The sequence below is a fragment of the Lissotriton vulgaris genome, chromosome 6, assembly GCF_964263255.1.
Source record: "Lissotriton vulgaris chromosome 6, aLisVul1.2, whole genome shotgun sequence".
Taxonomy (NCBI): Eukaryota; Metazoa; Chordata; class Amphibia; order Caudata; family Salamandridae; genus Lissotriton; species Lissotriton vulgaris.
Genome location: NC_141694.1, coordinates 1,781,598,418 through 1,782,084,329, shown reverse-complemented (window position 1 = coordinate 1,782,084,329; position 485,912 = coordinate 1,781,598,418). Strand labels below are relative to the sequence as shown.

The 485,912-nt window shown below is 45.2% G+C and overlaps 1 protein-coding gene and 1 pseudogene across 1 annotated transcript; both read left to right on the top strand.

Moving 5' to 3' along the window:
* The first annotated feature begins 224,612 nt into the window (after positions 1 to 224,612).
* Positions 224,613 to 484,962, top strand: LOC147709475 (serotriflin-like). Its single transcript, XM_086925499.1, has 7 exons — positions 224,613 to 224,671; positions 262,707 to 262,820; positions 295,739 to 295,829; positions 374,878 to 375,020; positions 421,956 to 422,041; positions 463,836 to 463,924; positions 484,808 to 484,962. Exons 1-7 carry the CDS (start codon positions 224,633 to 224,635, stop codon positions 484,915 to 484,917), a joined length of 672 nt encoding a protein of 223 aa, XP_086781625.1. The 5' UTR covers positions 224,613 to 224,632; the 3' UTR covers positions 484,918 to 484,962.
* Positions 298,655 to 299,869, top strand: LOC147709476 (28S ribosomal RNA; annotated as a pseudogene).
* Positions 484,963 to 485,912: the final 950 nt, after the last annotated feature.

Genomic DNA, 485,912 nt, shown 5'->3' with positions numbered 1-485,912 from the left:
AGTCCATTGACACTGTATGCCATGGTTTAGGCGGAATAGGGAGCGGTCGAAGCAATCCAACAGGTTTGACATGAATGGCTTTCCCTTGAATGCAAACAGCACAGTTCAGTATATAATGTCTTACAGCGTCTCTCAATTTTGGCCACCAGAAGTTGCGTTCCACCCCTGCAATTGTCTTATAGATACCCAAATGTCCACCCAATGGAGAATCATGGATCCAAGACAACACTTTTCGTTGCAAAGGTTCATTGGGGACAAAAATGGCTAATCCTTGATAAGCAAGATCATCCTTTTCCGTTCGGTGGTCAGGATCCTCCTGTATCCAACTTTGCACGTCCATATCTGCAAGCGCCACCCGAACATCATCCAGGAATTCCGGTGTAGATATCAAAGCGATCAAGGAAGAGGGATTGTCGGTTTCCCGAAGGATAAGTGGAGGTTCATCTTCCTTCTCGATACTCTGCTCTGCCGTTTCCCCGATCCGAGAAAGAGCGTCAGCTTTCCCATTTTGAGGCCCTGGTCTATATTTGATAACAAAATCAAAGTCCGAAAAGAACAGAGTCCACCTCAATTGCCGGGGAGTAAGAGCCGTGGCGGTTTTCAGGAACAACAGGTTTCTGTGATCGGTGTAAATTTCGACTGTGTGCATGGCTCCCAACAGGTAGTGCCGCCATTCCTCACACGCCCGTTTTATTGCGAGAAGTTCTTTGTCCGTAACGGAATAGTTGATCTCGCAAGGGGTAAGTTTCCTCGAGAAATAGGCCACAGGATGCAACTGACCTGTTTCGGGGTGACGTTGTGATAGTATTCCGCCAATGGCATACAGGGAGGCATCGGTTTCCAAGACGAAAGGTATCTGCGGATCAGGGTGGCGCAGGATAGGAGCCTGTGTAAACTGTTCTTTGAGATACTGAAACGACCTTTCCGCTGCAGGATTCCAACCAAACACAGTGTTCTTCCTCAGTAGACTAGATATGGGTTGAATTATCTTGGAGAAATCTTTTATGAACCGTCGGTAGTAGTTGGCAAAACCAAGGAAACTCTGCACTGCCTTGACGTTCTTGGGCGTACCCCATCCTACGATAGCCTCCACTTTACTGGAATCCATTTGGAAGCCTTGGGCTGAGATGATGTAACCAAGGAAGGATACTTCTTTCACGTGAAAAAGACATTTTTCGAGTTTGGCATACAAGGAATTTTGCCGTAGGCGATGTAGCACAGTTTTCACATGATCCACGTGTTCGTGAAGAGTAGATGAATAGATTAAAATGTCATCTATGTACACGATGCAGAACGTCTCCAGACACCCACGTAGTACCTCATCCATGAAATATTGGAAGGCGGCAGGGGCGTTACAGAGCCCGAATGGCATCACAAGGTACTCAAACAATCCGAATTTGGTTCTAAACGCGGTTTTCCACTCGTCCCCACTCTGAACTCTAACCAAATGGTACGCCCCTCTGAGATCGAGTTTTGTGAAGAATCGTGCTCCCTTCAGCTGGTCTAAGAGTACAGGTATAAGTGGCAGTGGATAACGATTTTTTACCGTCATTCTGTTAATGGCCCTGTAATCGATGCATGGCCTCAATTCCTCGCAATCCTTCTTGGGAATAAAAAACATCGGCGAGGAAGCAGGCGATGTAGAATGACGGATGAACCCCGTAGCCAGATTTTCATCAAGGTAATTCTGCAAATACACGGTTTCTTTTTCAGTAAGGGCGTAGACTCGGCTACAAGGAATATCAGCACCTGGAATGAGATCAATCCTACAATCGTATACACGATGTGGTGGCAGATCGGTGGCCTTTTGTTTGTCAAACAAAGAACTGAACTCCTGGTATTCATCAGGGAGAGCTGTGGCACAACAGTATGGTCCGATAGAACATCCAGAAGCCAGGCAGACTGAAGGCGTAGCTTGTTGTTCTTCAGTACTAGACAACTCCTGTCTACAATTCGCCTTACAAAACGCAGAAGATAAGGTAATAGTGCGTGCTGCCCAGCTGACTTGAGGATCGTGAAGCGTCAACCCCGGCATCCCCAATATGAGACGGAACTGGGGCGCGTCTATCAAGTCGAATTGTATCATCTCATGATGGTTTCGATTCGTCTGCATCCGCAGTGCTTGTGTATGATAAGAGACTGGACCAGATGACAACACTGTTCCATCCACTGCTTTGACCAACTCCGGTTTATCCTTCTTCTCACATACAATCCCAATTTTCATGGCGTATTCCTGGTCAATATAGTTACCAGTAGCTCCTGAGTCAAGCAGCGCATCAATTTCCATAGCATCGCTGGAAGTGACCCCTAAAGTTACCTTTAGATTCATGTGGGCCACTGCAGGATGCAAGGTATTCGCGAGTGTAGATGAGATCTTTGACGGTAAACAACCCAAGGCAGCGACCTCCTCCTGATTTGGGCATGCTAGTTTTCCGCCGGTCTTCCCGCTTGTATGACAGCCTGTAAAGGGGATGCCGTCGATCTTCCAGGGAACACGTTTCTTGCTCGGCAATCTTTAACAAAATGACCGCCCTTTCCGCAGTATAGACACTGTTTCAGTCTTCTTCTTTTGTCTTTTTCTTCCTTCGAAAGGGGGCCCCTTAGACCTCCTATTTGCATTGGTTCAACACCCTCGGGCATCTTCGGGTGGTCTTCTACGTTACTCCGGGGACGTGGGTAGAAGAAGCGACCGTCTCCTCTGCCTCTATCACCCCGTCTTTCCAGAAGGCGATGATCTAATTGAACGGTCAAGTCAATCAGTTCTTCACAGGTCGTGGGAAGTTGTACTACTTGAGCTAATACATCTTTAAGCTCCCCTCGAAGCCCCTGGTAGAAAATAGAGATCCTCTTTGCCGTAGGCCACTCTGTTTCGACCACGAGTCGATTGAAGGAAGTAATGTAGGAAAGCAAATCTTGGGACCCTTGTCGCAATGTCAATAACTCTCTATCCAGAGACAACATATGGAGTTTCCTGTCGAACAATCGCCGCAGTTCCAAGCAAAAATCATCAAAATCATGCAATACCGGATCATTTCTCTCCAGCAAAGGTATTGTCCAACTTGCTGCATTGCCTCCCATGTAGGACATCATGAACGCGGTCTTTGTTGTATCCTCTTGGAACACCCCCGGCTTGCACAGAAAGTGCAATCTACATTGATTCAGAAATGTTTCAAATTTACGGGGATCCCCGTAAAACCTTTCAGGAGGGGCCAGTGGAATTCCAGTATTCTGTATCACATGGACGGTAGGAACTGCATCCGAAGAAGAGGAGGGTGTCGACACAGTGAACCCACCCCCTTCAGCGCCCTGGGACACAGGAGATATGGTAGGGGAAGGGGGTTGTAAAGTGGCCGGTTTGATATAAGAAGCCCCCTTGTTACCTTTATTGGACAACTCGGACATCTCCTTTCTAAGGACCCCCAGTTCCTTATATAGGACCTGACTCTCTGTGCGTGAAGTGGTGACTTCCTGCTGAAGAGCCGCAAGGCTCTCCACCACGGAATTTAGTACACTTTCAACATTCATCGTCCGGGCTGGGTCTTGTTACTTGGGCTTGTCAATCTGTCGGGACTGGCAGCAGCGCAAGGAACATAAACGCCACTAACCTTACTACTTGTCCCAGCAGAGACGATGATAGATGCTAGAACCCTGACTCCCTGCTCGCACAACCCCCAACAGAGAAAAGATATACCTCTGTCTGACTTTGTGCAAAGAAGGGAAAAAAGGAGAGAAGAAGCAGATGTGGAAACGTAGAGATGGATGTACTTCTCTGCGTTTCTTCTCAGAAATGGACTGGGTCTAAAGGACAGCTCTGTAACACCGTCACGGGTATCTGAAAGGTGAACAAACACACTATTACCCTTCAGGTTCAAACTATACTTAATTCTACTATCAAGTGAAATTATGGTATCACTCACCACAATTCCTATTGAAAGGGCTTCTAATGGAAGGTTTCAAATAAACTCCTTTCCTCATCAAAGTGTCCTTTTTATACATAGGATAATTCCCAAAGTCTCGGACCGTCAGCTCCACAATAATATATTTACTTGACTAAGCAAAAATCATAAACAAACGATGCTTCTAATCTTCTGCTCTCCTGTAGTTGTTTGGCAGCACAACTTGGACTCCGTTTCCCAAAAGGCAGTTCAAAGTACATAAATCATCTGTCTTGGAACTCGAGTTCAACTTTCCCTCTATCGGGCTAAATACAGGTACATTCCTAGCGCAGCCGCGCAGGATCTCAAAAGGTTCTCTTTGTACTTTTAGCCTGTTACCGGCACGCGTTAAATAGACACGCGCGCGCGACAAACAAAGGCTAGATTACTCGCGTGTCACTGTAGCGCTGATGCGCACTAAAACGACTCCGCGGCTACACTTAATATGCACAACTCCTCTCAGAGTCCAGGACAACAATTCTCCAAATCAGAAGGAGGCGAGCCCGCGCTCCTTCTCGTTATCTCAAAAATACCGCTTGGTGAATCTCCGCTTCCCCACACAGTCTCCAAACACGATTCCTCTGCTAAGCGCTGAACTTCTTCTCGCTGGAATCCGGCGGGGATCACCATCCGCCCATCCCTCGACTCGAACTGCAGGAACAATTGACAAGCACCTTTCTCTGGGGAAGGAGGGGCTTAGTACTTACAAGACTCCCCCACGGTAGTCTGGGAGTCGTAGTTTTTTGCCACATGCCCGTTTTCACCACATAGCAGGAATTCAACCCTTTCATCTTCGCAATCGCCACACCGCCAGGGAAAGGGGAAGTGGACAGACAAAACAAGAGAGACTTCTTCCTCGTCCAGTCTGCTTTGGAAGCCCTCAGGTTGGACTCGCTGAAAAGGAAAAGACAATCTTTTAGCCCTCTCTACTTAACATTTTAGTGACTCTGCTCTGAATTATTTTCTATGACTCTCTGCCTTACCTAAGCAGACTAGGAAGATTGCCACTCTCTTATCAGTAATGTCTGAAGTTATACTATCGGTTCACTGGAAGAACACTCTATGGTCTGTGGAATTTTCTTGACTAAATTCGATGCCTTGAACACACTCTGACCTGTGATACTCAAGTCTTAAACTCTGAATTGCAAATGTCTTTAAACTCTTGAATTCTTCGAAAAACTCCTTGAGGAGTAGTCTCTTCACTATGAGTCTTACTATCTTGACATACTCTGAAACTTCCAAGTTTTGATCAAGGTTTCTCGCAATAGTCTCTGAAAGGCTCTAGACGCAACGCTCCTCAGCTTCCTTGCCAAAGTGAGTCCACAGCGTCTTTAGTTCATTGCCTCGAGACTTCTCTTGAATAACCCAAAGTCACAACGCTTACTTGAAAGTCTTTGAGGGAACTTCTCTTGACTGAAGTATTCCCAAACTCCAACTCCTCCACACGGCTACTTCTCTTGACTCCGACGACTTGAAATTTCCAGGTCGTTAGGATACTGAGGAAAAAAAGGCAAATTAGGAAATGTCGTTTTCTTATAATACAACTCGTAACTTGTTACTTTCCTTAAGGTTTCGATTCGGAAGCCTTGACTGACTAAACTCTGGTTGACAGAAACTTTCTCTGAAGAGAGCGTGAGGAAAACACACTTCTCCGGTAATTTCTTCAGTTGAAGTGCTCAGCATGAATTGCGCGCGTGCGCGAAGTACTGACACTCTAGGATCAACTGCAAAGTAAACTGCCACGCCGGAAACAAAATTACTTCCGCATTCCCAAGATGGCGGATCTCCGCAGCGCTGTCATTAGAACTCGCAATGAAGTTTTCCAGCAAGGGTTTCTTAGCTTGTACCTTCTTCTCGATCCACCCTTCTGGAGCGGATTTGGACGGATCCTGACAGTACCTCCCACCAAGGATGCTCTCCCCCGCCGGGGTTTTGAAGGAGCAGCTTATGGAAGTCTCTGAGCAATCTTGGAGCATGTATGTTGTCACTAGGCTCCCAAGATCTTTCCTCTAGAACAAAGTTCTTCCAGTCAACCAAATAGTATAGTGTGCCTTTTCTGAGCCTTGAGTCTAAAATTTTATGTACTTCAAACTCTTCCTCACCATCTACCTGGACTGGCTTAGGAGTCAGGCCTACTCTCAAATGCACTGGACTTTTCTTGATTAAAGAAACGTGAAAAGTAGGGTGAATTTTCAGAGAAGAGGGTAAGTGTAGCCTAACCGTTACAGGACCTAACATTTTCTCCACTGTGAAGGGCCCTAGAAAACGGGGTTGGAATTTACGATTAGTTTTTAATTTCAAATTTTTTGTGGACAACCACACCTTTTCTCCAGGACAAAAAACTGGATCTTCTCTCCTCTTTTTATCAGCATGTTTTTTATACAATTCCTTGGCTTTGGGCAGGTTTTCTTTAACTTGGGCAAGGGATCTCTGCAATCTAGAGACTATATCATTCACTGCTGGGACTGAACTCTCTTCTTTTTCCACAATCAGGGTAGGGTGCCTACCATAGTTTATATAGAAAGGCGAATAACCAGTGGAAGAGTGAACCGAGTTATTATAAGCAAACTCCGCTGCCCACCCCATCTCAGACCATTCCATCTTTTGATCCAATAGGTAGAGCCGCAGGTACTGCTCCTGTTCCTGATTCACTCTCTCCGTCTGGCCATCCGTTTCTGGATGGTAGCTTGTGGAGAACCGAGTGTCTATTCCTAGCCTGTGGGTAAAAGCCTTCCAAAAATGGGAAACAAACTGAGTTCCCCTGTCCGAAACCAGGATCTTGGGAATCCCATGTAACCGCACTACATGCTGAGAAAAAAGCTGTGCCAAGGTGGGTGCATCAGGAACCTTCTTTAAAGGGATGAAATGTACCATTTTAGAGAATACATCGACAAACACTAAAACTGTGGTGAAACCTAAACTAGAGGGCAACTCCACTATCAAATCCATTGACACCGTATGCCAGGGGTGAGGCGGCACCGGTAAAGGCCTTAACTTCCCTTGAGGTGATCTCCTATCAGCTTTTCCCCGCAAACACCTCTCACAGGAAGTTACATATTGCCGAATCTGCGGTCTCATGTCTGGCCACCAAAAGTTCCTTTCCACCAATTCTGTGGTCTTGAGAATTCCTTTATGCCCTGCCAATACGTGATCATGACAGGATTCCAATGCCTTTTCTTGGAGCTCAGGAGTTGGCAGAAACAAACGTTGATCTTGATATGGCAAACCATTCCTAACTTCTCGACCTTCTTTCTTCTGTGACCAATCTTTCATTTCCTGAATAGACATACTTTCCTGCACCTTGTCACGCAGATCACTCGCTGTAGTCACCATGACTATCTTCTCCTTCTGAATGATGCTCAGTTCCTCTCTTTCAGTTTTCTCTGAAGTGGTCGAATCTATCCTTTTTTTTTTGTGTAAATTTCTTTTTATTGTTGCATCATACGGATCATCAAGAAAAGCAGTGTGGCATTCCGGGGGGAGCGTCAACATTCCGCAACCCCCGTTTATACGCAACTTTTAAACACATTAGTATACGGTAGTTATCATGACAAAATCATTTCGTGTTTCATCTTTTCACCCCAAACCCCTCCCTCCCAACTTCCACAAAAAACATCCCCGGGCAACTGAGAGACCTCTATCCGAGGCCCCCCTTCCCGCCCTCCGCCTCCCCCCCCACCCCCCCAAGCAGCTCGTCCCCTATACCTCACTCCACCACCGAATCCCCGTGTCCTCCTCACCCCGCATGGCAGAAGCCGTAAACATACGTCGTCACATCATCCAGGCCCTCCAGGTTCAACAGGTGCAAAGCATTCGTACAGGAGACCACCTCCGTGGTCGATATCGCAACCCTCACTCCCCCCCCTCCACTGTTCACCCCCCTACTCGAGTCCGTGATAGTGCCGCCACTTGGCCCATATTTTGCGAAATTTCCTCGGGCACCCCCTCGCTTTATACGTAACCCTCTCAGCTGCCATGTACATGTCTAGGCCTCGCCTCCAGTCATCCAGATTGGGCCTTCCTGGCGCCCCCCACATCCTAGCGATATCTCTCTTGGCTACTACCAGCGCCAACAACAGAAAGATAAGTGAGTGCCGTGTGACATCCACCTCAGTTGACATGCCCAGGAGTGCCAGCCTAGGGTCCCTGGGAATGTCCACCTCCAGCACTGCTGACAATTCAGTGAAGACCTCATTCCAGTACCCCTGAATCCCGGAACAACCCCAAATAATGTGGTAAAAATCACCCAGTGGATGCTGGCACCGCAGGCAGGAGGCATTAGCGGCCCTCCCCATCCGGAAGAGTCGTGTCCTGTCGAAATAGGCCCTGTGCAGGACCTTGAACTGGATGAGGCGAAGCCGTGATTTGATGGCCACTTCCCGAGGGTGCATGAGGATGAGTTCCCAATCCAGGTTTTCAAATGTGCCCACATCACCCTCCCATCTCTCCCTCAGAGCCTGTAGGTCTCCCAGCATATTGTTTGTCAGTGTTTTATAGGTCATGGACACCGCCCCCCTGTGTATCTGCTCCTGGAGCAGGCGTCCCTCAAGTGGTGCATATTGGGGAATGTCAGTAAGGGAGATGTTTTGTGCCCCCCACGCATGTCGTAGTTGCAAGTATCGGAAGTATTGTGTGTTATGAAGGCCAAAGTCCTGTTGCAGCGCCTGGAAGGTTTTTAGCTCCCCTCTCGCCACGACATCCCCGATCGTAGAGATGCCAATGTCATCCCACTTTTTAAATCCCTGCAGTTTGTGGAGTTCAGCCAGCCAGCTACAGGACCACAGGGGGGTTTGCCGGGTGGGTCTATTCTGCCATCCCATTTTCACCGTAGCTCTACGCCACGCCGTTAGGGTGATTCTAGTCGCCGGGAGAAGCCTACGTCCTCCCTTTCCCCCGTAGAGGAAGTGGAGCACCGTCTTCGCTCCCCATTTGGATTTTTCCAGTGCATAAGTCGGGTGATCTGCGGGGGGCATGTATCCATTCGTTGATTGGGGCCAGGTGTTCAGCCCAGTAGTATGCCTCCAAGTTAGGTAGCGAGATACCCCCGCTGTACTGGTGCCGCTGCAAGGTCGTTAGTGCCACTCGTGGTTGTTTCCCCAGCCACAAGAAAGAGCGGAGGTCAGCGTGTATTTTCGGCATAGTTGCAACTGGCAGCGGGTAGTATTCGTTTTGGAGGGCGTATAAGAACTTCGGTAAGAGGATCATTTTATACAGGGCGGCCCTGCCCAGGATGGTGAGTGGGAGCTGTCTCCATCTATCCATTTCCGCCTTCGCGGCCACCAGTATCCTGTCAATGTTAGCAGTATAGGAACGACGGGTGTCTCGGGTGATAAAGACCCCCAGATACCGGAAGCCCTCTGTGGTGTGCAGGAGTTGTCCGGGCAGGCACTCCCCCCTAGGGGCCCCCTGCGGGTCATATATGACCGATTTGTGCCAGTTAATGGTATGACCAGCCACTGCCCCGAAGTCTCCCAACTCCTTAAATAGGGCAGGGATAGTCCTAGTCGGATCTGTGATGTACAATAAAACGTCGTCAGCGTAGAGGGAGATTTTCTCCTGGTCCGCGTCCGACTCCCCCCAATGAAACCCCTTCACGTCCCGGTTACGCCGAATGCGGATCGCCAGGATTTCAATCGTGAGGGTGAAAAGTAGTGGGGATAATGGGCACCCCTGTCGTGTCCCCCGCTCTATCGCAAACTCTCTGGAGAGCCTTCCATTGACCCGCACCTTCGCCCTGGGGTTCGAATATAGCAGCTTTACCCAGCCTAAAAACTTGGGCCCTATCCCAAAGCGTTCGAGTGTGCCCATCAGGAAGGGCCAATGCACCGCGTCGAACGCTTTCTCCGCGTCCAGGGAGAGGAACCAGTGGGGTTCATCTCTGTCACAGACTTCCTGGAGCCAATTGTGGGTACGCCGTAGGTTGAGTTTGGTGGCCCTATCCGGGAGAAACCCAGATTGGTCCGGGTGCACTAGGTCTGGGATGACCTGTCGTAGGCGTCGCGCCAAAATGGTGGCCAACAGTTTGGTCTTGATATTAAGGAGAGAGATTGGGCGATAGGAGGAGCACTCCTCCTTGGGTTTATCCTCCTTATAGATTGGGACTATGGTGGCTAGGGTCAAATCTGGCGGGAGCTGCCCGGCGTCAAACGCCTCGACGAACAATCCCTTCAGGTGGCGCGAGAGGAGGTCCCCCGTCTGTTTGAAAAACTCCGCCGGGATACCGTTGGGGCCCGGCGCCTTCCCGGGCTTCAAAAGCGCCAATGCCTCTGTAATTTCGTCGAGTGATAAGTCTGCCTCCAGGATCTCACGATCTTCGGGGGGCAACTGTGGGACTTCCATATCTCCCAGGAACGCCTGCACTACCTCCGCTCCCCCTAGGTCTCTAGCCCGATAAAAATTTTCGAAGTAGGCCGCGAAGGCCTCCGCTATGGAGTCATCTGTGGACGCCAGCGCGCCCCTAGGGAGCCCGATCCCGTCCACCCACCTGGCAGCTCTCTCCCGCCTACTCAGCCAGGCCATAAGTTTTCCCTGATTTGTCGCCCACGTCGTAAAGGCGGTGTAGGGTGGCCAGTGCCTGCGTGCGTGCCTCATTCGTGGTCAATTCTTTGTAAAGTTTTTGGGCGTCTAGCAGTTTCCTAAGGTCTATCTCCCTCTTCGATCTATGGTATTCGGTCTCTAGAGACAGTATGTTCGCCACCCCGGTTGCAATAGCCTCATCACGTTTCCTCCGAGCCTCACCCACCCTAGATTGGAAGCGATCCCTCAGGACTGTTTTCATGGCCTCCCACAATGTAACCCTGGACTGTACCGAGCCCTCATTCTCCGCCACATACACTCGAATATCCGCCCTGATACCTCCCAGAATTTCAGGTGTCTGTATGTCCCATGCCGACATGTGCCAGTGGGGCCGTCTGCCACCCCCACCACGCCCTATGTGTGCAAACAGTGGGGAGTGATCTGATATGCTCCTCGCCCTATACTCGGCCAGATCCTCCAATGATAGTTCCTGCCTCGAGGTGAAGATGTAATCTAATCTTGAAAAGACTTTGTGTGCCCCGGAGAAGAAAGAGTATTCGGTCTGTGTGGGGTGTAGCCATCTCCAGATATCAGCGAGGCCAAGTGTGGTCATCTGACGTGCAAGTGCCGTGTCTGTTGTTACTGTATGGGTGTTGCTGGACCTATCTCGTGCCGTACACATCACATCATTGAAATCCCCCCCTATGATTTGCACCGTATCAGCCGTGTCCAGTAGTATGTTAGTGATCTCCTGCATTGTGCGCGCCTGAAGTTTGGGTGGGGCGTAAACCGACAGTAATGTATATCTGCGCCTCCTCCAGGTCCCCTGCACCCCCGCAAACGTCCCCTGGGGATCTAACCATGTGCGCGTGGTAGTGAAAGGGGTCGTTTTCCTAATGAGTATGGCCGTGCCCCGTGAGTCCATGGTGTACCCCGCATGTGCTAGAACTACGTATTGGCCCCGTGCCAGAAAAGCGCACCTGTTCCCTCTCAAGTGTGTTTCCTGTAGGAAGATAATGTCCGGCGCTGCCCGTTTAATGTAGGCCGTGACCAGGCCCCTCTTGATTTTGAAGCCCAGGCCGTTCACGTTCCACGTGAGCGCCTTCACCCCGGGGCCGTCTCGGGACGGCTCAGTTAGTGTACCTGCCATTGTGTCGCACGATGTAGGAAGTGTGGCCCTCCCAGACTCCGCTGCTGTCCCCCCCCCCCTTTCAACAAACCAACACCCCAACATGAGGTAATAACAGTTCCAACGCATCCCCCCCACCCTCACCCCACCTCCCTCCCCTTCCAGCTGCGCCCCAACATGGGGCCATACTATCAATGGGAGCAGGTCAGTCGCCCTCCCGCACATCCCTCCCAAACTCAAACAACAACCAGAGCGAACTCTGAGGAAAGAAGAGTAAAGTACTTGAGGGGTTTCGTGCCAACTTGCGTGCTCCTAGTGCGCCGAGTTGCCATCTCCATCGAGTCCCAAGAGTAACATTTCTCACGAGTGGGAGTCCTGCGTGTCCGTTGATGGGCCGTGGCCCGACAGTTCCAGTTCCATGTGTCGGATCTCCTTGACCAGCGGATGTAAGGATTCTTGCAAAAGTTCCATGTCCTCAGCTCCGGATGAAAGGTCCTCTGACTCCTCCATGTCGTCCCCTTCCGATCTAGCGCCCCTCCGGGGTGCGCTGGCTCTCGCACCTGTTGCCGGGTTGGGGGACTCCAATCCACCGGTCCTTCTGTTCTCCGCTCCCCTGGTTCTATACGGAGTCGCCGCGGTCTGATTGTGGGTCCGCCGGGAGCGTATTCTCTGGGGCCTGGGTAGTTCCCACCGCGGCTTGCTGCGGGCGGTTTTGTCCATGGCCTCTCGGCTGGCCACCTCCCTACTGTTCAGGATGGGGCGCTCCTCCAGCCACTGCCATGCTTCCTCCGGAGTAGCGAAAAAGAATGCCTTGTCTTTGTAGATCACTTTCAGCTTGGCGGGGAATAGGAGCATGTACCTGATTTGGAGGGATCTCAACTTTGCCTTAACCGCATCATACGAGTGGCGCTGCTTCGACACTTCCTGGCTATGGTCAGGGAAGATCATGATCGTAGTGTTCTCCAGGCGGATCTCCCCCAGAACTCTGGCTTCTCGCAGGATCAGGTCTCTATCAGCAAAGTTAAAAAAACGGGCGATGACTGGCCGGGGCCGGGCCCCCTCCGGTGGTTTAGCCAAGAGCGCCCTATGCGCCCGTTCGATAATAAAGCAGGAAGAAAATGGCGCCGCCGGGAAGGTGGTCTTGAGCCAGTTCATCAAGAAGGCCGCCATGTCCTTGCCCTCGATTCCTTCCCTAAACCCCACAAAACGGAGGTTGTTGCGCCTGAACCTATTTTCCGCATCGTCCACTTTCCATTGAAGGTTGCGGTGGGAAGCTTGGAGTTCCGCCATGTCTCTCCTAAGTGCTGTGATCGCCTCGCCATCCTCCTTCAGCCTTTCCTCCGCAGTCGTCACCCTCTCGGACAGGTTTCGGAAGTCCTGGCGGAGCAGAGTCACCTCCGCGCCAACCTCGCTGATCTTGGTCTCCAGCGCCGAGCGCGACGCTTGTATATCCGTCCTGGACGCCTGGATGGCCTCCAGCAGTACCGTCATGTCGGGGCGGGAGCCCGGTGGTTCGGTCACCGTCCTCGGGGCTGCAAAGTTGTCCATGGGCACCTGTTTCAGTGCCCTGGAGGCCATGTCCTTCTTCCCCATGGTCCCCACGTGGACAGGGGGGGGAGAGATACTGCAAGAGCCGGACCCCGGGTCCCGAGGGGGGCAGACAGGGAGCAAGTGATGGGTGGCTCGCCCCGCGCTCAGCCTGTGCCCTCCGCTGGTGCGCCGCACCGGTGAGTGGAGGCCGGGGAGGTGTCCCGGTCAGGGCGGTCTGGGCGCGTCCGGATGTCTGGCCGCTCTCTCGACGTGCCTCTCCCGTCCAGCCCTCAGCTCTCCACCGTGTCCCGGCTGGGCGGGATTCCGCCGTAGCACTCACCGCCCACCGCCATCTTGGTCCAACGGCTCACTCGGCCAAATGTCCAACGCGGGTCCGGAATGTCTCCCCGGTTCAGCGCTCCAGGCGCGGACTAGCCAGGGGACGGCACAGCATGGTCTGTCTCTTGGTCTGGCCCCCGTCAGTTGAGCTGTGGGCAGCGATCTCGCCGTTCACCGCACCTCGCCGCCGCCATCTTGGCCGCCCTGTCCGCGGCGTAGTCTCTCCGCGCTCGAAAATCCGAAAAAGCTCACACAACCACCCGGGTCACCAGTACAATGTGAAACGGAGAGGTTTTCCTGCAGGGTGGTGTGGTTTTCAGGCCCGATGGCAAGGATTAAAGTCGGATTCTGGGGCAACTCGGCCGGAGCTCCGGCGAGGCACGTCTAGTCAGCCATGCCGTTGGCCACGCCCCCGGTCGAATCTATCCTTGACAGCGCATCTGCCTTGGCATTACTCTTCCCGGGGCGAAAGGTAATGACAAAGTCAAAGTCCGCAAAAAACAATGACCACCGCAATTGCCTCGCAGTTAAGGTTCGTGCTGACTTGAGGAACTGTAAATTTCTGTGGTCCGTAAAGACTGTCACTTTATGCCTCGCTCCCATTAAATAGTGACGCCATTCCACAAAGGCACTCTTCACCGCCAAAAGCTCCTTGTCAGCGATTGAATAATTACACTCAGGAGGATTAAGCTAGCGAGAGTAATACACCACTGGATGTAACTGGCCGGAATCGGGATGTCGCTGGGACAAGATTCCTCCTACGGCAACATCAGAAGCGTCAGCTTCTACATAGAAGGGATCCTCTGTTCGTGGATGTAGCAATATTGGAGCTCGAGTAAATGAATCTTTCAGAAATTGAAAAGCCTCCTCTGCTTCTTCCTTCCATTCGAACTTGATCCCCTTCTTAAGGAGCCGAGTAATGGGGGTCACTTTCTGCGAAAAATCGGAGATGAATCTTCTGTAGAAGTTCGAAAAACCCAGAAAACTCTGCACTTCCTTTACAGACTTGGGAGAGGGCCAATCCTGGACTGCTTTAATCTCCGTGACATCCATACTAACTCCTTCAGGAGATAGCACAAAACCCAAAAACTCAACTCTGGTGACGTGGAAGGCGCACTTTTCCAGCTTGACATAGAGATGATTCTCCAATAATTTATTCAAAATCGCCCTCACATGAGGAATGTGTTCTTCCAAACTGTTGGAGAAGATCAAAATATCATCAATGTAAACCACAGCCACTTGATCCAAAAACTCCCCCAACACGTCGTTTACAAAATGTTGGAAGGCTGCAGGAGCATTACAAAGGCCATATGGCATCACCTGGTATTCGAATAGCCCATAACGAGTCCGAAACGAAGTTTTCCACTCATCTCCCGAAGCTACTCTGATGAGATGATAAGCTCCCCTCAGGTCCAACTTGGTATAGACTTTAGCATTCTTGACCTGATCCAACAGCACTGAGATTAGTGGAAGCGGGTACCTATTCTTGACAGTTACTTGATTTAATGCTCTGTAGTCAATACAAGCCCGCAGATCTCCATCTCGCTTCGGGATAAAAAAAAGAGGCGAGGAGACAGGAGACTGTGAGGGACGAATAAATCCATTGGCCAAGTATTTGTCTAAGTACTCTTTCAAAATCCGATTCTCCGTCTCTGTGAGCGCATAAATTCAACTGCAGGGCAAGATTGCTCCGGGCTCGATGTCTATTTTGCAGTCATAAGGACGATGCGGAGGAAGTTTTTCTGCTTTCTTTTTATCAAACACCGTTGCTAAGTCCTGATACTCCGCTGGGATTGATTTTACTTCCACTGTACAGATTTGGGCCGGGTGAACAGAGGCTAAGATCTTGACCTGTGACTCATCTTCTGGAATCTTCTCAGTACCAAAACAATGTTCAACACAGTAAGGTGAGGTCATTTCTATGGTCCGGCGACTCCAATCGATCCTTGGATTGTGCTCCGTCAGCCAGGGAAGCCCCAATATCAACTGGAACTGGGGCGCATCGATCAAGTTAAAGGCGATATACTCTGAATGCCCTTTTAATCCAGTTAATTGGACTAACTCTGCTTCATGAGTGATGGGCCCCGAGGATAGGTTGGTGCCATCCACCGCTCGCACAGGTTCAGGAGTATCCTTCTTCACAAAATGGATGCCATGCCGTCGAGCATACTTTAAATCGCAAAAATTGCCGGTTGCCTCTAAGTCAATCATAACAGATACTTCTTTAATCTCTTGATCTCGAAATTTCACCACAAAAGTTGCGATTAAGTGTGGACTGCTTTAATCTTCGTGACATCCATACTAACTCCTTCAGGAGATAGCACAAAACCCAAAAACTCAACTCTGGTGACGTGGAAGGCGCACTTTTCCAGCTTGACATAGAGATGATTCTCCAATAATTTATTCAAAATCGCCCTCACATGAGGAATGTGTTCTTCCAAACTGTTCGAGAAGATCAAAATATCATCAATGTAAACCACAGCCACTCAATCCAAAAACTCCCCCAACACGTCGTTTACAAAATGTTGGAAGGCTGCAGGAGCATTACAAAGGCCATATGGCATCACCTGGTATTCGAATAGCCCATAACGAGTCCGAAACGCAGTTTTCCACTCATCTCCCGAGGCTACTCTGATGAGATTATAAGCTCCCCTCAGGTCCAACTTGGTATAGACTTTAGCATTCTTGACTTGATCCAACAGCACTGAGATTAGTGGAAGCGGGTACCTATTCTTGACAGTTACTTGATTTAATGCTCTGTAGTCAATACAGGCCCGCAGATCTCCATCTCGCTTCGGGATAAAAAAAAGAGGCAAGGAGACAGGAGACTGTGAGGGACGAATAAATCCATTGGCCAAGTATTTGTCTAAGTACTCTTTCAAAAACCGATTCTCCGTCTCTGTGAGCGCATAAATTCAACTGCAGGGCAAGATTGCTCCGGGCTCGATGTCTATTTTGCAGTCATAAGGACGATGCGGAGAAAATGTTACACAACAGGGAGTTCCTCCGTCTCTCCTTTTCTTCTTTTGACAAAGGACCTCGAACTGATCCAATTTGCATGGGTTCTTCAACGGACGAAGCTTCTGAACCCTTTTGAGAGTCACTTCTCATTCGGTCAAATTGAGGTGGTAGGGGACGAAAGTCTTTTCTTTTTTCATGTTTCCGTTCATTTAACCTATGATCCAACTGTAACACCAAGTCTATGAGAGCGGAAACTTCTGTGGGTCGTTGTGGAATTTGGGCAAGAGCATCTTTTAACTCGTCCCGAAGGCCTCTGTAAAAAATTGCCGCTCTTTTCTCCTCTGGCCAGTTGGTTTCCACTACTAACTTATTAAAGTTGGCCAAATATCCAACCAAATCTCGATTTCCTTGCTTAAGGTCCAACAGCTCATTATCGGTAGATTGTGCACAGGATCGTCGATCGAAAATTCGAGCAAACTCCACCTTGAAGTTTTCATAATTGGTTAGGATTGGATCCTTTTTGGTGACCAATGACATGGACCAAGCAGCCGATGCGTCAGATAAGACAATATGAACGCTACCTTAGCCTGATCGTCAGTGAAAATTACAGGACGACACAAAAAGTGTAAAGAACACTGCGTCAGAAAAATCTGGGCCTTCATCGGATCCCCCCATACCTCTCTGGGGGCGCTAAAGGGATGACTGGGGAAATAGAGTGAATTACTTGAGTTGAAATTCCTGACGAGGATGACTGCTGTGGTGTTGTGGTTCTAGGTAATGACCCTGTAGTCACTAACCCTTCTAACCTCTGACGAATTTGCATGGTCTCTAAACTAGATCTTTTAACTTCCTCCCTTAAGGCCTTGTTTTCCTCTAAAGCGCTATTTAACTGCACCTGCATACTACCTAGAACTTCATTTAAAGTTTTTAAATCGAAGCCGTCCGCCATTCTGTCCGGGAGGGGACCTGATTCCTCAATAGAGGCAGGCACTTCAATCTGTCAGAACCGTAAAGGATACACTGGTTCGGCCCCCTCAGGAACAGAAGCTTATTCCTCAGTCCCCCTCAAGCCAAGACCAGAGACCGCTAGACAATACAGTCTCTAGTCCTAGCCCGCCAGGGAAAGGGGAAGTGGACAGACAAAACAAGAGAGACTTCTTCCTCGTCCGGTCTGCTTTGGAAGCCCTCAGGTTGGACTCGCTGAAAAGGAAAAGACAATCTTTTAGCCCTCTCTACTTAACATTTTAGTGACTCTGCTCTGAATTATTTTCTATGACTCTCTGCCTTACCTAAGCAGACTAGGAAGATTGCCACTCTCTTATCAGTAATGTCTGAAGTGATACTATCGGTTCACTGGAAGAACACTCTATGGTCTGTGGAATTTTCTTGACTAAATTCGATGCCTTGAACACACTCTGACCTGTGATACTCAAGTCTTAAACTCTGAATTGCAAATGTCTTTAAACTCTTGAATTCTTCGAAAAACTCCTTGGGGAGTAGTCTCTTCACTATGAGTCTTACTATCTTGACATACTCTGAAACTTCCAAGTTTTGATCAAGGTTTCTCGCAATAGTCTCTGAAAGGCTCTAGACGCAACGCTCCTCAGCTTCCTTGCCAAAGTGAATCCACAGCGTCTTTAGTTCATTGCCTCGAGACTTCTCTTGAATAACCCAAAGTCACAACGCTTACTTGAAAGTCTTTGAGGGAACTTCTCTTGACTGAAGTATTCCCAAACTCCAACTCCTCCACACGGCTACTTCTCTTGACTCCGACGACTTGAAATTTCCAGGTTGTTAGGATACTGAGGAAAAAAAAGGCGAATTAGGAAATGTCGTTTTCTTATAATACAACTCGTAACTTGTTACTTTCCTTAAGGTTTCGATTCGGAAGCCTTGACTGACTAAACTCTGGTTGACAGAAACTTTCTCTGAAGAGAGCGTGAGGAAAACACACTTCTCCGGTAATTTCTTCAGTTGAAGTGCGCAGCACGAATTGCGCGCGTGCGCGAAGTACTGACACTCTAGGATCAACTGCAAAGTAAACCACCACGCCGGAAACGGAATTACTTCCGCATTCCCAAGATGGCGGATCTCCACAGCGCTGTCCTTAGAACTCGCAATGAAGTTTTCCAGCAAGGGTTTCTTAGCTTGTACCTTCTTCTCGATCCACCCTTCTGGAGCGGATTTGGACGGATCCTGACACCATTTCAGGGGTGCAACAGGGTGTCCTTTGGACACCCTGGCACTCTTGAAATTGCGGCACATTTGCGATTAGCTAATTGTTAATCGCAAATAAGGAATGACTCTGCATTCAATCCTATGGGCCTTTAATAGCAATTAGCTAATCGCAAATTAGGAATCAGTAGGAATCGCAAATAATATTGTGATTCCTACATGCATCCCGTTTTGCGAGTCTTTAATAGCGAATCCTACAAATTCGCTATTAAGGACTCGCAAAACATGACTTTGATGAATCTGGGAGTAAGATCCCTGCATCCCCGCACAGGGCACAGCTCGAATGCATGGATATCGGGCTGCGGAGCGGCTGTCGCGCCAGTGGAGGTGCAGCCGCCGAGGTACAGTCTGACCCCGAGAGATCCCATAGGAGTCGGACAAAACACGAGGCCCGGAATGACAGCCAGGCAGTCCACCAAGAGGAGGGCTGGTCTTGTGGCCTTTCATCCCCACCTCGAAGTTGAATATTTGAAGGAGCCCCGAGCTGCATGTAGACTGGGAGGTGCAGTGGAGGAAAAACGGTGGAGCACTACTGCTGCAACCTTCCCCATCCGGAGCCTCGGGGAGCGGCTACACGTTGAGCTGGCAAGATGATAACAAATCTGGAGTTGTGGCCCAGTAGCCTGGCCAGTGAGAGGAGCAGGGAGAGGCAGCCTTCGGGTCAACACCACCATGGTGGGGGGAGTGAAAAAACATTTAAACCACTGATGTCTGAGGCGAGGGCCATCCCCTTAGAGACGGGCAGTGAGGGGTCAGTTGAGAGAGGAGTGTGGATGACTGGGGCCCTCAAGTAGAAGATTGCCGTGGCCCAGTAGGCCCCGTAGGGCACAAAGCTTAAGGAGTCAACGCACCAGACCTCCCAGGGGAACATTTTAAGTGAAACTCTGTGCTGGGGGTTGTGATCTGGACCTGAGTGGGTTCAAATTAATTCGGCTGCTCGTCAGGGTGGCCTCCACGCTGGGCCAACATGCTTGGGTCTGGAACTGGCTGGAGGTAAGTGACAACAATGGTCCATACCAAAGGCGCACTCTTGGGCAAATCAAATCAACAAATACACAGTTGCAATGGGACAGCCAGGGGTGAGGGCAGGATTTAGCCCAAGGACTCTCCAGGAGCCGTAGGGAGGGACTCCACATCTGAGCCCTCACTGAAAGACATTATGAAAGCGATGAGAGGTTTGTGGGGCACTCTAAACCAAAGTTGGACACGGTCACCGAGGAGATTCACTAATTGTGGTCTGATCTCTGCAAAATGGCAGACAATGTCTCAGATGCAGAGTTGAATATAGGAGTCTTCCAAAGCAAGACTAAAGGCTAGAAGAACAGGTGGCATGACTCACAAACAAGAAAAATACATGATGGCCCGCATTGAGGACCAGGAGGCAAAGGCCAGACACAACAACATCCATGTGGTGGAGGGCATGTGGCAGACCTATTCCTGGAAGCCTTGATCCTTCATACCCTCCGACCCAAGCGCCTGTTCATCTACTTCTCTGTCGAGCTGGCACACAGAGCTTTGGGACTGTCGCTGTGCCCAAGGGGGTCCCCACACACTATTATTGCTAGAATGCTGAACTTCCATGATCACAACGCAATTTAGCAGGCGGTGCGGTCACATGGAGTTCCACAATACGAGAATGTAACAATCCGATTCTTCCCGGACTTCACCCTCCATGTGCAGCTCCAAAGAAGATCATTTGTTGCGGTCAAGAAAACCTTGAGAGACAAAAAACTAAAATATATGATGCTTTTTTCCGGCAAAGCTCAAGGTTCTGACGGAGGGGAGGTATCTTTTCTTCACAACACCAGCAGAAGCATGGGACTGGCTAGAGGGCTGGAGTGTGGCCAGCAGGGGAAAACATCAGAAGAAACCTACTCACTTCTGGATCAGTCTCCAAAAAGCAAGTGACCGTGCGTCTTTGGACAGCCATTCGGAACCAGAGATGGAAAGGGATGAAAGCTGATAAGCGATATACCGCATCATACCGGTACATAAAGCAGTGAGCATACCAGTGGGGCCCGACGGGGTATAAAAACGAGACAATGTTCTCCGTGAGCAGTTGTCCCGGGATGTTTCAGCTTTTATAATAAGATAGTAATTGACCTGGTAGGATAAAGGTGAGTTCATCATAATTTGGAAACACAAGGTCAGGAGTGAATCGCCCTCTAATGGCTTAATGAACAGTTTTGGGCGACAGGCACACTGCAGGTTAGGGTGGTGGGGGTATTAAATCTCACTAAGCAGGGATGCTGGAAGGGGGGGAATTAGGGTTTTCATTGTTTGCATTGTTTGGTTGAACAGTTATGCTCATAAACCTACCAGCAGATGTATAGAGCGAGCATTCAGTGCCTTAACCCCTGAGGGTGGGGAGAATGGGATGGAATTAACAATTACCAATGGGAACCTCTGAACAAGCAACTCTACATATATGGTTATGGAATGTGAATGGACTGGGGAACAAAATTAAACACACCTTGGTCTTGCAGCACATTAAACACCATCTCCTGGATATTGTACTGGTGCAAGAGACACATCTGAAGGGGAATTAGTGTAAGGCCTTAGACCGATTCGGAAACAAGCTAATAGCCCACTCAGGTTTTGCATCCAACTCCCAGGGGTGGGCATCCTAGTGAACAAACTAGTGCCACTAATGACAAAGAAAATATGGTCTGATACATTAAGGTGTCATGTGGCCTTATATGACATCTGGGAGAGCCGATGCATAAACCCCTTCTCCCTATGCGTTCCACCTAAAATGCACACCACCATCCTGCAACAGTTTAGTGTTCTCCTTCTAAAATTGCCCCCTGGAATTTTCCTGGTGGGGGAACATGAATGATTTGATGAACCCTGAAATGTACCATTTGAGTTCAACTAGATACATAGTTGGGGAGTGGAGCCTCCCTGACTTTGCCTCCACGCTAGGTCTGACAGACCTGTGGAGAATCCAGAACCCTATCTTAAAACAATACACATACTACTCAGCACCTCCTGGGTGCGCGTTGACGATCTTCTAACACAACATGATCAAGTGGGGAGCTTCTTGGGAGAGTAACACTTAGCGCAGGGCATATCGGACCATTCACCAGTGGGAGTGTCAGTAGAGGGACAGACACTTCACAGATATAGCTACCCTAGACTAAAGCCATGGTTTTTGAAAGACAAAGACATGAAAGATAAATTGAATTTGGGGGAAGAGTTATACTTTAAAGAAAATAAGGGTTCAGTTTCCTCCCCATGCACCCTCTGGGAGGCATTTAAGACAGTAATTCGGGTTCAGGCCCAGGCCCTGATAGGTGGGATATAGGTGTCAAAAATGGCATGGTAGACGATAGAGCAGGACATCCTGAGGCTGGAAAGAGAGATGTCAAGAGATTGTAATGCTGACGCCCGACACAGATTACCTGTGCGGCAACAGGGCCTGAGAAACAGCCTGTTTGTGGGCTCTCGCCACGCAGCTTCGACTATACGAATTTAGTGAAAAAGCATCCAAGATGTTGGCCTGGCTGAACAAGAGAGATAGGGACAGGTCTTGGGTGGCAGGAGTCAGAGACTGGGAGGGCGTCCTACAGACGACGAGTACACCTTTGCCCTATATTATGAGGACCTTTATACTCCAATGAGCACTAAGTCGTACACATATAGTGAGGCGCTTCACAGCAAATTCATAGTCCAGATGCTGTCGGTAGAGGCCTGTGACAACCTGGAGGCTGAACTGACAGAAGAAGAGATAGAATTGGCCTTAGGTTCATTGCAATCCGGGAAGGCCTCAGGGCCAAACGGACTGTCGATAGAGCTATACAAGAGGCTGTCTATTAAAATTGCAGGGCCAATGTTAGAGATGTTCTGATGCGGCAGCTGAGGCAGGATCCCTCCCAGAAGACCAAAGGACAGCCACGATAATGGTTATCCATAAAACGGGTAAGCCTCCAGAGGATTGCGGCTCCTACAGATTGATCTCCCTCCTAAACGTGGAGGCGAAGGTCCTAGCGAAGGCCCTAGTGGCGAGGCTAACAGCAATGCTCCCAGACATTATACACGTAAATCATGGATATGCCGGCAAAATTTTGGACAGAGGCCATCGATACCAGGGTTGGCAATCCAAATTGATGTTAATGGCCCCACTATGGCACAGTGAACAGTTCAGGGAGGTATTTGGACTGCACGGGTTGTATCAGTGAGAAAGGATAGGGATTGAACACTTGGGAGATGTCTGGAGAAATGGTTAGCTGCTCTCATTCGAGACCCTTAGCCAGGAGTTTGATCCCTCCCCCACGCATAGACTTCACTATTTTCAGTTTTTGGCACGCGCTTAGGAAGCATACCCTAGAATTTACCCATCTCCCTGATTTTTTTCCCCTTAAAGGACAGACTGTTGGCTGACCTCAACCCTGAAAAAGGAATATCAGTGATACCGGAAACTAATTAATAACTCCCCAGTCCCAATGGGGCAGGTTCAACGGACCTGGGTGGAAGATGTGGGGGACATAGATGACGAGGAGTGGGTGGATGCCCTGCAGAGCCCCCTGGAAATAGCATTTTGAGCCAGATTCAGTCTAATACAATTAAAAGTCCTACATCGGTCATATCACTCATGCACCCGGTTGCACAAACTGGGAAAGGTAGAGTCATCCCTATGTATAAGAGGTTGCATACAGGAGGGATCCTTCTACCATATCCTCTGGGACTGCCCGGCGATACAAAGATACTGGAAAGGGGAGATGGATAAAATGGCTGACAAGAGTACCAATGAGCACAAAGTGGCTAATACTGATGATTCAAGGGGATGAAGAAAGGCCACGACACAATAGGATATGGTTGGCACTGGTATCAGATGTGGCCAAGAGAAACATAGCAAAGAAATGGAGGGGCCCATACTCCCCGACAGTAGCGGAGTGGAAGGCAGATATGGACTGGTGCCAGAGGGCAGAGGAAGGGATTTATAAGGCTAGAGGATGTCTCAGAAAATGGTATTCTGATAAAGACACAAGGCTATCTTAGAACTGGTACGAACTGGGGGTCAATGACAAAGAACTCAGATTCCCTTACATATTAAGTAGGAACACTCCAGGGGATAATTATTGTATCAAAATGAGTGATGATGTTTGTACTTTACGTTCAGCATACACACTCTATAATGAGCATGGTTAATACAATAAAAGGATGTTAAAAAATAAATAATCTGCCGCTCAGTATAATGTTGTGCTTCAGTACAACAGAACATGTGCTGCACCAATGTAATGCACAAGACTTAAGAAATACTCCTAAGGAATTAAGTTATAGATTTTCTGGTTCTAAAATCTCTACTGGATACAATCATATACATAGTATATCCCTGGCACATAGAAACCTACATTTGAACACACCTTTGCGCCATATATGGAACAAAAATAATTGAAGAATGAATTAATGAAATTACAATTTCCTTTCCATCACACTCTATTTTGGTTCCATCTTTTTTTCTTTTCTACAACCTATTATGTAAATATAATTCACACAATTAATCAATCAATCCTTGTCTTTATTTGACCTTCCAAAGACAGGTCATAAAAGGTCCACAGAATAACAAACAACATTAAATTCCAAACTCATTTAAAAGTTACAATCACAGTGCAGGCAGAAACAATAGTTTGATCAGAAGTAAAGTGGCAGTTCAGATGAATTAGATGGTACACAGACAAAATATTGAGTTGGAAATATCGACCTACCATAATATCGAGTCTGAAATATCGAAGGAGCATAATATCGAAGGCAAGAATATCGTTGGACAGAATATCGACCCTAAGGTAAGTAATATCGAAATTCTTAATATCGATGTAAGTAATATCGAAGTAAGTAATATCGATAGCATATATATCGATGTCACTAATTTCGATGACACTAATATCGATATTTGTATTATTTTATAGTTTTTTATTATGTATGTGTTATATGTTTAACTTAAGTATTTGAAATAATTACTATTATATGTGTATTAATTTTATATAATAATAAATTAATTTATAAAAAAATTGTATATTTTAGTACCGGAGGGGGTTGTGGATTTATAGGGGAATAGGGTGGGAAGTAATTTAATTATGGTAAATTGATTATTAATTAGTAGGATTTATTAATAAATTATAATTAATTGGTAATTAATTGTCAATAATTGGAAAATAATTTTAATTAATTTATTAATTGATATATATGTTCTGTAGCGGGTTGTGGGTTTATAGGGGAATAGGGTGGGAAGTAATTTAATTATGGTAAGTAGATTAATAAATAGTAGGATTAATTAATTAATTATAATTAATAGCTAATTATTATTAATTAATTTGAAAAAAAATTTAATTAATTGAATAATTGATATATCTGTTCTGTAGCGGGATGTGTGTTTATAGAGGAATAGGGTGGGAAGTAATTTAATTATGGTTAATTAGTTAATAATTAGTAGGAATTATAAAATAAATGTAACTAATTGGTAGTTAATTAATTTTAATAATTTGCTAATTATTTTTCTTTAATTCATAAATGGATAAATGTGCTATGTTGTGGGTAGTTGTTTTATATGGACATATGGTGGGAAGTAATGTAAATTTAAATAATTAATAATGTATTAAAACTAATTGTATTGTTAATAATATAATTGTTAATTAATTATTAATTGGCAATTAAATATTATTAAATGGTATTAATTTTTAATTTTTGTAGGTTAAATATATTTAGCTAAGCATGTATTTTATATTTATGTATAGGTATTGTATATAGTTTATATTTATTTATTTGTTTACTTTTTTATAATTAGAAAAATCGTTTATTTATAAGTACGTTATTTTAACCCTTATACTATCCAACACTTTCCCTACTGTAGCACTCTCTGGAGTTGGAAAAGTATTTTTTACCCCTACGCTATCCAACGCTTTCCCTATTGTTGCACTCTCTGGAGTGGGAATAGTAATTTTTACCCCTACGCTATCCAACGCTTTCCCTACTGTTGTACTCTCTGGAGTGGGAATAGTAATTTTTACCCGTACGCTATCCAACACTTTCCCTACTGTTGCACTCTCTGGAGTGGGAATAGTAATTTTTACCCCTACGCTATCCAACGCTTTCCCTACTGTTGCACTCTCTGGAGTGGGAATAGTAATTTTTACCCGTACGCTATCCAACGCTTTCCCTACTGTTGCACTCTCTGAAGTGGGAATAGTAATTTTTACCCGTACGCTATCCAACGCTTTCCCTACTGTTGCACTCGCTGGAGTGGGAATAGTAATTTTTACCCCTACGCTATCCAACGCTTTCCCTACTGTTGCACTCTCTGGAGTGGGAATAGTAATTTTTACCCGAACGCTATCCAACGCTTTCCCTACTGTTGCACTCTCTGGAGTGGGAATAGTAATTATACTCCTACGCTATCCAACGCTTTCCCTACTGTTGCACTCTCTGGAGTGGGAATAGTAATTTTTACCCCTACGCTATAAAATGCTTTCCCTACTGTTGCACTCTCTGGAGTGGGAATAGTAATTTTTACCCGTACGCTATCCAACGCTTTCCCTACTGTTGTACTCTCTGGAGTGGGAATAGTAATTTTTACCCTTACGCTATCCAACGTTTTATATAATTAATTGTAAAAAAAATAAAAGTTTATTTTATTTTGTATATTAGTTACATTTTATTTATGTTATTTTTTTATGTTTATAAATGTATTAGTAATTTAGAATATATTTAATTATTTTATAAATTAGTAAAATAATTAATAATACTTATTGTTCAGTACATATATATTATATATTTACTGTATATATTTCATTAATGTATTATAAATATATATGTATTATTTATTTATTTAAAATATTATTAGATACTTTTAAATATGTAGATTTAATTTATTAGTGTTATATACTTTATTTTACATTTATATATTAAAAGAAAAAAAATCGATATTTTTGACATCGATATTTTTTACATCTACATTATTTTTTCGATATTTTTGTACTTACCATGTTGTAGATAGGATGTCGATATTCTTGCCTTCGATATTGTTGACTCGATATTTCTGTAGCTCGATATTTTTGAGGTCGAAATTCTGTCAGTGATCCGAATTAGATAGCAACAAATATAAACCAGTAGAATTAAAATATTAAAATCAGTCTTATAAAAGTTAGCAGCAACAATAAGCATTAGAGCAGCAATGCAAATACAGTACATACAGGAGCTGTTAATAAAATATTAATATCAAAACAACATGCTCCTTCTCTTAGCTAAAGTGCACTTCAGAAAGCTCGCAACAGCAAAGCAAACGTCATGGTCATTAACATGCTGTCGAAAATACAAAGCTGCTTCACATTTAGAAAACCTATGCCTGTGCACCCGTGGTGATAAATATTTTTTAGTAAATGGAAGATAAAGTTGGCTAAAAAAGGCAAAATGTAAAATAGTTTGCCTCGAATGTTCATTGCAAGGGCAAGGGGCAATAGTTTCGAAAGAATACTGGCCCAAGGGGAAGCATATCAACCGGCAAAAGACCCCAGCCTAATTCTCATCAGTAAATTCCTTTTGTGGACGTTATTTACATATAAAAGAAACCAGCAATAGTGGAAGGTTCTTGAATAAGGCAATAATCTCTGACAGTGGGTTTGGACACTTTAAACAGTTCCCTAGACGATTCTTTATGCTTTCGGAAGCTATCCAACACTCTCTGTCAGTTCCCTTTGCCAATTGATTCTGGGTGCTCAAACAGAGAGACACAACCAAGTTCCATAAGGTAAGTTTTAATGTATTGTAGCCAAGGATTAAAAAGACCTTGGGAACAACTTAAACAGTCTCTAATGATTGTCCGGTTTGGTTCAGCTTCTTCGTGTGCCCAAATGGAACAACAGGTGGATAAAGGTGCTGTATTTATAATATCTTGTACATAATCAAGACCTAGCTCCAAATGAAGAGAAAAATTTGGCGATGAGGGGGATCTCTTAAAACTCTTCGACAAACTCCATTCTCCTCGGTCTCTATAGCTTGCACATCCCTACATCCCTGGATACCCATTCATATGTTAAAATCGATATACATTTACAATTATAAATATCTAAAATTGGGGTAATGGGCTTTTTACCTATGGACAATGCAAGGGAGAAGGTGGTCCCAACAGCTTGCGTGTAGCGTAATATTCTATTTTTTATACAAGTATGCCATGTACAACCTTCCTCGAATTCCAGACCTAAATAAGGGAAGTAACTAACCTTCTCCAGCTTCTTGCCCTCCTCATTCAAACAGCGGGATTTAATATTTTCGGCGCTCCAAATCATTATAAAAGTTTTCTTATAGATTGGCTCCAACCCAGGTCCTTCATAAAACAGACATAACTATCAATGAGTATTTTTAGTCCATTCGCAGTCCTTGCCAGAAGTACTGCATCATCCGCTTAGAGAAGCGCTGGCACAGCCTAATTAATCATTTTTCAAGTTATCCATTGGGTTATAGAGATGTTAGTGGAGATCTCATCAGTTATGGACAGGGACCACAACCTAAACCAGCCTTAGTTTGCATTCCTTTCCCTATATATAGGCATGAACCCGTCTTATGAGGTTCTCTAACAAAGACAGCTTTAGCTGTCGGTAAGCAGATCTATTGTTTGAAAACTCATTGTTGCTCAACTCCTTACTCATGACTGGCTGGCTTTGTTGTCTAGTATTCCTTTCTCCTTATTCAATGGCTTTCCTTCATATCTTTATGTTCATCCTAGTTAGTAGTATCTCGGTCTCAAAGTATTCTGTCTGAATGAGTTATATCCTCCACTGCATAGCTGAGGGAACTCTTTTAATGGTCTGCTTTGACAGCACAGCTGTCGCCAGACAATCATGTAAGCATCACTAGAGAGGGCCTTTGACTCAGTCCACATAGTTGGAGCATGCCCTACAGGTGACAGAATTAGCATTAATGCAACATTAATTTCAGCATTGATCGTAACAGTTAAAATGTTCAGAGGGCATGCATATTTCATTCACCCCTTGGCTTTCCCGTGTAAAACACATCTCTTCATTGTCTTCAGAGTGACATACCTGGAATCATGGCCAAGCCACAAGTCTACCCAGCATTACTTTTAGAGGTTTTCTTCCTATAAGTACATCTTGCTTGTTAATTATGTACCATATTGTCCACACGCTAAAGTAGTGCCTTATTTTCAGGTTTTGAGATGCAAAGCTATGAAACTAATGGGTATCTTCAGCCTCCCCGAGTCTCTAACAAGGCAGGAGACGGAAGTGCTAGTGGAAGAAGCAACCCAGGAAATATTAGGATTAAGGATGAGAGGGGGAAAAACTGTTTCTGTACTCATACAGTCACAGGTGTCTCTCTTGCACAGTGCAGGACTTTGGGCTACTGGGATGCACTAACACTAAATCAGGTAAAACAGATTACTACAGTACCAAACGTTTTAGGTGGAACTGTACCAAGATCCCTTTTGGGCCCACTTTGGTTCTCTCTTAGTTTTGCGTATTATACGTTTTAGGTTGTCTTTGCTTTGCATAGCCACACATAACACATTTATTTTTAATTAAACAATTTTAATACATCTTATCAGTCCCTGGAGGTAGTGTGCAGCTGATGAATGCTGAAAATAGGAGGCGTATTTCCAGCATACTTGAACACATGGGAAACTGTCAGCACCTGCAAGAGTTTGTGAACACAGCAAAAGAAACCAGGGCATCAACCAACAATACAATGGTGTAAGGTAGGGTAAAAGGAACTGGGAATAAGGGTACAGAATAAATCCAAGAGAAATACCACCAGGTAAGTGCAGGGAGAGAGGGCAGGTGTAATCTATAGCCTCACTGGAACATTCATGCATCTATGCTAAATATTGCCAGCAAGGAAAACATGAAGAGAAGGCCTTATCTGCAACTAACCAAAATACCAAGGGTATCAACCAACCAGAAGTGACTTCTTACACGTGGAATTTAGCAGTCTAGCTTCTGATGGGTTTTGTAACTTTCTATTTCCCTTTTTTCCAAACTCTTCAGTCTCTCCCCTTAAAGATGTATTAATACCTATTTGCAATGTTACATAAGGTGGTCCATGTGGGTGCAGCTTTCATACCAGAGCCAAATAGATTAAGGATCTCAGGAGTGTCCAACAAGCCTGCGTGCTCATCAGTACCTTGCTCTCCCTATACATCAATAGTCTTCCCTCTTATCTCTTAGTTAACCCATTATATGATGCAACTCCTATATTCCTTAGGAACCTTTCTCATTACTTCATAGGTTTGTGGATTTCTTCACAAAAATAGGTTTACAACAAAATAAAGTAACAAGAAGGCATCATACTGGATTCTTATAAGTAATTGAAATGCAACTATGTGTTACAATAAGGATTGCTCGAAAAGCTTGCAGAAATGGATTGACATGAGATACAACTAAGTGCTTGTAGTCAGTGGCATAGCCAGATCATGAAGATTGAGTGACTAGGAGTTATTAAGAGATTTTCAGTTTGGCTCGGGAGCCTAATGTCTCTACTTTAAGGTATATCACGCAAAGGCCTTACTAACCTTCTGTCGCGCTGCACATTGGGCCATGTAAATGCCGCTAATTAGTCTTTCAGAATAAGTTCCAAAATTGGCTACTTGGATTTTCCTCTTCTGCTTATTTACTCCCTGTGGACCTGGATTTAGTGCATGACTTATTCATATTTAAGTCTGGAAGCAAAGCTCTGCTGGTTCCTACTGAACTGGACATGCTGAACTTTTAAAAGATTCCAGTTTGAGAGACCTGCTCTTGTGTTCTGATGTCCTCTCACATTTGTCTATGGACCTGATTTAGAATCCGGTGGGTGGGTAACTACTTGGCAAGCCTGATGGACGTATTCCAAGTGCCATGGAATATAATTCACTTGTAATACTGCGGATGCAATATGCGTCATGTTTGTGATGGAGTGACCCATCCCCTAATTAGGCCCTAAGTCTAATATATGCTATTATGGGCCAGATGTATCAAGGCTTTTGCGACTCGCAAAGGCCGAAATTAGCAGAATTTCGGCCTTTGCGACTCACAAACGGCCATTTTGCATTTTCTAGTATGTATGAAAAAATCGCAATTTAAGGAATCGCAATAATTTGCGATTCCTTATTTTGTCATAGCATTAAAGGAAATTTTGCGTTTCCTTAAATGATATGTAAGAAACATTTTGAAATTGCAATTTTGTGTTTAGAAATCGCAAATTACTACCAACTTGTAGTTGGTGGTAATTTGCGATTTCTTTTAAAAATGCCCTATTTGGCATTTGTGAGGGTGGCATGTGACACACATACATGCCCACAGGGTATGTATGTATGCCACATGCACACACATGTAGATTTCAGGGGTGCACCCTTGAAATAATTCTCAAATTGCGATTAGCAAATAGCGAATTCGCAATTTGAGAATTATTGCACTATCATTCCTATGGTCCCCCTGGCCCATAGGAATGCATTGGAAATTATTATTTAATTGCGAATTCGCAAATTGCGAATTCGCATATAAAGAATAATAAGGAATTGCTAAAAAATAGCGATTTTGTACATATATACCGTTTTGCGAATTCTAAATAGCGATTCACAAAAAATCGCTATTTAGGATTCGCAAAACGGATTCTTGATACATCTGGCCCAAAGCCTTTTGATTAGTGGTAATACTACAACCATCTTAAAAGATGAATATGGATGGGAGAAACATAGGTTACAACGCACATGTTACAACGTATGTCATTACAGCAAATTTTTTACATCGCAAAATCCATTACAACTAATGTCATTACATCGCATAATCCATTAATACGCATTTTCAAAAGTAACGCCCCAGCGGAGTTAGAATAGTAATTGAGTTGTAATGGATTATGCGTTGTAACGACATGCGCTGTAACGACATTCGTTGTAATGGATTTTGCGATGCAAAAAAATGTGTTGTAATGACATACGTTGTAACAAATGCTTTGTAAAATGTCATATTCTACTGATGGTGGTTGTTAGAAATTGGGTTCTTTGTTGACTGGGGTATAAGCCCTGGTCAAGCAGTAACCACAGGCCTAGTCTGGGCATGGCACTATTACACACCTGTGCTCACCCTTTGGTAGCTTGGAGCATTCATGCTTAAGTGGGTGGCAATGTGTAAAGTGTTTGTGCAACATGTCAAACAGTAAAACAGTGAAAACACCACACAACAAGATTCCAAGCCATGTTAGAAAATAGACTTTGATGTAATAAATAAAACAAGACCAAAACAGCAAAAAATAAATCAGTAGAACTAGAGATTTTGAACTTAAAAGATTTAAGTGAAAGGTAGTGTTAATAATCAAAAAGCTCTATTGGAGAAATGTTTGTGCTAGACTGGGGCAAAGTCAAAAGTTCAGGCTTGCTGCAATGGAGCACATGCTAGCTATAGGGACCCAGCTGGCCTGCTGAACCAAGTACTTAGAAAACTGGTTGTGGAGCGATGTGAGGATTGGCGTCGAAGATGTGTGGGGCAGCAGAGGCAAAGCATCCATTCCAACATACAATGAGGCTGTGGTGCAAGGACCAAAGCCGAGGATCCTGTTGATGGGGGCTTCTGATGCAAAGGGCAGTGTTGCAGGTGTGAGGCTCAGGTGAGACGATGCATCGGTTCCAATGAGCGCTGTAGCTGCGATTTGGAGGTTTGTCATCCAGGGAGGTCATTGACGTGGGATGCGAAAAGCTTGTGCCAGGAAAACCGTCACGCAGTATAGGTTCCGAAGACGATGAGTCATCACCAGATGCGCGATGCACTTCTTTTCTGACGGGTCAAATCCACGTGATGAGTCTGTTATGCACGAAGATGCACCACTCAGCTGAGGAGATGTGTCAGTTCTGCTCGGGATCTATTGCTCAGCAGAAGATTTGTTAGTTCCACTTGAGAAACACCTCAAACCCACTTCCAAGGGCCCACGACTGCGGTGGCACCACTTGTCAAGGCAGACTCAATGTTTGCAGAGTGCAGGTGCAGAAGGAAATAGGTTGGAAGTCTTTTTTGTCCCTGAGGATTCAGCTCAGGAGGCCAGCCAGCTAGATCTTGGAATCATTAGGTGAAAGTGATGCAGATCCAATCCTTCTCACTCAGGAAAGAGGGCACAGCAAAGCAAATGTTTGGCAAAACAGCAGTCCAGCAGAACAGCAGTCCTTTCAGCAGCACAGCAGTCCTTCTTCCTGGCAGAGTCTTCACAGGTCCAGAAGTGTACTTAAGTGGTGGGGTCAGAGGTCCAGTACTTATATCCAGTTGGGCCTTTGAAATAGAAGGGACTTCAAAGACAGGCCTTCTGGTGCACAGAGGTCCTGTCCTTCCTGCCCTGGCTCCAGTCTCATTACAGAGGGGTATGTAGCCCTTTCTGTAGGGACAAGACCCAGTTTATACCGGTGTAAGTGACGCTGGGTTAACATGCCACATGACCCATCAACCCCTGTCCCATCAGAACTACATAGCATTCTGGGGCACACCAATACAATAAATTCAAGCTGTCTATTGAAAGAGAATGTTATGCTGGACCCTGTAGGCCTAAGTGGAGCGAAACTTGTAAACACTACTGACCTATACAATGAAGGCCCACTTACAGTATAAGGCCAACCCCAGGTCAGTGCCAAGCCACGAAGAGTCCCATTAATGACCTATGTGCAGATACTGGGCTATGCAAAACAGTAGTCTCACACATGCTGCCCGCACATGTGCACTCATACATGTGCTCATGTGTTCATGTGAAAGCAGCTGGGAACTCATTGATTGCAATCCATCGTCCTCTTTATCTGATTCCAGTTCTGTTTTATCGGAGTTTCCAGTTCTATCGAAATCTATTTCTCTGGATCTCCTACTTAGGATCAAATCAGGCTCTCCATTGGACCCCTGTCCGGCGACCTTTCTAGCTAGCAACGCCAAGATTCTGAACCCGTTAATAAATCCTGTTCTTAATCTATCTTTGACAAGTGGTACTGTCCCGCCGGCCTGGAAGAAGGCAATGGTTGTTCCACTCTTAAAAAAACCTGGCCTTGATCCGGAGAAACATGTTAACTACAGACCCATATCTCTCCTGCCTAGTCTAGCTAAGATCGTCGAGAAGCACGTCCACTCTGTGCTCTCCTCCTTCCTGGAAGACCATGGCTTACTCCACCCCACCCAGTCAAGCTTCCGCTCCAATTTGAGCACTGAGACCGCTCTATTGGAAGTAAATGAAGCCATCAAGGAAGCTCTCGACTCAGGTGGAAGAGCTATGCTGGTGATGTTGGATCTGTCGGCGGCCTTTGACACCGTCCCTCATGAGGCCCTCTTGAGGAGACTCTACGAGATCGGTCTCAGAGGGACGGTGTTGAACTGGTTGAGATCTTATCTAGTGGGTCGTCGACAAGTGGTCTGGGCCCCCCCGTACTCTGCCGAGGTGCCGCCGATGGATGTTGGAGTCCCACAAGGGTCGGTGCTTAGCCCGACCCTCTTTAAGATCTTTATGACTCCACTGGCGGTACTGGCGGAGTCTTTGGGTGCCCAGATCATATCATACGCTGACGACACCCAGCTTCTCTTCACCTGTAAAAAAGGTACGGAGTTCGACGGGGAGAGCATCCGCGGCTGCCTTGGGGCTGTCTTCGACTGGTTTCAGCGAAGCAGCCTCAAGTGCAACCCCGACAAATCGAAGGTGCTCTTCTTTGGCTGTCAGGTTGACCCGCCTTGGCAGGAATGGTGGCCGGTGTGTATGTCACCCCCTTCTTCTTCTTCCACGGTGGCTAAAAACCTTGGGATTAAAATTGACAACACCCTTTCACTGAAATCCCGAATCACAGGTCCACCAGTACATGTTTTGGTCTGTTAAAAATGCTGCGCAAATTCCTTCCTCTGCTTCCTCTGGTCCACAGAAGGCTGACGGTACAGGCTTTAATTTGTTCCAGGCTCGACTACTCCAATGTCCTCTACCTTGGTTTGCCAGACTACCTCCTGCACAAACTTCAGGTAGTCCAGAATTCCGCGGCAAGGGCCATTTTTGGCCTACCCCGCCATGCTAGGGCATCGGAGTTGCTTCTCTCCCTTCACTGGCTTCCTGTCAGGAAGCGGATTACATTTAAGGCTCTTACATTGGCCCATAAGGCACTCCACTCAGTAGGTGCTACATTCAGAAACTGCTTTTTTTTTATAAGCCCACTCGATCTCTCAGATCTGAATCTCTTGGCCTGGCAACTGTTCCACCCATTAGGAAAGTCAGGATAGGTGGTCGCTCGTTAAAACATCTCGCCCCTAAACTGTGGAACTCCCTTCCCGTCGATCTGCGCCGCATTCCCAATCTGCTGGCCTTTAGAAAGGCCTTGAAAACCTGACTTATAATCAATAACTGGTATGTCCCCTGTTTCCTCATCTTTCTTTTCAGCCATGGGTCAGAATGCGCCGGGACACTCCTCGGAGTAGCCGTGCGCTATATAAGACACCCATTAACATTAACATAACCTCTTACCCTAGCTGTGCAGCATTGCCTTATCTGAAAAGGCGAACACTGTGCCCCATAATAGATACAACTTGAAATCTGCCTTTGATTTGCAAAGGAATATGTGCACTCATTTTGCCACAAGCAGTAACCTACATATTGTATTGTATTGCACCATTTACTTAACATTTCATGCCCCTTTTTGGGGTGCAAGAGCTTATATACAGGCAGAGAACATGCTGTGCAGTGGGGCATATTTGCTGTGATTCAATGTCGAACAGGTTTTGTTACTGTGTCCAAAATGGTGCTCTTTTCTATTCTTTGAAAAAAGCAACAATGTGATGGGTGAAATGCTTAAATTAATTTGAGCCACTGACCAGCATCCCAGACCATTGTTCGCTTGCCCACCACACCACCTCAGACAGGAACCAGCCAAACGCAAATCAGTCTTGATCCTCCTCCAGTGAGAGCAGTCCAGTCAGAATTGCTAGGCCAGGTCCCTTTTGAACAGCACCATAAGCACCCTAGAATGGGGTTCCTAGAATAGCATAATGATTAGGATGTCTGCAGAAAGAAACATGTCTGCAACCTGTAATATCTTCCAATATTTTATAACGGAACGCTTTTGGCTCCTAATGGACTCCATAGAGCTGTGACGTAGGTGTTAGAGCACAATACCATGAAAGCTATTTAGAATGTTGAGCTTGCAGTTCCATGCAGCAGAATAAAGACATGTAATACTACTCTCCGCGTGTGGTGTGGTCATTGGTGGGTACCCAGGCTGGGAAGACAATACAAATGGCGACAAGATAGGGCATAAGTATTCGAAAAAACGACTTTGCGTTCCCAGTCTGTTTGCCGTGGGCCAGACGAATGCTATTGCATGCCACATGGGTCACTGTCTAAGAACAGAATTGACACTTCATTCACCTGGATTCAAAGCACAACTCCAGCTACTGCAAAACAGAAGACAATGGAAGCGGTGCAAAGAAGCTACATTTTGATGGTCGAGGATATGCTGGTTAAGCCATAAATAAAGGTGCCTCTCTGCCACACTATATAAAGTTGTACATCACATGGAGTCTAAACGCTGAAAGAGGATTCAGCCTGATTTACGAAGCACAGCTGCTAATAATCATAACTTTCAAAATAACGCTACAAACGAAGTGCTGCATGGCAGAGATCAACAAGGTGTTTGAAAATGCAAATTGACATTTAGAAGAAATGAAATAAATGACTTCCTAAATACACTAAAGAGAGTAATCATACTACAGCAATCAGTGAAGTTGGCTTCAGGAGAAGTATTCAGGTTTGTGCTCACGGAGCCTTTCATATTCAAAGTGGTTCATTCACAAAGTTGTTGAGTGGGATTCAGAACAACTTCACATGTGTTCATAAAATAAGGAGCAGAGAATGACTCTCAGAATAGTGAAAGTTTTCAGATGGCTGTGAAGAAAGTCATGTTTCCAGCTATCCTTAACGATTAATCATAGGAAATCACGTTGCAAAGTCACCTAAAACAAGTCATAGGGATCCAACCACGGTGTTGTTAAGTTCCTCACTGTTCTACAATGCTGCTGCATTCTTGAAACCACCACCACCTTTCGATACCACCTGTAACGGCCGGATTCTCAGACCAAGCAGCCTACCAATCGTAGCTAACCCAGTCGTCACGCAACCACACCGTTCTCAGGCCATATAACACATAATATCTAGAATACCCACCTGAGAATGGGGAAAAGAGCTATTTACAAGCCTGTATAGTCAAAGATACCACTAACATCTAAGGAATTTCATATCACATCATATAGGGCCAGATGTAGGTAAGTATATTTTACCGATTCATAAATACCGAATTTTACCGATTCGGTATTTTTGAATCAGTAAAATAGAAGGTGGGAGATGTAGAAAGAATCGGTAATTGAAGCCCATAGGAATCAATGGGCATTACCAAATCGGTATTTACCGATTCGGTAAATACCGAATGTTGCAAGGGTGCAGAGGGTGTCACTTTCACACCCTCTAGCACGCCGATTTCAGGCATATGTGACATGTGGCACACGCCACATGTCACATATGTCACATGCCATAGGTGTGCATGCACACATGTGCATGCACACCTGGAATCGGTATTTTACCACCCAATTGGATTGGGTGGTAAAATACTGATTCGGTAAGGCCTGTGGGACTCAGAAGAGTCCCACCTACATTTTAAAATTACCGAATCGGTAAAAATACTGATTCAGTATTTTACCGATTCGGTAAATTTACTGATTCAGTAAATTTACCGAATCGGTAAATAGGCCACCTACATCTAGATTAGCCATTTACCGGTCGGTAACGGCCAGTTCGGCCGTTACCGGTCGGTAAATGTCTACCTACATCTAGCCCCTAGTTACCTCATTCTTTAACGTCACCCGACGATTCTTTAACGTCACCCGATGATTCTTTAACGTCCCCCGACAATTCTTTAACGTCACCCGACGATTCACGCCCAATCACGGACAATCTCATTTGCACCAATCACAATTGGTGATCTCATTACTCTTTAATGTCACACGACGATTCTTTAACGTCCTCCGACGATTCTTTAACGTCCCCCGACGATTCATTAACGTCCCCGACGATTCTTTTATGTCACCGGACGATGTCCCTAACACTTATTGCCAATATTATCTACACTTCCCGACGGTATACCTGTTGTCTTCCGGCGGGGTATCTACAGGGTCCGGCGGTGCACCTAATGTGTCCCGACGGTATTTACTATGTTGACAGACAGTGTACCTAATGTTATCTGGCGGTACTTCTCATAATTAAAATGTACACAAAAGAGCTGTCTAATTATCTCATTTGGGAGTTATCTCATGTCAAGACCATCCTGTCTTCCATTTCTCAGTTACCTGTAAGAAGGGAATTACCCATCCTTCTATACGACAGCACCTGGTTAAAAAGAAAGGTTAATCCTACCATAAAAACAACACTCAAATATGTAACTGGGGTCCCTTTATTAAACATTAGAATAGAATGACAAGACAAAGAAGAAATTATAACAATAATATATATATATATAAGCAATACAGTAGGAAATTATTAATGCAAGTGGAAACCTAAACATAACCTAGAAACCAAAAAGGAGTGAATGAATATATAATGCAAACTATTTAAGAACACCTCACCCTATTAAGAAGGGTCCAACTCTCTGTCACTCTCTGGTAGAATTAGGACTCTCTCCATCACCATGGCACCACCACCAACGGACCAACTTCTGATGTTCCTCATGGCCTCTGCACTCCACTGGCTCCAACTGCACTCTAACTCTTCCAGCTGACTTCCAACTGACTTCTTCATTGACTGACAGCTCCAGCTCCGAAAACCAACTGACTTCTTCCATTCCAAAAACCATCTGACAGCTTCACCGCTCAAATCCATCTGACAGCTTCACCACTCAAATCCATCTGGCTTCTTCAATTCCCAAAAAAAAATCTGAACCCTTCAATTCCAAAAACCATTTGACCACTCTGCTCTTCTGTTCTCTGATAATATGGAAGGCTCTCTGCTCATGGAAATTTCCAGCAACAGGCCGACTCCCACCGAGTTCCTGTACCAGCCCCCAGGCTCCCTGCGCCCTCACAGTGGCCAGCTGTAGTTGCGTCTAGAGCCAGGGAGACAAACACATTCCTTGGATAAGGGCCAGTCCTGACCGGTTTCTAGCTAGTGAATAACAGACTCAACTCTAAACACCACTTCTGACCTACAAGCGCCTCAGACAACTGAGGCAGGAAGACAAGATGGCTGCTCTCTAGTTTAGGCCTTTAGGCCCGAAAAGAGGCAAAAGAGACATAGAATCATGCCAAAGCCAATAGGCAAACCCTACAAATAGGCACAAATAAGGCTGAAACAAAGGATTCATAGCAATATACTGAGATGGCAGTGGACCATAGTCATCATCAATCCAAATAGGGCAAATTATCCTGTTTCTACATCACCAAAAAAGAATGTATGATGTTACAACGCATACATTTACAACACATGCCTTCACAATGCAGTAATTACATCGCAACATCCTTTACAACGCATTCATTTACATTGCATGCCACTACATAGCATTTTTAGAAACTAACTTTACAGTGCATTCCAGTACATCACATTATACCTTTACAACACGTACCATTACAACGCATATCTTACATTGCGTTTATGGTAAGTGTTGGATAGTGTAGGGGTAAAAATTACTATTCTAAGTCCCATGGGTGCAACAGTAGGGTAAGTGTTGTATACTGTAGGGGTAACAATTACTATTCTAAGTCCAGTGGGTGCAACAGTAGAGTAAGTGTTGGATAGTGTAGGGGCACTATGCATTGTAATGGTATGCATTGTAATGAAATTCAATGTAATGCCTGCGGTGTAGTGCCATGAGTGGTAATGACATGTGTTGTAGTGACATGCAATGTAATGGCTGCGTTGTAGTGAGATGCGTTGTAAAGGATGTTGCGTTGTAATGACTGCTTTGTAAATGTACTGCGATGTAATGACTGCGTTGTAAAGGTTGGTTCCCACACCCCACCGATTCTGGCCATGCTTTCTATTCTTTCCCACAAAATAAGCTGGTGAGACTAGAATATGTCTTTGTATCCCAGCCTATTCTTCATGAGTGCTCAATAGAGAAGACCCCTCGCATCGTGGCAGATCACAATCCTTTAGTGGTAGAAATAAGGGGGGTAACTGTGGCTAATAGAGAGTTTGCTAACTGGACCTTTGAGCAATCCCTTCTTTTAAACGATGAGTATTCCAAGCACATGAGACACTGGATTCCACAATTCATTAAGGATAATCTAGGCAGAAAAGGGATTGATGTGGTTTGGGATGCACTAAAAGCAGCAATTAGAGGAGAGACCCTGAGCTTTTCACTCACCTCAAATAGAGAAAAGCGTCAACTATTGGACAAATTGCAACTTCAGCTGGCTGAGGCTGAAGGAAAACTAATCACTACTCTTAGGGATGGCAAGGACTCAGCAGGTGCGCGAGCAAGAATAATATCAGCAAAATCGGTTGTCATGGAGGTAATCTCTAAAAGAGCAGCAGACAGATTAGCAATCTAGAAGAGGGAGGCATATGAATGCAGTGAGCAGGTCGGACACCACCTTGCGATGAGGGCAAGACAAAAAGTAACTAGGAATATTATTACTGCTGTCAAAAACTCTTCGCAAGAAGTAATCTCAGATCCAAAGGGCATTCTTAAAAAGTGTCTTGTCCATTATCAAGACCTATATCAGGAGACGACCACGGCTCATTTAGATGATATTGATACCCATTTTAACCAAATTCCAGCCGTGCAGCTATCGCAAGAGGACCGGGCTCAACTTGATGAGCCCCTCCAATGGATCAATACCCTACTCTGCATTAATAGTCTTCTTAATGGTAAAGCCACTGGGTTGGATAATATTCCAGGTGAATTTTATAAAAGCTTTTCCACAGAATTAAAAGAGGTCATGCTCCATCTATACGCTATGTGTTATTTTGTGGTGTGAGATTGTGTGGTGTGGAGTTCTGTAGTGGAAATATGTGGCATGTTGTGTTGTGGAATTATCTGAACAGTAATTAAATGGTATTAACTGTAGTGGAATTATGTAGAATGATATTGTGTGTTATGGGGTTAATTATGTGGAATGGTATTTTGGAGTGGCATGGTGTGGATTTGAATCATGTGATGTGCTGTCAAAACTTGTGGCATTTTGTTGAAGTCTGTGTTGTGTATTAGAGATGTAATGTGAAATTATGATGTGTAGTTTAAATATGTAGTTTGTGGTTGAATCATGTGGTGTGTAATGGAAATGTGTGAAGTTAAAATGTGCGGCGTTGAGTGAAATTATGCTTTTCGGAATTGTATTACGGTGTGAAGTGCATTTATGTGGTGTCTTGGTATGTGGCATAGAGTGCATTTATGTGGGGTATTTTTATGTTGTATTGTGTACGGTGTAAATATGTGGAGTGTGCTATTATGGACTCCCAACCATGCTTTCCTCTTTTCTAATGAATGTATCCCTCTAACAGCCACGCCTGCCCACAACTCCCAGTAAAATCCCACATCTTCCTTTTTATTAATCAACTTTAATTAATCTAACCCTATTCACAACAGTGGCGTAAATGCACGAGATCTCCAGAGCACAAACCTAACCTTAAGGCAGCTGATCCGACTAGGAAAAGTAAGCACATATTCCAATCATTCTCGAACCTTGGGATCTGGAGTAATGTGCTACTCGCTGCAGAGCTCTCCAGCGCCTCATTTGGACTAGTAAGCACTATGTACACAGCACGTTTAAATTATATGTACTGGCAGCACGTTTGAAGATATGTACTGGCAGCATGTTCAAAAGATATACATTGGAAGCTCGTTCAAAAGAAATGTAGTGGCAGTACATTTATAAGATATTTACTGGCAGCATGTTCAAAAGATATGCACTGGCAGCATGTTTAAAAGATATACATTGGCAGCACGTTTAAAAGATATTTACTGGCAGCATGTTCAAAAGGTATGCAGTGGCAGTACATTTAAAAGATATGCACTGGCAGCACATTTAAAATATATGCACTGGCAGCACATTTAAAAGATGTGTACTGGCAGCATGTTCAAACAGTATCCAGTGGCAGTACATTTAAAAGATATGCACTGGCAGCACATTTAATAGATATGCACTGGCAGCACGCTTAAAAGATATTTACTGGCAGCACATTTAATAGATATGCACTGGCAGCACGCTTAAAATATATTTACTGGCAGCACATTTAATAGATATGCACTGGCAGCACGCTTAAAAGATATTTACTGGCAGCACATTTAATAGATATGCACTGGCAGCACGTTTAAAAGATATTTACTGGCAGCATGTTCAAAAGATATGCACTGGCAGTACATTTAAAAGATATGCACTGACAGCACATTTAAAAGATGTGTACTGGCAGCATGTTCAAACAGTATCCAGTGGCAGTACATTTAAAAGATATGCACTGGCAGCACATTTAAAAGATATGCAGTGGCAGCACATTTAAAAGATATGCCCTGGCAGCACATTTAAAAGATATGCATTGGCAGCACGTTTAAAAGATATTTACTGGCAGCATGTTCAAAAGATATGCACCTGCAGCACATTTAATAGATATGCACTGGCAGCACGTTTAAAAGATATTTACTGGCAGCACGTTTAAAAGATATGCACTGGCAGCATGCTTAAAAGATATGCACTAGCAGCACGTTAAAAGATATGCAGTGGCAGTGCATTTAAAAGATATGCACTAGCAGCATGTTCGAAAGATACGCGCTGGCAGTGCATTTAAAAGATATGCACGTGATTCTCTTTGGCATTTCATCCAAAATGACATCCTTCATTTGCACACCAGCAAAAACACATCAAAGTCTCCTGTTAATGTTAAATCGTGCCTTTTACAGGAGCAGATGAACTTTCATTTAACACAAGCCTGTTTTAACACTTTAGAAATTCAAATTGGATGCGCTCAAGTGAGGCCCATGCAGTGGACTTAATGTCTGCTGGACCAAAAAAAAGTGCTCTAAGCAGCCGTAAGATTCCTGATCGGCGCCACTCGCACCTAGTGGCATGGCACCCTTAGTAGCATCCCGGGCTGGAGCCAGTATTGCTTCTGTACTTCCTGTAGGTGAGGCAGGTCGGTGGGCCGGAAGGATGCGAAAGGTGTTGCGGGTGGCCCCTGTGTGATGTCATCAAAGGGCTCAGGGTTGCCTTCCTATCCCCAGCAAGCATAAAAGCGGCAGGAGAGACAGATAAACCCTCTTTGTTCTTTCCAGTAGCTCCGGAGGCGGCAGACCACCAACAAGTTACCCACCCACCCATTCCTGAGAATAAGGACTTGATTGGCGGGGTCTCGGGCTAGAAAATTGATGTGGACTCCTTTTTTGGCATGGACTGGCTGACCCTGGAACAGGTCGAGCATTCAATTGGGGCTCCGGGCTCGCGGAAGGTGGCACTGACCTGCTCGTGGTCCTTGACTCTCCTGCCCTACCCGAAATGCCTGTGTGTATGTTAAGAAACTTGGGGAGGGGTATCCAGAGTTCAGGAACCCCGGTGGGGCCAAGGTGTAAGCAGTGCCCTGGTGGTAATGCCTCTCTCTGGGTTGGAGGACTAGGACTGAAAGTTACTACTGATTACAGTGCAAGTTGGGGCCTACACTGGAATGTAAATAATATCGTTTGAAAATGTATTCCTTGGAATGGAAATAACCTACCTCTTTTAGCTAACAAGTGTGTTGCTTGGTTTACCTTTGCTTTGAAAAAATGATCAAGTGTCTCAGATGATGAACAATAAAAGATGACTCTGCTTTAAGATATAATAAAAGACTACTCAGCGATGACCAACTAACTGCCTCATGTATTTTTCTATGATGCCTGATGGGTGGTGAGGAGAATAAGGATGTAGTTGTTGCTAAAGGAGGGTGGGGGGTGACACGCATGCTGTATGCACACTATAAGTATTGCTATTCTTCTGGAAGTACCATGATTCAAAATACTTAAAATTGAATCGGTCATCATTTGTAAGCTCAAATTAGTACAGTTTTGTATTTCTCTCTTGAGGGGACTCTGTACCCCCGCCTCCTCCTCACTTATGTTTAACTCCTCTAAATCTCAGAACAATAAAGCAAAAGAGGCGCTCTTCCATTCAGTGCTCCAAAGCAGGAAAAATAAGCGTGCTGCAGGGCCAACATAAGGTAAAGTGTCACCTCTGGGACTAAGACAACATATTATTTGCTGAGAGCCTGGTGCAGATAGGGAGACTGATCAACAAACTAGGAGAGAGTCACTAAATGCTTCCCTATCCGGTGCCCTCACCCACAGCAGTTTCAGCTCGATAGTGTTTTCGGAAGACACAGCAATGCCCTCTCATTTACACCCGTAATTAACTGAGAAGGGTTTCCTGGGGAGCGGCCTGCACAAACTAACACTGCACTGTATCTTGACAAGCTGCTTTTTTTTCTGTGGACGTTCAAGGCACAAACCCAGAACTATGGCTACCCTTGCGCCTTAAAAAATGTACACAGGGAATGTACCTGTGCCACATTGAATTCTCAATGCACTTTAAAACCAATCCTCTGGAAGCTGAGGGAAATAGGAATTCAGGCCCTGTTTGAAGAAACTGCTCTTTTTTTTGTTTCAAAAAAACTTTATTAGTAGGATCAAAACACATACAGGAAATTGCACATTATGAAAGGGAGGAGCATGGGCATGAGAGTGCACCAGCAAGCACACCATCGGAACAGTGGCACAATACGATATTATCCTGTTAGAGCCTACCAGAGTGCTCCAATAGGCTCGCTGTAGTCCATGGGGCCCAACCTGACCTTTGTTCTGCAATGCTTAGCAGAGTCCAATATAGTCGCATTGAACAGAAGGGATGCAACTGTGCATCCAGCCGAAAGGATGGATGAGGGGAAAGGGAAGGGGAAGAAAGCGGGTGGAACCTCTCTGACTGTGTCGAAAAGGCAAAAATGAAAAGGCGCAGATGGTGAGGGGGGAATGGATGCCGACCAAAGCGCTTTCTCCCTACTCTGCCACAGGACCTTGGGCTTGGTCGCTTCCTGTGTCTGAAAAAACTGTCGCAGGGGCTCCCAAATATCCAGGGGTCTTGCTCGTGTGGGCATCAGGTCCCAATACTCAGACAACTGTGTATGGCAAAACGCTGCATCCTACAGCCAGTCATCTCTCCGCAGCCTGCCCTGATGACCCCAGCAAATTGCCACGCATCTCTTTGCCAATAACAGCAACATAGCAGCAAGTTGTCTAATGCTCTTGGGTAAGGGTTTAACATAGCCCAACAGGGCAACCGTGGGGTACGATCCACCCTATACTCCAGCATTTCATCCAGAACATCGAACACACCCCCCCAGAAGTTTGCAACCTCTAGGCACTCCCAAGTAAGGTGCAGGAATGAGGTTCAGACATTCCACAGAGCACACAGCACGCCTCTGCACTGAGCCCCACTCTACTCTTCCATACCTGGGTTCTAAAGAGTCTATGGAGAAACTTAAAATGGACCAATCCAAGTCTTTAGTTGGGTGACAGATCTTTAGATTTCACGCTCAAATGGCATACCCAGGCACTTCTCCCAAGCTGCGTGAGCCAGGGGCACGAGCACAGGGTATTCCCGCTGCATACCAGTGTACAGACATGTTATGAGTTTGCTGGGTGAGGGGATGAACCATGACTTAAAGCAATCCTTTGCAGCTAAGGTATTAGGAACTGGCAGGGACTGGCTAACCCACCTCAATAGCGTACAATGTGCACTAAATAATCTCTCTAGAAGGTCTCTGGGTGGGCGGATCCCATACAAAATGCCCTTTGGCATCAAAATGTTTGCTTCAGACCTTGAGGGTCTAGACATGGCGGCGGCCGCTGCATCTTTTGACGTAGATGAACATTCTAAAGTTTTACAGAACCTACAAAAGACCAGAGACAGTCTTGCAAAGGAACATTTGCCCTCCACATCTGATGCTGCGTTGCAGATTCCGGTAGTTGGCTGTCTACCCCAAGTTGGAGAACTGGTCCGAGAGAAGATCGAGAACAAGAAGGAATTCAGTCCCTCCTATCGAGCTCCAGTTCCTGTGCTTGGCGTGCAGGGTACAAGAACAGTCATTTTACCTCCTCTTCCTGGGCAAAAGGGGAACAGGTACATCTCCATTGACAATACCAAACTTCTCATGGCGGCCGATTTTTCTTAGTATAATACCTGTGGTTTCGTGTCCAGCAATGAGGCAACACTCTGTTTGGGCCCCACATTCTGCCATCGGGTCTGATGTTGCCATTGAGATGAATACAGTTGCAAATCCCTATTGACTTCACCTGCTGGTGATCCTCTTAATGATACTGAATATACTTATTCCACTAACTTGTCTATGCCTGATTTGGAGACCTGTGTGGCTAATCAATCACGTTTTTCAGTTGACACTGGCTCGACAACATCATAGTCCCCTTCAAAAGTTTCGATTTTTGCTACCTGGTTTAAAAAACATTTTTTTAATCCCCCCTGGACTTACATTTGGCTGGTGCTGATTTCAATTTTCTTAATCATGTCCATCGGATTTGTGGTGTATTTTTTTTGTTTTGTAAATAGACACTACATTCAAGAAAAAACTTCAATTAGACTAATTGATGGAACTTTGGCTCCCCACTCCTCTTCACATATAACGAAATGGGACCAGACATTTGTGAATATAACTGCTTGGCCCGTTTTAGATGGGATTGTATGGGATGCTCTAAAGTTCCAGATTCATGGGCCGACAGAGGTTATTATTGTTCCCAATGTTCTCCGTGTTTCTATGGGGGGTGTGGTTAAACAAAATATCCGCTCTGATGATTGGAACGTCCAAGCCGTAGAGGCTTTATTTTCTGATTTGAAATATTATGATGCTTTTAAGGGTGAAGATTTATACCTAGAGTCTGTGAACTATGGAGATTTATTCTGTTACCAGCATTTGGGCAATCACTTTCTGCATAAAACAAATTCAGTTAGAAATGTGGTTAACTATACACAGTGCGAACATTGTCCCACACTTGTTGAAGGAAGCTCCAAGACTCTTTTGAAAAAGTTTTCTTATTTCACCGATTTTGATCAATCAAACCCTGATGCAATTTATTTTAAGATGCCTGAGACGTTCTCTTCCAAGGTTAGACTTACCCACACAAAATTACTGTATTGAAAGTCATTTATTGACCAATTGGCTGTTAGGGGCTATAAAATGTGGAAAGATACTGTTGATCCTAAATCTGTTTGGGGTTCTAAAAGTTGGCAAGTACAAGGCACTGAGGCTTTGCATTGTGTGTGCCTCATTCCGAACCATATATTGTTTTTGAATGCTTCCATTTCACAAACTACCTGCTTTTGATTAGCTGCTTTAAAAACATTAAATGCTCCTTTGTTTCCTGATTTGGGGGAATTTCCCCATTGGAATAATTACACCAGTACTTCCCTTAGCGATTTACAAGCCCTGTTGAGAAATATCTCTTTTAATGTTTCCAGCATTAATCCCTAAGGCTGGTTGCTAAGGCAAAAAATTGCAGATTCCTGTCAACACAGTTTCAGAGGTTAGAGTAGATCCCCGTTTTCAGAGTCAACATTCAGTCACCACTCATTCTGTCGGCAAATTGTGCCAGAGTTGGCTCAAAAACTCCACCTTAGCGTCTTTTAAATTGCATTTGTCCAAACTGAATGTCGCCATTGATTTGAATGATTTTGTAAAAGGGCCTGCAGCAGGCAGATCGAAAAGATGGATATATGCTGTTTACAACGAAGTTTGGAAACTGTCCCAGATTGAAGATGCCTCTAGGCTTAGAGCTATAGATCAGGCCAATTAAAAAAAAGTGCTTGCAGTTGTAGATCATAGCTTTAACACCCTTTCTTCCTGTGTTTAGACATTGGATAACATTGTTTTGTCTGTTGTTGATATTGTACAAGAAGACGTTGCAGTTCTGTACCATGGACAAAATCAATTGCATTCTATTATGCAGTTTGCTTGGACTCTTCAAACGCTGAAATCTGGGACAGTGCCTTGGGATTACATGAACACGACATCTTTATTTTTAACCTTTTAACCTGATAAACAACAATTTATGTCAATAAAAGATGGCACGTTTTCACTGCTGCATATTTAAAAACTGGAACCGTTACCATTTTCAGTGGCTGAGTCGAATTCGGCAGTTTGGCTCATCCATGGGTTAATAACACTACCTTTTCCTCTGTGTAAATTTGAGTCCCGCAGCTGCGACATTGGTTGTGGTCCTCCATAATGTTCCAGTTTTACGGGCAGGCCAGATAGATCAACTGATGGCAAAAACCAGGCACTGGCTCCCCACTCATCTGAAGGAAATTGGCGTGTGGGATCCCAACATCTGCAATCAGATGGTCATGGCTAGGCGCTGTGCCTGGATTAGACACTCCAAGAAAGAAGGAAATGGGGACTGTATAGTAGTACATTTTAATAATGTACTTGTGGTGGGATTCTTGTTGAAATGTCTAGGGAGTACAACTTCAGAGCTTAGCTCGAGTAATATTTGTCTCTTGCCATAGGGTTTTTTCTATAGACCCCATATCATTCAGAATGGATGGCGGACAGCTAGGGCATTAAACACCAGAAGAGATATACAGGGATTCAGCCATAGATTTCCATTTCCACCTTTAACTTTAGCCAATAGATTTGCTCCACTATCAGAATTAGAAAATTGTGATTGACTATACCCTATAACTCCTACCTCGCTGGAAAATCTAATTACTCACTCTTATCTGCCCCCTGTGTCCAACCCGCCTGTTAAGCCGGATCCATATGAGGATGCAGCGAGGACTATGAGTCAGGATAAAGAGGGCAGTCAGGTTAGTATTACTGGACGAAAGATAGGACCTAGTGCGGAAACCGATATTAACCGCCTGAGTCAATTACAGTTTGAATGCCTGAATATAATGACATGGAACATAGCTGGGTAAGGAACAAATTGCAGGACACTTACTGGTTAAATAGTATTGAAAAATGTGATGTGGTTTTAATACAGGAGACATGGCTTACTGAGGAGTTCTTTGTGAATGGGTTTAAGACTATAGCAACAAATGCTACCCCCTCTAAGCCGGGCAGGGCTAGTCGTGGTTTAGCAGTACTTATTTCATTGTCTTCTAGATTGACTTTAAAAAAACGTACATAAAGGCGCCAAATTTCCAGTTTTTATATTTTTCAGTAGAAGGATTGCAGGATATTATAGTTATACATTTTTATAATAATATTTTTAATTCTTCGGGACACGAGGTCTTTATAACTTTGGATAAAGAGTTGATGCATTTTATGAAGATTGTAGGTGAGGATTGCTTTGTGATTTGGGCAGGAGATTCTAATATAGAACCTTGTAATCTCATGGCTGGTAACCAATGCGGTTATGAGGAGGTATTAGGTAGCCCCTTTGCACATTTCCCACATAATAACTATGGTGAAAGTATAAATTTCTTCATGTCCAAGTATAATTTAGAAATTACAGAACAGTTTATAAAAGACAGTGGGCGTGAGGACAGAGGTAATGTTTATACCTTTGAAGGAGTAAGATAATCCTCATGTATTGACCACTTCATTTTCTCAACAAGTCTTAGGCCCATTGTAACTGAATTTTTAGTCTCCCCAAGCTTATTGAGTGACCATCATCCCGTGGTAATAACTTTCAGGATTTCGATTAAAATAAAGCCTCAATCGGATATCTATGAAGTGAATATAAAAACACAGGGAGAGAATGGGATGAGACAATGGGATTTCAATCAAATGGGCAGGTGTAGACCCAGAAGTCTTTACAAATAAAATCCTTTTGAAAATCAAGGATCAAATTAGTACCTGTCTAGATGAATCCACAAACAGTTTGGATATAGTAGAGGCCTTCCAAGGTATTTTGACTGTCATTTCAGAAAACTTGCAAAGGAATAGTAAGATAACCACATCAGATTTTCCTAGGTGGTTCGACCGACAATGTTCCAAACTAAATAGAGAACTAAAGTCTGCATTAAAAATTACCCCGCGCAATAGGGAGGAGATAACCACCCTACAGAAATTATATAAAGAAGCCCTTGCTTAGAGGGAATCAGAGATTAGGGATAAAGCGTGGGAGAACTTGATGAAAGCTGCAGACCTTAAAGATTCAGTTTTATTTTGGAAAACTCTTGATCAACCATTTTTTAAGGATACTCAATCTGTAAAGATTGACATGGTAGTGACCCCTATGGAATGGCTTGCCCATTTTGAGGCAATTTTTAATGAATCCAATAAGGGTATTTTTAATTCTGGGAACAATAAAGTGATAAACTTAAAAAACACAAAAGTAGGGTGCATTACTCAAGATGAAATTAGTACAGCCAGTGGCACGGCGGACGGCCCCGACGGGGTCCCTATCGACGTTTTAAAATATAATATGGACCTTTTGGTGCCCGTCTTGTATACATTTTTTAATGCAATAATTAACGGGGTGATTCCAGCCACATGGGCGGAAAGCTTAATAGTCCCCATCTTTAAAAAGGGGGACAGAAGTAGTGCTAGTTGCTATCGCCCAATTTCCTTGCTTGACTCGACATCGAAAGGAATGGGCCGAATATATTGCTAGCCAGGTTAGAGAATTGGGTAACTGAAAATAATATTTTATCTGTAGGTCAGTATGGCTTCAGACGCGGTGTCGGGACAGTTGAGCAGTGTTTGAATCTCAAACTAATAATAGGCAAATATACTTTTGCAAGGGAGGGCTCCCTTCACCTCTGCTTTGTAGATTTGTCAAGTGCATTCGACTTGGTGAATCATTCAAAGCTATGGGAGACATTGATAGGGATGGGTGCCCCGGAGGAAATTGTTGGTTTTTTATCTCAACTTTATGCTCAACTATCAGCAAGGATATGTTATTGAACACGTGGGGAATGCCCGAAGCACTTTAAAATTACCCGTGGAATAAGACAGGGGTGAACTCTCACCCCTCTTTTATTTTCACTTTATATAAATGGTGTTGACATCCTGTTACAGAATCTAGGGGTTGATGTCCCAATGATCAGAAAACGGGCCACACCCCTATTACTGTACGCCGATGATGCTGTTCTAATTTCTAGAACAGTAAACAGCTTATAGACCCTGATGGATAATTTTACCAGTTTTATGACGGAAAAACACCTAAAAATTTACCTAAGTAAGACTCTGGTTATGTCCTGTGGTAAAGAAAAAACTAAAACAAGATCTCATGTCATAAATGGGGCATTAATAGAGAGACCACTTACTTTTTCTTACTTAGGGGTTCTTTTTAATAGTAGGGGTACGTGGAACACACATGTAACTCTATGCAAGCAGAAATTCGTGAAAATTGTGGAGGCTATTTTCAGGTTCTCTAAAAAAATTGGTAACAAACCACTTCGGGAGATTCTAAAATTGTACGGTGCAAAGTGTATTACAGGGACTTGTTATGGTGGGGCCCTATGGGGCCAGACTGATGCTATGCCTTTATAAGTCCTTAAAAACAACTTTTTAAGACGCTTGTTAGCCGTTCCTGTTGCTACCCACTCCACCATCTTGCATGCTTTAAATTTGTGACATCGGGTTTGGACTAGGGAAGAAACTCATTTTACGAGGGATATTATTTTAGATTGCCTATCCCAAGACCGATGTAAGAAAATACCATGGTTAATTTACATCACTGGTCTTTTACAAGATTGCAATCTAAGTGTTAATGATATTCGACCAGATGAAGTAGGATATATTAGCAAGGTCGAATTAAAATGGAGATTTTTAAGCGTGAGGGAAGCCCTAAGAGATGAGGCTACAAGTTCTAAGAAAACTGTTATATCCTATCTTGAGGGTCCCATTGTTGCGGGCTTACAACCATACCTTGTATTTGCAACGAATGTACAACACAGATTCTACCTAACCAGACTGAGGTTGAGCACACTACACTATCTATTTGCCGTCCCTAAAAGGGGCAAGTGGTGCTCTAAACTCCCGAATTGTCCGTGTGACGGTATGTCCAAACAAAGTACCTCCACTTATTACTTTTTTGTACATTTTATATGGATATTAGGAAAATATATCTCCGTCTAATTTTTAAGGTTAATAGCCTGGTCTGTAAAATCGCTTTTAATTATTTAAGGAATTTGGAAAAAATGACAGTCTGTAATGGAGTGATTTGTTACATACAGTTGGCAAGGAAACAAAGGAAGGATTTAACTTACTTAGAAAAACTGAATTATGAATTTATGTAAGCATATCTGTATTATGAACCTGTATATTTTTTAGAATCATGTCAAAATGATGTTTTTAGCATTAGGTTTGTATAAAACTTAGATTTTGCTTAAAAATGAACAATTGAATTTTATAGTATGCTTTTATGGACATTTTGGATGATACGAATAAAGCTTGATTTGATTTGATTCGAGTCATGCATTGAACACTATGCGATCGGTAGATTTGAACCTTTAGGTTGTGCTTATCTTCATGAAGTATGGAATCTCCCGTTTACATAAGGTGTTTGAGGGATGAGGAAATATAAATTTTATGGTCAAGTTGTGTTCCCTAGCGCGTACCCCACCGTCTCCATGTACCAGCTTAAAGTGCATGTAACTTCCCTCCTGTGCCAGCTATGAAGACGCAAATACATTTGCGTCCAACGTTAACTTGTCCTCTTTCAGATCCACCCTGAATGGACTGAATAGTCCGTTCCTAAGTATGCTATGCCAACGTCTTTTTGTAGTGTACCTTACATGTTTTTCAACTCTGACAAGGTAGGCCCTGAAATTCTGCCATCGAGCCTCTTTTCTGGCTTCTGACTCTGAAAGCCTCAGCCCAGGCTGCATCTGTACCCGTGAACTCTGACTTACTCCCAGCGCGGCCCACCGCGCTCAGCTCAGCCTGCTGCCTGCCAAGACTGACTATAACCTTCGAGTTATCTGTTCCGCTCCTCGAAAATACATTCCTGCCTACTAGCTTCAGTAAACATCTCCCTCAACTACAGGGCCAAAGGGCCGACCTGTCTCCGTGCAAGTAATTCATAGCCTCTGTTACCATGCTCCCATGGAAGGCCCCTTGCCCCCACGCTTCTCATGCAGACACTCAGGCGCTTATACACGCACGCACAGCTAGTATAGAATAGCTTCTGCCCCAGAGACCTTTCTATCCAGATAATATGGTTCCCAAACATCAGATATCAGATATGATAGAAGTACAAGTTGATCTGACATGCCAGACTTCTGTCTCTTTCCGTCAGTGTAAATGTCAAGTCCCCTGCACCCTCCAGTTTCACGTCTATCACACGTCATGCAGCTGCGCGCGCATCCAAGCTTCCGATTTCTGCTGACATTGCAACATTTCTGTTAGCGCCACCCCTTGGTGACACCTATCTGTAACGTTTCTAGCACACACCTCCAGTTCACGCCTAGTCCACGCCTTCTGATTACGTACTAGTAACACGTGGATACTGTTATCTTGTCTTCTCTCAGCTGTTACGCCTACTGTACTGTTTCCTATGACATGAATTAAGTATATAAGCTATGTACTGTCAATAAAATGTGGCGCGCTCCTTCTATCCCTTCTTCCACCCCTGTGGTGGGAAGAACATGATATGTTGGTCATGACCATTCCTTTTTAAGGAATAAACCCCTAAGAAACTCTAACACCACGGACTCTGATTCTTTCTTTCCGATTGAGTTATTATTGATTAAGTACTTACCTGCATAGAAATTAAGACAGTAAATTATATATTTACATCATTTTGGCGCCCGAATAGGGACCCCTCCCCCACCTCACGCGCCGGTTGGTGCGTTGCAAGCTCTGTCCCCTGCCATCAGCTAGACGGAAACTACGCGTACCGGCAGGATTTCCTGCATCTCCCTCTGACCCACGGAGGTGACGAAGACTGCGATCAGTACCCAGACGAGGCGGTGAGGAGTGCGGAGGATCCCGACCAGAGCCTAGCCGAAAGAAGCAAGGTCCGAGGTGTCAAGAGGCCCACCAGTTTTCCGAAGTCTCCCGAAGTTCTCCGAAGTCGAGCCGAGTCGAGTCCAGTCCAGTCGAGTTTTCCGAGGCCTTCTGTTTCCGTGCTTCCCGGTGAGTACCATTGCTGGGACGTATCTAGACGGGTTTGGGTACACAAGTCCGGTCTGCACTGTTTTTAGACAGTGTATCTGTACTGTTTAGCAGTATATCTAGTATTCTGAATTTCTGCACTGTCTCATCAGTGTATCTGTACTGTTTAGCAGTACATCCAGTATAGAGGGTAGTCATATATGTTTTAAATGTCTTTTCATGTGATTAATGTCGTGGTATGAATGTGACCGTCTTTAAATGTGCCTTATTGTGTTCTTGTATAGCTAACTATATTCAGTATTAAGTAGTAAGGATTGAGCATTCAGTAATTAAGTAAACAAGATGCCGTTTTTCGACAAGTTAAAGCAGATAGGAACTAGGAAAGGGATACTAGAGGAAGCAATTCCTATCCCCCCTAGGGACACTCCAGGAAACTTCATGTACCACAAGCATGGCATAGATGCCATATTATTTCTAGAGTTATGGGCCGACTATACTAAGCACCTAGACGAAAGACACAGATGGCCTGTTAACGGAACATGGGATGCTGAGTGCATCATGAAGGTGGAGGAAGTACTATGGAAAAAGAAAGCCAGACAATCTCAGAAAGACGCCATAGAGTTTTGGCGTAAGGAATCCCATAAGCGTACTGAAAAAGCACTACGTAGAGAAGACAGACTTAAAGAATCAGACAAGGCCCAAGAAAACGAGTTAGTTACCGAAGGGATCCGAGTAAAAACAGAGCAAGTAGACCGCGCACGAAATAACCTCGTGAACGGTATGTATCTCGCGGCTGAGGGTTCGCCTGAGGCCATTTCTGAAATACCGAAAAATCTACCGCCACCATTAGTTCCAACTAAAGTAATGCATAAGACTACTAAAGACATATTCCTGAATTCCTATCTAGAGGATGTAGTACCCGCTTACACCAATCTGCCTGTCCGCGCCCTGCCTAACGACAGGGACGGGGGCGGTAACCCGCCCCAAGATCAAATTCCGCCAGTACCACAACAGAAAGTTCCTGTTCCGCCACCTCCACCACTTCCCGCACTTAAATTTGATCTACCGAAACCACTTCTACCTGATCCTACTAAAAGACAAGTTCAAGTTCAGATACCGACTCCGCCGAGAGATGATACCCAAGCCTCCGCCTCAGGGGGTGCGACCGGGGGTTTACACACCCCGCCATTGACACGCAGGTTACCGCTCAGGGACGTGCGGAGTCCTTTTACGTTCAAGTCACCCCGCCTTGACGCATTCAAAGAAAACATTTCAGTTTGCAGATATGATCCAGTACCCGGTAAAGACGATATAATGATATTGGCATCACTACGGTTAAGATCTGCTACTGATTTCTTGCTGTGCTATGCAGGAATGAAGGACCGTTTAGATAGGATATATGAGTTTGTTCAGACAGGGAAAGACCCTGACAGTATTCAGGAGGCCATGGAGCGGCAGAAAGTTGATGTTCAAGCACAAATACTACGTTTTTTCATAAATTGCCTAATAAGAGAACGAGACAGGCCTGGGACAGATCAGAGTGAATTAGATGCACTAAACAAGTGGGGTCAAAATATAGCTGACGGAAAACACGATAAGGGAACTTGCATAGCCCGTATGTATAAGAAAATTAAAAAGGCAGTAATAGATATACACCAAAAAGAGAAAGAAAAGGCTTCCTCCGAGGAGGAAGAAGAATTTGAAGAACCAGAAAAGACTACAGATACTATAGCGTATGTAGGTAAGGGAACTTACCTTAGGAAAGGTATCCGTCCAGAAAGCAAGAGAGTTTTTCTCTCTGCCTTAACAAATCCGAATTCTTCTGAACATCAGTTCCAGGAGACTGATAAAAGACTCCGAGAGAGGATGGGATACCATGTGCTCAATTCGATGGATGAACAAGAACTAGCTCGGTCAGCCATATTATGGGCTGAAAATCCAGATATGTATAATGATGATACATTAGCGCAGACATTTCTGAACCTCTCCCCAGACGAACAGAAATTAGCAGGTGTATACATGATTCAGCACCTCCTCACGAAATACAGAAATAAACATTCTGACCCAGGTCCTTTACCTGAAATATTAGAAGAACTACTCATGGATAGATGGAGAGGTTTCAGTACCAAGTTAATACAAATAATTCTAGAACAACGACATAGATATAACACTTTTATAAGCTCTGAATATGTTCCTGCTCCGCCCCCAGAAAGGAAAACGTATCACATGCAATGCCTGGGTGGCATTGAAAGTCAGAACCCCTTACGAGAAGTGCACCCAGTTATGGGTGAGGATAATATCTTGAAACGTGTATATGTACACACGCCACTGACCAAGTTAGAACTGTTAGAAATGAAGAAACTAGTCCCGAGCCATGATAAAGACCCTGCAGGCTTTCACAGAGAACTTAAAGGCATGTTACTGATGGGGGATTACACATATGATGATATCATGAAAATGTTAAAGGTACTGCTGCCCACGGGTATCTACGAGAAACTAAAGGAAAAGGAATGGGAGGTGGGAGAGAAAAAGATTGTTTGGGCAGAAATAGAAGACGAAGAGAACAAACGTGTCCCAGGGGTAGGCCTTGGGGACAAAACTAAAGCATTACCAGGTTTAATAGTACAGGTTCTGCCAAGATTATTGGCAACTAGAAAAGAAGACTGGGATGCAATCTCAGCCTGTAAACAGAAACCCGACGAAGATACTAGTGACTTTTATTCAAGATTCGAGAAATGTTTTATTATTAATAGTGGTCTTAAACCAAGTAGCGAGTCGTACCCGCATCTTTTTGTATCCAAGTTAGTTGAGAATTCCCTGTTAGCAGTCAAGAATCGTGTATACAAGGTTGAGAGTACATGGCAAGCAAATACGCCATCCCAGATGTTACAAATGTTACAATACCATCAGAATAGAATTAGAGAAGAACAGGATCAAGAACAGAAACGTATGAAAGACACGAAAATGAAAATGCTAGTAGCCCAGTCGGTCCATACCGACGGAAACAGAAAGGGTACGAACCAGACAAGTCACGTCGCAGGTCCTGTTAAAGGGACGTGCAATTATTGCAAGCAACCAGGTCACTACGTCCATGAATGTCCAGTTCTGAAACATAACATAGCAACAGGTAAAACTAAAGAGAGACCGCATCCACCTAGACAAGATCAGGGTCAGCAACAGACCTCACAGAATGTACAGCCCATACAGAACACCCAGCCTATGCATGCTTCATCCCATACAGCACAGACATTAGCGGTATCACAGCCACAGCCTCTTGCCGCAACTCAGCAAGTTTCTCAACAGATGTACCAGTATGCCCAATCTGCTTACCCTGAGTATCAACGATACACATGAAACAGCCTAGAGAGGGAATTTGGCTTGCCTCTTATTGAAATTCCTGTAGATCAAGAAGGTCCTTACGTACACAGTCAAGTATTGGGAAAAGACTGAAAGTTTTTAATTGACACAGGGGCAAGTCGTACCACAATCAGTCACAATGAAGTCCCAGGGGCACCCCTCTCAGGCTCACAGAATGTTTCCCTTGGTTTTTCAGGACAGCCCATTGTAAATGAAGTATCAGAACCAGTACCCTTGGCTGTGGGTCCATTGTCACGAGTTACAGACTTGTTACTTACGAAATCATGCCCAGAGAATCTGTTAGGAATTAAAACATTGAAGGCTCTAGGAGCTATAATATGCTGTTCCCCGGAGGGAGTTAGACTCTTTCTACGGGATTTCAAGGGTCATTATGTGGTGCGAGAATTCGATGTCAGATTGAGAAATGTATCAGATCACCTGTGGGCAAAAGGCCCAACTGATGTAGGTTGTATGCATATCACACCATACCGTGTTACACTCAAGACAGGAGTTGTACTACCACGAATCAGACAATACAAGTTACCACCGATGCTGTAGTGGCTTTACTGGAAATCATTGAAGAGCTCATAGTACAAGGAGTGGTCGTAGAGACTGACTCCAATATCTGCAATTCACCTATCATTCCAATTCTTAAACGTACCGACCCCAATGCACCGCCGGTATATCGGCTGGTGATTGATCTTCGAGAACTAAACAAATGTATTGTACCACAGTACCCTGTGGTCCCCGATATCTCTTCCCTATTGACTGCTATTGATTCAGAAGCAACGTTCTTTACTGTAATTGATCTCAAGAACGCTTTCTTCAGTGTACCTATTGATCCGGAGAGCCAATATCTCTTCGGATTCAGTTTAAATGGACGAAGTTTCAAATTTTGCCGCGCACCTCAAGGATTCACAGAAAGCCCCAGCATCTATAGTCAAGCACTGAAAAGACAACTAGATTGTATAAAAATGCCAGTTAACACTGCCTTACTGCAATACGTCGATGATCTATTGATCACCACACGAAGTGAGCCCGAATGTGAACAAGCATCACTGACAGTTTTACATTTCCTGGCTGACAAGGGGCACAAGGTGTCCCCTTCGAAGCTTCAATTCTGTGTTCAGCAAGTTGTGTACTTGGGTCACTTGCTGTCCAAAGTGGGGAGACAGCTCACTCCCGATCGCATTCAGTTAATTGTAAATATGACACGACCCCAGACACAAAAGGAAGTGCGGGCCTTTATTGGCCTCACCTCGTACTGCAGACAATGGATTCCTCAATATGCATTTCTAGCTAAACCACTCATCCAGTTAACGACGCAGGAAGCAGCGACTTCGACTGCCCTCCCTTGGACTCAGGAACATACACAAGCCTTTAAGGAATTAAAGAAAGCATTATGTCAAGCACCAGTTTTAGCAACACCATGTTACAGCAAACCGTTTACACTTTTTGTTACAGAACGTGATGGTACAGCATTGTCTGTCCTCACTCAAGACCAAGCAGGTTCACATAAGCCTTGCGCTTATTTTTCTAGTACATTGGATTCAGTAGCCCAGGCACTCCCTGCGTGCTTAAAGTCAGTAGCAGCAACAGCGTTAGCAATAAGACAGAGCGATTCAATTGTTTTAGGCCATCAGTTAACAGTACAAGTTCCACACTCTGTAGAGGTTCTGTTAAACAGAACCCAGACTCAGCACTTGACTATAGCACGACTGACAGGTTATGAATTAACGCTATTCCAGCCACACATAGAAATAAGACGCTGCAGCATTCTGAACCCCGCGACACTGTTACCTACAATTATGACAGATCCAGCTCCGCATGATTGCATAGAGATCATTAATGCAGTAACAAAGCCACGACGAGACTTAACAGATGTTCCATTGACAAATCCAGACCTGACACTTTATGTGGATGGTTCATGTATGAGAACAAGTACAGGAGAATTAGTGGCCGCGTATGCAGTGACCACTGAAACCGAAGTAAAAGAAACACACCGTATTGACACACTGTCCGCTCAAGCAGCAGAGCTTATTGCTCTGACCCGAGCCTGTATTCTAGCTAAGAACAGAAATGTCAACATATACACTGATTCCCGTTATGCGTTCGGAGTTGTACACGACTTCGGAATGTTATGGCAAGAACGAGGTTTCTTGACCTCTCATGGTGCCAAGATTCAACACGGTCCCCTCATTCAAGCACTGTTAGAAGCAATACATCTGCCTTCAGGCATATCCGTCATGAAGTGTAAAGCACATATTAAAGTTACAGATTCTGTTTCACAGGGTAACGACCTGGCAGACCAGACAGCAAAACATACAGCATTGACTCATACTCAGACAACTGACATAACGAAGACAACAGAACCGACAAATTGTATGACAGTCAGAGATCCCACACTAGATGTTATCGATATTCAGACACATGCTACCCCAGAAGAAATAAAGAAATGGATTGAACTAGGAGGGATCCAAACAGAACAAGGTTGGGTGACGAAGGGAAAATCTACATGGTTTCTCCCTGATTCTATGGTTCAAGTCATGATTAATACAGCACATAGTCCCGCACATCTAGGAGAAAAAGCGATGCTAGACAGTTTACAAAATCTTTGGAGCAATAAACACTTACGAGCAGCAGCAAAACAGAAAGTGCGTACTTGCATGATCTGTTGTCAGTTCAATCCAGGTAAAAGCGTCCCTGTAGAGCAAGGTGGATTTCATCCTCCCGATCACCCTTTTGAAGTCCTCCAGATGGATTATATCCAGATGGACCGTTGTCGAGGATTTAAATATGTTCTCGTAGTTGTTTGTGCTCTGTCCCGTTGGACCGAAGCATACCCAGTCCCAGATTACACTGCTCCGACCACTGCCAGGCAGTTGGTTCGTGAATTCTTCCCACGGTACGGCTTGCCTCGTGTCGTGTATTCAGATAACGGTCAGCCATTCTCATCCGAATTAATGAAAGAAGTTTCTTTATTGCTAGGATACCAGTGGAAATTCCATTGTGTCCGACATCCCGAAGCCGCAGACCTTGTAGAGAGGCATAATCAGACATTAAAGACACGACTTGCTAAAATATGTCAAGAGAAAGGGGTCGACTGGATAGTCGCCCTGCCAGTGGCACTGTTCTATATAAGGATGGTTGCCCATTCGAGATCAGGGCTATCCCCGTACGAAGTGATCTTTGGTAGACCACCGAATATGTGGGGGACGCCCATTCCGAAGAAAATTACCGATGTTGATTGCAATATGTTGACAGATTACCTTGCCTCCTTGATGTCTGCACTCCAATCATGTCGTTCACAGGTTGCCGCAGCTTTCCCTGACAACACTGATGTAAAGCCACATGATGTCCGTCCAGGGGATCTGATCCTCGTAAGGAACTTCGACCGGAAAAGTCCGTTGGAGCCCCGCTGGAAATCGCCGAAGACCGTTCTACTAACTACGAGGACAGCGGTGAAGGTTGAGGGCAGGAAGGGGTGGGTCCACATGAGCCATGTTAAACTATGTAATGGACTGAAATCCGACCCAGGCTCATCCACCCCTTCCAAAGACTGTATCGAGCCCAGTGACTTTAAGACTTCCGAACGAGAAAAAACTCCCCAAGAGGAATACAGACTCAAGCTCCGATCTAGCAAGTCAGACAGTTTAATTGTTTAAGTCCTCCCCTAGGTGAATCGGTTAAATAGTTTCTGACATGTATCCCCTAGATCGCGATAGAGAGAGAGAGAGAGAATTCAAGAAACGTACATACTGTAAATCACTGCGTAGTCACTGTATAGTGACATTGTTAATACTGTTTTTTCTAAGTCTTCTGATCATAGTTGCAAGTATACTTCTCCCTCTCTACTACCCTATTTTCAAGCGTGAACAATCTGTTTACAATGCCTCTGCTGAACACACTTTTAGCGAGTTACCTCCACACGAACTCTCCTACAGACTTGCGCTGCGCAACAACACTTTCATTAGTATGCTACATCATTCCCATCAAACTAACAATGCTACAGACTGCTGGATATGTGGCCGACTCCCTCCCTACCAGAATTACAAGGGAGCTCTGCCCCTCTTTCCGTACCCGTTCACTCACAATGGCTCCTGTGGTGCATGGTTTAAGATAATTAATTCCTTAGATCCTGACATTGCTGTTTTCGATGGGGGCTGGGTTTGGGGAAACTTGAACTTGGTCCTGCTCGACGTCTGTTACCCTGACAAGGAGGGACTCCCCACTAGAATAGGAACTGATCTAGAAAATGAAGTATATGGACTAGGTAATTACACAATTAGCCTTATGATTCTAACTGTTGAAGCCGAAGCTGCACCAGTTCTGCCCGTTGTGTCAGTATTACCCGTCACCGGTGAATTATGTATCAGGAAGAAAGGTTCAGTACACTTAGGTCATAGTAAATGTACTACTGTAGTCGAATTCAGTGATCATGGTAAATCGTCCTTTAAAGCTACTCGTCATTCTTATTTTGTTTGCGGTTACACCGCATACATACGCCTACCTTCAGATTGGGATGGTACCTGTTATATTGCATTCCTTCTGCCACCTGTTTTCCTAGCTCCTCCTGATTACCACAGAAATACAAATCTAGTAAAGAATAGATTCAGAAGAGATATCACACTTGTCGACTACACAGAAACGGCATGGGAACAGTACACCGATTTTAATAAAGGATTCTTTTTCTTTTTAGGACCTGTCCAAAATAGTAAATTAATACGCAGATTAACTAGAACACTTGAAGCAGTAGTGAATGAAACTGCCTCCGCCCTAGGTAACTTAACAGAAGAGCAGTCCGCCATGCGGGTTGTTGTCCTTCAGAATCGTCTTGTTATCGACGTCATCTTGGCAGATAGAGGTGGAGCCTGTAAGGTCATCGGGTCAAGTTGCTGTGTTTTCATTCCACAAAACGCACCATCTGTATATCAAGCTATTACACGTCTCCATAAAATTGCAAATCAGATACATCAGAATCCAGGCACCTGGACTTGGTCCGGTTGGTTCTGGACAACGTTAACCGCTTGGGGATGGAAGATCCTATCCTTCCTAGGCATTGGCCTAGTCCTAGTATTCAGTTGCTGCCTGTGCCTGCAGTGCGGGCCAGCGATTTGTGGACTGTGTGCCACTTCTTGTATTGAACATTCCAGTTGTCTCTCAAAACGCAAAAGAAAGAAAGAAGAGCAAATGATGTTACAAGAACAAACTGATCGATTCATGAGGATCGATATATCATGAAGGGTCCGTAGGGAACAAGGAGGGAATGAGGAAATATAAATTTTATGGTCAAGTTGTGTTCCCTAGCGCGTACCCCACCGTCTCCATGTACCAGCTTAAAGTGCATGTAACTTCCCTCCTGTGCCAGCTATGAAGACGCAAATACATTTGCGTCCAACGTTAACTTGTCCTCTTTCAGATCCACCCTGAATGGACTGAATAGTCCGTTCCTAAGTATGCTATGCCAACGTCTTTTTGTAGTGTACCTTACATGTTTTTCAACTCTGACAAGGTAGGCCCTGAAATTCTGCCATCGAGCCTCTATTCTGGCTTCTGACTCTGAAAGCCTCAGCCCAGGCTGCATCTGTACCCGTGAACTCTGACTTACTCCCAGCGCGGCCCACCGCGCTCAGCTCAGCCTGCTGCCTGCCAAGACTGACTATAACCTTCGAGTTATCTGTTCCGCTCCTCGAAAATACATTCCTGCCTACTAGCTTCAGTAAACATCTCCCTCAACTACAGGGCCAAAGGGCCGACCTGTCTCCGTGCAAGTAATTCATAGCCTCTGTTACCATGCTCCCATGGAAGGCCCCTTGCCCCCACGCTTCTCATGCAGACACTCAGGCGCTTATACACGCACGCACAGCTAGTATAGAATAGCTTCTGCCCCAGAGACCTTTCTATCCAGATAATATGGTTCCCAAACATCAGATATCAGATATGATAGAAGTACAAGTTGATCTGACATGCCAGACTTCTGTCTCTTTCCGTCAGTGTAAATGTCAAGTCCCCTGCACCCTCCAGTTTCACGTCTATCACACGTCATGCAGCTGCGCGCGCATCCAAGCTTCCGATTTCTGCTGACATTGCAACATTTCTGTTAGCGCCACCCCTTGGTGACACCTATCTGTGACGTTTCTAGCACACACCTCCAGTTCACGCCTAGTCCACGCCTTCTGATTACGTACTAGTAACACGTGGATACTGTTATCTTGTCTTCTCTCAGCTGTTACGCCTACTGTACTGTTTCCTATGACATGAATTAAGTATATAAGCTATGTACTGTCAATAAAATGTGGCGCGCTCCTTCTATCCCTTCTTCCACCCCTGTGGTGGGAAGAACATGATATGTTGGTCATGACCATTCCTTTTTAAGGAATAAACCCCTAAGAAACTCTAACACCACGGACTCTGATTCTTTCTTTCCGATTGACTTATTATTGATTAAGTACTTACCTGCATAGAAATTACGACGGTAAATTATATATTTACATCAGGGAAGGAAAAGAAGTTTATTTAAAAGGTGAAGACTGCACATCCACACCAGATCACTTGTTAGTCTGTAGAAATCTGCAATTGCACGGTTCTTGCAATCTTAAGGCACCAAACCTGGCGTGTGTTTTGAAAGGCAATCCCACCCTGGCAATTACACCAACTTTCACGTTGCTTGCAAACAGTAGTTATTTGTTATTAAATAATGAAGATTGCTGTGGTATGCTTGCAGGAAATACGTACATTGTTACTGTTTCCCAACGTGTTGTTTGCTGTAAAAATGTTCTGTTTCATCCTCCACATGGGAGGCTTAATGTATCCATCAAGCCTTCTATTACGACCTTAAAAGCAGAGTTCAACCAGATGAGTCGAATAAGAGCTCTTTTGTCCCGGAAGGAAGTCGCCCTTACATCGCCGCGTGAAACATTCGCCCTTCACGTTGCAAACACTCATGCCTTATTAAATGCAGATCTGCCCCTGCATTTCAATGCTTTGATTCATACAATCTTTATTGCCTCGTTAACCACGGGCCTGGCACACTTTTTTAAAGTAGTAAATTCTGGCTTTGTGACCTCATTCCAAGCTATATTTGGTGTGATCCCAGCATTTTTTCATTCGATTCTTTTAAGTGTCTTCGGCAGTTTCCCGTTAATTCTCACTTTTGGAGAGGGCATACTGCTATGGATTTGTTTAATCCAAAATGGATGCACGTTCTGTCACCCACGATGATCTGCCCCGGCTGCTCCAGCTTCGTAACCGGATGCTTGAATACTATTGATTGCTACCTCTGGCAACTCTGAGTGTGGCGTATGGTTTATCTTTCCGGTTTTCTTACTTTACTTGCGTGCAGCCTGTTTTCCATTGCCTGTACTGTGGATTTGAATGGGCCCTGGATTTGTATCTCTGCAACACCGTATCTCGAAGAACGCCGAGTTGTCCTCTGATTGTGCTAGAGGTTCCGGCTATAGAGGAACATGTATGTTCATATCCGTACCTAATTGGATGGCTGAAATGTTCATGGATGATGAAAACGACTTACTGTTGGAGGCAGTTGCAACATACAGAGCCTATACGCTGTTGGATTGAAGTGATATTTTTTTTTGTGCTTCATAGACACGTACTGGACTCGTAAAAAGAATTTCACTGATGTATAAACGTTTTTTAAATTTTTTAAGTTTTATTCACAACATGACCACCGTGGATGTTTTCACTGACTTAATTACTTTTTAATTCGGATTGTTACTCCCAATTATCAAGTTTGGCAAAATTTATGAACTTGGTTCTGGCTCATTTTTTTTTTTAAACCTTTTTATTGGAAGACAAGCAGAGGTCAGTAGTGACATATATACAAAGCATATGATGGTACAGGGACAATACAATGCAGCAGCGAACACGGTAAGTCCAGCTGTCAATTCAGAAATCATATCAAGAGAGATGTCCATGGAATGAACGATACAAGCAATCAATTGGAATGCGACACATCTGGACAGAGCATGCAAGTTCAGCAGTAGTACGGATATAAAGCATACATTCTTTCAGGACGGAAAGCAGCAGCAGTACAGTGATCTCACACCCATAGGTCAACAGCCACTAGGCCAAGGAAAGCTAGGCACCATTGTTCAGGAGCAGGCAGCACCCCTCCCACCCCCCCAATGCAAATATAGTGTAGCTCTCACAAGTAATCAAGCTGCAGTGTACAGGAATCCCTCCAGTCGCCGTGTCACAGGGTATCCGATAGATATAGGCTGTTGCCCAGCAAGCGTCACCCTGTTAACCGACCCCAACCCGTTCCTCACTGTCCGACTCAGATTCCTGTGTAACTCTAGTGAGTAGGTATACCTGCAACGGGCTCCAGAAATCCCTAGGCCTACATCCCGCAGGGTGTGTTACTGCTACAACGCATCTTTTACAACGTAATGCTGTTACAACGCAGCTATTACATCGCATTTACCATTACAATGCATGCCATTACAACGCATGGCATTACATAGCAGATGCTATTACAACGCATACCATTACATCGTAAGTATTGGTAAGTATTTAATTTTTTTTTTATTTTATTTAATATTTTATAATTGATTTAATTATTATTAATTATAAAAAAATATTTATTTCGTTTTTAAATATTATAAAATAAATATATTAATTTAAGTATTTTTTAAAATAAGTATGAGTATAGGAGTATATGTTTTGGGGTACTGATGTATATGTTTTGGGGTGTTTGGGTATTTTTAGGTTTTAGGGCTGTGTTTGGGTTTTGGGGTACAGGGGTGTTTTTAGGTTTTAGGGCAGTGTTTGGGTTTTGGGGTACAGGGGTGTTTTTAGGTTTTAGGGCAGTGTTTGGGTTTTGGGGTACAGGGGTGTTTTTAGGTTTTAGGGCAGGGTTTAGGTTTTGGGGTACAGGGGTGTTTTTAGGTTTTAGGGCAGGGTTTGGGTTTTGGGGTACAGGGGTGTTCTTAGGTTTTAGGGCAGGGTTTGGGTTTTGGGGTACAGGGGTGTTTTTAGGTTTTAGGGCAGGGTTTGGGTTTTGGGGTACAGGGGTGTTTTTAGGTTTTAGGGCAGGGTTTGGGTTTTGGGGTACAGGGGTGTTTTAAGGTTTTAGGGCAGGGTTTGGGTTTTGGGGTACAGGGGTGTTTTTAGGTTTTAGGGCAGGGTTTGGGTTTTGGGGTACAGGGGTGTTTTTAGGTTTTAGGGCAGGGTTTGGGTTTTGGGGTACAGGGGTGTTTTTAGGTTTTAGGGCAGGGTTTGGGTTTTGGGGTACAGGGGTGTTTTTAGGTTTTAGGGCAGGGTTTGGGTTTTGGGGTACAGGGGTGTTTTTAGGTTTTAGGGCAGGGTTTGTTTTTTGGGGTACAGGGGTATTACGACTTTATATAAATTAAATTAATTAAATTAATTTTATTTAATTTAATTACATTAATAACTATATTTACAATTATTAATTTAATTGTATTAATAAACGGTTATAATTAAATTATATTATTTAAAAATGTTTAATTAATTAAATTCTTTTAATTATATTAAATATAATTATATTATGTATTATTTTTAATTTAATTAAATTATAATTATATTTATTGTAATTAATTACATTATATTATTTACTATTTATAAATTTTTTATATTTCATTAATTATATTATTTTAAATATATTAAATTAATATCAATTTTAATATTAATTAAATTACTATAATTAAATTAATTACTGTTTTAAAAATGTTATATTATTTTTATTATTTTAAATTAATATAATTAACTTTATTACATTTTTAAAAAAAAAATATACTTACCTATACTTACGATGTAATGCCATGCGTTGTAAAAGTATCTGCTATGTAATGCCATGCGTTGTAATGGCATGCATTGTAATGGTATTTGCGATGTAAAAATCGCGTTGTAACGGAACGCGTTGTAATACATCGCGTTGTACTGACACCAATCCGCACGCAGGCATCATTTCTGCATACACATTGTGTTGGTCCTGACAATAAAGGACATCCCTCAGCCTGTCCCCGAACCGTGGTGCCCAGCCCTGCCCCCAACAACAAGCCACTCGATGTTTAGCCAACAATAAAGCCACGTCCACAAATCTACGATAGGGTGCCGGCACCTCCTTAGTATATCCCAGTAGTAGGACCATAGGGTCGAACAATACCCCATCCTCAGTCATGACCTGAAGGGCATCGTGAACCTGTACCCAGTACTCAGCAATGGCCCCACACTCCCACTCCCATGCCAAATGTAGGAAATCGGCTCCCGCCGCATGGCAACGTGAACATCTATCATCCTCCGCCAACCGGAATCTGAGTTTGTTAACTGGAGTGTAATAGTATCGTTGTACAAATTTATAGTGTATGATTTTCAAGCGACAGCTAGAGGAGATCTTTGCCGTCACACCACAACAGTACGCCCATTGGTCATCAGAGATAGACATTCCGAGCTCAACTTCCCATCGCTCGCGTGCCCGACTAGGCGAGGCGACCAGCTGTTTCCGGATGGCACCATACAACCTGGAGACCAAGTGACGCCATCAGAGAGCAACATCACGTGGAGCGGTAAGGCCACGCCTGGTTCCTTGGGGAATTCCGGCAGTAGCGTCCTCAAACCTTGCCGTAACCGGACATAATAAAACATCTCCAACGGGGAAAATTCCCCACCACCAAAAAATTGCTCACGAGTACGAAAGACACCCTCTCGGAAAAGGTCCCCCCACGTAAGTATCCCAAGACGCTTGCACAGGCGTTGGAATCCCGTCTCCTGCAACAAGGACAGGGCAGGGTGATAGACCAGAGGCAAAGCAGGCTAACCGCAGCACCTTCGTAACGCGCTTCCAGGCATCAACCGTGCAAGTCACCGTAGTCTGAGGAGTATCTATGTCCCCAACATTCCCCAATACCATGCCCTCCAATGGGAGAGGGTGAGCAACCCATTGCTCAGCAGCAATTTGAGGCATAAACGGCGTGGGGCACATCCAGTGGTATGCATAGTGTGCCTGGGCGCTAATATAATACTTCTCAAAATCAGGGACGTCAAAGCCCCCATCAGCATAAGGCAATGTCAAGGTGGACCCTGCTAATCGCGGTTGTTTGCCCCCTCAGAACAAGCGAAGGAGCTCCGAGCGAAGCCGTGTGAAGAAATACGCCCCAGGGTGATACGGAATATTCTGGAATAGATACAGAAAGCGAGGCAACACCACCATTTTTATCAGCGACGCTCTACCCGCCATGGACAGAGGCAAGGACATCCACCTCGTAATAGCATCTGCTAGTTTAGTGATGGCGACGCCATAATTAAGCCTAAGAGTCTCTTCCTTATGCAACGCTTCCACAATACCCAGATAACGTAGTTCTGAATCACACCACTCAAGAGGGTAGTCAAGCGGGAATCGATGAACCGCTGCTGTAAGCGGAAAAAATTGGGACTTTTGCCAATTGATATGCACTCCAGAGATACCGCCAAAGGCAATAAACTCACGTAGTATTGCGTTAATATTCAACTGCGGATTTTTTATATATAGGGTAACATCATCTGCATACAGAGAGATCCCGATTTGACGCTGAAAACCGTGAAATGCACTCCGTTGATGCAACTGACGTATCCTACATGCAAGAGGTTCTACGGCGATGGCAAACAGGAGTGGGGAAAGAGGGCACCCCTGCCTGGTCCCTCTCGAGATTGGAAAAGGGGAAGAAAGCACACCGTCCACAATCACCCTCGCCATCGGGTCAGTGTACAGCAATTTGACCCATGAGATAAATATCCGGGGAAATCCCATTCTACATAAAACATCTATCAAGTACCCCCATTCCACAGAGTCAAACGCTTTCGTAGCGTCCAAAAAAACGGCTGCCACCGGGAGCTCTGGGGCAATGGTTGGGATTAACGAAAAGAGCGTTCGAAGATTATGAGAGGTTGCCCGGCCAGGCACAAATCCGGACTGATCAGGTAAGACTATGACGGGCATAAGCTCCGAGAGCCGCGTCGCCAACACCTTCGCCAGAACCTTAACATCACAGTTGAGCAATGAAAGAGGCCTATAGGACCCCACGTCTAGAGGATCCTTTCCCGGTTTGAGCAAAGAGGTGATAGCAACTTCCCGCATAGACCCAGGCAGTCTCCCAACCTCGAGAGACTCCTCGAAAACCTCCCGAAGCACCGGAGCCATAATATCCACGTAACTTTTGTAGAATTTGGCAGGGAGACCATCCAGTCCTGTAGCCTTCCCGTTATTCAGAGACATAATAGCGCTTCTGATCTCATCAACCTCAAGGGGTCTACCCAGGAACGCCCTGTGATCGTCGGATAGCCAGCAGAGCGCCAACTCGTCCAGAAATCCCCCATATCTCACATCTCCCGATTGCTGTGAAGTGTATAAGTGTGTGTAGTGGCGTATAAACGTGTCTTGGATTTCCCTCGTGTCCCTGCAGCGCGTGCCATCTGGTAAAGCCAGTTCCAACACATCCGAACTATGCCTCTGATGTCTCGTGAGTGCAGCCAGTACCTTCCCAGGCCTCTCCCCCTCGCAGTACTTCCTCGCCGTCCAGTATTTCTCCCTGTGCTTCGCCTCCCTGGCCGCCTCCTCCTCGTACTCTGAGAGTTTACCCCTAAACTGATTCATGAGGTCAGGATCAGGGCCAGCCTGCATCCCGCGCTCTAGCTGTTTTAAATCAGCCTCTAAACTCGCGAGCCTACGAACAATAGTTCTAAGCACCCCGCAGCTCTTGGATATAGTGATCCCTCGAACCGTAACTTTAAATGCCTCCCATATCACCTCCACACTATCCACAGAACCCCTATTACTCGGGAAAAATGCCTCCACTTCCTCGCCTAGCTCCGCCTTAAAAACGGGATCCACAGGGCAGAAGGGAAAAGCCTCCAAGGTGGGCGCGGTCTATGTAGTCCGGGCACCGACACCACAACCCTGACGGGGCAGTGGTCTGAATATGTTCTGGGAAGGTGCGCCACATTGTGTAATCCCGCCACAAGGCCCCTGGAGAGAAAGACATAGTCCAGTCTCGCCCAGGTACGAGCATGAGCCGTAAAGTGTGTTCCCTCCCTAACCGTGGGGTGTGCATATCTCCAGCTATCAATCAAACCCGCTTCCTCCACAATGCCCAGCAAGACATCCCTGGCTTGTAGATTGTATTGAGAGCACCCCTCCGATCTATCCTCAAGAGCCCGCATTGCTAAGTTAAAGTCACCTCCCCACACAATGTGCGAGGCTTCCACAGCTAGAACATGGCCCCAGAGTTCAAGAAAAAAAGCAGGTGTATCAACATTGGGTGCATAACAATTCACAAAAAGCAAGGTGATCTGCCCAATCCTCCCCCACAATAGCACATATCTCCCGTCAGAGTCCACTCGTGAACCCAACTCCTGAAAGGAGAGTGATTTCTTAATCATTATAACAACCCCTCTCGAGTAAGAAGAGTACGATGAAAAGCTTCTCACCATGGCCCACCTCACCCCAAACGTAGGCGCAGGTGTCCGGCGCAGATGTGTCTCCTGCCGTAGCGCCACCTGTATGGCATGCCTATCCAGATAATGAAGCACATTACGACATTTCCTGGCATCATTGAGCCCACGCACATTCCAAGACAGTATCGATATCTTATCCAACACTTCGACTGACATCACACAGAAGGAATGTGCAAGGAGATACGCTGGAACTGCGCACAGGCACACGCCCCTGAGTCAAAGCATTGGACCGTTTCCACTGCACACACCGTCCACACGAGTATCGTACACCACATACATCCATGCCGTCCTCCAACCACAGAAACAAACCCCCCCCTCCCAAACACACACGAGAACATCCGTGCAACCGGCACGCATTACACATGAAGAGTTTCACGCAACCTAACCAGCGTGTCCCACTAGCATAACCAATGACCTGCCAAGGGGTGACCCACCTACGCTCAGCCCCCTCAACACAGGAAAGGGCCAGGCATGATACCACCCTGGAGATATCAGAAGAACAGCTGCAGGACATCGCCATGCTCCTGGTACAGCCATGCAGAACACCACCAGTAGTACAAGCATCCAGTGGAAAATAAGGCGTCAGCGCAGTTCCCCCTCCCCCCGCCCACCTGACCAACCCCAACTGTCAGGACATTCTACCACCCACCCCACCCTCCCATCATTCACACATCCATGTAACCAACAAATCAGTCGTACAAGAAAACTCAACAAAAGTGGGGCATTCCCGGTGGGGTGTCCACCAGAGGTACACATAACCACTCAATCACACCACGCCAATCCTCCAGCCGCAGGGCAAAGCCCCATCCCAGGCGTAGTGTGGGAGTGGGTGCCCGGAGCAGAGTAACATCATCAACCATCGCCCCCTTGGCGCCCCTCAACAGCGATCCCATGGCTCCGCTCACTGTCCCACACAACACGTTTAACAGTACCAGTCTGGGTAAGTGCAGGTTCCAAGGACAGTCAGACAAGTGCCAATGCAAGGCATGCACCACCACCTCCATGCCGCTAGAGACTGAGTCAGATGTCCTCCTCCTCCCCCGCCGAGCGGTGGCCATCCTGCCCCTCCTCGTCCCGCCAGTCACGAGCATTACGTTCCTGCCAGAGTCGCTTCACAAAGTCCTCCGCCTGTTGCGGATTAGTGAAGAAAGTCTGCTTCGCCTGGTAAGTCACCCTTAGCTTCGCAGGGTACAGTAAAGCATAGTCCACTTGCAGATCCCTAAGCTTTTTCTTGACCGCCAGGAATTTGCGACGTTGCTCCTGCACCATCGGAGTGAAGTCCGGATAGATAGTGAAATTCACCCCCTCGAAGGAAAGCGAGCGGGTAGTGCGAGCCGCACAGAGAGCCGCATCACGGTCACGATAATTCAGGAGGCGAGCAATAATAGGCCGCGGTGTAGCGCCTGCGGCCGGCTTCGGCCCAAGGGATCGGTGTGCCCGTTCCACAATAAACTGCGTGGAGAACGCTTCCGCCCCAATCGCACCAACTAGTAGCCTTTCCACATATGTCTCCATTTTCCCCACATTGGTCGTTTCCGGAACGCCTACCACACGTACATTATTGCGCCGACTTCTCGCTTCCAACTCCTCATTCTTGGCGGCTATTACCCTCAGGGTATTGTCCATTCTCGCCAGATGAGTGGTATGGGTGGCCGTAGTGTCGTCATGGTCCGAGATGCGTTGCTCCGCTGTGGTAAGGCGCTCCTCGTGGACATCAAGTTTCTGCACTACGGCGTCCATGCACAAAGACAATTTGTCCACTTTATCTACGATAGTGGCGAATCCCTGTCGCATTTCTTGCATCATCTGCTGGAAATCCGGGATGGTGGGTTGCGGGGCAGTGTCAGTGACAGGCGTGGGAGGGGATCGCGAGCTCCCTGCCTCCTGCGCCAGGCGAGCGCCCCTCCTAGAAGCTGCAGAATCAAAGGATAGCTTGGGTTGTTTATTGTCCGGCTTCCCCATGGTGCAGCAAACCCAGAGTGCAGTAACCCCCGGAAAAGCGTACAAGGGGAAGCGAGAGTACCACCCAGCGCAAGTGCTCGGCCGTCAACCAGTGTCACACACCAAACAGACCCTAAATCACAGCGAAGGCAAAGATCGGGGTGTAGTGCTCCGATTCCCACACAAGATCAGCTTGTTGCACTGTGTGCAGCCCTCGGCAACAGGTCCAGGATCACGGTCGCCCTCCGGATGATAGAGAGCAGCCCTTAAGCCAGCAGGCGAAACAAGCCTGTAAGGGCACAACACTCACTACTTACTACCTACTGCTGCATAGTTCCGGTGTCCCTGCTACTATGCTCTCACAATTCATGCCCTTGTCGTTGGAAGTCAAGGCCACTTTTATTTCTTTTTGATCTGTTGTAGTGTGTCACAAAAATAAACGCGCCAGGTGTCCATGTACATGTCAAAAAGTGCGCATTTATAAGCAGTGCTGTAAATGGGTAGGAATTATCTGCCACTGAGCACCTGCATGTCTCAGGAGCAAAACAGATACTCTAAATAGTGAGTGACTGAACTTCTATATTTCCATTTAAGGCAGTTTTTATAGGAGAAAACGGCCACAGCAGGAGGCAACAACCAGCAGAGCAATGTGATGGGTCCGGAGCGTCCGCAGTCAATTGTAAGCCTCGGCGGAGCCTTCAGTACAGCAGGTCCCCTCACAGCGCATTCGCTGCGATGAAAATGGTGCCAGGTGGGTTAGGACAGCGTCCCATCAGCATGGTCAGCAATCCCCCTGGCAATCGCCGTCTCCACCGCCACTCACCTCCGCACGCAGCCGCCAAGGTAAGGCAGTCAGGCAGGCACCAGATTCGGGGGCACGAGCAGGCGCGGACGCCCCGCCACTCCCGTTCACACAATGGCCGCGACCCCGGCCTCAGGGGAGATCTTGCGTCCACACCACAGCTCCGTCGCCGCAGTCCAGGGTGACGTCCGACACAGCTCCGCAGATATGGCTCCGCAGCATAAACACCACAGGTGCAGCCGCCGGCCGCGGCGGAGAGGACAGCCACGGAGGGTCCCCGAGGGGGAGGGGAATGGGCCCACACCCCACGTGGAAGGCAGGGGACTAGCGTGAGCCAGGACGCCGGACCGCGGAACTCCAGTTCTCCAGGGCGCCCAGCAGTGATTCTGTCGGGGCCTCTATCTTCGGCAAGGAAACGCCGATCGCCACAGGAGTCGGAACGAGTGTGGGCAGCTGCCAACTATCCCAGAATCCAGAGTCAGGGTAGAGTTAGGTGACGTTAGGAAGGATAAGTAAACGGATAAGGGCTCCGGGCTGCAGGAGCCTCACGGCAGTGCGGCCATTCTGCAGTGCGCCCTCTAGTGCCCCCCGGTTCTGGCTCATTTGTACTTGAACTCTGCATTCTATGAATCTTGCCCCCTTTATTATGCGTTCTGCGATCAAGGGAGGGTGTAGCATGGCCTAGGGCCTGCTTTGCATGCATGTTATGTTAGCATGGCTTATTAGAAGTTTAAACGCCATTTTATCTTTCGCTGCTGTTGCACACAACACTGCATATAGCTATTTTTGTAAGTTAGGCTTCGTGAAGGTCTACACATGAGAAAATGATTGTTTTCGACATCTCTAGACTTACATTGTGCTCCTAGTCTGCACAGTGAGGGCAAAAACCATCAAGGTTATCATAACAGGGTAGACGTTGTTCGACATGATCGAGTTACGCTGTTAAACACAACAATTTGGCAGCTGTGAGCCAACTAAGATTCTGGTGCCCTTATTATTGCACACTTGCCATGATTTCAGACACAAGATTTTCCATTTCCAGGGATGCAGAAAGTTTTCGCTGGTCCTGATGTGATTTACTCTTACTGAGCGGAAAGGTAATGGGGTCCCCCAAACTAGTCTAAGAGACCTTCTTTAGTTTATAAACATAGTTCCTATATAGGGAGGGTGTTAAAAGTAGGCGCTATAAGACCTGTTTTTACCATAATTGTGATATAATTTCTCCTTCTGTATTTTATGGAATGGTAACAATGCTGACCCTATTATTTCTAATCATATGTCTGCTTATGTTGGCTAAGATACTGCATGTAAGATCACGTTGTTAAAATAAATATTTTAACCTTACCCGTGTCTCTAATTTACTCCTGTTTTGGGCTGGTATGAGAGTATAACGAAAGAGTGTTCTCACTTCTCACCATTCCTGAGTTTTGTCCTAAGTCGCATGTTCTAAGTTGCCTAAGCATTGGGTACTTTGCTATAGGACGAAGAGCTAATGTGACACTGATGCTAGCTGGTTGGGGTTTTTAGGTACTGAGGTGAGTTTCTGGTACACCCCAATTCACTGATGCCCTAGGTCTCTGTGCTCAGTTCTGTGTATGAGCAGGATCCATGCAACATGTGTGCCCAGGAAGACCTTTCAAAGGATGATAGCTGTGCCCCGAGCGTACCCATAGTATCCTGCAATAAATTTGTCACCCATCCAGCCCGCTAGCAAGCATGAGTGTGTATTGAGCGTCAGATGCACCTCCTGCAGGAAGCATATATCTGCCCCATGGCGATTCAACAACACTGCCACAAGCCTCACCTTTCTGCAGTCATTCAAGCCCAGCACATTGCAGGTTATAGCTTGGAGCATGCGCTCCGAGTTAGAGTCGTCAGCCGTCAGCCCACCACCACAAGTCGCAAGCAATTTGGGAGCAAGAGGGAGAGGAGCCAAATAGCATGCAGCTGTAATAGTGAAGTCAGAGAGGGGGAAAAAAGGGGAAGGGCAGAAAACAAGGAAGAAAAAGATAAAAAACATTGCAGGCAGTGCAATCATCACCCCCAAACCCTCCCTCCAACCACTGCAGCCACCCAACTAGGCTGAGAAGTACCCACCCATTCAAAACTAGGCCGCAAGGGGATAACGTTAAATCGTAATGCAGGACTCATTCCAGGGGGAACACCAGGAAGCTCGGTGGATCCCTGCCCAGAGAGCTGGGTGGCTGGGTGGGAGCTCATAAAGAGCTCACAGTATCAGGCGGGCGGTCCACCCATGCAGCACCCATCCATCACGGGGTACCAAAAGCGCCGAGCAGCAATAGAGAATTAATCAAATGGAAGGAACAATTAAACCAAAGGGTACATGAGAACCAATTAAACAAGGCAAGACAGCTGCATAACATTCAGTTGTTCTCGTTGAGTCTACCTCCAGTCCGACGATCAATATCCACAACAGCAGCCGGATTCGGACGCTTTGGAGTGCGGGCGAACTTAGCAGGGAGCTTTGGGTCTGTATAGTAAGACGTCTTGCCGGAGTAAAACACCTGTAGTGTTGCCAGGTACAAGAGAGAGTATTTGATGTCCTGCTGCTGTTGTAACTGTTTGACGGATACAAATTCACGGCAGGCCGCCTGGACCACCATCATGAAGTCCGGGAAAAACTAAATAACATTGCCCTGATACCTGGAGTCCGGCTGATCATGGGCCCTGCAAAGAACCTTGTCACTGTCCCTGTAGTTCAGCAGCCTCGCGATGATGAGGCAGGCGCCTGGGTGAGTCCGCGGGCCCAGGGTCTTTGGGCACGCTCCACCAAGGACACAGATGACAGTGAGTCCCCAAATAGGGCCCGGAGCATGCCATGACATAATCTTCCACACGTGTCATGGCAGTAGACTCTGGGACTCCCAGAATGGGTAGCTTATTGCACCGGGACCGGACCTCGAGGTCCTCATTTTTGGCGCGAATCACCTCAAGGACCTTCTCCATAATGTGAAGCTTTTCGTGTATCGCCGTTCCCTCGTCCTGCAGTGCGGAGGTGCAATGCTCAACCTCTGCGATGTGCTCATCATGACTGGCAACTTTATCTTTGAGTGGGTCCACGCGGTCAGACATGGAGTCATTTTTAAGTAAATGGTCCTTTCCTGCACATAAACAGTCTGAAGAGGCGTTTTTCAGATCCTTTGTGTGCTGCTTTGGCACACAGGGCTTGCAAAACGTCTTTTTTTTAAAGATTGTTTATGTTTAGAGGTGATTTCCTTGTTCTATGTGTCCTTCAGAATGCAGCACGCTTTGAAAGAGGAGAAAACTAGGAGATATGACTACATATCTCCTTGTTACGCCTCCTTATGGCTCCCCTGGGGAGGTATAGCATTCAGACGCATTTTTTCAGGTTTAAACCTGGAAATGTGTCAGGTTCCATGGGTGTTGCATGGGAACACCCATAGCAACACCCATGAAAAACCCGTTCACACTAAGTGCTGCATGTAACGGGCCGTATTTACAAGGACAGGGAAAGTACATAGGTTGCTTTTTCAGGCCTTTTAAATATGGGGTTGCAAAGTGCACTGTCAGTGCATCATCAAAAAGTGATGCACCAGCGGCGCAAGGGGCTAGCAAAGAAGCCCCTACGTATTTTATACACTATTACTTTTTTTAACAAAATAATAGTCTGACAAGACAGCCAAAACTTTCTCTAAGGCTAGACCTCACACAAAGAGAGTATGCCTACTGCCTACTGCTAGAGAAGGTACTTCAGCCTTGGGAGAAGCTCTGGAACAATCATTATCACTCTGGCTTGAATCTCTGCTTCCTGAACTTAATTCCAAAATTGTACCTTATTCCTTGACCACATGTACATTTGTGTCTGCATCAATTGTGAAGCCTTTCTGCAGGAAGATGCTGTCCTTCAAAGATGTTAATGAATGCCTTAGTGATTGTGAGATAAGAGGAATCTATTGCCCACAGATTACCAAAACAATGGAAACGGGGTTCGAAGAAGCAGTTTTGGTACACTGCAAATTAATTAGAGTTTGGAAAATTGCCTGTACCTTTTTTAAATCAGCTTTTTTCAATTAAAGTGGTCATACTGACAGAAGGTTTGCACTGCATGCACTCTACCTCTGTAAACGTAAGGTGAAATTTGTTACAACGAAAAAGGGTTGTCTAACTTATCAATAAGGCTACTGTAAGCATATAAAGAAAATGCAGTGTTCTTCCATGTGGGAAAATCAAATTTAACACATTAGTCAAGAGCTTAAAGTATACAAGTGTGACATGTTAAATATAAATGATAGTATGTCCCTTCAGAAGACAATTTTCAAATGCTGTTTTCCTCTGAATGGGTACATTTGCATATGTTTTTGTAAAGGTCTGATGAGAAAAAAATATTTTTAGAAATTCAGCTAGGAAAACAGTAGAAGCACGCCTAAAATATCAGTTTTACTTTTTATCAAATATCTAGTCTAGTGGTGAAAGTATATTTTTCACATGTCTATTGACATTTTAATGGTACATGTACATTTCAATGGTAGGTTAGATATGATAGGAAGTAATGTTAGAAATGGAGGTATGGTATGTTTGGCAGGTAAGTAGGAATGGCAGGTTAATATGGTAGATAGGTAACGCATGGCAGGTAAGTCAGGTCTGGTAGGTTAGGTATGAAAGATTAGGTGTGGTATGTACATAAGGTAGCTTGAACAGGTAGGTAGGCTTGACAGATAGAGTAGGAAATGCATGGTAGATACGCTAGTTAGCAGGGGTGGGTGAATGTTTCGAAACTTCTAACATTCACCCATTTTCTTTCAAGTTGCAAGCAAAAAAAAGCCCAACCCTATTGCTTTTTGGAGCTCTGTGAGGGACTTGGCAATGAGTCTACCTTAAGTGTAGTTGTGTCAAGATGGATACTCTGCATGGATCCCTGACAGTGCTCTTGGAAGCAGCTTCCCCATCAAGGAAAGCCTGTGTGCAGCCGCTATCTGCAGGGTCTTCCATGGCACTCTACGAGGCATGAACTACACACAGGTTATCATTGTGAGGAACTAGATACACTCTCAGCGGTTACATAATGTAATTAATTTAACTTAATAAGATCAACATGAATGTAATTACATTGCCCCATTGAATGAGTGCTCAACAAATCCTTATTCTTAGTTATTGCACAGAACAAGGAATCCTTGTGCCGCTGTTGACCATGTTGCCTATATTTCCTTTTTTTTAATTTAGGCTAGGCAAATGCAACTGACAGAATTGTTGGAAGTATTATATCTAATCCAAGGTAGGATAGGATTTTTTTAGATATGGTAGGTAAATGTGGTAGATAGGTATGTTAGGTTTGGTAGGAAGGTGTGGTAGGTAGTTAGGTATGTTTGTTATGGTATGTTGGGTATGGTTCGATGTGGTAGGTATTTGTGTTGGCTAGGTATGGTTGGTATGTTAGCATGGTAGGTTAGATACGGTTGATAGGTATGATATGTACATGTCCCTCCTCTACCTTCATTGGGTATTTGTTAGGTATGTCATTCTTTCTGGTTGTTTGTTTGCCCCGTCTATGCTATATTGATGTTCTATGTTTTTTTTCTCTCTAGAGGTTTTTTTTCTTCTTTACGTTTATCTCCTTCTTTCTGTCCTCGCTTTTCTTTCTTTTTTCAATTTTTTTCCTTGTCTTATTTCTTGCTGAATATTTTTTTCTACAACTGCTATGGTTTTGCTGTATTCTCTTTCAATTAAGATCTGATTATTTTCTTCATTCTGTTTGTCTACAACGCTGTAGAAGATGTTTTTCCGGATGTTCAGGGTTATGAATTTTCCAATTAAAAGACAACATGTTCTCAGCCATTTGTCAAAACTTAACTCTCTCATTGCTTTTTTGCAGGAATTTCATCTCTCGGATATAGAAACCATGAAATTGAGGAGGGGATGGGTAGGTGAAGACTTCTCTTTGCCTGCTATGGAGTAAAAACACAGAGTTGTAATATTGTGTTACACGTCTTTAAAGGTTCAGTTGATTTTTCAGGAAAAAGATAAGGAGGGATGACGGCTTATACTTAAAGTGTATTTTGATAAGATTCCAATTGTTCTGTTCAACATATATGGACCTAATGCACCTGAATGTCAATTTTGGTCTCTAATTTCACAGAAGCTTTTGCAGTATCCTGATGACAATCTTGTTCTGGCTGGTGATTGTAACTTACTTGTTGATCCTTTGCTATATGGACACTCCTCATGGCACTACATCCCAAACTAATCCCTCAAAACTTTCACACAAGCTTTTCAAAGACGCAACCTTCATGATGTGGGTGATAATGCAATCCAACTTTAAGGGTGTACACATTTTTTTTCCCCAGTACATCGTACACAATCTTGAATTGATTATATTTTGTATTACATCACCTAACTAAATCCTTGCATTCAGCAGATATTAGATCCATTTTGATCCCAGATCATTCCCCAGTATCTGTGCACTTATTCATCATTTCCAAATTTACTCTTCTTACGAGATGGAGATTTAATAATTCCCTATTATTGGACTCCTCTTTCACCTCTTCTTTTGCTGCTTTTGCCCAAGGCTTTTTCCTCTTTTAACAGACAGAAGATTTTCCCTTTTATACTGTGTGGGATGCATTTAATTCCTCAGCTTGAGATTTTATAACTCATTTTATTTCAAAAAGGAGACGACTATCTCAATCGCAATCTAAACCAATTCTTAATGAAATTAAACTTTTAGAATATTCTTTCTATACTTCCCATTCTCAACAGGCTTTAAATCAACTAATGAAAGCTAAACTTAAAGTAATATGCAGGCCAAAATAAATCTGGAATGTTGCTAGCTAATTATCTTAAAAGTGAACAAAATAAAATATTAATTGAATCACTTATCGACGATAGAGGATCTCCTCATCGCCGAGACCAGGATATTCTTGCTGAATTCCAACAATTTCAACAATTTCACACAAATTTATACATGTCGGATTGTCTACCCTCAGATCATGCAATTTTAAGTTATTTATCCTCTGTTTCAAAGCTGGCTCATTCTCAAGTTGATTTCTCTTCCCTAGACGGATATCACTCAAACAGAACTTCAGCTTGCATTGTTTTCCCTTAAAAAAGACAAGACTCCAGTGCCGGATGGTTTTGAAGCTGAGTTTTATACACATTTTTCAAAATTGCTTCTTCTTAAGCTTTGTCTGTTAATTCATTATATTATTAATTTTCTCTAAAGCATTCGCATTATGGCTAGACGTGCTTCTTCCTGATCTCTTAGGAAAAGAACAATCCGGGTTTGTCAAGGGCAGATATCTTCCAGAAAATACTCATTTGTTTTTTTATAATATTTCTAGGACTGCAAGCTCACCCAATACTCTGGCTGCCATTGCCTTGGATGCCAAAAAGGCTATTGATAATTTTATTTGCTCCTATTCATTTCAAACTTTAACTTGGTTTGGTTTTGGACCGAAATGTATTCCCCTAGGACAGCCATTTGTGTATTTGGCCTGACTTTTTCTTTTCCTAATTTACACGGAGGGGTTCATCAGGGCTGTCCCCTTCCCCCCTTCCTTTTTACCTTAACATTAGAACCGTTGAACCATTTTCATCTCGGACCCACTTGAATAATAAAATTCATGGTTTCATCCATGATTTACAAAAATGGTAAATTGACTGCGTATGCTGATGATATTTTATTATTTATATCTAAACCTCATTCTTCACTTCCTACTTTCGGGTCAAAAGTTGCTTCTTATTCATTTGTCGCAGGTTATGAGCTGAATACCGACAAATGTGAAATGTTGCCCCTAAATAAATGTACTTTTAGTCGAGGCAATCTAAACAACTTAAATATCTTGGTCTTGAATTCTCTTCCTCCCTCACCTCTTTTGTTTTAATTAATACGGGCAATTGCACTCAGACAATCTCTACACTAACTAGTAAATGGCATCCTTTTTATTTGTCTTGGTAGGGTCGTGTTGACACCATTAAGATAATGCTGGTTCCTATTATTCTTTTTACTCTGTCTAACATTCCCCTGCATGTCCCTCTCAAGCATTACAAGAAACTTAGGGTCTCATTATGATGTCCGTCAGAAAGTCCGACCCACTCACTCGTCCTCGGAAACTTTCTGACCCACTCGACCGCAATCTCGGTGACCGCCGTATTACGATGCATAGCAGGAAAAACTCCAGCCAAGTCAGTTGGAAATCATTTGGCCTGACCGGGTCGTTTGGAAGCAAGTCTGAACCGACCGAGAAAGTCGGAAATGCTGTTGCATAGGCATTCTGGTTACAAACAAGAATCGGTTGACCCGCTGAACAGATCATGATGTATCAGATGCAGTTTTGGAACAGTTTCGGTTCGTGTTACACATGGCAAGTGTAAAATGCAAAAATCAGTCACAACAACAAGCATAGGCAGCACCAAATAAAAAATCAAAACTCAAATATTAGGCACGCCCACCAATCCACCAATATAAAGAGCAAAAAAAATGACCATTATCCTTTGCTTCCACAGTACTGCTGCCAACCAGTAGAGGAGTCTGTGTTCATTCCCTGCTCTCATCCTTGCACACACTCACACACTTCATCTCCTCCCACAACTTGCACAGTTTCTTTTTTTGTTAAATACCTTCTTTCAAACACAGCTTAAATTTCATATTCACCCTCACCATGCTCCAGAGGAAGCAGCCACGTTTCACAGAGTATGAGGTGGTAGTACTAGTAGATGGGATCATCAAAGTAGACCCATTTTTATTTGGGACCCTAGTCCAACAGACTTCCATCACCCAGAAAAATAGGATGTGGAACAGAATAGTCAGCAAGGTGAATCCTGAAGCATCTGTCCTGCGCTCACTGGATGATATCAAGAGAAGGTCGTATGAAGTAAGAAGGAGGGTCCAAAAACTGTGTCCAGAAGTACATGTATATGCACAACCAACTGGTGGTGGCCCTCCTGCATCACCTGTGCACTTCACTTCCTGGAAGGAGAAGGTACATGCCATCCTTCCGCTGGAGAGTGCGTATCGATTCATAGAAGGACCGGAAGTCCGGAACCTGGTAAGTATCTACTCCACATTCGACTAAAATTGGCAATTAAACCTCTACAGACATCACTGTAAAGGACCCAGTTAACTAAATGAGTTTTAAATTCAAACAAACCAATAGTCAATGAGCATGTAATGTGTATGTCAGATAGATTAACCATATACCTGCAATGAAAATTAAAAGGCTTAAAACTATTACCATCTTCAAAACTCACAGCAAGGCTTTGTGCTCCAAACACCGGACCCCAGTGTCAACCATCTTGCCAGCATATTTCCACTCACTCTCAGGAAAGCAGAGTCCCGACTGGTTGAGATGGGTGAGAAGGTGTGTGTGGGCCCAGCCTGATGGGAGTTGTAGTGACAGCAAACACTCCTCCACTGTCTGCTTTCCTGACAGTGAGTGGAAATGTACTAGCCAGATGGCTGACACTGCTGCATGGTGTTTGGAGCAGAAGGCCTTGATGAGAGTTATGGTCAAGTCAGACAACAGGAACCCTAATAGTACATTTTGAATCACTGTGATAAAAGCATAGTTCATGTTGGGCTATTTGGGCTGGGTGGGAAGGTGTATGTAGTGGACTATTGGCAGGGCCTGATGGGAGACCGAGTCAGTGCAAACAATCCTCCTCCCACCCAGCCCAAACAGCCCACCAGGAAGAGTGGTGTACAGGCAAAGAGGGGAAGTGTACTATCAAGATGTCTGACAGTGGTGCCTGGTGTCTGAGTTTCACCACAACTCCCATCATGCCCTTGTGCCGCAGACTCCAGGCATCAGTTTCTGCCATCTTGCCAGTAAATTTCCACTCACTTTCAGGGACCGCATAGTTCCAGGTCTGCTGTTTGGGCTGGGTGGAAAGGTGTTTTTAGGACAGGGCCTGATGGGAGATTTAGTCAGTGCAAACAAAGACTCCTCTTCCCACTCAGCCCAAACAGCCCATCTTGGCCTATGGCCACCTGACAGTGAATGAAAGTGTACTATCAAGATGTCTGACACTGGTGACTGGTGTGTGGAGCACAAAGCCTTGATAGTAGATGCCTTCAAGTTCAACACCATGCACCAGGTTTGAGGATGGCAATGTCACTTGTGTCCAAGAGCCACTGCTTTAGTGCCGGGGCATCCTCTCCAGTGCTTGCAGCTTATCTTACACTGTGGTCTGCGCACCGGAGCCTCCAAAACTGTCAGTGGATCCAATGTCCTGAGACTCATGAGTAATCCTACTACTCTGCAGTACACAATCTGCACTTTTGGAATGGATTATTTGTTAGTATATATCTTACACTGGATCGAGCTAGATGGAGAATAGCTGTGATTGACATTCTCAGGAAATGACCCAATACACATTGGATTTTAGTGTGCAGCGCCCCCCAGTCCACACATGGTGACTGTTGGCCCATGCATTTCTCTCATTCCTGAGGGATTCCGTCTCCAAATATTTCACTGACTACTGGGACACAACCACATCTAGGTTGTTTGAGTGGAATGTATTGAGTGGCTGGGGACTTTGGTGTTGTCTAGGCCAATATCCCCCGGGTTTTGCTGTATACAGAGGCATCACTAGGTCCTCAATAGACTGGGGGCTAGTTGCAGGCTGTGATGTTAGCCTTGCTGACAGTTGCTCAAACACATCACACCCATCTGATTGAGCAACTGCCTTGCTTTTACAACATGACAAGCTGGAATGCACGCGGAGTGAGATGAGTCAATGGAACTCATGTTCTGCCTCCTCTGTTGCGTAACAACAACCCAACAGATGTTGATGATTATGAATCACCTGCGCCAGATGACCAATAGTCAGGCAGGCATCCATGAATCCTTCACTGTGTATTGTTGCAGCCTGTAAATCCCTCCCTAGTCTACACGCAAGTTAGCTGTTTCCTGATTCATGACTGGATTTAATCTACCTTTACTTGATCTGGCAGCATATGCAGTGATCAACAACCCATTGGCTGGTACAAGAGATACTGAGATTGATTCTGTGCACTGCCACTTTGACCACTCATGCATTGGACAGCCTCCACCCAGTCACGATAATGGCTATGAGCTTGTACTTGAAAACATGTGACTGTGTCTTCCTTCAGCCGCCTTGAGTGATTGGAAACACCCACAATCCATGTGGCCATAATTATGATGTACATTGTTAAAACAGAACAGGGACCTAGCTGAACTTATGGCCCCCAAACTCCTTTGTCCCTCCTTACAAGGAATTGTTAATCCTTAGTATAGAAGTAGTACCTGACCTGCTGGTACACGAACGGCATCTAGTGCATGGTGTCCAAAAGGATTCTATCCCATATAGATTCACAATGCTTCACATTCTTATGCAAATGAGTGTGCTGTAGTTGGTCCATGGAAGGTGTCCCTACATAGCCTGCCTAGTGCTAGAATTGGTGAAAGCATAAAAGCATACAACACTGTTGCTTGTTTGAACATGAAAGCACAGGTGCACCACAATATATGGTTCAATAAAGACCAGTATCAAGTCCAAATTCTGATAAATCAGAAGAGTAGAGGCTCCTCGGTTAGATTTCTTTATTTCATCAGATAAAACTGCACAGCCGACGCGTTTCGTCCCAGTGTGGGACTTCTTCAGGGCACTAGAAAGAAACTTCAAAGTACCCCCACAGGTAACTGGAGTATGCAAACAATACTGCGCACAAGGAAGGGACACGTCTGTCCAGATAAGTCACGAGCACTTTGAGGGCCGTCCCAATGTAAGTCTCCGCTGGTTTAGAAAGAGGATTTAGAAACCGGCCCACAAGTCTGAAGTTCAGACAAGATTCGGTCTGAGTACTACACAAGGTTATGTTTCAGTCTAACAGTTATTCAATCTAAGTATGCAATCCTTCCACGCGTGGTCACTCAGACCAAGTCCATTACAGACATAATGCCCGAAGGAAGTGAAATACAGGAGCTGGAGGATTTTCTACTGTTGCTGCGTGTTGGAACTTTGGATCGCCGGGCGTGATTAAAACATTGCGATTAGGGCATTATGTCTGTTATTGGTAGTATTGGTGTCAGTGACTGCTGGGAGGCAAATGCACTCCCCTCAGACTCTGAAGTAGAACTTGACTCTGCTCTGTAGTATTTGTTCTGGCCTGGGGGGGCTCTAATTACCAGCCATTCATCTTCAAAGTCAATGGCTTGCTCAGCTATCAAAGTTTTGTACTTGGCAACATCCACTTCTGAAAAAGGAATTACTGCCTTATTGTTCAGAATTACTTTGTACCGTGGATACAAAATTGTGGTGGATCCAAAATTGTGGTATAATGTAATGTGGATGTGACACAATGTTATTTTGAATCCTTGTATTGTCAGATAAGCAAACGGCTAAGGAGTCCGCCAAATATTATGTGTCTTGTTTGTCATCAACACCTGCATACGTTTCAGACACCTCCTTCAGCTGTTGCTCTAGCATGTGCAACGATGGGATAGCTTGGCCCATAGTACAGTCCTCCCTGTTGACTTCACGTGTGAGGACCTCAAAAGGAAGTAGCATCTCTGTCAGACATTAACAAGGTCTCATTGGCCCATCTCTATGGTCATGCCTCTCACAGTAGGATCCCCTAAACTCCTCATGACATAAGCATTGAGTGGTAGGTCCTGCTGAAACAGATGATCAAGCATGTAATAAGTTGAGTTCCAACGTGTTGTCACCTCCTGGATGAGTGCTTTGACTGGCATTTTATGCTCATATTAAATGACCCTCAGCTGCTTCGGGCTTTAAAAGAATGGCTGAAATGTGTGCATATTGTTCTGCAGGTGCCAAGTAAGTTACTGACTTTGTATTCATTTTTCAGAAAGTCTTGAACATCAATGTTAATGCAGTGTGCCAAACACGGGACCCTGAAATACCCACCATCTTTCATGGCCATAGCTACTTTACTGACATTGTCCGTGGCAACAAAACCAATTTTAAGCCCTCTTGGGCACAGCCACTCAAAGACCTTGCTGTTAAACTCCTCCAAAATGTTTGCAGGAGTATGAGATTTCTCCATGGCAAACATGGCTACAGTTGTATGTTTGAGAGTGGCATGAAAAATCTGAGCAGCGTCAATACCAACAGATATCTGTTCTCTAACCCCCACATAAGAAATCCAGTGTGCAGTGATGCACATGTAATCAGTGGCTCGGCAACTGTTCCACATGTCTGTTGTCAGGTGGATACACTGAACAGCACTCTGCTTCAAGACTTTTCCAAGCAATTTTCAGCACGTTGTGATGTAGTGCTGGGACACCAACTCTGGCTTAATGGTAGCTGCTGGGAACCTGCCATTTTGGGCATATGGCTGTCACAAATTCCAGTTAGAAGGTCCAGTGCTAACATTTTAGCCAGCTTCGCATTGTACAAACGTGCAATTGCGTGGTTGCGTTCGTACTGCCCCTCCCCCCTAAACATGCTGATAATGGTAGCTGCATTTTCCTTGGGCTCAACAACACACGTTTATCTGTGAAGTACTCCTTGTTGTCCCAGGCTGACTCTTACTCTTGTGCCACTGAGATGTTGCTGAAGATGTGGGCGATGATAACACTGCACTGCTGGGGACAGGGCTACTTTGTGTACCACTACCAGAGAGAATGTCTCCCTGTCCTTCCTCTTCCACCTTGATTGGATCTTCTACTTGTTTATCCCCACCAACACCAATGGTTGCAGTTTTTATGCCAGCAAGGTGGTCCTCCAAGTCGATCAAGTGGTGTTTTTTTAGATGGGTTATTTGACCTCCGGTACCATAATTTGTACCAAGCTTACCCCGACTAACAGAGGTAATACAAATGGAGCATATAGCAATATTCTCCTCCTTTTCGCTAACCGTAAAGAAGTCCCAAACTGGGGAGCTTATCTTTTGCCTCCTGCCGGAGGTGCCACTTCCAATGCCGGATGAACTGGAGGGTGTGCGTTGAATTTGACTCTGTGCTGTACCACTACCTACTTCTACTGAGGTGATGGTTGTGTTGGATGTAGGTCACTGCCGGGCCTTTGCTAATGCAAATATGGAAGCTGTAGATCGTGTTGGTGTTACCTGTGTTTGAGGTATGCGTGCTACATCCCTCGCAGCGATTTTGGATAGGGTAATAATGTTGGTCCGAATCTCCTCTGGGCCGGGAGTGATGTTTGTGTTGACTGGCTCATCATCATCCTGCTGTTCTACATCGACCTCCATAAGTGTAAGGCTTTCGGGAATCTTCCTTTTCCCTAGCCTGGTCTTGGGACGTCTCTTCCTCTCAGACTCAGTTTGTGGCTTCCAAGTGGCATCTAGATTATCAGAAGGGGGGCTTGGCATTGTCTTCCAAATCTCCTTGCTGGAGATTTGGAAGACAACGGATCTTCTGAATGAGTGGCTTCCTCTTCTTCTTCCTCTGCATGTGGCTCAATTTCCTGAACTGCCCCAACTTAGGGAGGATTAACAACTACTATTACGGGTGGTGGTTGCGGGCGGTGGTTGCGGCTGTTGTTGACCACTTATCTGCTGTGCTTCCTCCTGCGTTGATTGGGTACTACTTTGAGATAGCGATGAATTTATCAATCTGTGCCATCCATGCCCTAAATGAAATTCAACAGACACCACAGAAACAGTTGTTTCATGCACCCATGAGTATCTCTGGGCCTACTGGCTGAAAAAAGGCCTAACACACACCCAAAAAGTGAACCCCCCAAAAAACACATATTACAATAAAATCTAATGCCATCCATGCCCTAAATGATGTTTAAATTCAACAGACAACACAAAAACACTTGTTTCATGCACCCATGATGATTGATGAGTACCTCTGGGCCTACTGGCAGACTAGGCCACAAGCTTGGAGGCCTTTGGCAAAAGCACAGTGGCTGGTCCCACAAAATGGTTGCCATCACATGGCCAGGCCACCCACAACAACAAGAAAAGGAAGACAAGACTGACAATGCAGGCCTATGGCAAAAGTACAATGCCTGGCTTCACAAAATGGCAGCAACCCACATGGACAGGCCACCCACAATAACAAGAAAGTGAAGACAAAGGACAGGACCAGGAAGTTGGAGACTCTGGGGAACTTCCTTCCTCTTTAAAAAAAATTGTAAAAGAAGAAAAATGACTCCTTGCTCAAAAAACTACGCCAAATGACAATCTGAGAAGTTTTTGGAGCAAAATGAACAAAATCATCATTTTCGAGAAGGTTTTATGCTGCTCGAGAGATATTCTGTGCCAGATTGCAAATTCTGTGTGTTCGGCATCGCGATCTTCACAATAAGTCATTATCGCGTGCTCGAACACGCATATTGAGCGTGCGAAGAACAAAAAAAGTGCAAGTCTGCATTGTCGCACAATGCGGAGTTGCCAAAACTACGCGAGCTGAACGCCCAGGATTACCTATTGGCTGAAAAGGCTATTTATTTATCACACACCAAAAAACTGAAATTCCACCCCAAAAACAGATTTTGCAATTCAATCTAATTCCATTCATGCCATAAATTATGTTAAAATTCAACAGACAACACAGTAACAGTTTTTATGCACCCATGATGACTACCTCTGGGCCTACTGGCAGACTAGGCCACAAGCTTGGAAGCCTATGGCAAAAGCAAGCGCACTGCCTTACTCCACAAAATGGCTTCCACCCACAATAACAAGAAAATGAAGGCCGGCAATGAATGCAGGCCTATGGCAAAAGCAGTGCACACAACCTGGATGGCTCCACAAAATGGCCGCTAGTCACCCACAAGAAGAAATGGAAGACAGACAATGCAAGCCTATGGCAAAAGCAGGCTACCTTACTCCACAAAATGGCGGCCACCCATATAGCCAGGCCACCCACAATAACAAGAAAGTGGAGACAGACAATGAATGCAGGTCTATGGCAAAAGCACACTGCCTAGATGGCTCCACAAAATGGCCGCTAGCCACCCACAACAAAAAGAAATGGAAGACAGACAATGCAAGCCTATCGTAAAAGCACACTGCCTGCCTTCACAAAATGGCCGCCACCCACATGGCCAGGCCACAACAACAACAGACATAAGCCAAGGGGAACAAAGAATTCAGGCCTATATGGAAAAAGCAACAACTACTAAACTACCACCACAAAATGGCCCCAAGCCACATGGTCACTCACAGTCACGCCAGGCCATGGAAAACAATGAACTCAATCAGGCCTATAAATTCTATGTATGACCAGACAAAGAAGGCCTGCTAAACAACATAGCTTTAATACAAAAATGCAAAAACGAAAATGAACAGGGCTACGAAAGGTTGGAAAGTTACACAGCAAGCACGCACACACATCCAACAAAGGTATTTAATTATTAACAAACTGTTGGACCTGGCCTCGTGGCGTGGCCCCCCTCCTCCCGCATGGCGGGTTCCGGACTACCTCGACCCCTGTTCCCCGGCCAAGAGCAGCACCATCCACCCTCCACGAGTGCGCCCCCCCCCGGGCAGCCCCCAGCTCTTCCCCGGTGGAACTCAACCTCCTCTTCTCGACCCCCTCGGCTGGCCTGGACCCCTTCCCCGGACCCCCGTCTCCGGCCCAGCCGCCATCTTGGACCCTCCACGGCCAGGCCTCGTGGCCTCGGCCCGACCCCCAGCCACAGACCCAGCAAAGCCCCGACATCGAGGCACCACGATTCACCCAGGGGGTAAAGAGACCACTTGACGAATCAATGGGGGAAGGAGTTTTGATGGTCCCCCCATCCGCCTGGTTTCGATCGCCCCCAGCCTCCCTGGGCGCTGGCTCCACCCCCCTGCTGGGTGTCTGGGCACGCACATCCCGGACCCTCCGACCTCCAAGTGCGAGGGTCCGGACATCAAAGGGCCCCAGACCTATAACTGGGGCAGCTCCAGAGCAGGTCGGCAGTTGTATCCTGGAGTCAAGAGACACCGAGACAAACCCATCTTCGTGAACCATCCTTGGAGTCCTGCTGGCGCTGCCGCGGCCCATCTTCGTGAACCATCCTTGGAGTCCTGCTGGCGCTGCCGCGGCCCATATTCGTGAACCATCCTTGGAGTCCTGCTGGCGCTGCCGCGGCCCATCTTCGTGAACCATCCTTGGAGTCTTGCTGGCGCTGCCGCGGCCCATCTTCGTGAACCATCCTTGGAGTCCTGCTGGCGCTGCCGCGGCCCATCTTCGTGAACCATCCTTGGAGTCCTGCTGGCGCTGCCGCGGCCCATCTTCGTGAACCATCCTTGGAGTCCTGCTGGCGCTGCCGCGGCCCACCTTCGTGTAGCTCTCCTTGGGGTCCTGCTGGCGCTGCCGCTTCCCCTACCGAAGAACCCTTCAGCTCGAGGATTAAGAGCTGTGCATAAGATATCCCTGTACCAGACCGGTACCAAGACTGTCCCGCTACCCCCTTCCCCAAAAGACTAAGTTTGAGAGGATCCCTGAATCCTGTTCTTCTGTATCGTTACGATAACCTGCCTAAAAGTACTGATAAAAGTGTTAAGAACCTATCTTTGTGTGGCGTCCATCTGTAGGGGGGTGGTTGCTCGACTGTACGATCCTAGGAGAGGGCCCTCGCCTGGAGGCCTCTCCCCCTTGCTCGGCCGACCCTAAGAGTTCCTTTCTAACACAAACACACCCAAAAAGTGAAATACACCCCCAAAAACCACATTTAGCAATTCAATCCAATGCCATCCATGCCCTACATGGTGTTTAAATTCAACAGACACCACAGAAACATGCACCCATGGGTACATCTGGGCTTACTGGCTGAAATTTCAAAGAAAAACAACTAGGCCCCTACTGAAAATACAGGCCACCCAAAACAACAAAAAACAATGAAAATCCCCAATAAATGTAGGTAGTGGGTACACTACAAAAAAGCCCCAATCAACCAAACAAGTACACCAATTCTCCAACTTACTTTTAAAATCTCAAATCCAAAAGTCCTCAAATCCAATCCAATGATATGATGCAGCAGACAGACATTTCGTGTAGTGCAAAGTAGCGGAAACTTCGCAAACTACGCAAGTGTAGCACAGTTATTACCAACCATGGGTAATCACGGTAAGTCGTTACAATGGGTACAAGAACGCATATTGAGGGAACGAAGAAGAAAAACAGCTACGCTACGTTGCAGATTGCGTGGTATTCAGTAACTTTGCATTCTACGCGAATCGCGAAGTTACCGAAACTACGCAAACTCTGTGAGCATAGCGTAGTTCACCACCCAGGGTTAGACATAGTGCAGCCCTCAAGCTTTGTCATCTGAAACATAGTATAGAATCAGTAATGGCAGAGTACATACCACTTCACATGCCTAATTCTGTGTTCCGCCCCTGCGCACCCAGGCTGCTGAACCCCATTGACTCCTGCAGCCTAGAGGTGTCTGTCCGCCCCTGCTCACTCAGGCTGCTGCACCCCTTCGACTCCCGCCGCCCAGAGGTATCTGCCCGGCTCTACACACCCAGGCTACTGTACCCCATCCACTCCTACTGCCCAGAGGTGTCTGCCCGCTGCTGTGCACATAGGCTGCTGCACCCCACCCACTCCCACTGCCCAGAGGTGTCTGCCCATTCCTGCGCACCCATACTTATTTATTTATTTATTTAGTTTGAAGTTTTAAATAGCGCTTAAAGACCCGGGGGTATCAGAGCGCTTTACAGCATATTATGACAAGGAAACAAAGACAATATAGTACAGTGGGTATCATCAAGGATATGGGGACCAAGAAGAGCGAGGTCATTGGCCAGATGACTAGAGATGGCTGTTGAGGAGAAGTTCTTTGAGTTGTCTCTTGAAGATCATGAAGGAGGGACTAGTCCTGATGTGGATAGGGAGATAGTTCCAGATTTTTGGGGCATTCCCAGAGAAGAGCAGGAGAGGGCTTTTTGTTTATGTCTTTTTGAGGGGATTAAGAGGAGAGAGTTGGAGCTTCTTAGGTTTCTTGATTGTCTGGCTTTTGTGAGTTTGGCAATGAGGTATTCCGGTTTGCCTGTGTGCAAGGCTTTATGTGTGAGGCAGGTATTTCCTGGTACCCGAGACCATTCTTGCTGCTGCATTTAGGGTGGCTCTCATGGGGGCTGTGTGTGTTCTTGCTGTCCCGGTTAGAGTGGCATTACCATAGTCAAGTCTGGACATAACTAGAGATTGGGTTGCAGTTTTTAGGTCATTGGTGGGTATGAAAGGTTTGAATTTGTTAGGGAGTTTTAGGTTGTAGAGGGCGCCTTTTGCTGTGGATATGATGTGGGAACTCATGTTGAGGCGTGGGTCTAGAGAGATCCCTATTGGCTTGACTGAGTTTGCTGGAGTGAGTTTGCCGTTTAGGGAGTCAAGGTTGTTTATCCATTCTTGGATCTGAGGGGGTGGCTCGTGATTGGAGAAGACAAGGATTTCGTTTTTTTCTTGGTTGAGTTTGAGGTGGTTGAGAGTTAGCCAATTTTCTACTTTTGAAAAAGTGGAGTTGAGGCGGAGGATGTCTTTGAGGGAGGAGATCTCGAGGTACAGCTAGTTGTCGCCAGCATAGGCGATGTTTGCTTGTTTTAGAATGTTGGTGAGTGGTTCCATGTAAATGTTAAGGAGTGTGGGGGAGAGGACTGAGCTTTGGGGGACACCTCTTGTTGAGGGGAGGTGTTGGACATTGAGTTTTTGATTTTTATGAGTTGGGAGCTGTAATGTAGAAATGAGGAGAGCCATTTAGGACATTGCCATCAGCTCCAACACATTTTTGTAGTGCGTCTCAGAGTAGGTTGTGATCGACCGTGTCAAAAGCAGCTGATAAGTCGAGGAGGACGAGTAGGCAGGATCTGTTGGAGTCGAGGGAGTTGTGAATGTCATCTGTAATGCTCAGTATAGCGGTTTCTGTGCTGCATCCCTTTCTGAATCCGGATTGAGTCGAGTAGGTTATTGGATTCCCGTTGTTGGTTCAGTTGGGAGAGAACAGATGTATCCAGGATTTTGGCTAGGAAAGGGAGGTTGTGATGAGCCTAACATTTTTTAGGCCATTAGGGTCAGCATCAGGTTTTTTTAGAAGGGTGTGACTTGGCCTAGTTTGAGGCAGTCGGGCATCAGGCCGTTGATTAGAGAGCTGTTCATAATCTTGGTTCACCGTGGTGTTAGGGTAAGGTTAAGGTTCTTAGCTAAGGAGGCGGGTAGAGGGTCTACGTAATGGTTGGAGGGTTTGGGGTTAGCAATCACATTAGAAATGTCCTCTTCAGAGAGAGGGCTGAAGTCTTTCCACTGCTTGGAAGGGGATGGGGGACTAGGGTGCGGGGTGACTTTGGGGGTCGTGAGCATGCTGTGAACTGGGGATGGGATAGGTTGCAGTAGGCGTGGGGATCTACCGTGTTGGGATTGAGAGTGGTGGTCTATGGAGAGCTCAATATTGGAGAGTTTGTTATCGAAGAATTTAGCTAGGTTATTACACTGTAGTTTGGAGGTAAGGCGTGGTAGCTTTGGTGGGTTTGGAGGTCTGTTTCTGGATGATGTTGAAAAGTTCTTTGGGGCGGTTTTTGGCTTTGTCTAATGCGTACCGGAAAAAGGAGGCTTTCTCCTTGATTATGTGTTTTTTGTAGTTACTGCGTACTTTCCTGAGTTGGGAGAGGTTGATAGTGATGGGTTTCCTCTCCAGAGTCTCTCAGCGGCTCTTACTTTTCTTCATTCAGAGTTGAGGTCATTATTGAACCAAGCTCGGGAGGGGATGTCTCTGACTCTTACGTTTTAGGGGGGCTAGTTGGTCAAGGGCAGTTGTCATTGTTCTGTTGTATAGAGTGGTGAGCTCAGCCATGTCGAGGTTGTCCAAACAGTTTGGGAGCAGTGATGTTATGGTTTCTTGAAGGGCAGGGAGGGGGATGTCTTTGAAATTTCTGAACCATTGGTGGGAGATTTGAGTTTTGCTTGGTGGAGCTACTGTTTTGGTTGATGCTGAATAGGATGATGTGGGGTAGTCTGACCAGTCGACTGGGAGAATATTATTCATGGTTATGGTTTCGCTTTTGGCTATGATAGCATCTAAGGTGGAGCCCTTGTTGTGGGTTTGACCCTTGCAGTGTTGGGTGAGCTCATTTGTGAGAAGGAGATCATTTAGGGACTGTATAACAGTGGCATTTTCATTGTTCGAAGGGAGGTTGAAGTCACCCATGATGATGTTGTCGGAGTTTGATAGGGAGCACTGAGTGTCCGAGATTTGATCATTGAAAGCCGGAGAATTTCCTGGGCGGTGGTAGATGAGATGGCATTTTGTTACTTTGTTGTTTAGGTGTGTTATGGTGGTGTTAAGGTATTCGAAGGTTGAGAAGGAGTGTGTATTGAGTTCAACTATGTTGATGTTGTTCTTGTGGATGATGGCAATGACTCCACCATGTTGGCCAATTCTGTCTTTTTTAATGATGGAGAAGCCAGGGGGGACTAGGAGGTCAAGGAGCGGGTAAGATGTTTCATTCAGCCAGGTTTCAGTGAGGAACACAATGTCAGTGTTGTTGCTCAGTATGGCATCAGTTTATAAGCATGCAGTTTAGCATGTCGCTGTTGGAATGGGCTTGGGAGGAGGGGGGAACTTGGGGGATAGTTGTGTGTTGGGGGGACGTTTAGTGGGCCTAGGTTGGTTGTTGTCTCTACCTATACCAGTGATTACTTGGATGTTGGAAGGTGGGGATTGGGTTTCTCTTGGGTCATAGGTTTTGGCGAGTGTCAATGCATCTCATTGAGACATATCCGGGATCGTTCTTTTTGGTCTGAGGGACTGGGAGTTGCGAGGGGAGGTGTGCCAGCTGGACGTCTGTAGATTCGGCTGTTGAGCTGGCTCACTGGTGTTTGAGAAGGAGGGGGGTGTTAAGTGTTTGGAGGGGGAGGAGGGTGTAGTGGTGTTGAGAAGGATTTTATTGATGGCCTGGGTGATAGTGTTGGATTGGCTCTGTAGTAGGGACCGGTTTTCAGTTATGGTTGAGAGGTGAATACAGGACAGAGGTAGGTGGGAGTTGAGTTGTTTTTGTATGTGTGTGAGGCGCTCATTTATTACTTCCATTGTCTCCGGGAGGAGTGGGTTTGGGAGGCACATCCAACTGGGGCTGTTGGTTGCGACAGGGGCTTTTAAGGTTGTTGCGGTAAACGGGAGGGGAGGGGTTAGGAGGCGAGTTAGGTTGAGGGAGTAGGTTGGGGCAGGGAGATCTGGGGTTAGGAGGGTTAGGTGGAGTGGAGAGGCATGGGTCTTCTGATAGGTAGTGGTGGGGGGATGGAGTGGGGTATTTCTCGAGAGAGCCGGTGTGGTTCTGCCCAAGGTTAGGCTGGTGCTCGAGTTAGTGTGAGCAGGGGGATTGGGGAGGGTGTTATGAGAGAGCTGAGGAGGTGGGGCAGGAGGCTGGTTCTTGGGGTGGGAGGTGTGGTTGGGGCAATGGGAGAGGGGGCTAGAGGGCAAACTGGCCTGGGGGTGTGAGTCAACAGAGGTGGGTAGTTGGGGTCTAGGGGTAGGGTTGGAATGCGGTCTTTCTGAGGTCAGGATGGAGTTTCGCAGCTTGGGGAAGGAGAGTTCAAATTGGTGTAGGTTGAAGTCGTTGACTTGGATCATGACATCGCCATTACTGTATAGCGTTCTGTATAGCGTTATGGTGGTGTTAATTGGGGATGGGGGAGAGTTGGACATATTTAGTCTTTTGCCGTGGGGGGTGTTGGGGGTTTTGGTAACTCGCAGGTGTTTAGCTAGGTTATTTTTCCACTTGGCCTGGTGGGTGGTGTAGAAAATAAGGTGGTGTAGAAAATAAGGTCAGTTTTAGTCTTGCCTTTGGAGGGGTCGTGGTAGAGGTCAGCTATGATTGTTTCAGGGTTTCGCTTGAGTAGATTGCGTTTGAAGATTTTGGTGGCGTTGGGTGTGAGGTTGGGGGGGTAGATGATGGTGAAGGAGTGGGGGCCGTGGGGTTTCAGGTTGGAGGGCGGTCGGAGGGTGGAGGTGGTCTGGTGGGGATTCCGGTTGGTTGGCATCTTTCATTAATGGGGGGGTAGGCTGTGCATTGTTGTGCACTGCATTGTCTGGAGAGTTGAGTGTCAGGGTGGGGTTGGAGCCGTGTAGAGATCGGTTAGGGAGGGAGTAGGCTCGGCGATTCCTACAAGATATAATGGAGAGAAGTGCCAGATGACTGGGGACAAGGAAGGGAGCACTTGGAAAGTAGCCTGCAGTGACTTCAGATGAGGATGAGGTTAGAGGTTAAATCGCAGGGTGGCCTAACTTACTGCTGGTGTGGGCAGGGTGAGGGGGCACCATCTGGCACCATGACACCGTTTTCATTGGACCTGGGGGTGTGGAAGAGTTGATTGGCGTTCTTGGAATAGATGATTCCTTGCCACTTAGAATTGCTGTGTGGCAGGACAGTTGATTACTTGTCTCTCTTCAAAGTTGCTCAACAGTATGGCCATAGAGAATTTGAAAAACATTTTCAGTAGGGATTAGGAGGGAATTTGGTTGAATGCCCATGCCAAAATGGCCATGCTGTGGGGTTTCAGCTATTCTTTTTTAAATTAATATTATGAGGCTCTTCGGAGATGTAGGCACAGCTCCCTCGGTATCAATCCTACTCAAGAAGGCATTTCAAGACTCACCCAGTTGTTGAGGGGGCGGGGCACTCAGGATGCGACTCAGACCCTTTTGATTTCTTTCTTCTTTTTTCTGTGGCATTTGGAGTCCAGGTGCATTGGGAAGTTTCCTGGTTCAAGTCAGTAAGTCACCGGTGGGCGCCATTTTAAAGACAGGTGCCCGATTTCAGGGGCTCCCGCCTCGCCTGGTGACTTGATCTCGTCGTGTCTCCTCCAATCTTCTCGAGGTCGGGCTTCTGGGGTATGCGGGCAGTGGGCGCAATCCGCTTTGGATAGTTTCAGATACTCTCTGGAATTTGCTGCATTGGGGAGCTTCCTGGTTCAGGCAGTTCGTCATAGCCGGGTGCCATTTTAAAGTCAGGCGCCCGGTTTCAGGAGCTTCCGCCTCGCCTGGTGAGTGTTCTCGTCATAGCTCTTCAAATTAGGTCGGACGGGCAGTGAGGCGCGATCTGCCTCGGATTGGAACAGACTCCTGTTATAATTAGCTGCACATGCGGGGAGATGCGCAGCGGACCTCTCCTTCTAGCCTGCTACGTTCAGAAGCCCCCCTCAAGCACCCTGGGTGGAATTCGGGGATGGTCGGCTTGAGGACCGAGGGGAGTGTAAGGGTTGAGTAACCGGGTCCGCCACCATAGCACTGCTTGGGGCTAGAGGCAATCACATTGCCTGGTGTCCGCCATTTCCTTTGCTGTCCGGGGCTGCTGGCTCATTATCGGAAGCTGTGTACCTTGTTTGTCGCGGTGAACAGCTTATCAGGTGAGGAGGGGTTCCAATAAGTCTTTTTTAGTTGTGTCGTAGTAGCCTTGCGTAGTGGAATCCCAGTGGTGCGCCGCTGGGGCTGTTTAAGCAGGGATGTCTACCAAAAGGTAATTCCTATACTGGGAGCTCCTGTTCGGAGGCTCCTACTCGGTGGCCATCCACGCCCACTGCTTAGGGGTTATATGCCCGCTTCTGCGCACCCAGTCTGCTGCACCCCATCCACTCCCACTGCTAGGAGGTGTTTGCCCGCTCTTTTACACCCAGCATGCTGCACACTATCCACTCCCACTGCCCAGAGGTGAATGCCCGCTGCTGCGGAAACAAACCTCTCTGCTCACCTTCTGCCACCGGTGTGTGTTAAGAGGGTCCACCACATGCTGAAGCAACCTCCTCAGCCGTTGCGTACATGCGGTCCAGTGAAGCTCACAATTCAGACTGGGTCTTGATTGCCAGGATGGTGTATCAAGGTCACGCATCATCGCAGGCTGCACATGTGCTCAGCTCTGGTGGCACTAACCCAGTGGAACTGAAGTCATCGTCACGTGGCGGGTGGTCCATGTCGGGGGGGGTCGTCAATCTGTGAATCACAGCCAGCTAGACAAAAAGCAAGATAAGATTGTGCATCATGTGTCCATCAAAGCAGAGAGAGAGGGAGAGAGAGAGTGAGAGAGAGGGAGAGAGAAAGAAAGAAAGAGTGAGAGGAAGACAGAGAGAAAGAGTGAGAGAGAGAGGAAGAGAGAGAGAAAGAGAGAAACAGTGTGAGAAAGAGGAAGAGAGAAACAGAGGAAGAGTGAGAGAGAGGAAGAGAGACAGAAAGAGTGAGCGAGAGAGAGGAAGAGAGAGAGAAAGAGAAAGAAAGAAACAGTGTGAGAGAGAAAGGAAGAGATAGAGAGGGAAAGTGAGTGGCCACACTGTGGACAAAACCCTTACAGCTCACCTTTCTGCCACCAGTGTGTCTCCAACCACATGCCGGGACAAAGTGGAGCCCTCAAGCTTACTCATCTGAAACGTAGTATGGATAAGTAATGGCAGAGTACATACAACTGCGCACGCCTAAATCACTGGCCCGCCTCTGTGCATCATGGCTGCTGCACCCCATCCACTTCCACTGCCCAGAGGTGTCTGTCCGCTGCTAGGCACCCAGGCTTCTGCACCCCATCCACTCCCACTGCCCGGAGGTGACTGCCCACCGCTGCACAAACAAGCCTCTCTGCTCACCTTTCACAACCTGCGTGTAGAAAGATTGCCTACCACGTGCCGCTGCAAGCCTGGGGCCAGTGGACAGGGATCCCCCCACATCATGCAGCCCCACTCCGCAGGCCACTAGGTCAAACATTTGGTGCTGGGTCTTGATTTAGCCATGGCAGTGGACATACCAGTGCACCCAGCTTTTCATCATAGGCTGCACACCCGCTCAGCCCTTGCGGTGCCACTAACTCTGTGACCAACGAGGTGACATCACGTAGCGCTAGGCCTGCGCTGTCTGATGGCTCAGGACTACACTGCGGTCCAGCAGGGCACACAAAACCTGAGATGTCCAGACCACCGGGACGGGGCATCATCGCAGGCTGCACACCCGCTGAGCAGTTACGGTACCCCTACCTCAGTGGACCGAAAGTCAACGTCCCGTGGCGGTGTGCCTGTGCCAGCCGCAGTGCATCCGGTGCCAGCAAGTCTGAAATGGCATAGAGCGTGTGCGCCTGGTCTTTTTTATTGGCAGGGTCACGTGTCCTTTGACGCCTGGGCTGGATGGGTGTGGGGTGTGTTTATACCAGCCGTGAGGGAGTGGCTGTGGCGTATTGACAATTAGGCTGTAACCAGAGATCACTGCAATAAAAATCTGGGCCATGTAGCATTGTTGTCCGGTAAGCGTAAGTGGAGTGGGCTGGCCTGGCGTATGCCAGTCCTGCATGAGGCTGTGAAGAATGACTTTGGAGCTCTGGGCATGACTCCGTCATGGGCTGTATGAGAAATCAACTGATGTGGGTGTCCCTGTTGTAGTGGTGCTGTCATCCGGGTTTACATTTATCCATAGTTCCACATATAAAAGATGGTGGACATGACACATCTGTGTGGATATAAATGTTTATAGCACATTGAGTGGAGTTTTGCAGCTGTAGCAATACAGGACCATGGAAAGTTAAAGTTTCAGTTTTTGGCACATGGAGGGCAGCCAATTAGAGCCAAGCTCATGGTCAGGGTTAGGCTGCGCCAACATATGTACTTATTCAATCACTCTGCCAATCCCCAAGCACTTATAAATTCACTATACACTCCTTTCAGATCCAGTCTCTACGTACGTACTTGTACAATGACCGAGACAAAGTTACAAAAACCAAAGTTTTCCCCACTGCCAGAGGTAAAATGGTTGCATGTGCTGTCCACAGCACAATGTAATGTGGTAGGGCCCAGGGGCACCGTCTTGCATACATAATGAACACATGGACACATTTAGATAGGTAGTGGAACTGGGTATGGGCACGTGCGCTCGACTCCTTTTTATTACCAGGGTCACATGTCCATTAACGTCTGTGCTGGATGCGTGTGGGGTGAGTGTAAGCCGGCCCTCCAGGAATGGTTGGTGCTGGCAACAAGTACAACAGTAATCATTGGATCAGACACAGAGATTCAATCAAAAAGGGTCAATGATTTATGCTGCACTAAGGTAGGGGCAGAAGATGTGAAATAATACACAAAATATTCTATTGTAAAGGGTCCATGACTTTTTGTACACTGAGGTAGGGGCAGCAGATGTGAAATTATATACAAAACATTGTATCATAAAGGGGCATCAGAAGCATTCAGCGTATGAACAGCCAGCAATGATGCGTGGTGCAGGCAAGCTGCACTTGGAGCAATGTCTGATGCCTACTTGATTGCGTCACCTGCAATCGCGACTGGATCTGAATTGTGAGCCCTGCTGTCCGCAGTGTAGATCAAAGACAGTAGTCTGTACTGACATAACTCTGTGGTGCTGTGCTGCTGGGTTCGCAGGGGGCCTGTGTCGAGGAGGCCGGCGGTCGCGGCAGGGACCTCGTGACAGGGTGAGGGCTGCCGCCCTTGCAGACGCTTTGGCCTTCCCACAAGTGAACCATGCCCGGAGCCCCAGCCTATTTATTTATACTCCTATGCTGGAGTGGCATACGTTGCACCAGCCCACTCCGTTTTTCGCTTCCAGGGGGGGATAACACAGCTACATGACCAAGATCTTTTCCACTGCCTGAGGTAACATGGTTGTGTCTATTGTCCACAACACTACAAGTACCAGCAGTATATGTCCACATGGAGAGGTTTGTGCTCTGCATAGGGAGGTCTGTCCAGCACATCACCACTACACTTGGTATTGTGTGCATTATTATTGATGGGTGACTTCACACATACTTGGTTGCCACATCTCCCAACATTCAGCTATTGTGTGGCTGTGGGACCATGCCATTTTGGAAGGTCCACTGTCCTGTTCTGCACCTCCTCAGTGGTAGTAGGGAGGGGGCTGGTCCGGGGGGGAGGTCCTGAGGGTGGTGGCAGTGGGTGTTGTGGCCTGCTTGGGTGTCGGAGCTGTATGATCAGTAACTCTAAGACATGTGATGGTCTCTAGATGTGATTCTGGGCTGGGCTCCCGTTTACACTGTATGTAGTTGTCCACATGAAAATGTGATGCACCTCCAGTCCTCAGACATTAATAAATCCTTTGATACACCCACTATAAAAAACAGACTACCATTTTCGAAACAATAGAGACACCAATACCAGTTACTACGTACGTACACACTGATTCCTAGGTCTGCACACACATCCACTCATTCACCCATACAGTCACTCATACATGCTGTGACTCATCAATACAACACTATCATAGACACTCATACACCTATACAAACACTCACACACCGCCACTTACCAGAGTTACTCACACATCTAGTCAGTCATGCAAAGAATCAATCACACTTCTATTTACTCACCTATACAGTTATACACACACAACCTCACTTATTCATACAGATACTAACATATATTTACTCACTTATACAATCACTGATACAAGTCCACACTTATCCATACAGCCACTCTCATAATCCCTTCAGGCACTTGTATATCCACTCATTCTTCAATACACCTTGGCATAGATATATACTAAAAATATTTAAACTTTACAGAAACACCCATTCACTTGATGATGTCATCAGTGAAATCATCAGTGATTTCATTTGAGATGTCATCAGTGATGTCATCAGTGATGTCCCTGACCATGTCATGAGTGATGTAATATTTTACCTCATCAGCATTGCATCGCGGGCGTGCGAGTTATAGTTAGCTCAACTAACTATAATGGGCGAATTTCTATGGTTTTATATGAGACAAATGTCAAACTAACTAAAACATCCCTGAAACCTATGGTTTTTTAGTGAATTTCAAAGGTTTTTTAAATAAATGCTAATTCCTAACTATAACGTCTGTAAAACCTATGGTTTGTTTTTTCTCTGAATTTCGAAGCTTTTTTAAATGGCAATTTCGTATTCTAATATTTATCAAATGTACATTTTTTCTATTTTTTTGTAATAGTTTGGAACTCAATTATCCTTTTTTGAAAACTTTAAAAATTATGTACTGTTTTATATCTTTAAAAAAAATAGGTATATCTTTTTTTGGGGAGAAAACTGGAGTCCTGTACCAGGAGAGTACCATGCTCCATCAGCACGCAAATCCTATCCGCCATATTGCTAAACTCGTAAATGATGTGCATTTCGTATCCGACGGGTTTGTGGCACCGCGTCCCGCATAACATCATATACGTATAAGGTTGCGCCAGCCGCTTCTCTGGTATGTGACGGGTACGCAGTACCAAGCCGCGCGTTAATTCATAAACGTATGGGCTTGTGCCCGCTGCGTGCTGCGTATGCGAGGAGTGCACACTGCCAGGCTCTGTGTTACGTCATAGGGGTATGGTGTCGCTCCGGGTACGCTATTCCCTTGTTTTTTTTTAATGTCTCAAAACTATATTTTAATAAGTTTAAAGTGTATTTGAGAGCAAGCGGTAATCTAAAATATTTGAAACATTTATATATTTTGAACTTTCTTTTACGGTTACATGGCAATCATGCTTGGTGCGTGATTGCCATGTAACCTTAAAAGAAAGCATTTGATTGGTTCATAACATTTCCCATTGTAACAGTTGGAGGATCCCACCCATTTTAGTCATTCTCACTACAGCGTTTGATGAGAAACACCCTTCTGATTAGAGAGCTTTTTTTGAAAAGTGTTTTGCTGTATACACATATCTTATACTACACACATCATGCAACAATCATCTTGATCAATATTCATGGTCTGTACAATAGCCTTCCACGTGTGATGGGCATGCATCTGAAACGTTACATCAAAAAACAAATGTGTATTACATGATGCCCCTGGTGTGTGTGTGTGTGTGCACATTATTGTGCTGCCTTTCGGCCTGGGTATTGGTGGCTCAAAGGGGCATCATCAGCCACAGGAAGAGTGCACATCCTAGATCACATGCGACAAACAGTAAAGAGTAATGTGTGGATTTGTGTTGCAGTATGCTCTGTTGTCAGGCTTTACCAGTATAGTAGTGTGTCATGTGTGAGACTTTCAGATTCACGTTTAACATGCATTGCTTGACTGTAATGAGCGTTATCACTGTGTATGACGTAGCCTCACTGCTGATCCTCCCTCCATCCGAGCACATTCACATGTTTGCGCTTCGCGATAGCAACACTTTCAATAATACCGCACACCATTGACATGCGTGTCTGCGCAAATCCACAAGCTTGACAACAACATGTGATGTTGGCCATTCAATGTTTTCAGACAGCATCTCATTAGTGATAGTTGCCGCCCTCCCGGTACGTGCTACATTAATATAAATTGCAGATTGTGCGACGTCTAGACTTCAACAGGGACACACACATAAGTACATTTCCTGGCCAGGCAGGAACTGAACAACGTCCAGGTCCCCAGAATAATTATTCACACCCCTACGCTGGCCTGGCGTACGCAAGCCCAGCCCTCTTTGCGTACCTATAAATAGCATAACAATGACGCCTTATGTCCCAGTTCTTCCACACTGCCTCAAATGATATGGCTGCATCCACCTCGCATATCACAATGCGCAATTAAAAAAGGGATCCATAAGGTTTACACCATCCTCGCAATCAAAATTCCATTTGAATTATGATCCCTGCTGGCCATCGTGTTTGGACACACAACAATGACAGCAGGTGAGCAGTGGGGCCTGGCTGCACAGGGGCTGCAATTGAGCGTGGTGCTGCAGGAGGGGTGGGGTGCATCAGCCTGGGTGCGTAGGTGAGTACAAGCGATATTGCCGTGCATAATGATGTGATCTCTGACCTCATTCAGTCACATCTCTGTCTCATTGACGTAAATAATTAATTTACTCTCTTAATTTCTATGCAGGTAAGTACTTAATCAATGATAACTCAATCAGAAGGAAAGAAAACAGAGTCCGTGGTGTTAGAGTTTCTAAGGGTTTTATTCCTCATAAAGGAATCAGGATATCATGTTCTGACCACCACAGGGGTGTCAGAAGGGATAGATGAGCGCGCTCTCGTTTATTGACAATACATAGCTTATATACTTGATTTACATCATAAGGTTCAATGTAAGAGGCGTAACAGCTGAGAGAAGACAAGATAACAGTATACACGTGGTACCAATACATCATCAAAAGGCGTAAACTAGGCGTGAACTAGAGGTGTGTGCTAGAAACGTCACTGATAGGTGACGCAAGTGGGTGGCACCAAGGGGTGGTGCTAACAGAATGTTGCAATGTCAGCAGAAATCGGAAGCTTGGATGCGCGCGCAGCTGCATGACGTGTGATTGACGGGGTGCAGGGGTCTTGACATTTACACTGACGGAAAGAGACAGAAGTCTGGCATGTTAGATCAACTTGTACTTCTATCATATCTGATATCTGATGTTTAGGAACTATACTATCTGGGCGGAAAGGTCTCTAGGGCAGAAGCTATTCTATGCTAACTGTGGATGCGTGTATAAGCACCTGAGTGTCTACATGTGAAGCGTGGGGGCACGGGGCCTTCCATGGAAGCATGGCAACGGAGGCTATGAATTACTTGCATTGAGACAGGTCGGCCCTTTTGGCTCTGCAGCTGGAGAGGATGTTTACAGGATCTAGTAGGCAGGAATGTATTCTCGGGGAGCGGAACAGATAACTCGAAGGTTATAGTCAGTCTTGGCAGAAAGCAGGCTTGAGCTGAGCGCGAGGGGCCGCGCTGAAAGTAGGACAGAGTTCACGAGTACAGAGGTAGCCTGGGCAGAGTCAGGAGCCACAAAAGAGGTTCAGATGGCAGGAATTCAGGGCCTACTCTTGCTAGAGCAGGAAAAAGTGAAAAGTGTACTACAAAAAGACGGTGGCATAGCATACTTAGGAACGGACTATATAATCCATTCATGGTGGATCTGAAAGAGGACAAGTTGACGTTGGACGCAAATGTATTTGCGTCTTCATAGCTGGCACAGGAGGGAAGTTACATGCACTTTAAGCTGGTACATGGAGTCGGTGGGGTACGCGTTAGGGAACACAACATGGCCAAAATTTAATTTTCCTCATTCCCTCCTTGTTCCCTACGGACCCTTCATGAAATATCGATCCTCATGAATCGATCAGTCTGTTCTTGTAACATCATTTGTTCTTCTTTCTTTCGGTTACGTTTTGAGTGAAAACTGGAATGTTCAATACAAGAAGTGGCACACAGTCCACAAATCGCTGGCCCACACTGTAGGCACAGGCAGCAACTGAATACTAGGACTAGGCCAATGCCTAGGAAGGATAGGATCTTCCATCCCCAAGCTGTTAACGTTGTCCAGAACCAACCGGACCAAGTCCAGGTGCCTGGATTCTGATGTATCTGATTTGCAATTTTATGAAGACGGGTGATAGCTTGATATACAGATGGTGCATTCTGAGGAATGAAAACACAGCAGCTTGACCCGATGACCTTACAGGCTCCACCTCTATCTGCCAAGATGACGTCAATTACAAGACGATTCTGAAGGACAACAACCCGCATAGCGGACTGCTCTTCTGTTAAGTTACCTAAGGCGGAGGTAGTTTCATTTACTACGGCTTCAAGTGTTCTAGTTAATCTGCGTATTAATTTACTATTCTGGACAGGGCCTAAAAAGAAAAAGAATCCTTTATTAAAATCAGTGTACTGTTCCCATGCCGTTTCTGTGTAGTCGACAAGGGGGGTATCTCTTCTGGGTCTATTCTTTACTAGATTGCTATTTCTATGGTAATCAGAAGGAGCTAGAAAAACAGGTGGCAGAAGGAATGCAATGTAACAGGTACCATCCCAATCTGGAGGTAGACGAATGTATGCGGTATGACCACAAACAAAGTAAGAATGACTGATAGCTTTGAAAGATGATTTTCCATCATCACTGAATTCGACCACAGTAGTGCATTTACTATGACCTAAGTGTACTGAACCTTTCTTCTTGATACATAATTCACCAGTGACTGGCAGTACTGACATAATAGGTAGAACTGGTGTGGCTTCGGATTCGACAGTAAGAATCATAAGGCTAATTGTATAATTACCTAATCCATATACTTCATTCTCTAGATCAGTTCCTATTCTAATGGGGAGTCCCTCCTTATCCGGGTAACAGACGTCTAGTAGGACCAAGTTCAGGTTTCCCCAAACCCAACCCCCATCGAAAACAGCAATGTCGGGATCTAAAGAATTAATTATCTTAAACCATGCTCCACAGGAGCCATTGTGAGTGAACGGATACGGAAAAAGAGGCAGGGCTCCCTTGTAATTCTGGTAGGGAGGGAGTCGGCCACATATCCAGCAATTTGTAGCATTGTTAGTTTGATGAGAATGATGTAACATACTAATGAATGTATTGTTGCGCAGCGCGAGTCTGTAGGAAAGCTCATGAGGAGGTAACTCACTAAAAGTGTGTTCAGCAGAGACATTGTAAGCAGATTGTTCACGCTTGAAAATAGGATAGTATATAGGTAACAAGATGCTAGCAATAATAATTAATATACTGAGAATAAACATAATTATTAGTGTCACTATGCAGTGACTACGAAGCGATTTGCAGTATGTTCTTTTCTTTTCCTCTCTCTCTCTAACTCGATCTAGGGGATACATGTCAGAAACTATTTAACCGATTCACCTAGGGGAGGACTTAAACAATTAAACTGTCTGACTTGCTAGATCGTAACTTCATACGGTATTGTTCTTGAGGAGTTTTTTCACGTTTGGATTCGGAAAAGTCTTTGTTATCAGAGTCTTTGGTGGGGGTGGGTGTGTCTTGTTCCGGTTTCAGTCCTGGGAATGTTTTGATATGGCTTAGGTGGACCCACCCCTTTCTTCCTTCCAATTTGACTGCGGTCTTTGTAGTAAGAAGAACGGTCTTTGGAGATTTCCAGCGGGGCTCCAACGGACTTTTCCTGTCGAAGTTTCGGACTAAAACAACATCTCCGGGGCGGACGTCATGCTCCTTCACATCGGTGTTGTCAGGGAAGGCTGCGGCAACCTGTGAACGACATGATTGGAGTGCAGACATCAAGGAGGCAAGGTAATCTGTCAACATATTAGAATCAACATCGGTTATCTTTTTAGGAATGGGCGTCCCCCACATATTCGGTGGTCTGCCAAAGACCACTTCGTACGGAGATAGCCCTGATCTCGAATGGGCAACCATTCTCATATAGAATAGTGCCACTGGCAGGGCGACTATCCAGTCGACCCCTTTGTCCTGACATATTTTGGCAAGGCGGATCTTTAATGTCTGATTATGCCTCTCAACAAGGCCTGCGGCTTCTGGATGTCGGACACAATGGAACTTCCACTGGTATCCTAGTAACAAGGAGACTTGCCTCATTAGTGCAGACGAGAATGGCTGACCGTTATCTGAGTACACGACACGAGGCAAGCCGTACCGTGGGAAAAATTCACGAACCAACTGTTTGGCAGTGGTCGGAGCAGTGTAATCTGGGACTGGGTATGCTTCGGTCCAGCGGGACAGAGCACAGACAACTACGAGAACATATTTAAATCCTCGACAACGGTCCATCTGGATATAATCCATCTGGAGGACTTCAAAAGGGTGATCGGGAGGATGAAATCCACCTTGCTCTACAGGGACGCTTTTACCTGGATTGAACTGACAACAGATCATGCAAGTACGCACTTTCTGTTTTGCGGCTGCTCGTAAGTGTTTATTGTTCCAGAGATTTTGCAAACTGTCTAGCATTGCTTTCTCTCCTAGGTGGGCAGGACTATGTGCTGTATTTATCATGACTTGAACCATAGAGTCAGGGAGAAACCATGTAGATTTTCCCTTCGTCATCCAACCTTGATCTGTCTGGATCCCTCCTAGTTCGGTCCATTTCTTTATTTCGTCTGCAGTAGCATGTGTCTGAATGTCAATAACATCTAGTGTGGGATCTCTGACTGTCATACAGTTTGTCGGATCCGTTATCTTTGTCGTGTCAGTTGTCCGAGTGTGAGTCAGTGCTGTATGTTTTGCTGTCTGATCTGCCAGGTCATTACCCTGGGAAACAGAATCTGTGGCTTTAGTATGTGCTTTACACTTCATGACTGAAATGGCTGAAGGCAGATGTATTGCTTCTAGCAGTGCTTGAATGAGAGGACCATGCTGTATCTTTGTACCATGAGAGGTCAGAAAACCTCGTTCTTGCCAGAGCATGCCGAAGTCGTGTACGACTCCGAACGCATAACGGGAATCTGTGTATATGTTAACATTTCTGTTCTTCGCTAGAATACAGGCTTGGGTCAGAGCGATGAGCTCTGCTGCTTGAGCAGACAGTGTATCAATACGATGTGTTTCTTTAACTTCAGTTTCAGTGGTCACTGCATATGCGGCCACTAACTCTCCTGTACTTGTTCTCATGCATGAACCATCCACATAAAGTGTCAGGTCTGGATTTGTCAATGGAACATCTGTTAAATCTCGTCTGGGCTTTGTTACTGCATTAATAATCTCTATACAATCATGTGGAGCTGGATCTGTCATGACTGTAGGTAACAATGTTGCTGGGTTCAAGATACTGCAGCGTCTGATTTCTATGTGTGGCTGGAATAATGTCAATTCGTAACCTGTCAGTCGTGCTATAGTCAAGTGTTGAGTCTGGGTTCTGTTCAACAGAACCTCTACAGAATGTGGAACCTGTACTGTTAACTGATGACCTAAAACAATTGAGTCGCTTTGTCTGATTGCTAACGCTGTTGCTGCTACTGACTTTAAACATGCAGGGAGTGCCTGTGCTACTGAATCCAATGTGCTTGAAAAATAAGCGCAAGGCTTATGTGAACCTGCTTGATCTTGAGTGAGGACAGACAATGCTGTACCGTCACGTTCTGTAACAAAGAGTGTAAACGGTTTGCTGTAACATGGTGTTGCTAAAACTGGTGCTTGGCATAAAGCTTTCTTTAATTCCTCAAAGGCTTGTGTGTGTTCCTGAGTCCAAGGGAGGACAGTCGAAGTCGCTGCCTCCTGTGTCGTTAGCTGGATGAGTGGTTTAGCTAGAAATGCATATTGAGGAATCCATTGTCTGCAGTACGAGGTGAGGCCTATGAAGGCCCGCACTTCCTTTTGCGTCTGGGGTCGTGGCATGTTTACAATTAACTGAATGCGATCGGGAGTGAGCTGTCTCCCCACTTTGGACAGCAAGTGACCCAAGTACACAACTTGCTGAACACAGAATTGTAGCTTCGAAGGAGACACCTTGTGTCCCTTGTCGGCTAGGAAATGCAAAACTATCAGAGATGCTTGTTCACATTCGGGTTCACTTCGTGCGGTGATCAGCAGATCATCGACGTACTGTAGTAAAGCTGTATTAACTGGCATTTGGATACAATCTAGTTGTCTTTTCAGTGCTTGACTATAGATGCTGGGGCTTTCTGTAAATCCTTGAGGTGCGCGGGAAAATTTGAAACTTCGTCCATTTAAACTGAATCCGAAGAGATATTGGCTCTCCGGGTCAATAGGTACACTGAAGAAGGCGTTCTTGAGATCAATTACAGTAAAGAACGTTGCTTCTGAATCAATAGCAGTTAACAGGGAGGAGATATCGGGGACCACAGGATACTGTGGTACAATGCATTTGTTCAGTTCTCGAAGATCAATCACCAGCCGGTATACTGGCGGTGCATTGCGGTCTGTACGTTTAAGAATTGGAATGATAGGTGAATTACAGATATTGGAGTCGGTCTCTACGACCACTCCTTGGGCAATAAGCTCTTCAATGATTTTCAGTAAAGCCACTGTAGCATCGGGTGGTAACTTGTATTGTCTGATTCTGGGTAAAACAACTCCTGTCTTGAGTGTAACACGGTATGGTGTGATATGCATACAACCTACATCAGCTGGGCCTTTTGCCCATAAGTGATCTGGTACATTTTTCAATCTGACATCAAAGTCACGTAGAACATAATGACCCTTGAAATCCCGTAGAAAGAGTCTGACTCCCTCCGGGGAACAGCAAATTATAGCTCCTAGAGCCTTCAGTGTTTTAATTCCTAACAGTTTTTCGGGACATGATTTCGTAAGTAACAAATCTGTAACACGAGATAATGGACCCACAGCTAGTGGTACTGGTTCTGATACTTCATTTACAATAGGCTGTCCTGAAAAACCAAGGGAAACATTCTGTGAGCCTGAGAGGGGTGCCCCTGGAACTTCATTATGACTTATAGTAGTGCGACTTGCCCCTGTGTCAATTAAAAACTTTCTGTCTTTTCCTAATACGTGACTATGTACATAAGGACCTTCTTGATCTACAGGAATTTCAATAAGAGGCAAATCACTTTCCCTCCCTAGGCTGTTTCATGTATAACGCTGATAATCTGGATATGCCGACTGGGCATACTGGTACATCTGTTGTGATACTTGTCGGGTTGCGGCAGTGGGCTGTGTCTGAGCATGCTGTGGCTGCGGTACTGCTACTGTCTGTACTGTATGGGACTGATCATGCATAGGCTGTGTATTCTGCATTGGCTGTTCGTTCTGTGAGGTCTGTTGATGACCCTGTTCATGTCTAGGCGGACGCGGTCTTTCTTTAGTTTTACCTGTCTCGATGTTATGTTTCAGGACTGGGCATTCATGTACATAGTGACCTGGCTGCTTGCAATAATTACATGTTCCTTTAACGGGAGCGGCAGAATGATTTGTCTGGGCCCCACCTTTTCTATGACCCTCGGCTGGAATCGTCTGAGCTACTAACATTTTCATTTTTGTGTCCTTCATACGTTTCTGTTCCTGATCTTGTTCTTCCCTAATTCTGTTCTGGTGATATTGTAACATTTGTAACATCTGTGATGGCGTATTTGCCTGCCAAGTACTTTCAACCTTGTACACTCTATTTTTAACTAGTGGTAGGGCGTTCTCTACTAATTTTGTTACAAACAGGTGTGGATATGACTCGCTACTAGTTTTTAGGCCACTATTGATAATGAAACATTTCTCGAATCTTGAATAAAAGTCACTAGTATCTTCATCTTGTTTCTGTTTGCAGGACGAGATTGCGTCCCAATCTTCCTTTCTAGTTGTCAATAATCTTGGCAGAACTTGTACTATTAAACCTGGTAATGCTCTAGTCAGATCCCCAAGGCCTAACCCTGGGACTCGTTTCTTTTCTTCGTCTTCTATTTCTGCCCATGCTATCTTTGACTCTCCCACTTCCCAATCCTTCTCCTTTAATTTCTCGTAAATGCCCGTGGGCAACAGTACTTTTAACATTTTCATAATATCATCATACGTGTAATCTCCCATCAGTAACATGTCTTTAAGCTCTCTGTGAAAACCTGCAGGGTCTTTATCATGGCACGGAACTAATTTCTTCATTTCTAATAGTTCTAACTTAGTCAGTGGTGTGTGAACATACACACGTTTCAGGGTATGATCCTCACCCATAACTGGATGTACTTCTCGTAAGGGATTCTGGCTTTCTATGCCACCACCGCATTGCATGTGGTACGTTTTTCTTTCTGGAGGCGGGGCGGGAACGTATTCAGAGCTTAAGAAGTTGTAATACTTACGTCGTTGCTCTAGAATTATCTGTATTAATTTGGTACTAAAACCTCTCCATCTATCCATGATTAGTGCTTCTAATGTTTCGTGTAAGGGACCTGGATCAGAATGATGGTTTCTGAACTTGATGAGGAGGTGCTGAATCATGTATACACCTGCTATTTTCTGCTCTTCCGGGGAAAGGTTCAAGAATGTCTGCACTAACGTGTCATCATTGTATATGTCTGGGTTTTCGGCCCACAACACGGCTGACCGGGCTAGTTCCTGTTCATCCATAGAATTGAGTACATGGTACCCTACTCAATCTCGAAGCCTTTTATCAGTTTCCTGGAACTGATGTTCTGAAGAATTCGGATTTGTTAAAGCAGAGAAAAGGACTCTCTTGCTCTCCGGACGGATGCCTTTCCTAAGGTAATTTCCCTTACCTACATACGCTATTATATCTGTAGACTTTCCTGATATTTCATCTTCGTCTTCCTCCTCGGAGGAAGTTTTATCATTTCCTTCCTGATGTGCAGTTAATACTGCCTTTCTGATTTTCTGGGACATACTGGCTATGCAAGTCCCCTTGTCATGTTTTGCGTCTGCTATACTTTGACCCCACTTGTTTAATGTGTCTAACTCACTTTGATCTGTCTCGGGCCTGTCTCGTTCTCTTATCACACAATTTATGAAAAATCGTAATATCTGTGCTTGGATGCCAACTTTCTGTTTATGCATGGCAGCTTTGACACTTTCGGGGTCCTTCCCTGTCCGTACGAACTTATATAGTCTGTCGAGAATTTCCTGCATTCCTCCATAGCATAGCAAGTTATCGGTGGCAGATCTCAATCGGAGTGATGCTAATACCATTAGATCGTCTTTTCCGGGTACTGGATCATATCTACAAACTGACATCCTATCTTTGAATGCGTCAAGCCGGGCTGAGTAGGGAGACTGGAAAGTATTCTGCGTGTCCCTTAAATGCAATCTGTGTGTCGGTGGCGGGGTCTGTAGACCCGCTGTCGCACCTCCTGAGGCGGATGCTTGGGCATTATCTCTCCGCGGAGTCTGTATCTGGACTTGAATTTGTCGTTTAGTAAGATCAGGTAGTACTGGTTTCGGTAGATCCGTCTTGAGTGGGGGAAGTGGCGGAGCTGGCGGAACAGGGGAGGTCTGTCGCGGTACCGGCGGAACTGGATCTGGGGGCGTAGTGCCACCCCCATCCCTGTCAGTAGGCAGGGCACGAACAGGCAGATTGGTGTAAGCTGGTGCTACATCCTCTAGATATGAATTCAGGAATATGTCTTTAGTAGTTTTATGCATTACTTTAGTTGGAACTAATGGTGTCGGTAAGTTTTTCGGTATTTCTGATTCAGTTTCAGATGTGCCATCTGCTACGAGATACATACCGTTTACAAGATTATTTCGGGCACGGTCTATTTGTTCTGTTTTTACTCGGATCCCTTCAGTAACTAATTCGTTTTCTCGTTCTTTATCTGATTCTTTAAGTCTGTCTTCTCTACGGAGTGCTTTGTCAGCACGCTTACGTGATTCCTTACGCCAAAACTCTATGGCGTCCTTCTGAGATTGTCTGGCTTTCTTTTTCCATAATGCTTCTTCTACCCTCATGATGCACTCGGCATCCCACGTTCCGGTAACAGGCCATCTGTGTCTTTCGTCTAGGTGCTTGGTGTAATCGGCCCATAAATCTAGATATAATATGGCATCTATGCCGTGTTTTTGATACATAAAATTGCCTGGAGTGTCCCTAGGGGGGATAGGAATTTCTTCCTCTAGTAACCCTTTCCTAGTTCCGATCTGTTTTAACTTGCTGAGGAACGGCATCCTGCTTACTTATTACTGAACGCTAGATCTTTATTCCTTGATACGAGTTGCTAGTTGATACAAGAAATACAATAATACACAATAAAACAGTCGCATTCATACCACAACATTAATCACATAAAAACATTAAAGACATACTACCTACCCCCTATACTGAATGTACCGCTCAACGGTACGGATACACTGGTATAACAGTGCAGAAATTCGAAATGCTTGATATACTGCTAAACAGTACAGATACACTGCCTAAAAACAGTGCAGACCGGACTTGCGTACCCAAACCCGTCTAGATACGACCCAGCAATGGTACTCACCGGGAAGCACGGAAACAGAAGGCCTCGGAAAACTCGACTGGACTCGACTCGGAACTTCGGAAAACTTCGGAATACTTCGGAAAACTTCGGAAAACTGGTGGGCCTCTTCACACCTCGGACCTTGCTTCTTTCGGCTGGGCTCTGGTCGGGATCCTCCGCACTCCTCACCGCCTCGTCTGGGCACTGATCGCAGTCTTCGTCACCTCCGTGGGTCAGAGGGGGATGCAGGAAATCCTGCCAGTACACGTGTGGTCCGTCTAACTGATGGCAGGGGACACGGATTGCAACGCACCTACCGGCGCGTGAGGTGGGGGAGGGGTCCCTGTTCGGGCGCCAAAATGACGTAAATAATTAATTTACTCTCTTAATTTCTATGCAGGTAAGTACTTAATCAATGATAACTCAATCAGAAGGAAAGAAAACAGAGTCCGTGGTGTTAGAGTTTCTAAGGGTTTTATTCCTCATAAAGGAATCAGGATATCATGTTCTGACCACCACAGGGGTGTCAGAAGGGATAGATGAGCGCGCTCTCGTTTATTGACAATACATAGCTTATATACTTGATTTACATCATAAGGTTCAATGTAAGAGGCGTAACAGCTGAGAGAAGACAAGATAACAGTATACACGTGGTACCAATACATCATCAAAAGGCGTAAACTAGGCGTGAACTAGAGGTGTGTGCTAGAAACGTCACTGATAGGTGACGCAAGTGGGTGGCACCAAGGGGTGGTGCTAACAGAATGTTGCAATGTCAGCAGAAATCGGAAGCTTGGATGCGCGCGCAGCTGCATGACGTGTGATTGACGGGGTGCAGGGGTCTTGACATTTACACTGACGGAAAGAGACAGAAGTCTGGCATGTTAGATCAACTTGTACTTCTATCATATCTGATATCTGATGTTTAGGAACTATACTATCTGGGCGGAAAGGTCTCTAGGGCAGAAGCTATTCTATGCTAACTGTGGATGCGTGTATAAGCGCCTGTGTGTCTACATGTGAAGCGTGGGGGCACGGGGCCTTCCATGGAAGCATGGCAACGGAGGCTATGAATTACTTGCATTGAGACAGGTCGGCCCTTTTGGCTCTGCAGCTGGAGAGGATGTTTACAGGATCTAGTAGGCAGGAATGTATTCTCGGGGAGCGGAACAGATAACTCGAAGGTTATAGTCAGTCTTGGCAGAAAGCAGGCTTGAGCTGAGCGCGAGGGGCCGCGCTGAAAGTAGGACAGAGTTCACGAGTACAGAGGTAGCCTGGGCAGAGTCAGGAGCCACAAAAGAGGTTCAGATGGCAGGAATTCAGGGCCTACTCTTGCTAGAGCAGGAAAAAGTGAAAAGTGTACTACAAAAAGACGGTGGCATAGCATACTTAGGAACGGACTATATAATCCATTCATGGTGGATCTGAAAGAGGACAAGTTGACGTTGGACGCAAATGTATTTGCGTCTTCATAGCTGGCACAGGAGGGAAGTTACATGCACTTTAAGCTGGTACATGGAGTCGGTGGGGTACGCGTTAGGGAACACAACATGGCCAAAATTTAATTTTCCTCATCATTTTAAGGACCTGCTCGACCGTACTCTAGGCTTGAGCCAGCGGGCAATGCTGCCCTACAGACACGTGGCGCTGGCTTTTGGGGCACTGTGGTGAGCTGATTACTAAGTGTACATGCGCACATTATGCTTCTCATATGTGCTCTGTTCCTTTGTATGTGAAAGTTGGCATAACATATTATTTAACCTTGTGTATTATTGTACACTCTAACTCCTCTTTGAACCTCGATTACCACTTACAGTTGGTAGATCGTACTTCAAGAAGGAATAATGCACTCAACTGGTGTTCTCTATTAAGCTTGAAATAAACCTTCATTTACCTCAAGACGTTTCCAGCATTACATTATTTCTCCCTTTTCAGACACTTAGGGCCCATTAGGATCGCGGACGGGACCACAGAGTAGGAGGGAACCTCTGCATGGCCTGTGGAGGTCCCTCCTGTGCAATTAGGATGTGACCGCCACCCTGGCGGTCACATCCTCTATTTTTACCATTGCGGCGGCTGCAGCTTCAAGCTGCACCCGCCGCAATGGTAAAAATGCACACATTGCATTTGTGTGCAGAAAGCGGCAGGCACTGTGCGGTGCCTGCCGATTTCTGCACACAAATGCTGGGGGGTACCGTAGGTACCCCCCATGTGCACCCCCTACCTCCTCTTCACCCAGGGGCCCCGCAACGGGCCCCTGCAGTGAAGTATCAAATGCTTTTCCACGGCGGAAAAGCCGCCGTGGAAAAGCATGTTTTCTAATCCATCCTAATATGGCAGGCGGTGTCTGAGAGACACCGCCTCCGTATGAGAGCTTTTCCGCTGCGGTTGTAAGCCAACCGCGGCGGAAAGGCAGCAGACTGAAACCAGGACCCACCATCCATCCTAATGTGGCGGTGGGTCTATGGTGGGTCCGCAGCGGTTTTTCCGCATCCTCCGGGCCGGTGGTGGCTTCCGCCAGCCCAGAGGATGCGGAAAAAACGCTATCCTAATAAACCCCTAAGTTAGTTGTACCAAAATGGACTGAGCAGTTGCTCACCCGGTGATGATGCCCTAGGCATTCTGACGCCTTCCATCGTGGTATCAAGACGCCGTCCCTGACCGGAGACCTGCTGTGCCACCCCGAGAGAGGCACCCCAGAGTCAGAGCTTGCACTGGCACGTGTTTGGACACACCGGTGGTGGCAGGTGAGCATTAAAGCCTCGGTGCACAGGACCTGCAATTGAGCACAGTGCGGGGGAAGGGGCTGGGGTGCAGCACCCTGGGTGCACAGGCGCATGCAAGCGATGTTGCCGTAGATAATAATGTAATCTCTGGCCTCATTCATATCTCTGTTTCATTTTAAGGACTTGCTGGACCACACTCTTTCTCGCGGATCCCAGCGTCCTAGACACATGAGTGATGGGCGGTGAACAGTGAGGGCTGGGTGCAGTAGGCCAATGCTCTATCTCCTCCTCCCTCTGTTCTTTTGACTCTTCCTCCCCTTCTCCCTTCCACCCACTCGCTCTCTGTTCGATTCTCACTTTCTTCCTTTCATTCTGACTACCTTTCTTTTTCTCTTGGGCATGGCACACATACTTTTGTTTCTGTTTTGTCTTGTAGGTTTTGTACGCTGCTTCCTGAGGAGTCCCACCGACTTTCTTCGAATAATAATGTGTTTCCATTTATTTGTGTTGTTTTAATAAAGGTTATTTTTGTTACCAATGAATAAGTGAGTGTATGGGTCTTCTTTTTCTGACAACACTTGTCTGTAGTGTACTGTGAAAATAGGCGGTTGACAGGAAGCTATGAGGGAAAACATTTGTAATTTTCTGGTGCACCTACCAAATATAAATCAACAGACTATTACATAAATGAAGCCTGAGTAATTCTACAACTGCAAGGGTTCTATGAGTGTATCACTTTAGAACACCATGAGTACTGCCCGTGTGATTACAGAACCAATAACGCACTGCCAAGGGCCACAGAGGCTTCAGGGACTGGTGAGGTCCACCCTGCATTTTTAATTAAAGCCCAGGAGGGTGGCAGTCCCCGGACTAGAGATGGCCTTGAAGCCCTTCGAACAATTAGTAAGTAATACCCGGGGAGGTGGCGATCCCCTAGCCTGCGAAACGTGTCTGTGCCCTCCCACACCTAAAATACATGTGAGATTAAGGTCCCCAGTGCTGCAGAGACCCCACAATATAATCATAGGATGGGCCCTGGAACATTACCCACCAGGGGGCTCATTTAAATGAACGGGTGAGACCCGGCCAAATTTTTTTTCCATATTTACCATCCGGATCCGCTTTATTGAAGCGATACAAGGTTTTCCTCCTCTCGCTTCAACGAGGCAAACAAGGATTTGCTATCACAGAGTGAAAGCCATGCTGTCGCCCTGTAATTGCAAACATAAATGTCCCGCGGATGCACACCCGGGACATTGTATGAGCTGCGCTTGGGAGGTGGCGCTCCATACGGTCATGATGCATTGGTTACTGCATAACTACAGAATTAGTATAAACAAATACTAACACTACTTGCACATGTGTAGTACAGTCAAGTCAAGTCAAGTCAATAAATTTGTATAGCGCGCTACATACCCAGAGGGTCTCAAGGCGCTTGAAGAAGGGTGGGGAATTAAATGTCAAATATCCACGTTTTAAGTTGCTTTCTGAATGCTAGGTGGTTCTGAGTAAGGCGAAGATGAGTGGGAAGTGAATTCCAGGTTTTAGCTGCCAGGTAGGAGAAGGATCTACCTCCCATGCTGGTTTTGTTGATGCGAGGTACAGTGGCAAGGGCTTGGTTGGAGGATCGTAGCTGGCGGGGGGGGTGTAGAAGGACAGTCGTGTGTTGAGGCATTCGGGTCCGATTTCGTAGAGTGCTTTGTGTGCGTGGGTTAGGAGCCGGAAAGTAATCCTCTTATTGACGGGGAGCCAGTGGAGGTTTTTCAGGTGGCCAGAGATGTGTTCTTTACGCGGTATGTCTAATATGAGCCTGGCTGAAGCGTTCTGGATGCGTTGGAGTTTTTTCTGGATTTTTGCGGTGGTACCGGCGTAGAGGGTGTTTCCGTAGTCCAGTCGGCTCGTGACCAGAGCGTGAGTGACTGTTTTTCTAGTTTCGGTGGGGATCCAGCGAAATGTTTTCTTGAGCATGCGAAGAATGTTGAAGCAAGATGAAGAAACGGCGTTGACTTGTCTGTTCATCGAGAGTGAGGAGTCCAGGATGACGCCCAGGTTGCGTGCGTGGTCCGTCGGGATAGGTGCTTTTCCAAGGGCCTCTGGCCACCAAGAGTCATCCCAGGCGGAGGGGGAGGTGCCTAGGATGAGGACTTCTGTTTTGTCTGAGTTCAGTTTTAGACGGCTGTGCTTCATCCATTCGGCTACTTCTTTCATTCCTTCATGCAGGTTGGTTTTGGCGATGTTTGGTTCTTTGGTGAGTGAGAGGATCAGTTGAGTGTCATCAGCATAGGAGATGATGTTGAGGTTGTGTTGGCGAGCGATGGTCGCGAGGGGGCTCATGTAAACGTTGAAGAGGGTGGGGCTGAGTGAGGACCCCTGGGGTACGCCGCAGATGACTTCCGTGGCCTCTGACTTGAATGGTGGGAGGCGGACTCTCTGGGTTCTTCCGGTGACGAACGAGGTGATCCATTCCAGTGCTTTTCCATGGATTCCGACGTTTCTGAGGCATTGTAAAAGGGTGCTATGGCAGACTGTGTCGAAGGCTGCGGAGAGGTCGAGGAGGATGAGGGCGACTGTGTCTCCATTGTCCAGTAGAGTTCGAATGTCGTCTGTTGCTGCGATGAGGGCGGTTTCAGTGCTGTGCTTGGCTCGGAAGCCGGATTGTGAGGAGTCGAGGGATTTGTTGGTTTCGAGGAATGCGGCGAGCTGGTTGTTGACAGCTTTCTCGATGACTTTGGCCGGGAATGGAAGGAGTGAGATAGGGCGTAGTTCTTGAGTTCGGTGGGGTCAGCTGTGGGTTTCTTCAGGAGGGCGCTGAGTTCGGCATGTTTCCAGCTTTCCGGGAAGGTTGCGGAGTTGAGGGAGCAGTTGATGACGTCTCGGAGGTGCGGTGCTATAATGGAGTCTGCTTTGTTAAAGATGTGGTGAGGGCATGGGTCTGTGGGGGATCCTGAGTGGATAGAGTTCATCAGACGGATGGTGTCCTCAGTGGAGATTGGCTTCCAGTCATTGAGGATGTTCAGGGGGGGTGGGGGTCCTGCAGGGGGTTGGGTGGGTTGGTCTTCGGGTCGGTTGTCGAAGCTGTTGTGGATGTCTGCAATTTTGTTGTGGAAGAATGAGGCTAGGGAGTCGCAGAGGGCTAGAGAGGGGGTGATGTCGTTGGAGTTGGCTGAGGGGTTTGTAAATTCCTTGACGATGTTGAATAATTCCTTGCTGTTTTGGGCGTTGTTATCTAGTCGGTCTTTGAAAGCGGCTTTCTTGGCAGTCCGGATCAGTTGGTGGTGTATGCGGGTGGCGTTTTTGAAGGCGTCCTTGGTGCTGGTGGTTGGGTCTTTTTTCCAGGCCTTCTCAAGGGAGCGGCAGAGTTTCTTGGATTTCTTAAGATCATCGTTGAACCAGGAGGCCTTCTTGCTGCCTAGTTTGATTTGTCGTTTTTTCAGTGGTGCTAAGATGTCGGCGCTGTTGGATTGGGTGAGGTTGGTGGCTGCTTGGTCTGGGTTTGAGGAGTGGGCTGGGGGGTTTTGAAGAAGCAATGAGGAGATCTGGTCGATGGTGATTTTGTTCCAGTTTCTTTGCAGAGTGGGTTGGGGGTGGTTGTTGGAAGTGGGCTTGTTGTAGGTGAAGTGAACGCAGCTGTGGTCAGTCCAAAGGAGAGCTGTGGTGTGGCTGAAGGAGACATGTTTGCTGGAGGTGAAGATAGGGTCGAGTGTGTGACCTGCGGTGTGGGTGGAGGTGGTGACAAGTTGTTTAAGTCCGAGGTTGGCGAGGTTGTCCAAAAGGGTGGTGGTGTTGCGGTCGTTGTTCTTTTCAAGGTGGAAGTTGAGGTTTCCCAAAAGGATGTAATCCTCGGAGGGGAGCGCGTGTGGAGTGATGAAGTCCGTGATGTCTTCACTAAACTGTGCGCGGGGTCCTGGTGGCCTGTAAAGGAGGGTGCCTCTGAGTGTGGTTTTGGGGTCGATGTGGATCTGGAAGTGAAGATGTTCAGAGTTGGCGAGATTGACGTCGGAGCTGGTTGAGATGCGGATGGATTTCTTATGGACGATGGCGATACCTTCTCCTGTGTGGCCGGTACGGTCCTTGCGTATGATCTTATAGTCTTCCGGGATGGCAATGGTGATGTCTGGGGCTGATGTGGCGTTCATCCATGTTTCTGTTAGGAAGGCGACGTCCGGAGAGATGGTGTCTAGTAGATTTCCAGAGGTCAATGGCGTGCCTGTGGACCGATCGGGTGTTGAGCAGGATGCATTGTAGGTGGTTGGGGTCCGATATCTGTTGTGTGATCGTAGATGTGGAGTTGTTCTTGGTGCCGTCGAACTTGCAGGAATTGCAGGAGAAGGGTCCATGGGTGTGTCCAGGAGCGGCTTGGACGCAGTTGAGGGAGCGGCCGGAGTTGAGGGCTAGGAGGGTGGTGGCAGCGTAAGTAATGCGGGAGGGGTGGACGTTACGAGGACCAGGGGCTCTGGCGCTGGGCGCGGTCCAGGCGCGGACGGGCGTAGACGGGCTTACCTTTGGCGCACCTTCGGCGCGGCCGTAGCGCGTGGACGCTGCGCGTTGGGACATCAAGCATTAATGGTTAGTGGAGGGGGCGGAGCGTGGGAGGGGGATCTAGGAGGCGGGAGCGAAGGGGGAGGGGCGGGCTGCAGGCACAACAAAATGGAGGGGGAGATAAACACCAACAGGACCGGGAAATGCGAGCTGGCGCTGGAGCACGGGCACAATAGCAGTCTCAGATAAGTGAAAGCAGTGCGCAGCTTTCCTAGATGCTATATGCTAATCAGGCTTAACAATGCGTATTAAACACAATTCACGTAGTAAACTCACTTAAAGTAGGGCAAAGCTGAGCGCTACGCGTCCAGAGCGGGTGCAGATCTAATTAGTGCACAGTCAGTAATAAGCACAAATCACGTAGTAATGTCACTTCAAGCAGGGCAAAGCTGAGCGCTACGCGTCCAGAGCGGGTGCAGATCTAATTAGTGCACAATCAGTAATAAGCACAAATCACGTAGTAATGTCACTTAAAGCAGGGCAGAGCTGAGCGCTACGCGTCCAGAGCGGGTGCAGATCTAATAAGTGCAAAAACAATAATGCCAGATGAGCAGCGCTACAATACCACAATCAGCGCTATGGTTTCAGGAGGGAGGGTGGAGCGGCCGCCTCACACGGAGTCAGGCAAGTCACGGAGGTTCCTCAGCTGGGACGGTCCTGGTATCTAGTGGGTGGGAGGGGGATCTGGGAGGTGGGAGCGAAGGGGGAGGGGCGGGCTGCAGGCACAACAAAATGGAGGGGGAGATAAACACCAACAGGACCGGGAAATGCGAGCTGGCGCTGGAGCACGGGCACAATAGCAGTCTCAGATAAGTGAAAGCAGTGCGCAGCTTTCCTAGATGCTATATGCTAATCAGGCTTAACAATGCGTATTAAACACAATTCACGTAGTAAACTCACTTAAAGTAGGGCAAAGCTGAGCGCTACGCGTCCAGAGCGGGTGCAGATCTTATTAGTGCACAGTCAGTAATAAGCACAAATCACGTAGTAATGTCACTTCAAGCAGGGCAAAGCTGAGCGCTACGCGTCCAGAGCGGGTGCAGATCTAATTAGTGCACAATCAGTAATAAGCACAAATCACGTAGTAATGTCACTTAAAGCAGGGCAGAGCTGAGTGCTACGCGTCCAGAGCGGGTGCAGATCTAATAAGTGCAAAAACAATAATGCCAGATGAGCAGCGCTACAATACCACAATCAGCGCTATGGTTTCAGGAGGGAGGGTGGAGCGGCCGCCTCACACGGAGTCAGGCAAGTCACAGAGACCAGATTGGAGTGAAGAGGCAGAGGAAGCCTAAAATTAAAAAATATAAAACCTACCAGAGGTCGGATGACATAGTTCCATGAGCCGACAACCCTGGGATGAGTAGAACAGCTTCACGAAGAAAACGGGTCTTCGGCAGAACACAAGGAAGCTCGAAATATTGGTGAGTGCTGCTTTCTTTTTACCTTCTCTCGCTCATCGCCAAATTTATATAGTGAAGAGGCATACAGCAGTGGATCCGATAAGTACATTTATTTCAGGAAAAGAAGACAGCTTAAACAGTCACCAACAGGAGCAAACAGCAAGGCAACCGTCTTCTCCAGCACCGTGTACCAACTCCCAAAGATTCCCCTCATGACAGGCCTACATTCTAACATTACATACTTACATTCTTGTAGCAATACATACCAACATTCTACTATCACTTACATTGGAATACTACACAGAGCACATGACTTTACAGCAATGAGCTCATGGTGTCATCCATGAGTCTAGAGACTGGTAGGGGTGAGTAGTTTGCTTCCCACTCCCTGCATTGTATAAACGCAGACTAACACTACTTCCACAGATATGCTACAGTGCCCAGAGCACATCACTTTACAGCAATGAGCTCACGGTTTAAGCTCACGGTTTAATCCCAGAGTCTTCAGACCAGTAGGGGTGAGTAGTTCGCTTTTCACTCCCTGTATAGTATAAATTCATATTAACACTACTTACACAGTTATACTACAGCGGCCAGTATGCTACAGCGCCCAGAGCCCATCACTTTACAGCAATCAGCTCAGTTTGATCCCCGAGTCTTCACACGGGTAGGTGTGAGTACTTCGCTTCCCACTTCCGGTGTAGCATAAACACACGGTAGGGGTCAGTAGTTCGCTTCCTACTCCCTTTATGGTATAAACGCCTACTAACACTACTTGCACAGGTATGCTACAAAGACCAGAGCACATCACTTTACAGCAATGAGCTCACGATTTACACTCTTGGTTTCATACCTGAGTGTAGCAGCATCTCATCTCAGCACCATTTCACTCTGAGCAACACCGCACTTTCAGACCGGTAGTAGTGAGTACTTCACTTGGCACTCCCCCACAGAGGTTACATTGCTCCTCTCCTCCTGTTTCCTACTCTTTTCACCCTTTTTTCCTCTTACTCATTTTAACCGAATAACAAAATGGCTGCCAACACTTCCTAGTTGCAACAGCTCACAGCCAATAAGAAGCAAGCTCGTGCTCGTAACACCAATCAGATGACTAAATTCCCAAATATTGATATCTGTAAATTTCAATATTTCTCCAAAACTACTAAACGACCCTCAGTATTCGAGGGGAATTAATTTCCCAACTTACAACTCACCAGGGGGTGCATTTGCACAGTGGTGAACACAGGGGACGGGGCCTGAGGTGACATGTGTGCAAACACAACCTGTGGCACGTTTTAAGTTGGGGAATTAATTCTACTTCAAACCTGAGGGTCTCTGAGGGCCAACTAGCCCACCAGGTACCTCCAGTATGCGCTAGGGAGCGGTGTTGCAGAGAGGTATACAGAGGCCACACCCCTTTTTACAACACTCTGCAATGCAGCTCTGTGGCTCTTATTGGAGGTACCGGATGGGCCACAGGTCATGTCTGCACACATGTCTCCTTAGGCCCGCCCCCTCTCTTCACTACTGTGCAAACGCGCCTGTGGCGTGTTCTAAGTTGGGGGATTAAGTCCCCTTGAATCCTGAACACCTTTCTGCAACGTAGCTCCATGGTGCATACTGGAGGTTCCTGGTGGGCTAGTTGACCCCAGTGACTGCTAAGAGGGGGTTCGGCCTACGGCGTGATGCCAGACTTTTTTTTAAGAAGGGGGGCTGTGTGGCCTCCCCTATTTTTCCTTTTTTATCGTCCCTGGGGACACCATCCTCCAGGGCCTGGCCCCCTTTTTTTATAAAATAAAATAATTGGAAGGGGGCCTCGTGGCCCCTCTCCCTAGGCCATAATCTGCCTTGGGGTCCCCATCCCCGGGACATGGCCAGTTTTTTAAATGTATTAAAATTTGGGGAGGGGCCTGCATGGCCCCCCTCCTCAGGCCAATCACGGCCCCGGAGACTCCATCCCCGATGCCGGGCCTTTCCATTTTTTTTTTTTACATATTTTTTATAACTTGGGAGGTGGGCCACTTATGGCCTCGGGGGGCCTCATCTCCTGGGGCCTTCCCTATCTGTTGGGGACTGTGGGGGGTCCCCAATCCCCCCACAGTCCCGCTGGGTACCTGCGTCCTGCGGGAGCCGTCATTGCTTTTCCACACGGGGAGCTGCTAAGATGCAGCTCCCAGTGTGGAAAAGCAATTGTCCTTGGTTTTTGGAAGACAGAGCAGGATTTACTGCTCTCTCTTCCAAAAACCGAAGCAGTTTGCTATGGCAGGGTGGGAGCCGCGAGGCTCCCGCCCTGCAATAGCAAACTGCAGTGTCCCGGGGGGTGGGCACCCCGGGACACTGCAGGAGCCAGTCCTGGGGGATGGTGGTCCCCAGGGCCATGACAGTGTTCCAGGAGGGTGGCCGAGCGGCCCCCCTCCCAACATTAGCAAAGCCCCGGGGAGGCGGTGGCCCCCGGGGCTGGGAGGCCCATAACAGACCCCCCAATTTGCATACTTAGTACCTCGGGGAGGTGGCGGTTCACCGGGGCATGTGGGGGGGCTCGAGCCATCCCACACAGGTTAGTTTTTCTTTTTTTTAAATAAAACACAAGCCCCGGGGTGGCGGTCCACGGGGCTGCGTGGGAGCCGTGAGCCCCGCAAATATTTTCCCTTTCACCTTTAGGAGGGCAAAATCTATGAGGACTGAATTAGTTAGAAATAGCCCAGAAATTACAACTACTTAGTTAGAACCCAAATTGTTTTTTTTCAAATGTTCCACATGTAGGGCATGTAAATTTGGGAGCAACACCACCCGTTACACAGTCCCTTTGAGTCCACAGAAAAGGGAAATAAGAGGTATTTTCACCTGCCTTACAGAATTTGCTGTATATATCCTCACCTGTACATGCACTTTAAACTACATGGGGAGCACTACTACCTGTCCATGTACGCATCCTACAGCACCTCCCTGCTATTGTCAACATGGCATTTCAATGCTTTTCACAACAACAACCTTAGCTGTCTGAAATATTATGTGGTGGCTCGGATTCCTACACTTCCTCGTGTAGGTAACAGAGAATTGATGCTTAGAAAACTTGAGACGCATAAGATAATGGAATTTGACAGCAAAGCCCAGAATGGTCTTAATACCTCTGAAGACATGCATTATTATCTATATAAGCAGTAAAAGTGCATTTCCCAGATATTAATGTATACGATTACACTATGTAATTATTAGGTTTGCAACCTTATTAATTCTAGGTTAGGTCTTGATCAGTAACTTGTTTCAGTCCCATGATCAATATTTTAAATACTAATACTATCCAATGGTCACACAGATTGTTTTTAAATAAAACCTTATTATAAAAAATCCCATAAACAATTTTATTAAATTAGAAGTTTTTTAGATGTATATTTATAGTTTAAAATGCCGGTATTGAACCTTTAACACTATTTGCACTTTATTATTCAAGCACATTTCACTTTAGTTTGCTTCATTTGCACAAAATAGGGGCTGTGGAGATCGGAGTAGGGACACTTTACCCGAGATGCATTTAAGTAGATTCATTTATGAATTATTAATAAATTAATTAATAACTCTGATCAACTGTGCTCATTCAGTGCATCAATAACAGTATATATTATTGCAGGTTGTCATGCAAAATGGGATATGTGGTCATGGTAGGAATATAGTTAGTTTTGTCTAACATATGCTGCATAAGCATTTATGCGGATATTAAGTATTAGTTAATAGATCGTTATTCTGTGACTCGAGTTACATAAGCTATTATTATTATGTTCTCCAAATTGGTTATGTCTTGCTACCATAACAATAGTGGGCAGGAATGAATGAGATGCATGTATGCAGATAGTACAATGTATGATTACAATGTGGGGTCGATTTTGCTTTCTATCCTTAGCAATTACTGTGTCTCTTATACTCTCCTTTACTCTTTAATATCGTTTTTAACATCACTTGTTTTGAAACATATGTTTTAATAAGCTTTACTAAAGTAGCGGGTGATGCAAGTATGAAATACTAATATAATGTATAGTGACAATATTAGCTCTATTTTGCACAGCAGTATTTTCAAGCACAGCATGTTTTCTATGTTTATAGGGTATCATGTGACACTGTGGGTGGTAACAAAAAACACAGGCAAAACGCATTTCAGGATGTGATCAAGTCTGCAAGGACAGTCGAAACGCGGAATGGCTACTCTACATGAAGAATAAACCTGTTTGCCAAACCTGAAGTGGAGTTTGTGCCTTTCTTCATCGCCTGCGTGGAAGTGGAGTCAGCAAAAACTTGATATATATATATATATATATATATATATATATATATATATATATATATATATATATATATATATATATATATATATATATATATATATTTGCTCAATTTTTTGCGGGGGCGCACCAAAAAGAAGTCCAAAGAGAATATTGCTCATGTATGTAGAAAAGTTCTTTATTTATTTTTATCCGTTCTTTTAAAATACAAATCACCAGGCAGTTTACAAAAAAGGATCAGCCAACGCGTTTCACTCCCATCCAGGGAGTTTCTTTAGGGCAAGTAAATACTTCACCGGAACCATATGGCAGGGTCCTTCAAATTCCTGTTTTAAGTTGATATCCCTTTATCCTGTCCATCGAGTGGTTCTTATGTTAGTCCGATACGAGGGGCAGTGTAGTCTCCCCCACTTGTGTCTGACGTTTCCGGTGTCGAAAGAATTTTTTTCAAAATATGCGAAGCTTGGGACCATCCATGCCGCTACGGAGAAACGACCACAGTAACACGTACAGGCTCACATCGACAGAACCTTTATATATGGTCAGGAAGAGAATGTGACTCGACTTCGCATATTTTGAAAAAAATTCTTTCAACACCGCAAAAAATTGAGCAAAGTATCTTTTTGATCTGGAAAGCACAGCAACGCCAAACAGCTTGATGTTGGGGGTGGCAGCACAAAGCTCTAAAGACCAATTTTGGAACTGGATTTTAGGTGCGGCGCCTTAGGGTCCGCTGCCACATTCTTTGTTATATATATATATATATATATATATATATATATATATATATATATATATATATATATACATATATATATATATATATATATATATATATATATATATATATATATATATGTATATATATATATATATCTCAATCTCGCTCCCATGTCCACCAGCCTGCTGCACTCAGGAGCGGGTGCTCTTTGGGCGGGGGTGTGCCCGCCAACCAAATAACTGCTCCTAGGTTCTATCCACGTTCAGTTCATGAACAAGAAACAACACTCACAGGGGGGGGTTATCGTACCAATAGATCTTTATTGGCAACCCAGCACAGACAAGACGCGTTTCGGCGCTTAGCCTTCGTCAATTGTGATTATAGAACGAGCCGCCATTTCATTTAAACATTTCATAGGTCATTCCAAGTACAAATCAGAGGCATAGAAAGAGGACTTGTTGTTACAATATCCATCGCCATTTTGCACTATGCAATACTTGTTTAACGCAAATAAGAACAATATACATACATTCTTGCATTGGTAATGTCACTTCCACATATTTTATACAAGTAGTATAAGTCTATACAATGCGATAATCATTATCTAAAGATCTATTGGTACGATAATCCCCCCCGTGAGTGCTGTTTCTTGTTCATGAACTGAACGTGGATAGAACCTGGGAGCAGTTATATATATATATATATATATATATATATATATATATATATATATATATATATATATATATATATATATATATATATATATATATATATATATATATATATATTTTCAACAATTTCAAAATTTCAAACCGCTCTCAGAAGTAGGTTTAAACAAAGTGTTGTTTATTGCTGTTACGCGTTTCGGAAGCCCTTGCTTCCTTGCTCACACAACAATGTTTCAGCATTCCACCATTTACATATGCACTTAGTGATTGCTATAGAAACAGGACTGCACAATTCATTTTGGCTGACATCTTAGAGTGTGTGTGCATAATGCAGTTTTCCACACCATGTCTTACTTTTTACTGTAAGAAGTCTTAATATAACGTAATTTAAATTTTTTTACATTTTATACTTGTGTTACTTTCATTCTTCCGCCACAGTGGCTATATATGTGCTAGTTTGTCTCATTCCCTCTTTTTTCGCCTAGTGGCTTGATAAGGGTCCAATGTCTCTGGGGAGTGCTTACTAAAAACATAAGTGACAAAAACGTGAACTTAAGTGAATAATTCATTACATTACTGTGTGATGTTATCTTCTACTCTATTCTGTTGTGACTTCATCCAGGTGACAGGTTCAATTTGCTCGTGAAGTGCACGTGATTCCTACTCTGAGCGCCTTGATTCTACCTGTTTGAGTAAAACAAACGTATAGTTACTATTGTTCTCCAAACATGATTAAAAAACATATGTACATATTCAAAATTTTCTTTTCATTACACTTCTTAAAATTATCCTGAATCCTTTCATTTCATTTTCTAAATTTTCTACTTTTCACCTGATACAGTTTGTACATTTCATCCACATATTTATGAGTCATATCAATCATATAAGTGTACTGCTAGCTCTTCATGGTCATTGTGTCCATTGGGCTGTCTCGTTTCTAACTCAAGGATCCATTTGGATTCCCTCTTCCTCAATTGTATCTCCCTATTGCCCCCTCTTAGGTTAACATTTACCTGTTCAATTGCAAAATACGTTAATAGGTTGCAATTCGCTTTGTGGTACTGGGCAAAGTATCTTGCTACTGGGTACTGGGAGTCCCTATTCGTAATTGCCCTGAGATGCTGCATTACTCTGTTCTTGGCCATCACTGTGGTACTGCCTACATACCTTTTCTTGCATGGACACTCAAGTACATATATTACATTTGTTGAGCTACATGTCAAAAATTGGCATATCTTTCTCCTGTTTGTACAGTGAGGTATCTCAAAGTCTTTTCTCATTGGACTGTATTTACAAGCTCTACAGTGCCCGCAAGGGAAGAAACCTTCAAGATTGTGTTGATTTCTCTCCTTGTAGTTTGTGATGTCCCCCTTAGTTATTATATCTCTAAGGCTCCGACTCTTTCTATATGTGATGGCTGGTCTCGTACTTAGTTTGTGGCCAATAATAGGATCACTTTTTAAAATGTTCCAGTTCTTTGTAATTATTTTCTTAACATTCTGAGACCCTTTGTTATAGGTTAGGATTACTCTTGTAGTGTCATCCTCCTTGCTCTCAAGTTCCTTTGGTATTAAGGTACTTTCCCTTGTTACATTCTCCATTTTCGATAAGGCCCTATCAAGGACCCATTGAGGATAACCCCTTTCCTTGAATCTCTGTATCATATTTTTACTTTCTTGTTTATATTCTTCTGTATTGGTGCAGTTTCTTCTTGCTCTCAGCAGCTCCCCGTATGGAATACTCCATTTAAGGGTGTTTGGGTGGCTGCTGAGAGCATGGAGGACACTGTTGCCTGCAGTTTCCTTCCTAAACAGTTTGGTAACCAGTCTATTTCCTTCCGCCCTGACCTCAACATCTAAATATTCAACCTTACATCTGTCTTTGTGGTGGGTCAGTCTTATATTGTAGCTGTTGATGTTTAGTTGTTCCACAAAACTTTCTGCTTCCGCCTCACTCCCACTCCATACTACAAACAGGTCGTCTATATATCTGAGCCATACTTGGACTTTCCCAAATGCCTGTGTGTATTGGGGGTCTGTGTGGATTTCTTCCTCCCACTTCCCCAAGAACAAATTCGCGAAGCTCGGCGCGAAGCTCGTACCCATACAAGAACCTGTAGTCTGTTTGTACAGCTCTCCATTGAACATAAACACATTGTTCTCAAGGCATATTTTTATCATTTCCCCTAGCATTTTCGTGTGTTCCAGGTACATTATATTGCGTTTTCTAAAATAATGCATACATGCATCAATGCCATGTCTGTGTTCAATTACAGTATACAGTGAATTGACATCCATTGTCATAAGTACATAGTTTGTTTTCCATTCTATGTCATTTACTTTCTTTAAAAAATCTTGAGTATCTTTTACGTAAGAAGGGAGTTTTTTCACGTATTCTTGCAAAAAGTGCTCGACATACTTTGAGACATTCTCATAGATACTTCCTATGGATGACACTATGGGTCTCCCTGGTGGTGCTAGTGGATTTTTGTGGATCTTTGGAAGAAAATAAATTATCAGCATTTTGGGATAATCTTTCTTTAAGAACACAAATTCCTCCCATGACAATAAACCATCTTCCTGCCATTTAGATAGTTTTGACCACATTGACAGAATGTTATTTTTATATACTCCACCATTGCTTTTACAGTAAAATGTTTTGTTCTCCAATTGCCTCATAGCCTCTTCAATGTATTTAACTCTGTCCTGTATGACCACATTTCCCCCTTTATCTGCTGGGCGTATAACTATGGATACATCATTCGCTAAGGACTCTATTGCTTTTCTCTGTTTAAAGTTTAAATTGTATCCACCTCCCCTTCCTCTAGATTTGTGTTTGTATTTTAACAATGATTTTGTTGTAACATCGTGGAATGTGTCTACATTGTCATGAGGGAGATTGGGATAAAATACTGATTTAGGTTTAAAACCTGTCATTGCTGCTCTATCTGTGGTTATGCCCCATGTTTCCATGTCCGCACTGCAGCTTGGTATTTCTACAAAATCTTCTTCCCTCAGTAGGCTATGCGCCACTTGGATAGCATTCGCATCACCTACTTCTAAAAGAGGCTGACTAGGAGCAATGGGTTCTTGTACATTTTGTGCACCGCTATCTGATCTTAATGTATGCCATTTTTTCAGTTTCAATTTCCGTATAAAGCGGAAAATGTCTATTCTTGTTTCACTGTAATTGAATATTTCCGTTGGGCAGAATGATAGTCCTAGACTTAGGGTATTTTTTTCAGTGTTAGTTAATTCTCTACTAGATAGGTTTACTATAGTTTTGTTTACCAATTCATTGTTCTCCATTATTGTTTGCGTTTCTTGTAGCCCCCAAATCTGGTTCTCACTGGCTCGCGTTCCACTCCTTTTCCTTTTCCTTTGTTTCCTTCTTTTTCTCCGCTGTTTAATTCGTCCATCCCTCTTCCTGCTCCTCTTGCTTTTCCCCGTGGCCTCCCTCTGGTGCCTCTTCCTCTCTGGGCTGGAGGAGGTGAGAATCTTCCCGACAGCTGCCCCCTCTTCAGCGCTCGGAATTCGTCTAAATACGTCGGTTTAGATGTGATTATTTCCATTTCTGCCAGTGTGCTAGTACTCTGTATAGAGCCATCTGTATCTGATCCTTCTGTGGTTTCCACATCCGGTTCTTTCCCTTGGGATTGAGGAGATCGACCCGTTGTAGTCGATTGTTTCGCATCATACATATGGTCATATTTTTTGCTGTATGTGAGGATGCTCCCAGAGTCATAGTCATTACAATCCCTATGAAGTTTTCTCTGTTTCCTTATCTTTATGTCATCCTCATGTTGACTCAGTCTTGTTTTCATATCTGCGCAGACATTGTTAGCAAGAGCACCTGGTAAAGGACAGCAAACTGGGGCCCAGAAGCAAGTGGAGACAACATTAATTGGGAAATTAAGAAAGTATGAAAAACTAAAAAAGAATGAAACGTCCAAATGGTGGGAGGCAGTATCCCTACAGGACTATGTGGACAAGAACATGGTCCCGAGAGGATTAAGAATTTATATCACGCCGTCACACGAATCCCCCAACCCTCGTATGCTGGAAGAGTGGTTTGAAAACTCTACAAACAGCTCCAAAAACATGCTTTGCATATTGGTGAAATATGCATTGGAGGATAGAGAGAGAATATTAAAAGAAATACAGGACATTGAAGAGGAGTTAAACAATGAAAGTGATCAAGCGAGTATAAAAAAGTACAAGGAAGATATGAAAACAAGACTGAGTCAACATGAGGATGACATAAAGATAAGGAAACAGAGAAAACTTCATAGGGATTGTAATGACTATGACTCTGGGCGCATTTTCACATACAGCAAAAAATATGACCATATGTACGATGCGAAACAATCGACTACAACGGGTCGATCTCCTCAATCCCAAGGGAAAGAACCGGATGTGGAAACCACAGAAGGATCAGATACAGATGGCTCTATACAGAGTACTAGCACACTGGCAGAAATGGAAATAATCACATCTAAACCGACGTATTTAGACGAATTCCGAGCGCTGAAGAGGGGGCAGCTGTCGGGAAGATTCTCACCTCCTCCAGCCCAGAGAGGAAGAGGCACCAGAGGGAGGCCACGGGGAAAAGCAAGAGGAGCAGGAAGAGGGATGGACGAATTAAACAGCGGAGAAAAAGAAGGAAACAAAGGAAAAGGAAAAGGAGTGGAACGCGAGCCAGTGAGAACCAGATTTGGGGGCTACAAGAAACGCAAACAATAATGGAGAACAATGAATTGGTAAACAAAACTATAGTAAACCTATCTAGTAGAGAATTAACTAACACTGAAAAAAATACCCTAAGTCTAGGACTATCATTCTGCCCAACGGAAATATTCAATTACAGTGAAACAAGAATAGACATTTTCCGCTTTATACGGAAATTGAAACTGAAAAAATGGCATACATTAAGATCAGATAGCGGTGCACAAAATGTACAAGAACCCATTGCTCCTAGTCAGCCTCTTTTAGAAGTAGGTGATGCGAATGCTATCCAAGTGGCGCATAGCCTACTGAGGGAAGAAGATTTTGTAGAAATACCAAGCTGCAGTGCGGACATGGAAACATGGGGCATAACCACAGATAGAGCAGCAATGACAGGTTTTAAACCTAAATCAGTATTTTATCCCAATCTCCCTCATGACAATGTAGACACATTCCACGATGTTACAACAAAATCATTGTTAAAATACAAACACCAATCTAGAGGAAGGGGAGGTGGATACAATTTAAACTTTAAACAGAGAAAAGCAATAGAGTCCTTAGCGAATGATGTATCCATAGTTATACGCCCAGCAGATAAAGGGGGAAATGTGGTCATACAGGACAGAGTTAAATACATTGAAGAGGCTATGAGGCAATTGGAGAACAAAACATTTTACTGTAAAAGCAATGGTGGAGTATATAAAAATAACATTCTGTCAATGTGGTCAAAACTATCTAAATGGCAGGAAGATGGTTTATTGTCATGGGAGGAATTTGTGTTCTTAAAGAAGGATTATCCCAAAATGCCGATAATTTATTTTCTTCCAAAGATCCACAAAAATCCACTAGCACCACCAGGGAGACCCATAGTGTCATCCATAGGAAGTATCTATGAGAATGTCTCAAAGTATGTCGAGCACTTTTTGCAAGAATACGTGAAAAAACTCCCTTCTTACGTAAAAGATACTCAAGATTTTTTAAAGAAAGTAAATGACATAGAATGGAAAACAAACTATGTACTTATGACAATGGATCTCAATTCACTGTATACTGTAATTGAACACAGACATGGCATTGATGCATGTATGCATTATTTGAGAAAATGCAATATAATGTACCTGGAACACACGAAAATGCTAGGGGAAATGATAAAAATATGCCTTGAGAACAATGTGTTTATGTTCAATGGAGAGCTGTACAAACAGACTACAGGTACTTGTATGGGTACGAGCTTCGCGCCGAGCTTCGCGAATTTGTTCTTGGGGAAGTGGGAGGAAGAAATCCACACAGACCCCCAATACACACAGGCATTTGGGAAAGTCCAAGTATGGCTCAGGTATATAGACGACCTGTTTGTAGTATGGAGTGGGAGTGAGGCGGAAGCAGAAAGTTTTGTGGAACAACTAAACATCAACAGCTACAATATAAGACTGACCCACCACAAAGACAGATGTAAGGTTGAATATTTAGAAGTTGAGGTCAGGGCGGAAGGAAATAGACTGGTTACCAAACTGTTCAGGAAGGAAACTGCAGGCAACAGTGTCCTCCATGCTCTCAGCAGCCACCCAAACACCCTTAAATGGAGTATTCCATACGGGGAGCTGCTGAGAGCAAGAAGAAACTGCACCAATACAGAAGAATATAAACAAAAAAGTAAAAATATGATACAGAGATTCAAGGAAAGGGGTTATCCTCAATGGGTCCTTGATAGGGCCTTATCGAAAATGGAGAATGTAACAAGGGAAAGTACCTTAATACCAAAGGAACTTGAGAGCAAGGAGGATGACACTACAAGAGTAATCCTAACCTATAACAAAGGGTCTCAGAATGTTAAGAAAATAATTACAAAGAACTGGAACATTTTAAAAAGTGATCCTATTATTGGCCACAAACTAAGTACGAGACCAGCCATCACATATAGAAAGAGTCGGAGCCTTAGAGATATAATAACTAAGGGGGACATCACAAACTACAAGGAGAGAAATCAACACAATCTTGAAGGTTTCTTCCCTTGCGGGCACTGTAGAGCTTGTAAATACAGTCCAATGAGAAAAGACTTTGAGATACCTCACTGTACAAACAGGAGAAAGATATGCCAATTTTTGACATGTAGCTCAACACATGTAATATATGTACTTGAGTGTCCATGCAAGAAAAGGTATGTAGGCAGTACCACAGTGATGGCCAAGAACAGAGTAATGCAGCATCTCAGGGCAATTACGAATAGGGACTCCCAGTACCCAGTAGCAAGACACTTTGCCCAGTACCACAAAGCGAATTGCAACCTATTAACGTATTTTGCAATTGAACAGGTAAATGTTAACCTAAGAGGGGGCAATAGGGAGATACAATTGAGGAAGAGGGAATCCAAATGGATCCTTGAGTTAGAAACGAGACAGCCCAATGGACACAATGACCATGAAGAGCTAGCAGTACACTTATATGATTGATATGACTCATAAATATGTGGATGAAATGTACAAACTGTATCAGGTGAAAAGTAGAAAATTTAGAAAATGAAATGAAAGGATTCAGGATAATTTTAAGAAGTGTAATGAAAAGAAAATTTTGAATATGTACATATGTTTTTTAATCATGTTTGGAGCACAATAGTAACTATACGTTTGTTTTACTCAAACAGGTAGAATCAAGGCGCTCAGAGTAGGAATCACGTGCACTTCACGAGCAAATTGAACCTGTCACCTGGATGAAGTCACAACAGAATAGAGTAGAAGATAACGTCACTCAGTAATGTAATGAATTATTCACTTAAGTTCACGTTTTTGTCACTTATGTTTTTAGTAAGCACTCCCCAGAGACATTGGACCCTTATCAAGCCACTAGGCGAAAAAAGAGGGAATGAGACAAACTAGCACATATATAGCCACTGTGGCGGAAGAATGAAAGTAACACAAGTATAAAATGTAAAAAAATTTAAATTACGTTATATTAAGACTTCTTACAGTAAAAAGTAAGACATGGTGTGGAAAACTGCATTATGCACACACACTCTAAGATGTCAGCCAAAATGAATTGTGCAGTCCTGTTTCTATAGCAATCACTAAGTGCATATGTAAATGGTGGAATGCTGAAACATTGTTGTGTGAGCAAGGAAGCAAGGGCTTCCGAAACGCGTAACAGCAATAAACAACACTTTGTTTAAACCTACTTCTGAGAGTGCGTTGAAATTTTGAAATTGTTGAAAGGAAATTACCTGGCGGGGCTCTGCCAGCTACAACGCGCCACCAGACTACGGGAGGTTTCCCCCGCAAACGAGCCGCTGAAAGTGCAAGCATATATATATATATATATATATATATATATATATATATATATATATATACATATATATATATATATATTTATTTATATGTATATATATATATATATATTTCCAAAGGCACAAAGTCAATAAAGTACGCTCTCAGGGCAAGAACAGGCAAACACCGAAGGTTTCTTTAGTGCTGTTTATTCCACAACGCGTTTCGCCGTGAGGACGGCTTGATCACGTGGAAAACAAAATGCAAAGCCATAGGTTATATCTATTGGTATCATAGACATAGAAATGAGACTGAACATAGTTGCGTGTTGGTATAATCATTAAGTGCATTACATGTACTGAATATACCCCCTATGTCCTCAAAACGATTGTAATCACATAATAATGAACATTCCCAAAATACTAAGAAACAAATGTGCAAACAGATAATAATATGCTGCATCAACACAAAAGTAAACATAATGGTAAACAAGAAGTCATAGCATGGATTAATTTGTGGACCTTACCACAAAATCCTAATATGCTTGTCACATAGCGTTTCTGAGAAAAGGGGGGGGGGGAGCGTACCATCTTTGTTAAGTGATGTATCACCAGATAAAGAGTCACGAAGATGTACAATGGTGGTGACATCGGAATTAGCTCCTGAGGACAGAGAGTATAAGAGTGAACCTAGATCGCCAATATCGCGTCATCAAAGTACATTTGGTATTCGCAAGTGCTCAAATAAAGTGAAAACTTTTTTTCTACCATACAGTCTTTGCAAAACCATGCAGTGCCCTTGTGCTCAAAAGAAGTGGAGAAGGGGAGGGGTCCCGTGAGGTGCAGTGCCAGTGGAGTGGGCCCCTTCTCGCGTGTTCCTAAAAGAACAAACAAATATATAAAATTAATATAAGTTTAAAATCAGATGAAATGCATTTTCTATATCTATGTAGTTATACATAGAACTGAACACAAGCATAAGGTATGGAGGATAGCTCAGTTAATTGTCAGCATGAAAGACAAACATGAACCAACTACAGCTATGTTAAATTAGGAATCTTTAAGGTGAATTGCCAATTCCTCATCCTGGTTGAGGCCTCCCGGATCCTTGCATTGGAAGTCTATGATAAGTCTCGACTCCCTCTGTCGCAGTTTGAGAATCCTGTTACCCCCTCTAGGATTTTTGGGTACCTGTTCCAAAATTGTGTAGCTGAGGTACTTGGTATTGGAAAAATGTTGTTCCTTAAAGTGCCTAGCCACAGGGTATTTGGGATCAAAATTTGTGATTGCTCTGGTATGTTCTAGAATCCGCTTTTTAGCCATACATGTGGTGCTGCCTATGTACCATTTCTCACACGGGCACATTATAGCATAAACGACAAAGGTAGAACTACATGTAAGGAAGGACTTGATTTTCTTATTTATGCCGTTGTAGGTGACTTCCTTGCATGATTTACTGTTAGCACAGGCCTTACAGTGGCCACATGGAAAGAAGCCATCTAGTCCTTGTACATTGCCCGGGGGGTATGTGGTGATATCACTATGAACTAGCAAGTCCCTGATGCTTTTCCCCCGTCTGTACGTTATGCTGGGTCTTTTGGGTAACTCTTTGCCAATCACATTGTCTGCTTTGAGTATATCCCAATTTTTTGTTATAACCTTCTTGATAGCTTGGGAGTCACTGCTATATGTGAGGATGAGTCTAGGGCCACCTCCATCTTCCATATCGATGTCGGGTTTATCACAGATGGTATCTGATCTTTTTATGGCATTGGCCCTTTCCCTCGCTCTTTTGACCACCCAATTGGGATAACCTCTGGCTTTGAACCTGTCACATATGATCTCACTCTCTGTTCTGTAGGCTTGGTCATTATTACAGTTGCGCTTGGCTCGCAGTAGCTCACCAAAAGGTATACTCCACTTTAAGCTCTCGGGGTGACTGCTAAGAGCATGCAAGATGCTGTTGCCAGCAGTGGCCTTGCGAAAAAGTTTGGTCTGTACGGACTCATTAACAATCTCAATTTTGACATCGAGGTACTCGATTTCAGTTTTGCTCTTGGTGCCACTAAGAACTATGCCACGCATGTTGCAGTTGAGTTTGTCAATAAAGTTATCTGCTTCATTCATTGTCCCTTTCCAGACAATGAAGAGATCGTCTATGTACCTCAACCACATGGATACCTTGGAAAAATCCTCTTGGAAGATGGGATCAGAGCGTATGTCTTTTTCCCACTTCCCAAGGAACAGATTGGCAAAGCTCGGTGAAAAACATGAGCCCATAGCTGAGCCACTGACCTGTTTGAATAGTTCTCCATTGAACAAAAAGATGTTATTTTTAAGGCAATACTTGATCATTTCTATAAGCATGGTAGTGTGTTCCCTGTATTTCATGGATCTTCCCCTGAGGAAGAACTCGCATGCTTCCACTCCCTGGTCATGATCAATTATGGTGTACAAGCTTTGGACATCTAGGGTTATCAAGATGACATCTTTTTCCCATTTAAGGTTTTCTATCTTTTTCAGAAAGTCTTTTGTGTCCTTAACATAACTTTCGAGTTCCATTACAAACTCCCTCAAAAATGCATCAATATATTTGGAGATTCGCTCCGATACACTCCCTCGTGATGACACTATGGGTCTCCCTGGGGGTTTAGTGGCATTCTTGTGTATCTTAGGCAGTAGATACAGTACTGGGAGAACTGGATAATCACATTTTAAATAATTATATTCGTCCCAAGACAAAATGCCTCTCTCCTTCCATTCAAACAGGAAATCCCACACACAATTTACACTATCATGATAACATTTCCAATCAATGGGTTCATAGAAATCGTTGTCATTCAATTGTCTTTTGGCCTCTGAAATGTACATATCCCTGTCTAGCAGGACAATGTTACCACCTTTGTCCGCAGGGCGTATGACTATTGTGTCATCGGCCATAAGGGTTTTTATGGCTTGTCTTTGTTTGTAACTCATGTTGGGTTGTTCCCTCAGTTTGTACTTGTGGTGTTTCTGTCTTAAGTCATTGAGGTTCTTGTTTACACATTCGTGAAAAGTATCTATGTTGTCGTGTGGTAAGGTGGGAAGAAAGTTAGACTTGTTTTTGAATGCAGTGTTGGCTGTAGTGTTGGTGCATATGCCTAATTCTGAAAGCAATTGTGTGGTGCTGCAAGCCTCTTCTTCTTGCATTTCATTGACACCTAGGTCCATGACCACATTGAGGGTCTCACTGTCTCCAATGTTAAAATTGTACATATCATTGCTTTCGGGATCTTTTACAAAATCTTTGTCCATGGGTCCCTGATCACCTTTCAGTTTATACCACTTGTTCAGTTTGAGTTTTCTCGTAAATTTAAATAAGTCTATTCTGTTATCGGTATAGCTGGAAGGATATGAGGGACAAAATGACAAACCTAGACATAGGGTTCTTTTTTCAATCATATTCAGTTTTCTTTTAGACAAGTTAACTATGGTCATGTTTACCATTTCGTCATCCATTAGTATTTCCTTTTGTTGGCACGTCCTCTGCTTGTTCCCACTGCGCCACGACCCTTGTCTTTTTTGCCATCGTTGTCTGATTCGTATTCTCCTGTTTGCTCGTTTCCCCTTCCGCGTCCTCTTCCGCGTGTTCCTCTCCCACGTCCTCGGGGTTTTGGTACCGGAGTCTCCCGCGTTGTTAGACGCCCCCTTCTCAGAGTCCGGTATTCGTCTAAAAAAGTCAGCTGCTTTTTTCCTTTTGCAGGGGTCACGGTAATCAGGGAAACATCAGATTCACTCCCACTCGTGATATTGGCTTCTGTTGTCATGTTCCTATTATCCCCGGCTTCCTCCATAAGACTGGTGCCGGTGGTATCATTTTTGTATAAATGATCGTACTTATGACTAAACGTGAGTATTCTTCCACTGTCATAGTCTGCATAATCACGGTTGAGTTTCCTTTCTTTCCTTGCTTTGATTTCCTCTTCATGTTTAGTTAATCTTTCTTGAATGGGTTTGAGTTTTGCGTTTAAACTTTCAGCTTCCATAGCTTTATTGAGGTCTTCCATGATTCCTTTTATTTCCTTAATGAGTTCCTCTCGGTCCAGCCACGCATACTTTATTAAGATTTCAAGCATTCTGCGAGAGCTGTTTGCAGAGTTTGTGGACCACTCCTCTAACATTAAGGGATTAGGTTTCTCGTACGTGGGTGTAGTAAATATACGTAGTCCTCTTGGAACCATGTTTTGATCTAGGTAGTGTTGCAACGATGTAGCCTCCCACCATTTGGTGACCTCAGTTTTCTTCAACTTCTCGTATTGTTTAAGTTTTTGTTCAATGGGTTCCAAGGTCATGGTCGGTTCATTGGTTTTAGTTGAATTATTAGCAATTGTTTTCCTTGCAAACATAGTTTTTGCAGCTTTCATGCGTTCTTCGTCCTCCTCCATGTTGGAAAACCTTATTGAACAGCCCAAGAATGATGTTGCTTTTAAGGTGTGTGCCTGTATGCCCCCCCAGTAATACCGGGTTCCTTCTGCCACAGATAATACGGTAATCAGGGAAACTGGTACTGTAAGAATGCACGCACGTAATGGATCTGCGTGAATGTTCTTTGTAGTTTCTAAGGTGTGTCGAAGTCCGTTACACCCCCGCTAATAATTCAACTAAAACCAATGAACCGACCATGACCTTGGAACCCATTGAACAAAAACTTAAACAATACGAGAAGTTGAAGAAAACTGAGGTCACCAAATGGTGGGAGGCTACATCGTTGCAACACTACCTAGATCAAAACATGGTTCCAAGAGGACTACGTATATTTACTACACCCAAACATAGTTTTTGCAGCTTTCATGCGTTCTTCGTCCTCCTCCATGTTGGAAAACCTTATTGAACAGCCCAAGAATGATGTTGCTTTTAAGGTGTGTGCCTGTATGCCCCCCCAGTAATACCGGGTTCCTTCTGCCACAGATAATACGGTAATCAGGGAAACTGGTACTGTAAGAATGCACGCACGTAATGGATCTGCGTGAATGTTCTTTGTAGTTTCTAAGGTGTGTCGAAGTCCGTTACACCCCCGCTAATAATTCAACTAAAACCAATGAACCGACCATGACCTTGGAACCCATTGAACAAAAACTTAAACAATACGAGAAGTTGAAGAAAACTGAGGTCACCAAATGGTGGGAGGCTACATCGTTGCAACACTACCTAGATCAAAACATGGTTCCAAGAGGACTACGTATATTTACTACACCCACGTACGAGAAACCTAATCCCTTAATGTTAGAGGAGTGGTCCACAAACTCTGCAAACAGCTCTCGCAGAATGCTTGAAATCTTAATAAAGTATGCGTGGCTGGACCGAGAGGAACTCATTAAGGAAATAAAAGGAATCATGGAAGACCTCAATAAAGCTATGGAAGCTGAAAGTTTAAACGCAAAACTCAAACCCATTCAAGAAAGATTAACTAAACATGAAGAGGAAATCAAAGCAAGGAAAGAAAGGAAACTCAACCGTGATTATGCAGACTATGACAGTGGAAGAATACTCACGTTTAGTCATAAGTACGATCATTTATACAAAAATGATACCACCGGCACCAGTCTTATGGAGGAAGCCGGGGATAATAGGAACATGACAACAGAAGCCAATATCACGAGTGGGAGTGAATCTGATGTTTCCCTGATTACCGTGACCCCTGCAAAAGGAAAAAAGCAGCTGACTTTTTTAGACGAATACCGGACTCTGAGAAGGGGGCGTCTAACAACGCGGGAGACTCCGGTACCAAAACCCCGAGGACGTGGGAGAGGAACACGCGGAAGAGGACGCGGAAGGGGAAACGAGCAAACAGGAGAATACGAATCAGACAACGATGGCAAAAAAGACAAGGGTCGTGGCGCAGTGGGAACAAGCAGAGGACGTGCCAACAAAAGGAAATACTAATGGATGACGAAATGGTAAACATGACCATAGTTAACTTGTCTAAAAGAAAACTGAATATGATTGAAAAAAGAACCCTATGTCTAGGTTTGTCATTTTGTCCCTCATATCCTTCCAGCTATACCGATAACAGAATAGACTTATTTAAATTTACGAGAAAACTCAAACTGAACAAGTGGTATAAACTGAAAGGTGATCAGGGACCCATGGACAAAGATTTTGTAAAAGATCCCGAAAGCAATGATATGTACAATTTTAACATTGGAGACAGTGAGACCCTCAATGTGGTCATGGACCTAGGTGTCAATGAAATGCAAGAAGAAGAGGCTTGCAGCACCACACAATTGCTTTCAGAATTAGGCATATGCACCAACACTACAGCCAACACTGCATTCAAAAACAAGTCTAACTTTCTTCCCACCTTACCACACGACAACATAGATACTTTTCACGAATGTGTAAACAAGAACCTCAATGACTTAAGACAGAAACACCACAAGTACAAACTGAGGGAACAACCCAACATGAGTTACAAACAAAGACAAGCCATAAAAACCCTTATGGCCGATGACACAATAGTCATACGCCCTGCGGACAAAGGTGGTAACATTGTCCTGCTAGACAGGGATATGTACATTTCAGAGGCCAAAAGACAATTGAATGACAACGATTTCTATGAACCCATTGATTGGAAATGTTATCATGATAGTGTAAATTGTGTGTGGGATTTCCTGTTTGAATGGAAGGAGAGAGGCATTTTGTCTTGGGACGAATATAATTATTTAAAATGTGATTATCCAGTTCTCCCAGTACTGTATCTACTGCCTAAGATACACAAGAATGCCACTAAACCCCCAGGGAGACCCATAGTGTCATCACGAGGGAGTGTATCGGAGCGAATCTCCAAATATATTGATGCATTTTTGAGGGAGTTTGTAATGGAACTCGAAAGTTATGTTAAGGACACAAAAGACTTTCTGAAAAAGATAGAAAACCTTAAATGGGAAAAAGATGTCATCTTGATAACCCTAGATGTCCAAAGCTTGTACACCACAATTGATCATGACCAGGGAGTGGAAGCATGCGAGTTCTTCCTCAGGGGAAGATCCATGAAATACAGGGAACACACTACCATGCTTATAGAAATGATCAAGTATTGCCTTAAAAATAACATCTTTTTGTTCAATGGAGAACTATTCAAACAGGTCAGTGGCTCAGCTATGGGCTCATGTTTTTCACCGAGCTTTGCCAATCTGTTCCTTGGGAAGTGGGAAAAAGACATACGCTCTGATCCCATCTTCCAAGAGGATTTTTCCAAGGTATCCATGTGGTTGAGGTACATAGACGATCTCTTCATTGTCTGGAAAGGGACAATGAATGAAGCAGATAACTTTATTGACAAACTCAACTGCAACATGCGTGGCATAGTTCTTAGTGGCACCAAGAGCAAAACTGAAATCGAGTACCTCGATGTCAAAATTGAGATTGTTAATGAGTCCGTACAGACCAAACTTTTTCGCAAGGCCACTGCTGGCAACAGCATCTTGCATGCTCTTAGCAGTCACCCCGAGAGCTTAAAGTGGAGTATACCTTTTGGTGAGCTACTGCGAGCCAAGCGCAACTGTAATAATGACCAAGCCTACAGAACAGAGAGTGAGATCATATGTGACAGGTTCAAAGCCAGAGGTTATCCCAATTGGGTGGTCAAAAGAGCGAGGGAAAGGGCCAATGCCATAAAAAGATCAGATACCATCTGTGATAAACCCGACATCGATATGGAAGATGGAGGTGGCCCTAGACTCATCCTCACATATAGCAGTGACTCCCAAGCTATCAAGAAGGTTATAACAAAAAATTGGGATATACTCAAAGCAGACAATGTGATTGGCAAAGAGTTACCCAAAAGACCCAGCATAACGTACAGACGGGGGAAAAGCATCAGGGACTTGCTAGTTCATAGTGATATCACCACATACCCCCCGGGCAATGTACAAGGACTAGATGGCTTCTTTCCATGTGGCCACTGTAAGGCCTGTGCTAACAGTAAATCATGCAAGGAAGTCACCTACAACGGCATAAATAAGAAAATCAAGTCCTTCCTTACATGTAGTTCTACCTTTGTCGTTTATGCTATAATGTGCCCGTGTGAGAAATGGTACATAGGCAGCACCACATGTATGGCTAAAAAGCGGATTCTAGAACATACCAGAGCAATCACAAATTTTGATCCCAAATACCCTGTGGCTAGGCACTTTAAGGAACAACATTTTTCCAATACCAAGTACCTCAGCTACACAATTTTGGAACAGGTACCCAAAAATCCTAGAGGGGGTAACAGGATTCTCAAACTGCGACAGAGGGAGTCGAGACTTATCATAGACTTCCAATGCAAGGATCCGGGAGGCCTCAACCAGGATGAGGAATTGGCAATTCACCTTAAAGATTCCTAATTTAACATAGCTGTAGTTGGTTCATGTTTGTCTTTCATGCTGACAATTAACTGAGCTATCCTCCATACCTTATGCTTGTGTTCAGTTCTATGTATAACTACATAGATATAGAAAATGCATTTCATCTGATTTTAAACTTATATTAATTTTATATATTTGTTTGTTCTTTTAGGAACACGCGAGAAGGGGCCCACTCCACTGGCACTGCACCTCACGGGACCCCTCCCCTTCTCCACTTCTTTTGAGCACAAGGGCACTGCATGGTTTTGCAAAGACTGTATGGTAGAAAAAAAGTTTTCACTTTATTTGAGCACTTGCGAATACCAAATGTACTTTGATGACGCGATATTGGCGATCTAGGTTCACTCTTATACTCTCTGTCCTCAGGAGCTAATTCCGATGTCACCACCATTGTACATCTTCGTGACTCTTTATCTGGTGATACATCACTTAACAAAGATGGTACGCTCCCCCCCCCCCTTTTCTCAGAAACGCTATGTGACAAGCATATTAGGATTTTGTGGTAAGGTCCACAAATTAATCCATGCTATGACTTCTTGTTTACCATTATGTTTACTTTTGTGTTGATGCAGCATATTATTATCTGTTTGCACATTTGTTTCTTAGTATTTTGGGAATGTTCATTATTATGTGATTACAATCGTTTTGAGGACATAGGGGGTATATTCAGTACATGTAATGCACTTAATGATTATACCAACACGCAACTATGTTCAGTCTCATTTCTATGTCTATGATACCAATAGATATAACCTATGGCTTTGCATTTTGTTTTCCACGTGATCAAGCCGTCCTCACGGCGAAACGCGTTGTGGAATAAACAGCACTAAAGAAACCTTCGGTGTTTGCCTGTTCTTGCCCTGAGAGCGTACTTTATTGACTTTGTGCCTTTGGAAATTGATTAAAGTCGGCTTTACTCCGCCGACACGTACGCCACCTTCCACGGGTCACCTGGGGTCCAGAAGGAGTTTTTCTGTGGAACTAATATATATATATATATATTATTTTTTTTACATATGGGGAACGGATTATTGAAAAGCACTGATACGCATAGATGTATTTTACATCATAAACTGTGCCTATATTTATGCTAACATAGTCTCTTATGCAATGCACATTACAATTGTTTAAATCCATGGGATCAGTATCAGAAGTGCATGGAGACGAAAGAAAATTCTAAATGTATGCTATTTTTTCTGCTCCCCCGATGAAATTGTCTTTTTTGAGATGATATTATAAATGATTGCATTTGTACTTTTTCATAAATTTGATCATTTTTTGTAACATAGTGACCCAGAATGAACATGTTGTAAGATGGCCGCCATAGTGACATTGACGCTAGCAGTCCACTTTCGCTGTTTACTGGGTGTCCGTGTAATCACATGAAATAAAATGGTCGATTTTCTTTGCACACGCCAACTCTGACGAAGCCATGAGGCAAAACACGTCTGTTGGAGGGGTAGGGGGTCTGTAAATAAACACTTTGGAATCGGAGACCTGTGTGCTTTCCTTCTTAACATCGGAAGGCAGGAGGGCGGCTTCGACATTGCTGTTGCCGGGGGTGTCTGTGCTGTAACTCCTTCGTGTGAGACATCTCCAGTGGGCAACCTGTTGTTTTCTGATGTTTAGCGGCCAGTCCAGCCGCGGAGATGTCCCGCCGCCGAAGTGGCAGATCTACGGTGTTCAGACCCACGAGCACCGCGTGGAATGAAGGGGGCCTCGCCACCGGGGCTTAATGGACAGCATGACAGTCGTCCCTATCTGCTTCTACCCACAGGGGATGAGACTATATTTTTTAACTTTCCCACTGAGGAGTATTGTGCAAAGGAGTCAGCGGTACCCATCCGGGTTTTGTATGGCAAGTGTGAGTCCCAGGCATTAATTCGATGGACTATTATATCCATGATGCATTTCTGTTTACGCTCACATGGGCGGAACTCAGTTATCAATTAAACATGAAGTTCCACCCAAGTCCGCTGTTCCTGTTATTTTATGCAGCCAGTGATCAAGAGCAATTAAGTGCTCGAAACGCGTTTGGCAGTGAATGAGGAGGCAGGAGGGCGGCTTCGACATTGCTGTTGCCGGGGGTGTCTGTGCTGTAACCCCTTTGTGTGAGACATCTCCAGTGGGGCAACCTGTTGTTTTCTAATGTTTAGCGGCTAGTCCAGCCGCGGAGATGTCCCGCCGCCGAAGTGGCGGATCTACGGTGTTCAGACTCACGAGCACCGCGTGGAATGAAGGGGGCCTCGCCACCGGGGATTAATGGACAGCATGACAGTCGTCCCTATCTGCTTCTACCCACAGGGGATGAGACTATATTTTTTAACTTTCCTACTGAGGAGTATTGTGCAAAGGAGTTCGCGGTACCCATCCGGGTTTTGTATGGCAACTGTTAGTCCCAGGCATTCATTCGATGGACTATCATATCCATGATGCATTTCTGTTTACGCCCACATGGGCGGGACTCACTTATCAATTAAACATGAAGTTCCACCCAAGTCCGCTGTTCCTGTTATTTTATGCAGCCAGTGATCAAGAGCAATTAAGTGCTCGAAACACGTTTGGCAGTGAATGAGGAGGCAGGAGGGCGGCTTCGACATTGCTGTTGCCGGGGGTGTCTATGCTGTAACCCCTTTGCGTGAGACATCTCCAGTGGGGCAACCTGTTGTTTTCTGATATATATATATATATATATATATATATATATAAAGTTTTTGTACCTAGCTTTCTTTTTTTAGAAAGTGTATGCCTTTACCATGCATGCCTTTCCCACAAAAATGTACGTATTTTACAGGAAAATATAAACCCTCATGTAAAATACTTATATTTTCTTATAAAACCTTTACCACGCATATGCCATTACCATTCATGCTTTTTCAATGAAATACACTGTTAAGGCTTGCATGGTCAAGGCAAATTTGTTGTAAAAACATGCGTGGTAATGCTAATATGTGGTAACGGCATTCACGTTGCAACAGCATGCATGGTTACATCATATATCTGATTTCAGGAGGGCTCTTCCAAGGTCTTCCAAAGACCTAGTCCTTTGAAGTTATATGGATGCTGTAAAGCAGAGGGAGCAAAACTCTAACTTTACTCTGATAACTATAACCCAAACACCAAGTGGAGAAAACAAATAAAAGGCTTATTTGTTTCTTTTAGAAGTGTTTCTTGTATTGTATTAAGGGTTATCAGTGTTTGTTTGACAGCATCTCAACTAGACTTTCTAAGAATAGAAACTTGTTATTCTAAAAAAAAATAACCTGCATTTTGCAGTACGTTAGTTAGAACTACAATAGTATTACTTAAGAGCTACAACATGCAATTCACAAACCTACAAATGTAAATCTCCACCTCGACTTCTCCTATATTTCCAATGGGGAGAACCTCACAGAAGTACATTTATTACTCAGAAGAAAATGTGGTAGAGAACAGGGAAGTGGCAAGAAATTAGTGTGGTGTGGGAGCGCCAAACTCATAATAAGGCCCTAAGCCATTGCTATTCACAAACTGCACTTCGAAATTTAGTACAGCCAAAAACGGACCCACAACAGTAGTAAAATATTCCAGCGCAGAGCGAGAAAAATTCCAGAACCGCACATGGACAACCACTAATGCTGCAGCACCCTCCCAATGAAAACAATGGTGGAATAATGTCAAACTGAATACAATTATCTAAATACATAAACATATAAATATATCATTTATTGTTAAAAGGTCTAAAAATAAAACATATCTCTAATGTATTTTATACATTTTTCTTGAATTTATAAATTAATGTAACATTAATCTTCATTATTATATAATTATATTTAATTTACTTATTTATATAAATCACTTTTAATAATTATTTAGGTGTTAATTTATTTTTTAATTTAAGCTTCAAAATATTGAAAAGTTTTATTTCATTTAATAAATGTTCATAAATTAAAGACTTACTTCCACATTTGGTTAATGGTGCTAAAGCATGTTTATATTGTGTTCCTCATCCAAAATAAATATATATAATGAAGTTACATTACTATTTTACATAAAATATATATTTTGTCTTAGTTAAATAAACTTTGTTTACTTTACCACAGGAAGACTTCACTGTTGAGGTGACTTACACTTCAATTAATTTACATGTTTAATTTCCTTTTAAACTTTTGAGTAACTTTACAACCTTTGTATATTCTCAAAATCGAAGTGTAAAATTGCTTAAAATGTGTAACTTACATGTCTCCAAACCCTGGAAGTAGGGGTGCAGTCTAACTTGCAAGAGAAAGTTACTGCTAAACAAGCATTTGTAATACAATAGGTCTCGCATTCAAGCAGGTTTGAGCTATTGGCATTGTAAATGACAATGCCTTTTATTTATGTTTTGGGTTTTAAAACATAAATAAAAGGCTTTGTCATATACAATACTAATAGCTTAAACTCTCGCAAATGTGAGACCTAAAGCATTGCAATAAAGGGTCTTTTCGACCTCTTGTTAGATTGTAAATATCTTCAAGGTAGTGATAAATAGTGCAGGGAAGAAGATGTGTAAGTGATGTAAATTACACAGACACAAAGTGTGAAGTGAGAGTAACATAAGATCCGAGCTATAAACACTAACAAAAAACTCCAACACCTTTTGCTCTGTGGTTACACTGCCATGGCTCAGGAGGAAGAGTGGGAGGCTGGTTCCTATCCTCTGTCGTTTGAGTGTGCAGTGGGCAATGTCATTGCTATCTTTGGCCTAATTAAAAACACTCCAGTTCTAGTAGGGCCCTGGCTTCACCTCCTGATACAGGGCGGGCTATGCTTTACGGCAGGCATGGAGGGAGGGAGGGATGATCTCCACTGCTGCTCTGGCATCGCATAGTGCCCCCCTCTATTACTAGTGAGCGAGAGGCACTGTGGTGCTAGTATTGGTATTGGTGGTGGTGGTATTGGTGGTGGTGGTGGTATTGGTGGTAGTTCTATTGGTGCTGCTGGTATTGGTGGTGGTGGTGGTGTAGGTGGTGGCATTGTTGGTATTGGTGGTGGTGGTATTGGTGAAGATGGGGGTATTGGTGGTGGCGGTATTGGTATTGTGGTGGTGGTATTAGTATTGGTGGTGGTGGTCTAGGTATTGGTGGTACTGGTAAGGTGGTGGTGGTGGTACTGGTATTGGTGGTGGTATTGGTGGTTCTGGAATTGGTCGCGGTGGTACTGATATTGGCGGTGGTGATAAAGGTTCTTTTACTGGTGGTCGTGCGATTGGTGGTGGTATTGGTAGTGGTATTGGTGGTGGTATTGATGGTGGTATTGGTGGTGGTGTTATTGGTTGTGGTTTAGGTGGTGATGGTATTGATGTTTGTGGTGGTATTAGTGAGGTGGTATTGGTGGTGATGGTTGTATTGGAGGTGGTAATTTTGGTCCCTGGTATTGGAGGTGGTATTGGAGGTATTAGTGGTGGTATTGGTGGTGATGGTGGTATTGGTGCTGGTGCTGGTATTGGTGGTGGTGGTATTAGTGGTGGTGGTGGTATTGGCAGTATTGGTGGTGCTGGTATTGGTGGTGGTATTGGATTGATGATGGTGGTATTGGTGGTGTTGGTATTGGTGGTGGTGGTATTGGTGATGGTGTTATTAGTTAAGCAATGGCGTCAAATCCGTTCCGCTCGTGGATTTTGCGGATTTTCGGCAAATTCGCAATCCGAGAACTCTCGCGAACTTGCCGAAAATTCGAAAATTTGCAAGCGGCGGATTTTTTTGCTTGGTGATACAATATTGCAGCGCGCGGTGTTCACTTACAGTCATTCAGCGTTTGCAGAGTTGTTTTTCTCCATATTTTGCGTGTGCTGCGCCATTTTGGATCTTGCTGCGGGATCCCGCGGGAGTTTGGCGACCGCGATTACGTCATCGCGGCTTGCCACCTTGCACAGCACGTATCGCAAGAGTTCGCAATTGCGAACACGTAGATGCGGCGGGGACAACAACCTCACACTCGCAAAATTGCAAAATTTGCAATTCTGCACAAGAAATCCACCAGCAAGCAGCATAAACCTTCTGAAAATGATGATTTTTATCAGAATAACTCCTCAGGTTGACATTTGTCTGCCCTTTTTTTTGCAATGAGTCCATTTTGGGGTGGGGGGGGGGTGGGAGGAAGGAAGTGCCCCACAGTCTCCAACTTCCTGTTCCTGTCCAGCAGGCTCCTCCCAGTGCTTTCTTCATGTGCTGGTCACTTTCATTTGGATCTTGACCTGGAAGGATTACTTTTTGTTATGCTGCTGGATATTTGAATTTGAGGCCTTTTTGACTTTCTTTGGATCACTTTTGGATTAGAAATTTCACAAGTAAGTTTGTTTGGGGCATTACAGTTGCTGCAACTACAATTTTGGAATTTTCGATTTTTGGGCTGTTGTTGGGGCCTTTTGCCCAGGGGTAGTGAGTGGTGCATGGACTGAGTCTTTCTGTGGGGTCTCTTTTTAATGTAAACATCATGGAGGGCATGGATGGCATGGGATTGTGCTGATTTTTGTGTGTTATTCGATTTTTTTGGGTGTTGATGGGGACTGGCCATGTGGGTGGGGGCCATTTTGAGTGCTGGTACAGGCAGGCCCTGGCCATGTGCTGGGATCCAAGGGGCCATTTTTAAGGCAGGCAGTGTTCTCAGGCCTGCACCCATTTTGCCTAGCTTTCATCCTTTATGCCCAGGGGTAGTGAGTGGTGCATGGACCTAGTCTTTCTGTGGGGTGTCTTGAATTTAAACATCATGGAGGGCATGGATGGCATGGGATTGTGCTAATTTTTGTGTGTTTTTAGAATTTTTTTGGTTGCTGATGGGGCCTTTTGCCCAGGGGTAGTGAGTGGTGCATGGACTGAGTCTTTCTGTGGGGTCTCTATTTAATGTAAACATCATGGAGGGCATGGATGGGATGGGATTGTGCTGATTTGTGTGTGTTTTTCGATTTTTTGGGGTGTTGATGGGGACTGGCCATGTGGGTGGGGGGCATTTTGAGTGCTGGTACAGGCAGGCCCTGGCCATGTGCTGGGGTGCAAGGGGCCATTTTGAAGGCAGGCAGTGTTCTCAGGCCTGCACCCATTTTGCCTAGCTTTCATCTTTTATGCCCAGGGGTAGTGAGTGGTGCATGGGCCTAGTCTTTCTGTGGGGTGTCTTGAATTTAAACATCATGGAGGGCATGGATGGCATGGGATTGTGTTGATTTTTGTGTGTTTTTCGATTTTTTTGGCTGCTGTTGGGGCCTTTTGCCCAGGGGTAGTGAGTGGTGCATGGACTGAGTCTTTCTGTGGGGTCTCTTTTTAATGTAAACATCATGGAGTGCATGGATGGCATTGGATTGTGCTAATTTTTGTGTGTTTTTCGATTTTTTGGGGTGTTAATGGGGACTGGCCATGTGGGTGCGGGCCATTTTGAGTGCTGGTACAGGCAGGCCCTGGCCATGTGCTGGGGTGCAAGGGGCCATTTTGAAGGCAGTCATTGTTCTCAGGCCTGCACCCATTTTGTCTAGCTTTCATCCTTTATGCCCAGGGGTAGTGAGTGGTGCATGGGCCTAGTCTTTCTGTGGAGTGTCTTGAATTTAAACATCATGGAGGGCATGGATGGCATGGGATTGTGCTGATTTTTGTGTGTTTTTCGATTTTTTTTGCCTGCTGTTGGGGCCTTTTGCCCGGGGTTAGTGAGTGGTGCATGGACTGAGTCTATCTGTGGGGTCTCTTTTTAATGTAAACATCATGGAGGGCATGGATGGCATTGGATTGTGCTAATTTTTGTGTGTTTTTCGATTTTTTGGGGTGTTAATGGGGACTGGCCATGTGGGTGGGGGCCATTTTGAGTGCTGGTACAGGCAGGCCCTGGCCATGTGCTGGGGTGCAAGGGGCCATTTTGAAGGCAGGCAGTGTTCCCAGGCCTGCACCCATTTTGCCTAGCTTTCATCCTTTATGCTCAGGGGTAGTGAGTGGTGCATGGGCCTAGTCTTTCTGTGGGGTGTCTTGAATTTAAACATCATGGAGGGCATGGATGGCATGGGATTGTGCTGATTTTTGTGTGTTTTTCGATTTTTTTGGCTGCTGTTGGGGCCTTTTGCCCAGGGGTAGTGAGTGGTGCATGGACTGAGTCTTTCTGTGGGGTCTCTTTTTAATGTAAACATCATGGAGGGCATGGATGGCATGGGATTGTGCTGATTTTTGTGTGTTATTCGATTTTTTTGGGTGTTGATGGAGACTGGTCATGTGGGTGGGGGCCATTTTGAGTGCTGGTACAGGCAGGCCCTGGCCATGTGCTGGGGTCCAAGGGGCCATTTTTAAGGCAGGCAGTGTTCTCAGGCCTGCACCCATTTTGCCTAGCTTTCATCCTTTATGCCCAGGGGTAGTGAGTGGTGAGTGGGCCTAGTCTTTCTGTGGGGTGTCTTGAATTTAAACATCATGGAGGGCATGTATGGCATGGGATTGTGCTGATTTTTGTGTATTTTTCGATTTGTTTGGCTGCTGTTGGGGCCTTTTGCCCAGGGGTAGTGCGTGGTGCATGGACAGAGTCTTTCTGTGGGGTCTATGTCTTTAATGTAAACATCATGGAGGGCATGGATGGCATGGGATTTACTGATTTTTGTGTGTGTTTCGATTTTTTGGGGTGTTGATGGGGACTGGCCATGTGGGTGGGGGCCATTTTGAGTGCTGGTACAGGCAGGACCTGGCCGTGTGCTGGGGTGCAAGGGGCCATTTTGAAGGCAGGCAGTGTTCTCAGGCCTGCACCCATTTTGCCTAGCTTTCATCCTTTATGCCCAGGGGTAGTGAGTGGTGCATGGGCCTAGTCTTTCTGTGGGGTGTCTTTAATTTAAACATCATGGAGGGCATGGATGGCATGGGATTGTGATGATTTTTGTGTGTTTTTCGATTTGTTTTGGCTGCTGTTGGGGCCTTTTGCCCAGGGGTAGTGAGTGGTGCGTGGACTGAGTCTTTCTGTGGGGTCTCTTTTTAATATAAACATCATGGAGGGTATGGATGGCATGGGATTGTGCTGATTTTTGTGTGTTTTTTGATTTTTTGGTGTGTTGATGGGGACTGGTTATGTGGGTGGGGGCCAATTTGAGTGCTGGTACAGGCAGGCCCTGGCCATGTGCTGGTGCAAGGGGCCATTTTGAAGGCAGGCAGTGTTCTCATGCCTGCACCCATTTTGCCTAGCTTTCATCCTTTATGTCAGAATGCTCCAGAAGGACTTCGCAGAAGCAGCATAGAAGACTAGTCCCAATCGCCCCTCCGCCAGTGACCCCGCTTCAAGAGCAGAACTCACTAACAGGGGGAAGAAGGGGAAAGGAGAAGTGGAAGAGAAGAGACTCCTTGCGCTGGGACTGCACTGGCACTCTCTGGTTACCCCCGGGCGTCGTCTGACTGGAATTCCTCATATGCCTAATGCACAGAAATGGGGGAACAGAAATAAACAACCACTACAGTCTACTTACTTTTACACTGTATTTAAATAAAGAAACTTATCCTACCAGTGGAGCGCAAGGTTTTAGCTACTCTTCTTGTGTGAGAAAACTCAGTGAATTCTGGCTGGAAAACAAGGATAACTCAATTACTCTCTCTGTACTGTATTTGACTCTTTCTTTCACTGTCTCTCCTATGATAACTTAAGTACCTGAGTTTCTCTTACTCCAGCTGCATATGTGGGTTCTGTTCTTGGCAGTTAATACAGTTCCACAAGGCGCAAGAATTTAGCTGCTGGCCAAGAGAAATCTTCAACGCGCAAAAAGGTAGCAAGGTAGGAACAAGAGGGAGGAAAGAAGAGGAAAAGCGCAAGGGAGGTTATAGGCCAACTGTCGCAGCAACGGTAAGGCAACTGTCTTACTAAATTGAGTTCCAGAACGCCTTCGTTGTTCTCGCTGTCAGCTTACTGCTTTCTCTGTGAAAGTCTTTACTCGACGTTGGAGGAATTATCTGCTTTACACTCTGCAGCGACGTCTGTTGATATTCCTCAGAACGTCGAAGAATACTGCCAAAAGTTGTTTTATCCACTGTTTTGGACCGAAGGTTCTCAGAGCAAGACTCTTTCCCACAATTATCCGGAAAACTGGGAAACTAGGAATTTCCTCAGAACTCCTGTTGTGAATATAGACGCAAAGTCAAAAGCAACAGATGCTTCTTCAGGTAAATCTTCGTTGAAGTGCGCCACACACAGGTCGCGCAATTCCGAAGGTAAACTAGAGCAAGACTACACTAAGGCAAACGTGCGTCCCGGCACAGCGGCCATCTTAGGAGGAGCGCAAATACGGAATTGACATTGTCCCTAACTGAATACTATATGGAACCAGTAATCACTTCAGGACTATTTACAAACAGGATTCCTTAATAGCCTTAACAAGGGAACCACACATTCACCCGTCTAAGCCTAGACTGTACTCCAGTTCTTTCTCTACGCTGGGGAATACACGTCGCTGCTAGGCGCTGAATCCTGACACTTTATGCCCAGGGGTAGTGAGTGGTGCATGGGCCTAGTCTTTCTGTGGGGTGTCTTGAATTTAAACATCATGGAGGGCATGAATGGCATGGGATTGTGCTGATTTTTGTGTGTGTTTTTTTAATTTTTTTGGCTGCTGTTGGGGCCTTTTGCCCAGGGGTAGTGAGTGGTGCATGGACTGAGGCTTTCTGTGGGGTCTCTTTTTAATATAAACATCATGGAGGGCATAGATGGCATGGGATTGTGCTGATTTTTGTGTGTTTTTTGATTTTTTGGGGTGTTGATGGGGACTGGCCATGTGGGTGGGGGCCATTTTGAGTGCTGGTACAGGCAGGCCCTGGCCATGTGCTGGGGTTCAAGGGGCCATTTTGAAGGCAGGCAGTGTTCTCAGGCCTGCACCCATTTTGCCTAGCTTTCATCCTTTATGCCCAGGGGTAGTGAGTGGTGCATGGGCCTAGTCTTTCTGTGGGGTGTCTTGAATTTAAACATCATGGAGGGCATGGATGGCATGGGATTGTGCGGAGTTTTGTGTTTTTCGATTTTTTTGGCTGCTGTTGGGGCCTTTTGCCCAGGGGTAGTGCGTGGTGCATGGACTGATTCTTTCTGTGGGTTCTCTTTAATGTAAACATCAAACATCATGGAGGGCATGGATGGCATGGGATTGTGCTGATTTTTGTGTGTTTTTTTATTTTTTGGGGTGTTGATGGGGACTGGCCATGTGGGTGGGGGCCATTTTGAGTGCTGGTACAGGCAGGCCCTGGCCATGTGCTGGGGTGCAAAGGGCCATTTTGAAGGCAGGCAGTGTTCTCAGGCCTGCACCCATTTTGCCTAGCTTTCTTCCATTAAGCCCAGGGGTAGTGAGTGGTGCATGGGCCTAGTCTTTCTGTGGGATGTCTTGAATTTAGACATCATGTATGGCATGGATGGCATGGGATTGTGCTGATTTTTGTGTGTTTTTTGATTTTTTTGGCTGCTGTTGGGGCCTTTTGCCCAGGGGTAGTGAGTAGTGCATGGACTGAGTCTTTCTGTGTCTCTGTCTTTAATGTAAACATCATGGAGGGCATGGATGGCATGGGATTGTGCTGATTTGTGTGTGTTTTTCTATTTTTTGGGGTGTGTAACTGATGTTCCTCTGTCTTCCAATGCTTTTAGGTGCACAAGAGAACCACCAGTGCCAGGAAGAAGTCCTGCAGCGGTGTGTGCAGCATAACATCACGCGACGTCACGTGTGGCCACAGTCAAGACAACTCTGCAACTCATGCAACTGCGGCCTGCTGTTCTGACATCTGAAGAAGATGGCCCCAAAAAAAGTTCCCCGTAGCTCCTCTAGCAAGAAAGTTGCCAGTAAGGAGCAGAAGCAGCTAGTGGCACCACTTACCAAGGAGACTGGTGTGCCGACCGCCACATTTTTTGGGAAAAAAAAGTACGCCTGCAGCAGCAGCGGGGTCTGCTGGGGACCAAGCTGGGAGCAGCATCCCCGCTCCATTGGGCTCAGTGTCACCACCACCACGCCAACTTAAGTCCAAGCCCTTGAGTGCTTTAGAAGCAGCCAGTCTAGTTGTTCAATCACCATCGACCAGTGATGTTGGCTCTTTGCAAGAAAGTAGCAGCAATGTCCCTCAATCAACACAGGTTGTTGTAACACATCTGACGAGTTTTCAACAACCACAGCCGCAACTACAACCACATGTTCAAGTACAAGCCCATGTACATGTGGAAGGAGAGGCAGCGCAAGGAGATGCGCAAGCAGAGGTGCATGGAGCGGCACAAGTGCCCACAATAGTTGTTCCTCCCGAAGTAGGGGCACATCAGGAAATCGACATTCAAGCCGAGGTATCATTTGAGGAAGCCACTCCTCCTGATCATTCATTGTCCTCCACATCCCTAGCAAGGAAAAGATCAAGGATGGTGTCTACATCTTCTTCAAGCCCCCTTCTTTCTGATGATATGGATATAAATTGGGAACCACCACAGCCGTCTGAGAGTGAGGCACACCATGATCTGACAAAGGTAGCTAAGCGTAAAAGGAAGGTCCCCGAAACTCTCGTACTTATGGAGTGTGATGATGACGCTGAAGAAGAAGTGGCGTATACCACTCCTGCTGATGAAGACTCTCACAATGACGACGCAGTCATCATAAAGGTCACTCCAAGCTCAGCGGGCATGCAGCAAACAGACATTTTTACCCTAGCCCGAAAAGCTGCTGAGTGTGATGTTGTCGACGAGGCAATGGGACCACCACCATTGCAGTTAACTAGTATACCACCACCTACCGCTTCCATATTTTCTCGCCAGAAGGGACCTCCATCCACCTCGACCTCCATTTCCTCAATTAGTGGTGCTGCAAGTGCACAACGTAGTAAAGTTCGGCAACACACATCCTCCACTTCATCGGGCATTAGCATGACCAGTATCGCCTCCTCCGCCCCCCACAGACATTTGAAGTCCGCAGTTTGGGACTTCTTTAGTGTTAGCACAACAAGGGAAAACATAGCCAGTTGTACCATTTGTAAGCTTGTAGTTAGTCGTGGCAAGCTTGGTACCAACTATGGTACCGGAGGCCAGAGAGGTCATCTTGAGAGACAGCACATTGTCCAATGGCATGCGCACCTAAAGGAGATCAAGGAAGCCCGAGTTGCAAGTCAACAAACTGTATCCGTTCATGTTTCATCTGATGATGACGAGGTGGAAGAAGTGTCAAACACTTCACTTATACCCAGTACCCCTGTCAGCAGCACACCCCCTGTGAGCAACACTAAGAGTGTGGGAGAGAGTGAGACACCAATGCCAAAAAGTCCATCATCACCGAGCGTAACTGGGTCGAAGAAGTCATCATCATCATCATCCCGTAAAATCATGGTCCAGCCCACCATTAGAAGCATGTCGTTTTCAGATGCGCCATTTGAACGCAACCACCCAATGACGCGTCTGTATAACACTAAGCTGGCTAAAATGCTAGCGCTGGACCTTCTCCCTTTTTCTTTTGTGGAAGGGGTTGGTTTTCTTGAATTAGTGGCAACGCTCTGCCCTAAATGGAAGGTTCCTAGCCGGTTCTATTTTGCCAGAGTTGCGGTTCCAGCACTACATGAAGATGTGCTGGAGGTGATTGGGGCAGCTTTGCAGAAGAGTGTTGTTCACACTATACATCTGACAACAGACATGTGGACCAGTTGTGCAGCCACTGATTACATGTGTGTCACTGCACACTGGGTCTCTTTTTCAGGAGTTACAGCAAAGCTAAGGGCAGGTGTTGACCCGGACAACGTTTTTAAAGCTGCTCGGAACACTAGCCATGTTTTACATGGAGAAAAGTCATACAGGAGAAAACATTTTGCAGGAGTTTAACACAAAGGTCTTTCAATGGCTGTCCCCAAGAAAACGCAAGATTGTATATGTTTCCACGGATAATGGCGCCAATGTAGTTAAGGCCATGGATATGGGTAACTATTTCAGAGTGCCGTGTTTGGCGCACTGTATAAACCTGGTTGTTAAAAAATTCTTGAGTGAAGAAAGTCCAGTGTGCTAGTTAGTGACCACCTGCCGAAGAATGTGCACATATTTCAGCCATTCTTTTAAGGCCCGGAAGCATCTGAGGCGCCTGCTACATCAACGTAAAGTGCCAGTGAAAGCACTCATCCAGGAGGCGGCAACACGTTGGCACTTAACCTTCTACATGCTTGAGCGTCTGTATGAGCAGTGTGCGGTAGTCGATCAGTATTTCTTTACACAGGGTGCAGCTACGAAGGACCTGAGGATACATGCGGAGCAATGGAAGCTAGTTCAAAGCCTGACAGACATGCTTCGTCCTTTTGAGGTCTTCACGCGTGCAGTCAGCAGGGAGGACTGTAATTTGGGAAAAGCTATCCCATTGTTGCGCATGCTAGCACACCAACTAAAGGCTGTGTCTTCTACGTTTCAAAAAGATGAAGAAAAGCAAGAAGCTTTTGATTTGGCGGAGAAATTATTAGAGCGCCTACTTTGTGATGAACGTCTTCAAAAGATCCACACAGAACAGCATTACATTTGTGCTACTATTCTGGATCCACGCTACAAAAAGGCACTGGCAGGCAGAGTATTCTTTCTTTTTGGTGACGCAGAAGTTTCAAAGTACAAACGTTGGCTAGCTGTGTCAGCCATGAGGTTTGAAAGAGAACGGCAGAAAATTGAAGGAAAAGGCAGTACATCAGCATCAGCAGGCCATCCGGAGTCAAAAGAATCCACTTCTGCACCTGTGGCAGAAGTGAGTGATTTTCCCTCTCAGCCATTAAAGACACCAGCAACCATATCAACTGCACCAGACACAACAGTAACATTGTGTAAAGAAGAGGATTGGCTAACTCAGCTTGGGTTTGCTTCTCAAAAGGTCCCAGCAAAAAGTAAACAAAGTGGAGGAACCGTGGAGAACCTTGAGTCGATGGTGCAGAACTATCTGAATGACTCAACAGAGGTCTATGTTCATGATGACCCATTGGCGTATTGGCATTGGAAAAAAGAATTGTGGCCAGAGATCTCCAACCTGGCTATAAATTATTTGTCTTGCCCACTCACAGGCGTGTCTTCTGAACGTGTTCTCAGTGCTGCTGGTGGCATTGTAACTTGCAAAAGTACCCACCTCTCACCCAAAAATGTGGAGTGGTTAACAATGATCAAGATGAATCAGCACCTCATACCACCAGATTACAAAATACGAGAATACACGGAGAAAGAAGACGAGGAGGACACCAACTTAGATGAGGGAAGTTCTTCTCTGTTAGGTGACCTACTCCCGTCTGAATTAGCAGAGTATGAGCACGAACTCTTCTTCCCTGACACAGAGCCCTGAAAATGAGCCAATAAATCAATAACTTTCTTTTTCGTCCTTATTCACTTTTATTCCTGTGTGTCTGTCTTTCTTTGTTTTGCAAAGTCTATATAAAAAAACTTTAATCACCTAATCACAAAAAACAAGCCCATCAGCAGAACTGTCTTCACTTATTTGCTTATTGATTTGAAGGTGCCGCAGTCTGCATTCCTCAGGTTCACGAGTTCACAAGAACATGCTCCTCTATCCTCCTCCTCCTGACTCTTATTTCCCTCAAAGCAGATGGCTGGATTACGCCCAATGAAGAAAGACTCTGCACTTGTGGGGGTGTTCTACTTCTTTGTGGGTGAGTTGACGGCTCTGGGGCCATTGCTGGGAAGGTCTAATACCGGATAAAAGTGTTTTGGAGAAAATCAGAGTTGACATTTTTTTTGCCTTTTTGCTCACTATTACGTTTTCGGGGGCCTGTTTGGGTGGGTTCCTGGTGTTTGGGGTGGGTTTTGGGGTCTGGGAGCACTGCTGGCACAGTCTACTGTTGATTGCATTTATTTTCCAGGACATCCATGGTAGAAAAGTGCAGTTATGACCTAGCTGCCCAGCGCGTTTGGACAGAAGGCCGAAAAATATTGTAAGTATGAGATTTTCCATTTTTGCTTTGTGCCTGTTTGGGAGTGTTGTGCTTTTTTGCGGGTGGGTTGGCGGGTCTTGGGGCATTGCTGGGAAGGTCTAATACTGGATAAAAGTGGTTTGGCGAAAATCAGAGTTGAAAAGGTTTTTGCCTTTTTGCTCACTATCATGTTTTGGGGGGCCTGTTTGGGGGGCTTCCTGGTTTTTGTGGGTGGGTTTCGGGGTCTTGGAGCAACGCTGGGTATGTATACTTTTGATTGCAAGTGGTTTGAAGCAAATCCATGGTGGCAAAGGGGAGTTAGGGCCTAGCTGCAAAGCGCGCGTGGAGTGATTTTGGAAATTTGCCTGAAAATTACTAAGTCCCCATTTTTGTAGTTTTGCTTTTTGGCTGTTTGGGGGTCTTCTACTAGTTTTCGCCTGGGTTGACGGCTCTGGGGCCATTGCTGGGAAGGTCTAATACCGGATAAAAGTGGTTTGGAGAAAATCGGAGCAGAAAAAAATGTTGCGCTTTTGATCACTTGGCTGTCTTTGGGGTGCTGTTTGGCGTGCTTTTAGGTTGTTGTTGGTGGGTTTTGGGGTCTGGGAGCACTGCTGGCACAGTCTAATGTTGATTGCATTTGTTTTTCATGACATCCATGGTGGAAAAGTGGAGTTATGACCTAGCTGCACAGCGCGTTTGGACAGAATTGAAAGAAGGCCGAAAATATTCAAAGTATGAGATTTTCCATTTTATTCTTGTTGCCTGTATGGGGGTGTTCTGCTTTTTTGTGGGTGGGTTGGCAGGTCTTGGGGCATTGCTGGGAAGGTCTAATACCGGATAAAAGTGGTTTGGAGAAAATCCATGCTGAAAAGCGTTTTGGCACATTAACTTAGGGCTCGTTAAGTTTAGCACTAGCAGCAGGATTGCATGTGTTTCGGGGCGTTCTAGATTTTTGCAACTGAGTTCTAGGGTCTTAGAGCACTCATGGGAATGTGTAATTTTGGTTGCAAGTGGTCTGAAGAAAATCCATGGTGGGAAAGGGGGAGTTCGGCCTAGTTAAAGAAAGCGTTTGCCACTATTCTTAACTTAGGGTTAGCAGTATTGTATTGCATGTGTTTGGGCGGGGGGCTGTTTGTGGGGGGGTTTGCGAGTCTTGGAGCGATGCTGGGTATGGATACTTTTGCTTGCTTTCATTTGGTTTGAATACAATCCACTGTGGGTAAAGGGGGATTTGGGCCTACTTTACTTTTAAAGTACGTTTTGTCACCATTTTTCTACTAGGCTTCGTTTTTTGCGATCTGATTGGGGGTCTTCTACATTTTTGCGACTGGGTTAAGTAAGGGTCTGGGAGCACTGCTGGGAAGGTCTAATTTTGTTCTAAAACACAGTTTACAGTACATCTAGCTTGAGGGGAAAGATCCGCTAAATTAATTCACCCATACTTATTCATCCTTCAAAAGGAGACTCAGACAGAGTACGCACTTTCAAAAATATTGTACTGTCTATTAGGAAACGTTTTTTGCACTACACAGCGTACATACCTTATATTTATTTGTCAGTGGTGTTCTAATATCACTTCCTGTTTTTCCATCAATAATTACAGGCCGGGTTTCAGTCTGTGCAATGGGAAAAAAAGGATGTAGTCAGGCTTCAGATTAGCGAGCCGCAATTCAGCATCCGCCAGCCAGGCAGTGGACAGGGTGTCTTCTGGTCACCAACATTGATGGACGGAGCGTCATCTGGAATGGAGGAGTCCCGCTAATAAGAGGAATGGTTTGATGCCTGCAACTTACCAAATTCAACAGGACAACTACAACAACATACAGATACATTATCCGTTCTTTTCTAATTATCTTTTCAGTAATGTTATTGCTGTGAACTTCTATGAGTGTGACTCTGCATTTCTTTGATCTCTGCTTCTAAATTCATCCCTACAGCCATTCTATAGATTTCTCTGAGTGCAGAGATAGGCAAGTGAAAACGCATAATTATTACTGCAGCCCTGTACTGTCGCATTCTTTCATTCACGGTTGTCGAAAGCACTACTTACTTTTCAGTAACCATGCATGCAGTAGTGCATGCACTTCCCCTATGTCACTTAAAAGATTTATGGTTAGCTTTGTACCCAAAGATTTCTTTATCTTCAAATATTGTTTATCCATGCTGTGCTTTTTTTTTCTTCTCTCAACAAAACTTACCCAAAAAGCCCCATTCCCATCCATTTTCCAAACCCTAACCCTCTTCCCCCGGGCTGTGTGGTTTTGATTGATGTGTGACTAAATGACAGCAATAATTCCACACATTTGCTGGGGAGGATAAGGTCATAGCAACAGGCTGGTGAAGGAATCCGAGAATATATTCTTACTCAGCTTGATACTGAGTCACTATTGGCAAATGAAAGCAGATTTTCATGTGCGCCATCAACTTGATTGGTCATCAAGAACATCCTCCTCCTAGACTTGGCAAATTATTATGCTTCTGTGCCCTTCACCTTCAGTACTATTTCTTGTAGTAGTAGCCAATGTCAAAGAAATTCAACGCAAGTACTAGTTATACTTTCAATACTTTACCATTTGTTAGGCTACATTGTGGCACTGTTCTAGTGTACTGTCACCTGCTATATTCTGTATTGTACCGTTCTAATGCTACGGTAAGGACAAACAAGGTTTCATTTTCTTTTTTTTTAGATGCTGCAACTGCCACTGTGTAACACCACAAGTACCACCGCAATGATGACATTTCATCCGCCCAGGATTGCCAACCTTCATCTCCATTTCCCGTGCAGCCAGCCCTGTGCCTAGCCCTGTTTCCAAACACAAATTACAGGTAAGATAAGCGTTTGGGGGGGAGGTAGAATAATGGAGTATTAGGAGAGATGAGAGACTGACGGTCCTAGGACTATTGAATTCACTTACTCTGTGAGAGGCACTTAGTTTTGAAAACATTTGGGCCATTAGTACTTACACAACTTGAATCAAGATGCCACTTAAGTTTCAGGACTGTTAAACCCCCACCCACCAGCCTCAAAAGCAGTAAAAAACACGTATGCTAAGATAAAGTTTAAAGTATATTTATATATCCCTAACATAAATAATCTCCCGCAAGACCCAACCCACCACCTCCTCCCGAACCCCAACGAATGTCCCTGAAAACAAAGACCAAAAAAGTAGAAAACCCAACTCCCAATTCCCACCTCTCAGAAGTCTTTAAAAAAAAGGCAAGGGACAGTCTCCTCCTACTGCTGGCTGCTGTTGACTTTTCGGGCCAGGTCGGCATACTCCTTGCGGAGGGTCTCGAGCAGGGTTTTGGTGTTAAGGAGCTCCTGCTCGAGGTAGGAAACCCTCAGGGAAAGGCGGTGCATCCTTTTTTTGCAACTGCTGTGGGGGGCAGCTGATTTCTTTGCTGCTCGGCGGTGGTGGGTGGCTGCGGTACCCCGGCTCCATACCGCTGGAGACCTGCGCTGACTGGGTGACCCAGGGAGCGCGGAGGAGGATGCAGCTGTCCCGTTAGATGTTGTGGTAGACTGCGTGTCGCCCTCCTCCTGGGCCACAAGCCGCCGATATTTGGCGACAGTCGTCTCCAGCCTCCGTTGCCGGGCCCTTTTAGCCAGCTCCTTCCATGTTGGTTTGGAAGAAGCATCTATATGAAGAAAGAAAGACATAGTCTGTAACTAATGCTCTTTAAGATTAACACAAAATGATTCAGCAGAAAGTTGTGTCACAGTAGAACTAGCAACTTGCAAGCGCAGTACATAACTATTGTGGCGAGTATCTATCTAACCTCCCACTTCTTCATCCTTGCTCTACCATTAGTGGGAGTTTAAGGAATCAATTCTACAAGCACTATGGACTCACTCCATTAGAGTCGACTATGACAGTACACCAGTCTTATTTTTCTTCTTCTCTCTTGTTTAGCAAAATTGGTACATTAACTTCTGCAAGCCGGCATAATGCCAGCGCAGTCAACTTGCACCCGAGAAAAACAGACGCCCGCCATGATGAGTGAGACAGACTTGCGTTACTGTACCAGTCCAGTACATGCAGGTGGTGATGCTCTTACTTTTCGATTATAGGTGGCACTGAGAATACTCTGTTACAAGGGCTACTGCTTAATTACTTTAACTTTCACCCTACAGTGCCAATGAATACTAGAAAAGGAAAATGAAGAAGATAAATAATCTGATTATCTATCACTGCACATGGTATGTATTTGCTTACATATGGGATGACTTTAGGTGCTTTGCTTTTTATTGAGTGAACAGTGATACATCCACACATGAATGACCGAGTTCTACTAAACCTATTAACAGAGGTAGTGAGTGGCCATCGTAATAGCCGGATATATGCTGTGCTTGGAATACAAACTACTGCTACTATTCATGGTAGTATTCGGACAAAATTACAACTTTTCCTTGCCTTTCCTACACTGGGACGGACGTGCGGGTGCGATGTTACATGCTCTTCAAAGTAACACTTAGTTCATCCAGTGACCGTCTACTCTCTCCAAATACACATATGCTATCTAAGAGTCAGATAGTACCATGGTCCAGGCATCCATCCATTCAAACAATATGTCAATCATTCTTCTTCATGTCTCTCATCTGGTCAAACCTTACGTTTTCTCACGGGGAGCACACTATGCAGTCTGCAATCTTAATAAGTAAGGAATATAAGAGCTTACCACTGCCCGCCACTACTGTGGCAATCCGCACAGCAGTTTGGTCCGGCACTTGCACCGCCTCCTCCCCAGAGCTTTCCTCCTCAACCTCCACGCAGGGCCCACACCAGATGTTCCACCTACAAAGTACATTTAAGAATGTTAGATGTCATAGACATACACCACTCACTAGTATTTTGTCTAGGAATGAAAAAATGTGAATACAGAAACCAATCTAATAATTTTTGACTGTCTATTCTAAAGTAAAAATGTCCCTTTTTCCAGGGAAGGGTGTTGTCTTGCTGCACTTTTTGGCATAACTGATGAATGCTTGCTTTTTAACACGCACCATTTTTCTCATAACAGACAGAAGCTTCACTTCTAAGAACAAATAATCATCACTAGGACAGAGGGACCAACGATTCAGCACCACAAGAAAAATTAAAGTTCAAATCAGGTGAGGGCTCGGCTCGCCCACAATAAATGTGTGAAATAAATCACTATAAGCACTTTTTCATTTTTGATCAACCGTTTATGTTTTATGACAAGCTTGATTTTAGAAAGAAAAGGTTTTTAGCTCAGTTCTAATTTTTCGCAACTACGCAATTTTTCGCTCTTTTTATTAACTATACTAGGAATGTGGGACCGACTAATCTTTCATCGTACCCGGTGTAGCATAAATCATATTTCCACTCGTAATCCTAAAACAAGCTCTAACTCCCACTCGAATGACCATTCCAATATGGCCGATGGTTAGTATAGCCACTGCGCTCTAGTCACAGCGCACGCAACGTCAAGAAATATATATACGCCCGTCAGAACACTACCACGTGTCCAAACAGGAACTATACTTGGAGGAGGCACACCCGCCGTACGCGCTACGAGAGCCAGCACACGGGTAAGTTTACCTCGAGCCCCGCGATGCACTTGGAGAAACTACTTTCGAATTCTCTGTATAACTAACAGAGTGTAACAATAATGTTACTCGTTTTTCTCCAGCCTCGTGAATTATAGAATTGGAAACTCGTACCTTTTACCGCCATTACACTAGTAAGAGGGATTTAACCGGGACACTTACCATTGAAACCACTACCGCCAAGAAAGAGAGGTAACACCCTAACACTTTACGACTATTAGTTTATATAGCGCATAATAATGACTTATCTTCCTTTCCTCTTTTTTATAATATAACTGTATCTTTCCCTGTACAGTACTTGTCTGATGAAACCTTGACATACGTAAACAACTGTCTGTGGCTACCTCCGAGTATACTACAATACGCCCAGATTAGTACTCATGTAAGTTGGAATAACAGAACCTTTGTGGAACTGAAGAATATGCCAAAGAGGGGTGATTAATTGAATCACTATATAAACGTATATTGATGTTGAAATTTGGTATGGAATCCGCGTAGATATACAATATATTGGGTGCTCGGGAATATAGAGTATCTAGGACATTATTCCTGTGACATCAGGATACAGTAAATAGCACTATCTTAATTATATCGTGTTTTACTCAAATTAGCACGTAGTTATACTCTCTATACTCTTCACACAGAAACAAGATATAGACTGTTGCTGGACGCACTCGAACCAGCTTCATAGGTCACGGGCCCGGCTGGGTCGGAACTATCACCAGCTGAGCGGTAAGCGAATGTACTATCAGGGGCGAACAGTCTCATGTGGTAACGTCTTGCCGGAACACAACTAAATATTAGTTAGTGATGAGTTCTTTCCGTTTTGTCTCCTTCTTTTTTCTAAAATATACAGACCTTTTGTGACGTCGATACGGCCTTCTAGGTATGCTCACATAATGACACTTGCTCATCACGATTTTGCACGGAATGACTAGCATGTATGATGAAAGAGCCGCACACTTTTAGAACACTCTTGTCAAGATATAGAGCATGTGTCATTGCCTGCCTCAGAGATACACTACGGTTATCTCATTCCTACACGTATTCCACACAACCACTTTCACACAACTTCACGCCTTTATAAGAATTGATAATATCCACCATAACTCCGACACGGATGTGTTGTGGTAGCACGTGTGAGATGATTTCAATGAAAAGAAACAATCACCAGTTGTCCACTGCAGGAGGAAGCTGTACTGCATGTTTATTGCGACCATACACTGTGGTCCTGTATATAATTCCATCTGTTCTATGAACATGCTAGACGCTACTTATTTATATGTTTCAGCCCTGATGAATCGCGAAGGCGACGAAACACGTGTCGGCTGGCTGTAATCTCCATTAAAGACTCCAAGATTCACTCATCTTTTGGATTTCTTGTACTTCTGTCATATTGGTGTTGATATTTACTTTAATTGTTACTGAACAATCTGTATACTCACATGAGAGTGCTCCGGCAAACTGTAAAGCTTGATTTTAATAAATATTTTTACTTTTAATAAAGCTTTAAAACTTAAATAGACTCTGGTTTTTGGTCAAGGGTGAATGAGCAAATGGTTTTGCAATTTGCAAGCATGAGTGTGGGCCTCTGACACTTCTGGACTCTGACTCTGTACTCTTGTCCTGCGTTGGATAATAATCATCATTGGGGATCAATCATCAATGAATTCGGGAGCTAAATGACTCTGCCACACTATTTAGTCAGTAAGGAGATTGGGGTTCTTCAAAGACTGATATCACTGAGGTATGTGGAAAGGCTACCTGTGCCTATTATAATTGATAAACAATGCACTATTTAGTGTCCATAGTTATGTTTGTGCAGATTTGCCCCTGCAACAGTAGTAGTATGGATTGTCCTCCTATCCAAACCAAAAGTAAAGTAGTATCTTATTCTTTCTTGGTGGTCATTCACCTTTTTATTGTTGGTAATTGTCAAAGCATAAATATTCAGAAGACTTGAAAAGACATTATGGACAATCCCAGAGGACTGCACTCGGTGCATAGAGCTATTGCTGACTAGAATGGGAGTCCAATGGAATTGCCAAATGTGCAATCTTAGTTAGCAGGGAGTCATAGTCGAGGCAGGAATTTAGATACAGTCTACAAGAAGATCAAAGACGATTTAGAAAAAATCGAATGAGGAACGCTAGGAAAAAATAGGTACTCTATATTAAAATTAAAACTTACCGGGGCCAGTGTGAGAAGTTGGCCTGGTATATAATGTTCACTAATTCTAGTGATCACTTTGTACCATGCCAAGCAACCCTTATGATGATTGGTTGTAATTCAACCTTGTAGACCAGTTATCCTAGTGGTAACGTGGACAAGGCAGTCTTAGGCTAAACTCTGAAAGGCATGTGAAGCCAGCTGTAATACCATACACAACCCCCTTGAATACCACATGAAAGGGACACCACACAGATATATATTGAAAATATATATTGATTTATTAACTATAAAATCCCCTGGACTCTTTATGAGCACAGAAGCACAAGCGTTAAATCACAAGACAGTTTAAAATACACAAAAGTTGCACAATATGGATGAGCCCTAGGGGCCACCTAAACCATATACTAAGAAAGTGGTATAAGAGATACCAATTAGAAAGGGAACAGGCCTAGGGCCTTGGGAAGTGACTAAGTCGGGAAAGGCCCGCGGGACTCGGGTGCAGTGTTCAAAGTGCACGCACTTTCTAATGTAAAGTCTATGGTGCGTAAAAAGTACAAAGTTAGTTAGATAGGAACCTTCCGAGTGACCTAGACCGCTGAAACTTAAGACACAGGCCCTTGAGATTAAGCATGGGCGAATTTTGCGGATCTCGCGTTCGCGAATTTTGCGGATTTGCGAACTCGCAATCCGCAAAATCCGCGAATTCCCGCGAATTTGCGGATTTTTTTTTTTGTGTGTTCGCCCGTGTTTCTGCCAGTTCGCGAGGGTTTTTACAATTTCGCAATTTGCGAACTTACCTGTCGGGTCGCAAGTTTTGCGAACTTGTTGTTTCTACGTGTCCAGCCTGTTTGGGACACTCTTCTTCATCACTGCCACTCTCTGTCACCACTGCCACTCTCTGACTACTCATGCCACCCTCTGGCCCACCCATGCCACCCTCTGTTTCATCACCACACCCTCTGGTTGTCCAGTGTACATTATTTTCGGCAAAGCAAAGCACACCTTCCCTGCCTCAAGTGACCTGAATTAATTTGGGGCTGATTAATGTGTCACAGAATATTTTTTTAGCTGGCACCTGCTTCCTTAGTGCGCCCTGATTAGTGATCTTTTGCACTTGCTAAGTGCTTTCATTGTGGCAAAATTAGTTACAACACCTGCCCTGCCCCAACTGACAATAATGAATTAGGGGCTGATTAATGGATTTTAACTTCCAGCCTGGCTCCTGCTTGTCTCCCTTAGCTGTAATTCAGGACCTTTGTGGCATATGTGTAACTATTCTGAGGTTCAGAGCAGGGTCACATAATAGTTGCAACTGGCAACTGAACTCTGGAGGGGCCCCCCAGGAAGCACTACAGGAAATGGCTACTAATGATGAGCCTGAACTTTTGAACCTGGCAAGTAGTTTCAGTTTTGCTAAGATCGTATTTCTGCAATTTAGCACTTATTCGCGGGGCGCGAAGTTGTACTGGGAAGCCGCGAACTCACGCGAACAGTGCGAGCAGTGCGAGCAAAATCCGCTGCTCGCGGATTTGCGGATTTTGCGGGAGATTCGCGAATCTCGCGGATTGCGAATTTCCCGAAAATCCGCAAAATCCGCGAGCGAAACGGATTTTCCGCCCATACCTACTTGAGATGTGTACCAGTGTAGGAACACCGGCGGAGCTGAGTTACCTCACCCACAGGAAGCGGGTGCACAGGGTCGAAGTAGTGTCAGGTTTCGTCACGCTGGTCGATGGTGCTTGGAGATGAAGATGCTGCAGGCGGCTCGAGGTGAAGAGTTCCGGTGGATCCAAGGGTGGATCTGAAGTTGTGAAGACCTGAAAGCAGAGGGGACAATGTTCAAAGTCACTAGCCAGTGACTACCGTAGAACCAGACTGGAACCAGGCGATGTCGGGTGCAAACAGGCGTTGTTGGTAGCTTCTCTCTGCAGCCACGTGGACACCGGGGGTTGAGGACGTCCAGGAGTCGGTCACGAGCTGTCCCACGCAGGCTTCTCGCTGTTGGCGGTGTCGGCGACCTGATCGGAGCAAACAGGCCTTGGCTAATGCAAGCCATGCAGGAATCAAAAGATGCTTAACACTCGGACCAGCAAGGTCAGAGCGAGTGCTCCTTTTCACAGGAGCTTGGGCAAGTCTGGAGCAACCAGACCCGCTGTGTAGTTTGTCGGTTTCGTCGCCAAGATGGCCGCTGACCACGTGGCTAGTGGCCGGGATGGCGCGTCGAGTGGCACAATGCAAAAGGGCCCCACGCAGATCGTGGAGATGCTGGGGGGCTGATCTTCGATGCAAGGGCTGCTCGGTGGTGGGGGTTCTCAGTCCCCAAAGCACAACGTTGAGGATGCCTCAGAAGCTGCGCAGTCAGCTTTTCGAGTGTCTTCCAAGATGTCCGGTCCCACGTCACTCGGTGCCTCCACGGGTCCCTTCTCTGCAGGGACTGTGGATCGGGCTCTGAGAAGTCTGGGAGTCTGGGTCTGTCAAGAGGACTAACCTGAACTCCTATGGTCTGTGGGGGCGATCAACGAGGGCCTTCAGAAGATAAGTTCCCAACTCCCAATTGCCCCTGCACCCAGAGAACTCTGAGCCCAGGAACGAAAGGGAAAGGGGAAGTGGATAACAAACAAGAGAGGCTGCCACACCCTGGTGTCGTCTAGGCTTGATGGAATTGAAGACACCTGCAAGAGTAACCACAAATTAATACGTCCCTTCAAGGAGTGGAATTACCATTCACAGCACAGTTCAAGCAACTTTACACTTTTGAGATATCACAGTTCCAAGTTGTACCTGATAGGAGTGTGGGTTGAGCTGCTCTCCTTGGACGCTCGGATGACAATGGTAACGGCGTCTTATTCTGCTGATGCTAGGACCTTGCTTGGTGTGTGCGTGAGTAAGGGTATAACCTATATGCGCATATATTATAACCCCTAAACACTTCTCTGACTGGATACAGTTCAAGGATGAAGTGGAAACACTTGATGGCTTTGAACATCCCAATTAGGTCTGACAGAATAATTCTTATGTCTTTGTAGGTTCGGTTGACGCTCAAGTGAAATGAACAACTAAGTCTCCAATGACTCTAGACACAGAGTTCACGAATAGGCTGCTGACTGGAAGCTGAAGGAACAGAACCGGAACCCTTGCTGACAGGAATTGACTAAGCAATCAGTTCCGACAAGTCTCTTATTCCAACTTAGCAATATCAGTTTGATGCACAAGACGAACTTGGTCGAGGGACCAACCAACGCTGAAGGATCTTCCGCTAGGAGCTGTCCGTAGCGGCTTACCTCACAACTACTGAAGCGGAGGGTCAAAACAAGGCAAAAGCTGTGAATCCGGAAAGACCAGAAACAGGATACGAGGAGCTGTCCAAAACGAATCCTCTTCGGAAGGACAAAGTTCTGAGGAACGACAACCAAAATGAGAATCTGAGGAGACTCTCCGGAATGCTGCCGCTCGCTTCGGTATGACGGTTGAAGTGCGCAGTACTCAGGGATGGAGCGCACGAAATGGCCGCCCGCATTGTGAAAGACTAGAACGCTAACCTTGCGCTAAAGCGGCACAGCGCTGCCTTGACCTGCCGGGTATACCGTTCTCGCCTCAATGAATTTCTGCACCCCCAGGAACGGTAATACCACGGAAATTCTTTGAGTCTTATTCCTGGCAGTGGGGAACAGCGGGTTGACACCAGGGCGGGCTTGACAGTACCCCCCACCAAAACCCCCCTTCCAGGTTTCAACGGGAACGTCTTGTGGAAAGCTGTCACTAATCTGGGAGCATGCACGTTATCACTGGGCTCCCAAGACCTCTCCTCAGGACCATAGCCTTTCCAATCTACTAAGTAGAACAACTTTCCCCTCTTAATCTTGGAATCAAGGATTCTTTTGACCTCAAACTCTTCAGAAGACTGGATTGAAATGGGTGCTGGAGGGGTTTCCCGCCTTAGTTGGGGCGGACTTTTCTTGACCAAGGAAACATGAAAAGTGGGATGGATTTTCATCGAGCTGGGAAGGGAGACTCTAACACTAACAGGGTTTATCATCTTGACCACCGGGAAAGGGCCTACAAACCTCGGTTGGAACTTCTTAGTCCCCCCAAGCCTCATGTGTTTGGTAGAGACCCAAACCAACTCTCCCGCTTTAAACTGAGGACTGTCCCTTCTTTTACGATCTGCTGACCTTTTATAATTAGCTTTAGCTTTGGAAAGATTAGCAAAGGCCTTCTGATAAGCTTGTTGTAAGTTCGATAGTACCTCTTGAGCCGCTGGGACCTCAACATCAGCTTTTCCTACCCTCATGTTAGGATGCCTACCGGAGTTCAAAAAGAACGGGGAGAAACCTGTGGCTGAATGGACAGAATTATTGTACGCAAATTCCGCAGTACTGAGTAAGGAGGGCCAGTCGCCTTCCCGATCCATAAGGTACAAACGGAGGTATTGCTCCAAATCTTGGTTCACCCGCTCAGTCTGTCCATCCGTTTCCGGATGGAAACTGGTGGACAGGCGAGAGTCCACCCCCATTCCTTTTAAAAAAGATCTCCAAAAACGGGACACAAATTGAGGTCCACGGTCCGAGATCACCACCTTGGGAATCCCATGTAACCTGACTACATGTTGGACAAACAACTCTGCTAGTTGAGGAGCTGTTGGTAGGGATTTTAACGGAATGAAATGACTCATCTTGGAAAACTGATCTACCACCACCCAAATAGTTGTGCTACCTTGACTGGAGGGGAGATCAACGATAAAATCCATGGAGATGGTATGCCAAGGAGAAGGGGCCCCAGGGATGGGTTGGAGCAGACCTTGTGGAAGTTGTCTCATGACTTTGCCTTTGACACATTGCTCACAAGTGGCTATGAACTGTCTTACCTGAGCTTCCATGCCGGGCCAAATGAATTCTCTCTTGATCAACTCCGACGTCTTCGCTACTCCCTTATGGCCGGCTAACAGATGGTCATGAAATTGCTTAATTATCCGGACTCGAAGATCTTCACTGGGAACGAACATCTTCCCTGACTGGTAAGGCTTCCCTTCTTTGACTTCACGATCAGGACCTCCTTTCACCCAACCTTCAAACTTCTGCTGTGAAAATTCCACCCGAATCTTGTTTTCCAGGTCGTCTTCAACTGCGGTGGCCACGATTTTCTCGGTGGGAATAACAAAACCTTTTTCCTGATGCTCAGCCTCACTTCCAAACTCCAACCGAGACAAGGCGTCTGCTTTCGCATTAGCAGCTCCAGGCTTATAGGTTAGGACAAAGTCATAGTCTGCAAAGAATAGAGACCATCTTAATTGTCGCGGAGTCAAAGTTCGAGCTGACTTCAAAAACTGGAGATTTCTGTGGTCTGTGAATACTGTAATGGGATGCTTGGCTCCCAAAAGGTAATGTCGCCAAACCTGGAAGGTATCCTTCACTGCTAATAACTCCTTATCAGCAATCGAATAGTTAATCTCAGCAGGAGTGAGTTTTCGCGAATGGTAAGCTACAGGATGGAGCTGACCCGTGTTCTTGTGTCGCTGGGATAAAATCCCTCCAATGGCCAGATTCGAGGCATCTGCCTCCACGAAGAATGGAACATTTAAATCAGGATGCTGAAGGATCGGTGCGGTGGTGAATGCCTCCTTCAAAGATTGAAAGGCCTCTTCAGTCGCTGAATTCCACACAAATTTTTCGTTCTTCCGTAACAGTTTAGTGATTGGGCTCACCTTGCTGGAAAAATCATGGATGAACCGTCTGTAGAAATTTGCAAATCCAAGGAAACTTTGTATCTCCTTGACGGATCGAGGAGCTGGCCAACCCTTGATGGCTTGCAATTTGGTGTCATCCATGAACACTCCTTCCGGAGACAGAATGAATCCCAGGAACTCTACCTTGGATGAGTGGAAGACACACTTCTCAAGTTTCACAAACAACTGATTTTCGAGTAATCTGTTCAGAATGGCTCGCACATGGGTGACATGTTCTTCTCGGCTGTTAGAAAAAATCAAAATGTCGTCAATGTACACGACTGCGAAGCGATCCAAATATTCCCGAAGGATATCATTCACAAAGTGTTGGAACGCAGCCGGTGCATTACAGAGCCCGAAGGGCATCACTTGATATTCAAATAGGCCCAGCCGGGTGCGGAATGCAGTCTTCCATTCTTCTCCTTCTGCCATGCGAACCAAATGGTAAGCTCCTCGGAGATCGAGTTTTGTGTAAATACATGCTTCCTTGACCTGGTCCAAGAGCTCCGAAATGAGGGGCAAAGGATAGCGATTTTTCTTTGTGACCAAATTGAGTGCTCTATAGTCAATGCAGGTCCGCAGAGATCCATCCTTCTTAGGAATGAAAAAGAGCGGAGACGACACCGGGGACTGGGATGGCCGTATGAATCCATTGGCCAAATGCCGCTCAATGTATTCCTTGAGGTGTTCGTTCTCCGGTTCTGAAAGGGCATAAATGCGACTGCACGGAAGTGCTGCTCCAGGCTCCAATTCTATGCGACAGTCGTAAACACGATGAGGAGGTAACTTCTGTGCCTCCTGTTCATTGAACACCTCCTTCAAGTCTAGATATTCTTCCGGAATCTCAGGTATCTCCAGAGAACAAATTGTTTGGACTTGACCCGCCAGACTAGAGGACAGGGACTGCTGAAGTTCCCCCGGAGAGGATGCCTTACAGTGTTCTAGACAATATTCCGATGACATCTCCAATGTACGCTTGGCCCAATCGATCTTGGGATTATGTTCGGTGAGCCAAGGCAGACCAAGGATGAGCTGAAACTGCGGGGCATCAATCAAATTAAATCGCACCAAACTCCGATGGCTCCCTGGACCGAATACGGTAATGGTCTCTGTATCTGCTACGATGGGTCCTGAAGACAGGTTAGTTCCGTCAACTGCTCGCACCAACTCTGGCTTTAATTTCTTCTCAAATCGAATTCCCAGAGATTTAGCAAATTGAATATCGCAAAAATTCCCAGTGGCTCCAGAATCGATCATAATTGAGACGTGCTGATGAACATTTTCTCCAAACTGAATCCTACTGGACAAGATAAGATGTGGTGCTGCACATTGTAAGGTATTTGCCAAAGACTGCGATTTTGGGGCCGACTCTTGTGTCGCTTCCACCAGGGCAACCCCGTCTACTGGTGGAGCCGATCTTTTACCGTCGTAGACTTCTTCAGTCTCTTCGGGCACTCACGAACAAAATGGCCCGGTAAACCACAATACATACACAGTTTTCCCGCTCGACGCTTCTCTCGTTCTTCCATACTGAGAGGGCCTCGTACTGAGCCGATTTGCATTGGTTCCTCGGCCTGGGTGCCTTCAAGGCTCTTACTGGCCTCAGTTCGAGCTCGGTCCAACCTTGGCGGGGCTGATCGGAAATCCTTGCGTCTCTCACTCCGCCTCTCAGACTGGCGCTGGTCGATGTGTAAAACTAAGTCGATCAACTCCGACAAATCTGTGGGTCTCTTAGGAATTTGAGCTAAACCATCCTTGAGCTCATCTTTAAGTCCTCTGTAAAAAATAGCTGCTCTCTTGGCCGCGGGCCAACTGGTTTCTACGATGAGTTGATTAAATTGTGCAATATAAGCAACTAACTCCTTATTGCCCTGTCTGAGATCCAGCAATTCGTTGTCGGTGGCCTGTGAAATGGTCCTCCTATCGAAAATGCGTAAGAATTCTGCTTTGAAATCTTCAAACTTGTAGAGTACCGGATCATTAGCAGAGACCAAGGGTAGAGACCACGCTGCTGCATCTCCACTCAGATAAGACAGAACAAAAGCCACCTTTGACTGGTCTTCCTTAAACAAAATGGGTTTGCACAAAAAATGCAACGAGCATTGTGTCAGAAAAATTTGGGCCTTATGTGGGTCCCCTTGAAACCTCTCTGGAGGAGCTAATGGAATAGTGGGTGACATGGCATGTACCACTTGGGTTGTTAACTCTGAGGAAGATGAGGGGGAAGCAAAACTCTGAAACTTCGATCTTTCAAAACTGGGGTTGGTACTAGTAGCTAACTCATCTAATCTTTGCCGTAGATAACTAGTCTCTTGATTGGATTTCTTAATCTCCTCCTGAGTGTCGCTCAACTGTTTTTGCATTCCCTCTAGCACTGAGGTCAAGGCCTTCATATCCAAACCCTCAGTCATCTCGCCCAGACAGAAGGCACAATGTGTCTATTGGCACTTCAATCTGTCAAGAGGACTAACCTGAACTCCTATGGTCTGTGGGGGCGATCAACGAGGGCCTTCAGAAGATAAGTTCCCAACTCCCAATTGCCCCTGCACCCAGAGAACTCTGAGCCCAGGAACGAAAGGGAAAGGGGAAGTGGATAACAAACAAGAGAGGCTGCCACACCCTGGTGTCGTCTAGGCTTGATGGAATTGAAGACACCTGCAAGAGTAACCACAAATTAATACGTCCCTTCAAGGAGTGGAATTACCATTCACAGCACAGTTCAAGCAACTTTACACTTTTGAGATATCACAGTTCCAAGTTGTACCTGATAGGAGTGTGGGTTGAGCTGCTCTCCTTGGACGCTCGGATGACAATGGTAACGGCGTCTTATTCTGCTGATGCTAGGACCTTGCTTGGTGTGTGCGTGAGTAAGGGTATAACCTATATGCGCATATATTATAACCCCTAAACACTTCTCCGACTGGATACAGTTCAAGGATGAAGTGGAAACACTTGATGGCTTTGAACATCCCAATTAGGTCTGACAGAATAATTCTTATGTCTTTGTAGGTTCGGTTGACGCTCAAGTGAAATGAACAACTAAGTCTCCAATGACTCTAGACACAGAGTTCACGAATAGGCTGCTGACTGGAAGCTGAAGGAACAGAACCGGAACCCTTGCTGACAGGAATTGACTAAGCAATCAGTTCCGACAAGTCTCTTATTCCAACTTAGCAATATCAGTTTGATGCACAAGACGAACTTGGTCGAGGGACCAACCAACGCTGAAGGATCTTCCGCTAGGAGCTGTCCGTAGCGGCTTACCTCACAACTACTGAAGCGGAGGGTCAAAACAAGGCAAAAGCTGTGAATCCGGAAAGACCAGAAACAGGATACGAGGAGCTGTCCAAAACGAATCCTCTTCGGAAGGACAAAGTTCTGAGGAACGACAACCAAAATGAGAATCTGAGGAGACTCTCCGGAATGCTGCCGCTCGCTTCGGTATGACGGTTGAAGTGCGCAGTACTCAGGGATGGAGCGCACGAAATGGCCGCCCGCATTGTGAAAGACTAGAACGCTAACCTTGCGCTAAAGCGGCACAGCGCTGCCTTGACCTGCCGGGTATACCGTTCTCGCCTCAATGAATTTCTGCACCCCCAGGAACGGTAATACCACGGAAATTCTTTGAGTCTTATTCCTGGCAGTGGGGAACAGCGGGTTGACACCAGGGCGGGCTTGACAGGGTCTTGTCAGGCTCTGGGCTCGGGCTCCGGCGGGAGGCGGCGGCAAAGCAGACGTCGAGTTGCTGGTTGGTGCCTGTGTTCACAGGGTGGCCACTCCTAGGCCACAAGGGAGATTCTCTTCAGTCTTCTGAGCAGCAGAATGTCGAAGTCCAGTCTTCTTCTTTGTTTAAAGTTGATTCAGGATGATCTGCTGTGCAATGGCACTGCTCCCACTCTTATTCCCAATCTGAGGGGTGGATCACCTACTAGGTCCCTCCTCTAGGAGGAACCAGGAAGGGGGCGGTTACACCCCCTTTCCTTTGTCCAGCTCCTCGCCAGGCCTGGGTCTGGAAAGTCCCAGGACCGGTTTGGACTGGCCTATGCACGGGGACACCTTGTGTGCCCCGGGCATGTCTGATTCTATTCAGCCCTGTCCTACCCAATACACAAAACCCTGTCTGGGGTGGTGCTCGCACCTCCCAAGGCAGGAAACCCTTTGTCCAGGCCACCATCTGCCGAGTTTCGGTCAGCAGCAAGAGGCCAGACTCGTGTCTGTGGTGGCAGCATCCATTTTGTGATGCTGAGGCTCTGGTTAACTTTAACCAGGGTTAAGGCTACACACATGTCGTGTCCCTCTAGAAGGGTGGAATGCTATCCCCGTCGACAGAACTGTCGAGGGGATAGTATTCCAATTTGTATGACACCTTACTCGACATGTTTTGATAAAGCCAAACCAAAGATAGCATTTAACCGCGAGGATTATAATGCACTTAAGAGTATATGGTATGGCAATATCCCGGAACAGCTTAGGGAGTGGTTCCCGACAGCTGCAGACAGGCTCAGCTCATGCTAGAGCACCATCTCACATATTTCCAAGCACTCTGCCTCCAGGATTGATGAGGCCTTCCATAGGAGTGGCTGATAGGAACATATGTGTCCAGTTTAGGGTTAGATATAGGGATACTATATCTAAGTAAGAGGTGATTACACCAACTTACCCCAGCTGAGTGATCAGCCAGTTGTGTCAAATATGGAGGCCAGGCCAGGGGTGGCACAATACATGCTGCAGCCCCTGGTAGGCCTTGGAAACACCTATGCCCTGGGTACCTAGGGTACACTGCTACAGGGGCTAATAAGGTGAACCAGTTCCAATTCGTAATGCACCTATAGTGCATTGGCAGTAATTTAGAGAGAGAACAGCAGGCTGTGGGTCTGATTAGCAGGCCCACAGCCACATTAAGTCATAAACCAGTGAAGCAAAAAGCAAAAATTTGGGGTGACCATAGGATAGCAGACCCTACTCTCCTACAGCCAGCAAAGGAGCCCTCGCCTGACCGATCCTGGCCTTGTTCAGCAGCGGCAGCCTCCTCCAATGTCCTCTTGCCCCTGGGGGGAGCTGATGTACAACATGAAAGAAAGAAAGAGCCAAAAACATGGATGATTGTTGTCAACCAAATCAAACATTACAAAAGAACAATAACAAAATATTTTGGCGAAATAGCAAATAGACAACTATTCCACGGGATATATTGACCTATCTCATGTGGTCTACTACAATATTAGTATTGCTTGATTTGCGGACCGTCGACTTGGAAAGTTATGTAACTCACTAAACTAACTACTAAAAAGGTTTGCCTAGGACTGGCAGGCAGCAGTCCGCAGCACGCGAATTGACAGACAAACTCCATCGTAATTGCAGATCAGCGACAACTCTAAAAAGTTTCCTACTACATTATTAAGTCATTAAAATACTCAAACTATCAATCCACCACCACTATTTCTTCTTATTGCCAGGTGTACAAAGGAAGGACTGGACTTGAGTCTGTAGGGGCAGATTTACAAGCCCCTTGCAGGCTCTTTTGCTCCATTGTTGCGTGACTTTTGTGACGCAGCGGCAGAACAAAAGAGGCGCCATGGTGCGGCGTATATTAACAACGTGACGCATATCGGAGATGCATCACGTTGTAAAGCCCTGCGCCATCAGGGGGCGTTCTGGCGCAAGGGAGGGCGTTCCTGCACAGGAACACATCCTAAAAGTGGCTGAGGGAAATCTACAAGATTTCAATCAGTCACTTTTAGGACTATGATGTGTTACTCAAACCCTGTGCCTGCTTGAAGCAGACGTACGGCTTGACGCAGCATCTGGGAGATAGGGCACCCCAGAGCATTGCTGGAGCTGCGCCATCGTTGCGACGCAACTCCAGCAATGCGCCGCCTTTACGGCACAGATGGGTAACGTTTTGGGCCCCTGGTGTGCCGCATTGTAAATACGGCGCACCATGGGTGGTGGTGGCGTGGCGCACAATTACTGGCGCATCCCTGCTACTTTGCAGGGATCCGCCGGTAATTAAAAATCTGACCCTTAGTGTCTAGATTACGCAGTTCTTTAAACTACACTCATACATAATTTCTCAGGCCAATGAAATGAACACAAAATCGAAAACAAATAAGTATAGTAGCAACGCTACAGAGAAGGAGAGCAGTGCACCTGAAATGCACAGAAGATTTTGAAATATAATTTACCTACAATGTAATCAGCAGCATTATTGCAGGAGAAAACAGAGTAGTGAAGAAATAGCTACTACTACTCACCAAGCCCCGGGATCTCGCGGCCGAGCAGGTCAATCAAGTCGCGTTCCCGGTCCAGGAGATCCGTCCAACGGTGGGTGGCCTGGTTGTAGGGGCGCCGGACCCGAGAGTTCCGGCGTTCCCGGATCCCGTGGCTGCTAGCGATCTTGCCACCTGCCATGATGGTCCTGGGGAGGCGGCGCTGGACATAAAAGACTAGTGCGGCCACCTCCTCCGCGCTAAAGATCTCCCGGGCTTTGACTGTCTCCCACCTCAAACGCCCGCACGGGAGCCGGGCACGGGGTGCGGGACCCTTCCCCTTCTCAGGCTGCTTCCCGCTCCCTTTACCATGGTCTGGGCAGAAAGGAAGGTAAATAATAAAGAAGAAATAGAATAGGGAAGAAGAAAAGAAAAGAGTTTAAAAAAGTAGTTTAAAATTAACCAAAAGTAGCAGAAAACACAAAAATAAAGAGCTAGAAAAATAGAGGGATAGATAATAAGTAAAATAGATAAAAAAAAATTCAAACAAGCAAAGGATGGCAGAGATTGACAGAGGATACAGAAAGAATGCCCAATAGCAATGAATGAAAAAACAAGATGGCCGCGCCCGTTCATGACCGCGTGGGTAAGTTCGCGCAAGATGTTCCTCGGGATCACACGCGAACTTGTACTAGCGAGCCGCACACTTTGCAAGATTACACATAGCGCCCGGAATGACCGTGAGGGTAACTTTGCGCCGTTGCGCTACAAGCGGCTCGCTAAAACGCACAAAACCTTGCAAACTAACAGGCCGCAAAAAAAAAACCCCGCATATTCGCACGTATTCGCGGCTTCCGAATTCGATCTCGCGCAAATTTGCGCCCCGCGAATTCCGGGAAATTGCAGAAAAACGATTTTTGCAAAACTGAAAAGCACTCAGCAGGTGCAAAAGTTCAACCTCATCATTAGTAACCATTCCCTGTAGTGCTTCCTGAGGGCCCCCTCAAGAGTTCAGTTGACTACTTGCAACTATACTATGACCCTGCTCTGACCCTAACAGCAGACTCAGAGAATAGCTACAAGTAGACCACAAAGGTCCTGTGAAAAAAAATTGCACTGCAACAGAAAGCAATTACAGATAAGGAAGCAGGTGCCAGACTCAGTGACACATGAATCAACCCCAAATTAATTCATGTCAGTTGAAGCAGTTCAGGTGTGCTGCCTTTTCCCCCCATAATCTGCAGTGATGAACCAGAGGGTGGCAGTGATGTACCAGAGGGTGGCAGTGATGTACCAGAGTGTGGCATGGGTGAACCAGAGGGTGGCAGTGGTGAAACAGAGGGTGCTGTGATGAACCAGACGTAGAAACAACATAGTCGCGACTGTTGTGACCCGACAAGTAAGTTCGCGTTTGCGAACTGGTACAAAACCCTTGCGAACTGGCAGAAACCCTTGCGAACACACAAAAAATAAAATTTGCGAGAGTTCGCGGATTTTGCGGATTGCGAATTCATGAATACGCAAATTCGCAAACGGCGAATTCGCAAAATTCGGATTGTATTGGTGGTGCTTTTTTGTATCCTGGTGGTATTGGTAGTGGTGGTGGAATTGGTGGTGGAATTAATGGTGGTGGTATTGGTGGTGGTGGGATTGGTGGTGTTGGTAGCATTGGCGGTGGTGGTAGTGGTATTGGTGGTGGTGGCAGTGTTGGTATTGGTGGTGCTTTTTTGTATCCTGGTGGTATTGGTAGTCGTGTTGGTATTGGTGGTGGAGGTATTGGTGGTGGCATTGGTTGTGATGTAATGTAATGTGTAATGTATGTGGTCTTGTAAAGCGCACTGCTGCCCTGAGGCGTCGTGGTGCTGTAGACCGCTGGGGAACCCGTCCTGGCTATCCCTGTGAGATGGTCCCTACTGGGTATCTCCAAGGTGAAACCAGGCATCCCCGGCGAATGTGGGGGGCCATTGTAGAGATGAGGCAAGCTAATGCCCAGAGTTGCCGAGTGTGATCCCTGGTTAGAGTGAGCACCGAGGCGAGAATTATCGAGTCCGCTGACCCTGGTCCAAGACCCTGCCGCGTCGGGAATTGAACCCTGGTCCCGGGCCGTTCTCTGCTTCCGGGTCTGCCGCCTCTAACCAGTGAGCCACACCACTCCACACTGATGGTATTGGTGGTGGTATTGGTGGTGGTGGTATTAATGGTGGTGGGGTATTGGTGGTGGTATTTGTATTGGCATTTGTGGTGGTATTGGTGGTGGTGGCATTGGTCATGGTGGTGGTGGTATTGGTGGGGGTGGTGGTGCTGGTATTGGTGGTGGTTATATTAGTGGTGGTATTGGTGGTGGTGGTGGAGGTGGTGGGATTGATGGTGGTGGTGGTATTGGTGTTGGTATTGGTGATGGCAGTGGTATTGGTGGTGGAATTGGTGGTGGTGTTAATGGTGGTGGTATTGGTGGTGGTGGTAGTATTGGTGCTGGGATTGGCAGTGTTGGTGGCAATGGTGGTGGTGGTAGTGGTATTGGTTGTGGTAGTTAATGGTGGTGGTGTTTGGCGGTGATGGTATTGGTGGTTGGGTATTGGTGGTGGTATTGGTGGTGCTATTGGCAGAGTTGATATTGGTGGAGGTATTGGTGGTGGTATTGGTGGTGGTGGTGTTGGTGGTATTGGTGGCAGTGGTATTTGTGGTGGTGATATTGGTGGTTGTGGTTTTGGTGGTGGTGTATTGGTAGTAGTGCTATTGGTGGTGGTATTGGTTGTGTTGATGGGGGTGGTATTGGTGGTAGTGGAGGTGGTGGTATTAATGTTGGTGGTGGTGACATTGGTGTTGGTATTGGTGGTGGTGGTATTGGTGGTGATATTGTCGGTGGTTCTGTATTGGTAGTGGTGGTATTGGTGATGGTAATAGTGGTTGTGATATTGGTGGTAGTGGTATTGGTGGTGATGGTGGTATTGGTCATGGTGGCAGTGGTGGTATTGGTCATGGTATTGATGGTGGTGTTTATTTTATGGTGGTGGTATTGGTGGTGGTGGTGTTTGTATTGGTTGTGATGGTATTGTTGGTGATATTGTTGTGTTTCAGGTGGTGGTATTGGTGCTGTTATTGGTGATGGTAGTGGTGGTGGTAGTGGTGGTGGTATTAGTGGTGGTGGTGGTATTGGTGGCATTATTGGTAGTGGTGGTATTGGTATTGGTGGTGGTGGTGGTATTAGTGGTAGTTATAATGGGGAGGTGGTGAAATGGATGGTGGTGGTGGTATTGGTGATGGTATTTGTGATGGTGGTGGTATTGGTGGTGGAATTAATGGTGGTGGTATCGGTGGTGGTGGGATTGGTGGTGGGATTGGTGGTGTTGGTAGCATTGGCGGTGGTGGTAGTGGTATTGGTGGTGGTACTGGTGGTGTTAATGATGGTGGTGGTATTGGTGGTGGTGGTAGTGGTATAGGTGGGGGCATTGGCGGTGTTGACGGTAGTGGTGTTGGTGGTGGTATTGGTGGTGGTATTGATGGTGGTGGTGTTTGTGGTTGTTTTGGTGGTGTTGGTATTGGTAGTGGTGGTAATGAATTGATGGTGGTGGTATTGGTGATGGTAGTGAATTGGTTGTGATGGTATTGGTGGTATTTGTATTGGTGGTGGTATTAGTGGGGGTGGTGGTAGTATTGGTGATGGTATTGGTGGCGGTGGTGGTATTGGTGGTTGTAATGGTGGTGTTGATGGTAGAGGTGATATTGGCAGGGGTGGTGGTGGTATTGCTTGTGTTAGGGGGTTGGTATTGGTGGTGGTATTGGTAATGGTGGTATTGGTGGTGGTGTTAATAAAACAGGCTTTTGAAAACAACCCATCAAGCGGTGGTGGTATTAGTGGTGGTGGTGGTTGTATTGGTGGAGGTGGAATTGATGGTGATGGTGGTATTGATGGTGGTGGTATTGGCAGTGGTGTTGGTGGTATTGGTATTGGTGGTGGTTTTTTGGTAGGGTTGCTATTGGTAGTGGCATTGGTGGTTGTATTGGTGGTGTTGATGGTGGTTGTGTTGGTGGTGGTGGTATTAGCAGTGGTGGTGGTGGTATTGGTGGGGGCATTGGTAATGACAGTGGGTGTTGGTATTTGTGGTGGTATTGGTAATGGTGGTATTGGTGGTGGTGTTGTTAATAAAACAGGTTTAAGAAAACAAACCATCTGGTGGCTTTAGTGGCGGTGGTATTGATGGTGGTGGCATTGGTGGTAGTATTGATGGTGGTGGATGTGGTGGTATTGGTGGTGGTATAAGTGGTGGTTGTATTGGTGGTGGTGGTAGTGGTATTGGTGGGGGTATTGGTAGTGTTGATGGTGTTGGTGGTATGGGTGGTATTGGTGGTGGTATGGGTGGTGTTGGTATTGGTGGTGTTGGTATTGGTGGTGGTGGTTTTGAATTGATGGTGGAGGTATTGGTGGAGATGGTGGTGGTATTGGTGGAGGTAGTGGAGGTGATGGTGGTATTAGTGGTGGTGGTATTGGCAGTGGGTGTTGGTATTTGTGGTGGTATTGGTAATTTGGTATTGGTGGTGGTGTTGTTAATAAAACAGGCTTAAGAAAACAACCCGTCAGGTGGCTTTAGTGGTGGTGATGGCGGTGGTGGTGGTATTGGTGGCGGTGGAGGTGGTGGTATTGATGGTGGTGGTGGTGGTATTGGTGGTGGTGGTATTGGCAGTGGTGGTATTAATGGTGGTTGTGGTGGTGGTATTGGTGGTGGTATCAGTGGTGGTGGTATTGGTGATGGTGGTGGTAATGGTATTGGTGGGGTTATTGGTGATGTTGATGGTGTTGGTGGTGGTTTTGGTGATGGTGGTATTGGTGCTGGTGGTATTGATGCTAGTGGTGGTGGTGGTGGTATTGAATTGATGGTGGAGGTATTGGTGGTGATATTGGTAGTGATGGTGGTGGTATTGGTGGAGGTAGTTATGGTATTAGTGGTGGTAGTATTGGTGGTGGTGGTATTGATGGTGGTGGTGGTATTGATGGTGGTCTTAGTGTTGGTGGTATTGGTGGTGGTGGTGGTATTGGTGGTGTTGGTATTGGTGGTGGTGGTATTGAATTGATGGTGGTGGTATTGGTGGCGGTGGTGGTTGTGATATTGGTGGAATTTGCATTGGTGGTGGTGGTATTGGGGTGGTGGTAGTGGTGGTGGTATTGGTGATATTAGTGGTGGTAGTATTGGTGGGGATGGTGCTATTGATGTTGGTGGTGGTATTGGTGGTGGTGGTGTTGTGTAGGAATGTAGGACCCTAGTGTAATTTTCCCGATTCATGCCCATATATAGGTATAATTTACCCGATCCTTATATAGGCATAGAAATCATTACCATATTTAGACTGAGCCTATGCAGCACAAATACGGCAAGGCTACTTTCACTAAGTTCCGAGAATCAACAACGATTTCTTAGAAAAACCAGCCTTCAGCAGCTAGGGACTTCCCCTCGCCTGAATACTAATTTATCTAGGAAATCATGGAGTTTTCAAAGAACTGAGTCTTTGAGTGACGTTAATATGTCCAATCATACGTCAAACTCGGCACCTTCAAGGTATAAATATGCCTAAATTTGCCCAGCCAAACACACAGTGGTTTGGAGCAGTTCGACTATCTACTTGCCCAATGCCCTGCAGCAGCAAGTACCAAAGGAAGCCGACCCTCCAGCTGATGCACTGAGAGACGCTGTCTTTTCTCCCGCCGAGAAATCCAGCTCCAGTGTTTCCAGGCTACCCTTGCAGGTTGGTGGGAAATCGAGTCCTGAGAGAGAGTTACAAGACCTCATTCATTCTAGAACCAAGGTATGGAGCTGATTAGACCCTTAAGAGAATTCTTAGAATAGATTCTTGGCAAAGAATACTAAACTTAAGCTACACCTCACTTACTTTTTCCCTTGTACTACACTTAGGTTAGGTACACCGGGGTAGGCGTATTTTAGAAGCACCAGTTGAGTACTTTTAGTCATTATTTTATCACTGTATGTATTTTATGTATTTTATGGCTTAGAAACCATATCATGCTTTTACAGTACTACTTTATAATACTTATTGTATTATATACCCTGTACTTTATAACCAGTATTACCATTGTAGCGGTACATTTCTTATGCTCGAGAAAGAAGACTGTTCAATAAATACTTTTTATTGAAAAGGCCCGTCTCTCCATTTTCTCAGCACCTCTGGTGAAACGAAGCATGCACGATTGACTGAGTAAAATAGCTATCTATTGTTTCCGCGACTCTAGAGATTGATTTCTTATTCTTGGGAAACAAAGTTGTCATGTGTATGCGGTTGTCAGAAACTAATCCCTTATTGTGAATTCCAGAAAGTTTCTAGTGACCTCTGAGCTAGCTGGCACTCACAATTAAGTTTAATATACTCGGTAGAGACCTAGTCAACCTCAGTCCTACGTCTAAACTACAGGATATATTATTCCAATGCGCAGAGCCTATTGGGAATATAGGAACTACACTACAGTATTGGTTGTGGTCTTAGTGGTGGTGGTGTTGGTGATGGTAGTGGTGGTATTGGCTGTGGTGATGGTCTTGGTGGTGGTATTGGAGGTTTCGGTATTGGTGGTGGTGGTATTGGTGGTGGTGGTAATGGTGGTGGTATTGGGGGTAGTGTTATTGGTGGTGGTGGTATTTGTGGTGATATTTGTGGTGGTATTGGTGGTGATGGAGGTGGTAGCATTGATGGTGGTGTTGGTGGTATTGGTATTGGTGATGGTGTTGGTGGTGGTATTGGTGGCGGTGCTGGTGGTCGTGGGGTATTGGTGGTGGTGGTATTGGTGGTGGTCTTTGTGAGAGTTGTGGCATTGTCATAGTAGTGGTGTTGGTGGTGTTGATGGTGGTGGTGTTGGTGGAGCTAGTGGTATTGGTGGTGGTGGTATTGGAGGTGGTGGTGGAATTGGCAGTAGTGGTGGTTTTGGTGGTGGTGGTATTGGTGGTGGTATGTTATTGGTGATGGTGGTGTCACGTGGCTTTAGCAGTGGTGGTGGTGGTATTTGTGGTGGTATTGGTGGTGGTGGAGGGGGTGGCATTGATGGTGGTGGTGGTGGTTGTATTGGTGCTTGTGGTATTGATGGTGGTATTGGTGCTGGTGGTATTTGTGGTGTTGGTGGTATTGGTGGTGGTGGTATTGGAGGTGGTATTGCTGGTGTTGGTATTGATGGTGGTGGTGGTGGAATTGGTGGTGGTTTTGGTAGTATTGGTGGTAGGGGTATTTGCAGTGGTATTGGTGGTGTTGATGGTGTTGGTGGTGGTGGTATTGTTGATGCTGGTATTGGTGGTGCTGGAATTGGTGGTGGTGGTGGTATTGACGATGGTGGTATTAGTGGTGGTATTTGTGGTGGTGGTGGTATTGCTGGTGGTATTGGTGGATGTGGATGTGGTGTTGGTGGTGGTGTTGCTGTTAATAAAACAGGCTTTTGAAAACAACCCGTCAGGTGGCTTTAGTACAGTTGACATGTAACACAGGTGTGCTGTTGTCAGCTTCAGCCCCTTAGCACAGGATTATGTGCTACCTGGAATTCACATGACTTTTGCTAATCATTTCTAAATCCATTTTACCTGGGGGGGGTTGAAACAGACATCATATAATGCCGGGTTAAAGGGATTGAAAACAGGTGCATGTGTTACGGGGGCGCCCATGCTGCTTAAAAAAATGCAAGCGCTTTCAGCTGAAGCAGCGCATATCCGGCCTGCAGTAAGAGAAACTTAATAAAATAAATAGTGCTTACAGACTAAATAACAGGTCCTGTGTAACAACCGAAGTAAAAGGGCCAGTCGCTATGGGAGGTTACAAATGAAGACAAGGCCGTACTAAAGAGGGACTAAGAAGCCTATTAATGAATCCGAAGGCAGCATTTAAGAAAGACAATGACACCAGCCAAAAAACAAGCATTGGCATAGCCAATAGGTCTCGCCTTTGGGACCTTATAAGTGTTTAGGTATCCAGCACAATATCCTTGGTGCAACAACATCAAGTGTTGCATGGCTAAACACTTATAAGGTCCCAAAGGCGAGACCTATTGGCTATGCCAATGCTTGTTTTGAGTGAGTGGCTCAGGCAGGTATGCAATTGTGAGGTAGAGATGTTGCGAGTGCTTTTACAGGGGACCCTGTGACATTGCACGTCTTCAAAATGTATCTTGGGTCTGGTATAATACTTCTAGCCCCTATTCCCATCTTCTCGCACCCAATGCATCCTTAAATGTCCAATGTACAGCTGGGGCTGACACTCCTATTACCTCTGCCCTCAAGTGACACTTTACCCATCATGGGTGGTGGTGGACGTGGTGGTGGAAGTGGTGGTGGTGGTAGTGATGGATGTGGTGGCTGTGGATGTGATGGTGCACGTGGCGGTGGTGGACATGGTGGTGGTGGTGGACATGTGGTGGACGTGGTGGTGGATGTGGTGGTGGTGGTGGATGTGGTGGGGGTGGTGGACGTGGTGGTGGTGTTGGACATGGTGTTGATAATGGACGTGGGGGTGGATGTGGTGATGGATGTGGTGGTGGATGTGGTGGTGGACGTGTTGGTGGTGGATGTGGTGTTGGATGTGGTGGTGGTGGTTGATGTGATGTTGGTGGTGTACATGGTGGTGGTGGTGGACATAGTGGTGGTGGATGTGGTGGTGGTGGATGTGGTGGTAGTGATGGTGGACGTGGCGGTGGTGGATGTGGTGGTGGTTGACTTGGTGGTGGGGATGGTGGACGTGGTGGTGGTGGATGTGGTGATGCTGGTGGATGTGGTGGTGGTGGTGGACGTGGTGGTGGACACTGTAGTTGTGGACGTGGTGGTGGTGGAGGACGTGGTGGTGGTGGATGTGGTGGTGGACGTGGTAGTGGTGGATGTGGTGGTGGTGGACGTGGTCATGGACGTGGTGGTAGTAGTATTGGTGGAGGTGGTGGTTTTGGTGGTTGTGGTGGTATTGGTGGTCGTGGTGGTGGTATTGGTGGTGGTGTTGCTGTTAATAAAACAGGCTTTTGAAAATAACCTGTCAGGTGGCTTTAGTACAGGTGACATGTAACACAGATGTGCTGTTGTTAGCTTCAGCCCCTTGGCACAGGATTATGTGCTACTTGGAATTTACATGACTTTCGCTAATCATTTCTAAATTAATTTTACCTGGGTGGGATTGAAACAGTCATCAGATAATGCCGGGTTAAAGGGATTGAAAGTAGGCGCCTGTGTTACGGGGGAGCCCAGCCCATGCTGCTTAAAAAAGCGCAAGCACTTTCAGCTGAAGCAGCACATGTCCGGCCTGCTGTAATAGAAACTTAATAAAATAAATAGTGCTTACAGACTAAATAACAGGTCCTGTATAACAACCAAAATAAAATGGCCAGTCTCCATGGGAGGGTACAAATGAAGACAAGGCCGTACTAAGGAGGGACTAACAAGCCTATTAATGAATCCAAAACCAGCATTTAAAAAAGACAACAACCCCAGCCAATAAACAAGCATTGGCATAGCCAATAGGTCTCGCTTTTGGGACCTTATAAGTATTTAGTTATCCAGCATAATATCCTTGGTGCAATAACATCAAGTGTTGCATGGCTAAACACTTATAAGGTCCCAAATTTGAGACCTATTGGCTACGCCAATGCTTGTTTTGAGTGAGTGGCTCGTGCAGGTATGCAACTGTGAGGTAGAGATGCTGGGAATGTTTTTACAGGGGCCCCTGTGACATTGCACCTCTTCAAAATATATCTTGGGTCTGGTATAATACTTCTTGCCCCTATTCCCGTCTTCTCGCACCCAATGCATCCTTAAATGTCCCATGTACAGCTGGGGTTGATACTCCTATTACCCCTGCCCTCTTGTGACATTTTACCCATCATGGGGGGTGATGGTGGAGGACTTAGTGGTGGTGGTGGACGTGGTGGTGGACGTGGATGTGATGGTGGATGTGGTGGTGGTGGACATGGTGGTGGTGGACGTGTTGGTGGTGGTAAACGTGTTGGTGGATGTGGTGGTGGTGGATGTGGTGGTGGACATGGTGGTGGTGGTGGATGTGGTGGTGGACATGGTGGTGGTGGTGGTATATGTTGTGGTTGTGGTGGTGGAGGATGTGGTGGTGGACGTGGAGTTGGTGGTGGTGGTTGACATGGAGTTGGTGGTGGACATGGTGGTGGTATTGGTTGACATGGTGATGGACATGGTGGTGGTGGTGGATGTGTTGATGGTGGTGGACGTGGTGGTGGATGTGGTGGTGGTGGATGTGGTGGTGGTGGATGTGGTGGTGGACATGGTGGTGGTAGATGTGGTGGTGGTGGACGAGGTGGTGGTGGAGGACATGGTGGTGGTGGATGTGGTGGTGGTGGATGTGGTAGTGGTGGTGGAAGTGGTGGTGGTGGATGTGATGGTGGTGGACGTGGTGGTGCTGGACGTGGTGGTGGTAGACATGGTGGTGGTGGACAAAGTGGTGGATATTGTGGTGGTGGTGGAGGACGTGGTGGTGGTGGATGTGGTGGTGGTGGACGTGGTGGTGGACATTGTGGTGGTGGATGTGGTAGTGGTTCATAGTGGTGGTGGTGGACATGGTGGTGGTAGACATGGTGGTGGATGTGGTAGTGGTGGACATGGTGGTGGTGGACGTGGTGGACGTAATGGTGGTTGTGGACGTGGTTGGTGTGGTGGAGGACGTGGCAGTGGTGGACATGGTGGTGGTGGGTGTGGTGGACGTGGTGGTGATGACCGTGGTGGACGGCATCGCTCTGGTTGATGTTTAAAGTATAAAGTCCTTACTAAATGTCTTGCAGCGCATGCGTGCTGGCTCAGGCGAGACCTAAAAATATGGGAGGAGAGTGGGCGCGGCTTCTCTCCCATACTCTACTACAGCAATCTTGCAGAGTGAGCAGCGCATGTGCGCTGCCACTAGGGTCTACCTAAAAACAGGAGTAGGTCTAACGCCACATTTGGCCAAATCCTGGTGGTGTAACTCCCTCCCACTGAAAATAATGGAGGTAAAAACTTAAAATAAAATCAGAAAATCAGGTTAAATTACATTCAATTATTTAAAATAGTTAAAATATAAATTAATGTAAATTAGTGGTAAACCTAATTTATAAGATTACCTCATTTCTTATGTAATTCTGAAATAATGTAATAGCGTTTTTGGATTCAAAAATTAACGTAACAATAAATGTTATAAACACACAGTTCAAGTACATTTAATAAATTCTATACTAAATTTTTCATAATTATCAACGCATGATCTAAAAATTAAATTAAATCAATTTAGGTGGCAATCGTTTTCTTACTTTAAGCTTCTGAAAAATAATTGTCATTTGATTAATTATAGTTACATTAATTACAAATTTAATTTAAATTAACTTAATAGTTGTGTAGCAGTTTTTATTAATTTATTACTCAAATTAAATATATAAATATGTTAATATTTTGACGAAAATATTTTAAATATTTTTTTTTAGATTAGTAAGTTTTTTACATGTTCCCTATAGTTTAAAATTCAGAGATCTCAAGCCTTTACTAAAATGGCTCTCTGACTTTGACTCTTTCCAGCCCTCCAAAACCTAAAGAGTAAATATCATATACATTCACAGCACACATTATTTAAGTTAGGACATCAAATAAGCGTACAACAACACTTGGTGGCGATGGGAAATGTTCGCTTTCAGACCATTTTTTTTTTTAAGAGCAATGAATGCTTCAGCTGGGACATTTCTATTTGACTGGAATGGTGGAAATCCAGAATTCAGGATTCGGCTGCCAAGCCCTTCCGGGATAGAGAGGCACTGTCAGACCGGTTCCGAAGCATTGTTTTGGGAGCCCTCCAGTCTGTCGCCGTAATTATTATCACGAATAACAACACACGTTCTTAGAAATTGCTTTAATTACATCATTGCAATGTGTTTTGTGCTCTATCTCTAGGTCAATCAGTTCCCATTACTTAATCGGGAGATCACCAAACAAGAAATATGTGAGCTACATAACCACCAGTGACCCAAGAGCACCAAACCACAAGAACAGAATCGTTCTGCAGGTACAGGGCATCTCTCCACAAAACCACCCATCAACAGGTGAGCAGTAACCTTTGTGAAAAGTTGTGAGGGAAATGCTGAGGAGTGCGTTGTTGAGGATTACACGTATTCAATGTGTGACAGAATGTATGCTTCATGCTTCACAGCACTAAACATATTTGAGAAATTTGATGGGCCCAAATAATGTTCAAATGCAAAATGTGGCACTATCATGTTCCTTTATTTTTTTTATGAAACTGCATTTGATGAAGGTAATGCTGGTTACTCTCCTTAGCTTGCTTCATTCCCCACGTTTACGACCAAAGATATTCAGTGCATTGAATTATTTTTCATTTAAAGCTGAATGCAAGAACATATAGGCATGTCAGTTTACATAGATGCCTGGATGTGATGTTTAATTGATGAAATCCCCAACCTCATTCACTTGGGAGAAGTTAGAAATTTCCCTTGAATACAGTTGAAATACTTTTTTAATGAAACTCCACTCTCATATTCTGAAAGATCTGCCTGTGAAGTATCTTCTTTTCGCAACACGCACAACGTTAGGTCGGATGCGCCTCATTTGCCAAGAGAAGGAGCACTTGTTCAAAGAAATATATATTAGCAAATATATTTGTAAGCGCCAGAAAACCTCTTTCATAGCCACAGAAAGCAGTTTAAACGCCACAGGGACACATGGGGTAACGTGGGCATGGCCAAGCGCTCATTTAACACTAGGCTTGGACGGAATTTGGTAATTTTGCGTGACTATCATAACGAATGTTCCCTCTACTTTTTCGCTCTGTGTATGGCAGTGTAAGGTCTATGTGCACTGCAGCCAAGGCTATGTGTGCCAGGCAACCGGCCATGCAAGCTTAGCGTCATAAATCCGTGCTTTACAGGGACAAACACCACTTTAAACTTTTTTTTTTTAAAGTGAAAAGAAGGGGCCTCATTTATGAGAAATGACGCATCGCTGCATGAAAGCAGCGATGCGTCACTTCTCAATGCGCACTCCTTGCGACATTCCTGATGCGTCATATTTAATGTATGACGCATCATGTCGCAAGGAGTTACAAATACGTCAGTATTTCTGACGTATCTGTAAGCGCAAAAGTGACACATTGCTGGAGTGTGTCACAAAAGTGACGCAACTTAAGCAATGCGTCCTTTCACAGGGGGCAAGCCCCATGTGAAACGGCCTGTGTCAGTCTTACACCTGCTGTGAGGCAGGCGCAAGATTTTGACGCAACGGCGTCCTAAAAGTGACGCAGTGAAGTCTAATAGATTTCACTGCATCACTTCTATGACCCTTCCTTGTGTCAATACGCCCCCCTTGCATACCTTATACCTGGCGCAGGTATAATGTGGCGCAGGGGTTTACAAAGTAACGCAACTACCTAGATGCGTCACTTTGTAAATATGGCGCAAAAAGGCGCATTTTTTACGCCACTGGTGCGTCACAAAAAGTGACGCACCGGCGGCGTAAAAGTGACGCACAGCCTCATGAATGAGGCCCAAGGTGTTTCCACATACAAAGCATCCCAGAATCCACCTCTAACACCATCCTCATCACCTTCTCTAGTCTAACAGTCCTCACCCTCATGCTCCTCTCTAATCAACATCTGTTATATTTCTTCTCTTCCCTTCTACCCACTATGTTGCTGTAAATTCATCCACCTCTTCCTTTACCACTCTTTTGTTTTATCCATCTTTTTCTTTTTTCTTACCTTCATCTTTTTTATCCTCACACTCTACTCTTATCACCTTCCCCCATTTCTCATCCCTGCACCTCATCAACATTTCCTCGTCAAGGCTCTACCATTATTGATCATTTTCGCTGACCTATGGAGGCACAGGTATGAAGACTGTTCACCTGGGCTTTTCTGGAGTACTGATGAAAGGACACCACCCTAGCTACCCTTTCGAAATGCCCCTGAAAGACCACATTTATCACAAGCTCAAAACACTGTGTTGTTCATCCAGAGCTGAGACTCCGAGGAGCACAGAATTGTGTATTGATGACAGGACATACAAGTTGTCAGAAATGAAAGGAAGAAAAGATGTGAATTGACCAAATCGCAGATTATAGGAGCATCTTGGCAGCAAATCCATTAGCCCACCGGATTATCTTATCTATTTAGGATATGAGGGGCTACAACAGCTGTATATTCCATTTATATCTAAGCATATGGCAAACAAAGAGAATTTGTTGGGACAAAGTTAATGCACAGTCACCATCGGCCACAAAGTGCTGTGTTTGTGCCTTATGTTCCTTCTAATTAGTTAGACTCACCGAGTACCTCTGGAAATTAGGAGTTGGCAGTGCTGCCACGGGAGAGCCGCCAGTGCTGTTTTTTCTTTACATGGGAGCTTTACTGCCCCTGTTGATGCTGTCTCTGTGTTGTTTTAATTGAAACTTCAGTCAAAACTCTTTATTTTTATTAATTAAAATCATAAAAGAAACAACAATACATACATGCATTTGTGCATAAAATCGAGAAAATTGATGCAATTAAATAAATATATATACAATTGTGGACATTCATATATATATATATATACTATTTACAACTCATGAATTGTACAAAACGATACGTTGTCTATAGTGCCACAATGTGTACCATAATAAAAAGAGTATAAAAACATCAATTCACTGTGCAGAATTAAAAAGACTCGGTACCTCCCCCCTCCTTTCAGATTGCTTTGCTTAGTGCATGTCAATATCTTTTTTATTGTTTACTCTGGCTGCGGCCACCAAGAAACTGGCTACGCTAGAAATGATACGCACGCTACTCAGCAGTTGCAGAAACTTGTCAAACGTCTTCACTTCAGAAAAGTCTAAAAATGTGGTAATGATGCTTTATAGTGCTGCAAGTTAAGAATAAAGCAAGAAAAACGTTTAAAAAATACTAAGACATAAATACTAATTGTACATTTTCAATTATGTACCAAGGGATGGCAAAATACTATCAGATTAATTCGGCTCTATGTCATCTAGTAAGTATTGTATGTTGAGAGCTTTCGTGTCTCTTTGACATGGTAGGAGCATCACAGGTTTCCCTCCTTTTCACATGTGCATGATAACAGCTATCCCCACTGACCACACCTGTCCCCATGCCCTTCAGTTAGCCCAAGGCATTGTGTTTTTCATCAATATTAAACAATTAGACTCGAAAAGCAAGGCTATTGGCCCAAATAAATCATTTAGAAAAATAACAAGCAATGTTTTTTTTACTTACACTCAGCCTTGGGAGGGCCACCGGGCAAGCTCAGGAGGGTATGGCCCACCTGGCTCGCCCTCTAGAACGAGGCCTGTTGCCACCTGGCCAGTTTTGTTCTGGCATGAGAGTATTTCAATGTTCTGGCTGCTACAAAAAAAGACAAAATAACAGAAGGTTGGCATTTTGTCCCTTCTCAGTACACAATTCAGACAGTAAATATATGCTGAAAACACTTAAAAACGTGTACTAGTGCTTCTGTAATGATCCAGGACTGATAAGTTAAAAAAAGGACAACATTCATGTTACAAAGGAACACAGGTGATTTTAAATGAAGTTTCATTTAAGCAGCAATTGGGGCCTTTTCAGTGTCTTAAACATGAACAAATGCCGGGTATGTTTCCTTTGAAATGGGAATCATGATCTGTACAGAAATTGCGAGCCAGCCTCATCGTGTGGGACCGGTGCACTGAAGAAGGAAGAGGGAGCAGGCAGACCTTTATCTCTTGACATCACCGCCATAAGTGGAAAATCAGACGCCCTCCCTACAGGAGCAGCTGGTGGCTGTTCATAAATAACATGCCCGATACAGAATAAATAAAAATAACTTTTCTGCAAGTTGTGAGTTACTTTCTTGAACACCAAACAAGGCAGATTATTTTATGGCCTTTAAAAATACAGGAAGGGGGCGTGGCCAAGATGGCGGTGGAGCAACAAAGTGTCTAAGAAGCTCTGCATGCAATGGCGTAGGAAAAGCATTTCTAACGCTGTGCAAGAGACACAGTAAACCTACCATCTGCCCCGTTCACGTTTTGGGCTCTGGTAGACCACGGCAGTCGCAGTGTTGGTGCGCCATAGCTGAGGCCCTTTGTTGCAGTCGCCAGAGACGGGTTGACGCTGAGCGCCGTTGGGGCTTTTGTACTCGGCCGGTGGAGTCGGACGTCGCCGAGGCACTGCCTCCCGCAGCCTGGAGACGACGGCCCGAAGGGTTGAGGAGCAGCAAGGCGCCACATTTGTGGAAGTGATTCAGAAAAGGGGGTGGTGATGAACAGAGTGTCTGAATTGAGCAGACCACTCTTACCCAGTCCAAAGATCAGGGCTTGATCCATCACCGTTATTTATCTCACTGCACCATCCCAGCTCAGAACCTGGCTATATGCAAATCAGTCTGTCCCTGGCCCAGTGCATCATGCTTTCTGCTTAATTCAGAGACTCTGTCTCTCACCACCCCTTGTTGTAAATATTTTTGTCCACCCTAAGCGTGGAAGGGTATTCTCAGATGTGAGACCCTTGCTCATTGCACCATCAGGATTCAAGCAAACCGGGCCGAAGACGGCTGTAATGCCAGAAACCGGTCCCCGGGAGCTTGTTTCCTTCCCAGTGTAAGAATTGGCTTTTGTAGTTTGGTTTGCCCTGTTCCCATCATGCACTGGGACAGGAACAGACTAATTTGCATACAGCCAGGTTCTGAAACTGGGATGGTGCAGTGAGCTAAAAAACGGTGTTGGATCTAGCCCTGATCTCTTGACTGGGTGAGAGCTTTCTGCTTAATTCAGAGACTCTGTCTCTCACCACCCCTTGTTGTAAATACATTTGTGGAAGTGTCACCTGCACAGCAGTACCGCTGGGCAGGGTGAGCCCCCGAGGGCCGGCCCGAGCCATGTAGCAGGGAGGAGTGTGATAGAGCGCGCAGGTCACCCGGGTCACAAGTTCACCAATTTTCCCCGCGCACTGGGCCCTGACGCGAGAGACCAAGACTGAGTTTGCGTGAACCGGGTGATTTCTTGCACGCCACTATGAGTAATTCGGGGGGGTGACTCTTACACCACTTACTATTCATGTACCTGACTTACCACAGGCACATTACTCCAGACGGATCAGGAGCTATCAGGGAATAGGTGACAGATTTCCTAGGAAAGAATATACTTTATAAACCAAAATACATTTTCCACACTGTAATCTGTAAAATAACCACAGGCACCTGATGGGTTTAAAAGTTTATCTAATGATTTCAAAGTGAATATGTCAAGATAAGCAAAATACAAAATAACTCATCAAGCATTAGGATCACAACCAAAATGTAGCTATGAATTAGGGCAAGGACCATTTGAGTATAAGTGAACACTATGGGATATGAGCATTTAGGGAATACACTATTCAACACAAGTTTAAACTAAAGCGAGGGACCTAAAATGTATATTTAGACTAAGCTACTCATGCTATTCTTACTAAGTTCACTGCAACCATGCTAAGGGAAAGGGAAAAACGGGAACACACTAATAAAATATGACAGTTTTGATAATCTCCTACAGGTGGGGAGAGAAGTGGAACAATTCTAATAAACAATTGCATATAATTTGCATTTCAAGGTGATAGGGCAATATCACAGGCAAGAGCGCTTTATTAAGGAAAGGAGAGTAAGTGAGTGAAAGACGCAAACCCAAAAAGTAATATTTACCTAATTAGGAATGAGGACTAACCCTGGCCACGGGTCAGTTTGGAAGGACGGGGACAAGGACCCTCAGAAAAGGAATGCCAGAAGGCGAGCAGGTACAGCTCACGGGCAGTCAGGACAGGATACCCCTCAGGTTTGGGTCAGGACTGGGCTCACCAAGGTACGACCAACACCCACAGCTTCGGATGCAACGCCTGCGTTACCCCTCTCTGCAAGTAATCCGCCAGTAACCCCGATTGGGTTTTCGAATTTCCCCAGCAAAGTGCTTCGCCAGCACTTAAGACTATTTCCACCCCTAGGAGTTTGTGGAAAGTATGGACAGAGTGCTCCGCAGCACTCTAGATTGAGCACCTATAGAGTTCGTAGGGTCAGTGACAGGTCTGCTACTCGGACAAGTCGGACAATTTTTCTAAGCTACACTAGGGCAATTATACTGTTTGGGGACCCTTAGACCACCCATCAATGTTGCAAGTGACAGTTTCTCACATTATGATTGGTCAGGAGAGGTGACTCGGTCATTGTCACCTCCTAGAATTCAACGTTCCCATCATAAATATTGAAATTTTGCTTATCCGCCCCTTGGGTTCACGTTCCCATCCATAGGAATACAGTAGAAAATACGAGTGTACAGGGTATAGCAACATTGTCTCTGAGTTTCAAGGTGGAATTTCATCGTCTTGTGCTGGGTTCTCAGGCGCATTGGGCTTCAGGAGCCAGCTGGCTTGTTTCAGCTTCTGCGCAGTAGAGTTTCTCCCAGGTCACATGGCAATACTCAGAGGAGCCTCATCATGGCGTCGGTTATGTATGTCCCAGCCCCCAGTGACGCGATACATGAAAAGTAAGCGAGAACAAATTAAAATCACACATAAAAATGATCACACTGTATACCGTGATAAAATTCTACACACCCCTTACTTTATAACATCTATAGCATTAAAGTTTAGTGCGAAAAGACAGATAGGCTAAAGCAGCAGTTGCAAGCATAGAGCGTGGTGAGAGACAAGCGGCCATGTTTGCAACAGTGCGCATGAGCAACAGATTCCCTCCAGAATGCGAGTGCGTCACATCACATGGGTATGACCGACGCATGCGCAGACTGAATTTCAGCGAAGCGGCCATTTCTTTAGTGCAAGCATTGTGAGGATGAAAAGACACATAGGCAAGCCTCTTGGGGACACCCGTGTGTTGGGGAAAATGCTAAATACAAGACGGACAGTTGGATTAATATGATTATAATTTGAACGAGGTTCATGAGTGAGAGCAAGTCGCTTTACGTGCGAATCCTTGCTCCATCAATCCCCTCTTTGATGATATTTACTATCATCACTATATAACGGAAACAGATGCCAACTCTCACTCTTCCATATCATTCATTTCTATCTCAACGAACTTATTGTTGATTTTTCTTTCGGCTTCTCTATGAGAGTGGTGATTCTTTACCTTTTTGTATATTTCATTCCTCAAATCTTCCAATTCTAATTCATCAATGTTTCTTTTCAACCCTCTCTTATTTACAGTGGACTTCTTTTTGCATTTTTGACATTTACAGCAGATGAATATGATCAGAACAACCATACCTATTCCGATTATTGGCATCAGTATTTTCCACAGAAGATTTCTACCTAGGTTAGAAAACCAACTACCTATTGAGGAGAGACCTCCAGTCAGTCTCGTCCAGGCACTGTCAACCTCTAATGGTTTGAGCTCTTTTTCCAAATTAGTTATATTTCTTACATATCTTTTAAGTTCGATACTTTTATCAGGTATGTAGGTGCAACAATGTTGCGCCTTCAGCATTCTACAGACTCCGCCCTCTTTTGCCAATAAGGTGTCAAGAGCAAGGCGATTCTGCAAAACCATTGATCTGATCGCAACCATTTCAGTATTGACCAGCAGGAATCCAGCAGCAGTGTCAGTAGATAACCGATCCACTACTGTAGATAATTTGCAAATTCTGTGTGTGTTCAGAACTACCCCCATTCCAGGTATCAGTGCACTAAAAATATCACCTATGATTTCTCCTACACTTTCACGTTTTCTACGCACTAAGCCATTAGTGTCTTCATCATTGCTTCCAGCAGCATTATTCACATGGTATATTTTCGGGGAAACAATGCCAAAGTAGCAGCTTCCATACCAGTGATCCGGCAATTTGAAATAAGCCTTGTTCCCACATATATAATATATTCCGGGAAACACAGGTTCTGACCCATTTTTGAAACCCCAACCTCCAATTACCTTATAATTATGTTCACACTCGCTGGAACCAATGAATACATTGTTATAATATTCTGTCCTTTCTCTATGGAGACAAAGTTTTCCTTTCCGTTCAAAATCCAGCAACAAAGCAGGATTAGCTTCGCCTTGTGAGGTGTTATCCATGTGCTCGGCCCACCTAGGGACTCTATCCTTTTCATCATTTGCCTTTTTCTGAAACTTTTCCCTCCTTCGGTCTGCCATTTTTATAAACATCTTTTCCTGCTCTTGCAAGGAACATGTCAGATTCTCTTGTCGTGCTTCATCTAAGTCTATGTCACCTATAGTCAGGAAATATTCACCCATATAACGGGTTACCTCGCTTTTAACATGGACAAGGTTCAGATGTCCTCTAATAGGAAGTTCAGAAAATACTACGTCAGCATTTGAATAGTAGTACTGCAATGTGCTTCTATAAAACAAGCTAGCTAATATACTGCAGGAAATTCCGTAGGTTAGGGGTAAGTGGTGATATGTCACACCTTCAGCTACAGATGTGGGTAGCTTCATGCAGACATAACAGTCTTCTATTTCCATAGCTTCTACATAATGCACTAACAGGTTAGCGAAAACATTTAAATGCGTCCTGTTTTTCATTTTGTGAAAGTGCAGTTCACCCTCATCTGATGCTTCTAAATTCTGTCGTGTGTGTCTTTGCCTAACTGGATTGTCATGTCATTCTAAGCTTCGTGGTGTTTCTGCAGTCTGTGCAACGTCTGTGTCTAATATTTCAGGTTCAGTAGGGGACAGGTTAGGATTTTTACTTATCATAAAAGGTATAAAGACGGTTAATCCTATCCACATCACTATTAGCATAGCTATACTACATAAGCATATTTTACAGCAAGTTTTACAACACCCAAATCTGGATCTCCCAGCTACGCTTGAATCAGACATTTTAGCTTACAGGTGGCTTTTGCAACCCCTCTTCTTTTCTTTACACCAAGGCTTCGCTCTGTTTTGTCTCAAGGAGGGTCTTTGTCCGAACTCCGATCAGTGATGGACTCCTCGTCACTTTTGCCACTGCGATTGGGCTCATCAATTTCTTCCAGCACCAAGTATGTCCATTCGGGGCTCCGATACAGTCTATTCCGTTTCTTCACTCTGTTGCTCTTTCTCAGAGACTTGCCTCGGGCTGCTTTTCTTTCACTTTCAGCCCTCTTACGGTCTTTCAGTTTCTCCTCGACTGTTTTTATTCGGAGTCTTAGCCTTTTGACGTACCTGGGTGTACTTTTGCTTCCGTGACTTTCAGTGGTCGAGGACACTTGGCCTTCCTCGTGCACTCTTTTAATTTTTTCCTTGTGCTTGACAGAGTCTATTTCCCTCCCTGTCTGACTAGTTCCAGGTCTTTCATCTATTTCTTCTGCCTGGTCCTCAAACTGGTCCTGTTCAGGTTCGCTTTGTAGGTTTTCTTTGCTTTCAGGTGAACTGGATTCTGATTCCTGAACACGTTCATCTATTTCTATCTGCTCTGGTTCATGCACTTCGTTCTCTTCACTTTCTTCCGCATGAACTTCAGCTTTGACCACTATCTGTCCCTTTCCAGACTCCGGAGTTTCAGGTGGAGTGTCGACGTCTTGATCTGTCCCTACTTGGCCTCTCTCCTGATCAGGTGTGATGTGAGTCTCGTTGACCTGACCTTCGTCCTCTAGTTCTGTCTCACCTGGACTATCCCACTCACTGTCTAGGTAGGAATATTTCCTGGTTCGTATTGGATCATGAACCTGGTCGTCGGCAGGGTACCACTCAACGTCTCGACTTGTGCTCGGCAGTTCGATGTCAGCGAGATCCGGACTCTCCTCGGGAGTCTCCTCAGCGGCGCTGCCTTCAGCTTCAGTCGCGTTTTCTCCGGTTACCCGCTTTGTGTGGCTGGCATGGATCCACTTCGGCACACCAGCACACTTTACAGCAGTAGTGGTGACAAGGATCACTTGTCTTGGCTTTCCCCACTTTGGTCCAAGGCAACTCTTCCGGGTGTGTTTCTTTAACACCACCCAATCGCCTGGTCGTAGCTTATGTGCTGGAGTCTTGGGCCATTCGTCTTCTGTCTCTCCAATCTGGTGGGAGATAGAACGCACTTGGTCACCCAGCTGCTTGCAGTATTCTAGCACCAAATCATCAGTAATGCTTAGGAGTTTGTGTCCAGGTACCCATGCTTGTCGCATCACTCTCCCCATTAGTACCTCATGGGGGCTCAGGCCTGTTTTTCGATTTGGAATACTTCTCAGACTCATCAGCACAAGGGGCAAAGCGTCTGTCCAGTTCATTTTGGTGGAATCACACATCTTCGCCAACCTGGACTTTATCGTGCCATTTATCTGTTCAACCACCCCAGACGCCTCGGGATGGTAGGCACAGTGCAGTCTTTGCTTCATTTTAAAGGCCTTACAGAGCTCTTCTAGGACGTCGTTGGCAAAATGCCCACCTTGGTCCGTTTCAATCGTCTCAGGGATTCCATACCTAGGTATCAACTCCCTGAGCAATAGCTTGGCTGTAGTTAGGGCATCATTTTTCTTAGCTGGGTAGGCCTCCACCCACCGGGAGAACAGACAAACTATGACAAGGATATATCTATATCCCTTGCATTTGGGCATTGTTATAAAGTCTGCCTGCATTCTGACAAAGGGACCTACTGCCTTTCCGATGGTACTCTGCTCCACTACAGTCCTCTTTCCTGCATTGAATTGCTGACACACTAGGCACCTCTGGCAAAGCCTTTCCGCCTGGTTCCTGAACTTTGAATTATAGAACACCTTGTCAAACACACGACACATGGCATCCCTTCCCATATGTGTTGGTTCATGTATCATTCGGACCATGGGATCTATCAGACTGTCGGGCAGCACGGGCACTCCATTTTTGTCTACCACCACACCGTCATTCCTCATTCTGCATTCATTTTCACTCCATCTAGCTTTTTCTTCCCTGCCTGTTGACTGTTGTAAGTCTTTTAATTCATCCCACGTTGACACACTATCAAACAACATCAGTTGGCAGCTGTGTCCTCCCCACAACCCAATTTGGAGGGACATTTGGTGTCGGGCACAAAATTGTGCGATTTGGTCAGCGTATCTGTTCCCGGCTGTCACATCATCATTTCCTGATCTGTGAGCCGCACACTTGACCACAGCCAATTCTTTGGGCAATTGAATAGCTTCCAATAATTCTTGTACCACCTTTCCGTTTCTGATAGGGGTACCTGAGGAAGTCATGAATTCTCTTTGTAACCATAGTTGGCCGAAGTCATGAACAACCCCGTAACAGTACTGACTGTCGGTATAAACAGTTATTCTTTTGTTTTTACCCCTCCTGCAGGCTCTTGTCATGGCTATGAGCTCTGCTACCTGTGCAGATTTCACTTCACTTAGGTAAGAGGCTTCTATGGTGTTTGTCAATGTGACTACAGCATAGGCAGCACACAGACCACCACTCTCATGTCTTAAACATGAGCCGTCCACGAACATTGTAAGTTCCCCATCAAGTAATGCTACTTCTCGGATGTCAGGGCGGGGCTTAGTGCTGAATTCTGTTAGATCAATGCAGTTATGTTCCATTTCACCCTCGTCGTCTACGTCCAGGGGAACAGGTAACAGAGTTGCAGGGTTTAGGACATTGCACCGAGAAATTGTTACATTCTCAGCACCAATCAAAATTCTCTCATACTTAGTCAGCCGACTAGGTGTGAGATACTGGGTCTTGGTTCTTGTCAGTAGAATTACAACAGAATGTGGAACATATACGGTGACAGGATGTCCCATGACAATATTCTCACTCTGTTCCAGACTGACGCAAGTAGCAGCTACTGCTTTCAGGCATCCGGGCAATCCAGCAGCCACCGGATCTAGAGTGGCTGAGAAATAGGCTACGGGACGCCTGACCAGCCCATGCTCCTGGGTCAGGACTGAGAGCGCACAATTTTCTCTGGAGTCACAGAATAATTCAAAACGCTTGGAATAGTCTGGCATACCTAATGCAGGTGCGGTACATAGACAATTTCGCAATGTTACCCATGCGGACATGCTTTCACTGTCCCAACTGACTGGGTCTTCCACTCCTTTCTTGGTCATTTTTATCAAAGGTTTGGCTAGATTTGCGAATCCCACAATCAACTGTCTGCAGTACCCCACAACTCCTAAAAACATCCTCACCTCTTTCTGAGTTCGGGGTAGGTCCATTGCTTTAATTATCTTGATCCTTTCTGTGGTGACCTTTCGGATCCCTTTCTCTATCTGGTGCCCCAGATATTTTACTGAGTTTTTACAGAACTGCAATTTGTCAGGGGATACTTTATGTCCTCCCTTTCCTAGGTGATTCAGCAAGGCGATAGTGTCGGTGACACAGTCATTTTGAGTTTTAGATGCCACTAAAAGGTCATCTATGTACTGTACCAAAACGGACTCTCCAGGCAGTATCAGGGTCTCAAGACATTTCTTTAGAATCTGGTTGAAAATCGAAGGACTTTCAGTGTACCCCTGAGGGACACGATTCCAGACATAGATATGGCTGTCAAATTCAAAACTAAAAAGGAACTTGCTTTCTGGATGCAATGGGATGGAAAAGAATGCATGGCACAGGTCAATGACAGTGAACCATTCCGCATTCCAAGGAATCTGATACAAGATTACTGCAGGGTTGGGCACGATGGGACAGCAAGGTACAACAATTTGGTTTACCTTGCGCAGGTCCTGCACTACTCGGTATTTCCCACTAGGCTTTTTGATCCCAATGATAGGCGAATTGCAGGGACTGCTCATTACTTCTTCTATGATTTCTGCTTCGAGCAATCGGGTAATTTTAGTTGCGACTCCTGCCTTTACTTCTGCACTCATTTTGTACTGTCTTGTTTTGGGATATACTGCATTTGTCTTTATTGCTATTTTAACTGGGTCCACGTTTGCCATTAAGCCTACATCTTTTCCCGAGAAATCCCACACTTCTGGTACCACTCTTAACTGAAGCTCTTCAGGCAAGTCTTCAATTGACAACGTTTTAATGTCAGCATCAGGTCTTACTAACATTAGTTTGTACAAACAATCTTCATCGGGGGTCTGAACTTCGACGCCCTTTGGTGAGCAAAAGATGGTGCAGTTCATTTTGCACAACAAATCGCGTCCTAACAGGTTCACAGGACTGGAATCACAGACCACAAATCTGTGCATTTCTTTAAAGTTTCCTATGGAGATTTCCATAGGCTCAGTTACTTGAGTACTTATTATCTGATTTGAGACACCCACTACTTGGATAGCTTCTCCCGAGAGGGGTAGGTTAGGAACATCCACTGTTCTCACAGTGGACCGGGTAGCACCAGTGTCCAACAGAAAGGTGATGTCTTTTCCTTCAACCTTCCCTTCAATGTATGGTCCAGTCTGGTCTACCGGTAAGGAGGCGCCAAGTACGCACTCCTTGTCCTCCCCTCTCAGGCCCCGTCAATCTTGTTCATCACAGAGGAAAGAATCATTTAACAGGTACTGTGGAATTGCTGCATTGCTTCCATTCTCTCCCTCCCATATTTCCGCCCTTTCATTCTGCTGGCCCTGGTTCTTATAATTCTGTCTAGGAGCGCGAGGTACTGGAGGTAGCTTTACCTGTTGCTGGTTCTTTCTTGTCCCCTCTTTCTGCACCTGTGGATTTAAACCATTTATAGGGGCATTACCGGCCTGCAGGTGTGGACACTCGTCTCTCCAATGCCCTAACTGGCCACACCCGTGGCAGGGGAACTTCTTCATAGCCTCTTCCCGACTCAATTTGCCCGGGGCTTCCCTCCTCCCCCAGCAGTGGCATTCTGAGCATTATTATTGGAATTCAATTTACTTAACTGTTTTTCTTGCTGTTCAGCCAATTTCACCTGTGCCCACATCACTTTCTCCTTGAGGGCTTTCCTTTTATTTTCGATTTCATCTTCGCAGTATTTTGCGTATTTCAGGACATCATCTATGGGCTTTCCCTGCCAACTTATTTTATTATCTCGAATCCATTGAGATATTTCAGGCCTTAATCCTAGCACGAATCTGTAACTGAAATGGGTCATGTCTTTCATGTCCACATTATCGATACCACTGTAAGTCTTGAATACTTGCAGTAACCTTTCATAAAAGGAATGGACAGTTTCATCACGTTCTTGGGTGGTTCTATCTATTCTGGTCCAATCTGTCTCTTTTGCGGGCACCTTTTTCTTGAGGTACTGTATGACCTGATCATACTTCCTCATTACTTCAGGTGAGGGAGCTCCTGTTTTCTCATCTCTTGCATATTCTTCACTGGGCCAATCAATTTCTATTTTACACTCGGTCCACAGATCTACGGGCACTACAATGTCGAAAAACCCATCCAGGTCTTTCAGAAGACATTTCTGAACCTTTATGAAGCGTTCAACCTGTCTGTACCAACCAACAGGCTTTTGCCGTAATTTCGGGAAGTCATTTGTAAATGACACAATATCCTGTCGGGACCAAGGGACATGGACATATTTTCCTCCCGGGACCTCTCTCATAGGACACAATTTTTCTGTCGGGGTTACTTCCTTTAACACGTATTCTGAAGCCTGAAACTTAGCCCTGCTGTCTTCCTTTTTCTTTGCCCACCGAGTTCTCCATTTCCCCACATCTCCCCATTTCTGCAAGAGTTTCAATAATTCCTTTATCTGGATCTGTTTTCCTACCACATTCAAGCTCTCTAAGTCTTTGTCCGAAAAATCTACTCTGTAGGGTTTCTGAAGGATTTTGGAGCGACTGACATTGATTCCCATTTCTGTGGCTGTGTCCATTAATCTTTCATGGAGCAATCTAGCATTTCGGGTAAGATTTTTACTGATAAACAGTAACTCTTCTTCACTGTAGGAGTTTAAGCGCTCTAATCCTACGTTTCCAGCCATCATTTCTTCTATTTCTATCCTTAGTTTATATATCTCTAACGGTCTGGATTGGGGAGTGGTCTCTTTCTCCAACTCCTTGGTCCATCTGTCTAATTCTTCTGGTGATACTACTGTGGCACTCCTAACCCCAGATGCACCTTCAATCAAAACCTCTTTTGGCCTACTCTGACTTCTTGCCCCTGACATGCTAGTCCTAGGTTCTCTAATGGGCAAATCCATCAGAACCACTGATTCACATTCACTCTCTTGATCGTCATCTATGAATACTTCCTTTCTCGGGGTGGAATGCTAGGAGTAGGCATTATTGGGGAGATAACAGGAGGACGAGGACTACCCAGGTTATCCCTATAAAGAGGAATAGCGGGTCCAATGGTTACTGGGATAGTCAGGGAATCTGGATGGGGATGTATCTGGGCTATGGTCCGGACTAAATCATCTCGCTGCCTGGCCAGGGCTTCCTTTTCTTGTTCTCGTAAAACCTTTCCTGCGGAATTATCATGCAATACTTGAGGTACCAAGGGAGGGTAAATACTTGGGGCAGTTGGAGTAACCAATCGTGGTGGTCCTTCTCCAAACGGCTGATAATTCGGGACCGTGGATTTTGGTCTGCAAAACCCATCCCCTTCACTGGTTTTACTGTCTGTACCTGTTCCATCTGTCTCGCTATCCCTCCGACATCTGGGATATTTGGCAAACGGGTTTGGTGAACTCAAAGGCTCTAACTCGGCTACATAGGGAGGGGGGTTTTTCATCAATAAATCTTCTAGGTGCTCATCTTCTGAGTCCCCTACGGGCATTGAGTGATGGGTTTTTTCTTTACTTTTTCCTTTCCCTTGTTCTAATACCCCCATCATTGGAAACAACCCTTCCACCATCATGCTTTGTCTCCAATGTTTCATTTTCTGCTCTTTGGTTTCTCTATGGACCCTCGGATACCATTTGCTCACTCCCTTGTCCATCCGGGGTCTATCTCTCTCCAAAGCCTCAATTTCCCACTCTTCTAAGGCTTCGTACTGGGTCAATCTGGGTCTGGGATGCAATTCATTCATGCGGGTCCTTAAGTTAAACAGGATCCTACCATTAAAGGTACCATCAATAGGAAATGCTAGGACTCCGTCATTTGCAGTATACTTTGCCCAATTCTCTAGCCATACACAGGTATGATACCCTTTTTCAAACATCATGAAGGAAGCAGGAGTATTCGGTGGAGGAATGATCACACCCTCTCTCGTTCTAATGGGCTTATCTGTTCTGAAGAAATTCTTTACCTTGTCGGCAAATGACATTTTTCTTTTTATTCCATACATCATGTGCGGTCTACCTCGTATAATCTGTTCCTTATAGAAGCCTGAGTTCTGTGGATTAGGTAAGAACTCAGGATACCACATATGCCTTTCCAGGCTCGCTTCTAACTCGGCCTGATTAATTTTGTTTACTTTGGTACTTCCAATGCTAGCGCGACTCTTATTTTGTAGAGACCAATCAACACTGTGAATACAAAACTCCTTATCCAATGGGTGCGCGGCCTTTCGCGAGACCAAGTCTCACGCTCCGGCACTCACCCCTCCCTTACAAATTCGGCTTCACTACACACCCGCTGTTCTGACCAATACCAGCGCGGCACGGAGTGACGTCAGAGCAGCTTTCCGCCCGACTCCCTCCTTCGCAAGGTAACGGAAACTTTTAACTTTTCCTAAAGTGCGAGTGCAAAACTTAGTTACTAACACACAACGTCTGCCACTATGTCTGAGTGTTCTAAATAGGTAGAAAAATTTCCTCTCACTACAAGTAAACCATTTCTGTCTACTTTTCATTCACCCTGGATAGACTTCTTTGCCTAACCTCTCACACTAGTAATATAGAACCCGTTATTCTTGACTCATCCACTTCAGTCTGGGATATGTACTGAGCCAGGATTTCACCAGCGGACTATCTTACTTACCAGTCAAGCCTCGGAGACCCTATTACTCCTCCCACATGTGACCCTTTCTAGGTGATATCACAAGGAAAGTTTTATACAAAGGACTCGTGGCTATCAGTTATACAGTTGAAAAAAAGATCCTAATTAGTGCTTCCAGGTATTCTTAACCCTACACTAATGACTCTAAACAAGTGACTTTTCCAGGTAACCGGATTCTACTCACCGTTAGCTATATACTTCCCCGGGGATTCGGACTACACTGAACGTTCACAAACAGTTCTTTGTTAATACGACATGTAACACTTATAGCAGCAATGCAAAAATCATATACATTTACCTATAAATCCTTAAAACATTGCAAAATATTTGAACCAATACAGTAGAAAATCAGCAGCACATTTTATTTTTCACGGTTTGTTTATCAATTATCCTGTCTACCTATCTTAACTAGTCCTAACCATTACCTCTGCTACCAGAAAATTACTGATAGAGCGCGCAGGTCACCCGGGTCACAAGTTCACCAATTTTCCCCGCGCACTGGGCCCTGACGCGAGAGACCAAGACTGAGTTTGCGTGAACCGGGTGATTTCTTGCACGCCACTATGAGTAATTCGGGGGGGTGACTCTTACACCACTTACTATTCATGTACCTGACTTACCACAGGCACATTACTCCAGACGGATCAGGAGCTACCAGGGAATAGGTGACAGATTTCCTAGGAAAGAATATACTTTATAAACCAAAATACATTTTCCACACTGTAATCTGTAAAATAACCACAGACACCTGATGGGTTTAAAAGTTTATCTAATGATTTCAAAGTGAATATGTCAAGATAAGCAAAATACAAAATAACACATCAAGCATTAGGATCACAACCAAAATGTAGCTATGAATTAGGGCAAGGACCATTTGAGTATAAGTGAACACTATGGGATATGAGCATTTAGGGAATACACTATTCAACACAAGTTTAAACTAAAGCGAGGGACCTAAAATGTATATTTAGACTAAGCTACTCATGCTATTCTTACTAAGTTCACTGCAACCATGCTAAGGGAAAGGGTAATACGGGAACACACTAATAAAATATGACAGTTTTGATAATCTCCTACAGGTGGGGAGAGAAGTGGAACAATTCTAATAAACAATTGCATATAATTTGCATTTCAAGGTGATAGGGCAATATCACAGGCAAGAGCGTTTTATTAAGGAAAGGAGAGTAAGTGAGTGAAAGACGCAAACCCACAAAGTAATATTTACCTAATTAGGAATGAGGACTAACCCTGGCCACGGGTCAGTTTGGAAGGACGGGGACAAGGACCCTCAGAAAAGGAATGCCAGAATGCGAGCAGGTACAGCTCACGGGCAGTCAGGACAGGATACCCCTCAGGTTTGGGTCAGGACTGGGCTCACCAAGGTACGACCAACACCCACAGCTTCGGATGCAACGCCTGCGTTACCCCTCTCTGCAAGTAATCCGCCAATAACCCCGATTGGGTTTTCGAATTTCCCCAGCAAAGTGCTTCGCCAGCACTTAAGACTATTTCCACCCCTAGGAGTTTGTGGAAAGTATGGACAGAGTGCTCCGCAGCACTCTAGATTGAGCACCTATAGAGTTCGTAGGGTCAGTGACAGGTCTGCTACTCGGACAAGTCGGACAATTTTCCTAAGCTACACTAGGGCAATTATACTGTTTGGGGACCCTTAGACCACCCATCAATGTTGCAAGTGACAGTTTCTCACATTATGATTGGTCAGGAGAGGTGACTCGGTCATTGTCACCTCCTAGAATTCAACGTTCCCATCATAAATATTGAAAATTTGCTTATCCGCCCCTTGGGTTCACGTTCCCATCCATAGGAATACAGTAGAAAATACGAGTGTACAGGGTATAGCAACATTGTCTCTGAGTTTCAAGGTGGATTTTCATCGTCTTGTGCTGGGTTCTCAGGCGCATTGGGCTTCAGGAGCCAGCTGGCTTGTTTCAGCTTCTGCGCAGTAGAGTTTCTCCCAGGTCACATGGCAATACTCAGAGGAGCCTCATCCTGGCGTCGGTTATGTATGTCCCAGCCCCCAGAGACGCGATACATGAAAAGTAAGCGAGAACAAATTAAAATCACACATAAAAATGATCACACTGTATACCGTGATAAAATTCTACACACCCCTTACTTTATAACATCTATAGCATTAAAGTTTAGTGCGAAAAGACAGATAGGCTAAAGCAGCAGTTGCAAGCATAGAGCGTGGTGAGAGACAAGCGGCCATGTTTGCAACAGTGCGCATGAGCAACAGATTCCCTCCAGAATGCGAGTGCGTCACATCACATGGGTATGACCGACCCATGCGCAGACGGAATTTCAGCGAAGCGGCCATTTCTTTAGTGCAAGCATTGTGAGGATGAAAAGACACATAGGCAAGCCTCTTGGGGACACCCGTGTGTTGGGGAAAATGCTAAATACAAGACGGACAGTTGGATTAATATGATTATAATTTGAACGAGGTTCATGAGTGAGAGCAAGTCGCTTTACATGTGAATCCTTGCTCCATCAAGTGGAGGTACTGGGCATTCCAGAACTCGGACTAGAATGATGACACATACCCGAGTGGTGGCTTGAGCCTAGAGGAGCGGGGTCGTCCTTCACAGAGGAGAGGTCTCGGTGACTAGAGCTAGAGGTGAGCGCGAAGCCCCGGACCCTCCATTGCGCAGTCCTTCCTGGCAGGCAGGGAGACAACCGGAGCAGAAGGCAGCCCTAGCGCAACACCCTCGGAGGGGAAACTGAGAACATCTGCGACTGGTTGGGTACAAAGATGTCCGGGTTGAGGCCTAGCACTGATCAGCAGTAACAGCCCCTACCTTCGGTGCACTGCGCCCGGTGCAGGAAGGTGGACCCAGTAGGCAGAGGCCCGTGAGGAATGGAGTAGGGGACAGTCTGAGGCGTGTGGAGACCTGGTGCAAGTGGGCGACGCCAGGGCCTAAAGGGAAACTGTTTTGTAGTGGATGAGCACGGCCTGGGGTCCAACTATAAGAGACATGGTTATTGGTGTACTGCCTGATCTGACATGCTTTTGTTAATAAAGCTTAAAGCACTGTAGCGGGAGCTCAGTCTCCCTACCGGGCCAGCGGAGAACCTACTGGATAAGGCTGGCGGGAAACAAGAGAGGAAGGGCATCTGGGGCGCAGACAATTACCAATGCATATTACAAGGAGGGAGCAGAGTATTACCCTGACCTTGCATTTCGCCCTGACATACTCAGTCCCCGAGATGTCATCTCTCAGATCAAAGAAGGACTCCACCATCAAGGACCTCTTGTAAAAGACTGGTTAGAAAAAGCCAGATTCACAAGTGGGGGACAGACAGACGTCGGAGAGAGAAATAGAATCTGAGTACGACCCGACGGTGAAACCCATAACAAGGGGCTTCCAGGAACAGCTTTTTGGTGCCCTCAGAGAAGACTTCATGACCCTCAGCCAAGAGATGGCCTCTGATGTCAAACAGCTTAAGGCGGACTTTCAGGAAATTGGAGATCAAGTTGATTCCCTTGAGCGAGTGGGAGACCGCAGAGATGAGGAGATCTTGGAACAGACCAAAGAATTGCAACTACTCCTGGAGGATTTGGAGAATCGTTCCAGGAGATTGAACATACGTATTAAAGGAGTGCCTCTGCAGGCAGATGGAGGGAAGTTGGGAGAGTGGGTGATGCACTTCTTCAGACATGTAGCCCCGGAACTTGGAGATGGCAAAATTGTCCTCGACCGCAGACACAACGCTATGCGGCTGGGTTCAAGCCAACCTCAAGGTGTCCTCACTTTCCTTCACTCATATAAGCAAAAGGGCCTCGTAATGAAAGCGACCAAATACAAGGCCACCATTAACTTTGAGGGTATCCAGGTGGAAGTGTACCAAGATCTCTCGGCCCTCACCCTCCAACGCTGAAGGAAACTGAGACCACTTACTCAGGAATAAGGTACTAGTGGGGCCACCCCTTTAGCCTATCCTTCACATGGGAGAACGAAATGCAAATGGTGCGCTCCATGGGAGACGTGAAGCAAATATTGGGTGCCAGACTGAAGTTGGAGGACTCTGAAAGTGGCCAGTACCCGACTACGATGTCCCTGTGGCAGCCCTTATGTTATGTTATGTAATGTTATGTTATAAAGACTTTTGTAACGCGCTCTGTTACTAGCAAGTATCCTGGCGCGGAGAGAGAGGTGGCAGAAATAACGAGGGGGAGGGGGGTGGGCAGTTACAGGTTCATATTAAACAGATGGGTTTTTAGCCCTTTCTTAAAGGCGGCAGTGGTCTGGGCAGCCCTAAGATATAATGGAAGAGCGTTCCAGGCCCTGGCAGCCCTAACTGAAATGGACTGGTCTCCAACCCTGGAGAGCTTAAATCTGGGCACGGGCATTTGGCACTGATTAGCCGAGCGAAGACAGCACTTCGGAACATACTGGGTAAACCGTTTCCTCAAGTACACAGGTCCGAGCTGATGGATCGCTCGGAATGAGAGAACCAAAGTTTTAAACATAATCCGGTGCACCACCGGAAGCCAATGGAGGCTGCGTAAGTGAGGGCGGACGCTAGACCTCCTAGGCAATTTAAACAGGAGTCGCGCAGCCGCATTTTGAATAACCTGAAGCCGTTGGATCAAATAAGCAGGTAAGCTGCTAAACAGGGCATTCGCATAGTCAAGCCTAGAAAGGATTAAAGCACGCGACACAGTCTCTTTGGCCTCTCTCGGAAGGAGTGGAAAGAACCTGCGTAAGGCTTTGAGAGTAGCAAAACACACACCCGTGAGTTTTTTGATGTGGTCCTCAAACTTGAGATCACTCCCAAACCAGACCCCCAGGTTCTTAACAGGGCCGCCCATGGAATTGGGGCAAGGCAGATCTGGTGGCCATAGGAGGTTTCTAAAATTATCCGGAAAGGAATCATAAAAGAGAACCTCGGACTTGTCTTCGTTGCACTTGAGCTGGGCAAGTGCTAGCCAGCAAAAGACCGATGAAAGGCAAAGCCGAACAATCAACGTGTCCAAGTTGTCCTTTGGCCAGGTGAACAAGAGCTGGGTGTCATCGGCGTAAGCCATTATTTTAGCCCCCAACTGTTCAGCCAAATTAATCAAAGGCATCAGATACACGTTGAAAAGCAGGGGGTTCAAGGTAGACCCCTGTGGGACACCTGTAGTAAGTTTCTTAGGCAAGGAGGCATGGGGTGGCATCCAGACCTGTTGCGTCCTATCATCCAGGAATGACGTCAGCCAATCAAGAGCTAATCCAGAGATGCCAACGGCAGCCAATCTGGTGAGGAGTAGGGCATGGGGCACCGTATCGAAGGTGGCAGAGAGATCTAGTAAAATCAGAACCGCTCTGCCACCTCCATCTAGGCACTCCCGAATCGCCACCGACATCTCAACTAGCGCCGTTTCGGTGCTATAGGCAGCTCGGAACCCTGATTGAGCCGGGTGCAGAGCCTGAGATGACTCAATAAAACGGTCTAACTGTCTGAAAGCGATCTTTTCATAGACTTTAGCCAAAGCTGGCAACAGTAAGATAGGCCGATAGCTGGATGGAGCGGCCGGATCCAACCCAGTCTTTTTTAATAGCGGCAGAAGTTTGGCTTGCTTCCAGCATGACGGGACAGTTGCAGAGGAGAAGGAGAGATTAACAATCTGGGTGACCTCTTTATATACCGTATCCGCCACCCCCCCAAGGACCCTCGCTGGGCACGGGTCAGAAGGGGACCCCGACTTCAGGGCCTCAATTACCGCTAGGATGTCTGACTCAGTGGAGGGAGAGAAGATAGCAAACTGCTCAGCTGGCTTAGGCCCAGAAAGAGGGGTTAGTGCTAAAGAGGACTTGGAACCGTCTCAGACAACTCGCAAGTCCTCTTGAATCTTAACAATTTTATCAGTGAAGAAAGAGGAGAGCGCTTCACACCAGTGATCCGATGAGGGCAGCATAGGTTGCGCAGCACATGGTGATACAAAGCTCTGAACAATTGAAAACATTTCTTTACTATTGTTGTTTGCTTTTTCAATTCTCCCTGCATAATAGCTACTCTTGGCTGATCTTATCACAGCATAGTAGTCCTTTTGGGCAGCGTGCAAATCACTCTTTGCCTCGGGCAGGTAGGCTTGTCTCCACACCCATTCGAGTTTCTGACATCCAAGTTTCAATTCCCGTAGGGTGTGGGAAAACCATGGTTTGGAAGGGGTAGGCCGTAGCCTGCGAATACAACCATTATTAATGGAGGCCGCTGACCCATGTTCCATCCATGTGTTAAAGGCACTAACTGCCGCACCAATCTCTGAGGTCAAAATCGGACGATTTCGGGATAGGGTTTCCGTCAGGGTGACTAAGTTGATCCTCTGGGAGTGCGCAAGTGGGGGGTACCCTCCACCCCCGTGGCTCTGTCCAGGGACCAGGAGAACCTAATCGGCTCATGGTCCGACCATGTCACACTCTCAGGACCGGTCATTACAAGATCAAAATAGGAACAAACCAGATCTAAGAGGGGGCCACTCACATGAGTTGGAGCGTCGACCCACTGTTTGAGGTTGGCCATGGTTAAGGCTTCTCCTAGGCGGTTGGACTTAGTAGAGTCCAGAGCATCAACATGAATACTGAAATCCACCAAAAGGAGAAACCTAGAAAATCTTAGGGCACGCGGCACTATAACCTCCTCCAGTGCCCCAATAAAATTGCCAACATTACCCAGAGGATGATACACCAGGGTACCTCCTAAGGTAAAGTGTGGGGTCAGCACAAAGGAAAAGTGGAGCATCTCTACATCCCCCAGCTCGTCTTGGGGTTAACAGGAGAAGGCCCATATGTTCCTATAGATCACAGCAACTCCGCCCCCCCTACCGAGCGGGCGGTCTGCCCTGGTGATCCTAAAACCCGGCGGAATAGCTAACTCAACCACAGGTCTCGGTGATAAAAAAAAGATCAAGTTGGTTCTCCGACAAAATTTCAAAAACGTCGGCGGCATGTTTTACCAAAGACCTAGCATTAATTAACCCCGCCCTAATCAGCATAGGGTCGGTGCTTACTCGTTCCGGGCCGCTCAGCGTGAGATGAAAATGGAAATTGCACGCGAAGCATACCCGAGATAAGCTATCCGCCACCCACCAGAGATTTCCTCCACATCTGAGAACATTCAATGCAAAGAGGTCCTCATGAGAGTACCTTAATCTAGTAGCCTGATGCTTCCTATGCAGACAGGCAGGGAGTCTGGCCCTGGGGCCGTTCGGGACACGGATGGGTACGGACGGGCCCTCCTTTGGCGCTCCTTCGGCGCACCCGCTGCGTGCGCCCTCTGCGCGCGCCCGCTGCGCGTCAGAGCAGCCATCACTATTTATGTTAGAAGGCTCTCCCCCCGCTAGAGCGCTAACTCTGTTGACAGCGGGATCCGGCCCTCAGGCAATATGGCGCCCTACCCTGCCCTCCACATCGAACGGCACGAGAGCCGCGGTGGAACGGGGCTAGGGGGAGATTGTAAACACAGCAATTGGCAAAAGATAAAATTCCAATTAGAAATGCAGCACAAACATTAATATGAAATTAAAAAGTGTTTCCAGCGAATTTTAAAAGACGAGTCCAGCTGGGGTCAATTCAGGCAGAGGAGGATCCCCTCGCAATCTGCCAGTCTCCGGAGCAACACCGTTAGGAGAAGACGGCGAAGAACGGGGAGGGGACAGCCTACAAAGCCTACGGAGCTTTAATGGCAGCAGGAGAGAGAGACATTGCTCTGCCAGCTGCTGGGCAGAGATGCACCAGGTGACCCCAAAAGTGACTGAGGCCTTGTACGCCTCCATGAGGGCCCCACCTTCATGGTAATTGGCCATGGCCAGGAGCCCAACCTTCGTGATATGAAGAATAAATGTCGGCAGAATGAAGCCTTGCACTTTCATGTGCTTCAATCCTGTTGGAGAATATCTCTTATGCTCCGGACTTGTTTGTTTACTATCTTGCTTTATTCCTTCCTTCTTTACTGTCTCTTCCTGGCTCCTCTGCAGTTCTCCCTAATAAGGTTAGAGGTGAGTCTACCAAGGGGCAACGCAAATTTTCAGAATAGAGTGTGTGGTGGAGAGGGTTTTAAATTGGGGGCGGGGGCAAGGGAGGGTTGGGTAGGCATTGGGAGATCTGGTGGTTACAGTGGTCACCTAGCCACAGCATAGGCTTGGTCCCATTTAGAGCTTATGTCGACAATTAAACTAAGCTTTTTGAGCCTCAATGTCAGAGGCCTCAATTCCCAGGTGAAGAGAAGTGCGCTGTTAGCACTCCTGCGGGAGATTGGTAGTGATAACTGCCTTGTACAGGAGACTCACTTACTGCGAGCAGACTGGAAGCACCTCCACTCCCGGTGGTTTGACAGGCAATGTTTCTCCTGCTCAGGAGACAAGAAAGCGGGGGCAGCAGTCCTGTTTGCACACATTTCCAGGGTAGGGTATTAGATGTGCATACGGAGGTGCCAGGCAGAGCCTTAGTCGTGAGGGTAGTAGTCGGCAGCCACACATATACTATTGCATCCATATACAGCCCATACGAGTGCCAGGAGTTGTTCCTCAATAATACCTTGAATACTATCCTGGAATCCAAAGATGAAGACATGATTATAGGGGGGATTTTAATGTAGCACATGATGTGCAGTTTGATCGATCCATACAAAGACAGGGTCACAATGGGGTGCTTTCTGACTCTATGAGGCAGAAATTGTCAGGCTTGGGTTTCTCGGACGTGTGGAGGATGAGGAAACCAAAGGCCAGGGAATACACATGTTTTTCAGCTACTCACCAAACATATGCCCGTATTGACTGGTTCTTAATGGCCCGAGTGTTACAAGGGATACCAGTGGGGTTTTGATAGGGATCACTGCATTATCGGACCATTCTCCAATCAAACTTAAATTGCGTATCCAAGGGGACCCCCGGGTTCACAAACAGTGGAGGCTTCATCATAAACCGCTTGAATATGATGCCAACGTTAAAGAAATACAGGAGACAATTAAGATGTATCTTGAGACTAACGATAATGGAGTGACCTTGCCCCCGGTCACCTTAAAAGCAGCCCTAATTAATTGCAGATCTCTTCCTGCACACGCCTCTGATATCTGGCTATCGCTAGACACTCACAAATGGGACCTATTATTCCTCACAGAAACTTGGATCAAGGACTCATCCAAACCGGACATTAACTTGGCCACTCCCCCTGGGTATCGTCTATTAGGCATTAACCGAGATAATTCCAAACCCGGTGGGGGTCTCGCGGTAATTGCAAAATCCCACCTTATACTGAATATCTCAAAAATTCCCAATCCCGGCCTTATTGAAGCCATGCACTTTACGATCATGGACTCCGCAAGTATCATCTTTGCCGGTATCCTGGTCTACAACCCCCCCCCAGCCACCGTCTCTTCTCTCAATGCTCTGACGCACTCAATTGCGGACTTCTCACTTAAGCACTCCCACTTTACAGTACTGGGAGACTTCAATCTCCATATTGATAATCCGTCCTGTGCTCAAGCATCCTCTCTTCTGGAAACCTTACAAGGACTTACCTTGTCCCAATTAGTTAAAGGCCCCACTCACAAAGCAGGCCACACACTTGATCTTATTTTCACCAATCATCCTGGTATCTCTCCCCTTCCTCCCCTCCCCCTTACCTGGTCAGATCATTTCCTTCTTCCCTTTGATATCGCTATTCCATCCCCTCCCCCCCTTCTTCCCTCAACAGAGACAGAGGTCGCAAATGGACCAAAGTCACCTGTGAGTCCATCGATTCCCGTTTTCAGTTTCAATTTAATCAGTTGGAAGATCTTGACAAGGAAACGGCAAGATTTAACTCTGCCCTTACCTCTGCTCTGGATTCCATTGCCCCTCTTGCCCCTCTGACTTCCTCCAGATCTCGCCCCTCTGCCCCTTGGTTTTCCCCTGTGCCTCGTGAGGAAAAGAGTAAGTGCAAACAGATGGAACACAAATGGCGCCAGGACTATGACCATTTGGCCAAACTGGCCTATAAATCTGCCTTAAACAAATTCCAAAAACTTAAACGTTCCTCGATGAGAGCTTATTTCTCAAAACTCATCCAACAGGCGCAGAACTCCTCCAAGACTCTCTTCACTATTGTGAAGGATTTTGTGAATCCTCCTGCCATGAAAACCCAATGCGTTCCTACTCAAGACCTGTGCAACGGACTTTCTGACTTTTTTCAGGAAAAAATCATTAAACTTTCTTCCTCCTTTGACTCCGCCTCACCCAACCACCAATCTGATGTTCCATATCCCTCTCACTGCTCTTTTAATTCTTTCAGTGAGCTAACCCCTGACTTAGCCCTGTCGTTGCTCTATAAAGTCAAGTCTGGTTCGCCTTTGGACCCAGTCCCTGCCAAAGTATTGGGCAATCTTGCCCCTGTTTTAATTAATCCTCTCCTCTCCATCTGGAATTCCTCCTTGACCCGTGGTCAATTTCCCTCAGTGTGGAAACATGCTAGGCTACTTCCCATTCTGAAGAAACCCGACGCTGACCCCTTACAATTTTGCAATTACCGTCCCATTTCGCTCCTGCCTAAACCTGCCAAAGTACTGGAGAAAGTGGTCCAGAAACAACTGGCTCAGTATCTTGAAACAAATCAGTTGCTGCACGATTCTCAGTCCGGTTTTAGAACCGGCTACAGCACCGAGACTGCGCTGCTGGAAGTATCTGAGATTATTAGGGAATCAGTGGCTAGGGGCGAGGAGGCCATGTTGGTCCTCCTCGACCTATCCGCTGCATTCGACACTGTATCCCGCAACATACTTACAGCCCGTTTACAACAGTTGGGGATTGGTGGTACAGTTCTGGCATGGATTAAATCCTTTCTGTCCAGACGGTCTCAAAGGGTACTGTTGCACCCATTTGAATCAGAGGACAAACCCCTCTTGTGTGGTGTGCCCCAGGGCTCCGCCTTGAGCCCACTATTGTTTAACGCATACCAGGCCCCGCTTGCCAAGGTAGTAGAGTCATGGGGGGTCAGGGTGGTCTCATATGCTGATGACACTCAGCTGTTTTTTTCATTCAGAGGCCATTCTGACTCCCTCTTCTCCAACTTCAGAAACTGCCTTGGCAATATCTGCGCATGGATGGCTGCCAATCATCTTGCTCTAAACACTGATAAAACTGAGGTTCTCTTTTTTAGCCAGAAATCGACTCCCCCTGCAACCCTATGGTGGCCTACCGTCCTGAATCCTCCACCCATACCAGTGCAGTCCGCCCGCAACCTTGGCTTCATATTTGATAACACCTTGTCCGGTAAAGCCCAGGTCAATAAAGTTACGGGCGCCTGTTTTAATAAGTTGCGTATGATCAGGAAGATTTTTCCCTACCTCCCCCAGACATCCCGCAAAACGGTTGTCCAGGCACTTATCACGGCGCATCTTGAATATGCCAATAGCTTATATCACGGCGCCCCCCAATATCTTATAGACCGATTACAAATCATTCAGAACGCAGCAGCAAGGCTTATTGGAAACATCCCTACCCGCAACTCGGTCAGAGCATACCGGGATGAGCTACACTGGCTTCCCATAGCCCGACGCATTGATTTTAAAACCCTGATCCTTGCCTTCCGGGCAATTCATGGAACTGGCCCGGCCTATCTGAGCAAACGACTCAAGATATCATCTTCAGTAAGACATCTGAGATCTAACAGCCTTCGCTTACTGAACGTCCCCAGATTCAGGCTTACCCGAAGTGGCGGCAGAACTTTCACCGTTACAGCTGCCAAGCTCTGGAACAGCCTACCTCTAGACCTTAGGTTCACCGAATCTGAGCAAGTCTTCCGACGCAAACTAAAAACCTGGCTGTTTACTAAACGTTAACTAAGAGCTCCTTTGGAGCCCTTGGTTTTCTTTTCGGATGGACATGAACTAGGCAACCCTCTCTTGTGATATTCCTGTAATCTTAGCGCCGGGACACCCCCGCTGGAGGTAGCCGCGCGCTTTATAAGCTTCAAAAAATAAATAAATAAAAAATAAAATCACCCTTCTATGGGAAGCACTTAAATGCGTCATTCGAGGGCCCTTTATAGCAATAGCAGCAGGAATCAAGAAAGATAGTAAAAAGAAGAGGGAACACCTCGACTCTCAAGTAAAAGAATTGGAGGGGGTCCATCAGAGAATGGGCGTTCAGGTTAGGCGGCAACGTTATGCTGCTAGACAGCAGCTGAAAGCCCTTGATTATGACAGGGCAGAATACTCGCTTCTGCAAACTAGGCAACGTTACTACGCTGGAGGTTACAAGGCCGGAAAACTCCTGGCAACTCTTCTTCGAGGTCAGACTATCACTAGACGCATCATGGAGATTAGAAGCAGTATCTGCAACTGACTACACAAATTTGGAGCGGGCGACCGCTTCTTGCAATGGGTGGACTGCATTTATATGGACCTCCAGATGAAGATCAGGGTTAATGGTGTAACATCCTGACCGTTTGGAATTCAGAGAGGTAAGCAACAGGGTTGCCCCCTATAGCCCCTACTTTTTGCGTTTTACATGGAGACGTTTGCAGAGAAAGTTCACCAAATCCTGAGAATATCCGGGATTAGAATGGGGGATAGGGAGCATAAAATGTAATTATATGCAGATGATGTAGTCTTATTTTTGACTCAACTGGCATTCTTACTACCCCTGTTAATGGAGAAACTGGAACTATTCAGTTTAGCATCTGGCTTTAAAGCCAACATCCATAAAACTCAGGCTCTGAGCTTGACCCTCCCTCAAGCAGAACAACAGGCCCTTACGGCACAGTTCCCATTCCAGTGAGCTACATAGGGTGCCAGTACTTGGGTTTGCAGCTGTTCCCCACCGTTGTTAAGACAGCCCAAGCGAACTATGCTACCCTCCTGGCTGGGGTTAGGAATGAACTCTCAAATTGGAAGAGGCACATCCTATCCTAGCTGGGCAGGCTGGCCTCTATGTGATGCAGACGTTGCTGCTCAGACCACCGCCCAACATGTTGTCACAGATGCAACGCCTTATTATCAATTTTAACTGGGGAGGTAGGAAAGCGAGATTGGCTCGCCATTTGACATATCTGAAGCTGGACGGAGGCTTGGGTGTCCCGTGTTTGGAACAGTATTTTCAGGCAGCACAACTTAGATACATGCTGGAGTTGTAAAAGCACTGGTGCTTTATAGACCGCTTAATAGCGGGCATACACATCTGGAAGGTCCGGTGGGTCCTCCAAAAGCACTGCACCTTGGGGAGTATATGTGTCACCGGTCATAAGGACCAACCTAGGAGTGTGGGATAGGGTACAGGTACCATACGGCCTTTCGACCCCTGTGTCCCCTCTGACACCATTTATAGGCAACCCCCACTTCCCACCGGCTCACACAGGGAAAGGCTATCTCCACGGCAAAAGGCCAACTGTAAACGCATTGGGGACTTCTTTGACGAAAACGGGGTAATGGAGTGAAAAGGGATCCCTCGGAAGGCGTACTGTAAATATCTGGCTCTCCGTCATTGGGTAACCCAGCCACAGATACGACCCCATGCAGGTCGCTTTTTAACAAAGTTCGAGAAATTGTACATTACTAGAATGTCAGACAAACAGCTGCTGTCATACATTTACGTTTTTTTAAACACCCTCAGGCAGCTCAGTAAATTTCCTGTGCAGTGTACGTAGGAATCTGAAATGGAACGCAAGTTCTCCCCCAAGGTATGGCATAATATCATACATAGGGCCAGAGCCTCCTTATGCACCGCACACACTTATAGGGGATAGATCTCTTTACCCTCCCCTTTCTCTTCTACTTTCTTCCTTTTCTGCCATTATTTCTAGCTCATACGAATGATCCCTACAGGCCGGTGGATGTAGGTGACAGCTAATGTAAGCTTGTCTTTTCAAAACCAATAAAAGGATTTAAACCATAAAAATACAGGAACGCGTGTCACGCCTCCAGACGGTGCTGCTGCCTATGTACCCTTAAAGCTGCACTCTTATTCCTGAACCAAATGCAACAAATTGCTTTTACAAGAGCCACTTGCTGCACAACTTGTGACCTTCTGCCAAAAAGCAAACGTGAGCGCTTTGAAAAAAGGACTATTTGCTTTTTGAAGGTCTCTCCATGCAGTATCATGGTGTGTGCACACTTCAGATCAGAGACTGCCTGCTTCGAGCACCATGGGTGCACACGCATGCGCACCCTACCAACAACAATGATTGTAAAGCCGAATTACTGATAAATTCCGCCGCTCCTCTGGTGGAATATCTGCAGTGGTTAGTTTCTAAACAGGGCTGGAAGAGGGAGAAGTTCCTCAATGTTTAAAAACCACTACAGATTAAACTGCAGAGCCCTGCATGTAGTGTCACAATGCCCCAAGGACCACGCAACAAGATTCCTTTATAATGCAGGTACCTTTATTGTTTCTCTTGTCGCACAGCTTCTCATGCATCCTACCCCTAAGCCCCTTGGTCCTGATCTGTCCCGCCCTGCTCCCTTGACCGGATGTGGTGTCCGGTGTCCCCTCCCCACACCCCTGACCCCAGGGTCCTAATGCCCACTGTCTGGGCATGACATTGAATATGGAATCAAAATAGATATATTGCAGAACTGTAATAGCCACTTTGCACTTTGGTGTTACAGAAGCAGCTTTTCAGTTCCCGTACCCCTGAACGCCAGTAGAGGTTCTGTGCTGGTTCACTCACTGAAGGCAATCCCTCTTTTACATGATGGTAATCCTCATGCTAATGAAAAGGCACGCACTTCTTCAGGGCGAAACCACACCAGTCCAGTAAATAGAATTGTTATGGATTGTGTATAATGTGTCTACCTAAAACTGATTTAGGGGTGAAATCAAAGACTGCACCTCCCCACACTGTACCACAAGGATTCAGTGGCTCTGACGGCTCAAGCTCTGTTTGTATACCATGAGGTGCAAAGTGCACACCATGTTGTTTGCAATGAAGGCTTTGTTTCGTGATTCTACTGATGTAGTAATCAGCAGCACTGAAAAAATCTATATTGACACGAGTCTGCAAAACCCCCAGCCTCCTGAACATTAATGGAACAAGAGGCAGATCTATTACACTGCCTTCTCTTCCAGAATGCATTTTTGTAAACAATTTTAGGTTAAAAAAGCAGGTGCTGCTTTCAAGAAAAGGAGGATGTCTGAATAAGCATCCATTGACCACTCTCTGATCTCCCTGAGTCCAAACACTATTACCAAATGAGAAAGTTGTCCTACAGGGCCAGCTTCCCTATAGGACAGCTTTGCCTTCCGAATCAGTTACTAGCCCACCTAAATTGGGGACTGGTAACTGATCAATGCCTTGTGATCTCAATTGTGCTCATCGACCACTAATACATTCTGTTGCTACTCATAAATCAGAGGGAAATGCCTCTTTGCTGTCAGCTCTGATTTGCAATTCTGAAAAGATTGCAGAAGTCGTTTGAGTTGGGAAGACTTTTCTGACTTGCAAAATATAAGTTGCAAAAAGGTTTTTTGCAGTTTCAAGTCCTGTGACATTTGCAACCACAAAATAGCCTTTTTGCACCTTGCCCTTGAATAAGTTAGAATGAACGCCTCCATCACAGATACTGACTGTTGTACCTGTGTATATGGTACCGTGATCTGCAATGGCACCATTCCAGTCATTCAAGGGACAAGAATGTCCTGACTGGCTTCAGTGACGTCAAGGATTGAACCCAGTCTTCCATGGCTCTAAAGGATTCTATACAAAGCCAGAATGCATTGGAAACTCTCCATCCCACTGCCAGAGTGTGCCACAGGAGACCACTGTTCCCTGTTGGCATTGTAAGGTGCACACCTGCACACTTCAACAGTGTGCTTATGTGTGCCACAACTAAGATGTCTCAAGGTGTACGGCCAGGACTTTACGCCTGACGCATTGTTAGTTATTCCATTTCCAATAATGGTGGAACCATGCATATTAATGACCCAACAGAACACACATTAACAAATTCAACTTGAAGATGTTCAAATAATAAAGAAACTGTCACTTTCCTTTTCAGAAATGGATACACTGCTACTAACCATGATTCTGGCCTTGGGACTGCATTACTCCAAGGTGAGGGTAAGAAAATTAAATAATATTTTAGGTAAGACACATATTTCATTGATCAAATCACAAAGGTACAACCATGCAGAATCTTGTGTTATTTAGGAATATGTAAATAATGTTTATACCCCCATAAAATAATAAAACATTTTAAAATAGCAGTTTGCGATAAAAAAAGATGTCACAAAAATAAGTACTGGGGATACAAACACAGAGCCACGTCAACACACAATTATGAAATACATATTGTCACGAATCATGATTCCTTTTATCAATGCTTTTCTTTCTCAGGCACCATGCAGTGAAGAGTAAACGGCCACACTAAACACAACTGGACCACGCGTGCCAGATATGAGTAGCAGGAAAGCAACTCTGTATTTGAATATGCCTAGAAATGACATATAGGAACACGCCACTTTTCCCTCTGTTTCATGTAGGCAGGACAGAACATAGAAAGTGTGCTTCTGTTTTCCTTTCCTAAAGACACATGGGGCATCAGTGGCATAACAAAACTTAAGCCCCCCTCTACCCCTGCAAAGCACATGAAGGTCCCCCCAGGAAACCAGTCAGGATCTCTCTGGCCAGGGTCCCAATGACTGTGCACAGTGCCGGAAGGGGTCCCCTGGGCCTCCACCCCACCCCCCAAGTGGGCTAATGCTACACCTCTGTGGGCATACATCAGTTGAAGATGCAGAGCTGGAAGTTGCTAATCTACTAGTAAAACCCTTTAACAGCAGGTTTGCATATGTACATTTTGTGTAGTTTTTGGCATCAAAAGTGGTAATCTTGTGTAAAAATGGCTCATATTTTGGTTTGTTTTTAAAATCAAGGAAGTGGTCAACAGTACCTCCTGACTTGGATGAGAGGCACCAGGACTCCTTCGCTTTAGACCAATCTCTTTCTTTGAGACATTTATCTACTTCCCTTGTGATAGATCTCGGGTTGACACACATCTTATACAAACTAAAGTAAACAACCAACATTTGAACCATGGGTTAACACATGCATGATTCAAAATGAATACATCTTGTAAGCATATTCTATAAGGTACAAAATCTTCAGTGTACCAAATTCTGCACCAATATACCAGGGGTCTGAAATTAATTATCAACTTTATCTTTCATACCTATGTCAAGGTGCAGTGGTAATACGGATCCAGTGTTTTAACAAATTTGTTTTCTGCATTAGACAGGGCTGACAAATTGGTACAACCCCACAATTCAGCACCATATTGAGCTGCACCCATGGCTTTTGCTAGATACGAATCACTGACAGAATTTTGATTTCACAAAAATCGACCTACTATAACATCGAGTCTCAAACATCGATATCACTAATATCGACACCCTATACTTAACATGAAAACGAAAAAAATATCGATCAAACTATATCGATGCACAAAAATATCGTCTACACAAATATCGTTAACATTATTTTCGACTACCATAATATCGACACTCAATACTACATATAGGACACTACAATAATATCGAATACTAAAATTTCGATAGCACTATTTTCGTCTATATAAAAATATCGATTGCTAAATAATACTCAATTTTTAATATATAACACCAATAAATCTATTCTCTTAGTAATACACACATTTTAAAAGACTTCACTAATTTATTTTCAAATTATTAAGTAACATTTACTATAAAAAATTGTGTTTTCGCGCACTAACGATATTTGGATATAAACTCATTGTAAACATACTTTTTTTTATACTTAGTACTCATTGTACATATTCTATATTTATTACAAGAGTTTTTTATTACATAAATATATCATTTCAGTTCCTCTAGATAAACAATATAATAAGATATATCTTAAATGTTTAAGTTAAAAAAAATTCAAACTAACCAATAGTAACTCGTCTTTACATATCTGACCAATCAGATAGCAAACCTAATTACACATAGACTATATAAACCAGTCACAAACAGCCATACAACTTGCAGGGAATATTCTTCGTGACCACATACTGCCAATTTTGGGAGCACCATCTATATTCTTCTGTGCAAGAAAATTCGTCCTGAAACTACAAGTAAGTAATCATATAGCTCTGTTAATAAATTCTAATGTTTTTTTACTATTACTTATAGACCAAGATTTTTAACTTAAATTGTTGTTTCTTTATGTACTTTGCCTTTAAACAGACTCTACAAACAAATCAAGTTATACTTCAACTTCAAGATACTGGACACTTTAAATTTAAAAAAGGTATCTACATATTTTTAGTATTTACTTAACGTTATTAGACAATTAGTGTCATAATTTCAAACTCTCTAATTTGTTTCTTCGGCTGTAACTCTTAATACATATTGTGAAGCCAGAATGTTTAAGGAAAAAAACGTTACAATGCTGTGTAAAAAATTATTTATTCCTGTTCTTAAATATGTTTCTTTTGCTTTAACTCATAATACATGTGTCATCCCAGGTTCTTTTCACCAAATAAGTAACAATGCTTTATAACAAGTGTGTATGGTTTATGGAAGATATAAACGCATTGGTAATTTTCATAAACTTTCTCTCTAAACAGACCTCAAAGCTACAGAAAACAGATAATTCACATCAAAGAACAAACATTCTGCTACTACTCTAATTCTCTTGGTAAGTTCAGAAATAAAACATAACAAGTCTTTATAAACTCTATAGAATATACTGAAACAAAAAATGACTCTTTTTATGCTTCTGTTAGTATTATCTTGGAAATGTCTCTTTTAAAATCCAAATAAACTAAAGTATTTTTAGAGACGTTATAAAGTACCAAAAATGTAACCAAAATAAAAATTGTAACTTTTCCTATAACATACTTAATTTTTTTTCAACAGACCGTGGCAATAGGACCACAACATCGGACTGAACAAGCACCTACTTTCGATACATAGAGCATTACTACTGGTAAGTAAATTACTAGAAATAGTACTTGCTTTATTTAAAATCTTTTATACATTTCACATTTTGTTAATATTTGTATATTAACTTTTCTAGATATCAGAACTCAAGAATGACTGATGATGCAAGATTTATTACATCTCAGAAAGGCAAATTTTTGTTATGCTATATGGGCTACATTTATACTCAGGAGAAACAAAAAGACCTTAAAGTGAATTGGAAATGTACGAAATATTACTCCAATAAATGCTATGGCCGTGCTACAACAAGGGAAACTAGTGTTATTAATACCACTGAACATAATCACCCACCAAACATCTTGGAAATCGAAGTGAGATCCACTCTCGAGAATATCAAAGAATTAAGTAGCAGATCAGAACTACCTACCAACGTAATTCTGAAAGAATTACTACCTGAAGTTCCCAGAGAAGCAAGAGGTCAGCTACCATCTATTGCTTCCATTAAAAGAACAATAGCAAGGACAAAGAAAGCAAGTAGACCCAATATGCCAACTCCTAGAACTTTTGAGGAAGTCATAATTCCGCCTGAGCTTGTAATCACTCATAATGACGAGCCATTTATTTTTTATGATAATCATAGCAAGGACAAAAGAATAATCATGTTTGCAACTAATAACAATATGAAAAAATTGACAGAAAGTGCTACTTGGATGATGGATGGAACTTTTTCTATATGCCCAAAACCTTTCTACCAATTATACACAATTCATGGGCAATATCATAATACCTGTATCCCCTTCATATACTGTTTATTACCGAACAAACAAGCCACAACTTACTCGGAAATTTTGCAAAAAATAAAAGAACAAACTTCTGACTACTTCCCAATGAAAATCATCATAGACTTCGAACAAGCTATGATTAATTCTATTTTGAAAAGTTACCCACACACATCCATTCAAGGATGTTATTTTCATTTCAATCAATGTCTCTGGAGACATTTACAAAAATCTGCCCTTAGTGTTGAGTATGCAACAAATATAACTTTTGCATACCAAATCAAACATCTCATTGCTCTGGCATATGTACAAGTAACTGATGTGGCAGAACCTTACAATCTATTAATTGAAAGTCCTTTCTACACCCAAAATGAGCAAAGACTTGCCCCACTTTTAGATTACTTTGAGGACAACTGGGTAGGAAGACTACATAGGTCAGGCCACAGACGCCAGCCTAAATTTTTAATTCCCTGGTGGAATGTATATCTACCAACGCTGAACCAAGAGGCAAAAACGAACAATGCTGTTGAAGGTTGGCACAATGCCTTCCTCTCTTCTACTGGACGTACAACACCCACATTACACAAGTTACTCACAGCTATACAAAAAGAGCAAAGCTTTCAGGAACTACGTATGGAGCAATCTGTCATACAACTAAAACCAAAAATCTCTAGACAAACTGCTCAAATGTATCTATATCTTCAACAGCAAGTCCAACTATATCCTACAACAAGAGGACTGGAGTATCTAAAAATGATAGCCAAAACATTAAACTAATTGCAATAAGTAAATCAATGGATAAACATCAAACAATATCCTTAATAAGATAACACACATATTCTAATATAATAAATCTATATTTATTTAGTCTAATTTATTTTTTTACACTATTATAAAAAGACTAAATAAATATGTCATTATGTCAAATTTTTTTTTTAAATACTGTTTCCATCCAAACAAAATAATAAAAATGAATAACTTACCTTTAAATACAACATCATAAAGATTAATCCTTTACCGACAATACAGTGTGTAAATCTCAAAGACTTAATACAACAAATCATTAAATATTTTTCTGTTAACTGTGCTAAAACTATCCATCATCCAAATAAAACGACTCTTTAAATGCCATTGAAAATGACGACTGTTATGTTAAACTGTGATAAATATTTCAGAGAACTCAAAAAATAAAGGAAGAATGTTATACATCTCCGTTCTAACAACTGAAACACACTTCCTTTCCCAAAAAAAAAGAGTAATCGGAAACGGAAATAGCTGTTTCAAAATACGAGACAAAAAAATTCAAAACAATCCCACCGACATAACACTAACGAGTATACCATAATATATAAACATTACATTCCTATGTTTTTAAATTTTAATGAAATCATACAACATACTCATTAACTCCAACTACTTAAAATGGCCCAAAAACTCGATAACGGAAATACGTATTGAGTCCACTCCATTATATGTAAATAGTCATACTTTAATTACCAACCCCTAAATAACAAAGAACTACCTTTAATTTTTAGTTACAATACTTTAAAAAGATAAAAGTAGAATCGTACCTACTCAAACGTGAACCTGCTTCCAACAGCGACTTTCCCTTTCCCAAAATAACGCAAAAAGACAAAGAGTGGTTACAAAATAAAAGAACCAAATTATATGTAACTGTAAAAAGTACTACTATAAATGTCCATTATTGTTATATATATGGTTAGAAATTATGTGTAATGTACAAAAAATTGTATAGTACATTGTGAAATGAAAATCTTTTTTGCTATATATTAATTATATTTTACATACTTTTGATATTTATTACATTAAGTATGAAAATGTTGCAATATTTAATGTAATATTTATTAAAATTATTATATAACTAAATGTGTAATATTGTATTTGTTTTTCTGATTTACTTGTTTACAATATGACTAATATGTGAAAATTATTATTATTAAAACGTATTTATTAATAATAATAATTATACATAACAATATTGTATTGTTAAAACAATCATTGATGATGATGTAAATGTTCTAATCAAGATCTTTATATTATATTATACATTTAAAAGTGTTCATATGTTAATATCATCATCTGTATAACACTATATTTTATTAAATTTTGTAATTTATGTTTTTCATTACACATGTTTAATGTTTTATTAAGAAACAATATTTTTATTATGTATGTATAATATCATACATTGCATTATGTTAACTAACCATTTATTCTCTACAAATTAAAAGTACTTTTCAAGAAAACTACTCAAAAATGTGATTATTAAAAGAACATTGTCTTTCTTTTTTATAATATTTATACCAAACATAGCTTGATAAAATGTATATGTGATCGTATTTTTCAATTGTTGAATAAATAAAATGATTGTCAACAAAAATGGTGTAATTATTTTCTATTACCTATTACAAAATCATTTTTATGTCTTTTTGCAAATGTATTATAACTGTAATGTTCTATCTATTTCTATATACCACATGTAATTAGAGTACATACTATACACTGAACCTATAAAAGTTATTATTCATACACCCATATACATATAATATCAATATTTGAAGGACACAGAATTAATAATTTTAATATTCCTACTCCAATCACCATTTACTTTAGGTAATTGCTTGTCAAAAAACTTTAATAATTTAGTATTACAACTGCAATCACCATTTAATTAGGGTAAGTGCTGGACACAGAACCTATTTAATTTACTATTCCAACTCCAATCACCAATTAATTAGAGTAAGTGCAGGACATTAATTCATAATAAATTACTATCGTAAATTAATTGTAAAAAAAAATTTATGTAATATAATTTAATTTCATTTCATTTAATTAATTTAATTTAAATTTATTGTTAATTTATTTTTTCCCTGTACCCCTGTACCCCAAAAACTAAAAACTGACCCAAAACCCCAAAATACCCCTTTACCCAAAAACTAAAAACTGACCCTGAAACCTGAAAATACCCCTTTACCCACAAACTAAAAACTGACCCTGAACCCTAAAAAACCCCTTTACCCACAAACTAAAAACTGACCCTGAAACCTAAAAATACCCCTCTATCCACTAACTAAAAACTGACCCTGAACCCTAAAAAAAAACCTTTACCCAAAAACTAAAAACTGACTCTGAAACCTAAAAATACCCCTTTACCCACAAACTAAAAACTGACCCTGAAACCTAAAAATACCCCTTTACCCACAAACTAAAAACTGACCCTGAAACCTAAAAATACCCCTTTACCCACAAACTAAAAACTGACCCTGAAACCTAAAAATACCCCTTTACCCACAAACTAAAAACTGACCCTGAAACCTAAAAATACCCCTTTACCCACAAACTAAAAACTGACCCTGAAACCTAAAAATACCCCTTTACCCACAAACTAAAAACTGACCCTGAAACCTAAAAATACCCCTTTACCCACAAACTAAAAACTGACTCTGAACCCTAAAAAAAACCCTTTACCCAAAAACTAAAAACTGACTCTGAAACCTAAAAATACCCATTTACCCACAAACTAAAAACTGACCCTGAAACCTAAAAATACCCCTTTACCCACAAACTAAAAACTGACCCTGAAACCTAAAAATACCCCTTTACCCACAAACTAAAAACTGACCCTGAAACCTAAAAATACCCCTTTACCCACAAACTAAAAACTGACCCTGAAACCTAAAAATACCCCTTTACCCACAAACTAAAAACTGACCCTGAAACCTAAAAATACCCCTTTACCCACAAACTAAAAACTGACCCTGAACCCTAAAAAAAACCCTTTACCCAAAAACTAAAAACTGACTCTGAAACCTAAAAATACCCCTTTACCCACTAACTAAAAACTGACCCTGAAACCTAAAAATACCCCTTTACCCACAAACTAAAAACTGACCCTGAAACCTAAAAATACCCCTTTACCCACAAACTAAAAACTGACCCTGAACCCTAAAAAAACCCTTTACCCAAAAAGAAAAAACTGACCCTGAAACCTAAAAATACCCCTTTACCCACAAACTAAAAACTGACCCTGAACTCTAATAATACCCCTTTGCCCAAAAACTAAAAAATGACCCTGAACCCTAAAAATACCCCTTTTAAAACACTACCCACCCTTATCCACTATAAACTCGACATCCCGCTCCTAAAATTATGATACATTTCTTTATTAAATATCTACGAAAATATATATTTATAATACTTTTTACTACATACACAAAAGCCCAAAAATAAAAAAATAACATAATTGTGTATACAATTTCGCATTTAACAAATATGTATTTAAAATTTCGAAATGTAGAAATAATATAATAAAATACGAAATTTATTCTTCTATAATTACAGTATACTTTTTAATACACTACCCACCCTTATCCCCTAGAAACTCTACATTCCACTCCTAAAATAATCATACAAATATTTATTAAATATATAATAATAATTTTATATTTACAATTCTTTTTAGTACATACACAAAAGCAAACAAAAAAATGTTGTACTATACTCCAGAAATTTCGATATAATTTCGCCTTGTTCAAATATTTATTTCAATTTTCGAAATTTAGAAATTTAAATGAAAAATCGAAATTTTAAATTCTATAATTACACTATATTTTTTAAAACACTGCCCACCCTTATCCCCTATAAACTCTACATCCCGCTCCTAAAATTATTATACAATTATTTATAAAATATATAATAATAATTTTATATTTACAATACTTTTTAGTACATACACAAAAGCAAACTAAAAAATGTTTTAATATACTGCATAAATTTCGATAAAATTTCGACTTGATCAAATATTTATTTCAATTTTCGAAATTTAGAAATTTAAATGAAAATTCGAAATTTTTAATTGTATAATTACACTATACTTTTTTAAAACACTACCCACCCTTATCCCCTATAAACTCTACATCCCGCTCCCAAAATTATTATACAATTATTTCGTAAATATTTAAAAATAAATATATATTTACAAAAAATTTTTACTACATACACAAAAGCAAACTACAATAAATTTAACAATACTCCATAAATTTATATAAAATTTCGCCTTTTACAAATATTTATTTCAAATTTCGAAAATTTAAAATTTGACTTAAAATTCGAAATTTATTATTACATAATTACACTATACTTTTTTAAAACACTACCAACCCTTATCCCCTATAAACTCTACATCCCGCTCCTACACTTATAACTAAATTTATTGAAATTATATGTATAAATTACCTTATATATAGACAACATTTTACTATATCATTACTTAACATACTTTAAAACATCACTTTTAAATATCGATATTTTTGCCTATCGATATTTTAAGCTTCGATATTACATATTTCGAAATTCATGTCTTCGATAATATTAACACACACATAAATCGATATTTTCTACAACGATATTTTGGTTGTCGATATTTCTTACCATCGACTTTTAGGACTCGATAATATGGTACTTCGATATTATCAACTCGATATTTTGACTGTGTACCGCTAGATGCACCTCTAAAGCCGGTGAACCGGAACTAACTTGAACTGTATAAATTGTTAACACTGTTGATGGGTTATTGTCGTGTTGCTCCTTTAAGTTATGGATTTTGGGGGGAAAAGATTGATATTAATGGCTTCAAGCCTTTAAAGTTCAGATTTAAGGACAGAGATTCCCTGGGAAAACTTTATGTGGCTAAACGTGGTCCTTCTGTCCTTGGATGGAGAGATCAGAGGGATTTAGATATCATCTTGAATCCCAATAGTCCCGAACCAGTTTTAGTAATTAATATTGGTGAAAAAATTAGTGATTCCATGTTTAAAAGATTTCCCAAAGTTTTTAGTGGCAAGATTGGTAATCTTCATTTTTTCATCGCATTGTCTTGAAGAGTGATGCAAAACCTAAAATTTTTAAAGCTAGAAATATTCCTATTTTGGTTCACAGTGATGTTGAGAAGGAGTTGGAGAAGTTGGTTGGAGAGGATATAATTGAAGCGATAGAATCCTCCGAATGGATTTCTCCAGTTGTAATCGCCAGAAGTTCAAATGACAAAATTCTGCTATGTGTCGACCATCGCCATTTGACGAGAACATTGTAATTGATAAATTTCCATTACCTAAAATTTCTGAAATGTTGTCTTCTGTTAAAGGTGCTTCTATTTTCTCTACTTTGGACCTTTCTGCTGCTTACCATCAGATCTCTTTGGATTATGACAGTAGGCATCTTACAGCATTTATTACTCCTATGGGGTGTTTTCAATTTAAGAGGATGCCATTTGGATTGGCCTCCGCTGCTGCCATTTTCCAACGTATTATGCACCACCTTTTTTGGCAAACATCCTAAAATTAGATTTTTTCAAGACAACATTTTAATTTATGGAAAGGATGAGGCTGAGCACAATTCCTTTCTTGAAGAGGTTCTTAGTATTCTTGAAAAAAAAGGTTTGACCATTGAATTTTCCAAATGTCATTTTGGGGTTAAATCTGTGACTTATCTAGGTCATGTATTGTGTTCTGATGGTGTATCAACTAAACCCAAGCTAGTTGATGCTATTAAGGAAGCACCTTCCCCAACTAGTAAGGATGATGTTCGGTTATTCCTCGGAATGGTAGAATTTTATTCTAAATTTGTTAAAGGTTTCTCTAGTAAAGTTTTTAAAATTAAACAACTTTTGAAAAGTAAAGTCAAGTTTGTGTGGTCTGCCCTTTCTGAAGATGAATTCAATGGTATTACATCCAACATCATCAATGCCCCAGTGTTATCCCCTTTTGATTTGGATCTTGACTCTGTTATTACAGTTGAAGCCAGTAATAAGGGTTTGGGAAGCGTACTTTCGCAAATTGACAGTTTTGGAAAAGAACACATTGTTGCTTTTGCGTCTGGGGCTCTTTCAGTTCCTGAAGGGTAATTTTCGGTTATTGAGAAGGAAACTCTTGCTGTTGTTTGGTCTTTAGAACATTTTCGGAGTTTTGTATGGGGCAAGAGATGTGTAGTTAGAACTAATCATAAACCTCTTGCCAAACTGCTTTCCACTGATGGCCTTTACAATGCCACTGCTAGAATTGCTAAGATGACTATGCGTTTACAAGACTTTATAATCAAAATTGTATATTTTCCAGGCAAAAGCAACGTAATTGCTGATTTTCTTTCGCGCATGCCTTCGGATTTGCAAGAGTGTGTAGTAAAGGAGTGGGATTCTTTTCAAGTTGCTCTTATTCATGATGAGAACCCTTTTTGTATTGAGAAGAAAGTTTGGGTTGAAGAGTATGTGAAGGTCAATGTGTTGGTCTCTGTCGTTTCTTCTATTCGCAAAGGATGGCTGGAGAAGAGTAAATTGTCATCTGATCTCAAACCGTTTTGGGAGGTCAGGAATGAACTTACTGTTTTGGATAATACGATTTTTCGAGGTGACAAAGCTGTTCCTCCTGTATCTTTGAGGAACTCCATTTTAGGTTTATGTCACAAGGATCATTGTGGAATTGTTGAGACCAAGCAGAATATCAAACAGTGGTACTGGTGACCTGGTATCGATGTCATGACTGAAATAATGGTACGTGAATGTGTGGTTTGTTCAAATTCAGATAAAGTACTTAACACTTTGAAACCTGATATGTGTGTGTACCTATAATTCCTGATGGTCTTTGGCATACTGTTGCAATGGATATTATGAGGCCTGTTGGCGACAGTCACAAATTCGTGATTTCTATCATTGACATTTTTTCTAGATGGCCTTGTATTACCATTGTAGATAGAGTCGATTCAGCTACTGTTTTGGAATTTATTGATAAGATTTTTATGGAAGAAGGTCTGCCTACTCAGATTATTAGTGACAATGGTGTCCAGTTCTTGTCAAAACTGGCTAAATCTTATTTTGACAGAACAGGTATAATTCATAAAACTACTTCATTATATAATCCGAGTGGTAATGGATTATGCGAGAGATTTAATAAAGTTTTGAAGAATGCCATTCAAATTGCTAAATTGAAAAGAGAAGATTGGGAAATTAGCGTTTACAAAGCTGTTTTGTCCTACAGAACCAACATTCATGATGCTTTGAAGATGTCACCATTTGAAATTATGAGAGGTCGTGTTGCTAGGGCTGAGTACAATCCAAATTGGTTGCATAAGAAAGGTTGTTTGGATATTTGTATGAACGAAATTAAGGGCAATATTATTGAGAAACATCTCCAATATAAGAAGAATTTTGACAATAAATTTGCCTCTGGCTCTGCGAATGTTGAAACTGGGATTTTGGTTAAAGTTAAAAAACCTTGGAAGGTTCGCAAAGGTGAATCTCAATTTTCAAAACCTTTAATAATAAAGAAAGTTTTACGAAATGCTGTTCTTTTGAGTGATGGGAAGGTGTGGAATTTAAAGAGAATTGCTATTTACAAAGGGAAGAAGGATTTTTGTGCTGACAATTCTGCACATTTTTCTAATATTACTCCGGAATCTCAAATTGTTCAAAATGAGGATCATGGTGGTTTGCTCTTTTCTGAAAATATTTCTGTTCCTGTTAGTACCTCTAATGATGATATTCCTGGAAGTATGGAAAGGGGCGACCACTCGGTCCCCCCGAACGTATGGTGGAGTACCCCGATCCCCCCGGGAAGCCATCTTGGGCGGGAGGCGAGTCTCGGCTGGTATGCCCGAAGCGGCGTAGCCGGGACGCGCTTTTCCCGCCCTAGAGTGGGTTGTCCTAGACACTGAAGCCGCCAGCCACTCCCCCGGAGGCGGGCGGAGGCGGGTTTACGCCCGCCCGAAGAAGGATAAAAGGAGCAACAAGCCAAGGAAGCATCCTCTTGTTCCTGTGCTCTGAAGCTGCACCTCCCCGCTGCACGTGAGCTCGAGACGGAACGAAGAGCCAATTTTGAGCGTTGTAATTTTGTCCTTGTTCTTTCAGATATCTTCGTTGGAGAATGCCGAGCAAGAAGGTCGGAAAGCAGGTCGGTACCGATCAGATGCTCCGCATGCTCGTAAAAGGATATGGCCGAGATGAAGAAGCAGATGGCGGCAATGAACGGGGCAGGAGGCCCGAAGCGCATCGTCGGGCCAGCATTGCCGGGTGTAGTCCCCAGCGGTAGAGGCAAGAGGTCCAAGAGGGGGGCATCTGGGGGAGAGGCCCCGGTTCCCGATACACCGATTGAGGAGCCAATCTCGGTTCCGAAGGAGGGGCAACCGATCCCCGTCGTAGTCACCCCTGTGAACGGGGGGGATATGCCTCCCGAGTTGGCTGCACAACTGGCAGCGTGGTTGGGGAAAGATAGTGAGGGCACCACGGCAGATGACGCCAGGAAATGTTAGTGATGCTTACATTGCAGATGAATGTTGTTCTTCTAATCAAAACTTCAACAACACCACTGTTAAAGATTCCATTTGTACTAAGGATACTGTTATTGGGAAGAAACGTGTTTGTTCCAAACCTATATGGTTCCAAGATTTTGTTTGTTAAATATTCCGTTTTTTTCTTTTGTTTTATGAGGAAGAAGATGTGTCGTGTTGCTCCTTTAAGTTATGTTTAGAATTGTTTTGCTTTAACATTCTTTGTAGTCACAGGATTCTCTTCTAGCCTCTGTGCTGACAGTTGCTGGGGAATAAGTCCTGTGTAGGTTGTACCCTACCCTGCTCCTGTGCTTTCCTTCTAATAAACTCACTTTTTCTACTAATTATTGAGTGGACTCAATACTACAGTTATGCAGGATAACTAGCTGGCTCGTGATAATTTACACAACCCATGACCAACAACTTTACCTCCAGATACTTGAAGTGCGAAATCTTTTCTATATTTAATTTATCCAGAGTCACAAGTCACCTTTGCAATTCATGAGTCCTCCTCTTGCTTAGCCAAACAAGTGTCGGTTTGCACCGTCTTCTAGACCAGTTGCTCCTCTACACAACCTGTAACGAGCTGGAATTAAAACTATCAAAGACAATTACCTTTCGGAAAAGAAAGCTGCAAGGTGTACGGTGGCTATTCAATAGTAAAGGCACTGAAAGCACAGCCACTTACAAATATCTGGGGGTTTATATGGACTCGAGGGGTACCTTCTCTAAACAGAAGGAACTGGTTGGGGCAAAGTCTCTATAATCGAGTTAGCACTAACGAAGCTTGCGAGACAGTTATCCGGCCCAAGTCTGTCCCCTCTACTAGCCGTCATGAAAGCTGAAACCAATTATGTATCTTATGACCAGGAGATTATGCGGGGCAAAGACTCCTGCTTAGTGAACAAGATAATAAGAATCTTTAAGCAAGTATAGAGCTTACTAAAACGTCATCCCCAACTCAAATAAGATTTGAGTTCGACCTTTTAGACCATCATGGGGTTGGGGCCGGTGCTTTTATCAAGCTGTGCAATAAACTGCGCATCTCAAGCGAAGGAAGCTCTGGAGGCTATGCCCTGGCAAAAAATATTAACTAGCCACCTGGGATGAAAACACCGCTGCCATCTAGAACTCTCACTGCAAATGGTGGACACAAATGAAATCTGGGAAAATAACCCATCCCAGCGAGTCCGGTCCTGGTCTTTTCACTCTGATAGGGCACAACTGGGAAGACGCACACATGCCTGGACGGTCATATCGGGGTTCAATCCAGGGACCGCAGTGCCATACCTATTGTGCACCTAAGCAGTAGTATGGATATAAACATTTTTGGCCCTCAGGATGCAGGAATGGCCTTTTTTGCACCACCTACCAGATTGGTGCTGCTCAAATGACAATACAATGTGCAGGGGGTGTGGGTACATCCCTGAGTCGAATGAGCGCCTGGCATGTGTCTGCGCCGCCCTACTCAATGACCGAAGGGCGCTGCTACGGGGCGAATGGAACAAACTTGGTGCTCGCTCTTGCTGTCAAGCCATTTTAGCAGCCATGAACCCAGAGAACCTGATGCTCAACTTCGAGTTCACTAAGTGCATCACAAGGGCGGCAAAAAGGCGGCCGCAGTGGAAGTGCCAGTAACCAAATTTCCACCACATTGCACTGGGTTGCCTTCCACTCGATATGAAGTTAGTTGTCATGTTTTTTTCTGGACCAATTTGTTAGCGGCCTTGCGTGGCATATTGGCTGCTCTCTTCATTTCATGGCTCTGAGTTTCGTTGTGACTCTAGAGGTTTTTTCCTTCTCTGTGCAGGGTCTATCCTCCTTTCAAATAGAGCCCCAAAGTGAGGGGATCTGATAGTCAGATGTATTTTGGACCGTTATCTTGTCCATTCCTTTTACTGTGTTTTAATGGAAATGATCTTTTTTAGTAATGAATATATTCTGTGTCCCTTGGCACTTATTTCATACAGAAAATGCATGCCATTAGGAAAATCATTAAAAATTAAATCCGGCACCCTCTTGGCTTTATGTAACTATGTACCATCAAATATTTTAACTTTTGTATCACCAAATCTCTTTCTACAACATTTTATTATGTGTTTCTTTTTGTAAAGATTTTAATTAATAGAACAATAAAGTCTTTCAACATATATGGACCCCCCATCTGTGGCTCTGAAAGGAATAGGTTACTGGGAACTTTATCAGTTCCAAGGGTCTTGACCCATTTTAGGAAGCCAATGATAGACTGGTACCTTGCTATGAGTATTCCAACCCAACTCTATCATGTACTTCTTGTTTTATAATTGGTAACATCCCAGTGGTATTAAACGTGCAAACAGGTAGAATATAGATCTCAAAAATGTTTTTCCAAATATGTGGTTGAATATGTCAATCTACACTAGAAAGTGATTGATGGCTTGCTGGGGTGACAATATGCTAGAACCCCCTGGAATCCTTCCTCTTTAATGCTTCAATAAGTTCAAACCCATTGGATGATCAAAAGACGCTTATAGTATGCCTTTGTCTGCTTTATTTCAGTCCTGCCCCCGGATTTGATTGCTACGACAAGGTCACGTTTTGCCCTTCTATAATCCTTAAAGAACCAGGGATATCTTTTGACTCTCACCACAGTTGATTTTGTTTCCCTGAAAAAAACAAAATTCATAAGGACTCAAGCAATTTATTGTGAAAAGAAATGCTTTTTAACCCATATGTAGACATAGACTCATGTGCCACTAAATCCATAGTGTCTGCAATCTCTTTATAGGTGCACGCTAGAATCTTTAGGTGATATAGGCCCACGTAGTAGACCTTCTATTGTTGGGTACGATCAGAAGGGAATCTGTTGCATGACGTGTAGCACCCAACAATGAGGTCTCTATAAGGGTGCTATGATCGCTATCCATTCATTCAATAATTCTCATGTCACCCAGAGCAGGCCATAAACTGGTGGAGGGCATGACATAGTCAATTGTGCTTCTCCAATGAGTTGTGTTGAAAGTATTCGCCCTTTCATAGCTGATCTCGTCCATATATTGTTTGCTATAAGGCCGTCAGCTAGGGCAGCCAACTGTATTACAGCGGCTACCAGATTTTACTTGGTGGAAGTTTCAGCATGAGTATACCCCACCTCTCATCTTCCAGCTCTAGAAAAAAATTAGGCTTTGCTGGTTCATAGGTTGTGTCACAATCCCCCCTTATAATTATAGGGCATTTATTAGTATTAGTTTCTAGGCAGGCCCCCAAAGTATGCAATATTTGTCATTCACAATGATTCCGGGTGGTGTGATTGTAAATATTGTAAAGACTCATATGCCCTTCAGGGGTGTTAGAAATGGGGTCTCTAGTTGGAAGTAAGTTACACCCTCGGAATAACAAAATGGTCCCCCCTTGGTAGCTTAGCAAGAACAGTTAAGCTTATCCCCAGAGGCAATGTGTAAAGTATTTGTACACAAACAGTAACACAGTGAAAACACAGCAAAAGGACTGCACTTCAGTTTAGAAAAATAGCAACTGTTTGTCTGAATAAAACAAGACCAAAACAACAAAACTCCAACTTACAGAAGTCATAAAATAACATATAAAAGAATAAGCAAGTTTTTCCAAAGAAATTAATGGATTCACTAGTTTAGGACAAAGAATCTGAGATGCGTAAAAACTCAAAGATGATGCGAGGTGCAGGGGAGTTGAGGTGCCGAAAAAGCAGGCGATGCGTCCGTACTGCTACAGGGGAGGTGATCCGTAGTTTGCGGCCACTGTGCGTTGGTTCCTTACTGCTGTGCGGTGTTGATGGAGAAATCGGAGCCCAGGGACAATGCGTCAAAAATCCAGTCACGCTGTGTTGGTTCCACAGCAATGAAGCAGGCCCTCTGTTTGAGTCAGACTGGTGTGTCACATACTTTGGTGATGTAGTGCTTGAAACTCACAGAGCAACGGTTCTTCCGACGCGCTGCGGCAGAATGTTGGCTTCGGTTGGTTCCTTACTGCTGTGCGGTGTTGATGAAGAAATCGGAGCCCAGGGACAATGCGTCAAAAATCCAGTCACGCTGTGTTGGTTCCACAGCGATGAAGCAGGCCCTCTGTTGGAGTCAGACTGGTGTGTCACATACTTTGGTGATGTAGTGCTTGAAACTCACAGAGCAACGGTTCTTCTGACGCGCTGTGGCAGAATGTTGGCTTCGGTTGTTGCATCAAGTGGGGACCATGCTCCGGTGCTGGCAGCAGTGATGCCTCAAGTTTTGCAGTGATGCGTTGGTTCAGAATGACGCTGTGAGTCAATACGTGGAGTTGGCACCACTTGACAAGTCAGGACTCTCAGCAGAAGAGCCCCAGTATTGGCAGGTGATGTTTCTGATGGCCCTGAGACGTCTTATCAGGACGCAAGCTCATCTCAAGCTCTTGGAGAACCTTTGAAGCAGGATATAGAAAGCAAAGCCCAGTCCTTTCACTCCCAGAGCAGAAGCAGCAAGCATCAGGCCGACATAGCAAGGCAAACACCAAAGTGGCAGTCCCTCCTGACAGCTTATCCAGCTCTTCTTCCTGGCAGAATGTCCCCAGTCCAGAGGTTTTCTGAGTATATGCTGTCACAGGTCCAGACCTACTCAACTCAGCCTTTAAAGTAAGCAAACTTCAAAGGAAGGTATTTGCGGCGCACAAGACCCTGCTTTCCGGGCACAGGTTCCAGACACATTACAGGGGTGGAAACAGCTTTGTGTGAGGACGGGCACAGCCCTATTCAGGTGTTAGTGTCAGCTCCTCTCATCACTCTAGCTCAAGAAGGACCATCAGCCTGGTTGTGGGCTCCCTTTGTGTGACTGTCTAGAGTGAGTGCAAAAACAGCCAAACTGTCGTCCTGACCCAGATGGGTATTTAGAGGCAAGGAGAGGCACACAATGGTTACATTAAGAAAATGGCCACTTTCCCATGCTCTCCGTGCCACTAGAGTCAAGCTAGCCTGGCTGATAGGGGGTGAACCCCCGAAACTGGTCCCAGGATGCTTGTTTCTGGTCCAGCGAGGACCTGGCATGGCAGTTCGGGCTGGATTGTTTCCATTGGGAGCAGGGTCAAGACTGATTTTCTTATTGCTGGGTTTAAACTGGAATGGCATGGGGAGAAAAAAATGATGGATTTAGGCCCAGATCTCTGTACTCGGATGAATCTTTGATATTGTTCAACATTCTGTCCATCAATTGTTCTTTTTGCACTTTCTAAAAGTGGCATTTTTAGGCCTGCAATTTCAAACCAACTTCACTAAAAGTTTTTTTTAAAAATTGTGTGTCCAGAGACACCAAACTCCAGCTTTCTATCAGCTCCCAATTGGCAGATACACTTGCAAAATGTTACAAGACAGCTCCAATGATAACCTTTGGGAGGGATAGGCACTGCTGTAGTGAAAAACAAAATTAGCAGTGTTAGATCTGGGGGTCTCTAGTTGGCAATGGTTATCACCTTTGTCCAAATAGGGAACCTTCTTCTAAGTCAGGATAAGGGGATTACACTCCTTAATAACGTCTGCTCACCCCCTTGGTAGCTTGGCATGAGCAGACAGGCTTATCTCAGAGGCAGTGTGTTAAGCATTTGTGACTATACACAGTAATATAGTGATAGCACTACAGATGGACACAACACAGGTTTTATAAAAATAAGTATTCTTTATATAGACTTAAACACAAGACCGCAAACAACAAAAATCCACAATACCACACTTAAGATTACTCAAAAGATGATTAAAGTCTCTTAGTTCAAGTTGTTGGTAAATGCGACAAAGTTCTCAACAAAGTACCTGGATGCGTAACGCAAAGTGAACAAAAGGATCGCAAAAGAGGCGATGCGTCGGTTCTGTGACCCGGGGGAACGGTTGCGTACTTCTTCAATGCTTGCGCAGAGTAGGGGACTCGTCGTGAGCCTTACCTGTGTGGAGGTAATGCATAGATTCTCGGCCTGCGGGCCCGTTGCGGTGTGCAAGATGGCACTTTGATGCAATGTGATGATCCTGTTGCTATGCGAGAAGATGGCACCCTTGATGCGGTGATGCGATGACGATGCGATGACGCCCTGGCAGCCTTGCGACGACTCAGTACTTTGGAGCCGCGACAGGCCCTGCGACACGCTACTCTGGTGATGCGATGGCGACTCTCACGATGGCGTCACGCTTCTCCGTTGATGCGACAGCAGGCAGCTTCGATGAACACACGCTTCCAAGGAGATGTGGCGAAGGCTCGCTTCTCCCGCGTTGTGATGATTTCAGCTGCTGCGGCGGCAACACGATTCTTCTCGATGCTCCGCGCTTCCAGCTCCCAGCGGCACGCAAGTGTCTGGAGTCAGAATTCCCAGCAAGGAAATTCAGGACGGAGCTGGAGGTGAAGTCCTTTGTCCCTGAGACTTCAGCAGGAGGCAAGCACAGTTCAAGCCCTTGGAGAATATTTTGTAGATGAAAGTCCTTACAAAGTTCCTTCTCCTTTCCCTTTGCAATGAACAACCCACTGCAGGCCAACCCAGGAAACAGCACATTGGCAGAGGGGCAGTCCAAACTCCTACAGCTTCCTTGGTTCTTCTCCTTGGCAGAAAGGCTTCTTGTTCCAGAAGTGATCCAATTTCTTGGGATCAGGGTCCCAATATTTATACCCAAAAATCCTTTGTTCTCTGAAGGCAGAGAGGCCTCTGCTTAGACCAAACCAGTTCCTGAGCACTTTGTTTACATGACTCTCTTCTGCCTTTCAATGTGCAGGGCAGAGACATCAGCCTCCCCACAAGAGGAGGAGCCAGCACAGGGGAGGGAAGATACAGCTCTGGAGCACTCTGTTGATATGATTCCTCCTCTCCTTTCACAGTGCAGGGCAGAGACATCAGACAAGCCACAGGGGATGGAGCCAGCATTGTAGAGGGAAGGCCCAGCCCTATTCAGGACCCAGGTGCAACTCCTCCCTCCCATCTAGATACAGATCTCTCTATTCACCACTGGGCTGCCCCAGCCTGTCTCTTGGAATCCCCCAGCCCTGTCACTCACAAACCCAGACAATGAATACACAACCCAGCAGAGGCAAGCTCAAATGGTTAGGCAAGCAAATACCAGCTCTCTAAAAGTGGTATTTGCAAACACAGAATATTAAAATAAACTTTACTAAAAGATGTATTGTATTATTCTGCGTTCAGGCATACTAAATTTGAATTCTTCAATGTTCCCTGAATCAGTTAGGATTATAAGAATGTAATAATCTAACTGCCGATTCTAGCCTATGAGAACAGGTAGTCTTCAATAGGGAAAAACGAAAATGGCTGTAATTCACTATTAGAGCATGCTACACACGTCAGAGCATGTCCGACCTTATACTTACAATGCACCCTGCCCTTGAGCCTACCATAGGGGTGTCTAATATGAAGCAAAGGGAAGGTTTAGGGACTGGCAAGTGGGTGCACTTGCCCAAGTCGACATGACAGTGCTAGACTGCACATAGGCCTTGCAATGGCAGGCCTCAGACACACTTTACAAGCTGCTTCTGTGGGTGGCACAACCAGTGCTGCAAGCCCACCAGCAGCATTTGATTTACAAGCCCTGGGCACACATGGTGCACTGTACTAGGGGCTGATTGATAAATCAAATAACCCAATCATGGAGTAACCAATTAGGACATTAATTTAACATAGGAAGCACTTGCACTGTGGCACTGATTAGCAATGGCACAGTGCCCAAAGCATAAATCCAGCAAAAACATATCAAAACACAGGAGGCAATCTGTCAAAAATGTAAGGGAGACTGACGCCAACGATGCCAGGTCTAACAAGCAGTATTTCACTACCAGGAAATGTAAAATACATCAGTACATGTCCTATCTTTTAAATACACTGCTCCCTGTCCATGGGGCTACCTTGGGCCTACCCTATTGGTGTCTTATATGTAATAAAAGGGAAGGTTTGGGCCTGACAAGTGGGTGCACTTGCCACGTCGAAATGGCAGTTTCAAAACTGCAAACACAGACACTGTAGTGGCATGCCTGAGACATGTTTGCAGGGCTACTCGTGTGGGTGATACAATTAGTGCTGCAGGTCCACTAGTAGCATTTTATTTACAGGCCCAGGGTACACATGGTGCACAGTACTAGGGACTTACTAGTAAATCAAATAGACCAATCATGGAGAAACCAATTACCATTCATTTTAGCGAGACACCTTATGCACTTTAGCACTGGTTAGCAGTTGTAAAGTGCCCAGAGTTCTAAAGCCAAGAAAAATAAGTTCAGAAAAATATTTAAAAAAAAGAAAACGTTTAGGGATAACCCTGAAAAAGTGCCAGATTCAACAAGGGGCAATTAGTGTTTGGCCCAGAAAATCTATTTAAGTAGTTGGCAGCTGCCTGATTTAGCTTGCCAGTGAAATATTGACCAAAATCACCAAGAACCAAGAAGGTATGCCTGCTCCTTTATGAATCACCTTAATATTAAAATATATATAACCTGATATGTGAGCCACTAAGGTCAACCACGTCTCTTGAAACAGACATGTCAAATTGGTCGACAAAGGTACGTCACTTTGGATCAGGAAGTTTGGTGTTCATACCGGTGACATTCCAAGACAGGATGTACAAACTGGGTCAAACATCCAACTCTACATCAGTGAGCGCAGCCATCATTGAACAGTTTCAACAGCATTCCCCCCAAAATACTCTCAGACGATAGTGCCAAGGTACCTTCTTTATAACTAATGTTTGTTATCCCGTTACAAAATAGACTTGCAACTAGGCTAGGAGACCCAATTTATCATCCTGCATCTGTGTGGGTCTTGGAACCTTTCGTCAATCGAGTTAATTTCTACTCCAATCAGAGTCACTGCCAGAATTTTCCTGATTAGAATCACTGGTAGTCTTGTGAGATTGTTGTGTTATTAGAAATGAAGGGTTATACAGTACTATGGTTTGGGCAATGTGTAGAGATCCAATGCCAGAAGTGCAATTTAATATAGGCAAAGCCGTCTGCATTTGACAGGTAACACCTAGCCAATATAATGTAAAACACAAATCCAATATATTACATTGTTAATCAATAAATTAGTGTCTTCCCTTCTTAAAGGAGAATGATTAGGCACTTTCATCATGTGCACAACCCTGTCTTGCGATGTGGTGGGGTTGCTCGATGTAGCAGGGGTAGGATCATTACAAAAGGACCATACAAGGCAAATTCTCATGTGGACTTCCTGGCTGTGATCATTAATTTCTTGAAACTTCGGGGGGAAGTGAAAATCAACCAAGTTGCTAACCAATCATCAGAAATCTTTAAATTCTTTAGACAATCGACACATCTACGAGAACACCACAGACTTCACTGGCCAATTCAGCAATATCGTACTCATGGTCTCAGAAGACAAGATCTACAAAAGTCAGACTAATACCTTCAACAAATCAGAGCCATCTCAATTGGATCAGCAATCCCACCATTCATCAATGTAATCCTCTTGATCCTCGCTATGATGAGTTGGGATCAAGTGCGCAAAGTGTGAGAAAAACTGAAAGCTTTATATCTTACATCTAAATCATGTTCTACATCCTCACTAAAGGATCATCTGCAGACACTCTGTGAAAACATAACAACCCTCATATGGAGGCCGCGCGCTTTGGCATGCCAAAGGCATGCCTAAGGCAAGCCCGTCTACGCCCGTCGGTGCCAGGACTGCGCCCAACGCCAGAACGCCTGGACCCCGTGAACACCATGACGCCCCACACCTCTTCAATGCCAGAACCCTCTACACACTCAACACCGGACGATCACACACCTGCTTCCTGGCCTCCCCGAAGCGCACCCACGGAGCTTTCACCTGCGGAACTGCAGCTTCAGAGGCATGCGCCCCACCATGCTGCCGACCGGGAAAGATCCCAACCACCTCAGATGCATCCTTTCAAACACCCGCTCCACCCGAAAACACGCCGTTGAACTCTGGGACCTACTCAACTCACCCTCCCAAGACGTCGCCTTCCTGACAGAGACCTGGCTGAACCCTGCCTCGGCACCCGGCATAGCCATAGTCATGCCGGAAGACGACAAGATCACCCGCAGGGACCGCACCAATGGAGCAGTAGGAGGAATCGTCCTCCTCCACAGGAACACTCTCAGAGTCTCGACCAACACTGACGACACCCTCGGCACGGCCGAACACCTGCACTTCCAGATCCACACCAACCCCAACACCACCCTCAGAGGAACCCTCATCTACAGACCCCCCCGGACCTGACCACAGTTCAGGGACTCCATCACCTGAAATTCCACCTCAAGAACAACAACAATACTAACTCCACCACCCTGATCTACAACCTAGCCAACCTCGGACTCAGACAACTCGTCACAACATCCACCCACTCCCCCTGTCACATGCTTGACCCCATCTTCTCCGCAAGCCACACCACCGAACTCAACTGGACCGACCATCGCTGCATCCACTTCACATTCAAGAAACCCAAAACGCACCACCGCACCCAATAGATGCCTCGCTGCTGCTGGAGCAAAGTCACCGAAGACCAGCTAACCAACACCCTCGCCCAAAGCCCACCCGCCGACCCCACGACCCCGACACCGCCACCCGCAACCTCAGACAGTGGATCAACAACTGCGCCAACACCCTTGCCCCGATCAAGAAACCCTTCAACAGTCTCACCAGCAAGAAAGCCATCTGGTTCACTGAAGACCTCCGGGCCTCAAAGCAAACCTACCGAAAGCTGGAGAAGATCTGGCTCCGTGAACGAACACCAGACAGCCACGCAGGCCACAAGAATGCCACCCGTGGACACCATCACATCATCAGATCCGCCAAAAGTGGCTCCTTCAAAGACCGTCTAGACAACAATGGGCACAACAGCAAAGAGCTCTTCAACATCGTGAAGGAACTCTCCAACCCCAGCTCCAACACCAACGACATCCCACCCTCGCAAGACCTGTGCGACTCGCTGGCCACCTTCTTCCACCGCAAGATCGCAGACATCCACGACAGCTTCAACGCCACGACCGCCCCGACAACTACTGAGACCTTCGCCCCCACGACCACCATCCGCACCAACCGCCTGCTCTCCTGGACCAACATCAACGACGACGACACCATCAAGAACATGAACGCCATCCACTCCGGATCTCCGTCAGGCCCATGCCCACACCACATCTTCAACAAAGCCGGAAAGTCATCAACACCTCCATCGAGACAGCAACCTTCCTAGAGAGCTGGAAGCACGCCAAGATCAACACCTTACTCAAGAAACCCAAGGCAGACCCAGAGGATCTCAAAAACTTCCAGCCGATCTCCCTGCTCCTGTTCCTGGCAAAGGTCATCGAGAAAACCGCCAAAGAACAACTGACCCGCTACCTCGAGGAAAACAACATCCTGGACCCTTCCCAGTCCGGTTTCCGCAGCAACCACAGCAGCTAGACTGCCCTCATCGCCGCCACGATGACATCAAGTCCCTGCTGGACAACGGAGAAACTGCGGCCCTCATCCTCCTGGACCTGTCAGCCGCCTTTTAATGCGGCCTGCCACCACACACTACGAACACGCCTCCACAATGCCGGGTTCCAAGAGAAGGCCCTGGACTGGACCCCCTCCTTCCTCTCCGGCAGAACACAGAGCATCCGCCTTTCCTCCTTCTGCTCCAAAGCCACCAAGATCATCTGCGGCGTACCCCAGGGCTCATCCCTCAGCCCAACTCTGTTTAACATCTACATGGCACCGCTCGCCCATGTCGCCCGTCGGCACAACCTCAACATGATCTCCTACACCGATGACACCCAGCTGATCCTCTCCCTCACCAAGGACCCCACACCACCAAATCCAACCTTCACAAAGAAATGAAGGCTGTCGCTGGAAGGATGAAGAACAGCTGACTGAAGCTGAACTCGGACAAGACGGAGGTCCTCATCCTCGAATCCACCCCTTTGGCCTGGGACGACTCCTGGTGGCCGACTGCACTGGGAACCGCTCCAACACCCACCGACCACGCACGCAACCTAGGGATCCTCCTCGACTCCACCCTCTCCATGACTAAACAGGTCAACGCCATCTCCTCCTCCTGCTTCAACACCCTCCACATGCTCTGCAGGATCTACAAGTGGATCCCCACTGAAACGAGAAGAACGGTCACCCAGGCCCTCCTTAGCAGCAGGTTGGACTACGGAAACAGCCTCTACGCAGGAGCCTCGGCCAAACTCCTGAGAGGGCTCCAACGTGTCCAGAATGTCTCTGCACGCCTGATCCTCGACATCCCTCGCCGCAGCCACATCTCACCCCACCTGAAAGACCTGCACTGGCTCCCAGTCAACAAGAGGATAAGCTTCAAGCTCCTCACTCACGCACACAAGGCACTCCACAACACCAGACCAACGTACCTCAACAGACGACTTAGTTTCTACACCCCCACCCGCCAGCTCCGCTCCGCCGACCTCGCCCTCGCCACAGTCCCCCGCTTCCGAAGAGCGACCTCCGGTAGCAGATCGTTCTCCCACCTCGCCGCCAAGACATGAAACACTCTCCCCATCCACCTACGGCAGACCCAAGATCTGCTGACCTTCAGAAATCTCCTCAAGATCTGACTTTCTCAAGCAGTAACAGCGTTCCCCACCCCAGCGCCCTGAGACCCTTATGGGTGAGTAGTGCGCTTTACAAATGATATGATTGATTGATTGATCATAAACTCGTTTCTCATCCAGGCATAGTTGCTGTTATCTTCTAATATTTTAGGAGCCCACAGTAAATGTCTGACATCCCACTTCTCCAAAAGGTCTGTCAGATACTTACTTCCTGGAAAGGGATGGCCTAGGTCAATTGATAAATAAACAACTGTGCAGTCAATTCAAACAGAATTTGTGTGTGTGGTCCACCTAGGCATCACAATCATCATTGAGTGCAGGAACATAGCCTACTCTGTCAATGCCACGTATGACCTCACATACCATAACTAAATGGAAAAATCATTTGGCGTTAGATACTTAAATTAGGCTTAAGTAGGCACTGGGGATGTTGTGTTTAGATGGACCCTGAACATTTTCTTGTGACCCCATTTTGTGCTGCGAAGTTAGATGAGCTTTTTTCATGACTATGTAGTCACTTTCCAAAGGGTGCAATAGTTGTGTCTCAGCTTGCCTCAAACATGCAGAGTTTCACGTTGGCTACATGTGGGCCCTGTGTGTACCCACTGTACCCTTTTAGAATCAATCACATTTTGGACCTCTTTGATTCTGCCTCAATGTTTTCTGTTTTCCTTGGCCTTCTTCAGAGCCCCTTAAAAATGTGCGCCACCTGGGAGTTGTGTACACAGACGTGGAGGCATGCTTGGTCATTTACTACTTGTGTTCTGCACATTTAGAAATCAGTGACTGGTCACAGCAACCATATATATAAATAGGTTGTATGACGGAATGCTGCATCCATTTACCCCACATAACTTTATAACGCAGTCACTACCCGACTGCAACATTACAATGCCCTACTTTACCATGAAAATCGTTACAATGACTTGCTTTAGGGACCGCTGGACTTTGGAACAGTATAAATTACTATTCCAACTTCAGTCTACACAACAGTAGGGTAGGTGTTGGGCTTAAAAATCCAACACCAGTCTAACAACACACACTCTACTGCAAGTTGTTGAAACAACTTGCGGGTTAAAGTAACGTGTAGTAACGTTGCAGTCCGGGTAGTGACTGCATTGTAAAGGCTGGTCGTTATTGAGACTTCGGGGTAAAAGATAGTTTCCATATAAAGAGTATTCAAACTGATCTTGGAAACTTTCAACAAACACCATTACACCCTGGCCCTGCTGGATTTCACAGAACTATATTATAGTATTTAATAAAATAACTGGGCTTCTTTTTAAGAATCCAGGCCATTAGGGTTTGTTTACTCCAGGTATCAACGTTTTAATTCCATAAACCCTAACCACCTAACCACTAACCATGTGCAGTACTATGTAGCAGCCTGAAGGCATATCCTGAAGGATCCTGTAAGCAGTACTTATCTTCATTTCTTTAATCTGCTGTCCATCCTTATATGTAACCTGTTTCAGATATAAGTTATATGTGAGGGGACCTGGCAAAGCAAAAGGCCGACAAGATGTGAGCCTCTCCAGGTGCCAGTCCGTGTGCCATGAAAACCTGCAAGATCCTCTTACTCCATCCTCAGATCAGTAAAGAAAGGGTGACACCGAGCCGTGCTGACGTCCTGCAGGCTCAAGCTGATCTGTGGCTGTCCGGAAGGGGCGATTGAGCATTTCCAGTCACCATAGCTGGGCTATGCTGGAGCGCAACCGCCTGGGCCTTATAAGGCCAGGCATGTGATGGACGGATTCCGCCTGGCTGCAGGAGAGGTGGGGCCACTGTAGCAGCTGCACCATAAGGCCGAGACAGGCTGCTCTCCCTGCTGGGGAGACTCAGACTGTGGGTTTCTGCAGTGGCGGTGACCGTGAATCAGCTGTTGCCGGAGCACGGTCGGAGCTCGAACCGGGCTTGAGGCGCTCACTACCGGTGAACAAGCACAGTAGGAGGGTTGGGTGGCGATAATTTCCTTCACTGCTGGGTGCCTGCGATGGGGCTAGGGTGACCAACCGTCTGTAAATTTTACGGACTGCCCGTAATTTGGGCCTCTTGTCCGTTGTTCGTCAAGACTTCTTTCACGGACGCCTTTTGTCCGTGATTTCAGCTGCCCCGTGCAAGCAGTCTGAGAGTCCTGTAACTCTCACTGCAGGGGCCAGCTCGTGCTCCTGCTGTGATCAGTAAATGTGTGTGTCTTGTAAAGCGCACTGCTACCCGGAGGCATCCTGGCGCTACAGACCACTGGGGAACCCCTCCTGGCTTTCCCTGTGAGATGTTCCCTCCTGGGTATCTCCACAGTGAAACCAGGCATCCCCAGCGTTTGTGGGGGGCCGTTGTGGAGACGAGGCAAGCTAATGCCAGAGTTGCCAAGTGTGATCCCTGGTTAGAGTAGGCACAGAGGCGAGAATTATCAAGTCAGCTGACCCTGGTTCACGACCCTGACGCGTCAGGAATTGAACCCTGGTCCCGGGCCATCCTCTGCTTCCGGGTCTTCCGCCTCTAACCAGTGAGCCACACCACTGCCTGCAGCAGTTCCTCCCCTACCTGGCACAGACTGCTATCAGGCCCATTATCATTCTGTATGTCAGCCTAATTATCCCATACAGAAGGATAATGGGTCAGTGACAGCATTTGCTGGGCCTCCTTATGCACTCACTGCTCTTCTCACGGATCGATCGTAACAATATGACATTTGTAAATAGAAATCTACACAGGCTAATCTACCTGAAGGCTACATTTTTAAAATGTTGTTTTTTCCAATTAAAAAGAGAAATACTTAACCAACCTTGCAACACAAACCTTAACTTTTACTTTTATCTTTATTGCGGGGAAAAACAAAACATGAAGAAAATGAAATACATTGAAGCCAGATATGCAGTGATCATTTCAAGCTGAAAAACATAGACTAGCTTTTTAATGAACGATCAGCAGCTTCCATATGCCTTCATCTCCTGTATTGGTTATTGCTGCACAACCTCAGTTCTTTGTTGCTGGCTTGCGTGAGAAGGCTTCCCAGAATGCTGAAGGGTTTTTGCCACCCCATTTTGACACGCTTTTTGCCTGCATTCTTAATGTATCCTGTTAGAACATTTCAACGCATTATTTTATTCCACTGCAACCTTACCCTCTCAATCTCCAAGGTCCAAAAACATATTTTCTAGCAGGAGACAGATTTTTATTTTATGTGTATTTAGTTTATGCAGATAGTAAATTTGGTTACTACTTTTAACACAGAGATCCTTTTGTTAGATGCAGTTCATAAGTTGTTATCCTTGTGATATAGCACAGTGAGCTATGAAGGACATGTGTCTCCTACACCTTGTAACCCTGTCTCATGTAACTTAGCTTGTACATTGATTTACACATGCACATGATTTATTGTCAATGAGTAATGTGTATGTTAAGTAAAGAGCTCTGACACCTTGCATTGTGTTTCGTAGCGCTATAAAAATAAATAAAATAGTGCTATTGAAATTGTTTGTGTAAATACTGAGACAGACCAACTCACCTGACATTCTTACAGTGCATGCATCTGTTATATACAGGGAATGAACAAAGGCAAAATCTGCCTCTCTTAAGTTCCTGAGAAGAGATAACAAGCTGTGTCCCTTTCTTTCCCCTGCGTGGCATTTACTTTTAAGTGTGAGGTTCCAGGCCTCTTCCAGTCAGGATATTCAGACAAACAGAGGCCTGATGGCCCTTTAACTTCGGCCCATCAGGAGGTGAAAAAAAGCGCCCTCACTCCCAGCACATTGCTGCTCATAATGTAACAGACAACGTACAGGAGCTGCTGAACATGTCCCGGTGTCTGAAAATTACCCCGGGACAAGTTCCGCATATTTCTGTAGGGCCCAACTTCTTGGCAGGGGGGGACTGAGTCCATTGTAGGTAGAAGCCATGTACCCCCGACATGTGCCCTGGTGTTATATAGCTTGCACCACATATGGAATTGTTTAATAAGCGTTGCGCAATATAGCTTATATTACCCCACTGATCGTCATTTTATGATCCATGAAAGGGTGAAACGCTGAAAGGCACCAGCAAAGTGTCTGAAGTATTATTTGCAGGTTATTTTGTAAATCACTGCATCATGTGCTCAGCTATCTTACCAAATAGAAGTAACACTGCAGAATGCTTAAGTTGGCATGCGTAATGAGAAGCCTGAGTACTCACTGCCCGGTTTCCTTAGTTATGCTGCTTTTACTTATTTTACTCTTCTTTATATTTTGATGTTGTTGTTGCCTATCATTCTGTTGCCTTCTTTTGTGTGGCTACATAAAGAAGATAGACTAACATAAGGAATGATGTAAGGTAGTCCATCCCACGGTGCAGCTAGCGTATCCGACTTGCAAAAGGTGTGTAAAGGGCTCACGTATGAGGCATTTTTGCGATCGCAAACCCTGCCAATCACAAAATTGAATGCATGTGTGGAGTAAGGGAGATGTGAACAGAGAATTTTAAGGATAATGTGGATCAATTATGTCACTGTCGGAATGGTTCTGTAGGTTTGACGGATTGACAAGTTCTCTGGATAGTTCTTTGCATGTACAAGTGTTAGTGTGCGTTTGTTGTGAGCAGAGTATTTTAGAATGATCTGGAGAATTCACTTAACCGTAATGTTCTGGCCTTGAGATTTTAGATTTTAGGAGGCTGGGGGTGCAGTGAAGGAGAGAGCAGAGGGAGGAGGGATTGCAGGAATAAAGCACTGGAGTCGAAGGATACCACAGGAGATTGATGGTCCAGAGACAGAGCATCAGGAGGAGAGAGAGCATACGAGCAATGCAAAGGTGTCGAAGGATAGCACAGGAAACGTCTAGCACACAAACAGTGTGCTGGAACCGAGGGAGCACAGGCAGCACAAGGCGTTGACTGACTGGGAACTAGGTGGAGATAAGGGAGAGCACAAAAACAGTAGGGCCTGACAGGTCCGAATATAGAGGCTGGGGCCAGGGCAGGGAGAGATGGGCAGCCATGTCAGACAGACTAACAGCTATGTGGTTATACTGAATAGGCAGTTTTCTATGTCATTATCATATGAAATCTCTTTATAGATGTAATAACTACACTTTCACAACTGTTTTATTAACCTTCTTGCTTTATCAAATATTCTTGGAAAGGCACCATTTGCCCACTCTTTTTTCAAACTTTTCTCAAGGAAGAACCCCCCCCTCCACACACCCCTCCTAATGAGGTTCAGGCTCGCACGCTGCGCTCGCCACTGGGCACTCATCACAAACTTTTACGCCCACCACTTTCAAATGTCACCAGCGGCCACGGCTCCTGCGGAGCCCAGTGCATGGCAAACTGTGTTTGTTTGCATGCTCCTGTCACCTCACCCGGGGCCAAGCTCTGGGGGGTCGAGGTTTTATTTTGGAAAATGATACCCAGGTGCCTCCAATATGCAAACGCAGGTATTTAAGTTTCACTCCGACACACTACAGATTCTGTGCAAGGTTCTCTCAACCTAATATAAACTTATTTTGACTTGTGCTTGTGTTGGTTGTCTGTTTACTTATGTAATATTGTGCGACCTCCTTTGATGTGTCTGTAAAATGTACCTTTTGTCCCAACTTTTCTTCCTAAATTCTGACCTGTCCTAAATTTTTGTCCTGAATTTTGGCCCTTTGTCCTGAATTTTTACACTCACTGTCCTGAATTTGCACCCATGTCAGTTGGTCACCCTAGGTGGGGCTTGCTTACAGGACCATGCAGACTGCTCCTGCGGTCCTGCTCCCGAGCCCTGAGGAGCCCTGGTTTCCTGGGTCAGGGCCTGTACAGGCCGACAGAGCCTTGTAGCTGGTCTGGAGAGATGGACAGTGGAGGGGCTAGAGCTGACCGTTTTCTCCCTGCCAAGTAACGCAGAGTGGTGATCAGCTGCTCCTGGTGCAGAGCCTAGTTGCTGTACAAGGGGGGGCTGCCAGCGGCTGCTACCCTGCCTTCCCTCCTGTAGTGGCCTCCTGAATGTAGGAAGGCGCCCTGTTGAACAGGAGAGGCCTGACAAGAATATGGAGCCCTTAACTCGGATGGCTGGAAATCTTGGGGCATGGACAAGTTGTATGCTCTGACATATAGGCATGTTTTTAGAAAGTGGAGTCACATGTAGGGAACTGTCGAGGAGCCGGTTTGCTGCCCCTCCTCCTCCTGGAGAAGACAGACCACTGTTGAGGTGCATGGTTATTTTGGGGAACTTTACATCAGCGCCCCACCTGCCTGATTCGGGGCACCACCCTCCTCGTCTGAATACTGTATAATTGGAGGATCCAGTGGGGTGGTGGGCCCCCTCTGCTATAGGCCTCGCAGTCAGTAGAGGAGGTAGAGGTGGGGCCAGCATTTGGGGCTGATGAGTATTACTCTCTCCCCCTCTCCACAAACCTTCAGCTGGATACTAAGGGAGGAGTTCTTGGAGCTATCAGGTCATAAAGGACATACAAAGTTTATCTGCCACGCCACTGTAGTCATGGGTAAGGACAAGGCATCTAGAGCAGTTGGTTTGAACACTATAACCCAATTTACCACGCCGAGACACTCGCCCCAGAGCATAACCAGACAGACTGTGGGAGGTGGGGCAGAAGAAGATGGTAAGGGCCCTGAGCCAACCCGGACAGAATCTTGGCCGCTATATATGGATCCATGAAGACCTTGGAAGACCACAATTAGACCGTCTCGATAGACGTTAATTTGCTCAGTGTGGATTTGCGAAAAGATGGCAGGCAAGGTCAAGGCATATGAGGTAGATATTGTAGAATTGCGGGGAGCTGTGACAACCCTTAACAAGTGGCACAGATGACAATGGCCACAAGGGCAATGGAGCAATGGGCAGAAGACGTGGAAGGGCGTGCCAGATGCAGCAACTTCCGCGTGTTAGGAATCCCAGAGAAGGCAGTACAGGGATTGACTGAGCAATTTCTGGAGAACTGGACCTGCTAACAGCTTCTCCGTTAGGGACTATCCAACCTGTTCGCAATCGAGAGGGCCCATAGGGCGCTGGTGCCACCCCCAACCCGGACGCGCAGCCCTGTGGTGTATTAGCAAAGGTGCAAAATTATCACGCTAGAGACTGTATTCTGCGTGTTGCCAGGGAATATCAAGAACTCCAGTATAAAAACAATAGAATTACTAATTACCCAGACACTAGGCAGGTTCATGAGCTCCAGAAATCCTTCTTAGGTGTCGAGTGAACATGAGTTACAGCTTCAAAAAATGCTTCTTTATCCTATCAAATTAAAAATCTTAGCAGAGGGCAAGGCTCACTTCTTAGAATCACCAGACGAAGTTTGGGAGTGGCTGGAAATTCGGGGTGACAGACTCCCTCCATGGGAGCCGCGAGGTCAGAAGCGGAGATGGGACTCTTGCCCCGGCCAAGGCCCCAGACATCGGTCCGGTCAGGCGGAGACTCACGACACGTACACACAGGGCTTTAAGTGGGGGTGTCTGTGGGGGGCTGAGCCCCCCCCCAGTTTTTTGGGGGGGGGCCTCGAAAGGGGGCTCTAGGAGGCTCTATTTTCGGGCCTCAAAGGTCAAAGGTAGGGTGAGCAGACGTCCCGGTTTTTATTTGGTGTTACTAGTGTCGATAACATGTCTTGATAGTGAAATACTGCCAATTTCGTTTTTCACTATTGAAAGGCTATCTTGCCCATAAGATAACATGGGGAATGCCGTGTAACATGTTTACCTGCATATCTCCCCATAACAGCAAGATAGACATATGGAATCTGGTATCCCTGAACTCAGGCGCGCAACACCCATTGACCTCAAAGGGCTTCAGCCCCCCTGCCCCCCCAGCACGTGTGGCAGCCCGGTTTGAGACACTTCCCAGGCGCACACACAGCAGCACCGAGCACTTCACAGGTCTTTAAAAGACCATTTGCATATTAATGAAGAATTGTTGTTGTGTCACCCCTTCTAAGAGCCCCTGCAGCTCCACTCTGACTATTGCTTAAAGATTCAGCCCCCCCCCTCGGAATTTTTTCTTAGCCCCCCTGAAATTTGTCTCTAGTTGCGCCTCTGCCTGAACTCAGAATTTAATAACACATCCTTTAGTGAAGATGGTTTTTAAATTCTAAGTTTGGAAATAGGAAATGTTTTTTTAAAGTGTTTGGTATTTTATGGCTTATACTTAATAAATATACTTTTTTGCCTATTTTATTATTCTTTGGTGGATGCAACTTCATGATTTTCTTAAGCACACAATGCTAGTTATCTTGATTTAGTCCATGCCCCTACTTGGATAGGCCACACCCCTTTAAGAAATTTGCCACTCCCCTTTTAGAGTACGCACAGATTTTTTACCCACTTAAAGCCCTGCGTACACACAAATGGAAAACAGTATCACGGTGGGAGAGGAGGAATCACTGGAATTGGACGCCATTATAGACACTGGGTTCCCGGATCCTCTGCCCTCAGTTGCCTCCCTAAACCCAGAGGGAGTGACGCAGGCCCTGGGCTCAACTGTGGACATTGTCCCGGAGACCCTGATGGTTGAGGCCCCCGAATCGGGGGTGGGGAGGGGGGGTGCGTGGTGACTTAGATAAGAAATGGTTTAACTGAGGCTCTTTGGTAGGCGTGTCGTTTAGAGTGCCTGAGAGGAGAACTGAATCAGGTTTAGGCGAGAATGCCTTTTTGAGAAATGATTGTGAATGTGTGGGAATGCCCTGGACATCCCCTCAGAGCGGGCACTAAGCCTCGAATGACAAAACAACTGCAGTTAATGAGAGGGACTTGGGGCTGTAGGATGCCTGGCGGATACGGCACCCGATGCAGGGGCTCTTCACATGTAACTTACCCACACACAACACACATAGCAAATTAGACCCATGACATCAGTGATGTCATCAGTGATGTCACTGACCATGTCATGAATGAAGTTATGTTATGTTATGTTAATATGTATTTATTTAGCGCTCGTACGCCCGGGGGCTTCATGGCGCTATAGAAAGAGAACACAACACAACAGTTAAAAGTGAGATACAGCTCAGCAATAGGTATGTGAGAATAGCCAGGTTTTGAGGGAGTGTCTAAAGCTAAGAAGATCTCCGCTCAGTTTCAATTGTAAGGGAAGCGAATTTCAAAAGGTGGCTGCAAGGTGGTCGAAGCAGGTACCACCTACGCGCTTCCTTTTGTAGGATGGAACAATCAATAAAGATTTTTGAGCAGAGCGGAGATTTAAAGATGGATTATATCTGAAGAACAAGTCTTTTATGAACTTCGGGCCTGAGTCTTGTAAAGATTTAAAAATAATACACCCAGTTTTAAATGCGATTCGCTGCGCAACAGGCAGCCAGTGTAGTTGTTTCAAACCAGGTCTGATAGATTGCCTTTTTGAGAGTCCCAGAATAAGTCTGGCGCCCTGATTCTGGGCTAGCTGAAGTCGTTTTAACTCTCCTGCTTGGAGCCCCAAGTAGAGACTATTGGAGAAGTCCAGTCGAGACAGAACAAGGGCGATTCTGACCTGGATGAGGGCGGCCTGTGAAAGAAAGCAGGCTATTTTCCTTATTTTTTTTAGTTGAAAGAAACTGGACGACACTACCGTGCCTACCTGTCTTTTCAAAGAAAGATCCTCACTAATTAATACTCCCAAGCTTTTAACTGAGGACGATCTAGTAGGTGGAGCCCCCATGCTAGATGGCCAAAAGCATGGGCTCCAGCTTAGTTCGCTCTGCCCAGGCAAGACCAATTCAGTCTTGCCTGGGTTGAGTTTCAGATGGTTACAACTCATCCAACCCTGAATGTGTGACATGGTGTTTTGGAATTCTTCCACCGAGTCCTTGGTGTTCAAAGGGAAGATGAGTTGCAAATCGTCTGCATAGTTAAAGATGGTAACTTTAGCATTTCTTAGGGAGTACAGTAGCGGGCGCAGGTACAAATTAAAAAGTAAAGGTGACAAAGATGAACCCTGGGGTACTCCACATGTGGTAGAAATGGTGGGAGCTGTAAAAGGGCCCAATCTTACTGATTGAGTGCGGTCAGTGATAAAGGAACGGATCCAACTCAACGCAGGCCCCCTAAGGCCAGCTTGTTCGACACGGTTGACCAGGATGGTATAGTCAACCGTGTCGAATGCTGCCGAAAGGTCGAGTAAAACCAGGGCCTGGTGGATTCCATTATCCGCATTCCGCCTCAAAGTATTTTGTACCGCCAATATGACTGCTTCGGTTGAATGGCACGAACGGAAGCCAGCCTGATTGGGTTCAAGGTATTCTGTTTGTTCTATGAATTTAGACACGTTTGCACAGACGTGGGCTTCCAGTAACTTAGAACTGTAAGGCAGCAGTGATATAGGCCTATAATTTGACGGATCAAGCGGATCTGCTCCAACTTTCTTGATCAAAGGGATAAGCAGAGCCTTCTTAAAGCTGTTGGGAACTTTACCCTGTAGAAGTGATCCGTTTAACAAAGGAAGCACGCCCTCAGGGATAGCTGTCCCCACCTCTCTCAAGATGTGCGGGGGGCAAATATCATCAGGTGAGCCTGATTTAACCCTTGTAAAAAGATTGGACAAGGGGAAAAGTTTCCAACGTAAGGGGGTTATAGTATGCATCATCCAGAGAAGGGAGGGGGGGCAAAGCAGTAGAAATACTCTGTTTTATAGTACAGATTTTATTAAAGAAAAAAGAGTTTAATGAATTGCAGAGGTCCTGAGTAGGAGTGACCGATGGAGTAGTTCTGTCACTACCACTGAGATCATTTACGATATTGAACAGATCTTTTAATTTATTACGAGAGTTCAATATTTTCTCTGAAAAATAATCAGTTTTTTGTTTTAGGACAAGTTTCTGATAGTCTTTACGGGCCTTACAATAGTTAGCTTTATCTTGTGCCGAATAACCAATTCTCCATTTCCTCTCTTTTTGATGGACTTCCAGTTTTTGAGACTTCAAGTGTGGAGTAAACCACTTATATGATGCAATATGTGACATCATCAGCAGTGGATTGCGGGTGCGCGAAATATAGTTAGTACAACTAACTATATAGGAGCAATTTCAATGGTTTTTAAATGCTAATTCCTAACTATATAAGGCCTGAAACTTATGGTTTTTTAAGTGAATATATATATGTGTATGATTATGCAATTGGCTGACTACCTTGTGTCAAATGTTTTCCCTTGTATATTGTGCTTGCATTAGTGCAGAGCGGCTACCCGCAAATGTTCACCCACTGTGTTGTTATTATTACAAAATGGAAAGATAAAGAATTTTAAAAAAGTTATATGTGATACAGGCGTCATATAACCTGCCTCTCCCTGAATATTGTGCAGCCATCTCATTTGTTAGGGTTGCTGGACATACCATACCTGGCGTGCCCACAGTCACCTTATCTCTGCCATTTTGTAAATCCACTTCTAAGGGTTAATGTGGTGGCTGAAATTTCTGGTATTGCAATTTATTATAGACAAACCAGAGACCTCTTCTTCATATACACAATCCACACTCAGCAACTTGTGTCCATTTAAAATACAAACCTGAACTAAATCATCAGAAACAAATTTTCGATAGGCAGATGAATGGAAAGACAGGATAAATGACAACAAAATAAATAGATGGAAAAGGAAACCACACTGTGAAGACAATTTGACAGACTTCGGTGAACCATTAATACTCTCTCTGTGTTTAACGATTTAACCCAACAAAACCAGCGTACTCCTCTCCTTCCTCAGGTTAAACCCATTGAATCTTGTTTGTGCCTTCATACTCTAAAGTGATTACATTAAGACTTCTTTAAACCACTCCTATTACTAGTGAATGCACAAGATAGGCCTACAAAGCATACCCAGATACAGAAATAAATGTACAAATACCCAAATAAATAAATCAATAGACATCTTTCACATGAGGCAGTACATCACATTATAATAAGCGTGCAAACCACCATTGTGTTACATAAAAGCTTGTACCTTGCAAAAAACACGGAATATCATAAGGGATTGCACTGACAGAGTGGATGACTACAAATCCACCATTGTCTTGTTTTGATTGGACCAGATTTTCAGACCGATGTTGTCTGCTAGTTGTGAGCATATATTAAAGGGCCCAAACAGTGGGTGATGTCACACTAGATCTCAAAGCACAAGCCAGCATCATAAAACAAAAGAACAATCTGAAATGCTATTGTCAGAGAAGCAGGACTGAGTAAAGAGAACTGTATTTACACTTTATATGGTTGATGTAACCTCACTTTAGCACACTACAGTATGGGCCCGATTCACAAAGAGAAAGTTAGACAAAAAGTCTAAGTTTACTACTTTTCGGTATTCACAAAGTAAGATAGTATTAGTAAAGTTAGATATTTGATCTTAGTTTACCTTTGTGAATACTGAAAAATAGTAAAGTTAGAGTTTTGGTTTAAGTTTACTTTTGTGAATACGAAAAAATACTAAAGTGGAACTTTTGGTCTATGTTTATCTTTATGAATGCCGAAAAGTAGTACATTTACACAAAAGTGTAAGTTAACCTTTGTGAAATGGGCCCCCTATACATACTGTTCTGACTGCATTAGGTCAACTGTTTACATTGATTATATTTTTCAGAGCCTAGATCCTAGACTGGACACTGATAATGCTGACGTTCAAAAGGTGATTTGCGACAAACACAATGAATTGAGGCGAAACGTCGACCCACCCGCCTGTGACATGCAAAAAGTGGTGAGACACATTTTACATTCATATATAATTTAAAATATAGGGTTGTAATGTTAATGTCATTGGATGTAAAGGAAAATATATTTGCCTTCAGTATTGCTAACCTTATATCAAAGAGAATAAAAAATGTCTCCAATCCACATTGCACTGTAAATGTTTACACGGATACCCAGCGGTACAAAAGGGGGTGGTGATGGACGGAGCATCTGAACCAATCAAACACTCACATCCAGTCAACAGATCTGGGTTTAATCCATCACCGTTCTTTAGCCCACTCTGCCATCCCAGTTCAGACATGGCCATATGCAAATCAGTCTGACCCTGTGCCTCATGGGAACAGTCCAGCCCGAACTGCCAAGACATGCCTTCCCTGGACCGGAAACAAGCTTCCGAGGACCGGTTTCTGGCATTTCAGCCATCTTCAGCCCGGCTTGCTTGAATCCAGTGGCAAAGTGAGTAAGGGACTCACTTCTGAGCATACCCTGCAAACTTATGGCGAACAAAGCGGTACAAAAGAGGGTGGTGATGGACGGAGCATTTGAACCTATCAAACACTCACACCCAGTCAACATATCTGGGTTTAATCCATCACCGGAAACAAGCTTCCGAGGACCAGTTTCTGGCATTTCAGCCGCCTTCAGCCAGGCTTCTGTTAAGCTCTGCCTTCCTTGATTCAGGTGCATCTGTCACTCCCACTAGGCCCCAGCAATTTTCTTTCCTTCCTGATGGATGGCTGTAGCAGCAGTCCTTATATGCTCCAGAGAACTCCCTCACTCTTGGTCCTAACTCATGCATTGCTCTATCCCCTGCAGCACCACTGTTTTGCTGTTTCATCCATTACTGACTCTGGGTTCCTGTAGTACTAACTGCCTACTACCCGGACTCAATATAAAGTGCCCTACTCTACTTATTTGTGTGGCTGACACATCCTTCTTCGGTGCACACCCTTCCTCTTGGCTTCTGCAGTGCCTCCCACCTCTAAGCACCTCTAGGCTTCTTGCTCTTACCTATTTCTAGCCTCATGCATTGCATGGCGCTGCCATGCTCCAGAGCTTTTGAATCTGGGCTAGAGGACACTTAGGTATGTTTCAAATGAGCATGGGTTTAGTGTCTGCTCCAGGGGCCTGTGCCTAAAGGGACGGGATGATGCAACGTCCTGGAGGGACTACTTTAAGTTTTAAAGAAGACTTTTATTGAGCAATAAAGAAGTAAAACTGAATAGTCAAAATACATTACAATATAAATTGCTGTTAAAACAATATCGGCTGTGTAAATAAAGAGAAGAAGAAGGGGGGAGAATAGGGGGGAAAAGGAGAGAGAAAACAAGAGAAAGAAGGGGTAAAGGGTAATAATAACCGTTACATGTATAAAGTCTCTTAAAACATTTGTAAAAATGTATATAAGTATAAAAAATATTTAATATAGCAGATAAACGAGAAATGCATATTCATGGTGGTTTGGGAACTTCTTCATTATGTGGGGAATGTAAAGGGAGGAAGTGGGCAGATAAGTCCAAAACATTTGCAATAGGTAACCACAATAAATCTATTTTAATAGCAAGAGTAACAGGGTAAACATAAGCTCTATCTAATCTGCGATTGTAGCAAACTCCATACCACCAAGCTTGAAAGGAAATCTTGGAGGTATCTTTCCAGGATTTGGTGATTTGTTGGAAAGCAACAGCTATGAGTAAATCAACAATAGCAGAATTATCAGTGGATTGAGAACATATATCAGCGATACTTCCCAGAAAAACATGTGGCCAAGTGAGGGAGAAATGAGAGGAAAAAGTCTTATTGATCTGACCCCAAAAGGTCAGATCAATAAGATCAAAGAGAATGGACTGAGGGACAGATAAATAACATGTGCTTAAGATCGGTATCGTCAGCAGAGCATGACCAGCAGGCTGAGGGAATGGAAGAGTCAATTTTATGTAATTTACTAGGTGTAATCAAAAGTCTATTATAGATAAAAAAAACAGTGTCTGAGTGGTGTTCGCTGCTCTAGAAGATTTCCTTATTTTAGACCAAATCATGTGCCAAGTTAAAATGGAAAAGGACTCACTGAGGTCCAACTCCCAAGCAAGCTCAGTAGCTGACTTACTGCGGTTGTCAAAAATGTCATGCAGGGCCATATAAATTTGAGATGCAGAAGAGGAGGAGAGAAAAAAGGGTATAGTAATGGGGGGATGTCAGTGCGAGAAGAGAAAGATAAAAGAGCATCATAGCTATGTTGTACAACTGAGCAAAGTAATGTATATTTAGGTAGAAAAGAGGCTGGTAGGGAAAATTGAGACTGGAGTAACGGGAAGGTTATAGAAACACCATCATGAAAAAGTTGATGTACCCAAGCAATTCCAAGGCTGTGCCAATCCTTCCTAAAAGAGTTTTGTTTTTGATTTTAATAAGAGGATTGTACCAAATAGAGGATTCTAAGAAACGGGAACGATCATCCATACCATCCAGAAAAAGAGGAGAAAAAGCTTTCCTAGCATTTTTAAAAATCGGGAGAGACATTCTATTTGAAATGTGCAATAAAGAAATAAATTATTCAAAAGAAAAGGGATGAAAAAGGGAGGATTCAACCTCGACCCACAACGGCTGTGAAGATTTGTCCAGAGAACCTTCAGTAAGAAGGGAAGCTGAGTGCATAAGAAAGAAGGAGTCATCATAAGAGTAGAAATCCGGGAAGTTAACCCCACCCATATGTTTAGGACATTGGAGTTTGGCGAAAGACATTCTAGCCTTTTTATTTTGCCAGAGAAAGCGAGAGAGAATAGAGTAAATAGTTTTATAAGTAGATTTGGGAATATTAACTGGAAGATTGGAAAGGAAGAATAGAATGATCGGAACTAACATCATTTTTATAGAGTCTAACCTACCCCACCAAGATAAAAACAAGGGGTTCCATTTTGCGGTGGAATCCTTCAAAGTGTTGTGAAGAATTTTAATATTTAATGCAACTGTATCTTTAATTACTGGAGTAAACCACAAGCCCAGATATTTAATTTTATCAGGATTCCAATGAAAAGAGGAAGACAAAAAATCAGAACGAAAACAGAAAGCATTCAGAGGCAAGATCTCACATTTATCCGAAGTATTCTGGCTTGATTTTGTAGCCAGAAACTGACGCTAAGTGGGAGACTTCAGATAAAAAAGCTGGAACAGACATTTGAGGATTCGAAATGAAAAGGAGAACGTCATCCGCATATGCAAAGAGTTTCAACTGAGAGGTACCATAGGGAAAACCTGCAATGTCGGAGTTCAGTCTTAGTTTTGTGAGAAAAGTTTCTAACGTTAAGATAAAGAGAAGGGGAGAGAGAGGACAGCCCTGGTGAACGCCTCGGAGGAGAGGAAAAGAGGAGAAAACAAGACCATTGGCTAATATGAAATATCTAGGAAAAGAATATAATAAGGAAACATAAGAAAGAAATTTTGGGCCAAAACCAAACCAAGTAAGAGCGGAAAGCATAAACTGCCAATCAACTCGATCAAATGCTTTCTCAGCGTCAAGGGAAACAGCTGCCAATGAGGCCATAGGATCAGGATTTACTGAGGACATTGAAAAAGAGACGTGTATTGTCGGAGAGATGTCGTCCCTTAATAAAACCAGATTGTTCTTTTCCAATAAGTAGTGGCAAAACTTTATCAAGGCGGAGAGCAAGAATTTTAGCGAAAATTTTATAATCTATATTAATTAACGAAATAGGACGATCATTTTTGCAAAGAGTATGATCTTTATTATCTTTAGGAATTAGGCAAATTAAAGCTTCTTGAAAATATCCTTCAGATTTCTTAGACTCAATAAAGAAGGAAAACAATTGATGGAGTTTAGGCACTAAAAGGGCGGAAAAATGTAAATAAAATTCAATAGAAAATCCATCTGGACCCGGGGCCTTACCCTTCTTGATCATGTGAATGGATTCTAAGATATCTTTGGGCAAAATATCGACCTCCAAGGAAGCAAAATCTACGTCAGGCGCAGAAGGAGAAGGAATTGTAGATAAATATTGGTCGATATCTGCAAGAGTAGAAGGGGACTCTGGAGTGTGGAGTTGTTGATAGAAATTGGTAAATTCATGTAAAATGTCTTCATCTTTATGTAAGGTAGTGTTCGAGGAGTCTACATTAGAGTCTATTTTAGTCCGTTCTCTTTTAACTTTGAGATAATTGGCCAATACGTTTCTAGCTTTGTTCTGTGCACTATAGTATTTAGCGCTAAATTTGAGAAGACATAAGTTAGCAGATTCTGTGGACATTTTGTTGAAGGATAGTTTAGCCTGAATCAGTTGGTTTAGATCAGTTTGGTTCTGAGTTGAAAAGTAAGAATGCTCCAGGTGCTTGATTCAGGAAGAAAGGGATTGAATAGTCTGAGTAGCAAGACGTCTTTTCTTGGCAACAAAAGAAATAATGAAATCTCTAGCAGCAGCTTTAAAAGTATCCCATAATAACTGAGGAGATACTTGGGGTGATTCATTTTTCACAAAAAACGTGGAGGCAAAAGAAAGGAATTCCGATGTAAATATAGTATCTAGAAGGAGAGCATTATTGAATCTCCATCTCCTTGTGCCTTTCTTGGGAGGAAGCAATTCTAAAGCTAACGTGACAGGGGCATGGTCAGATATTAAAATCGATCCAATATCAGAATGTAGAATGTGTTAAGTTAGGGCCTTGGATATAAAAATATAGTCTATACGGGATTGGGAACAACGGGTAGGAGAGAAAAATGTGTACTCCTGTAGAGAGGGATGACAAAGTCTCCACGAGTCAACAAGAGACCTTTGGGATATGGTAGAGGTAAATTGAGTATAAACAGACGAGGGAGAAAAGCGTGATTTGGATTTTCTGTCAAGGAAGGGGTCCATAATCATGTTACAATCACCCCCAAGAATAAAGTACTCATCAGTGTATTGCATTAAAGAAGTGAGAATCTGAGGCCAAAATAATGGATCTTGTACAGTGGGAGCATACAAGTTAAAAATAGTTAAAGGGATTTTATCTACTAACAGGGATACTACAACCCATCTACCATCAGAGTCATTGTCCTGACTCAAGAGTTGAACATTTAAGCATTTATGACAAAGGACAGCAACCCCATTACGTTTTCCCGAACCAGGAGAAGCAAAAACATGACCAACCAGTTGCGACGGAGCTTAGTAACCTCTACATCCTTAATATGAATTTCCTGTAACAATGCAATGTCACATTTCAAATTAGCTAAATGGGATAATACCCATTGACGCTTAATAGGAGATCCCAAACCCTTCACATTCCAAGATATTAACTGTAAAGACATTTAAACTTCAAGTTTGTAAATAAAATACTGAACAATTGAGAGAAATAGAAAAATGAGAAAGAGACAAATGAAGCGTAACTGTAGACAAGAATGCGGAGAGAAAACGCACAACTGTGAGGTAGGAACAAAGCATCAGAGAGAATTATAGGAAGAACTGAATATAAAACCAGAATAATGATGGGAGAGAAGAAAGGAAGAAAAAGAAAAGGGAAGAGAGAGAGCAAGAGCAGGGAAAGGTAGGAGTAGGAGTAGGACAGCACATGGAAAACTTAAAAAGAAAAAATACAAGTAATGATAAAATGTTGCAAAAAAAACATACTACAAAAAGACGATAAGAACAGGGGTGGTGAAGCCACATGAGGGGAATGGCACACTGGAACAGAAAACCCCAGAACGAGGTCATAAGAACAGGAAACATCTCCCAGAGGGACACCAGGAAGGATAAGACAATGAGGTACCATTAATCAGCTACCTAAGAAATAAAGAAGAGAGAAAAGTTACAGAACAGAGATACAAATATTAGGGAAACAAAATATTTATTATGAGGCGAACAATACAATCCAAACATTTATTTGGCAAAAAACAACATACAACACGGGGCAACCAGATGACATGCCCATAAAAATACTTCTAATTAAACAATGTAAAACGAAGGAAGAGCAATGAAATAAAAAGACAATACGAACAACCAGGAAAGACAGACAAAATTAGAGGAAGAGGTTCATGGTCGAGGAATATCCATGGCGTCCGTCTTGCAATTGTTCAAGAACTTTCGAAGTAATTCAGGATCTTCAAAGGTCGTCGTCTTGTTATTGTAAGTGACTTTGAAAAGACACGGATGAAACAGACCATATCTGGCATTTAAGTTGCCGAGCTCTGGTCTGAAGTCTAAAAATTTCCTCAGACGGTCAGCTGTTATTTTGGCATAATCTTGAGCAAAAAATAGATTCGCACCATGCCAGGTGATTTTCCCGTGCCGCTTGGCCGCCTGAAGAACCTTCAGCAAATCGGCGTACTCCAAAAAATAAAAAATAAAACCTCTTGGCTTAGAAGAAGACGATGAAGAATGAGGAGGGGGACCAAGACGATGAGCACGTTGGATATTCAATATAGGAGTGTCAAGAAGTCCAAAAAGTGTTGGTAAAAAGGTCTGAAAGAATGATATTGGAGATGGACCTTCAAGAACTTCCGCCAAGCCATAAATACGGAGATTGTTGTGCCTTTTACGATTTTCCAACTGTTCAATTTGCTGTTTAAGCTGGAGAATCTCGTTGGACATACTGGGAAGTTGGTCAGTTAGCTCCTGTACCTTATCGACACGAGACTCCAAGACCCCAACTCTCTGCTCCGTAATCAGCCAAAAAAACTCCAAGTTTTGCAGACGCAAATTAGTCTCCTTCATGTGCAGTTTGAGTGCACAAATTTCTTCCAAGAGAAGCTCCATAGAGATGGAGGAGGAAGAATTGGTGGGGGATGGTGGATTTACTTTAATACGTTTGCCAGAGGTGGATGCAGTCGCAGAGGAAGTTTTAGTATTTGGTTTCCCCCCTGATCGGGAGATAGCTCCTTTAGAGACGACAGGATCTTTAGTGTGATCCTCTGGTGTGTCCTGAAGGACATTAAAAGGATTAACATTTTCTAACGTTGCTTCAGAGGGCTGAAGAGGCACAGTCCGACTGGTACGAGACATAGCTATAAGTCCTTACACCAAAAATAAAATGCAGACAGAAAAATGTACCAAAATTGCGACCAAAAAACAGTAAATGCAAAATAAGAGACTGTTATTATTTGATTATCAGTTCATAAACGTTGAGAAAGAAACTGTTATGAGTTTGGTCACAGGTAGATGCAGAAAAAGAAGTTGTCAGAAGGTTGGGAGCCCGGGAGCACAAAGCGAGAGATTCGTAATTTGCTGGACTGCCTATAAGCGTAGATAAGTAGACTGTTGGTAGGTGGGCAGCATGTAGGCGTTAAAGAGAGACTGTTATTTCACTTGACAACAAGCAGGTGCAGAAAAGGGAATTATCTGCGCGACTGGCATTTTGTAACAAAAAAAGACCCCCAACTCCTCAATACTGACAAAAATTCATATGTTTTGATGAGGAAACTGAATTAGTAAATATCGGCAATTGAAGAAAGAGCAAAGCGTTACACTTCAGTGGCTTCAAAAACACCTCAGGCATTAAAGGAATTACTCGTGGCGCTCACGGCAAAAACAAAGTGGCGGCCACGACATTCCTCAGAGACGCGAGAGTAAGAAGATAAGATATGCCGCGCTGGGCTCACCCTGGAAGGTTTTCGTCTGTTTACCAGGCAGCGCTCACATTCCGACGTCTGGAAAAGTCTTCTATAAAGGTCCGAGCAGCGATAATGTGCCCCGGAGACGATGACGGCCCTCACACCGCGGCGGAGCTCTTTGGACCAGCTGCCATCCTGGAAGGCTCCGAAGCCACGCCCCCCCCCCCCCCCCTGGAGGGACTACTGACATTGCAGGAACAATTGTGGTTCTTCAAGTAATGGAGTCACAGCCCCATGCACTGCTCTGACGTTATGCATTGACTACGGCCCAGTCATACAAGAGGGATTTCAAAAGGGCTCTCCCACAGTCTCAAGTTACTGTTCAGAGACGTAGAAAGCAAGGTAGGGCGTCTACTACACTCCCTCTTCACCCAAGTAAATTCTTGTTGGACCAGTGTGCCTTGCAAGGCCAATCCACTTTTGTTATTTCAGCATCTTTGATTTATTGGCTCTGTTCTTCAATGCAGTTGGTTGAGGGCCTGAAGCTCCAATATTTACCCCAGGAGCCATTTATTGTACACCAAATTGGTACGTGTAGATTCATTTAAATATATGCATTACTTCTGCTTTTTCGTGTGGGCAAACCAATTTTTCTTTTGACCTCTCCACCGTGTGCTTTAATCATGTGTGTCACGTGCAATGGGTGAATCACAGTAGGAAAAAGTAAATACTTTTTTATTGATGCATATTGGTTTGTGTCTCCGTTCTCTCTTTACAAGTCATTGGGTGTTAATAGTATTGTTCTTATACTTTGATATATTGAACACATTCTTTGAGATACCACTTATTTTCTGTTTTAAAATAAACCTAGGTCAGTAAATATGGGTTGTTTCTGGTCCTGATGAAGTTCCTATCACACTTATGGGTAATTGGGGCAAGAAACATGTCGAACCCGCAATAAAACCAAGCTGTTGCTTGTTAAATATCTTTTATGATGGACTGAAAGATTTCTTGAATAATTTTACTACATTTATATATTTTTTCATAACTAGGCTAAATTTAAGCAGGAGGCTCCTTCTATTCTGCATCTCAGGGCAAGTTGCAGCCCTGCCCCTGTACATTGTACTTAGTTTGATGGGGGTCAGGTATGTGTGGTAGACTTAATTAAAATTTATCTGTCTGAACCTGGCATTGCACCAAACCATTTTAATCAATACACACGTCGTCTGCCACTCATTGTCTGTCATCTGTGCCCCCAACTCTTCCATCCAGACCTGTCAGGCTCTGGCACTTACCTAAACCCTGTCCCTTTTAAGCACTTTACAAAAGACAGAAATCAGGTGTCGGGCGGATCCACAGTCATCACCATCTGCAATATCTCAGACTGTCAGGGAGTGTCTGGAAGCCCTGTCCATATTTCCGTGCTGTCCCTGCAACTTTAGCATACTGTAGGAACTGGCCAGTTCCCACTGAGAAAATATTGCAGGCTTCTGTAGTGTAATGTTTTGTTACTTCCCGGTAATCTTCATTACCCCGATTATGGTCCTCCTCGTCCCAGTTCTTGCAAAGTGAGGCAGTCCTGCCTCATGACAGGCTAGTTAAAACCGCTAGTGTTGCTTTTATTTTTATTATATAGGCCACTCCCACCCACCGCCATGCCTGTGTCCTCAAGTCCACACACAGACACAGTGGGAGGGAGGGAGGGAACAGGACTGGGACTAGGAGGACCTAAATTGGGGTAATGAAGATTACCGGTAAGTAACAAATCATTACCCCCCATATGTCCTCCTCATCCCAGTCCTTACAAAGTGAGGACCTCACAAGTAGAAAAAAACATGAAGAAAAATGCAGGACACCAAGGATCCACAAATCTTGTGGAGAGAAAGCCTAATCGCTGCAGCCCAGGAAGCAGACACAGAACATGTGGTACACCCCTGAACCCGAACCGGAGGAGGCATACCCTTAGACTTATAGGATTGGCAAACCGCCAAATGCACCCATTGACTGATTGTGGAAGTAGACACCTTCTTCCCCTTGGCCACACCCCCACAGGAGACAAACAGGGCAGGAGAAAGATGAAACTCCAGGGTACCTTGAAGGTAAACCTGAAGGACTCGACGAACATCCAAGGTAGAAGGAACAAGCACATCCCCTTCCCCAGGTGAATCAGGAAGAAACACATCCTGCTGTAAATGGAACTTGGAGGAAACTTTAGAGAGAACATCCAAGTCAAGCTGCAAGACCACCCTATCCTGCAAGAATTGCAAATAAGGAAAGGAAACAAGCAAAGCACCCAACTCACTCAACCGCTTAGCAGAGGTGATGGCCAACAGAAATGCCACTTTAGCAGACAACCACAACAAATCATCAATATAGGGAAACACAGAGAAACCCTGAAGCTGCAAAACGCCCACAGCAGGAGCCAATACCTTGGTAAAAGTCCAGGGAGCAGTAGAGAGGCCGAAAGGCAATAACCAAAACTGGTAATGGACCCCGTTCACTGCAAACCTCAGGAACCGCACGCTTCCTGGATGGACAGCAACATGAAAATAGGCATCTTCTAAGTCCATAGAAGCCAAACAAATCACCCTTTTCGATGAGGGAATGACGGAACTGCAAGGTGACCATCCGAAATTGATCCAGCCACACCAATTTGTTCAGAGCCTTGAGGTTCAGAATCCGGCGGTATGAACCATCGGGTTTTGGGACCAAGAAGATCAACAATGCCTCTTGCGCAAAGACAAAGATTAAGGTACTTTTGATCAGCGGGCCTGCGTGGGTCTTGTAGCCAGCCTTTGCTCCATTGCAGGGGCCAGAACTTTTGACTTTGTCCATGTTCAGTGTGACCAATAAACTCTTAAGGCGCTATTTGCTTGTATGTGCTCACATTTAATCTTTGAAAATTATACTTATTAAATTTTTGTCGTTTTGATCTTGTTTTATTTATAAAATCATACTTTATTTTTCGAAACTGGTGTGGTGTCTTTTATGGTGTCTTTTATGGTGTTTTCACAGTTTAATTGTTGCATTGCTCAAATACCTAACACATTACCTCTTAAATTAAACCACAAAAAAAACCACAGTGGTTCCGTAGTGTACAGAAATTATTTCTTCACATCACCATACAACCGAGGTTTTAAAACAAAGGGGGTGGGGGGAGAAATTACTTCATAATTGTCAGATACTTCCAGAATATTTATTTTAGTTCATAAGGCTGTCTAAACTAACAGTGACATATAGTACAATGACAGAATTGCTCAGTGACTGTGGTGATGTGAGTGCATTATATACAAGCGTGAGTAAAATATTTACAAACGAACAGACATTCAGGATCCAAACCTCTGTACCAGCTAGCATCCCTTGTAATAGGACGTATCTGCCATGAGGATCTGTCTCATACTAAACATGCTAAATAACATCCACTGCTTCCACTGTCATATCCAGTAACAAAACAAGACATGCATTCTGAAAACTACCCCTTCCCCCAACCTTACCTGGGTAGACACATAACTTCAATAACAAAACCGTGTGCTTGCCCATGCTATATGGTTAGAATCGCATGCCAACCTATCACACCCGGTCTTGAAATACCAAGATTTTGAGTCCGTCAATCATCCAAACACTGACTAATGGCTTTAGTTCGCAGAAGGGAGGCAATCTTAAGCAGTCTCCAGTCCTACAGGGTCAGAGTAACACTCAGGGGCTCCAAACAGCTGTCCTACAAAACGCCAAACCTTCATACCGATGAGGACCACTGCTGAACATGTAATCTGGTCCTGCTGCATGTTAAACCCATTATTCCTCAGTTCTCCACTCTAACCATGATCTTTGATCCCCCTCCCCCAACATGTCAGCTACACATAGTATTCAGATTTTCATAAACACTTCTCACTTATCAGGCATCCATGTTACTCCTTCTAGTGCTCAGCCTAGCGCCTCTGGCAAGTGTTGATTGCCAGGCATACAGTCCACGTCCATTGACTGCTTTCTCTCCTAGAGCTCAATAGGCTAACTAGCTAGTGTACCATCTTCATGCACCACCATTCTGAGAGTAAGTTGGCTCTGGAGGTCTTCCGATTTCTACAACATAATGGTGCCTGTGTTCTCAGTTCATATGCCTCTCCCACTTTACCCAAATCGAGGAGCCCCTCTTTTGTCTTGAGGGACACTGTCCCACACCTCAAACCAGGACCACATGTTTACCGATCATTCAGAAAAGTTGGTTTTCCCATTGACTATCACCCGACGGCATGTGGAATACATCAACATCTATGGTAGATTCACAGTTTTGAGTTTTTGCTTAACGTCCATATAGGATTTTCTGTGTGCTTTCAGTTTGAATGCATAATCCGGTAAAATAGCAATTTTAGGATTTTCGTAACAGCGCTCTCCCGCCTCACGGGCGCCACGTAGAATACAATCTCTGTCTTTAGAGTTAAAAATCCTAGCTATCAAAACCCTTGGGTGCCCCTGGCGGAAGTCTCACTGTCAGTCCTCTGTGGGCCCTTTCACCAGCAAAGATGTTTGATAACCATTTCAGTTTCAAAATATGTGTTCAGCCAAGTCACCCTCTACTCTCTCAGGGAGGTCCAGCAGCCACAGATTATTCCTATGTGATCAACCTCAACCCTCAGCTACTTAGGCTCAAATTTGCAGTAATTCTGGTTGCCTCAATCATGTGTGTTACTTGGTCCTTGAGTGTCAACACCTTGTACCCATTTCAATGAACGATCATTCTGCAGTTGTTACCCTGTTGGCAACCTTACATATGGTAGTGCGCAGGTGGCAACCTCTATAGTGAATGCATCTAATTTCCCCTTCAAGGCAGTGCGCTATCCATGAATGGCTACCCGTATGTCCACCCTAGAAGGCCCCTCTCCCAGTTCAGTCTGTTGAGTCCCCGTCTGTTATGTACTTCGCAAAGTAGAGCTCTGCGGGGTCACATATTGCATAATGGTGTTGCCCTGGTGGGTCTTAGGGTTCATATCTTTACCCATTCTGGGGGTGCTTCATAGTCTTACAGCCTATGTGCAAAAAGATGGGGGGTTGGTCCATCCCTTCAGGTGTTGCATCATCCCCCATGTGGCAACCACTCTTCGCTGTTAGCAATCCCCTCTATGCCAGCTACATGCCTTGAGGGAGAGTTCTGTTCAGAACACCCTACAGTATTCTCCTCATACACCTTCCTCTCAAGCAATGCTGCTCTTCAGCTGTCAGTATGTCCCTTCTATCTTGCCCGTACCAGGGATTCCATTTCAGAGTGTCTTCAGACGACCTCCTCTTGGCTTGGCTGAGGGACAGGACAAGACCCTCACTGCTCCCCATCCCATGCCTGCCGTGGGCTCTGTCCAGCACGTTTCAGCTCTTGCCCTGCTGCCTATCTGTTGCAGGCTCCCTTCATCTCTCAGCCCTTCAGTTTCACCTCTGTTGCAGTCTCAAGTCCGAGCTCTCCTCCACCATGCAGGTTTGCCACCTGTGGGACCCCATTCTCTCCTCGGCCCCCCAATCATCTCACCTCAGTCTTCCAAAGAGGGTGGCAGGCTTGGCCAATCTTACTGCTGCCAGGGCTCGGCCCTGGCCCTGACCACTGTCTGTCTCTCTAAACCACACATAGTGGGATGGCAAACTCTGTCTCTCACTCCCGGACAACGCTTTCACTGGTTTGAGCATCCGCACAGCCCTGAGATGCAGCATCCCCCGCCGCCTTCAGCTCTCCCTGCTCTCATGTCAGCTCCAGACCCAGCTGTACCTTCAGGTAGGCCGCAGTACTGCCTGTAGTCCCCTGCCCCTCCACAACATTTCTGCAGGTCTTGAGTGGGCGATCTTTAGACAGTAAAACCACTGCTCAATATTTGACAGGTATTTCAGGTTTCAATCAGGCGGGATTATAATAGATTATCCCTTGGGGCAGCGGAGCACAGTTTTAGCGTGTCTGATTAGTCAATTTCTTGGGCCACACCCTCTCCTTAAAAGTTGATACGGTAGCCTTAGGAACGCTTCTGCCACAGAGCCCAACCCAAAAGTCATGCAGAGAAACTAGAAACACCCAAAAGTAATAATAAAAGCTGTTCCTTTCTTACTGTCTTGGTGCAAAAGTTCTTGGTGGTAAGCAGAGGCTAAGTCGATCATATAGAATAATTTAAATCCAGTGGTCATGCTTAAAAGTTAACTCATGTTTGGCAAGGAAAATGTATCCATCTGAATATTTCTGTTCTAGTTTTTGGGATCCACACACAACGTGATTATTAGCCCGTCAAGCCATGACCGAATGGAAAATTCATCTGCAGACTCCACTGCTTCACTAATACCTTGTTTCTTTTATGTAGCTTGTGTAGTTCACCATCTGCTTTATTTCTAATATCCAGTAATTTGTGAGATACTGGAACTCCACCCTCCTTGAATATGATTGTATGGGAAAATCCATCCAAACATGAAACTACCACAAAATATAGGAGGAAATTCCTTTGAAATGCTTTTTTTCAAGGTCAAAATTTTGCCAGTGATCAAAACTTGCTCAGGACTATTGGGTCTAGATTGATACACAAAATATGTTTATCAAGCCATGCGAAAACTGAAGGTACTTTCTCCACAACACATAACTTAGCAGCTTATCCGTCACAACTCCAACAATCCTTACTCCACAGGACAGTTGTAGAGGTTTAATTACAGTGGAGGCAGAGTAGTATTTGCTAAAAGTCTGCTAGCTTTTACATTTTACGGGCGGACTATAATCTTTGTCCTTTACGGTACCACCAAATTATGTCATATGTTATGTCCAACAATATGGCCTTTCACCTCTGCCAAGATTCTCGTGTCAAAGGCGATGTGGAATGCACCCAGGTGATGCCCACCTGGTTGCGCTAGCTATCCTAATCTTTGACTGACTGACTGACTGATATATTTATAAAGCGCACTATTGCCGAGGCATCTTGGCGCTGTGGTGTGTGATAACCAGGCAAACGCTGGGAGCCATGTTTTTATCATTTTTTTGAAAAGAGTCCTGTTGGGCTGGAGTCAGATCTGTACGGGGAGGGAGTTCCATAATTTGGCCACTTGGTATGAGAAACCCTTTCCTCCCCATCTGACTCTTCTTTTCTTAGAAGTATGTACCATTCCAGCATTAGTGGACCTGGGACAGCGTGGTGGCACATACCGGGGAAATAGGAGTTGTATAGCCCCAGCTCCTCCTCCATACAAAGCTTTATGCACCAGGCAGAGGGCCTTAAAATCAACTCGCCGCCGAACTGGAAGCCTGCGGAGCTGCTCAATACTAGCGGACATGGGATGATGTTTGGGTAAATCAAACAATACCCGAGTAGCTGCTTTCTGGAGTGACTGAAGTTCGGTAATCTGTCCTGTGCCAACTCCCAAGTATAGAGCGTTGCAGTTATCAACTCTCGAGAGTACTGAGGCTCCAACTACCGTTTTCCTCAGTGGAAATGGGATGAATGGAAGAATTGTATGCAGAACTTTCAGCATAAAGAAGCAGGCAGAGGAGACTTGATTTATTTGCAGAGAGAGCGTTAGATCCTTATCAATCAGAAAGCCTAGATTCCTGGCCTTGGGCACGGGAACAGGGCACATCCCAGCCTCGTGGGGCCACCATAGTTGGCTCCATACAGAGGGCTCTGACCAAACTCGACAACCTCCGTTTTTTCAGTGTTAAGCTTAAAAAAATTTGAATTCATCCATGCCATCACTGCCGTGAGACAATTGCGGAAGCGAACAGCCGTCATGTCCACACTTTGCATAACCAACACCACTAACTGGGTGTCATCCGCATACGACACTAGCGTTAAACCATGCTCTTTCATTAGTCTAGCTAGTGGTGTGACATACAGATTAAACATTGTCGGGGACAAGGCCTACCCCTGAGGAACTCCACATGGGAGGTAGAACTTTCCTGACTGAAGTCCGCCCAGCGAATTAGTTGTTTTCTAGATGCCAAGAAGAATGTAAGTAAGGTTAGCACCTTATCCCTGATACCTGCTGCCTTCAACTGCCATAACAGTACCGCATGGGTTCCGGTATCGAATGCTGCAGTCAGGTCAAGTAGGATGAGAGCGGCTCTACCCCCTCCATCCATCACCTTACAGATCTCTTCAGTCGCCATAATCAAGGCTGACTCAGTAGAATGCTGAGATCTAAAGCCATGCTGGGAGGAATCAAGGATGTTAATGTGGTAGAGATACCCTGTCAATTCCAGATTCATGGCTTTCCCCAGGATCTTAGAGGGTAGCGGGAGACAGGATATTGGTCAATAATGTCCCGAGGGATCAAGTGTGGCTTTTTTCACAATGTGTCTTATAAAGGACTTTTTCCAAAGAAGTGAAAGACCCCTGAACTCGTAATCTCATTTAGTAAGGGGGTCAGGGATGCACTGACCGCCTTGGGAGCCAAATGCAATATGTAAGGGGGGCAAGATTCTACGGGGGAACCAGACTCAGTTTGTTACTAAGCATGGGCGGAAAATCCGTTTCGCTCGCGGATTTTGCGGATTTTCGGTAAATTCGCAATCCGCGAGATCCGCTAATCTCCCGCAAAATCCGCAAATCCGCGAGCAGCGGATTTTATGGCTTGCTCGCACTGTTCGCGTGAGTTCGCGGCTTGCCAGTGCAACTTCGCACCCCGCGAGTAAGTGCTAAATTGCAGAAATACGATCTTAGCAAAACTGAAACTACTTACCAGGTTCAAAAGTTCAGGCTCATCATTAGTAGCCATTTCCTGTAGTGCTTCCTGAGGGGCCCCTCCAGAGTTCAGTTGCCAGTTGCAACTATTATGTGACCCTGCTCTGAACCTCAGAATAGTTACACATATGCCACAAAGGTCCTGAATTACAGCTAAGGGAGACAAGCAGGAGCCAGGCTGGAAGTTAAAATCCATTAATCAGCCCCTAATTCATTATTGTCAGTTGGGGCAGGGCAGGTGTTGTAACTAATTTTGCAACAATGAAAGCACTTAGCAAGTGCAAAAGATCACTAATCAGGAAGCACTAAGGAAGCAGGTGCCAGCTAAAAAAATATTCTGTGACACATTAATCAGCCCCAAATTAATTCAGGTCACTTGAGGCAGGGAAGGTGTGCTTTGCTTTGCCGAAAATAATGTACACTGGACAACCAGAGGGTGTGGTGATGAAACAGAGGGTGGCATGGGTGGGCCAGAGGGTGGCATGAGTAGTCAGAGAGTGGCAGTTGTGACAGAGAGTGGCAGTGATGAAGAAGAGTGTCCCAAACAGGCTGGACACGTAGAAACAACAAGTTCGCAAAACTTGCGACCCGACAGGTAAGTTCGCAAATTGCGAAATTGTAAAAACCCTCGCGAACTGGCAGAAACACACGCGAACACAAAAAAAAAAAAATCCGCGGGAATTCGCGGATTTTGCGGATTGCGAGTTCGCAAATCCGCAAAATTCGCGAACGCGAGATTCGCAAAATTCGCCCATGCTATTGTTACAGCAGGTCTGCAACTTGTTCTTCCCCTAACACTGAGAACTGTGATAAGCTACATTGGGTTGCAATATCCCCCAGCACCTCTTTGCAGTCCCCCCCAGGGGCATCTGCTGTGTTCAGGAGTTCGTTATAGACTGTTTGTACTTTGTTTTGAAAAAAAGAAGCAATTTTGTCCACAAAGTTTTGATCAGGCACAAATATAGTGTCTCGCGGGCACTTTGACAGGGCTGTCACAGTTTTAACTAATTCCTTGAAGGAATTTGTGGCCTCCTGAATTTTTGTGGTAAAATATACTGTTTTAGCCTGTTTTATAGCAGTCTTATATTCCTCTAAGGCTGTATTATAGACCTTCCTATGTTCCATACTATAATCCGATCTCCAGATGTCCAAATATATTCCTTACGTCTGCATTTGACTTTGATTTGTCTAAGCTCAGCCGAATTCCAGAGTGACTTAGCTTGTCTTCTCCTGGGGTGCTTAGTCATTTCCGGTGCCAGCCTGTTCACTGCCAGTCTTCAAAATATCTAGCTGCAGCATTGGAATCTGCTATAGATGGGGGGGTTCCTCACCAAAGCTGTTTTCAAATCGTTTTTTTGGATTCGTTTCCAAGGACATGATTTGACCAAGGAAGATAAATTCCTGCAACAGCCACTAGATGTTGGGATCTTGACCTTGAAATAGACTGCAGAGTGATCTGACCAGGGTACTGGTCGCACACTCACCACTTCAATGTGTTGATTGTTGGTAAAAATACCATCCAGCGTGTGGCCCGCTTGATGCGTTGGCTCAGATATGTTCGTTGACTGGAAAGCCAGCGCTTTCCCATGCCTGCTGCTGCCAAGACAATATTCTGACCTCCTGCTAGGCAGTGTGAATGCTCCCTTGACTCAGGAACAAAGGAATGGACAAGAATGAGGTCACACCTCCCTTCTCCTACTGAAGAACCGGGTTTTAGAACCCAGCAGCGCCAGGGATAACGCTCAATGTCTTAGTATTCCCCTGCCTCGGCAAACAGAGACACTGGACACTTCTTGATGACGTCAAAAACCAAGTTTATTGGCTGCAACCAGGAACAGAGGTCTACGAAGCACAACACGGATGGTTCGCTAGAGACTGCTCAAATTCAATGAGCGGAGCATGGTCTTTTATTCCAAAAATCACATTTCAGGCTAGCATCAATTACATACAAACTGACCAATCACATGGTGACATTTCAAAAGTAGCGCATGACGAAAATCCCATTTTCCGTTGTCCGGCCCACCAGAAATGACCAAGCACATTCCAACTTTCCTGTTCGATCAGGCCGGACAAACCCATCATAAAACCTCAACCCAAATCAGTGATTAAGCCATAAAGGAAGGAACAGAAACAGATGAGAAGCAAGATAGAAAGGTGGGTGCAGTGTACCATAAACACAGCAATGTCCTGCTCTTTGATCTTTATCTGACCAGCTGTTTAACACCTTCGACGCTCATGACGAGCTCAGCTCGTCATGATGTACACCTCTCATACACTCATGATGAGCTGAGCTCGTCATGGAGCATGGGTTTCTGAATATTTCAGCACCCAGCGGGAATTGCTCCAGCAGCCATGGAGTTATCAAGGAACTGGCTCAGCGAGGTCAGCCTCGGGAAAGGGAGTCAGTTCGGACAGGTCATGCAAGAGTCAGCTAAGGTGTACGTGTCCCAAGGACTCGTTCGGCCGCAGTCATCGGCCTATGTGAGGGCAACTACACAAATGGCTGCTGTACACAAAATGGAACCCAAGGGTTCAAACGAAGTCCCTGAATACGTAGTGTTCTCATTGATCGATTATTACGAAAACACTCGTACACACCTCACTCGTGATTTGCGGTCCGCTGATTCCAAAATCGTTTATTTCCGACGATCTTTATTGAACAGGTTCAGAATCTACCAACCACGGACCCAAGAACTACGGAACTACACTATGCAGGCTAATGAAAGAGCATATCAAGGTGGTGAGCTTTAAAGGCTGCACCACTTCTGATATGAATCAGGGCTGACTCCCAGTGGAGCAACCGACCATCCCCCTTCCATAGGCACATTTGCTCAGGGACAGGCTGGAAATTAGCTATGTAAAGTAGTGTACTCACCTAGAAGGCTGACCACACCTCAAGGTTGGGCAGCACGGTCTGTACACTAACTAAAGAAGGATACTTTGTCCCTGTGGCAACCAACTTGGAACTGTGAAAATGAACTTTGTTCTTGGCTCAAACTTGGTTTCCCCTGCTTGTGGGACCCCTGCAAAAGCACCCTCAGCCTCCACTGGACTGATGGCACTAGTGCCCTGCACACTGAAGGTTAAAACACTTCAAGGAATCAAAGAATCACCAGCCATCATGCCCACGGACAGATTGACGAGAATCAGATGGTCCAGTGCACTGTGGGAGCTGCAGTCCACCTTTCCCTGACGTTTTTACCCCTGTGACCCCTCTGAAGAGCCTATAGCTTTTCACCGAGTTTACCACTGCGATGGCTTTTTGTTCGCCAATCTGGCAACTGACTCCCACACTCGATGCTGCATCAAGAGGGGAGACCATGCAAACAGCAGCAACGTTTTTAACTGTGTCCCCTGTGTATTTTTGCATCTGCGTTCAGTACAAAGGACAGCTAAAGCACCGATGCACCTGGGGTTACCATGCTAGGTAACATTGTTCTGACTGTCATGGCCTGGTCCTAGGTCCTGCACAACCTTAACCCTGTAAGGATTCCACGATCCTGTCATTGATACTAGTGTGGATGTTGCTGGCCACGATCATAATCCTGCTTTAGTAACTTGAGCAGTGCTGAGATTGATACAGCTCTAGTACGGTCTGTCTTCCCCTTGTCCATGCTGCTAAGTTCTCAGAGCCCCTGCTTTATACGTGAGGTCCCCTATCAGTTCAGTTCAGTAAATCTTTATTTCGATGACAAAAGTCACCATAAAAATACATTTATACAAAATACATTAATTACATTTCTGAACCGATCCACTTTAAAAACAGTTTAAAAAGATTAAAAACATATCACAATTCATGCATCATTAGTCAGTCTCTAGTTTTCCTAAGTCTTGCTGTTACTTTCAAGAAATTTACAATAGAGCACAAGGTACGCATATCAGTAGCCTTTTGTAAAAAAATTAGGGCATTCTTGGCTTGGCGGATTTTAGCCTCTTTTAAAATATCTTTTTTTTTTTTTTTTTTAAACATTTTTATTGATTGCAAGAAATGATATGATTCATTACAATTCAGTTCGATACTTAACATGCAAATAAAGTTAATATAAACAGCAACAAAATTTGAGGAATGATAACAACGTATAGTTAATATATAATCCTATAATTCACATTAGCTCTACTATTACAGTAATAAGCTACTAGAGCAGATAAACAAGGCTAAACTAAATCATGCATCTTGGCTTTCAAAAAAGTGCTTCCATATCTTTTCTTTTCTCAGAAGAGCTTTAGGACCCCTAAGTTTAGCTACGGCAAATTCCATAGTTCTAATTTCGTAAACCAGAGCTAGCCAATCCGCAACATTAGGTGGTTCTTTAGAAATCCAGACTCTAGCTATTGTTAATCTAGCACATGCTAGCAAGATCGTTAAGAGATCCTTATTGGGATAGTTCCCGTCTTGGATGTCTAATAATACCATTTGTACCGTAATATCCGATGAATTTATCTGGTTAAATTGAAGATGGTAAGATATACGATTCCAGAAATTGGAGAGTACAGGACATGAAAATAGCATGTGTTCAATTCCAGCTGCGTCCGTGTTACATTTAGCACACCTAGATTTCTCTGTCATCGAGTTACCATGTGCCCATCTGGATATTCTTTGAGGCGTGTAATACAATTCCGTAATTGTCCTATATAGCTGCATTTTCAACTTAGACGAGTGAACTATTTCACTTAAATGAGTTAGGGCATTTCCAATTTGTGTTGAATTTATGTTTTGATTTAATCTACGAGACCATTTGGCTGCAATTTGAGATGTGTTTTCGCCCTTCTCCTTAATAAGCCATTGATATCCCAACCTGATTAATGATTTAGTTTTTTCTGAGTAAATACCTTCAATAATATCAGATTGTTTAACTTCCGTTATTTTCAGTTTATTCCAGAAATAATCTCTTATTTGTCTATATTTAAAATGCATGTCATCCGTAAGCCCGTTTGTAATTTTTAAATTCTCGAAGTCCCTCAACCCAGTAGTGCAATAAAGATCTCCCAGTGTGCTTATATCCTGTCTAATCCATCGGTTACCCAAGCCATCCGAGAATATGTCAGGAAGACCCGGATTGTTCCATAGTCTAAGTTCAGTATTGTAAAATGAACTATTACTAATGTACAGAATTTTATCCCAAATTCGTATAGCATGTTTAGCAGTCTTGAACTTTACTCTTTTGAAATAGTTTGGATCATGCACCCGTAATAGAAATTGATTAGCATCTGCCCCCAACATGTATTGATGAAAAAATAAAGAGGGAGTATTTTTCAATAGGCTCCTAGTGCGTAAAAGAAAAGTAGCTAAAAAATAACGAGTAAAATCCGGTAAGGTAAGACCTCCTTTAGAGATTGGAAGTGTCAAAAATTTTACCGCCCTTCGTGCTTTTTTATACCCCCAGATAAAGCTGCTACAAATGCCATCTAATTTTCTAAAAAAAAGCTTATTTGGTTGAAGCGGTATAGCTCTGCACAGATAAAGTAACTTGGGTAAGATTTTCATCTTTATCAGGTTTATTTTCCCTAACAAACTCAAAGGTATCTTGTGCCATTTTTAAAAACTCGCAGCTGTTTCCTTAAGGAATAACCCATAGTTTAATTCCACAATTCTCTCCACTTTAGCGGTAAGTTTAATACCTAAGTATACGGCTTCTTTGCAGGTTTTGTAGTTACATATAACCGGAGTATAGTTAAGTATAATTTGAGTTTTGTTAACATTTAATTTATACCCGGAGATTTTCCCATACTTATGTGCTTCTTCTGGGGTTACCATGCTAGGTAACATTGTTCTGACTGTCATGGCCTGGTCCTAGGTCCTGCACAACCTTAACCCTGTAAGGATTCCACGATCCTGTCATTGATACTAGTGTGGATGTTGCTGGCCACGATCATAATCCTGCTTTAGTAACTTGAGCAGTGCTGAGATTGATACAGCTCTAGTACGGTCTGTCTTCCTCTTGTCCATGCTGCTAAGTTCTCAGAGCCCCTGCTTTATACGTGAGGTCCCCTATCAGTTCAGTTCAGTAAATCTTTATTTCGATGACAAAAGTCACCATAAAAATACATTTATACAAAATACATTAATTACATTTCTGAACCGATCCACTTTAAAAACAGTTTAAAAAGATTAAAAACATATCACAATTCATGCATCATTAGTCAGTCTCTAGTTTTCCTAAGTCTTGCTGTTACTTTCAAGAAATTTACAATAGAGCACAAGGTACGCATATCAGTAGCCTTTTGTAAAAAAATTAGGGCATTCTTGGCTTGGCGGATTTTAGCCTCTTTTAAAATATCAACAAGGAATCTGCGACGGGGGGTTCGATAAAAAGGACAAAGTAGTACAAAATGAAGGGTGTCCTGCGGAGACCTATTGTCGCAGCCGCAGGCACCCTTCTGCTCAATTGTCATCGTAAAACCTACAGGATAAGCTAAAATGTGATGTAACAAATTGAGCCTAAAACGACATATTAAAAACCTATCTTGATGGTTGTGCATTAAAAATAGGTAGGGCTCCATACCTGCTCGATTACTTACTAGGCGATGAGCCATAACTGATTTTTTTACTGAGTCGGACTTTAATCTTTGTAACTCAAATTTATCTAATAGTTCTCTTCTGATTTGGTATCTGCATGTGGTGGTTATAGAGGTCGGGTCACTAAAGAGTGATGTCTGATCGATGGATCCTAATGTCTCTTTGATATATTTCAGCCACAGAATTTGAACATGATTTTCTTTTTGCAAACAGTTGCTGACTGTTTGCCTACTTAATTCCGCTTCCGGGTTAACCCATATCCTAAGCCATGTTATTATGGGTCTCACCTTCACCAGGTCAGAAATATATGGGATCATGTAATTCCTTGAGGATGTTGATGAGTCCGGAGTCAATTCCTAGGTTACTCATTAACTCCCAAAGTTTACTCCTGTTTACATTATCAAAGGCTGCTGCCAAATCCATAAAGCCCATATAAAGCGTACCTTTACTAACCCTTGTGTATTTTGCAGCTAATAAATAGAGATTAAGGCATTGATCACTTGTTGATTTGCCTGATCTAAAACTGTATTGGTGTCTGCTACAATGTTGTGCTCTTCAGTCCATGACATCTGGCGATTTAAAATCGCCCTACCCAGCAATTTAGCTGACACATCTATCAGCGATATTGGTCTATAGCATTGAGGATTGTCCCTACTCCCTTTTTAGAAGATAGGAACAATCAATGCTGTAGACCAAGATCGTGGGAGACCTGATTTGATAGCTGCGTTTAATACCCTGGTCATAATAGGGGCCCAAAGGTCTATGTTGCTTAAATAGAGGTCAGGTGGTGTGCCATCAGGCCCTGGTGCTTTATTTCGAGTTAGACCTCTAATTGCTTGGGTGATTTCTTGAAGTGAGAATTCTACATCACCGGACCGAACTCCATCCCAGCCCCCTTCAGACACAGTGTTACTTTCATGATTATAAAGACTTTTAAAGTGTGCCAGCCATTGTTCGGGGAGGATGTTGTTACTAATCGCCGTGGCATTAGGCATGGGCGGAAAATCCGTTCCGCTCGCGGATTTTGCGGATTTTCGGGAAATCCGCAATCCGCGAGATTCGCGAATCTCCCGCAAAATCCGCAAATCCGCAAAAAATAATGTACACTGGACAACCAGAGGGTGTGGTGATGAAACAGAGGGTGGCATGGGTGGGCCAGAGGGTGGCATGAGTAGTCAGAGAGTGGCAGTGGTGACAGAGAGTGGCAGTGATGAAGAAGAGTTTCCCAAACAGGCTGGACACGTAGAAACAACAAGTTCGCAAAACTTGCGACCCGACAGGTAAGTTCGCAAATTGCGAAATTGTGAAAAACCCTCGCGAACTGGCAGAAACACGGGCGAACACAAAAAAAAAAAATCCGCAAATTCGCGGGAATTCGCGGATTTTGCGGATTGCGAATCCGCAAATCCGCAAAATTCGCGGATTGCGGATTCGCAAAATTCGCTCATGCTTACGTGGCATTTCTATCTTGGAAACAGGGTCTGTTGACAATTCTCCAAAATTCATTGAAGTCCCTGTGTTCCCCAGCCTCCCTCAAGTCCGCCCAAACTTCAGCTTGAAGCGTAAGCTTCCTCTGCTTGACCTTTGTCTTATATAAATTTCTGCATGAGGCTACTTTCTGCTTATCCCTGGGTTGCGTTTTGAGGCATGATTCTAGAGCTCTCAGTGCCATAGAACATTCGGAATCAAACCAGCGTGGCTGTGTTTCCGCTTTCTTTGGCCCATTTATTTTCAGGAGTTCACCCACCAGGTTGGTTAGTGACTCAAACACGGAGACCAGCACCCCACAATCTACTGAGAGGTCAAGACAGTCATCGATCTGTGTTTTGCATTTTTTTACAAGGGTTCCATAAAACTCCTCAGCATTAATTTTGGCCCATCTGAGACGCCTCCCCTGGTCCGTTGGTCGCAGCTCAGTGGTTACTGGTTGACTTCTAGCAGGGCGGCCACTGTGTGTTAGTTCCATAGTCAGCGGATTATGATCACTAAAGGGGTTCCAATCTAGTCTCACCGCCTTAACCATATCCTTTGCAAATGAAGATATCATCATATAATCTATAATCAAATGGCATCCTCTTCCTTTAAATGTTGGTGTGAGGTTGACATCCATCCCCGGGGCCACCAAATCTATTGTGTGGGTTAAGGCATAATTGTCTAATAGCTTCATGATGGTTTTTCCCTCCGTGTTATGCTCAAAGTGCGGCCCACTCTCTATCGGGCATGATGACCAATCTGCATTTACAGGGAGTAGTTTTGGGCAGAGGTGGCAATTTAGATCGCCCATAATCAGAACTACTGGTTCTCCCCCTCTTTTCCGTTGTTTAGTCTCATAGTTGAGTCTATTATCTAGTTACTGGGTTACTGATTGATTCCCTTCCCCTGATCCTGAGTTATAGATGTTGAATATCAGTAGCCTTAGCCATTGACCCTGGAATTCCGCCGCCTGAAGAGTATGCGACGACCAAGAGGGTTCTGACCATGAGCCTTCTAACTCTAAATTCAGATACAAAGCAAGCCCACCATTGGCTCTACCAGATCTGCCTTCCAACGCTGGTGTGAAAAAACACTTATAACCCTCTATTTGGTAGGGGGACGGATCTACCGCCCAAGTCTCCTGAAAGGCTAGGATATGATAGTCGCGAAGATTATTTTTCCAATCATCATTATCAAATTTCCCTGCCAGACCAGCAATGTTCCAAGACAATATCCTCAAGCCTTCTCTCAATGATTTCCCCATATCTCTGCCCTGTGTATGTGCTTTCGGGTCCACCTCACTACCCAAGGTCACTCCCTGATACTTATTAGCTATGGGTATTTGTTGTGTATCTGCCCTCTTTACTAGGTCACTTTCTGAACCCCTCTGTGCACTAGGGTTATTTCCTACTATTTCAGCCACCTTTTCACGGGGTGTTTGGGGTAGTCAGTCTAGTTCATCGAGGGATTGTAGTGGGCTAAATCTATTGGCCCACTGTGTATGGTCCTGCCCTCTCTGCTCTTCCATTCTTGGCAAGTGTCTTGCTCCTAAATTTCCTGGTCTATCATGGGCATAGTACAGAGGATTTACAGCACGTCTCCTAGGGTAAAAATATCCTAGTGGTAAGGGGCATATGGTACTAGTATGATTTTTATTGTGACCACATAGTATGTATTTCACTAGGTCAGTGTTCCTAAAGTTTACCACTATACAGTCTCCTGTAATATCTTTCCTCCTGCTACCTACCCAATTTGTTCTTCTTACAAGAAGGATCTCTCCACGTTCTCCACCCCTCAGAGGCCTATGTATGTTTAGCCACTTTATTATTTTGGTTTCTAAATCAGCATGTGACTCTCTCTCCCCATCGCAGAGTGCAGGGACCCCAGTAAAAACAACAGCATAGGGGCATGCTTCAGGTGCTAGATTTATGCATGTTGGAACATAGTGTGTGGGTATGTCTAACACCTCATACCTAGACTGATCTTTCTCCATACAAACATGGGTTATTGCATTTTCTGGTTGTACTTGCAGGGCATTGGTTTTCTGTTGGACCTTTTCCAGATTCTTATTCCCCCCTAAGTTGGTATTGCCCCTTTGTCTCTGCACTAGGGCCGTTGGTGTTTCATGTACTTGTGCTATAGTGCAATGTTCATTGCTCACACAGTTGTTACTCCCCACTACATGTTCCCCTGACCTGGTCCCTGCTAGGGGCGGTTTGCTGTTAAATTACAGTCAGATGAGCCTGTACATCTTCCTATCTTTGTTAGTTCATTTATTCCTTTATCTAGCCTGCTGATTATTGGTTGGTTCATAATAAAAGTTTCCATACGTTTTTGGAAATCTCCCATTACTTCATCCAACCATCTCGGTGGGAATACCTGGCCTGCTTCTGGCTCTTCAATCTCTTCAATCACTGTCTCCCCCGATTTTTAATCCCAAGTGTTTCCCCACTTTGTTTGTTTTTCTTCAGTTTACCCTTCCTACTACCCCGTTGTTTAGTTTTCCTATTTGTTCCTTTAGGTACTTCTTTTACCACCTGTGCACAAGGGATAATGTCAGCAGAATTTTCTACAGAGCCGTTATCAGACATTTCTGAAACATTTAGGACAATAGGTTGTAAGGGTGAGTTTGGGGTACATAGACTTCTCTCAGTGCGTTCAATCTCCCTATTGACCATTAGCAGCATCAGGTCAATTGCGGTAGGTTGTAACGTCACGTTTGGTGCCACACCTGAGGAATTAAGGGGGCGAGAAGCATGAGTTTTACTTGTGGCAGAGCGTGTTTTGGTTTTGTTGGGCATTGTCGATTTAAGTAAGCAGGGGGATGTAAGCTGAATCAACAGTTAGCCGCCTCTATGTTCCCACCTTGTCTGATTAGTAAGTGAATAAAACCTCCCCCTTTACAGCATTGTAGATGATGAAGTCTCAACTCTCCCAATTAAGCAGTGTCCTGTAATCCACAGTTACTGGTTGTTTTATGGGTTCCTAAGTGCAATCAGTCACTAGCGAGTGAGTGTCCGTATATTTCTCTACTTAAGGAAATGTTCACTGGTACCTCTAGATCAGACGCAATGGGGGTGGCCCAGCCCAGCCTCTTATGGTCGCAGATGGTCCCGCCCTTGTCCCCGGCTTCTCCCGGGCGCCGCCCGCGCGTGTCCCACGGTGCGGGAGGTGTGCCCTTCTCTTAATTCGCCGCCGGGCGTGTTGGTGACGTTGCTCCCGCTGCGCCGGAACCGGGGCCGCTGGGAGTTGTAGTTCGGCCCGTTTGTGTGACCAGCGTGATCGCTTTCAGGCCGTTTCCCTCATGGCAATAAAAGGAGAGCAGGTATGACAGCCGTTCCCCTCATGGCGCTTGAGCAATGACCTGCTGCGAGCCCCCACAGAACGCTCGGCGCGCTCTTCTCTTAATGTGCCGCCGGGCACGTTGGTGACGTTGCTCCCGCTGCGCCAGAACCGGGGCCGCTGGGAGTTGTAGTTAAGCCCGTTTGTGTGACCAGCGTGCTCGCCTTCAGGCCGTTTCCCTCACGGCAGGAAAAGGAGAGCAGGTATGACAGCTGTTCCCCTGACGGCACTTGAGCAATGACCTGCTGCGAGCCCCCAGAGAACGCTTGGCGCGCTCTTCTCTTAATGCGCCGCCGGGCGTGTTGGTGACGTTGCTCCCGCTGAGCCAGAACCGGGCCCGCTGGGAGTTGTAGTTAAGCCCGTTTGTGTAACCAGCGTGCTTGCCTTCAGGCCGTTTCCCTCACGGCAGGAAAAGGAGAGCAGGTATGACAGCCGTTCCCCTCACGGCGCTTGAGCAATGACCTGCTGCGAGCCCCCACAGAACGCTCGGCGCGCTCTTCTCTTAATGCGCCGCCGGGCGTGTTGGTGACGTTGCTCCCGCTGAGCCAGAACCGGGCCCGCTGGGAGTTGTAGTTAAGCCTGTTTGTGTAACCAGCGTGCTCGCCTTCAGGCCGTTTCCCTCACGGCAGGAAAAGGAGAGCAGGTATGACAGCCGTTCCCCTCACGGCGCTTGAGCAATGACCTGCTGCGAGCCCCCACAGAACGCTCGGCGCGCTCTTCTCTTAATGCGCCGCCGGGCGCGTTGGTGATGTTGCTCCCACTGCGCTAGAACCGGGGCTGTTGGGAGTTGTAGTTCGGCCCGTTTGTGTGACCAGCGTGCTCGCCTTCAGGCCGTTTCCCTCACGGCAGGAAAAGGAGAGCACGTATGACAGCCGTTCCCCTCACGGCGCTTGAGCAATGACTTGCTGCGAGCCCCCTATCTAAGTCAGTGGCTACATAACAAAGAATGTGAAAATGTTTTATCTGTTCCTTATTGCGGCATCCTCATTTCCCATTAAAATCTTATGTCCTATGGCACTTGTAATACAGCAGACAGGCTATGCGTCCCATTGCTAAATACTTTGAGCCACTACTCAAACACCCAGTGAAATATGTGTTGGATACAGGGAGACACTCTCCTGCGACTCCTTTATGAATGTTAATAACTACTCACACATAGAATGTGACATTTGTATATAATGATGCTTGTATGCCTGTGGTGTTAAAAAGAGAATATATGATACTGACACAATGGTAATATATGAATGATACAGCTGACTTAGGGCACAGAGTCCACGATTATCCTTTCAGCCCCAGGATAATGCATTGTGTGAATTTATACCTTGCAACTTTCCGAATGCCATTAGTGAGTGGCTCTTCCAGTGCTGGCTTTTTTTCGAGCATTCTGGTTGTTTTAGTCCTAAATTCAGTTTTGGATAAACTCTGAACAAATGCAAAAATCTAAACAAAACCTGGACTGGTATAGCTACACATCACGTGGGAATCTGGAGGTTCTGTGTACACCATCACTGTAAATTCCATTCTCCCCTTTTCTGAGCAAGCAGGACCAGCACCAGCTAGAGGGATGAGCTGAAGTTTGACAGACTGTGGGAAGGAGATGTGCTTTCCCGCAGGAACCATCCTAGAGGCGGATGTACAGAGCCTTCTCCCATTCAGGAGCTAGCCTGCAGGAGGCAGACATGCAGGGTCCTGCTCGAATTCAGGGGCTAGTTAACAGGAGGCAGATGTACAGGGACCTGCTGTAATTCAGGGGCTAGTTTACAGGAGGCAGATGTGCAGGGACCTGCTGTTATTCAGGGGCTAGTTTACAGGAGGCAGATGTGCAGGGACCTGCTGTAATTCAGCGGCTAGTCTACAGGAGGCAAATATACAGGGACCTTCTGTATTTCAGGGGCTAGTTTACAGGAGGCAGATGTCAGGGGACCTGCTGTAATTCAGCCGCTAGTTTACAGGAGGCAAATGCGCCGGGACCTGCTATAATTTAGCGGCTAGTTTACAGGAGGCAGAGGTACAGGGACCTGCTGTAATTCAGTGGCTAGTTTACAGGAGGCAGATGTACAGAGGTCTACTGTAATGCAGAGGGTAGTTTACAGGGGGCAGAAGCACAGGGACCCGCTTTCATTCAGGGGTCACCCTGCAGGAGGTAGATGTGCAGGGGCCTACTCCAATGCAGGGGTCAGTGTGCGGGAAGCAAATATGCAGAGATCTGCCTTCAGACAGGGGCGAGCCTTCAAAAGTGCAGAAAGAAGCTTACAGGTGGGGTGGGGTCAATTTGTAACATTTAGATGTGAAAGCAGCGTTTCTCATGCCCGTTCCAACTACAACCAAAAAGCAGATGCACAGGGACCTGCCCTCTAGCACTTTTCGGGACACGCTTTCGACCACTGGCATCCCACAGGCAGATGTGCAGTAGATGGTTCCCCATCACGGGCCAACCCGAAGACAGGGTGCAGGGACCTCTTTTCCAGCAGATGCCCTGGTGCACTTACCTATAGAAGGCTTGGGTTGGCCTCACGTCCTCCTGACCATTAGAGAAGAAGAAAGTTCTCTGCTAATCAACTACCAAGTAAAAGTTACTAATTTAATATGTGACATCATCAACAATTCATAGGCACCTCTCAAAAGCCACTAGGAGTTCTGGTGATTCTAATTTCACTTTTCCCTAATTTTATTTCTATTTGTATAGTGCACGGCCTACTATCAGTAGCTCTGCGGCTTCCATAGATGAATGGGCTGAAAGCTTGCATTGTGCCGCATGTAGAGTCAATTTTCATAAATCACAGATGTTGGTTGAATGTTTTAACACGTGGCTTAGACATGGAAGGAGTGTTTGGCAGCTCAGCCCCAGCATCCAATGACTGACCCTTAACTGGGTAGCTAGGAGGTGGATGGTTTGGACTTACTCTAGTTATTGATTGAGCCTCTGGGACTTCTTGTGAATTATAGGAAATGTTACTGCCGCCTCCCAACCTTCTGTCATTGAAAGTATTTCTCCTGATTAACTCCTTAAGACGGGCTTCTCCAGAAGTCTAAGAGTCATTCTACTCTTGCACAGACGCTCATTCACTTTAGCCCTTTTCACTCTCTGAATCCCCGTCTTTGAAATAAGCTCCTGGACTAGGGCGTTGCTCTTTCAGATGTAGATGTGACCAGTAGTTCTGTGAATGCAGAGAACAGGACTGGATGGCTCTGTAATCTCTGTGGCGAGAACGTGGTGTGCTTTCTGCCTTATGAGGTGTTCCCTGGCGTCCCTGAGCAGAAAGAACATAAACAGATCAATTTAATTACTCACCTTTGAAATCTACAGTCCAGGAACTTTATCTTTCCACCCGACCAAGAACAGACTCCTGCTTAATGATTGGCAAGATCGTTTGATATCATGCACGTGCGGGTGTGTGCCAACCTCCCACAAGGAGCAAACATTTAGACATTAGATCCACTCAGACATTTCAGAATAGTGTATATTGTGTAATACATGTATGCACTCACAGAAGGAAGCAACCCAGGGGATCTCACAAGCCCCTGATGTGACTAATCTCCGTCAACAGTGGCATCACAAGGGTATTCTCCTGGCTGTAGAAGCACTACAGGGTGGATGGATCATTGTGCACATACCCTGTCCACCAATATTACTTCTTATAGTAATGCACAATGAATGGGCTGCCATGACTCCCTCTCTGAGGCCATTACCACTCCGGCCCCACCTGTAAAAAGGCTCATATGGGGCATCAATAAAGGCAGGCAAAGGTAGGGGACCGTGTAGGGTCACACTTAGAGTGTTGGTGGTTCTGATGATAACCCGTGTGAGTTGCCATCTTACCTTTCCGTTCTGTAATAGCATCTAGGTGTGTCCATGCCATCAGGACATCTGTAGAGCAGATCACTCCATATCGGCATCTTGCAGCATCTCATGATGGACCTTGTGTTGAACTAGGTTCACCCCATAACTGGAGGGATCCCAGGGTAAAATATCCCATGGTGCTAAAAAGCAGCAACGCCCCAGAAAGGGTCCTATCTATCAGGCACACTCTATCAGACTAACTAGCACACTTTTTGTATGTTTCTGTTATAAGAAATGATAAGTTGATCAATGTCTTCAACTTGTTGCATATGTTTTGATCTGTGTTATTAAGTAATCTTCCTATCATGTCTTGCGGGTTGCTTCTTCGTTTGAGTTTGCACATTTTAGTTGTGCTCGCTGTATGAAACCTACTACCTAAACCATCAGAGAATCTTGGAAATCCATGTCCACGCTACAATTTCTTTGAACCCTAATCAACTTGTCCTTATGGGACAGAGCTACTGCGTGGTGAGTCCCGCTAATAACCAGTGAGCACTTCCTGCTTCTTTACTTTAAAGTATGCCAATCCAGGTTTAAATGCCTTCACAGGAGTATTATAAACACATTATTTAATGAATGCAGATAGACTGGTAGTCAGAGCTGAGTTTGAACTTGCTTGTCTCAGTTTGTTCCTTAGTGCTGATTTTAGCCAAAACATTATTAATTTCCACCTTCAAACGCATTGTTTCTAAAATCACCTTACTCCTATGTTAGGTAATAATATATCAAAATGAACAACATCAACTCCTATGTGAGCTGCAACATAGTTTAGATTGTCATAGAATCAAACTTGTTATTTTGAGAGTGACTAAAAGTAGGGTCCAAATTGAAGTAATTATGGTTATTTTAGGTTTAAAATGTACATTATGTGATGTTAAGATGGCAGCACCTTTTACACTTTTGATCAGTGTTTTCGGAGGAAGTGCACACATTTGCACCAGATATGCTGCTTACAAAATGCAATGTTGACTGATTTTATAATAGGCAGTACATAAAATACAATTGAAGTAAAGGTTTTCTAAATACATGTATGCAATGCCTGTATGTTATGATAAGGTGTATACTCGGCATTGTAGGCATCATTCATAACTGTATTTCTTACGCTCCTATTTGGGCAGTCAGTTTGTGGTCCCTTTTCTGTGTCTGTGATATGTCCCAGATCTCGGCTTTGGGTATCTCGTCGCTTAACTTGTGTGGTGTATGATTGACTGACATGAGGTCTGCCTGTATTCGGAGGGAACATTTGTACTTCTATTAAATACAATTGTAACAGACTAAAGATCTCTGCATATATCTGTACACGCGCATTCTTTCTTCTGCTTTGGATACATGGAACCAACTTTCAAAAATCCATCAGTACCATTATAAGCTGGGTTTAAGATTCCCAAGTAATCCTTTTTTTGACTGCTGGATTAAAACAATATGTGGAATTTAGTTTCAATACTCCGACTGCAAAAAATGTAATGTGGAAAGAAATATCCACGTTTACAGACAAATGAAAAAAAATATGTTTTATCTTTTACTGCAGGAGTGGAGCAACGAAGCCGCAGCGAATGCTAAAAAGGTTGCTGCAAAATGCATTTTCGAACACAGTTCTGACGAAGAAAGGACAATTAGCAGTAAGTCCAACATGATGACATCATACAGCATATTCCTATTTTAATTGCATTTAACATTTTCACTGACCTCTGCATGCCTGAGTAGCTGCTTCAAGAACTTTGCAAAATTACTGTCAACATGTTTTAGAGCTGAAGAGAAGTGGAAAAGAAGGAAAACATATTGCTGAACATGTTCCAATGTGGATTGTTCTCAGACGGCCCGGGGCTAGACTGGTATTTTGTGCTTCGTGAAATCTTGCACACTATTAGGCCTTATCTCTCAGATTACTTTGTGGGCCTGAAGTCTTTTTTGCTTGAAATCGGAGACCGACGACTTTATCTTTTTGTTAAGTGGTAATTTTCATTGCCTCTAAACTACTGGTCTATATGTAAAAACCACAGTTGATGGACAGAATGTAGAACAGTGTCATTCATTCACCCCAGTACAGAGATCTGGGTCTAAATCCATCGTTTTTTTGCACTCCACACCACCCCAGTTCAGACATGGCCATATGCAAATCAGTCTGACCCTGTGCTTCATGGGAACAGTCCAGCCCGTACCGCCCAGCCATGCATTTCCTGGACCGGAAACAAGCTTCCGAGGACCGTTTTCTGGCATTCCAGTCGTCTTCAGCACGGCTTGCTTGAATCCAGTGGTGTGGAGAGCATGGGACCCACGTCTAAGCATACCCATCCCAATCGGGGTGACAAATGCAAAAACCACAGTTGATGGACAGAATGCAGAACAATGTCATACATTCACCCCAGTACAGAGATCTGGGCATAAATCCATTGTTTTTTTGCACTCCACACCACCCCAGTTCAGACATGGCCATATGCAAATCAGTCTGACCCTGTGCCTCATGGGAACAGTCCAGCCCGAACCGCCAAGCCATGCCTTCCCTGGACCGGAAACAAGCTTCCGAGGACCGGTTTCCAGCATTTCAGCCGTCTTCAGCCCGGCTTGCTTGAATCCAGTGGTGTGGAGAGCATGGGACAGGAGGTCCCTATCCTCTGCCCAAACACCCTGTGGACTTGGCATGCAGCAGACCGTACCTAATAAAGCCAAACCCCCTTTGTTCAGTAAATGTGCCCCTAGCCTGAATAAACGTGAGGTTATCTCTTGCCACATAACTCGCATGCCGCCAATAGGTTGATTGACTTACACATGGAGGAGGAGAGACACCCCCCCTCTACTCGGTGCTGCAGCTTCTTCAGCAAGCTGTTGCAGCGCATGCCTGGGCCACCCCAACCAACTTAACTCAGTGGAGGAAAAAACCCATGTCTCACTTTCCTGCATTTAGCCCATCGTGCCACCCTCAAGACACACAAAATTTCAAACACCCAGACTTTTGATCCTGGCAGAGTGAAGAAAGGCTAGGTAACTAAACACCCTTTATTGAGCACTGCACACCATTCTATGCAACTACTCCAGCTTGCATATAATTTACACAATAACACTGCATCCCATCAAACCTCTGGTGCCTCACCGGGGTGCCTATGCTGTACTAAAATTCACCAGTACATCATCCATAGGCTGCCTGGTTTTAGGTTTAAACCCATAATACCTAAAAAAAAAACACCGAATGGGAAATAGCCCTCACCAGTGTAAACATATAAACACTGAAAAAACCCCTGCACAAGCACACACTAAATGGCATTCAAAAAAGGGAAAGGAGAGTGAAAGAGTAATTTTTATTTCTTCCAGAAGGGGCCAATACAATGTAACTTTGTTATATAAATTATCAGCAAGAAAGACTGAGCTAATACTATTCTACTTGAGTTTTGTTGTTTAGGGATGCCACTAAAATATTGTTTTTTCCTTTTTTCAGTTTTATGGTATTTGGTCTAAAGATACAGGGGTTAGAAGCATGTTTTAGGTGTTGTTTATTTATTTTATAAACTGTAGAGGATAAGGAAATATCAAATTCATATTAGATTTTTTTGGCTACGTTTGGGTCTCTCGCTGATAGGAAAATGTAGGTTTCATAAGAATCTTTCCCAATATGCACCATCACATTTACTCACAGATAATGGGTAAACACCATTGGTACTTCAGCCCGCTTTTCTAGTGAGTCAGTATTGATTGTAGGTTTAAACATTCAATGCAAGGTATAGTGACAGGTATATGTGAAAAGAGTGCAGTCACAAAGCATCTGGATACTGGTAAAAACATGACATCAGACTTTTGGAAAACATCGAATGCAGGGTCACTTTGAATGCTACTGCAAAAAGTTCTTACCAAGTTCAACAAAGATTTGAATGATTTTGTTTGTATTTGCAGTGATTCAGCTATGTGTATGAAAATGTTGTGTGATGAACTGTCAAAATAGATACCTGAGCTGAAGTGCTCCCCTGCAAGAGGTCCTTGCCACTTGTTAGATGGTATGCTGAAAGCATCTTCACAATCTTCAGAGTTACTGAAGAATGCTATTGACTTTTTATTTCATTCTGTTGCACTGGTTTATTATGCACAGAAACTAAAACGCAAATATTTCTCATGTTGTGCTTTGTGTGGCATCAAAGAAAGAGTCATCCCAACTGTGTCACTTAGCTGGTGGCTCTCAGTCCTAGAGGCCATGAATGCTATATTATCCATGTGGCAATTGTTTGCAGAACCTTTGCTGAGTGAAGATGCCAAAGGTAAGAAATGTGAGGATCTTTGATCACTTATTGATAGTGATTTGAAAAAAAATACACTCTACTACATTCTTAGATTTTTATAGGTAAGCATGACTGCTGCAGTGGACATAATAAAAAACTAGAGTCTTAAAACACCCTTGTCTACCAAGTGTTCCTCATAATTAGGGTAGATGTGAACCATCTCCTTGAGAGACACCTCACCCATCTTGAAACACCTGCGTGAGTCGGAGTGCAAGCGAAACCCTGTGGCGCAATGAAGGTGAGGGCCGGTGCGTGCTGGCTGAGGTGGGATCCAGTCACGCTTCCAGCGGCGGGCGCACCACCAGCCCGTCTCACCCACTCTGTCGCGGAGGTGGAGCATGAGCATTCGTGATAGGACCCGAAAGATGGTGAACTATCCCTGGGCAGGGTGAAGCCAGAGGAAACATGCAAGACTAATCGATCCATCTAGTAGCTGGGTCCCTCCAAAGTTTCCCTCAGGATAGCTGGCGCTCGGAGTCCCCAGTTTTATCTGGTAAAGCGAAGGATTAGAGGTCTTAAGGCCGAAACGATCACAACCTATTCTCAAAGTTTAAATGGGTAAGAAGCCCAGCTCGCTGGCATGGAGCCGGGCATGGAATGCGAGGGCCTAGTGGGCCACTTTTGGTAAGCAGAACTAGCACTGCGAGAGGAACAGAATGCCGGGTTAAGGCGCCCGATGCCGATGCGTATCAGACCCCAGAAAAGGGGTTGGTTGATATAGACAGCAGGACGGTGGCCAATGAAGTCGGAATCCGCTAAGGAGTGTGTAAGAACTCACCTGCCGAATCAATTAGCCCTGAAAATGTATGGCCCTGGAGCTTTGGGCCCATACCTGGCTGTCCCCAGCGCTGAGATCTGCAGGGCTAAACCACGACGAGTAGGAGGGCTACTGCGGTGAGCACGGAGGCCGGGGTGAGGGCCCGGGTGGAGCCGCCGCAGGTGCAGATCTTGATGGTAGTAGCATATATTCAAACGAGAACTTTGAAGGCCAAAGTGGAGAAGGATTCCATGTGAACAGCAGTTGAACATGGGTCAGTCAGTCCTAAGAGACGTGCATTGGCCTCCGTTGCCCTCAGCTGATCGAAAGGGAGTCGGGTTCAGATCCCTGAACCCAGAGTGGCGGAGACAGGCGCCCTTGCGGCGTTCAGTGCGGTAACAAAAACGATCCTGGAGAAGCCAACGGTAGCCCCGGGAGAGTTTTCTTTTCTTTTTGAAGAACAGGGCGCTCTGGAATGGGTTCGCCCCGAGAGAGGGGCCCCAGCCTTGGGAAGGGTCGTGGTTCCGCAGCATCTGGTGAGCTCTCGCTGGTCCTTGAAAATCCAGGGGAGATGGTGTAAATCTTGCGCCGGGTGGTAACCATATCCGCAGTAGCTCTCCAAGGTGAACAGCCTCTGAAATGTTGGAACAATATAGGTAAGGAAAGTCGGCAAGTCAGATCCGTAACTTCAGGATGAGGATTGGCTCAAAGGGCTCGGTCGGGGGCATGGCCAAGATGGCGACGGAGTAAGACGTGCCTGCGAGCTCCTCCGGCACCCCGAGCCATTCATAGCCTTGTGTAGCTGAATTGGGGCGATTTCAGCTCCGGAATTGACTTTCCTTGGGTCACTAAGGTGCCCTGAATGCGTTTGAGCCTTCTCCCATCGAGCTACGACCTGGAACGGCGAACTTAGCCGAGGTGTCGAAGTGGTGACGCACGAGCGCTGGTGCGGCCTACAGAGCCTCGCCTGGTTTGCATCGGCTCTTAGCACAGGGGGACTCTGGACCTCAGCAAGTTGTTTAGTGTAGCGCTTGCAGTGCGGGACCCCCGACTGGGATCGTCACGAGCCCACCCAGCGCCCCTGTGATCCATCTGGCTAATGGCGCCTGAGCGGAGGTGACGAGGAGGCGCCGACCTGTCTAGCGGCTGCTGGACAGCGCAGAAGACTGTGAGAAGAAGAGGTGCCGACTCGCCCCTAACCCCCTATACCTTGGGGGCGATTCAACAGGCGTTGAGAGACACGGCGAGTGCTGCCTTCTGATTGCTTCGGCCTCCCGGAGCCTACGACGCGGAGACCGCGGAAGGTGTGAGGGAGCGCGGCCTGATATCTCGGGACGCTCCGGGAGGTCGCGAAGAGCCCAGAGGCTGGCTGAGGCGCCTCATCATGGCGACGAGGAATCGCATGAATAGGCCAGGGAAGGACGGTCCTGGGAACGGTCCATCCGGTTCGCCCCCCGGCTCTAGCAAGTCCCCGGCTAAGGACGACGGAGAGGGCCCAGTCACGAAGGCCTTTCTGATTGAACTTTTTGCGTCTATCAAGGACGATATCACAGAACTGAAGTCGCAGCTGGCCTCCGATCTACGTGAGGTCCGTTGAGATGTGGACGGCATCGGAGAACGGGTGGCGACCCTGGAGGACCATGATCTGGGCCTCACTGGTGACGTCCATCAACTACAGCAGGACATGCTCCGGCTACGTGAGCAGAACTTAGATCTTCAGGCCCACTGCGAAGATTTGGAAAACCGGTCCCGCTGTAATAACATTCGGATCTGAGCGGTACCCTGGGAAGGAGAAGGTGAGAACTTGCGGGAGTATGTGGAGGCCTTGTTTCTGCGAATTCTGGCGGAGGACGGCCTCTCGGAGGTCCGCATGGACAGAGTACATCGGGTTGGGCTGCCGCGTGGCACGCGCTCGCCGCCGCCTGACATTCTGGTGTGTGTCCATGATTTTCAATTGAAGGAGAAAATCCTATGGAAAGCAAGGGACACCAACAACTTGCAATTTCGAGGGCACAACCCTCAGCTTTTTCAAGACCTGGCGGCTTCCACACTGCAAAAGCGACGGGACTTCTGCCCGATCACGGCTTTCCTGCGGGAGCACGGGGTGTCCTACTCCTGAGGTCACCCCTTTCGGCTCATTTTCAGATGGCAGAACAGACTAGTACAAGTGAGATCTCTGGCAGCCGCCAAGGAACTTCTGGGCATGGAGGAAGCAGCAGCGTCGGCGGGCACCAGCGCCTCCCCGAGAAGACGTCGCCGTTCCCGCTCCCCAGAGTGGGCCGACATGGTGTGGTGGAGGGTCCGACTCCATCGGCGAGCGAAAGTGAGAGGGGAGAGGTTTTGGCTTTGGTGGCCCTGGTGACTGAGTCGAGCCGGGTAGACAGCTCTTCAGCAGCCTAGGCTCCCCCAACAGCGGCCCGTGGGGCCTGGGGGGCTCTACCATCTCAGGTACTTTGAAGGACCGTGCTCCATTGGAGGGTTACCCTGACCCTGAACTTGAGGGGGGCATTACCCGGGTCTTCTACCCCTGACCCTTATGGTCATGTCCGACTTTCTTTGTTCTTTTTCTGGTTTTGAATCGCTCTTTTTTGTATATTGTTTTGAGGCTCCTTTGGATTGGGGAAGGGTTGTTTTGGAACGGGCTCAGTGGTGGCGGCAGGAGATTTGGTATGAATGCGATTGTTTTTGGTTTGCTTCTAGCACTATGGGGGGCACTGAGTGGAGCGGGGGGGGGGGGGTACTGACTAAATGATGCCAGTTACGATGGGCTCCTGGAATGTTAAAGGCCTTAATTCTCCTCAAAAGCGTCAGAAAGTGTGGAAATACATTCTTGATCATCATTTGGATGTGGTGGGACTACAGGAAACTCATTTGGCCCGTAAAGACGAATCCAGGCTTAAGCATAGGCAATACCCACTGATTTACAAATCCTCTGCCACTACTAAGCACCGGGGGGTGGCACTTCTGTTCCGCTCTACACTTCAGTTTCAACCCATGGGGTTGCGAGGTGACAAGGAGGGAAGATGGCTGATGGTGAAGGGGATGCTCCTTGGTAAGCTTTGCACGTGGGTGGTTATCTATGCACCGAACACGGGCCAGAATTGGTTCCTTGAGGCCTTCATGAGGGAGGTGGGGGACTTTGGGGAGGGAGCATTGATAGTAATGGGGGATTTCAATTTGGTTTGGGACAAAAGTCTTGATTGCTCACACCAACAAAGGACGGAGGCGGGCCTCTTCTCCCCTGAGTTACGCAACGCCTTGGACAGTCTAGGCCTTATTGATGGCTGGCGCGCCCTCCACCCCCACACTAGGGATTACACGTTCTATTCCCATGTTCACCACACGTATTCACGTCTCGATCACATTTTTCTAAATCAGTCTCTGCAGGGGGACTTGCGTGACAGTAGAATATTTCCGCTCTCTGTATCAGATCACAGTCTTTTGGCAGCGTGCTTGACTTGGGCCCCAGAGACGTCCCCACACCGCAAATGGTACTTCCCTATCTCCCTTACACGTGATGAGGAATCCTGCAAAAAACTTAGGGCAGCCATTGGCGAATTTTTTGAGTTCAACAAAGCTGGGGACACCTCGGTTTTCACCCAATGGGATGCCTTTAAGGCGACGACACGGGACACGTGCATTGCGTTGAACTCCACCCTGAACAAGCTTAGGCGCAAGGAAAGGGAGGCGCTGGAGGCGGAGCTGGCGACACTTGACACTGCGCATAAACAGAATCCTTCTCGAAAGACTCTTCGCCCTCTTGCTGCGGTGCGGGGTAAACTCAGGACCCACTATAATAATCGGGCGGAGTATACCCTCTTGCGCTTACGGCGCCTTTCTTATGCTCAAGGCAACAAAGTGGGGAAACATCGTGAGAGGGAATATGTGGGTGGCATCTGGCGCCATGGAACATAGGGACGCGGTCAAGGCGGAGCTTTTCGGCGACTTTTATGCCGCCCTATACTCGGCAGACCACCTGGCGCCTGCAGAGCAGCAGGAATATTTAGGGGCTTATCCACTTCCGCAGGTTTCCAAGGAATGGAATGACCTTCTGGAGGCCCCCTTCACTAGGAGGAGGTGTTGACCGCCATTAGGTCCCTTAAACCGCTCAAGGCGCCTGGCCCAGACGGCTTTACGGCTCCCTTCTATCAAACATTTGCTTCTGAGCTGGGGGATTTTTGGGTGACTCTTTTCAATGGCATGAGGGAGACGGGCCAAACTACGGGCACCATGGCGGAAGCAATGATTTCGATTATTCCCAAAGCCGGGAAGGATCCCTCTAACTGTGAGTCATACCGGCCCATAGCCCTGTTAAAAGTGGATGCTAAATTGTACTCCTCTATCTTGGCTGCCCGGCTCCAGGACCTCATGCCTGCTCTTATTCACCCCGACCAATCGGGCTTCATAAAAGAACACCAGAAGGCTGATTCACCTGATCGAGAAGGCTAATTGCTTTAAGATCCCGGCGGACTTGGTGGGCCTTGATGCTGAAAAGGCATTCGACCGGGTGGACTGGAACTTCCTCTTTAGTACCTTGAAGGCCTTTGGTTTTTCACCCAAATTTATCGATATGCTTCGGGCCAACTACCATGGTCCACGCTCGAGGGTTATGGTGAATGGCCATGTTTCACCCTTCTTTGCACACTCCTGGGGTACGAGGCAGGGCTGCCCCCTATCTCCCCTACTCTTTGCGCTCAGCATCGAGCCTCTGGCCCTTAGGGTGCGGGAGGACCCGGATATTGTTGGCCTCCCCTTTTCGGGGGAGCAGCATAAAATATCCCTCTTTGCTGACGACATTCTATTGTCCCTAGCGGGCCCGGGGAACTCCCTCCCACGGGTGCAAGAAGTGCTCTCTCAGTTCGAAGCGGTGGCGGGTTTTTGGGTCAATCCCGGCAAGTCCTACATCCTCAATCTCACGCTGCCGCCCGCTGAGGTGGACCGCATCCGACCACTCACGCCCCTGTCGTGGTCCAGCTCCTCCATACAGTATCTTGGGGTCAGGCTGACCTCATCTGTTGCCACCTTGTATGCGGCCAACTTCCCTCCCCTGCTGACCCAGATACAGACCGAGCTTAATCGTTGGAAGCCCATGTTTATCTCTTGGATGTGTCGCGTACATGCCATTAAGATAACGCTGCTCCCCAAGCTCTTGTACCTGTTCCAAGCACTCCCTATCACTTTGGAGGGGGATTTTTTTAGGCACCTTAAATCCATGATTCTGCGCTATATCTGGCAGGGAGGCCGCGCTAGACTTTCCTTTCTTACGCTGCGTCGGCCTCTGAGAAAGGGTGGAGTCGGCCTCCCGGACATGCATCTCTATTATAAGGCGGCGCAACTCCGAGTTCTGGCCGAGTGGACCCAAATGGAGTCGGAGAAGCACTGGTTACATATGGACAGGAGTGTGGCAGGAAGATCGATATGGGACCTGGTTTGGAAGGCGAAGGGGGATCGGCCCCGCAACGCCTACATTAGCACTCCTACGAGTACTACTCTGAAGGTCTGGGACTCGGTCTCTAGCGACGAGAGGTGGAGCTCCTTCCCATCCCCCTTCACACCGATCTACTTTAACCCGGCCTTTCCGCCGGCTTTCGTTGAGGGCCCCTTTGATGGGTGGGGGGCGGGGGGTTGCCACGCACTCACACACTTGTTCCATGGGTGTGAGCCGCTCACCTTCCATAATTTCATGCGTGATTACGCGGTGCTCCCTTCCGAGCGTTACCGGCATGCCCAACTGCTTCACTGGGCGTTGTCACCGAAGGTGCGGGATGCAGCGACGAGGCCTCCCACAGATTTCGAATCCTATATCACCCGCGCAACGTCTATGAAGGGGGTGATCTCATTCCTCTATGATCTTCTATTGACTACTGCTATCTCGCCTCGCACGAGATACATGGGTCTGTGGGAAGAGCACCTAGGGCGAGATATCTCCGACGAGGAGTGGACTCACCTCTGGCGCGATTTACACAAATTCAATCATTCTATTGATCTCCGGGAGGCCCATATGAAAACAATGCTGGATTGGTATCTTTACCCGACCCGATTGAAAAAGATTTTTCCCTCTGCATCGGATAGGTGTTGGCGAGGCTGTGGTTTCCTTGGGGATTTTCGCCATAACTGGTGGGACTGCCCTATCATACGCCCCTATTGGGGGGAGATACTGTCTCATATTAAAGATGTGTTGGGTTACCCGATTCCGGACTCCATAGGCTTCGTGCTCCTGGGTCTTCGCTTCTAGAGCATCAGACCAAGGCAGATAAACAAATCCTTTGGCTCTGCATAGGTGCGGCCAAGTTGACCTTGGCTGCGGCTTGGAAGAAGAAGGAGGCCCCTGCACTTTCCCTCTGGTTTGCTAAGTTGTGGAAGCTGTTGAGTGTGGAACGTATGGCTGATGTTTTCAGAGGTGACTTTAAGAATTTCACCTTCAGGTGGGGCCCGCTAGTCCGCTTTCTTTCTCGAGGTTTGCCATCGGCGGTCTGTCCACCCAACTTACGTGCACTACATTTGTTTTAGGTGTGAAGACTATTTGAGTAAATGCCTGCTGCTGGACGCCACCACTGGGGGGAGGGGGGTTGGTAGGTGGCTGGAGCCTTGGGGGGGGGGGGGGGAGGGGGGGGTTTGTTTCAAGGGGGGGGGGTGGGTTTTTCCGTTATACCTCGCTGCAACGTCTTTCTCGTGGCCAAGACACATGGAGGTGCAACTTGAACTGGTCGAATACGCCTCTGACTCGGACAGCTTTTGCCTGGTGCCAATGTGGATTGATGCCCCTCCAGGGTTCCTCGTTGGGCACGACGCTGTTGGCTGGCGGACATTGAGACTTATCCTGTCTAGGGGTGCCGCGTTGTACAAATTTTCAACAATGATACTGCTTCTTGGCCATGTGGAGTTAGCTCCTGCGAGGGCTCTTATTGCATCTTCTATTATTTCTTCCTTCCTGTACTCTCTATAAAAATATCTTTAACAAAGGGCTCGGTCAGTCGGGCTGGGGTGCGAAGCGGGGCTGGGCATGTGCCGCGACTAGACGTGGCGTCTCCCTCTGGGGTTGCGGTGCCACTGGATGCGAGACAGGCCCTTCCTGTGGATCGCCTCCGCTGCGGTGGTCGCCTCTCCCCTTGCCCCCTCCCCAGGGGCGCGGGCCGGCATTCTGCCTTGGAAGGCACCTGGCAGCTGACTTAGAACTGGTGCGGACCAGGGGAATCCGGCTGTTTAATCAAAGCAAAGCATTGCAAAGTCCCGAGGTGGGTGTTGACGCAATGTGATTTCTGCCCAGTGCTCTGAATGTCAAAGTGAAGAAATTCAATGAAGCACGGGTAAATGGTGGGAGTAACTATGACTCTCTTAAGGAAGAAATACTGCTATTACCAGAATTGGAAAAAGTGTATGAAAACAAGAGAAATATTATTGCACTGATGGTTCCACATTTTGACAATGAAAATAGAAAACAAATTGCAGAAAAAAAGAAGAGATAGAAGTGATAAGAGCAACAAATGGGCAAAAGATGTACTGGAAGCATCAAATGTTTCTGAAAATGACTTTTGCGATGAACCAGAGGTTACAGTGGATGTAACAACAGAATAGCACAGAGACTTTATCAATCACAAACGTGCGCAAAAAAAGAACTTTGCTGAGTTGGAAGATATAATCACAGAAATTGAGAAGTACACCCAAAACGTAGAGCAACACGATGCTGCTATGGATCTGATGGATGAGCTATTGACTTATATCTCTGAAAATACCACTGATATAAGTCCTGTACCAGCAAGTGAACCAGCAAGTAAACTCAATAATGAGCCTATGAACTCTGCTCAAGATGAGCACCAGAATGCCTCAGTGGAAAACAAGATGACAACAAAAAAAGACAAGAAAAACAGAAAGCTTAATCAGACACACAAGAAAAATTATTCAAAAGCAATGGGCAGCTATAAAGAATACCAGGCAATGTTTAAAAAAGACAAACAGAAAATTGCCAGGATTATCACTGATGGGGCAGAAGATGCCACTTGTCAAATAAGTCTTGATTACATTTTTCAATACTACAAAAGCATAATTGAAAAAGAAAACAAGAAAAACCCTAAATTCATGCTGATTGATTGGATACCGGATGAATGGGAAATTACAAATTTATGTAAAGAAATTACACTGCTCGAAATAACGAATGCCTTTGAGGACTCAGATTTAAAGAAAGCAGTGGGGCCTGATAAAGATTGGTCTGAATGGCTTGTATAAAGTGCACAGCAGGCCACCAGAATTGTATCGTCTTGGTTATCGATGAGAAGAGTACCATAAAGTATCAAAAAGAACCAGTCAATGTTGCTACCCAAGAATGTACTGATTAGTGAACTTAAACAAATCAGCAATTGGCATCCAATTACCATCGGTACTGCATTCATGAAGTTATTCACAAAAACATTAACTAAAAGACTCTCATTTTTTGTTGAATCGAATACGAGACAAAAAGGCTTCATGAAAGCGACAGGTTGTCTCAAGAATCTAACTCTTCTGCAAAATATCATAAAAGGGGCACGAAAAAACAGTCACTGATTAGCAGTAGTGTTCATAGATATCTCAAAAGTCTTCGACTGTCAGCTATGGTCACATTATACAGAGTCTCAAAAGGCACAGAGTTCCATCATAAATCAGAGACATAACAAAAGACTTATACACTGAGTCAACAAACTTTTTTCAAGGGAAAGAACAACAAAGCAACTCCTGATATAACAATGAAATCTGGGGTTAAACAAGGTGACTCTTTATCCCCATTGCTATTTAACATTGCGATAGATCCTCTGAGCTTTGGTCCTAAGAAAAACGGCAAGGGCTTCACATTCGCATGAGATGGACTTATTGAGCAAATCAACGCTCTCGCCTTTGCAGAAGACATCACAGTACTCAGCAGCACCTGGGAAGGAATGAGTACAAATCTGAAGATCATTGAAAAGTTCTGTAAAACAAAAGGATTAAAACCTAATGTGAAAAAGACACATGGATTCTATATCAGTCATCATAAAGATAAAATCCTGATTAACAACGGTAAACCATGGCAGTATAAAAAAGAAGATATTGAAAACATTCAGCCAGGAGAAAGTGAGAGATATCTCAAATTGAACTTTGAACTACACACTGGCCATACAAGCAACAACAAAATTAATGAGGCTCTTGTTAATTGGACCCAAAAACTTGGTAATCTACCACTTAAGCCCATGCAGAAAATAGAAATTGTGTGTTAGTACTTGGTCCCTAAACTGTCATATAAATTGGAAATGCTAAAGATAAAACTTTAAATGTTCTGGATCAAACAATAAAAAAGTATGTCTACATCTTTCTGCATACACATGTGATGGTCCCCTATATTCGAAAAGGTCATTTAGGGGCCTCAGTATACCACAACTATGTACAACAATTGGTCTAAATAAAGTAAATATTTATCCCAGGGCAGCTCCAGATCTGTACATAGCTCATTCATTCATTCATGTATGCAGGAGAAGTAATAAATGAAAAAATTGATAACATCAACATTGCCAGGTCGAGTATAGTGATGCCTTAGGTTCTATGGTCCCTGGCCCTGCCACAGAGATATGTAAAGTGCAGGTAAAAAATGCTGCACTATATGGGGCAGAGCTTTGGGGTCATTGTCCTATGAAGGGCCTGACTTTAGCTGAGAATAAGTTTATGAGACATCTTCTGAATCTTCGGCCAAGCACTCCCCGTGTTCCTCTCTGTCTTGACCTGGGCATTAGACCAATTTCTGAAGATGTGGGACTGCGCCCATTGACTTTTTGGCGTAGAATTTGGCTGACGCCTGAGCTAGCTTCATTCAGGTATGAGCTTTGTTTGATCCTGGAGCTAACTGGGGTAATTACATTTCCTTGGCTTGCCTATATTAAAGATCTTTGTGTCAAAATTGATCATTCTGACCTCTGGTTTAGTCCAGAGGTTTGTTGTACACAGATCTCCCATCTTGAGCTGGTGAAATCCTATAGACAGTACAGGCCTAGGGTCATGCAGGAAAACAACACTCTTGGCCAACTTACAATAGACTTTTTAAATCTTAAATACCAATACATGTTTGAACCTTATAGGGATGAAATCCAACCCGCACTGGCGAGGAAGCTTTTTATACAATTTAGGCTGGGCACCCTTCCTCTATTTGATTTTACAAAGAACTGGGCAAACCCTTCTGTAAATATATGCCCAGCATGTAATGGCCCCCCTGAGACAGTGATACATGTACTATTTATTTGCCCTGGGTACAGATCATTAAGAAAATATTAACTCATCCCACTATGTAAAAACATGGGGTTCACTCAATATATTGCTTCTTATTGAATTTTAAGAACTGAAACAAAAACTATTGTGGTATTTGCTGTCTCTCGCTTTCTTCTCTCAATGTGAAAAAGGCGCAAAAAGTTGCTGAAAAACAATAGCAATTATGCAATCAATCTTTTCATACCCCTTTTTCTAATGCAATGAGCCTCTGTTAGTCGATGCAATTTGTAAATAATTCCTTTTTAAATTTTTATTGAGAGCTATTTTTAATGCATTTTTATCTTTGTGGTGTGATATTATGTGACTTTAATGGTCTATTACGGCCGAAATACAGTTTATAAATGGAAATGGATAACATCATCAAAACACACAAACTCAACATTTTAGACAGTAGGTTTCTGAGTTATGATTTGAATTTGTTAGCAACATATGATTGGAGAAAAGAAGAATTTGAGAAATGGGCCAATCTCCCTGTCCAAGGTGATGGCATAAAATACTTAGCCATTAATCCAAATTCAAACTTCTGGATCAGCAAGCATAACAAAATGAAAGAAAATCAGTACATAGCTGCGCTGATGTTAAGGGCAAATGTTTTATATACTAGAGAAACCAACCCTACGTGAAGAAATCGTACATTTTCTACATGTATTGTAATGATGTTTGCGAAACATTTTCACATATTTCAGGCGCATGTCCTAAAATCAAGGACATTAGGATAAAAAGACGTATTAAAATTCTGGAATTGATCATTGATAGAGCAAAAAGGTGTGGTTGGATGGCATATAGGGAGCTTCATGTTAATGGTACATCTGTAGTGATTGATGTTTCGATTCGTAATGAAAACTCACAGAATTCCCTTGAATTAATGTTAGAGAGTAAAATTAAAAACTCTCAGGATCTGTCACAGCAATTCAAAGATCTCACCAAAGGTAACACTGTAAAATTTTATGGCTTTATCGTTGGATGTCGTGGTATTTGGCCTCAATGTAATGATGTTGTTCTGGCTGATCTAGGTCTGCAAATGTCATTCCCATTCAACAAAAATGTTTGCCTGACTACTTTAATGGACACACCTAAAAAGTGCCAAGTATTCAAGGACAATTGAGTATAAAGCTTATACTGAGATGTATACTTTCTTGCAGCACACATGTCACCCTTATAAAGCATATTGTTTTAACATATTAGTTTATAGATGACACAAGATTTAGTATAGATGTGTATTTTATAGATGTGAATTTTTAGAATTATATAGCTGTGCATTTTCTAGTTGGATGTACAATTTGTAGATGTGTATTTTTGTAAATGTGTGCTTATAACAATTTAGATATAATTGTGTACATCATACTTATTGAAATGTCTTGAATGATGATTCGGTCTCAAATAATTACAAACGCATAATTACCACGCATTGATTATTGATGTCCTGCTAATCATACTTTAATTTCTCAGGACTGTTAAAAGACAATTTTAAATTGTTGGAATAGTACTGCAGGGTGTACTATCTCTGGCCTACACGTGATCCCAGTTCCAGTGAGGACAGCATTCAGTGTGGCTGTACTCCGGAGCAAACAAATGTTGTATTGTTGGAAGCAAAACCGATTTGACGCTGATGGGCAGCATAATACCCCCAGGATGAGCCACCACGAGGTGGTACCGAAACAGCCAAATGCCTCGTCTTCTAATTAGTGATGCGCATGAATGGATTAACAAGATTCCAACTGTCCCTACCTACTATCTAGCGAAACCACAGCCAAGGAAACGGGCTTGGCCGAATCAGCTGGGAAAGACGACCCTGTTGTGCATGACTCTAGTCTGGCACTATGAAGAGTGTAGGTGTAGGAAAAGTGGGACGCCGTCGGGCCACGGGTGGAATACCACTACTCTTATCATTTTTCCACTTACCCAGTGAGGTGGGGGGTGAGCCCCATGAGGCTCATGTTTCTGGCTCCAAATGCCCGGGGCTCGCTGGGTTCGACCCTCTCCGGGGACAGTGGGGCACCCGTTGCTAAATCATTGATAGATGACCTGATTCTGGGTCAGGGTTTCATAAGTAGCAGAGCATCTACCTTGCTGCAATCTATTAAAAGTCATCCTCTGAGCCAAGCTTTTGTCTCTCTGTGCATGGGCACACACGGATACCCTCCTCCATCACACCCCGGAGTGGGTCCCTTTCTGTCACTGGGCCAGCGGGAGGGACGCGGAGGGGGTAACGCGGGCTTGCGGAGGCTGCCTCCAACACGTGGCCCCCGGCACAGGGCTTCCCCCTCCCATCCCTGCCCCACTGGAGTGCAGGGACTGGGGCCACCATCTTTTGCTGGTCGGCAGGGTGACCAGATTGCCTGGGCCGGCCGGGCCTCCCCTTCCAGCTGCTCCCACGCAAGTCGAGCAGGGAGGCGAGCAGCCATGGGGAAGGAGCCTCCTGAGCGACTGCCTTGGAGCACATGCCCACCATCGCCGGACTGTGTCAAAAATATCATTTTTATATTTGTATATTTGTAATGGTAAATACAATAAAAATCAAAAACAATATTGTTTCACACTAATTTTGTTAAAAATACTAAAATATTGTTTCTCTTTCTTTCCCTCTCTCTCTCTCTCTCTCTCTCTTTCTCTCTATACATATATATATATACATATATATATATATATATATATATATATATATATATATATATATATATATATATATATATATATCTGCAAATACAGGTTGTGGCCATGGGGGCCTGCTTCTCTCCCAGCTACATGTGTTTGCACGTGGGCTACTGGGAGGAGCAGGTCCTCATGGTTCAACACTGCAAAATGTTCTCAAAGAAAATTGAACATTGGTTACGCTACATCAATGATGTTTTTATTTTTTGGAATGACGGAATTGAAAGTGCGAAAGAATTTGTAAAAACTATCAATATTAACTGTATGAATTTGCACTTTACATCACATTTGAGTCAGACCAAAATAGAATTTTTAGATGTTAGCGTTTTTATAAATGAAGGTAGACAGACCACCACTGCCTACAGAAAACCAACAGCTGGAAATGCAACACTGTATGCAACTAGTGTACATCTGAAGCATTTGATTGCCAGTATCCTATTTGGAGAAATCCTGAGACTGAAACAAATTTGCAGCACGCAAGAGGAGTTTGAAAGCTGCAAACAGGATACTTTGGCTAGATTAAAAAAGAGAGGATACACAAATAAGATGCTAGTTGATGCTGTCAATAAATCTGAAATGAGATCAAGAGACTCATTACTGCCGCAAAGAGATGAGGGTGAGGCAAACCTCGTTGACACCACTGATGACAAACCTAGACTAATTACAACATATAGCCGCCAAGAGAGAAGAATAAGGTCCATAATTAACCAAAATTGGCCTATAGTCCTTACTGACAATGTTTTGAACAGTAAACTCCCATCTAAACCAACAATCACATTTAGAAAAACACAATGTATGGGGCAATACTAACAAAAAACAGTCCAGAGTTAGGGACAAGGGAAACCTGTCTAAAACCCAAATAAGGCTTCTTTAAATGTAGATCTTGTTGTGCGTGCAAATTTGGAGTCAACTCAACAGGGTACAGGACTCCATTTAGAGAAAATAAGATAATGATTAGGGGCAATTACAACTGCCGAATAGATCACGCAGCTTATGTTCTCACGTGCATCTGTGGGCTTAGGTACAGGCGAAGTACTAAGCTGCAGGTGCACGTGAGAATATTGCAACATTTACGTGCAATCATTAACAGTGATCCAGCCTATCTGGTCGCTCCACACTTTAAAGAAGCACATAATAATAACGTCAATTGTTTATCGTACTTTGTTATTGACTCTGTGCCAGCCCCTCACAGAGGTGGCAATCGGGAAAAATTGCTAAGACAAAGAGAAATAAGGTTTATTTTAGAGCTTCATTCCCGAATGGACTGAACAATACAGAGGATATGCACACTTTTTTTTTTACAGATTTATGTCTTTTTTATAGTTTGATTTTATGTGACATTTTAACTAAGTGTGGTTGAGATAGCCTAGATATATTCTAACACATATTATCTTTTCATATATTGAATACAAATGTTGACATGTCTGACCTTCATTACAATGTTGACAGCTAATATGCCCAACAGGCTTGTTTGGTAAACTAAGACTTTAAGGTCACTATGCTCGTCCGTTGTCCACCAGGAATCATAAGGGTATAGACAACTTGCCTCTCATTTTTAGACACTTTTAAAATGATTTTTTTGAATCAATACTATACACATTTTTTAGATATGCAATTTTATTGCATCATGCACTTTAAGATAATATATAAACACATAAATGTATGCACAGTTTGTTTTTTGAAACATATATGTATATACAGATGGCGTATACAATGGTACTAAGCATTGGAATTTGATTGTAATTATGGATTTTCCGACAAAAGATACATGAGCAGTTATGCGGTTATTTACAAATTTAAAGAAAACAAATACTGTATTTAGCAGATAATAATTCAGCCTAGTTTTACATGACTAATAAGCATCCAAGCAGAGATATGATAATTGCGGAATTTGCACATTGTTTTTTGATATTGAAATCAGTATTTATTATTGTGTGATAGTATGTATATTTTAAATTATTTATACATATTTATTTGAATTTGAAGTATTGAATATATTAATTTATCTATTTAAAATCGTACAATATTTATGAATGCGAACATCATGTTTTTTTAGCAACATAAAATACATGGTTTATGGTGCCTCGTAAAAGAAATGTGCCTATCAGAAATGTAATACTGTTGGTGAACATCAGTTCAGTACATGGTAAAAGCGTCTCTATTAAAATAACATATTGTTTCTTCACTGCTCATTATTCACGAGGTGTTGCATTTAAAGAAAAAAACGTATAAAAAAATGGCGTACTGCTTACACTGTATGTGATCAAGGGCACTTGATGCCCGAAATGCGTCATGGAATGAGGAAGTGAAAAAGAATAAAATCTGCCATCTGAATGTCCTGGTGGTCCGTTTCTTCAGTTCGCCGTGTGGAGGTGCTGGAAGTTGCTTTCGCTTATATTCCCACTATATTCCCCTAAAAATAGAAAAGCCTGCAATTAATATCTAACATAAGAAAATAATTATTAAATAATATAAATAATTATAAATTAACTAACAAATATCAATTTATTTATAATTAGTTATTACTTAATTACCTTCCCACCCTCTACACCTACAAACCCAACAAACCACACCTAAGATATACATTAAAAAATATAAGTTTTACCCAATCTAAAAAGCTAATTAAATATTCATTAATAAATTACTGATTTATTATGAACACATTACCTCTCAATTAACTTCTCACCCTAGACTCTTACAAACCCAACAACTTGCACCTAAAATAGGATTTATACATATAATAATTACACTATTAAAATGATTAATTATCAATAAAATATTTAATATTAATTAAACATTAATAATTAAACTCCTATGAACACAACACACACGTAGAATTTAACATACAAATATAATAATTAGACAATTTAAACATAGTTAATGATGAAATACATAATTATTAGCAATTCAACATTAATTATTATCTAGTTGTACCTAATTTACATTCTACCCTATACCACTACAAACCCAACAACCAGCACCTAAAATATACCAAAAAATATAATAATTACAGAATTCAAATATTTAATTATCAATTAAATAATTATTATTATTAACTAGAAATTAATTAAGAATGTATTATACTTAATTATCGTTCCATTCTATGCACCTGTAAACCTCAAAACCCACTACGACAGTATAAATTACTATTGAAAATTAAATTAAAAATCATAAATAACATGTCATCCTCCTCCAGGAAACTCATCTAATCAGGAACAAATGTATGGCCCTAAATAAGGGAGGATATAAGCTGGTGGCGCACGCGGGTTTCACCTCAGGCTCGCGAGGAGTATGCATACTAATTAAGAACACATTCCCCTTCGTAGGACCGCCCACCTGGTCGGACACACGGGGTAGGTACATCCGGGTCTCGGGCCAGTGGGAGGGTAAGAAAGCCACATCTGTCTCAATATACGTTCCTCCCGGCCTCCAGACCGACACGTTCAAAGACATGGGCACTATTCTCCTGTCATTCCCAATGGGCTTTCTAATAATAGGAGGGGATTTCAATGCAGTGTTGTTTCCGTGCACTAGACTGGCACCCTCCTCAGGACATTAGGCCCACCCAGAGGTTGTTAGCGGACTTTCTCGAGTCCATGGGGATGGTGGACAGTGGGAGGGCACATAACCTGGAAAGGGTCCAATACACTCACGTATCGGGAGCTCACCATAGCCTTTCAGGCATTGATTACATCCTGGTCCCGGCTGCACATGCTCACACTACCTGGGAGATTCGTCACATGGATTGAGGCATTTCAGACCATTCAACAGTCTGGATGATGGTGGGGCTTGCTCAGATGAGTGTCAGGTGAGCGACTCCCATTAATCCATGGTATCTGAAAGATCCAACACCCAGAAGAAAACCACCAGGGCCAACGGATAATTACTTCCAGGAGAACAAGGGTCGGTTGAGTCCACGTGCAAACGCTGTGGGTAGCTTACAAAACAGTCATCTGGAAATAAACCCTCTCCCTGATTGCTGGGAAGAGGAAGGAAAGGCAAGCAGACCTAGTGCAGTCAGAAGAAGAAGTATTGAAATCGGAAGAGGCAATAGCCCAGGCCATAACCCCAAAGGACTTCATCTCCTGAAGTTGAGGCAGGACGAGTTTACCAGCATCGTGGAGGATAGAACTAAGGCTCAGGGCATGGAGGTCCAGAGCAGGATTTATGAGCATGGGGACAAGGCAAGAAGACTGATAGTTTGGTTGGACAGAAGAGAGTGGGCGGCTCGCCTGGTGCCTGAATTGCGGGGAGGGGACTCCAGCCCTATAACAGACCTGCAAGCTATAGCGGACACATTTGCAGACTAGTACCAGACAGTGTATCGCACTACCGGTGGGTTCTCGGATGAGAACAGCGAGCTACTCATAGACACCAGGCTACCCCTGCTCTCAGATGAAAACAGATCATATCTAGCGTTCCGTTAACACATGACGAGGTGGCGCAGGCGATTAGGGGAGTAAATTCAGGGAAGGCGTCTGGTCCTAATGGAATCCCCATTGAATTGTATAAGTTGAGGCCGGACAAGATCAGCCCCTATGTCTGTACTATGTTGGCTGAGAGTAGAAACAAAGGCATACTACCGTATGATCAACGAGTTGCAAACATAGTTGTCAGTGGCGTAACGAAACTTGAGGGGGCCCCCATGCAAAGCACATGGAGGGCCCCCCTCCCCGCGGCGCGGCCCACCATGTAGCACTTTGTACCTCTGTTCCACTCGAGTCCTGCGGACCCCCTGGGAATGTCTCACGGACCCCTGGGGGTCCGCGGACCAGTTTGGTAAACGCTGACCTAGAGCATAGAAAACAAAGGGCTCGAGCTGCAATGTCATAACACCATCAATACCATCACGGATACCAACCCACCAGCAATACCACTACAAATACCATAACACCCCCATCAATAATACCACCACCAATCCCATACCATCACCCATACCACCACCTATACCATAACACCCCCATCAATAACGCCACCACCAATACCTCCATCACCACCATCTCATCCACTACAGACATTAGCAAAGCCAATAGGTATGGGTATAACTCACTCTTCTGTGGAAACATTTCTGCAAGGGTTTGTTTGTATGCGTTGTCAGATCAAACCCAGGTGTACTGCCTGTGCCAAGGCTGGTTAATGTCATCATGTATTATTCACTGGAGATATTGGTCGTTAGTTAATGCTATGACTGACTTTTCCCCACCCAACCAGACTTCCAGAGTGGGGTGCCAGAGGACTGCAGGCGACCATGAATCAGTGCTTGCATTCACCACTCAGGCTTTTCTCTCAATGTTTTCAGTCGGGTTATACCAATGGGCCAACTGACCTAACCAAAGAAATGAGGACTACAAGTCCAAGAATGCCCCGATTTGTTAATTTAAAAAAACGTGGCAAGAAACAAGAGTCCAGACGCCATCTAGTCATCGGTACCCTGCGGTCGGAGGCACACTCTTGAGAGCTGTAGTAATCCACTAGTGTTAAAGAGGAGCCCAAATCTACGGGGTGGAAGGTGCGACAGCTAATCTGCGTCACGCATTGCACAATAGGGAGGGGAGAGTAACACATGTGTACTTTAAATGGGGTTTCAATTGATTGTCATTTTTTTGCAATAGGAGCGCCCCCAGGTTCAGGAGGAGTCTGTGTCGACCCTGTATGGAAGCACACTCCTGCCACAGGCTCACGTGACTCCTTCCAGCAGTCCAATCAGAAGAACACGTGGATACTAGGACTTGTAGTTTTGGTTTGCTTGTCCTAGGTATGCCCCCATCCCAAAAATCCCAGCACGCGGTTACCTTACACAGGATAGATGTCATTGTGCATTTGATAACCTAACAAATTGTGCATGTGATAACCTAACAACTATGCTGCCTTGGGGGGGTTAGGAGCGCGCACCCCTTCAAGCGCTACAAAGCCGCCCACCTGTGGCAGCAAGCGCTATGAATAATGGATGTCTGAAGCTTATACCAGCAGAGCGCTTTATCAATGCCATAAAAGTCCACCAGCCCTACTTCGGTGACGTCACTACGATAGAGGAGGCACCTGGCAGCACTGCCAAGAGGTCTGTGGTATTGTGTGCACTGACAGACCTGTGCTGCGATGATTCTATTCTGAAATTATTGTGTATAATTGCCATCATCACGCCTCGTCCGGGGCCCACACACAACAACCAGTTAACCGTGACCGACCACCGACACCCACACCCCCTCAACACCCCCATTCCTTTCAGTACACCCAAGACCCAACCTCGGAATGGATAGCACACCATTCTACCCTCATGACACCTTCTGCCCGCCCCCCCATGACCATCTACCTTGAATCTCTGCTCTGGGATCCCATGGACACATACCGTGCTGTACTTTATTCACGGACACCCGAACTGCCTATGCTCCGGGCCCCCACGGTCCCCTCTTCCATGGCCCGGTGTCTCCCCACGTTAGATAGAGCCCGAGCTGCCCTCTGAGCGAGAACGGAGAGGGTGGGGCCACTGTGCTCTTGCTGCCCCGGGAGCATCAAGATAAGAAAGTGGTTCCTGGAAGGGGAATGCCGGTGCGCCTCACGCTGCCCGGAAGTACCAGCCTGGCCGACAGCTCCATTGCAGAGTGGTAGGGCGCTGCTTGTTCTATCTAAAGACGACCTGCCCGTGCCAGGCGGGTCGGCCACTTTCTCCACACCCCGCAGGTCAGAAGGAGCCTTCACTCACTCCTTGTCCCTTGTTCTCGGAAGTCCTCGAAAGACCCTGGTCGAGCACACAGACGCTCCGTGCTTTTCATAAACAAAAGGTTCTGCACGTGAGAGGAGGCTCGTCTCCCTTTCTGGTACAATCTGAGACACTGATTCTGCACATTAATCACTTCTGCTTTCCTTCCACAAATACACCTAAGGATAATGCATCTGCTTCTTATACCTACAACAAGCCAGGACTATTGGCTTTGTCAAAGGTTGTAAATTGCATAAGATAAATAAGCGACAGCCATGATTTCATTGTGTATATTGAAAATGCTTCCGTTCTTGTGAGCGAGGTTGTAGATAAGGCTAGAGCTGCCGACTTTCGAGATGAGAAAGCAAGTTCGAGCTTCCTGTCGGCTCAACATACAGGTTGGAGTGTACATATCCTTCCTGCTATGCTGCTGGCCAGAGGGCAGCTTTCAGGGCGTGGTGTACTACCCTCATTCAAAATGCCTCATTCACACCAATCCACAACAGGCCTCCTGCTCTGTGGGACTGTTGTAAATGTTCCCCAGGGATGAATTAGGTATTCAGTCCTGCCCTGTACAGAAAACAGCAATTCTGACTACCTAGCTGTGCATTCCCTCGACCAGCTCCACAAGCGAGGCAGGTAGCCCGGGATGGGAATGGCCACACACACAACACCGTTGCGGCCTGCTCTTCGGGCGAGCCCCGTATACGAGTGGAGGCAGAGCGAGTGCAGCCTCAGAGACGGGCTGTCTACTGCGTGCAGCATGAGAGAGAGGAAGCTTTACCACCGGGCCCGGGGGTGAAAAACAGCAATCATCAGTGGCCTGATGAAGGGGCGTAACACAATATTCCACCGTTTTGCTTTGCAAAAGGGCCTGCTGATATTTGTTTTTCTACCAATACGTTTTGTAAATTGACGTCCTGTTAACGAATGCAAGCGTTCCACTTGTCCTCACAACCCCCTTACCCGCACAGAGTGACATCCAATGCTGCGCCAGTGCCACTCACCTGACCATCTCCCTATTACCAACCCTGCCCTGGTCCTTTGGAATGATGATACCTTGCTTACCTTGCAGTTCACACACCCACCCCCTGCCTTTCACTCCCCTCCACATTTGACCTCACGCAGGCCAGACACCTCACGAACAAACGTTCTCCTCTTATGGGCCGCTAGCTACCACCTCACACACAGACACCCATATACCCCACTTGTGCTCCCACATTCCTGCCCCCCCCCTTCCCAACGCTGCCCCGTTTGCCCTATGCCCTCTAGCTGCTAGAGTCTAGCACAGCACACCCCATCCTGTGTGATGCGGCGCAACCGGGCACCCCGCCAAGGGCACACCCAGAGAACGCAAGGCAGGCAGGGGCCGGGGCCGGGCAATTTAAATAATAAAGGCCTGCCGGTGATGGGACAGACTTACTGTTCGGACAGTCTTGTCTGAGCGTGGGCGGCGGGCCTGGCTTTGTCAGTTTGTCTTCTCTTCTTTAATACTTAACTATGGATTGGGCTATGCGCGCTCCTGATGCCACACCTTGCATGTGCGTATTTGCGCCGCCGGCGATTGCGCATGTGCTGTGCCGACAAATGCAACGAGGCAATTGGTCACCACTCACCAGCCAGCCCTGCCCCCGCACCCCACGCCCATACGCGGTGGAATTGAAATGTGAAAGTCAGGACTGGAGGGAGTAAACAAGTGTGTGCGCGCCGCGCCCGCGCGCATCCCACCCTGTCCTGCCGCCATTTCATCGATCAAAAATAAACTGCTCAGGCTTCAGGGGCGGCCCCCCGGGCCCCGGCACCATTAATAATTGCATCAGAGTGCCCAGGGTGCCTGCAATCAGACAGAGGAGGCACTGCCAAGAGGTCTGTGTGTGCACTGATATACCTGTGCTGCAGTGCTGCTGATTGATTGATTGAAAATCATCACGCCCCGTCCGGGGCCCACACACAACTAGTGCGGGGCTCGGCTGTCGGCACGGCTCACTCACACCAGGGGTGATGGGCCCCGGACGGGGCCCCCGGGCCCCCCACCATTTCGGACTTAGTCCGCACCATTTCGAAGACTCTGCCCCTGCCTGCCCATTTGAAGACTGACTGACAGTGACTCCCAGGGGGCCCTGGCCGGGGCCCCTGCCCGCACCACAGGGGCCTCGGGCCCCCGCCACCATTTCAGACTCGGGCCTCGGCCGGGGCCCACGCTGCGCACCAAACAGCCTACTGAGCGGCAGATGAGATGATCATGTAAGTTTGTGAGTGGCCCGCCGGGCCCCCCAGTGCGGTGGGCCCCCCCGCAACGCGGGGTCTTTGGGGGCTTGTGTTACGCCACTGATAGTTGTCATACACAAAGAAGGCAAACCTGAAAACAGCTGTGCGTCCAACAGACCAATATCGTTATTAAATGCTGAGCTTAAAATCCTCACGAAGTTGCTTGCATCTCGCCTTATTAAAGCCATTAACACTCTGGTCAACCCTGACCAGTCGGGCTTTATGCCTCATCGCAATACCGCCCTTAACCTGCGCCATCTGCATTGAGTACTGGGAAGAGTGTCCACCATACTGGAGCCTGCCATGTTGGTATCGCTAGATGTCACCATGGCTTTTGACATGGTCGAGTGGCCGTATCTCTTCGCGGTGTTGACCAAGCTAGGGTTTGGCCCTGAATTCATAAGCTGGATCCGTCTCTTGTATTCTGGACCTATGGCCCGAGTAGTGGTAAACAATCATAAGTCCCCTGATTTTCAGCTGAGCCGGGGCACCCACCAGGGCTGACCCCTGTCTCCACTTCTCTTTGGATTGGTGCTGAACCCCTGGCGGCCTGGGTCAGACAGGAGCGCGTAATCCATGGAATGTGGTGGTCCTTGGATTGGTAAAATAAGATATCACTGTACACAAATGACATTCTTCTATATGTGACCTCTCCAAGAGCCTCACTGATAGGTCTCTTTGACATCCTGGCAATATTCGGGAGGTATTCCGGATTCACCGTAAACTGGTCCAAGTCGGTAATGTCCGTCCTCCAAGGGGATACCCCCACCATACCGCGAGGCTGCCCGATCCGGATTGCGAGTGACGGATTCCAATATCTCAGCATCTATGTGACGCTGAGCTCAAAACTCCGTTTTGCCCATAATTTAGAACCGCCCATACGGAGGCTGAAAAGTGACGTTCAGCACTGGAAATCCCTCCCGCTTTCCTTGTTGGGCAGAGCAGTCCTTTTCAAAATGATGGCCCTGCCTCGTTGTTTTATGCCCTCCAGAACGCAATAGACCCGGTCCCAGTGTCTTATTGTTAAGAAATAAAAAATCTTCAAAGGGAACTCCTCAGGGATGACAGGCCTCAGATTGCGATCTCCAAATTGACTCTCAACTGGTACGACGGGGGCATTAGTCTACCCGATATAAGGAAGTATTATTGGGCGTCCCACCTAGCAGCCATCAACCATGGAATCTATGGTCGCCTGGATGATCCTGGTTATGCCATGGACAGATGGCAGCTTCCAAGGGGAGTTTACATCAGAGTATTGTACGCCAAACCCCTAAGATTCCCTCTCACGGGGCTTACGGCACACTCTATCCATGTTTGGAATGCAGCCAATAAACATCTGAAATGGAATGATAGACTCACTCCGCAACTCCACTATTGAACTCTGAGAGACTGGGGAGTCTTTTAAAGTCCAAGGGATTCCGCAAATGGGAGCTCATTGGAATTTCACAGATTAAAGATGTCTGGGGTGAGGGGACGGTTCTCCCCTTCGCTTCTCTCAAACAGCAGTACAGTTTGGCAGACACCGAGTATTATCGGAATCTCCAAGTACGGTTTGCATTGCTTACCCAAGTGCCCAGTAATACACTTCTCCCGGAAGCCTCCCCCCTGGAGGATAGATTGCTTGATGGACATCCCCCAGAGAAGACATCTCCCTTATTTATAGAAAGTTGATAAATACCATGATTGACCCACTACAGGCCCTCAGAGAGAAATGGGTTGGTGATGGATTAGAAATCGATGATGAGGACTTGTAGGGGGCGGTCTCCTCCCCGGGGGAGGTAGAAATTCAGGCCAGGTTGCGGTTGGTCCAGCTTAAAATATTGCAAAGGATCTACATCACAGGGCCTTGCTTGGTGCGTATGGGTAAGGTGAAGAACGGAGAGTGTAGAAGAGGGTGTGGGGAAACAGGGACATTCATCCACATTTAGTGGAATTCTCCACGTATACAATAATACTGGCAAGGCATACATAAAATACTGTGGGAAGTACTGAATGTGGACATGCAGCCTGAGGCCCGAAGGTGTATACTAAATATTTGGGAACCTACAGATCTCAACACATACACTGCGCAGTGGGCAACTCTAGCGTACATGATTGCCAAAAGGAACATAGCAAAGCAGTGGGGGGCAAGCCATCCGCCCCAATTGAGAAAGTGGGAAGAAGACCTAGACTGGTGCATGCTTAGGGGAAAGGTTGTCTACGTGGCCAGAGGGGGCCCAGGGAAGTGGTGCAAGGTGTGGGGAGTGTGGAACCAATACAGAGGTGATATCTTTACCCCACCTTCTCGCTGGACTATTACTGACACTCCTGAAACCCCTTGATCCAGAAAATGTAATATATGTGATTTGTTTTGTGCTGTTCTTGATTGGACACATGGAAGGGTGAAGTCGCAAGCTTCTAATTATTTGATGGGATGCAACTCAAAACAGTTTATTAAAAAAGAATTATAAAAAATTAAACAATTCTGAAATAACTGAAAATTACAAACTATATTTAAAAATATAAACAACAAGTATACAAACAATATATAACATATACAATTAAATTAAATCATGTGACCAAGCTCCGTCCGCGGAGCGAAACGGGTCAGGGAGGGCACTTGCTCTGACACTTTTAAAATACATTTTTGCACTGCTGACACTTTCACCGGTGTAATGGCGTTCATTATTTAAAATTGAATTGATTGTGGAGAGGAAGTCTGCGCCCGTTCAGGACCGCAGCGAGAAGCGGTCGGGATTCCTTTGAATTAAATTATTAACTAAAGCATATCATCGGTAAAAAACGACATTGTTTTAAACTATTTTATTAAATACAGTATTAACAACACAGATGTTATTGTAAATGGTATTACTTACCTTAAACAAAATCAATATTTGAGTCAATGATATTTATGCACCACTATATTTATGTGGCACACATTTTAAGGGTAGGCGATAAACTCAGCTCTACCAGCCGATATCCCGGAGGTTTGGGCACTCCGCACTCCGCTTGGAGTGCAAAATTTGGTAAAAAAATAACTCTGCCGATCGCCAGAGGAGTGGAGTTTACCAAAACACGCGCTCACATCTACATAATTGACACAGAGAAGACTGTACTGTCATGCTTTAAGTTGGAAGATATGTTTTGCTGATCCTGAATTATGCTAACACTAACTTTAGAAGATTGTTTGGAAACATGCCTGTCCATTCACACAGGTTAATGAGGACGTTTGATGACCTTGTAGAGGAACAGCCCAAAAAAGTAAAGTCCTGTGAGGGATTTGCACAGTGCACATTTAAACGGTTAATGTCCTGCACTGCATGCTGACAACATGCACGAAGGAGGCTACAGATGGTAGGCACAGAGGCAATTTTGACGTAGGTGAGCGTGTCTAGGATTACGCATGATGGCCTTGCGCTGTATTCAGTGAGTCTATGAGCACGTGATAGGCTGCCTCAAAAAGTTGCAAGAATGAGTCTCTTTTAGCTTAGCATCTTGAACTGTCTTGATGTAGAATGTCAGATGGCTTACTGTGAATGGGGATGTGCAGTTATTGGGAATCACAGGTGAAGATCAGGCCGTATGAGGCCATGAAATTGGTATTATTTATTTTATTTCCTTGCGTAGTCTTGCCACTTTTAGCCTACTAGTTTGTGAGTATTTCTGCTTGTTCCACATAGTAGCCACATTTTTTGATCATGTTGACCATTTCAGGGAGGCATTGCATTCTGATATTAGTGTAATTCAGCATAATAAGATAAATGTGTTTGGCAATTAGAAAATGTATTGCGCTTTCATGACGACATACTAGTGTACGGTGAAATGGAATAATGTGTTACACAAGGTTACCATCACAGTTGTGTTGGTGGACACTGGACAGACATGCTACGTGGTGGGGATTCTGCCACCCTCCAGGCACAATGTGACTTCTATGGTAAACTGGGACATTGCTCATAGTGTTATTTAAAGTCGGCAAAGGGCAGCATGTGGCATCAGTGATGGGCCCCCGGCTGCCATTTTGTTATGTTAGATTATGTTAATTGTGAATTTCTAAAGCGCAACATTCACCAGCAGGTCTCTTGGCGCTAATTTTCAGTTAAATTCAGTGCAGCATCGCATATTTAATTTCATAGCGCGCGATACCGGCTCAAACCCAATGTTATCATTACTAACAGTAAGAACACAGCTTCTGTCTGTTCTTAGATGCACACATTCATAAACAAGCACTAACTATTTGGGGCGCATCAAAATATGGCATCAAATAATATCTGGCCCGACAAATATTAAATACCCGGTTTCGTTTCACGCAATTGAATTTATCCAGCAGCCCATTGAGCCAGTATTTAGTTGGTCAAATGAGTCCACACACACCACGCACAAGGAAGGCCTGAATTCTCAGCAGATCATTGAAAACAATGGGGTAGACCCAAATTATCAATAGGACCTGGGTAACAGTAAATATGTAAAGAAGGTGGTCCTAGATATAAGTTTTAGACGCGACTAGTGATGTAGATATTATTACTTCATAATCAACAAAAGATCAGAATGAATCTGAATATACAAACACATGGAGATGTATTGCAAGCTTAAATCAATTCAAGAAATGCAATAAATGCAAGTAACCCAACACAACAATAAATTCAACAAATGCTACTGCAGTTTATTTACAAATTCATAAAATTCAGCAAAGGGAAAAATTGAAAGGAAAGGAAGTTGGTGCTCAAGTGAAGGAAAGTAAAGGAATAGATTTGAGGGTGATTGAGTGCAACAGAAGGATTATTTATACATTGCACACGTAAAGCCTACCCATTTACAATCTATATACAATTTTATACAGGGGGACAGGGAAGGGCAGGTGTAGGCTTTGAGGAAATGACGGGGGGGATCGTCGACGTTTCGACCCTGGCGCAATAGGGGGAAGTCACAACCTCTGCTGCGGGTCTTCTTCAGGACGGTAGTGGGGGCAGGGGACAGGGAAGCACCTGTAATAGTAAGTATGAATATTTTACAATTTTTAAGGGGAGGTCAAATCAAAAATGATTAAAAAAAGTGTGTTGGGTACATTACCAATTAAAATTGGAACGGTGTCACGATTCCAGATCAGTTGGGCGGTACACCTATCAAAAGTAAAGACAGACCGGAAAAACTGTTAGCCCATCTCCAAAGGCACAGTCCTCCCAGGTTTGTCAAAGGAGAGGTGATCAGCAAGATTAAAACTCACCTCTGGCTAAGAATTTCAGCTCAGAATTAGGGTTCAGTCAAGAGACAGTATGTCCTCAATGGGCACTCGAATTCATTCGTGCTGCGTAAGGAAAAATGGAGCCAATCAAACCCATAGTATGGTTAACCTCCCAGCATGTAAGTGTCATATATTTGAGAAAAACACTCACCCTAGTCCGATATCATGATGGACATTGTACCAGGTGACTGAAGGTGAATTATAATTCAAGTAAATCTGTATGGGAAAGAACCAGGTATGAAACCTATGTTGTAAATTCCCTACACTACACATGTAAAAAGACTCGACAGTAAAAGTTGCCATACAAATGATCGGCGATCAACGATGGGTTAAACTAGGGTGTATTAGATAGAATAATCTGTATCAGACCTGGCCTGAATTATAATTCGCCTTCAGTCACCTGGGAGGACTGTGCCTTTGGAGATGGGCTAACAGTTTTTCCGGTCTGTCTTTACTTTTGATAGGTGTACCGCCCAACTGATCTGGAATCGTGACACCGTTCCAATTTTAATTGGTAATGTACCCAACACACTTTTTTTAATCATTTTAGATTTGACCTCCCCTTAAAAATTTTAAAATATTCATACTTACTATTACAGGTGCTTCCCTGTCCCCTGCCCCCACTACCGTCCTGAAGAAGACACGCAGCAGAGGTCGTGACTTCCCCCTATTGCGCCATGGTCGAAACGTCGACGATCCCCCCCGTCATTTCCTCAAAGCCTACACCTGCCCTTCCCTGTCCCCCTGTATAAAATTGTATATAGATTGTAAATGGGTAGGCTTTACGTGTGCAATGTATAAATAATCCTTCTGTTGCACTCAATCACCCTCAAATCTATTCCTTTACTTTCCTTCACTTGAGCACCAACTTCCTTTCCTTTCAATTTTTCCCTTTGCTGAATTTTATGAATTTGTAAATAAACTGCAGTAGCATTTGTTGAATTTATTGTTGTGTTGGGTTACTTGCATTTATTGCATTTCTTGAATTGATTTAAGCTTGCAATACATCTCCATGTGTTTGTATATTCAGATTCATTCTGATCTTTTGTTGATTATGAAGTAATAATATCTACATCACTAGTCGCGTCTAAAACTTATATCTAGGACCACCTTCTTTACATATTGAATTCTCAGCAGAGCAGATACCCGCCATTTCACGCATTTGACTTGTCACTTTTAGTCATAACTGATGGTTTTCCTCTTTGTTATAATGTTTTGAATGTTACCATATTTTATAAAAGGATCTCTTCCATCAAAAAACGTGCAGTCTCCTTCCACAGTCCGACATTATTGAATGCGCCATTTTTTCATTTCTGGACAACTTGATATTTCACATTTTTCCTTTGTTGCCAATTAAACATTTGCTCCATATTTTATGCGCCAGTGGTAGATCAGCTGAGATAAACGGATCATCACAAGAGTGCAATATAGGAAAGATATTTAATGTAGTGTATTTCAAGGAACATGGAGGCTGGCACTGGCCTAATGGTCCTGACTAATGAAACCTCCCCTTGCATAGCTGTCTCTCATTTGCTTTGAGCTTCGAGCAAGAGATAAAATCCTAATAATCTAAATTATAGACAATGGATCATAACTGTACATTTCATTTAAGCTGCTTTGTAACCCGGTTCTGTAAAGGGCGGCGCAAGACCAGCGTTCACGTAAAATACGACATTTTGTCTCCTGAGAATTTGGAGATGGGATTTTGGCACGTTCATATTCTCAGACGTCAGTGCGGGAAGTTAGAAGCCCATTTGGGAGGTAGGGGGCAAGCGAAACTGAGACCAATTTGTGTGTAAATGTCTGCTTTATTGAAACAGGTGCATATCACAATAAATAACACTGGCAACTGCCTTACAAAACTAAAACCTCACTATTCATCAAATAACTTGTTCCCCCCCGCCCCTACGATCCCCATATCAAATCCCCCACCCTGCCAATAACATAATTACATTACATAACAACCACATTACACAATATTGCAGTTACAAATCCTGCTTTTCCATGAAACCCCAAACCCCCACCTGCCTTTCTGCAACTCTAAACATAGCCTACCTGCCCCTGCTCCCAATCTTCCAACACTTAATCCCAAAACTTCTGCCAATCCTAGCCAACTTTTTGACACCCCAGCTTGCACCTATCTCAAGCGACATGTATAAAACTAGCATAACCCTATGCACCCGTCCCAACAAACCTAGCCCTACCCTAGAGCAAAACCACCCCCACTGAAATAAAATCCCCCAAAGCCCAAAATTAGGGTGGGCGGGAGGGACAAAAATTGCTACTTCCTACACCGCTCCAGCCACCAGGTCACCAGTACCTAACATGGTGGCTGGAGGCACGTGGACCCTGACTTTATAACCTATTTGGGCTACAATTTGGCTATTCCCAAAAGTAGCCTAATGTGCAAAATGGCCGCTAATCGGCCAGCCCCTCCCCCTCCCAATCTCCCCGGGGTTCGCCTCCCAACCCCCTTTGGGAGGGAGGGGGTCAAGCCAAACCGAGACCAATTTGTGTGTAAATGTCTGCTTTATTGAAACCGGTGCATATCACAATAAATAACACTGGCAACTGCCTTACAAAACTAAAACCTCCCTATACATCAAATAACTGATCCCTTGTCCCCCCCGCCCCTTCGATCCACACATCAACTCCCACTCCCTGCCACTAAAATAATACCATTACATAACAACCACATTACACAATATTGCAGTTACAAATCCTGCTTTCCCTTGAAACCCAAAAACCTGAAGAAATAAAAACCTTCTAAGGAGTTCACTGATACACCTGGTCCTTTAAACCAACAAAGAAGAGATTGGCACGGAAGCTGTATGTTGTGACCTAATTCTTCCCAGTGCATCCTCTCCTCAGCTGCTCAGCCAGAATGAATGTGATGTCTGCGTGGAATGTTGGAATGCCTGACGACAGTGAGATTTGAATGTGAGTGTGCTTGTTGGTGTGGAAGAATGACCGTTGGAGAGAGTGGGCTGAGCAGCAACCATGCAGCTCCTGGTGGGATTCTCCAAATAGATCTTATATGAGACTTACAACTTACCTCTACTGAAGCAACTAATACATCTCTACATGGAAATACTTCTTGGCTACCTCTTGTCATCCTTGGAATTAACTTATTGCATTTTGGCGACGCTTTGAAGGAAACCTTGCATGCTTTGACCACAAGAAAACTGAAGGTGAGAAAACCTACATCATTTTAATGAACTTTATTGATAAAAGTAACTATTGGAAACTGAGCAATTTTAAAGTATAAAAACAAGGAAAAGAACGCCCTCAAGTGTCCCACCAGTGTCCTCCACCACCTGGACAGCCTACCCAGGGCGCTTCACATTCCTTGTGATTGGGAATAAATTACTTAAAGGAAAAAATTACAGCGTTAACCAGCTTAAGTGCTAGAATGGTAGATTTTAACCAAGCTATGCGTGACACCTATTTTAATGACTTCTTGTGACAGTGCAAAGAAGGAGGTCGATAATTAATAAAGCAGCCGAGTGAGGGAATTCGGCATCGGCCAGACTTGGGAAGACTGAAGTGACGTATATACCAAACTCCGTTTTACCGTTGGTGCTCTGAGATCCTTCCCTGCGCAGTCATCTCCTCACACTGATGACGTTGTAGAACCTCTGTGGGTTCTGGTGGAGAAGCAGAGTCTTCAATGCGGCATCCAGGGTTTTCGCATCATCCTGCGTACAACCTGTGACCCCTTAAGGACGTTGAGTTCGTCACTGTGCTATGGGACGCAACGTGGGCGGCCATTTTATTTGGTTCCCAAGGTTACCGGATCTTAACACATCGGAGCTCTATTATAAGTGTTAGCAGTATTAAGTTAAAGAAGAGAACATTCACGCGCAGACTGACCGGTATTCAGACGGTGAGAGATATGAAAGGAGTGCTGCGTATGTTTTTTTTTTTTTTTAAAGAAAGATGTGTGCCGGAAATCTTTTCACATGGTATTACGCTACACTTTCATTAAGGTTAAAGCTTTAGTTTTGCCTGAAGTCTCGCTTTTCATCAAAACGCGAAGAAACCATTCCGAATTACAAAATCACAATCTAGTCAGTTACTCAATAAATCTTTAACAACACTGCCACCTTGTAGATTTTTGAGGCAATTTGGATGGCTCATTTTTATAAATGAACAATTCGACTTCATAATATAATTTTCATTTGGAATTCTCCATTAAATTAAAGGATTGGGTGCAAAAGTCAGAAGGGTCAATGGAAACCATGTTTTTCAGCTTCAGCACAGTGTCCTAGAGCAACTTTTCACATCTGATATGAGACTATTTTTGACAATCTGCAAGTTGAAACTCACTGAGGATCGGTCGAATGAAATTGTGCTGCTGGGACTGTGATATCCTCGTAGCACTTTCTCTTTGATTACTGATTGGTGTGGAAAGTATTCAACATCTCGGGTGAGAGAGTTCGCTCACCGGCGTTGTTTTTAAAGTTCATTTTAAACGATTCTCTTATGCTGTATTATTTGTTATTTTTGTGTTATTGCTCAGTATTCTTGCATTGGCTTATTTTGTCGGTAACTTTTTGGCAATTGGCATGTTGTAGGTAGTGCACCACAGTTTTTGTTCCGAGTCTAATGTTTTAATTTTCACTGCCTCTATAAGTCTGCTCATGCAGTGGTCAGGTGCTGTGTCTTGTACTTTGTCTTACGTGTTGGAACACAAATTTCATCTTTGTTTCTAAGGTGGTGGTGTGTAGGAACTGGTCTCCTTACCCTTGTTCATTTTCTCAGTGTGGGTGGTGTGCACACACCCTTTCACTGTTTCCTCCCTACATGTTTGTGTGATGTCTGACTTTAATGCTACGTTTGTACTACATCCAGCAATGTGAGTTTTATTTTTTTTGCTGTATTTTAAAATTGGTTTATGGTGTGCTTTGGGCTGTGTACCCATACTGTGGTTTACTCTGTGGGCGGTGTATCCCATGTTGTACTTTATACAATGGGTGGTGTACCCATATTGTTGTTTATTCTGTGGGCGGTGGACCCCATTGTTTTGGGGTGGCCTGCGCTTGGGTAGTGTTTCTTATACACTTTGGTTTTTTTGCGCAATGGCACTTCACCTTGTATTTATTGGTTTGCATGCATTTTTCTGGAGTATACCTTTGGTTCCGAGGTGTATATCACGCTATTATGGCAAGTTGGACAGTGACAGGTGTGTGGAATTTACACTTCGTGGGTGTCCTCTTTTTTCTTTGTCCTACACTTTGCAGTATATTGCACAACTTGGTACTTTGTTTTGTTTTTTTAGGTGCGTTGTGGGGGGTTTGCCCACTTCTTGGTTGGCTTTGCGCCTTTGGCGCTGTATTATTGTTATTTTGGTTTGTGCCTTAGATGCACTTTGGGCTTTGTACCCATCTGTGGATTATATTTTATAACAATTTATACTGTGTTTGAGGTGTGTGGCATAGAGTGAGTGTCTGGATATCTTTCTCTCCCTATTTTGTCCTCCACTCTCTCAAATCCACACCATACCTCTATGGTGCGGCGTGTAGAAACATGATTGGGTGTGGTACGTTTTAGTATCTATTTTACTTGGGTGTGGTACTTTTTAGTATCTATTTTACTCAGCCTCCAGCTACGCTTCTGACCTGCACCTTTTACTCTTGCCTGTTTTCTGCCTTGATTCTGATTCTCTTCTTTCTTCATTACTAGTACAGGACGCTTGGATGTTTAATTTGTGCACCTTTTCTATTGTTTTCCCTAGGAAGGAGGGGGAAGTGCTGTCTTGCATCCGCAGCTCTAATCTTTGCCAATTCTTCCTTTGTACTTTTCACATCTAATTTTTCTTCTGTACTTTTTGTATGCACTATGCGCAATGTTACTTGCACATTCATTCTTTTGTTTATGCTGCATTGTTGCAATTTTTATTGTTTGTTGTTCCCAAGGGAAGGGGATATGTTGTGACCTAATTCCTCCCAGTGCATCCTCTCCTCAGCTGCTCAGCCAGAATGAATGTGATGTCTGCGTGGAATGTTGGAATGCCTGATGACAGTGAGATTGGAATGTGAGTGTGCTTGTTGGTGTGGAAGAATGACAGTTGGAGAGAGTAGGCTGAGCAGCAACCATGCAGCTCCTAGTGGGATTCTCCAAATAGATCTTCTATGAGACTTACAACTTATCTCTACTGAAGCAACTAATAAATCTCTACATGGAAATACTTCATGGCTACCTCTTGTCATCCTTGGAAATAACTTATTACACTGTAATATAAAAACAATGCATTTATTAACCTCACTTGAGGGAGACTGTGTTATATGGTACCCTCAGGCCACTGTAGGAGCCAGTCTAAGGAGTACAGAAAATGTAGTCCTTATATATGCATAGGTTACATAGTCAGCATATAACCAAAGGGAGGTCCTGGCACATACAAGCATGGTTTTTCGACTAATATGGGTGTACAAATTTTGCTTGCTCAACAAAGTAGGAGGGGGAACTAAACTGAACACATCGGTAAGAATAGCCTTACAGTTCTATACTATGAGTAGGTGCATTCTACTAGCTTGGCCTTTCTGAGCATGTGCAAGGTCTGGAAGAGGGAGAAAGCACATGGCAAGGACAAGGCTTACTAAAATGGCTGGCAAGTACAAAATGGCTTTCAGCTCATGCTAGTAGAGATTCCTGCAATCTTTATCAAGCCCTACCTGCCTTTCTGCAACTGTAACTACCAAACATCTACTCTAAACTCAGCTTACCTGCCTACCCTTTCCCTGCTCCCAAACTTCCAACACTTAACCCCTTTTTGCTGCCCCCCCTTACTCAACTTAGGAATTAGTCTTTGGAAAACGTACACATTCAACACTCTGACCAGTACCTCTCTAATTTCCAACAAATAAAAGTTCATGCCCATATGCGACAGGTGAACACCATCACCTCTGAAAAATTCAACTGAATCAAATCAGATTTCCTTATGTGCGATTCTCCCAAACCCAACTTCACTGCACAAATGGACCATTTCCGTATTGAGTTTTCTCCTGGCCCTATCCACTGACGCGGGATTAACTCCACCTCTCCACACCCTGCGGGGAATAAACTCCTTCCAAATGACAGAGCACCCAGACCATTGCTGAATTATCAGGGCCAGGTCCCTTTTCATTCTCCTCATTAATACCATCCCCTTCTCTCTTACCATGTCGTTTTCCCCCAAATTAATCAAGAATATGTTTGGACACCTACTAGCCACCAACAAAGCGTTCAGAGCCTGTACCAGCTCCTTCCACAGCATGCCCCCTCGTCCCCTCCAAGACACTTTAAACAGATCTTTATTAAAACACAAATTCTATCCATAGTAACTGGCTCGGACCTGGACCGGCGCCCACTGCACAAAGGAATGCCCCACTATCCAAATGGACATCTCTCTGGCGAGGGGGCCAGCCACAGAACTTGAAACAAGAAAAACTGTGAGAACATGAGGAAGAAAAACCCAACCGTGGTAAACCTCCCCGGCTGCGCTGCGAACATACCGTCTGTAACAATTCAATGACCATCTCCCCAGCCTCATAATGTTCCTCCACCCCCTGTTATTCGCTTCTGATGCCACTCCAATCCTGAATGAATGCATCTCATAATCCTTACCATTGATACCCAACTCTGTGAGAGCTTTCCGCAGGACCACCAGTAGCTGAAACGCTGTAACTCTACTTCCATTCGCATACAAAAAGAAAAAAACAAACTGTGATCTAGATAGTGTCCTCCATTTCCGTTCCTACCTACAAGGGCAAGTCAACTGTGGGTCCGGAGCCCAAAGTGACACCCATTTTCCTGCACTTCTCTGATCTATCTTTGACTTATGCAACCATATGCACACACTGTCGGGATGCGGCACCACGTCCTCCCAATCAATACCACCCCACCAACCTGGGACCCAATAACTCAGATTCTCGAAAAGGTCCAAAAAACATCCATACTGTTATCGTGGAAAAGAGGCTCACCTCATAGTCCACTGCTGGGCTCCTGAGAATAGAAAATCCTCCCAAGCTAAGCAATATGCTAGCCTCGTGGATTGTGCTAGGGACCCTTCCACCAGTTGTAGCATCCTGTGTTGCCTACGTGCCGCAACTGACGCGGCATGGGGGTTGGAGTCCTGTCTGCGTCCTTTGCTAGCCCACGGAATAATCCCCTACTGTGAACGAGACAAAGCATCCACTATGTAATTGTCCACCCCTGGCACATGCAACGCTCTGAAAGTTATATCATGGTGCAAACAGCCCAGAATGAACACTCTCAGTAATTTTAACACCTGCTCATCCCTGGTGGACTGTCGGTTGGCAATCTCTACACCTGCTATGTTGTCTTACCTGAACGTCACCCTCCTCTGTGCCAACTGTTCCCCCCACAATGTCACTGCTACTACTAGAGAGAAAAAAAATGCAATGCTACTACACCCTTACCCCATTCTGCCGGCCACAGCTCCGTGCACCACTTTCCTTGCCAATAAAGGCCAAAACCTTTGCTGCCTGACGCTTCCGAAAAAATGTGTATGTCCCAAAACATGTCACCCTCCCTTGCTACGAGGATGCCATTGACATCCTGCAAGAAAAACTTCCACATCCTCAAGTCTGCTCTCATCCCCGTTGAAAGGCGTACGTGGTGGTGTGGCGGCCTCTGTCTTGTGAGTGCCCTGCCTAGTATCCTAAAGAATGTCCTTCCTACTCTCACCACCCTACTGGCAAAATTGAGATGTCCCAACAACACCTGAATCTCCTTCTAGTGGACAAGGAACTTGACCTCTTATTCCTACCGGAAACGTGGCTGGACGCCGACTCAGAGCCAGATATTATTGAGGCCCTTCCTCCTGGCTATAAGATAGCCAGGATTGATAGGCTGGCTGGCAGAGGTGGTGGGGTAGCCATTGTGTTTAAACACCCACTAGGTTGCTCATTGGAACCTGCGACCATAGTGGATAGTGAGGCAGGCCTATTTACGGTCAGAGTCAGCGCGTATGATATGCTGAAAGGGTTTCTAGTGTACAGACCTCCTGGGTCACAGGTGCGGTTTGCGCCTAGCCTTTTGGAAGGGATTATAGACGGAGCTCTACGGAATGATAATTCTTTCCTGCTGGGTGACCTTAATATTCACTTTGAGGACTCCTTCAACGGTGGGGCATCAGATCTATGTCAGGAATTAAAATCACTGCAATTTGATTTGAAATCAAGAGTCCCCATATATCAACATGGCCATCTGCTGGATCCTGTGTTTGCCATATGGCAGGGTATTGATGTTTATATCCCTATACCCATACCTTGGTCTTACCACTTTTTCATTCCCTTTGTGGTTAAGACCCCTGAATCCAAAACCCAGGAGCAACCAGCGCTTAACCATCTGTGTCGCAAGTGGGTAGGCTTTTCACGGTCCACATTGAATGCGATCTGGTTTCAGGTGGGGCACCAGGGGGTTCGGATATTGAGACTGCCTCCATCAATTTAGACAGACACATAACTGAAGCACTGGATAGTGCTGCCCCGCTGTGACAGATTAAAACTCTAAATAGAGTACAGAAATCGGCAGCTTGGTATAATGATGACCTTCGCTTCGCCAAAACAGAATGTAAACACCTGGAGAGACAGTGGAGGAAAGGCTTTCTTAATCAGGCCAAAATGAGATATTTAAAACAGAGAAGAAAATACCAAAGGCTTATCAGACAGGCTAAGGCCACTCATTATGCAGAGAGAATCGGAGCAGCGGGCAGTTCCTCTAAGAAACTATTTAAGATCTATAAAGAGATCTCCTCACTAGCAGCCCATACTGTTGATGCTGAGGGCTCGGTATATTCTTGCAACCGTATTGCGGCTTTTTTATCTGATGAAGTGGAAAAGCTCTATTCCTCCTTTCCAGGTATTAGGAAAACGGCGGCAGAATTTATGGAATTAACTGGAGGGGCTGGGGTAAGCTTGAGGCTAGAATTCTTTATGAACCCCCCCCCCCCCCCCCCCCCCCCCACACAGAGGCTCTCTGCAGTATCTGTAGGGCCGTAAAATCAGGCTCTCATTGAGATCCTGCCTCAGCTAAATTGCTTGGGGAGATGCTATAACTCTTGAGCCATACATTAGGCACCTTCTAAATGTCACATTTAACACGCATGCGGTGCCGGCTAGTTGGAAAAAGGTGGTGGTCTTGCCACTCCAGAAGAAATCCAACATCAGCTTTGGGAAGCGGGACAATCTCCGTCCTATCTCACTGCTACCGTACATGGCGAAGGTGGCAGAAAAGGTTGCCAATTCCCAGCTTATGGCATATATGGAAGAAGCTACCCTCCTGCATCACACTCAATTTGGTTTCCGGTCACTACATTCCACAGAGTCAGCCCTACTTATGGCCATGGAGACTATTAGGCAGGGAGCAGATGAGGGACAGACAATGGCTCTCATTCTCTTAGATCTGAGCGCCGCCTTCGACACTGTGGCACATTACACCTTGCTACAGTGTCTTAACAGAGGTGGTGTCTCAGGTTCTGCTCTCAAGTGGATGCAATCATTTTTGATGGGACGTAGCTTCCAGGTCAGGCAGGGTGCATACTACTCCGAATTCTGTCAATCTGGACCAGGGTGTGCCCCAGGGATCTGTCCTCAGCCCTACTCTATTTAATTTATATGTATCTCCTGTGGCTGGGATAGTGGAGGGTTTTGGAGTCAGGATCGTGTCATACGCAGATGACACCCAGCTGGTCATCTCGCTATCACGGACGTCGGGTATTGCGGCATCCAACTTCAGAGCATGTATGCAGGAGCTTGCCACCTGGATGGTGGACAACTGCCTGAAGTTGAATGGCAGCAAGACGGAGGTGATCGTGGTGGGGGGGCCCATCTATATGGTCATCGGCATGGTGGCCATCGGATATGGGCCCTGCTCCGATACCACGCCCCTTGGCAAAGAACCTGGGCGTATAGGTAGACTCTGACCTAACCTTTGAATCCCAGATTAGACGTGTGGTGGGGACCTGTTTTGGTGTCCTGAATAGTTTTCGAAAAACCATGGATCTCCTCCCGATTGAGGCCAGGAAGACGTTAGTGCACGCACTCACCATGCCACGCCTGGACTATGGCAACATTCTGCATCTGGGGGCCACTGTCAAAAGTCTGAACCGGCTCCAATTTATGCAAAATACAGCTGTACGGTTTGTTTTAAGACAACTGAGGCGGGCTGATTCTAAAAGGGCTTTGGATACTCTTCACTGGCTTCCTGTCAGGAAGAGAATCATGTATAAAGCCCTCTGTATGTGCCACCGCAACTTTCAAGGGTGGGTCCCCATAGATCTACTGAGTCTCATTACCGTGTACAAACCTGCACGTCCCCTTAGATCTAGTGGAACTAGACTGGTACTAGTCCCAAGAGTGAAGAGGGCTCAGATGGGTGGAAGGTCTTTTAGGCTCCTGGCGGCCAGGAAATGGAATGAACTTCCCATCGAGCTTCGGCTGGAGAAGTTTTAGAACAGAGCTCAAAACGTACTTGTTCCACCAATAATGGGAGTATGATGCAACTTGCAGGGAAGGGGGCATTTGCTCATCCACTCACTACAACGCAGGGACATGCCATCTGGGGTTTTACAAATTCCCTTATTAATATTATTATTATTATTTTTTCAGCGTGACTTTGCTCTTGCTAGCATCACTGTCAACAGCCCCAACATTTGTTGCCGTTTATCATCTAGCAAGCCGCCTGCATTTTCTGTGAGTCCAGTTCAAAGCCTAAATATGAAATCTTTTCCGGCACCAAAGCCGCACCTAGTTCCCCCATGATCTCTTTAAAGCTGTCCAGAGCTGCCTGGCACTCCTTGGAGTCTGAGGTGCCCACAAAAAAGAAGTCATCCAGATAATGCGTTATTAACTGGTGACCAGTGCGATTGGAAAAAAGCCACTGGAGAAACATGCTAAAACACTCAAATAATGCGAATGGCATAGAGCAGTCGATTGGCAATGCCTTGTCCACGTAGCATTTACCATTGAAATGGATACCGAGGAGATCCCAACCATCCGGGTGGACTGGAAGCAAGCAGAAAGCTGATTTTTTGTCGCATTTTGCCCGTTGTGCCCACGGACACAACAAATGACATGGCCACGTTAACTGGCAAATATGTCACAGTAGCCTCCTTTTCATCGATTAAGTCATTCACTAAACTCCCTTCTGGCCATGACAAATGCTGAATTAAGCGGAACTGCCCAGGTTCCTTCCTTGGTACCACACTGATGGGAGAAACAATCAAATTGTTCAGAGGCCAATCCTCATGGGGCCCGTCATGTGACCCTCACGCACTTCTTTATTCAATTTTTCCTGTACTATTGTGGGGTGTTCCCATGCTGATTGAAAAATTTCCGTCCACCTCTGTCCTGACCCTAGGTCCCTAATACCCCAGACGAAAACCCTGTTGAAACCCTTCTCGCAATATCTTCACAGCCTTCTGGTTACCATAACCCTGTAAGGCTGCCGCTAGCTTGTCTGGCCTAACCGGTGTATGAGCCCTTTGCCCAGCCCCTCTTGCCCCTGCCCCCGTGTGAAAAGCACTTGCTGCTGCCCACTTGCATTAAGCCCCCCTTGGTACCACTGCTGTCCCCCTTGCTGGCTTGGCCCTCCCCGAAAGCAATTGACCAGTGTGTGCCTACTACCGCATTTAGAACACCTCAATCCTGAACTTGCAGCACTCCCGAGCGCACATCCCTTAATTAAAGTTCCAGCACGCCCCTCCCAAACCTTTCTGCCCACTGCCTGTTCCCCCCACCCCTCCCCGGTGTGGGGGAGCCTGGGTCCTACAGACCTATAATTGCAGATGCAAAGATTGTCTCTGAAGTATTGGTTTGAAGACTATGCAGAGTAATAGAGGGACTGGTCAACCCCACCCAGCATGGTTTTATACCAGGGAAAGGCACAACGCAGCACATATGGCAAGTTATCACCCTTTTCGACGCAGCAGAGGTCTAAGGGGACCCTATGGCTGTTCTGTTACTTGATGCAGAGAAGGCATTCAATAGGGTCTCCTGGGACTACCTCTGGATGGCCATGAGGTGGAGCGGTATAGGGGAGGGATATATAAAGGCAATACAGGCTCGTTATAGAGGCCCTACAGCCAGACTCAGAATTAATAAACGGTACACCCCGCTGGGGGGAGGAGCTTCGCGGGCGACCAAGATGGCCGCGTAAGCTCGGAGCTCCGTGGACCGTCCGATCCACCGCAATTATCCTGCTTAAAATCCTGGTCCACGTTGGTGGTATTGTATGGCTGGCGGCCTGCTGAGGCGGGGGCTGCAATCGGATTCCGAATCGGAGGCTCCTGAGTGAAGTTACACCGAGCTGAACTCCGCTCCGTGACGGTGCCATTGTCCTTCCGGACTCCGTCACTTCGCCACTTCGCTCGACCGCACGGAAGGGGCCTTGTCTGCTAACTCCTGGGTGCAGACGGTGCGCTCTGGCCTTTCCCTGGTCGGCCTGAGTGGGATTTTTTCCCGATCTGCTTGACTCCTGGCTGTGGACCCTGACCTGAGACCTCCGGTCCTTTGTTCTCGGGGACCCAACATGGCGGGCAGAGGCGAATCGGATAGGACATCTACTAAGGGTAATCGTGGTAAACCACAGACGCAAAACAACCGCATGGAGCGGTATGTTAACCTCAAATCGCCACCTACGTCGGGTGCGGTTTCCAAGGGGACCCCAGCTACTGCCCTGCCGGACGGTTCGGAACCTACTCTGGTGGACATTATGGGTGCCATCACCAGCTTCCGTGCCGACGCACAACATCAGCACGAGACCATGTCTCACAAGGTGGATTCCATGGCCATTGATATTGCTCTGATCAGGACGGACTTGGGCAAGACGAATGACCGTGTGCGAGCTCTGGATATTAAGACCACGAGTCTGACCTCGGATGTCTCTGAACTGCAAACGGAGGTCCGGAACCTACGATCGGCTGCCGATCAGTTCTCGAAACGGCTGGAGGATTTTGAGGGGCGAGCCAGGCGGCAGAACGTCCGCATAGTGGGGGTCCCGGAAGGGGCCGAGGATCGAGCGGCGGACCTCTTTGTGGAAGACCTGGTCAAGGCCCATTTGGCGCCCTCTGGACTGAGCAACTTCTTTTCGGTGGAGCGGGCCCACCGTGTGCCGGGTGGTCCACCTAAAACGGGGGCGACGCCACGACCCATTGTGGCGCGCCTTCTTAATTTCAGGGATCGAGATGCGATCCTCCAGGCGTCCAGATCGCATGGGCCACTGCACTACCAGAACGCGGAGGTGCATTTTTACCCTGATTTCACCAGACAGGTGCAACGCCAAAGGCTGAGCTACGCAGGAGTCAAGAGACGCCTCAGAGACATGGGTCTCAAATACTCGATGCAATTTCCAGCGAAGCTCCGAGTGGAATACAAGGGCCGAGCATACTTTTTTGACTACCCGGACAATGTGAGCGAGTGGCTGGACACTGTAACACCGGAACGGGAAGAGCGGGAGGCAGATGTCGGAGGAGCCTCGGGCGGAGCAGATCAGCAGGAATGAACTGGGAGCCGGGGCTGCCCATGCCTCGAATGACCGTCGGACTACTGTTTTGATGTGATTACTCTCTCCTTTATTCATATGGTGGGTGGCGGGACGGTTCCACGGAGATTCCTTCCTCCTCTGGGTCTTTGGTAGAATAGTTAAATGGGGCGACAGGCACACTGCAGGTTGGGAGGGCTTTTTAGTCTAACGCAGGGGTGCAGGGTGGGGGGTTGGTTGGGCACAGTTCTGGTTTGTTGTGTGTTTCTTTTCTCTTCTTTTTTGTGGCATACGGACATTGGTGATCCTGGACTTTTATTGATGCGGGTGTCTTGGGGAGATGGGTGGGGTGGGCGGCGGAGGGATGAGGGGTAGGATGTTGAAGATTCTTAGTTGGAACGTTAACGGGTTGGGGGATCGTATCAAGAGAGGGGTAGTTATTCAACTGATTAAACGGCATATGCCGGATGTGGTACTTCTGCAGGAGACGCACTTGGTGGGCAATGCATGTAAAGCCCTGAATCGTAGGGGTTACAAAATGGTGGCTCACTCGGGGTTCTCTTCCGGCTCCAGGGGGGCGGGGATTCTTGTCCGCTCATCCCTTCCCTTAGAGATAGGGACCACCCTGCTAGACGACAGGGGGAGGTACGCCGCTGTGTCCGGGAGATGGGAAGGGCGTTCCCTCACGTTGTTGTCTGTGTACGTCCCCCCAGGGCTGCAGTCCAGCACTTTTAGGGACCTTGGTGGTGCCATTTTGTCTATGCCGGTTGGTCGTTTGATAGTGGGGGGCGACTTTAATTCGGTTTGCTCTGGCCACCTTGATCGCCAGCCGCCTCGCGACCTGCGTGGACCGCAGATGTGGCTGCCGTCCTTTCTAGACTCTACTGGGCTGGTGGATACGTGGCGGCTTTTGCACCCCACGCTTCGCCAATTCTCTTTCTTGTCGGGTGCGCACGGGAGTCTCTCGCGGATTGACTATGTTCTTACGCTGGCCTCGGACGCACTAGCTGTGTCGGAGGCCCGCTTCCTGGCCCGGGGCATTTCTGATCATTCCCCGTTATGGGTCTCATTTGACTTTGGCGTGACTTTGTCGGACCGCCCCGCGGCGGTCAATCCTTGGTATTTTCGCGATTTTAAGACCCGAACCCTTTTGGCCAAGTCTATCGACCTTTACTTTGCCGAAAATGTGGACTCGGTGGAGTCGGCCGTCACATTGTGGGAGGCATTTAAGACGGTGCTCCGTGGGGAAGCCCAGGCACTCATTGCGGCTACCCGCCGCGAGAGGGACTCGGCTCTGCTGGCTATCGAACAGGAGGTGTTACACCTCGAGTCCCTGCTGCGCTCTGACCCGGACCCTTTGGCCCTCCACAATCTCTCGTTGAAACAGACGGAGTACCACGCTCTGGCCACCGATGCCGCTCTTGTCCTGGCCAAGGAACAGCAAGGCCGCATCTATGATGTGGGTGATAAAGCCGGGAAATTGTTGGCATGGCTAGATAAAAAGGAGATGGCCAGCCGAGTAGTTCCGGAGCTCCTTAGTGGGGACGGTACGATACTGACTGACCCCAGCGCCATTGTGGACTCCTTCGCGGACTATTTCCGCGGAGTCTATGAGTCTGCCTCGGAGTTCTCGGAGGAGGAAACGTCGACCTTCCTTGCTGGCATCGACCTCCCCAGTCTCTCCGAGGAGGAAAGAGATGACCTGGACAGGGACATTACCGCGGACGAGATTGACCTTGCTATCCGCTCCCTTAATTCGGGCAAGGCTTCTGGGCCCAATGGACTTCCAGTAGAGCTGTACAAAATTCGGTCGGATGCGGTTTCGCCGCATCTCCGCAAGATGTTTCTCGCATCCTTTGAAAAGGGCTCCCTTCCCCTGGACCAACGACTGGCTACCATCGTGGTCATCCATAAGGAAGGTAAACCACGGGACGTATGCCGCTCCTACCGCCCTATTTCCCTCCTTAATGTGGAACCCAAGGTCCTCGCCAAACTGCTGGCTAACCGGTTAATTGGCGTTATTAGCGACCTCGTGCACCCCGATCAATCTGGATTTATTCCCCACCGCAACACCGCCCTGAATTTGCGCCGCCTTCATGGGGTTATGGCCCGGGCCCACACTCTCAAAGATCCAGCGGTGTTGGCGTCCCTGGACGCCACCATGGCCTTCGACTCGCTGGAATGGCCTTACTTATGGGCGGTTCTGGATAAATTCGGATTTGGACCAGTCTTCATCGGTTGGGTGAAACTCCTTTATGCGGACCCGATGGCCAATGTCACGGTCAATGGTCGCCTGTCGGCGCCTTTCCCTTTGCGCCGTGGCACAAGGCAGGGGTGTCCCTTGTCCCCCCTGTTGTTTGCCCTGGCTCTTGAACCCCTTGCGGCACAGCTGCGTTCCCATCCCGACCTGAGAGGTATTGAATGGGCCCCCGGATTTGAGGACAGGGTCTCCCTGTATGCTGACGACATCCTGTTATACCTGTCTTCACCGGGTAGATCCCTTATTGTGGCTTGCGATGTCATCAAACTGTTTGGGCGATACTCTGGCCTGGTTATCAACTGGGCCAAATCGTCCCTATATGTTCTCAAAGGAGATACCCCGCGCCTCCCCGGGGGCTGCGGCATCCAGATTGCGACGCGCGGCTTTAAATATTTGGGCATATTCATATCCGGCAACGCCAAACTCCGGTATGATAATAATCTGCTCCCTCCTCTTCAGCGGCTGAGACGTGATGTTGAGAGCTGGTGCCACCTGCCACTCTCTCTCCTGGGCCGTGCTGCCCTTTTCAAGATGATGGCACTTCCCAGGTTTCTCTATGCACTGCAGAATGCGCAGGACCCTGTCCCGGCCCGATACTTCCGCGTCATTGAAGGCCTTCTTCGTAACCTCCTTTGGGAGGGCCGCCCCCGTGTGGCCCTCCACAAACTCACGCTCCCATGGTATGATGGGGGCATAGCCCTCCCGGATGTGCGCCGGTACTATTGGTCGTCGCAGCTCGCTGCCCTTAACCATGGTTTTTACGGCCCAGTGGAGAATCCTGGATATGCCATGGACAGATGGCTGATGGGCGGTGGGAACTATTATCGTGCCCTGTATTCCAGGTCTTTTGACCGTAAACTGACTGGCCCCACCCGCACGGCGGTTCGCATTTGGAAAACGGTTACCAAGGCGCAGGGATGGCAGGGCAGGCTTACGAAATTCACTCCCCTCTTTGACTCCGACATCCTGGGTAGGCTGTGGCACACCAAAGGTTTTGACAAGTGGGACATCATTGGCATCAGCAGGGTTGAGGACATGGTTTCCAGGGGTTTGATCAAGACCTTCTCCCAGTTACAGACTGAGTACCAACTGGGCGCGACGGAGTTCTTCCGCTACGCACAGTTGAGACATGCGCTACTCTCGGCCTCCCCGCCGGATGGAGTCATTCCGGACAGTTCCCCGCTGGAGGATAGGATCCTAGATGGGCATGTGCCAGACAGCGCGATCTCCCTCGCATACAAGAAGCTGATCAATGTGCGTACAGACCTCCTTCTTGGCTTGAAGGATCAGTGGGTGGCGGATGGCCTTGAACTGGACGATGAGGACTGGCAGAGTGCGGTTTCCTCTCCTAAGGAGGTTGCCATTTCTTCCCGTCTTCGCCTCGTGCAGTTTAAGATCCTCCACCGGGTGTATATGACTGGGCCCCGATTGATGCGCATGGGCTTCTCCCCAGATGGTCTTTGCCGCAGAGGGTGTGGGGCCCAGGCCACCTTCCTTCATATCCTCTGGGACTGCCCGGTGATCGCCTCCTATTGGAGGAGGATCCACCGCGTGATGTCGGAGGTTACTGGCGTGGCTTCCCGTGCGGAGGCCCGTCGGTGCCTCCTGAATGTTTGGGAACCGTCAGATCATAATGTCGCGCAGACTAGGTGGGTTACCCTGGGGAACATGGTGGCGAAGAGGGACATAGCACAGCGGTGGGGCGCTACCACGGCCCCCCTGCTGGTGCAGTGGAAGGCCAATATGGATTGGTGTATGTTCAGGGAAAAGACGGTCTATGTAGCCAGGGGGAGGCCAAGGAATTGGATGAAGGTCTGGGGGGCGTGGAATGAATACAGGGGGGATGTGTGCCAACCACCTGAACCGATTGATCCACGAGAGGCAGCATTGCCCTGACCTGTGACGCCAACTGAGCTTTGAGTTGTTTCTTTCTCCTGAAACCCTCCCCCTTCTCCCTCTTTCCCATCCTGCGACTTTCCTTGTCTGATAGGTTGTACTGCCTTACTCCCTACCCGTCCCCGGACACCCAGCGTCACACACTTTTTGTTTACTGCCACTTTCGCGCCCACGGGCGCCAGTTGTTATCTCTTTCTTATAAAAATTAACCTTTGATGATTATGTTCTGATGTTGCACACTATTGACCTCCTTCGTATTTGGCTGCCCTGCCTCCGGGATGTCGGGCTAAATAGCTGTGTGCTGTGATCTTGAATAAAGGTTTTTAAAAATTTAAATAAAAAAAAATAAACGGTACACCCGACCTTTCCTGATCAAGCGGAGGACTCGCCAAGGGTGCCCGTGTTCGTCACTCCTATTTGCCCTCTATATTGACCCCTTGATGCGCAGGATGGAATTAAACAATAGGATTCCACCACTAAAAAGCTCAAGGACAAGACTTTAAAACATTTGCATATGCAGACGATGTGGCAATTGTCACTTCAATGCCAGCCAGGACTGTCAAAGAGGTGGAGGCAGAAGCTTAGGTATTTGCGCAGGTTTCAGGATATGCGTTCAATAGGGCTAAAACCCAGATAGTCAAGAACAGCAGGGTAGTGTGCAACGATGAGCGAGTGGTCATTTCAGCTGTATATCTAGGGATTAGCTTCTTGGCAGACCTCGTCAAGACAGTGGATAGAATAATGAGCCTATGATTGCTAAAGTTAAACAAGACCTCGACAGGGTGCATAACCTTCAGTTGTCACTAGTAGGGCGTACGAATGTGATACAAATGATTATTTTGCCTAAGTTTCTTTTTTTATTTAGGGCAATTTCAATTTTTTTTCAAGGCCAAATGGTTTGTGGCATTGGAACAAATGATGAATAGATTCATATGGGCACACGGTAAAACGAGGAGGGCACTGCAGTACATGACTCTTCCCAGGGCTAGAGGAGGCTGGGCGGTACCGGATTTTAAAATGTATTATTGGGCAGCAGCACTTCAGTACATGCAGGGGCTGCTAAGTGGAGCGGCAGGGGACCCAAAAGTAAAAACTGGATCCACTGATGTATACGCAGTGATTTTGGGTGAAGAAGTGGGGAATTGTTTTCTTAATTGTACTGACTCCAGCTACTACAAAATAACGAGGATTAAAACGTTGCAGGCAGCTAATAGGATATGGGCAGCCTTCTCGAAAAAATGTGGATTTGGAAGGTTTAATGTATATACTCGCATGCTTAGGAACAGGCGCGGTGCGTCCATTGGGGCGTAGGGGCGTAGCCCACCCGTGGACGCACCGGGCTTCAAGCACTGTCAGTATATTAAGCACACAAATTATTAAATAGTATCTCTCACATGCGTGACATCCTCGCTGAGAACGCCGCAGCCACTGGGACACGCCCGACACAATCGGAGTGCGCTAGGGGTGGGGCTAGGCTGGGCTGCTGCAGCTTAAGGTACAGTCCACACTCAGCTGCAGCAGTAGTGCGCATGTGCATTTTTGGGCTCTCACAAGCCCAAGCATGCGCATACCTTTCTCAATAAGAGTGGGACCCACCACGACCCAAGGGTGCTGTTTCATACAGCAGCCAAGGTGGCAGCCCCGTTGTCAAAAGGACGAATGGTAACTGTGCCAATCCTGGAGCTGCATGCAGCCCAGCTGGGCGCGGTCCTCGACTTCTTACCATCACAGCATTGTGATCGGCTTCCGGTAGGGGTGGGAGCTGCAGCTTGCATGTTCCCGAACTTACTGTTCAGAACGCGGGACCCCGGCGCAGAGGTGGTGCGAACAGGTAAGCTTTCATTTAAATTTAAACTAACCCCTTCCGCGACCCCTGACTGCCTCTGTGCAGGAAGGAGTACTCACGCAGATGGGAGGTGTTTATCAGTGTCCTCTGTGAGGGACTGCGGTTTCACTCTCGGTGTGTGGTTCATTCGGCGCGAATAGGACAGGGGTAGATAAAGGTAAGCCCTCGTGTAAGATTAAACCACTCACTCAGTAACTGGCACTGGGGTCTGGTGTCCCTTGTGCGAGCAGACAATTTGTTTTACATACTGATTAGTTGGTGCACTGATAACTTGGGCTACAACGATCAGTAGCTTTTCATTATTCGAGCCCCCCCTAGTGTGAACCCAATGGCTTCCAGCCGCCCGTGGCACCCCTAATGTTTGTGAGCCAAACAACTAATAGCTTCTCGATGTTAGCGCTACCGCTGCCCCTGGTGTGAGCTCACTCACTCAGCGGCACATGGTTCCTTATGGCGGCCCAGTGCTGAATTAAATATTCAGTTCTTTCCTGAGATTGGTGGTGCAGTGCTACCCCTGCGTTTGAGATCAAAGACTCAGTGGCGTCCAGTGCCTTGTGGCAGCTTGGTGGTGATGTTGTCATTCAGTGTGTTCTGATATCGCCGGTACCCCTACGCGTGGCTCACAGTGCTGTAGATAATTAGTGGTGCACCGGTACCCCTAGTGTGCCCTCACTCACCCAATGTCTTCCAGTGGGTTATAGCAGCCTGGTGTGGAGTTAAGCTGTCAGTACTTCCTGGATTTCGGTGGTACACCGGCGCTCCCAGAGCTTTCAGGTTTGCACGTGAAGGGAACAGGCACCTTTGTTGTTATTGTCGCTACTGTAGGCGCTGTACAGTCTCACACGTTTACAAATGTATGTGCTTAATGAACACAAGGTTTCGTGCCTGTAAGCATTGAGCAGTGTGTATCATGAATAAGTGCGGAGTATAGACTTGAGCCATGGTTTGTTTTTCTGAAATATTTATTTTATGTGTTTCTTTAAAGAAAACCTTCCCCCAAGTTTAATTGTAGACACTTTTAATTTAGGTAGCGAGGAGATGTATTTTAGAATAAACTGTTTACAGTAGAAAAATTGTGTTAGCTCCTCGTGTACAACAAAAAGGAGAGGTTCCCTTGAACAAAACTAAATTGACTGGGCTAGACAATTAAGAAAATTATAACAAGATACACGTATAAAAAGAATTCTACAATTTATTGTTAATGCAAAACATTAAAAGAGTGGACCGAGATGAAACCACTCAACCACAAATTAAAACATGAGGTAAACAATTAAAATAAATTGACATTCAATGTTGACCAGCAAAATTGAGACACTAAGACAGAAAACAGTAAGACATACAACTCGTGCTATACTGGGTGTATATTCGAACTCTATTTCTGACACCTAAGTTGTGTACACCATAATACAGTATATCAACATAAATGTCCGAGTCATGAATTGTACTATGTGGTGCGTGTACAACAATGTCTGAATATTTGATATGCTTTTGACACAAGAAAATAACTCGTCAATATTACCTAGCTTATTTCAAAGACACAATTGAAAAACTACAGAATAACACAAAGGAGAAGGTTTGTGTGAGTGAGGGCTGCTTGAACAGCTCAATGGATTCGACCCCTCCAGATCGGGTTCAAATCTCGAAAAAAGCATTTTTCTCTGCAAGGTGAGCAGAAGCGTAGATGCATAATAAACACAACACTGCTGTGTAAGCACGTGGGACACGGTGGGTGCTCCGTGAGTCCGATGGTCTGAAGCAGAGTATGGCTTTCTGATAGGTAGTGGCTTAAATATAAAACTTTCGGATGACAAGGGCTACCCAGCGTACCTTCCACCCGCTTCTTCCTTTACATTCAGGCTATGAGGTGGATGTGTGCCACACAGCGGATCAAAAGACACGGATTACTTTGTTAGCACATTTTCATTACTATATAATTTATATTAAGTCAAAAAGAACCCTGCACTGCTTAGCGTGTCTTCTCAGAGTCTGCTTCCGTGTTCCCTCCCTCACCTTAGCAAGGCAACTGTGTGTTTGAGGGAGTGTTTCAAAGGTTGTTTGTCCCTCTGCTGCTGGCAGAAATGTTTCTGGATGCTGTCACTTGACTTGCGGGATGGCCCGTGCCGCTGGGACGTAAACAAGGACAAACCACCCAGCACATTCATAGACGCAACCACCAAGAACAGCATGTTCACTGCTGTATGCCTTGCTCAACACGTGCATGTTGACACAGGGACACCTTTTGCCTATTTAAGTGCTTTGTAACGTTCTACGTGTCACCATTTCCCTCACAATCCATTTTTGATGAGCTGGAGGGTAAAAAAAACGGACAGCTATATTTCTTATTTGTTTCGTAAGCAGCTTTTCTTGTTGTAACACTTGGGTAACACTAGTTTAACGATGGAAGCTGAATAGCCTATTTCAGGGCCCATATCTTCAAAGGTGTAAAGATGTTTTAAAATCGATAGCGCTTTGTTAATGTACTTGGCAACATGCTTTTACGAGTCACGTTTTATTGGGAATTTGTGGTACTTAATTATGTTTGGGAATCATACACAACTGAGTGCCAGAACTGGGCCTAGCTTCAAAAACATAACAATAGAAATGTTTCTGATGCTAGGCCCTGCTGGCACATAGCGTGTATATTGCTCAGAGGTGCGTGGCAATGGCAGGGTTTAGCATCAGAAACGTTTCTATTACATGGTATATGACATCCCTTTATTAATGTATAACTGCACTTTCATATTTACTTTATTAACCTTCTTGCTTCTCAAATTTGCTTGAAAATGCACCCCGGTGCACTCTGACAAAGTTTACGCCACACCACTTTCAAATGTCACCAGCCACCACTGCTTAGAAATGTGTCCCTCCCAGGAGAAATATTTGCGGATTCAGTCATGGCCGATTGGGGAAGGCAGGGAATCCTGAAACTAGGAGTTTTGATGGGGCCTGATGGGATTCTCCAGTTCACAGAGTTGCAGGCGACATATGGTGTTGATAGCAGGAGCTTCTTCAAATATTTACAGGTCCGGAGCTTCTTTTCCAAAACACAGGGAGGCTTGGCAGGGTTCAGGAAGAATAAGATCCTTGATGTCATTGAAAGTGAGGTGGATTGCACTATTCGCAGATTTTATTCAGAGCTCTCTGCAACAAAGGCGGACGACTAGGGAAAATATGGCGCTAAATGGGCAGAGAAACTGGGTGTAGAGCAGGATTGTTTTCAGGAATCATTGGATTTGGGACAGACTATGCTATGCTCAGCTGGGCTACAGGCCCAGCGCTATCAGATGATATATTCCCTATACTATACACCTGCGTAGCTCAGTGGGGGGGGGGGGGGGGGGGGAGAGCACAGGCATTACTTGCCCATGCAATGACTCGCAGATATAATTCACATTTTCGCTAACTGCCTGCAGCTGTACACACTCCATAGAGCCATCGAAACATTTTCGGATAGGGCCCTGGGGATTAAGATCACCCTCACGCCGGTACAGATCATACTCGGGATTAGCGGAGAGCCTGAACATCGGCCTTACCCCCATTTCTTATTTATGGCTATTTCTGTTCTACGAAAGTGTATAGCGAAGGCATGGTTAGATAGAGCGCCTCCAACACTTCACCAGTGGATAACTAGGCTTCTCGCCGTGTTTAATTTAGAGAAGGGGATTTATGCAAGAAAGGGCAGATTACTTGGGAGACAAATCTGGGAACCCATCCAGAGGTGGAAGAAAAATCTCAAAAATGTACGTTAGGTTATCAATGTGGCTGGGCAATTTTCTTTTATTCTCTTCTTTTCTTTCATGCCTTCAATTTATATACCTTTCTTCTCATTTGTTTACATTTTTTTCTTTGTTTATCATAAAGGAAACAAGATATTTTATGCTATATTATAAAATTCAGAAATGTGATTATGAAGGTATTTCAATGTACAGAAATTGGTTTCTTGCTTTGCTGTAACACAAAAACCTTAAAAAAAAAAAAAGAAGTGATTTGTGGAACAATTAGCCTACCCCCTTGGAGCCCATGCTGAATCCCGTGTGAGCCAAGACCTTGTAGCGTCCTCTTCCCAGGAAGGCACAATTATTTACAACCAGATAGGTCTCCTGCAATATGATAATATCTGGACTATTTTGTAGTAATAAGTGTGACACTACCCCTCTCTTCAATCTATTCTCTAACGGTTGATGTTCCATGTGGGGGTTGTGAGCCCTTGTCCCTGTGTTAGGTCCCTCTCTCGTACTCATCCCTAAGGTTGGTGTGTGTCTCTCTGGATTGTCCGCATCTGAGTCCCTGTGTGGGTGTGTGTCTTCTATGAAGACTCAGTGGTACCATAATCCCCATCCTTCAAACTCATATCCCTATGCCGTACTGCCTCATGCTACAGGCTTAAAAATTGCCAGCTCAATGCCTGAAGTGTCTGCTGCCCCCATATAAACCACATTGAACATTAAACTTTGGTTGTGTACACAGTGATTCTCTTCTTGGAGTCCACTCCCTGTGGTAAGGGGTGGGCTGTAGTGGTATAAAAAAGAAAACTGTGTCCCTCCACCACGGCTCCTCAGGCTCCTTGCTCCGGTCAAATTGCAGCAGATCCATTGTGACCCCCCATTAGTGCTTTTCCTCTGGTTCTGGAACTGCCTGGCCCCCCCACCCCCTTCCACAGTATTTCCTCTGCTGGACCTGGACTGTGGCCAGAGCTCTACTGGTCGCCATCCCTCCAGTCATCCCCACAGTGCTACCTCTATAAAATTCTGTAGCCTCACCGGAAAGGGCATCATGTATTTGAATGTTGCCTTCTTTCAGCTCCATCATTTTCGTTGTTGAAATAGCACCACATAGCGTGTATCTTCTGCAAATTATCAGGGAACACCATCACCACCTTCTTTTCAAAATGGAGGTAGCTGATTTTCCGTAATGTCCTGAGGATTGGGTTGAAATCCTGGTTAATTCAGAATTTTTGCTATGAAGGGCCTGATTCTGTCTCCTGGACTGGGTGGTGCCCTGGGCATCGTGTGAGCCCCTCATCCACAAACTGGGTGAAGAGATCATCCTGCCAAATCATGCTCTCAACAAATTCATCAAGGAATTGTCCCGGGTCCTTTCCCCTCACATGATTCCGGTAGACACCAGTCAGACGTTGTTGTGGTGGGATCTGCCCTCCACATCTTCAGCTCTTGTATTTATTTTATTTTTATTTTGCGGGTTTATAGAGCGCTAGAATAAACTCCCAAGGGAGTATCTCCGCGCTATCTGACTACTGAACCTGCAGGAGAACGAATTCCATGGCTCCACTCTGGTTCTTAAACTGTGTGGTTAGATCTGGAACAAGAACGTCTTCAGCTTTTTCTGAAGGCCAGATGATTTTCTAGCTGCCTAAGCTGGAGAGGGAGACCATTCCATATCCTCGGTCCCCTCACAGACAGAGCCTTACCCCCTTGCCTTACCCGCTTGATCCTAGGAATAGTGAAAAGCATTTGGTCACTGGACCGTAAAGCACGAGAAAGAACATACGGCACAAACTTGTCTGCCAGACAGGAGGGACCCAGACCATGAAGTCCTTTGTGGACTGTACAACAGATCTTAAAAATAACTCTCTGGCGGATGGAAAGCCAATAAATCCTGGCAAGAAGAGGTTTTGAAGATGTTCTCGGAGGGGCATTTAAAACCAGCCTGGCTGCGGTGTTCTGCACAACCTGTAACCTATCCAGATCCTCCTCATTAGCTGACAGCAAGAGACCATTACAATAGTCGAGATGACTGATAACTAACGCCTGGACCAGGGTCTTTCTGATGGTGTCTGGAAGCAATGGAAAAACTCTGCGCAGCAATCCAATGGTCCGAAAACAAGATCCATAATGTTGGCAACATGCCGCTTCAAGCTGAGTTCTTGTTCCAGACGGACCCCTAGGTTCTTGACTATCTGCTTAGGCTCGGGGACTGGGCCTAGATCTAAAGGCCACCAGTCAGGAGCCCAGCAGATCTTAGCCTCCCCGAAAAGCATAACCTCTGTCTTTGAAACATTGCACTGCAACATATTCAAAGACATCCACTGGTAAACTGCTCTCATCCCCTCAGAGAAAGAATGTAATACCTCTGGAGTAAGATGGTCAAAGGGAAAGAACAGCTGGGTATCGTCAGCATAAGATACTGGGCAAAAACCAAAGGCTCTCAGGATATTAGCCAGGGGGGCCACATAGATGTTGAATAATGTAGGGCTCAAACAGGAGCCCTGTGGCACCCCCTTAGTAATCCTGGTCTCCTCGGATCGGAAATCGCCCATGGTGGATCATTGGGTCCGATCCGAAAGAAAGCTCTTTAGCCAAGCCAGTGCCATGCCCCCCAGTCCACTCCCAGTCAGACGCTCGACCAAAATTTCATGTGAGATGGTATCAAAAGCTGCCGATAAATCTAGCAGCACCAGGACAGACGATTTTCCTTTGTCCTGGAGCATGCGTAGATCATCGGTGATCGACAGCAAAGCTGTTTCCGTGCTGTATTTTGGTCTAAAGCCCGACTGAGATGGATCTAGGGCATCAGTGTGTTCCAGGTGATTGGACAAGTGCTTATTGGCGTGCTTTTCTATGAGCTTTCCCATGAATGGTAAAAGGAAGATGGGTCTCAAATTGGTCATGTCAGCCCATGCAGTGGCGGTGTTCTTGAGGATAGGTCGCACTTGGGCTCTCTTCCACTCCAATGGGACACAACCTGTGTCCAAGGAGAGGTTGACCAAACTTTGTATTTCTGGTGCTAATATGCTCCTCACTGAAACCATCACTCTTGGTGGAAGCTGGTCCATAGGACTCCCACTCTTTATAGTTGTAATGTGTCCCTCCACTTCAGTCAAGGTGATATTAGAAAAGTTCGACAGAGTGGAAGCGATGATCTTTTTACTCGCTGGGACAACAGTGGGAAGAGTAACATGTCCAATGGAAGCAATGGAGGCATGAATCTTCTCATAGATGGTTTCGATCTTGTTCGTAAAGAAGCAAGAAATATCATTACAAAGTTGTTGAGATGAAGTGTCAACACTCTCACATGCTGCCGGCTTCAAGAAGGAGTTCAGTATTTGGTAGAGCATCCTCGGCGCATTTCCTACCGCCTCTAACTGTGAGGTAATATGATGTTTACGAGCTGTTCGAAAAGCTTTGTGATATGATTTTAACGCCCTCTGATACTCCAATTTATCTGACTCCAAATGAGATCTACGCCAGGTTTTCTCTAATTTTCTTGTTCTACGCTTCATGGATCTCAGGTCCTCTGAAAACCATACCTCCTGATTTTTCGTGGGCGGGTCTTAAAGGTTTTCATAGGAGCTATGTGCTCAATGGCAATGGTTACTGCCTTTTCATATCTCTTTAGCGCCACATCAATGTTATCGGTTGTGGAATAGTCTTGGATAGAGACGGCATCCCTAAAAGATTCATTGGTAATCTTGTGCCATTGTCTCCGTTTCATGGGGATCTGAATAGATCTCTTGGGAGTTGGTCCTATCTCAGGAATATAAAATTCTATAGTGAAATGGTCCGTCCATAGATTTGCAATAGGGGCAGAACACTCAACTCCAAGGAACCTGGACAAAATGAGGTCCAGAGTATGTCCGGCCCTATGGGTGGGTCCTTTATTACGTAGCAGAAATCCTAATGAAAAGAGATCATTTAGGAAATCCTGGGCCTCTTTTTCCTCCTTTAGCTCTGCGTGTATATTAAAATCACCCAATAATAAAAAGTCTTTCTCGACATTAACATAGGGGGCCAATAATTCCATCATAGTGTTGGAGAAATTGTTCATAGGTCCAGGAGGCCGATAGACCAAAGCACCGTTCATAAAACATTTAGACGAGGTACTGATTTTAAATACCAACATCTCCATCTCCGCAGAGCAATATTTCTCAAGAGTGGAGACCATGATATTGTCTTTATGCACGATGGCAAGGACACCTCCCTGATAGGGGCAGGGGGTGTGGGCACAGCTAATTGCTCCAGCCGGAGCGGTACATTTATACTCTGGAAGCGGCAATTTTTACATGAGAAGGGGCCTTCGAAATATTGAACTTGGTTGCACACACAGTCTCCACAAATGGATGTTTGAACATGTCGTAGTGCGGCAGCAGTGTATGATATCTTGTGCATAATATTATCACTTACTGGTGCAGGGGTCCCCATCCTAGCCCTAGGCCCCTGGCCCCGTCCTGTCACGGACTGGCACAGACTGGCTTCTCTTTGGCGCCTCTTTGGCGCGTCAATGGCGCTCCCGCTGCGCGTCTCCGCTGCGCTAGCAACCAGGGGCTCTATAGATTAGGAGGGTTGGGAGACTAGACCGACACCCTAACAAGATGGCCGCCCGTCGTGGAACGACCAGGAAGTGCCCGCGCTATTCCTCGCTCCACATCAATCAGCTATGAAAGCTGCGGTGGACCGGGGAGTCAGCGCGCCTCAGAGGTAAGTACAAAGCTATCCGTTTTTTAAATCAACGTGCTTGAAGATATGAGTACAGACAGTGCATTAAAAATAGAGTTTTTGTCAAAAAAACGAGTGCAGCGCTAATAGGTTTAAAAACCAGCATTACAATTACACAGTTTAAAAGTCCAGAACAGAGATGCACACAACACGCTCCCACCACAATGTTAGCAGTCAATAGGGGGGCGCGAAGAGAATAGGCTCTTTAATAGTCAGGGAGGGCTGGGAGACTAGACCGACACCCTAACAAGATGGCCGCCCGTCGTGGAATGACCAGGAAGTGCCAGCGCTATTCCTCCCTCCACATCAATCAGCTATGAAAGCTACGGTGGACCGGGGAGTCAGCGCGCCTCAGAGGTAAGTACAAAGCTATCCGTTTTTTAAATCAACGTGCTTGAAGATATGAGTACACACAGTGCATTAAAAATAGCGTTTTTGTCAAAAAAACGAGTGCAGCGCTAATAGGTTTAAAAACCAGCATTACAATTACACAGTTTAAAATTCCAGAACAGAGATGCACACAACACGCTCCCACCACAATGTTAGCAGTCAATAGGGGGGCGCGAAGAGAATAGGCTCTTTAATAGTCAGGGAGGGCTGGGAGACTAGACCGACACCCTAACAAGATGGCCGCCCGTCGTGGAACGACCAGGAAGTGCCAGCGCTATTCCTCCCTCCACATCAATCAGCTATGAAAGCTACGGTGGACCGGGGAGTCAGCGCGCCTCAGAGGTAAGTACAAAGCTATCTGTTTTTTAAATCAACGTGCTTGAAGATATGAGTACAGACAGTGCATTAAAAATAGCGTTTTTGTCAAAAAAACGAGTGCAGCGCTAATAGGTTTAAAAACCAGCATTACAATTACACAGTTTAAAATTCCAGAACAGAGATGCACACAACACGCTCCCACCACAATGTTAACATGGATGCTTATGTGGAGGTACCTGACTTCTTTTTGCAGGGTTTTCAATAAATCTGACTGCTCCTCTAGGGGTTGTTCAATGGCGGACACTATAGTACAGATCTTTTTTAAATCAGCCTGTAGCAAGGTAATATTTAGGGCCACTGTGTCGATCTTGCCTTCCAAAGCAGATTTAGTGTCTTAGATTCCCCGCATAAGGTCCTTCAGCAAGTGTTTGTAATCCCCCATGCCCAGGACATCAGGCGTTGGCAGTGGTTTTATGCTTCTTGCATCTTTTCGTAAAGCATATTTCTCTAGCTCTGCTGCTGGCAAGTTGTGTGTAGCATTGTGGGTATTAACACCGCATAGCGCAATGGCGATAAACATTCCAGCGATAGTGGGGGAAATGGGCCAACATTGCTGAAAAACCAGCGACGTTGCATAAAAAATGGTGATAACCTTGTTGATATGACCCTGTGGTCGTATTACCATAATCCACCCCCCATATAATGTACACATAAGTCATGATTTTTGCAGACGTTAGATAGCAGCGTTAATGCCGAGTTAGCGCGAACATGATTATCGCTTCGCCGGACGGGGCCTTGTAATATCACGATGCCCCATTACCACTATTATTCCATGATGTTTTGCGAGGCGCGCCTCCTTTGTATCTCATTAACGATGTGAACGGGTGCATTGAAACACGCGCTAGCTTGTCCTTGTAAATAATTCGATAAAATTATCGCCGCTTTTCGCCCGAAAACGGACGCTAAAGCGGTGAAAATTGTATCACCAGCCCTTGATAATATGCCCCTATGTCTGGTCTTTGCACGGGGTGCGTTGTTCACAAAGAGAGCTCTCACTTAAGAAGCCATGATGTTTCGGCATCCAGACCACACCCTTTCCATAAAATGTTTGTTTGTTAAAATGTCAATCCAAGGGTTGTGCTGATGGGCATGTCCAAATACAGCTGTGAAAAAAGATTGCAGAGTTTAGATTTTGTTGCAAGTAAAAAGCAGAAGAAGTACAAAAATGTCTCCGCTTGTAGCTTTTCAACCAAATTAGAACAGGGTATGTTTTATAAGGTATTTTTGGCTTTGTAATAAATGAACTAACTTCTTGTAGTAGTCTGTGGTTACTATGTGTCTAAGAGGATTCTTGGTCAATTGATTGGCTTAATAACAAACTTTTTCTCCCCTCTACGCCTATATGCTGCTAAAAAGAACCATAGGCTTGTGTCTCTAAAATAGATCCAGGGGGGCGTGGCCAAGATGGCGGGCTGAGAGGTCGCACTTGCCGAGAGCTCCCGGACCCCTGAATTCCTGCACCGCTTGTAACCGCTGATTCCCCCCCGGATCAAGCGGCAACTGAGCCTGGTGCCCGCGGTGGAGGTGTGAAGAGACTGTTGAGCCTGGTTTGCGCCGTCGGGGATGGGATTCTGATCGGTAAAGCCCGGGTCGGAGCCCGCTGAATGGCCCGAGTGAGAGCCGGAAGCCGCGAGTCTCCCGACCCTCGGAGCAAGACGGAACGACCGGCCTCCGGGGTGTGACGCCCGCAGCAGTGCATGAACTGTCGGAGTGGGAGCCGGCAGCGGCTTCGCGAGCGGCTCGGAGTTGTCCGAAGGCGGCTGTACGGAGCGGAGCGGAGGTGCAGAGCGGAGGCGGAGTCGGCATTGCCTCACTACGCCAGCCCGTGGATTGAGGAGGCCCGCTGGAGGAGATCGCTTCGGCTGGTTGTCTGTGTGGGACTGAGGAACGGGGCTCCCGGGGAAGATCTTTCCCTGATGCCGCGGACCCCGGCGAACGTTGCACCGTGACTTTGCCCACTGGCCGGATTTTTGGATCTCAGATCGGAGACGGAGAGGGGGTCTCCATCTTGGGCGTTGGCCCCTCGACATTACTGAGCGGCCATTTTGTGAACCCCGGCCGGGCAGCTCGGCCTTCCTGGTGCTCTTTGTGTGGGCCGCTCCCGGCTGGCATATAGCTGCTTTCTTTGCTGGACAGTAAGCCTCAACGTCCTCTATTAAGCTACAATGTCGAATGCTAGGGGACAGCGACGGGGCGACCGGACCTTGCCGGAAATGCTGGGACGCGGCGCCCTACGCAGCGGAGGAGCCCAACCTGCCACGACCTCCCCGGCCCCGACCAGGGGGGCAGATGGTGGAGAGCCCCCGGTGACGAGATCATTTCTCGAGTCGCTGTTTAGCTCCCTTCGGGAGGACTTTCAAACGCTCAAGCGTGAGGTGGCCGGGGAGGTCCGCGAAGTAAGGAGAGAGATGGACTCCCTGGGGGAACGTGTGAACACAGTGGAGGAAGCGGGTCACTCCAGGGATGAGGAGATCACCCATCTGCAGCAGGAAGTCCTGCGACTACGGGAGCAACAGATTGAGTTACAGGCCCACGCCGAGGACCTTGAAAATCGGTCCAGGCGGAACAACATACGGGTCCGCGGTGTGCCGTCCGGTGCAGAGGGTGAAGACGTGACTGCGTATCTGGTGGCCCTCTTCCGTGCGATCCTGGGAGAGTCGGAGGACTTTCGGATTCGCATAGACCGGGCACATCGGGTGGGTCGCCCCCGCAGAGCTACGGCGCCCGCTCCGGACATTCTGGCCTTCCTCCCGAACTTTCCCTTGAAGGAGCGGATCCTCCGAGAGGCACGAGGGCAGCAACCTTTCCGATTCCGGGACCACCCTGTGACCCTGTTTCAGGACTTATCCACAGTCACGCTACAGAAGAGGAAATCCTTCAAGATCGCCACGGACTTCCTTCGCGAGCATGAGACACAGTATTCCTGGGGACACCCTTTCCGTCTGATCTTTAGGTGGAACGGTGTCTTGTATCAGCTTCGGTCCCTCCAAGATGTCTGCGCGGTGTTGGGCCTCACAGCATCGGACACAGATACCCCGGCCCCGCGGCGGAGGCGAAGCACTCGTAACGGATGGCAACAAGCTGGGGGGGGGGCCTCTCCTCCGGCGGAGCGTCCGGGCTCGCCCGCAATCCGGGCAGACATGGCGGCTGCCATCCAGGAGGCCTCCAGAGTGGCGACGAACGGCGAAGTGGCCCTGACGGCCTGAACTCACTCCGGGGGGAGTCTACTCTAGCTCATTCTTATTGCAGGTGCGGGGATCCGGGGGGTGGGCTGGGAGGGAGGGCAAGTGCTGGAGATGGTGGCTGGACGTCCACTAGATTGACTTACCACGCACTTGCCCGTTTCGGGCCGGACTGGGACAATGTCTTTTTTGAAAAGTTTGAGAAGCGGGGAATGGGGTTGGGACAGGCGGGCAGATGTTTTGATTCTGGGGCCTAGAGGGGGGCCAGTTGCGGGGGGTGGTGTAGATTTGGTTGTGTGGGGGCAGGGGGGGACTTTCTAGTTGTGGGGTGTCGGGGTTTGGGGACTGTACTGTGCCAGTGTGTGATTCAAAGTTGCTCTGTTTTGAGGCCTCGAATGGTGCCTTCTGTGTTTGCCTGCGGGGCTTTGCTTCTTGATATGTGCTCCTTGGACTCCCTCCTTGATGGCTCTTAAGGTGCTTACTCTCAATGTGAAAGGGCTGAATAATCCGGTTAAGCGGCGGGCAGTGTTATCCTTGTTGGAAAACTCACAAGCGGATATCTGCCTGTTGCAGGAGACCCATTTGCTGGCTAAGGATTGCTCGCGGATGCGTACCCCTAAGTTCCCCACGCAGCTATTCTCCTCTAGCACCTCCAAGACGGCAGGGGTGGCAATCTTGTTTTCTAGGGGGTTCAGGGGAGAGGTCGTGTGCAAGGTAGCAGAACAGAAAGGGAGACTTCTAGTGTACAAGGTTAAGATGGGGGGTTTAGCACTGACTGTTGGCACCGTCTACTGCCCCAATGATCATCAGGATCAATTCTTGCACAGGGCTTTGGACGACGTTGCATCCACCTCTGATAGGCACATAGTGTTGGGGGGTGATTTGAACCTAGTTTTCGACGCGGCACTGGACAGGTCTGTGCAGCGGCGCCATCAGTTGGGAGAGCTTTCGGGCTCGATTCGAACTCGACTTGAGGAGCTGGACCTGCATGACATGTGGCGCCGCCTCCACCCCACCACCCGCTCATACTCTTACTTCTCACACGCCCATAGATCTTATGCACGCTTAGACCATCTCCTAGTGTCGGGCCCAATGCTCCTTTTGGCTTCGAGCGTGGACATGGGGGTCCTCTCTCTTTCTGACCACGCTCCGGTGGAGGGCGTTTTCACTCTTCCACCGGTAATTCGGCCGAGAGGGGTCTGGAGGCTCCGGGACACGCTTTTGCACAGGCGGTCGGTGGTGGATCAGATCCGGGCGGCCATTTTGGATTTTCAGACCGTGAACGATAATGGGGATACTTCTCGTGCGACACAGTGGGCAGCCCTGAAGGCCGTGCTCCGGGGCGAATTTATCGCGATTTCCTCGGCCGAGAATAGGGACCGTCAACTCAAGAGAGATGAGCTCACCCAGCAGGTGAGGGAGCTGGAGCAGGTTCATCACAGGACGGGGGCCCCCAGGGTGTGGAGGCAGCTGAAGGCGGCGCGGAAGCTCCTGGCGGCCCTTGACACGGACCGGGCGGAGTATGCGATGCTTCGCCTGAAACACAAATATTACACAGGGGGCGATCGGTGTGGGCGGCTCCTGGCTAACAAACTTAGGGTGCAGCACCAACAGCACCGAGTGAAGGAACTATTGGACCCGGCCGGAGGTAGAGTCATGGCCGATGAGCAAATAGCAGACGTCTTTCGCGGCTTTTATGCTGACCTCTACACCGGGGAGGCCCCTTCGGCCCAGGCTGAGGTGGACTATCAGGCCTCGGTCCCGCTCCCGTCGCTGACACAGGATCAAGCTCAGTATCTGGAGCGTGACATACGTATCGAGGAGGTGGTCACGGCGATATCCCGGCTCAAACTGGGCAAGGCCCCGGGTCCGGATGGCTTTATCCCGCTGTTTTACAAAACCTTCTGTCAGGAGCTGGCGCCTCTGCTGACCCGCCTCTTCAACTCCTTCGCAGAGCCGGGAGCCATCCCCTCCGAATTTCTCCAGGCCACGGTTTCAGTGATTCCGAAGCCGGGTAAGGACAGGACCGCTTGTGGGTCCTACCGGCCCATTTCGTTGCTGAACACTGATTTGAAGGTGTTCACCAGTATATTAGCTGCACGCCTGGCGTTGCACCTCCCCGGCATGGTTGACTCGGACCAGGCGGGCTTCGTGCCCGGTAGGCAAACAGTAGATAACACAAAGAGGGTAACACACATTCTCGAGAAGGCTTCCAGGATCCCTGGGGAGAGGATGCTCCTGTCCATAGACGCGGAGAAGGCTTTTGACAGGGTGCACTGGCCCTACCTGGAGAAAGTCCTGAGCAAATTCGGGATAGGGGAGAGGTTCCGTCATCTGATCTTCAATTGTTACCGGTTCCCTTCTGCGGTGGTCCGGGTGAACGGCGGCAGCTCTCGACCCTTCCCCATTGAGCGGGGCACGAGACAGGGGTGCCCACTCTCCCCTTTGCTCTTTGCCCTGTACATGGAGCCATTTGCCCAGAGGGTTAGGCAGAACCCCGACATTATCGGTGTCCAGATGGGTGGGTTCCGTCATGCGATTAGCCTGTACGCGGATGATGTCATTCTGACGCTGGATGACCCGCGGAGATCGCTGCCGGCCTGTGTGGAGGAACTGAACTTATTCGCTGATGTGGCGGGTTTCAAGGTGAACCTGGGGAAGTCGGCCGCCCTTGACATCTCGCTTACTGCTGCCACTAGAGTGGAACTACAGAGGCTTTACCCTCTGAGTTGGTCCAGGGACCGGATCCCGTACTTGGGGATCCTGTTGGCGCCCTCCCTCCCGGAGATGGTCACGGCCAATTACGCGGCTCTGGGCGTGAAAATCAGGGAGGAATTGGGCCGGTGGGACAAGGGCACGCTGTCGCTACTGGGTAGGGTGGCCGCGGTGAAGATGACCCTCCTGCCTCAGGTGCTATACCTCCTCAGAGCGTTGCCACTCCAGCCCCCCGCGGGGTGGCTTGCGGAGACTCAGGCTGCCATTGCACGGTTTGTGTGGCAGGGCCGCAGGCCGAGGATCAAGAGAGGCATCGCTATGCTGTCACCGGAATCCGGGGGGCTGGGGATACCGGACTTGCGGAAATATTTCCAGGCCGCTCAGCTCCGCTATCTCGTGGAATGGAGCCGGTGGGAGTCTGATAAGCATTGGCTGTTCCAGGATCAGGCGGTGGCGGGTAGGACGCTGCAGGAAGTGCCATTCTTGAGGCGGGCCCATCGACCCCCCAATCTTTATGCGTCTCTGGTGACGCGGGTACCGCTCCGGACGTGGGACTCGGTGGCTGCCAGATGCGAGCTTATCACCTTCCCCTCTCCCTTTACGCCGCTCATTGGCAACCCGGACTTCGGCCCTGGGATGGAACAGGGTGCTTATGAGCGCTGGCGGGTGGCCCGCTGCTGCACTCTGTATCACTTGTACTGCCCTGAGGGAGTTGTCTCCTTCCAGGACTTGAGAAGGGATTATGGCCTCCCGGAAATGGAGCGCATGCGATACATGCAGGCGCGCCACTGGGCATTACAACCCCAAGTGCGCGACGCGGCACACCGGGAAATCACGGCGTATGAGCGTTGGTTAATTACTCGCACGTCGGACGCTAAACTGATCTCAGACCTGTATAAAATGCTGCAGCCCCCCTCCTTTCACATCCACAACCCCGGCCGGGAACGTTGGGAGCGAGAGCTCGGGCGCGAGCTGAGCCATAAAGAATGGGAACACATCTCCTTCCGCGCACGCCACTCGGCCTACCACACGGGTCTTACAGAGACCTTCACTAAAATCTCAACCTACTGGTACCGTACTCCGGAGAAACTGCACGAGATGGACAGGGCAATACCAGGGACGTGCTGGCGCAACTGTGGCAACACTGGTACACTAACACACATACTATGGGAATGCCCCCTGCTGGCTCCTTACTGGGAAGAGGTCTTGGGCGAGGTGGACAAATGCTTTGGGATAGAACTGCCTAGATTCCCTGCCTATGTTCTGCTAGGGTTGCCGAATGGGCTGATGTATCCCCTTAGGTCTAAGAGAGGTAGACAGATCGCGATTGCGCTGGGGTCAGCGGTGCAGAATATTCTCATACACTGGCGCACTACAACACTTCCCTCTGTAGTTGGTTGGCTGCACAGATTATGGCATGTCCTTGGAATGGAGAAGATGTCCTTAGTAGCCCTGGGGGATACTGATACCTTTGAGGAACTGTGGGAGCCCTTTCATAGCCTGTTGTGTTCCGAGTTTCGAGAGATCACCTGCCCTAGATACCTTAGGTTGTTAAGGCTGACGCCGCCACCGGACCCGCCTGCTTGATTGGGTGGGGTCGGTATTGTATAGTAGAGATTGCTGGAGAGTTACATGTAGTGGAGACTGTAGACATTGGCACAGTACAGGGGGTGGGTTGGGGTGAGGTAGTTGGGGGTTCGGTTTGGTTAGGCAGGTTTTTGGAGCGGGGTTGTTCTCCTCCCTTCACCCCTCCCTTTTTCTTTTCCTCTCCTCCCCTCCCTCCCCCTTTTTCTTTTCCCCCCCTTTTTTTCATTCGTTCTCTCCTTTGTCCCTCCCCTCCTGATTTTCTTTCCTTCCCCCCATCCCGTCCCTCCCTCCCTTTCTCCCCCCCCCCCCTCCCCTCGTTGTCTGTACGTGCCCACAGGTGCGAAAGCTATGCTCCCGAGTCGGATGGAGCCTCTTGCAAGATTGTAACTGCATTGTTGTACTTGCTGTATAATGCGCATTGGTGTGCGGTTCCTGTGGTTCACCTGTTCCTTGCCCCTTTGTGTCCTACCCCACCCTGCTTCAATAAAATACTTTAAACCTAAAATAGATCCAGAACTTATTGGCCAAGCCCTTTCAACTTGCCCCATCACTGTTCTAGTTCCAAAGTTATTTTGTTCTATCACGGAACCCACCAATGAGATTGAATGCATTATAGCATCTCTGACTCGTGCCCATCCCGCCCGATCTCTGTACATGTGCATGAGGCTGTCACTACTGTGTGAAGTTGATACACTGGTGTGTTTATTGTGCACTGTTTTTGTTTCTTGTACGTACATTGTTAAATTAAAAAAATTCCTTACAAAAAAGAATATTAAATGAAAGAGATTCCTTTGCTCTGGTAACTTGAAGTAGCTGAGGGAGACGAGCCACGAAAAGTTACTCAAGGGGTCACATCAAAAAGGCCGTTCTTAAATCTTTTTCCCAATTTATAAGTGATATTTTTTATCTACAACTCCTAGAAAAAGTAGAGCACATAAAAGGAGATTCCAACGCCTTAGGACAATGAGAAAAGAAACAATTTAAAATCTGATGAACCGCACAATTGAGAGCTAAAATTTGAGCTATAATCAAGGAACTACTTCCAGAAAGTCTTACTCTTTATGTGATGTTGTAAATTAAGTACTGAAAATGGGAGCAGTTGGATAATTGTTTATTTTTGGCTTCTGTGCTTCATTTAGCCACACAAAAACTGAGGTCTGGCAAATGTCCACTTAGTAGATGTAATCTATTGAAGATATTCCACAACATATATCCTTTAACTGTTAGATATAGTTTTGTTCACTTCTATAAAGGCATCATAGAACTAGTTTACACTATTATTAGAAGCTGATGACCCTCTAAGAAGTTGAGGCTTAGTGATGTCTCTGCCTTCTGTCAATGAGTTGATGTTATTATATCTCATTTTGTAGAAAGACATTGTTGTGTCTCTCAACACTAATCGCCCTACAGAACCATCCACCCATCACTTTTTTCTCATTGCCATGCCCTAAGTGTCTAGACATGAGTCCTGTGTTCATGGAGCACTGAAGCTGCTCCTCATGGGAACGGTCTGCCTAGAACTACCAAGCGAGGCCCTGTCATGAAGGAAGCATAATCAACACAGTCTGGTTTTGACCTACTGTTCCTGCTGGAACAGGGGCAAGACTGATTTGCATATAACTGGGTCTAAACTGAGGTGGCATTTTGTGCAAAATAATGATGGACTGGTATGTGACCCAAGTAATTACCAGTGGCTGAAATTGGTTCAAGCATTTCAATACATACTTTAGAGCCTATTTGGTGTTCAGTCTCAAAACAACAAGGATGGACTTTGTACCCTGGTAGATGGCCTGCTGATCCACCAGCAAAGTGGAGGACATGGGCTCCAATCTCCTGAGGGTGGGACCAGGGACAGACTGGGAAACCAAATCTAAACCAGCCCTGCTTCCTTTCCCCCTCATTGTCCCTCTCTTTATCTCAATCCTTCTCTCCTTTTCATCTTCTCCCTCTCTGTGCTCCATTTCTCCACCTACCTACTTCCCTCATTCCCCTTTTCTCTCTCTTGAAGCTCCCCTGTAACTGCTGCAATTGACCACAGGTATCATGAACTATTTGCAATGATTTAATCTGATATTCTAAATTGACTTTCAGATGTTGTTTTTTTCTTTTTTTTTAGCAAAATGTATATAGATGTATGGTGTTTTTTATTTTCTGTCTGTTTGCTGTCAATATTTCCTAAATATTTAAGACATCTTTTGCGAAAATCAATAAAAATATGTTTTTAAAGTATTTGTCTGGCATCACACAGTAAGGTCCAGTAGAAGCTGGGATTGAAGCAAGGTTTTTTCTTGGTTTCTGTTTTCTGCTATTCTGCCGCTAAATGATTATTTCTTTCGCTTTTCCATTTTTAGATCAAACCTTAATGCTTTGTGTTAAATTCTTGAAGGCGATAAATCAGTGCACTGTGTTGAATACATCGGGGTTTTGCATGTTTGAAAAAGATTGGAGATGGTAGTGTGTACAGAGGGTGGTATTTAATGAAGAAGCAAGAATGAAAACCCGATAATGTACCGTTCGTCAGTGAATTGAGACCGCTCACAAACCTATCAGTCTTTATTCATTGTCATTCATTCTTTAATTAATTCATGCTCCTCATCCACACAACTATTCATTCATTTATTGTACCATGCAGCAGGGTCTCCAATCTCCATCCAATCAATAATTGGGCATGGTCCTATAATGAAAAATGTGTTGAAAAACGTACTATCTTTGTAATTCGATTTAAAAAATGTCTTTGTTGTGGAACACCCTCCTCATCAAACTCTCTTACACTGGTCAGGCTTAATGTGAGCTGGTGGTTGCAGGTAGAATCTACTGGCACTTAGTTTTGGGGTACAGCACTTATTTGTTGCTCAACAGACTTTGACTCTGAGCAACAGAGAGACAAATAATAAAGGAGGAAAGAAGGATGAAGCTAAAAAAGGAAAAACAGAGAAAAAGAAAGAAAGCAGGTTTGGAAAACACGCTGCAAAAATGGGACAAAGGGATGGGGAGAGTCTGGTGTTAATAAAGCAGGCATAAAGTGTAATCAAAACTACGGAGCCCCGTCATTTGATAGAGCCAGCCGCAGACTTATCAGTAAAACTTTGGGCACCACCATTTATTCTCCTACAAATTAGGCACTGGCTGATTTGACAAATTCATTCAGGGTTGCTTTTGAATCACAGTCTATCCCTGACTCCAATGGACACAGAAATATGATACGCCTAAAACAGAGCTGCTCCTTTGGTGGTACGGGGCTCAATGGGGGCAATACCATCCACCTACCTGCTGAGGCTGAGGTTGTTGCAGAGGGCTCCCGCGGACTTCAGGGACATTGCCGACCTCCTCCGCTGCCTCTGCTACCTTCGTGGCCGCCGAGAGGGGAGGCAGACAGACTACAAATCCCAGCATCCCCTGGCTGACGGGGGACGCCTACTGCCGCCCACTTTCACGCCCGGAGGTGCCTAAAACAGAGCTGCTCCTTCGGTGGTGGGGGGCTCATTGGGGGCAATACCATCCACCTACATGCTGAGGCTGATGTTGTTGCAGAGGGCTCCCGCGGACTTCAGGGACATTGCCGACCTCCTCCGCTGCCGCTGCTACCTTCGTGGCCGCTGAGAGGGGAGGCAGACAGACTACAAATCCCAGCATCCCCTGGCTGACGGGGGACGCTTACTGCCGCCCACTTCCGCGCCCGGAGGCGCCTAAAACAGAGCTGCTCCTCCCGCGTAGCGGCACTCGCGCGGGCATCGCCGGGCTAAGCCCGGGCAAAGGGCTGGCCGTCTGTGGCCGTCTGGTGTCGAAGGAGGCCGGGTCGGGCCACATCTCTTGGTCGAGCCAGCCAAATAGTGGGACAGACTTTGATATCGAGGCAGGATCTGAGCGGACTGATTTGGAAGTGTGACTTGGGACTCAAAAAACGTAAGCTAATTTGTGTGTGTAAAATAGCACGGTCATTAGGCATGAGTAGTGGAATCCAGGGGGTGAACTAGAGGTGAAAGGTGAAACTGAAATACTCTTAAGGTCCACCCAGTGTGCAGGCAGCATGGCTAGCAAGGTTAAAACTCGCTCAACTAAAGGAAAGACAAAATCCCCCTTGCTGCAACAGGTGCAAACTGTAGATAATAGCACATTCATATCCCCCCTTTCACAGCCAACGGCAATTGACCGTATGTTACAAAAAGCGATAGGGGCAGTAGCAAGCGAAATTGAGCACACTGAGAGGCGGCTGTCTCTAACACCTCAAATGGAGCCACCGGTGCCAACACAAGTGCCAGAAAGAGAGGTTATGGTAATTTCCTCGCCGTGTTTGATAGACACCCTGGAATGTGATCTTCCCTGTGCCCAGCCGGAGAGCGAGGCTGACAAGGGGGTATCCGGCCCTAGTAACCCACCACTAACAAATAGGAAACAAAAAACTTGTTAAAAAAAATTAGAGAGAAGAAAAGCAGAGCTAGTAACAGCCAAAGGAGAACACGAGGCACATTAGGGGAGGATAGGGCAGAAAATGTTTCCCAGGTATCTGTCCCGCCAATTTGGATGGCGCAAATAGTGATGGATATGCAAGCTCACTTGCAACTATTTATAGTAAATCAAATAAAGCCTCTAGCTAGTAGACTAGACAAAATCCTGAGAGAGGTAAAAAATCGAGGCAAAATACTCGGAACAATAGAGACCACTAACAATCACATATTTATCCCCGAGGTTGCACAGGGGCAACAGACTGTCTTGCAGCCAAATGGGCCAAATGATGGGCAAGCCATAGAGCCGCAGATCCCAAAATCATTAGGCCAACCAGTGCAGCAGGACAGAGCCATGACCGTAGGTGGGCGGGGCCCACAGCTAAACCAGGATTTATTGGAACAACCATTGCCTGCACAAGTAACAAAGCAGCTTGTAACCCCCAGGGAACAAACATTAAACCAGCCAGACCAGGTGTCCACTAAAGTAACCACCAATGTATTGCCCACTATCAACCTACCACCGGATGCTTGCCCCTACGTAGTAGTCTTGGCAGGGGCACCTGAACTGAAGGGTGAGCAGAACGAGACACACCAGGATTTAAAAAAAAAGACAATACACTGGTTGAACCAAAATAAACGCTTGAGAGGGAATGAAAATGGGGAAATACTACATGTTAGGAGGGTCAATTGGTTGGACAATAGACGTAAAGATATTGCAGGCAACTGCATTATTGTTAACTTTAAGGACAAGAGAGTAGTGGAGCATATTATAACAAGTGGGATGAGCAACTATGCTAAATGCATTAAAACCCTGCCATTAGGATATTTCTATCCCAGACACTCTGTTCCCTTAGATGGTCCCAACCAAACAGGTAGTTGCATGGATGGGTTTAACCCACATGGGACTCTAGGTTACCCCCCAGGTGGGAAAAGGATGAATAATCCAGGTTTAGCAAGCTGGAGAAACAGGTTCAGCCCTTTGGCGAGGCTAGATGAGAATGATTGACTAACTTGTTCTATGTCACCTGTAGTCCTATTGAAAACAAGTGATGAGGGAAATGGAAACTCTAGCTATAATGACCTACAAAAGGCAGGAACAGAAGCATTGCTCACTGCTGTTATCGAGGTACCTTGGTCCTTAAAGGTTATAGATACACAACTTAAACCTTGGGGGGTGAACCCAGCTAATCCCCCAGTATATTTAGCCACATCTAATGGGGGAAGAGGTCCAGACATAAGGGAGGTACGGGCCAATAGTAATGATCAAACAACACGGGGTAGAGGGTTTGATCCAGGGCCCGCAGGAACACCCAATGTAGACTCTGTCACCTGTGAAACAGGGGAAGTAATAAGAGTTATCTCTTGGAATATAGCTGGTTTGGCACGTAAATTTAACAACTGTGAGTGGCGTCAATATATTAGCCGGTACCAGATAATCAGCCTCCAGGAGACATGGGTGGTCGATAATAGCTTTTTCCACATTCCAGGGTTCAAATGCTTTTTCGTCCCTGCTCAGAAATCACGACCGGGTAGAGCCATGGGAGGACTGTCTATATATGTAGATTTAAACCTCCAGGACACATGGTCTAACACGAACTGGTGCTCTAATGATCTACAGGCTTTGCAGTTTGGGGGCAAAGGGTTACGGCTGACCATGTTTAATGTTTATAATAAAGGGGCTAGTGGAGAAAATAATACACTTCCACGGGAACTGGGTCATAGACTGAGCCAAGAAACCGTAGCCAGGAAGGGGTTTTTTGCCCCAACTATTCTTGTCATGGGCGACTTTAACTGCCACCTATGCCCCTCTCTGTTTCCTATAGACGCTGAATGGTCACATTGCCCTGTGGAGAACGGGCCACATTTTGACCATACACAAGAAGGTCTGGCCCTCAGTAAACTTTTGCATACCCATGACCTGGAGCATAGCATTAATATGATGGATCTGGAGAGGGATGGTACTCTCCCTCTGATATTTAAGGGAAGAGGGTGTTCCTCATTTATTGATTATATTTTAGTATCTAGACCCTTAAAAATCGGATTATCACCGTGGGGATTGAATGGAGTCCATTTAGCGACCACAATCTCTTGGTATTAGAACTCCTATACCTGGCTCAGCCCAGGATGGGACAGCCTGGTGTCGCTCTCGAGAAGGTAATGGACCAGGGTAGACGGTTGAGGTGGTCCAAAATAAATGGGGAAACTTTCTATAAAACCTTAATGGACACCGGGAAAACGCCCATTGAGGAATGCCTAGATACGACAGTAGAAGGGCTTCTGCTACTCCATGCATTTGGGAAAATTGCTAGTCTGGTTGAGGGGCTGTTAAAAACAGGTGTGCCGACGAGGAAAAACAATCAGCCAAGATGGTTTGACAGGGTTGTTCCTGCACCCTAAGGGAGCTTAAATGTAGCCTCAAAATTAGGCCTAGGGTTACCCAAAAAATAGCATTGTGCAGACAAATATAATAGGGAGACTAAGAAGAGGAAATTAGCCCTACAGGGGGAAGCATGAGCAGACTTAAGAGAGGATGCAGAAAAAAGGATATCACAGAATTCTGGAGAATTGTAAACAGACCATGCTTTCAGGATGGTAAGGCCCGAAATCGGGACGAACATTTTGCTGGAACATTGGGTCACACATTTCAAGGGGCTGCATAACCACGAAGCAGGAACGGTCGTAGAGGAGGAGGAGATTGTACAGCAGGGTCAGTTAGTAGCTTTTACCCTCAACTGAATTATTGTGGGAATTGAGGGTCTGACAAAAAGTAAAGCCCCAGGCCCAGATGGGATTCCGCCTGAACTGTTCCTGAGCTGTGTGGAGTTGTGAGCCCCAATAATGACAAGAGTAATAAATGCGGCTATCAGCTCTGGTTTGCCCCGCTTGTGGTCTACGGCCATAATTGTCCCTATTTTCAAAAAGGGTAACAGGAACAATCCCCAGTGCTATCGACCAATTTCACTGATAGACGTGTCTGTTAAACTATTGGGCCGGGGAATCCTTAACCGTCTTCCTGAGTGGACCGAGGAAAACAACACTATCTCGGACACCCAGTATGGTTTTAGGATATGGAGATCTACTAGCGACCAATGCCTGAACCTCTACATGCTGACTGCTAAATACATCAAAGCCAGCAAAGAAGCCATCTACCTGGGGTTCATGGATTTGGCAGCCGCTTTCGACCATGTGAATAGGGATAAGCTCTGGGCTATGATGACTCACATGGGGATTGATATTGGCTTAATTAAAATCTTAAGGGAGTTGCACAGGGACACTTCTGTCAAAGTACGGTACAACATGGAGGGGGGGTTGACAGAATCGTTTCCATGTATGAGTGGGGTACGGCAAGTCTGTATTCTTGCCCCTTTTTATTCTCACTTTATATTAATAATTTAGAGCAGTTTCTGATCAATTTAAAGACAGATTGCTCAAGAGTAGGGTCACGCTGCATCCCGGTATTGCTATGCACGAATGACCTGGTCCTGCTCGCGCGCACGCCAAAGAGTCTACAGATTTTAATAGACAGATTTGTTAAATTCATGGAATCTTTAGACCTGTCCATCAATCTGGGCAAATCATATGTATTGTTGGCAGGCAACAAACCTTGCACCAAATCTACTTATATGATAGGAAGCCTCACAATAAAAAGAGTTAAATCCTTCTCCTACTTAGGCTTACTATTTGACGGGTCTTTAAAATGTAATTCCCTGGTGGAGGAACGTTGCTGTAAAATGATCGCCACTAATGGTGCTATTGTGAGTTATGGGCGGAGGGTTGGCAGATGGTGTCCCGAACAAGTAATGAACCTTTATGGCTCTATGTGTTGTACCAAAGTTACGTACGGGGCAGAAGTATGGGGCTAACCAACTACATCGGGAGGAAAACAAATATTTACGATCAATTCTGAAAATCCCACAGAGTACCCCAGCTGTTATAGCACATAGAGAATTAGGGGGGCTATACCTTGAAGATTTGGTGAAGCTTAGACCCATCTTGGCCTGGTTGAAAATCTGGACAAACCCTGAGGCGTCCCTAAGTAGGCAAATTCTGAGTGATTGCCTAGGAAGGGACAAAAATATGAGGATTCCATGGCTCAATTATGTAAAGGCCAGTTTGGAAAACCTCGGCTATAAGAATCTCTTTACTAATCCTGCAGCAATTGTATCTCAGGATAAAGTGATTATAAAGAGAGCTTTTCTGGCCCAGAGAATAACACGCAGAGCTGAGGCTGAAGGGTCCAAATGTACTGTAAGCGGCCATAGTCTTGTCAAAAGTACCGAGGGAATGGAATCATACCTATACCTTATGTATAATGCCCAGGATAGGTTTTTAATGTGTCGTTTTTGGCTTAATTTATTACCATATTTATTGGCGTCTCCACCAGGTTTTTTATCTTCAATTGAGCAGAAGGGAGCCTGCAGCTGCGACAATAGGTCTCCGCAGGACTCCCTTCATTTTGTACTACTGTGTTCTTTTTATTCAATGCCTAGGCGTAGATTGTCGGTAGGAATTGTAAAACAAGCTAAATTGATACATGCTAAAGCTGCATTACTTTTTCTGCAACAAGCGATTGACCCCCTGACATTATGCTGTATCATGAATTTTATTAAAGTGGCGGTCCGATTGAGGGTAACTAGAGGGGGGGAATTGACTCAGACGACCCCAATGAATTTATATTGTTAACTTCTTTTTAAAACAGTTTGTATTACAAGCAGGGTTCTGATAATGATTTAAATGTATTTTAATCCCCTGTACGTATGTGCTTTTATGGTGTTTTTTAATCACCGAATAAAGAACTCTTGACTTGACTTGACTTGATACAAACAGAGGGAACATTTTCCAAAGCAACGTTTTTAGTGCTGTTGTAAGAAAGAAGCAAGCAGTTCCAGAAACATCTGTATTCGTAGTCCGTAACTTGCATTGTGACACTCCATAGAGTAGCTGTGCGCTTAACAAGAGCCATTTGATTTGATATGTGTATTTGGGTGTTCTGATTTATAGAAAGGGCTGCCATGGATAGAGAGGAGACCATGTGTTGCTATACACGACAAAAACAAGGCACCATTCTGCAAGTGGAACACATGCTTTTGATGCAAGTGTTGCCAATCATAAAATGGCTTTCAGCTATGCAGGCCTTCGCAACCACAACTACACCAGGCCTTACGCTTGTTCCCATCCCTTAGAGCTGTGCAGCGGATGCAGTCAGACTTGGCCTGGCCTTTTGGGCAGTATGGCATTACCATATGGGCCAGCTTGAAAGGACCAGAGTGTGGGCTGTTTTTGTGCCCATCACAGCCAAAACTGGCCCTTTCAAGCTGGCACAGCTGGCACTGCAAGACTGTCCGAAATAGGAGTCCAACATCCAACACTGTATGTAGTGGTGGAAGAAGCTGCACTAGGGACTCGTCTGACCTGGGGGCCATGTTTCCCACACTGCTCCCATGCATTCTGCTGCCAGACTTGCATCCTGGCTCACGTGAATCAGATCTGAACAGTGGCAGCAGCAGCAGGAGCCATGCAAGGTTTGGCAGCATGCCTTTCTCAGAGTAGAGCATGGTAGCAGTCCAGCCTAGCACATGCAGGGGGGAAGCATCAGATAAGAGTTAAGAAAGAACAAGGTTTCTCATATAACAAGTGATTGTGGAGAGCAGCGAAGAGGCAGACTTCTTTCCTCTGCCGGTCAACACAAAAAGAATGTTGTGTGACAGAGGCATGCATGGCTAAACCACGCGTGCTTCTACAACGCTGCCTAAACAGCCAATGCGTTTGCACAATGCAATTTCGTGGTAAAGGCATGACTGGTAAAGGAATATGTGTGGTAAAGATCACATCCCAGCCCCCCTGCACTGAGCCCTAAAAACTACCCCAAGTCCAAACACTGCCCGACCCCCCTAAGCCATAAAACTACCCTGGGCCCCCAAGCTCCAAACACTACCTGACCCTCTACGAGGCCTAAAACTATCCTGACCCCCCATAACCCCAAAAACTACGCTAACCCCGTAAACACTACCCCAATCTCCCAAGGAGCCCTAAAAACTACTGTGACACCCCAGCCTTAAAAACGACCTGACCCCTCTAAACAACCCCGACCCACCTGATACCTGAAAACAACCCCAAAACCCAGAGCCCTGAAAACAACCCCACCCAAGCCCTAAAAATTATCCCAACCCTTAAAAACTAAAACCCACTGAAAACAACCCCACCCAAGCCTTAAAAATGATCCCAACCCTTAAAAACTACAACCCACTGGCCCAAAACCTGGCCCCAGCCGGACTTACCAGATCTCATCCTCTCCCGATCCTTCCTCTTCCTGTGCCCGCCCATCTCAGCATCTAGACCGGGCACTGCCTTAACCACACCGATGTGTGGTTAAGGCATATGCCTAGTTAAGGCAAGTGTGGTTCCGCTTGCGGGGAAATGGCATGCATGGCTGAGCCCGCATTGTAAAGGCCCTTTGCCCTGAAAAGACTGCTAAGAACTTCAGTGGACTGACACAAATGTGCAATGTCTGTAGCACTCAGACACAAAACACCCACCCACTGAAGCGGTCTGGCCGAAAGCTCTCCTCTGTTCATGACAAAAGGTACTTGGCTGCACCAGACCTAAAAATAACAGGAGCCATACAGAAAGTAAATTGAAATGCTTAGCAAACAGGAGAATGTAGAAATACAGTCCAAGCTTTGAGGTGATTGCGAGAAGGCACAGGCTGTGAGGTATGAGTCCCACCCTAAGGTTCCTGTTTCAGCTCTATATGGCCGTCCCTCCCCGTTTCTTTAAGACTTAAAAATGATTGCACCTACGTTGAACAATGCATTGTTTACATTAAATTCACCTCACATTTTTTATGGAAATGTCCATTGGTGGTAGCAGGGGTCAACCTTGCATGTTTTTAATGAACCTTGTCTTGTTTTCAGCTTCCATCTGTGGAGAGAACCTTGTGAAGGGAATGTCTTTGCCGTGGGATAGTTGTATCCAACTGTGGTCCAACGAGAACAAGGGTTTCAAGTACGGCACTGGCGCAACACGAGATGGGGTGATGATTGGACATTACACCCAGGTATACAAACATTGTGCTCTTTATTTATTTCTCTTATGGACTAACTTTGACCTGTTCTTTCATCAAAAAAATGTACGCTAAATTGACTTAAAACAAAATCCCTAAGAATACATGCTTAGTATTGCAATATATTGTAACAGCTAATAATGGCTCTATATTCTGTATGTCTTTAAAATAACACCGTAATACAATATAAAAATAGATACGATAGGGTTTAAGGAACAAAGTTTCAGACCTTGTGATGAACTTTGGGTGTGTCTGTGCATATTATTCTGGAACAGCACACCATTGATGGATGGACGTTTCTGTTTCATTAAATGCTTAATCTGGATTCATTCCAATCTAATGTATGGAAAATGTGTGTATAAAGAGTCCCATAAAAACTATGCAAAAGATTTTCTGTGACAGAGCAAATATTCATTTTGAATAGATGTTCCCATGTCAGATCAGGTGTTGGTGGATTTAATTTATAATGAACACTAGCGCACAGCACCGGATTGCCAATACTGTAGTCAGCTGTGTGAAGCAGTCTGCATTGACAATAATGACTACACTCTGACATTTAATTAAAGCATACATTAAGGGTGGGCGTAAAATCCGTTTCGCGGGCGAATTTGCGGATTTTCCGCGATTTCGTGATCCGCGAATCTCGCGAACTCGCGGTAAAATCCGCGAATCAGCGGGGACGAATTTTCAACCAAGCAAGGGTTACAGCAGCAGGTGCAAAAGTTGAACCTAATTTCTTTGTAACCTTTTACAAAAGGTTTACAAACAAATTAACTTCAACTTGGACACCTGCTGCTAATTGCTTCCTGGCGCCTCGTTGCCTACTTGCAACTATTCTCTGACCCTGCTCTGACCCTTGAAGCAGGGTCAGAGAATAGTTACAAGCAGGCAACGAGGCACCTGTCCAAGGAATTAAACCTCATCAGGAAGCACTTACAGATATAAAAAACAGGAAGAAGGGAGAGGATGGCAAATACACCCATTTTGAGTTGTCAGGAGGGGTTAAACTAAAAGAGTCCTTTACAGCACAATTTTCATATGCATTTTGCTAAAAATAAAAAGCTGTATGTTCTGTAGGGGCAACTCAGGAATCTGGCCCTTCACAGATCCGGCCTCTCTTTCTTTCTCTCGTTCTCTCTCTCCCTCTTTCTTTCCCTCTCTTTCTCTCTCTATCTATCTATCTATCTATCTATCTATCTATCTATCTATCTATCTATCTATCTATCTATCTATCTATCTATCTATCTATCTATCTATCTATCTCTCCCTCTCCCTCTCCCATAAACGACTGCATGGGTAACTTCGCTATGCAAGCGGCTCGCGAAGACGCAAAAAGCCCTGCGAACACGCAAACAACCCCGCGAACACGCAAAAAACCCCGCAAACACGTAAAAAAACAAAAATCAGCAAATTCGCACAAATTCGCGAATTTTGCGGATCGCGTATTCGCAAATCCGCAAATTCGCGGATCGCGAATTCTCAAAATTTGCCCATGCTTAGCATACATCACTGATCACCTAGAAACACATGTGTACCGATCACCCTGCCACCACACGTTACTACTAGGTGTTCATCAGAGCTTCAATGAGCTATTCCAAAGGGCAGTCTACTCACTGCATATTAAATTCCAAGCTGAATGTCAGCAAGGCCATTAAATATGTGAATAAACATTCATTTACTTGATACATATTTATTGTGCATATCCTGATCTGGCATATATAGGGAGGGGGGCAGGCATGTGTGTGCAAAAAAATAAAAAATAATAAACGGGAGGGCACATATATAAAATTAAAATATATAAAAAACACTAACCTCACTACATGACCTCCTTGCTCTGGACCTCGTTGTGACCGCAGTGCAGGCCACAGCACCTCCCTTTACCAATCCTGGCACCACTCTCAGCAGCATGAGAGCAGTGCATTGATTGGAGGGAGCGGCCTGTCTTGGTGCACAGCGCTCTAGAGGCCTGCACTTGTTTTAACCCAGCTGTCTTAAGACAGCTGGCTTAGAGGTTTCAAAGTGTGCATGTTTGGCTGTCTAGTCACAAGACAGCCGGCCAAGACGACATGCGCACTTTGAATAGTGCATGTAATGCTCCGCCCCCTCCCTTATGGTTCTCACACTAAACCCCGCCCAGCCCTGACTCTCGTTTCGGGACGGCAGGCTGAAAAATAAAATGATAATGAATTACCATTTTATTTTTCATCTCGGGGCTTGGGCATTTAAATGGGGAGCCGGCCCTGTCTCATTGTTCCCTAGTCCTGCAATTCCGGGCCGTACTCCTGCTTCGAAGGTTTATGTATAGATTTTAAGCCAACGTTGCACTATAACTAATGACAAGCCAGCTAACATGGTTAATACCACTAGAAGTTGCATCTCCTCTCACTTTCCCAACAGGACACTTTTAAGTCAGGCATTTGAAAATACCTTTCGATTTTACTAAAAAGATATAAAGTATATACTTTCAGTCCTCTTTCACTGAGACCTCTTCACCCATTGGTCTATTGTTTTGTCTTTCACATTTTTCTTCCATCTGTTACTGTACAGCGTGGGCCAATGAGTGAGCCCAATTCATCCAATGCATAACTTTACTGAGTGACAGAATTCTGTCCTTTCACAAGGAGCAAATCTACACACAAAGTAGCTTAATTCAATGACTTTTCGCCTGGTTTACAAACATAGTATTGCTAAAGCAAAAAGGCAGGAACCCAGGGCCAGACCTATTGGCTTTGTAAAGGCTTGTTTTGTTTTAGGTCTGGCGTTATGCAATACAAATATAAGTATAATATTCTTACTTAAAGGGGCTTTTATCCAGTCCTCATCATCTATTGATCTGCTATTGTGCCATTCACAGTTTTCTTCTGCCCACTACAGGCATGGTATGGGATAATGGTTTCTCAACAATAAAGTTTTACAAAAACTATGACAAAACAAAACTAGCATTGACAAAGCCAAAAAACTGGCCCCCAGTGCCAAACCTATTGGCTTTGTGGATACTTGTTTTATTTAAGGTATAGTGTTAGCCAAGACATTTAGATTTTATCAAAATTATATGTGTAAAATGTTTACGTAGAGGGTCTTTCAGACATCCAGAATCATCTATTCGTCTTTATTGTGTCACTCACACTTTTTCTTCCACAAACTACAGCATAATGCATGAGGCAATGGTTCAGAAACTTCAGCCGTTGGCTAACTTCACTGTTAGTGTGAAGAAGTAATAATTTTAACCCTGATCACCCCCCTTTTTTAGGACTGATACTGGTAGTACCTAACTCTGGCTGGGCCCTGGGTTCTGCTAACCAAGTACAGGGCCAGTGCTCTGATTAAAAGATATATTGTAATGTTGTGTAATTACAATTGGCACTGAAAACCTACCTGTAAGTCCCTGGTATATGGTAGGGCATGTAGGTTTAGAGACCCAGCAGGTTTAATACACTTAAGTGTGCACCGCTGTGTTGCCAGCAGTAATTGTAAAAGTCAACGATGCTTTGCAAGCTGCTTTTATATCAAAATTATATTTAAATTCAACTTTGGATTCAAAGGCACTTCCAAAGTATTAAACTACCTTATTTTTCCAAATGTCACCCCTAAGGTCTACCCTACATACCCCCAGGGTAGGGAGCCATGTAAATTATGCATGGACATTTTAAAAGATGTTTTATATGCCCTGGTGAGAGAAAAACTACATATTTTGTTGTTTCCCCATTGTATCAATTTAGGTCCATAGGCTGACATGGGAATACTGTAATAAAGTATAACTACAGACAGGAGTGAAATAAAAAATATATTAACTTTCCAACTTTCCACAATTGAATGTATCATAACTCAGCACAGAAAATAAGTTATCAAACGTTCTTATCTGTAAGCCAAAATCCAGCCTTCTAGCAGCTTCTGATTGACCTACCCATAACAGGCTTAGCCAAATTGTTCTGTGAGCAGATAAGTGGCCTGCATAGAGACAAAGGATATCTGGTGGGGGGGGAAATCTGAAGCTGCAAAGAAAAGGCCAGGAAGGGGGCTGGGTAAACTAACTGGTCTTCAAAGAAAGCAGGGCAGTTAGGATGCCCGGCCTACCCCCCAGACAAATGGGAGCCCCAGGAATGGAATTTGCAGGAGATCAGGAAGGTGAGTGTTAAGGGGAATGAGCCACACCAGCAGGTTGGCGTAGCAAGATCTTTACTCCAAGGAAAAGGTGTCTCTATCTTGTATTTTACAGTGCTTTGTGGGGCAAGAATATGCCACAATTTGGAGGAAGATGTCCCACTTTATGGTGGCACCCTGAATCCCATTGGTCAGGGGTGCCCCCCCCCTATTTGTCACCCTAGAACACAAGATAAATATGGGAGAGCTGCACACCAACTCTGATTCCCTGTTTGAAACTATAATAAGAAGAAGGACTGTACTGCTGGAACCCTGGCCTGCACCAAGAGGACTGCACTATGAATGACTGCACATGCTGCATTCTGAGGAACTACCTTCAAAAAGAGGAGTGGACTTACTGAAAGCAACACCTTAAAGGAGCTCCACCTGCATCATCTCCAGCAAGAACATCATAGCTGGTCACCTTCAGCTGGACTTCAAAGGATTTGGGCAGGTGCATTGCAGGAACTATAGTCCCAACTTCCGAGGAGCAACTTAGAGACTCTGGAATCTTGGACACTTTGAACCCCCTAATGGAACTTCAAGAAGCACATCCTGAAGTTTGGAGAACCTTTGTGAAAAAACTCCATAATGTGACGGACCTGATGTCTAGAGTCAAGCCAACTATGTAGAACTGCACCCTGGTCTGGATTTTAAGTTTTTCCGGTTGTAAGCTCGGTAGCGCAAGACTTCCAGGAGTTAACCAGGGGCTCCCGCTGGACCAAGCTGACTCAGTCTGCTGTAGAGGCCCGATTGTCGAGAGAAAATCCTCCAGAAACGTTTCTAAGTGTGAATGTAAAATTTTGACCTAGGCCTCTTACTTAGGGGCCGATTGCGATGTTGTCCGGAAAGCAGTCCTACCGAATCGATTTTGGAATACTTTCCGAACGACTCAACTGCAAGCTTTCCGAATGGTGGCTTATGAAGCATTGCATGTAAAACTTCGAACAAGTCAGTCTAAAAGCAACCCGCTGACCGAATCTCCTGGAAACAAGCTCTATCCGACCAAGTCATTCTGAAACACTGAAGAATAGGCATTCCGGTTATGAATCAGATTCAGTTTACCACACGACCAGATGACGATGCATCTGATGCGATTTTGAAACCGTGTTGCTTTGTGTTACAAATGACAAGTGGAAACTGATAAAAACACTTACAACAAGCATTGGCACCGCAAAATAAATAAAAAATATATTCAATTATTGGCCACGCCCACCATCCACCCTTTATAAAGGGCAAAAACATGACCATGATCCTTTGCTCTAACACAACTGCTGCCAGGTCTCAGTTCTCTGTCCACAATCCCAGCTCTCTGCCTTACACATGCACACTTCCCCACCACACAACTTGCACAGATTTTATTTTAAAATACCTCTTACAAACACATACCCTTTTCTAGATTCACACTTATCCTCACCTTCACAGTCACCCTCACCTTCACCCTCATCCTGACCCTCACCATCCCCCAGAGGAAGCAGCCACATTTTACAGGGAAGGAGTTGAAATTGCTTACGGATAAAATAGTCAGAGTAGAGCCACAGTTATGTGGGAACCTAGTCCAACAGACCCCTCTTTCCCAGAGAAATAGGACGTCGGACAGGATACTCAACAAGGTGAATGCTGAAGCACCTGTCCTGCGTACAATGGATGATATCAGTAGTCGGTATTATGAGGTGAGATGGAGGGTCAAACAACTGCTAGCCAAAGAATATGCTCAAAGCCAGCGGACTGACTGTGGCCCTCCTGCACCACCTGTGCACTTCACTTCCTGGGAGGAGAAGGTGCGTGAAATCCTGCCACCGGAGAATGTCCATGGACTACCAGAAGTACGAGAGTCTGGTAAGTACCCACTCCACATTCAAACAAAGTTACCAATTGCACCTCTGTAGAAATTAATGTAAATGACTGTCTTTACATAAAAAAGTCAATGAGCATGTCATGTGTATGTCATATTGATAGAAAAACGCCAATGCAATGAAAATGAAAATGCAGAAAACTCTTACTATGTACATACTTCTTACAAACTCATAGCAAGTCTTGGTGCTCCAAACATCAGTCGCCAGTTTCAGCCATCTTGGTAGCCCATTTTTACTCATTCTCAGGAAAGCTGAGTCCCAGCTAGACTGTTTGGGTTGGCTGGGGGCACAGGCCTAATGCAAGTTGTAGTGACAGCAAACACTTATCCTCCCACACAGTACAACAAGCCCACCTGGAACTTTGCTTTCTAACAGTTAGTGGAAATGTACTAGCAAGATGGCTGATACTGCTGCATGGTGTCTGGAGTGGAAGGCCTTGATGGGTGTTGCAGTCAAGTCGAACAACAGGCACCAGTGTCAGGCATCTTGAATATACACATGCCTCATTGCCAGGACATCACTCTTCCTTGTGCCTGGTTGGGCTGCCTGGGAGGAGGGGTGTTTGCACTCACTATATCAGACTCTGTCAGACACACACCTTCCCACCCAGCTCAAACAGCACACCTGGGACTATAATGTCCTTGATGGCGAATGGAAATGTGCTGGCAAGATGGCTAACACTGGGGATTGGTGTTTGGAGCACAAGGCATGATGAGATTTGTGGTCAACTCTGATACCAGGCACCAGTGTCAGACATCTTGATAGTACACTACCCCTCATTGTATGAACACCACTCTTTCTGGTGTGCGGTATGGGCTGTGTGGAAAGATGTGTGTGTGTGTTGGCCCATGTCTGATGGGAGTTGTACTGACAGCAGAAACTCCTCCTCACACCCATCCCAAATAGCTCATCTGGGCCTCTGGCTACCTGACAGTGTGGAGAAATGTACTTGCCTAGATAACTGACACTGCTACATTGTGTTGAACTTGAAGTCAAATCCCATCATGGCCACGGTCCTCCAAACAACAGCCCCAATGTAAGCTATCTTGACAGCACATTTCCACTCACTGTCAGGAAAGCAGAGTCACATGTAAGCTAGTTGGGATGGGTAGGAAGGTGTGTGGAGGACAGAGTCTGATGAGAGACATACTCAGTGCAAACACTCCTCCCAAAGAGCCCAAACAGCTCATCTGGCCCATGGGTACCTGACAGTGAATGGAAGTGTAACACGATGGCTGACACTGTTGCATGGAGTTTGTAGCACAGGGCCCTGATGGGAGTTGGCTTCAAGTTCAACACCATGCACCAGTGTCAGCCACCTTGAAAAAACACTTCCACTCACTGTGACTGTAACTATAGGCACATAGGAGTCAGTAGGGATGGGTGGAAGGAAGGGTATTTTATCAGTACATTTCCACTCACTGTCGGGTAAACATGGTTCCTGGTGGGCTGTTTGGGCTGGGTGAATAGAGAAGTGTTACCCCTGACTACATCTCCCATTAGCCTCTGTTCTACACACACTTTTACCTCCAAGCCCAAACAGCACACCTGGAACTCTCCTTACCTGACAGTGAGTGTCAATGTACTGTCAAGAGGTTTGACACCGGAGACTGGTATTTGGACCTCAAGGCCCTGTTGGGAGTTGTGGACGAATAGGAACCAGTCATCAGTATCAGACATCTTGCAAGTACAATCTCACTCACTGTCAGGGAAGCAGATTTCCAGGTAGGATTTTGGTCCGGGGTCGGAAGGTGTGTGCAGGACAAGGCTTGGTGTGAGTTGTAGCCTTTGCAAATACTCCTCCACCCATCCCAGATAACTCCTGTGGGCCTAAGGCTCCCTCACCGTGAGGGGAAGTGGACTAGCAAGATAGCTAACACTTCTGCTTGGTGTTGAACGTGAAGCCAACTCCAATCTAGGCTTGTGCTACCAACTACCAAGCCCAGGCACCAGTGTCAGGCATCTTGACAGTACATTTCCAATCAATGTCAGTGAAACACAGTTCTGGGTTGGCATGCTATATTGGGTGTGAGGAGGATTGTTTGCTAACACTACAACTCCCATCAGGCCTTGGGCCACGATATATTTCCACCCAGCTCCAACAGCTCACCCATAAGGGTGGTGTACTGACAAGGAGGGAAAGTGAACTGACAAGATGTCTGACATTGATGCCAATTGTCTGAGTTTACCACAACTCCCATCAGCCTTGTGGTTTGCACAGCAGGCCCCAGTATCAACCATCTTGGCAGTACATGGCCACTCACTGTCAGGTATGCATAGTTCCAGGTGGTCTGTTTGGATTGGCTGGGAAGGTGTGTAGGACAGGGCCTGATGGGACATAGAGTCAGAACAAACACCCACCCTCCCAAACAGGTAAACTCTGGTTACCTGACAGTGAGTGGATATGTACTGGCCTGTTAGATGACACTGGGGACTGGTGTGTAGAGCACATGGCCCTGTTGGATGTGTGGCCAACTCAGACACCAGGCACAAGTGTCACACATCTTGATAATCCATTTCCAATCACTGTTAGGAAAATATTCGGACATGTGGTCAGTGTTCTCTTGGTGGGAAGAGTGTGTGCAGGACAGAGCCTCATGGGAGTTAGAGTAATGTAAACAACTCCTCTCCCCACCCAGCCCAACCACGCATCTGGGCCTATGGCTACCTGACAGTGAATGGAAAGGCACAAGCAAGCTGGCTGACACTGTTGCATAGTGTTCAGTGTTCCTGATGGGAGGGGTTATCAAGTCAGACACCTGTCCCCAGTGTCAGACGTCTTGCAAGTACATTGCCACTCACTGTTAGTAAAGCATATTACCAGGTTGGATTGTTGGGCTGGGTGGGAAGGTGTCTGCAGGACCAGGCCTGATGTGAGTCGAATAAGAGCAAACACTCCTCCACACACACAGCACAATCACTTCATCAGGCCCATATCTAACTAACAGTGAATTGATATGTGCTAGCAAGATGACTGACACTGGGGACTGCTGTATTAACCTATCACAACTACCAAATTTGCCTTTGTACTGCAAACACCAGCCAACAGTGACAACCATCTTGCAATTCCACTTCCCAGCATTTTCTGGACAATACTCTTCCTGGTGGCCTGGGTGTGCTGGGTGGTTGGAGTAGCGTACATTTCACAAATACACCACACACACTCAAAACTCAGCTCACTAAATTAGTTTGCCAAAAAATGGAAGAAAGCAGAGTTTGTTATCTCATCTGACTATGAAGTAAATGTATAAAATACATTATCTGTGTAGGCACAAAGCTAGGCAGTCGCACATTTGGCTCCTCACCGCCATTAACTTGTGTGTAATGAGATGAGAGCAATAAGCACCTCACACACACCCTTCCCACAAATCCAGGGTAAATGAACAGACTGTGAGTGCATAGGCAGCCACACCTATGTGACTGCTAAAGACACGGACTAAGGCCAGTACACAGGCCAGCAAAATAACAACATTGGTAACTAAAGAGTACGTTTGTCACCGTGAAAGTACAGATGTGGACAACACTAATCCACCTCTGTCATTCACAGGGTGTCTGGAACCAGTCAATGTCTTTGTACATGTAATGTGAACTAATTACAACATGCCCATTTATGCACATAGCTGGACATGCTCATCAATCCCATCTTGACAAAATTACATTGTTCTTCAAAAACATAGGCCAGCATCATGGATTAAGGAGGCTAATCTATCTACATTAACTCATCATTAGGTTCAGTAATCTATGTAATGGGTATCATTTTTGGGGGAGTGGACATTCACATCAATCATTGTGTCGAGCTAATCAGGACAACCAGTGCCAGACTCTCGTTGACCAGGAGCTCTCCAGCGTTGATGTCTTTCAGCCATCCTCGGACGATGAGGCGACCTGGCCCATTTGGTTTGGGTCGGCCCACAGCACCAGCAGTGGCTAGAGCAGGATCCTCAGCGACCCCTCCCGCCTCATCTGACAACACCCATCTGACCCGTACCCTGACAGACACCGCAGCCTGGGACACCACCAACAACACAGCAACACATGGCACTCTGAAGTGGTAGACAACAACACCCCTGTCAACGAGGAAGGAGGCTTAGTGTTGACTGTGCCACCACCAACTGGGCCTGCTCGGGTGGGTAGGTATGGTTGGTGGGGCCATGGGGATCGATGCTGTCAAGCAGCTGGTGCGACTGATGAGGTTCACCCACAGCTCTTGTGGATAATCAATGCCAATAAGGGTTACCGAGGAGAATTTGGCCAGGTCGTAGGTATCCTCAGGAACATCGAACAGCAGCAGGCAGGACTAAATCAACAGCTGGACAATTTTATGCCAAAAAATGTATGAAATGAATGAGTTGCACCGGGATATTGTCACCTGTATCTGCTAGATCACAAATAACTTGTCCACGCCTCCCTGTGTGTCCACAACATCTGGTGCTTCAACATCTGCCCAACTATTCAAAGATAGGGATGCACACAAACTTCTTCTTTTCTAATTGATTATCCAACTTGAAACTGAATGCGTGCAACTTAGCCGATGCCATGCCTCAACGGCATCTGGGTCAATAACATTCACAACTCAGAGGCACCATCTCCCCCTTACAAATGCACAGCTGAAATGGCCTGCTGGGCCGTCATCTAGTCAGTCCAATTTTCACCTTGTAATCCATAGTAATCCATGTATTAAACATTTTAGTACATCTTAATTTCAACCTTGTTCCTCCACATGCGGAGTAGTTTTGCCAGATTTCACAGTTTCTAATGTTTAAACTGGGCGATCTGAACCTCTTGCAAAAACACAAAAAGTGCAAATTTGTCTTAGGCAGTGCTGTTTATTTATAAACCCAATGCATTTCGGGCCACTGGTGCCCTTCGTCAGGGGTCACTCCAGTGCGAGTCTGTAGAGCACATGCCACTAAACTGGCAGGAACGTGCCATTATTGAAGATGTGGGGCGGGGAAGGGACTGATTTTCCAGGTCCCCCTTCCCCGCCCCTTTCTCCACTGTGAAAATTGGAATGACTAGATGAAGGCCCAGCAGGCCATTTCGGCTGTGCATTTGGATTGGGGAGATGGTTTCTGCGAATTGTGAATGTCAACATCTGCCCAAGCCAGGTGGTGTCTGGTGGATATTACCGAGCACCCCAGTTGCCTGCAGCTGACTGTCCCCCCCCCAAATCGTGGGAAGAATCCCTGAGAGACAGATGGCAATGCATCACCCCTGGCAAGTGACAATGTGCCCCTGATATCCCCCATTGTGTGCCAAGAGTTTACTTTGTTGACTGTGGTCGAACTGTCCCACATTGGATGGAGGGTCTAAGTTGGACTTTGGACTCAAAGTCCAACTTAGTCCGCAAGCCCGTCTGCACCAGTCCGCGCCTGTACGTCGCCTCTCACCAGGACCCCTGGTCAGAATCAGTCTGGACTGTGTTCTTATTGCAGGGAGGTAGTACTGGCTATCAATTCAAGGGCTACTACGTGTAAGGCATCTCCACTTAATCCAGGGGCAGGTTCATTTGGCTGCTCCGGTTGCAGTTATGTCTTCTCTACCTCTTCACCCCTATTACCTGTATCTGCCATTCAACTTAAGGAACGGCTGAAAATATTTCAGCTCAATGTGAGGTCGTTGGCTAAACATCACTCAGAAATCCATGAACTAGTCATAGGGGAAGCTCGGGATTGTTTTTGACTTGGTGGCTGTACCTAATCTAGCACCACCCTCTGGTTATTCCATATGCACGATCAATAGGGAGTCCAGAGAGGGTGGTATCGCAGTGATTTTTAAATCCTGCTACTCATGTCTTTTCATTAAGGAAGAAATTGAAGGCTGTGCGTTTTAGTATTTCTGTGAGTTCTCATTTTACTCTATCAGGACTCCTGGTATATCGGCCACCAGGGCTGGCTGCCAGGTTCAAGGATGCCCTTTTGGAGGGGGCATGGCCAGCAGCGTGGCTTGATAAGACGTGACTCTCCGGAGCTCCCGGCGAGCTGCACCCGAATCCGTCATTGTACTTAACCCAGAGCCACCAAAATCGCGAGAGGGTCGCCGCGGAGCAGAAGGACCCACTACAGACCACTTTCGCTGAGTTTGTAAGATAGTGGTCAGCAAACAACCGACTTTGTTGCTCCGACTCGGGAGGCCCGGTGGCGGCAAGATGGCGGCCGCCAAAAGCAGAAAACTAAGATCGGCGTTGCCTACAGGTTTCCAGGCCCTGAAGTGCCCCGTAGCGGAGGGAGTCCTAGTGACGGAGCCCCCGAGCGGTGCTGCACGGTTCTGGAGGCTCCGGTGCTGCATTTGGATGCTCCGGTGGGACCGGAGTACCTCGCCAATATGGCGGCCGGAACCGGGATGTCGGGGTAGCGCCGAACAGGAGAGTGCCCTGCCGACGAACTGCTGGGCAGGAGGTGAGAGCGTGAGGTGCGATTGGCGGGGCCCGTGGGCTAGAGAGTGGACGGAGATAAGTCCCCGTGGAGATGCCAGGACTTCCCTGACGGGCGGCCACTTTACCAAGATGGCGGCTGTATTCGAGAGGTAGGGCTCGGGAGTGCTCCGACACAGCGCCAGGCCACGCTGCCGTGACTAAGCCCCACAACACCACAACCTCTTCAGAATCACCAGCTTGAGGTGGTGAATCTACCCACTGGCCCTGCCCTCCAACTACATATGAGGAGACCTCCCTGTGGTGCCCCTGCGACCGCCTATCCTGCAGAGGAGCCCTTGCCCCACAGAAAGAGACCTTTGGCACTGTCGGGCCCGGGAGGTGGAGCAACCCAAACAGCAGCAGAGCGGCAGCCACGAACATTGGGTGGGACAGCACACACGGCCTGCAGCCCTGAGTAACGGCAGACACAGGAGCGCACTCCGGGCCCAGCACATGGCCGACCACATGACCCGGTGCCCTCGAGAAGCATGAAGACGACGATAGAGGCATACGGCGACTACAGCGAGAGGAAGCGGGACTGCACTACGTCGCAATGGACTGCGGAGATCACTGGTATCTGGCTGCGTCCGGATAGCGTGAGGTGGAGGGGAACACAAGTGGCCCACAGGCCCAACGTTGAGGTGACGCAAGACATGGGGAAGAAAGATACACTCCCCAAACCCTCTAAACAGGGGCCTATGGACAATTTTGCCACGCCTAAACAGTCGACGGATACCCTCCATGCTGCCTCTGGCGTACGCTCGGACACCGACCTGCTGATGGGAGCCGTTCAGGCGTCTCGAGCCGATATCCAGGAATCCTGGGCAGCCCTAAAAGTTAAGATCGGCGAGGTGGGCTCCGAAGTAGCACTTCTGAGGCAAGACTTCCGAAATTTATCAGACAGGGTGACCACAGCGGAGACATGCTTAGGCGAGGCCAAAGATTCGATCTCCACCCTGAGAAAAGACATGGCAGAACTCAAAGCATCCCATCTCCAACTGATGTGGAAGGTGGACGATGCTGAAAATAGGGCAAGATGCAACACCCTGCGCTTTGTAGGATTTCGAGAGGGAATTGAAGAAACGAATATAGCAGCTTTCCTCCACTCCTGGCTAACCAAAACCTTCCCGACGGCGCAGTTCTCGACCTGCTTCATCATCGAAAGGGCGCACAGTGGTCTCCTGGTAAGGCCGCCGGAGGGTGCGAGACCCAGACCGGTCGTCGCACGATTCCTTAACTTTGCGGACCGGGACCTGATCCTGTGAGAGGCTAGAAAACTGGGGGAGATCCGACTGGATAACACGAACATTATGATATTCCCAGACTATAGCCAGGAGGGGCAGAAGCAACGTCGCTCTACGGGAACTACATATCTCTTACATGCTCCTCTTCCCAGCAAAGTTAAAGGTCATCTACAAGGAGAAGTCCCTTTTCTTCACCCACCCGGAGGACGCCTGGCACTGGCTGGAGGAACGCCCCATACTCCATTAGAGAGAGTCCGCCGGCTGCGAACGGATGGACAGGTCGCCGCCACGCAGGCCCCAATGGGAGGTACCGAAAGCACAGAGACTGAAGTCCCGACGGGCAAGGAGACAAACCTCGGCTACACCGTACCAAGGGCATGGTACTGGAGGCGCACGCCATGGGCGATCGGCCTCACCGAGAGGAAATGTCAAGACGGGATCCAGGTACACCTGTCTGCGGAGTTCCGCTCGCTCAAAGGAAGACAACGAGGATGAGATTGGGAGCCGAACTTCTGGAGGAGAAGAAGAAGAAGGGGGTCGCGCTCAATCCACCCGTTGGTAGAGGCGATCCGGGACCTGGAACATGATAATTCGGGGCGAAATAGTGTCCCTGAACCTGACACTCAAGACTCTCATTCATGAACTATGGTGGATCTGGCTATGATTTCTGCAGCTCGTCGCTCGGGAGCACGCAAGTTGACACGCCCCTTTATATTTTCACTTTTTGTCCATCCTGGTTTTGCTCTTAGCCATTTCACAAGACTTTACAGGCTGTTGATAACTGTGTTTGTTAAGGAAAAGTAGTATTGCAAAACTAAGGGAAAATTGGTTAGAGCAGAATAAAGGGGGGGACAACGGGAGGGCGACAGGCCTTCTCCTACTACTGGTTCTATCTTGTGAGGGGATGGGACTGGAAGGGGGGGGTGGTGGGGTGGGGGAGGGGATCAATGGAAATGGGGAATTGATGTCCAGTTGGGGGTTGGACATGGGCGAGGGAGGGGGGACGTTGAGTTTGAAAGGGGAAGACAATCATGAGACTGACAATGCACACAACAAGACTCCACAAGCCGCCTCCTACCGGGAGACAGACTACATTAACACGCATGGCCCACAAGATGGTAGGTGACCACGAGACACATGGAGGAGACGGGATGGCTCAGCTTCCTGTCATGGAATGTTAACGGCTTGGGTAGCAAGATTAAGAGGGGGCTGATCAATTCCTATCTTAAACGCCTAGGTCCAGACATCACATTGTTGCAGGTAACCCACCTCAAGGGCACTAATTGCGCCTTCCTAGGCAGAAGACGCTTCAAGTTACTAGCGCATGCGGGATACACAACAGATTCCAGAGGGGTTGCCATCGTTATCAAAAGACCACTCCATTTTCTATCACCCAGAAATAGGCGGACCCCCAGTTAACATATGTGGGTATCAAGGGGATGTGGAACAGACGCATGTACACCATAATCTCGGTCTATGCTCCCCCAAAACTTCAAGCATCCACATTAAAGAAAGTAGCAGAAATACTACTAGAAACGGCTGACACTATACAGATCCTCGGGGGAGACTTCAATGACGTTTTGGACGTCAAACAAGACAGAACGAGTATGTCCCACAGAGAAGGGACCCGGACGCCCTTGCCCCAATAGTCGGCAAACATGGGACTTACAGACGTCTGGAGGTGGCTCCATCCTGACCAGGAGGCCTACTCATATTTCTCTGGCGCCCATAAGGTGTTCTCGAGGTTGGATTATATATTTATGTCCAGACAAAACCTGATAGTGCAAGACTTAGCGGAATATAAAGCGAGAGGCATGTCGGATCACCATTGCTGGTCAGAGTGGACATGAGACGACAGGGAGGAACACAACTGTTGCATCAGACGGCCTGGGATCTGCAGAACGCAAACATCCTAAGATGACTGAGAGCTGACGTGAAAGTGTATATCGCCGAAAACGAGGGCACGGTTGCCTCAAAAGTGATATTCTGGGAGGCACTGAAGGCAGTTATGCAAGACAGGGCTAAAAGCAGGCTGGCGGAGGAACGTAGGAAACTCCACTCTGAAGCAGAACTATTAGAACAGAACATACTAGAACTAGAAAGGGAGTACCAGACTTTGAGGGACCCAGTAGCCCTTAGGAAACTGACGGATAGACAGACGCAATATAGGGAATTAGTGACTGGAGAGGCGGAAACTCAAGCTTTAGCCACCCTTCATCGTCTGTATGAAGTAGGGGATAAATCAGGCAAACTATTAGCGTGGCTCAGTAAGAAGGAGCGCGCTGATAGATGGGTGGAGCAGATCAGGGGCCCCCAGGGAGCACTTCTCAGATCGGATGCACACATCGCAGACGCGTTCGCGGAGCACTATGAAAGCTTCTATGGGGCTAGGGACTTAGGGACTTGTGCCGAGGCCTTACAGTATATGGACCAAACTGAATTGCCGACCCTGTCCGCGGACGAACTTAAAGACCTGGACTCTGATATTACCCTAGATGACAACTCCGAGGCCCTGGCCAGACTGCGACCAGGGAAAACTCCGGGACCTAACGGCTTCCCTGCGGAATTCTTTAAATGCACCGCGGACCTCTTAGGGCGACACCTGAAGGGACTCTACGAGGGGGCCCTGCAGGAGGGGAGGCTTCCCCCAGACCTGGTCATGGCAACTATAATCCCAATCCATAAGGAGGGTAAACCGCAGGAGGACTGTGCGTCCTACTGCCACATCTCGTTACTGAACACGGAAACAAAACTGCTAGCGACTATCCTGGCGGTGCGGCTCCGCTCAGTGATATTGCATTTGATCCATTTGAACCAGACGGGTTTCCTTCCGGACAGGGCCACTAGAATAAACCTCCGACGCACCCATAACTGGCTGCAGGAGGTCCGGGACAGAGTGGACCCACACTGGTTCCTGTCCCTCGACGCAGAAAAGGCCTTTGATGCAGTTCATTGGCCGTTCCTTGAGGGGGTATTACAGAATTCGGTTTCGGGACGAAATTCCGGCAATGGGTTCGGCTGCTGTACACCGAGCCCAGAGCCAGAGTAAGGGTGAATGGTGTCCTGTCACCTGAGTTCCAGGTTCAGAGAGGGACCAGACAGGGTTGCCCGCTGTCCCCACTTTTGTTTGCTTTAACTATCGAGGTCTTGGCAACTAGGATTCGTCAAAACATGGACATTAGGGGATTTAGAATGAGTGAGGGTGACATGACCGAAGAAAAAATCTCGCTATAAGCGGATGACGTTCTTCTGTATATCACATCGCCAGAGACGTCGATCCCGGAGTTGTTTTATGAACTGGAGCAGTATGGAAGGCATGTAGGCTACCAGATAATATGGCACAAATCCGTCTTATATGATCCCAAGGGTCGGGCGCCTTGCCGTAACTCCAGAGGAGACTACTGACGACTACCGAGGGGTTTCAATACCTCGGAGTGTATCTCACCCTGGACAGATGTTGTACTCAAAGAGAGAAGCCGGAACTGTAGGTTCTTAAGTTACTTTATTAAGATGTTAAGTTAAGATGATAACCCCATCAGGAGCAGCTGTCCTGCTGCTCAGCCCTCACTCAACTGACATTCATAACATACTAACATTCCACTCATCCAACATTCTACAACACATGCATTCTAGCTGAGCAGCAGGGAGACTCAAGATACAACATATCTCCCTTCGTTATAGGGGAAAGAATTGCATAGTGAACAAATAAGATAATGACCACATGCTAAGTACACGTAGTCACAAACTTAAAACAATGCACAAATAAAACATATGCAAATATGCAACACCATTCTACTAATGAACTTACAAAGAAGATACATCCTGAATCGCTATACCACGATTCACCAAACATCAAAAGAAAACAACCCGAGGCACTATGTAACGCCTCATCTCACACACCACAGTCTGAGCAGAACGTCACGAAAGATCCCTGAAATAAAGCGCTATCCATCATCATACACCATCAATCCGAAATGCCACACATCATACCAGTTGGCCAGACCAGAACAACATGCAGCACTCACACGAACAAACCATAGCACGAAATAACAGGAATCAACGTGTACACTACAGACAAACGAACAAGCCCTTACAAAACTCATTCACACACCAGATCGAGCACTTACATAACTCAATCATAACCAGAACGAGCACTTACATAACTCATTCATACACCAGAATGAGCACTTACATAACCCATTCCTACACCAGAACGAGCACTTGCATAACCCATTCTCACACAAATGAACAAGCTCTTACATAACTCATTCATACACCCGATCGAGCACTTACATAACTCAATCATAACCAGAACGAGCACTTACATAACTCATTCATACACCAGAATGGGCACTTACATAACCCATTCATACACCAGAATGGGCACTTACATAACCCATTCTCACACACCAGATCGAGCACTTACATAACTCAATCATAACCAGAACGAGCACTTACATAACTCATTCATACACCAGAATGGGCACTTACATAACCCATTCATACACCCGATCGAGCACTTACATAACTCAATCATAACCAGAACGAGCACTTACATAACTCATTCTCACAAGGAAAACACACACACAACCAAACCACAATAATGAAAAGAGTTGTCCCCCACGCTGGCTCTTGGACCCCAAATTACGGTACCCCATTGTGCAGTTGAACTTTACAGACACTGCCCAAAACTGCGTCCACACTGTTATATCCACAAAGAAATGGTCAACACAGAAGAAAGTCATGTTGATTGCGATAAATATGCTTTTAAAACGCTGAGAGTTCATTCTGCACCGGGTGAACAGATGAGGCAGGTAATGTTCCCATACTTGACTCTGAGGCCCGATTTTTTGCCCCCGAAAATACAAGAACAGCAGAGTAAGAGTCATAAATCCTTCACTCTTCATAAGCTCATACTAGACTGTGAGGCCCGGTTTCTGCCCCCGATCTCTTTTAAACACCGTTCCCACACGAGTCGAGCGTTACTTAGCAACCCTCATTGTTGCTGTAAATATGCAAATGGTTGCCAACCTCGTCAGAACGTAACAGCATGAGTCACCAGGAGCTGCAGCTTGAGGAAAACGTGTGACGTGGGACACGCAGCTTGTCCACCATGAGCCCCAACAATTGTGAAACGTCATCAAACAACAGACGATCTCCCAGAGAAAGGATCTCCTCGTGCACAAAGAGCACAGCAGTTGGCAGTTGGAGCCAAGTAAGTTTAAACACCCAAGATCGCTAGGCTCACACACCAAATAAGTCACTCGTTTTACGTTTCCTTTTTTTAAAAAAAAATGTCATTCCCCACAAGGTATATTCCTAATAAATCCTCCTACTTCCAACACGAATAGCAAATAGCTTTTCCAAGAATTAGTCACAATTCCCCACCGAGGCTCGATCGTCTGCCCCCGAAGTTCAAACTAATTAAAGGTCAGTGAGAGTCAGTTTCCAAACAGAAAGCGGCAATAACTTCTGCTTTTCAACAGTTGCTCTCTTCACAATCACCATTACTTCCGTGCCAAAAACATTTATATTTACTCGCTGTTTCAATCGGTTTCAGTCCATTCTCTGCTTGTGGCACACTTTCCTTTAAACAATTACAGCGCTCTTTATTTACTCGCTGTTTCAATCGGTTTCAGTCCATTCCCAGCTTGTGGCACAGTTTCCTTTAAACAATTACAGCGCTATTCTCTTTTTGCCTTGCCACAGTTTTTCCCTTTTTTTTTTTACTGACACAGCGCTAGTTTCTTTTGCCTTCCCAAAGCCTTGTGAACGTTTTATTTTCCTTTATAACTGTAACTGCACTAGTTTCTTCTGCTTCTCAAAGTTTAAACTGTCACAGCGCTAATCTCTTCTGGCTTTTATTAACAGAACAGCGCTAAACATTTTTCATCAGTTACAGCACTAGTCCTTTCCGTTTTGCCAAGAAGCTTTAACCAGGTAACCATGCAGATCACAACGATAGTAGATTTTGTGTACTCACTCTGGCAAATCTTGATTACAGGGCGACCGATGTAGGGGTCACTGATGGGGTTAGTCTGCCAGCCAAGGTTACACACACACTTTACATCCAGACTTAAAGTGTTTTACCTTAGTGTTTCTTCTCTCTTCTTCAACAGTACTTGTATGTTACCGGTTCTTTATTCTTTTCTTCGCTCCTTGGTCACAATGAAGTTTTCTTTATACAGTCCTCTTCTTTTAAGTTGCACGCGTAGATTCTTTATAAAACAGTCCCCAAAATGTCGCCAAAATGTTGTACTCAAAGAGAGAAGCCGGAACTGTAGGTTCTTAAGTTACTTTATTAAGATGTTAAGTTAAGATGATAACCCCATCAGGAGCAGCTGTCCTGCTGCTCAGCCCTCACTCAACTGACATTCATAACATACTAACATTCCACTCATCCAACATTCTACAACACATGCATTCTAGCTGAGCAGCAGGGAGACTCAAGATACAACAACAGACACATAACGTATCAAAGAAACATAGAAAGCATCATGGTGAACTCCATAGTAGATATCGATCGCTGGAGGCAGCTTCCGCTCACTCTTTTAGGCCGCGCGGCAATGTACAAGATGATCATACTCCCCAAGTATTTGTACGCCTTGCAAAACTAATATTACCCGCTGCCCCCAAAAGTTTTCACCAGAATTCACGCGGACTTGCGGGCCTTCCTCTGGTCGGGCAAACAACCTAGAGTTGCGTTAACCACGCTCCAAAGGCATCAATACAGTGGGGGGATTTTACTCCAGAATCTGGAGGCTTATTATTGGGCGGAGCACCTGGCACCAATCAACGATTGGTTGCATGCGCAAGCTGACCATCCCTCCTACGCGTTAGAACACCACAAGTTAGCACCACAACACATACTATCTTATCTGTATGGGGGGCTGGCCGGAGACGGCTCCTACCTGCAACAGGAATCACCCTACAGGTCTGGAATACAGCAGTGAAACAAACGGGCTGAGGGAGGAAACCCACAAGACAGACGCCAATTTGGCACTGCACGTGGCTAGCGGAACTACACAAGCTAACGGGATACCAACGATGGGACGACATAGGTATCTCTACCCTAGGGGATATTGTGGCCAAGGGGGAACTGAAATCATTTGCAGCACTGAAATCAGAGTTCGGATTACATCCATCACAGCGCTACAAGTACACAAGACTAAGACATGCCTGGGGGGCCCAAAATATTAGGACAGCAGAACTAGTGGAGTTCGCCCCACTCGAAGGTAGACTCCTACAGGAACACATTCAGAGAAAAGCGGTATCCCTAACATATAAAACCCTCACAAATAATATGCTAGGCGATCTGGCCAAACTTAGACAGGTCTGGGAGACATGGAGGACATTGACTGGGAATTGGTGTTAACACACCCTAGAGAGGTGGTTGTTAAATCCCGACTCCACCTAATCCAATTTAATATTCTACGTAGAACCTACTTTGATAGAGTGCGGCTCCAGAGGATGGGGAAGGTAGGTGATGCAGGGTGTTTAAGATGCCAGGACCCTCGGGGGGACTTTTTCCATGTTCTGTGGACATGCAGTAAAATACAAGGATACTGGGCAGACATTTTTACGGAACTAAGTGCAGTACTGGAGAGCCAAATCTAAACTGACCCTAAGTTGGCACTCTTAGGCATGACGAACGATGTAGATCTGACACGTCCCCTGCTGACCTTTTTGGTGTTAGCTCTGGTAGTGGCCAAAAGGGACATAGCAAAACATTGGGGTGCACCGAAGATACAGATGAATGGAGAAGAGGATTAGACTTATATATGGCGGCTGAGAGAGTCACATATAAAGCAAGGGGATGCCCGAGGAAGTTTCGCAAGGTGTGGGGGGAAATGGCGACACTACCATGGCCTGGATGTAGGGTTGTGAGGGGGAAAGGACTGGGGACACACAGTCTCCCACAATGGGATTGCAGGGGAGATAAAATGTCTGAGGTGCAGGGAAGTTATGATCTTACGGTCTTTTTTATTTGGAAGTTATCTAAGTCAACCCGGGCAGTGAAACGGGGGGAGGCAAGGGAGGGGGGGAAAGGAGTGTGCTTTGCTACGGACATGATTGTACTGTTCAGTTATAACAAAAAGCAAATAAAAAAATTTCCAAAAAAAAAAGGATGCCCTTTTGGAGGTAGTTAGTTCACTCGCCATGGGCACGGCTAATTTTAGCATTTTCGGGGATTTCAACTTGCATTTTGACTTAACTCATGACAGTGCAATCTGTAGTCTGCTCGCAGACCTGGCTGCATTTCAGCTGGATCAGTTGGTGTCTGGTTCTACGCATGTAGCTGGGCATCTGTTAGACCCCATATTTTCTAATATTCAGTCCACAAGGGTGGAGATGCCCAAACCAATGGGCTGGAGTTCCGATCACTGAGCCTCTTAACTCAGACATCCAACATCCGGTCTTTAAACGCCCTTGGCGTAAGTTGAAGCTAGAGGATTTCCATGCTTTCCTCACTGCTAACCCTTTGGGACCACTGCATGACTCTGAGTCTTGTTATGGCTCGTTTTGTGACTGGATCAACCAAGGTTTAGATTCCCTTATTCTCACCAGATGGTTTAAGGGACGAACCTCTATCACCAACCCGTGGTATAATGACTCTTTGATTGTTTTAAGGAAAGCCTGTAAAAAAAGCAGAACGTGAGTGAAGAAAGGATTATGACTGAGAAAAAGGAATGCTATCTCGTTAAGATTAAGCAGTATCATAGAACTATCTGTACAGTTTGTGCCGCTTACTATGCAAACGAAATTAAGATTAGTTCTAATCCAGCTAAATGCATTTTTAAGATCCTTAAAGACCTCAGGACTAGGAAAGTTACTGTGCCCGTCATCTTGTCTGCACAGCAGTTCGACGGCTTAGCAACTTTTTTCGTGGAGAAAGTCCGTGCCATTTATCAGTCTTTTCCACAAATGTCTATTCATTCTACCATCTCGCCTCCTGGAATTGGGTCTCGGACGACTCTGGCAGCTATTCCTTGCATGTCACAAGAGGAGTTCACTCAGATGAGTGGTAAAATTAAAATTGGTTCTCCATCTGACCCTCTGAAGAAGGCGCAGTTTAGGGAGTCACTTTCTATTGTATGGGCCCGCTATGTCATATAGTCAAATTCTCTTTTTCCACTGCAACTGTTATGGCTTTATGAAAACAGGCATGGGTCTTTCCCATTCTTAAAAAAACAACTCTGGCCCCAACTAAGCATGAACATTTTAGATCCATATCTCTTCTCCCCTGGGTGGCAAAGATTGCAGAGGCACATGCTTATAATGTGCTTACACAGTTCCTTAATTCTAATAACACCTTAGATCCATCCCAAAATGGTTTCCGCCCAGGCCACAGTACGGAGACGGCTCTCCTGGCCACTACTGCGGACCATTCTTGATTCTGGTCAGAGTGCGGCACTGATCCTGTTGGATCTCAGTGCCACCTTTAACACGGTATCGCATGGTATCCTGTTACACCGGCTAGAGGAGGCGGGGTAACTGGTCTGGCTCTGGAATGGTTCAGATCCTTTCTGACCGAAAGATCTTTCTGAGGGTCTGCCCCCCGTTTCTCTCTCAGGTCCATTCCATCTACCAGGGGGTACCCCAGGGTTCAGCATTGAGCCCTTCGTTGTTCAATCTGTACGTTCAGCCTTTAGCAGCGGTCGCCAGGCAGTGGGACCTTACCATGGTCTCATATGCTGACGACACGCAGCTTGTTGTGACCTTGGCTGAAGGCTCCTCTCCGAATGCCTCCAGGTTTAGAGATCGGATGGTGGCTGTGGCTGAATGGATTGCTAACAATTGCTTGCAACTAAATGCCAACAAAACTGAGGTTTTGTTGGCAGGTCCAGGTAACATAGCAATGCCTCCAACACATCCAACACATCATGGCTGAATATTACTTGGGACATTCCACCTGATGTTGCCACTGTAACTTGGAATGATCCTGTGGCTAAGAAATGTGATGCTGCCATCACCTTCACCTTGGCGGTCAGTGCAGTGGATACATGCAACCAGTCTGCAACTGAGGTGACAACTGCTCAGATAACTCTTCAATTATTGGCCTTGTGAAAAACAATTTAGAGTGTAAACACAGTTGGTGTACAAAACAACATTTAGACAAACAGAACATTAATGATTATCACAACTCAAACTAGATAACAATGGAAATACACATTTCAATGAGTAAAGTTGACCTTACATACACATCACAGTATCATGACCCTTGCCAGATATGTTTCCAAGGTATGGTGACACAGCCATTTGAGTGCTGTAGTGTAAAATTCACTAGTGTCTGTCACTGTTCATGTTAACCAAACATCACATACTCAACAACTCCCCACCAAATACGCTGAGATATATAGGTTTGTGAGAGCAGTTACATGGTTCTAATGTACCTACAAGAGGATCAGGTAATTCCAGATATGTGGTACAAGAAATACACACAGCATCTCACAATGAAAATTATGCACACTACTGTCACATGGTGGACACTGTCATCTTCTCATAACTGTAATACAAATCAATCACATGCGCAAACCATGAACTAAGTAGGGAAGAATCACATGTAACACCATCATCCACTTAAGTCTTGGACACAAAGACACACTAGTAAATCACCTAGCAAACACCAGCTGATATGACTGCCTAATGTCACGGCCAAAGCATTCCAAGGTAGTTGCACTACCCATTCCTTTTTTAATAAATATTTGCAGTCACAAATAACACAGACTGTACACTGGGCCATACAGTTGACAAATGCAGTGAATATGTAAAGAAGGCACTTGTATATCTCACAAATTCATTGGGACTGAGACCAAGCCTAATAAGCTTAATGGAGTAGTTTGATTTCATGTTGGTATTAGTCTCACAATTAGTGTGTCATGTGCCCCTCAAGATTAGGTCCTCATGGGAGTGAGAGCTATTATTTAGATGTCCCTTTCAGCATGAAAATCTGCCTCCAGACATGTAATGCACACAAATACATCAATTACAGGAGTGTCTGCCCTACGACCGATTATTCAAAGGACGCGGTAATCACATCCTAACTGATTTGGACCCAGCCATAGGCTGCAAGTTGTTATGGTGGCAGGCACAGGTGTATATTCAAAGGATGCAGTAGCCACATCCTAACCTTGACAACATGTGTATGCCACCAGCACACAATTTATGGCTCACAGTGACATTCTCTGACTGTCAAATCCAATTATGACCTTCACGCATACCCCTCATCTACTCATCTCCCACCTTCACTGCTCACCACCTGGGAGAAGCCCTGATAAAGGTGAAAATTATGTCCTCTGAGTTCCCTGATAACCAATGCTACACCCTAGTGTGTATATACAAATGTCTGAGTTCTACTCAGGGATGTCTGAACCAATGCTGAACTCAAACCAATTTCCAAACACATGTATCACAAACCACAACAAAAGAATTCCAACAAGCTTGGCCATGTGCATCCAAAGAGTGGAAAGGCAATGTGATCCTAGACAACCCTGGAATAGGTAACATTTCTCCTCTGGCAACTGCACAGACAGTATCATCAAAACTAATCCAAAAATACCTACAAAAAATGTCAATTATAAACACAAACTGTGTGCAACCAGGCAGATCTGCAAAGACAGACATAGACACTCCACTAGTTACAAAGTGAGCATGGTGACAATGTGTAGCACAAGCATTCACATGCACAATCCTGACAAGAGACTGTTCAAATATAGGAGGACATAGCACAATTGTGCACACAAAACAAGCTAATAAACAAGACTCCACATTGACGCATGTGTTATGCACACAAGAAATGCACAGTGCAAATTCAACACACATCTGAAGTCTTTCACATACACAAACCCTTCACACACAAAGCCATGCCAAAAAGACATTACACATACATGGACCTGTCATTTGTAGAAGCCAACATAGGACAAAGACTGCATCCTTCAAAAACAAATTCATAACATATGCACATCCAAACACATCATATAGCAATCTCAGCTGGACATCAGGGGGACTCCTGGTAAAGACAATGCAACATCCTCTGATAGGAGCTCATGCACAGTAAGCAGTGTGTGAACACCACTAAAACAAGTATCACACATATATGATTTCACCACCATGAACTTTAACATCACAATCATCACATCACACAGATCACTTCACACTTAGGATGGGTAGCAGTACCTCAGGAAACAAATACACACTTTAGCTATCACATATTGCTGCGCAATTCAGGCTAACAAATATGCATGGAACCTGTCTAGAGGACTGTGCAGGAAACGTATCTGTACTGTACATGAGCAACCATGACAGCAATCAAGTACAATAAAATAGCACATAACAAATTGTGTTAATGTTCTGAGGGGCACAATGGTTCTGGAAACAGATCTTCCTCCCACAGTATAGTGTCACACAATGGAGTGGTGGATAGAGTCAAACACTGGCAAGGCATGGATTGGAACATATTAGACCTATTCCGTGTATTTTTGCTGCCAAACCTATCAAACCTGCCAGCCTGCACCTCGGGACACCACACAAGCCTGAGTGCCGCAAGCGAGGGGGAGGCGGGGTCATCGCGCTTATAGCGCTGCTTCATCCACAGCGGCGCTGGAGGCGTGCCGGACGAAGCCCAGACCAAGGGCAGACCCGTCTAAGCCCGTCAGAGACTGGAGAAGACTGGGCTGGGCCATGGTATTGACATTTTTCTTTTGGAAAATGTGGTCATATAGTGTATTGTCGAAATAGTGGATACCCCCTAGTGTTAGTTTCTATACTTTTTAGACACCCCCTAAATAAACTTGGTTGAATTTGAGAATACACCTATAATCCCCTGGAACATAATATAACAAGGGGATGAAGATGAGCAAGCGAAAATCCCTTATGGGTAAGGGGGTGGGTGGACACTCGATGCCTTCTTGCAAAGGGCTGAGGCGGTCCTAATGCATGACATTAATATAACTGAATGCAGGTTATCACACAAGCCACGAGTTGGCACTTTGCTACCATTAATTCACCATTCAGAAGCACTAGATATCTCCATAGCAGGCCCCCCAAAGCCCGGCTCGCCTAAAGAGGCTATATTGCCCACACTACCCCTGGGGGAAGAAACTTTGTTGACGCCATCATTCCCACCCTCGACTGCCCGTGAAGTACTTAGTCAGGTTACAACCAACAAACCCAACGTTTAGACGAGAGGCCAAAAAATGACGTTGAGTCAGGGCAAAGGATCAGCGCCTCCATCAATAAAAAGACGAGGTCAGGGATCAAATAGCCACAAAACACTGCATCAAAGGCATAACAACAGAGGGACTGAACAAGAAAATCTAAGTTCAGCCACATTAACAGCGGCCCATGGGGGTCACTCTTGTAATGGGGGGGACTCCCAATGCAAACCAGTTAGACTTTTGGGAAAAACTTGAGGGCATCCTTTCAACCCTTATCAGACCTGTGCTAACTAACATATCTGCTATAGAAGACAGGCTACAGGGTCTAGAGGGGGTCATTAAATGTTCACTGGAAGTTAGATATCCTCCTGAACAGACACGTCAGGAAACAGAGCTTAAAGACAACACCCTCATGGCTGTTCTGCCCTGAATGCTGCGCACAATACTTATATAGCTAACAGCGCGCCAGCAGAAAGTCCCTCACATAATCTCGAGCGTGAAGTAGCACCAACGGCCCCTGGCACGCGGTCCGCCTCACAGCTCAACCAGGACCTTATAGAGGTTGGTGGCGGGACATGTAGCAAAGCAACCCTCCCTGCGTGTACCATGACCCAGGCGTATCATGTAAACTTAATTAGACAACACCCTAGGGAGCAATTAATGGAGGCCAAGGGGAGACAGAAAGACATTTATCCATATGAGCCGACCTTCCTGCACCTTCCAGCAGAGGCTACACTTTATACAGTTGTTTTGACAAATGTACCCCCCAAACAGCAGGGAGTCTTCGAGCATTAGTCCTCCTTGAAAAATAAGGCTCTACCCGCACTCTCTATTAAGACAGGCCACACTCACCCGCTATTCTCTGAGTTCAAGATGGCTCGCCGAATTCCCTTGGTAGGCTCTAAACCTAAATCACTTGCAGGAGACTGTGTCATAGTCACTTTTAGATCGCTGGATCTGGTGAGAAGCATCCCAGAAGTGTCCAGGCACCACACGTCTAGAAAAGATGGAATGGGTGTAGTTCCGCTGGGCTTTTTTTTACCAACCATTTTGGTTGCCTGAGAAGATCCCTGTACTTGATAAGAACAGGGGTATTCCACAACATAGATTCGATTTTCCATCATTCAACTCCTTTGAGTCCCTCTATAATTTGGACGGGGTTGACTGACTGGCACCACCTTCAGGTAACACCAAAGGAAAGAGGGAGCATCAAGAAACTACCACCTTGGATATCACTCAGCAGGTGGGGCTACCATGGAATGAGAAGCAAACTAGGACCCCACACCACAAGCACCTAGAGCACTGTATAAGTGGGAAGGCATTCTTGGGGGACTTAGTGTACTCCTCTGAACAGAATGTTGATCTATCAGGGACAACAATAATATCTGATTCAGATCTCCCAATTGTAACATGGTCGATTAGCAATACATCCTCGACAACACCAGATCCTACAACGTGTTTAGTGGTGTCTTGGAATATTTCCGGGCTACGTGACAAGGTTATGATCCCAGTCTGGGAAGCTTTTGTGGGGACCGCAGACATTTTATGCCTATAGGAGACATGGGCAATTGAACCCATACACATTAATGGCTATAAAACATTCAGCACATCGGCAGTGAAAGGGCTGGGTGGGAAGCCAAAAGGTGGGATTTCTACATATATATCTAATAAGCTGCCTTCAAGTAAGATCACGCTCCACCCGGGGGGTATCTATTTTCATGTGGTTGAGTTACACTACACTGCAACACACCGCATACTGTTGATTAATCTATAAAATAATACTACCCATAATGATCTTGACTCAGCAGCGAAAGACATCCTGGCTACAGTCATAAAAATATCCAACAGGAAAAGAATAGATACCATGACTCTGTTGATGGGTGATTTCAATGGTTGCCTATGTAATCTTACAGATAACTGACTGTGTGGTATCCCTAATGATGCTGGGGGTATATATTTAATTTCCTCATCTCCAAACTAGACCTCAGGTTTGCAAATGAGATCCTGACCACCCCAGTTGGTTTTCTCCCCACCTTTAACGGGAGAGGCCTCGCCACAATCATTGATCAAATATTGATCTCACCCGTACATGCGCATCTGGCCCTTTCTTTTGAGGTGGGTGAAATCGCTATAAGCAACCATTACCCCCTCCTTTTAAAGATCAAGACTCATGCGTACTCTCCAAACGAGCCTGATCTGCGTATGTTGGGAACTGTAGAATTTAATTAAGTAAACAGATTCTCTTTTTTATAGTGGTCCAAGGTTGACGCAGATCAGTTAACTAAAAATATTTTTGTAAAGTGTAAACATGAGATATAAAATTGTCTAAGTGAGGATGCTTTGGTTGCAACAATAGTGAACTGTTCTGCAGACATTACAAGGGTGGTCAAAAATGTACTGACTGTCCAGTTTAGCAAACACCCTAAATCTACAGGATGGTTCGACAAAAAATGCTCCATAGCATATGCCAATTAAAAAAGGGTACTACACACAAAGCCAAGGTCCTTGCCCGATGTCCGTCAAGCTAGATCAGATTGTAGAAGGGTATTAAAAGAAAGAAAACAAACCCTTCGTAATGAAGCTTGGGACTCTCTACATACTGCTGCCGAGCAGAAAGATAGCAAAGCTTTTTGGAAGGTCCTGAGAACTCCCTTCCTAACCCCAAGTAAAGGACCTTCTCTGGAGATAGACATTACGGAAGAAGTATGGGTTACCCACTTCTCCAAGCTATATAATGACCGAGGGAATCCGGGGAGGCATCTGGATGATTACAATATTGAGAACTGTGAATGTATTGATTTAGTAATCACCTTGGAGGAAGTGACTAGGGCCCTGGCACAAAGCGCGGGCGGTAAAGCACCTGGGCCCGACGGGGTACCAGTCGACCTGTACAAACACAATGTCTCTCGGTGGGAGCCCATACTGACACAGGTTATCAATGCCAGCGTAAGGTCTACCCTCCCTCAGACATGGGCACAATCAACAATAATACCAATTTTCAAAAAGGGCAACCGTGAAGACCCAGGATGCTAAAGACCGATTTCCCTCCTAGACTCTACGGTCAAAGTGCTAGGGAGGTTTTTATTGGACCGCTTAGCAGACTGAGCTGAGGAAAAACAGAATTTATCCAACCTGCAGTACGGGTTTCGTGACGGCCTTGGCACCATCAAACAGTCTTTGAATCTCACTATTGATTGGCAAGTACACACGAGCGAAAACAGGCAGTTTATACATGACCTTCATTGACCTCACCGCGGCCTTTGATTTGGTAAAGCATAATAGATTGTGGGAGGTTCTTGAGGGGGTTGGGGTTGATGCACAAATTATTAAGCTCCTACCTCGACTGTATAGTCACGCGTCAGCTAGTGTGCATTTTGTCCAGAAGGGAGAATGCACAGAAGCCTTTCCAATCAGGATGGGGGCAGACAAGGTTGTGTGCTGGCCCCCTTCCTTTTTAACTTATATATAAATGGACTTGAAGATGCACTGCTCCTCCAGGGCAAAGACTTTCCTCAAGCTGGTGGCTGGCCTACCCCGCACTTCTTTATGCGGATGATGCCGTATTGATGGCCCGCATGCAAAACGGCCTCCAGCGAGCCCTGGATATATTTAGCACATTGATGAGCGACCTTGGTCTCGAAACAAATATATCTTACATTACGAGGTTTCAGCAAGGGGCGCAGAAGAGCCGTGAAATGTTTATAGACGGAAAAAGTTAGCCTCTACAAAACATTTCTCTTACCTAGGTGTACATTTTAATCTTCACGATTCTTGGGCCCCTGCCATATCTGCTAAAAAATTAGCTTTCACTAGATCTACGGCTGCAATATCAACTTTTGCTAAACAAGCTTGGTAGGAAACCACCTACTGGACTGCTCCACATATATAAGCAAAATGTGTCGCTATGACAACTTATGTGGCAGGGTGTGGGGTTTTGTGGACACCTATCCTCAACAAATAATTGAAAATGCATTTACAAGGTACATTCTCTCTGCTCCCCTTAGTACACCCACCTTTATTTGCCATGAGGAGCTAGCTTTACATCATATTGCAGACCTGATAAAACTAGAGTCGTTCTTTCTCTGCTATAGAATCAGGTGTAAGGATCAGACAGAGCTGAATAGATTGATCTTAAAAGAAACTTTGAGACTGGAAAGGGCCCTTAAAAATCCCTTGGAACAAATTTGTTCGTGATTTTATGAACGAATTGGGACACCCTGAATACTTCTTAACCCAATCATTAATGATGGAGATTTCAAAAAAGGCTCTAAAGAATGAGGGCATCCAGTTCCTAGACCCTAAAAGATTTAACGGAGAATCGGTAGCAAAAATAACTGTGAGACAACACCAATTGCTACGTACCACCATTGGGATGGGGCCCTATCTATCATTTGTTCCAGGAAGTTTTGATAGATTTCTTCTTACTAGGTTAAGATTGGGTATTATCCATAGATTGTTGACATTCCCCAATATGAATGACTGGTCCCGCAATTTAATTCCGTGCCCTTGTGATAACATTTCTGTTCAAACCACCATGCATCTAGTCCTATTTTGTAAATTGTATTCAGAGCAAAGTAATGTTTGGATTGTACCTTTTTTAAGAAAACCTGGGCTCAGACAGTGTCGACAAGCCATGCTGTTACTCCAACTATTAGCGATTGAGCATATAGCATGGAGGGTAGCCCAGGTCTTAAAAGCTGCACTTTACATAAGGAAAAGTCTTTTATTGGAATAGTTTAGTATGTATAAAGTATTTCTCACCATAATTTTTAAATCAACTGAACTATGGATATTGCGTAAATAATATGTTGTGTGTTTAATTTTGTATGCTTTTATGACTGTATGATATAGCAGCCGAATAAAGCTTTCCTTGATTGGCTGACTATTAGACTCAAGTGTTGTATACATTATTAGTGTACAGGCAAGGAGTGTACAGAGCAAAAACACATAGAGAAGTAACTCATAATATGTAGGCATTGAAAGCTCTTCTTGGGGCTGGTATGACTTTAAATACCACAAAGTAGACTAAATAAAGTGTAGATTGACATCAATGTATGTGAAAAGTATATAATGTTTGTTTGCCTGAGCCAGTCAGCACAGTGAGCACAAAGGTAAGCAAGAGCCATGGCTGATCACAAGACTCACAACACAGATAATGCTGTGACGCACTCTGCATACTCTCAACTGATGTGGACAACATGTAGGTATATACTAGGACTGCATGGTCACACTGCACATTGCTCAAGAACCAACTCCTACATGTACCAACAATCTACAGCAGGTGTCTGATCATGTACACAAACAGGCACTCATCAACTGGATCGTACATGTGTGTAAGAGTCATGCTCAAGGGCACATACATATCAATACTTCAGTGAATTACACTGTATGAGTACTCAAGTGCACACATTCAAATGTACCCACATGACTATGAAGCCAGACCTACACAAGATGACTACACATCTACACTGCTGTGTACACATCAAGATAGATTTCACAGATCTGACGGGCCCTGTCCACCCCTCAAGCTATCATGTGAATAGAATTCTCTGCTCTTGTGGTACAGCATACAAATATGATGTGTACAAAACTAGAGATCCGACAATAGAATGATTAGGACAAGAGTAGACCATCACAGACAAGCATCATTGCATCCTCAAGCCTCTGAGTCAAGAAAGACAAAAGTTGATGTAACGTCTGGCAACCTCTGAAAAAGAAAATCAAGCACATGCCAATGTGAATGTGGCATACAGAGCATGTAACAGATGAATATAAACACATACATTGCACTACATCATTAGCAAGGGCAGCGACAAAGCTCAAAACATAAAAAACATTTTTATTATATAAACTCTCTATCAGCATCAAAAGTACAAAACATTAAGGCCATTGGCCTGTCCAAATTTCAAGTCTGCACATGTGTCTATGAAAACTTTCACAACAAACATGTAACACAGTCCACTGCCATGGAAATCAGCACAGGATAGGGACCTCAAATGGGCAGTCCACGCACCGCTCGGGGAGGAATGGGCTGGGAAGGGGTTTCTTGGCTACAAAATTGTGTGGAAGTTGAACTGGGAGGGGGCTGATTGTCTGGGCTAGTCAGAGGAGTGGCCCAGGGAGGGAGACAACTGGCTGAGGTAAAAGGATATATGGATGTGGGAGATTGAGAGCTAGTTGGATCAGGAGGAGTGGTTGCACGGGGAGGAGAAGACATGCTGTGTGGAGACTCAGTGGCTGATGGTGAATGAGGAAGGCTCGGTCTCAATTATTTTGGGATCTGATATCCCCCAAGTGTCTTGCCTCAAGTGAGGCGTGAGGTGGCCCCAACAGCCTCCCTCTACCCCGAAAGTGTAGCAGATGGTGGTGTATCTTTCCGTGGGGATTTGCTGGTCTTGGTGGTACGCTGGGGTGGGGGTTGCCCTTTCCCCTGCCTCCCCTGTTATGGAGGTGCACTCCCCACTTTGCTCTCTTGTCCACGGTTCACAGGGGTGTGGGTTGGAGTCAAGGTTTTGGGTGAAACAGGCTTCTGAAAGTGTTCAGGGACAGTTGTGGCAGACACCAGGTTCACAGCAGAAAGGGCAAGTGTTTGTGTGGCTTTGGGATCAGGTGTGGGGATGGGAGTGCTCTTGGATGGTAAGGAATCTGAGGAATGCAATGTGGATGCATGTTTTTTAGCCTTATGCCTCTGAGTGGTGAAGTAATGTGTGTTCTTTGTGTGCTGTGGTAATGGTGTATGGTGGCTGGTTCGCTTGGAGTGCAGTTGTTGTGTGCTGCATGTGGATGACTGGGTGCCTGAGTGCTCTGGTGTGTGTATACTCTGGTCAGGTGGGGGCACTGGGAGTGGGGTTGCAAAATGGACAGGAGCTGGACTGGGCGCTTGCGACTGCTGAATGGCTGCTGTCACTGTGGAGGACAGAGACTGGCAGTTCTATGTAGGGCACCCAGGTCCGAATGAATGCCCTCCATGAACGCAACAACTTGTGACAACTTGTTGCCATAATCCTGGAGGGCATTCAGGAGCAAATTCTGACCCACTCACAGCTGCTGAAAAATGTTGATGGCTTCCACACTGAAGGCAGGAGGGGAGGCAGGGGCAGCAGTGCCTGGGGGAAGAAGACTCTACCCTTCTTAGGGCTGTGGGCACAGATAGCACTTTGGGGAGCATCAGGGATGGTGGACACAGGACGGGGTGTGGTGGACAAAGATGCAGATCTTGAACTTCTTGTGCCCGCCAACACCGAGGAGTCACTGCTGGAGTTGGAAGATGTGGAGGTTGGTGTTTCCAGACGTGAATCCTCCAGAGCACTCCTTTCCCCCTCTGAGACGCTGGTCCCCTCAGTGTCGCTGTGCTCCCGTGGACCAGTTGTGCCAGTAGCTTCCCCAACAGTGTCGGACCCCTCTCCTTCCCTGCCCTCGGTAGATGCTGCAAGAGACAGAGACATAGAAAAGTGGCATACTCATTCACATTATATACAATACAAACAGAAATCCTTGGACTGAAACTACCACTTTACCTACTCCATGTACTGTCAGCATGTTCCAAATATATGCAATAATCGGCTGATGCATGGAAACATGCTCAGTTGATAGTCAAGCTCCATGTTGCATAGACACAGCCAAAATGCTGTCCATGTATGTACATTTCAACATCATATACAATCGTATGTAGGCACACCTACTTGCCTGCAGGTAAGACAGCTCTGCATCCAAATATGTTGTGTCAGTCACACTTGACGTATGAGCTCACTGAACCACACATATACAAAGTTAAACCTATCTAATGTCAAGTTAGATTACCTCCTTAAATCCACTATGTTGGGACTGAAGCACAACTACATTTGTACATTGGTGTCAACTTTGTGGATGTATCAAATTATATGAAGTGCAAAGCACACATCTCAAAATGCACACTAACATGATGCTCAGTGCTGTTCACAGCCAGTTGATATCTCATAGACTCACACAGCTGCATATAGCCATATATGTTTTGGTGATGAAGTGCAAATAAGCCCATGTACCAGTGTAGTCACATAGATAATGCACAATAGCATGATAAGGGCAATGTAATGCAAGACCTTTACGTGTTGTGACATGTCACATACCAACATCTTTACAAATACCTGACAGGCCGTCATTGATCCAAGGCATGAGAGTGCCTTCTGTAAACTAAGCTATGAGTGCCTCCCATCAGGAGAGCTAATGTGTGACAATACCTAGGGTCTGGCATATGACATCCATACGTTGTGCTGAATGATGACATTCATTACACATCAATGTGCCAAAAATTCACTCACAGGTTAAAAGCAGTAGCCACAACTTCACCATGCACTGATGCATATGGACACCCCTCCACAATGCATATCTACTGAGGACTGACACTCTGAGTAACATCTGCTTCATTTGATCTCTAATATTACAGTCAAACACCTCAGTCACATCACAATTTGCCATACCCACTGATCAAATCCAATTTCACAAAAGCCAGGTTCAGCTACGTTTCTTTTAACTTCCATAGTCTTATCCTTCCCAGTCATGTTGCCATGTGCACAATTGCCAAATGTAAATCAGTCAATGCATCAGTGCAATCATCACCATCTACCCCATCAGCACCTGTGGGCACTTGCTGTCACTGTGGCAGGAAGTCACATCATGTGATGCCATGCTGCTGACATTAGGCCAGCATGTATTTCAGTGATGCTGTAATATGTAGCATTCTGAAAAACACAACTCTACCAACTCACTGCTTCCTGAATCCTGAGTCTACATTTGTGCATGTCTCTAGCCACTTACACATCATCACATGAGCAAACTATTGTGGTAGCCACACAGCAGTCACAAGCCTGACAAGTGTACACAGCTACCCACTTCACACAATGACTGTTCAAGTGTAGGAAGGTCTTACAGACAACATATACAAAATTGTAGATGAAAACATGTCAAGATGACTTTCTATGACATCTCTCATGTATTTCTCACATGTGAATCAAAATGTTGTACACATGCAGAACCTCTTCACTCGATACTGAGGCTACTTAGAAGATATTGCATCACACTACAGACATCAGAGAGTTCCAGCTTTGTTCTGGGCTGGGATTCATGCAGTCACTCATGCGCAAAGTCACACTTATCACAATACTCACCCCCAACTTGCTGCTGTTGGGCCCTCAATCGTCCATCCAGCTCTGGCTGTGTGACTGCCAGTATGCAGGCCATGGTGGGGTCATGTTCCTGTGTGCCAACCTGCCACTTCGAGGGACCAGCCCCAGCGCCATTTCTGCGACGATTTTGACAAGGCGGCAAATCTCATCCCACCTCTGTGGCAGTGTGTATGAAGTCGGTCTGAGACCCCCAGGGACCCCACCTTGCGGCCAATGGCCCTCCAAATGGCCTAACGCTGATGAACCTTGTGCTGCAAGCATGGGAGACAAGAAGAGAAATATTTGTAATACTGTGTTGTGTACCAATGTCTGACAGTACATGAGCATAAACACATAGCACACATATACATCAATGGAGAGCAGAGCCATAGACAATGTAACATGGTACACTTGGAACAAGCCATAGCATTGCAATGGACACTTCTATGATGGACACACTACATGCCCATTTCATACACATGCAGAGTGCCAGAACAGAAATCAATGTGAAACTGTGCCTCATCTGTGATAGACTATGTGAATGAGCATGACATACTATACACTATAATTGATGTGTAGTGGTCAGACTCACTGTGTCTTACATTACACACTCCTTAATGTCCTTGACCATTGCTTAGCTACGTGTGTAAGGGAGGTCACAATTTGGTACCTAATCTTACATTCTCACACTCTTGTGTTCATTACTCAGGCCTATGTTATATGCTTCAAAATTATGATGGATGGACAACACAAAAGTGATTTCAGGAATGATGCCTTGAAACATTGTGCATTTACTTGCCAGGCCTGAGGGCTTTTCACTGACAAAAAGCGTGGTCCAGCACAAGAATCACATACATGTACAATGAGAATCAAAAAATGGATGACATGTCCACTGAAGATTTAGCATATGTGTCAGAGGTGATTTTCCGCCCATAGTGATAGTTCCAGGCCTTGTACTCTTTGCATAATTGCCACATCTCCATAGGGTCAATATTAAAGCAGCACACACATTAATCAGTACCCTTCGGCCATTCTACATTTTCATTCTCACAAATGATCATATGCACACTTATTGAACTAAGACAAGACATGGCACAGAGAATGCGTGTTCAGAGTGAGCGTGCCTCAAATCAGCAGTGAAACTGGACAACTGATAACACACGTTATGTCCTTTTCATCATTGCATGCAGTCAGGGATCTTGGGGAATAAGGCCATACACCCCATTGACGTGAAGTCGTAAGGCTAGGCAGTGTATCACACATTTTCAGGACCCAGTCTCAGAACTATGTGTGTGATGTTTAGTGCAAAAAGTTCTAGGTCATCTATGGACCATGCTGTTTCCAAACTCTAAATGCGTTATTATTAGCTCACACTCCCAGCCACATACTCGTGTACAGTAAGATAACATGAGCATTCTGAGCACTCTCAAACTTTTACTCATACACTTACCAGTACCTCTGGAGCACCATCTACCGACCCATACTGGCCAAGGACCTCGTCCACCAGGACCTCCAGCTCCTCTGTCCTGAAAGGATGGGCCCTGATGTTCTCAGCACAAGCCATGACTGGGTCCAGAGATTAGCTACAGCAGCAGTTGGTGGTGATGAATGGCAGGCAGCTGTGTCTGAATGCAAGTGACAGGTGTGGCAATCTCACAGACATTTATAGGCCCCTAAAGTTGTTCCAGTAGTACTGTGCTGATGCAATAGATCCACCTGGTTTGCATTGCCTGTGCCTGCAGTGGCAGAGCACGCCTACAGCGACTTTCAAAACTAAAATGAACTAACGTGATGGCGGTCCCCATTGGCTGCAATGACATTCGCGATGGCGGTGTCACACTGACGGGGTCAAATGGTCTCTACCGCAATCCTGCATCATTCAAATGTGGCCAATGCTTGTGCCTGCACTGGCGAAGCACACCTACCATGAGTTTCAAAACTGGAGTGCACTTCTGCGATGGCGGTCCCCATTGGCTGTATTGACATGCGCATAGGCGATGTCACACCCCCGGGGTCAGGTGGTCTCTACCCCAATCCTTCATCATTAAAATGTGGCCAAGGCCTGTGCCCGCAGTGGCGAAGCACACTTACCACGAGTTTCAAAACTGAAATGCACTACTGCGATGGTGGTCCCCATTGGCTGCAATGGATTCGCATAGGCAGTGTCACACCCCTATCTTGTCCTTCCCACTTCTGCCCCTTCCGAAACATAAAGAAGAAGAGAGCTCAAAGTCCTGGAACCAACGCACATCCTCCTAAAACCTAAAGGACTTCTTTGATAACCCACCCCAGATGCTCTAAAATTACCAACAACAAAAAAAACCACTGTGCCCCATCTGGAATTGTCTGACCCAGCACTCCCAACCTGAGCCCAGCAATTCCTTAGACTAATCCAGCCCACCCCATCCTGAGACTCGTCCTCCCACAGACCAAATCCAGCCCTCCCAATCCCAACCCCAGCCCACCTGAGTGACATAATTTAGGTTCCTGGCCTGCGACTAGATGCCCCTTCCTGGTAAGGTTTATCTGGTAGTGTTCTAGAAGGCATGTTTTGTGGCACAGCTATGTTCTGGACCACATTGAAAACATTGGATTGGCCATTGGCCTTTGTCTTTTAACAGAAATTTCTTGTCTGTAATAAAAACTTTCTTGGTTTTGGAGACCTTTGTCCTGCCATTTCGACTGATGCTAATTGATGCCATTGGATGATTTGAGATGTGTGTCTACAAATTTGTTTGTTTGACCATGATAAATGATCCATTTGCCGTGGTAAGTATAGTCAGACCTTGGCAAAAGTTATGGAGTTACAGAGGCAGAGGGTCAATGTTCAATGGATGTATATGTGGGATGAGTTATAATTGGGGCAGACATTGGATTGGGTGGTTTCTGCTATGTTAAGTATTGCACCTTGTCTTTGCCAATTTCCAAGTCTTTAGGCTTGCAGTAGCACCAGGGATATTGGGTGGATATGTGTCTAATGTGTGCAAAGTAGGTATTTGTTTCTCCACACATGGGGGTATTGTATTGCTGTACCTATTTGGTATTTTGGATCCACATGTGACCATTTCATATGTGTTCTTTCCACATATTTTAAGTAGATGTCTGACAACTAGTGTTTCTGTCATGTATTTATTATGCACATTAGTCGCTTTGTAACAAGATTGTTTGTTCCTGCTATACCTCATGCCACAGGTCCTGTGCACATGGAGACTGTGAGGATGATGCAGTATGGACTGTGGCCTTGGCCCTTAGCTGGCCATGAGTGCCCCTGTTATGGGGTACTCAAATCTGCAGGGAGACTTTATTTACATTGTGGACTTCAAATGTTTGACACCTTGGTTTGTGGAAATTTCAGTTCCCTGACTTTCCTTTTTCATGTGGGTAATGTGTGAAGGCCCATTACAGTGGTTTAGAAATGGAGGTGTCTTTTGTTTTCCTGAGTCATTCATACTAATGAATGTTCGATGTCACAACAGAACCTAGCTTATGAGCAATGTGAGGGTGTCACAGAAGTTAATTGTTATATCATTCATAAAAAGGTGCTGTTTTGTGACACTAGTTATTGCACACATTAGTACTCCAGCTTCTGAGAGGTTCACAATGTATTCCTCCGTCTGTCATTGCACAATATCAAGATTTCCGATGCAACGAGGTACATTGTACCTACAAGAAGCAAGGACTGCTGGATTTGACAATGGTTTTAGTTACCTTAGTTATTGAGGATAACAACTTTGGCTTCATTGCATAGGATTATGATAATGCTTCAGTACTGACCTCACAACTCTGGGAATAGAGTATTGCGAATCCCTTTCCAGTTACATCTGCCACAGTATAAGGTGGTTCTGCTGCAGAGTTGATTTATTGTCGCGCCTGGAGGGTGAAGCCGAATATGGAGAGTCCGATGGGACTCGTCTCTGTATCTGCTTTATCGACCTGCAGGTGCTAACCACCAGCAGACCCCCAATCACTTCAAGTCCTGCAATGCAACTCTCGCTGCTCGCTCTTTCTAATGTCATTTTAGGTCCCCTCATATCCAGCTTCACATGCAATATGCATTGGCAAGATTTCCCACCATGATGACTTGGAAACAGGTTGTTCTCACTTCCTACTCTTACTGAGAAAGCTACGCCCCTATTTTTCCACCGCAGTGCCTCACTTTGCTGTGGACTGACTGTACATGGGTAAGTGTGAGACTTACCAGCAGTTGCATCCATGACAGAGCCGATTTTCCACAGCTTCGAGCAGGTACAGCAGCGGCTGGGCGTTTGCGATGGGCTCTGTGGCGGTAAAGGATGTGCGGAGCTGTGTACAGGTGGTTTTCGGATTTCTAACTCTCCCTTTTCACCAGCTCAGATAAAAGCGGTTGGACCGCCATGATCTGCTCATCAGAAAGGTGCATTGTAATTGGGTGGGGGTATTTTGAGGTGGTCCATTCTCTGACGGTCTCCTTTGGTCCTTTCCAAAGCCACCATGGTCAGTTGAACTGTGCCAGTCACAAAACTCTCTATTTGCATGATTTGAAATGCAGCAACCAGACTAACCTCTTCTGACTGTACCGCAGTGGTCTGACCGCCACCGACAGTACCACGGAAGCTGGTCCCACTGCCATTGTAATGAGGCCCTAAGATTGTATTCACACAGTCAATAAAAGAGTGGAATGAAAAAGATCCTAGCTATCATAACGGATGGTTTCAATTCTATTAAGGACACGGAGAAGAGGATTATGCTGTACTTCTCCACTTTTTATTACAGCAGCCATGTTAACATATAACAAAATACTCAATTTTCCATAAACCCTGGGAAAAAGTCAACAATAAAACAATGACCAATAAGCACAGTCAGGGACCCTTGATAGTCCTTCATCCCTGTTGTCGCCTCCTCTTTCTTCCTGCACCAGAAATTGAGTAAAAAAATCTTCATCTCATGTTTAGACCCATCGGAACCAGAAGAAAGTGAATACCCATATGTAAATGAAAACCTATGACTTCAGAAGCAGTTTATACAATATCCTGGATTGACATAATCACATTATGTGAACATCATATATGAACAAATGCTACCAAATTGAATACTTGACTATACCCACCTTCATGGAATTGTTTCATCCCCGGGTTGGGTAACCTTATGAATAGTGGGCGGCCTAATCCTCTCCTTGTGTCCTTATTAGAATTTAAACTTTCCATTACACTAGCTAGAACATTTTCATTCTATATCAGGACCAGAGGCAAGGATTATGCTGGTTTAAAGCTTCTCCACAACAAGTGATGCAATGTCAGGAACTAGTTTAAAGTAAAACCTCTTAAAGGTAGAATCTGAAAACTAGTCTGCTGCATTAAGTATGTCTTCCAGGCCAACTCCGAGAAAGAATGCCTTTGAAGCCATGGCTCCTCTAACAGAATGAGGGCCTAATATCTTAGGGCCTTATTATGAGTTCCGCAGTCTGACCACTGAAGCATAGTGTTTGCGATCTTTAGGTGACCGCCGTGCCGGCAGTCTATCCGTCCACCACATTACAGGTTGTCAGTGGAGGCCGGCAGTGTGGCTGCGGCAGTCTATCGATGCCTGTGTGTACATTTTGACTACATATGAGTTAAATGCACACATATGCATGATACATATAGAAAGATACCACCTACCTGTTGCCGGAGTCCGACCCATATGTGGGCACTCCCAGCAATGGGTATATCATATGATGTGCTCCTTACCTGTGTCTCACCACAGACGGGGTTGTACTCCTCAGGGTAAAGATACTTCTGTGTAGGGGAGAACAAGAGGAAGGGAACCACAGCGAAATCTGCTTGGAAGAACTGGACAGGGGTGAGTATGCACCCCACATCCTTCCTTTCTGCAGTCCTTTGTGCAGCTGTCCGACCGCCATGGTCACCTTACGGAACAGGTAACTCGAAACACAGATGGCAGGTTGGCTACTCTGTACCACCCCATGGAGTCTGCCTTCCTCTGACTGTGGTCCCGGCTTTTGGCAGTGTGTGCTGGCCTTCCAGCTGCGTCCCTCCAGGGCCAGCACTCGAAAATCGTAATACGGCAGTCGGACCGTCACTGTTGGCATGGCAGTCCATGGACCGCCAACCTTGTAATCAGACCTTTAGGACCAAATGCCAGCCTCTTGCCTAGCTCATCAAACCCATCTAGTGATGGTAGGGGAGGAGACCGCCTTATAAGTCTTCCTGAGTGCATTCAGCAGTTGCCTCTCACCACGGGGGCAGATAGTCGCTGTCATTGTCGCATAGCTCTTTATGCACTGCACTACACTCAACTTTGAGGAATCTGGAAAGGAAGGGTAAGAAACCACACATAAATAACATTTTGAACAGTGTGAAATATTGAAAGTTGCCCATCTGTGGTAAATACTCTACCCGTAATATCCAATACTCTGACATTTGAAACCCTTTGACACAAAGTCATAAATGGGTGGCCAGCTTGGCTGAAATCTCCTTCCTTGAAAGATAAGAAAAGTGTTGTAAATAGAAGCCTGGAGCCGGGTATTATTTAGGTTGCTTTATTAAAGTTAGTCAAGTCTTCAAGATGTTGATAATAAGATATAAAGAAGACCCACCAGGAGTGACCAGCTTGTCACTCAGCCTGCCTGGTTCCAACTGCCAGTTGTCACCAGGCCAAGCCCCAAACACTCCATGATGTCACCCAAGGTTCTAGTGGTGACATCATGTGAGTGACTATGAAATCCCCAGAGGTAGAAAAGAGACAGGCTAAATACAACACATCTCCTTTCTTTAGGGAAATCAACAAGATGGAAATATAATAGATAAAATTAGCTTGAGTGTACACATCCATCTAAAAGTACACAGTACATTCCAAAAGAAAGGTAATTAAGATTAGTGTACAAATGTGGTATACCTATGCTCTGGTGAAAGGGATAATCATACGCCCAGCAGGGGGTGCTCCCCTACCGGTTAATCACCCATTGGTGTGTGACCCACCAATATCACCGACACAAAGGTGCTGATGGATCTATTGGCCAGACCCTATGAGGCCAAAGAAGTGAGAACATTCAGAAAATGAACATTGTTTTCCCCCACTGGATCCAGGTGTCGATGACACCAGTCCAGCCATAGAGTTGATCTGTATTGCTTGATGGATCCGCCCGTGCCTTAGAGATGAGGGATGTAGCTTGGCGTGAAAGCCCTGGGACTTTCCAGCTTTCACTGTAATCTTTTATGCCAAAGGAGGTAGAGACCCTTCCAGTACTGGCAGATGGCGATTCCCTTCGGCGTCTCGGAGAAGATCGTGAAAGGTTAGAGGGTTTGGGAAATTGCAGGAAAGTTCCAGAAGCACTGGATACAAGACTTGTGATCTCCATATTGTGGTTGCGAGCACCTTTTGTCTCAGAACCTGGGCCGAGAGGTGCATTATCATAGTGAATTGAGGAAAGGCATACCCATGTTTCACCTGTCAGTCCTGGAGGAACGCATTATTGGCTGCTGTCTCTGGGTTCAATCGCCAAATAAAGTACTTGGAGAGATGCTGGTCCAGACAAGATGCAAATAAGTCCTCCAAGAACGGGCCACATTTGTCTTGAAGGGCCCAGAAAAAAGATGGGCGCAACTGCCCATGGCTTGTGTCCTTCAGGCGGCGGGAGTGCCAATTGGCCACTTGGTTCGATTTTCCTGGGAGGTGTTCCGCCATCACCAAGATCTGGTTCACGAGGCAGTAGTCAAAGAAGTTTCACCCGGTCTGAGAAGGTCTTGGATCACATACCCCGTAGACAGTTGATGTAGGGTTCCACCACTATGTTGTTCATTTTGAGAAGGGCACATTATTTAGCTTGGTCTTTTGTCCAACACTTTACATCAAAAGAGCCTGCCAACAGTTTGAGGTAATTGATGTGTAGGGATTTTTCAAGAAAGGGCCATCTTCCTTCGTTGGAGAATGCTCCATGCCAGGTGCCCCAGTCAGTCCCACTGTTCACCTTTCTTGAAGGGAGGCAAGTCTACCACAAAGCCCAGGAGCACCAAAGACTGACGGGGCAGACTGACTTCTGTTAATTGATGATGAAGCTAGCGACTCCAGTTGTGTGAGTGCTATCTGAAGATGTGCAGAAAGATTCCGGGAACCCTGGTCCATCAAGAGAATGTTGCCTAAATAGGTGTCCCAGAAGTCCTGAGCTCTGAGAAATTCCACCACCAGGTACATTACTTTGGTAAAGCACTTCGGGCGGATGATAGACTGAAGGAAAAAGTGGTGAATTTGAAGGTCTGCCCCCGCCATTGGTGATGGGGGGGAGGACCAGGGTGGTTATGTAAGTGTCCTTGAGGTGGAGACTCACCATCCAGTCATTCGGTGCAGGAGATCCCCCAGGAGGTGGATACCCTCCATCTTGAAGTGGCGGTAAACCAGTCACTTGCTGAATTCCTTCAAGCTGATCACCGGTCGTTGGCCGCCATTGCTCTTCTCCTCCAGGAGGAGATTTCTGATGAAACCCGCAGGGTGAGGGGATGTCTGCATGATCGCACCTTTGCAGAGTAATTCTGCTACCCCTACATCTATCAACTCTGCTCCAGAGACCAAGAAGACCAGTGGGATAGGAGGTTCCATTTGGGTAATAGAGCCGTAGAACTCTTTACGGCAACCTTGTACAGTCTGGAGTACCAAAGAATCTGAGGTTATGGCCACCCATTTGTGAACAAAGGCTTGTAACCGGCCCACAGGGTTCTGTTATGGAGAAAGATGAACACTCACCTTGAGCTGAGCCTTAGTTGCCACTGCCTCAGTGGCTGCTTCTTGAACCCCAGTGTCTGGAATAACCTCTGGTGGGGTAGAGGTTTTTGACCTTCGAGGCATTCTGGTACTGTCGTCTTATATTACCATACCATGACAACATCTCTGGAGAGATCAGAGTCCCAGACGCTTTTGTGCCTTTCGCTATGTCCAGAATACGGGTCAAATGGCTAGAGATATCTAATAGTTTCTTCTGACAAGCCCACCAGGATCTATTTATGCCCTTTTTAGAGTAGCATATGTACTTTCACAGAAAGGTAGTCATGCGCTCAACTGTGTCAGAGGTCAGTGCTACTTTGTCACCTAGAGACAGGCGAGGGCACTCAGCCCGAAGGCAGTTGCCAACCTTTTTATCAGGTGGCTTCTGCAGCCTCCCTACAACATAGATGGTGACTTTATCCACGGGACACATTCCGCTGAGTGGAGGTGAGAAGTTGTTCAGGGTCAAGCATGTCAGAGGTCTCCTGAGGGGTCGTCTGTGGGCATGTTATCGCTGGGCATGTTATCGCTAGGTTGGCTGGGCAAGAGGCGCCATGGATAGGACCCTGTATCATGCTCTGCATTGGAGCCAGAGGGAGAGTTAGTCCCTGGAGGGGTCTTGGTGGGTGAGAAAAGAAGGTTACACTGGTGGGTTGGAGCCCAAAGGCCCGTACACAAGAAGGTCTGGTGCCTAGGGCAGAGGCTGGTCTAAGAAGGCTTGCTTCAACCTATCAAAGGCGTTCAAATTGATGCTGGAGATATGATCCCTTTTGCTTTCAGAGGATGGGGCATGCTGGTGAAGTGCCCCAGAAGGTAGCAGGAGCATGAGTCCGAGGCTATATTCCCTCCCAATGAGGGGTTTATAGCAGTGCTGGGCATCACGCAATCATTTCTGATCCAATGGAGTCACTGACTGTTGAACCGCTTTTAAGATAGAGGCATCCATAACTTATCATAAATGGTCATCAATTAAGAGATAGGTCATACTGTTCTTCTCTATATAGGCCTCATCAATATCGCTCATACTGGACAATGACTGTTGGGGATTACCCAATGTAGGTTTGTATGTCTCTGATGTCACCAGGCAAGTTAGAGGGCATTATTACAAAGGTGGGGGTCTCCCAATCCAATTTCAGTAGCCCATGGGTCCAATACCAGGGCAAACCCCTGCAGGACACTGCTCTCTCCTATGTATTGACAGGGGTTGCAGCTACCCCTGGGCTGGTGTCCCAGTATTTTTTTACACTAACCTTTCAATCGATCTATGTGATTCATATAGAATCTCAGGAGGGACGTGATGCCCCAGGTGTGTGAGACAAAGGTCTAATTATATGGAGCTCCCAGTTGACCAGGCTGAAATTGGCAGATCGCCTCAGGGGACTTAGCGCGCCGGCTCTGGAGGCGAGACACGCTGATCGCGCTCACCACATGGTGGCCTTAAGTGGTCGGGGGACCACACCTCAAGGCCCCAAGCACTTTTAAGGAAAAAACGGCCACAGAGGAACGACAAGCGTTCCTTGTGGCCGCGCCTGCAATACAAACACAGCACAGTACAAGAAATCGCCAAAATATAAGGATTAGCAATACAACAATTAATAGAGAGGTGGCCCAGAGGTAGTTATCTCAGATGCTGGAGCAGCAAAGAAAGAGGAGGTAGAAACAGGGATGAGGGACTTTCGGGGGGTGCCTGACTCTGTTGATTGGACATTGTTTTACTGTTGACTTTTTCCAGTATTTACGGAAAATTAAGTCTTTTCTTATCTGTTAATATGGCTGCTGTAATAAAAAGTGGAGAAAGTACAGCATAATCCTCACCTCCGGTCCTGACATAGAATTTGAAGCATACAACGACCCCAACAAAGTGCCCCTACAATAAATCAAAAGACTATGTGGTGTTATGATCTGACAAATGAGAGATTAACTTAAAGTGGACATAACTCTTGGAAAAAATAGGAAATAACACAATGCAAATGTAACTACATTTTGGGATACGTAAAGAAGATCTCGATGAAAAGATCAGAAGGAAAATTAACTGGGGTTTGAATATCCATTTGATAGAAAAAACGCGGGAACGCCAGCCTGAAATTCTTTTGCATACATTTGTGAAAATGCTGTCCATGATAATCAAGTAGTAGTAAATGTAATGCATATTTCTATTTTAAAAATGTTTGTAAAAGATATTACAACCTGCATTTGAGGCATATAATTGGTTCAAAAATTATTTTTCCATCTTTAAATATAAAGGCCGTCTGGAGTAAAACCGCCCTTGTTGGATGCGCATATCAGAAATGTCCTGGTTTTGACCTGCAAGTTTGCCATTACGCTCCTCAGTAAGTACAGTGTTTTTTTTTTACTTAAATCAATGTCTTCCTATATAGTTATGTGTAATTTCATGATTCTCTCGTTATCCCGTTCTATTCGCCTGAAAGCTAAAGTTAGAGTTTGTTTTTTTATATTTTTGCAGATGCACCGTTTTATATTTGCCTTCTATGTTGCATTACATGCCTTTGTTGAAGGCACGTACATAAAGAGGACTTGATTATTTTGGGGAATTCATTTAACTAACTATTCCTGCAGTTTTGAAGGCTTTGTATGTATTTAAATACGCTTCCACCACAAGAGTGGAAAACATCATAGATCACAAACTGTATAAGCAGGAAAACAAATGTTACCAATATGTAACTGTTAGACCTGTCTGGCCTTTTGCGTAGTCCCTCCAATTTATTATTTATTTTGTCCCCTTTTTGCCCCTCATACCCTTATTCATTTTTTGTATCCACTAGATTTTTCAAGGTGTTGGTCTGGGAGATAGGTGCTCTTTTGCCCTCATAGTTTTTTACCTCAGGCCTAGAGGCCTTTCCTGACAGGAATTTCTTTGGAGTCACAAAATGGTGGCTACCAACTGTCATAACTGACATACCTGGAACCTGTCCCATAGGATAGAGTAGGGAATTCCAGAACCTTCTGGTCCCTTCTGGACCTCTGAGGGTCAGCCTATATAAGGCGGAATGCTGGACAGCCATTTTGTCTTGTGAGTGAGGAGCAGCTGGAGTATAGGCTAAGGGTCTGGTAGGGGGTAGGATCTTCACAGGGTAGCTTGCCTCTTAAGGGTTGCCCCTTTTAGGATTCACCCCCCGTCCACCACTTTAGATCTGACCCAGTTAGCTTCATCCTACTGACCCTGGACAGGGGGGCTCCAGCCCAGGAGGGTGTGAGGTGTAAAACTAAGTCTTTACCCACCCTTGTCCAGTAGGAAGGGATAGAGCAATTTGCAGGAGTTAGAGGATTGGTGCCCTGGAGTGTGGAACCTCACCCCTGATTAGTTCCTCCTTGATGTAAAACCGGGACCCCATTGCTTGTGGGAGTGAGCGCAGCCAGAGTCACCTTTTCTCACCTGTGGACTCTGAGGTGGGAGAACAGGTGCTGCCGCGAAGTCGATGTGAAGCGGAGTGTAGCGCCGACGGCGTTTGGGCGGAGCGCTTCTGCACAGACTCTCGGCGGTGATCACTGTGTAGCGCTGACTGTGTTTGGGCGGCGCGCTTCTGCGCAGACTCTTGGCGGTGATCACTGTCCTGACAGGAGGGGCCTAGGACCGAGCAGGCCCAGAGGTGAGCCACTACCCGCGCTGACGAGGGGGGCAGCCGCCGGTCTGAGCCGCTACTCTCTCGCGCGGGCGCAGGAGCGCTGCCAGAGAGGGAATCAACTGAGGCGGATCGAGGCGGAGAGCGGGCCCCACACGGAGCGCGAGTGAGCGCGAACTCCTCACGGGGCTGGCTGGTACAATTTGGAAACCAGCCCCGAGGTACGCGCTGGGAGAGATCAGCTGAGGCCCCAGAAGAGGTAGCGTAGGCCGGAGAGTGAGGCCGTCTACCAACACAAGTAAGGGGAGTGGGGGAAATTGCGATGTGATTAGACTTTTCCTCCATTTTCAGTCATCAAAGTGTCTAGAAGCACTGGAACGCGGAGTGAAAGATCAATTCTGGTATCCCAAAGGATTTCCTATGCAGAGTTCAAAAGAGACAGAGTAAAAGGAAGTTTCAGAGCTGAGGAAGGTCAACTAAGAAGAACACTGTAAACTTTACTAGGGAGCAGCCTGGGTGGAATGCCTGTGGTACCTTAGAGAATTGCCAAAACGAACTTGTTAAACTTAAGGCTTACTCAGTAGATATTGTGTTCACCTGCTAAAAATCAGATATGGGAAAGAGGTCCTAGCAAATCTGTTTACTTCCATTTAGAGAGAGTTTGTCCACAGGAAATCGGCTGATAGAGAAGCCATTGGGGATAGGGAGGGAAGTGCAGTGTTGCTGTAAGAGTTGGCTTTGTTAACCTGGAGATCCCATAACTAAGGTACCTGGGGATTGAAAAGGAAGTAATTCCTAGGAATGTTTCTGTGCTGAAGATTGAGACACTGCTCCCTGGAGACCAATGTGATGTATTGATAAGCTGGGAAGTTGAATAGTGAAATGTCTTGGTAATTTTGAAGACATTCATAATACTACTGCTTGAATGTGATGTAATGACCTGTATTATCAAAAGAGAAATAATAGACAAAAGAGAGCAAAGAATATTTTTATAAAGCAGCTCGTATTTTTACACAAAGATTGGTGTAGCGTCATTTTTTAGTGTTATTGCCTTGAATTACTGCTGGGTGGTTTTGCAACCTTTACACATGTGCCTCTATTGATATTGTCTTGCACTAGGCCAGGCTACCCTAGGTGACCTGACATATTTAGGTTCCAACAGTAACTATATTCATTATGAAATCAAATGTAGAACTTGCAAAAAAGGGATAAAAAAAATATGCTCCCTAATGGTGAGCGAGTGAGCAGCTATTGGATATAAATATTTAAATTACTAATTATTAATGAGTACTCCGTTATCATCACACGTTTAAAATATATTATTAAATTACATTGTGCATTGCAACCATACAATGAATTATTTAGCATCATTTGAAGCCATTATTGAACTTGTGCTATTTAATAACTATAACTAATGAAATAATGCTTGATTCATCAAGATATACCCCTACCATTGTGAAACTTAAAACATGTCACCTGTTGCATATGTTATATTGCATTAAAATAGTGTCATGTCATGTCCACTACAACAACCTAACCACTACATTGCAAGGTAAGTCTAGCCAAGTTGATGTTTTGCTACTACCCGATGACATAGTACTACGGTTGATGTATTGAATGCAATATTATTGTAGATGGATATTATTGTTCAGGATGTACTGGCATCCGAATATATCTTGCGATGCAAATACACCTTTTATTAGTGTAAAATCCCATTCAAGTAATCACGAATGGTGGTGTTTTGGCCTTGTACATAGGGTTTCCCCATTGTGGAAGAATTTTCCCCATGACCAAATTAGCTCACAGAGTCTTGTGTGGCTGTTCCACAGTCGGTCCATCTGCAAAAACTGGTAATAAGTTTGTGAGTATGCACAAACAATTAGCAGATAGTTCTCTTTTTGGAAATGGTCATAGCTTTAATTCTGATAAGATAAGGCATACATATGTTTTTAGAATGGGTATGAGAGGGAAACACCACAAAAATATTTGTGATATAAGCAGAGCAGCACGACTACATGAAAGAAACTCAAAATGTTCATTCTCTTTGCATTTCGACATGCGGAAATGTACATTTCTCTGTATAATTAGGGACAGACATTAGTCCTCTTGAGAATGTGTCACAGTTGTGGATTCCCAGGAGTACTGCTGGAATTCTTGCTAAATTCCTGAAAGGTCTGAAATGAACTTAAAGGTGGGTAGAAGTCCACTTCAACAAATATTTGACTATTCAAAAGACAGATTAATAAGAAATTGTTGATATGAAAAATATACACTGGAAGCCACGTTGTCCATTTATACTAAATTAATATAGAATATAGTGAGGAGATTTTAATTCCAAAATCCATGCGACCAATCCCCCTGCTTTGCACAGGCAAAAGCTGTGCTGGGCGGGATAGTTGACTGAATATGAAGAGAAGCCCCCGAAATTTACTGAAAAAAACCAAAGGCTATAGTGACATGTTAGTTAGGTATGGTATTAAGATTGTACTTGGCATGAAAAAAACAAAGGTTAAAGTGAGGCTATACTTAGGTGTTGAAAATACTAATTAGGTTTTAATAAACAAACAAACAAACAAAATAAACAAACAAAAAGCTGATGACTTCTCAAATGACATCATTGATGACATTACTGATGACATTAAACAATTATTGTGACATGACCCTATATGGCATGTTGACTTGAGCTGATTGTTAAGTCTGCTGCTTATCTGACACCTGGATGCCCGAGAACCACAGCTGCAGGCTGGAACTGGCTTTTACTTGGGTCTGTTTCCGCTTGTGCCTCTGGAATCCCAGCTTCTGCTCCTTCTTTCTTCCACTCCAAAATGGCAATCACCTGCTTGAGGATTTGTAGCTGAGTTTTATGGTATCCATGTCAGGCTTTAGTATTTTTTTTCTTTTCCCTTTTCAACATGGCTGTGCTTCCCTTGGTTTCTTACTGACTTTCTCAATCCATTATCTTTTTTGTCATGTAGTGTTTGATGTATTTTTCATTTCCTCTTCTTTTACTATTTAAAGGCCTTAGCCTGGTTGTAGGGTGTCCCACAACAAAGCCATTTTCATTCTCTTGTTTCCACACTCCCTCCACATGCTGATCCTGCCTCTTTGCTCCTGGGACTTGCTCCTCCGAATTCCTGACTACCGGTTTTCTACAATCCGGTGAAGACCTAATCAGCAAGGATAAGTTTTTTACTCCTTTGATTTCTTTCCTCATACAGAGACGGAAGCTTATTGAGCGCACCTACCTTCTAAATATTTCAGTGTTTGGTGACATTGTGGCCTCCGGAAACAGTTGATCTTACCTCGATCAGTGGATGACCCCAATCTAGATAACGGGTAACCGCCCAGCCCTGAAGAGATTGCCAAGCCAAAAACCTCTGTTTCTGGTATGAATCCTGGTGTTGGTTTGGCCTTTGTCCTTGATCGACAAACTACGGTCTGACCAATTGAGGACCAATAATATTGCCCTTCATCAAGGTATCAAAGCCATCAGCCCCTTAACATCGAAGGATTCTGAAGATCGTATGGGGTTGAAGGAGTTTTTGGACAGCCTGGTGTGTTTTTCTTTTAATATGGACTATCTTCCTCTGACTGATCCAAAGTGGAATATTTGATTGGTTCCTTGAGTGGGGCAGCTCTGGCCTGGGCAACTCCTCCAGTAGTTGCTGAAGATCCTTCCTTGAATAATTATGCTGATTTTTTGGGCAAAGTTCAAGAAGATATTTGAGAGTCCGGATCCTCAAGCTTCTGCCTAATTCATTAAGGTTCACTAGTTTTCCTAGATTACTTTAGGGGAGGGTTACAGGAGGAGGTAAAGGGTGAGCTGGTAAGAATTCCCTGAGCTTTCCAGTTTTTTTTATTTCCCGGCCAGGTTCTCCTGATTAAACTTCGAGGAGAATGGAAAAACAGAGAAGTCTGAGATTCACTTCTACTCCTTCTTCCCAAATCTTTAGGCATACTGAGCCAATTGCTGAGCCAGTTGTTCCTTTTTCCAAGGTGCCTGATGAACTAATGCAGTTTTAATCTGCTAGAAGTCCTTTGTTCAGTGACAAAAAGGAACGAAGATGTAAAGGACATTTGTGCCTCTACTGGGAGAGTCCTAAGCACCAGATTTTACTGTTAAACTCTCCAGGCCACTGGAAACTGCCAGATTCCATCTTTTGCAGGGGATAAATGGGCAGGACATTTCATTCTTCCTCAAAGTTTTTAGTTCCTCTGGGGTATCCAATTCACACTTTTTGTATTGGAGTGACCCTTTAAGTCCCCCATGTCCAGTTTTTTTTGTTACTGCCCTCTATGATTCCAATACCTTTGGCATGTTTATCAACTTGAGTTATGCACAAACACCCCAAATTATGATCACATGTCATCTCTGGATCAAGTTCAAACAGTCAACAGATCTTTATAACTTCAGGTCTTGTGGCCTCCATCACAGTTTCACACTTAGAGTCTTCATGCAATCATAAGGAGATAGGTGCCTTTGATCTAATCTTATCTCCTACCTTTGCCATAGTGCTTGGGATACCCTGCAGAGATAACTGTTACTAGAAAGGACATTTTTAGGCTCCTGAGGTACAAGAAGTATCTGAAGATACAACCAGCCAGACTTTGGCCATTACTTTGGTTTACAAGGAATATTATTGTATTTCAGAAGCCTAGGTCTGCATCTCTCCCTCCTCATAGAGATTTGGGTTGTGCTATCCTAAACATACTTGTAAACATAATTTCCTGTGGTAGAATGTACTCTCTGACCCATCAAGAGAAACAAGTTCTGAAGCGACATTTGGACGAGAATATTGATAATGCCCTGATTGTCCAGTCTACATTACCCACTGGAGCTCCACTTGTCTTGCATCAATTAACCTAAGATCTCCATTAAAGGACTATTACCAGCTTCCACTCATCAAAGTCATACTTGAGTACCTTCATGGTGCAAAATATTTTGCAAAGTTAGATCTCTATGGAGCTTACCATCTGCTCCAGATTAGGGAAAGTGATGAGTAGAACATGGCCTTTCAAACACTCTAAGGATACTAGGAATATGCGGAAGATACCCTACGGTCTTACCAATGCTCCTTCAGTTTTACAGTGATTCATCATTAGCTTGTTCTCTGACATCCGGAACTGGTTTCTTGTGGTATACCTGGACAATATTCTGATCCTCTTTGCTTCCCTTCTGAAGCACTGATTCCATGTTCCGTCCTTCTTCGTCACATGGAAACCAATCTATCCTGTTCGGTGAAGTATGGATTCAAAAGGTCAAAAGTGCAGTCTCACCAGTATTGTCTTTCACAAGGTAGATTGCCTATGGGCTTTCTTAAGTGCTCTGCCCTTTCGGACTGGCCAACCCACAAGTCCATCCATGAGATACAGAGTTTTTAGGACTGGTTAACTTTTATAGACATTAAAAACTTTGCTGAAATGACCTGTTGCTTTTCGGCCTCCTCTGAAGAAGGATAACCTAACTAAAGGTTTATATCTGACTCCAAATTTCACAAAACGGGCATTTAAGACTGGGTCCTTAGGATTTAGAAAGGTAATTATGACCTGTTGTAATGTCTTTTACGTATTTGATTAAACAGTTTCCGAAGAGGTTTTCTAATTTAACAGTAGGACCAGGCACATGCAGAGCCCACAACATGAATTAATCCTTTTTCTGATTGTTAACAAAGTCTGCATATTTTGCCTCCTCTTGATGAGTCCCTCTTTGAGGTATGGTCAAGGGAGGGTAGCCAAAACAGAAAAACAAAAATGTATGCTTTATAAAACTTGAGTACCTGGTCGAGAAGTATGCTTGAGCATGCAAAGTGATATAGCTATCAATTATCATCCAGGTGTGTGAGCATTTTCTCTGTAACTGTAAATCCTGACAGCGTGATATGTTCCTCATATTTTTATTGAGAAGTTTAAAAAAAATTGTTAAGGTGACTAGTGCTTTCTATAAATTTTGTACTTGGCTACAAACATTTTGAAGGGAGAAATAAAAGCCAAAAGCAGGACACAAGTCTTTCCCCGTAGCTGCAGTAAAAGAGTAAGGAATGATCCACAGGAGTCTATGGTTAGGTCCAAATATTTTTGTACCAAGACTTTCTACACCAGTTTGTTTTGTAGATACCATGCACCATTCTTTTTTTATCTCTTCATCGACAACAATTGTTTTGGTTTTCTTTAAGTTTATCTTCAGTTTAATACATTGATATGTTTGAGAAGTCTTTGAGGATCAATTTGCGTTTTATTGACTAAAAGCACGTTGTTGGTGTATAGTAGGTGTGATAATATTTGCTGCTCAACTTTGGCAGGTGGGATCTGTCTGCTCCAACACAATAGAGAGATCTGACCTTTGCTCCTGTGTTTAATAGTTGGGTTGATAAACTCAAAAAACCCAATCAGGGAGATGGGCATTAGGGGCCACAAATTAGGATCTGATAACTATTTTAAAAGTTCAAAATTTCCTAGTCCTTTAACTTTGTTGACATACCCTCCCAAGTTTTACGAGCACAATTTTAGCATTTGAAATGGCTTATGTGGGTGTGGGGTTACAGTATCCTTTTCTGCTTCCATTTACTCTCTTGATCAATGAATTATCACGCTGCAATCGGATTCTATCTGTGGGTGATTTGGGGTAAGCATTGACGAATACTGCATCAGAGTGTTTTTCTTTTTATCTGTCAATGCTGACCCTCCCAGTGCATTACTCAATATTGAATTGGTAAAAGCCAATCTCTTACATGATATAGTTTGATTAGCATGCCTATTTTAGTGTTTTATTAGTACATTAGGGTATGCACTATTGTGCTTTTTTGTAATTTTTCTTACCCAATTCATGAGCTATCCTTTTTCCAATAGTACTAACTCGGTTACTTCGGGATAGGGCCACAAATCCAATGTTGGCTCTTTTATCAGGTTACAACAAGGAGCCAGGAATTCAATTGAAAACATTTCTGAAGTGAGGTGTGAGATGATCTAGGGTTTCTATGCTCTGCAGCAACTTTATGTCCTAGGAACCTTTTGATCTTTACTCTGGTAGAAGTAGCAATTGATTTGAAACTGTTTCATATGCGACATCACAGTTTTCCCATTTGAATTTTGCGATTTTTTGTGTGATATTCCAATCTCTGTTGAGGTCAAATTGGGAGAATAATTCGTTATTTGGAGAGCCTTCTTAGTGTTTATTTGTACACCGTGAACAAATTGCACCGGTAGTGTAGCTTCAGGGCTGTGACTGTTCAACAAGGGTTGAGCTTGTACTGCGTGATGCGGAATGATACTTCCATTACTGTATCCTTCACAGATATTTTGATTGTGGTTCAGCTCCTTTTGAGTGTCTTCTTCGTTCAGTCCATATTCAAACCCAGCAACTGGCTGTAAATATCACTGTTCACTAGAAATAGGGTTCTTTCCCCCTGTTTATGTGCTGCAGCTTCTGGGGCCTTTTTAGTTAAAGTTTCAGTGCCTATCATTTTAAAGTGCAAGAGTAGCTCCTCTTGTGACTTTGATTGCTGGAGGAGAGATTTTACTATGCGTGTGGTTGAATCCTGCTTAGTGGCATTCCTTTTTTTTAATATCAGATGTGTTTTTCTAGATGTGATATATTTGCAGTATTTAGGGTAGCTGAGGTATTTGCTTTTTTATTTCCGGCTTTTCTAAACTTCTTCCAGTCTCGCTCGCTCAAGTGACTAGACATTGGCTGTTTATTGTTTGAATGACTATATACATATGTTGTCTCATTTAAAATATTTTATTCAAATAATTAAATAGCCAATGTGACTAGAAATGGGCTAGTAATTTTTGAAATAATTGTATTAATTATTGAATGAAACAACATATGCATATATTGATGATGTTAGTGCCTTTGGCTTCATATGGTATAATGCGATTTTAGGGTGTGCAATTATTGTTGAGCAACATGAACAATACTTTGAGGCAGTGTAATAATAGTAATTATTGCTAAGCAATATGAATGATAGGATGCTACAGGGACCAAAGACCTCCAGAATGTCAAGTACTTGTGGTAGCGAGCGCTTCGGGTCCGCTAACTACAAGGGAATATTATCTGCCTAAAATGAGACTATGTCCTCCCAGTCTGGGTCCCAATTCAGGCCCTTGACCTGCGAGTCCACCCGAAGCCAGGTCGTCAGAGGCTCAACGGTGAGCACAAACAAGATTGGCGAGAGGGGATATCCTTGTCTGGTGCCCCTCCCCAGCCTAAATTTCCTCAAACTTGCTGTGTTAGACCTGACAGCCGTGGGGTGGTCTTCCCTCCAACTGTTTCCTTACTCCATGCACTGCTAACCAGGGCTTAAGTGCGTGTGCTCTCTCCCCTAAACATAGTAATAGTGTCTCAACCACAATTGGCGTATTTAGTTTACTTATACATCCCTAGTGATGTGATATTACTTATACTCAGGGCCTGTAAATTGAAAGTTACTAGTGGCCTGCAGGAATTGTTCTCCCTCCCACCTAAGTAGCACTCTAACCATGACAGAGGCCTGCTATTGCAGAGCCTGTAAGTGCAGAAGTGTGGCTCAATGGTTGGAGCGGCAGACCCTGATGCAGAGGTCTAGCCCGGGACCAGGGTTCAATTCCCCGCCTCGGCGGGTCTTGTGCTCATAAATTCCACCGACCGGATAATTCTCGCCTCGGTGCCTATTCTGATCATAGAGTGCAACTCTGGGCAATAGCTTGCTTAATCTCCACACCGGTCCCCACAACGCTAAGGATGCCTGGCCTTCACCCTGGTGGTGCCCAGGAGTGGACGCCTCACAGGGAAAGCCAGGACGGGTTCCACAGCGGTATTCGTACAAGCGCCTTGAGACCCTTGCGGGTGAGTAGTGCGCTATACAAGTATCAATTTACATTTTAGTTCAACACTGCCATGCCGACCTGGAAAAAAAACTCTTCTGCCAGGCCCAAACCTTCCCTTTTTACACATATAAATTACCCCTAAGGAAGGCTCTGAACAACTCAGAGGGCAGGGTGCAGTGTACTTAAAAGGCAGGGCATGTACTTTTCAATTTCACATGTCCTATTAGCGAGGCCTATCTCTTCAATAGGATAGCATTGGGATTTCCCAATTTTGTCAGATAAGTGTAATTCACATACTGGAAGAGATGAACTTTTCAAGTTTGGTGTCTCTGGAATCACAATTGAAAATCACAACTTATGGTGAAGTTGGATTTTATATTGCAATTCGGAAAATGCCACTTTTAGAAAGTTGAAAAGAAGAAACCCGGAAATGTATCTGGGAATACCAAAGTGCACTACAATCAAGTCACTATAAAGTGTACACAATGTTATCAAATAGTGTTAATAAATAATATTCTGTTACCCTTCAATAAATGATAGTACTCCAACCAATTTCCAATGAATCATAAGCTGAGAATCAGATCTTCAGACCATGAGGTTGGTAATAATCTGCTTTATTGTTGATAGTCGCAGATGAAATAAAGTTCAAAAATGACGAAAATATGTAGCTCGTATTCAGCATGTAACAACTAAAAACTTCACATATCCCAATGCATTTCGGGCTTTTCACATAAGCCCTTCATCATGGGAATCTGCTATATATCAATAAACTGATTTTATTAAACAATGTACAACAACATGGAGTTTAACATTAGTCATGAAACATAAGGGTTCACAAGAGAGCAAGAAGAACTCCTCACATCATCATCACCTTGTACTATGTGTCAACCACACTGAAAACAGCGTGAATCCAGAAAGAAACTAAGATAGCAAAAGTGAAAAAGTGCCAAAAACATAACCCGAATTGTGACATTAGTAAAAACGTACCCTAAATTAAAAGAATTGAGAACCACACTAGTCGTACCTCAAGACGCTTGAGTGCTCACACTCATAGCAAAACACAAACCAATGGAATGTCACTGCAATCTGTAAAGTAACCAAACCGAAACTGAGGCGTGTTCTAAACATAGTGTGAAGAGATGTAACACCGTAAAAGATCTAACACCGTAAAAGATCTACGGTGCTTACCTGCAACAATGTAAATAACACCACTACGCTACAGCGTACCAGAATGTAACAGCATCTAAAAAAGAGCTGTAATGTGCTAAAACACCTATGTGAGTACAATTAATCGGCAGAATGCCTGTTGCAAACAAGAGGACGCCGAGAGCATACGTCGGCGTTTACCTGAATCGTGGAAAGTGCTTGACTAGAAGTCGAATAGGCCAGAATAGTGATATGCAGTACCTGAAAAAACGGAACTGCAGTAAATGGCATGTCCAGAATGATCTAAGAAACGTTGAAAACAGCGCCTTCTCAGTGCACAGACTTACTGATGGCAAAATAAACCTGAACGCAAACTTCTCGCGAGAAGACGCCGGCTCCAGCGAGTGAGCCCGAGCGTCTGCTGCGTATAAATAAGTAGCGGAGAAAACCATGAATATAGAGATAGGACAAGTTTAAGTTCAAGTTCAGTAATTTGTATAGCGCACTACTCACCCAGAGGGTCTCAAGGCGCTTGAGGGAGGGAGGGTGCTTTACCTATCGAATAGCCAGGCTTTTAGCTGCTTTCTGAAGGAGAAGTGGTCCTGTGTAAGGCGGAGGTGAGTGGGGAGAGAATTCCAGGTTTTGGCCGCTAAGTAGGAGAAGGATCTTCCTCCCATGGTGGATCTATGGATGCGCGGAATTGCGGCGAGGGCTTGATTGGATGATCGTAGTTGGCTGGTGGGTGTGTAGAAGGACAGTCGAGTGTTGAGGCATTCGGGTCCTAGGTCGTAGAGGGCCTTGTGTGCGTGGGTGAGGAGACGGAACGTTATTCTCTTGTTGACGGGGAGCCAGTGGAGGTCTCTCAGGTGACCGGAAATGTGAGCTTGACGGGGGATGTCCAGTATGAGTCTGGCTGAGGCGTTTTGGATGCGTTGGAGTTTATTCTGTAGTTTGGCAGTGGTTCTGGCTTAAAGGGTATTTCCTTAATCCAGTCTGCTGGTGACTAGTGCGTGGGTGACCGTTTTTCTTGTTTCGGTGGGGATCCAACGGAAGATTTTTTTGAGCATGCGTAGGATGTTGAAGCATGAAGATGAGACGGCATTGACTTGTCTAGTCATCGAGAGGGAGGAGTCTAGGATGAAGCCCAGGTTGCGTGCGTGATCTGTAGGTATGGGTGCTGTACCCAGGGCCGGTGGCCACCATGAGTCGTCCCAGGCAGAGGGGGATGATCCTAAGATGAGGACTTCCGTTTTGTCCGAGTTTAGTTTTAGATGGCTGTTCTTCATCCATTCGGCTACTTCTTTCATTCCTTCGTGTAGATTGGTTTTGGCGGTGTTTGGGTCTTTGGTGAGGGAGAGGATCAGCTGGGTGTCGTCTGCGTAGGAGATGATGTTGAGGTTGTGTTGAAGCGCGATGGATGCGAGGGGACTCATGTAAACGTTGAAGAGGGTGGGACTGAGTGATGATCCTTGTGGTACGCCGCAGATGACTTTGGTGGCCTCTGATTTGAATGGGGTGGAGGCGGACTCTTTGGGTTCTTCCGGCGAGGAACGAGATGATCCAGTCTAGAGCTTTTCCTTGTATTCCGACGTTGCTGAGGCGTTGTATGAGGGTGCTATGACAGACTGTGTCGAAGGCGGCGGAGAGGTCAAGTAGGATGAGGGCAGCTGTTTCTCCGTTGTCTGGTAGCGCTGCGATGAGGGCGGTTTCGGTGCTGTGTTTGGCTCGGAAGCCGGACTGTGAGCGGTCGAGAGATTTGTTGGATTCAAGGAAGGCGGTGAGCTGATTGTTGACGGCTTTCTCAATGACTTTGGCAGGAAATGGGAGGAGCGAGATGGGGCGGTAGTTCTTAAGTTCAGAGGGGTCTGCTGTGGGTTGCTTCAGAAGGGCGCTGAGTTCGGCATGTTTCCAGATTTCCGGGAAGATAGCTGAGTTGAAGGAGCATTTGATGACATCGCGGAGATGGGGTGCGATGATGGAGTCTGCTTTGTTGAAAATGTGGTGGGGGCATGGGTCGGTTGGCGATACTGAGTGGATGGAGTTCATCAGTCGGATGGTGTCTTCAGTATTGATTGGGTTCCAGGCGCAAAGGTTGTAGAGTGCTGTTTTGGTTCGGAGGTGGATGGAGTGGACTGTTCTTCGGACTGGTTTTCAAAGCTGTTATGTATGTCAGCGATTTTGTTGTGGAAGAAAGAGGATAAAGAGTCGCAGAGGTCTTTGGAGGGAGTGATGTCGTTGGTGCCGACGGTGGGGTTGGTAAATTCTTTTACGATGTTGAATAGTTCCATTGCTGTTTTGGGCGTTGTTGTCGAGTCGATCTTTGAATGCTGATTTCTTGGTAGATCAGATCAGTTGGTGGTGTTTGCGGGTGGCGTTCTTGAAGGAGGCCAGGTTGTCAGTGGTTGGGTTTTTTCTCCAGGCTTTCTCGAGGGTGCAGCAGAGCTTCTTGGATTTCTTAAGGTCATCGTTGAACCAGGGGGATTTTTTGGTGCCTTGCTTGATTTGATGGTTTTTCAGGGGTGCTAGTTCGTCAGCGCTGAGGGTGATCCATTGAGTGAGGTTGGTGGCTGCTTGGTTTGGGTCCGATGATTTGGCAGGGGGGTTTAGGTGAAGCGAAGAGGAGAGCTGGGCGGTGGTGATTTTATTCCAATTTCTTCGGGGAATGGGTTGTGGGGGGTTGTGGGTCGTGGTCTTTTTGTAGTTGAAGTGAACGCAGCTGTGGTCCGTCCAATGGAGGGCAGTGGTGTGATCGAAGGAGATGTGTTTGCTGGAGGTGAAGATTGGGTCGAGCGGGTGCCCGGCAAGGTGGGTGGGGGTGTCAACAAGTTGTTTGAGTCCGAGATTGGCCAGGTTGTCCAGAACACCGGAGGCAGGCCCGGGACAAGGGTGGGGGTGGGGGCCCCAGAGACAGCAGTCTCCACTGCTCCTCTGAGGCAGCACAGAGCCCAGCCCCCACTCTCTCCTCTCCATAAGCAAAGCCCACCCCACAAGAGAAGATAAGAGACAAGGACAAGGATGGGGTGGGGGCCCCAGCCTCAGAGAGCAAGAGCAGGAGGCAGCACAGAGCACTGCTCGGGACCCTGACAAGGGTGGGAGTGGGGCCCCCCAGAGAGAGCATTCTCCAGGGCAAAGCACTCTTATTGGAATGCACCATGTGGGCGTCCGCAGGGGAGGTGGGGGGGAGCCGGGGGCAAGGCAGAGGGGAGAAGGGTGCAAGGCAGAGAGGAGAAGGGTGCAAGGTAGAGAAGGGTGCAAGGTGGAAGGGAGAAAGCTAAAAGGCAGAGGGGAGAAGGGTGTAAGGCAGATGGGAGAATGGTGCAAGGTAGTAAAGGGTGCAAGGCGGAGGTGGAGTAGGGTGCAAGGCAGAGAGGAGAAGGGTGCAAGGCAGAGGGGAGAAGGGTGCAAGGCAGAGGGGAGAAGGGTGCAAGGTACAGAGGAGAAGGGTGCAAGGTAGAGGGGAGAAGGGTGCAAGGTAGAGGGGAGAAGGGTGCAAGGTAGAGAGGAGAAGGGTGCAAGGCAGAGAGGAGAAGGGTGCAAGGTGGAGGGGAGAAGGGTGCAAGGAGTAGAGGAGAAGGGTGCAAGGTAGAGAAGGGTGCAAGGCAGAGGGGAGAAGGGTGCAAGGCAGAGGGGAGAAGGGTGCAAGGCAGAGAGGAGAAGGGTGCAAGGCAGAGGGGAGAAGGGTGCAAGGCAGAGGGGAGAATGGTGCAAGGCAGAGGAGAGAATGGTGCAAGGTAGAAATGGGTGCAAGGCGGAGGTGGAGTAGGGTACAAGGGGGAGAGGAGAATGGTGCTAGGCAGAGGGGAGAATGTTGCAAGGCAGAGGGGAGAATTATGCAAGGCAGAGGGGAGAAGGGTGCAAGGTAGAAAAGGGTGCAAGGCGGAGGTGGAGAAGGGTTCTAGGGGGAGTGGGAGAAGGGTGCAAGGGAGAAGGAGAGAAGGGTGCAAGAGGGAGGGCGAGAAGGGTGCAAGGCAGAGGGGAGAAGGGTGCAAGGGGGATGGTGATGAAGTTAAAAATGTGCCCCCCCCCCGGAAACATTTCTGTGGTCGCCCATGGAACGCACACTACTTTGTGAGGGAGAGTGTGAGAGAGTGGAGAGAGAGAGAGAGTGGAGAGAGAGAGTGGAGAGAGAGAGAGTGGAGAGAGAGAGAGAGAGAGAGAGAGTGGAGAGAAAGAGAAAGTGGAGAGAGAGTGGAGAGAGAGTGGAGAGAGACAGTGGAGAGTGGGAGAGAGACATTGGAGAGAGAGAGTGGAGAGAGACAGTGGAGAGAGAGTAGAGAGAGAGTGGAGAGAGAGTGGAGATAGACAGTGGAGAGAGAGAGAGTGGAGAGAGAGTGGAGAGAGCGTGGAGAGACAGTGGAGAGAGAGTGAGAGTGGAGAGAGAGTGGAGAGATTAGAGAGAGAATGGCGAGAGAGTAGAGAGAGAGAGTAGTGAGAGAGAGTGGAGAGAGAGCGAGAGAGTGGAGAGAGAGTGAAAAAGAGAGTAGAGAGAGAGTGAAGAGAGACAGTGGAGAGAGTGGAGAGAGAGAGAGCGGAGAGAGAGAGAGTGGAGAGAGAGAGTGGAGAGAGAGTAGAGACAGAGTGGAGAGAGACAGTGGAGAGAGACAGTGGAGAGCGAGTAGAGAGAGAGAGAGAGAGAAGGGAGAGAGGGTAGAAAGAGAGAGTGGAGAGAGTAGCGAGAGAGTGTAGGCAGACAGTGGAGGGTGACAGTGGAGGGAGAGAGTGGAGAGAGAGTGGAGAGAGAGAGAGAGAGAGATAGTGAGAGAGTGGAGGGAGAGTAGAGAGAGAGAAAGTGGAGAGAGACAGTGGAGAGAGAGTGGACAGAGTTGAGAGAGAGAATGGAGAGAGACAATGGAGAGAGTGGAGAGAGTGTAGAGACTGACTGACTGATCCAGAGACTGAATACTGACTGACCGAGAGACTGACTGACTGAGAAACTGACTAAGAGAGTGACTGACTGATTGACAGAGAGAGAGAGAGAGAGACTGATTGAGAGTGAGACTGACTGACAGCGAGAGAGAGAGACTGACTGACTGACAGAGACTGACTGAGGTAGAGAGATACTGACTGACTGAGGTAGAGAGATACTGACTGACAGAGAGAGAGACTGAGAGAGAGAGGCAGAGACTGACTGACAGAGATAGACTGATTGACTGCGAGAGAGACTGACTGAGAGAGAGACTGACAAAGAGAAAGAGACTGACTGAGCGAGGCGGACTGACTGAGACTGACTGACCGAGGTAGAGAGAGAATGACTGACTGAGAGAGACTGACTGACTGGGAAAGAGAGAGACTTACTGGGAGAGAGAGAGAGACTGACTGACAGAGAGAGAGAGAGAGACAGACTGTGAGCGAGAGAGACTGACTGACAGAGACTGACAGAGAGAGAGACTGAGAGACTGACAGAGAAAGAGAGACTGACCTACAGAGAGAGAGATTGACTGACAGAGAGAGACTGACTGAGAGAGAGGGCCTCACAGAGAGAGACTGACTGACAGAGAGAGAGACTGACAGAGAGAGAGAGGGAATGACTGACAGAGAGAGTCATTGACAGAGAGAGAGAGAGACTGACTGAGAGAGACTGGCTGACTGCGAGAGAGAGAGAATGGCTGACTGAGAGAGACTTACAGAGGGAGAGAGAGACTGTCTGGAAGACTGACTGACTAAGAGAGAGAGACTGAGAGAGAGAGGCTGAGAGAGAGAGACTGACAGAGAGACTGACAGAGAGAGGGACTGACAGGGAGAGGGACTGACTAAGAGAGACTTTCAGAGAGAGAGAGACTGAGAGAGAGAGACTGAAAGAGAGAGGGACTGACGGAGAGAGAGAGAGAGAGAGAGAGAGAGAGAGAGAGAGACTGACTGATAGAGAGAGACTTGCTGACTGAAAGAGAGACACTGACTAACTGAGAGAAACTGACAGAGAGAGACTGTGAGAGACTGACTGACAGAAAGGGAGAGAATGACTGACAGAAAGACAGAGACTGACTGAGAGAGAGACTGACTGACTGAGAAAGACTGACAGAAAGAGAGGGATAGAGATAATGATAGAGAGAGGGACTGATAGAGAGACTGACAGACAGAGGGACTGACAGGGAGAGAGACTGACTGAGAGAGACTGAGAGAGAGACAAAGAGAGGGACTGACTGAGAGAGACTGACAGAGAGAGAGAGACCGACTGACTGAGAGAGAGACTGACTGACTGACTGACAGACTGACTGACTGAGAGAGACTGACTGACTGAGAGAGACTGAATGACAGAGAGAGATAGACTGACTGACTGAGAGAGAGAGACTGGCTGACTGACAGAGAGAGAGAGAGACCGACCGACTGACAGAGAGAGAGGGAGACTGACTGACTGACAGACTGACTGAGAGAGACTGACTGACTGAGAGAGACTGAATGACAGAGAGAGATGGACTGACTGACTGAGAGAGAGACTAAGAGAGAGAGAGAGACTGACTGAGAGAGAGAGAGAGAGACTGACTGACAAAGACTGACAGAGAGAGAGAGACTGACTGACTGACTGACTGACTGAAAGATAGATACTGACTGACAGAGAGAGAGCGACTGTGATGGAATTGGGGTGAAAGTGTGTATGAAGCTATGCAATGCCTCTTAAGATTGCTATTGTCTACTAATAAAAATGTATTATGAAAATGTCCTCTTTGTAGTTACATCTGCTTTTGAAATACTGCATTGTCGCATTGTCTAATGTTTTAAAACGAAAATGAGAAGGAGAAGTGGATGCACTTTTGTCAAAACTGAACAATGAGTGTACCCGATGTTGTATATCATGACACAGGTCTGCATCAGGAAACCCACCTAAAATTGGGCATATCATGACAGGAGTTTGCATCAGGAAACCCACCTAACATTGGGCAAACCTCCCCGGTCTACCGATGGCAGGGACCCTGTAATGAATGGACCACCACCTATGATAGTCTGCTGGCAGACTAAGCCCAACCTTTGACTCCACCATCAAGTGTTACTTATAACGGCTGTATTGGTGACAGTAGCGTAACAATCGCCCTGCATCCCCTGCAGTATGGCGAGTCGCTGGCCTGAGAGCTCTAGACTGGCACGGAGGATGGGAGGGGAGCCCCCTCCATGGAGTTTGCAGGGGGGCCCCTCAAGTTTCGTTACGCCACTGCCTTTATCAACCTGTTGAAGTTGATAGTGAGAACACAACTCCTTGCATTCCGACTATTGCCACAATGACGTAACATATTTTGGAGGCTTTTGTCAATAAATGTTTTCAAGATATTCAAAGAATGGACTAGATTACCTGGATAAATGAAAGTCCAGATAATCAATGAAGAGAAGGCGCTCTCCTTTCCTGCAATTACAGGGAATAGGTTGGTTTTGTCAGGCCCCAGCCACTGATAATTCTGAGTAAAGGAAAATGAAAGACTTGATGGGCTGTTATTTTTGGACACCAAAACCTGCTTAGTGTAGAAAGAATATTACCTCTGAGTGTACCTTCCTGCGCTCGTTCTAAGAGTTACCATGGCAGGCTATCAGAATAAGTACATTGTCTTCCAACTCCATAACTACCATTAGCCATGATTTACTTGGATTTTACCGTAGAACTTCCTGATTTATTTGGCTATAATACCCTGTTAGTGGTAGTGAGAAATCTCACAAGCAGAGACACTTCATGAATCATAGCTTAAAGCACATCTAACATGGTTATTTTTTCACAATTGTTGAGAATCATGGTTTTAGGTTTGTGTTGCAGGTTTGGATTAAACATTTTCTAGCCACCCTAGATCCCCGGGCAGGAAGGATTTTGTTAATGCGCCGACCTGAGAGAGAAAGCCAGTCGGACTACCATCTCTTTACCCACCGATCCAAACTTGAGTAAGATGCATTTCAGGAAACAGTCAATCTTTTGAGCTGTCATAAGGATGATTAGTGGAAACCAAATCCATTTTCCTGATAGAATGACACATTAAAAATACTAGGAAAAAAAGGATACATATTAAAAATACCATCCTAGTGCACACAGAATTAGTTATAACTACATTAAATCAGACAGAATAGCATCAGGGAGAGGATGTAACCTTACGGCTAGAGCATTCGACCTCGAAGCTGGGGAACCAGGTTCAAATTTAGGAAACAACGCTCAACATCCTGTGATTCTGGGCAAATCACTTAATCTCCCCCTGCCTAATATAAATGAATGTGTCCATCTGCAACAGAACTAGTGCTCATGTGGAGCGCTCTGATACCCGATTTCTCGGGTCTAGTTTGCACTATATAAAACTCTAACAAAAAATCTGTCAATGTGAACAGCAGAAAATATCCCAACATTGACTGTTTTGGTTTAAATCAATCCCGCCATCATGTGTTTAAACAACAGAAAGAAACTATTAAAAGAATAAATGCTGTGAATATATTCATGCAGACTTGATTCTCAAGCTGCAAAGAGAAGTGACATTAAACAAACATGCATTCTATATTTGTCATTTGTCTTTAAATTATGAACACATGTGACCTGAAGAGAGGATGCTTGAGAAAGAATGAAACATAGCAAGTATAACATTCCCCATGAAGTCTTGACTCTCCTTTGTGTCCAGGAACTTTACACCTGTATCCAGGTTGATTTGCTATACGTAACAGCTGGGTCTGGCAAAATAATGTTGTAGCATTGAGAATTATTTGAGAAAAACTGCTTCTTTACTACAAAATCTAGTTGAATATTGAAAACAATATTGTTACAGTTGGCTCTGCATAGACTGGATAATGAGGGGTCATTTCAATCCTGCCTCTCAGAGAAGCCCTAGCTCTTGTCATCTCTGAAGCAGCTGGAAGTAAAAAAGTAAATATGAAATTCGTCCACCTTTTGCCAATTAAGGTCCTTGGTAGCGGGGGCATAAATTAAAGTAACGGGTGTAATAGAAATCTGACCTTTGGTTTTTCGAGAAGCTCGTTGTTGAAAGGGCGCACCAGCAAGATTGAGGATTTCTGTGATGCTCCTGGCGAGTGCAGTCCTGTCAAGTATCACGCATCCAGTGTGACACTTACGCATTTCAGTGCGGTTTTCCGCATCACCGCCCTGAAATGCATTGTCACGCATTTTGCCGACTGTCCAGCTCGAGCCACCGCCGGCGCTTGTGAAGGGCTTTGCTGCTCCGAGAGACTTGCTGCCAGTGCCAGCAGCTGCTGGGTTCTAGTTCGTAAATTGTTATACTTGTCGCTGGGCAGCAGGGACAAGTATAACAATTTACCTACCTGGCCTTATTTACAACATAAATAGTTAATCACCATGCTCTGGTAGCTGAGTGAGAGCGCTATGCTACAATGTAACAATCGTGCCTGGCTCCAGGCTGCAATTATTCCTGCCGCGCCGCGCAGCTTAGTTTGACACACACTTCTGCCAATAATTAAGGGGGTGGGGAGGGGCGGGGCCGCCCTCTCAACAGCCGATCCTACTGGCTCACAGTCACATACTCCTCAGGGGTGCCCAGGTGGTGGCTATAATCCGGATGTGACCGAACGGAAGTTAGTGAGCACTGATGCAAAAGCTGCGGGGGACTCAAATCTAAGTCAGGGAGTCCTCGCTCTGGCATGCTGCACTGCTCGGTCTTCGTGCACAGCGTTGCAAATTACCTGCGTTGCCAGCCCGGCGGGTACTCGCCTAGAATCAGTGACACCATGATGACCCCGAGTATAAATTTCACCAGCGGCGGCGCGGCAACACAACAGTGGTGCCAGGACACACAGACACTGAAGTATTGACTCATGGCCGCACGCACGCCGAGCAAGAAAAGAGGCATTGGTGATCGCGGGCTGCAGCGCAAACAAAACTGCGGCAAAGCGGGGGGGACGAGGAGTGTGGCAGTGCTGAGTGTAGTGCTATCACACAGAGGCCGGACCACTGCAGACAGCTCAGTATGGGGAGGGCGATCGGGAAAGTGCATTGTAGAGTGTGGTAGGAGTGACGACCTCTGACCGTCGTGACCGACCGTTTTGCAGCAGCTGTCAGGAGAGGACTCGGACAGGCTGCCTGAATTCTCCGGGCACCGGCAGCAAACCGAAAATGATTGCCTGGGAGGGGGGCGGGAGGCACGAGGCAGCCCTGATCCAGAGTCAATCGCCGAGGCCAGACACACTGTGCTGCGACTGCCTGGATGAAGATCGGATCACCAAGAACCAAGTTAAGTAATTAAAGTAGTTAACACTTGCCACCCCCACTCGAGTCTCTGTCAGAGTACTAGATTAGTGCCCTTCAATTTCTGGTCCCCTGCAGTACGCTTAAGATCTTCCTAGAGTTTCTCCATGCTGAAATTAGTGTATTTTCTGGTGTTTATGTGCTTCCCTCATCTTTATGTTGCTTGCGAGAAAGTGTCACTCATAGTCCCTGAAATGTCACTCATATTTTCACTGAAATTATGCAACTGTCACTCATAGCAATCTGAAACCTTGGCAGCTATGCGAGTGCGTAAATTAAAGTAGTGTTGGAGCTCATGTGTGAAACAACCAAAATCTGTGCACAAGCCAAGAGGATGAAGTGAGCAAACTCGGGAAGCATCCAGAAGCCGATGTATGAACAAAAGACGGTGTTCTTGCCTTTGACTAGGCATGTGTGGAAGGCATTATTGAACATTTTATATGTGGGATATGTGGGAAATCCGGACAGCTGAACCTCTGCGATCCTGGTACTAAGATCAGCGACTTCAGGCAAAATGTTTTACGTGGTTGTTCTGTAAAGCTGCTCACCCAATCATTGGTAAAGGATCATGCTGTGAGTCAACAGGACGAGGCAAGGATTTTACTTGGTCCGTGCCTGAAGCGGACTGGAGATCGGACATCGGACTGGGTTCCGTGAGTACCTGTACTCGGGACTGCACTATTGTGTGTTGAGCCGTGGCAATCACGCCGATAAATGAGCAAGCCTTGCTGCATGAGTAGGTTATAATATATGCCTGTAGCACGACCGTTGGTGCTGTTGCAGCATATAGCCGGAGTTAGTGGGCGGACACTTTCCACAAACTATGCTTTAACCGCGGCAAGAGGTACCGCCAAACCTAATGCTTGACAAACCCACATCGCGCTGCCCGTTGCACTAATAAATGGCGGCACGACTTTCCACGTAGTGGTGCTTAGTCCTGGAGAATAGCGCACCGAAACCGCAGACATAATGATGACGTCACCATGGAGGAGAGTTTGCTCTGCGCACTGAAGATTGAATATATGCTGGGAATTAGCTGCCTCACGTCTCTTGAGCGGTGTGTACCTCGATTTAGCGCATTACAAACATACACTCAAGAAGGATTTTAGCAGGAGCAGGACACCAATGATCCCTAGTCCGAGGGTGAATACCGGCGGGCGGTCCTCGAGCGACGCAACGTCCCATGTTTTTAGGTCTCGCGACCTATCAATCCGCGCAAGCGCATTGAGCGGAGCGAGAATTCAAGTGCTCGAAATCCTCGTCAAACCAAGGGCTTCTTGCGCTGCGGTTTTCATTAAGTTCACGTGAATCACGTGACCAAACAAGCATGCGCATTCACGGCCGCACAGCACATCAAAGGGCTTCTCCCAGCGTGCGCTGTGCGGCTTCTCCTCCCCTAATTATTCATGGCCGGCCGCAGGCCGGCCGTACTTTCAGTTTCCCGGCCGCTCTGCATTATCAGGTACGTGTTGTTTTACTTTGTCTCCTAATTATTCATGGCCGGCCGCAGGCCGGCCGTACTTTCAGTTTCCCGTCCGCTCTGCATTTTCATGTACGTGTTGTTTCACTTTGTCTCCGTAAGTGCGTCTCCCTTGTGGTTTTCCCCCACCACTCCTCATAGTCCCCGATTCGTCTTTCCTTTGCCATTTACTGTCTCCTCTCTGCGTGCGTCTCCCTCGTGGTTTTCCCCCACCACTCCTCACAGTCCCCGATTCGTCTTTCCTTTGTTTCTACGTTTCAAGCGGATTGCTACTTCATTTTGCGGCCAGATTTTTTCTGTTTCTTAGTTTTAAGCTGCAGAACCAGGAGACAAACTAAGTTGGCTTTGCCCGAATTGAAACCGCAACACCCCTGTTCTCCAGCATGAATAAACATGTTCCCAAGTTTTCACTTGCAGCCCTCCTTTTCTTTTGTTTTGCATGTTTTGTGTTCAAAGTCAAAGTCAAAAAGCTTTATTTCGATAAAAATTCATTATCATAAAAGCAGAACAATATATGTATATAAAAAAAATTACAATTTGAGTATACTTTTAAAAAAGAGAAATTCTGCATCTCTGGTCCAAGCAATAGTTTCAGGAATTATTTGCTCAGAATTGTGTAGCCAGTTAGTTTTAAGAAGGTGAACAATTAAAACATTACCAGAGTATTTATTCTAAAAAAGAATTAAACAGATTGTTTTAGCTTTTTGGCTCGGATAGCCCAAGCCCAAGACAAAAATTTGACTAGGGCACAAGCATAGGGTACAAAACTGTCCGAAACAAGTATCCTGATTGCCACATCATGGCTCCTGGTTCCCAGCTGACGGCATAGGTTTTTCAGCCACACCCTTCTTGGATTAGCATATTCGTCACAGACAAACAAAAAATGCGCTAATGTCTCTGGTTTGACAAGGCACGATGGACATAAATCAGATTTGCCTATACAGGATTTCCATCTTTTGGTAAAGGTGTTCAGTGGTAAAGTACCCGTTCTAAATCTAAAATACAAGGCCCGAGCAAAGGGTTTCCCAATTATGTCCAGATAAGGTTCCCGCCTGGGACAGTCTTTAAACATCAGGAAGTCCTCTGTTAGCTTGCCAAGAGACGTGCTGGAATGTCTTTGGGAGCAAATCCAGTCCCGATAGAGCTTTTTAAGTAATTGCTTTGGGGGTGAGGTTCTACTTAACCAAGATTCGAGTAGGCCCAACTTGGTCAGTAGGGTTTTCATATCTTTTAACCATTTGATTTTGACCCAGTTCGGTGATGACATAATTTCTTTAAGGCCTCTGGCATATCCGCTGAGTTCTTCTACCCGCCAAATACGGGCCCATAATAGTAACGGATGAAATTTCGCGATTTCGCCAATCTGGGTACAGCCAAGGTCCATAAATAAAGGAAGTATTGGGGTGCTTTGTGGAAGGGACATTATTTGTCTGCAGAATTTGTTCTCAGATCTTTGCAGAGCGTCGGTAGATGAAAAGCCCCAAAGTTCCGCTCCATAAAGGGCAGAGCTGACTCCTTTAGCTGCATAGATCTCCAGGACTGTTCCTATTGGTTTTGTTGAGCTGGAGCGTTGCTCCCTCTAAAGGGCACCTGTGATCCTTTTATGGTTCAGCAGCATTTTATCTAGATGGGGCGTCCAATCCATTTTGTCTGAAAGGCGTATCCCGAGGTAATCAAAAACTTTTACCCTTTCCAGGAGCTCAGTGTTTAGGGTGGGGGAACGCACATGCTGTTTTGGAGGATTGAGGACAAGGTACTTCGTTTTATTGGTGCTTATTACCAGGCCTCGATCAGTGCAAAATGATTGAAAATTGTCCAAGAGCCTCTGGAGACCCATTGGGGTTTTGGAGATTAAAAGCGTATCATCCGCGAAGAGGAGGGTCGGTATACGTTCACCAGCCAGGGATGGCTCATCAGATGGAAATTTGAGAAGATGCTCGACCACCCCATTGATGTACAGAGAGAAAAGGGTGGGAGCCAGAACACATCCCTGGCGGACCCCTCTCTCGACCGGAATACTGCCCGTTTTCTCCCCTCCAGGGCCCCACCTGACTTGGGCAACGCTATCCTGATGTAGCCTGACCAATAGAGATAGTAGGTAGTGTGGCAACCCCATGTCAGCCAGAACTTTCCACAATAAGTCCCTAGGGACAAGGTCAAAGGCAGTCTTTAAATCGATAAATGCGAGATAAAGACTGCCCTTGCCTATCACTACAACCTTCCAATAAACCATCATGAGCCTAAATGCTTGCTCAATTGTTCCAGTGCCTACTCTGAAACCAGCCTGGAAGTCGGTAAGAATTTTGTTTTCTTCCACCCAGTTAAGGATTCTGAGTAAGAGAACTTTACCGACAACTTTTTGGCTGATATCTAGCAAGCTGATCGGCCTATAATTAGATGGATCATCCCTTGGACCTTTCTTATGGATGGGGACCACCTCCGCCCCCTTCCATGATGAGGGAATGGGGGCACCCCTGCAGATAGCAACAAGGAGGGAGTGAATCAATCTACCCCATTTAGCACTATCAGATTTTAACAGATCCCCAGGAATGCCATCAGCTTTTTGTGGAATAATAGAACTTATTGCATATTCCACTTCCTTTAGTGTGAAATCAGAGTCGCTGGGGCAAAGCATATAATTAGTGTAGGGAGAGGATAAAACAGGCCCTCTCCCATTAGGTCCGTTCTGACAGGAGTAAAGTTTGGAAAAGTGAGCCTCCCACGCCTGGCTCGGAATGTTGCAAGTTATAAGGTCACTATCTGGTCTGTTACGTGCCCTTATAGTGTCCCAAAAGCATTTGGAGTCTTTTTTCATGCTTGCTTCTTTAAGGGTTAGCCAGTAGGCATCTTCCCACTCCCTTTTAGCTAGCCACAGGGCCTTTTTATGTTCTCTTCTGGCTGATTGGATTGATAAGGGGGACTTCCCTTTAACTGCCTCAATTAAGCAGGATTTGGCCTTTCTGCATGATGCTGAGTACCAGTCATGCCTGCCTTTGGGTTTGGATAAGGGTTTGGGTTTCCCTACAAACCCTTGTGCCCAAAAAAGGTCCCCTATAGTTTTTATGGCTACTTCAAAAATAGTAGTAACCTTGTCTGCTGCCTTAGTTAGGTCAATGGAGCCAATTTCGTCTTGTGTGCCTTTGACCACTTCATCTATGGTGGATAGTTTATCAGTGTTAGACATAATCTTGCTCCACTTAAGACGCCTTCCACAAGAGGAGACAATAATCTCTGTGTTCCACTCCCAACCCCCCCCATGCCCCTCCCCCTTTTATTTCCATCTGGTTGTTTATGGCTCACTCTCACTCTCCGTCGTTTTCTCTTTCTCGTGCACATCACTACCCTTTCTTTCATTTTGTCTCGCAGATACTCACTTATTGCCACTCTCTTCCTTTTTCAAACTCTAGTCCTCTTTCCACTGCTTTCTCCTATACCACCCCCTTTCTCTTTCTCTCTTTTTCTTTTTTTCTCTCCCGGCCACTACTTACTCTCTCTCGCTTGCTCTCTCAGCCGCCTCGCCATCTCATTCTCGTTCTTGCACTTTTTGTTTCCATGTATTTCTCTCTCGCTCGCTCCTTCTGCTTCTCTCTCCCTCACTCTCACTTTCCATATTCCTCTCCAGTTAGGGCTTATTTAAGGAAAGTAATTACTTTCTAGTGAATCATAGATTGCTGTGTACAATTGAAAAGTCTGTCCCCTTCCACGAAATGCCATGACTGCAAGAGGCCTTTTTTTCTGCAGAAAGCAAGAACATGTCTAGAAACAAGGAATAATGTAATATTCAAGTTGGCAGAGTAATGAAAACATTGAAAAGCAACTTGTCTGGAAAATAATTAGAGGAATTAAGTTGCTATGGCAGCACTTTGTATTTTACGTTTCCTCCCACGCTTTGCCACATTCTGACCTACTGTTCATTCCTTCAGAGCAGTGGCCAATGGCTGTCTGCCCTGGAGAGCTGGGTACAGGCAGCGCAGACGATAATACACATCTGCACAGCATTTCATGCATACGTGATCTTTAATCTGTGGGCGGAGCGAACAGTCATACAGAAGTTTGTTAGCTCAAAGCAGGCATAAACAGCCCCCGCAACAAGCACTGGCGTTGCCAATAGGTCTCGCAGTAGGAAAGTTGGAGCTATTGGTTTTGTAAATGACAAAGCCCTTTATGTTTTTAAAACGAAAACAAAAATAAAAGGCATTGTTATTTGCAATTGTAATAGCTCCAACTTTCCTACTGCGAGACCTATTGGCAACGCCAGTGCTTGTTTGCTTTTACTCTTCTGTGTTTGTTTGTCTCTGACCCCCCTTCCCCCCCACTGTGGCACTCGCCTCTGATTGCTGAGGGAGTCTACAGAGCGCTCCCACACGATGAAATGAGTGGCTTGATGCACCGAAATTGCGTGATCCAACTAGCCTTACAAAATGGTGCCAAAACCGAGATCTGTTGACTTCTAGGCCCCTCAAGATGGATGTGTTGCCATTCGAATAACAGCGCCTCTTTTCCCTTGAATTTTAAACTGCTCCCTTCCTTAGCCTGGAGCTCCACCTTGTGGCCTGTTTTTATCAATGCTCCCACCTTGAAAATCTGTGCTGATTGATGACCCGATGTTTTTGATCCTGAACCTAGCGATCCTCTCCTTCTATAGCTCAGCGGGGATTGATTGTTTGCTTTGCTAGGGTTATTTCAACGTTGCTTTAATATAACTCCCTTCAAGCGTAGCTGTGCTGTAATTGTTTGCTTCGCTGGACTGTGTCAATCACCCCCCCCTTTTTTCTCTTGCTACTATTGCCTAGTCTCCTATGCCCTTTCTATCACGGCTACCCTGTTTCCTACTTGCTTATATTATCTACCGTGTCCTTTTGTTGTTTACCATCTAGTACCTCTGTTTATTGCACCTTGAGATCCCTGGTCTATGCTTCATATATTGATTTGGAATTTTATTCTCTCTTTTTGCTTAGGGCTATTTTTTTCTTTGTTCACAAGCAATTATGTAAAGTAGTATTGCTGATTGTTTACGGCAGGCCCTACAAAATTGTTTGACAAATCTAACGCACGTACGATAACTTTTGCCTTCTACCTCTCAACTACTGTCCCTCCCACTACCTCCTAACTCTGTCTGACTACCGCTTCCTTCGTACCTATTTATATGACTCATATTCTCATGTCTCTGGCCCCTTTCTCTCATATCATCTTGTGACCACATTCCCTCTCTTTTTTTTTCTCCTCTGCCGAATCCTCCCCTAACCCTTTCCCAACACCGCATCCTTCCACTCCTCCCTTTCCACATCTCTCCCTCCACAGCTTCAATCACACTGCCCTCCCTTGACTTCTCACGTGACTATCTGATTTACCTTTCTTTCTTTGTCCAATACGCCTCCTCTCAATTTCCCTTCCCCCACCCAGGACCTTTCTCTATCTAAACATGGTCCCAACAATACAGCCTCCAGGCAGGAGATACCTGCCTCTGTTCAAACCTTATGCACCCCATGCAACCTTTCCCCCTCCCCGCTCCTACTCTCTCTAGCTTCTGTCCTCTGTCCTCAGCCCTCACATGCCCTCGCCCTTTGTCCCCACTCTGTTTTTCTGTGAACCTTAGACAGACTTCCTTTCGTCTCTATGGTTTTCGCTTCCCTTATCCTCACTCCCTCTCCTCCCCTACCCCCCCACTACTTTCTCTCGCCTTTCACTCCTCCCCTAATTGTATTGCTGATTTTTTTATTTAATGTTTACTTGTTGATTTTCTTCTAGTATATTGTTGAACCACATTGTTGCACTTCCTGTCGTCTCTCCTATTGTCTCCTACCGCATCCTCCCTCTATTTATGTCCCTCCCTCCCCCCCTCTCGGAATGTTTTTGAGACTGAACTATTTTGTCTGACGCCCGATGGAGCTACTTGGTTTAGCTATAGGGGAGATGGGCCTTGGATTCCCTCCTTGGTCGTCACCTACCCAGTCGGTCTTTAGGCAGACTTCTTTTCATCTCTCCTTATTGTCTCTTCCCTGGCTCCTATACTCTCTCCCCTGAATCTCTCCCCTTGCCTGCTACTCTGCCCACCCCCTGTCCTTTGTGCCCTTTGACTAAGCACTCCTTCTCCCCTTGTTGGGGAAAGATCCAATATTTATACTCTGGAGTCTCAGCGAACCCGCTGAGTTGAGTCCACTGCGCCAAGGGAGCCACTCACACTTGAGGTATGGTATGGCACCCCTTGCCAAAGCACTCCCTCTCTCCTTTTTGGGGAAGGATCCAGTATGTAGGCCTTGGAGTCTCAGAGACCTCTCTGAGAGAGTCCACTGCGTAAAGGGAGCCTCTCGCAATAGAGATAGGGAAGGGATACCACTTACCCTGGGATCACAGCTTACTGGACTTTGGACGTTGCCTTGACTCGTCTACCGGTTTGTGTCTCGTCACCCTTCCCCTCTTCTCCCCTTGCTGTGACTCTCACCCTCCCCTCCCCTCCTCTTTCCCACCTTCATTATCTGTCTATTTCCCCTACTACAACCCCCCCTGAATCTCTCACCTTGCTTTCTTTTCCCCTTACGTATTTGTGCTTATTGTTTATCTCGACCTTACAAGTAACTATGTTGCCATGCTCTAAGAACTGTGTAACCTTTGTAATGATGTAACCTGTAACTATGATCTGATGCTCATGTAAAGCGCTCTGATACCTCCGGGTCTAGCCAGCACTATATAAAAGTTTTAAAATAAATAAATAAATAAATAAATAAATGGCATATACCTCTGACTCTAGCTTCAACTTCTTGCTCTCCAACCTCAAACATACATTTCCAAGCACAGCTACAACATTGCGGCCCCCACAACGCGAGGGATGCCTGGTCTGCACCATAGGGGTGCCCAGGAGTGGACACTTCACAGGGAAAGCCAGGAAGGGTTCCCTTGCGGTATTAGTACAAGCGCCGGGAAACCCACTGCGGGTAGCTGTGCGCTATACAAGTACAAAAACATTTACATTTACATTGCACCGGACAAATAGGTTTCTAATAATGGACCCCGCCATGGCTCTGCTGTCAGAAACCTGGCATATCCCTGAATTATAAATGCTGTGTATGAATCTTAGGTTTGGCACAGTGGGAGACCTGCCATTTTACAGGAGGTCAAACCATCTGTTAATTTTATTACAAATCTCAAATGCAGTAAATTGCAAACTGGCACTACATGCTATATACCTGCATTAATACATTTGTTTTCCTGAGCATTTTCCTACTATACAGGCATTCCTACATGATAACTAATCATTCTTACAGTTGGTTTGCAGCATTTGCAATTCTCAAAAGAAACTGTTTATGATATCATTCTATTATGTTGTTTAAGTAGATATTCTTCATTCATAGGAAAGATAATATTGCTTCACCTGCAGAGAATGAAAGCGCTATTGAGAAACACGATTGAAGAAGTTGATGAGCAAGAAGTTGAGATCTCTTTTGGATGCCTCTTCGGGACATATCTGGAACCACTTGTGAAATTTGGGAACAGAATTAATCTGTACTGATCAAATGATTCACTTGACTGTTGGGGACTGTCAGTCCAAATGCACACCTGAGAGTAATGTCGGGCATGCAGGTTGTGCCTTAATGAACATGGGAGCTCTGTCACACTTTTAAAGTCATCTACCTTACTCCCAGCTGGTACTTACATCCGTTCAACCACATGAAAAAAGTACAATAAAATAACAGTAAAAAATATAACTAGCAAAATACAGTGTCCTGAGGTTCTGGAACATAATCAGCAATAAATGCTAAAGGCAGGTCATTGGGCATCAGAACTTCAGAGGATCAATCCCAGTACTGATGGTGGTTTATTTGTCAAAGGCCTGAGTTAGAGTTCTGGATCTGAGTTTCAGTCTGAGACAGTCTCAAGTTTTCAAGCTTACACAAAGCCAGCATTGTCTTGCATTGCCTGAGCTTATAGTTAAAAGATCAAGCCTGTTTGTCTATACTGCCAGCAACAATCAACATGCTGAAGCTAGCATTGAAGGTACTGAAGAACCGGGTTTTAGAACTCAGCGGCGCCAAGGGCACGCCCAATGTCTTTGAGTTCACCTATCTTAGAATACAGAGACACGGGATACTTCTCGGTGACGTCAAAGATCAAATTTATTGGTTGCAACCAGGAACAGAGGTCTACGAAGTTCTCTTGCAGGAGGAACAAAGGCCTCTTGACACAATGGGGCCATTAACAATGCTTGACCCAGTTACCGGGAAATGAATGTGTGGGGAGGAAATCTGTATCTGTTAATTAGGGAGAAACTGAACAAAAACACTGGTCTTGAGAGCAATGATAACAGAAAACTTCCTAGCTGGAAGGAGAAGCCAACTGATGTCCTGCACGGATGAACTGTAGGACTTTGACTCCCACTGATACATAGGATGCCCATTGGGCTAATCTTGAATTCTCATTGGGCTACCTCATGAATCATAGAGAGTTACCCAACACTACAGGAGCTCTTATGTATATTCCACTAATGTGTTGGCTTTCTTGGCACATATATCCCAGCAGTATGTCCCTAATCAGTACCATTTTGGGCCTCTTTTCATAAGTGATTTGCGACACGCCTGCAGTTTCGCGGGCGTCAGATCCAGTGCTGATTTTAGAATTTCTGAGAGCTTGTTTTGAGTTGCAGCCACATTTAGAAAGCCTGCGGCAGGTTTGCAGTCTACTTAATCCCTAGTGGACAGTCTTCTCAATTTTTTCTTGATGGCTCATCTTCCAGTTAGGAGAGGTGCTCCTCCGTGGGATTCGCCTCTTGTACTCTCTGTGTTCCAAGCTCCTCCCTCCCTTGGAGTCTTTGCAGGATGTTTCTATGAATGTCCTTTCCTTGAAATCACTTTAACAAGAGGGAATCATGACTGCTAGGCATCCAGGTGAATTGGGTGCTTTAGTCACTGAGACTTCCTTTCTGGGAGTTTTTTTCTGACAATTCAGAAGTGATTCTTCTGTGTTTCACTGAAACTCTTGAGCAACAGGCAAAACAATCATTAGATGTTTGTAAAGCTGTCTCTGCTTATTTAGCTAACACAACTAACATCCATTGCTGTCACTGCTGACAATTTTTGTGACCTTTGGCCAAAATGTCAGGGGTTATGGCCTTCATCTGGAACACATCTAGTTGGCATGCCATATCTGCTTGAATCTATCCCAGGATAACGGCTTCCAGGGCAGAAGCAAAAGGTGCACCTTCCAAATTAAATTTTTGTAGGAGCAACTTAGGCAATCATTTCACTTTTGAGAATCTTTATCGTTTGAAATTTAGTTCCCAAGATTCATTGTAATTTGCAATGAGTGTGTTATCAACTGTGGAGTTTAATTGAGATACTGTCATCGAAAAGCACCAGGTGTTACATTTTGCTTCAGTGTATTGTACTTTCTTTCTAATTCCTGTACAATGTTGAAGTTGCTGTAAAGTCTTTGGTATGCACTCATAAGTTAAGAATGAGGAAAATGGCAAAACATAAGGATTTAATTTATAGATTACTTATAGTAATCTCATTACTAAAATACCTTCTTCCCAGGCCTTTTATTCCCATCCTCCCTCCGTTTGGCATGTATTTTTTGCTGTGGCATGTGTATAGTAAGCAGGAGAAATTAAGGAAAGGGGGACCTTTTATTGGCTCCTGCAGGGATTATGGGATAGTAGTGTGAAAAATTATGCCATGCACAATGGAAGTGACTGCCACAGAGGTGGGGCTTCCTCATAAGAAAAAGTCAGATATAACGAAGAAGAAATTAGAATAATGAGATTACCAGTAAGTAATTTGAACATTATCCCCTCATCTTTCTTCCTTCTTTTTACTACTCCATACTTCTCTGCCACAAGTGCATAGAAATCTACAGTAGTAAATCTCAGGCAAGGAAGTTGGTGTTACAGGTCATGGTTAGCTTTGTAAATTTGTGGGCATTTAGAGATTTGTATCCAACTCTTTCCCATCATTGAAATGGTCAAATAATTACTACAGTCAAGGGCTAGAGTACCTTCCTTTCCACAAGGGGAAGGGAACTGATGACGACCCCCAGATTTGGGGAAGATGTATGGGAATAGCTTTATAATGGGGAAAATGTTGTTATCATCAGAGATCAAAAACAAAGGGGAAATGGATGTATGTACAGGGGGCTCCATCCATCCTTTGAGTAATTGAATGCTAAGTAGAATTAACCACAGCAGGAATACGACCCCTGGGAATATTGTACTTGACATTCCCAGTAATATGCCTGGAAACCTCAACATGCCAGTTTTCCAGTCATTGTACTGGGGATGTTTTTTGATACAACATGTTGGTAATCTGGCCTTGTACCTAGGCATACTTTTATGAGCAGCGATTTACAGCTTTTTGCGTACATTGCCCCCGCTGTTTCCAAAAATGAATGAGGGTCCTTCTTAAACTGAAGTCACTTCTTCCTGGGAATCTCAGGAACCAGTAGCCAACTCCAGCTCTTGATCATGAAAATGTAACCTTTGCAGTTCTCTCCACCTCCTATGACTTTATGAGTTGAATGCATCTCAAGCAATGCATGCTCAGGAGAAAAGCTCTGTACAAATTGCCTACTCCTGGCCCTCCCAAGTAATAGGGTCTTAGGCAATTAAGTGGTCCTGTTTCAATGATGCATTGGTCCTAGAAATCAGATTCAAACACACAGGGGCCTATTCACAATAGTAGTTTGGAGTATATAAAGTAGTACTTTTATAATGCTTTCTATATTCTCCAAACTTCTCAAATTGGATTAAAATGGCAATATTCCTGGGGTAATCATATTTGTACAAATAGAACAGTCTGTGCCCTCTGTGCACTTACATTTTTCTTTGGGGGTGTTGGACCCGACTCACAAAAGAATGTAACAGCAAGTACAAGAGTACTCCCATATTACTACTCCGTATACTCACAACCGCTTGTGTGAATCTACCATATTTTGATTAGAAAATGGTTGCTTCAAGAAACTGTTTTCTTCAGTAAGTGTGACATTCTGTTGGACATTAACAAGTGAAAACAGCATTTTTAGGCCATCACACATGCACACTGAAAAAGCTTTGTGAAGTGGACCCAAAGTGTGTATGACATGGTCTGCATATGGCTGGTTTGAAGCACAAGGAAGAGATCTCTCTAATACATGCAATTGAGTTACTAAATACACGACTCCCAGGGCTTTCAACTTACCCACTAACAATGGACCCACAGTGGACCAACAGCTTTTTTGTATATCATGATTGAATCATGCTTTAAATATATATTGTAGGAGGTTTAATACTCATATAAATTAATATTGTTGAACAATTTACTATTTCTTACTTCCCTGTTCTTTAGTTTTGTTTCCTCATTCGCCTCCAACCCCAGCTAACTCAGAGATCGGAAGGTCGCCACTGTTGCTCACTAAAGAGAAGTACGCCTTGGGGTAATCCGTCTATCCCCTCGTCACCCGCCTACCTGTAGCATACCAACTTCGTTCCAGTTGCTGACCTCCCGTTGTTATTGAGAAGGAGGTCATACTCTCTTCTAATTTCTTAGAACTGAAGACTGTTGCTGAGTGCGAACCTTAGATCGAAAAGCTGGGGCCCATAAGGTTATGGTCAGACTCCGCACAATCTGAGAGCTTCCCATGAGGCTTAATCATAGGATAAAAAGAGATATAAATATAATCTGATTAAAAACCAAAAAACAGCAAAGCAAAAAAAGGGGCTATTTAAACTGAAATCCAGTTTAACAAACAATCCCAAATGGCTCTCTTCTTAAAATTCTTCAGTCTGGCCAAGTCAAACTTTGAAGTTTTATATAAGGCGGATAGCCAGTCCGAATGTGTGGGGGGTAGTGTCTCGACCCATCTCTTGCATATTTCACGTCTGGCTAGTATTATGGCAAAAATAAAAAGCATCTATTAAAGCCAGTAATATCACCTGGTATACCAAAAATGATAAGCCTGAGGGAAATTCGTACTGGGTGTCCCAAAATAGACGTTAAGGAATTTCCAACTTTTTCCCAGAATTTGGAAAGGGATGGGCAAGCCCAAAACATATGTGTATCTGGAACGTTTTCCATATTACATTTTTTATATCTAGCAGGTGAGCTATTGGACATTTTAGAGAGCCTTGCCGGGGAAAGATAAGCCCTATGTGTCGTAAAATAGTGATTTCTTCTCACCCAAGCTGGCTTTATGACTGAGAACAGAGTGTTGTAAGAAGTTTGCCACAATTCTACCCAGTCTGTCTCCGGGATAGATTCCTCCCACAACTCCCCTGCTAATCTAAAGTCCCCGTCTATGGCCTCTTCAATTGCCCAATAAAAGAACAATATCTCTTTCTTCCCTGCTGGCTTATTGACCAGATGTTCTTCCAGAGTGTTCCCCTGCCCTATCGGATTTTTAAGATTCTGGGACCAACTCTTTAATTGCAGATATTTAAATCTAGACATGCCCTCCTCCAAATTATCATTTAATGCAACCCAAGGCAAGAGAGATCCTTCCACCGCTAGGTGTCCCCATATTAATAACCCTGCTGTCTTTAGAGGTACAGCCAGCATATCTTTAAGGCAGCTTGGTGTTACTGGGCTAGCTCACAATGGAGCAAACCTTGAGTAATATTCGAGACCCGTACATTTTTTGATTCTAGCCCATATTTGAGCTGCACCACGTAGGACTTTCAGTCTTACCTTCCTAAAGAATTGTTTGTCCCCATATTTAAAAAGAAAACCTTTGTGTGGAAGCCCCAATTGTTGTAACATGGCCGAAAATATTTTACCTCTTCCTGATAAATCTTGGGATTATAACAACATCCTTGAATGTGTTAAATGAAAGGCCCAAGCATAATATTGAATATCTGGGCGTGCTAGACCACCTTTTTCTCTTCTCCGTCTTAGCTTTTTCCAAGATATTCTAGTAGGCTTATAAGCCCACACAAACAAATTGATAGATTGCTGAAACTTATCAATTATTGATTTCTCAAAATGTAATGGGATGGTGCTAAATAAAAAAGTTACTTTTGGTAAGATTGTCATCTTTACCAAATTAACTCTTCCCAAGATAGACAATGGAAGGTGAACCCAGGATTTCATTAGTTTTTGACTCTCTTTTAGGATATTCAAGAGGTTTACTTTAGCTATCAAATCTATCTCCGAAACGATTTTAACTCCTAAGTACCGCATCTCGTTTTTGGTTTGGTATCGGCACTCCGGCAGGTTCCAACTCAAAATATTGGTCTTTTCTGCATTGACCTCATAGCCAGAGACTCAGACAAAATCTCTCGCTAAATTAATGACCTGAGGAAAAGAAGACTAAATCTGACGAAAGAATAAGAATATTGTCAGCGTACAAGGCTACCTTCCTCTCCCATGTTCCACTCTTTAATGGTAAAATAGCTGTATCCTCCCTAACACTATGAGCAAAAGGCTCTATATACAAGGCTCTATATACAAGTCGAAGAGGAGGGGGAGAGGGGGCAGCCCTGTCTTGTCCCTCTGGTCAGTCTGCCGTTTACCACCAACTTAGCCGAAGGATCACTGTTTATAAGGCAGATGGTTCGACGGATTCTTGGCCCAAAAGTAATTTTCTCAAGAACAGCAGCAAGATAGTTCCAGTTGACCCTGTCAAATGCTTTAGTTGCATCTAACGTAATTGCTGCCAAGGGGAGAGAAAAATTTGAAGCGAAGTCAATCGCACCTATAGGATCGTGCGTAAGGTCAAAAAGATTCCTGCCTTTTATAAAACCTTTTTTGTTCCGTATGAAGCCGGTTCCTCGCTACTACCTCTAATCTGGCAGCCAATGTCTTGGAAAAAAATCTTGTAATCTGAGTTTAACAGAGAAATGGTTCTGTATGACCCACATTTTGTCAGGGCTTAACCTAGTTTTAAGATTAAAGTGATGTTAGCTTCCAACCACATAGTAGGTGGTTTAACTCCGTCAACTAGAATTTTATTAAATATATCAGTCATTAAAGGGAATATTGCCTAACCCAGATTTTTATATAGTTCAGCCGGGAGGCCATCTGGCCCTGCAGCCTTACCTGTTTTACAGTCGAGGAGTGCCTTCCTAACTTCTTGTTGTGTTATTTCAACTTCTAGATTTTCTCGTTGGATGGATTCTAAGGTAGTTAGCTGAATCAGACTTAGCCATTCCTGAATAGATGTACTGTCTGTATCATTATCCTCATCATATAACTCCTTGAAATAGGCATGGAAGGCTTCTCCTATCTCCTCTTCCTTAATTGTTGGTATATTAGTTTGTGCACTATTTAATCAGTTTTGGCCTTCCAGGCTAATAATCTTCCGGCCCCCTCTCCATATCCTCCCACCTAATGGAAATTCTGGTCTGAATTGTATTATCCAATAGGGTTTTCAGGGAATCAAGTTTTACAACTAATGTCTGACGGAGCTCTTGGTCTTGATCAATTCCGTTATTAATCCTCTTCTCCAACTTCATCATTTGCTGCTCAATGGATACAATTTCCTCCCTGTATTGCCTGTTTTTATAAGAGGTTTTATTTGTAACTAGGCCCCTCCAAAAGGACTTCAAGGCGTCCCATACTACTGTAGGATCTGATGATTCTATATTGATATCTAAAAACGATGTTGTCTCCTGGGCAAAGATATCCAGTTACAACATCATCTAAAAGGAGCATGCGATCAAATGTCCATACACTCTGCTGTTCTATCCCTGCTAGATCTAAATCCATCCAGACAGCCGCATGGTCTGATAAATTGGGAGTCAAATAGCCTATATCTTTGATGTTACCTCCTAAATCATTACTGATTAAAATATAGTCGATCCTTGATTTATGTCTATATATTTTATTATAGAACGATACTCCCAACTGAGAGCCACATCTGACTCTCCATATATCACACATAGCATTTTGCTTCAACATCGTATTTAAATATAATCTAGTTTTGGATAGGATGATGGCCCTACTTTTTGGGGAATTATCCAATTTTGGATTCAATACTATATTGAAGTCTCCCGCTAAGATTGTCGTATCGGGGAACTCCAAAAGATTTAAAGAGATAGTTTTTGATGTTGACAGATCGTCCTGATTAGGGCCATAATAGCCAACTACTGTGACAAGTGTACTTTCCACAGAAATCTTGGCTATAAGCCACCTACCACTTATATCTGTCCTAACTTCCTGCAGTGTGGCATTTGCTTGTTTTTTTTACTAAGATTGCCCCTAACATTGGTGGTTTGAAAAGAGCAGACATAGTGTTCCACCCACCTGAGCTTCCCACAGATCTCACTGATTTCTTATTTTTAGGAGGTGGGTTTCCTGTAAAATAATTATCTGTGCGGGTGAATCTTTCAGAAATTGAAGTCGGAGGCCATTGACATTCCAAGACAGACATTGTAATGTTCTAATGGGGGATTAAAAAACTGAGTTTTAACTTTACCCCATCCTACAAGGTCTCGGCACCAAACCAAAAACAGTTGCAAATAAACAACAGCTAAGTTAAAAGGCAAATGAGTTTTTTTTTACCCCTCTGCTCCCTCACACATGCTCCCCCTACCCTACCCCTGAAACCCTCCCATTCCACCCTGGAGAACCCTACCCCCATTTATCTGGACAAGCCCAGATTTTGCCTGCCGGTATGCTCTGAACTGCTCACACTTGCTTTATACTGTTTCTAAAGCTGTATATATAAATGTGTGTCATTTATAGAAGGGTTTGGTCAGCCAATAATAAGAGACCTGGAATTTTATACCTTAAAGAGGTGCAAAAAAAAAAAAGAGGGGTGCACAGATGATTATTTCGAATTTTCCTGGAGCTCGTCAGCTTACTGCACCAATTTCACAAAATACATTTTGTTGTTAAACATGATTTACAATTGTGCTGGAAATTTCAATTGGACGGCTGGCCCTAATTTTTTAAAATGTTCAATTTTTTCCCCCAACTCCCACTGTCGATCTAAAATGGTGAGTGAGAGGTCTGACCTGATCTCAAAAGTAAAATCTCTCGATTTCAATGATTTCAGTTTAAGGACCGCTGTTAGAAATTTTCTCTTTGAAGGAAAAGTTCAGGAAATTGATTAGAATTTTCCTAGGTTTTGTTCGGTTAGGGTGTCTCCTGAAAGGGTCTCTATGACTTCTTTGTATGTCCCTCTTCAGTTCATCTTCTGATTCTTCAATCTGAACTGCGTCTTTAATGAGGGTCAAAATATAAGATTTGAGATCCTCACCCTCTTTCTCTTCTGGAATATTTAAGAGGCACAAGTTGTTACATGTAGAATTAGTCTCCAACAATTCTACTCTAGCGCAGAGGGCAGCTTCATCCTTTTAGAGTGTGGAAATATCAGCTTTAACTGCTCCCAGATCTTCCTTTTGTTCTTCCATCGACTTCTCTAAGACCACCGTAAGATGTCCAGTTTCTTCTCAAGTGATTCACAGAAAAGTCTAATCTTTCCCTGATTCGATTCTGAAACTGCAAACCCTGTTTTAATATCTGATGCCATTGTGAGGAAAGGAGGCACCAAAGGTCCCCCGGAAGGGTATTCTCCCTCCGGGGTTTCCTGTCCGGAGTTTCCGGTACATTGTTGTTTTCACTGCAGACGTCTACTGCTTCACCTACTACCGTTTTAATCCCTCCACTTTATTTTGCTGGCTCTCCTGCCCTCATTGTCATGCTATCCTCTGGATTTTCAAAAATGTCAGACTCCTTTAGGGAATTAAATTGCTTGGCTTGTTGCTCAGCTTGCTGCTCAGCTGACTTAGAGAGATTCGAAGGTGTACCCAAAGTGGGGCCAGAGAAAGAATTAGAATTGAGCGAGGGATTGAGCGAGGTAACAAAGGTCAAAGGCGAAGGGACTCCTGAATCCATATTCAAATGTAAAGGAGGCTTTACTAACCCTACCTGCCCTGAGCTTCTCCCTGTTTTACTACATCTAATACCTGAGGGAGAACTTTAAAATATGATCTCAAAGAGGGGGTTACTGTAACTTTGACATCTACAGGTAAGCCTCTCTTTCTGGAATTTTTAGCACTTTTCCCTTTATACTCCTGATAGGGAGAGGAGTTTTTTTCAATACCGCCCTCTGCACCTTTAATTGATGTATCTTTTATGTCCAGGGGTATTTTATTTGTGTCTGTTTTCCCTGCTCTAGACTCCTGAGCTTTGGGTTCTTGTACTACTCCAAGATCCCGTACTACTCCACGCTTCCTGCCCTTTTTAACAGATTTATTTTTGATGTTTTTAGGTGATTTAATTATTTTCCCTTTTTCATTAACTTTGACCTCCAGTATGTCTTTCCTGGGTAGGGTGGACAGTGTAGGCGGTATAGATACTGTTGACTTGGATAATGAGGAGTTGCCCCTCCAACTTACATGCCTCAAACAGTATGGTGGAGAAGACTTACCGTATTTAGGAATGTCCCGGGACCCCAATACCTCACAAACTTGGTGCTCCTCTCTGTTGCCAGTCGAGCTCCGTCCACCTTTCTCAGTGATGAATTCTTCACTTGTGTCCTGCGTTTCCTCAACGTCAATCCTCCTCTCCAGCTTGAATACCCCAGCAGCGTCCGCTCTCCTTGTGCTGTCTCTGACTGCCACTCTCCCAGATGTACTTCGGGAGAGACCGCCTCGAAGGAGACCGCACACCGCAATGCCCCGGCTCCTCCTCGGTTCCAGGGCAGCCGAGAAACAGCGCGGGAGATCCAGCAAGGATACTATACACATCCCCAGGTAAAAGGTTTTATAAATTTATCAAGAGGGCTTTAAGAGGCTTTGAACAGCGTTTTAAAGAAAAAAGCTGACCAGGACCCATATATTTTAGATTCAGCGTGCTACATGTAAATAGAGCAGGAGAGCTGCCAGCATCGGCAAACGACCGCTCAGCTTACGGCCGCCATGTTCTTCTTCCCCGTTCTTAAATTGTATTTTTTGGCATCGGTGACTCCTCCGCTATGACGGAGGATCGTCGCCCCACTGCTTTTGAGCAGTGAAGTAAAGGAAATATTAAATGATAATAACTTTTAGAAATAATCACTTTTATGATTCCTTTGTGGGTTGGTGGGTGGACGGGGCTGCTATGCTTTTGGAGCATGGCAGGGAAGAGATGGTTTGCCCACTCCTAAGTGCACAATTACTGTTTGGTCGGCCCTCTCGGCCGCCCAAACCAGTCATGGACACTTTCCCAGTTCTCCATGGAGGCTACATTACAGCCTGCGTGGAGAACAAGCCCAGGACCCCATTCCTTGGTTGTGGTCGAACCAGGTAGCTCAAAACCACAGACCTGAAATGCAGCATTGTAATTGTTCAACAGAACCTTTGCTGTGCTTCCTGTGCCTCGGTCTTTGGTATCGCTTTGTTCGCCTTAAGTTGGCAGGGTATGCCCAGACGTGGGTCCCTTGCTCACTTTGCCACTGGATTCACGATAGCCTGGCTGATGAGGTTTATGAACCCGAAACCAGTCCCAGGATGCTTGTTTCCGGTTCAGGTGCAGACATGGCTTGGCAATTCGGGCTGGACTGTTCCCATGAGGCACTTGGTCTGAATGATTTACATATGACCATGTCTGAACTGGGGTGGTGGAGTGAGCTAAAGAATGGTGATGGATTAAACCCAGATCAGTTGACTGGGGGTGAGTGTTTGATTGGCTCAAACGCTCCGTCCATCATCCCCTTTGGTATCGGTTTGACGAGGAGAGCAGGGGCTGAGATGCGGGACTGGCGCAGCAAGGTAAGTGTTGCTTTTATTTTTTATTTTATTTTAACGTTATTCACAGCCCCCTTGTGTCCCTCCACCCATGCTCTCACACCTGCCCTGCCGAATAATGCTGCTCTCCACTGAATTTTGCCATCCTATGATGTTTTTCTCAGTACACTACTTTCCTGGTGAAAATACTGCTCTCTTACTCCTTTGCTATCTGAAATTTCTAGTTATACTTATATTTCTGTGCAGCACAATACAAAACTTCGTATAACTGAATAGTACATTTATATTTCTTTTTACACTGTTACAGGGGAAACATTGGTATCAATATCACTAAACCATACGAAGAAGGTACCCCATGCGGCAAATGTCCAAACGATTGTGAAGACAAACTTTGCAGTAAGTACATTAAAATTATTTTTTCAAAATTCCAGATATGAATATTTAAAGAAGATGTCAAATATGTCTGCACTAATGAAGGAATACAGGCAAAGTATAAAGAGCAGCAAAAAGGATGGACTTTTAACTCATGCCTAGTTTTTCTTTGTGTGACCTACTGTTTTTTTAATCCAATATGTTTCTAAGTGATTCTGTTCCATTCTGGATAAAAAAACAACTCCAATGTCTGCTGAAATTCTTTTTTTTTGTCACGTAAGCAAAACGTCAACAAGAATAACATTTATGTCTTTGTAAGCTTCAATAAGGCACTTGTACACTGTGCTTACTACCAAACAGGTGTTTCAAATAATGTATCAAAATAGGATTTCATAATTATACTTCACTTTTTAGCAATGTTATTCCCCCAATGAATACAACATTTTATATAAACAGTCCATAGAAAACAGTGTTTTTTCTTTCATGGTGTCAGCAAAATATATTGGTCCCGATTAATTGATGGAAATTTCAGAGCACAGGTCTCCACACATAGGGCCTGATTCACAAACTGTATTTTGTAGCACATAAATTAGTTCTACAATACTACTACTTACTTAGTAGAAAATATTATTTGCTAACCTACAGGTGTTAATCTCAACCTCCACTTTCTCTTGTCTTTGTTGTGGGCCATCCAAGATCATTTCTTTATTTGCCAGTGTTTGGGGCATAGATCTTTAAGAGTCTTTATGTGAGGTCACTTATTTAAAGAAATTGGTGCAACTACCTCCATTTGTGTGAATGTGAAGCCTTTTTATTTCTACATCACAGTGTTTAAAGAGGAAGAGAGCCAAATTCCCTTTCTTGACGTGTCCAATGGCAAAGATTTATCTTAGGAACCACTGAGATTGAAGCCTGTGGCGGTCGTGGTGAATGAGATGTGTTTGTTGTAAAAGTATGATGTCCCCTCTCATTTCCTTTACAAGGGTGGATTGGTGTTTTGTTTTGACAGTGAGTTTGGGTCTTTGAAATTTGAGCTAACTACCTTCATCACTTCTGGTGGTACAATGAGTGTTGGTTTTGATTGGGAGACTAGGATAATTTAACACGTTCTGGTGTTAAGGGCAGTTTGGGATACTGCATGTGGTGTGGATGTCAGTTGCGGGTAAGCCCCTCTACGAACCCTGAAAAAATGTAACACAACATGAATAAAATTGATTTGGTAAGTAACATGCCAAAAATGTGAACAATCTTACTACTCTGAGATTGTCAAGCTATCTTTGCAAACCAATCCTTTTAGGTTGACCGCCTCCATCCCACAGCACGCACTGTGGTTACTTAAGGAATATGATGGAGGAACCATTCTCTTATGATGCTCCCTTTTAGAGTCCTGTACCTGTCTGAAGTGTCTGTTTAATCCCCCTGTTGTCAGAGCTTTGCTATAAATTATTGCCATTCTCTTGCTGCATCCTAGGGATCCCTTGCTACTTTTTCCAGATATCTCTTTGAGTTTTTGGGACAGGTCTGGGTTGTGCTCTCAGATTGTTAGTCTCTACATCTAGTGATTATCTGATCCCTGCTAACTCTTTTGCTTTAGTTAAAAAGCAGGTGTGCACTGCTCTGCTTTGCCATTGGAACATTAGTCTTAAAGGATGTGCCCAACAGATGGAGATAGTCTGGGCTCCTAGTGTCATTGGTTTGAAATCTCTTTGTTTCTGTATAGGCAAATGTTAAAGATCTTGAAAATGTGTATTTTAGTGTTCCCTAATGTATGAATTTCCTGTTCTTTCTGGCTGTCTCTATTATTCTCTTTTTAAATTGCAATTTATGTACGCAAGTGATATCGGAGAGCATTGTACATTGCTCAATCGACAAGAGAATAGTATTCTGTGTGTTCTATCTAGTTCAGTGTTGCTCGGCGTGTGAGGATTGAGAATACTGCAGGTTGCTCATGAATGTCTCAAGAATGTTTTCTTCCTTGCCTTGTAAGACCCCTCCACCAATCCCCAATGCGTATATTGTTCTGTCCGCATCTGCCCGCCAGATCTTACAATTATACCTCGAAGAGCAATGTTTTGTTCTTGCAGAATGATGATATCTTGTTTGAACTCCTGTTCTTCATCTCCAGTGTCTCTGTGCTCCTCCAGGGTAAAGACCCTCTCCCTCAGGTCCTTGATGTCATTCTTAATTTTGTACATTTCTTTCCCTAGGTCATCTTTCAGTCCGGTTAAGTTGCTTTTTGTTACTGCAAATAGGTGTTCAAAATTTTGCCTGGTGATAGGGGTTTCAGGGCGTGGTGCCTTCCCATCACCATGCTGATCCATCAAGATACCACTGTACCGGTGTCTGGGGAACAAGATCTGGTCAATACACTCTTAGTGTTGTGGTCCATCTTGCTTTTAGATGCCATTCCCTGCTGAATGTTGTTTTCTACCTTGCACCATGGTTTTGGGCTTCTGATTCTTTGTTCAAAAGTGACCTAAGCTGGAGGTCCCCACATTCAGGACTGGCTATGATAAGTATCACTGATGTTGATGGTATGTGAGGTCCAGTCTTTGTAAGAAGGTGTATGCCTATATTGTGTGTTTCTATTTCAGCTGGAAGGTTTGAGGCCGTCTTTTTGTTGCTGGTAGAGCACTTTGAGAATGTCCTCTGTCAGAAGTGGCGCAAATTATTGATGATGGGCCACCTTCAGGCACGCTTGGGTAGAATCCAGACTTTGCGGCAGGAGTCTGTGTGGTCAGAATAGCATCTGATTGCCTCTGGAAGGTTTTATCCCTATGTTCAGTGTGAATGGGGTTGGGTCTCTTCCTTGCCCTCCTCCCCAGGGGCAGGAAGGGATTTTTGAAATTACTGGCAAAAGGAGAAAGCTTGCCTGTGGCCCCACACCACACAAAAGGTCCTCTCCTATAACTCTTGCAGGGGGTTATCATCAGGGAGAGGGTGCAGAAGGCCCACTGAGCCTACTTCTGGGCTGGTCGCCTTTTCCTCTTAGTCCAGCTCTTACAATCTCCTCATTGAGTAGGGAACAGGCAGGGACTGGGATTTTTTTTAATTGGGCAAGGGTAGTGCTAAGGGGTAGTAAGGAGATAATAGGGTTCAGGGATTGTTAGTGGCTTTTAGTATTCAGGAAGGGGTGGCATTAAGGGGTAGTAAGGCTATTTTGGTTTAGGGAGGGTAGAATTAAGGTATGAGCCAGTTTTAGGGTTCATGGATGGGTAGTGTATATGGATAGTAAGAGGTTGGTATGATTCAGGGAAGGGTAGTTCTATATAGTGTTACAGGGTTGTAACGTTTTTAGATTTCAGGGAAAGATAGACATAAGGGGAATTAAGGTATTTCTAGGTTTATGAAAGGGTAGTTGAAGAAGCCATGGTGAAACAGAGGAAACTGTCAATAACTTTATTTTTCATAAAAGGTACACAGGAGCAAAGGATGTGGCAGGCAGTACAGGTAAGCATCAAAAACTGACTCCATTTCAAAATGTAACACTCTAAACAGAATTGGAATGGAACAGGCCTTGCGCTTCTCACAAGGTAAGAGTAGAATGGAATACTATACTAACATGAGGTAGGTTACATATAAAAACTTATAAAATAGAATGAGAATATCGCACTCCTCACCTCAATACACAATAATAATAACATTAACTACATCAGGAAGAAATTAAAATAAGATACAAGATAAAATCAAAGCTAAATCAAATCATCAAATTGATTGGGAACACATTTATCTCTTTAGGCCATTCTACATCAGAGTCAATATCCTCCAAACAGGACTCAATTATGGATTCAGAAGTGATTCAACTGGCATCCTCACCTGACTCATCCCAACATTGAGATCCAACTCATCAGCACAAGACTCATTCGACTCAAAGATAAATTGAGTTTCAGCAGTAACAACTTTTTTAGAAGGATGTCCATCGATACTTGAATCAGACTTTGCACAGGCATCTGAAAAATAAGAACATTGTGAGATAGACCCAGGATTACCATCATAAACATTCACACCTACATCCTGGACACTCAATTTATCATGACCCTTCTTCCAAACCTTTGCTAACCTGTTTAACCTCCACCAAGAATTATTATTGTGTTTGGCTGAAGATTTGTACATCCCGATAAGTCTGAAAAATGTAGAAAACGTGGATTTTCCTTTCTTAACATGAAAAGGTAATTTGATTTTAAAAATCACTTTCACCAGTGAAGGACTACAAGTTTTGCATCACTCATTCTAGGAAGCTTTTGAACTTGTTTGGAACATACAATTTCACAGGCCTTATCATACCTATCCTAATTTTGATAATGGCTAACTTGTCCTTTATCCGTGAAGGCAATGAAAAAGTAGAGAACCTGTGAGGGAGTGGGGAGAGGAATATTTCACCCAAATATTTTCAACAACAAAAATCTTCAGCTGAACTCTTTTAGTTAAAGCAGCCTGAATAGACTCAACAATGACTATTGAATCTCTCAACAAGACCATTCATATTGGAAGCATACAACGCTGTTCTTTTTATATTAATGCCTCTGGCTCTCAACATTGTTTCAGATACTTGGGAGGTAAAGTGTACTTCATTGTCAGAAACAATGGAATCTGTTAACCCTTCCTTCTGAAAACATTATTTAAAATACTCAAGGACCACTTTTATCATGGGTTGAGAAATCCATTTATTCTCCACCCACTTATAAAAATAAGCAATTAGCACCAAACCATACAGTTTCCCCCACTGAAATGTTTTTCATAGGAAACAAGTAAATCAACAGCCAATTTTTCTCACGATCTTCCTGGCAATTCAGGGGTTATGCATTTAACTCTATTGGTAATCGAAGATTGATCTGTATCAGAACAAGTGTAACATTGCTCTTCAAAAGACGTCATTTGAGAATCCATGTATGGCCACCAAATTAATTTTCTAAATCTTTTTTTGTAATAGTCTCACCGAAAAGCCCTTCATGGCACTATTCAACAATGATTTGTCTAGGACTTTTAGGGGGAATAATACACATACCTTTCATAACAATACCATCCCCAACCGAAATGACACTTCTAACATTCCAAAAGACTTGCATCCCAGAGTTTAAAAGTTTCTCCTGTAGCCAACCTTTTTCATTAAATTCCATTATTTGCAGCAGCTGCTTGTCTAGCTGAACACCTTCAAACCAGCATTCTTTAAACAACGTTTTTTTCCATACTTCCGGAACATCATCAACAGATACAACAACACACTTTTCAACAATTTATATCACACACAATCAGCTCCCACTTTTCACGATTCAGAAATAAAGTTAGCTGAAAAATTATATTCATACAGCTATGCCTGTGCTGTTCCCATTAAGCAAAGCTAAAAGTAGCTTGTGATCAGGCTTTATGGAAAAACCCTGCCTCTATAAATACATCTTAAAGTGTTCAGCACCCCATGCATAAGCTAAAACTTCATGCTCTATTGTAGAAATGGTACTTTCAGCCAAAGAAAATTGTCTGGATGCATATGCAATTGTTTTTTCAATATTGTGATCCTCCTGATTCAAAATTACTCCCAACCTATCCAATCTAGCATCAACAAATAAAACAAATGGACTTTTAGTCAAATGGAGACAGAGGAGCAGCATTCACAATAAATTACTTAATCTTTTCAAATGCGAGCTGATGTTCTTGCAATCAAATAAACCTTTCACCATTCTGTAGCAAAAATCAAAGCGGAGCAGGAATATGTGAAAAACTTGACTACAAATCTAGAGTTTAACTCACATAACTCTAAACATTATCTCAACTGATCTTTATCAGTTGGAGCAGGCATGGACTCAATGGACTGCAGCAAACTGGTTTAGCACATATACCTTTTCTAAAAAAAACATTACCTCAACTTTCTACTTCCTGAATTAAAGGAATTTGTAAGGGCATACCTTTCTCATGCAAAATCTGTAAAACAGAAGATCATCTAGCAATGTGTGTTTCAACACTATCTGCAAAAATAAATATGTCATCCTGAAAAGCAATTACACCCTCAATTTCACCAAAGAGTGAAAACATAAGTTTGTGAAAAACAGATGCAGCTGACGCCAGGCCAAACATCATTCTTATGCATCTAAAAGTCCCATCCGGTGTAATGAAAGCAATTAAATGTCTGCAATCCTCTTCAAATTCTATTTGGTGATAAGCAGACTTGAAATCAATACACATGAAACATTTTGCTCCATTAATCAGTGCAAGTAACTCTTGAATCTTTGGAAGGGGATGACATACTACAATAATCTGTTTGTTAAGAGATCTTAAACCCACACAAAATCTTGGAGTGCCAGATATTTTTTTGACTATAACTATGGCAGCAACCCACTCAGAAGCATCAACTGCTTCAATAACACCATCATCTTGTAGTTGTGTGAGTAATACATTATATTCTATCCTGGCACTTAGAGGAACATCCCTAAGCTTATGTCTAACAGTTGATGCACCAGACTTAAGTTTAATCTTGTGTGTGAATCCCTTCACAACCCAAAATCTTTACAAAACACAACTTGAAATTGTTCAGTGATTCTTTCAGTACCTTGATGAATGGTCATACAGTAAACTCGTGACTCGGCTGAGGGATCAAAACTCACTCCCAAATGCCCCTGGTGTCTCCACCCCGGAACATGCTGACAATTTCTATTTACATAAATCTTCTCTAAAATGGTGCAAGACCCAAAGGAAATTGCAGTTATAAAATAATCTAAAATATTTATGATGGAGTTTCCATAACCAAAGGCCTTATTTTACAATTTCAAGTCCATTCAAGATTTCTTGAAGAACCCATCAGAAATCAAATAACAAGGAGAACCAGAGTCAACCATCATAATAGTCTTAATTTCATCGATGGCAATTTCACAAGTCGGAGTTTTACATGGCTCCTTATCAATTCTGCACAACAAGAACTATGTCCTCTCTCTCAATTTCCTCAGAGGTGCTTTTGTAATGTACTCTCTTGGATAATTTGAATGATGTATTGATATCTGCACATGTTAGAAAAGTGTCTGACTTTACCACACTCAAAGCAGTCTTATTGATGGCTGGACATGCAGACTTGTTTGAATAAACATTGGAATCACATTTGGAACATGCTGTACCCCCAGCAACATAATATTTGACTTTGTTGAATTGCGAATTACTGCTAAATTGACATAAGTATCTTCGCCATTAAAAATCTTCACTGATCTGACAGATCTTTCAATACCTTAGGCAATCTCAATACCTTCAGCAATATATGGATGTGCATGTCTGAGAATTTGTTCCTGAATTTCTTTACTGTAGCAATGCATGATTATTTGGTCTCGCATATACTGCTCCGTAATTACTCCAAAGCCGATATTTGCTGCCAAAACACGCAAAGCTGCCCGTATTTCTCAGTAGGTTCCGTGTACATTTGATGTCTCGAATAAAAGTTAAATCCCTCCATGGCCACGTGTGGTTCAACTGTGAAATGTAATCCAAGTCTATCCAAGGCCACATTAAACTCATCATATTCCTGTAGCCCTTGAGATGTAGGTAAAACCGGGAGATGATCAATTGGTTCTTGTGCCTTAATACCAATTGAATTTCTCAACAATTCTTTCTTTCTGGCAGCAGGAAGGGAATTCCCACCAATAGCTACCATACAATTGTTATATATCCCCAGCGACTTAGACCACTGCATGGGTTGATCACCCAGATTCCGAAGTAGTGGAGGTGGAGGAATATAGCACTACTGCATTATGAGAAATATTTATAGTTGCAAGACCATATAGATAAAAATTATTATTACCCACTGTACCTAAAGAGATTCAAAAAGTAACAGGAGAAGCACAGGATGCCAAAGAAGTGCTTTGGCAGCAAAGTGAAACACTAAGGGATAGCTTATAGCTAAAGGCAAACACTGAAGATGCTATAAAAAGAAATGTGTTATCAATATCAGATAGCATTTGTATAGGAGTTGATTGACCCGCAATGTCAAAAGCAGTGGAGTGCAAATTCCGGGTTAACTTAAGACGGTGGCACGCTGGTACATTGAACCAGATGGCTCTTGGCAGTAGAAGGCATGCAAGGGTTGCTGCAGGGAGACGGCAGGACATTTGAAGGTGAGGAGTGAGTCACTACAGACTTTGCAGCGGGCTGTGTGGATGCTCAAACAAAGGCAGACAAAAGTTTAATGTAGCAGAAAAGCGAGATGAGTAATCTACACGAACTCAGACCTTTACAGTGATGAAACGGAGCCTTCAGAGAAAGTGAAGCAATGAAGTATTGTTCTCCACTGAGTACATTTCCTACAGCTGGGGACCAGTTCTTCTCATTGCCAAATTGAAGAAGACACAGTGAAACAGAGGAAACTTTCAATAACTTTATTTTCATACGAAAGTCCTCCGGATGAGGAGACGTGGTAGCCAGTAGAGGAAAGAAGATGAAACGGACTCCTATTCAAAATTCAACACCCTATACAGATTCGAAACTGAACATCCCTAAGCTACTAAGGAGGTAAGAGTAGAGTGGAAAACAACAGCCTTGTGCTAACATGAGGTAGTTAATTTATAAAAACGTATAAAATAGAATAAAAGGAAAAACCAAGGTACTATTGAGGATTGTTGGGGTTCAGGGATGGCTAGCAAGGGTAAAGGGGCTTTAAGCATTTTCAAGGGTTGAGGGAAGAAGAGCTTTAAGGAGTAGTAAGGGTTTGCTAGGATTTAGGGAAGGGTAGTATTAGGTGCTCAAGATGTTTATTTATTTTTGAGAGAAGGATAGCGTTATGGGGTGGTAAGGGCGTTCAGCATTTGGGGAAAGGTAGCATTAAGTAGTGGGTGGGGTTTTAAAGGCTCATGGATGGGAAGCATTAGGGAGTATTAAGGGGTTACTAGGCTACAGTTTGAAAAATTAAAAAATGCAAGTCATAAAAGAGACTTTTATAATTCAACCATGTTTGAATTGTAATAGTTAACAATGAAAGCCTCAAAACTATTACCTCATCAATTTCAACTTGACTTTAATGTAGTCAGCCTTTGAATATCAGCTTTATTATGAATACCCATTTTTATGTAGTGTCCACACTCCAAAGACAAACGACTCTGAGTTTCCACTGCTCCCCAAAAATGGTCTGTAGAGGAATATATAGCCTTGTATGTATTGGATTGCTAGTGAAAAATCCAAAGAAGTTAAGATATTAAGAACTTCAAGGTTCAAGCTATCTCAGTTAAAAAGTAAACGTATCATTAAAAAATAAGGTACTCACGGCCCTAGGAAAACATTAGTAACTTTTTCAAAAGAGAAACATATTGCCACTGATGTAAATGGGGCCATAACAGTCAAAAAGCCCTCAGCGTCCTTAAGTAATACTCAGAAGGCCGAACCATGCTTTCACACCATTAAATCAACATCAATTCAAAGTGAACTGGTTGCCTGCTTCAAAGTAAAGGATGTGGTTTTAGACCTCTGAATCAAAAAGCTCAAGAGCCTCTTCATGGGTGTTGAAATTATCAGTGGGAAATAAAGAAAATAGACACATGACTCTTATTGGATCCTTGCTTGAAGATTCAGGCTATCAGCAAAGTTAATAGTTGCATTATGAGGGCTGCTGGTTGAGGCAAGTCCACCCTGACTCAGAGTGCTTTAAGACTCCAGGGTGCAGGTGATGCTGTATGACTGTCTTATGCTAGGTATTGGTACTTATTGAAGTGGTGGCTTTGCAAAAGTTCAATGAGCATAGCCTGACTTATTTGCTAGCTCTATGATGAGGCACTTAAAGGCTTGAATTGTTAGATTCAGGGAAATATGCATGCAAATTGGAAAATGCAGACTGTAGGCTTCTACAGGGTTAGTCTAATGGAAATACACAAAAGGCGATGGAAGGAATGGTTGCAATAAGTCTAACTGCTGGTAATTGCTTGGAGTAGCATCCCAACCCATTGTTCTTTTGCTCACCATGCACCTCAGTTAGGACCCAGTCATATACAAATCACTCTTGACCCTGGCCCAATATAAACATTTCAGCCTGAACAACCAAGCTAGGTCATCTCTGAACCGGAGCACAAGCAACCTATTGAACCTGGCCCTCTCTGCAGGGTCACCCCCAGACATTTTGCCTTTATCCTCTGCTTTCTGCTGAATTTGTGTTTGTTGGCTTCAGGACCCACTGCTAACCAGTGCTAAAGTGCTTGTGCCCTCTTGTAAACATGGTAAAATTGGCTTGCACCTGGTTGGCATATTTAATTTACTTATAAGTCCCTTGTAGAGTGGTGTGCATTAAATTAAATTCTACTAGTGGGCCTGCAGCACATATTGAGCCATCCACTTGAGTAGCCTTTTAAACCATGCCCCAGACCTGCCATTGCAACCTGAATGCAGTTTTAAATTCCCAATTTGACATGGCAATGTAACCCTCTAGCTAAGTCTTAAACTCCACTTTTATTACATATAGGTCACCCCTAAAGTAGGCCATAGGTAGCCCATAGAGCAGCTCATAGGACAGGGTGCATTGTAAATGAAAGGTTGGACATGTACTTTTAAGTGTTACATGTCCTGGCAGTGAAAAACTCCTATGTTATTTTCTCACTACTGTGAGACCTTCCTGACCAATTGGATAACATTGTGTTGCCTTATTGCATTTAAAAAGTGCTAACGTTTGATCGGGACCAGATGAGCATTTCCTGTTTGCCATCTATGAAATTGTAATGAAATGGCAGCTTTAATGGTAAAGTAAGATTTGTAATTACAATTTTGAAAATAACATTTGTAGAAAGTTAGCATTTTTCTGCCCTTAGCCATGATAGATAGATAGATAGATAGATAGATAGATAGATAGATAGATAGATAGATAGATAGATAGATAGATAGATAGATAGATAGATATATAGATAGATAGATTCTTTTTTGTACAACTAATTAAAATTGTTACAATAGAAACTCCACCATTCACATTAAATGCAATATATGGTTAGCTAATAACAGATTAATGCTAAAAGGACATGGAAAAATTCTTTTTTTCAAATTAAGAACAGAACTTTAAAAATCCTCTGCATTCAATACCTGATAGGTTAGCTTTGCCCCCCACTGAACATTCCGATGCTGGAACCTAGGTAAAGTGCAGTGTTTAAGAATACTTTCAGTTTCTAAAGTGATAAATGTACCTCCAGTACAGATTTTGTGGCTGGGGCCTAGGTGGACTGCTTATAACACACGTTCAATCAAGGGTATCTTGTCACTGAATAACATACGTTTATTTTTATCCTTCTCAATGATACTCATTTTATTGACCTCAAAAGGATGAAAGGCTGTGGGGGATCCACCTGGATTTGAACCTGTGACTATCAAGTTAAACACAGACCCCTGCAGCAGAAGCATGAGTTCACTAAGCCACCAGACCCGGCAATATATGAAATGCAATGTTTTAATTGCATATTTAATTTAGGGGTCTAACTTGGAGGTGGAAAAGAAGTAATATGTTTAAAGTGCACAGGTGCTGATAGAGCCTGTTCAATGAGGAGACCCACGTTGGAAATAGTGATGTCCAGCCTCCATGGGCCAGGGTGATCTGTTTGATTTGAGGAGATGAACCAAAGCTATGTCCTAAATAAAGTGCACGTTTTTTCTGCAGCCTACTAACTGGCCATGAATTGGGGACTACTAAGTGTCATGGATAAAAAAAACCTACAATGGAAATAGTATTTTCTAGCCTCATGCAAATAAAGACCTCAGAGGGCACGAGATTCCGTATTCTCTTGTATCCCCAATACTTGACGTACTGCTTATCCCGTGTGCAGGGTCAGCTCATAATGCTTGTATAGACTACAACATTTTTTTGTCTTTGGTCTTGGCAGCCTGTCCGGAGTTTGCTATCCACCACGATGACGGTAGATGCTAGTGCTGTTTTCATGAATTTCAGAAATCAGACCACAAGCTGCAATGATGCGCCTTTCAGGCAGGCTTGCATGGTGCCTTGGCAAGTCTTGATGTTTAGTGCACACCATATTGGCTGCATCCAGGACTTTCTTAGTGTAAGTATCTTTTGGAGGTACAGAGATTGTAAATCAGTGACCCTACCGAAAGGCACGGAAAGGTAAATCGGCAGGACAATGTACATACAATGTTATAGCCCAGCAGACTGGACAATGGAAACGCATTCTACGCCAACATCAACAAGTCCCTACTCCGCAAACTCAAAACAATACAGACCACTGCCACCAGACTCGTCCTTGGCATCCCCTAACACGAACACATCAGCCAACACCTAAGAAGTCTCCACTGGCTCCCTGTGGGGAAAATAGTTACTTCCAAAATCCTCACTCATGCCTACAAATGCCTACACAACAACGGACCCAAATACCTCAACGACAGCATCAACTTTTATGTACCCAAAAGAAGCCTCTGATCTTCCAACCTTGAACTGGCCAAAACCCAGCGCATCCACAGAGCCAGAGCAGGCGGAAGATCCTTCTCACACATTGCAGCCAAGACCTGGAACAAGCTACAGGCAGACATCAGACGCGCCCCCTCCCTGAACACCTTCAGGAAGACCCTCAAGACCTGGCTCTTCTGCTAAACAAATCTGCAGATCACCCCCCACACCCCCCTCAGCGCCTTGAGACCCTCATAGGTGTAGCGCGCTTACTACTCCCTGATTTTTTGATTGATAGCCCAGGCCCCATATGCCACACTATTCAGGCTTGAACATCCTGTTCATTCAATATTAGTTTAGCATGGTTTGACCAACAGTTTTGAAACTGTGGACACGGGGAGGTCACTTGGCCAGATCTCACGGGCCCCCAAAACATCTAATGTAATGTTTAGATATCTATGACAGCTTGTCAAAGGATTGTTCATTACTTCCCAGTTTACAAGCCTGCCTTAGGTCATATAACTGAGTATAATTGGCAGTTTGACTTTGTGAATTACTCCCAGACAGTCACACAATAGAGGGATTAGGTGTGCCTGATTGGGCCAACTGCTGGCAGGATAGGGTGACAGAGCTGGGCACAGCTCCACTTGCAACTCAACAGACTATGCTCTGCCTTCATACAAAGGGTTTCTCACCTTCACATTGTCACTGCAGACAGCTTGGAGCCAGGCAAGAAGAGTCAGGAAATTCCAAGAACTTCAAAATGAAACCTCTAGAAACGTCTCCCAACTTCAAAGAGGGCACCAGGTATAAAAAAAGGGTCCTCAGACCTACTCTTAAGTTCACTTTCTGGACCTGCGGAAGCACTTTTGGAGGACTGCCTGTTGGTTAGCCTGCTGTAAACACCACAAGAATGCGCTGCTGCACCTGAAAGGACTGCTTTGCTGCCTGTATAGTACCATTAACACTTAGAGGCCAGCCTGCTGTTTGGGCCCTGCATCTTCATCTGAACCCAGGACTACCAGACTAACTCCAAGGGCTAGTTTGCTGACCACTTGTTCAGAGCCACAGGGACAAAAAATGAACCTACACCTGGATCCAGCCGGATTGAGTCCTTAACCCCCAAGTGGTGTCCCACAAGTCCTGGACCTTTGGGTGTGGTGCTCAAATAGCCAACATTCAAAACTTGTGAAATTTCTGGCAACAATCTGCTCTGAGAACTGAGGGAATACTGGGACCAACCTGCTCGTTGATCCGCCTAAGGTGCATCCTACCATTTGGCCTGACTTCACCACTGATCCGGCTAAGTTCTTCTTTTTAGCAGCAAATCTTGTTCAGCAGTCCTTCACCAAAGGGGTATCCAACGTTCTGCAACTGTCTTCAGCTACGGCCTCCTGTCGTGCCCGCTAGAGATTTTTAGCCTAAATAAAAGTGACTAAATTCGAACATAGAAATTTTCACTGCAACTTCATCCAGCGGCTCCCCAACAACAACGTTCCTCCCTCAGATACAGCCTGCATCCTTGCTCCACTAAACTTGACCTTCTCAGAACATTTTTCTTTAAAATTCTTCTATATCTGAAGGTAAGCGCCAACTGGCCCCAATATATTTCTTTCATATTACCTGTGCTCCATCGCAGTCAACCATACTTTTTACTTTGACCTGGTCTCAAATGACTAGATGTCCACAGTTGGCAGTGTGACCTTTAAGGCACTAGTTTTTAGTTGAAATAAAGAAATATAATGACCCCAGTTCCACTGATTGAATTCTGTCATTTGGTGTAAAATAATATATTAAAATGTACTCTATTTTTCTAAATTGGTGTCTGATTTTTCTTGTGTTGTGTTTTCGCGTTATAATTGTTTGAGTGCTGCATACATACTTTGCACATTGCCTCTAAGTTAATCCCGACTGTTATTGTGCCAAGCTACACAGGGTTTTTGCATAGGTTGATTTTTGTGATTTTTTCGTGGTACTCTCGCTGGGATTGTGGCTGTTCCTTGACCAGGGCTAACATCAAGAAAACCAATTAACAAGGTCAGCCAACAACCCAATTTTATACAGAACTCAAGACTGGTTTTGTCCTGAATAGGGCTGATCAGTGGTGTATCGCTTGGTTTCAGTGGCACACTGAGCAAAATAACTACCTCTGTTTGGACAAATTGCAACCATTCCTCCCATCACTTTTGTGTGCTTAGTGTAATGGAATGGAAAGGAATGGAATGGAAGTGTAATGGAAAATGTTAGTTCCACAGAGTGCAGCTCCCTCTCATTTACACAGTACTCAGACATCCCAGGGCAAGTTCTTCCAGGAGAGGGCTCAAAATGTGTTGGTAAAGGCCACGCAGGATACTCTCTGATCCAGTTGTAGTGACATATTTTAGAAACAAAAATTCATGACGGAGACGGGGATACCTCTCCTGAAAGTCCATTGCATTTAACCCCTCCCATGCTGATGACGGAACCGCTCCGTCATCAGCTGCGGTGGTGTTGTGCTGATGACGGAGCCGTTCCGCCATGGCCTGCTCGACGCTCCTGCGCGGCGCGAATTCCGCGCCTGCGCTGAGCGTTCTATTGAGCGGAACCACTCCGTCATAAGCACAGCGCAACCGACGCTGGTGACGGAGAGGTTCCCTCACCAGCATGCACCCGCCCTTCCGCCCCGCCCCCTTAGCACTGCGGCAGAATAGCCGCCGCAGTGAAGGGGTTAAAAGGCAGAACAGCAAAAATCAGCAAACCCAGGTGAAACTCTTCGCTTTCCCCCCAACTCCATCTATTTCTCTGCCACTGCATCCTACAGAGCTACCGAGGACTACTCCAATAAGCATTTAATCCAGTCCTACCAAACGACTGAGCCTCCCGAGTCCACATTGCCGTGTCTGGCTGGCGAAATTTCTTCTTGGACCCTTTCAGAAAGAAATGTTTCTTAAGCAGGCCCTAATCAATCTGTCCATTTGCATTCTGTGTGCTGTATGAGTTCCTGTTTACCATGCTTGGAGACCAGAGGGATTCTAGCTCTGAAGTGTTGGGGGCTTTTTCTGAAAATATTTTTCATATTCTATAGCTGTCAGACTGTTGATTGTAATATAACTTCACCAATGACGATTTCAGACCAAGTTACTTGCATCTTCTGAATTACCTCTGCTTCCATTTAGCATTCGCATGTGCAGATATGTTGTCACATATACCTATACAGGATATGCATGACTGGGTCTAGTCAATAACCTGGCTGCAGCTTCAGCATAAGTCCAAAATGTGTAGGCCTCATTCACAAAGCTATTTGCTTATTTAAGCCTGACTACAATTCAGATATAGCCTTTTTTTTAAGTGCAAAGCAATGTGTGCAATTCACAGATCTCAGTTTCATGCGACACTATTTGTTCACAGAGGTTTCAATATCAATGTTTTTTAACACTTTTTGTTAGATTTTGTGCAAAGATTCCATATACAACATGCAAATATTGCAGATCCTGTGATGAAAGGCCATAGAAGTGTATTTATTCAAGCATAACTTCGCTTTTTTGGATTCTTACAAACCATATACGACTGATCCCTGCCTGGAAAGCACCATGCATTGTCTTCTGGCAAGAACAGGCTAGAAATTCCATTTGCACCGACTCTCTTGCAAAAATAGACTTGTGTACATCTGTGCATTGGAAAAGAGAAATTTACAAAATGTTTTTAGGATTTTCTTCCATAAACTATACCTACCAGAGGTGTAAAGGAGTGACATGAAAATGTTTTGTGGATCTCAAACAATTGAATCACTGCACCCATGAATGGTCAGAAATCCGCAGTTGTATGTCAGAATATCATTCGTAAAAACATAATCTGGTGGAAATATTTGTCCTAAACGTCACTTACATGAGTATCATCTCATTGGATGTATATTGCATGTTATTACCTTAACTAAAATGAAATACAACTGTAAATGATATTTAGGACACAATGTTTGCCTTGGGCAATATTTTATTTGCAGTATTCTGGTACCATACTGAAGCTTGCAGGAGTAGATTCTATATTTTACCAGTATGAAAGTAAAACAGAGAAAACAGCGGAAGGGTAGGACTGCAGGAAGAAGGCCATAAGTACAAGTTGGTTCTGGTCTTTACATTGGTGAAGGGTACTGAGGTTAAGAAGCCAGATACCTCCCTTCTGATAAAGGCAGGTGAAGAAAGTATGAGTGATGGTCACAGTTGTCAGTAAGCGAAAGGTACAGAGAATCAAATATTTGTGCAGTCCTAATACTCCTTCTGAACCCTGCTAGTTTCTAAAGGATAGGTTGGATGGGGGTATAAAAGGCCCCAGGTGGTACCCTAAGTCGGTTCATCAGCTGTCACTCTCCAACTTTTAGACCAGTCGATGTTGTAGGAATGGCATAACCTGAACCACACTGCGTCCCTTGGATCATGGGAGGGATGAGGCAGACATTCCTTGGAAGTGGTCCTCTTGCATTAGATCCTGATGTGGGGGTTCCTGTTTTTAAATTGCTCTTTGTTGACTCTATGGAGCACAGTTATCCCCCATGAATTATAAATGTTGATTGGTCGTAGCTGTATCTCTGCAGGAATAATGTAGCAATGCAGATCTGATGTTGGTGAGGTCAGCATCCCAGCAACTAGCAGTGCAGTGTAAGGGTTAAATAATCAAGTACTTCAGAACAACTGGGGTCGATGGTGAGTGCTCTAGTACTGTATGTGTGTGAAACATCTTAATTTGTTTAGTTCCCCATTGTATTTTGTTTAGAAGTTGTAAGCAAAATCATTTGGATTAGAAAAATATCGAGGGCGGAGCTAAAATACCCACATCTGGGAGCTATCACTGCTTTGGACATTCTTGGATACTTCATCAGGAAGGAATTATCCACAGTGCATATGTCTTAAAACCACTCTTCCATGTCTGGTTAATAAATCTATGTGTAGAGTAACTCCTATGATGCTAGCCTTCTGTACCCCAGAGATGGGCACTAGCAGCTGTTTACTCTTCGATTCCCTCAGCTCCTAATCTGTTTTCATCAATCCGTTTTCGGGCCAGTCAGGAATTATGCTATGAGGCTATTCGGGTAGTGTATAGTCTAACTTAGGTCTTCATTCAAAGTTTAGCAGATTAGGAACTTCCAACAAGATGTGGTGGATGCCCTGCCCACCACCTTTAAAGTGCCACTGACTTCAATGCACTCTTAATACAGGCAGATCCAACACTGACTGGTAGATGTCCCACATCTGCCCAACTCTAATCAAGGCCCTTGGACAACATGTTTGGTGTTATCATTGCACATTCAATGTTCATTCGATAACAAGATCAGATTGTAGCACATACTACGCAGACAAAAAAATATTCAACCCACCCTCCACCCCTTCTTCCTTCTGTCCCTCCCTTCCTCATTCCCTCACTTATTTTTCTTCCATCCTTTCCTTCCTCCTGATTCAAATCATTATTTCCATCAATCAATAACCATCAATACTCGAAATCTATATATGCATTGGAGCTCTTACTCTTGGGTTTTACTCTGGCAACAGCAACAAGTCTCTGAGACAGCCTCCTACCTCCTTTTCTGATCTCCTCTTACATTTTAATTATCTTGAGATAAAATTAACACCATGTCAACCTATTGTCCTACTCATCTGGAGTGCTGTCATGTTTAATAGCTCTCTCACTTTGAATGAGCCTTTGGCACAGAAATTAAACTGCTTCCAACATTGAGCTCTGAGGCAAGGTAGAGACTGGCAGATGGTGGGAGCCTACCAGAAAATAAAGGCGATTACCCAATTTGGGGCCAATATTAGGGTTCGCCCACCCAAGTTAGAGGTAGAAAATTACTGGGTTTCCACTGGCTCCAGTGAGGAAACCGATGACATGTTGACACATCCAAAACTGGCCCACCAGGCCATAGTGACAATTGTCCTGCTCTATTAGGGCTTGGTAACCATCGTTGTTTTTTCTGCCAAGGCACTTCATGCAAAGCATGGCGGATCTGGGCAGGGAAAATAATCAATGGCAAGCTGGGGGTATTTGATGTTTTGCTTTTTAGAAATAAACCCCAATTTTAAGATTTGTTTCTGAAAATGAAAAATAAAATCAAAGTCGGCAAACAAAATAGGTTGTCTCTATTCAAAAGTAATTTAGTGTACCCACCATATCAAAGCACACATTTAATCAAAAGGTAGATGGGGATCACTAAACACAGTAGCTAGTCCTCCTACAGAGATTAAATGGCTTGGTAGGTTACTGGACTGAAGGAAAGCCCACCAGGGGCTAAAGGACCCACTGACCTTACTGACTCTTGTTTTTTTTTTTTAACTCTTTTTATTGCAATAGAAAAACATGATAAAATTGTATTTATTTTCACAATTGGAGCAACATAGTACATCATATGTATCATAGAAACATGGACACCCCTCATATAATTTAAAAACACATATCGCTAACCTTTTCATCTTGTAGGCAAGACTCCCCATCCATGCTGTCAGTCTTCTTCGAGTTGAGCAGATCCACTAACAGGAGCACAGAGCACCCCCCTACTAGCATTTCAACTCCACCAGATCTTGGACCATTTCTGGGGGCATCCTCTACTCTCATAATTCATCCTTTCCACCTGCATGCATCAATTCATATCTCTCTCCAAATTTCCCAAAGTCAGCTTAGAATCTGCTCTGCATTTTCTTGTTATATTATATTTCGCGACCATGAGCCCCAATGTAACCCATAGTCGCTCCCCTGTTGTTAGATCTGTTGCCTCCCAAATATTCAACAGGCATAGTTGGGGTGAGGCCTCAACATTGTCTGTACACAATGTCATCATGCACGACATCACTTCCATTCAATATTCCTGGATCACCAGGCAGCCCCACCACTTATGAAAAATGTGCCATCAAGGCTACAGCTCCTGGGGCCTTGCAGTGAGGCTAAATTCCTCATTTTGACCAGTGTTGTGCAAGCATCGTATTCTCTATGCAGAATCTTCAATTGGACCAATCAAAAGAGTGAGCGTGTGGCCACCTCTCCAGGAAATGCCATCGCCTCCAACCATTCATCATTTTCAAATGCCCCAGGTCTCCCAACCACCACTCTAGGGTGTCTGGGGAGTTATTTAGTATTTTTCGGTATGTTAAAGTTACTGCTTTTTTCTGCATGTAGTCGTCTAGACGTATTCTTGGCACTTTTGCAAACTCTCCACTTTGTGTTTATGTTTTTAAAAGTAAAATCATTTATTTGATTTTTGATACTTTTCACATATTTAATAAACGATTGAAACAGTAATTCAAACTTAGCAAACAAGCTAAACAATAATGACGAAGAACAGATATTATCTCAATAATATACTAATTATTCTATCAAATCATCTTCTATATAAATAAAAATGAAATTTCGTTTGTTCAAAATCTTAAATTTCCAAAAGTTCCTCGCTGATTGCTTTGAAATTTTGACACAACGTTGGATTCGATTAAGCGCGTGTTTATATATACACAACGTTGGATTCGAATACGCGCGTGTCCAATACGCGTGTGTTTTTATTCGAAAGGCCAAACAGACCCTATCGATTTGGTTGCTGTGCAATAACCACAAGGGACGCATAGAGACAATAGTCTACATATATTAAGATGGACAGTTGGTGTAAGGATGGCAGAATGGGAAATGGGTGGAGGGAGGGGGGAGGAGTGGGTTCACTTTGCAACATTAGCATGTGTTTATATATATACACAACGTTGGATTCGAATATGCGATTATCCAATGCGCACATGTTTTTAATTGAAAGGCCGAATAGACCCTATCGATTTGGTTGCTGGGCAACAAATACAAGGGACGCATAGAGACAATGGTCTACATATATTAGGATGGACAGTTGGTATCAGGATGTCAGACCGGGAAGTGGGTGGAGGGAGGGGGAAGGAGTTGGTTCACTTTGTAACATTAGCCCGTGTTTATATATACACAATGTTGGATTCGAATACGCGCGTGTACAATACGCGCATGTTTTTCATCGAAAGTCCGAACAGACCCTATCCATTTGCTTTCTTCGCAACAACTACAAGGGACACATATAGACAATAGTCACAAAAAGATATTGTATACCCACAAGCATTGTGAAATTAAACATATTAGAAACGGGCACTTACTCTTTTCTTTCTCTTCCATTTAACCAGACTGAGCCACAGCAATGCGTGGCCGGGTACAGCTAGTTATGAATAAAAAGGAGGCAGTAAGAGAACGAATAAGAAATGAGAATAAAGACTGCATTTTTGCATTCGCCATCATCTGCCTCTATAAGTGAAGAAGGCTTCCCCACCTTTTTAGCTTTGTGTACTCAGTGACATAATGCAAAACAATGGCACCCCCATGCCTTGTAGAATGTGGTGCATAGCACCTAGAGCTGCCTTATCTCACAGATATTCATGCGCATTAGCCTGAAATGGGGACCACATGTGTTGGGGAGGGCGCGCTTATGATGCACTGATCTGCATTACACCTCTGCCTACGCTGCACAAATACGTTCATGCATTGTCTTGTGTCAATGAAAGAATTGTTCTCCTCACGTTTCTCATGTTAACAACTGTGTGATCTCTTTTTTTTTTCAGCCAATCCCTGCTTATTCCTGGACCGCAATCCTGATTGCCTTAAATATAAACCACAATGCTCGCAATTGAACGTAGCCTCTGTATGCCAAGCAACATGCAAATGTGTCTAACTCTGTACACTGTAGGAATGTAAGAGGTATATGGGCAGGAGTAATATCAGCAGCGGTCGGTAGTGGGAGTACCTGCCGGGCAGTGAAGTGGGGAGGGGGAGGGGCGGGGTGGGGGGTAGTAATGTATGGAGTACAGGACTTTAAACATATAAATAAATAAACCGAATTTCGTTGCGTGCACTGCATCCCTAAATGTGAAGCAGTGCGCGCAACACAATTTGTTTTATTTATTTATATGTTTACTTACCTGTACAGCTCTGTAACCCATACATTACTACCCCCCACCCTGCCCCTCCCCCTCCCCATGTCACCGCCCTGCAGGTACTCCCACTACCGACCGCGGCTGAGTAAAATGAGTCACAACGCCGTTTTTCATATTCAGCATCATGTAGTAAATTCTCTTACAAACATGCTCACTAGGCTACTATCAAGAATTGAATAAAAGTACCCAAGGTGGATTTGTTCTCTGATCTGCACATCTATGAGTCAGCGCTTGTTATCTTGCGACATTAAGTTTATGCTCAATCCTAATATAAGGGTGCTCACTTAGTGCCTGGTTACCCACCCACCTCAGGTAATAACATACTAGATCTGTATCAGCAGTCTAGATCACAATGCAAAACATATGCATCCAAGCACACCAAGACAGTGTTACTTTTATCCATTGTTACTAGTAAAATAAAAAAAACACAACCTGTTAATACAACATTGGATGAGATGAATCAAAGGCAGCCTTGGTTTTGTCTGGAATACAATAAATTATACTGATCCGAAAATTGCCACGACTTTGATTAGTCTCATCCAATGTTGCATTAACGTTGTAATGGGAAAATCTGTAATTTTATAAAATTATTCACACCACAATGTCCAAATCAGCGTTTAGGCTGAGAACTGTCAAGCGAGTTGTTAAAAGCTGAATGTTATAGTATATTGAGCAATACATTAAACATTCTTGCATTTTTCTTGGCCTGTCATCAGAGTGAGAGCTGAATTCC

Bases quoted from the DNA above. Each gene is read 5' to 3' on its own strand.
- LOC147709475 (XM_086925499.1), top strand. From the start codon at position 224,633: ATGATTCTGGCCTTGGGACTGCATTACTCCAAGGTGAGG. The intron at 295,830-374,877 runs GTAAGTCCAACA...TCTTGTTTTCAG, and splicing joins CGAAGAAAGGACAATTAGCA to CTTCCATCTGTGGAGAGAAC. The intron at 375,021-421,955 runs GTATACAAACAT...TTAAATATAAAG, and splicing joins TGATTGGACATTACACCCAG to GCCGTCTGGAGTAAAACCGC.